Source organism: Dendropsophus ebraccatus, chromosome 14 (genome assembly GCF_027789765.1).
Source record: "Dendropsophus ebraccatus isolate aDenEbr1 chromosome 14, aDenEbr1.pat, whole genome shotgun sequence".
NCBI classification, from domain to species: Eukaryota; Metazoa; Chordata; class Amphibia; order Anura; family Hylidae; genus Dendropsophus; species Dendropsophus ebraccatus.
The window spans coordinates 49250246-49731447 of NC_091467.1; the positions used below are offsets into that span (position 1 = coordinate 49250246).

A 481202-nucleotide genomic window follows, 5' to 3' on the forward strand; every position below is an offset into this window, starting at 1 on the left:
CTACCAGTATTCTTACATACTTTGTATGTCTTTGGAAAAACTATGCTTGGGATACAGTTCAGCTTCAGTATAAGTCCTGGGAGTATCTGAGAAGTTGGAGCTACAATAAGGACACAGGAAGGCAACTGTTATTGGTAAAGCCCAGTGTCATAACTAAGAAAATAAATGGAAGGCCAAATGTACAGGGTGACTCAGGGCTCCCTTTTATTTCGGTAACTAAAGGGAAAATGACATATCTGAATATCCAAGCGAGTAATGGATGAGGAGGCCTATCTTGGGCTGAGTCGTGAAAACCACCATATTAGATGAAGGGCAAGTTTTTCCAGTGGGAATATAAAAGAAGATCAGAATCAATTGGTGCCGTCAGATTTTTAATATTTCTTTTGAATCAAAGTTTTAAAGAGAAAACTTGCCCTTGATGCAATATGGTGGCTTTCACAATGGCTGCCATGTTCCAACTGGGGTATTAAAATAAAATTTTTCCTTTAAGATCAGAAAAAAAAGGGTGTCCTGAGACTTTTGGCTCCCCTTGTAGTGACTTATCTAGACTTATAAAACAACAAAACCTCCCAAAAACCCTCACTTTACGCCAAGTTTTTATAAGCTCTCTGTCAGGAATGTGCAGTAGGCTGGTGTGAACTGAGCCTGTTTTTCTTTTGTGTGACACACCCGCTTGCTTCTCAGCATCCGGCAATGCAGGAGTTACACAGAGCTCTGCTAGACTTGATTGCTGCAGCTGAGCAAGTCCTTTGATTGACTTTTTCCTCTGCCTGTCCGTAACCTGGAGGATCAGAGCATCGGTCCAATGGGGATCAGGACTGGGATCTTAATCCTAACTAGATTTGCATTTCCAGGGAAATACATAGTGCTTGAAAAGAGCACCCCTTTAACAGTGACTTCAAGAGCGCCCCTTTAACAGTGACTTCCCTTTAAGAGAAACTTTAACCCTGGGTCCCATCCCTTTAAGAGCAAGCTGGGCCCCTTTATGAGCGACCTGGGCCCCTTTAAAGCGCGACCTGGGCCCCTTTAAAGCGCGACCTGGGCCCCTTTACGAGCGACCTGGGCCCCTTTAACCCCTTAAGGACCGGGCCTGAAATGGCCTTAAGGACCGGAGCAAATTTTATGAATTTGACCAGTGTCACTTTATTCATTAATAACTTCGGGATGCTTTTACCTATCCGGCTGATTCTGAGATTGTTTTCTCGTGACATATTGTACTTCACATTTCTTGTAAATTGGAGTCGATACTTATAACGAATCTTTATGAAAAAAACCAAAATAGCGTGAAAAATTGTGAAAAAATGCATTTTTCCAACTTTAAAACTTTTCTGCTTATACAGAAAGTGGTTATACCACATAAATTATATATTAAATAGCATTAGCAACATGTCTACTTTATGTTGGCGGCATTTATTAAACTATATTTCATTTTTTTTAGACAATAGGAAGCTTAAAACATTAGCAGCAAATTTCCAAATTTTCTGTAAAATTTCAAAATCAGATATTTTTAGGGAACTGTTCAGGTTTAAAGTGTATTTGAGGGGACTGTGTGTTAAAAAGCCCCACGAAGCACCCCATTTCAGAAACTGCACCCCCTAAACTCTGCAAAAGCACATCCAGAAAGTGTTTTAACCCTTTAGGGGAGTCACAGAAATAAAAGCTAAGTGTGTAAGAAATTTGAAAATTTTAATTTTCTGTGCAGAGATTTTATTGTAATCCAATATTTTTCATAATTATAAACCTATTACCAGAGAAATGCACCCCAATATTGATTGCCCCGTTTCTGCAGTTTATAGAAATACCCCATATGTGGCCCTATTGCGCTATTTGACGCAACCACAAGCCTCAGATATAAGGGAGCGCCTAGTGAATTTCAATGGCTCCGTTATTTTTGGTCATTTTTGACTGTACCACTTCAGGTTGGCAGAGGCTCTGGGGTGCCAAAACCTAAAAAACACCCCTAAAGGGACACCATTTAGAAAACTACACCCCTCAAGGAATGTAACTAGGGGTGCGGTGAGCATCTGGACCCCACAGGTGCTTCACAGATTTTCCAAACAATATGGCTTGAAAAAAGACTAAAGTATTTTTTACACTAAAATGTTGTTCTAGCCTTCAATTTTTCATTTTCACAAAGGGATAAAAGGAAAAAAAAAACACAAAACATGTAGCGCAGTTTCTCCCGAGTACGGAAATACCCCACATGTGGACATAAAGTGCCAAGCGGGCGCAGGACGAGCCTCCAAAGGGAAGGAGCGCCAATTGGCTTTTGGAAGCTGGATTTCACTGGAATGGATTTCAAGGGCCATGTCGCATTTACAGAGCCCTCGTGCTGCCAAGAAACTGGAAACCCCCCACAAGTGACCCCATTCTGGAAACTACACCCCTCAAGGAATCTAACAAGGGGTGCAGTGAGCATATGGACCCCACTGGTGACGGGCACAAATGTGGAAAAATGTGACGTGAAAGTGAAAATTTTCATTTTTTCACTTTCATGGCACAAATGTGCCCGTCATCCAGGGGTCCATATCCTCACTGCACCCCTTGTTAGATTCCTTGAGGGGTGTAGTTTCCAGAATGGGGTCACTTGTGGGGGGTTTCCACTGTCTTGGTAGCACGAGGGCTCTGTAAATGCGACATGGCGTTCATCATCCATTCTAGCCAAATCCAACCTCTAAAATCCAAATGGCGCTCCTTCCCTTCAGAGGCTTGCCCTGCGCCCACATGGCGCTTTATGTCCACATGTGGGGTATTTACAGACTCGGGGGAAATTGCTCTACACATTTTGTGTTTTTTTTTCTCTTTTAACCCCTTGTGAAAATGATAAATTCAAGGCTAGACCAACATTATAGTGTAAAAAATTTAATATTTCATTTTCACGCCACATTGTTCCACATTTGTGCCCGTCACCAGTGGGGTCCATATGCTGACTACACCCCTTGTTACATTCCTAAGGGGTGTAGTTTCCATAATAGGGTCACTTGTGGGGGGTTTAACTGTCTTGGCAACAACATGGCCCCTCGAAATCCATTCCATCCAAATCCAGCCTTCAAAAACCAAATGGCGCACCTTCCCTTTGGAGGCTTACCCTGCACCCGCATGGCGCTTTATGTCCACATGTGGGGTATTTCCGTACTCAGGGGAAAATGCTCTACACATAGTGTTTTTTTTTATCTTTTAACCCCTTGTGAAAATGAAAAAATCAAGACAAGATCAATGATTTAGAGTAAAAATTTTAAAAAAATACACTAAATGTTGGTCTAGCCTTGATTTTTTTCCATTTCCACAAGGGGTTAAAAAAGAAAATGAACACAAAACGTGTAGGGTAGTTTCCCCTGAGTACGAAAATACCCCACATGTGGACATAATTTGCCATATGGGCACAGGGCAAGTCACCAAAAGGACAGAGCGCCATTTAGAGGCTGGAATGGGGGATGGAGGCCATGTCGCAATTACAAAGCTCCTGTGCTGCCAGAACAGTAGAAACCCCCCACAAGTGACCCAATTCTGGAAACTACACCCCATAAGGAATCTAACAAGGGGTGCAGTGAGCATATGGACCCCACTAGTGATGGGCACATGTGTAGAACATGTGCCGTGAAAATAAAAAATACAATTTTTTTCATTTTCACGTCCCAAATGTGGCCGTCACCAGGGGGCCATATACCCGCTGCCCCACTTGTTAGATTCCTTATGGGGTGTAGTTTCCAGAATGGGGTCACTTGTGGGGGGTTTCTACTGTCCTAGCCGCACAGAGGCTTTGTAATTGCATCATGGCATCCTCTAATGGGAATGGCGGCCATACCTACTTAGCTGTGGAAAAGGGACAATTCTAATTTATTTGGGGGTATTAGGGCAATTATTAGTTTATAAGGTTGAAAATGACAGGTGTCCATCAAATTCAACCTGTGTTGATCCAGAGGAAGGCAAAAAACCCTCGTGTGGGAAAAATTCCTTCCCGACTCCATAATGGCGATCAGAATAATCCCTGGATCAACGTGACCCCTGAAATAGGAATAAGGGACAGAATTTAGATAATGTAGAACCCCGATGACGTGTGGTGCGCCTTGGAGCGATCCAGTATGCAGAGGCCGGGGGGATCAGGACAGGTGTCACACTGGAAAATGTTGTCCTTCCTGATCCCCCTGTTACCCCACACTCTGCACTTCTTCTGGGGTCTCCCTTTCTCCAGTGTGGGGGACGTCACCTGGAGAATGTTGTCCTGGTGCCATACGGGGTCCTTCATATCCAGAAGCGCTGGGTCCGCTCCATGGCTGCTAAATATTAGGGCGCTATTACTACTTCTGATATGTTCGGATCGTGCCGCAAGCTACAGTAGCTCAGGCAGCGAGGGACCAGAAGAGGGGGTGCTGGTATAAAAGTTATCTCGTACAGGTGGTAACCTTTATCCAGCAGTGGGAAGATCAGTTCCCGGACGATGTCCCCACTAACTCCGAGGATGGGGGGGGAGGGGGCATCTCGGGGCTGGATTCGAGTGTCCCTTCCTTCATACACTCTAAGGGTACGTGCACACTGCGGAATCGTGAAGGATAACCCTTTGTGCATTCCGCAGTTGGCACCCGCCGGCGGACTGATGCAGGCGCACGTCTCCGTCCGTGTCGTAGACTCCATTCTATGCACGGGCGGATTCCGCTCTGCGTCCAACGTGTTGATGGAATGACGGATGATGGAATCCGCCCGTGCATAGGATAGAGTCTATGACACGGGCGGAGACGCGCCCCTGCATCAGTCCGCCGGCGGGTGCCAGCTGCGGAATGCACAAAGGGTTATCCTTCGCCATTCCGCAGTGTGCACGTACCCGCAGGCTGGGTTCACACACAGTATATTTCAGGCAGTATTTGGTCCTCATGTCAGGTCCTCATAGCAACCAAAACCAGGAGTGGATTGAAAACACAGAAAGGATCTGTTCACACAATGTTGAAATTGAGTGGATGGCCGCCATATAACAGTAAATAACGGCCATTATTTCAATACCACAGCCGTTGTTTTAAAATAACAGCAAATATTTGCCATTAAATGATGGCCATCCACTCAATTACAACATTATGTGAACAGAGCCTTTCTGTGTTTTCAATCCACTCCTGGTTTTGGTTGCTATACAGCCTCACAAATACAGCCTCAAATATACATAGTGTGAACCCAGCTAAATCTGTAAGTGTACCCTGAGGTACTCTCACAGAGTTAGTAGAATTTCACACCATACCGTGATCTCTTATTGGGACGGTACTGGCAGAAAAGACGTGTCTGGGGGGCAGCGTACGCTACGCTACTCCCAGACACGTCACTGGATGATGAGGAGGATGAGGATGAATGGAGGAACAAAGGACCCCCCATTCATCCTCACTGGCTGTTTCGGTGTCGGAGGCAATAATAACGTATGCGTCCGATACCGAAAACACCCTGGGGGCCATCTTTATATGGGGATTGGTATATAGGGTATGTAGTGGTGTAGTGTAAAACTTTATTCAATGTAGTGTGGTGTAATGTAGTGTTTTTTTACGTGTTTTTTACAGTAAGTATACAAAAAAAACCTACGCCAAAAATGATGTTGCTGATAAGTGCCGAACATAAGTGCGGCATTTATCAGCAGACCGTGGCAGTAGAATATAGAAAAAAAACACCCTACGCCAAAAAGGAGGAGTTGCTGATTAGCAGCGCACTTTCGTGCGATGCTGATCAACACTCAGCGGCGATAGGGTGCGGAAAATGAAAAAAAAAAAAATTGGGAAAAAATTTTTTTTTTTTACTACATTCTGAACATCCCTGTAGTGGCTGATACGTGTATTACACTTATCAGCCGCTAGGGGGCAGCAGAGCGCAAGATCCGAAAATAGACTACGCTGGAGCCGGAAAAATACGAAAAAAGACGACGCTGGAGCCGGAAAAAGCAGATCGGGACGTCACGGAAGAAGCCGAAGTCCCGACAAGATGAAGAGAACGCCGGGAACCCGGAAGACGCCGATCAGGACCCCGGGACAGGTGAGTAATGTACAAATACCTGCTCTGGACCCCTCAGCTACCTAGCTGAGGGGTCCGGAGCAGGTATTTATTACTTGTGGGGACTTTGATCGCCGTGAACGGCCGGCCGGCTGGCCGGCCGTTCACGGCGATCGGGACGGTGGTACCGTGACCACCATTACTTTTTACAGTAATGGCGGTCGGTGCCGTCCTCGGACAGCACCGACCGCCATTTTTTTCCGGGTCATCGGGCCACCGATGGCCCGGAAAGGTTCCGATCGCCGCTATGGGCTTATCAGCCAATAGCGGCGATCGTCGGCATGGGGGGGGTTAACAACCCTCCATGCCGACAGGGAGAGATGGCCTGCTATGTATTATAGCAGGCTATCTCCCCCGATCGGGACCCGGCCGGCCGCGGCGCCCGTTTAAAGGGCGGACGTACCGGTACGTCATGGGTCCTTAAGTGACAGTGATCCATGACGTGCCGGTACGTCATGGGTCCTTAAGAGATTAAGAGCGACCTGGGTCCCGTCCCTTTAAGAGGGACTTGGGTGCCTTTAAGAGCGACTTGGGTACTTCTAATGGTAAAGATCATTGCTCGGTTACCATGACAATCTTACTCATGTCAGTGAGACAAAATAATTAGGACCTTCCATCTTCTACATCTTCTATTGGCCAATTGTGGACATGTGACTGTGTGGATGTTGTGAGACATTGCCTGACAGGACCTTAGAGTTCCTATTGGCTGCTATATTTCAGCTATTTGCATATGTGCTGTGATTGGCTGTTAGCGTTTACAGTGTGGCCATTATTTCCAATGGGCCATTATTTTCTATGGGAAATTAGGGGTCTTTAAACGTAAATTTCCTAAAAACGACAAATCTGATTGAAACCGAAAATAGATAGCACACCACACACCACCGAGGGCTTCAAAACGCAGTTTGAACGGAGTCTGTGCGCAAAGCGTTTCGGGCTGTATTAATCGCAGAAAAATGGCTGGAAGAAAAAGAATACGGATTACAATATAATACTAGATTTGCATTTCCAGGAAAATACATAGTGCTTGAAAAGAGCGCCCCTTTACCAGTGACTTCCCTTTAAGAGAAACTTGGATCCCATTCCTTTAAGAGCGACATGGCTCCCGTCCCTATAAGAGTGACTTGGGTCCCATACCTTTAAGAGCAACTTGGGTCCCTATAAGAGTGACTTCGGTCCTGTCCCTTTAAGAGCTACATGGATCCCTTTAAGAGCGACTTGGATCCCTTTAAGAGCGACCTGGGTCCCTTAAAGGGACCCAGGTCGCTCTTAAAGGGACCCAGGTCGCTCTTTAAAGGAAATAATTTCGCTCAAAAGGGGACCCAAGTCGCTCTTAACCCCTTAACGACCGCGGGCGTAAGTGTACGGCCCCAAAACCCGTGCATTAACGCAAACGGGCGTACATTTACGCTCGCGGTGGCCACGGTGCCACGTCCCGATCGCCGGGATCACGGCGATATAAGTACCCCCTGAAAGGGTTAAATACCTGCTGTGGACACCTCAGCTAGGTAGCTGAGGTGTCCAGAGCAGGTATTGACCCATACTTACCGGATCCAGCGTCCCGATCGCGTCTTCCGGGTTCCGAACGCGTCTTCCGGGTTCCGAACGCGTCCTCATCTTCGTTGGCGTCTTCGCCTTTTTCCGGCGGTCCCCATCGGTAATCATCGGCTCCAGCGTCGTCAAACTTCGGCTTTTTCCGTAATTCTACTGCCCCCTAGCGGCTGATAAGTGTATATAATACACATATCAGTAGCTATAGGGTTGAAGAAAGATTTATTTTTTTTTATTTTTTTCCCCAAATTTTTTTTTTCTATTTTCCGCACCCTATCGCCGCTGAGTGCTGATCAGCATCGCACGTAAGTGCGCTGCTGTTCAGCAACTCCTCCTTTTTGGCGTAGAGTGTTTTTTTCCTATATCCTACAGTCACGGTCTGCTTATAAGTGCCGCACATAAGTGCGGCATTTATCAGCAACTCCTTTCTTGGCGTAGTTTTTTTATATATACTTAATGTTAAAAAAACATGTAAAAAACACCATTACACTACACAGAATAAAGTTTTACACTACACCACTACATACCCCATATACCAATCCCCGTATAAAGATGGCCCCCAGGGTGTTTTCGGTGTCGGACGCATACGCTATTATTGCCTCCGACACCGAAACAGCCAGTGAGGATGAATGGGGGGGTCCTTCGTTCCTCCATTCATCCTCATCCTCATCATCCAATGACGTATCTGGGGGTAGCGTAGCGTACGCTGCCCCCCAGACACGTCTTTTCTGCCAGTACCGTCCCATTAAGAGATGACGGTATGGCGTGAAATTCTACAAAGTCTGTGAGAATACCTCAGGGTACACTTACAGATTTAGGGTATGTGCACACTGCGGAATGGAGAAGGATAACCCTTTGTGCATTCCGCAGCTGGCACCCACCGGCAGACTGATGCGGGCGCGCGTCTCCAACCGTGTCATAGACTCCATGTTATGCTTGGGCGGATTCCATCGTCCGTCCAAAGAATGAACACATTTGATGGAGGGCGGAATCCGCCCGTGCATAGAATGGAGTCTGACACGGACGGAGACGCGCGCCCGCATCAGTCTGCCGGTGGGTGCCAGCTGCGGAATGCACAAAGGGTTATCCTTCGCCATTCCGCAGTGTGCACGTGCACTTAGAATGTATGAAGGAAGGGACACCCAAATCCATCCCCAGATGCCCCCCCCCCCCATCCTCCGAGTTAGTGGGGAGATCGTTCGGGAACTGATCTTCCCACTGCTGGATAAAGGTCACCTCCTGTACGGGGATAACTTTTATACTAGCACCCCCTCTTCCGGTCCCTCGCTGCCCGAGCTACTGTAGCTTGCGGCACGATCCGTAAATATCAGAAGCCGTAATAGAGCCCTAATATTTAGCAGCCATGGAGCGAACCCAGCGCTTCTGGATATGAAGGACCCCGTATCGCACCAGGACAACATTTTCCAGGTGACGTCCCCACACTGGAAAACAGGAGACCCCAGAAGAAGTGCAGAGTGTGGTGTAACAGGGGGATCAGGAAGGACAACATTTTCCAGTGTGACGCCTGTCCTGATCACCCCGGCCTCTGCATACTGGATCGCTTCATGGCGTACCACACGTCACTGGGGTTCTACATTATCTAAATTCTGTCCCTTATTCCTATTTCAGGGGTCACGTTGATCCAGGGATTATTCTGATCGCCATTATGGAGTCGGGAAGGAATTTTTCCCCTGTGATGAGGCTACTGTCGTCTGCCTTACGAGGGTTTTTTGCCTTCCTCTGGATCAACACAGGTTGAATTTGATGGACACCTGTCATTTTCAACCTTATAAACCAATAATTGGCCTAATACCCCCAAATAAATTAGAATTGTCCCTTTTTCCCCAGCTAAATAGGTATGGCCGCCATTCCCATTAGAGGATGCCATGATGCAATTACAAAGCCTCTGTGCGGCCAGGACAGTAGAAACCCCAGACAAGTGACCCTATTCTGGAAACTACACCCCATAAGGAATCTAACAAGGGGGGCAGCGGGGATATGGCCCCCTGGTGACGGCCACATTTGGGACGTGAAAATGAAAAAAATTGTATTTTTTATTTTCACGGCACATGTTCTACATATGTGCCTGTTACCAGTGGGGTCCATATGCTCACTGCACCCCTTGTTAGATTCCTTATGGGGTGTAGTTTCCAGAATGGGGTCACTTGTGGGGGGTTTCTACTGTCCTGGCAGCACAGGAGCTTTGTAATTGCGACATGGCCTCCATCCTCCATTCCAGCCTCTAAATGGCGCTCTGTCCCTTTGGTGGCTTGCCCTGTGCCCATATGGCACATTATGTCCACATGTGGGGTATTTTCGTACTCAGGGGAAATTACCCTACACGCTTTGTGTTTATTTTCTTTTTTAACCCCTTGTGGAAATGGAAAAAAATCAAGGCTAGACCAACATTTGGTGTAATTTGTTTAAAATTTTTACTCTAAATCATTAATCTTGTCTTGATTTTTTCATTTTCACAAGGGGCTAAAAAATAAAAAAAACACAAAATTTGTAGAGCAATTTCCCCTGAGTACGGAAATACCCCACATGTGGACATAAAGCACCATGCGGGTGCAGGGTAAGCCTCCAAAGGGAAGGAGCGCCATTTGGTTTTTGAAGGCTGGATTTGGATGGAATGGATTTCGAGGGGCCATGTTGCATTCAAAAGGCCTCTGTGTTGCCAAGACAGTTGAAACCCCCCACAAGTGACCCCATTATGGAAACTACACCCCTCAAGGAATGTAACAAGGGGTGTAGTGAGCATATGGACCCCACTGGTGACGGGCACAAATATGGAACAATGTGGCGTGAAAATGAAATATTAAATTTTTTACACTATAATGTTGGTCTAGCCTTGAATTTATCATTTTCACAAGGGGTTAAAAGAGAAAAAAACACACAATGTTTAGAGCAATTTCCCCCGAGTCCGTAAATACCCCACATCTGGACATAAAGCTCCATGTGGGCGCAGGGCAAGCCTCTCAAGGGAAGGAGCGCCATTTGGATTTTGGAGGTTGGATTTGGCTAGAATGGATGATGAACGCCATGTTGCATTTACAGAGCCCTTGTGCTGCCAGGACAGTGGAAACCCAACACAAGTGACCCCATTCTGGAAACTGCACCCCTCAGGGAATCTAACAAGGGGTGCAATGAGGATATGGACCCCTTGATGACGGGCACATTTGTGCCGTGAAAGTGAAAAAATTAAATTTTTCACTTTCACGTCACATTGTTCCACATTTGTGCCCGTCACCAGTGGGGTCCATATGCTCACTGTACCCCTTGCTAGATTCCTTGAAGGGTGTAGTTTCCAGAATGGGGTCACTTGTGGGGGGTTTCCAGTGTTTTGGCAGCACGAGGGCTCTGTAAATGCGACGTGGCCCTTGAAATCCATTCCAGTGAAATCCAGCTTCCAAAAGCCAATTGGCGCTCCTTCCCTTTGGAGGCTCGTCCTGCGCCCGCTTGGCACTTTATGTCCACATGTGGGGTATTTCCGTACTCGGGAGAAACTGCGCTACAAGTTTTGTGTTTTTTTTTCCTTTTATCCCTTTGTGAAAATGAAAAATTGAAGTCTAGAACAACGTTTTAGTGTAAAAAATACTTTTGTCTTTTTTCACGCCATATTGTTGGGAAAATCTGTGAAGCAACTGTGGGGTCCAGATGCTCACCGCACCCCTAGTTACATTCCTTGAGGGGTGTAGTTTTCTGAATGGTGTCCCTTTAGTGGTGTTTTTTAGGTTTTGGCACCCCAGAGTCTCTGCCAAGCTGAAGTGATACAGTCAGAAATGACCAAATATAACGGAGCCATTGAAATGCACTAGGCGCTCCCTTATATCTGAGGCTTGTGGTTGCGTCAAATAGCGCAATAGGGCCACATATGGGGTATTTCTATAAACTGCAGAAACGGGGCAATCAATATTGGGGTGCATTTCTCTGGTAATAAGTTTATAATTATGAAAAATATTGGATTACAATAAAATCTCTGCACAGAAAATTAAAATTTTCAAATTTCTTACACACTTAGCTTTTATTTCTGTGACTCCCCTAAAGGGTTAAAAAACTTTCTGGATCTGCTTTTGCAGAGTTGGGGGGTGCAGTTTCTGAAATGGGGTGCTTTGTGGGGCTTTCTAACATACAGGCCCCTCAAATACACTTTAAACCTGAACAGGTCCCTAAAAATATCTGATTTTGAAATTTTACTGAAAATTTGGAAATTTGCTGCTAATGTTTTACGCTTACTATTGTCTAAAAAAAATGAAATATAGTTTAATAAATGCCGCCAACATAAAGTAGACATGTTGCTAATGCTATTTAATATATAATTTATGTGGCATAACCATTTTCTGTATAAGCAGAAAAGGTTTAAAGTTGGAAAAATGCATTTTTTTACAATTTTTCACGTTATTTTGTTTTTTTCATAAAGATTCGTTATAAGTATCGACTCCAATTTACAAGAAATATGAAGTACAATATGTCACGAGAAAACAGTCTCAGAATCAGCCGGATAGGTAAAAGCATCCCGAAGTTATTAATGAATAAAGTGACACAGGTCATATTCATAAAATTTGCTCCGGTCCTTAAGGGGTTAAAGGGACCCAGGTCGCTCTTAAAGGGACCCATTTTGCCCTTAAAGGGACATATTTTGCTCTTAAAGGGACCAAGGTCGCTCTTAAAGGGACCGATTTTGCTCTTAAAGGGACCCATTTTGCTCTTAAAGAGACATATTTCGCTCTTAAAGGGACCCAGGTCGCTCTTAAACGGACCCAGGTTGCTCTTAAAGGGACCCATTTTGCCCTTAAAGGGACATATTTTGCTCTTAAAGGGACCAAGGTCGCTCTTAAAGGGACATATTTCGCTCTAAAAGGGACATATTTCGCTCTTAAAGGGACCCATTTTGCTCTAAAAGAGACATATTTCGCTCTTAAAGGGACCCAGGTCGCTCTTAAAGGGACCCAGGTCGCTCTTAAAGGGACCCAGGTTGCTCTTAAAGGGACCCATTTTGCCCTTAAAGGGACATATTTTGCTCTTAAAGCGACCAAGGTCGCTCTTAAAGGGACCGATTTTGCTCTTAAAGGGACATATTTCGCTCTAAAAGGGACATATTTCGCTCTTAAAGGGACCCATTTTGCTCTAAAAGAGACATATTTCGCTCTTAAAGGGACCCAGGTCGCTCTTAAAGGGACATAGGTCGCTCTTAAAGGGACTTAGGTCGCTCTTAAAGGGACATAGGTCGCTCTTAAACGGACCCAGGTTGCTCTTAAAGGGAGCCATTTTGCTCTTAAAGGGACATATTTCACTCTTAAAGGGACCCAGGTCGCTCTTAAAGGGACACAGGTCGCTCTTAAAGGGACCCAGGTTGCTCTTAAAGGGACCCATTTTGCTCTTAAAGGGACATAGTTCGCTCTAAAAGGGACATTTCGCTCTTATAGGGACCCAGGTATCTCTTATAGGGGCCCAGGTCGCTCCTAAACGGACCCATTTCGCTCTTAAAGGGGCCCAGGTCGCTCTTAAAGGGACCCATTTTGCTCTTAAAGGGACATATTTCGCTCTTAAAGGGACATATTTCGCTCTTAAAGGGACCAAGTTCGCTCTTAAAGGGACCGATTTATCTCTTAAAGGGACATAATTCGCTCTTAAAGGGACCCATTTTGCTCTTAAAGGGACACATTTAGCTCTTAAAGGGACATATTTTGCTCTTAAAGGGACCAAAGTCGCTCTTAAAAGGACCGATTTTGCTCTTAAAGGGACATATTTCGCTCTTAAAGGGACCCAGGTCGCTCTTAAAGGGACCCAGGTTGCTCTTAAAGGGACCCATTTTGCTCTTAAAGGGACATATTTCGCTCTTAAAGGGACCCAGGTCGCTCTTAAAGTGACACAGGTCGCTCTTAAAGGGACCCAGGTTGCTCTTAAAGGGACCCATTTTGCCCTTAAAGGGACATATTTCGCTCTTAAAGGGACCAAGATCGCTCTTAAAGGGACACAGGTCGCTCTTAAAGGGACCCAGGTTGCTCTTAAAGGGACCCATTTTGCTCTTAAAGGGACATAGTTCGCTCTAAAAGGGACATTTCGCTCTTATAGGGACCCAGGTATCTCTTATAGGGGCCCAGGTCGCTCCTAAACGGACCCATTTCGCTCTTAAAGGGGCCCAGGTCGCTCTTAAAGGGACCCATTTTGCTCTTAAAGGGACATATTTCGCTCTTAAAGGGACATATTTCGCTCTTAAAGGGACCAAGTTCGCTCTTAAAGGGACCGATTTATCTCTTAAAGGGACATATTTCGCTCTTAAAGGGACCCATTTTGCTCTTAAAGGGACACATTTAGCTCTTAAAGGGACATATTTTGCTCTTAAAGGGACCAAAGTCGCTCTTAAAAGGACCGATTTTGCTCTTAAAGGGACATATTTCGCTCTTAAAGGGACCCAGGTCGCTCTTAAAGGGACCCATTTTGCTCTTAAAGGGACATATTTCGCTCTTAAAGGGACCCAGGTCGCTCTTAAAGTGACACAGGTCGCTCTTAAAGGGACCCAGGTTGCTCTTAAAGGGACCCATTTTGCCCTTAAAGGGACATATTTCGCTCTTAAAGGGACCAAGATCGCTCTTAAAGGGACCAAGATCGCTCTTAAAGGGACCGATTTTGCTCTTAAAGGGACATATTTCGCTCTTAAAGGGACCCATTTTGCTCTTAAAGAGACATATTTCGCTCTTAAAGGGACCCAGGTCGCTCTTAAAGGGACCCAGGTTGCTCTTAAAGGGACCCATTTTGCCCTTAAAGGGACATATTTTGCTCTTAAAGGGACCAAGTTCGCTCTTAAAGGGACCGATTTTGCTCTTAAAGGGACATATTTCGCTCTTAAAGGGACATATTTCGCTCTTTAAGGGACCCATTTTGCTCTTAAAGAGACATATTTCGCTCTTAAAGAGACATATTTCGCTCTTAAAGGGACCCAGGTCGCTCTTAAAGGGACCCAGGTCGCTCTTAAAGGGACCCAGGTTGCTCTTAAAGGGACCCATTTTGCCCTTAAAGGGACATATTTCGCTCTTAAAGGGACCAAGGTCGCTCTTAAAGGAACCGATTTTGCTCTAAAAGGGACATATTTCACTCTAAAAGGGACATATTTCGCTCTTAAAGGGACCCATTTTGCTCTTAAAGGGGCCCAGGTAACTCTTATAGGGGCCCAGGTCGCTCCTAAACGGACCCATTTCGCTCTTAAAGGGGCCCAGGTCGCTCTTAAAGGGACCCATTTTGCTCTTAAAGGGACATATTTCGCTCTTAAAGGGACCAAGTTTGCTCTTAAAGGGACCGATTTATCTCTTAAAGGGACATATTTCGCTCTTAAAGGGACCCATTTTGCTCTTAAAGGGACACATTTAGCTCTTAAAGGGACATATTTCGCTCTTAAAGGGACCAAGGTCGCTCTTAAAGAGACATATTTCGCTCTTAAAGGGACCCAGGTCGCTCTTAAAGGGACCCAGGTTGCTCTTAAAGGGACCCATTTTGCCCTTAAAGGGACATATTTTGCTCTTAAAGGGACCAAGTTCGCTCTTAAAGGGACCGATTTTGCTCTTAAAGGGACATATTTCGCTCTTAAAGGGACATATTTCGCTCTTTAAGGGACCCATTTTGCTCTTAAAGAGACATATTTCGCTCTTAAAGAGACATATTTCGCTCTTAAAGGGACCCAGGTCGCTCTTAAAGGGACCCAGGTCGCTCTTAAAGGGACCCAGGTTGCTCTTAAAGGGACCCATTTTGCCCTTAAAGGGACATATTTCGCTCTTAAAGGGACCAAGGTCGCTCTTAAAGGAACCGATTTTGCTCTAAAAGGGACATATTTCACTCTAAAAGGGACATATTTCGCTCTTAAAGGGACCCATTTTGCTCTTAAAGGGGCCCAGGTAACTCTTATAGGGGCCCAGGTCGCTCCTAAACGGACCCATTTCGCTCTTAAAGGGGCCCAGGTCGCTCTTAAAGGGACCCATTTTGCTCTTAAAGGGACATATTTCGCTCTTAAAGGGACCAAGTTTGCTCTTAAAGGGACCGATTTATCTCTTAAAGGGACATATTTCGCTCTTAAAGGGACCCATTTTGCTCTTAAAGGGACACATTTAGCTCTTAAAGGGACATATTTCGCTCTTAAAGGGACCAAGGTCGCTCTTAAAGGGACCGATTTTGCTCTTAAAGGGACATATTTCGCTCTTAAAGGGACCCAGGTCGCTCTTAAAGGGACCGATTTTGCTCTTAAAGGGACATATTTCGCTCTTAAAGGGACCAAGGTCACTCTTAAAGGGACCGATTTTGCTCTTAAAGGGACATATTTCTCTCTTAAAGGGACCCAGGTCGCTCTTAAAGGGACCGATTCTGCTCTTAAAGGGACATATGTCGCTCTTAAAGGGACCCAGGTCGCTCTTAAAGGCACCCATTTTGCTCTTAAAGGGACCCATTTTGCTCTTAAAGGGACATATTTCGCTCTTAAAGGGACCCAGGTCGCTCTTAAAGGGACCCAGGTCGCTCTTAAAGGGACCCAGGTCGCTCTTAAAGGGACCCAGGTTGCTCTTAAAGGGACCCATTTTGCCCTTAAAGGGACATATTTCGCTCTTAAAGGGACCAAGGTCGCTCTTAAAGGGACCGATTTTGCTCTAAAAGGGACATATTTCACTCTAAAAGGGACATATTTTGCTCTTAAAGGGACCCATTTTGCTCTTAATGGGGCCCAGGTAACTCTTATAGGGGCCCAGGTCGCTCCTAAACGGACCCATTTCGCTCTTAAAGGGGCCCAGGTCGCTCTTAAAGGGACCCATTTTGCTCTTAAAGGGACATATTTCCCTCTTAAAGGGACCAAGTTTGCTCTTAAAGGGACCGATTTATCTCTTAAAGGGACATATTTCGCTCTTAAAGGGACCCATTTTGCTCTTAAAGGGACACATTTAGCTCTTAAAGGGACATATTTCGCTCTTAAAGGGACCAAGGTTGCTCTTAAAGGGACCGATTTTGCTCTTAAAGGGACATATTTCGCTCTTAAAGGGACCCAGGTCGCTCTTAAAGGGACCGATTTTGCTCTTAAAGGGACATATTTCGCTCTAAAAGGGACATATTTCGCTCTTAAAGGGACATATTTCGCTCTTAAAGGGACCAAGGTCACTCTTAAAGGGACCGATTTTGCTCTTAAAGGGACATATTTCTCTCTTAAAGGGACCCAGGTCGCTCTTAAAGGGACATATTTTGCTCTTAAAGGGACCAAGGTCGCTCTTAAAGGGACCGATTTTGCTCTTAAAGGGACATATGTCGCTCTTAAAGGGACCCAGGTCGCTCTTAAAGGGACCCATTTTGCTCTTAAAGGGACCCATTTTGCTCTTAAAGGAACATATTTCGCTCTTAAAGGGACCCAGGTCGCTCTTAAAGGGACCCAGGTCGCTCTTAAAGGGACCCAGGTCGCTCTTAAAGGGACCCATTTTGCCCTTAAAGGGACATATTTCGCTCTTAAAGGGACCAAGGTTGCTCTTAAAGGGACCGATTTTGCTCTAAAAGGGACATATTTCTCTCTTAAAGGGACCCAGGTCGCTCTTAAAGGGACATATTTTGCTCTTAAAGGGACCAAGGTCGCTCTTAAAGGGACCGATTTTGCTCTTAAAGGGACATATGTCGCTCTTAAAGGGACCCAGGTCGCTCTTAAAGGGACCCATTTTGCTCTTAAAGGGACCCATTTTGCTCTTAAAGGAACATATTTCGCTCTTAAAGGGACCCAGGTCGCTCTTAAAGGGACCCAGGTCGCTCTTAAAGGGACCCAGGTCGCTCTTAAAGGGACCCATTTTGCCCTTAAAGGGACATATTTCGCTCTTAAAGGGACCAAGGTTGCTCTTAAAGGGACCGATTTTGCTCTAAAAGGGACATATGTCGCTCTTAAAGGGACCCAGGTCGCTCTTAAAGGGACTGATTTTGCTCTTAAAGGGACATATTTCGCTCTAAAAGGGACATATTTCGCTCTTAAACGGACCCATTTCGCTCTTAAAGGGGCCCAGGTTGCTCTTAAAGGGACCCATTTTGCTCTTAAAGGGACATATTTCGCTCTTAAAGGGACCAAGTTTGCTCTTAAAGGGACCGATTTATCTCTTAAAGGGACATATTTCGCTCTTAAAGGGACCCATTTTGCTCTTAAAGGGACACATTTAGCTCTTAAAGGGACATATTTCGCTCTTAAAGGGACCAAGGTTGCTCTTAAAGGGACCGATTTTGCTCTTAAAGGGACATATTTCGCTCTTAAAGGGACCCAGGTCGCTCTTAAAGGGACCGATTTTGCTCTTAAAGGGACATATTTCGCTCTAAAAGGGACATATTTCGCTCTTAAAGGGACATATTTCGCTCTTAAAGGGACCAAGGTCACTCTTAAAGGGACCGATTTTGCTCTTAAAGGGACATATTTCTCTCTTAAAGGGACCCAGGTCGCTCTTAAAGGGACATATTTTGCTCTTAAAGGGACCAAGTTTGCTCTTAAAGGGACCGATTTTGCTCTTAAAGGGACATATGTCGCTCTTAAAGGGACCCAGGTCGCTCTTAAAGGGACCCATTTTGCTCTTAAAGGGACCCATTTTGCTCTTAAAGGAACATATTTCGCTCTTAAAGGGACCCAGGTCGCTCTTAAAGGGACCCAGGTCGCTCTTAAAGGGACCCAGGTCGCTCTTAAAGGGACCCATTTTGCCCTTAAAGGGACATATTTCGCTCTTAAAGGGACCAAGGTTGCTCTTAAAGGGACCGATTTTGCTCTAAAAGGGACATATGTCGCTCTTAAAGGGACCCAGGTCGCTCTTAAAGGGACTGATTTTGCTCTTAAAGGGACATATTTCGCTCTAAAAGGGACATATTTCGCTCTTAAACGGACCCATTTCGCTCTTAAAGGGGCCCAGGTTGCTCTTAAAGGGACCCATTTTGCTCTTAAAGGGACATATTTCGCTCTTAAAGGGACCAAGTTTGCTCTTAAAGGGACCGATTTATCTCTTAAAGGGACATATTTCGCTCTTAAAGGGACCCATTTTGCTCTTAAAGGGACACATTTAGCTCTTAAAGGGACATATTTCGCTCTTAAAGGGACCAAGGTTGCTCTTAAAGGGACCGATTTTGCTCTTAAAGGGACATATTTCGCTCTTAAAGGGACCCAGGTCGCTCTTAAAGGGACCGATTTTGCTCTTAAAGGGACATATTTCGCTCTAAAAGGGACATATTTCGCTCTTAAAGGGACATATTTCGCTCTTAAAGGGACATATTTCGCTCTTAAAGGGACCAAGGTCACTCTTAAAGGGACCGATTTTGCTCTTAAAGGGACATATTTCTCTCTTAAAGGGACCCAGGTCGCTCTTAAAGGGACATATTTTGCTCTTAAAGGGACCAAGGTCGCTCTTAAAGGGACCGATTCTGCTCTTAAAGGGACATATGTCGCTCTTAAAGGGACCCAGGTCGCTCTTAAAGGGACCCATTTTGCTCTTAAAGGGACCCATTTTGCTCTTAAAGGAACATATTTCGCTCTTAAAGGGACCCAGGTCGCTCTTAAAGGGACCCAGGTCGCTCTTAAAGGGACCCAGGTCGCTCTTAAAGGGACCCATTTTGCCCTTAAAGGGACATATTTCGCTCTTAAAGGGACCAAGGTCGCTCTTAAAGGGACCGATTTTGCTCTAAAAGGGACATATTTCACTCTAAAAGGGACATATTTCGCTCTTAAAGGGACCCATTTTGCTCTTAAAGGGGCCCAGGTAACTCTTATAGGGGCCCAGGTCGCTCCTAAACGGACCCATTTCGCTCTTAAAGGGGCCCAGGTCGCTCTTAAAGGGACCCATTTTGCTCTTAAAGGGACATATTTCGCTCTTAAAGGGACCAAGTTTGCTCTTAAAGGGACCGATTTATCTCTTAAAGGGACATATTTCGCTCTTAAAGGGACCCATTTTGCTCTTAAAGGGACACATTTAGCTCTTAAAGGGACATATTTCGCTCTTAAAGGGACCAAGGTCGCTCTTAAAGGGACCGATTTTGCTCTTAAAGGGACATATTTCGCTCTTAAAGGGACCCAGGTCGCTCTTAAAGGGACCGATTTTGCTCTTAAAGGGACATATTTCGCTCTAAAAGGGACATATTTCGCTCTTAAAGGGACATATTTCGCTCTTAAAGGGACCAAGGTCACTCTTAAAGGGACCGATTTTGCTCTTAAAGGGACATATTTCTCTCTTAAAGGGACCCAGGTCGCTCTTAAAGGGACATATTTTGCTCTTAAAGGGACCAAGGTCGCTCTTAAAGGGACTGATTCTGCTCTTAAAGGGACATATGTCGCTCTTAAAGGGACCCAGGTCGCTCTTAAAGGGACCCATTTTGCTCTTAAAGGGACCCATTTTGCTCTTAAAGGGACATATTTCGCTCTTAAAGGGACCCAGGTCGCTCTTAAAGGGACATATTTTGCTCTTAAAGGGACCCATTTTGTTCTTAAAGGGACCCATTTTGCTCTTAAAGGGACCCAGGTTGCTCTTAAAGGGACATATTTTGCTCTTAAAGGGACATATTTCGCTCTTAAAGGGACCCATTTTGCTCTTAAAGGGACCCAGGTCGCTCTTAAAGGGACACAAGTCGCTCTTAAAGGGACCCAGGTTGCTCTTAAAGGGACCCATTTTGCCCTTAAAGGGACATATTTCGCTCTTAAAGGGACCCTATTTCGCTCTTAAAGGGACCCATTTTGCTCTTAAAGGGACCCAGGTTGCTCTTAAAGGGACATATTTTGCTCTTAAAGGGACCCAGGTTGCTCTTAAAGGGACCCATTTTTCTCTTAAAGGGACATATTTCGCTCTTAAAGGGACCCAGGTCACTCTTAAAGGGACCAAGGTCGCTCTTAAAGGGACCCATTTTGCTCTGAAAGTGACATATTTCGCTCTTAAAGGGACTAAAGTCGCTCTTACAGGGACCCATTTTGCTCTTAAAGGAACATATTTCGCTCTTAAAGGGACATTTTGGGCTCTTAAAGGGACCCATTTTGTCCTTAAAGGGACCCATTCTGCTCTTAAAGGGACCCAGGTTGCTCTTAAAGGGACATATTTTGCTCTTAAAGGGACCCAGGTTGCTCTTAAAGGGACCCATTTTGCTCTTAAAGGGACATATTTCGCTCTTAAAGGGACCCATTTTGCTCTTAAAGGGACCCAGGTCGTTCTTAAAGGGACACAGGTCGCTCTTAAAGGGACCCAGGTTGCTCTTAAAGGGACCCATTTTGCCCTTAAAGGGACATATTTCGCTCTTAAAGGCACCAAAGTCGCTCTTAAAGGGACCCATTTTGCTCTTAAAGGGACATATTTCGCTCTTAAAGGGACCCTATTTCGCTCTTAAAGGGACCCATTTTGCTCTTAAAAGGACCCATTTTGCTCTTAAAGGGACCCAGGTTGCTCTTAAAGGGACATATTTTGCTCTTAAAGGGACCCAGGTTGCTCTTAAAGGGACCCATTTTGCTCTTAAAGGGACATATTTCGCTCTTAAAGGGACCCATTTTGCTCTTAAAGGGACCCAGGTCGCTCTTAAAGGGACACAGGTCGCTCTTAAAGGGACCCAGGTTGCTCTTAAAGGGACCCATTTTGCCCTTAAAGGGACATATTTCGCACTTAAAGGCACCAAAGTCGCTCTTAAAGGCACCCATTTTGCTCTTAAAGGGACATATTTCGCTCTTAAAGGGACCCTATTTCGCTCTTAAAGGGACCCATTTTGCTCTTAAAGCGGTTCGGGCTGTATTACGCGCAGAAAAATGGCTGGAAGAAGAAACAGAAGAAGAAGAAGAAGAAGAATACGGATTACAATATAGTGCTTTTCAAGCAGTATAATAAAAGAAAGCTGAGCCAGTCTCTTAGCATACCCTGATCCCAGCTCCCCCTGTCTATTCCTGCAATCCCCGTACCTAATTCCTCTGCTCTATTTACCTGTTATCTGACCTCCCGCCTGACCTTTGATTATGTGATTAATAAATGATTGTGTACTGCTTTGCCCGCCTGGTTTAGACTTTGGCTTGTCGACTCTCCCTTTGTGATTGCTCATCTGTCTCGTTCTGTGTTACACCTATACCAGAGCAGGGACTGCCTTCGTTGATGTCTGCGGCTGCCTAGGGCTGTTTGAGGCAAGTAGGTAGGGACAGTGGGTGGGCTCAACTGTAGGGCTCACTGTTGTGTCTTGTCCCTACCTCCCCGGTCCTAGATCAGTATATAATAACCGCACTCGACTCCAAGGCTGATGCTTATTATGCCAGCTCTTTATTTATATACAGGTTTTTACTGCACAACATATGTAATGCATTCATAGTAGTTAGTATACCCAATCAGAGGGACGTTTTGTTCGAATGAGCTTTTTCAACCAGGTACTGTATACTAGTGATAAAGTGATAGCTGTAGAGAAAAGTTGTGTACTCAAAGGAGCAGAATGCCTGTATCATCTTGGTTGTAGTTGTAGATGGTGGCCGGAGTGCTTTGAGTACACATCTTTTCTCTACAGTTATCACTAGTATACAGTACCTGGTTGAAAAAGCTCATTCGACTGAAACGTCCCTTTGATTGCGTATACTAACTACTATGAATGCATCATATATGTTGTGCAGTAAAAACCTGTATATAAATAAAGAGGTGGCATAATAAGCATCAGCCTTGGAGTCGAGTGCGGTTGTTATATACTGATCTACTATTGTTATTGGTCAACCTGCACCAATTAAAAAACAGAGTGCATGGACATAATTTATCACAATACCTCCCCGGTCCTGACACTCTCTTCTTACGAACAAGCCCGTGACAGACTGGACATTTGGAGGTATGAAATTTCCAGTGTGGCAATGATAACTTTAAGTAAATTACTGCCCCGAACTGTAATAGAAAGTGGCAGTCAATGCCGTTTTGGAGGCTGTAGAGAACTGTCTTGGTCATCTGGTTACTATGTAAGTACCCTGATTCAGACAGCATGGCCTCTTGGTGGAATCTAGCCCATCCCTGCCAGCTGCCATAGCTACATATTGGGCCTCTGAGCAATCATAGAAAATGTACAAGTGCTTTTCTGCTTTCTACTTCTCCTTCCTCCTCCTCAAACCTATATATTTAAGCCATGTGCATATTGCTTCCTTAGTCACTTTCTTTGCTTTCTTGAACTGATACACATGGTAATAACGATACTATATTGAGACTGAACGTCCACATGACAGCCCACAAGCACCCTATGAGCACGTATCCAAGCCGATGAAGGCAAGTTTCTAGAAGACAGATCCTGCAGTTCTGCAAAGATGTATTGAGTGCCTGTGGCACAGGCCCTGAGAGGTCTGTGTGCTATATTTAGTAAGTGAAGATTAATTTTTACTACAAATGGGAGGCACACTTAAAGTTTTGGGAGGTATATGTACACAGACGGGGTCAGGATTACTTCACTGTAAAATGCAATGAAAAGGGACGGGGGTGTTTACTACGAAACGAGATGTATTTTGCGTCTGTAATGTAATATGTTTTCAGTATGGTACTCTTTAGAAATCCTATTAAGAAAATATTCGAACTAATAGATACCATACTTGTGATTTAAAACATGTGCGTTGCGGTTACAAAAAGTACATTGCGCTCCTACCCCCAAAAAAATCATCATAGATCTTTAGAAACAGCAACTTATACAATTGGAAACGTTTATCTGTATTATCCAGATGAATTACAAATGATAATGTAACATAAAGCCTATACTGAGGAGGCCACAGAAACAAATCAATAAATATAAAAATAATTAATGGTCATTATGATACAATATAATTTGGAGTAAAATAAAATAATAATAAAAATATTCTAATAAAATAAGTATGCCCTGCCCCCATTCAGAGTGGACAGTACCTATAAAGAGCATCTCTTGCCCTGCGGGGTCTTGTCCACTCAGTCTGACAGTGATTGGGACAGGACATGCAGTCCTTTACTAGCTGAGTGGGTGCCTCTCACTAGCACTTGACAATGCAGGAAGCCAGGAAAATCTGAAAATTGGAAGCTGACAAAGAGCTGAGGAGGCACTGTGGAGGCATGGGGAAGGGTAAGCATAGCTTCTTTAAAGCGACTCTGTACCCACAATTTGTCCCCCCCCCAAACCCCTTGTACCTTCTAATAGCTGCTTTTAATCCAAGATCTGTCCTGGGGTCCGTTCGGCAAGGGATGCAGTTATTGTCCTAAAAACAACTTTTAATCCAGCAGCGCTGTGTCTAACGGCCGGGGCTTACATTTGTAAATGCTTAGGCTGGCACCACCTCTCCGTCCTTCCTCCCCACCCTCCTCATCATTTGGAATGATCCAGGAACATTTACTGCTGTTTGAGCTTTGCACAGGTGTCTTAATGATCCAGCCCATGTTCATTATACACACAGGTGGGGAATAGGAAGCAATCTGCCTGGAGCATTCCTAATGATAAGGAGGGTGGGGAGGAAGAACAGAGAAGGTGTGCCAGCCTAATGCATATACAAATGTAAGCCCCAGCCGTTAGACACAGCGCTGCCGGATTAAAAGTTGTTTTTATGACAATAACTGCATCCCCTGCCGCACAGACCCCAGGACAGATCTTGGATTAAAAGCAGCTATCTGAAGGTACAAGTGGTTGGGGGGGGGGGCAGATTGTGGGTACAGAGTCGCTTTAATCTCACTCCTAAAATCATTGGTGAAAAGCTTACCAATTTGCTACTACAAATGTTGACTGCAGCAAAAACACTTATAGCTAACCAGTGGAAGCAATCTCTTCCTGCGTTGATGGATCTAGTTGCCAAGATAAAGGAGATGAGAACGATGGATTTTTTAACTGCATAGTTGAATAATAGGTTAGAAGCGGTATGGTCTTCGTGGGATGATTACCATACGCAACATGGTTATGATTGAGGACCACTGGAACTGGACCCCTCCCCTCATTCTCTCCCTCTGTTTCTTAGTTTGTCTGATCTGCCTCTTGTCTTTGTCTTATATTCTTTTTTTTTTTTTTACCATACTTCCTGGTATTATTTTGTTGGTCTGATTATGATGTAGTTGCTTGCCTCTAAATAGCGGTGAATTTACTCCTCTTTTTGCTGATAATATTTTCTGTTTAAGTGGTTTGGGGGGGGGGGGCAGATTGTGGGTACAGAGTCACTTTAATATGTTCCCCTGCCTGGGATTTTTAGATTTGGACAGAGTTCTCCTTTAAATGTGTGATTGTTCTAAGCAAAAAACCCTTTAATATGTAGCTAGCAGACAAAATGAACTATTTTCATACATTTATAGCAAATTAATAATTAACTTATTGGTTAAAGCATATCTACATTTAAAGGAGAATTCCTGGCTGGGGTGCCAGGAAGTGTGAGGATGAAAGAATTAACATCCTCTCACCTCACCCGCTCCAGCGCTGATGCCGGTATCTCGCAGCTTTGGTCCCCAGCCACTTCCTGGTAAGAGAGGGGACCTGGGACATAACGTGCCAGGCCCGCTCAGCCAGTCAGCGGCCGTAGCGGGGTCCCGTCTCACCTGCTGAATGGCTGAGCGTGCCTGACACATCACATCCCAAGTCCCCACTCCGACCCAGAAGCGTCCAGGACCTGGGAACTGGAGAGGGATAAATTTATAGTTAGTGATCCTGCTGGACCTGTGAGGGACATGACAGTGATGTTTCCTTACCTGTCCCGCTCCACTGCAGCTGCTGGTTCCCGGGCTTCCAGCTGTTTGCCACTTTCAGTGTTTTAGCAACATCCACTACATGTCACTCCCACCACAAATGACCACTCAGCATACAGTCTACACTGTCTGTGCTGAGTGGCCATTTCTGGTGGAAGCGGCAAGCCATTCAATGTTCCTGAAATGCTGACAGCGACGGAGAACAGGTGGCCTGGGAACCGGCGGCTGCAGCGGAGTAGGACAGGTAAGGAAACATCACTGTCATGTCCCTCACAGGACCAGCAGGATCACTATCTATCAATTTATTCTGCTCAAACCCCTTTAAGCTCAGAGACAAGATCCAGCCAAACCTCCTCTGACACCAGAGGAAGATGTATTGTCTCAGGATGGAGGGAGGAGCCAGAGAGCTTCTAAGACAATACCACATTGAAAATTAAAGAACTACATCTTAGGAGAAAAACCCTTTAAAATCCTTTGTAAAAAAATGTTTTCACTTTGTGTGGATGAGGTGTGTGAAATCATTTCTCTGGTACTCAATAACTAGACAATCTGCAACTTATCTGCCCTGTGTGAACATACCCTGCTTACAGAGTCCCAGGTGGCATTTTGATAATGAGGTTCTCTAGTGGTATTTATTTTTATTTAGAAGGATTATAATGGCTAACAAAATTTAAAACAATCCTTATTTACCTCCTCACATCCCTGCTGCTGCTGCTCCAACTTTAAAGGGGTTATCCAGCGCTACAAAAACATGGCCACCTTTTTCCAGAGAAAGCACTACTCGTCTCCAGTTCAGACAGAGTTTTGTTAATCAGTTCCATTGAATTGAATGGAACTTAATTGCAAACCCCATCTTATCTAAGACAAGTGTGGTGCTGTCTCTAGGAAGTAGGTGGCCAGTCACTGATTGCAGTTGCAGTGATGCGCCCCAGCCAGTAATTGGATAAGCAGGCAGTTCCGACCTTTGCCTGTGTGTCAGGATCATGTACCTGGAACTGGAGATCAGTGTTGACCTGTGTAATGTCAGAATGCAAGGGGAGTGGGGAGGTAAGTATGGATTGTTATGTTTTTCAATAAGATTCCCCCTTTTATATAAAAAGAAATACATATTCTGCTGGAAGCCATATGTCTGTCCATATGTGTTGGGGGATTTCTTGTGGCTTTCAAGGTGTTGAAGCATCAAAGAAAAAAGCGCTAATATGTGATTTCCTTTATTAAGTTCTTAAAGTAAAGCTATCAAAAGTAAGTGAGATAACAGCATAAAGAAAACAAGATGAGATCAAACAATTTTTATTTCCAATATTTTCTGATTATTTCAGGATGCTGCATTCTAGAACAGAGCTGTAAATGTAAAGCAAAAAAAAAAAAAGACCAAAACAGGAGAAGATATTTTGCCTCCTAGTATGTTTTGCAACCCTACATGCAATAAAATCTGTCTGCCTAAGGATTTCTTAAAGTTTTTTCCAGGCACAAGGGACTGATGCAGCTGCCCCCCACACACAATCCTTAATATACATTGCTATTCAGAATCCGTGCAAGTTAGTTGCATATGCTCCTATATAGCTGTAAATATCTTTCCTTGATGTCATACCTGATGCAAGAGAGAGCGAGCACATCAGGTGTGGCATCCAGGGAACCTATGTACAGCTATAGAAGAGCAGAAAGGTAGGGCACAGAATCGTGGGAAGGAGGGGGATGCACACAGTGCTGACACAGCTGAATAGCAGAGCGTCTTCTGCACTGCTTGCAAGGCCATTCCTGGTGTTATGTAATTTTACATGGCATTGGAAATAACTGGGTGAGCAGTGCAGGAGCCTCTCTGCTATTCCCTGCTTCTGCCCGTATTCAGCAGTATGGGCATCAGCGGAGAAAAGCACAGCTGTATCTGCATTGCGCGCACATATTCTTTCGGTCCTGTTCTTTGTCTCCCTACTCTTCTCCTTCCGCTAGAATTAGAGCACCGGGTTTGGCATCCATGACACCTATTTACAGCTATAGAAAGCAGGAGGCAGAGCGCATGCAATTAGTTGCAGAATCCATACCCAACTAATTTGAAGGAATTTTGCATTGCAACGTATGGTATATTTAGGATAGAGATGAGGACTGTTCAGCTGTTATTTTATATTAAAAATCAGCTGAACAAGTTGATAAAGTTCATTACAAAAAAAAAAAAATCGCTTACATTTTTCAATTAAAAAAAAAACCCTGATGTGATGGTTACATGTCAATTATGGTGGCAATTGGTGTAATGTATGCAAATGTGCATCTGAAAGATCTTTGTTCTAGTCAACAGATGGCAGGAAGCATGTACACTAAATAATTTTATTAATTGTAGCTCATGTCTAAGAGTATGTTCACACACATTGGAGTTTCTTTGCGTTAACCCAGTGAAGGACGGCTGGATGTTAATTAAATGAATAATTACTGCAATGAAGTGATACAGTAACACAATGAAAATGTAATAGGAATGCATGTGTGAACACCGCCTCCTAAAGGCTAAATTCCCATTTATTATTTAAAAATATAAACAAAAAAAAAAAAAAAACATGGATAGACTGGTGCCGATGGGGGTATGCCAGTGCCACAGTCCTTTTTTTTGAACCGTGGCCTGGTTTCCATGTATGGTGCCAGTGTATTACCGAGCACTGGCCCGGGGGAAGCACTGGAGGCAGGCCTGCTCGCCCCAGTGTGACGAAACCCCCTCTCCTCTTTGACGTGGCTCTATTACAATGTTGCTTGGTAATAGACCGCCACCGTATGTAGGAACCGGGCCGTGGTTCAAGAAAAGGACATCCTCGCAGTGCTGTCAGTCTATTAATGTAAAAATCACAAATGCTATCTACCGGTGGTACATTTGCTTTAGGATCTTAGCATAACATAGAGCTGAAAGATTTCTATAAAAATTGGAAACTCCTACATAAGTGTCTTTAATTTGCAGGTTTTGTCAGCATATAATCTGAGCAGTGATGAAAGATAGATGGATAAAGAAAGTTTTCCAGACTATTGTATAACTTTCTTGGTGTTTTTAATATATTATCAATCTATTCTTGGCTATAAACTGCTGAACTAATTCGGTGGAAGGAGACCTCAGCACCCTGGGTGGAATGTCACCTTTTCTTGACCCTCTTATGCATGGACCGAATGCCAAGATATACACTGTAGGTCCAGACCGTCATGTTTGTACTGTCAGCTGGAGGAGTCAAGCTGTCAGGCCATCGTTTTATAAGATCACTGTATTTTCTTACACAGTAAAACTTTACATCTTTTCACGGCTGTTTGGAGACACAGTGGGAAAACAGGAGTCTGAGCGTCACCGAACATCTTAGAGAAACCCACTTGTGTCAAACAAACTGTATCCAGGCTACAAATTATATTTCAGTGGGGAAAATCATTACCTCATGCCTCCCATCACATAACCGTGTCATACAGTGTAGTCAGCAGTGCCTTACAATACTACCACATGAGGGATCAAAAAGTGGTACCAGGCAGTTGGTCAAATGTTTGAACTTCCCTATGGCTTCTCTCAGACAACCTCTGTACAGCATTTTTTGAAGGCTAAAAAAAGAAGTTTTCTGGTGTTTTCTCATCTTTGTGTAAATAACTATAGGTGTTTTTTTTTTCAGTACAAGTCATGTGATTCTTTATCATGTGATTTCAGGTTTTCTTTTAACTTGCCAAACACCAATATGCATATAGACATGATCATAGGCGGATTATAATGAGGACAATCTGGAATACCACCCGGGGCCCTGAGCTCCAGGGGGCTCAGTGATATTGCTCCCATTATATTAATGCCACTGCCTCCACACACCTTTGCCCCCTTGGACGGTCCCCCCCAGTGCACGGAGGGCTGTGGCGGCTGGATCTATTTAAGGCTGCTTTGCCCCTTTTAAAAGCGTGCTCTAACCAGCTGACATCACTTCCTGGATGCACACGCTGAAGAACGAGAAGCGGAGGCCAAGAGAGGAGAGAAACACTGTTGAGGATCAATGTGAGAGGTGAGTATACAGAGGGGCCTATTCTGTATGTAGGGGATGCTACACAGAAGCCTTTTCTATCTATCTATCTACGCCCAGCCCTATTCATCATTTATAGATCACATTTTCTGAGAGGTCTAGACACCATGTCCTCAATCTACAATAGAAAAATATGCAGAACGGCACTGTGTAGCTTAAGGCGCTGCGTTGCTTAAGGCGCTTTGGTCCCAGACCCAGGTCCCAATGGCAATACAGCATTTAAATATCCATTCAACTTACCTGGCTGGACCTCAGTTTTGGAATCACACTGACACCAGCTCAGTAATCGATAGATCTGGTCTGCAGCAGACCAGAGTAATACAGCACTGATCTAATCGATTAGTATTATGTATACAACACTCATCTATATGATAGAACAGTGTAGTTGTATTAAAAGGCCCCCCGGGGGACTTTAAATTACTGTGGTAGTTTTTTCATTAATAAACCCACCCCAATAAAAATTTAAATCACCCCCCTTTTCCTATGTTTTAAATAAAAATAACTAAATAAACATATTTGGTATTGCCGCATGTGTAATCGCCCAAACTTTTAAACTATCAATTTTTTCATGTCGCACGGTAAATGGTGTAAGCGCAAAAACGCTCTAAAGTGCAAAATCGCAATTTATTTGTCACATCAAATCCAGAAAAATTGTAATAAAAAGTGAGAAAAAAGTCGCATATACGCAAGCATTATAAGGATGGAAATAGAGCAATTTTAAGGAACATTTAGGTGGAGATTTATCGAACTGGTGTAAAGTAGAATTGTCTTAGTTGCCCCTAGCAACCAATCAGATTCCACCTTTCATTCCTCAAAGATTCTTTGAAAAATTAAAAGTGAAGTGTGATAGGTTGCTAGGGGCAACTAAGACAATTCTACTTAAAGGGGTTATCCAGAGCTACAAAAACTTGGCCACTTTCTTTCAGAGACAGCCCCACTCTTGTCTCCAGCTTGGGCGGGTTTTGCTGCTCAGTTCCATTGAAGTGAATGGAGCTTAATTTCAAACCGCACCTGAACTGGAGACAAGAGTTGTGTTGTCTCTGGAAGAAAGTGGCCATGTTTTTGTAGCACTGGATAACCCCTTTAACATCAGTTTGATTAAACTCCCCCTTAGCTTTTTAAAAAGTTTTAATTTAATTTAAAGCTATCAAATAAAATAAAAGTTATACTATATAAAAGTTGCATATCATTGTAATCGTACCGACTTGAGGAACATAGATAACATGTCAGTTTCACCATAAGGCGAACAGTGTAAACACAAAGACCCCCCACCCCAACCCCCGTAAATTGAAAAAAATGCCTTTTTTTTTCAATTTCACAGCACAAATAATTTTTTTCCGTCTTAGCAGCATATTTTATGGAAATATTAAGTCTGCCATTGCAAAGTACAATTAGTGGCACAAAAAATAAAGGCCCATGTGGGTCTGTAGGTGAAAAAAAAGAAAGTGCAATGGCTTTTTAAGCACGAGTAGGAAAATATGAAAGCACAAAATTAGCTTGATCCTGAAGGGGTTATTCTGCACCTGGACATGGTGTTTTTTAACCCACCTACGAAAGTCTATGGGGGGGGGGGGGAGAAATTCCTAGAATTAAAGGGGAACTCCAGGTTAAAAAAATTTAACTTCTGCAGAAGCATATAGCATTACTTACCTGTCTATCCCAGTTTTGAAAACACCAAAAATCGATTTGTTGGGGGGGGGGTTCTGCATTGTGTTTCTGTCTTTCCTGGTTGAGCAGTTCCCAGAATGCAATGCTTTCCCTCAGCTGATCATCACAGTCCCCCACCCATCACAATTAGTAAAATTTGTGCTGAACCTGCTTCTGGCCATTCAGAGATGGTGGATCACTCAGAGGATTGGGGGATCCAGCCAAGCCTCCTGTGAGATCATGCCCTTCCCCATGTTTACATCATCAGCCTGCACTCAGCAAACACACACAATGTGGGACAGAGGCATGGAATATTTGTCTCCTAAGGTGGGAGAGCAGTGGGAGCAGGAGACAATGTGAATTGGCACAGGGGCCATTTTTTTTCACTTTCTGGATTTCTATCAGCTACCAGTATGGCAGAACTGTACAGATATGATAATACATTGTATAGACACATCTATATAACTTTTAATGTACTTTTAATAGAAAACAAGTTTTTCTTATCAGGAGTTCCCCTCTAACAATCTGCCCTAAAAGAAACACCAAGCCAAAATCTTCCTTTGGGTATTGTGTTAAATTTTTCCCCCTTGACCGCATTTTCCCTCTGGTCGCAGTGTTTTTGACCCCCAATAAACACTGTGGGGCACATTTATCATTTGCACCTTTTTTTTGCAAATATTTTTATCACTCTGCACTGGCTTATATGTTTGCAGCCTAGTCAAGTATTTATGAATATTCGCATTTTACTGCAGGTATTCATAAATTGACCTTAGTTAGGAAAATTCCACTACCCTGGGACTGGAGTACAGATGCGAATAAATATGCTAATATATCAAAATGCGCACATGATAAATCACAGTTAAGAAAATTCTTACAAATAACCACGCCCACATAAGTCAAGAAGAAAAAAAACAGACGCAGGCTGTCATATTCACATATACATCGAGCTACACTATTTAGTAAATCTGATGAAGGTCTGTGTGCATCACACATACGCCAAAATATGCTAACGAGCACAAGGTACACTGCTTGATACAGGTCCCCCCATGAGTCCAGTCTTAAATAACGTTTATTTTCTGAATTATGAAAGTTTTGCATCTTTTAATATGTGAAATCAGAAGTTAGTGCCTTTTACCTTAAGGCTATTAAATCTTGAGCACGTAAGAGATACCCCTGAACTCCGGGGTTCACCATATAGAAGGGAAAACTGATTCTCTTCAGCTCCTAAACAATCCAAATCTTTATTGCATGTTCACTAATGTGTTTCGAACCCTCAGGGTTGTTTTTTTTTAATTATTTCTATACTTTATTTTTGTTCTTAATACAAAAATACAATTGTGTTAAAATACATAATATTTATCCCACTTCCCACCAACCTACCCACCCATACTCCCTCCCCAATCTATTCCTACCTCTTTCACCCATGGGGAAAGAGGGAAAGGGGGGCCAGAGAAAAAAAGGAAACCAAATTATCCTTAAATAATATTAGATTCTATATTTATCCAAGGGGCCCAGGATTTCTGAAATTTCTTCCGACTTCTAATATTAGTCCGGGAGTGTATCTCCTCAAAGGCCTGAACCCTTTCTACCGCATTTAACCACTAGGCGTTTCTGGTTAATCCAGTTACAAGGAATCATCAATCTAGCCAAGAAAGTCAATTTTGCTATTTATGAAACAGTGGATACGATCTGTACAGTACAGCCCAAACTCAGAGTCAGTGCATTATACGGTAGTACACGGCCTTTTTCCTTCCCCATATAATCCACCACCTCCCTCTAAAAACGTTGGACTTTCCTACATTTCCAGAGCATATGCATAAAATCTGCTCCTTGTTCTTCGCATCTTGGGCATATGCCCGTCTGATCGTATCTCATCTTGGCCATCACTTTTGGGGGTAGTGCAGTCTATTCAGGATTTTTAACTGGGTAACTTAGTTATTTCTATTCAATGATATTTTACCTCCATTCTCTTATACATTTTGCTATTCCACATCTGTAATAGGACCAATGTCCACCTCCCATCTTTGTCTAATGATGTATCCACTTTTTGTTTCCATTAAATCCTTAAATGTGTTGTATATAATTCTCATGCCTCCCCTCTTCTGTGCTTGCTTACTATTCAGTACATCTAAAAACTTATAATTTTTTACCTTAAACCTACTCTTATCACTAGTACTTTGTGTTGCGTTAACTATCTGTAGGTATGAATATTTAAAAGTGTCTGTGAGCATAAATTAATTTTGCAGCTTATTAAATGGTCGTAATAGGCCTTGTGAAAAAAACTGTACTACATTATTAGCCCCCCTACATTTCCATATGTGACTATTCGGTATTGTGTTAAACTCCGGAAGACTTGCGTTGTACCACAGAGGTGTGAAGATATTACTGCCCTCTATGTGTGCCCGTTTCTTAACAACTTTCCAAACGCTTACCCAAAGTTTTATTTTAGTGATTGTGGCGTAATCTGTCATTTGTTCCCCACGTGATTACAAATATAATAGCAAAAAAATAAGATTTAAAGTCTGGCAGTGCTATCCTGCCCCTAGTCCCTCAGGGTTCCTAATCATGACATAAACATGTATTAGGGTCCTTTCACACACACAGAAATTAAAAATATATGTAGTGTGGTAAATAAAAAAATTATATACATATATATATATATATGTTACACTAAAAGTTTTCCAGCAAAAATAAAGCGGAAAGACATCACAGTTAATACACAATGACACTGCCCCCTCCCCCCCCCCCCCGAAGTATATACAGGATTGTGTGACTATATGAGCGTTATTAGTGGATGTTACTGTATACACTATGGTTTTTAAGCCAGATCAAAACCAGGAACAGACTATAAACAGGGATCAGGTCATAAGGGAAAGACTGGGATTTATCCTCTTTTCAAATCCATTCCTGGCTTTGGCTTCCAAAATCTGTCAGATAAATCTTTCTGTGTAAACGCACCATAAGGCTGGTATAATTAAACTCCACAGTTACCTTATGTAGTGCTTATAATCTTTTTTGGATCAAAGAAGCCCACATTTAAGCTTGTTCACATCTATATATGTTTTTCCTTAACAGAATTACCTTCAAGCACACATGAAGAAAAGTTGATACAACAGTATACACTATGCAACATTAACCCCTTAAAGCGAATCTGTACCCACAATCTGCCCCCTCCCCCAAACCACTTGTACCTTCAGATAGCTGCTTTTACTCCAAGATCTGTCCTGGGGTCTGTTCGGCAAGGGATGCAGTTATTCTCCTAAAAACAACTTTTAATCCGTCAGCGCTGTGTCTAACGGCAGGGGCTTACATTTGTATATGCATTAGGCTGGCACCACCCCTCCGTCCTTCCTTCCCACCCTCCTCATCATTAGGAATGATCCAGGAACATTTACTGCTGTTTGAGCTTTGCACAGGTGTATTAACGATCCAGCCCATGTGCCAGGCTTCCACAGGTGGGGAATAGGAAGCAATCTGCCTGGAGTATTCCTAATGATGAGGAGAGTGGGGAGGAAGGACAGAGAGGTTGTGCCAGCCTAATGCATATACAAATGTAAGCCCTGGCGGTTAGACACAGCGCTGCAGGATTAAAAGTTGTTTTTATGACAATAACTGCATCCCCTGCCGAACAGACCCCAGGACAGATCTTGATTTAAAAGCAGCTATCCGAAGGTACAAGCGTTTTATTTGGGGGGAAGGGGGGGGGAATTGTGGGTACAGAGTCGCTTTAAGGACCGGGCCTGAAATGGCCTTAAGGACCGGGCCAATTGTCACTTTTGCATTTTTGTTTTTTCCTCCTCGCCTTCTAAGACCCATACCTCTTTCATTTTTCCACCTACAGGGCCAAGTGAGGGCTTGTTTTTTTTTTCAAGAGCAGGTGTACTTTGTAATGGCATCTTTAAATCTGCCATAAAATGAATGACGTAACATCATTTATGGGGCGAATTTGGGGCAAAAAATGTGATTCCGCAAATTTTGGGGGCTTCCATTTTTACGTAATGTACTTAACGGTAAAACTGGCATTTTTTCTTTATTCCATGGTCTATGGGGCTGTGTGAGGTGTCATTTTTGAGCCATGATGTGTACTTTCTATCGGTACCTTGATTGCGCATATGCGACTTTTTGATCGCTTTTTATTACAATTCTTCTGGATTTGATGCGACCAAAAATGCACAATTTTGCACTTTGGGATTTTGTTTGCGCTTACGCCGTTTACCGTGCGAGATCAGCAATGTGATAAATTAATAGTTCGGGCGATTACGCACGCGGCGATAGCAAACATGTTTATTTATTTATTTATTTTTATAACATGGGAAAAGGGGGGTGATTCAAAAGGGGAGGGGGCTTTTTACTAATAACAACACTTTTTTTTTTCTTTTACACTTATACTAGAAGCCCCCCTGGGGGACTTCTAGCATAAGTACACTGATTTTTCATTGAGATCTATGCTGCATAGATATGCAGCATAGATCGATGAGCCGGAAGCAATCAATTGGCAAGGCGGGATCAGCGCCATAACGGCGCTGACCCCGGAAGGAGTAAGATGTGTGTGGATCGCTCCTCCGGGACAACGTCCCCGAGGAGCGATCCACCCCACTTGACACCAAAGAACGGCTGCATCAAGTAATCGGATGCAGCTGTTAACTTTGACAGCTGCATCCGATTACGATCGGACCGTGCTTGCTAATAACTGCGGTCCCGGGCTACAAGCGGCGTCCGGGACCGCGGCGGTTCAAAGCGTGGCCGCATACGGGTACGTCCAGGGTCGCCTAAGGGTTAATAAAAAATCGCCTCCCCTAATAAAAGTCCAAATCACCCCCCTTTTCCCATTTTATAAATATAAATAAATAAACAAATAAATAAACATTTTTGGTATCACCGCGTGCTTAATGACCTGAACTATTAAATTATCACATTCCTGATCTCGCACGGCACATTCCTGATCTCGCAGTACAGCCGCTCCCATTCAGGCTGTACTGCGCCTGTGCAGAATAGCCTCGAACTCCAGCTCGCACTGAGTTCGAGGCTATTCTGCACAGGCGCAGTACAGCCTGAATGGGAGCGGCTGTACTGCGCATGCGCGGCGGCTTAAGAACATAGGCGCGTCGACGTTGTGCACGGCGCGCTCCCGAGTGACGTCGGAGCTTTTGGGTGATTTGAAGCACGCCCAGAGGGGCGTGATTACCGCCGAAGAACGCCCAGGGGACCCGGACTGACTGTGACTACCATCTAGCCGAACACCGCCCAGGTGACTACCTGATATAATTTGCATACCGGACGCTAGTTTTATAAAGTTACTTTATGGATTATACGGGGGAGGCAGGGAGTATATAGAAACATGTATGGAAAGTGTGCTGTGGGCTCTAACAGCACATTTAAAAAGCTATATATGCGTTTTTGAGGTGATTGGTTCCCTTTAAGAAACATATATTTGTTAACAATGGTTTGAATTTTTTACAGGCCATCAGATACAATAAAAGTTATACATGTTATATATATCGTAATCGTAACGACTTGAGGAACATATATAACATGTCAGTTTTACCCCGGGATGAACGGCGTAAACACGAAACTCCCTGAAATGAAAGCAAATTCCTTTTTTTTTTTCAGTTTTACAGCGCAAATGATTTTTTTCCGGTTTTGCAGCATGTTTTATGGGAAAATTAAGTCTGTCATTGCAAAATACAATTGGTGTCGCAAAAAATAAGGGCGAACAAAAGTGGGTTATGCAATCACAACATATCTAACTATGTTACACCATACAGTACATTATAATCTTGTCTATCAAAACATTATGATTCTTTACAAATTGCAGGAAAGACACATTTGCTCAAGCTGAATAAATAAGGAGGAGAGAAAAGTAGGTAGCAGATACAGGTAGCAGGTATTTAATCTGAAGGAGGAAAAGAGAGCTATCAGTAACAGGTGGAATGTTGGTAGCACGTGGATAGTAGGGATGGGCATATTGCATAAAAAATAACAGTGTCTAGTACAGGTTCATAATATCATTCTTAATATTTAGCCCTTTGGGGTATCTAGTACCTAATCTAAAAATTCATTCCACCTCCTTACAGATTATCTGATAGATGATATGATCTGAGTCACATGTTATGTTGTTTTATGTGATCAGTTTTAGATAAATCACTTATATCAAAAGTCTGACGAATTCCGGTGTAATTGCACATGCTACATCTTGGTGCATTACAGGGACGAAAATCTGTTGAAGTTTCATATGTGAATTTTAAAATGTAAATATTATCATAGATTACTGTATGTCCACAAATTGTGGTATGGACGGTAAATTATCCAAGCACACAATTAGCGAAGTGCTCCGTTCCTATTGGGATTCTGCTCATCAGGCTGCAGGCTTTGAAGTTTGATCTCTGCCCTGCTGCTTCTCCCTGGGTGCTGGGAAAAGATGGATCCGGTCCTGGGAAACTGGGAGATATACGCTCATCTCTAAGTGAGAGTATATCATGTCATGAGCACTTATGTATTATGGATTAGGACGAGATGCTGTCCTAAGGGGATCATACATTAATAGTACATGTATATTAAGAGGTAAGTGTAAAGTTTAATTATACCAGCCTTAAAAAGTATTTAATCATTAACACACAATGTTTTGGAAGACATTTGATTAATGTTGCATAGTGTATACAGTCAGGCCTGTATTTAGAGTTCATGCTGGCAGGGGGAGCAGCAGTGGGGACAGGCGGAGGAGCAGATGGGGGCAGGGGGAGAAGATGGGGTGACAGGCAGGGGGAGAAGCTGGGGGGCAGGGAGAGCAGCTGGGGGGTGCAGGAGGACAGGCTGGGGGGGGTGCAGGGGGAGAGGCTGGGGGGTGCTGGGGGAGAGGCTGGGGAGATGCTGGGGGGGGGGTGCTGGGGGAGAGGCTGGGGGGATGCTGGGGGAGAGGCTGGGGGGTGCAGGGGGAAAGGCTGGGGGGTGCAGGGGGAAAGGCTGGGGGGTGCAGGGGGAGAGGCTGAGGGGGATGCTGGGGGAGAGGCTGAGGGGGATGCTGGGGAGGATGCTGGGGAGAGGCTGGGAAGATGCTGGGGAGAGGCTGGGAAGATGCTGGGGGGAGCGGCTGGGGGGTGCTGGGGGAGGGGCTGGGGGAGAGGCTGGGGGAGATGCGGGGGGAGATGCTGGGGGAGATGCTGGGGGGAGAGGCTGGGGAGAGGCTGGGGGAGATGTTGGGGAGATGCTTGGGGAGATGCGGGGGGAGATGCGGGGGGAGAGGCTGGGGGAGATGCTGGGGAGATGCTTGGAGAGAGGCGGGGGGAGAGGCTGGGGAGATGCTGGGGGAGATGCGGGGGGGATGCTGGGGAGGATGCTGGGGGAGAGGCTAGGGAGGATGCTGGGGGAGAGGCTAGGGAGGATGCTGGGGGGATGCTGGGGGAGAGGCTGAGGAGAGGCTGGGGGGATGCTGGGGAGATGCTGGGGGAGATGCTGGGGGAGATGCGGGGGTGATGCTGGGGGGGATGCTGGGGAGGATGCTGGGGGAGAGGCTAGGGAGATGCTGGGGAGAGGTTGGTAGAGGGAGGTAGGCCGGGTCCGGGTCCAGTGAGCTTCCGGCGGGCACTGTCTCTATCACAGGCCGGAAGCTCACAGCTGCAGCCCCGCGGTGCACGAACTTCTCTCCTGTTCGGCGCGATGACGTCACGTGCGTCGCTGCCGAGCTGGAAAGAAGGACTGCGGGGCTGCAGCTGTGAGCTTCCGGCCTATGATAGAGGCAGTGTGTGCCCGCCAGAAGCTCACTGAAAGCTACACAGCCCGTAACCCCCCCCCCCCCCCCTGGTCGGCGGACTAGGCACCAGTGGTCCGGTGCCTACGGCGGCAGGGGAGAAATTTTTTTTTTTTTAATAAACCCGGACCACGGGTGCCTAGTGGCAAATACGGCTCTGTATACAGTAGCGTCCACTTTTCTTCATGTGGGCTTGAAAGTAATTCTGTTAAAGGAAAAACATATTTTCAGCAAGTAGATGATGATAGTCTGCAGCAGAATTTTCAGAGAGGGAGCCCCCTCAGTCTGCCTCTTAGCTGCTTTCTCATAACTTTCTCAAGGCTACCCTAAGTCTGGGAATATAGCCAAGTTTCTAATATAATATATAGCCATCAGTTTCTAAAGCCCCTATTACACGGGGCAACTGAGAGGAGCAAACGAGCGCCGTCAGCTGTTCCCCATTCGCTGCCACCGCTATTGCACGTGTCGGCAGGGAGTGGGTGAGAGCTGGGGGGGCCACAAGGAGGTGCGGGGGGGCTGCCTGGGTGAACGCTAGAGCGACGGCAGCAGATCGCTGCTATCACAGTCGTTTGTCTTTCAGCATGTTGAGGCTATGTTCACACTACGTAAAACTACGGCCGTAGTTCTCGCTGCAGAACTACGGCCGTAGTTTTGAGGAGTTGAACATAGCCTTATGTGCATTGGGATCCTGTCCAGAGCGTACACACATCGTATACGCTCCGGCCTCATACGTTGTGTGAACATAGCCTGAAAGACAAACAACAGCAATAATCAGCCGACATTGTCCATGTCGGCTGATTGGTGCTTTCTATTACACCGGATGATTATCGTCTGTAATGGCTGATAATTGTTACGTGTAATAGGGTCTTTAGACACAGGCTATTTAACTGCTGGTAAAAGAAGGCGTGTATTTTGTTATTGTTTTCCTTTTCTAATCTATGCTTATAACAAGACTCTTAGGCCCCGTTCCCACTGAGCAAAGCTAGCGGAATTCCGCGACGGAATTGTCCGCCGCGGAATGCCGTTAGCCTCCCGCTCATAATGGGAGTCTATGGGAGGCGCGCGCTGCTGCTCTGTCCGCGCTGAAGAATGAACATGTTCATTCTTCAGCGCGGACAGGGCAGGAGCGCGCGCCTCCCATAGAGTCCCATTATGAGCGGGAGGCTAACGGCATTCCGCGGCGGACAATTCCGTCGCGGAATTCCGCTAGCTTTGCTCAGTGGGAACGGGGCCTTACCGCTCATTTAAACAGAAGCTTTTCAGCTTGAACACCGAGTTGTCTCGTGTCCTTTCTGATATTAGTCAGACTGCAGCTGCCTCAGCTTCTGTCCTGTGTCAGGTGTTGATACCAGAAGTTATCATTTACTTATAAAGGAATTCATATAGTCTAACAATCCTGTATATACTTCTCTGGTGACTCTTATATATTGTTTTACTAATTGGTTACCATATACAGATTATTATTATTTATTTTATTTTTTTGGGGGGGGGGGGGGAGATTTGAGACACTCAAAACTGTGATGTCATTCCTCTTTATTTTAATTTAATTAAATGTACCACATTACATATATTTTTTAATTTAGCACATTGTAAAATTGTGATGTCACTAACTTTGTATCTAAATCAGAAGAGGGTTTTATACCTCCAAATGACTGTTTAATATAAATAAATGGGATACATCAAAATGTGTGAGGTGTGGGAGAGAGCAGGATAGCTGCATTTATGTGCTCGTGTTCGCAGTTACAGGAATTCTAGGGGGATGTAATTAACCCCTTAGGGACCAAGCCTATTTGGGCCTTAATGACCAGGCTCATTTTTTAAAATCTGGCCTGTCTCACTTTATGCGCTTATAGCTCAGTGATGCTTTAACGTATGCTAGCGATTCTGAGATTGTTTTTTCGTAACATATGGTACTTTATGTTAGTGGCAAAATTTGGTCACTGTCTTGTGGTTTTTTTTTTGTGAAAAACATCAAAATATCATGAAAAATTGAAAAAATTTGCACTTTACAAACTTCTAAGCTTCTAAGAAAAGAAAGTCACATGACAAAAATTAGTTAGTAAGTCACATTATGAATATGTCCTCTTTATTCATTTCGTAAACATATTTCACTTTTTTAGGGTGTTGTGGGGCTTAGAAATGTATCAGCAAATTATGAAATTTTCATGAAATTTCCCAAACTGATTTTTTTTAGGGGCCAGTTCTTTTTTTAAGTTGATTGTATATTGTAAACCCCCATAAGTGACCCCATTTTGGAAACTAGACACCTTAAAAAATTAATCTAGGGGTATAATGAGCATTTTAACCCTACAGGGGCTGGAGGAAAGTATTCACCATTAGGCTGGAAAAAAAATGGAAAATAGAAATTTTCCAATAATATATTTGTTAAGATTAAAGTATCTCATTTTCATAAGCAACATGAGTGAAAATACACCCCAAATTTTGTAACGCAGGTTCTCCTGAGTACAATGGTACCCCATATGTGGGCGTAAACCACTGTATGGGCACACAGCGGGGCTCAGAAGGGAAGGAGCGACAATTAGCATTTCCAGTTCAGATTTTGCTGAAGAATTTTCTGAGCGCCAGGTGCGTTTGCAGGTCCCCTGTAGTGTCAGCAGAATAGAACCCCCGCAAAAGTCACCCCATTTTGGAAAGTACAACCCTCAAAAAATACATCTTGGGGTGTGGTGACCATTTTGACCCCATAGTTATTAGAGGAAAGTATTCAAAAGAAGATGGTAAAAATGAAAAAATAGAATTTTTCCAATAATATGTTTGTTTAGTTTGAAATTTCTCAATTTCACGTGGAACAGGGGAGAAAACTCACCCCAATATATGTAACACTGGTTCTCCTGAGTAGAACTGTACCCCATATGTGGGCATAAACCACTGTATGGGCACACAGCAGGGCTCAGAAGGGAGGGAGTGCCAATTAGCATTTTCAGTGCATGATTTTTCTGAAGTTTCTGAGCGCCAGATGCGTTTGCAGAGCCCCTGTAGTGTCAGCAGAATAAAGCTCCCCCCCAAAAGTCACCCCATTTAGGAAAGTACACCCCTCAAAGAATTCATCTTGGGGTGTGGTGACCATTTTGACCCCACAGGTATTGGAGGAAAGTATTCAAAACTAAACGTAAAAATAAAAATTTTCCAATAACATGTTTGTTGAGATTTCTCAATTTCACGAGGAACAGGGGAGAAAACTCACCCCAATATATGTAACACTGGTTCTCCTGAGTAGAACGGTACCCCATATGTGGGCATAAACCACTGTATGGGCACACAGCAGGGCTCAGAAGGGAGGGAGTGCCAATTAGCATTTTCAGTGCATGATTTTTCTGAAGTTTCTGAGCGCCAGATGCGTTTGCAGAGCCCTGTAGTGTCAGCAGAATAAAGCTCCCCCCCAAAAGTCACCCCATTTAGGAAAGTACACCCCTCAAAGAATTCATCTTGGGGTGTGGTGACCATTTTGACCCCACAGGTATTGGAGGAAAGTATTCAAAACTAAACGTAAAAATAAAAATTTTCCAATAACATGTTTGTTGAGATTTCTCAATTTCACGAGGAACAGGGGAGAAAACTCACCCCAATATATGTAACGCAGGTTCTCCTGAGTAGAACGGTACCCAATACGTGGGCATAAACAACTGTATGGGCACACAGCAGGACTCAGAAGGGAAGGAGTGTCATTTTAGTGACAGGCAATATGTAGGTGTTTACTGGCTATCTGGGGTGTTAATGGACAATCTCGGGGTGTTTACTGGCTATCTGAGGTTGTGAAAGGGAATCTGGTGTGGTTATGGGCAATCTGGGGTGGTTACGAGCAGTCTGTGCCAATCTGGGTAGGTTACGGGCAATCTGGGGTGGTTACAGGCAATCTGGGGTGGTTACGGGCAATCTGGGGGTGTTTACTGGCTATATGGGGGGGTACGGGCAATCTGGGGGTGTTTACTGGCTATCTGGGCTGGTTACGAGCAATCTGGGGGTGTTTACTGGCTATCTGGGGGTGTTTACTGGCTATCTGGGAGTGTTCACTGGCTATCTGGGGTGGTGACGAGCAATCTGGTGGTGTTCACTGGCTATCTGGGGTGGTGACAGGCAATCTGGTGGTGTTCACTGGTGATCTGGGGTGACGACGGGCAATCTGGGGTAGCGACGGGCAATCTGGGGTGGCGACGGGCTGTCTGCGATGGTTACGGGCAATCTGTGGTGGTTACGGGCTGTCTGCGATGGTTACAGGCTGTCTGGGGGGGTTACGGGCAATCTGGGGGAGAGATTATGGGCAATCTGGGGGGGTTACGGGCAATCTGGGTAATTACAGGCAATCTGGGGAGGTGACGGGCAATCTGGGGTGGTAACAGGTAATCTGGGGTGGTTACAGGTAATCTGAAGTGGTTACAGCTAATCCAGGGTGGCTTTTGACTTTGGTGACAGGGGTAAAAATGTGGCAGCACCATTTGGAACAAGCGATCAGCGGTATATAGTATATACTGCTGATCGCTTGTACTGGGACCACACTGGGTGGTCCCTGATCACTGCCACATGCTCTCTGCCACCTCCGGTGGTGGAGAGGATGGAGCTTTGATCATTTTTAGGAATCCATCACTGTGAACAGAGTCTGTTCACAGTGATGGCGGCAGCCATCTTGGATCAGATGGCCGCCCAGTGAGGGGAGGGTCAGTGACCAGGTCACTAGGGTTAATTCTGGGGACAGGGGGGAGGACATGTTTTCATCTCCTCTCACTGTGGATTTACTGTGAGAAGAGATGAAAGTGTTCAGCTGTGCTGGCAATGCCCGTTACCGGTGGCCGCCGTTATACTGGTAATAACGCGATCGCTGGTGAGGGGACTGGCCGGAACTGACCCCACATTATACCCCAACCCCTCAGCTACCTCCGATAGCTGAGAGGAGGGGGCTGCGGGCATTACCGTCGCTGCTGCACTATTCTATCGCCATAAAGAGCTGATGGCAGCAGAATAGAGCCTATTAGTGATCACCGTAAAAATCCGTATCGGCGGTCACTAATAACATAATACATGTATTCTCTGGGTCGCTACGGTTACGGCGATACCACATTTGTGTAGGTTTTTTTTTAACTATTACCACTTTGGCGCAATAGAAACTATCTTCCTAGCAAAAACCCACAAAAACTGTCGCCACATTGCAAGATCCATAGCGTTCTTATCTTTTGTGCTACAGAGCTGGTTTTGGGCTTATTTTTTGCGGGAAGATCTGTAGTTTTTATTGATACCAAGTTTTATATGTATATGACTTTTTGATCTCTTTTATAACGTATTTTCTAAAGCAGATTGATAAAATACTGCTATTCTGGTACTGTTTTTTTTATTTTTTTTTACAGCGTGTGTTGTGCGGTGTAATTATTGATATAGTTTTATAGATTGGGTCGTTACGGACGTCGCGATACCAAATATGTATAGGATTTGTCTTTTTGATCACTTTTATGTCAACTTTTATTGTGTATGGGGAATGTAATGCATCTTTATTATTGGGGGGGGGCTGTGTTGTGTTTTGGTGCACACTTTTTTTTCACTTTTACACTAGTGTACATTACTGTACACTAGTGTAAAATACTTAGATCACTGATACAATACACTGCAGTACCTAATGTACTGCAGTGTATTGTATCATGCCTCAGGCCACCCCTGTCAGCATGAGGCATCTCCATGGTGACCCCGGGGGCCTTCATTAGGACCCCGGATCACCATGGAGACCACCAGGACACCGGACGGCGCCACGGGACATCGCGATCCCGTAAGTGACCCGCGGCGACAACCGGGAAACACCGGCACCCGTTAGATGCTGCTGTCATGGTTTGACAGCGGCATTTAACGGGTTAAACTGCTCGGAGCGGAGAATCCTCCGCTCCGGGCAGTTACAGGAGGGTGTCAGCGGCCGCACTGACCGCTGATCCCCCGCTCTGCTGCCGCCGCCGGGCGGTAATTTATTCCGATGCGCCCGCCGTTAAAAGGCGTACGCATCAGAATAAAGCCCATTAGTGGCCGCCGTGAATATACGTGCAGCGGTCACTAAGGGGTTAAATAAATAGAATAGAGGGTAGGTATAGAAAGGCCCTTCTCTCCTGTGATGTGTCTGTTGGGAGAAGGGGGGAGGGATGGGAATTGAATTAGATAAATCCAGATAGATCCATTGGTGGATTAAAAAAAAGTTAAATATGTGAGTAAAGGTTAAGACTGTAATGGTGGGGTAGCGGTCCTGATTTCCGGCTGTATAGAGAAAGTATGTTTAGTCTTTAGAAGGGGATAACAAGTGTGGGAAGGGCGAGGGTTCTCCACCCCACCCCCCGGGTTTGGGCGCTCAGAAAAGACATATAGGGCCACATGTATCATCCTGCGAACGGATGATTTTCGGCGGAAAGTGCCGATTTGCGTAGGTTTTCGGCGGTGGGCACCGGCGCGCACGGGATTTATGTAGAGGCAGTTTGCCTCCACATAAATCTCCGTAGCGCCGGAGCTGCGGGGGCATTTTTAAGTCCGGCGTAAAAAACGCCGGACTTAATAAATGCCCCCCATAGTAAAGAAAAATGGTTCGACCTCCTCTCTGAAGGGTATTAGGAGATCAGATATGGAAATACAAAGGTTTATTGAAATATAATGTAAGTATGGTGATAAAAAATATCTCTGGGGTAGAGACGGGTACAAGTGGAGCTTGTTTCCACTGGAGAGGTGTGGGATATAAGATGGGATGAAGAATGTGTAGCAGGAAGATAGGGAGATAGAAAGGATTCCAAATGCTTTGGTGTTTTAATGTGAATATGCAGATTTTTTTTATATATATATATATTTTGGTGGGTATTTATCAAGGTAAATAAAATGTTTAAAAATGGCCAATTTTGTCAAACAAATAAATTTTACTTAAAGTGTCACTGTCATTACAAAAACGTTTGACATGTCATAGAGACTCTTTTTTCTAACTCTGCAGTGCAGTTTCTCTGCCTACTCATTCTCCAGATTGGCACGGGTCTGAACACTCAGACCTGGACCAATCAAAACTTTTATCATGTCTCTATGACATGTCAAAAGTTTTTTGTAATGAAAGTGACACTTTAACCCCTTAACAACGCATGACGGGTATACCCGTCATGCGGCCGTTAAGGGTAAACAGAGAGGGCTCCCGGCATTAGCCCTCTCTGCAGCCTGCAGTCCCGGTTGCTATGTGTAGCCAGAGACTGCAGGTATTAGCCGCCGCGGCCGGCTAATTAACTATTCAAATGCATCTGTCAGAGCTTACAGCTGCATTTGGATAGTAACTGTGCCCCCTGTCCCTGGTGTTTCGTGGGGGAGATCCATTGTAATGAGCCGGCCGGGGCTCAGCGTCGGAATGACGTTGGTTCCGGCTTGTCAATCTATTTAGATGGTCTGCAGCAGACCATTATAATAGAGCACCGATCTGATGGATTGGTGGTCTATTATATACACAGCATTGATCTCAATGGGAGATCAGTGCTGTGTATATAGAAGTCCCCAGGGGGCTTCTAATTACTGTTAGTGAAAATAAAGTGTTTTTGTTAATAAAAAAATCCCCTCCCCTAATAAAAGTTTGAATCACCCCCCTTTTCCCATTTTATAAATAAAAATAAATAAATAAACATGTTTGCTATTGCCGCGTTCGTAATCGCCCGAACTATTAATTTATCACATTGCTGATCTCGCACGGTAAATGGCGTAAGCGCAAAAAAATCCCAAAGTTCAAAATTGCACATTTTTAGTCGCATCAAAGCCAGAAAAAAAAGCCTCATAGACCAAAGGATAAAAGCGCTATAGGCCTGGGAATAGAGCAATTTTAAGGAACATATATTTGTTAACAATGGTTTGAATTTTTTACAAGCCATCAGATACAAGAAAAGTTATACATGTTATATATCGTTGTAATCGTAACGACTGGAGGAACATATATAACATGTCAGTTTTTCCATAGGACACTTTTTTTTTATTTCACCGCGCATATAATTTTTTTTAATGGTTTCGCAGCATATTTTATCGGAAAATTCAGCCTGTCATTGCAAAGTACAATTAGTGACGCAAAAATAAGGGCTCATGTATGTCTGTAGGTGTAAAAATGCAAGTGCTATGGCCTTTTAAGCACAAGGAGGAAAAAACAAAAACACAAAAACGAAAATTAGCCTGGTCCTTAAGGAGTTAACTGCTGTTACTAAAAAAAAGTGTCAGGGTTTAGCGGAAGGTACATTTACTATAATATAGGTTATACATTGTAGTTGAAATTGTAGTCTTGCTGCAACCTGTGATTGGCTGAGTGGGCTGTCAGTGAGCAGGGACTTGCAGACTCAAGCAGGAGTGTGACAATGGAGTAAGAGTAGGTAAGCATGGGCTGTTCATTATTTTTACTGGTAATGGCAGCTAAAATGTTAAATATGAAATGATACAAAGAATGAAAATCTGCTGCGAGAATGGAGGGCCATAGGGTATAATGGTATCACATTGGATTTCACTGTGAAACTCAAAGTGTGGAATCCGCTGTGAACTCAGTATGTGTAAAGGCATCCTTATGGAAAAAATGTAAAGAAATAATAATTTTACTTAGCTGGAATATCCTCATTTGTTTGCTACATAAATTAAACTAGATCCAAGTAAATGAACGCTCACTCGCCTCCCCCCCCCCCCCCCCCCCGTAAAGAATCCCATAGGGCTATTCTACACTACTCCCTAACCAGACTTGAATAATATCCCAAAGAACCTCTTGAGAATCCAGGAGGAGTTGTCCAGACTTGTGCGGTCTTCTCAGAAGTAGTGGGAGATTGAGAAGCTTTATTAGTGGAGATTAGCGCTTTGCAGAGAATGGGATTTATCTTGCTGCTTAATATCGGAGCAAAACAAAAGAAAATATACAAAGTGACTCGTGGTGATGAAGAAACTCTTGGCCGGAGCATTTGTCTCATTTGAAGCAGATGTGGTCCCCGACATGGAAGGCGGTAAAGACTGGAGGCTTGAGATCACTCATAATTACTCATCCGGTTCTTTGAGGGCCTGTTTACTCTCCAGATGGAAGATGTTCTCGGGTTGTATACCTTCCCAGGAAGATTTACTGTGATGTATAAACTCTGTTCAATTCATACATTGTATCATTGTGTAATGTAGTAGTGTCTCTCTCTATTGGTCACTCCTTTTCAACCATCTTTAAATTCTCTTATCTTTTTGTGCATACTGCTCCCAAGCAGTCTATAGTAAGGTTGCATTATATCTTTCTCAGTAATGGAGATTGCCTGGTGTATATCTGTCTCCTCTAATATGGAGCCCTGTTCTTGGGACCAGTAAGGGTCCAAGTGATCAGACCCCCAGTAGTGAAACATTTGGTGCTTACCCAATTGATAAGCCATCATAAAATTCATTGATGATTGTGTGTCTATTAGTACAGATGAGCGAAATTACAGCATTAACAAAGCAAAGTGCAAAGTGTTATACAACTTTGTAATGTGTATTATTTAAGTGAATGGCCCCCACCCCGGAAGTGTTGGTGCATTATACTTACGTGTTCGCTGTCGACCCCGGACACCATCTTGTGTCAACAACGTCATCTTAGGGAGGCCGGCCAAACCGCTCCAGTCGTCCCTCATGCCGGCCCCCCCTCTGCTGCGTCATCAGCTGCTCAGCTGGGGGGGGGGGCGGCATGAGGGATGGCTGGAGCGGTTCAGCCGGTCTCCCGAAGATGGCGTCCGGGGTCGACAGCGAACACATTTAGTGAATAAAAGTATTAGTATTTACTGAATAAAAGTTAAACGCCGCACTACCGCTCCAGCCATCCCTCATGCCGCCCCCCCCCAGCTGAGCAGCTGATGACACAGCAGAGGGGGGGCCGGCATGAGGGACGACTGGAGCGGCACCAGTCCTCCTTCATGCCGGCCCCCCTCTGCCGCGTCATCAGATGCTCAGCCGCGATTGGCTGAGCATAACTAAGCTCAGCCAATCTCAGCCAATCGCAGCTGATGACGCTCCCCTCATGCCGGCCCCTCTCTGCCGCGTCATCAGCTGCTCAGCCGCGATTGGCTGAGCTTTGTTATGCTCAGCCAATCGCGGCTGAGCAGCTGATGACGCGGTAGAGGGGGGGCAGCATGAGGGACGGCTGCAGCGGTTCGGCCGGCCTCCCGAAGATGACATCGTTGTCACAAGATGGCGGCCGGGGGTCGACACAAATCAGGTGAGTATAATGCACCACACTTGTGGGTTTAGCGTGGGTGGGAGGAACACGGGGAAGGGGGCCATTCACATGCATAACATACGTTACAAGGCTATGTTCACACTACAGCAGCTGATGACGCGGTAGAGGGGGGCCGGCATGAGGGACGGCTGCAGCGGTTCGGCCGGCCTCCCAAAGATGACATCGTTGTCACAAGATGGCGGCCGGGGGTCGACACAAATCAGGTGAGTATAATGCACCACACTTGTGGGTTTAGCGTGGGTGGGGGGAACACGGGGAAGGGGGCCATTCACATGCATAACATACGTTACAAGGCTATGTTCACACTACAGCAGCTGATGACGCGGTAGAGGGGGGCCGGCATGAGGGACGGCTGCAGCGGTTCGGCCAGCCTCCCGAAGATGACATCGTTGTCACAAGATGGCGGCCGGGGGTCGACACAAATCAGGTGAGTATAATGCACCACACTTGTGGGTTTAGCGTGGGTGGGGGGGAACACCGATGGCAACAATGGCCGTAGTTTTATGTAGTGTGAACATAGCCTTGTAATGTATGTTATGTATGTAAATGGCCCCCTTCCCCGTGTTCCCCCCACCCACGCTAAACTCGCAAGTGTGGTGCATTATACTCACCTGATTTGTGTCGATGGCAACAACGGCCGTAGTTTCTGCAGGGTGGAACAATGCCTTAGTTTCAATGGGATCCCGGCCGGAGCGTATACACATCATATACGCTCCGGCCGGGATAACGTGCGGCCCTGCAAATAACTGACATGTCAGTTTTCTGCGGCCGCAGTTCAATGAATTGCGGTTGTAGGAAATCCTGTCAGTTCGCTCGCTCTATAGTGTGCAGGGGGAAGCTCTGATGCGGGCGCGCGCTGATGCGCCCGCATCAGAGCTCTGCGGCCGGACAAATCATCCAGCCGCGATGATCCGGGCAGAGACCATCCGTTCTGTGACCTGGCCGGGGTCACGGAACGGCCGGATGTTCACGTTGTGCGAACATAGCCCAAAGTTGTATAACTTTGTAATGTGTGTTATTTTGTGAATAATTTCTTAGCGCCGCACTACCCCTTTAACTCCTTGTCGTTCCATTGAGGGTGCCTGGAAAACAAAGATGCAGTCCTGGGAAACTGGTAGAAATTTCCCAGGACCGGATCCAGCTTTTCCAGACTGGCAAGTGCACTTTAAAGGACCAGAGTCCGCTGCAAGAAAATCTAGCTATAGCTATATATTTCTGAGTTCATGACACCTGTCTGCATTCCCCCGGCATGCTCCTACATGCTTCTCTTGGACCCTGCACACTGCCACCCCACTCAGGCAATCACTGCGCTGTCCTGCCACAGCCAGTGATTGGCTGAGCAGGCCATCACTGAACAGGGACCTGGAGAAGCATGTGGGAGCAAGCAAGGGGAACACGGACAGGTAAGCTTGGAGACAGGAGCTAAGTAGCTAATTTTTACTCTAATCTTAACCCCAGGTCAAATTAATGCAATGTTCCTCCCCGTCTTCTAAGAGCCATACCACTTTTATTTTTCCAACTACACAGCTGGCTGGGGTGTCATTTTTGCGCCATGATCTCTAGTTTTTATTAGTATTATATTGGTGTGAAAGAAAATTTTTGCAGCAATCCTGGTGTTTTTTCTTTTGTTTGTTTACACCGTTTACTGTGCGGGAACAATATTGTTACATTTTAATAGATTGGACAATTCTGCACGCTACGATATATAATATGTTTATTTTTTCTCTACATATTTTAATTTTTTTAATGGGCAAGGAGGTATTTTAAAACCTTATTGAGGGAGTTTATAAGGGTTTTTTTAACCCTTAGAGGACCCAGCCCTTATTTTTTGCCCCACTAATTGTACTTTGCAAAGACAGGCTGAATTTTTTCATAAAGGACACTGCGAAACCAGAAAAAAATTCAGTGTGGTAAAAATTGAAAAAAAAACAAAAACATTTTTTTTTTTTTTTTCGTTTTTACGCCGTTTGCCCTGGGGTAAAACTGACTTGTTATATATGTTCCTCAAGTCGTTACGATTACAACGATATGTAACGTATAACTTTCATTGTATCTGATGGCCTGTAAAAAATTCTAACCATTGTTAACAAATATATGTTCCTTAAAATCGCTCTATTCCCAGGCTTATAGCGCTTTTATCCTTTGGTCTATGGGGCTGTGTCAGGTGTCATTATTTGCGCCATGAAGTGTTCTTTCTATCGGTACCTTGATTGTGCATATGCGACTTTTTGATCGCTTTTTGTTACAATTTTTCTGGATTTGATGCGACCAAAAATGCGCAATTTTGCACTTTGGGATTTTTTTGCGCTGACGCCATTTACCGTGCGAGATCGGGAATGTGATAAATTAATAGTTCGGGCGATTATGCACGCGGTGATACCAAACATGTTTATTTATTTATTTTTATTTATAACATGGGAAAAGGGGGGTGATTCTGACTTTTATTAGGGGAGGGGGCTTTTTATTAATAGTAACACTTTTATTTTTACTTTTACACTTATACTAGAAGCCCCCATGGGGGACTTCTAATATAAGTGCACTGATCTCTCATTGAGATCTATGCTGCATAGATATGCAGCTTAGATCGATGAGATGTAACATGTGTGGATTGCTCCTCCGGGACATTGCGATCCTCTCCACTAGACACCAGGGAACGGCTGCATCAAGTAATCGGATGCAGCTGTCAACTTTCACAGCTGCATCTGATTACTTTATTAGCGGGCACGGCGATCGGACCATGCCCGCTAATAGCCGCGGTCCCGGGATACCAGTGGCACCCCGGAACCACGGCGGTTCAGAGCGCGGCCGCCGCACGGCCCCGCTCTGAACGCGTGGAGGCGGCCCTGGACGTACGGCTACGTCCAGGGTCGCCTAGGTGTTAAAAAAAACTTTTAAAAACTTTTTTAAAAATATTTAATATCGCATATACTGATGCCATAGCATAGCACTGATCAGTACTATCGGCGATCTGTGCATAGAGTCTGCCTGAGAGCAGACTGTATCTACAGATCGCCGATCTGACAGGACGGAGGTAAGTGTCTTAGTGATCGGGATCCCCGCAGCACTATCCTGTCACTGAGTTCCTTAAACACCATGATCGCAGTGGTGTTTAAGGGGTTAACGATAGGCAGCTTCGGGATTGCAGCTGCCTATCATTATGCTCGGCTCCGGGGACACAGATGTGTGCAAGGCCGCTCACACTGCAGCCGCCCGGCACACATCAAAACCCTCTTAGTGTCAGGAACGTATATATGCGTATTGCTGACATAAAGGGGTTTAGTCTATGGCACAATACACTCTCGTAGCTGAATGAAAAACCGATGCAAAAATGGAGTGACATAGACTTTTATAGAAATCAGTATTGCAGTTCATTTCACAGCAAAACTTGCAGCATACTGTGTGTGTGAATGCAACCCTGAAACACTAAATCTGATATTTATCCAACCTTGTGTGGAGGAGCAGTTGCCCATAGCAACCAATTAGATTCTAGCTTTCAATTTTTTATGGAGCTAATAAATTCCCTGCAAGGTATATTAGATAAGTTTGAATATATAAGACTGGTTGATACATTAATACCTATGGCCGAAATATTAACTACAGCCCCTTATGATGATGATTTATTGACCCCTGACTGAACATCTGCACTTTTTTTGTAAAAATTTGAGGGAGGAATATAAAATAGATATTAAAAACACATGCTATACAAGTACATTTTCAGTAATATACTTGCTTGGTTTATATACAGAACAGACAAGAAATTGCCACTAGGAGGCAGGATGCTTATAAAGGAAATGCAAAGACGTTGTGTCCGGAGATTGCTGGGACAGATGATGTTGATGCAGCTGCTGTGGATTACAATGTAATTGCTGAAATAGACACAAATAATGATATCTAGTTCACATGAACAAAAGCTGAATGACTGTAAACTGTGATCACCTAGACCCAGGCAAAACACATCATAGACTACCAGTCCACTCCAAAATTCCAGGCCTTAGTGCCAGATTACTATGAGGAATTGATGAACGGCCTTTGAACCCTCTCAGACTTTTCTATTTCTATGGTCTTATTCAGGATTTATAGAGGGGAAATATTACATTTTCAGCTCAGAATTTTATCTCTCCTTTTAGAATGTTATTTGCTTGTACAGCTGCTGCTTGGCATTGAGCTTGCTTGTAATTATTATATGAGTCTTTCTCTTGTTCTGTTATCCCCAAGTTTTTGTGGCCGTATATGAAAACATATCTGTCATTTAGAAAAACTTTTAATTTGTTACAGGGACAGTTTTTAAAACTCTGGGTTCTCTGCAACGATCAGAAGAGCGATTGAGAAGAGATTGAGAGGCACACTGTATGTAGCATGCTTCGCTCTCCTGCTGTCCAGTGGCCCCAGAGACCTATAATGTAGCTGCTAGACAGAAACTTCTCCCAGTTTATTCACATGAACAATGGGGTGGGAAGGCCCGAACAATCAAAATCATAGTGCCCAAAATATCAATAAAAAAAAAAAAAAAAAAGACTGTATTATAAACCATTTTAGGGGGGGGCTTGTACCAAAAGCTATAACCCTAAAAAATGTTTCCTTTTCATCTGATATTTGCTTCCAGAATATGTTCTTTCTTATGCACCAAATGTAGTCATATTTTGCCACCTAAACAGTTGACATTGTTGCAAGGTGCATCAGCTACAGCTACAAGCTGTATAATTCCTTTCATTTTCCCATCTACCAACTTTACATTTTACCATAAAGTACTCTGCAAAAACTGAAAAAATTTAAAACCCTGCAATTTCAAAAATTGGCCTAGGGGTTGTTTTTATGCAGTTCTCCGAGCAGTAAAACTGACATGTCATCAGTACTCTTACAATTATACACAATTTGTATGTTTTACTACGGTTAAAAAAAAGTTTAACTTTTTACTAAAAAAAATTGATTTGTAGTTTTTATCATTACCATTTTGTTCCGTTTTTACTTTATTATTCAGTTTTATCTGTGATGTGACCAAAAACCCCCTAAATTCTGACATTTACTTGTTTTTTTTAATGACATTCACTGTTGTAACGCCTGGAGTAGTGGATCCACTGGACCGTCACCAGCGATGGCACTAACCTCACCAGGGAGCGGAGTCTAAGGGGCCGCTGGCTTTCACCAGAGCCCGCCGCAAGGCGGGATGGACTTGCTGCGGCAGGCGACCCCCAGGTCGCTACCCCTGGCTTGGTTGCTGGTGACGGCAGGCGAGGCGTGGCAGGAGCAGTAGGCAGGAGATGGTACTGGCAGAGGTCTGTAGGCGTGACCGCAGGTGACAGGCTGAACACAGGAACTAAAGTGTAACGGGGAAGCAGGAACCAGGAACAAGGAGTAGGGACCAGGTAGCGGACAGGAATCAGGAACAAGGACTAGGGACCAGGTAGCGGACAGGAATCAGGAACAACAGGGAGCTGGGCCAAACGCTATGGGAAGCATGTAGAGGCTCCAACACCTGTAGTGGGGCAGGGCTGGAATTTATAGGGAGTGATTGAGTGCATAGACCAATTAGGAGCGCACTGCCCCTTTAAATCTGAGACAGCCGGCGCGCGCGCGCCCTAGGAGGCGGGGACGCGCGCGCCGGCCGGCACAGCGACGGACAGGAGCGTGGAGAGGTGAGGCGCCCCCCGGGGCCGAAGTAACAGCAGCGCCGGGTCCCTGCCTAGGGACACCGGCTGCTGCATGGGAAAGAGAGGAGTCGCGGCGGCGGCCCGGAGCATGGGAAGCCGCCGCGGCCGTGACAACTGTGCAGGATCAATAACATTATATATAAACAGTTCAGACAATTCTGCACGCCACAATACAAAATATGTTTATTTTTGCATTTTTTTATGTGGAAAAGGGCTGAGGAGAATCTACCACAGGGCCCGCTGCAAATGCAAGGTCTCTAACGCACTCAAAAAAGGAAAAGTGCAACAGCATGCTGCAAATGCTAAGACATGTTGTTAATATATTCAGTATATTTAGAATTACAAAACTGCTATAGAAAAAATAGAAGAAAAGGAGGTTTTTAACCCTTTAAGGGCGGAGCCAATTTTCATTTTTGCTCTTTCATTTTCTTCTCCTTGTGTTTGAAAAACCATAGCTTGCATTACTTCACCTACAGACCCACACGAGCACTTATTTTTTGTGACACTAATTGTACTTTGCATTGACCTACTGCATTTTTCCATAAAATATGCTGCCCAACAGGGAAAAAATGGTTTGTGAAGTGGAATTGAAAAAAAAGCAACATTTTTTTTAATATGGTGGGTTTTGTGTTGATACCATTCAACCCATGGTAAAACTAACATGTTATTTATGTTCCTCAGATCGGTACGATTACATGTAACTTGTATAACTTTTATTTTATTCGATGGCTTTTAAAAAATAAATAAAATAAAAGGTCTTCAAATTGCTCTATTCCCATCCTTATAAACTTTTATCCTTTGGTCTATGGGGCTGTGTGAGGTGTCATTTTTTGTGCCATGATCTGTACTTTCTATCTGTACCTTGATTGCGCATATGGGAGTTTTTGATTTTTTTTTTTTTATTACAATTTTATCTGGATTTGAAGTGACCAAAAAATCGACAATTTTGCACTGTGGCGGGATTTTGCGCTGACGCCCTTTACCGTGCAAGATCAGGAATTTGATAATTTAATAGTTTAATATTTGTTTCTTTATTTTGATTAATAAAATCGGAAAAGGGGGGGGTGATTCAAACTTTTATTAGCGGAGGGGATTTTTTTATTGATGAAAAAAAACTATTTAAATTTTTTTTTTTTTTTAACTTTTAGTCCCCCTGGGGGACTTTTAGTATTACTGCAGTGATCTTTCATAGAGATCACTGCAGTGTACTTACAAAACACAAATCAATGAGATCAATGATAGATTGCTTAGGACTGCCTGAGCCAGAAGCAATCTATTACCGAGCCAGGGTCAGCATCATACAGATGCTGAGGCCTGGTCGGGTAGGCAGAAGGGTTTGCCACTCTGCGATTGCCTCATGGGGGGGCGATCTCCCCCACTAGACAGCTGCATCTAACTAGCTAATTAGCCGGCCGCGGTGATCAGCCACAGGGGCTAACGCATAAGGTCCCTGGCTGTACATAACAGCTGAGTGCCGCACGCTGCAGAGAGGGATGGGGCCGTGAGCCCACTCTGCATCTCCTTAGTGGCGGCATGATAAGTATACTCACCATGTGTTCTTAAGGGGTTAAAAGGGGTTTTCGGATTTAAAAATACTTGTCCCCTATGCACAGGATGAGGAACAAGTATGAGATTGTAGGGTGTCCCACCTCCATGCCCCCCTGGCATCTCTCAATTGGAGACCTGACTCCTTCATTCTGAACTGAGCTGCAAGTTGGCGCATGAGCCACGGCTCATTCATTCTCTATGGAGCCTCCACACTAGCCAGATATAGGCAGAGAAACATGCACATTTCACCCCACAGCTCACCACGCGATCTGTCTCATTGCAGCAGACGGTCCAGCAGCAATAAAGTCATGGTAATGCTGTAAAGTAAATGTTATTGTGGATACGTTGACCCTAAAAACCTTAACATCTGATTTGATCTTGCAGCTGCTGCTTGTACTCAGCTTGTATTTTATGGGGAATTGAAGTATTTCCTGATAAAGACGGCTAGTGAAAGGATCTTGTCTCAAAGAGGATGAAAGCAGTTGTAAGTGAATTTAAAAGTTAAGGTTACAAAGTAAAAGTTAAGGAGATAAGAGACAGATATCAGTAGGTGATGGTGGAGATCCCTGTATAGCAAGCGGGGAGAGTCTACTTACAAAGCTTAAGGTTTTAAAGCCAAATTCTGGCTACTTGTGTGTCCCCTTAAAAATTACTTTATTAATGTAAAAAAAAATTAACACATATGAATAACTTGGGCATGTAATTAAATTATGAAGAATTATGATGTTTACAGCTGCCCATTCCCCTCGCTCTGTCTCCCATCAGGCATACACGCTTATCTCCTAGGCCTAGGACAAGAAACATATTCCTGTCTGGGGCACAGGGCATCCTTTTCTCATACTAACCAAGAAGTATACAAAAATGAGTAATTACCATTCCGTGCAAGTAATGATTAATTATTAGCAATATATATCATCATTTCTTTATCATGCTAAAACATACATGACTGGAGTAGGGAAAGGACCTCTTTACAGGCTTAATCTAGCCTGGAGTTATTTTTAGGCTATGGTTCCTAGGTGCACGAAGTAAATTTATGGCTGTTTTTCTTGAACGGCATAATTTCACATAAAATAACCATAATAGCCATTGTTATATGCCTTTATTTGCCATGCAATGACGGTTGCAGGCAACCAGGATGTAATTTTTACCTACTGGGAACACAGCCTTAGGGCCCTATTACATCAACAGATTATCTGACAGATTTTTTTGAGCCAAAGCCAGGAACAGACTATAAACAGAGAACATGTAATAAAGGAAAGACTGAGATCTCCTCTTTTCAAATGCATTTGTGGCTTTGGGGAAAAAAAACCTGTCAAACAATCTGTTGGTGTAATAGGGTGTAATGAAATTGCTGATTACATTGATTACTATGGAATTCCAGCCGGAGCGTATACACACTGTATATACTCCGTCCGGGATTCCTTGTGGCTGCAGAAAAAACTGACATGTTAGTTTTGTGCGGCCAATATTCATTGAATAGCGGCCACACAAGACTTACAGAGCAGACAATGTAAAGTCCGGCTCTGGCCACACTTTACATTGCCGGCTATGGTGATTTGGAATACAGGCACTTCCAAAGTGCCCGCATTTCAAATCAAAAGAAATGAAGTTCCGGTCATTGATCATATAGACAAAACCGGTCATTGATCATATAGACATAGGCAGTCTAAGTTAAAGAGCCGGCCCAACCCCCCCGGTGGAGCCCCATGTACTTACCCCTTCCACAAAGTCCTGCTCCTGAATAGGGAGTAGTAGAGTCGTGCCGACTGAGTTTTGCATTGAGAGGTTTACAGAAGAGGTTCAGAAGAATAGAGAGAGCAGGATACTTGAGAAGAAAGAGAGAGAGAATACTTGTGCCCATGTTTTGACTCTTGGTTCTTTGCACCACCTATTGCCCTACCACTGTCGGGGGACCCATCCTAGTGGGTTACACAACCCCAGACCTTGTTACCTGGGATGAGCAGAATGCTGAGGGTTCAATGCTAACACCCGCGCTGCGAGATAGAGTTCATAGGCTTCTAGCAACTTTGCTCTATTCGGATAAGTTCCTAGCCTTGCTTTGTGGATACTGGCCTGCACTGTGTCTCTCCTTGTCCACGGCCTGGGTTAAGATGATCTCTGTCCTCTCTAGTAAAGGGTTTAGCACTGCATAAAGTTGCGTGGAGTTACTTGAGAAGAAAAGATTAGCTTCATGTGCCTGGGCTGCGCACTGAGACTGGGGACCTGGCAGAGGGCCAGGGCCCAACTGGACTACTGTAGAAAGCGCTCTGGCTTGTGTCCTTCCTCTACAGAGTCTAGCGACAAAAGACCTCAACACTTCCTCTACCCATGTGACTTCCTATCTACAGCCCCTGTAAGGTTTGCTGTGAATTGGTGAAGAGTGCATATGTAAGAAGTAAAGAGAAATGATAGGATAGAAGAAGAAAGTATGCTCATTGGTCTACAGATCCATGTGAAATACAAATAAACAAACAAACCCTTTCCATATGAAAGCTGTGAAACAATTAAGTACATACAATTACAATAGTGACATCACCACTTACATCCAAAAAGTATAGGCTTTTACAAAGGGTGTAACTAATAGTAACACCCGTGGTGGGACACCACAATATTAGTTTATGGAGTTGTATCAGATTAGAATAAATGTTCTGTGCTGCTTCTAAGAAACAACACCACTAATGCTTATGGCAGTGTCTGGTAGTGCAGCTTAGCTTTATCCGCAAAATACTGTAACACACAAAACCCATGGACATTTTAAAGTAAAAGACATGTGGTCTTTTGGATCACAGGGTTTTATCTCTTTTATTATAAACCCTAAAATATGATTTGCTTTTGCAGCTGTTGCTTGGCAGTAAGTATTTGGCAGTATTTACTAAAATGGGCATAATGGTAGGACCTCTTTATGGGGCAAATCTAGCCTGGAATTATGCTTACATTGTAACTGCTATTGACTAAAGGTAAAAACAGGTAGTCATACAATGATATTAGTTAATGGAGTTGTGTCAGATAAATATGAATGATCTTGTATTAGAAACAGCACCACTTATGGTTGTGTGTTGTAGCTTAGCCTTATTCAACAGAATTCTGTAATAGCAGACATAACCCATGGACAAAAGTGGTGCTATTTGAGGTATAAATGCAGATCCTTAATCCTAGGTTCATGAAATCATCATTGTGTTACAAATGCTACCAAGCAAGTTATTGACAGTTCATATGAGGTTTTCTCTATCTTCTTACAGGCATCAATAAGCCCCACAAGCTTCAACAAGACAGAATAGACTGGGGACGCTGTAAAATGTAGGCGGTGTGATTTCCATATGTAATGTGTGTAATATGACTCAATGCATTCACACCTGTGAATTCTTTGGTTGTTCTATGAAAGGTTCACATAACAAGTACATCTAGCAGATTAGGAACCCAAATACCCTTCTCTTCTATATGCTGAAGTGACACTGGCACTAGAGAACTCCTATACACACCACACTCCATGTGAACCTCATTGGGTGGTGAAATTTTACCTGGACCCTAATTTATGAATCAAAGTGGAGACTCATGGTTGCCACTGTGTATAACATAATCGCCCAATTTAATGGGTACCATGCAGCACTACATTTCCACCACAGCAGCCCATGCTACTCATCCAATGACAACAAATAGAGGATGGAAAAGATCCATTAGTATAAGCCCAAAAATAGCGGTGGTACTAGTAATCCCCAAAAAGTCATCCAGGATTACAAAAACATGGCTGCTGTCTGACGAAACAGTGCTACATTTTTCCACTGGCTATAAATGGTATTGCAACTCAGTCCCATTCATTTAAATAGAGACAAGATGCAATATCAGGCACAGTCCATGGATAGATGTATGATGTTTTTCTTGTGTTGGTCGACCCCTTTCACCTATATATGAGAAGGATCATTGTACATGGACTTACCTGGGTCCTATTCTTTTTATTATGTTTGTAAGTGACATAGGAGAAGGTTTAGTAGATAAGGTTAGTGACAGGAGAATGTTTGGTAGATAAGGTTAGTGACATAGGAGGTTTGGTAGATAAGGTTAGTGACATAGGAGAAGGCTTGGTAGATAAGGTTAGTGACATAGGAGAAGGTTTGGTAGGTAAGGTTAGTGACAGGAGAAGGTTTGGTAGATAAGGTTAGTGACATAGGAGAAGGTTTGGTAGGTAAGGTCTGTCTGTTTGCTGATGGCACAAAATTGTGTAATAGGGTTGTTGTTCCTGGAGGTGTCAGTAGACATGATCAAAGCGAATTCACAGAGATTCGTAACCAAATTCATTAAACATGATGGCCGCACATGTTATTTTACAGCACTGTCACGGGGCGGGAGCAAGGGATAATCCATAAACCCTAGCGCCCGTTCAAACACCTGCAAGGTCCTCTGTGATGTCAGCATCTCCCCCTCACCCTCTATATAGTGTGAGCTACTCCATGGAGGCGGCCAGTTGGCTGTATGTGTAGTGTTGACTATGTTCCTGCAGGCAGTTAGGAGAAATACAGAGAGATAGGGACGGAGAGGATAGGAGGGAGGATTGTGGGTGACTTTCTGTTGGAGCTGTGCAGCCAGTGTCCATTATACAAAGTTACTGGGTACTGGTTAAGCATTATAGCAAGTCGCTGGGTGTACATTATGCCAAGTCAATGGGTGTGCATAAGAAGTCACTGGGTGCAGGTTGTACATTATAGCAAGTTGCTGAATGTACATTATACCAAGTCACTGGGTATGCATAACAAGTGACTGGGTCCTGGTTGTGCATTATTCCAAGTCACTGGGTGCTGTTAAGACATTTTTCCATTCCCATACAAAAAAATTATTTCAATTTAAAAATAAACAAAAGATGTCCAAGCGTGCAAAAACATCTGATCCTTCTCAGGGTATAGCCAGTGTTAGCAACCAAGGTGGCACAGAAGGTGGTCCCAGGCAAAGACAGACTCGTGGGAGTGGTAATTGGGTGTCTGAGATCCAGTTTGAAGCAGTGCCGCTAGTAAAAGAGCTCCTGGCAAGCTTAGCAGATTGGCTAGACCCTGAGATGCGGATTTGGCGGATCTATTGGAGGAATCTCTTGAGAGGCAGAAATTTGGAAGATGCATTGAGACTCCCAGGGTTGATACACCACGGAGAAATGAGCAGAATCAAGCAGGGGCAGCTTCTGAATGCAGTACAGGATTGTGCTGCATGTCTATGGATGAAGAAAGCTTAGGAGAGGACAAGTTTGTCCCAGATTACAATGATGATGACGTCGAGACCACTTGGAATCCATGCCCACAAATGACATCCTCTGTGTCATTATCAGAGGATGAAGCTGTGTCTGTGCCACCGACCCATCATCAGGTCCCATCCAAACATTCTGGGTCAGGAGGGAAAAGATTTTGGCATAGAGCATCAGCCAAAAGACATCAGAAAGGCCCCGACACTCAACGGGTGCCAGAAGAGGCTACCAGTGTGCCAGCTCAGAAGAACCGCCCACTGACAGCGGTGTGGATCTTCTTCCGTCTTGGTGGTAGAAAAGACCATTCTGCCACATGTAACACCTGTGACCATAAAGTGATTCGGGGTTTGGGTCCAAACCCAGGTACCACTTCTATGTGTCAGCATATGGAGCGCCACCACCCCACTGAATGGAGCCACCAGAACCCCCAGGGCACTTGCCAGTGTCCATTAAAGTACAGTCCCCTATAAGATATTTACCCACCTTAAGTATTTTTTTAACATACCAATTAATTTCCCCCTCAGGCCAAAAATAATAGGGTAATCCCGTACCAAATACCCATAGTCAATTGGGATATATATAAAAGGGAGATTTATTAAACTGATGTAAAGTAGAATTGGCTCAGTTGCTTCTAGCAACCAATCAGATTCCACCTTTCATTTTCCAAGGAATCTGTGAAGAATGAAAAGTGGAATCTAATTCGTTTCTAGGGGCAACTGAGCCAGTTCTACTTGATACACCTTGATAAATCTCCCCTTCCCCATCTTTAAATTTGGTGCCCATGCCTAAACATTTCCAACATTGCATATATTATCCACACCTTCTCAATGCCTTGCCAAAGTACAATGTGCAACCTGTGCCCCAAGAACAGGATTATCCAGACACAAATCCCCACCCCATGACTATGGTACATTTCCCTTCTTATTAACCATAGCCATGGGGTTATTCGTGTCCCATTTTTCAGGACATGCATGGTAACTGGACAATAACTGTTCTTGGGGTTTTTAAGATATCACCAGGGTACTTAGATTATGTTTTCTAAATGTGATGCATGCATTATTGCGTCTTGCACTTTGTAGAATCAATTACCCAGTGTTGATATGTATGCATGTCATGGAAAAAGCCTAAGGGCCAGATTTAGCAAGGTTTTTGAACACATTATTTTTAATAAAAAAACAGTACAGTGGGAAAATCTTCTCCAACATAAGGTTGTTGAAAACTTTGACACTCTTATTTAATATATTCAGTGTAAATCCTTCTTGAATCTGGGCTTTTCTTTGTTCCATACGTTATCACATGGTATGTGCTATTCCGGTCTATTAAGTGTATCCCAACTGACTAGGTGTTCGTTTCCATTTTTTGGCAGTTGAATGGGCCATTCAGCTCAACTGTTGGATTACCCTAATTTTACTTGACATGTAAAAAAAGGTGTGTGACTATTCATTGGGGACTTTCTTTCTTTTCTGGTATATTTTAAAGAAAAAAGGAAAGTCCTGCTACAGCTACCACCCTCAACTGTCTGTGCTAGGCCCCTCAGTGTCAAAGAGTGTTCGAGTGCTGTGCCTGCAACCTCCCAGTGGGTGTTCTAGGCCCAATAGGGTCGAAGAGAGTCAATTGCTGCTGTTGGCACTTCCCAGTGTCTATCATAAGCCCCTCAGGGTCAAAGAGAGTCAGAGCGCTGCCGCTGACATGTCCATGTGTCTGTTCTAGAGCCTTCTAGGACTTAGAAATTGCCCCTGATCAGTCTTAGCAGGGACCTGGGTCATGACATGTTAGCCCCGCTCAGCCAGTCAGTGGCCGTAGCGTGGTCTCACCTGGGCCACTAATTGGCTGAGCGGGGCTGACATATCATGACCGGGGTCCCCGCTTAGACCGATCAGAGGGGGAACTGTAACCGGAGTCGGGGGAGGTAGGTGCATGTTGTTAAGTTCAGCCACCTCCTCCCTTTTGAAAAAAATGTCCGACCCCAGACTTCTCCTTTAAAGCTACACTGTATGCTCTAACCCTCTCCACAAAACCCCACTGGTCGTGTCTTTTAAAATGCACCTGGTGCTTTGGTTAGAGCAATAAATCATCTTTTAATCTGCAACGCTGTGTCAAATCGGTGTGTCCCAGGTCTGCCTTGCCTCTCCTCTCCTTCCTCCCCACCCTCCTCATCATTAAAAACACCCACAGTGTTAGGACAAGACAGTGAGCCCTAAGCTCAGCCCCGCCCACTGTCCTCTACCTACTTGCCACTATCCGCCCTAAGATGGCGGCGAGCAACTGGACGGCAGTCCCTGCACTGGCTAGGTGAAACACAAATACAAAACAGACAGACAAACACAATGAAGAAGAGTCCACAAGCCGGGTCACAACAGTCGGGCAGCAAAAGTACAAAATCAGGATCCAAAGGCGTAATCAGAAAACAGGCAATATGATCAGGGGCAGGCAGCAAGCAAGGGAGGTCAGAGGTACAAAGCAGTAGTCAGGAGATGCAAAGAAACAGAATCCACAAGCAGGCAGAGACTAAGTCAATAACCAGCAATAAGTGCACAGACTGAGGTTTGTTATATAGGAGACCAGGGCTCTGGTCCAGAACGTAATTGGACCATCCCCCTGATCTCCAAGCACAGACAGCTGAGAACAAAACAGATCCACTGGCAGGAAGACCTGTCAGTCACAGCAGAACCAAAACACAGATTAACCCTGACATGGCCAGACAGAACTCAGCAGGTGAAGTCGGGTGTGTCTCCCAAAGAGAGCAAATAAACCAGTGTTCAGACACAGCAAAACAAAACACAGAACAGAATAAGAGAATATCAGCGCCTTCTCGGCCGCACAGCACGAGCAGAGGGACGCATAACGCCCCGCAAAGATACCATCCTGACACCCAGGTAACATCTCTATTCTTTGCTCATCTAAACTGCACCTGTGGCGCTACAGCCCAAGTACAGTTTAGACAATGATGAATAGCAAAAATCCTGCCAGGGGTGTTCCTATTGATGAGGAGGTTGGACAGGAAGGAAGGAGAGGTGTCATAGACCTGGGGCAAAGACACATCAGTTTGACACAGCGCTGCAGATTAAAAGGTTGTTTTTTGATCTAACCAAGGCACCAGGCGCATTTTAAAATACACGACCGGTAAGGATTTGCTCTTATCAAACAGATGGTATAAGTGGTTTGGTGGGGTGGGTTGCTGGATACAGAGTTGTTTCAATGCACATGTATTAGGACTTAGTTTGTGTCCTTCTGCTTTCAACTACTGCATATGTATCTTGTTGTCCTGGTAAGTATCTACCTATAAGGTTATTTAAGATCTGGCAGATTTATACAGAGGTTTTTATATAATTTTTAAGATGGAGGAAAACCAAATATATAAATATATATGTATATAAAGACAGAGAACATTGGTTTTAGAACTTTCATGAATCATTCTATAAATACTGTATTTTCCGGCATATAAGGCGACTGGGTGTATAAGACGCCCCCTTACTTTTAGGAAGATTGTCAGGGGTTTGCCTTATACGCCTTATTCTCCCGAAGCTCTCCCGGCAGCCAAACGTCTCCTAGCCACTCCGATGAGACGCTCACCTGCCCGGGAGAGGTTCGGGGATCTCCGTCTCCGTCAGATGCCGGGAACGGGCCCCAGGTGAGTTAACTGTTTTTTTTTATAGTGGTCACCCTATATGGCGGGGATGCGGCCATTTTTGAGCCTCACCGTATAGGGCGACCATACCCGGCATATAAGACGACCCCTGAATTTTATGAAGAATTTCCTATACGCCGCAAAATACGGTATGAGCAATATATATATATATATATATATATATATATATATGGCATACCATATTGCCTATATCATATTAATTCTATAGCAGACAACCCTTAAGACAACCCTGAGAACAGTTTTGGCCAGTTTTATTAGGATGTCTTGAAGGAATACCCCACAATAACAAACAGTACAGGTAAAAACATCAATGATTTCCTTATACATAGTCATGTGACAAGAACAAAGGAACGTGATAAAAAGGAGGGAGGAATACAGGAGACATATCACTGTGAACAGTGTTCCTTCTATAAATTCATTCCTAAAAAGAAGGAATTTTAGAATCTGGCGAACAGCCGAACTTACAAAGTCTTTGGGGGAGATGTATCAAACTGGTGTGAAGTAGAATTGTCTTAGTTGTACTTAGCAACCAATCAGATTCCACCTTTCATTTTTCAAAGAACCTGTGAGGAATGAAAAGTGGAATCTGATTGGTTGCTAGGGGCAACTGAGCCAATTCTACTTTACACCAGTTTGATAAATGGATACCCTTTGATTTTATGGATATGGATGGTACCTTTTAGCTACTGTTTATTCTGAATTTTCTTTTTTTCCATTATTTGCTTTATTAAATACAGTTCTGCATATGTTCTAAATAAATGGTGTATAAGTAATTCCCCCATTTAAGCCTTGTCGGCTTAGGCTCTTGAGGCAAAAATTCAATGTGCTTCTTCTTTTAGTAAGATGTAATGTATATTGCCTCCTCTTTGATGTAATTTTATTTTCTTCAAACTGCTGAAAGAAAGGGTACTGGGATCTCCCCCATGACAGTCTCTCACAAGTCAAGCGATGGATGTATCCACCCCCATACTGATGTTACTAATTTGTTTGGATACTCTTCGTCTGGATTCTTAGGTGGTTTTGGGCATGTACAAATAGCCACATATATCACATCCTCGCTTATGCAGTTGGTAAAATCTAAGAGCTTGTAAGTTTGGCCGTTCACAGGATTCTAAAATTCCTTCTTCTAGGAATGAATTTACAGAAGGAACATTGTCCACAGGGATAGATCTCCTGTATTCCTCCCTCTTTTTCATTATCTTCCTTTGTTCTTGTCACATGACTATGTATGAAGAAAATCTTTGATGTTTAACCCCTTCAAGACCAAGCCCATTGATGCACGGTTGTCCAGGTCAAATTATTGCAATGTTCCTCCCTGCCTTCTAAGAGCCATAGCGCTTTTATTTTTCCACCTACAGGGCTGGTTTGGGTGTCATTTTGTGCACCATGATCTCTAGTTTTTATTGGTTTTATATTGGTGTAACAGAAAAATTTTGACATCTGTGCCCGGACGACCCTGGGCGTACCGGTACGTCCTGAACTATGAAGCGCACTCCGGATCGGAACACGCTTCATAGGAGGTGGGGGCCGGCTGCAGTGAGCAGCTGGGCCCTCACCGTTAATGACAGGCTGCAGCGATCGCACTGCAGCGTGTCATTAACCCCTTAAACATGGCGCGACTGCGGCGTTTAAGTGTAAGTGACAGGGGCAGTCACTTACCGATCAGGACACCCGCAGTGTGACAGAAACTAAGGGGGACGCTTACCAAGTCCAGCGTTTTTTGCACTGGGCTTAAAAAATGTCCCTGCAGCAATGATGCTCCTTGTTTTTATGTAGAGACGCAATACCTCTACATAAATTCTGTGCATACCAGTGTGCACATGTAGTAAACCTACGTTGAAAAATGTTAAACCTACGCTCTGAACTGGCATAGGTTTCTTTAACATTTTTCAACTTGAAAAATATTACATTTGGTGGACACAGACACCCCTGTTCTGTCCCCTCTCCAGCCCCTCTGACAACAAGCGTGTGCGAATAAATTGGTTCACATCTGGCACCTTGGCATCAGAAAATGGCCACTGCGCACCATAATATATGTCCCCCAAGTCTTAATAAATGTGAATTAAAGGGAACGCATTCCAATTGACTTCTGATCTCCTACACATGCACAAGATTAGAAACAAGAGATCGCAAAATTATGATGTAAAGCAGCATATCTTGACTACACAAAAGATACAAATGGTGAGATACTTTAAAAAATGGGTTTGGTATCCTAATCTACGTTAGAACAGCGTTATGCCTGCAATTGGCATTATACCATAACTCCCTTTTAAAAAGTCACAAGCTATGGCAAAAAGTGAGAGTAGTGGAGAACGATCATTTTAAATAGGTTCAGTTAGTTGTTTAATTCCTGTACAGATAGATAGAAATATCAGCATTGTACCTCAGATAGTGTACAGTGATCCTCATCTGGGCAGCAATCAGAGTCACCTTGAGGGTGGGTTCACAATGAGGAATCCGGGCAGATCACCTGCTGCAGATTCAGTCGCTCACCCCCGCGAGAATCTCTGCCTGTGCCATAGACTCCATTCTATGGTCGGGTGAATTCCAATGTCATTTCTTGGGCAGACGGTGAGATTCTTCCGGCCATAGATTGGAGTCTATGGCACAGGAGGAGATGGGCGCGAGCGGGGGTGAGCAACAGAATCTGCAGGAGGTGATCCGCCTGGATTCCTCAGTGTGAACCCACCCTTACAGCGATACCCACCCTGTAGTGCATTGATTACACATTAACTAAGTATTTGCACGCAAACAAGGTGTCCTGTAGAGTAGCAACTCATACACTATGGTTTTAGGTCTAATTTAGTGGTATATATGGACAATTGAAATGCTACAACACACAGTACAAAATACAGTAAAAGCATAGGCATACTGATAGCAAGGCTATACATTTGGTATTATGAATGATTATAAACAGCAAAACCTAAACCAATTTATTCACTGTAAATACTTTCGCTATTTTAAAATGGTTTAAGTACCCACACAGCAGATCCAAATAGTACTGCGCAATGCAATGCCCCATTAATGCAACACACTTATCTCCTCCCTGGACATGCATTGCTTTCTTCTCCTACAACAGGAAGTTGCATGTAAGCAACCATTCAGTAGCGCTTTAAGTGCAGCTATCACTTCCTGTGCCAGTCTGTGCATTCAGAAATTAAAGAGTCACTGTCGAATTTTTCTTTTGCAGAAATCAATAGTCCAGGCGATTTTAAGAAACGTTGTAATTGGTTTTATTAGCCAAATCTGCCATTATCTGCATGTAAAAAGCCTTTTCCCAGGTCCCCCCCTCCTTCCTCTTTTCCATTCACTAAAAAAAAATCAGGAAATTGTGACTTGTTGTAGGAGTCGTACCCTGTCTGTTCTAGGGAGAGGGGAGGGGGGAGGAGGAAGGAGGGAGTTAGCCGGCAGCAGAAAGCAGATAACAGAGGATTACAGGCACGGAGCTGGGTGACAGCTGTAATCTGAGCTCAGACAGGTCAGTGGTGACTGTCAGAGGAGATAACGGGTGAGGGATTTGTAGATTAACTCTTTGTTGTCCTGTTTTGGTCTTTTCTTTAGCTCTCTCCATAGGAGAACAATGAAGACAGGGGGGAGAGCTTCAAACTGCTTTTTCATGATAAAAATGCATTTTTCGACTAATAAACCTAATTACAAAGTTTCTTAAAATCGCCTGGACTATTGATTTCTGCAAAAAAAAATTTAACGACAGTGACACTTAAAGCAGAGAAGATCTCAGATGCATTGTTTTTTGCAGTAGTACATCAATGAAGTATCAACACTTAGATGGCAGGGAGTTTTGGTAGTTAGTAAAAGCAAAAAGGCATACGAGCCACTTATGACTGACTTAGTATCTAACTTTTGATGTGGGTCCAGTAGAGCACTGCTTAGCACTTACCATTGATACATCCCATCTGTATATTTTTCTGTTACATTTAATTTACTGTATTTTTACTGCTGTTACATGTGTTTCCTACTGATTTACTACATTGCTCGAATACTTTAAGTCTCTAAGACCTTTTGGGCTATTTATCAAGTTGTAAAAAGGCAAACGAATGGGGAAAAATAAATGTTCTCTATTTTTGCAGAGATCTTACAAATTCTATTATGTATTGCTAAGGGGTATATGGTCGGGTGATTTCATTGATCGAATACATGTACAATCTTCCAGGATGCCTGCAAACTGGAAATATGACTGACTGGAGACTGTCAGGAGGTTAAAAAAAGCTTTTACAGCTGTATAGCAGGGTTGTAAGATGCTTGATGAAGAAAACAGTTTTTTCCCCTAAAACACATTGCTGATGGAATTAAGGAAATGTTCCTTGCTTTCCATGCAGTGTCCAGGATTTATTCAGCAACCTAAGAGATATCCAGTTAGCACCTGCACTGAGGGCTTTGCTTCTCTCCTACTTTCATACTTATTGGATCACTGGGTAACATCTCAGAGGTTGAACTTAATGGATGTGTCTTATTACAACCGTATTAACTATATGTAACTATAACTATATGTAAGGTGGATGGCAGCAGACTGACATCTAAACCATGTTCTTCATAGTGTCATGCCTAATGTGTTATAAGAGAAACAGATCACTGATCTTGGGGAGACCACCCAAAGATAACACTGCCGACTCCTAGTTAAAGCGCTCAATTCAGTGAAATCCTAGGTGCATTGCTCCCTGGGAAACATGAATTTGCAAAAAGAAGAGCCCATGGAGCCTCATTTAATAGTCTCAAAACACAGGACTAGCCAGATATCCCTCTGGGAAGGACCCAGCCAAGGGGTGGCTCCTGTAGGGAAACCACCAAAACCACCATATAAAGTGGCCCTATATGTCAATGTAATGACAAGGGAAAATCCTAGGCCAGGTATCCATCCACAGACAGCTGTTTCAGGGTGTTGCCCCTCATCAGTGCGGAGCAGGATTCTGGCTAGGTGGGAGCAATGTCTAGGATGCACCTAGGATTTCACTGCATTGAGCGCTTTAACTAGCAGCCTGCAATGTTATATTTGGCTAGTCTCCCCAACATCAGTGATCTGTTTCTCTTATGGCTTTACTAGGCATTGCTCCCAATCCTGCTCCATACTGATGAGGGGCAACACCCCAAAACAGCTGTCTGTGGATGGAAACCTGGCCTTAGTTTTTCCCTTGTCATTACATTGACATATAATGAAAGTCAAAAACAGTTAGTGGTGGTTAGGGTAAACGCACCCTAACTCTTAACATCTGATCTCTGCTCTATGTTCTATTGTATCTAGAAGATTTGCAGATCGTTGCATTGTGTGTAATTGGGTTTGTATTGGTCCCAACTTCATATTTTGCTTGAAAATTACACATTCCGTAAAATTGAAAGCACAAAAAAATAAAAATATTTGGTATTGCCTTTTGCGAATTGTCTGAAATAATAAAATATAATGTTATTGATCGCTCAGGGTGAATGTTGTAAACAAACAATTGTAGAAAAAAAAGAACATCTCTCTCTCTCAGGGGGACCTGTCTTTTCCTGCATGGCACAGACAACCCATCAATGTTAAAGTCCCCTGTGGAGGCACTTCGGGGAAACATTTTCAGATTACACCTGATTGCTGTAGGTTCCACATTTTTTAATTAGCTAATTGTCAGGGGAGAACCAGTACAATTGGTTGTTATGGCTACAAAATGGTCATCACAAATATCCCATACTGAAAATTATGTGCAAATTTGATCCATACAGTCTGCAGAGGACTCTTCCTAACCTTGATACATTTGTTTCTAAAAGGAATATTAAATATGATGTACTATACTGAACTATGGAAAACAGATTCCTGCTGCGTTACCTGGAGGTTAACTTATTGTATTCCAGATGTAGTGCGCAGACAACAATAGAAAACAAAGGCACTCATCATTTTAAGCTGTTATGGTTGATTAAGATCAGGGAACTGGGTTTCACATCACATTTCTTGTATGACATATGAGGATCTGGGGAACATAGGACTATTTATCTGTGATAAAAAGGTGAATGTGCAGACTTTATATCTTTTTGGCTTATGTATCCCATCACCATTATCACAGAGGGGGGTGATGAATGACGGAACATCTGTTTCTGATCATGATCATTGCCTCTAGTCCTGACTCACTGCCCCTCGAGGTTTTGCTATTTCTTTAAAGGACATTATCCACTTCTAACACTTGGATCCCCAGATAATAGACTGATAATTAGATTACTTGATAAAATCTACTGTTGACCTTGGGCAGCTGGGAAGAAAAATATACAAAGATATAATCTCTCTGGGTGGCTACTGAAGAGGAAGAATGAAGACATCGCCACAGGCACCATGCTGTTATGTTTATGTTAGCGGCAGATATGTGGTGATAAAGGTCCTTGCTATATAGATGGTTAAAACTAATATGTGCACCAATGCACATCCTACTTCTATAAATGACCTGGCTGGAAACAAGGCATCAAGAGTTGTATCTCCTCATGCACTAATTGTATCCAGATCTTTGGGCCTCTTCCAGCCTCTTGTCATGGACTTCATTACTGATTATGGGCCATCATGCAGCCATTGGCCACCACATGCAATCATAAAACTGCTGGTATCTATGACCAAACCAAAACCATATCACTAAAACATTTTGCTATTTGTAAAATGTCAGACCAAACAATGGAAATTAGCTCTGCCAGGTGGACTTAGCAGAGTCATTGCCACCAGCATTAAGGACTAGACCTGCTGAGCCCTGCACCAACCCGCTGATGGTAACAACTTTGGGTAAAACTTACAACCAGCGAAGACTGCCCACTCCTCGCTAAGAAACATCTGCATGTGAAAATCCCAGATCCAGCTCTCTAGGATGACAGGATACCTTCTGTGCCACTCTATGGATGAAGGAGTGCCCAACAACCACACTGCTGGTGGTGCCTTGAATTTAAGTCAGAAAATTAGGATGTACATAGCATTTATAACAATTTGATTTCAATGATTCAACCGCTAAATTAATTTCCACGGCTTTCATAAGGAATCCACTACTGAGGCCACACCAATTCTAATAGAGTGATGCCAAACTCTTGCGGATTAACATTCACTGCCACTATGCACTTCTTATAAACATCAAATTGAAACTTTGTTACTGGGGAACCATGTTCATGAACTAGAGGGTGAAAATTTGCGGCAGAAGTGGGCTTTTAGACGTGTGATTTACTGTATTCTTTAACTAAAAACACAGGCAATGTACTGCACCCAAATGAAAAATAGAACTGTGTCCATAAGTGTCTGTTTTTGACCGCCACTAGTTTACCAATAAGAAAGGCACCAAAGAATGCAAGACTAAAGGTGGCTCCAAACACACACACTTCATAGGGAGAAGAACAAATAGATGGAAAGGCTTGGAGCAAGCACTGGAACACAATGAAGGATACCAGTCTACGAGTGTCTTTCTTAACAATTTCTTTTTTCCTCTTTTATCTCATTTCTCATCATTAAACATATTGAAAATTCATTGGTTGCATCGAGCTGACCCCACAATTGTGACATGAATGACATGCCAGCTAACATTTTCTTTGCAAAAGAGGCTGACACTCCTGCATCTCTAAGCCTGTATAGCAAGCCTCACATGACTTGCCTGTAGACTTCTGGTGTAAGCAGTCCAAAGCAAAGACTGGATCAAGAGTCTAAATTGCTCTCTACCAACTCCCACAGGATAGCTGGGCATGGCTCTTCCACTGATTCTGCTCCTGGATGTAGGATCCTGAAACAAGACCACATTCAAGAGACGCAAATGGATAGAACTAGGGATGGTCCGAACCTGCCAAGGTTCGAGTTCGTACGAACCCGGACTCTCGGCAATGATTCCCGCTGTCTTAAACCTCCGTGGAGAGGGTGGATAAAGCGGAAGGACCGCCTGGAAACCTGGGATACAGCCTATGGCTGTGGCTGTATCCCGGTTTTCCAGGCGGTCCTCCCACTGTATCCATCCTCTCCACTGAGGTTTAAGATAGTGGGAATCATTGCCGAGAGTCCGGGTTCGTACAATCCCGAACCTCAGCAGGTTCGGACCATCCCTAGATGGAACCAATGACGGCTGTTAAGCTGGAGCTGTAACATCTGTGAGAACGGACCCTCCAGAGGAAGGGTGCTCAAGCCTGGCATCACCGCTAATCTGCCATCTATGGCTCTTGTCCCTGCGTTGAGATTTGTGTCTGCTGTGACGATCCATGGATGACGACTCCAATGAAGAAGACCACCTTGAGCGAGGAGACCTGCGGGTGTGTCTGTGTCTATGATGGCCAGCGGTGGATGCAGAGCTTTAGCATGAAGGTGAAAATGAACTAGAAGCCATGACATGCGTTCTAAACTGTGCTTACTTCCTCTACTGGATATAGGGGGAAGGGCAGTGCTATTGGTATGACCTGTGAACTTGGAATGAAATCTGCATAAAAAATCTCCCCACTGTAGCTGCCCTTTACTGCAGAGTCTGACAGAGGATCAGCTGCTATAGGTACAGTACTACAGACAGAGGAGCCCACTCAGCCATGGTGCTGGGGGGAGCATGCCACCTCCCAAACCAGCGTGCAAAACGCCCTGGGGGCTGCTGTGGTGAACTAGCTGGGGGGATGCTTATGGTTGCAGTTGCTCAGGGGCTTACTACATTTAAAACTGCGGACAGCCGTAGGGGTTTTTCTAGTCTTTTGGATTTTTAATATCATATAATTTATCGGTTACCAGTGACCAAAGTCCAGATAGTTATCTGTGTAAACAAGATTGTACATTCCCTGGTACAGTGACCGGACAGAGGGTTCAAGATGTCCTTAAAAGGGATAAGTATGTGTGGTCATTAGTGTCCTACGTGATGAAAGTAACGTGCAGAGTATATAGTAAGGGTGCATTGTATTACTCAACATGGTTCTTATTAATTGAAAAAATATAGTGAAGCTATGGAAAAACAATGCAGAGAATAAAATGCCAGCTACAAAAAACCACCTACACTAAAATGTGAAAATTTCATAAAACTGCTAAAAAGCAGGACAAGCATTTTTTTGGGTGTTTTTTCAGTCCATCCAAAACTTTTCATGGATTTTTTTTTTTAATTGTCATCTTTAACCATTAATATAAAAAAGCCAAGTACAATACACATACCAGTCAGTAAAGTCGTGTTTCCAATATATATAGTTTACATATACATTATACCATCCAACCTCAGAATACAGGCAAATTTTATGATTGTACTGTAAACCAGAAGAACTATCTTCTATCAGTAAACATATAACCTTGTATTACATGTATTGTAATTACCCCATACCACCCCCACCCACCCTGGTGTCAAGATTCCACATACAATCTCATAAAGTAAACGAATAATAACCCTACCATCTATACAAGTAGCGGTGTACCGCCGCCTCTCCCTTTCTACCTTTCTTTTTATACCAAATAAATTCATATTGTTTCAGCACGGAGACGACATTGCACCACTTCTGTAATGACCAATTCCTGGCTTCGATGTGGATTTATGACATTGATTTCATGCGAAAAATTTGCATGAACTCTACAACAAAATTGATTTCAATGGTAAATTTTAGATTTGTATCAACAATTTAAATGTGAATTCATTATAAGTTTTTTATTTCTTCATTTAAGTCCAAAAATAAAATCAAACATTTAAAAAAAAAAAAAAAAGGGTCTTGATAACAGGACCATAACAAAGTAAATCTTTATAAAAGCTGTAATTTTAGTATAGCTGTTCATGCTGGTTTGGTCACAAGGTGGCGACATTCCATCAATCTACAAGTTTTGTTGTCCCACTGTTTTCCACATTAGAAGAACCTGTTTGTCATTTACATGTCTGGTTTATTATAATCGCTATTCTTAGAACATGTTGTTCAGTTACCATGACCCAAAACTCACTGGCAGCTCAGCTTTCTGATCCTTTTGGGACTTGCTGGCTGGGGGAAATTTATGACTAGGAGACATGAATACGAGTGTTGAGCGGACCCGGACTGTAAAGTCCAGGTCTGTGCCCAAATCTTTGTGTTTGGGTCCGGTGTTCATATTTAAAAATTTTAATTTGTTTAAAGGCTGCTGAGCGGCCAATAAACAAGCTTTATTGCTGTGAGTATTCCCACAGCCATAACAGCCATGTCCAGTATGAGCACGGTTGTGATTAGACAGGCGGGACTAGTGACCCCGCTGTATATTAGCCCCTGTGAACATTAACATAAGGGGAGGGTGCTGCTGCTAGGCAGGAACACTGATGTGAATCTGTCATCAGGTTTATGGTGTTCTACCTTAGGGCAGCATAAACTACTGACAGAGAAGCTGAACAGAATGATGTATCACTTGCATCAGGGATGGGCAATTATTTTTCCCATGGTACCACATGACAAGTTAAAATGGTTTTTAAAAGCCAGACAAATATACTTAACTCCTTTCTGGTGGGGACGGCGGTGAGGCAGAAGTGTTTCCCAACCTTTTCCACCTCAGGGTCCCCCTACCAAATAATATTCTACAAAATATAAAAACCCTTGTGGTGTCCCACCACTGGTGTTTTCTCTTCTTCTATGCTCCTGTCAAAAAGCTTTCTCTCAGGTTAAAGCGACTCTGTACCCACAATCTGACCCCCCCCTCTCAAAACCACTTGTACCTTCAGATAGCTGCTTTTAATCCAAGATCTGTCCTGGGGTCCGTTCTGCAGGGGATGCAGTTATTGTCATAAAAACAACTTTTAATCCGGCAGCGCTGTGTCTAACGGCCGAGGCTTACATTTGTATATGCATTAGGCTGGCACCACCTCTCCGTCCTTCCTCCCCACCCTCCTCATCATTAGGAATGATCCAGGAACATTTACTGCTGTTTGAGCTTTGCACAGGTATATTAACGATCCAGCCCATGTTCATTATAGACACAGGTGGGGAATAGGAAGCAATCTGCCTGGAGCATTCCTAATGATGAGGAGGGTGGAGAGGAAGGACAGAGAGGGTGTGCCAGACTAATGCATATACAAATGTAAGCCCCGGCCGTTAGACACAGCGCTGCCGAATTAAAAGTTGTTTTTATGACAATAACTGCATCCCCTACCAAACGGACCCCAGGACAGATCTTGGATTAAAAGCAGCTATCCGAAGGTACAAGTGGTTTGGGGGAGGGGGCAGATTGTGGACACAGAGTCGCTTTAAGTGCTGGATGAGCTATTTACAGTTTCCCCACTAGGTGTCAGTGTTTCTTATATGTATTCCACAGCTGAAGGAAGGGCATGGGTTAATGTTTGTTATACTATGTGTTATATGCTGACCAATAGGAGGTGCTTTCTCTTTCTCAACCTATCCTGGCTCTCTACACACACTCAGGAGGAGGAGGAGGAAGTACACAGAGCAGTTGAGTCTAGTCACAAGTGTAAACAGATGCAGTTACAGACCAATGCTTCTTCTATAGCTACCACTATATCTACTATGCAGTGCTAAGCACATAACAGGGAGAGTAGTCACCAAGGAATACCCTGACCGATGCCAGGAATACATCTAAACAGAGCAGGGCAGTATCCTGAACAAGATAGGAACTAGCCTCAGTAGGACAAAACAACCGGTATATAAAGGTCTAAGTATTGTACTGCGCAGCGTAGGTAATCATGACGACTTGGGTACCTTGCCGGTCAGACAGTGTCTATACATGAGTACGAGTATCACTTCACTTAAGATATATCTACTAAAGGTTACGGCAGAGTACACGGCTACACTGGGTTAGGGCTCCTCTGGCAAACTTCTCTCCTCTTCACTCTACAAGCACTGCTACAACTACCTCTCTTACTTCTCTCAAGCACCTCCTCCAATCACTAAGGTCAAGCACTCAAGTGTGTCAAGATTTATTTACTTGTGAAACAGTGTACTGTTATACTAAAAAGCCTTACAGTAAAGCTGTTATATTTTTATACAACGCACAGGCCTCTGTCATCTTCTTTATGCACCTGCACCTGTACACACACCGCCGCACACCTTGGGTTATATTTCCCATTCTGTGGGTGGCGGTGCCAACGGTCCAGGTGGGCCAGTTGCCACTCGGGACTGCCGTGACAAGAGCACAAGGGACCCGCAACAACCCGACAGGTCACCGACCATTTGGGGAACACAGCCAGCCATACTACAAAAAGCAGGTACCAACATCACACCTGTGTGCTGGACTAGCACTGGCATCATGACACTAACATCACTGGCTAAGCTGACACAACCAACCACCACACCCTCATTGAGTGACTCACAGGTGACGTCTTCTTGGATCTGAGGCATTTTCTTTCTCTCTCCATCAGGCCCAGGCTTCCATCATGATTTCAGAACCAGCTGGCTCCACACTTTTCTTTCAACCTCTTTCCCTTTTCCCTCATATAGGGTCCCAAACAGTAGTAATTATTGTTTGGTGTCATGCACAGTAAAGTGAGTAGGTATGTGGATTGCCTCTGTATGTAGGATGCCCCATATAGCAATAATGTCTCCTGCTGTGCCCCCACCAACATAGTAATAATGCCTCCTGTTGTGCACCCCCACATACTGATAATGCTCCTGATGTGCACCCCACAGAGTAATAATATCCTCTGCTGTGCTCCCATAGTAATAATGCCTCCTATTGTGCACCCCCCCACATACTGATAATGCTCCTGCTGTACACCTCACACAGCAATAATATCCCCTGCTGTGCACCCCCTACCCACAGTAATCATGCCCCCTGCTGTGTACAGCACCCTCCATAGTTATTCCCACTGATGTGTACAGTCCCCCACCCACCAATAGTAATAATGCCCCCTGTTGTTTACGGCCCCCCACCTACAGTAATATAGCCCCCTGTTTTATACAGCCCCAACCCACCCATAATAATAATGCCCCCTGCTGTATACAGCAAAACCACTCATTTACCCACAGTATTGATGCCCCCTGCTGTATAAAGCCCCCCAATTATAGTAATAATGACCCCCCTGTTGTGCTGCAGCATAAAAAAAAAAAAACTCACCATAACCACCTATTCTAGGCCTGAAGCAGCTCTTCACCAGCTTCCAGCTTCCTGCTTGTGAAATGCAGAGACAAATCCTCCAGCAGGTGCGATGGCATCTTATCATTTCACCTGCTGGCGAGATCATGTCCCGGCTGCCCATAGGCTGCTGGCGCTGAGTGCCCACAACCAAATGCCTCTTATTGTGCACCCCCACATACTGATAATGCTCCTGCTGTGCACCCCACACAGTAATAATATCCCCTGCTGTGCATCCCCTACACACAGTAATAAGGCCCCCTGCTGTGTACAGCATCCTCCCAAATTAATAATTCCCACTGCTGTGTACAACCCCCCACCCACCCATAGTAATAATACCTTCTGTTATTTACTGACCCCCACCCACAGTAATATTGCCCCCTGCTTTATACAGCCCCCACCCACCCATAAAAATAATGGCACCTGCTGTATGCAAGCAGGGGCGGTCTTGGCATTTCTGGGGCCCCAAGCGAAGTTATGTCTGGCCCCCCCCTCGACATGCGCTCCACAACAATAGACCGCTGTGTGCTGCCCCCAGTAGTATATACCCCTTGTGCGCTACCGCCAGTAGTATATACTCCTTGTGTGCTGCCCCCAATAGTATATACCCATTGTGTCCTGCCCCCAGTATTATATACCCCTTGTGTGCTTCCCCCAGTAGTATATAGACCCTTGTGTGTTCCCCCAGTTATATATAGCCCCCCATGTGCTTCCCCAGAAGTATATGGACCTCCTGTGGGCTGCCCCAGTTGTATATAGACCCCCTGTGTGCTGCCCCCAGTCGTATAAACCCACTGTGTGCTGCCCCCAGTTGTATATACCCCCTGTGTGCTCCCCCACTAGTATATAGCCCCCCTGTGTGCTCCCTCAGTGATATTTAGCCCCCCCGTGTGCTCCCCCACTTGTATATAGACCTCCTGTGTGCTCCCCCACTTGGATATAGACCCCTGTGTGGTTCCCACAGTAGTATATAGACCCCCTGTGTGCCCCACTAGTATTATATAGACTCATGTGTGCTCTCCCAGTAGTATATAGACTCCTGTGTGCTCCTCCAGCAGTATATAGACCCCTTGTGTGCTGCCCCCAGTAGTATACAGACCCCTGTTTGCTCCCCCAGTTATATATAGACCCCCTTTGTGCCTCACCAGTAGTATTTAGACCCCCTGTATATTCCCCCAGTAGTATATAGACCCCCTGTACACCCCACCAGTAGTATATAGACCCCTGTGTGCTCCCCCAGTAGTATATAGACCCCTGTGTGCTCCCTCAGTAGTCTATAGCCCCCCTGTGTGCTCTCCCAGTTATATATAGCCCCCTCTATGCTCCCCCTGTTATATAGCCCCCCTGTGTGCTCCCCCCATTTATATAGACCCGCCCTGTGTGCTCCCCCCATTTATATATTCCCCCGCTGTGCTCTCCCCCAGTTAAACAGAGCCCTGTGTGCTCCCCCTTCCATATAGTATATAACACAATAAAACAAACACTTATACTCTGCTGGGTCCGGGCATCTCCCCTTCTCTTCACTCTTGTGGCCGCAAAGGTTTTCCCTGCGGTCACAAGAGGCTGCCCTCCCCTTGTTCTGGTGCTGATGCTCTAGTGATGTCACTGGAGCGCCGGCACCACAAGGACAAAGTGGCCACTTGTGACCGCAGGGAAAACACTTTCTGTGGCCACACGAGTCACTGACAGAAAGGGAGCTAATGGCTCCCGCCCTGTCAATGCTGCTGCTTCATGTAAATATGAGCGCTCATTACGAGTGCTCATAGTTACAGTTCAGATCGCAGCAGCGAGCGGGGCAGGGGCCCTGTCCAGCTGTCTTGATCACAAGATCAGGACGTGGGGGGGCCCCCCTGGATGTTGGGGACCCCAAGCGATTGCTTGGGGTGCTTGGTGCCAAAGACCGCTACTGTATGCAAGCCAACATCGGGGCCTGCATTGTCATTTACTAGGCCTCAATACCAATCCTGAATTGTGAGGCAAAACCACGTTAAGGCATTGGCATTTCCACATCCCCCAAACCTTTGAGAGAAAGGGTCCTATTAGACGAAGGCTTTTAAACCATAAAGTATCGCAAACTATTATTAACCTGAAATCTTTCCCATATGACACAGAACGATAGTCGTTAGTTACGCCCATTGCAACGATCATTACGGCGATCATTTACTCCATCTGATCCCAGCAAAAGAAGGAACGGTTGGAATTGCACTGATTGATATGTGAACGAATTACAGCAAACGAATGTGGAATTATAGCAAACGATTACCGATGATTTTGGGATCAGATCTAAATCAATGATCAACAACACATTTTATGATCGTTGCTTGCAATTACATAGGACGATAAACTTTAAAATTCGAATGATTTACACGATAATTGTCCTGTGTAATAGGGCCCAAAGTGCCCCCCCTTCACACCCATGAGCCCTGGTTCTAAATGGGAGCATTGCAAAACTGCTGGTGTATGAAATGCTCCAATTTTGGCTGGTGGAGACGGAAAGTTTTAAAAAACTGATGGCGGCTGTCCCACAGTATGCAATTTCCAGCCGTTACTACTTCTCTAGACAAGCCATCCCAGCCCTGCACCAACAGGTTGGGAATAAAATAAGGTGTGCGCTGTGCAACATCATCAGTGGAAATACACATAATCACTGATACCTGAACCAGTAAGCACAGGCAGAGATGTTACATCTCCCTAACTGCCCATTGGAGCTGTGGGTGGGGATAGAACAGCAGACAGATGAGTGGTTGCTGCCACTGAACCACAAGTCTGGCGAGGTGATGTGCGATAACAGGTGAAATCTGGTAGCGGCTCTGGGCGGAGCTAGTTTAATGCATGTGTCTTGTCTGATGCATGTGCTGAAATGGTGGTGTAGCTTTTCTGGCACATTACCCTGACATGCCACATCTGCTGCTGAAAGTAAGGTAAGTGTGTGAATTTTAGGTGTTCTCACCTAACTCACCTTCCCACCCACTGTCTCATGTGATATAACCACACAATAGAACTCCACGTTTCATATACTGCAGATAGTCTGCAAGTTGCAGCAGGCCAAAGTGGAGTTTCAGATGCAGAACACACAAGTGAGTAGCAGCACAGACCAACAACACTTCAGGACCAACGAATGGGCAGCCATGCTGGACGTGTATACTTTGTTGGGCTGCTCTGAGAACACCACAGATATGGTCAGCGCCATCCCCTTCAGGCCATCCTGTGGCACAGGAGGAAGTGGAGGAGGAAGAAGGCCCATTCTCCTAGTTGTCAGACGAGTCGTCCACACGTAACTCAGAGTGGGTAGCTGTAGCCAGTTACAGTATTGTCCAGCAAGGGGACAGTTTTGGAGGAGGATTTGTCCTTACAGCAGGGTGGCGCCCAAAGCAACTCACAGGTGTCACTGGAGCATGGCTGGAGGGATGCAGAGGACCCAGAGGAGACACCTCCCACGGAGGACAAATTGCCCTTGCCTCTGGGCAGCTGAACTCACATGAGCAGATATGCTGCGCTGCCTGCGCAACGACTGCCAAGTTGCCATATTCCCACCAATGCTACTAACTATTTGGGTACCCTGCTGGATCCCTGCTACAAGGACAACATTACGTACCTAATTCTGTTAGTAGATCATGATCAAAAGGTGCAGTAATATAAGCCCGCGCTGGTAGACACACTTCTGGTGCAATTCCCATCAGAGAGGGCTCAGTCGAAGCACAAGGCCAAGGAGGAAGCTGCCAACACAGCTGGGGCACAAGTACCATCTTGGAAAGGGGGGTTAGCATGGCTACAATGTGGAACACCTTCATCAGTACTCCATAACATCCACCACCACCATCTTATATGGCCCATTATAGCAGGAGGCAGGATTTGAGCTACACGGTGGGTGAGTATGTGTCCACACTAGAGATAAGCGCAACACCAGAATGCTTGAGTCTGATTGGACGCAGTTGGATGCAGACCCAGGGAGTCCAGGAAACATGGATACAGCCTATGGAGCCTTGGAGATGCTGGCCTGCCCTACAGCACGTGTGCAGATCCACCTATATTCAACTACTTCCTTAAGGATTGTCACATAGATTAGCGAGTGTCTACAAAGATAGCCTTTCCTCTTAGCTTGTAAACAGATTTAAAAAAAAATTCTAGTGTTGGACTCTTTTCCATTCTGCAGGGATTATTCCAAAACATTTATGAACACCTCTTGGCTTTCTTTTCTCTGGTAGTGCTGTATATCTCTTTTTATGGTTTGCATAAGGCTGCATTCACACGTTCCGCGAAGTTGTCCGTGCACACGGACAAATTTATAGCCCATTGACTTGTATTGGGCTATTCACATGCTCAGTGTATTCACAGATCTCCAATCCAGTCAGTTTAAAAATAGGGCATGTCATAACTCGGAATGGAAGCACGGAACTGATTCCCCGTAGAAATCAATGAGATCCGTTTTTTTATGAATGTACACAGATTTGACATCCATGTTAATCCGTGATGTAATCAATGTAGTTTAAAATGCTTTAAATTGATCAGTGCAAAATGGACGGTTTTGCACGGATCATGGAGGTAGCTAGCAGACCACAATCACGAACCAGGAAAACCACTGAGGGTGTGAATGCAGCCTAAGTGTTTAGCTCTGTGCATGTTTGTAAATTCATTACACACCTAATCCAGCATAGCTACTACATTGGATCAAATTAATGTATTTATTTTCTGTTTTTGTGCAAAAAGATTTCTGAAAATTGCTATTTTATGCAACAAATTTTCACCTTTTTACCAATTTGCCCAGGGATTGACAAATCCCCCCTTTGTGTACAGAGTACAATGCAACACAGGTGTAATGTACCAAGCTGGAGCCTATTATTTAATTTAACCATTGTGATTTTCTTTTATGTGGGTTTGGTGGAAAATTTGCCCACACTACTTTTAGGGTATAAACCCACACACCGTATACACAGCGTATTTACTGCTGCGATACGCAGCAAATACGCAGCAAAAACGCAACAAATACGCAACAAAAACGCAGCAGATTAGATCTAAATAACTGAACTCAGCATTAAATCTTCACCATCAAACTGCTGCGTATTTGCTGCGTATTTGTTGCGTATTTGTTGCGTATTTGCTGCGTATACGGTGTGTGGGTTTGTACCCTAACCATTAAAAATTTTAATCCAGGAAACATGAAAAAGAAGCACAAACACAAGTGGGGGAAAGAATGCACCATTAGGGTACAAACACACACGGCATATACGCTGCGTATTTACTGCTGCGATACGCAGCAGATACGCAGCAGATTAGATCTAAATAACTGAACACAGTTTCAAATCTGCTGCGTTTCTGCTGCGTATCTGCTGTGTATCTGCTGTGTGTGTTTGTACCCTTAGGGTATAAACCCACACACCGTATATGCAGCAGATATGCAACAAATACGCAGCAGATTTGTTGGTACAGATTTGATGCTGTGTTCAGTTATTTAGATCTAATCTGCTGCGATTTTGCTGCGATTTTGCTGCGAGTTTGCTGCGTATCGCAGCAGTAAATACGCTGCATATACGGTGTGTGGGTTTATACCCTTAAATCCCAATAAATACAATGATACATTGTATCAGAACAGACTAGAACCTTAGAGAAGTTTCAAATTGCAATGAATGGATTTATGTATTTATGGTGCAGTATTTGTGTTTAACTTGTTACAATTATGCAAAACAAGTAAACAATGTGGCAAGATACAGAATCTGTCTACTATGGAAACCAAAGAGTGATTCCCTTCAGCCTGATGCTGGAGAAGTGGTAATGATGCTCATGTCCTGTGGGAGGCGCCTGCTCCCCAGCTTTATATCCCCTCTCTGCTCTCTTCCTATACACACTGCAGCAGCAGCAGGGTATCGCTCCAGTATTGCTCAGACTCAGCAGCCTGCAGTCACCTCACTCCTAAATTGCACAGACAGGAATGGTCACCCCAGGACAGGGCTGCCTGACAGGGATTATCTAGCAATTGTGGCATCACATTCTGGATACTTTACACCTGGGTTCATGGAGCAGAGGCTATTGATTGTACTGGGACTGCTGGTAACTTCTAACACAGGTGAGTGCATTTAGGTGGTTTGGGCTGCTGCTTTACATTATAATGGAATGCTAATAAAACGTTTAGCTTTGATGGGACTACAACTCCCAGCAGTTGTAGGGGTGTAGCTTTTATTTTCTCTGCAGGTATTTGAGGCTAAAAAGATTGACACCATAAAATAGCTGAATGAATTGGGGTATCTGAGTTAAATAAAATGTTAGTATCCCCCCCCCCCTTATTCATGTCCACTTGTGTTATACCAGTTAGTTTGGTGAGGAATTATTGTGTGAATTAAACCATATTTATGTGGTTATAGGGCTGCAAATCTTAACACCGCACAGGCAGAACCATCTGCAAGGATCTGATCTAGCTTATGATTGTTGTTGCACTTAGGTATTGCATGCAAGTGAGAAAAGTGCAGTGTTTTTATTTATATATATATATATATATATATATATATATATATATATATATATATATATATATATATATATATATATATATATATATATATATATAATATCCCCATAATGGCATCACATTGTAATAGAAGGACAAAAACAGTGTCCAGTAACAATCAAATTCTTCCATTACTTACCATTAGAAACTGAGGCGATGCAGTTACAAACCGCAATAGTGAGCTGTGTTCTCACCCTAATGCTGATTTTAAATATTATTATTTATTATTATCATCTCACGCGTGTATCCTCTAGTGTACAGCAATAAGCGCAGGTTCATTTTATGCAGAACAAACGTCCATAAGGCTATGTTCACACTGAGGCTTAAAAAAAAGAAATATGAGCTTCACGTTTTCAAGCATGCTTTGCTTTTGGGGGGTTTTATATGCCGCTTTTTGTTTTAGGCTATGTTCCCACACAGTATTTTTGCTCAGTATTTTGGTCAATATTTTTTGATTAAAACCAGGAGTAGATTTAAAATACAGAGAGGTGATTTGCCATTAAATGGCGGCCATCCACTCAATTTCAATAGTGTGTGAACATAGCCCTTCTGTATTTTCAATCCACTCCTGGTTTTGGTTAAAAATACTGAGCAAAAATACTGCATGGGATCATAGCCTCACACTGCATTTTCTTTTTTTTTTTTTTTTTTGCGCATTCTCCATGTGATTTATGCAAATGGCGTCTGTGCAATTTTCAACTATTTTGCCGCATTTGTTACCAAAAATCATACATAAAATGGCGGTATGTAGGTTCTCTTAATTTTTTTTTTTAACTTTTTTTTTACAGCTATATAACTATTGATTTCTGCTGCATAAAATGTGTTGCCTTGTTGCATTTAAAAAAAAAAAAAAAAAAAAAAGCTGTTAGTGCTTGATCATTGTGTCTAAATACATGTATGAACATAGCCTTAACATGTCCCTGTAAATTTTTATTTTTTTTTTAAACAAGTTACAGAGGTATGTCAAAAAGTTTAGATTGTTAAAGTTTTTGGTCAGGGTTTGGCTGGGTATACACGTCCTTTTTTAAAAAAAAATTTTTTGCAGCCTTTTTGGACGTCTGTCACTTTGAGGTCAAATAATGGCTGTTATTTCAAAAATCACGGCTGTAGTTTCGAAATAATGGATGTTATTTCAACTCAAAAATTACAGACGTCCAAAAAGATGTCCGTCGAACAGCCAAAAAAAAAGACATTGCATGAACCTAACCTTTTGGGTGTTCAGACCCTATCGATCATTAGACAGTCAGGAGTTCGCTGCAATCTCCATCTCATTGAAGGATTTGAAAGATCCTGTCTTCTTTCCTTCAGAAACAGCACCACTCTTGTCCGCTTTTGTCGGTTCAGTTTTGCATCTCAGTTCCATTGAAGTGAATGGAGCCAAGCTGTCATACTGAATGCAAACTGAGGACAGGGGTGGTGCTGTTTTTGGAAGAATGCAGCTGTTTTTTTTTCTAATCCTGGATAAACCATATGCAGATGCATCTCTTATATGTTAATAAATGTGTTTGCAGGCAGTATTCATGTATGTTCATATTCGTATATGCACTCATCGGCCATTCCTACTCTGCACCCCAAGCTGTGTCCACATCTACAGACTGTATTGGGCCATATATGTCTTACAGCAGTCATACCAATTGGCTTTGATACTGCTGGCATCTGTCTTTATCGTACTACGTAATTCAAGTATGTTTGCCACCAAGAGTAGCCACAAAAGTATCTTAGGCATCGTGTTAGTAATTCCACTTTTCTGCTCCATCAGAAATGAAATGAGCAAAATAACAGCCGCACCGGATCTCTACATGATGCACCCTATTGACTTTATTACATACTTATCAGCTGCTGTATGTCCTGCAAGAAGTGGTATATTCTTTCCAGTCTGACACAGCGCTCTCTGCTGCCACCTCTGTCCAGTTCCTGACATGGACAGAGGTGGCAGCAGAGAGCGCTGTATCAGACTGCAATACACCACATGCTGCAGGACATATAGCAGCTGATAAGTACTGAAAGACTTGAGGTTTTTAAATAGAAGTAAATTACAAATCTAAATAACTTAACTTACTGACATCAATTGGTTTGAAAGAAAAAAAAAAAGAAAACAATTGAAGTACCCCTTTAATACACTATATACATAGTGCAACCTCACATTTACAATCAATTACAGAATGAAGTCTCTGCCTTGTTCTATTCTCTAACCGTTTTGTGTATACAGCTCCTATGCAGATCTCCTCTATTTTTTTATGATTTCTATTCTGTTGCAAATAAAATGGCCATGCCCTTGCAAAGTTTCTTACTTTATATTCCATCTAACTTACCATGTCTTATACTTTTAGGGTTTGTTCTGGCTCTTCTGCCCCAGTTCCCGGGGGGTAAGGGCAACCCTCAAGTTAAGGAAGGAGGAAGAAAAGCAAGCAGAGTAGAAAAGGAGTCGGCTACCATCTTTCTTCAGTCGGGAGTTACCCTTCCCCCAGGATCAGCTTCACCTGGACCTCAAGGAACCCCAATTCCTGGATATGAGCAGATGAGCCCCAGCTTTCACCTGGAGCCTGATTCTGGGGGAGCCCATAGGAGGGAGCGACGCTGTACATGTTACACATATAAGGACAAGGAGTGTGTCTACTACTGTCATCTAGATATCATATGGATCAATACTCCTGAGTAAGTATGGGTACTCGCCCTGTCTCATCTTCTTGGGTCATACAAGTCTTTTCTTCTATGTCTTGGCTTTTATATTCTCTTTAATGTCCTTAAAACATGTTTCTGTGTTTACATAATTTCATCATCAGGATCAATTTTTTTTTTTTTTTGTCATGTCATGTATTAAAGAGAACCTGTCATTAAAGAGAACCTTTCATGCTGCCTAAATCACAAGTCATTGGGGCAGTCCCAGGCAGCTTATTTTCACCAGTCTAGATTGATGGATCTCGCCCTGTACCCAATCAAGGCCAATGGTGCTGGAAGAAGCCCCTGGGGACTGCCCTGATAATTTGTGTTTCTGACCACAAGGACACTCCAGTAAGAATGGTGAGCGCCACACATGCATGGCGCCCATCATTCTCACCACTAGTAGGGATCACTAAGCTTGCATTAGACCATAAAAGGGTTGTCTCTTTCTGCCCGGTTGGAATTTTGGAAGTCCTTAGAAAAGGCCAGACATGGCTGGATGTTGGGGTTTCCTTACCTTAGCATGTGGTAGGGGTCTACCATCCGTATCCCAATATCTATAGATATTCTTGTGATCAGAGCTATACAACTGCTTGGAGTATTCACCTTCACTTGTGGGTATGGGGATGCCAAGTCTGGGTTTTGCTTGTAAAGCATAGAACTGTGACTGGAGGACAATGGGAATATCCTGAAATTATCTATATTATATGTTCTCATAAGAAGCCTTTACCTTATCATTGTATTGTTACAGTTGAGTAAAGTTCCATAACCTTTGGCTCTCCAGTAGGGATGGTCCAAACCTGCTTCGGTTGGGGTTCGTACGAACCCGAACTCTCGGCATCAGATTCCCGCTGTCTGCCCGCTCCGTGGAGAGGGTGAATACAGCGTGAGGACCGCCTGGAAAACTGGGATACAGCCATAACCATAGGCTGTATCCCAGTTTTCCAGTTTGTCCTCCCGCTGTATCCACCCGCTGCACGAAGCGGGCAGACAGCGGGAATCTGAACCCGAACCCCGTCTGGTTCGGACCATCTCTACTCTCCAGCTTTTAAAACTCCCATCATGCCCCAGTAGCTGCAGACTATAGGGTCTCTATCATTAGAGAGTGGTAGCTTTTTAGAAGCTGGAGAGCCACAGGTTGAGGCATCCTTTATAAAATTTTAGGCTAGGGCAGATTGATGTATATTGTTGCCTGGAACATTAGGTTTCCTTTAGGCTTCCTAGAGCTAAGTGACGTAGCCGCAAGGTGACACCACATCTACTGACACAGATCAATCACACGTGCCCAAAGAAGCTGTACTGTATGTAAATGTTGCTTGTGTTGAGATGAGATGTATCTAACCTGGACATTGCACTTCTCTATAGTGATTTAATACAGTAGTTTTATCATTTACAATTGGAGGCAGAATATATTCCACCAGTAGGGGCACAATATACTCCTCTACCGTAGTCGGGCTGTTAAATATTTTTCATTGAAGCTCAGAAGGTTCAGATCGTGTCTCTGCACCCTCCTTAACTGTTAGACTCTATTCACACATGGCAGACATTTGTTTCAGATCTTTCTGCCAAGTGTTAAATCACTTCCATACATGTGAAATCCAGAGGTGAGGGGCGGAGGATGTACAAGATCATGCAGCCCCAATCACTATTTACATTAGATTAGGAGGTCGGCCAGCTCTCCCTAAAGGCTTGGTTGACTTTTATCAGATGATGGGTGTTCCAACCTTAATTATCATATCTTTTATCCACATGATGGGGGATAAGTGTGAGCTCCTGGGGGGTCCAGTCACTGGGACCCGTTGTGATCACCTGCCTCATTTGGCAGGTCAGCACGTGTTTCATTGCCCCATTCAATATCTATAGAGCCACCGAAGATAACAGAGTTGGGACGCTATTCTACAGATCATGGTGGTTGGATCCCGTGTGGATAGCCAATAACATCATTAAGGTTGGAATACCCCTTTAAGGCTAGGCTAACACTAGCCTAATACAGATGTAAATATATGTCTGTATTATACTAGGGAGGACCCAGTCCTGGAGTTGTGGACGTGCAGTGCTTATAATCTGCATCCAATTTTTTTTCCTCTTTACTTCCATTATTTATTTCGATCAGTGTCTGATCTTTAATAGGCCTCCTTTACTGCCGAGATCTAGCAGCTGCTATACACATGTGACTGATGTTTAAATGATGTATCAATAGGGGGATGCAGCATCAGTAGTGTCTGCTGTCCATGGAGTTATTGGGATTTTGATGAATATTTGCTGCATTTATAGAAAATTATTTTAAATTTAAGTTTTATATCGTTCACCCCATGGATCATACACGTGCAGTAGAAGCCAGTGTAGCCTCAGTTTGTAGTCAACAGCTGACTGTAATAATTTGGATTATAGTAGTCTGACTCTTTTTCTAACTCCGAGCAGGGAGAGGATGCGCTGCAGTGTGTCTTCTCCCTACTCACTCTCCTGATCGGTACGGGTCTGATCACTTAGACCCAGACCCATTAAAATTTTTGACTTGTCAAAATTTTTTGTTACGACAGTTTTAAAGGGTTATTGCCATCTGAACAAATATAGTTATATTGTAGGTCTGCTCATCAAGTGTAAATACAATCATTTACCAAACTAGTCTTCTCCTGATATGCTGCTCCTTTCCTCCTGTTATTGACAGCTCGTTGTCTAGTTTACCAACCACCACTATGCTCTAAAAGCAATGGCCTTGTTGGTGTGTGTTTGTGTATATGTATAGGGGAAGGAGACAAGTAGACGCGTTTGGTAAATACTATTTTTGTGGGAGTACCCCTTTAATGCTGTATGATAGTTTTGTGTGTTAAAAGGGGTGACCCTTGGATAGATTGATTATTTATCTTTATGGAGTTCTTTGGTATACCACGTTTATAAAGAACCTGGAAGATGTTCTGTAGACCTACAGTATGGCAGTAGATGTCGGGGCTGGAATGCTGAGTGATGGCAGACTAGTTGCAGATGTTGGCATTCTTTTTAATGTTTGTTGTGGATTTTCCTGTGATACAACAAGAAACAATTTGCCATATTCTGTAAAATTCCTCTAATGGTGATAAATTGATGCCTCTTCTGACCTCCTCTACCTGGAATGTGAGCGTTGTGTTTGATGTCTACTAGACTGATCGCCTGGTATGGTACCAACCCTGGGGCCTAGTGATGGAGTGGAGGGTGGTACTGGACTCCACTATTGATTAGACATCACAAAATCCTGCTGGTTTGCAGGGAAGGGGAGAAGGGGGGCTTAGAAATATAGTGAAATGATTAAGTTTGCCTAGGAAAACGATTGGCAAAGGTTAAGACGATGATGAGCCGGCAACATCTGGCTTCACTTACACCCAGTAGCGGTCTGACCTGGTGCAGCAAGTCTTTGGGTTTGCACAAGAGCTTGTGTAACATGATTATATCACATAGAGCTTACCTAGTGTTGTTCTGTCAGCCTACAATCCCAGCCCGTGGCAAAGCAACCTATACATTATGCTATCATGTGGTATGTTGATATCAGTGTTGCCAATTGGTGACCATCCAGCGATTACAAACCTACAACTGCTAGCATGCCTTAATAGTCAAAGGCTGTCAGGTTGTAAAGGAAATTGAAGTTGTGCTACAGCTCCACAAGCTGATCAACACTGGTTTATAAATCAAGGTCAAATAATACCACACCATCACCACATAGTGACTAAATCCTTTCACCATACTGTTATCACATTAATTCCAGTATACCAAGCCCAATAAAAAAACACTATAGAAGGGACAAATAATAACACCACTACAACCTAACCTCAGATTTCCTCTGCCTAATGGTTGAATAATACCAGCATTTTGTAATTAAATTTGACCAACATTACCCCATAGGACAGTATGGAGTAAATGCAGTGCAGTTACATCCAGTGACTCACAAATTCTCTAAACAGAGTCTTTCTCTTTACTTTACTTTTCCATCCAGCCCAGACCATCATGATGACTTCTCCCAACCCAAACTTATATCCACAGGATCTGTTCGACAAATGTTTTAGGTCCTGTACCTTTCCAACACCATACTCACCTTTTCCCTACCCAAAGTGTCTTAAATAGTCATAAAGCCACTGTTAGTATGTAGGTTCCCCCAGTAAACAGATAAGTGCCTCTTAGTGAATAAAGAGTTGTACAAAGGGCAGCGCTGCCTCCTGTAGCTAGAGCTATTGATCAGTAAGTACAGTTGCCACCTAGTAGCTAGGGCAATCCCCACTTAGTATAGTTGCCTTCCTGTAGCCAGGCCCGCCCCCATTAGATTTATTTGCCCCAGTAAATAAAGATACCATTTATATCTTTAAGAATGTAAAACATTACAGCAGTTTCTGACAGAATAGTATTGTAGTATTATCCATGCATATGTAGTAATATAATGGAGGCTGTACATATAAACAATGAGGCAAGTGTAAATGTGTTCTAGTTTCTATTTGTATGCTTTTATTGTCTGCTGTAAGGGCGCGTTTACACAGAGAGATTTTTCTGACAGATTTTTGAAGCCAAAACCAGGAACAGACTATGAAGAGAGAACAGGTCATAAAGGAAAGACTGAGATTTCTTCTTTTCTCAAATCCATTCCTGGCTTTGGCTTCCAAAATCTGTCAGATAAATCTGTCTGTGTAAACGCACCATAAGGCTGGGTTCACACTATGTATATTTGAGGCTGTATTTGGTCCTCATGTCAGGTCCTCATAGCAATCAAAACCAGGAGTGGATTGAAAACACACAAAGGCTCTGTCCACACAATGTTGAAATTGAGTGGATGGCCGCCATATAACGGTAAATAACTTCCATTATTTCATTACAACATCCGTTGTTTTAAAATAACAGCACATATTTGCCATTAAATGACGGCCATCCACTTAATTTCAACATTATGTGAACAGAGCCTTTCTGTGTTTTCAATCTACTCCTTGTTTTGGTTGCTATACAGCCTCAAACATACAGCCTCAAATATACATAGTGTGAACCCAGCCTTATGGTTATTCATATGCAAGCTGTTCATCTTATTTGATATCATGAAGTTGCAGCAGGTAGATTCCAACACCTTGCTGCTGAGCTTGAGTGGGAGCACTGTAAGAAATGCTAAGTAGGAGTGGGTGCTGTGTTTGTGCTGTCACTTGAGGGGATAAGAACCAGACTTGCAAAAAAAAAAAGTCAGATTTCCCTACCATGGCTGTTGTGCTGCTAGAATGCTAAATAATAGAGCGGTAGCCGTCATTGGCAGGGTTGCGAGATGTCAGCACCCCACTGATCAGAGACTGATGGCCTTTCTTGTCCTAGAAAACACCTTTTTAAGAACCTTTTGAACTATCCCCACAGTATGTTAAGTTTGTTAAGATATCTACTCCGTCATAACTCCCGGGGCCCTTTTTTGCCCTGTCTACCCGGTTCACGCACATTTCATATACATTATTACAGCATTCTTTGCATTTCTAGATTGTGTACTAGTCCTATAAACATTTGGGACATAAATATTTCTGTTGTCACTTAACCATTCGTGTGGCCAGGGGTAAGATAATACATAATTGCCTGGCTGGGATTTCCTCCATGGCCTGGGATGTGCTATGTCCAGCCCGGGGCCATTGCTGCAGTCACATTGTAGAAGATGAAAAGCCCCATTGGTCATAGGGATCATGAGAAATCTCCAGTTCACATCATTAAGATTAACATTGATGAATAGAATCTTTGCATCCATCCCCATCTTTAAAGTTTTAAGCAAGTAACCTGATAAGGCTGTGACTTGGCTTTGAATAGGCCATTGGCCATTAGTATTGGTCATTTTTTGTGAAACCCAAGACCATGGCCTAAAAACTTAACTTAGGTCAGTGGTACAGAAACTACGGCCTTCCAGTTGTTGCAAAACTTCAGTTGCCTGGACAGCATGATGGGAATTGCAATATTGCAACAGCTGGAAGGAGACTGACCTAGGTGGTGAAGGGGCGAAATCCTTTGTTTTTGTGAAGAGCTTATTTGCCATATCATTATGTATGGACCCTGCTAACAGTATAGTTGTCTTTACTGAATTTTCTATGTTGAAGTTCAAAGTATAGCAACTGAGGCCAAGACCTAATCCTTGGAGTCTTTAAGGCCTAGATTTCTAGGATGTTTATGGACAGAATCTTCATTGGATAGGTTAATATGATTTTTTTTTTATAAGAGCTGAGAAGGAAAGGTGGTGGAAGGAGTCATTTGACTGATCTCATATTCAGCTGCAAGTTCATCCCATCCTCTGTATTAGATTAAATGCCTATGGTTAAAAGGGGTTGTCCAGGCAAAAAATAAAAATAAAAAATTACAGGACAGCAGGGAGAAGTGTAAAAATGTTTATGCATTGCTGTCCTGGTCCCCCCTACAGCTGTCACGCTGATGCTTCTGTTCCTCTGCTGGTTTCTCCTTTGCTTGAGACATGTCACCATAGGAAATGCACATCCACTAATTGATGGAGGTGGAACATCACTATGCGGTGCCCCACCACGAGTATTTCTTGTCTTACTACTCTCGCAAAAGCCTGTACTTCAAAGTAGTAGTGGTAATTAAGTAGTACCTATGTTGTGCCACTAGATGTCGCTAGTATGTATATTGTATGCTTAAGAATTGCAAAGCTGTAGGTAACTAAAGGGTTAATGCTTCTGTGATTTGTGCACCAATGAGCTCTTTCTCTTATCTGCCTATCTCTATCCTTCTCTTTCTCTTGCACTCTCTTCTCAACCACTCACAGCACATATTGCATATGCTGTAGGAGGTTGTCACATGGGGAGAGGAAGTGTAGCCACACCTTTAGTGATTCTTACTCTGGTTTCTGTAGAGAAAGGACGCAAGTCAGAATGGTCACTACAGAGGTTACGCTGGGTCCTGGCTTATGCCAGGTCCCCTGCTAGAGGACAAGTCCAGTGTAGTAAACAGATACACATGGGAACAGACACCCGTTTCTTGAAAGCAGCACTTCCACACACTATGCAGTGCTAAACGCTCACAGATAGGACAAGTCAGGGATCATCCCAGCCCACGCCATGAACAAGTCTAAAGGTGCAGGACAGTATCCTGAAGAAAGAGGAACTGATCCGGATAGAGCAAAGTTGCTAGGAGCCTACATACTCTATCTCACAGCGCAGATGTAATCAGAGAACTCTGACAACTCTGCTCAACCCAGGTAACAAGGCTTGTCACCCACTAGGACGGGTCGCCTGACACTGGTGGGCAATAGGTGGTGCAAAGACCAAGGAGTGAAAACATGGCACAAGTATTCTACTTCTAAAGTTTGGGCAGAGCACAGAACAAGCACCATGACGTATGATATAAAATAAGGTATGAAAACTGCTAAATTTACCCTTTACACCTGAGTAGAGAAGTCAGAATGCAAAAAGGAGGTGACAGTGTCACTTTAAGGTCACAGTGCAGAATCTGTAACTAGGCCACCTCCAAATACTGGTGTCTTGGCTTCATAGACTGTTGCTACACCCATGCTCTTGGTGGAACTCTTGGATGTTGTTCTTTAATAGTGCAGGGCAACAGTTGATGGTGTTGGCAGGCAAAATCATACCAACCTCTAGTCCTACTTAGCGCTAATGCCAAAAAAGTATTAATGTAACAAAATGTGTTAAATTTAAGCATTTGGTGTTAAATACAGCAATTGAAGTCACCTAAGTCTTGGAGGAAAGGTGATATGAGATGTAATGGGGAAAAGTTGGGATATGTCATTCTAATGGAGCCGCGTCATACAGGGGAGGGAATTCCCTCCCGCTGGGGGCAGGCCGGCCTACCTCCAGTGCTTGAGCACCGGCCGGTTCCGGTTCATAGAACGGTGCCGTGCACAGGAATCGGCTTCCCCGTGACGGCACTGTTCGATCCGTCAGTTCAGATTAAAGAGGATGTACCTGGTGGTACATCCTCTTTACCATAGAATGTAGGTTTAGAATGTTATACTATGTGGCATTGTATGTGGACATAGAAGCTTGACATAATGATTAAAACCTACATTCTATGTCAGAATGTAGGCTTCGAATGTTGACATTGAATGCAGGCTTAGCATGTTGACATAACATTCTAAAACTACATTCCTACCTAAAGCAATACTTTTGAAAATATAGCTGTTGGTGCACATAAAACAATAAACCTCCTATGCTTAACTCTCCGCACTTCCCCAGTGTCATGTTGCAATGTCGCTGGTGTCCCCTGCTGACTGCCCGCTTGGTCAATTACTGGCTGAGACAGGAAAGCCCTGTGGCCAGTGATTGGATGAGCAGGCTGTCGTTTCAGAGACAAGTTTGTCTGAAGTGGAGGCTCTGCGGTCAGCAGAGGACACCGGTGATACCAGAAGAGGACACCGAGGAAGGTAAGCATATCATGTAGGCATAACGTTTGCAGCAATATATTAAAGAATGCAGAATGCCAGAGAATCCCTTTTAAACCCAAATTTTCATCTATCCTTTAATAAAATGTTTAGCAGGGGGGCTACAAAACATTAAACTTCAAGAAGGCTAATTTCCATGAAAGAAGAGAGGATGTAAGTGATATAGACTGGGACAATGCCCTAAAGAGCATCCTGGGTAGATCCTGTAAATAACACATGCCCTATCGAAATAAATGTAACAGAAACAGGAGAAAACTAATGTACTTAACTATGGGTAAAGTATTTGAGGGTTTTTAACTGGTTGTCAAGATTGGGGCTTTTTAGTTTAGAATAAAGACGTCGTAGGGTTGACCTGATCACAGTGTACAAATATATGAATGGACAGTATAGGGATCTTTCCAGTGATCTATTTACTCCTGGGCCTGTAACCATGACAAGGGGACATCCTCCACATCTAGAATAAGGAAGGTTTCACCACCAGCACAGACTAAGGGCCCTATTCCATCGGACGATTATCGTTTGCATAATCGTTAACGATCTCAAACGCCCGCTATTGCGAAAGACCTGAAAATGTTCACTCATTTCTATGGAGCGATAATCGTTACTTATGATCATAATTGCGATAGTGTTTTCTTCGCTATTTATTCGCTATTGCGTTCGCATCTATTGCGAACCACCGAACAATGTCTTATTCAATGCGAACGATTTGCAAACGAGCAACGATAAAAATAGGTCCAGGTCTTATAAAGCGATCAATGATTTCTCGTTCGGTCGTTAATCGTTAACTGCATTTCAACCGAACTATTATCTTTTAGATTCGAACGATTTAACGATAATCGCCCAGTGGAATAGGGCCCTAAGGCCTTATGCACACGTTTTAGTGTTTTGTTTTTTGTTTGGCCGGTATATTATTTCTGCTATCAACGTTTTCAATCTGCCAAAAAAAAAAAAAATCTGTATTTTTTTTTTTCCGGATCTATTAAATCTGTACTGCACTAGTTTAAATGAAGTTGTTCAGGTTAAAAAAAAGATGTAACCAGTTTGCCTACTGCAGATCCACACTTTTTTGCAGATGATACGGATGCCAAAAGGTTACAATCCTTAAAAATAGCGGATCCCTTTGACTTCTATTGGTGAATCCATAAAAAAACAAAAAACAAATCTGCACTAGAACTTGCCTTTTTTTTTTCCTTTGCGGTTTAGAATGCGGACTTGTAATCTACTGATTGTGTTAACAGCCCTATAGAAATCAATGGGTAATAATTCAAGTAGGTAATTGCGGACACGATTACAGAATGTGTGAATATGGCCTGATTCCTTACTGTAAGAGCAGTGAGACTATGGAACTCTCTGCCACATGATGTTGTCATGACGGAAGGCCTGGAGGCTTTTCTTAAAAAATCTATTACAAGTTATGGGCATTAGATTACATGTGATAGGACGTTGATCCAGGGATTATTCTGCTTGCCATATTGGAGTCGGGAAGGAATTTGAAAGAGGTTCCAATTAGGGATGGTCCGAACTTGGTCGTACGAACCTGAACTCTCGGCAATGATTCCCGCTGTCTTCCATCTCCGTGGAGAGGGTGGATACAGCCTGAGGACCGCCTGGAAAACTGGGATACAGCCTATGGCTGTGGCTGTATCACGGTTTTCCAGGCGGTCCTCCGGCTATATCCACCCTCTCCACGGAGATGGAAGACAGCGGGAATCATTGCAGAGAGTTCAGGTTCGTACGAACCCGAACCTCGGGAGGTTCGGGCCATCCCTAGTTCCAATGTATCACTATAGTTCGGACTGCCCTCTACATACAGTCAAAACTATGATCAATCACTTGCGATGATACCAGTGGGGCACAAAAGACTACTCCAGATGTGCCGGATCCTTGGTTTTTGTTTTTGCCTTTTATCTTTGTCTTTTTAAACAGTTGTAATTTATTTATACGGAGAACCAAGTGTGTTCTTATTTCCTTAATGGTCTGAATTATATCCATCTTGAGCACATCCTATAATAATTATACTATGCAGAAGGGGATTCGACATCAGGATGTGGGTCATAAATTGGGGATAATGCTATACTTCATCCTATGTTTTGGACATAACCTCTCCATGGCTAATGGCATGGAATCCAGTTGAGATATATATATATATATATATATATATATATATATATATATATATATATATATATATATATATATATATATATATATATATATATATATTGTTTTTTTTTTTTTTTACATAACTAAGCAGAAACTGGTCAGATCTGGGAAGAAACAAACATGTAAGGGGAAATGCACAGAAACTGAAAACCAAATAGGTGATCGTTGTGTTATGCTGTGTCTCTGGCACTAGGAATAGCACAGTTACCTGGCTCCTGGGACTTGTCCATCCCTACCCTAAGGAATGTTTACCGTCTGTTAGTGCCATATAGTTCAGTCATTTCCATGAGGCAACTTGAAAAGTTATTTTCCTGTATTTCTCTGATGGAGTGAAATGCAGACTGAAAGCAGGTAGCAGGCGGCTAGATTGTATGGATATAAATACAGTAAAATATATGCCCCGATTTCATATTTGATAAACCCAAGCCACCCAGAAGCCAGTGAGTTACTTAAAAAAATAGGGGGTCTCACAGTAGACATTAAAATGGGCCCATTACTATGGAGCTGGGCTTTGCCTACAAAGAGACAAGTGCTCAATGTTTGTTTCCATTTATTTCTTGGGCCAGTCTAAACCTCAATTACGCTCTAAAACTGACCATACACATAAGAAAGCTGTTCATTCCAGGAGGGAAGATGGTGCCTTATAGAGATTCCATATGGTACACAAAATCTAATATAAGGTTGTTGTGGGGATCAGTGTATGTAAGGCACTTTTTGGGGGTGACCCCTGCGTTAAAAATAAGAGATTTATATAATGTCCCTCTTGGCAAGGTGTTCTGCATACAGTCAGGGCTTCCTCTGCTTCTTACTCTTTCACTCCATGCTTTATTCTGTTTCTTGTTTGTGCTTTTGCACTTCAGTTCTGGGGCCAAGTCTGGGGCATCCAGCCATCACACTGACAAGTGTGGCATGGTGCCAGCCTTACGCAACCACCCTGGCTAATATTGCTTGTCATATTGCTTACTCTGGCTTATTGGAATGTCCGTGAGAAATCAACAGTATAAGATTCTGAAACAAAACTAACGTACAACTGCAGAGATTTATTGCATTGCGCGTCTTAGCCTAGATGACACTGGGTACCTGGTACCTGAGCCTTAGTGATTAGCTGCAGTCTGTGGCCAAACCCAGCAGCAGGTGTCCTATTCAACTGCAGCGCTTCCATAGGTAAAATAATGTATTCTACAGTTCCCATTTAAATCAACTGTCCACATACATCCTGGGCAGAGACTACTGGAGACGTCCAATCTGTGTATGTAAGAGAGTTTATAAAGAATTTTCATAGACCTTTAGTCATCTGCAGACACTTTGTGGTGGAAAGAGGTCTGCAGGGTCCCATACACAGCAAGCTATTGTGTTTAATCTGACTTTTTTTTTATCATAGACAGCATGAAGTTTTTCAGCAGTTTGCCACACAGCAGCTCTTCTAAGGGATCTGACTAGACAGCCTAGCCTATATACACATGCATATCCATGATCCTGTCCCCAGGTGCCTCCTTTGGACACTGTTGGTTGGTAGTACCAACTACATACAAGGCGGGGACAGTCCACAAGATCGTCCGCTCTGGAGATTATCTGACTGCGGCGTCCACATCAGTATTCAGCTTTTTGTGTGTGTTTAGCATGGACCAATCAGGAAGTGAGAATCACAGAGGCAGAAACGTTTCTATACAGCAGTGTGAATGGCTGAGTGTAAGTGCAGGCTCATTATAGCAGCAGTGTGTATAGCTGAGTGTGAGTGCAGGCACATTATAGCAGGAATAGAGAGGATGGGAAACAAAAGGACTGACAGACTGCAGGGAACATAAAGGAATAAGCGGGGCAGATGTGGGCACATACATGCAGCACTCTGTCCAGGGAGAGAGGGGTTACAGCTACGAAGAGATGACCTCCCCAGTCCTGTCTCCTGATGTAAGCCCCAGCCTGAAGTAGATCTGCTATGATTTGGAAGGTTAGGGAGACTTCCTGGGTCAGAGTACAGTGCTGTAGACCCCGCTATATAGACCATGTCCCTCCCCCACTCCCCCTCCCACCCAGTACAGAGAGCTCTTAAACCAAAGCAATGCTCTTAAATTAAGTTACAATTTTGAAAAACTGTGAGATCTTCTAGCAAAACGCTCTTAATCCAAGTTACTCTTAATCCAAGGTACCACTGTTTATGTGGGGGGTAGAGCTCAACAGGAGCTAGATCTGAATTGCTGTTGTGATGGGTTCTTACAAGGTATCCAGTGTAGACCAATCTGCTATGTGAGCAGGACTGTTTCTACTCAATGACAACCAGCATAGGTATTGAAAGTAAGTGATAGAAACATATATATAGTAGAAAATGAAATAACTTTTTATAAATTCCCTTTAAAAAAAAAAAAAAAAAAAAAGACTGCTCCAGTTCTTTGTAGTATATCACTGTGGTCTAAATGCAGCGAAGTGAAGTGTGTGATATGATATGTGTGTGGCTGTGATCTTTTCTTGCATAAGGTTCTATTCGGACCCTGACTGAGCCCTGACCTAGTGTGTTTAGTCCTGCAATGAACCCTGTAGAGAGACATCTGAACCTTCTTGAAGTTGTATACCTCTTCAAAGCAATGCTTCATAATATTGGGGCCAGTGATTGGAAGCTGGTTGGATCACAAGAACAGAGGCCCATGCTGAGCCCTATAGGGGATACAAGGCCCGTGTCCTCTGATGTTTAATGGCTGCCAGGGAACACAAACTTGGCGCGCAAGGAAGCAATCGCAGTGCACGCTTAATATTCCAGCTGCTTGCCAAAATATTCTGGGCCTGCCAAAACCTGCTAGAGATTTGGGTACCCTGAGGCATGTGCAGGTAAGTTCTGGGGTTAGAAGTCATGTCTTGCATCTGTGACAGATATATACTTCCAGGGTCACTTTGCCTGCTTAATAATGCTACATGCATTCTTCATGGGAGTGATACATAGTTTTTCTAAAACTATAACACGTAAGACAGTATTGTTGTACAATTGCACTGCATATATTAGAGGGCACATAGAATCTGTATGTTGCAACTATTGTGATTGTATCTTATTATTTAAATGTAAATAGCATAGACAGGGGCGTAATTACCACCATAGCGGCCGCTATGTGGCCCACTACATCAAGGGGCCCATCCCTGATATACACTGGGCCTCCTGAACTATCATCATGCCTGGGGGGATGTCTACCATGGGGGGTGCTATTTACTGGGGGGATACCAGGGGAGATGCCTAACATATGCCACCTACTGGGCAGAGGGCTAACAAACAGGGGGACTACCTACAGTGGGATGGGGGAGAGAAGGGGGGGCCAAATCAATAGTTTGCTAGTTACATCCCTGAGCATAGATGATGGGAATTTGTAGAATCTCTCTAGAATTTCTAGAATCATTGACAGAACTATTACAGTGGTGGTGTGTACATTAAATCCTAAATGGGTATAATCAGGAGGGCTGGTGTTTCTAAAGCATGTTTTCATTTTTCAACACCATTTTATAGTTTACAGACTGATGAAATCTGCGTAAAAAGTTCATTTTTTTTGTAAAAACATGCTGCACTTACAGTTCTGCTTGTTGTCATTGAAATTGTGCCAACTAATTAACTGATGCTACAGGGGGGCAAGGTAGATTTTATAACTAAAGGCCCTATAAGGGTCCATTTACACAGAAAGATTATCTGACAGATGTGAAGCCAAAGCCAGGAATGGATTTGAAAAGAGGGGAAATCTCAGTGTTTCCTTTATGACCTGATCTCTGTTTATAGTCTGTTTCTGGCTTTGGCTTAAAATTTTTGGCAGATAATCTGTCAGATAATCTTTCTGTGTAAATGGACCCTTACACATGGCAATTATCGTTTAAAGATTCGCCATAACAATCGATCGCTAGTGAAGACCAGTGATTTTGTAGCGAACGATTCTGAGGTTATTACTTTTACTGATTACTGTTATGAACCATCGTTTTTATGTTGTGTTATAGTCGTTAATCGTTCCTCAGGACAATCCACACAACATGTTTTATCAGCGAACAATATGTTTATAACACGGACAGATGTGAATGATGGGCGAACTACAAATGATAATTTTTCAACAAAAGACAAGAATTACGATTTTTCATTTTGTTATCTGATTGTTGGGTGTTATTACACAGACAATCGCTCATTTTCAATCGTTATAACAAATTTTTAAATGATCGCTCTGTGTAAAAGGGCCTTTAGTAAGCACAGGTAGTACTGACTCTAAATGTCTGTACCTATAAATGATGTAGATTCAAAAATTACTGCCTCCCTCTCTGTCCTTGTTAATCCTGTAGAAACTGATATTACCGCATCCCTTTCTGTCCTTGTAAATGATGGATCCTTCTCCAAGACTGTAAGTTGGGTAAGTATTGATAGTACTGTTGCCCTGCCTCTCTGTCTTTCTAAATGATGTATGTAATTCATCTCTGACTGTGCGTTGCAGAGATCACTCAAGTTGTAATCCTCATGCTAATCATGGTCTAAATCACCATTATTATCAAGGGCACAGGAACTTTTCACACTCCTTGAGCTGGGACAGTGCACTGAAGATTGTGGTATCTGGTACTGCAATTATCATAGGTGGGGTGCAGATTTGAAGATTCTGGACATGGAAGACATGTTGGTCCTAGTGCACTAGAGCTTCCCGTCTAGTGTAATATTTCTGCTGGACAGACACTTTGAGGGACATTTACTAAGGAGTCTAATGTGTACAACTATTCTAAAGGGGATTGGTGTGTATTTTGTTCCAATATCTAGTGACTGATTTATTAAAGGGGTACTCCAGTGGGGGGGGCACTTTTTTACTGGGCCGAGGAAAAAGATGTCCACTCACCTCCCTGGTTCCAGCAGTGGGTCCCACATTGCGGCGCTCCAGTGCCTGGCCGTCTCCGGGTGTCTGATGCGGGCCCGAGATGTGACGTCTCAGGTCCACTCAGCCGCTCAGTGAAGGAGGCGGGATCCGTTTCAAGTCCGCTCAGATCCCGCCTCCTTCGGGCACCGGAGCGCCGCGATGCGGGACCCGCCACTGGTAGCGGGGAGGTGAGTGGACGTCTTTTTCCTCGGCCACCTCCTCACCGGTCCCAGTAAAAAAGTGCCTCCCCACTGGAGTACCCCTTTAACATGTAGCACTGCCATAGTAAATGCATCTAAGTAAAAGTTGCACAGAAAGTCGCAAAAATGCAAAAATTGTGCAAGCATATTCACCTGCTACTGACCAGACGTAAGCCTGCACCTGTTTGTGCGACTTTTTAAAAAGTCGCAAATGATAAATTGGGCGCTAATCCCAGATTATGTGAAATTTTGGGTGAATACTCAAAACAGGCAGATTAAAAAAAAAAGTCACATCTAAAAAATATTCGCCTGTCGAATACTGGTTCATAAATAGAACCTAGACCAAAACTGGGTGAAAAATCCAAATATTCACCTAAAAATAGGCGCAAAGCCCTTTATAAGTTTCCCCCTTTTGTTCCCTACTGCTTTCAGGTTAGCATTTAGTTAAGATGGAATTCTCAGCAGGAACTTTCATGGACCACTCGCCTCTAAGAGCTCCTCAGCATAGAAGCTGCTTTACAGCTTTTATACAGGCATATACTTTATCAGCATATAGCACGAACATTACTTGATCTGTCTTAGGGAGCAGTTTTTATGCTTTGTCACTGAATTGGTTCAGGTAACTATAGTGTGACTAGAACAAGCACTGATGATGGACTTTGACATTTGCTGTAGTTGTAATATAGATTAATGAAGAATGTGCTTTATACAGGGATCATTCTCATATATTTCATAAAGGACAACTCCACCTAGGATGTGAATGACATCATATTCCTTCAAGGCATTCTGAGGTCCTGTCAACGTCATGTCTGTGTAGGGTGAGGGACATCTTCTAGTTCTTGTGGAAAACCCACCCAGGCTAAAAGATGTTTGACTTCTTTTTAGGGTCATAGTCAGAAGCTCCCGTAGAGTGACCCAAATAAATACAATGTGGGCCCCTGGGAGAAGAGAACAAATGTGGTCGCTCGAGTGTGCAACCCTCCTCTAATCTCTTTTTTTTGATCGGCTGCAAGAGCGTCTCCAGGTCCTGAATAAATGTTTAAAAAAAAATAGTGTGGCACCCAACATCTTCCTCTTCCAATCATTGTGCACATTATTAAAGTGATAAGGTCTTAGATCTCCTGGAAAGTTACAGTTTGAAGCCCCATTATCAAGCCTTGGAGTTATATAAACACATAATAGACACTTTAAAGTGTCACTGTGGTTATAACTTTAAAAATCGAAATCAACAGTAGATGTCATATAAAGCTAGCAACATACGTTCATTATTTTTTTTGTTGTTATGCTATAAAACAAAGCTGAATTTACCAGAAATCCAGGTCCAGTCTCCAGAAGCCAGATTTTCTGACTTTTGCTGATTTGAAAAAAAACAGACTAAACACAGGTATTCTGGCCAGTACAGAGAGTCACGGCTCAATGTGTCTATTAGAGATGAGCGAACCGGGTTCGGGTTCGAGTCGATCCGAACCCGAACGTTCGGCATTTGATTAGTGGTGGCTGCTGAACTTGGATAAAGCTCTAAGGTTGTCTGGAAAACATGGATACAGCCAATGACTATATTTATGATTTCCACATAGCCTTAGGGCTTTATCCAAGTTCAGCAGCCACCGCTAATCAAATGCCGAAAGTTCGGGTTTGGATCGACTCGAGCATGCTCGAGGTTCGCTCATCTCTAGTGTCTATCAATCACATGACTGCCTTCTCTCTGTGAGCGCTCAGATGGCCTGGGATACACAGGACTTCCTGTTTTCTGATTGTTTCCTGTTTTTTGAGGGAACAAAAAAGTCAGAAAACCGGAAGTGCTGTGTTTTCCATGATAACTAAAAAAAAAATAATGAATGTATATTGCAGACTTGCTTTATATCACATCTAACAACAGTGACACTTTAAGACAGCTAAACTTGAGGGCAATGATTTGTGTGTGTGTGTGTGTGTGTGTGTGTATATCTGTGTGTATATATATATATATATATATATATATATATATATATATATATATATATATATATATATATATATATATATTATACACATATGTATAATATAAAAGAAAACCGGTGCACCCATTTATTCCTATGACTCGTAGTTCTTACTTTTTATCTAGCATTTATCACACTTGTGTATATTTTTACTTGCGCAATCTATAAGAATGGATGTGTGTATACAGTGGATACAGTTACTGTGGATTAGTGAGTAATCACTCAGCAAGTTTTACAGTGTTTGCTTTAAAAAGGATCCCTATGTGCAGTATAACAGGATGAATGAGAGGTTGTTATTAATGATATTTAGTAGTTTAATACTCTAGAGAGTCTGTGACTCCAATTACTGAGCTAAATACAGTGCTATATTAAACATATGGAAAACACCTATAGATTCTGGATTCTCATAATATACGTCCTATACCCCAAAGAAAAACAAGGATAAGGGGGGGGAAAAAGGAGATTACCGAATGGCAATTGAAACAGAACTAGACACCTATGAAACCCATCCGATATTCAAATAACCAAAATATCAATTGAATTAATCAGAAAAGTTTATTGTTGAAAAATATCGCAAAAAATAAATAAGAACTAAAGACAAAATTTAAATATAAAAGCAAATAAAGACCTGGGAGGTGGGAGACCAAGCATGAGGGGAGGTATATGTTTACAAAATAAAGTGCAAGTGCATATGTACAATACTCATGAATTTTCAGTATACAGCCCGGTTATATGCATATTATAAAGTGCAAGTGCTCAAACATGACCAAAAAACACAAGCTGCATAGCTAAATCTGATAAAGTATAGGCAAGTGCACATAAACAACATTACCCAGGGATATCATTCCCAGCCCCTCAGGACTCCCACCTCACACTCCTCCAAAGGAGGAGTGTGAGGTGGGAGTCCTGAGGGGCTGGGAATGATATCCCTGGGTAATGTTGTTTATGTGCACTTGCCTATACTTTATCAGATTTAGCTATGCAGCTTGTGTTTTTTGGTCATGTTTGAGCACTTGCACTTTATAATATGCATATAACCGGGCTGTATACTGAAAATTCATGAGTATTGTACATATGCACTTGCACTTTATTTTGTAAACATATACCTCCCCTCATGCTTGGTCTCCCACCTCCCAGGTCTTTATTTGCTTTTATATTTAAATTTTGTCTTTAGTTCTTATTTATTTTTTGCGATATTTTTCAACAATAAACTTTTCTGATTAATTCAATTGATATTTTGGTTATTTGAATATCGGATGGGTTTCATAGGTGTCTAGTTCTATATTAAACATATCTCTAGAGTTTTCCATTATTAGTAGGAAATCTATTTAAAGCACTTTTTCTAAAACAACTGCACCTCTTCTCACCCTACCACTTTTTTCTGTGTAAGGGCCCTATTACACGGGACGATTATCGTACGAAAAATCGTTAAATCGTTCGAATTAAACTATAATCGTTCCGTGTAATTACAGGCAACTATCGAAAAATCCTTCGTATGTCGTTGATTTAGATCTAAACCTAAAATTGTTAATCGTTCGCTGTAATTCCACATTTGTTCGCTCAAGTTCTGCATTTTTTTCATTAATCGTTCAGTGTAATAGCACATTGTTCATTGTTTCTCTGGGATCAGAAGGAATAATGCTACATTTACACGGAGCGATAATTCGCCCAATCGATCGTTTAATGATTTTGAAGCAACGATTTGGTTTTTATAACGATCAGCGTTTAGATGAATAAATTGTTCGAAAAATCGTAAGAAAATTCGTACGAAAAATCGTTATTGTGATCGTTTTTAAGATCTCTTAAGCCCATCTTTTACATAGGGTGAATCTTTGAAAGACTATTTACACAAAGCGATCTGCGAATTTTTAGCGAACGATAAACGACGATTTGTGAACATGTTGAAAGATCAAAATGAACGATTTTTCGTTTGTCGCTTGATCGTTTGCCGAGTTTACACGGAACGATTATCGCTCAAATGCGATCGTTATAGCGAAAATTCTAATGATGATCGTTCCGTGTAAACGCAGCATAAACGATCGTAATAACGATTATCGTTTTGTGTAATTTGGTGAATGACTTAAGGTTAACGATAAACAATCTCGTTTGCAATCGTTTATCGTTAGTCGCTAAAAATTGCTCTATCTAATAGGACCCTTAGTATACAGCAATTGTTAGGGCCGTATTACACTGTTCAGACACTGCAGAGAGTTTTTTTTTATACAGTCGTCAGCCGTTGGCCCTGCACTGCTGTTACATGTAGCGATGCATGTCTGGCACTTGATGATTTTAGGTCGGGACCAAAAGACACGATCAGCTGTCATCGGCTGATTGTTGACTTTATTATATTGCACATGCCCAGATTTCCTTTTGATCAACACTATGTGGTAACAGACCAAACTGTATGGACATACAAACTGTGAAGTCTTGCTGGTTGTGGAGCAGATTCAGGCTTAGTCTACTGCTCATATACGGTTGTGCTTAAAAGTTTACATACGCCAGCAGAATTTTTGCTTTTTTGCCTTTTTTTTTTTTTTTTTTAAGGGAATATGAATGATAACACAAATACTTATTTTCCACTGGTTAGTAGTCGATCGAAGCCATTTATTGTCAAACTACTGTTTTTTTTTCTCTTTTTAAATCTTAATGACAACCAAAAACATCAAAATGACCCTGATCAAAAGTATACATACGCCAGTTCTTAAAACTGTGTATTGCCCCCTCTAACATCAATGAAAGCTTGAAGTCTTTTGTGGTAGTTGTGGATGAGGCTCTTCATTTTCTCAGATGGTTAAGCTGCCAATTGTTCTTGACAAAAAGCCTCCAGTTCCTGTAAATTCTCGGGCTGTCTTGTATGAACTGCGCGCTTAAGATCTCCCTAGCGTGGCTCAATGATATTGAGGTCAGGAGACTGATATGGCCACTCCAGAACCTTCACTTTGTTCTGCTGTAGCCGATGACAGGTCAACTTGGTCTTGTGTTTTAGATCATTGCCATGCTGGAACGTCCAAGAACATCCCATACACAGCTTCTGGGCCGATAAGTGCACATTTGCCTCCAGTATTTGCTGATAACTTGCTGCTTTTATCTTTCCTTCAACTCTGACCAAGTTTCCTGTGTCTTTGTAGCTCACACATTCCTACTGCTTTACAGTAGGAATGGTGTCCCTTTTATAGGCCTTGTTGACACCTCTACAAATGTTTTCAAAGAGTCCTGTATTTCAGCTGATGATGATTGTAGGTTTTTCTTTGCATCCCGAACAATTTTCCAGGCAGTTGTGGCCGAAATGTTTGTTAATTTGTCTCAACTTCTGTGCATATTATCAGGCCAAAATCACCAGGGTATGTATACTTTTGATCAGGGTCATTTGGATGTTTTTGGTTGTCATTATGATTTAAAAAGAAAGACACAGTAGTTTGACAAAAAATGACTTCACCCAAAGCACAAAGCAAAAATTCTTCTGGGGTTTGTAAACTTTTTTTTTTTTTTTTTTAGCACAACGTGTATGTGATCCTATGTCTAAGGTGTTAGAGATTATTAGATGTAAGGAAGCTATGTAGTATCCCATTAAGGAGGCCCACACTTTAAAAAGGCATCTAGATGATATGTTTACCTCTCCCTATCAGTATATAGTCTCCTCATATAGATTGTGGAGATGTTAATGTCCTTTCACCTCATACATTAGAAGGCATGAAGACATGAGGCAGATAATTAAGGAATTCTGATGGAAGGAATTCAAGGGTCTTGTTTGCAGCTGCTTTAGGTATGGAAAGTAGGGCGCAGGTTAAAGTCATTGCCACACTTGTTTTCCATAATACGGTTCACCCCTTCACCTGTTACTTAATATCTTGGCTCAAGGAAGGTGTGACATGAAGATCAGTGTTCAAACACCAGCTGCAGTTGGCCGTTCTTCTGAGGAGGCTCCATAGTGTTTATGTTGCAGCTCTACACATGTGGTTCCTGTTGAATGTGGCAGGATCCAACTAACAACCAGATATTGGTGAGCTTTAGGCCCCGTTCCCACTGAGCAAAGCTAGCGGAATTCCGCGACGGAATTGTCCGCCGCGGAATGCCGTTAGCCTCCCGCTCATAATGGGAGTCTATGGGAGGCGCGCGCTGCTGCTCTGTACGCGCTGAAGAATGAACATGTTCATTCTTCAGCGCGGACAGGGCAGGAGCGCGCGCCTCCTATAGACTCCCATAATGAGCGGGAGGCTAACGGCATTCCGCGGCGGACAATTCCGTCGCGGAATTCCGCTACCTTTGCTCAGTGGGAACGGAGCCTTAAACTGGTCAACTTGACTTCTTCTGATTCCAAAGGCAGAGTTCAGTTCCATGGAACCAACAAACCCGCTGGACCTCTTGGACACACATCACAGACAGAAGCAAATTAACTTTACTATGGGCTGTTCACCAGGCTAGGCCCCCACCATCACCCCGCTGTAACTATGGCAGCACTTGCCATGTTCCTAGTACGTTATAGATACAGTAGAAGTCATATTTACTATGTACTTGTAAAAAATTATTAATTTGAAAAATGATTAACAGGCAGCACTGCGCTCACTTTTTAAAATTACTTAAAGGAGACCTGTCACCCCCCTGTGCCGGGGTGACAGGCTCCCGACCCCCATTAGAGCCCCCTATACTCACGTGATCCCGCCGGGTCCCGCTTCCTGAGCCGGTCGGGTCACGGAGATATCAGCGCCCGAAGCCCAGCGCGCGCGCTGACAGGAGAGTCCGACGCTCATAGAGAATGAATGGGGAGTCCGATGCTCCGTCATTCTCTATGGGCATCAGACTCTCCTGTCAGCGCGCGCGCCGGGCTTCATGCGCTGATATCTCTGTGACCCGACCGGATCAGGAAGCGGGACCCGGCGGGATCATGTGAGTATAGGGGGCTACAACGGGGGGTCGGGAGCCTGTCACCCCGGCACGGGGGGTGACAGGTCCTCTTTAAATTTTGAATCTGGTGCCTAAATACCTTAATAGAGGCGCCATTGTCTCTGCTCATCACTGTTTGTACCTGTGAATTAGAGGGCAGAGCTTCCTGATCAATCTCCAGCTTGAGCCCTAGTGTAATGTTGTTCTATGACACAAGGCTGGAGTGGTCATTTTGGGGTTAAATTTAAAAAAAAATTACTACCCCCCCCCTCCCCCTTCCACACATATATACATGCACACTGCTTCCACGACCCTGCTCTTGTATCCCCATCACCCTAGACTGGTCACCCTGTATCCCCCTTGGCCCCACCCCAGACTGGTCACCTTGTAACCTCCTGTCCCCACCCCAGACTGGTCACCCTGTACCCCTCTCTTCACCAATTATCCTTTCTGTCCCTTTTCCATATACATGTAGCTTTAGTCTTCCTCCTCCATAGTGCAGACTGTACAGGACCTGTGGTGAAGTCATAGTCACATAATGTCCTTCAGTATGTTCTCTAATGTTACTGAATTGTCTCCTAGCTGCAGTTTGAAAATCATGGCAGAGCTGGAGACCAGTGGCGTAGCTACCGCTGCGACCCGGCCCGCTACGAGGGGGGACCCGCACTGCTCCCCCCTTAAATTACTCTTGTGACCGCAAGCATTGATTTGCTTGCGGTCACAAGAGCGGTCTCGTCCGGGCCCCCGGCTGATGCGCGGCTGCCGGGGGTGTCCCATCCTATCCCCGGCAGCGCGGCGCATCAGTGAGCTGCCTGGGTCCCTGACTTCCCGCACAGGAAGCGCACGTCAGAGACTCTTCCTGTCCCAGAAGTGCCAGCCCCGGCGTACAGGGAGCTCACTGATGCGCCGCGCTGCCGGGGATAGGATGGGACACCCCCGGCAGCCGCGCATCAGCCGGGGACAGCGCCTGAAGAAGAGGATCGCCGGGGGAGCGGGTTGTCAGGTGAGTTCGTGTGTTTGGTTTTTTTTAAATACTGCTTAGCATAGAGGATAGGGGGGGGGGGCATCTATAATGGGGGGAAGAGAAGGGGGGGCATCTATAATGGGGGAAAGAGAAAAGGGGGGCATCTATAATGGGTGGAGAGGGGGGCATCTATAATGGGTGGAGAGGGGAGGCATCTATAATGGGTGGAGAGGGGAGGCATCTATAAGGGGGGGAAGAGAAGAGGGGGCATCTATAATGGGGGTAGAGGGGGTCATCTTTAAGGGGAGGGGGCATCTATAATGGGGAGAGAGGGGGCATCTATAAGGGGAAGGGGCATCTATAATGGGGGGAGAGGGGGCATCTATAATGAGGGTAGAGGGGGTCATCTATAAGGGGAGGGGGCATCTATAATGGGGAGAGAGGGGGCATCTATAATGGGGGTAGAGGGGGTCATCTATAATGGGGGTAGAGGGGGTCATCTATAAGGGGAGGGGGAGAGGGGGCCATCTATAAGGGAAGGGGGGTGCAACATGCAGTGGAGGCCATCTATTTGTACTATAAGGGGGGTCACATACTGTAGTGTCAGGGCTACCCACTAAATGAGGGCGTACAGGGGCCTATACAGAAGTGCAGTGTGTAGAGACATGAGGATGCGGTCAGTGTGAGGAGCCTAATATGTCTGTCTGGCAGATTCTGTGGATTCTTGGCTCAGAGAAGTTCTCATAATGGCCCAGGATGGATGCAGAAGATGATGAAAAGGGAAGAACTCCGATCAGAGAAGACGTTCCCTGTGAGTCACCTGATATATCTGCACTGTAATTTATATGGTGTATACAACCTGTGTACAGCTGTGTCCACCTCTATATGACTGTATGAGGTGATAGTGATCTGTGTACAGTGGATCTTATTCCGTAGCAGCGGTGGTGTTAGTCAGTATGTGCTGGTCTTAGTCGGTATGTGGCGGTGTTAGTCAGTAAGTGGTGGAATTATTTGTTACTTGTTATCTGGTACTGTGTTTTATTGGTCTCAGTATACTGGATTTGGTCAGTAACAATGTGGTGGTGATGGTAGTGGTTGTGGTGGTAATATTTGCCCCTTGTACACTTGTATTATTGGCAATATTGGTCTCAGTATACAGTAACAGTATGGCAGTAATATATATGGTGATAATATTTTCACTTCCTATATATGCTTGTTTTATTCGTAATATCTGCCTTGGAGTGTGTGTGTGTGTGTGTGTATGTATGTATGTATGTATGTGTGTGTATATATAATATATATATATATATATATATATATATATATATAATATATATATATATATATATATATATATATATATATATATATATACACACACACACACACACACACACACACACACACACACACACACACACACACACACACACACACACACACACACACACACACACACACACACACACATACACCTACCAGTAGCATCACTTGGTCGTGAAAGGGGGGGGGGGGGCAAGTTGACCTCTCGCACCAGGGCCCAGGAGACATTAGCTACGCCCCTGCTGGAGACAATACATGGGCCCTGGGCTACCGCCCAAAACGGACCTACTTATAATCCGCTATTGATAGCAGATCATCTACAAAGTCTAATAAGTTGTGAACTGTCCCATATGAAGCAAACGCTAGTGATAAGTGATTGTGTCAGAGCCTGGACCCACTAGGGGAACATGTGCAATGATGGCAGTATTATTGGTGGATCTTTATGGATCCATAGTGGGCCCTTATACCATTTTCCCAAGGTACTGGAAGCTAAGTGACTTTGTATTCTATCAGAGCCTTTATAGGAGTGGTTATATCATAGGTAGTATTGCATGTGTTCAGTGTTTTTCTCCCACCCTTCTCCCATTTCCTTATCTTGCCCATGAACTTTATTTCGAGTACAGATTCTGCCACTGTGTCCTCCCAAGTGCTGTTAATGTTATCTGTAACCTGGAAAATGTAAGACACTGATCGGAAAATAGATATCATTGCCCAATGGTAAACACGTAATGAGAGAGAGAAAAACAGGGGGCGCTTCCTCGTGTGATAAAAGATGACCAGGTAAGTGGTAGCAGGGTTTTACAGGGATCCACTCACCTGGATGGGTTGTGCAAAATTTAGGCACAACTCTATATGCAGCATAAAGGGGTGTTCTCCGCAGCTGTACTGGGGAACGTCACCACCGACTGTGGGAGAAGCAAATGCAGATGTGTAATCAGCCGATTACAGGACCAAGAGTCGAATCCACACCAGGTATAATAAGCGCAGGAGTATTCAGATTTGCTCACAGCGGTGCAACCAGGGATCATCCAGAGGTAGATGGCGTAGTATACATATACTCTTTATTGCAACGTGTTTTGGCCCTATATTGTCTAACATGAGCCTTTATCAAGCAGCTTGATAAAGGCCCATGTTAGACAATATAGGGCCGAAACGTGTTGCAATAAAGAGTATATGTATACTACGCCATCTACCTCTGGATGATCCCTGGTTGCACTGCTGTGTGCAAATCTGAATACTCCTGCGCTTATTATACCTGGTATGGATTCGACTCTTGGTCCTGTAATCGGCTGGTTACACATCTGCAATGGTAAACACAGCACACGGGATATGGAAGGTGGGTTTCGCCCATACTGCACGTACAGGGCTGGTATACGGGACTGATCCTGTGTAATACATACAATTTTTGTTATTTTTGCTAAATATTATATTTGTGACAGGTTAGTGATTAATGAAAACTGATTTGAGCGTTCCAATATGATCAGGGATTTTCAGCATGGGGTTCTAGGTTCAAATCCCACCAAGGACAACACCTAAATGGTGGTTATATGTTTTTCCCACATTTGAGGATTCTGTATACGTTGGTGCTATATAAATAAAATCTGTGTTCTTTGGCTGCACATCCATCATTGTAGTGGAAGTTATACAACTGAATGATGAAAGTAAGGGGCGATATAGGTAAAAATTATCCAGCAATCATCCGAGCAGTTCTTCATGCATGGTAGTGGAGTCATGTAATAGGTTCTGTAAAGGAGTGCAATTTAAGATGCTGTGCTATTTACCGGTTATTTAGATGATGGGCCCATAGGGGGGGGGGCCTAACAATCCCTGGAAAGTGAGGGAGAGGGCAGAGGGCAAGTGTTTCTAGGCTAGAGGGTTGTTTTTTATATATTTATATCTGTTTATTACCATAATTGCCGTGAGCTGCCATAAAACATGTTGATTTCGAACTCTTTAGGGCCAGACTGCCAGCTCACGTGGTCCCGGACGCAGGAGAATAGAATTTGTATGTTCTGTAGGAGACTTTCCCATTACAAGAAGGACATACAACAGCATGATGAGGATTTGGGGGTCACTGACCCCACTCCTACATCATAAGCTGATAGATGAACATTTGCTTTAAACACCCAAGCACATCATATAGAATTATGTGATTAGAGGACTTAAATCTGGAGGAAGGGGGCCATAGTACAATTAACAAAGAGGCCTTATGGTTTGTTGCAATATGAGATACAGCCCATGGATATGAGTGCAGCAATCAAATGCCAAACTGTGCCACTCTTGTCTGTAGCTTTGGCACAACTACAACTCCCATCATGCTTGGACAGCCCATGATGGGAGTTGTAGTTTTGAAACAGCTAGGGAGCCAAGGTTCCCTACCACCTGCTCTAGTCCATGAGGTATTTCAACTTAGTGGCACTTCTATTCATGGATTGTGCTTAGCACTTTTGGTTTCTGTCTGGTATTGCAGCTAAGTAATGTACAAGGGAAAGGAACTCAATATGGCCATATACCTACAGTTCTGCCATCCTCCCCATACACATGAATGTTGGGTTTGTTGGTGGGTCTTGGTGGTTGGAAGACTGGAGTTGAGAAACACTGAGATAGAGGCAGGAGAAGCATGCAGCTGTGTGCTTTACTGACTGACTCAACTGTAAGTCCATGGAGCCAGGTAGTGACGTGCTTAGCTCTAATGACCAGTGGGACCCCCAACTGATCAAAACTTTTGATGACTTTTGTGACACGTCAGAAGTTTTGTATAGTGACTGTGCACTTTAAAGTACAAAACCAACATCTTTTACTTTTTTCTTTGTTTTCTTACTGCATAACTTGATAATTTGGTAACATTGTAACTTGCCTAGGGGTTCTGCACAGAAAGTTGGTCTTGGTACTATAGACTGGAGCTGCCCCCTGCCAGCAGCACATTCCTTATCTCTGTGTATATGATAAAACAGCAGGAATCCCTGGCACAAGAAAGAAAGGGTGGAGAGGGGTCACACATTACACTATAATATTACATGCCGTGGGGGCGTGATGGGTAGAATCAGATGGGATTACTTACAACGCTGATATCACTGATCCTAAAACCTTACAGATGTGCAATGGGTATTGTAATGTAGTACGATCTGCTTAAAACTATGGAATATAACAAAAGGCTGTCATGGCATGCTCAGAGTTGTAGTTCTGCAACAGCTGAAGTGCCACAGGTTGGCAACCACTGTTGTACACCACAGGTTAGAGACCACCAGTCAGTGGGCCGAGCTTACTCTACTGATACCAGTATATATTAGTGTACTAGTTCAGCTCATGTGCTTTGCACATGGCGTTTACATATTGGTGTCCAGTGTTACATGCTTTTGTTGCCGATCTGCATTTGCAGAGGTAAGATTGAGTGATTTGCGTGGCCTGAGCATTTTAGGGCTATTGTGTGTTTGGTTTACAATATGGTGTAGCCATATGTTTACCCGTTATGGATATAATTAATTTGGGGATGATTTATCAAACATGGTGTAAAGTGAAATTGCCTCAGTTGCCCCTAGCAACCAATCAGATTCCACCTTTCATTCCTCACAGACTCTTTGGAAAATGAAAGGTGGAATCTGATTGGTTGCTAGGGGCAACTGAGCCAGTTTCACTTTACACCATGTTTGATAAATCTCCCCCAATGTCTCCTATCATGAGACAAAGTATGTGATCTTTTTCATCTAAACTACCATGTGGATTTCGGTTCTGATATGTTGTACTGGGGACTTCCTCGAGTGTATATGAAAGTAGCCAAACTTTTGTTTAGTCCTTAGGTAGGAGCTGTATACACAAAACGGTCATACATGGCCTTAAAGGGAGTACTCCAGACATTGTTGTTTTTTCTTCTAGAAAACACCTAGAAAAAAGAACCTACATTAATCCTCCTTACTCCCCCGATTTCATGTTCTTGTGTTGGCTCTCAGGGGGTAAGGGCAGGACAGCAGTGCTGGCACTAAAGCTCCTATTACACGGGGCGACTGTCAGTGCTGTTACACACGACTCCAGCAGATCGCTGCTATCACAGTCATTTGTCTTTCAACATGTTAAAAGACAAGTGACAGCAACGATCAGCCGACATTGTTCATGTCGGCTGATCGTTGCCTTCTATAAGGGTCCATTTACACAGAGAGATTATGTGACAGATTATCTGCCAAAGATTTGAAGCCAAAACCAGGAACGGATTTGAGAAGAGGGAAAAATCTCAGGCTTTCCTTTATGACCTGTTCTCTGTTTATAGTCTGTTCCTGGCTTTGGCTTCAAATCTTTGGCAGATAATCTGTCAGAAAATCTTTCTGTGTAAATGGACTCTACGGCCGAATCGTTCTGTGTAGTAGGGCCTTCACTGGCTGAGAAGGTCCTTGTGCCGACACAGCGGTGACCAAGATAGAGATGGTAGCACAGCAGGTTTTGTTTTTTTTTAAACTGTACCCTGAACCCTGTTATGTAGAAGTACCCCCTTAAGTGTAGTTTGTGTTGGTGGATCCTATTAATTTCGGCACAGCATCCTTTTATCTATGGAGACTGCCAGACAGGAGGGCGAGAGAGTGATTGATGACATCTGTCTAATGCCAAGACATACTTTAGAGCTGATAACAGGGTAGGGGGTAACATTGTATACATGATGGAAAGAATGTATCACCAAAAAATGTGCAGACTGACATTAATTGGTTCAAAGGTCCCATGTTTAGATTTTTTTCTCCTGATTTTTATTAGTCTCATATAGCATCATCTTTAATGGTGGTACTCTCTCCTATATCTGTAACAAGGACATACATACCTTGTATTTGTAATATCTATGCTGCTGTAACGCACTGAATTTTCCCATGGTGAGATAATTAAAGGATTATATTATCTTATCTTTTTTTCTGTCCTGGGGACAAAATGCTATAACAGATGCTATAATAGAAGGCCTCCTTCAGTCTTTGCTATGGGGCCCCCTTTCTTCTACGTACACCACTGATTTGTAATTTTATACTACTTGGTCCTTATACTGTGGCTCTCTAGCTGTCAGGGGTTGTAGTATTGTAGCACATGCAGACTACAAACATGGTCACCATTTCAGAAGTTGTACATGATTAGAAAAAACAATGGTTGTTTCTAAAAAATGGCGCTAAATCTGTCTACAATGGGTTTCTAATATGGACCTTTATTCTGGGTCCGCCAGGTTGAGAGCTACTCTGTTAACTGGTCTCCTCCTTATATAATAGGTAGTAGTCACCCATCAACATTTCTCATCTCCACATTACCACGTTTCAAACACAAAGTCCCCATGTAGTACATGTTGAAAGACAAATGGCTGCAATGATGTGACAGCAACGATCTGCTGCCGCCGCGCCATGGGCTAGAGGCGGCAGCAGCAGACCGCCGCTATCCTCTGTGCGCTACCTGGACGATTTAGCAATCACCCGGGCAGCCCCCCCGCGTCCCCCTCTGCACTCACCCGCTCGCCACATGTAATAACTGAGGCAGCGAGCAGGGAACGAGGAGCATTTGAGCCTTGACCCTTTTAGTAGTACAGTGGTATCTCTGTTCTCGAACTTAAATTGGTTCCGGAAGGCAGTTTGAAAACCGAGCAGTGTCTTCCCATAGGAAATAATGTAAATGTGATTATTGGTTCCAGCAGCCACCAATAATTACCTACAATCCTCATTTATTACACTGATAAGTGCTCAGTATAATCACTACAGTACAGTACAGAACAGCACTATACTGTACAGGACATTAAACATAGGAAATGTTCATCAGAACCAGCAATTATTGTACAGTAGTCACCAACTCCTCACCCATCCTTTACTGTATAGCGTCCCCCCCCCCCCATCCAAGCACTGTAATGTATGGGAGATGGTGGTGCACTGCCTGTACTACTACTGTACTGTATACGCACTCCAGCAGTCTTATACAGTACAGGATGGGAGATGGTGGTGCACTGCCTGTACTACTACTGCACTGTATATGCACTCCAGCAGTCTTATACAGCACTGTACTGTATGTGAAGCCTTTCCACTGCTTAACGTGCCAGGTACAACCCACCATCCATGCTCGCAAAAACATTCGAAAACCGAGCAAAGTTCGAATTCCAAACACCACTACTGGGTAAATTTTCGTTCGAATACCAAGCAGTTCGAGTTCCAAAGCGTTCGAAAACCGAGGTATTACTGTATATAAAAAAAAAATTACCCTCTTTTCAAAGTTTTTCAGTCTTTATTTTTTATACTTTTACAGGGTAAAATAAAAAGTAATTCTCACTAAGTATCAACCAGTAGTCTGCTGTCCTTATTAGGGATCTCAGCAGAGGTCTTGCTCTTCCCTTCCTCTGCTGTCCCTAATAATTAATAAATAATAATAATATATTTGTATAGCGCCAACAGATTCCGCAGAGCTTTTTTTCTATGCATACAGTACAGAGGTACATAATACACAGTTAAATAATTAGAATACATAAAAATAACATAAAAATTCAAAGTAGAAACGAGACCTGCTCGTTGGAGCTAATTACAGTAGACTAAATGCCCATGATTTGCTCCATTAAGGGGTCCACTGAGGCTTTGTCGCCCAAGGGCCCACCAAAACCTGGAGCCGTCCCTGAAAGCAACCTTCAGTCCAGAGCATAGATAAACAAACAAGAATACCTACAGACAGGTCTTGCTAGGAAGTAGTGACACACCTGCTCTGGGACACTACAATATGTCCCTATACTGCATGGGGCACAGAGAATGAAGGAAAGAAACTTGCGTTAAGCCCCTATTATACAGGGCGATTGAGAGGAGCAAAAGAGCGCTGACCTGTCAGGTCTATGTTCATTTGCTCCTCGTTCCCCGCTCGCTGCTGGCTCTATTACACGCACCGGCAGTGAGTGGGTAAGAGCTGTGGGGCTGCCCGGGTGATCGTTAGATCGTCCGGGCAGCCCATAGAAGATAGTCGCAGTCTTCTGCCGCCACGTTTATCATACCCACATCTCTTTTCTTTCTGTAAGGGATTCCTGCAGAGCACATAAATCTTTTTTTTTTTTTCTTTACATTTTGTTGTTTCTTTAGCTTTTACTCTTAGTGGACAGACCTTGAAGAGCTGTTTGATGCTGATGTAGGTTTTTGAAGCTGTATGCAGGAAGTCTCCACTTAATATTTGGCTTAATTTATGAGCAGTCATGAATGGCTAGTGACTGTTCCCAGGCTTGTGTTTACAGTCTGGCTGATATAAAATGAAGTCTATAGTATAGCCAAAGCCTAGTATGTCTCCGGTGTGTAAAGATGCTGCTGGACCCAGCTTAGATTATATATAGTGTGTGTGTGTGTGTGTGTATATATATATATATATATATATATATATATATAATATATAATTTAAAAAATTTGTATTCTTTTTCTTTTTTTCTTCCATGTATTTCACACTATATTAGCCTGTATTATGTCTGTCTGCGTCCACGCTCCTGAATCATCTAGGCTCCACAGGAACAACCCACTCAGACAATCAGTGGCTATTTCTGAGTAGGGCCATGACATAACAGAATCGGGAGCCTAGCGGGGGACCATGAGCCATGACTTTGCGGGGGCATGGGGTCGCGTAAATAGGAGTTCTTTATTATGATCCCACCACCCCCTGTCCCCCCTAAATTTTTCCCTGTTGCCCGAATACCCCTTTAATTTATGCCTCTCTCTAACACACACACACACACACACACACACACTGCTGCTGTCATAACACATACACAGCCTGCTGCAGCCATAGTGCGCACACATGTAGCTTGCTGCAGCCATATCATGCACGCAGACACACACACACACACCCTGCTGCAGCCATAGCACACTGAAGAAAAACACAATCTTCTCCCAAAGAGAAAACCCCACATAGAGGACATAGGTTACTGCTACACTATTTATGTCTTCTCCTCCTTCTTTTTCTCTATATTACACAGGATATCTTCATATTATACTGTTGCTTATATACAATCATCCAGCATTCAGGAAGAGAACAGCACAGATCTCCCCCCACACAATGGACTCAGCTCAGAAACAAACTGCTAAATAGAGACACCGACTCTAATAGAGCCAGTGCTTTATTGCTGATATATGGAGAAAACTAAATGTATTGTGATGGTTTTTCAGGTTTTAATAAATAAGCTTCTTAGATTTATAGAAGATAAATTATATATTAATGAGGAACATTTTCTAAAATTTTATATGAAAATTCAGTTATAAAATTTGAAAGATTTTTTTTTTTTTTTAAGCTGAAGTCAGTGCATTTATTCAGACTGACAAAACTAGCTCTGACTCTAAAGGCCTGCTTGTGACTCCCCCTTCCCAGAGAGAGACTCCTAGAGTCTAGTGCCCTCCTGTCCTTTCTTCTATACTTGACTTATAATTGATTTGGGGCGTCCTTAGGGGACTCTGTAAACATATATAATGGTCACATGCGCCCGCCCCCTTTAACTGCTTCCCTAATCCCACTTTCATAAAAAAAAAACATTCCATGTCTTTGCTACCACTCTATCTTCTAGCCATGGGAAATCCCCCCCCCCCCCCCTTACTGTACCAGGAACTAAATTGCCTAACCACATTTACCTCTTCTCTCTCTTTATCTCTTATTGTCCACATTGCTCCTCTCTTTTCCGCTTCATATGCCTCTATTCCCCTTATTACCTCATATTCATTATTATTATTGTTTTAGATTGCCGTTAACCAAAAAAAATTACTGGCATTTCCAAAAATATAATGCCCAGATGTGACTCTGCATTTTGTGTATAAAAGCCACTAAAAGAAAAACTTTAATTTTGTAAGCGCTTGGGTTTTGATGTGAATAATTTAATTTTATTTTGGGTGCCACTCTTCCACAATGGATTCTGGCAAAGATTTGCGACAATGTGTCATATGTGGGTACAGCTTGTGATTTACATGTGGATCACACTCTCCATAAACATGTAGGTAGGGGTGTGTATATGTGTGTTTTGGCCTACGTGTCACTGACTTGTTTATGCTTCTGTGTAATAATTCACTCAATGTTGATCTACTGTATATTATAAGTTGATTTGAATTAAAAATTGAATTTATATACTATGGATTATTCAAATAAATCAATGGGATGTCTAACGTTGTAAACAGGAAAAGAATATAGAATATAGTTCTCTCCTGTCAAGGGGATAGAAGATGGGTATCTGCTGATCACTAATTCCCACTCATTACTGATAAGTCCACCAGTTTGAGTAGGGCATACACACAACTGTTCATGTCATGTCTGGAGAGCAGGAAAGGCTTTCTATATTCCCAGAACATATGGACAAAGGCTGTTGTTTGGCACTCAAAAACAACAACTGTTGTAATTCCACATATGGAATACTGTGTACAGTTTTGGGCACCAATATATAAGAAGGACATGGCTGAACTGGAGCGGGTGCAGACAAGGGTGACCAAGGTCATTCAGGGAATGGGTGGGTTACAGTACCAGGACAGGTTATCAAGATTGGGGCTTTTTAGTTTAGAAAAAAGATTCTTAGGGGCAATCTGATCACAATGTTCAAATATATGGATGGACAGTACAGGGATCTTTGTAGTGATCCTTTTACTCCTAGGTCTGTAACCATGACAAGGGGGCATCCTCTACATCTAGAAGAAAGGAAAGTTTCACCATCAGCACAGACGCAAATTCTTTACTATAAGAGCAGTGAGACTATGGGCAAACAGAAGAAATACCGGCACTACAGGTCCTAGCTTGGAGGTATAGGAACCACTTGTTCCCCCCTGTACCAGTGTAGGTGGTGCTCTGCTTAACTGTAGTCCAACTTGAACCATGCAAAAGAGGAGAAGATCGCAGCGGCACTTCACCATAAATTCACCTTTATTAACTTCAACACATGCTTAGCAGGACATTGAGAGGACGCTCCTCTTTTGCAGTGAGACTATGGAACTCTCCGCCACATGATTATGTCATAGCTAATTCATTAAATAAGTTCAAGGGAGGCCTGGATGCTTTTTTTAAAAATATTACAAGTTATGGCCATTAGATTTCTTGTGATACGTTGATCAAGGGATTTATTCTGATTGCCATTGGAGTCGGGAAGGAATTTTCTCCCTGTGATGGAGCTATTGTCATCTGCCTCATAGGTTTTTGCCTTTCAGCACAGTAGGGTTTCTCTAGGTTGAACTTGATGGACTCTTGTCTTTTTTAACCTTATTAACTGTGTTACTATGTAATGTGTCAAGCAATGGCTGTTGTTGCATTGAAATCAATGCACAATGGCTGGAAATACGTCAATTATTTTAACAGTCGTATCAAACAATGGCCATTGTTTGTCTTGACTTTAGTGCCACACATTTCACTATGAAAAGAACGACCTTTGTTTTTATTGAAATTTTCATAAAATGTAAGTTGTGTGAACGTAGCCTAAAAGTTAATGAATAAATAACTTGGCTGATAATAAATAATAGGGGAAAAAAGCAGCTGTTGACAAGGAAAATTTTACACTTGATGAAAAACTTGTTTCCACTGTCAGTTCATTTTAGCTTCATTGCTAATGTAAGCCACACGGCTTCCTATAATAATTGAAAAAAGCTAAATATTTTAGCTTTAGGACATAAACATTAAGTGGGGGCAGTACTTTTGCCGCTCTCCCGTAGCTTCTTCCTTCTCACAGTTACATTGACCTCCGCCCTTCCCTATCATCCTCTTCTAAAGATCCCTTCTGTCTCCCCACAGTCCAGGCTGTCCTGTTACATTACCTTTTTATTTCTGTTCTGTAAAATGTAGATGATTTACAGCGGCCAACAAATGTAGAAAATTGCCAGCAGACTCATTTTATAGTAAATAAGCCTCAATTACAGAATGAAAAATGTAACATTCTGTTCCCTCAGCAATTGGTTTTATGACCCTGGTTGCGTCTTGCAGCTCTTACTTGCCTATAGATAATGTAAAACAAAATATCTGGCTGGAGGGGTTTTGTAACCAATTTTTTTCCTACAGTTCCAAATGATTTTTTTTACTTTTCTTGGCATATGTATTTTTAAAATATAGCACTGTGGTTCTTGTCAGCATTCTTGTCATGATGTGTGACTTGTTAAAGGATTTGTCCAGTCTTGTATAAAATGTAATCATTCTATTAGGAAAGGTCTGGCAAGTTCCTACTACACCATGTTTGTCCGTTCCTCACAATTTTTTGAGACTTATGGTTTCTACAGTCTTTAGCTGCAGTCTCCTGACTTTATCAACAATTAGGCTTAAATGCTACCTAAGCTGTCGGCATCATGTTATAGAGCAAATTGATATATATGTTTTATAGAAAAAGATTAATTATAAGTTGTAATTTATTGATTAAACTGTGATGTTTCCATGATAAGGAGTCCAGTCTATTGAGTGACACCGCCCACTGGACTCCTTAGCCCAAAATGATCAGGGATTTCAATCAACATATTACAAGTTATACTGAATCTTTTCCCACAAAGATATATATCAATCTGCTCAGATCTTCCTGCTCTATATCATGATGATAGATTAGATAGCATTGTATTGGTGACAGCTTTCCTTTTTAAAGTGTATCTGTTGTAGAGTTTAAAGTTTTAATCGGTCAGAATTAAGGTGTTCAGATCCCCACTGAAAACTTTAATGAGTGGGAAGACAAGCAGCTAATTTCTGTGCATTCGACTGAGATGGTCCTACAGACTTACATTAGGAGTCCGTCTCGTCTGGGAGAAAATGCACTAAGCACACACTTCTCTCCCGACTCGTCTAATGATCAGCCGGCGTCTAAACACCCGGACCCTGACTGTTCTAATTTTTTGACGTCTCTACAAACTTCAAAAGTTCTTTTTAAAGCTACCATGTCTATTTAAAGCTGGCCATATATCTTAGGTAGCTGCCAACTGAGTTACAAAGACTGAAGCCGGCAGGTTCTGCTGACAAGCATATTATTTTAGGGCTACCTTTAGTCATGTGTGAAAAAAAAATGTTTACATACTTTCATCCTGTGAACTAAATTTCTTTGCAACTTGTAGCCTGATATACGCCTTGCAGGACAGATCATTAAGAGATGAAGAGATAATGGCTGACATTTCTTTATCAGAATTCAGCCCCGAGCAGGGTATGGGGTGTGGACGCCCAATCTAACTATACTGTATTCTGACTAGTTTTGTACCCAGAAAGTACATTAAATAACATCACATAGGCCTGTGTAAAACCAGCCATGCAAATAAATAGTCCGATAGCTACCTGTACGGTCTGACCCCATGTTCTCCTCACAAGCCCTCTTTGCTCTGTGAATGTTGAGCTCTGCCTCTGAACCTGAAAAATGCTAAAGTCATAAAAGGTGCAGGCATGAGAGGATATCCATTATTTTCCTGTCAGAGTAAAGATGGGGTCAATTGCTTGTCTGTTTCTCTGTCACTTTAGTTTTATGTCTAGGTGGGAAAATAGAGGGAAAAAAATCTTAATTATTGTAATCCTACCCCCTGGTCATGTTCAGTGTTGTGAAAGATATAATATATATGGGAGAAGCACTCAGCTGAGCATTTTACTACCTGTCTTGCTGCAGGAGACTGTCCCTTGCAGTAAGGGGGCATTCATACGTCCGCAGATTTGGACGTACAGTGCTGCGGCGGTTCAAAGATTTCCCCTGCTCTCGGAATCGAAATTGACTCATCATGCCGGGCGAGGAATGAATCCATTACATTCCTTCCCCAACCATAAGGTCCGCAAATTTGTGGATGTGTGAATGCCCCCTTAGGCATCCACACAGCTGCAATTTCGCAGACCTTACAGATGGGGAAGGCAAGTAATGGATTGTTTTCCCACCCAGCAAAATTGCAAAAATGTGAATGCAGCCTAAGGGTATGTCCACACTATGGAATCCCAGTGGATCACTCAGGGCGCATTGCGCACCTCGCACATCTCCGCTGGTCCCCTAGGTTTCATTCTATGGTTTGGCAGATTCCTCCATCCGTTTGAAGAATTATTGGGTTCTTTGCGCAGATGGCGGAATCTGTAGAACCATAGAATGAAGCCTATGGGACCAGCGGAGATGCGAGTGGGGGCGAGCTGCAGAATCCGGGGCGGGTGATCTCCCAGGATTCCGTAGTGTGGACATACCCTTAAGCAGAAAAAACTATGGAGTGAAGTGCTTTGCCACAGACTTCTCAAAGAGATGCTTAAAACTAAACTGTGTCCCCTCTCTTAACTTGGCACCCATCAATCAAAACTTCTGATGTGTCACTAAACCATCACAAAACTGATTGCCAACCTTCTAATACCAGGGGGTGAGAAACCAGCAATCAATCAGATTCCACTTTTCATTTTCTAAAGAATCTGTGAGGAATGTAAAGTGGAATCTGATTGGTTGCTAGGGGCAACTGAGCCAATTCTACTTTACACCAGTTTGATAAATCTCCCCCCATGTCCTCCACCATTCTGTACAAGTTTATGACTTTTTATATCTCTATACCAATCTGCACTCCAATTTCCCAGCATGGAGGTAGAAGTCAACAACACAATTGTATGTAGTAAGCTCCAAAGCCCCACTATACGATTCAGGAAAGCAAAGGGTTTTACTGGGCGGCTACTGTGTGCGAATAGCCACATGATTTTGCCAATGTTGTCACAATTTTTCCAGCAAAATCGTGTAGCCAGTGGATCAGGGCAGGACTTTGGTTGCACACAGCAGCCATGCACCCCTCTACACTCTGTAAATTTTGCCCAATCTAAAACTTTGCATCTTCCTCCTCTGTGTTTCAGGACTCTGAAAAGAAAAAAAAAGGGTTTATAAATGAATATTATATTATGGGTTTAGATAGTACATAGATGTACTTGCAGGCATATTCCTCCAGGCGTGCACACATTTAGCATGTGGTCAAATGTATACTTATTGTAAGAAACTACTGCACCCAGATAGAAGTGTGACATTGCTCCAAAACTCATCCTGTCATTATGTCTCAGATATGTAATGGACACTGGATCCTGCCACAAGAGGGCGGAAAAATGCCCTCCCAATGTCCCATGTTAAGGTTCTCAGAGGCTACTTCTGTGTAGTGAGATCGGTGACTACTAGACTTGTCTGTACAATACACTAGGACACATTTTGCCTACTTGACAGACTATAAAAGGAGATGTATCCCTGGACTGAGAGAGGTAGAATGGTCATTTGGATGGTATCCTTTGATCTCGATTAAATAAGATGTTGCATCCTAAAAGCGGTTGGCCACTGTATAGTAAATTAGTTTAGTATACAGTATTAGTAAGTGTACTCACTGCACTTACTGACAGCAGCTCCCTGTGTACCCCATAGAGCTAAAATCAGACTCCCCCTCCTCCAGGCTGTGCTGTCCTGCTCTGTGGTGAGTCTGTCCAAAAGATGGCTAACATGGAGGAGCATGTGAGTATGCCCCGCCCCCCAGTGGCCACCACTTATGTCTGTATTTGTCAATGGAGAACACTGGGGTGGCATAGTCACATGCTCCTCCGTGTTAGCCATGTTATGGACTCATCACAAAGCAGGGCAGCGCAGCCTGGAGGAGGGGAGTCTGATTGTAACTCTCTGAGGTACACAGGGAGTTGCTATCAGTAAGCGCAGTGAGTACACTTACTAATACTGTACACTGAAATATTTTACTATAAAGTGACCAACCCCTTTAGGTTTAATCTAGTAAGTGCTGTATGTCTTGCTCTCAGTGGGCTGTATGCATATCTATTGTAGCAATACATGGATGCTATAAAACTCCTGACATACATAAGCCCAACACCTCTATTCAGTGTGTAGGAATCCATCAGTCTATACACTATCACACAGGACATAACCCCCTCCATGAATTTCATTTCATGTGTTGATAAATCTTGGGCTACTATTACGTAACGTGGTCCTGTGTAACAGTGCACAGTGTAATAGCTTATCAATTAAATGAAGTGTTATATAAATTTCTATTTAATAAGGACTGTGATCTCCAACCCGTGGTTCCCCACTTTTTGGCAAGTACAACTCCCAGTATTCCCCGACAGACTGTGGCTGAAGAGACACAGGTTAAAGATAATTGCATTGCGACAACAAATAGAATTGTAAAATAAAGAAGTCAAGCCATGTAGTGGATGACATTGTTGTATTCTGACTAAAAAGATCCCTGACTTAACTATATAGGGGCCTGGGGGAAGAGCAGTAGAGATCAGTTCAGACATGGCCAATTTATAGGAGTTCCAGAAGCAGCCGCACCTGCTAAATATAATACTGCCACACAGTGTTCCTCTGGTGCTGCTGAAAATACTACTGTTATACACTGCATCACCAGAAAACAACCACTCCGCACACCTCGCCTCCTGGCTGTAACACCATAAGATGTTCATTCTAAAATTAATTCGAATCTACACTGTGTCTCATGAAACAAATGATGATGCGCACGGTGCCACACTATAGCATAAATGCCATCAGCCCTTTTACATAAATAACTGTTTGTGTGCCAACATGTAAAAATGCTAGCCTGACGCCTGAACTCTTCTAGGTAGGCTTGGTTCCTGTTGATGCAGGTGGCATGGATGACCTTGTGCACCGACTGCATTAAATGCCGAATAGTAGAATGGGGCAGAGGACTCTCATGCACAAGAAAAATTGCCATGTAATGATTCACCTAAAATTCAGGAAAACCAGGCTGGATCGCCTCTTCTCTTCAGTTCTCCAAACCAGTTGTGTTAAAAACCAGTTTGGGAGAACGAGTCAAATGCCACCCTGGTTCTGCTGTTTCTTCAGAGATTTTTCTAGATAGCATGATGCTTGCTGTAAAAAAGCACTGATCTTGAAGATTGGCACTCATTTTACAGAGCCTGTTACAAAGCTTAAAGTGAATGTACTTTTGGGTACATCTCTTCGGGTTTTTTAACTTAACAGATCGGCGCCAGTGCAGTGATGCCAGTAGCATGGTCCTTTTTTTTGAACCACTGCCGTAGGTCTTTTTGGGAGCACTGGTCCACTGGCCTCCAGTGTGAAGATTCCCCTTCCCCTCTGTGACGTAGCTTTACAGACGTGTCACAGAGGGGAGGAGGTTTCGTTAAACTGGAGGCCGACAGGCCTGCCCCAATGCTCCAGGACGGGCTATTGCTCTCGAAAAGACCAGCGATATGCATGGGAAATGGGAGGTGGTTTAATAAGAGGACCATGCCATCAGTATTCCCGTGCCAACACAATCCGGAACCCGGTACATTCTGTATTGTTTGTGTGGCCCTTGTAATAATCCCGATTAACACCTGTAAGTCTAAAATTTGCAGTTCTCCTTTGAAACCACTAGCATGACCTAATAATGTATGTTTTCTCCCATATTGTTATACCAGGTCATTGACATCTATCGCCAACCTGTGTTCTTCCTATCTTCATAATATAGCTCATCTGCAGCTTGTTTGTCAAGTTTTCAAGGAACAAATTTGTTTATAAGTATATAATATGAAAATGCAATACACCTGCAAGTGCAAACAAGACCTGTGAGCTTAGTATTGACTTTCGTAGAGCCTAGGGCACAGTGAAGAAAGAATCTGCATCTGAATTACTTGTATACATCAAACAGCCTATATGGCAACTATTGGCTGAGGGACTGCTATAGTTACATAGTTAATAAGGTTGAAAAATGACAAGATTCTATCAAGTTCACCCTATAACCCTATTGTGTTGATTCAAAGACAGGCAAAACCCCTCATGAGGCAGAGGCCAATTGCCCCATCACAGGGAGGAAAATTCCTTCCTGACCCAATATCAGAATAATCCCTGGATCAAGGTCCTATCACATGTAACCTAGTGTCAATAACTTGTAATATTATTTTGATTGAGGAAAGCATCCACGCCTCCCTTGAACCAATTTAATGAATCAGCCATGACAACATCATGTGGCAGAGAATTCCATAGTCTCACTGCTCTTCCAGTAAAGAATGCTTTGTGCTTTGCTCTAGACGTAGAGGATGCCCCCTTGTCATGGTTACAGACCTAGGTGTAAAAAGACCACTACTAAGATCTCTGTACTGTCCATCCATATATTTGTACATTATCAGATCGCAATGATTGTCTTTTTTCTTCTAAACTAAATAGCCCAAGTCTTGGTACTGTAGCCCACCCATTCCCTTAATGACCTTGGTTGCCCTCCACTGCATCTGCTCCAGTTCAGTCGTGTCCTCCTTACACTGGTTAGAGATGAGCAAATTTACAGTAGGAACTAAATGCAGCACTTTGTTACTATCTGCATCAGGCTGTGGGTTTTAAAGTCTTCTCCACTCCATGTCGCTCCTCCCTGGGTGCTGGGAAGATGGATGCAGTCCTGGGGAATTGGGTGAAGTTACAGGTGCCCAAAACTATACACAATATTCTATATGTGGTCTGACCAGTGATTTATAAAGAGGCAAAACTATGTTCTCATCTTTAGCGTCCATACCTCTTTTGATGCATCCCATTTTATTCGCTTTGGCAGCCGTTGCCTGGCACTGATTATTAGAGTTGAGTTACTGTCCACCAATACCCCCAGGTCCTTTTCGGAAGCAGTGTTACCCAGTGTTTTATTATTTAGCACATAATTAAACTTATTTCTGCGGCCTAAGTGCATAACCTTATGCTGCGTTTACACAGAGCGACAATTCGCCCAATGGAATGTTTAACGATTATTACGAAGATTTGAGAACATGTTGAAAGATCACAATGAACGATTTCTCGCTCATCGCTTAATCATTTGCTGTGTTTACACGAGCCGCTTATCGCTCAAATGCGATTATCATGAAAATTCAAACGATAATCATTCCGTGTAAACGCAGCAATACATTTATCTACATTACACTTCATTTGCCATTTATCTGTCCAAGCCTCCAGCTTCTCCAAATCCCTCTGTAATAAATTATCTTCTTCTGTGGTTTTTACTTTACCCAGTTTAGTGTGATCTGCAAATATGTAAATTGTACTCTGTAACCCATCTACAAGGTAATTTATAAACATATTAAAAAGTTGACTCAATACTGACCCCCTGGAGTATGTCCCATCAATAACCACCCATTGTTTCCTATCACTCAGCCAGTTGCATATATTTTCTTAGTCCCAGCATCCTCATTTTAGAAACCAACCTTTCATGCGGCACAGTATCAAATGCCTTTGAAAAGCCCAGATACACAACATCCACAGCCTCCCCCAGGTCCAGTCTATAACTGACCTCCTCATAGAAGACGATCAGATTAGTCTGACAGGATCGTTCCCTCATAAACCCATGCTGGGGCTGTGTTTTATAAGGTTATTTTCATTTAGATACTCAAGCATCTCTTAGAAAACACTCAAATACAATCCCTATCATTATACACTCCTCAAATATTAGGAATAAGGGTCTGTTTAGCACTGTACTTCCTGGGATGGATGCAATGTGGGCCTGGTGATTTGTGGGTTTTAATATGTTTGAGGAAGCGCCACACTTGTTGGGCTAGGCAGGCTAGATTTTTTGGAGGATTTACCTGATCACTGTTCATGTCATCTGTCTTAGGATTTTCCTGTGTATACAGTAAAGAAGAAGGTATTTAGTAGACTGGCCTTTTCCGTATACCCCTCCACCATTAGGCCATTACCATATTATTTTTGAGGGGACCAACATTTTAATTTTGAGTTTTATATTATTTATTAAGGTGAAGAACATTTTAGGATTATTTCTTTTTTCTGTGGTAATCCTTCTTTCTGTTGCAATTTTTGCTTCCTTTGTTTCTTACACAATTATGGTACCAATAAAAATTAGAGATCATGGCGCTAAAATTATGCTTCAAATGGCCCTGTAGGTTGAAAAATAAAGCTGTTATAAGAGTCACAATAGGGCAATTTTTAATCATTATTTGCAAATAAAGTTTTGCTGTAATAAAATAAGTCAACAGTTAGAAAAGCTATATAAACATGCATATCAATGTGTTCAACCTGACCTATAGAATAAGTTTTACTGTAAAAGGGAATTGCGTAGACACGGAAACCCCCAAAAGATACAAAATTGCTTTCTTTTCAATTGCACCCCATAAATAATAATTTTGGCGGTCCATCATGCATTTTGTGGTGGATTACCAAGCACAGCTGTTCCTGAAAAAAAAAAAAAGAAGCCCTTACATGGCCCTCTAGATGGAAAAAATCTAATCTAAATCTAGTCATTTTGGGCTGGGTCTTGAAAGGGTTAATCTTAAGTCCCACACTATGTACTGTAAGCAGTACATAGAACTTAACGGGTTATCCAGCGCTACAAAAACATGGCCACTTTTCCCCCTACTGTTGTCTCCAGTTCAGGTGGGGTTTGCAATTGAACTCCATTTAGTTCAATGGAACTGAGTTTCAAAACCCCACCCAAACTGGGGACAACAGTAGGGGGAAAGTGGCCATGTTTTTGTAGCGCTGGATAACCCCTTTAGCTGCAGTATCTGTTGCTAGTGACTCCTCTGTGAAGACCCCTAGCACTGAATGACAGCCCCTTGCTGATTTAGTTTTTTTCAGAGTAGATGTGAGGGATGTCGAAAGGAGATGTCCCTGCCCAATTTTGATTTTAGCCAGCCACTTGCTGGCTATATAGGATCACCACAAACCCTCTCATAGTGCTGATCTGGCTGTATACACACTACAGAAGTAGTAAGGAATTTAGGCAGGCATGTTTAAGAAAGCCACCTGCTAAATGAATGAGACCATCTAAAGGTCCAGTTTACACTGATGTCAGCCAAACCTGCTGCTGGCGACGGGTTCGGCCATCAGTGTAGAGCAGTGATTTTCAACCTTTTTTGAGCCGCGGCACACTTTTTATACTTAAAAAATCCCGGGGCACACCACCGACCAAAATGGCACAAAATTGACACTAAAACAGTACATATTATACATCTAGTTAATAATATAGATTCTAAATGTATTTATACTCACTCAGTGTGAAACCTTGGCCTGTTTTCTTCTCTCCACCATACTTCTCCCCCCTACTTCTCTCCTGTGCTTCTCTCCACCATACTTCTCCCCCCTGCTTCTCTCCTGTGCTTCTCTCCACCATACTTCTCCCCCCTGCTTCTCTCCTGTGCTTCTCTCCCCCGTGCTTCTCTCCCCCATGCTTCTCTCCTGTGCGTCTCTCCACCATACTTCTCTCCCCCCTGCTTCTCTCCACCAAACTTCTCTTCCCCCTGCTTCTCTCCGCTGTTTCTCTCCCCCAACCCCATGTTTCTCTCCCCCATTGTTTTCTCCTGTTTCACAGGGGCACCATAGTTTGGGGAACTTTACCCGCGGCACACCCAACCATGTATCGCGGCACACTAGTGTGCCACGGCACACTGGTTGAAAATCACTGGTGTAGAGTATATGGGGGCCTCCAGAATTCCCACTGACAGATGGAATTTCAGTGCTTGGCCCCCATTGTTCTAAGAGGAGTAAGCCTGCACCAGAGCTGACTGTCTGCAGCTTACCCGACACCTTCCCATAGGAAACACAGGAAGGTTCAGCCATGCCAAACAATTATGCATATGTGAGGGAAGGGAGAGAACCGTCAGACGGAGAATCATTATTGAAGGTGTATGGGCACATTAAGTCTTCTGAATTTTTTTTTACCAGCCGCTCGCTGGCTATATGGGATCACCACATACCCCATTATAGAACTATACTGACTGAACCCAAACAACAGTAAGGCTGTGTTTGGATAGATTGCAACAAAGTACTATGGGATTTGATGACAAGCAGAAGTCATCAAATTCCTAGTACATTGTTCCATACTTAACACACTCCTTTTGTTGTGTGGGTACAGGCAGAACAATACTATAAGGTTCAAGACTTAGATGATCTCATTTATAGAGCAGGTAGGTCTGCTTTAGACATCCCTTACATCTAATCTGAAAAGGGAAAGTCAGCAAGGGGGTGACATTCGGTGCTGGGGGTCCTGGCAGACCCCATAGCAGTGCCTCAGGCTATTGTTGCATCTTAATATCTTAGTATCATACTATAATATCTTAGTATCATACTATAGAGGGACTATGTGCCTGTCATGTGACCCCTTTGCTGACTTCTTTTCAAGATATATAGATGTGAGGGATGTCTTAAGGAGACCTTCCTGCCAATAAGTAAGCCCATCTAAGTCTTTTTATTATTATTATTATTATTATTATTATTATTTATTATTATTATTATTATTATTATTATTATTATTATTATTATTATTATTATTATTATTTAATAATAATAATATAAACACTGCTTAGAATTTTTTTCCCAGTGGAGGAACAGATTGCAACCAATATTTAGATTTAATCTTATAGTCCTATGGACTTGTTGATTTGGCAAGTGTTTCCACCTACAAAGAATATAGAGGTCTGTAGTTTCATTGTAGATACACCGCAACCATGAAAGACATCTATAAGAAAAAAAATAATTATTATTTTAAAGAACATTCCCATTACAGTTTTTATTTGTCTTAAATCCCCAAAGTTATTACCGTTTTGAAAATTGTCACTCATGAAAACAGGGAGACACCTGAGGGTTGTTCTAAGTAAAGTGGAATTCTTTTCCTAGAACATTTTGTACTTGTACATGCCAAGTCCACGTTTAGAGATGAGTTAATGCTATGTAACTATTTTTGTGATTCTGTGCTGTTTTTCTCCTTTTTTTTCCCCCTGATATGTATGTGCTCTGCATATCTTCATTTGATGTATGCTGGAAAATGCTAGGGGATTTTTTCATTTTGTTACTATCCTATAATATTTTGGTGTACTCAGTGTATTTTTGTTTTTGCTACCTCCATAAGACCTGTTTATATATGGGGGGCGTTTGTATGTTTTGGGCTCTAGGGGGGGGGGGGGGGGGGTTGTAAGATGTACTTTTTGTGGTTGGAAGAAGGAGTGTTGTACTTAACAGAATATAAAAAATAAGTATTGGATATGCTGACTATTTTTTGCAAGTTCTTCCAAATACGATTAATCGAGAGATGTTTAATTTTTATTGTAGATACACTGCAACTGTGAGAGATATAATCTACAAAAAATGCAAAAAAAAAAAAATCAATTTTTTTTTTTTTTTTTTTTTACATTTTATCGCATGAAATAAGTGTTTGATACAAAAGAAAAACAGAACTTTTTAAAATACAATGATACCTCGGTTTAAGAGTAACTTGGATTGAGAGTGTTATGCAAGAAGAGCTCACAGTTTTTCAAAATTTTGACTTGGTTTAAGAGTCTTGCTTTGGTTTAAGAGCTCCCCATACAGTGTGGGAGGGGGAGTGGGGGAGGGCCATGGCTTACACAGGGTGGTCTACAGCACTGTACTCTGACCCAGGAAGTCTCCCTCACCTGCCAAATCATAGCAGATCCACTTCAGGCTGGGGCTTGCATCAGGGGACCAGACTGTGAAGGTAATCTCTTCATAGCTGTAACCCCTCTATGTGCCCACATATGCCCTGCTCATTCCTTCATGCTCCCTGTGGTCTGTCATTCCTTTTTTTCCCATCCTCTCCATTCCTGCTATAACGTGACTGCACTCACACTAAGTTGTATACACTGCTGCTATAATGTGCCTGCACTCACACTAAGTTGTATATATCGCTGCTATAATGTGCCTGCACTTACACTCGGCTATACACACTGCTGCATAGAGAGGTTTCTGTCACTGTCCTCCTGGACAGCTCTGTGATTCTCATGGTCATGTTGAACCTCCCCCCCCCCTTCCTGTCATGTGACCACACAGACCTCTAAAAGCAGCCCTGTTTCCCTGCTCTAGCCTGTTGTCCCATGCTAGTACATTAAGGGGATCTGCAATTCCATCCTGTAACTAAAGACTGCTGCTGTTTTTTCAGGTTTATGCAGTTACTATACATTATACTCCACATGCTGATTGCTATACTGTACTGTAACTTATATTACATATTCAGCTTTTTCGGAATGTTTGTTTCATTTGTTTTACATGTTGTTCAGAATTATAAAAAATCATTATTTTTGGAGTGTGGAACAGATTTTCTGCATTATAATTTCTTATTGGAAATTTTGCTTTGGTTGAAGAGTGATTTGGATTACAAGCACGGTCCCGGAGCGAATTATGCTCGTAATCCAAGGTACCACTGTATATTTTATAATACAAATATTTGGTACATAAAATTTTGTTTGCAAATACAGAGGTCAAACTTTTCCTGTAGTTCTTGACCAAGTTTGTACAAACTGCAGCAGGGATTTTGTCCTACTCTTCCATACAGATCTTCTCCAGATCTTTAAGGTTTTTAGGGTATCACTGGGCAACACTGAGTTTCAGCTCCCTCCAAAGATTTTCTATAGGTTCAGGTCTGAAGACTGGCTCTAGGACCTTTATCCATCAGGATCCATCCTGTGCCTTTTGCAGAGTGGAGTTGATAACAAAAAGTTCTATTATGGTGTAGTCTGACCACACAACATTCTCCTCCACCTCCTCTGGATCATCCATATGGTCACTGGTGAAATTCAAACAGGCCTGGACATATGCTGGCATGAATAGGGGGACCTTGCACACCCTGCAGGATTTTAATCCATAAAAGCACACAAACTGTGTTACAGTAACCTTTTGAGACTGAGGTGCCAGCTCTATTCAGGTCATTGACCAGGTCCTTCTTTGTAGTTATGGGCTGATGCTGACATTTTTCGGAATTGCCCTTACCCCACAAGGCGAGATCTTTCATGAGGCCCAAACCGAGAAAGATTAACAGTCAATTTGTGTTTCCACCATTTTCTAATAATTGAGCCAACAGTTCTTACCTTCTCACCAAATGGCTTGCCTGTTGTCCTGTAGCCCATCCTGACCTTGTGAAGGTCTACAATTTTGGCTCTGGTGTCCTTAGACAGCTCTTTAGTTTTGGCCATAGTTAAAAGGTTGGAGTGTGATTCATTGAGTATGTTGACAGGTGGTGTTTTTTTTTATTTTTATTTTTTATAGGCTGCAAGTATGTTCACGAACGTTGGAGTTTCATTGCGTTAACGCAATAAAGGATGGGTGGACTGAAATGACTGGACTGAAGATTGTAACCAATATTTGATTTATTTTTATAGTACTATGGATGACCTGAGGCCAAAAATATACATTAAAAAAGATTAACGTGACCTGCATTGGTAAACTCTATCTGACATGCAACAAGCTTAGCTGATACAGTAGGGAAAATAAGAAAACTTGTTGATTTGGCAAGTGTTTCCACCTACAAAGAATATAGGGGTCTGTAGTTTCATCGTAGATAGACTGCAACCGTGAAAGATATAATCTCTAAAAAAAAATTATTATTTTAAAGAACATTCCCATTACATTTTTTATTTGTCTTAAATCCCCAAGGTTATTACCATTTTGAAAATTGTCACTCATGAAAACAGGGAGACACCTGAGGGTTGTTCTAAGTAAAGTGGAATTCCTTTTCTGGAACATTTTGTACTTGTACATGCCAAGTCCATGATTAGAGATGAGTGGATGCTACTGTATGTAACTTTTTTGTTTGATGCATACCTATCCTCGCACATGAACCTGTGCTGTTTTTCTTCCTTTTTCTAAAATGTATGTGCTCTGCATATCTTCATTTGTTGTATGCTGGAAAATGCTAGGGGATTGTTTCATTTTGTTACTACCCTATAACATTTGATGTATTCAAAGATGATTTTTGCTACCTCCATAAGACCTGTTTATACATAGGAGGTTTGTTTGTTTCTGGTTCTAGGGGGGAGGGGGGTGTTGTAAAATGTACTTTTTGTGATTGGAAGAAAAACTCAAGAAAAACAATCTGGAAAAAGAAAAGAGCTGAATTTACAATAGGAATGAAGCAAATCGTTTAGTTCCTATCTGCATTTTGCTTATCAGGCTGATCCGCTTTAAAGTCTTCTCCACTCCGTGCCACTCCTCCCAGTTTCCTAGGACTAGATCCATCTTTTCCCAGCACCCCCTATGAGCAGAATGCAGATCAAAGCGCTTTTCTTCGTTCCTACTGTAAATTTACTCATATTTATCCCTGATTTATTTTAGGAATTGTTCAGTGTAGAACCATGTAGATACATAAAGCATACAAGGTGCTGAAGGCAAGATGAGAGTGTTGTACTTAAAGGGGTTATCCAGCGCTACAAAAAATATGGCCACTTTCCCCCCTACTGTTGTCTCCAGTTCAGGTGCAGTTTGCAATTAAGCTCCATTTACTTCAATGGAACTGAATTTCAAAACAGTAGGGGTAAAGTGTCCATGTTTTCGTAGCGCTGGATAACCCCTTTAATATAATATAAAAATAAGTATTTAATATACTGATGATTTTCACATACAAATAATAGAGGTGTTTATTTTTTATTGTACATACACTGCAACTGTGAGAAATCCAGAAAAAAAATACAAATATTTGGTACATAAACCTTTGTTTGCAAGTACAGAGGTTAAACTTTTCCTGTAGTTCTTGACCAAGTTTGTACAAACTGCTGCAGAGATTTTGTCCTCCTACTGTGGCTGTCACTGGACAACATTAAAGTTTCAGCTCCCTCCAAAGCTTTTCTTATAGGGTTCAGGTCTGAAGACTGGCTCCAGGACCTTGAAATACTTCTTACGGAGCCACTCCTTAGTTGCCCCGACTGTGTTTTGGGTCATTGTCATCAGTAGCGGTCTTTGGCACCAAGCACCCCAAGCGATCGCTTGGGGCCCCCAACATCCAGGGGGGCCCCCACGTCCTGCTCTTGTGCTCAAGACCGCTGGACAGGGCCGCTGCCCCGCTCGCTGCTGCGATGTGAACTGTAACTATGAGCACTCGTAATGAGTGCTCATAGTTACATGCAGCAGCAGCACTTACAGGGTGGGAGCCATTGGCCCCCTTCCTGTCAGTCACTCTTGTGGCCACAGAAAGTGTTTTCCCTGCGGTCACAAGTGGCCACTTTGTCCTTGTGGTGCCGGCGCTCCAGTGACATCACTGGAGCATCAGCGCTAGAACAAGGGGAGTGCAGCCTCTTGTGATCGCAGGGAAAAGCCTTCCTGCGGCCACAAGAGCGAAGAGAAGAGGAGACGCCCGGACCCAGGTGAGTATAAGTGTTTGTTTTATTGTGTTATAGACTATATGGAAGGGGGAGCACACAGGGGTATGTTTAACTGGGAAGAGCACAGCGGGGGAATATATAAATGGGGGAAGCACACTGGGGCTATAACAGAGGGAGCACACAGGGGGGCTATATATAACTGGGGGAGCACACAGGGGGCTATAGACTACTGGGGCTTCACAGAGGGGTCTATATACTACTAGGGCAGCACACAGGGGGTCTATATACTACTGGGGCAGCACACAGGGGGTCTATATACTACTTGGGGCAGTAGAATGGGGTCTATATACAACTGGGGGAGCACACAGGGGGGCTATATACTCCTGGGGGAGCACACAGGGGTCTAAATACTAGTGAGGCACACAGGGGGTCTATATACTGCTGGGGGCAGCACACAGGGGGTCTATATATAACTGGGGGAGCACACAGGGGTCTGTATACTACTGGGGGCAGCACACAAGGGGTCTATATACTGCTGGAGGTGCACACAGGAGTCTATATACTACTGGGAGAGCACACAGGAGTCTATATAATACTGGTGGGGCACACAGGGGGTCTATATACTACTGAGGGAACCACACAAGGGGTTTATATACTACTGGAGGAGCACACAAGGGTCTATATCCAAGTGGGGGAGCACACAGGAGGTCTATATACAAGTGGGGGAGTACACAGGGGGGGCTAAATACCACTGAGGGAGCACACAGGGGGGCTATATACTAGTGGGGGAGCACACAGGGGGTATATACAACTGGGGGCAGCACACAGTGGGTATATAGGACTGGGGGCAGCACACAGGGGGTCTATATACTTCTGGGGGAGCACAAGGGGGGCTATATATAACTGGGGAACACCCAGGGGTCTATATACTACTGGGGGAAGCACACAAGGGGTATATAATACTGGGGGCAGGACACAAGGGGTATATACTATTGCGGGCAGCACACAAGGGGTATATACTACTGGCAGTAGCGCACAAGGGATATACTACTGGGGGCAGCACACAGCGGTCTATTGTTGTGGAGCACATGTCGAGGGGGGGGGGCCCAGACATAACTTCGCTTGGGGCCCCAGAAATGCCAAGACCGCCCCTGATTGTCATGCTGGAAGACCCAGCCACAACCCATCTTTTTTTTTTTTTTCTCTCTAATTTTTTATTGTCACATATCCAAAAAGTACAACATCAATCATAAAACAATATTGCATCATTTTTATCCCACCCCCACTCCTCCCTAACACAACCCACAACCCATCTTTAATGCTCTTACTAAGGGAAGGAGGTTGTTGGCCAAAATCTTGCGACACATGGCCCCATCCATCCATCCAATATAGTGCAGTTAGCCTGTGCCGAGTAGGTGGACCTTGCACACCCTGCTAGATTTTAATCCATAAAAGTGTAGTATGTTACTTGCAGTAACCTTTTGAGACTGAAGTCCCAGCTCTATTCAGGTCATTGACCAGGTCTTTCTGTGTAGTTATGGGCTGATTACTGACTTTTTTCAGAATCACCCTTACCCCACAAGGTGAGATCTCTCATGGAGCCCCAAACCAAAAAAGATTAACAGTCAATTTGTGTTTCCTCTATTTTCTAATAATTGAGCCAACAGTTTTTACTTTCTCAACAAACTGCTTGCCTGTTGTCCTGTAGCCCATCATGGCCTTGTGAAGGTCTACGATCTTGGCTCTGGTGTCCTTAGACAGCTCTTTACTTTTGGCCATGGTTAAGAGGTTTGAGTGCAATTTTATTAAGTGTGTGGACAGGTGTTTTTTTTTTTTTTTTAATAGGCAGCAAATTCAAACAGGTGCAATTAATACAGGTGAAGAGTGCAGAGTACGAAGGATTTTCAAAGGTTTGTTCACGCATATTGGAGTTTCACTGCGTTAATGCAATAAAGTATGGCTGCACTGAAATTATGAGTACTACAATGAAGTAATGCAGTAACGCAATAAAATGATGTGGCACTGCAATGAAATGATGTATTCACATTGCATTTTCATTGCATTACTGCATGTGTGAACATAGCCTCACAAAAAAACAGGTCTGTGAAAGCCAGAATTCTTGCTGGTTGGTAGGTGATGAAATAACAATCATATAATGTGATTTTCAGGATTTTTTTTTTTATATAGATTCTGTCTCTCACAGTTAAAGTGTACCTATGATAAAAATTGCAAATCTCTCGATTCTTTGTAGGTGGGAAAACTTGCAAAATCATCAGTATATCAAATTTTCCCCACTGTATAAGTGCAACGCTCTAATCTTGCCTTAAGCCCCTTGTACGCTTTATGTATGTCCGTGGTTTTAGACTGAACAATTCCTTAAATAATCATGGCCTTGGGATGTACAAGTACAAAATGTCACAGAAAAAAAAATTCCACTGTACTTAGAACAACCCTCAGGTGTGTCCCTAGGTCTCCCTGTATTATATACACAAGGCTATGGAATACAGTGGGAGGTAAAGGTTTTCTTCATGTTACTTTGCAAGTAGAGATTTATCTTTGTGGTTCAAGAGTGGAGACAACAGTAGGGGGAAAAGTGGCCATGTTTTAGTAGCGCTGGATAACCCCTTTAAATGCAGTTAAAACCAGCTCGAGCAAGATGGGTGCCCCATACAATTAGAAAATAGACACAGATCAGAGAAAAAGAACATGTTTCAATATTTGGCTCTGATCAGTAAAATAAAGAAAAACTAAGCAATACGTTCTAGTAGGAAGAGTGAGATTGTGATTACACTGTATGGAGCTCTAGTGAGGCCACATCTGGAATACCATGTCCAATTCTGGAGACCTCACCTAAAAAAGGATACTGCTAAATAGAACGGGCCCAAAGACTGGCTACAAAAATGGAGGAGGGTGTCAGGCATAAAACATATCAGTACCCCCGCCTGTGGGCACAAGTGATCTTGTTCTGTCACTGAGTTCCTTAAAGGGGTTATCCAGCCTGGGGGCACTGGGGAGGAGGTGGCTGAAATAAAAGACGTCCACTTACCTCCCCGGTTCCAGCGGCGGGTCCCGCTACATCTCAGAGCCGCTCAGCCACTCAGTGAAGGAGGCGGGATCCGAGCAGACACCGGAGCGCCGTGATGCGCCGCTGGAACCGGGGAGGTAAGTGGACATCTTTTATTTCAGCCACCTCCTCCCCGGTCCCCCCAAAAAAGTGCCCCCAGGCTGGAGCACCCATTTAAATGCTGCGCATGCTATAGATTGCTGCGTTTAAGGGGTTAATGAGACACCGCTGCCTCTCATTACCTCCGGCCCAGGACACTGATGTGTGCGGGTCCTCTTTCACCACAGCGGTCCTGCACACATCAGTAACCCCATCATTGCAGGAACATATATATACATTCCTGCTGCACGGGGTATGTGCAGTAGGAATGTATATATACATGTTACTGACGGGAAGGGGTTAATTAAAAAATTATCAACTAACAAAAAGGACACAGTGAAAGGTTAGTTGGGGGGAAAAAAGAAGTGACATGAGAAAATATTACTTTACTGAAAGAGTAGTAGCTGCTTGGAACTAACTTCCAGCACAATAACTGAATGTAAACCTTTCTGGGATAAACCTATATCTGTCCTAAGATAATAGGAAATAGTTGTCATCACAAACCAGCATAAGCAGACAAAACTACCCCCCCCCCCCCCCTCCTTGCGGCGTGGCAGCAGGGATTTTACTTTCGGAGGATGTCTTATTTTCAGGGAAACAGGGTATTAGGGCATGTAGACATTGTAGAGTGGCAGTGCATAACCTGCAGCCATCTAGCTATTGAAAGACTACAATTTCCATTATGCCTGGACATCCTTTGGCTGTAGTTATGCAACGGCTGCAGGACCACAAGTTGGCCAAACTTTGGAGCAGGTTGTGCATCATTTCTTGGAGTAATTCCTCAACTTGAGCTGTGTATGTACTGTATTACACTATGGCCATAAATGTGGAGATGCCATGTAATTCTCTATCTTCCCTGCTGTAGCTAACCTTGTGTAATGCCCCAGTAAAATTAGGTTTTTTTTTTGGTTTTTTTTTTTTTGGGGGGGGGGGGGGGGTCTATATATTCAGATGATAGAAACTAAAGGCAACCAGCATGGAGTATAGTGGAAAGTAGATAGGTGCCAAGCAGGTTAATGTGCTCTGTGTGGAAACTCCAGGGAGGCCAGATCTCTAGTACGTCCCAGACTTTCCACATACCTAAATTTCAGCAGGAGATCTACAATGTATGTGCCACAGAGGTCCTGAAACTCTGTGGGGAAAAAACAGCAGTTTGTGGTCAGTAACAATAGGTCACTGACATTTGCTATTTAGTATACCTGCAATGCAGCTAAAATAGGCTGTCTTTCTTGGAATGGCTGTAGCGTGGGTGGGAGGCCCGTTCCTACGTTCCCGTCCAGGTTTTGCTGGGCTTTTTGGGGTAGTGTGGTGAACTTCATAGGGATTATTAGGGTCCAGTGCTCCAAGTACCCTGAACAAGATTTAATCTGTTCCCAAGGTACAGAGTCCATGCGGGTGTCTCTTGTTAGCTGAGGTATGTTTGAGTATTTGATGATGTTGGAACCTGCGATTTGTCATCTGGTATAGAGCATATGTACACAGCTCACACTTAAGGGAACATTTAAACAACGCATTTTTTGGGGGGTCGCTTTTGCATTTTGTCATTACTCTCAACCATACAGGTAACATGAGGTGGTGTCTACAACCCACAGAAGGTGCTCGGGTAGTGCAGCTCATCCAGGATTGCACATCAATTCAAGTTGTGGCAAGAAGGTTAGCCGTGTCTGTCAGCACAGTGTCCAGAGCATGGAGCAGATACACGTACAGTTACGTCCATGGTTGGGAATGGGTTAGTTGCTGAAAGTCAAGTTCTTTGTGTATAAAATAGGAATGGCTGCTGCAAAACTTTGTTAGACAAATTTTTTGTTTACCGATATTTTTTTTTTATTGCATCCAAAGCCTGCTTGTGCCTACCACTTTAAAATACCAATATGTCTGCACACTCAATGAATAGTGGTGCCAGTTGAGAGAAATAATGAAGAATGAAGAATATCAACTGCTTACAATATATTAAGTTGCCATGATTTTTTTTAATTTTTTTTATGCATTTTAGGTTTAATAGTCATCAAAACAGATAATGTAAAGTTCAGGGCATTTTATCAGTATACAATATCACTGCTGGATGTTTCGCTCAGAACGAGACCCTGTATCAACAGGGTATACTACTGTATGTGCATGAAAAGATGGGCAGACAGTGTCGTAACCTGCTTTAGGGGATGATGATGGCGGCCGGAGCCTTCCACTTGTGAGGATAATTCCCACAAAACATAGAAGATTGTTGGCAGAAAAAGACCACTAGGTCTATCTAGTCTACTCTATTTTGTTTCTTATTATCTTAGGATAGATATATGTATATCCCAGGCATGTTTAAATTCTGTTATTGTAGATTTACCAACCACCTCTGCTGGAGGTTTGTTCCAAGAATCTTATACAAGGTTATATTTTCACATGTTGCTTTTGATCATCCCCCAACTAACCTCTCACTGTATCCCCTTGTTCTTGAGTTAAGCCTTTTATTAAAAACACTTCCCTCCTGAATCTTATTTAGTTCTTAAACATATTATATCATGTCACACACACACACCCCTCCTTCCTCTATACTATACAGATTTAGTTCTTGATGCAGGTTTCATACATGTTTGTTTTTTTTGTTTTTTTTTGGAAACTGCTACTTTGGATCCATCAAATTGTTAATTCCTACATGGTCCATTATTTTCTTCTTCTTCTTTTTTTTTTTTTTTGTTTTAGAACCGTTTTCACAACTTTTACTACTATAGATGTCAAGCTAACTGGCTTGTAGTTACTGGGCTCTTCTCTGCTACCCTTTAGAGATGAGCGAACCTGCCGTCTGAGTCCCGCTGTCTGCAGCCTCTGTGAAGAGGGTGGATACAGCCGGAGGACCACCTGGAAAATTGGGATACAGACTATGGCCTATGCTTTATACTGTTGATTTAGATTTTAAAAGTTTTAACAAAAACGGCACTTTAAAGCGACTCAGTACCTACAATCTGACTGCCCCCCCCCCCCAAACCACTTGTACCTTCGGATAGCTGCTTTTAATCCAAGATCTGTCCTGGGGTTCGTTCGGCAGGGGATGCAGTTATTGTCCTAAAAACAACTTTTAATCCTACAGCGCTTTGTCTAACGGCCGGGGCTTACATTTGTATATGCATTAGGCTGGCACACACTCTCATCCTTCCTCCCCACCCTCCTTATTATTAGGAATGATCCAGGAACATTTACTGCTGTTTGAGCTTTGCACAGGTGTATTAACGATCCAGCCCATGTGACGGGCTGCCACAGGTGGGGAATAGGAGGCAATCTGTCTGGGTATTCCTAATGATGAGGAGGGTGGGGAGGAAGGACAGAGAGGTTGTGCCAGCCTAATGCATATACAAATGTAAGCCCCGGCCGTTAGACACAGCGCTGCAGGATTAAAAGTTGTTTTTATGACAATAACTGCATCCCCTGCCGAACGGACCCCAGGACAGATCTTGAATGAAACGCAGCTATCCAAAGGTACAAGTGGTTTGGGGGGGGGGGTCAAATTGTGGGTACGGAGTCGCTTTATGGGGACTGACTATGTCCTTGAGGCTTGCTGTAAAGCATGTCACTAAATGCTGTTAAAAAAAAAACGCTCCAGCAAGATGGCAGCCCCCATAACAATGTAATAATCCATGTAATAAGAATGTGTACAAAACCAGACGGCGGTGGCACTACTAGTCCCAGCTATCCCACGGCTTATCTCTCCTGGATGGCAGCAAAATTCGGAGATGCTAGTTTCAAAGTGTGAAAAAATTATAATCTGGTAAACGAAGAAGAAAACGAAACTGCACTCACCGATAAAAATAATAAGAATGTTCCATCCCCTTAATTTTGTATTCAAGTTATACTGAAAAATCAGCAGGTTTTTGGATGTGGCCCACATATTTAGCATCTCTTGCAGAGAAGTATTATGACTGCAGTATTATAACTGCAGAAACCTAAGGAGTGCCTGGTTATGTCTTGAGTAATATGAAGTATATGTAGCTGCCGATACACTTGGATAACATCAGCACCTTGGCCTGCGGAGATACTTACAATCATCTTAGAGCATTGATTAAGACAAGCCAACTCATTCGACACCTCTACCTGTTTCCATTGCTGCAGGCTGTGTGCTTTACTGCATACACCTTAGAACATTACAAAGGAAAGTGTGACGTCTCCCCGGAGGGGTTATTAATTAAAAGAAGTCACAGTCTAAATGTATGTTTATGCCAGGAATGTTAAGGAAGGGAAGTACTCACAAATGCAGTTCAAGAAAACAATCTTTCAATCTGGCGGACCTGACCTGTCCTACGTTACACAGACAACCTAGTGATTTGAATGGGTGCCGTGTATGATTGAGGGTCTCAGAATTATGTCACTGGCATAATTGTTTGGCCAAGCGGCACTAGTGTCAGCCATAGGTGTGATGTGCAGCACTCTGTTTCTTCCCTGAGCCACATTTTGTTTCTCTCTTTTCTCCGTGTTTTGCACTCCTCCTGGTGAGACCCACATGACCGCAATTAGCAGGAGACACCTGAGTGCACATGGTTTTAATCCCTCCTGTTTTTTTCCCATTCTGTTTGCTGCAGCTATGGTGAGCGCAATACCTTATCCAGACTTGTGCTGCTTGGGGGCGACCTTCTCCGCCGGCGGTGCTGGCCGGGTTCTGGTGTGGTGTTTTTGGGTCTGGTCCTGTGGCATGGGGGTCGCAGGGCCGTCCCATGGCCCCCGTTCCCTGGCTGTGCACGCCTGCGGGGTTGGTGGCCACTGACTGGCACGGTGTGGACTTAGTGTAGGGACCCATGTGTATCAGATACCGGCACGAGGTACATGGGGCAGTATGGCTTGATCAATTCATACACAAAATTCTGATGTGTTTTTTGTTTGGCCAAGCGGCACTAGTGTCAGCCATAGGTGTGATGTGCAGCACTCTGTTTCTTCCCTGAGCCACATTTTGTTTCTCTCTTTTCTCCGTGTTTTGCACTCCTCCTGGTGAGACCCACATGACCGCAATTAGCAGGAGACACCTGAGTGCACATGGTTTTAATCCCTCCTGTTTTTTTCCCATTCTGTTTGCTGCAGCTATGGTGAGCGCAATACCTTATCCAGACTTGTGCTGCTTGGGGGCGACCTTCTCCGCCGGCGGTGCTGGCCGGGTTCTGGTGTGGTGTTTTTGGGTCTGGTCCTGTGGCATGGGGGTCGCAGGGCCGTCCCATGGCCCCCGTTCCCTGGCTGTGCACGCCTGCGGGGTTGGTGGCCACTGACTGGCACGGTGTGGACTTAGTGTAGGGACCCATGTGTATCAGATACCGGCACGAGGTACATGGGGCAGTATGGCTTGATCAATTCATACACAAAATTCTGATGTGTTTTTTGTTTGGCCAAGCGGCACTAGTGTCAGCCATAGGTGTGATGTGCAGCACTCTGTTTCTTCCCTGAGCCACATGTCACTGGCATATATGGCTATGACAACAGTGATACATTTTCATTAAATACAGCAAAGGTTGGAACCCGAACTATAGACCCTGATCATGCACATTTTTTTTTTTTTTTGTTTATTAAAATGAAAGGCACAGTGCTGTAATGAAGCAGCTGCAGTAAAATAGTCATGAGATAAAAGATGATGACAGTGATCAGGATGAAGAAATGCAAAGAATGTTCCCTGTATTAGATAGCCCGACTCTATGGTTTCGAACGTCTTCAGCTAACTGTATTGAGATGCCTTACGATCGGACTCTAACATGCACAAGTTGCACTCACCTCTAATTTTTATACCATCAGCCTTCGGACGTTCATAAGCTATTACAAGAGGCGAGGTGCAATGGTTTTTCAACATGTTGAAAGACGATGAGCTGATGATCGGCTTCTTGGCTGATGATGTCTTTACTACACAGGGCGATATCTGCCCGATTCTGCCTGATACGGCAGATAATCCTTCCCATGTAATAGGGTATTGTGCAGAGACCTCTATACTATAACCTGAGCCTGCAACGTCCACATGATCACCATCTCACTACTAATTCCCTGGGAATGTGAGATGGTGTTTGCCTGCTCAGTAGTCTATGCTAGATATGGACAGCTAATTTTCTCTAGAATTGACATGTTCAGCAGGACACCCCATGATATCCCTTACCCTGGCCAACCCCCTTTTTTATGTGCATATGGCTTGTCAATTTTCTAAGTTACTCTTGGAAAACAATTTTTTTTTTGTTTTAATTATAATTTTGAACTTGCTCTCGTTTATAGGTTGTGCCTGCTATTGTAGCTCTGCTCCACTAAAGTCAATAAGGCTGTGCTGCAATCCCACACGGAACCCATGGACTGTTTTGTGACAGTTTTTAATCAAAAGCAGCCATGTTTTCCTAGTTCTAAAAGTCTTATGTAATAACTTACTGTAAGAAGGCTGTGCTCATTCCAACAATTCCTCTCTCTTAAACACTATTTAAACAGATAAATTGTCTCCGCTAGAAGTGCGATTGACTGACCACAGACTTAATGGTGGACGTTGGGTTTCCCAGCGTGTTGTATCTCTGCCTTGCACATAAGGCCCAGCTGCTGCCTTATCTAGAGTCAGGGCTAAGGATCCTTTTAAACACACACAGATATCTGACAGATTTTTTAAGCCAAAGCCAGGAATGGATTTGAAAAGAGAAGAAATTGGGATGTCTGCGTTTTGGATATATCCACACTGGATAGAACTGCAGTGAATTTTCCCAGTGGATCTGAGCAGCTAATATTGACAGTGTGGATAGGGCTATAGTGACAATGTGGAATCTGCTCCTGTATTTGTGGCCCAGGTCAGCATGGGGTTCTAGTGGTAGTACAATAGTATTTTATGGGAATATTAGCTGACAACCTTTGACCTTTCGGTGATGTGTATACTTGCTCCTTGAGATGATGGAGTAAAGCTATGCTGGCAGCAGGTGGCATCGTGAAACCTGAACCCTTGAGCCTTAGATGGTTTGTTAATTCTCCTTTTCAATAACATTTATGGCTCTAGCGGCAATAAATGCCAGGCTGCTGAGAGACCGTTCTGTTTCCAGTGAGAGAAGGATGCAGTGTAAGAGACAGGAGGTATTCTCAGTTATTATCTATGGAGGAATGTTTTCATCAATTGCTCCTTGGTCTAAGTCTTGCCTCTTGTTGGGTTGGGCATACTTCTAAGAATGGATAATAGTCTTACTGCTGTAATTTATTGTATAGATCCCATTGGGGGAGAAGCAGGAATTGCTAGATTATGAGCTTTTACGTAGAGAGTAATATCTATTCCAGTGTAGTAAAACCTTGCCCTACTGTCCTTCCTCATTTGATTATATACCCATGGCACAGAATGTAGCAAATGTACCATATCTTTGTTATTTTTGCCATCTAACCCTTTTGTTTTTGGAGGGATAAGCCAGCAGCAGAACAGTTGGGCTGCAACTTACCAAACCCCTCCCCATAGAGAACATATGGACATCCTGCCCTGCCAAACCTTCATGTGTATAGAGAAGTCGGGAGAGGTAATTGTCAACAGTATTTAACATGTATACCCAACTTTAGCTTGCAAGCAAGGTTCACAATTAGGTAGGCTGAGAGAAAAGTGGAGTGTGCACTAGGTAATAGGCTGAATTCCAGGTGGTACCCGGACTGTCTCCTCCTTCCCCATGGAAGGCATGAGCAATCAAATGCGTCAGGTTCGAGAACGTTCAAGTTCGATCGAACCTACAAAATCCCGATGTTCGATCATCTCTACTGAAGACTGTGCCTCATATCTTTGTACATTTGTGGATGTATGGGGATTGCATTGCTTACATCTAGCCAGCAAGCTTAAATTGAAACAACCGTGAACAAATGGGAACCATATACAAGATACTATACATTTTTCATTTGCCAATAAGTGGTGGTTTATAGCCAAAAAAAACCCCAACCAGGATTTTGTCTTTAAGTGATTCCAATATATCTCTGTCTTTCAGGAGAACAGTGCCGTATGGGCTCTCCAGTTACAGGGGAAGTGGACGAGAAAAACGAGATACAGACAGAAGGCAGATGAGCTCCTTGCCAAAACCCCGGTGTTCATGTACAGACCCAAGTGACCGGCGTTGTGTCATCTTCTGTAAAGAGAAGACAGAGAGGTCAGTGTGGGTTATGTGTAGTAAGATGGGCTCATAGTAACCACAACTCACTGCAGAGGCTGCTAGACACAATGATAGCAACAGGCAGCTCGCCCTCACATACTATGTATTCTAATAAGAATATACAGTACCAGGTCTGATCAAAAGTTCCTAAGCTATTGAGGAGGTCAAGATAATGCATTATAAAGTAACTATGCAAATTCCTTTAAGGGATGTTACAGAATGTTACAATGATGATCTATCAGTTGGGAATTACACTTTTACAACCATCACTAATTTGGTAGCAGTAGCTTCCTCACTGGATTACCATGGTGATCCAATAGTACTCCATTCAGGGTTGCTTGAAATTGGTGGGGGTCTCAGACCCTACCAGTCATACACTGATGCCTTATTCTATTAAATGGTGAACATAACCACTCCTTCACTGAAGTGATTGATGGGGATAAAATGGGTTTCCTGTGTTGGGTTTTCCACCCAAGCAAGGAGAAGATGCCTCACTATGGTAGAGAGGAGACTATTAGACTCCCTTTTAAAAGAAGAGATTCTGAGGAGGACATGAGGTTTGATCTTAGTCTATCATCATTTTCGTGCTGCCTGAACCACTAATCATCAGGGCGGCCTACAGTAGCTTCACCCTGCCCCATTGGCCTTAATTGAAAGATCTCTCCCTATAGCCAGCGACAGGGATCCTTCAATCAAGACTGGGGAGGCGAAGAGAAAAAAACATACACCTCCAAAATAGATTGGGCAGCGTAAAAGTGGTGACGGTTTCCTTTAAAGTGTTCCTGCCATTTGAAAAAACCTCTGTTTCAAAAGTTTTAATCAGCCAGGGTCTTGGTATTCAGACCCCCACAGATACAGGCAGGAAAAGTGCTTGGCTAAGCTCTTCACTCCCTGGTTTGCCGCAGAAGATAGATTCTATGGAGACTAATCCTGCCGTGAAAAAGGGAGCACAAAAAACAGATCAAAAGTTATCTACAATTTTTTTTTTTTTCAAATGACAAAAACACTTTAAAAAAGACAACTTGAAATGAATATGTGCAAAGGTCCTCACCCTCAGCTATGCTCATGTACCATGGGTTTATACACTGTTACGTTTTTGTCAGTTTTCACACTTCGCCAGATTCGCTTCGCTCATCTCTAATATCTGACAAATTCTGATTTGCAGCGAATCGGGTGTTCAATTTGCCTCATTGCGATTCACGAAATCACTTTGCAAATTTACTAAACATGGTGGCCGCAATAGTGAACACATATGTTAGCTTACACAAACTGTTGCGAACATCGCAAGATAAGCGTTCGGATGTTCAAAAAATGATCATTGAGCAAATTATCAGCGAACAAATTGTTCATATCGGTGAACACAGACATTTAGCAAAATGTTCATACGAACATGTTCGTTTGCTGCTATTTTTTATGAGATTCGTTTGTTTGCAATTTGCGAATGTGTGAATTTGTGCGAATATTTGCAAAACGAATTTCAGAGTGATACACTCATCTCTATCAGATATTCTTAATTTTGTCACAAATGTTTTATTATGTACAATTTATGCATAATGGTATAATTTTGCTTGAACTTAATTTATTTTACATTAGCAACAGTTCCAATAAAATGAGTTAAAAAAAAAAAAAAAAAAAAGTTGCTCGCTCTTTACGAACAAGGTAACTTCTAAGTCCCAGTGTGCTTTGTAGACATCTACATTGGTTCTTACAGCTTTATCTTGCTATATAAATTACAGCTTTGTTATATAACTACTGTATTTTCCAGGGTATAAGGCGACTGGGCGTATAAGACAACCCCTCACTTTTAAGAATATTGTCAGGGGTTCGCCTTATACACAGAAAAATGTTAACCCCTGCATGACTGCAGCCCTGCTGTGGTCAGGCAGGGGTTAACTGCAGCTAAATAAAAAAAAACAAAAAAAAAACTAAACTAAAAACAGTTAACTCACCTGGAGAATTCGGAAACTGGCCCCAGGTATGAAAACTTTTTTTTTTTTTTTTTTTTTTTGTAGTGGTCGTCCCATGCGGTGGGGATTTTAAACTGCCCCACAGTATGGGGCGACCATACCCGGCGTATAAGCAGATTTCTCGGGGTTAAAAAGTCGTCATATACACCGGAAAATACTGTAGTAGTAGTAGTGGACACACATTTTTACCTTTTAAACAGTTAGTGATCCCTGAGGTCACCTGCTGAGATGAACATGACCTCACTCTCTGCTTTTTATGCCCTCTAGACCTTCAGTAGAAAGAATGCGCAGAGATATAAGGTTAAAACAGACAAGAATGCGTGCAGCGGCATGAGCGCCAGGCTGTGTGATCAGGCCTGCAGCACACAGGTAGGTAATGTGGTACATGATGGAGAGGATCTCTGATCAATTGATAGACTTTACAGAAAGGGATGATCTCAGCTGACAGACACCACACATGTCTGGGCCGGTAATGGCTACTAGGAGACAACACACAAGACTGACCAATACTGACATTTCATTGAGTTATTGTGAACCTCTGATCCTCCTTAGGGCTTAAAGTCATGTTTGTCCACTTGCTGCATTCAGGTATAGAAGGATAGAAGGGAGGTACAGGCACTATGCTATGGGCCATTCATACCTGATTTTTTATGACTAGTGGACAATAGACTGAGGAGTCAATTCTATTAGCATCACATTTATAAAGTGCCCTATTTTATGTAAATATACGGTAAAGTTTTGCAATGTTAAAACATACTTTTGTGCTTGCATTCTTCAACTGTATACAGTTAGTGAAGAGAAACATTCCTTGCTTGAAATAACTGAGAAACTAACTGTGTCCAGCTTGAAGGGCTTGTTGCAATACATTAGCTTTATTGTAGTACACGGGAGGTTTCCAGGGCGGTAATATAGATGGCCTATCCTTAGGGGGCAATCACAAGCTCTGTAAATCACGCATGCTACCGAGCATGAAGCTGTGAGCCATCATCAGGAACTCCCAGCAACATGTATCATTATGATGCCTGAAGCTCCAAACTTGTACAAAATCTTCCCGCTATAGTACTGACATAATCGTGTGGTTGCGTCAGTACAGTCCTGAGAAAATTCGAACACTTTTGGCGCTCCTGATATATCATGATGATACATCATCCTGGGAGTTCACCGAATCTAAACATGACAAAGCCTCTCATTCAATAAAAGTTGAAATGGCCAACCTTTCTCATTTTACAAAAAAACCCTAAAAAAATAATTAAAGCGATATTTTCACCCCCTCTGTACGTCGTTGTTTTTTTTACTGACCTACAGAATAAAGATAATAGGTCTGTTTTACTGTATTGCATAAAGGGGAATCCCCCCCCCCCCCCACAAAAAATAAATAAATAAAAATAATAATAATTGTGAAACTGCCCCCTTCCCAGTGTTCCCTCCCACCCACGCTAGACCCGGAAGTGTGATGCATTATACTCACCTGATTCATGTCGACCCCCGTCCGCCATCTTGGGACAATGATGTTATCTTTGTGAGGCCGGCCGGACCGCTCCAGCCGCACAGTTATGCTCAGCCAATCGCAACTGGGCGGCTGGCATGAGGGGCGGCTGGAGTGGTTCGGCCGGCCTCCCGAAGATGACATCATTGTCCCAAGATGGCAGACTGGGGTCAATACGAATCAGGTGAGTATAGTGCATCACACCTCCGGGTCTAGCGTGGGTGGGGGGAAACACTGGGAAGGGGGCCATTCACTAACATAACATACATTACAAAGTTGTATAACTTTGTAATGTGTGTTATTTAGTGAATAATTTTGAAATGCCGCACTACCCCTTTAATATTGGTGTTTCTTAAAGCAAAGTAATAAAATATTTCTCATCTGTCATTCCCATTCTACTGCTTACTTAGAAATATGAGAGCAGTGAAGTAGGGCCAATAAGAGACATAGGGACATGGCTGATTGGGCTGCGCTGTTTTTTCATAAGCTAAGTCACCAAGAAACCTGCTAATATTGCCCCAGTGTGTCACTTGGGAGGTTAGTCATGTTAGCCAGTGGGAGATGAAGGTGAAGAGCTACTGTACTCACCAAATCACTGGACCATTGTTGTTCAGACAGATCACATCTTATGTATGCTATAAATAGAAGACCCCCTTTAAATGCCAGTGGCCACTTATATTCTCATACTCTCTTCTCCGATCCTCAGCCTCCCCTGTTCTGATACTTCCTGATCCCTCTCGCCTGATAATAAATGGCCAGACCCACCATTTAATGTACACAGACCTTCCATGTAATAAAATGCATTTCTGCTAATACTTGGTGCTATATCATTTCACCATGACCTTACCTACCTCTACCTCTTCTTCTAGGTTTGCAGATGCCATTTCACACAAGTGAGTTTTCGAGACCCCTGTGGTGGCTCATCACCATAGGTAGGCTGCCATCAACAATCCTTCAGGCACAAGCGACATTAAACATACTGTCTTTACCTCACATCCAGTATTTGTGTAGAGGAGTGAAGAAAGATAGTGGACACGTCCTACTGAGGAGAGATTCATCCACTGAAAAATCTAACCGGTCACTCCATCTCCTGTAGAGGGAGTTGTAACGTGTTGCCTTCCAGTGCAATATTCTGTAGAACTGAAACCCTCACAACAAGCGCCCAATACTACTTCTATACATATATGTATATCCAGAGCCTTGTAAAGTGCTATCAATAAGGCAAAGAGTCTGTATTAAGTCTACTTCATAGCTTTTATACAGATAACTATGCATAAAAAAAAAGCTTTGCTTTGTCATCGACCTTTACCTGCCATGTACCATCGCCTCCTATACACATCTACATTCCAGGCTGGTGACAACTGTGGACCAGGACAGTGCCACGCGCAACCTAAAAATCCTAGTTTTGATTTTTATCTGGAGACACAAGTGTATATAGTAGATACAACGCTCTGGGGCACCAGAGGTTGGTTTTCTCAGTAATGTAAACCACCAAAAATATGGACTTAAGTTGCCAAGTGCTATTCAAGGATGACTTAGAAACCTGATGTCCGCCATGGTTTGATATTGTGAGCTGCACAATAAGGGCTCAGATGTGAGTTGTCTGCCACTTTCCTAACCACAAAGCAATGAATTTACCATTGATATGACTTCTATTACCATAAATGCTGTTATATGTCCAGGATTTGTGCTAAATTCCATTGTTAGAAAGCCTTGGTTAGCCATGGTTTATATAGCCATGCATGGTTTATATGATCCAGATTTGTCAAAAAAGTTGGGTAGATGTAATTTAGCTGCTGGGATCCTCTTAGACCTGGAAGAGAGTTTTACACAGGCTTTTCATTTTATAAGAGGAATCAAGCATGTTTGTCTATCTCTTCATCAAAACCAGGAATTTTTAGCGCCAAGATCTTATGATCATTAGGGGTTTCAACCATTAGACCCCAAAATGGGAGAATCTTGATTTGAGATATCAAAAGTAATTTATAGGACATTCCTTTGGAAACCCCTACTTCTTGGAAGGGTTACTTGAGATTAAGCTAAACCAAGAAAGCCTTGTGATCAGTAATCAATGTCTGGGGAAATCTGGCACCAGGTGTTTAATTTTCCAGCAGTGCCACCATAGATGAAATAATGTATTACACAATATCCATTCACACCAATGGTTTGTCTGTGTAATACTAGGCAGGACAACTCCTCCAGAGCGAAAGACCCTCTTTGTTACCGCTCTGGCCAAGAGATGAGGATCTTAAATAAGAGACCACCTTCTGAATTTTCTAATAGAGAATAAGAAAATGGTCTTTCAAAACTATACCCCACCCATTAAAGGGTTTTAAAGTTTAGATGTTCTGAGACATGTGCCATTGGACTATACTCTGTAAAGATCTGGCTACGTAGTTTTCCATAGCTCATGATTTCAGTGGTGAGATTATCACTGGTCATGACTCTATTGGGATCAGATTTTGTGCACTGATGGATGAACTGGTCTGCCACCTTACTAATGCTGGGAATTGATAGGATTTACAGCAGTGTTACCTTATGCCAATTCAGAGTTCCTTTAAACATGTCAGACACCTCTGTTCTACGAGACCCTACTTTGATTCCCCAGTTTGGTTCAGTAGGGCCATGGAGGGTATAGGTGTTGCAGGTACAGTATTATCAAGGGCTAAATGAAATCTCAGCTCCTGAGCTGTAATAGTGGACACTTCCTTTAGATAAGATTGGTGCTATGATCCACTGTGCCAATGTATATTACCACTAGCGTCAGTAATAACACTGGCTTATGTGTATATCCACTGTGGTTAGAGTAACTCCTTAACCAGGTGATGAAAAAAGTGAAATAACAGGGGCCTCTGTCTATATAACAGATGTAGTACACAGACCCATGCCAATATTTATCCATAATTACGAACCGTAAAGATAAACTTTAGAATACATATTGTGACTACTTCAGGTGTCAATTTTCTTGGATACCATTGATCAAAGTCTGTTCTAAGTACATAGCATAGCCCTATCTCCTCACTGAAGTATAAAAGTGATTGTGGGAGAAGTGAGTGGTCTGTATGCCAATGCAAAGGAGGTGTCTGGCATTACCAGCTGACAAGGCAATGGAACTACTAGCTCTAATATTCTGATGGGTGATTCAGCTATGGGGTTCTTTGAACAATTCCTACCACTTAGAAGGGTCCATTGACCATAAGGCAATCAAAAAATGTGCCTTGTGCTTAGATGAAATCTGCAGATAAATAAGGCAGCACATGTTCAGTTTCCCTTCAGCCCCACAGCTGGGAAACTACAGAGTCTGTTTCAGTCGCTGAGCTGTTTGTGTGTAATTCAGGGCAAGACAGGCGCTCCAGCCAGGGTGAGAGGCTGAAGTGTAGATTAGCAACAACATTGGGTTTTTACTACTATTTCAGTCTATAATTTTATGGAATAGTTTACTATAATTTATGCACGCAAGCTGGCATAAATTGTATTGAAAATCTATGCCACTTTGGAACTGGTATAGATATACTGGATTTATTGAGAGTTGTTTAAAGGGTGGCACTTCAGTTATCCCCCTAGATCTTTATGAAATGAACTAGATGTATTTGCTGGATCCCGCTAACAATGTGTGAGACCTACCTGAGGATGGAGTTTATTCTATGGTACTGGTTTATAACATGTGCCTCCCAGTTGTTGTGACACTATAGTTTCCGGCATGCTAGGGTTGTAGTTCTACAACAGCTGGAGAGCCACATTTTATCTATGTACAGTAAGTGTTATTACAAGTGTCTAAATCCAAAGAACATAGATCAGTGGTCTCCAGTCCTCAGAACACAGTGCCCCTTCCTAGCACATCTAGCAAATATTTTAGCAAAGTTTGGGGCAGGTATACCGGTAAACTTAAAAGTGTTAATGTTGTATGTACATCTAGCACCTCTATCACAAACTCTGGTATAGTCAATACGTGCGGTTATAGTAGTAAGTGACTTACTTTCTAACCTGCAGAAAACAGTAAGTCACTTACTACTACAACCGCACTTATTGACTATACCAGAGTTTGTGATAGAGGCGCTAGATGTACATACAACATTGAGATTTATATACTTATTTGGGAGGTACGGGTCTATCCCTTTGCGAACATCTATAACAGTGTACTACCTTCTGCTGTACAAGCGCCATATCTAAACTGCTCATAACACTTTAGGTTGGAGTACCTACCCCTAGTGACTTAAACTTATAAATTTCATATACTGTATAAAACAATTTAAAAAAAAAAAAAACTAAATTAAAGGAGTTGTCCAGATTTAGAAAAACATGGCCGCTTTCTTCCAGAAACAGCACCACTCTTCTCCTAGTTTAAGTGTGGTTTTGAAGCTTAGTTCAATAGAAGTGAATGGAGCTGAAATGTAAGCTCATACAGACAACCTGCGGACAAGTGTGTTTTGCAGGAAAGTAGCTGTTTTTTTTAAACCCTGGACAACCTCCTTAATGGTAAGTAAAGTAATGGATATACCTGGTTATTAAGGACATCCCTTGGAAATAAAGGGTCTGTACTGTATTCAGTATGAAATGGAATTTGCTCCATCCAGGGGTGCATTCACATGTACAGGATCTGCAGCAGATTTGATGCTGCAGATTCAAAGCAAATCAATTCTAGGCCATCAAATTTGCTGCAGATCCTGTACGTGTGAATGCACCCTTATACAGTATGTCGGAGATGTTTTCTCCTACATACAATGCCTGAAAAACAAGAGGCTACTGCTCTGTAACGCTGAGCTATATAGGCACACCATGTGCAGGTCGTGGCCAAACCAGAGGTATTTGATAACTTAGAATGTGGAGCCTGGTCAAAGCTAATAAAGTGTTCTTACAAGAAAAAGTGTCCCAGTTTACTGAATGGGATCAATGCCAAACTCCTACAATACAGTTCGGTCTCCATCCTCTTTATATTTCAGGCTCCATGTGTTTTCTATTATCCATCAGCAAAAATACATATATGGCAATAACCCAAAATCTTTGTAGAGTAAACCCCTTTATCATTACGCCAACAATTTAATTCTCACCGAGATTAAATCGGAGTCTGTAAAATTTAGAGAAGTATTTCGCTTGAAAATTCTGATCTTAAAGGGATTTTCCTTCAATGTGATGCATGCACATGGCCTAACAGAGACAAGGTAATGTTGACCAATCAATCTTTTGGGTTCTCATGGGCAACAAGGATAGGGTGATCTTGATACAGGACTCTGGGTAGACAAAAAATGGCAGTAGCCAATGGGAATACAGCTTTATTTCTTGATCACAGGGCCAGATTCCTACGGGTGCATTCTTGCCTTAGACCTGTGCAGTTCAGGTCATCAGACCAGTCACTGAGCTTAAACTTACAGCAATAATACAGGTGCAAAAACTGCACCCATATTATGTTCATACAGCTTGATATGGGCTCCAGTTCTTGCCCATGCTTTTTTTATACTGGAGCGCCAATAAAAGGTTCTTTGCCAACTATTATTCTCTAAAGCAGTGGTCTTCAGCCTGTTGCTTTCCAGCTGTTGCAAAACTACCATTCCCATCATGCTGGGTGGCCACAGATTGGAGATCATTGCTCTAAGTTATTGTATCTTCAAGAGACATGTATTGTTTCATGCTATCACTGTATATCTGCTCCCTAGCCGCAGGCATATGCTCTGTACAGTTATTAATGTGGACTATTTATTGTGGAAAAAAAAAATTCTTCAAATACTACAGTTTGTCTGGATTTTTTTGTAGTAAGAAAATCTTTATATATAAAATATCTATTAAAATTTGACTTTTGTTATAAAGCAATCAGACTAGTGTCTTCTATTTATTGTATTTTTCAATTTTCCGCTATTTTACAGTGTTGGTTTGCATGTTGAGAATTGCTTCAACTAAGACAAACTGGTGTATTGGTTTAGACCTATTTATCTTGTTTTTTAAAAAAAATCCTCAAAGTGTCACTTTCATTATAACCATCAAAATCAACAGGGGATGTAAAATAAAGCATGATTGCAATTTAAATTTATTATTATTATTTTTTTTTTATTTAGTTTTTGTTATCATGCAGTAAAACAAAGCTATTTTTATCTGATATTCAGATCAAGTCTCCTGAGGACAGCTTTCTGGTTTTGTGCTGGTTAAAAAAAGGAGACTAAGCGCAGGAAATCCTGTTTATCTGTGCTGACAGAGAGGGCAGTCATTTGATGGATCAGCACAAGACTAAAAAGCTGCCTTCAGGAGATTGGACCTGGATTTCAATTAGGGCTGGTTGATATGGCCCCAAATTTTTTTTTTTTCCGATGATTCTCTATTTAAATCTCAATTTTTTTTCTAAATAGACTAATAAACTGAAAATGTTATTGGTGTTTGAGGCAGCGACTGTGCTGCTTCAGGCTATGTTCACACTACATAAGTTCCATAGTAATCACGGCCATTGTTGCCGATTTGCAACAACGACCGTGATTACTGCGGAACTCAAGTAGTGCTGCAGCTGAAATCCCAGCTGGAGTGTATACACATAGCATACATTTCGGCTGGGATCCCCAGCAGCGCCACAAAAAACAGTTTTCTGCAGCCGCTATTCATTGAATAGTGGCCGCAAGAAACCTGTCAGTGCACATAATGGAGTGTGCGGCACCAGCCGCACGCTCCATTGTGTGCAGCAAGGAATTTGGATGATCTTCTCTGACACCGGCCGTTTCGTGGCCCGGGCAGGTCACAGAACGGCCGGTGTCTTACAGTGTGAAGCCATGTTTCCATGTAGTAACGCCCTGTAGTAAAGTCCCCTTATATGTTATGGGAATACCGATTTCATTATGGACCAATGTCATTATGGGCGGCACTGTGGCTGGTAGTGTTACAGTTTAGCACGGTGTACTTTCCACTCCATATATTCATTATTCTTCATATAATAACATTAGTAACAATCTATCCATCCCCAGCCCCTTCATTACAAATCCCAGCATGCCAAGCCACAGGCCTCCTCTCTATAATACCACCTCCTCTGTACAAAATACCCTCACCTACATATAACATCATGAGCCGCACATGTCGCATTCTCAGTGCCGTATACACAACCAATATCAGTTACCTCACTATTTGCAGCAAGTCCCGCCACCTGCCCCTCCCTCATCGCAGGTTATAGCTTAGATACACTAGCACTGCAGACTGTATTTTACATGATAGGTTTAAACAGAGTGGGTGTATAGAAAGTAACACAGACAATAGGCTTAGATACATCAGCATAGCAGTGAATATAGCTTGTGACAGACTTAGATACACCAGCTCTGCAAACTATCATTAATAAATAAATACGTAAGGCCAGGCTTGGATACTGCAACTAAGCAGTTAATAACACTGAAAGGATATAGATAAATAGGCTCTGCAGACAGTATCACACACAACAAGCAGCTCAGCAGTCATTATCATGTATGACAAGCTTAGATACACTGGCTCAGCAGGTAGAATCATACATGATATGCTTAGATACCTGTTCAGTTTTACATATGGTACACTCACTAAGACAAGCTTAGCGCTACACCATCTTAGCTGACAGTATCACTCATTATGCTCCTCCTCTGTGCTGCAGTATATCACTTACAGGGGTTAGAAGGGTTAAACCACACATCTTTCTCTTCATGACTTCTGGGTCCTGACCTGCACATTTCCCTTCTTGCCTGCGGCAGCAGTGAGAGCAAAGGTCAGAGGTTATCAGTGATCTGCCATGCAATGGTCCCATCTGATAAGGCCACCGCTGGCCAGTAATCAGTGCAGTTTAACCCTTCCTGAGCTGCCGCATGTAAGTAATACTGAGGTTAATTCCTCCTGCTGCAGTGCAGGAAGAGTAAAAGAGGAGAAGGACGCTACACTAATGTCTCCCCGTCCCCCGTGCAGGATCTTGCACATTTATTGATTTAATTTTTTTCTGAACATCGCAAATTTGATTTGTAGAAAAAATAAAATCATCGGCCCCCCTCTCAGCGACTTAATTGAATTAATTTGAATTGCCTAAGTACAGCTTTGTTTTAACGCATAATAAAAAAAATATGTAAATTGCAAACTTGAAATGTGTTGATTTAGAAAGTTATGATGAAGGTGACACTTTCACTTTACACCATGTTTGATAAATGTCCCCAATGTCTGTGTATGTTACAAAATGGGAAAGTGAAACTGGCTCAGTTGCCCCTAGCAACCAATCAGATTCCACCTTTCATTTTTCAAAGTGTCTGTGAGAAATGAAAAGTGGAATCTGATTGGTTGTTAGGGGCAACTGAGACAGTTTCACTTTACAGCATGTTTGATAAATCTCCTCCATTGTACTTAACAGGCAGAGTGTAAAGGGGCATTCCTACAGACATCTACAAGATGCTCCGAAACCAGTAAGTGCCAATGGTGGCCACAGCCAAGGTATATAGGTGTACATTACCTTTCTAACAACCATTCAACCTAGAAAAAAAAAATCCTAGGGCATTTAGATTAGTGTCAACTTCTACGCCATGGGGCATACAGGCAGTGGCGTAGCTACAATGAAGGCAGGGAAGGCGACTGCTATGGGGCCCCTGCAGGAAGGGGGACCAGAGGAAGCCTGCCCTGCCTTCATGGTAGGTACCCCGCTCCCCAAGGGGTCCAGAGAGAAAGAGGGACCCCCACTGCACTGTTCAGCCCCCTCACTGTAGTGCCGGGTGAGCGGGCTAAACAGAGGAGCAGGACCTGCCAGACGGCACAGGAGAGGGATGAAGGACCTTTGGGTCACATGGCCCAAAGGTCCTCAATACCTCTATGTGAAGATCAGCCCAGACTACAGGAGGAGGAGGGGGAAGCCTGGGAGCTGTAAGTGCTGTGTATGTGTGTCAGTGTGTGTACATATGTATCTGTGGGTATATGTATATGTCAGTGTGTGTATATATGTCAATATGTGTATGTATCTGTGGCTATATGTGTGTGTGTATGTCAGCAGCACTGGTGTATATGTGTGTGTTTGTGTATGTCAGTTGTGATTGACAGGTTTGCTCCCAAAGATGTTCTGCAGCAGCTTCTATTAATGCTGGGCTCTAATAAAAGAATCCACCACTAATATCTGCAGCATTTTCTTTTATTTTTGGTTGAGTATTTCTTATTACACAGAGATGATTTCCCTGTATACAGTCTACTCATGGTGTATACATCAGCACTAGTGTAATCACATTACAGCGTATATATGTGTGTATGTCAGTGGCGTATCTGTATATACGTTAATGGTGCCTCTATGTGTGTCATTGTCTGTGTTTGGCGGGGCGGGGCGGGGGGCGTACAGGATTCATGGAAATTATAGATGGATATTATCTATGACAGATATAGATTTAGGCAACTAGACTTTTTTTTTCCAAATAAAAGAAAACTTTCCTAAAAAAGGAGGGGACCCTAACAGATTATGTTATTTCCTACCTGTTCTTTCTCACAGAAAGAAATTTCTGGTAAGTGATATAAGACCATAAAAACACCTAAAACAAAGCAAAACAAAAAATAAACATCCAATATATATACACATCAGTATAATACCCATTAATTACCATGGACCCTTTTGGTTCTCACAAATGCAGACAGTTAGGGATACACATCTGTCATTGTGTCCATAGTTGCGGGTCCACAGGCAGATATATGATGTGTAAATTGGGGCTTAGTCTGTTCAAAATCTGCACAATTAGGTGCAGATATTGATGTATAAATGCTGTGAATTTTCAATTTCAGCATTTCCATGCCATGTGAACATGCCCTAAATATATAAAGGTGACATAGGGTTATATACCCAGGTAAGTTATTCAAATCTGTATCTACAGTTAGAGCTGCATCTTAAGGGTCCATCAGAGGTAAGTCTTGAGGTGGCCATACATCTTCAATAATTGTCAGCCGAATGATCGTTCTCTCTCCCGACCTCCCTATATACATGAATGGTCATCAAGGCCATACATTTGTTTATTCTCTATGGGGAGTTCTAAGCTGCAGCTAATTATCCCTCCCAGAATAATAGAGTCAGGTGTTGAAGATCCAAACCTGATCCTTTTCTCCACTGGCATCATTGGTTGCTGTCATCTGAGCCCACTACCACCAGCCAATCTGGCTGACATTTTAAGGTATATGGGCACCTTTGGTTGCGGGACCTTTCCAAAATGTCTTGTCACAGCAAGTGGGCTAACACAATGTGATCAAAATGTGCCCAAAGGTCACATAATAAAGTATCATGTTTGCTTACTTCGCCCACCGCGCACTGCTATTCCACGTAGCGATGTGCAGGTGGCCACCGATTATTTTAGGTTTGAACCTAAATAAACAATCAGCCGATGACAACGATCATCGGCTGATCGTTCTCTCTATTCCACTGAGCGATAATAGGCCATCGCTCCGTGGAATAGGCCCCTTACTCCCTAGCGCTGACCTTACATCTCCCTCTTAAGGCAACATCGTGCACCCTTTGGACACCGGTTTCACCTACATGCAACAATCATGTGTTGAAAGTATACCTTCCAAGATGACAGAGGTGTGAAATCTCTTGACATCAGCTTACCAATACAGAAGCATCAGGACTTTCAAAAGTGGACAAACAAATCTTCTTGTAGTCTCTGAACCCCGTCATAGATTACCTCCACCAGATTACTTGGCCCCTTTTTGGTCAGTTGAAAAGACTTGATCACACTGGGAATCAAAGACAAGACATCATTATTACAACCAGCACCAGTAATTTCGACCCCATTTTCTTCATGATGGGAAAATACTATCTGCAAACCTCCTAACCCCGAAATCAGAATCCCCTATTTATTTTCATTATATTTCAGATTTACTTATAATGCTTAACATAAGGATAAAATAATACATTTTAATTTTAATAACAAAATAGCTTCTATTAATTCGCTTAAACCCCTTATGTTGATATGACCGGAGATGAATCTTTGAAAATCCAGTCTAAAAATATCATAAAACGATTGCCTCTGGTGTTTGTTTATGAAGTTCCATGACTTTCCAAAAGATGAATTTATAAAGAGCTTGATAAACATACAATAATGACATAGAGGTTCCAAAATAAAGAAGCACATCTTATTATCTTTCTCAAAACCCTTTAAGTTTTACATTTAACTGAACAATTACCCTAATTTAGTACCCTAAAAAGAAAAAATGGAAACAATGTAAAATGCATCTCCATTTTTCAAAAACCCCTTAAAATTGCAAGTTTTCCTGTAGCTGGGATCACTAGTGATCGGCTCGAAACTGTGGAGGAAACCTACAGTAGATGCAAAACCTAGCAGCAAGTGCTCAATTTCCCAGCAGCATCTCCACAGGGGAGATGAGGCATTACACAGTTCCTATAGAAATCAATGGGGTGTCTGTATAACACAAGAAATTATTGGGACCTCCGGAAAAAAAAGTGTTAAATTAATGACGGTCCTGAATGGTGCTCAACGCTATGAAGCGGACAACCTCTTTAAATATATATGAACAGTGATTAATAGTAAAATCTTTCTGAAAGCTACTGCTCTAAGAAGATCAACCCCTTATCCTGACCAGAATTTGTGTACTGGATTTTCAGTGCTAAATATATTATATATACACAAAAAGGCTCACAGTAGAGGGAATTAGTAACCTAAAAATAGTGTTTGTGGCACAATATTGTACTGCACCCCTAGGTGTCACTCTACCAAAATATCAGAACAACCCATCCAAAGGATAGATACACAACACTAACTATGGGCATAAAATCTGAATAATCACAAAGAATCTTTATTTACCATGATTATTTCAACAACATGATAAAAGCCAGTAAATTGTACTAAAAATAGAACTATGTATTTAAAAACAACCATACAATAATAAAATAGCATATATTAAAAAACAGACCCCATAGAAAAACGGTTTAACAGATTGTGGGTGCTTAGGAAATGTCTAATAAAGTGCCGGTTCAATTGTAAACATAGACTCAATCAGGTAAAGCAACATCTAGGCAGTATTATGTGCAGGCAAAAACCTCAATGTTGTAAACACTCACCCATTTAACTATGAAGGTCACAGCTGTCCCTACGTACGTTTCACCACCACCGGCTTCTTCAGGGAATATATTATGCGCAGTGACCATCTTCTTTAAGGAGACCACCCTCATTAAACTTTGTGTGGTCTTCTCCAAGAGATTTTACTGTATTTCAAGAGAGTGGTAATTATAATACAGGTAATAATACTGTATATGAAGTAATCCAATGTTAAAAAGCAAAATAGTCTAGCATTGTGATAGTCATGCAGTATGTAAGTCTTAGAGAGTCGAATGGATAAAATGGTCTTTACCACTACCACCATTATCTAAACTTCTGATACCCAACACTATGTCCAAACTTCTTTTAATGGTAACTTCTTCCAGGTATTTGGAATATACTAAAAAATTAGGAAAAAAACTATTGATAACCAACCACAGGATGGGTGGTGCCAGGGGACTGTAGCAGCATCTCTATATAATGAATAGGAATCAGGATGGAAATATACACAGCTCTTTCTTTTGGAAAACTGCCATAGGTCTTTTTTTTGCCAAAACCAGAAATTGATTTAAATGGGATGGAAAATAAAAAGGTAGGACTTGTACTTCTCTTTCCTGTTGGATCCACTTCTAGTTTTGGCACAAACACTGCTGTGTGTCCAGCCTCAAGGGTGCAGTACCTTGGTCGTCACTTCTTATATAGAGTATAAAGCTGGCTACATTTGTCTCCATTGTTTTACATGTACACAACTACACATGTTAGACAAAAAAAAAAGTATACATACTGCTCTTAGGTAATATTAAATGGTGCCCAATGCAAGTGCTGATCAAATAAATAGGCATTCATGTAAGTAGCCTATTACTTGACAAAGTTATAGATTGTTGGATTATTCATGTGGGCCTTTAATTCAAATAATTGTCAGCTGCTTACCCCCTATTAGGGTATGTTTACATTGCAAAATACGGCGGCGGCGTAAATAAAGGTCAAGCAGCGGAATCGGCTGTAAGTCTTAAAGCATATTCCGTAATGTGAATATAACCTAGCATTGGAAGATGTGTGGCTGACGAGCTATGGTTTGTTAATCATCAAAATTTACTAATTTGTCAACCAATCACTATGGAGTATTACTGTGGAGTGCCTTTTCAATAATCGTAAACTTGATGGACGTAGTATTGAGGTCCAGTGGTTCTACGCAATGGATATAGCATGTTTAGAGACATAAGAAGTTGGATTAGTAGGTAAATGTTGAACTCAGTGGATCTCTGTCCTTGCAAATGGCATGACCAATGACACATATGCAGTTTAATATGGCGGCCATTCAGACAGGTTTAAATTAAGCCTGCACTTCTAAGTAGTTGAGCCCCTTTATGAAGTTTCTATGTCTATTTGTGATGAAGGAACTCTTTGAAGGGTTTATATGGGGTTTTTAAAGCTGCTATATGGGTTGGACAACATAAATGGGAATTCTATACATTGTTACTTGATTTTAGTTACTGTGGGTTCTCTGGTACCTTTACTGTCCAAATTAAAGTTGAAAAGGGTCACCCTGAATTAGGGAAACATGGCTGTTTCCTTCTCCCCAAAAAGTACCCCATCTCTCTGCAGGGTTGTGGGTAAGATTGCGGCTTAAAGTCAATAATGCGTAAGTGGAGTTCCAATACCAGATTGACAGGGTTGTTTAAACAAAACCGTCATGTAGATCTGATATTTGACAAACTCTTAAACAGTTTAAGACAGCTCAGGCCTACACAACTCCTGTATGATCTACAGTATATACATATATAATAAATTACACACAAATCTCACAGTTATCATTGTTTTAAACTGGTTGCTGCTTATTTAGACCAGTAAGGGTCGACATGTACTACGTGAAACATCTGCATTTGTAGAACATAAATATTTACTACAGGAATGAAACATGACATGCTCTAATCAAACTTCTCCTCAGTCTCCACAGAGGATGGTTCGGTGTCCCATGGGCCAGATTAGCACAGTCACTTCCTCTCCTCTATGGTGCTGTCAAGGCTCTCCCTCCTCTTGCACAACTACAAATAAATGTCTCGCTTAAGAATTTTCATTGCTTATTTTGGAATCAGACAAGAAATTCTTCTTGATTTAGATCAAGACACACAAATAACGGTTTGTGGTTTTAAAAGATTTAAGAAGGAAGCTAGAGACATTCCTTTTGGAAGAGAAGAGACAATTCATTAGGTTTATTTGTAACAGTTGTTGACAGAACTGTAGATGGATGATGTTACGCATGCCTCATGAAAGTCCCCAGAGCCTGGACATCTGTCTCTTCTGGTCACCTCGGAAGGAACACATTGAAATGGCATCTAGTGAGGTTGAACCCCCCCAATATTCTCTTGATGCAATTAAACCAAACCCCCTATTGAGGAACATTTAGAACAAAATGATTTCTTTAATTGTAAAAGCTTTGTTCATTACAGGTCATCGTCACTCAGAAATACTGAGAAATTATTTGATCTACAAGATCCCATAAAAAAAAAAGTTTAAATTGGTACATCAGTATTAAAACCTCTGAAACAACAAATTATTCTCATCAGTTTTATGCAATATGATCTCTGATGTGGTTCTACCACAGAGTGACTAAGAGTCTCCAAACCATAGCATGCTGGGAGTTGTCATTTCTCAGACTCTGCACATTGTCTATAGCTTTTTAACAATTGGAAGGTTACAAGTTGCAGATTAGATTTGAGTGAACTTCGAGCATGCTTCTCCTTTACAACAACAGATAATATCCGCATCTATAAGCATCTTCAATCAGAAGCTAAGGGTCCATTTACCCAGAAAGATTATCTCACATTATTTGCCAAAGATTTGAAGCCAAAGTCAGAAATGGATTGAAAAGAGGAAAAATCTCAGGCTTTCCTTTACAACCTGATCTCTGTTTATAGTCTGCTTCTTGCTTTGGCTTCATATCTTTGGCAGATAATCTGTCAGATATCTATCTGTGTAAAAAGTGGTTGGTCATTTATGGTCTTAGTTTTTAGAAGAACTTAGATACCTATCTTCAGTGAAATATATAGAATTTTTCTGTCACTAATGTGCAGTAGAGTTAAGTGAACTTTGAGCATGCTCGTTTTCGCCTTAATCCGAGTGTGCGGCACTCAATAAGCAGTGGCTGCTGAACTTGGATAAAGCCCTAAGGCTTCCTGGAAAACATGGATACAGCCTATAGCTGTATCCATGTTTTCCAGGTAGCCTTAGGGCTTTAACTTACCTCAGCAGCCACTGCCAAACAAATGCCACACGCTTGGGTTTGGGTGAACACAAGCATGCTTGAAGTTCACTCAACTCTACTGCACATTAGTGACGGAAAAATTCAATATATTTCACTTAAGATGGGTATGGGTACTATCACACGGGCCGATGAAGGCCCAATCAATATTGTAAATGAACGTTGATATGCTAGGTCACGGCCTGATAATTATTTAGCAAGGGCTGCACAGACATTGTTAGCAATGTCCGTGCAGCCATTGCACAGTTAATACATTACCTGTCCACACTCTGTGCTCTGCATGCTTCCTGCGGCTGCAGATTCAGAGCGGTCTCTGAGCTAACAGGCTGATCAGCCAATCACTGTCCGGGACTGCCGGTGCTGGGATGCATGCAGAGTGCAGGAGAAGACAGGGAGCGTGGAGAGGCAATGTATTAACTGTTTGTTTAATCATCAGCCATCGACAGTGAATCCCTATTACACGTAGCAATGTGCACCCAATGATATTAGGTCTGGGCCTAAAGAAATGATCAGCCGATGATCATTTCATCGGCGGATCATTGTCTCTATTAGACAGATTATTACTGCATATAATAGGGGCCTCAGTTCTTTGAACAACTAAGACCATACATGACCAAGATTTTGCTTCTGATTAAAGATACTTATAGATGTAAATTAGGGATGGTCCGAACTCTCGGTAATGATTGCCGCTGTTTGCCCGCTCCGTGGAGAGGGGCAAACAGCGGTCCTCCCGCTGTATCCACTCGCTGCACGGAGCGGGCAGACAGTGGGAATCTGATGCCGAGCGTTCGGGTTCATACAAACCTGAACCTCGGCAGTTTCAGACCATCCCTAATGTAAATATCATCTCTTGTTGGAAAGTAGAAACACATGAAAAGGCCAGGGCGGTGAGGTCGTAAGACACAGCTCTGACTCCTAAATTTTATCAGGCACCGATTCCGGCTCCTTCATAAATGGCTGTTGCAGTGGCAACAAGAAGCAGAAAGAGCCAAGAGAGATGAGCAATTTCTTCAGGTACTGCAAGCCGTACAACACCGTATACCTCCTTACAAAGCTATCAGAGACTGATAATATAGAGTCATATCTGAAAGTATTGGAAAGAGTGGATCAAGCTAATAAGTGGCCTGAGGAACAATGGGTCCTTTATTTAGCCCCATTTCTCACCAGCAAAGCTCAGCAGGCACACAGCCAGATGAGAACTGAGGATGCTGAAAACTATCAAAAATAAGCTGCAATTCTGAGACTCTACAGTGTGCAAGCAGAATCCCTTCACCAAAGATTCAGGACCTACACATACCAGGACAAGGAAGGACCTGGTGATGCCTACATCCAGCTATCTGAATTGTGCTTTAAGTGAATTTCGCCAGCGGGCAAGTCTGCTTAACAGGTGCTGGATCATATTATTCTTGAGCATTTCTTGTGTGCACCCCCAGACAAAAGAGCAAGTCTGGCAAGTTGGGGTCCCCTCTGAATATAGAAAAGATAACAAATATAAACTTGTTATAAGTGACTATATGACCAGTTATCCTGAGGCTAGTCCTTTTTTAAGTCATATGGGTATTTCTCATACAATTCTTACAGATCAAGGTACACACTCAAATTTAAATCAAATATAATGAAGCAAATCCATGAGCTACTTGGCATACTACTCCCTACCATCCCCAAAACTGACGGTTTGGTGGAATGCTTTAACCAAATGCTTAAAAAATGCTCTGCAAGTTTGTGCAGCAGTATCTAAAACAATGGGATCAAATGTTTCCATATTTGTTATTTGCATATAGGGATGTTCCACAAGCATCCACTAGTTTCTCCCCCTTCGAGTTGTATGGCAGGCGACCAAGAGGATCTCTGGATGTAATCAAGGAACACTGGGAGCAGTCTTACTCAATATTGTCCCCCACTTCTAACCACTGTCGAATCACAGATACACGTAGAGGCAGAGAACTTTTACATGAGCAACACAAAGCTATAGAACTTATGTTTCAGAAACACAAACCTACATTTGTTTCTACACCTGGTTACACAAAGTTGACCCAGCATGTAATTGGCACTGGTAACCAAACCAATAGGTCGAAAACCCTAAAGAATGTGAGAAAAACTTAAAGGAGTTGTCTAGCGAAAAACTTTTTCTTTCAAATGAACTGATATGAAAAAGTTATATAGATTTGTAATTTACTTCTATTAAAAAATCTCAAGTCTTCCCATACTTATTAGCTGCTGTATGTCAGACAGGAAATGTTGGTTTATTTTCAGTCTGACACAGTGCTCTCTGCTGACATCTCTGGCTGAGACAGGAATACACTCTCAGTTTTCTATGAATCCCCATAGAAAACCTCTCCTGCTCTGGACAGTTCCTGTCTCAGCCAGAGATGTCAGCAGAGAAGTAATAGAAGTAGTAGAAGTAAATTACAAATACTATATAACTGTCTGAAACCAGTTGATTGGAAAGAGAAAGATTTTCGCTGGACAACCCTTTTAAACGTGTCATAGAGGAGGAAGTTCAAAACATGCTACAATTAGGTGTCATTGAGCCACCTTGTAGTCCCTGGTGTTCTCCTACTATCCTTGTACCAAAGAAATCTGGGGGTATGAAATTTTGTATTGATTTTAGAAAACTTAATCAGGTTTCTACATTTGATACCTATCCTATGCCCAATATTTGACCAAAGGCTATTGGCACTCCCTACTTGGAAACTACTCCAGAGGAAAAACAGCTTTTGCTACTCCAGAAGACTTATTTCAATGTACCCGAATTCCTTGTGGCCTACATAATGCCCCTGCTACATTTCAAAGACTAATGGACACCATAATAAAGCCACATAGGTAATACTGTGCTGCAATAATGTCATTGTCTTTAGTTTTGACTGGAAGTGTCATATTTGGCATTTTTGCATATTTTGCACATAGCCAATGCTGGGCTCACAATCAACCCAGCCAAATGTACAATAGCTTAAAAAGAAACATATCTTGGCTATGTTATAGGTGGTGGAAAAATCGAACCGGAAGTGTCCAAAGTCCAAGCAGTAAGGGATGCCCTTACTCCAAAAACAAAGGAACATTTTTTAGGGCTCGCTGGCTATTATTGCAGATTTATTTCAAATTTTTCTAGTTTGGCAGCTCCTTTACGTGATCTTACTAGAAAAACAAAGACAAACCTTGTTGAGTGGATGCACTCAACAACCTTAAACAGAACCTGTGTACTGCCCCTGTATTATGCAATTCAAATTTTTCTCTATCGTTTCAAGTCCTGGTTGATGCGTCAGAAAGAGGTATAGGAGCTGTACTTTGTCAGATTCAGAATGGAGAAGAACATCCAATTCTGTACAAGTAGAATACAGTTATCCAGAGAAGAGAAATATTCTACTATTGAAAAGGAAAGTTTGGCCATCAAATGGGCTACAGAGAGTTTGTCCTATTATTTACTAGGCCAAGAATTTGTATTGGTTTCTGACCATCATCCTTTGTTCTGTTTCAACACAATGAAAGGGGTGTCAATGCTCTTTCAACAAGGTGGTACTTAAAGGAGTTGGCCACTTTATAGTAAAATTGCTCAGTGTACAGTATTAGTAAGTGTATTCACATTACGGACAGCAGCTCCTGTGTACCTTGTAGAGCTAAGATCAGACTCTCCTCCTCCAGGCTGGGCTGTCCTGCTCTGTGGTGATTCTGTCCATAAGATGGCTAACATGGAGGAGCATGTGACCATGTCAAGCCCCAAGTATCCACCATAGGCATATACAGGCTCAGTGGTGGACACTGGGGGCAGTGCATGATCACATGCTCCTCCATATCAGCCATCTTATGGACAGAATCACCACAGAGCAGGGCAGCACAGCCTGGAGGAGGGGAGACGGATTTTAGCTCTATTAGTTACACAGGGAGCTGCTGTCAGTAAGTGCAGCTAGTACACTAACTAATACTATATACTGAACTATTTTACTATAAAGTGGACAACCCTTTTAAGCTTACAATATTGCAGCTTCTTAGTATAGAGCAAACCAGGAAGTCAGCACAAGAATGCTGATCACGTATCCCATTTTGGTACCCAAGTGCAAAAAACTTCTCTTCCACTTAGAGCTGAGGGGTATGTTGGGGGGTGTATTAGTTTTTTGTGTATTAGTTTTTATTTTTTTTTATAAATATATTAAATAAACTTATTAAATATAAATATTTATTTTTATTATTTATCCGTGTATTAGTATGTATTAGTTTGTCTGTGTCTTTCTCTAACTTTTATTCTCTGCTGGCCAGCAAAACCTCTTTCTATTCACTATTATTTCTACAGACAGACTAGTGCAGCATTCCCCACCAACACACACATCCACCAGCATACAAATGCCATTACAACTTACCAGGCGTAAACCAGAGGGGAGGGGTGCTGGGTTTCTATAGGGTGCCCTTGGTTACTGTCAGGTAAGAGTCCGTATGAACATTTATCTAAACGCTAATGTACTTATTAATGTACTTATTTCTGTACAAATATCTAATTGTTCACTTTGGAAATAATATTTACTTTCTTTGTGCTCTTGCTTGTTCTGTAAAAATCTAAAATTCTTTAATAAAAAATAAGTTTAAAAAAATGTGTTTTGTTTTCCTGTTTATCTTGTGTATTTCTTTGCCATTTATTTTGACAATACATATTATGGTTGTATCCCTTGTAAGAAAAAAGATAAGTTTCAAACTTCTGAAAAGACAAACAGCCACCGGCACTGCTCTATCTCGGCTCACGATATGAGATCCCACGGGTTAATAGGGATAGGAAGGTGGATCACTGGTTGGTGCTCACTACGAAGTTAGGTATACATCGGTTTCAAACATCTATAGAGAGAAAAAAAGATGAGGGCACTCACCATATATCGTGATCTTCTTTCTTTATTTCATCTTTATACGTGCATAAAAGTTACTGGATACATCAGGCTTAGCGTGAACGCCAGACACCCACCAGATTGGGTAACAGCTGTTTTACGCGCATGCGTGCTTCTACAGAAAAAGATAAGTTTGTAACACTTTTATGTCTAAATGTAAACCCATGTGTATACTGCTTTAAGAGTGTTGCATTTTGGGTACATTTTGTATAAAAAGACACCTGAAAACCCTAGGTGTGGGCCATTCAAGGTCAATCTAGTATCACTGCCAGTCTTTCCTGCTCCTCATGGTCCAAACAGCATAAGTGCAGTAACAGGTTCTCTTTACAGCTGTCGTTTTTACCACTAGTGACCAACAAAAGGAAGTGTGCCTACATCTTAAAACTGGTACACTCGCTAAATAAAATTTGGCTGATTTACACATATTAACTCTCTTAAGCAAGAGGTCTGTGAGAGCATGAGAAAAAAAACTTCAATAGTAATGATCAAAGCCAAACTTTAACTGAAAGTATGTCAGTAGTGTCTATAAAACATTTCACAAGGTAGCAGATGGCAGGAAGGATGATTTTTCTAAGAAAATCTTTCTAATAAAACATTCCTTATTTTCAAGGCTTATTATTGCCAGTGAAGAGTAAAAACCACTAGAACGTTCCGTCCATGAGATGACCTTTACAGATTAAGGCCTATGTTGGCCATTGGAAACTGTTTATTGGCTATCACCACCACCCTGATAGGCTCTGTGCAAAGTTGGTTTTCACTAGAGATGAGCGAGTACTAAAATGCTTGAAAGCTCTTTAATCGAGTCAAGTACTTTCTAATGCTTGAGATCTTGATTAGTGTTGATCGAACTGTTCGAGAAAAGTTAGGTTCGAGTCGAACATCTTGATTTTCTCAAACTCGAACATTTTACTGTTCGTTCGAGTTAGCATTCGAGCGCCTTTTTGACAGCCAATCCGTGCTGAGCACATAGAAGTGTCAGAAATGTAATTGCTGAGGTGTAGGGGTCTCATTGGCTGCTAAAATCCCATGACCATCTCATATAAAATTCACTGTGCATTCTGGACGCCATTTTCTCCTCATTCATTGTGCTGTACAGACTGCTATCTCAGTGTATCATCGACTCCCTGCATGCTGTCATTTCGATTAGTCACTGTGCTGCGTTCTGGACGCCATTGTCTCCTCACTTACTGTGCTGTACAGACTGCTTTCTCAGTGTATCATTGTCTCCCTCCATGCAGCCATTTGGATTAGACAGATAGGTAGTGAGATTAGTGATATTACTGATATAGGTATTGAGATTAGTGAGGTTAGTGGGGTGTTTAGCAAGGTTAGACTAGCATATTTGCAACAAGCATTTTCCTGTCCATAGAGAGCATTGCAGTCACAGCAATACCTAGCTTTGGTATTGCAGGCTGCATATTGGATTTGCCAATTTATACATAGTGCCCAAAAATGTATTTTGGTGTGCTCACATCTGTTATAGTACTGTTATCAGTAATTAACGTACATCTCACTTGTGTACGTGCATTTGTTTAGTTATTACAGAAATAGTAGAGATAGTAGACATCTGTTATACAGTACAAAAAAGTTATATAATTAGTATGATAAACTAAAATTTTCAACTCTTTCACTGCCTTGATTAACCCGATAATAACACACGGATGTGATTTATCTTGCTCTTCGTGTGGGCTTTATATAGAAATATACAAACAGAAGATTGTCAGCAGAAAAAGACCACTAGGTCCATCTAGTCTGCCCTATTAGTATTTCCATTTTTATTATCTTAGGATAGATATATGTATACACCAGGCAGGCTATTGTAGATTTACCAACTACATCTGCTGAAAGTTTCCTCAAAGCATCTAGTACTCTTTCAGTAAAGTAATATTTTCTCACGTTGCTTCTGATCTTTCCCCCAACTAACCTCTTGTTCTTGAGTTCAGTTGTTTCCTAAAAACACTTCCCTCTTGAACCTCATTTACTTTAACATATATAAAGATTTTATATCATGTCCCCCCTTTCCCTTCTTTCTCCAGACTATATAGAAGTCTTCCCTGGCACCCTCCACCATTTTTGTTATTCGTCTTTGCACCCGTTATATTTTATCAGTATCCTTGTTTGGGTGAGTTCTCAAGAACTGGACACAGTATTCAGTACAGTATCTCACTAGAGCTCTATACAGCATAATCATAATTTCCCTCTTCCTACTGGTTAAGAAAAAAAGTCAACCGTTGGAATTCCCAGTCAGTCTCCCATGCTGGTACTTGCCGAGCCTTAAAGCGGTACTCTGGGCGGGGGTTATTTTTAGGGTATGGCCGGGGAAGGGGTGGAAATAGAGGCCGCCGGTCACTTAGAAGTGACCGGCGGCCTCTATTTCCACCCCTTCCCCGGCCAAAATAACCCCCGCCTGGAGTACGCCTTTAAGCCACATGGCAGTATGCGATTTGATGAGGGCAGACACCTTCAGCTTAGAATGTCTGTTAAAATTAGGAGGACGTAAATTAATGTGTCAATGATCCCTAGTGCTTGGACATATATAAGTTTGTAGGATTAGGGGTTTGTTCATACCAGACACCGATAATGACTGATCTTGGAAGGGCCCAGATGAAAATTTCCCCGGAGACTCCATAGTGGTTGGAGCTGAAAAATAAAACAGAACAAATTAGCATATATTTTGTAAAAGGACGGTCCATCTGTAGCACATTGGTCGGTGTCCCAGAGCAGGTTTGGTCTCTGCCCACCTGTAATAAGGTACCTACCATTGAAGTCTACATTTATCACTCGAGGTGGTGTGGGAGGGGGTCCTTGTCTGGGCTCCTTGCCGGAGCAAGGCATTACATTTATCTGGAATCAACTTTAGCACAGCTGATGGTGAATCATTTGGGATGGAATCCTATTCCTATTCCGTTTCTGCTCTAATGTATCACTGATTCTGAGATATAGAAGGAAACAATGTGTCACAGCTGCATGCGAAAATACAATTTACTGTTGAAAAAATTGTGTGTGTGTGTGTATATATGTATGTATATCTTATATGGGTTATATAATGTAGTCTAGGGTTTATTTAAATTTTTTATTGCATCTGACGTCCAGTTCCAGTGTGGTTACTGTTAGTAGTACAATAGCTTTTCAGAGAGGGGTTTTTATAGTATGAAGCACATTTTATATGGGGAGGGAATAGGGGAAAACATTTTTCACCGCACTACTCCTTTAAGGCCATTTTACAACTGGTCATTAGGGGTTAAATATACATATCTTTACACTCACTAAAAGTTGTGGGGAGAGGATCCGCTTGTCAGTACCTCAGTATGAGGTCCCCACCTGCCTTTACGCAGCTAGTCACCTGCTGAGAGGCCTGCAGCTTGAGCTTGCAGAAATTGCAGATTTTTTTTTTTCTTTTCTTAAAAATTCTTATTTTATTGTTAATAAAAATGTTATTTGTGTATGCAGTTTTTGTCTTTATTTTTTTTCACTCCTTTTTATCATCTACCTTGCTGCATGTGTTTCTTTATGGGACTCCCCAGTATAATACACAGCCCAGTATTAGGCTCTAAGCATATTACTCACCTTGATGTATTTCAGAACGGATCTGTCTCAGCTGCTCTGGGCTTTTGTATTTGAGGTCAGACCACTTCTTTTGTATCTGCCCCCGATTTCTTCTTAGACTAAACTTCCTCTGCAAGCCAACTATTTTTTTTTAATTATTTGTTTTTTATGCAGATTAGGATTCTGCACTGATCACTTTGTGAGATTGTAATCCATACTGTCCATGATTTGGAGAAGGTATTTGACTTCAGCAAAAGCAAATGGGGAGGATCTCTGGGCCATGTTTCCTTGCAACTCTACCAATACGCGGGAGCCTGGCATTCGTTGTGTGTATTGCGTCATACATACGCACAAGTGCGTAATATATACGCTAATATTACGCACCACCTAATACGTAAGAAAGTACCGCTAGACCAAAACATACACTTCTACTACTATGCTTCCTCTGGTTCTCATATGCAATCCAGAGGTGTTGGCATCATTTCCTGAGGTTTCATTGTGCACTTGGTGACCTCCTAGTAGTCGAATATTGATTTCCAGGTCCCAAGGATTATACTCCTATAGACTCTAATGGGATTCGATATTTCTACGATGATCGTGAGCTATTTGATTCTAACTATCGAATATTTCACTATTCTTAAAGCCAAATTTTGGGATATAAGTTGTTCCATGTGCCCAGTTTATTCTTCTAGATGATAATTACAGTTTCTCCTACTACATATAGGTGTTAGAATTAACCCAAATATCTCCCATTGACTCTAATGGAGTTCGAACCAAACTTCACTACCGACTCAAACGCGAACATTTTACTGTTCGATCATCCCTAATCTCGATTAACAGACCCCACTAAAGCTTTTTTCAGGAGCCTCCAATTCGGCAGAGGGGAGGGTGTCTGGTGCACCTTAAAATTTTCAAAATAGAATTGGCATAGCAAGGGGAGCACGCATGGATGCATTAAAGGTTCTCAGTTACCTGAATCATGAAAAATACAGTCTTCCTAATTGGCCCTGGAATTTGAATAAGCACACATAAACCATCATGTTGAGAACGTGGCCCAAGCATGGCACATGTGGGAGGTGAACGTCGGGTTGGTGTTTTTTTTTATTTTTTATTAATCATGGTAGGGCTACCATTCATGCAAAGTATAGAATCACATAGAATCCAATACAATTCTTGTCTGACTGTAAACAAATACAAATCAGTTTTCCCCCCTGCATTTTCTACCCCGTCCCCCCTACCACCAACCCCTGCCTGGAGGAAATTATATTACATATCCTCCTATATGTTATATGTTGGGGAAGTCAAGGAGACTCCACTCTCCACTCTTCCCATTGCTTCCTAACTGTCTTAACCTTTTTAAGGTTCCTAAAGTTTGTGATTTCAAATCTTTTAACTTTTTTTAACAAATTGCATCAGTAATAATTACCACTCTTGCAAGTAATCAATTGTTACTTAATATTGTTCTATTCATTATGCCGCCTGGTATATTCCCCATCACTAGAGATGTGAATTCATAGAAGGAACAAAGCGTAGGGCTATGTGCATTCTGCTCATCAGGCTGCGGGCTTTGAAGTCTGCTCCGCTCTGTGGCACTCCTCCCTGGGGTGCTGGAAAAAGATGGATCCAGTCCTGAAAAACTTCTAAGAGGGACTTGGTGAAAACCTTTTTGAGAACTCTTATTATATAATGAAAGCATTTTTCTACGTTCTGGAATCAAAGACAATTTATAAAAAATACCAGTGTCACAGATTTGGAATGTGAACTACAGCTGACAGATTCCCTTTAAGTTCTCTATTTATCTTGTCATTAACATCTTTTCAATATCCAATATTACACTTGAGGCATTTTTCTCCTATTTAAAGAGAACCAATCACCTAAAAATCACTGTCCCTATTATCAAAGGTAATCTCTCCCTAAGTCTATCTATGAAGATACAGACTGCCTTTGCAGTCTGTATCTTATACTTTACCCAATTCTCTTGTTCGCTGCACGAAGGCGGGGCGCCACCATCTTGATGACAATGTTATGAATGGAGACAGCACTTTGTGAAGATGAAAAAATCTGGTGGCTTTATTCACACCCCTGCTTTTTTTTTTTTTGAAGATGAAAAAAATCTTGTGGCTTTATTCACACCCCTGCGACGTTTAGGCTATACACACTAGCCTTTCTCAAGCAGTACACATAGTGCCAAACTCACACTTAAATACGTGTTCACAGCAATCAATTGAATCACATCACATGTGCATAATTGAAATCACAATAGAGCATAACGTGTATATATTTATTAACGTGTATATATTTAAAAAAACAAATATCAGTGTTATACACAAACACAATAGTGACATAGGAAGCTGTATTATATACAGTACAGTGTCAATCAACATCTTGATAAACAGAATGCCGAACTCAGGGAGACCAGCCAAATGACAACACTGCCGGCTGCTAGTGAAAGCGCTCAATGCAGTGAAGTCCTAGGTGCATTGCCCCCTGGGAAACATGAATATGCAAAAGAGTAGCCCCTGGAGCCTCATTGAAGAGTCTCCAAACACAGGACTAGCCAGATATCCCTCCGGGAAGGACCCAGCCGAGGGGCAGCTCCTGTTAGGAAACCACAAAATCCACCATATTACGTGGCCCTGTAAGTCAGTGTAATGACAAGGGATAAACCAAGGCTAGGTAACCATCCACATACAGCTGTTTTGGGGGGTGTTGCCCCTCATCAGTGTGGGGCAGGATTCTGGCTAGGTGGAAGCAATGCCTAGTAGAGCCATAAGAGAAACAGATTGCCGAACTCAGGGAGACCAGCCAAATGACAACACTGCTGGCTGCTAGTGAAAGCGCTCAATGCAGTGAAGTCCTAGGTGCATTGCCCCCTGGCAAACATGAATATGCAAAAGAGGAGGTTACCTAGCCTTGGTTTATCCCTTGTCATTACACTGACTTATAGGGCCACTTAATATGGTGGATTTGGTGGTTTCCTAACAGGAGCTGCCCCTTGGCTGGGTCCTTCCCGGAGGGATATCTGGCTAGTCCTGTGTTTTGAGACTAAATCAACATCTTGATGGTATTCATCGTGTACCGATTATCACCAAAACTCAGTGCATACATAATAGTGTCACATGTATCAACAATAAAAAACAAAGGATGATTACCCCATCCACAGTTCTCCATGGCATCCCGCTGTGTATATCAGACGCTAACTGTAGCATGGTGTCCGGTTAGAGTGCAGCAGACGGATCACGTCAGTCTCTAGAGCCGGCGCATGCGCAGTAGAGACCTGAGTCTCAGGAGGCCATATTGGAGAAGGGCTGTGTTGCCCAGGTCCATGGTAGGTGATTAACCCTTAGCAATGTGGTGCGGGGCTGCGAATCCGTGGTGTTACCATACACTTACATATATTAAACAATATGGTGCCATGACTGAATAAAATAAAACAGAAATACAGCGCACACAGTTTGTGTGCACAAAATAGGTGTATTATGGCAAGCTCTATGAGCACATTTATCAACTCATACTAAGAGTAGAAGGAAGACAATGGCACATATCTGTACTGTCCCGGTGGACTGCGCCACCCTGTTAGCCTACCACGGACCAACCTCATGCCTCCCAAGTGTCGCCCCGCATTTGCACGCGGGGCGGCTCCTGCGAAAGCACAGCAGCCACGAACGCCACACCAAACAGTGTCAACACCCGGGCTGACGTGGACCATGGTGACCACCTAGGAAGGGACAGACAGTGTGGCTAAGATAAGGGGATAAAGCATAGAAACTGCAAAATAGTGTGCACCATCGTGTGTAAAAAAAGGTCTAATGACAAATAACTAAGTGTTCAGATTCATAACGAATAACTAAGTGTTCAGATTCACAGCCACGCTCCACAGTGTGGGGCAACTCACTCAAACCCCAAAATAGAGAAAAAAGAAAATAATAGATATATACTTAGAAAAAAGCAACAGCCTTTATTGTAAATTGGACACCAGGGCACAACCTCCAAAATTTACCAAAAAACTGAGAAAACCATATCTGGAAGTGACTATGAACGCTAGAAATGTAAGGTATGCGGGAGCCACTACAGATACTTGAGGCTTGTGGTTGGTAATAATTCATCCAAAGCGAAGATCAGTCATCTAGAAATAGATGGAGAAAGAGAGAAATTACTAGTGGTTCAGAATACATAGAATGTTAACAGAATAACTGACAACTACGTGTCATTGCCGTCCGGCACTAGAACCTCCTCATTCGAATATGATGATGTTACAAAAATCAATGTCAGCGGGTGCCTGCTGCCGCATGTGTCCCAGACCACTGGTCAGACAGACATTATAACCTAAAGTCAAGATTTAACCCCCGTGGTGCTAAACAATCCAATCTGTGGATCCACATTAGTTCTCTACGTTTAAGTTCAGCCACTCTATCACCACCCCGCCTCTGTCCACTCTGTCAAGAATCGCAAATCTCAGATCTTCCAGTCTATGCGACTTTTCAAGGAAATGCTGTGGCACAGGTAAATCTGTTCTCCCTGTCCTGATTGTCGATCGATGTTTATTGATTCTAGCCCTACAACAGTGGTCTCCCCTACGAACAACATGTTACATGGGCATACTATCACATACACAACAAAATCTGAAAGGCATATCAGGTGCAGGGGTGTGAATAAAGCCACAAGATTTTTTTCATCTTCACAAAGTGCTGTCTCCTATCATAGCATTGTTTGATGTCCGGATGCCTGAGTTCAATCCGGTGAGGCGTGCACTGTCTTGACTTTTCACTTTTTGCCTATTGGCTGTTTGTGCTGTTACCTTTTTCATATACCATCTTGATGACATCACTTTGCGTTTCACCGCTGGAACGCAAGTAACGTATTCAAGATGGCGGCGCCCGGCCTTCCAGCACCGAACAAATAGATTAGGTAAAGTATAAGATACAGACTGCAAATGCAGTCTGTATCCTCATTTTGTGTATTTATGAAGATACAGACTGCCTTTGCAGTCTGTATCTTACACTTTACCTAATCCTCTTGATCGCTGCAGCAAGGCCGGCGCCACCATTACATCACTTGCATTCCACCACTGGAAAACATGGATACAGCCAATGACTATATCCATGTTTTCCACATAGCCCTAGGGCTTTATCCAACTTCAGCAGCCACCGCTAATCAAATGCCGAACGTTCGGGTTCGGATGGACTCGAGCATGCTCGAGGTTCGCTCATATCTAGTCATCTTATACGCTGTAAAATACAGTATTTAATTTTAGTTACTGCTTTCACAACAGTACTATTCGCCAGCACGAGGTCTGACCATGAAGCAGTGCCGCGAGAAGCACTGAAATATGAAAAGACCCTCGCACTGGGATGCAAGCTCCTCCAAAAATTCCCCCAACCAAATTCTGCTTCCTCTCCTATCTTTTTCAGTGTCAAAGACCATATTAATCTCTCCCCCAACATATAGGTACTCATAATGCATATCAAACAGAAAAAAAAATCCCCCCCCCCCCCTTCAAGCCCCTCTTGCCTCCCCTTGATGTGAGCATTAAAGTAATGCAGACTGTACACTAGGCCCTTTACCACTCCTATCCTCCCACCTGTACATAAGTAGCACGTTCCCCAATTAACCTAACATTGCTGACAGCTTTATCTGGACAAACCTAAGACATCACTTTAGTTAAGAACTATAATGCTTCTTTGTCCAACCACTGTGAAACTTTTGCTACAGAGCTAAAGAACCATATTTTCCCTATCTATAACATGCAATTTGGCTGGGTAAATTAGGGAGAATCTCATGTCCATCTGGTGTAGTCTTTTCTCTCTAGTGGAGTCTGCCATTCTCTCTAGTGGTGTCTGGTTTGAAAACTGAGGAAAGAAAGCAACTTTATTGCCATCATATGTAAAGTTTTGCTTCTCTCTTGCCCACTTTAATATTCTACCCCTGTCTTGGAAGGACAGAATATTGACCAGTAAGGTCCTGGGGGGAGTTCCTGGGGGTGGGGGGGTTTCTTACCAAGGACATGGTGAGCCTGCTCAATCTCAAAAATGTATAAGTATTTAGAAGGGGGCTAGCTCTTTTAGCCATTTCTTAAAGGAGAAGTCTGGTAAAATTTTTTATTAAATTATTGTATTCCCCCCAAAAAGTTATCCAAATTGTCAATATGCACTTATTCAGGAAATGCACATAAAGTGCTTTTCTCCCTGCACTTACTACTGCATAAAGGCTTCACTTACTGGATAAAATTGTGATGTCACGACCCGACTCCCAAAGCTGAGCGGGCTGTGGCTGCTGGAGAGGATGATGGCAGGGGGACATTGAGGGACACAGGGCACTGGAGGGACACTGAGCATCCCATCATCCTCTCCAGCAGCCAAAGCCCGCACAGCTCTGGAAGTCAGGTTGTGACATCACCAGGTTATCCAGGAAGTGAAGCCTTGATGCAGTAGAAAGTGCAGGGAAAAAGCACTTTATAAGCATTTCCTGTAATAAGTATATATTGGGTATGTGCATAACTTTTGGGGGGCAATACAATACTTTAAGAAAAAGTTTCACCGGACTTGTCCTTTAATAAAGGGGACACAGGCTCCTCCTTCTACCCCCTTTGGGAGACCTACAATGCAAATGTTGCATCTGCGGGATCTGTCCTCTAGCACTTCTATTTTCTTTTTCATCCAACCGACTTCCTTTTATGCCCCAATGGATGTTTCTGTATATCTGAGCTGCTTGCTTCTTACTTAGGGACTTTTTCCTCCAAGTCTCTTATAGACTCACGTATCTGGTTCATATCTTCCCTAATTGATGTGGTATCAATTCCAACTGTATCAACAGTACCATCCAGCTCACCAATAGCTTTATTAGTTTTTTTTTTGTTTAACTTCCCCCAGTACCACTTCCAATATAGGAGGAGGCGTTAGCTCTTGTTGTCCCTCCCCTCCCTCCTCAGGCTCTCCATCTCCAAGACAGCAGATCTGGAACCATAATTATCTCCTGGTATTTGCTGTTTATGAGATCTCACTGTACTAGTGTCCATAGGAGCTTTCAGAAATGTATCAATTTTGTGTGGTGTCCCTTTGTCTTTAGGGGATGGTGGACCCACTGACTTCCTTGTATTACTTTTAGGGGGAATGAGTTAACTTCCGCTCTCTGTTATCCACAAAGTTTTTACTCAATATTCTCCAAGGAAGGTTGTGGCCTTTCCTCTGTGTATATTCTCTGATATGAGGATCCAGAGGAGGCTACCTGGTGTCCCCTTTTAATAGAAAGCCACAATCCCTATCAGTTATCTGTGTATTTACTACTATTTACATTACAGAACAATGCCTTTGTGTTTGATGACCAATGGTTTATTCAAAGCGAAGGTACTGTGATGGGTTTGCTAACCTATACCTTGCAGCGTCGGAGAGTGAATTGGTATTCAATTCCAATAATCCTTTTGCTCCTGCCATCCATTTATATTTACAATTTGTGGACAGTATTTTTATCATATGGGATAATATTCCGAAAAACTTTGCAGATTTTGTCACATACTTAAAGGGATATTCCCCCCAAGAGCTAAAAAAATAATGCTCCCAAACCTAGCTCGTCTTACTCACCAAGTCCCCTTGAGAATTTTGAGCCGTCTCCCGTCTTTCTAGCTGCTTCCGTTCCATAGTTACAAGTTTTTTAAACTTCAACATGGCGCCGGCTAGAAAACTACATCTCCCATCATGCAAAGCTGATGTTTGATTGGTACATGATGTAGCAGAGATGATATCCACAAAATATAGCAAAGTTAAGTGAGCGTCACTTATGTGGGTGGGTTATGGAGCTTCCCGTGCTGCTAACTCCCTCCCTCTCCCTCCATGATGTCTGCTGCCGGCCCATATCATATACACAGTACACAACTACTCCCATCATGTGGTCATAGTGTAAGCCTCAAATATTTCAAACATAACGTAATAGTGAATTCAACACCACAATCCGGAGGGGGGATGGGGGAGGGGGGAGTGAGTTAGCTGCACGGGCAGCTCGCTAACACAAACCATAAGTCACACCCTCGTTTCTCAGCAACATGTGATCAAACAAAGAAAATTCCTGGAAGAGATATTACACAAACATAGCGAATCAAACATAATTAGCGGCACATTGGCTACAATTGGAAATACATTGCATTATGTTTCACACAGACACATAGCCTAAGGGTACAAACACACACCGTATACGCAGCCTATTTACTGCTGCGATACGCAGCAAATACGCAACAAATAAGCAGCAAATACGCAGCAGATTAGATCTAAATAACTGAACACAGCATCAAATCTGCACCACCGGATCTGCTGCGTATTTGCTGCGTATCTGCTGCGTATACGGTGTGTGTGTTTGTACCCTAACAAATATAAATGTATAGTGCGATTTAGAGCTAACCCTTATGGGCAAGCCATAGGAATTACACACATTCGTAGGGACGTGAACTACTATCAGCAATGTATGGTGACCAAAGTAGTCACACAGGGCAATAGGTGGGGGCAAAAATCCATAATAAACATTTAGCTTCATCATAAATAAAGATCATTCATGACTAACCTGTAATAGAGAAATTAGGAAGGAAAGAGTCTTTAACAACACATATATAAAATGAAGCAATGTAAAGTAACGGGACAGAATGTAAGCATTATTGAGAACAGATATCTGATATATTCGAAGACCAGACCTGTACATTTAATTTTGACACTAACTCTAAAAAATACATCAAGTGACTGTCACACACATCGCTTCTCAGACTCACAATGATAAGCCAAAAAGCGGTAAGCTGTTAGAACTCCACCTATGTCAACATTTATTAACTCATTAATGGCAAGGCGTTATCAAATACTTACTTCTAAGATTAGTCCATAAACGTCGATGAGTGATTTATCGATAACCATATCTGCCTCCATCGATTTGCCTTCACAGTTCTAAATAAGCTAATTGAGTGAATTCCTTTCACTCTTCAGATGTGAAAATACAGAAAATGGCGAAATAACCTTGGCATATACACATAGGAACAAAAAACGATACATTTGTTTTTTAAAACAATCACGTGACCCCCTAGATGCAATTGTATCATGGCCAGTGAACCTGCTTCGTAGGAGTAAGTAGATTTAGTTTGTCAGAACTTTGTAAGCCGAGGAACAAAAATAGAAATATAATCATCACTAGCAGTAGTGGATTATATTAGGGGGGTTTTGGGCGGAAGCCCGGGGCCCTGAGCTTCTGGGGGGCCCATGACCACCCAAAAAGAGTTATACTTTCAATGGTGTACTGTCTCCTGGCTACACTTCTGCCATGATTTGCAAAAAATCACAGTTTTTATGGCAATTTTGCACAAATCAGGACATCATGACATTATCTGTTCTGTACTGTGAACGCCAGGCTAGTGCTTCCATAGTTACAGTGGGGTGGGGGGGCCCAGGCTTGATGAACAGCCCGGGGCCTATGGTAAAGTTAATCCGCCCCTGCCTAGTAGTCTGTTTTCAATTATACTTGCCTGTAATCGATCAACTGCTGCCTCCTCCTCAAGTAGCCTCTCCTCAATAATACTGGACTGGAATCAATCAACTGCTGCCTCCTCCTGCTGCTCAACTTGTCTCTTCTCAACAATACTGGCCTGGGTGCAATCAAGTGCTGCCGCACCTCCTTGCAAACTTTTTTTTTTCAATATTTTTTGTCACTATTTTGGCACTTTTATTCACTATATTTTATTAATTTTATTCCTATTATTACTATTATTTTTTTCTCATTATTTTTGGAAAATTTTTTCCCCACTTTTTTTCATTGTAATATCAACTGCAACTAAACGAAACTATACCCTATCACACTCCCACTATTGTAGCTGCAATTATTCAGCCGTTAGACCAAGGTTCGTTTTCAGTTCGGTTCGATCCGAAATTCACGAAAGTTCGCCGGATCAAACCGAACTGAACTTTTCAAAAGTTCGCTCATCCCTAGTGGGCAACGTATTAATGCAAAAATAATTTTGGGGGGAATACCCCTTTAACCCTTTCCCGACCTGGAATCATTGATGCCTCAATGGCCAGGTCCTGATTTTACATCAGCTTATGGGATCATAAAGATCCCATAAGCTGATGTCCGCTAGCTCTGCCGCCTCTCCGATGTCCCCTGCTGCTGTTACTATCTTATAACAGAGGCAGGGGAGAGAGGGGAGGCGGCAGAGCTGACAGGCGCGAGTTCCATCCTCCCTCCTGTCCCCCGCCGGCCTCCGTAGATAGAAACCGGAAGCCTGAGTAGAGGGAGAATTGTCTCTTCAGAGCCCTATAGATACTGTGGTCGTGCGCGGCTCCAGTGCTGAGAGTTCCGGCAGGTCCCCGGCTATCACTGATGACACAGGCGCAGCTCCTACGCCTGTGTCATCCTCAGCAGTAAATTCACGTCGCTGCAGCACCTGGCATAGGCTGCAGCGATGTGAATTTACTGTGCAGCGGTGGGAGAGGGTTAAACAATAATGGAAAAAATATGACTTTCACTAGTAAAACAGATTTAAGACACATGGAATTTATGGATGTATTGATTACGCTAGAGAATGGATCATTAAGAACCAAAATATATAGTAAACCTACTGCAACTAACGCTTTGCTTCACTTCTCAAGTTACCACACTAAGACAGCAGTGCCTTATGGCCAATACTTACAACTCTGATGGATAAATACGATGGATGAAAACTATCTATTGCAAGCTAATGAACTTACAGAGAGACTCCTAAATCGCCTTTCAGCAGGTACAAAAAAACATTCTGAAAAAGAACAAAAATACAAAATACAAAAATAATTCTGCAGAAAGAGAAAAGGGAAGAGGTCGTTTTTAGAGATGAGCGAACCGGGTTCGGGTTCGAGTCGATCCGAACTTGAACATTCGGTATTTGATTAGCGGTGGCTGCTGAACTTGGATAAAGCTGTAAGGTTGTCTGGAAAACATGGATACAGCCAATGACCATATCCATGTTTTCCACATAGCCTTAGGGCTTTATCCAACTTCAGCAGCCACCGCTAATCAAATGCCGAAAGTTCGGGTTTGGATCGACTCGAGCATGCTCAAGGTTCGCTCATCTCTAGTCGTTTTGCATTCTCATTCAAGTATAGCCCAATGGCTAAAAAATAATAAAAAGAACTATATTAAAACACTGGAATATTATAAGAGAGGATCCCGTTATTGCCAAGGACTATACAGGAAGACCATTAATAACTTTTAGGAGATGTAGGAATATTAAAGATAAATTGGTCAGAAGTACGTACATTGGAGATAAACGACAACTTACCCTGTTGGAAAAGTTTACCCCAAAGGGGAACTTTAAAAGCAGGAATTGTTCCTGGTGTAGACCATTTGCTCTGGGGAAATCGGTGGTATAAGGTGGTGTAACCTACAATATAAAGGATTTGATCTGCTGCCGTACATGTAATGCTGTATTTGCCATCAATTGTAAATGTGGTGCCTACTATGTAGGGAAAACCATCCAGCCCCTTAATAGATGGTTTTATGAACATATTAGATCTGTTAAAATGGAAAAGGGTGCTCCTAGACCTATTAGTCATATTAATGATGAGCACAAAGGAGATACAAGTGTGCTCCAGTTATGAGGACTAAGAAAACTACAAGCAAATGCAGAAACAGATACAGATAAGCAACTCTTACAAGCTGAAGCTAGTATCACATTAGTTACGAACGCACAGGGACAGGCCGGTCTAAACGACCAAATTGAACTAGATATGTTTCTATGACTGCTGGGACTCCTGTTCTGTTTTATTTTAATATTTTTGTTATTAGGTTTTATGTATGTTATGCATGTTTCCGCTGCAAATATTTGTAGATTAGTGGGTGGTAACAGCGTCTGTAGAAGTGCACTGATGTGTGCGAAACAGCTGCCACACTGGCTCATGGAGCTGACGTCTTTGCTGTCTGCTCAATCGTGAATGGATTTTTAACCTATTTTAACCTATATTTGGCTCTTCAACTACTTTTTGCTTTCTACAATGTGGTGAAGATGTATATATGCAGGACGTTTCCCATTTGCATCTTTCGCCACCTGGTTCTAACATTTACAACATGCTGGCTTCGTCATACAGAAGGGGCTATTTCACAAAAAAAAAAAAAATCATATGCAGTCATATACAGTTCGCTGTTTGCACCACCAGATTTTACCATCCTCAAGGATATTTCATAGTGCAGCAACTCATCCCTTCTTCCTTAGACAACTTACAGTATTTGTTCAGGAAACATCGTGAACAGATCATTGTGTTATTATATCATTCCCTCACCCCATCTTATCTCACCCAGTCCTGGGGTACAAGCTGTTGTGATGGTTGCTGTGTTCGGTGGAAGTAGCAGTCTATGCGCCGCTGCTTGTCCTTAGCAGTGTGCTCTCACCATGCATTGGTGTCTCATCTAATAGCGGCCGCCATCCCCTTAGAGCATGATGCCTCATCACAGAGCTATCCAGATGTGTCCTCATCTCACCGGCATCCACCACATCGATCCAACGTTCTCCTGGCGGCTCCAGAGACAGTTCAACGGCACAAATAGCGGCCATAAAAGTCTAGGCAGTAAGTGGTCCTCCAAGTCCTCCTCGTTCCATCTCAGTTCCTGCCTGGGGCCTCTTTTTTGGCCACATAACTCCCATTTCTCCAGAGGAGAAGCCGATCACAGCACCGTAGTGGAGGTGGGGGCGGGAGGGCCAGAGTGTTGCAGAGGACAAGGAAGAGACTGACACACCTGTCAGTTGGCTTTATGGTATGCTGCTTTGTTCTTGTGGAGTAGAGAAGTCTGGTGAACTCCATGCCTTATTTATCTTGATAATGTCAGCCTATCAGTTGACAGGCAGGTATGCCTAATGGTGATGATACGCCTGCAGTGCCAAATACCCTCTAACAAGACGCTAGCGGCAGGGCAGGCCAGCACCTCCACGGTGTACAGTGCCAGTTCATGCCATATGTCCAGCTTGGACACCCAATAGTTGAATGGCACAAAGTGATCTGGGAGGACAATGGTGCAGTCCACTACACACTCCCTGTATGAATAATACCAAATAAATGGAGGTTCGCACACACACAAAGTGTAGTGTATTTGCACTCCATAAATTCTATCTCAGAAAAATTAAGAAACCACAACTAGAAAAAAAACCTGAGGTAGAAACAAAGTATGCAGATCCAGATATAAGAAGGTAGTATATTTTATTTAAAACTGCAGACTAAAATCAGTCTGTATACAGAAAGGGGCCACCCTGGTGTTTCAGGGTGGTGTGGTGCTCTCCCTATCATGGAGGCACCCCGTGGCAACAGGCTAGAGATATCTGGCTATCTCGTGTTTTAAAACTCGCAACCGAGGCTACACGGACTCCTGTTTTGCATATTTCAATTTTTGGGGGCATCAGTGGAGACTCTTGATTGAGTACTTCATTGGAATTTTTTTCACTGTTCTCCTTGAGTTCAGTGATAACTGTGTTTTGTTGGTTGATTTGCTATTGCCCCAACTAGCCAGAATCCTACTCTACACTGACGAAGGGCAAAAACCCCGAAACGGCTGTCTGTGGATGGAAGCCTGCCTTGGCAAGCCCTTGTCATGATCGCAATACTTGCACCTTGAGTTAGACATTGACAAAAAGGGGCCACCCTGGTGTTTCCCTATTTATGTTCCAATACTCGCAACTGAGTGGGACTTAAGGGGCTATTTATCAGGGTGGTGTGGTGCTCTCCCTATCATGGAGGCACCCCGTGGCAACAGACTAGAGATATCTGGCTATCCCGTGTTTTGGGACTCGCAACCGAGGTTCCACGGACTCCTGTTTTGCATATGTATACAGAAAGTGAAATAAAAACAAAGAGAAGGAACTCTAATATATCTCCACCTCAACAACTATGGACACACTAATATGCAGTATAGTGCATTTCAAAGCCTATATACAACATACAATCTCTATTGAGGCTGGGAAGGACATAGAAACCAATAGAAACCAATGTAGCTGCAAAGCAAGGAAGAACACCTGTGCACATTGTACATTGGAAGATCCTTAAGCTCATCTCTTAGTTCAGCACAGTATGACCTTAAACCAGACTATGACCTTAAAACCAGACCAGACTATGACCTTAAAACTGGCAAAATCGCTAATGAAAATTTGTCTGATTTAGATATATCAACTCTCTTACGCAAGAGGTATGTGATAGCATTAGGAAAAAACCTTTAATAGTGATGACTAAAGCCAAAGGTTAACTAAAAGTATGTCAGAAGTGTCTATAAAAATTTTAACAATGTAGCAGATGGCAAGAAGGATGATTAACTTCACTTTATTATAGGACACATGCAGTAAAATTCAGTGTAAGAAAGTCTTCTTATGACATTTTTCAGGGCTCATTATTGCCTGTTAAGAGTTAAAAAAAAAAAAACACCAGACTGTTCCTTCCATGAAATGAACGATATCAGCCATTAATCAGTTTCCAATAGCCAATGTCATCACCATCTTAGTCCCATGCAAAGTTGGTCTTCACCTAAGTCCAGCTGGTAAAACAAGCAAAGACAGGCCAGCAAGAACCATGTCCCTCATGATGAACATCCTCTGTTTAGGTGGGCAGGGTTTTTGTACATGGACTGCTCAACAACTATGTTGGCCTTTGCTGTAACTACATGATTTGAAGATCTAAGCAGGCATGTACATTAGAGTTCAAGGACAAAATGCAGCTTTCATAGGTTCCATAGAGAAATGTGGCCATCATCTCAGGTTGGTCTTGACTTGTGCAAGTTCCCATTACTAGAAGGACAACATAGCATTATCAAAACTGGGGACTAAATAAAAATTCTAAACAGGCAAAAAAAAACCTTTAAGATTTTTAACAATTGACCCAAACCAAGGAAGAGCACCTGTGTCTCCTTTAAATCCATAATACACATCTGTCTATTGGGAGATCCTTAAGTACAAGCCATATTTATCTTCAAACACAAAACCAATGCACATACTGTATTAGGACTTCATACCCACATCTTCGCCTCCCATTAAGGTATAGCTGTACTTTGAAAAAAACTGGGTGCTGAGAAAGCCATTGATAATGCAACTGGAAGAAGAATACAGCTGAGAGACTAGACTTCCTATGTAGGCCATCTTTAGTAAACATGAGAACCAGTGCTCAGCCATGCACTTCTCCCTGCTGGTTCTAATGATTAGCACCCAGATCCTAACTGAATAAAACTCTATCATGTTAAAGGGGTAGTGCGGCGCTAAGAAATTATTCACAAAATAACACACATTACAAAGTTATACAACTTTGTAATGTATGTTATGTATGTGAATGGCCCCCTTCCCCGTCTTCCCCGACCCCGCCCGTGGACCCGGAAGTGTAGTGCATTATACATACCTGATACGTGTCTACCCCCGTCTTCTGACAGTGACGTAATCTTCGGGAGGCCGATGGACCCGCTCCTGCCGTCCCTCATGCCGTCATAACTGTGCTCAGCCACAATCGCGGCAGCTGATGGCGTGTGCCGCGTCATCAGCTGTTCTCAATCGCCAATCGCGGCTGAGCACAGTTATGACGCGGCAGAGGGGGGTCGGCATGAGGGACGGCAGGAGCGTGTCAGCCAGCCTCCCAAAGATTACATTACTGTCAGAAGACGGCGAACGGGGGTCGACACGTATCAGGTATGTATAATGCACTACACTTCCGGGTCCACGGGTGGAGTCGGGGAACACGGGGAAGGGGGCCATTCACATACATAACATACATTACAAAGTTGTATAACTTTGTAATGTGTGCTATTTTGTGAATAATTTCTTAGCGCCGCACTACCCCTTTAAACATTTTCTGAAATTACAGTTACACCATAATTCACCTTTAATTTTATGCATTGCAGTTTCTACAACTCTTTAGATTATTTTAGAAGGAGAAAAAAATGAAGTTCTAGACATGAGAGCAGCCATATGCAAAATATTTCAGGGCATGCACACTAGTGATGTCTTCTTGCTATGGGTACTTTCTAATAAAAAGAATATTCAAGCTGGCCATTGAAAATGCAGAAAAAAAAGGGTCCATCCAGGTGCTTTTGACACAGAGAAGGATGTCCATCTAAGAAGACCTAATTTTTGTTTCTCAGACATGATGGAAACCATTGGAATTGCAACAAACCTACATCTTGTTGCTAGACTCAACATATTTAAAGGGGAACTCCACATAAGGAAAATTTATTTTATATTAAAAGTACATTAAAAGTTATATAGATGTGTCTATACAATGTATTCCTGTATCTGTACGGTTCTGCCACACTGGTAGCTGATAGAAATCCAGGAAGTGAAAAAAAATGGCCCCTGTGCAAATCCACATTGTCTCCTGCTCCTTCTGCTATCCCACCTTAGGAGACAAATATTCCATGCCTCTGTCTCCCATTGTGTGTGTTTGCTGAGCACAGGCTGATGATGCAGACAGGGGGCAGGGGGTGATGTCACAGGAGGCTTGGCTGGATCCCCCAATCCCCTGAGTGATTCACCATTCATTTTTTTAACCTCTACCTGAAGTTCCCCTTTAATCCATTCATTTGCAGACTCCAATTACCAGTGTCTGAGGGTAGCAGATGGCATAAGGATGATTAATTCCATTTTATTATAGAAGATTTGCAGTAAAATTCATTGCAACAAAGTCCTGTTATGAAACATTCCCCATTTATGAGGGCTCACTATTGTCAGTAAAGAGTAAAAAACACTAGACCGTTCCTTCTATGAGGTGAACTTCATAGATTAAGGCCTATGTTAGCCAATAAACAGTTTCCAATAGACAAGGTCACCACCATCATAGCCCTGAGCAAAGTTAGTCTTCATCTAGGACCAGCTGGTAAAACAAGGTAGGCGAGAACCAAGTGTGCATGTATATTAGGGCCCAAAGGTAAATGCAGCTTTTAGAGGTTCCATAGAGAAGTGAGGGCACTATTTTAGGTTGGTTTTGACTTGTGCAAGATTCCATCACTTAAAAGACGACAAAGCATTGATCAATTTAAAACGGGGACAAACTAAAGGTCCAAGGCAGGAAGGCAGAAAAAAAACTTAAGTCTTAGACACAAGGGCAGTCTTGGTGGAGCTAGCCCTAGTGGAGACCCTGGCCTGGTGACAGATGGCATTCTTCTTCTTGCTGAGGGCTGTGATCAGAACACTGATGAAAGTGAGCGGAAACAGGAGAAAGACAGGCAGCTGCCATTGGCTGGGGATCTCCCTCATGATGTTGCGGAGGCTCCTTCCAATTGTATGGCTGAAAAGTTCCACAGGATGAACCACAAATCTTCCAACAACTGAGCTGACGGCCTAAAAAAGAAAAAACAAAAAAAACTGTTTACCATATTTTGAAAGTAAGATAGAAAAAAAGCCATCAGATAGTTTTATGTCGGAAAGGAAAACTTCTGTGGTGGGTACTCAATGCTAGAGTTAACATCTTCAATCCATTCATTTGCTGATTCCAATTAGCAGTGTCTATAGGTAGATCATATAGGTGACAACCGGATGTCTATAGGATGATCACATCATCCCCCAAAGGTTTTCAATTGTTCAGCATCCCCTATCCACCCCACCACCACAACTTCCTTAGCATTACATCATACTCACCTACCTAAGAGAACTCTGCTGCTTGGGTACTATAGAACAAATCTTTGAACAATTACTAACTTATAATGTCTATTGGAATTGACAGAAATAACTACCCTTCTTTCATTTATTTCTGAAGCACTCACAAGTCAGGTCACTGGATGGAGAGGTAATCAGGCCCTATTCACATTGGATTAAAGGGGTTATCCAGTGCTACAAAAACATGGCCACTTTCTTTCAGACAACATGACTCTTTGTCTCCAGTTCAGGTGCTGTTTGGAATTAAAGTGACTGTACCACCAGGCCCAGGCTGAAGCACTGGAGGCGGGCCGACCCACCCTTAGTGGGAGGAAACCATAGCCCCTCTATGATAGGGTTCCACTGATTCTAATGGAGTCACGTCATGGAGGGGCTGGAGTTTCTTTCCACTAAGGGTGGGTCGGCCCGCCTCCAGTGCTTCAGCCTGGGCCTGGTGGTACAGTCACTTTAAGCTCCGTTCACTTTAATGAAACTGAGCAGCAAAACCCCACCCAAGCTGGAGACTAGAGTGGTGCTGTCTCTGGGAGAAAGTGGCCATATTTTTGTAGTGCTGCATTACCCCATTAAAGGGGTTATCCAGCGCTACAAAAACATGGCCACTTTCCCCCTACTGTTGTCTCCAGATTGGGTGGGGTTTTGAAGCTCAGTTCCATTAAAGTAAATGGAGCTTAATTGCAAACCACACCTGGAGACAACAGTAGAGGGAAAAGTGGCCATGTTTTTGTAGCGCTGGATAACCCCTTTAAGGCCATCCATTGTAGGTATATGTCAGCAACACACCTGACATATACCTCCATTATATGCCCACTTATAGGCATATAATGGAGTACATGGCCTGCTCCCAGAAGAAAGCCGCAGGCAGAGTTACATCTTTAGCACTTTCTTGTAAATCATCTTCCGCTCCTGCTGAGCTCCCTCCAGAGCAGAGGTACTGATAAAAGCTGCCCTGCTGAGGGATGACTTTTGGGGGGTTTCTATTCTGCTGACACTACAGGGGCACTGCAAACGCACCTGGCGCTCACCTGACTTCTTCAGAAAAATCTGCACTGAAAATGCTAATTGGCGCTCCTTCCCTTCTGAGACCTGTTGTGCGCCCATACAGTGGTTTATGTCAACATATGGGATACCGTTGTACCGTTGTACTAGGAGAACCAGGGTTACATATATTGGGGTGAGTTTTCTCTCATGTTGCTTGTGAAAATGAGATACTTCAATCTAAACAAATATATTGTTGGAAAATGTCTATTTTCCATTTTTTTACGGCCTAATGGTGAATACTTTTCTCACTGTAGGGTCAAAATGCTCATTATACCCCTAGATTAATTCTTTAAGGTGTGTAGTTTTCAAAATGGGGCCACTTATAGGTGTTTCACGTATACAAGCCTCCTAAATCCACTTAAAAAAAAAAGAACTGGTCCCTAAAAAAAAAATCAGTTTTGGAAATTTCATGAAAATTTTATAATTTGCTGATACATGTCTAAGCCCCATAACACCCTAAAAATGTTTACGAAATTAAATCAGAATAAAGAGAACATATTGTTAATATAACTTAGTAACTAATTTAGGTCATGTGACTTTCTTTTTTTTAGAAGCAAAGAATTTCAAAGTTTGTAAAGTGCAAATTTTTCATGATATTTTGATGTTTTTCACAAAAAAACACACAAGACAGTAACCAAATTTTGCCACTAACATAAAGTACCATATGTTCCGAAAAAAACAATCTCAGAATCGCTAGCATACGTTAAAGCATCACTGAGCTAAAAGCGCATAAAGTGAGACAGGTCAGATTTTGAAAAATGAGCCTGGTCATTAAGGTTCAAATAGGCTTGGTCCCTAAGGGGTTAAGTCAAACCGCCACCGACAAATTTAGGATAGCCATGTAAATTTTCCTGCTCAACGTGGTTCGGGCAGCATAACAGCAGGGGCAGGTTCCCTTAACTATCGTTTTTACCACTAGTGACAAAAAAAAAATTTCTTATGGTGTTTCTAGTATAGAACGGACTGTTTCAGCACAGTAAGTATGCCTATCACCTTAAAAGTAGTAGAACAGCTAATGTAAATTTGACTGTTTTAGACATATCAACTCTCTTAGAAAAGAGGTCTGGGATAGCATGAGAAAAAAACTTCAATGGTGAGGATAAAAGACAAAGGTCAACTAAAAGCATGTCAGAAGTGTCTATAAAAAATTTCACAAGGTAGCAGACGGCAGGAAGGATGATTAACTCCACTTTATTATAGGACACATGCCGTAAAATTCATTGTAAGAAAGTCCTCTTATGAAACATTTCCCATTTTTAAGGGCTCATTATTGTCAGTGAACAGTCAAAAACACTAGACCGTTCCTTCCAGGAGATGAACACACACACAAATAAAACGCTGACTGTCAAATGGCAAGACATAAACCCAATAAAAATAAGAAAATCACTAAAATATTCAAATAAATAATGAGGCTCTTGGCATACCATTTGCAAATAGTGTGTACCATCCCACCACAGTAAGGTGGCCTCATACACAGGATGGAACCTACACTATACTTTGGCCTCTTCTGGGCTAATAATAAGCCTATACTCTGGGCTACAGGATCCAACTAGCTGGCCAAAATAATCCCCAGGATACAGATCCAAGTGTGGTCTGAGGGTCAAATGCAGCTTTCAAAGGTTCCATAGAGAAGATGGGCCACTATCTCGGGTTTGTCTTGACTTGTGCAAGATTTCATCACTTGAAGGACAACATAGCATTGTCAATCAAAATCAGGGACTAAAGGCAACGAGCGTAGCTAGAAATGCTAATTTGGCCAACAATTGACCCATGTAAAAGTGTAACAACCAGCTGAGGAGAAGTGAAACGCCCTCTCATCGACGGATCCCATTTTTTGTGCAGCCCTAAAAAGCCTTTATTACTGGCTACACATCTTCCTGTGTAAACAGGAGATGAGCGTCTGATAAAATGTAGTTAAATGGCTGCACAAACAATGCAGGGACCATTTGTGTGCCCCACTGCTCAATCAATTGTGTTGTGCCGTTGCAGCCATGGTAAGAATAAACCACTTCCTGTAGGGCAAATACGGAAAGACTTGAGATTTTCAAACAGAAATAAATTACAAATCTTTACTACTTTCTGACACCAGCTAATTTGAAAGTTTTTTTGCAGTTGTGTGACCCAGTTTATCCTTGGTAGTTATTAGAGATGAGCGAACCGTTTCAGCTGGTATGGGATCCGGTTCGGATTTTTCCAAAAATCCGAGTACGATCGGATTCGGATTTTTGGAATCTGCCATTCTAGCAAGCAGGAAGTGTTCCAGGCGGGAAAAGCGCTTTCCCATGATGCCCGGTACACATCCAATCAGCAGGGATCTTGCACTAGCCCACCCCCTGTGTGACGTCAGTATTGCTTTAAGAGGAGCGGTCACATGACCGCACCATGCAGTGTGTATAGAGAGAAAGAAAGAGAGAGAGAGAGAGGAAGCATACTGTTAGCAGTGCACAGAGCTCGTCAGTGACAAATAGCTGCTGGTGCTGCTGCTGTGCACTAAAGACTACTGAGAAGATATTGTAGGAAAGGAAAGATTAGGAAAGTGGAGAGGAGAAACATCTAGTGATTGAGAGAGAAATATAGAGAGGGCGAAAGATAGATAGATTAGGCATAGGACAGCAAAGGGTGCACGGAACAAAAACGTGCTGTACAGATATACAAGTCCTATACTTCTGATAGTGTGTATATCACATCCGACTTATCCTGAGAGACAAAAATACCTGGTGCAGGTGTATAGCAGAATATCTTAAAAAAAGGGCTATCTATCTATATATATATATATATATATATATATATATATATAGAGAGAGAGAGAGAGAGAGAGAGAGAGAGAGAGAGAGAGACACACACACAATTTCTATACTTGGACCCTTCTGATAGTGTGTATATCACATCCGACTTATCCTCGGAGACAAAAATACCTGGTGCAGGTGTATAGCAGAATATCTTTAAAAAAAGGGCTATACATATACAATTTCTATACTTGGACCCTTCAGATAGTGTGTATATCACATCCATCTTATCCTGAGAGAGAAAAATAACTGGTGCAGGTGTCAGGGCTGTGGAGTCGGAGCTAGCTTTGGCTGGAGTCGGAAAAAAATGTACCGACTCCAGCTTTAAAAAAAATCTTTAAAAAAATGTAGAATTAAATTTTAATATGAATTTTACAAGTTTTGCTCATGAATATATATTATGAGCAACATTCTAATAGGACACTGGCCCTATTACATAAGGGTGGTCATGGAAAAGTTGCCGGTCACTATTTGGCAGTTTGTTTCTGAGCTGGAAGAGTCCATTGTGTGGGGGGAGATCTGTGCTGTTCTCTTCCTGAATGCTGGATGACTGTATATGAGCAGCAGTGTAATATGAAGATATCCTGTGTAATATAGAGGAGGAGGAGAAGACAAAAGTAGTGTAGGTGTAACTTCTGTCCTCAGTGTGGTGTTTTCTCTCTGGGAGAAGATTGTGTGTTTTTCTTCAGTGTTCTATGGCAGCAGTAGGCTGTGTGTGTGCTATGACTACAGCAGGCTGTGTGTGTGTGTGTGTGTGTGCTATGGCTGCAGCAGGCTGTGTGTATGTGTGCTATGGTTGCAGCAAGCTGTGTGTGTGTGTGTGTGTGCACACTATGGCTGCAGCAAGCTGTGTGTATGTGTGCTATGGCCACAGCAGGCTGTGTGTGTGTGGTGTGCGCTATGGCTGCAGCAAGCTGTGTGTGTGATATGGCTGCAGCAGGCTGTGTGTGTGTGTGTGTGAAATGGGTGCAGCAGGCTGTGTGTGTGTGCTATGGCTGCAGCAGGCTGTCTGGGTGTGTGTGTGTGTATGCTATGGCTGCAGCAGGCTGTGTGTGTGTGCGTGCTATTGCGTGCCCCCACCGTGACTTTCTATATCACTATGTGTGACCTCTCTCTATATCACTGTGTGTGACCCCTCTCTATACCACTATGGCTGACCTCTATATTACAGGTATCTGGCATTGTTAGCAGTGTTCTTTTTAAGTATGGTGAATATTTAGTTAGAAACATAGAAGACTGTCAGCAGGAAAAGACCACCTGCTCCATCTAGTCTAGTTGTGAGTAGTTCATGACATGGAGGCTGGAGACTGGCTGCATCCACTGCACACACAGGAGAAGCTTTCTTTGTATGTTTCAGAAGTCGCCCCAGGATCATGTAATACATTAGGGAGAAGCTGCTGAGCCAGCGTGATAAATAAATCCCCTGGTATATGACTGGCGATTTATGAAGGAGCAGGATTCGGAGTCGGTCCTGATAAAATTCAGGAGTCGGTCCTGATAAAATTCAGGAGTCGGAGGTGGAGCTGCGGCTTACCGACTCCACAGCCCTGGCAGGTGTATATCATAAAAGTCTTTAAAAAAAGTGCTATATACATAGACAACTTCTAAATTTGTCCTATATATCACATGTCCTATATATATATATATATATATATATATATATATATATATATATATATATATATATATATATATACACATACACATACACTCACCGGCCACTTTATTAGGTACACCATGCTAGTAACGGGTTGGACCCCCTTTTGCCTTCAGAACTGCCTGAATTCTTTGTGGCATAGATTCAACAAGGTGCTGGAAGCATTCCTCAGAGATTTTGGTCCATATTGACATGATGGCATCACACAGTTGCAGCAGATTTGTCGGCTGCACATCCATGATGCGAATCTCCCGTTCCACCACATCCCAAAGATGCTCTATTGGATTGAGATCTGGTGACTGTGGAGGCCATTTGAGTACAGTGAACTCATTGTCATGTTCAAGAAACCAGTCTGAGATTATTCTAGCTTTATGACATGGCGCATTATCCTGCTGAAAGTAGCCATCAGATGTTGGGTACATTGTGGTCATAAAGGGATGGACATGGTCAGCAACAATACTCAGGTAGGCTGTGGCGTTGCTCAATTGGTACCAAGGGGCCCAAAGAGTGCCAAGAAAATATTCCCCACACCATGACACCACCACCACCAGCCTGAACCGTTAATACAAGGCAGGATGGATCCATACTTTCATGTTGTTGACGCCAAATTCTGACCCTACCATCCGAATGTCGCAGCAGAAATCGAGACTCATCAGACCAGGCAACGTTTTTCCAATCTTCTACTGTCCAATTTCGATGAGCTTGAGCAAATTGTAGCCTCAGTTTCCTGTTCTTAGCTGAAAGGAGTGTTACCGGTGTGGTCTTCTGCTTCTGTAGCCCATCTGCCTCAAAGTTCGACATACTGTGCGTTCAGAGATGCTCTTCTGCCTACCTTGGTTGTAACGGTTGGCTATTTGATTCACTGTTGCCTTTCTATCAGCTCGAACCAGTCTGCCCATTCTCCTCTGACCTCTGGCATCAACAAGGCATCTCCGCCCACAGAACTGCCGCTCACTGGATGTTTTTTCTTTTTCGGACCATTCTCTGTAAACCCTAGAGATGGTTGTACATGAAAATCCCAGTAGATCAGCAGTTTCTGAAATACTCAGACCAGCCCTTCTTGCACCAACAACCATGCCACGTTCAAAAGGCACTCAAATCACCTTTCTTCCCCATACTGATGCTTGGTTTGAACTGCAGGAGATTGTCTTGACCATGCCTACATGCCTAAATGCCGCCATGTGAGTGGCTGATTAGAAATTAAGTGGTAACGTGCAGTTGGACAGGTGTACCTAATAAAGTGGCCGGTGAGTGTATATATATATATATATATATATATATATATATATATATATATATATATACACACACACACACACACAAGTCCTACACTGTATATTACAGAAAATACTGTTCTCATCTACCAAGTGTGTCAATCAGAACTTGAATATAAAGTCATGGCACAGCGGCAGCAGGAAACCTCACAAAGCATTTCAGGCAGAGGGCAGGGCAAAGAGTCTGGCTCAAGGGGCAGAAGAGGAAGTAGCGCAGGAAGAGGGTCCAGTGGCAGGCCTGAGCTTCCTTTGTCACACCAGGGTCGTGTCCACACATCTAATTCCACAGTCCTGGAGTGGCTGGCTCACACTTCAACGTCCACAAGGATGAGTAGTGAGACAGCCAGCCAGGTATCTGTGGGTACCTCAGACACGACCCTGACATGGCACGGGCACGCAGCAATTCCCCCATGTCCTTTATCTGACATCCTCAGCAACATCCCGCTAACTTTTGACCTGCCGCCTGCAAGGGAACTGTTGGCGTCTATGAGCAGTGAACTGCTCTTTGATGACGATGAGCATGTGGAGGAAGAGACAGGGGACAATCAAGTGCAGGGCATAGCTGTGTCGGAGGCGATTTCAGAGCAGGCCCATGTTAGGCCTGGCAGGAGAGCAGTAGGCAGTAGACGATAGAGGGCCCGGCAGGAGCCTGATGAGGATGATAGCATCATTCTGGAACAGGATGATGCTACATTGGATGTTACATGGGATCCACGGCAGGATTTGGCTTATTCGACGGATTCGTCAACCGGGAATCCGTCCGCCAGCAGGCCCGCCACAAATAGAAAGCAGACAGGCAGCAGTAGTCAACTAACAAGTCGGAAGCGTAGCCGGGACAAGCAGAAGACCACTAGGGAAACCTCCTCCACTGCAGGTCCTAGTATCGGCAGCGCCCGCCCATCCTCGCAGCCTGCCGGTACACCTCGCCTGTGTGGCAGTTTTTTAAAAAGTGCCCGGAGGATACCTATGTGGTCATCTGTCGCCTGTGGGACAGGCGCATTAAAAGAGGCAAGAGTTGCCATCCTGGCACCAGCGCCATGGCTGCCCATATGAAGCGCCACCACCTTTGCGTCTGGGAGAAACGGGGTGATAGTGGGTCACAGCAGGCCCAGGCAGACCAGCGGTCAACAGCAGCAAGAAGCAGCAGTAGTCAGGGGGCCTTTCACAGAGTCAGACCTCCTCTGTGAAAGGGCGTGTGGCATCACTCCCTTCTTTGGCTGGTGGCCCCTGCGTTGCTAGCAGTAGGCAGCCTGGCATCATGGAGTCCCTATACCGGAGGCAGACATGTGTACCCAGCAATCCCGCAGCTGTCAATGGGCAGTGTATATGTCCATTACTGCTCAGTAGGTAAATGTAATATGACCGGCGGACCCCCAGCAACTTGGCCAGGGAGGGGCGATGACACCACCCCTTTGTCACAGCAGGGTTCCTGTGTCGCAGTCCTCCTCCACCTCCTCCAGTAGGTCCAAAACCTCCTCAACCGCCAGTGTTCCTCCCTTGTGCCACTTGGGTGTAGCACGGAGGTGTCACGCTGTGCTGTATCTAGCCTGTCTGGGTGATAGGAGACACACAGGGCAAGAGCTGCACCGCCTGCTTGAGACGGAATCCTCTCGTGGCTGACTCCACGCCATCTTAAAGTTGGGACCGTGGTGAGTGACAATGGGAACAACATTCTCTCCGCACTGCACGAGGAGGTATGAGGCACGCCCCATGTATGGCACATGTTTTAAACCTAATAGTTACACACTTTCTAAAGTCTTCATCCCATTTACAGACTGTGCTGTCAATGGCTCGAAAGCTGTGTAACCATTTCAGCCATTCAAGTCGCTCTCACCACATCCTCCTCCTCGACCTGCAGCGGAGGAATGGTCTTCCCAACCATCGTCTCATTTGCGATGTAGCCACGCGGTGGAAATCCACCCTCCACATGCTGGACCGGCTCTATGAGCAGAGGAAGGCCTTGACTGATTTCCTCTTGATGCAGGCGGACACGGCGACTCCCCTGTGTAACCTGGAGCTCGGCCAGTGGCCGATCATGCGTGACACCTGCCGCTTGCTACGACCCTTTGAGGAGGCCACCTTTCTGGTCAGTGGGCAAGACACAGGACTGAGCGCCATCATACCCATGCTTCATGTACTGGAGCTGATGCTGATGCGAGGGGGAAGAGGTCTTGCCACTGTCGCAGCTTGGGTCGCTGGAGGAAGGCTTGGCGGAAGAGGAGGGAGAGGAAGTTGAGGAGGAGGACCTAAACTTACAGGAACTCTTAGGGGATACGGGTGGAGGAGAAGGAGATAAGCCTTCCTGCCAGACCAGAGGGGGGCCAGAGGAGGATATGCAAGGCTATGAGGAGGATGGAGGCAGTACCCATTGGCAGTATGCTGTGGAGACGGAGGCAGGGACTCCTTCCCACTCCCTGGTGGAAATGGCTAAGCGCATGTTGATATGCTTTCGGGCTGACCCACGCTTGCAAAGGATTCGTCAACAGGATGAGTTCTGGCTGGCCAAACTACTAGACCCACGGTATCGCAAAAAGCTATGTGAATTCATCCACCCTTCCCAACGGGAGGAAAAAATGAATTATTATAGAGAGAAGCTGGGTGCACAGTTAGTGGCAGCCTTTGGAACACGGCGCTCTCATTCACGACATTCCCACCAGGGCCACACCAGCAGCACTGCCTCCTCCACATCCTCCTCTAGCAGCTTGGGTGGCATGAGCAGCGGCACCAGTCTGAGCCTGATGTCCATGATGCACGCTTTCATGCAGCCACAGGCCGGGGTAACAGGAGCATCCGCACAGCAGCAGGACATGGCGACACACCTCAAACAGCAAGTCCAGGTGTTTTTGGACTCTACGTTGCCACCTAACGTGCCGGAACCCCTGGACTACTGGGTGGGAAAATTAGATGTCTGGCCACAACTCACTGAATTTGCTTTGGACATACTCTCCTGTGCGGCCAGCAGTGTGTCATCCGAGCGAGTTTTCAGCGCAGCAGGTCATATTGTCAGTCCCAGGAGAACCAGATTGTCCTGTGATAGTGTGGAGTGTCTGACTTTCATCAAAATGAACGCCACATGGATAGATAAGGACTTTGTGACAACTGCTCCTGATACAACAGAGTAGGATTTGGTCCTGTTGGCACCAAGATGTAGGACCTTTTCTGCATTTATTATGGCCTATATGTGAACTAGACCTTACTGGTCATTCCACCATTCCTGCTGCCCTGCTACCTCTCGCCTTTCCATGGACCTAATTATTCTGCTTCTGCTGCTCATGTCACCCCATTACAACTGCTACTCCTGCCCTGGCCTCCATCTGGGCTACTGCTGGGCCTTCACTGGCCTCCATATTGGCTACTGCTGAGCCTTCACTGGCCTCCATATTGGCTACTGCTAGGCCTTCACTGGCCTCCATATCGGCTACTGCTGGGCCTTCACTGGCCTCCATCTTGACTACTGCTGTGCCTGCCCTTTCCTCCATGTTGGCTACTGCTTTGCCTTAACTGGCATCTATGTTGGCTACTGCTGTGCCTTCACTGGACTCCAAATTGGCTACTGCTGGGCCTTAACTGGCATCCATATTGACTACTGCTGTGCCTGCCCTTGCCTCCATGTTGACTACTGCTGCTCCTGTACTTGCCTCCATGTTGATTACTGCTGTGCCTTAACTGGTCATCCATGTTGACTACTGCTGTGCCTTCACTGGCCTCATAATTGGCTACTGCTGGGCCTTAACTGGCCTCCATGTTGGCTACTGTTGCTCCTGCCTGGCCTCCATGTTGACTACTGTTGCTCTGTCCCTTGGCTCCATGTTGGTTACTGATGTGCCTTAACTGGCATCCATGTTGACTACTGCTGCTCCTGTAATGGCCTCCATGTCGGCTACTGCTGGGCCTTAACTGGCACCCATGTGGACTACTGATGAGCCTTCACTGGCCTCCATGTTGGCTACTGCTGCTCCTGCTTGGCCTCCATGTTGACTACTGTTGCTCCTTCCTGGCCTCCATGTTGGCTACTGCTGATCCTGCCTGGCCTCCATGTTGACTACTGTTGCTCCTGCCTGGCCTCCATGTTGGCTACTGCTGATCCTGCCTGCCCTCCATGTTGACTACTGTTGCTCCTGCCTGGCCTCCATGTTGGCTACTGCTGATCCTGCCTGCCCTCCATGTTGACTACTGTTGCTCCTGCCTGGCCTCCATGCTGTGTACTGCTGCTCCTGCCTGGCTTCTATGTTGGCTACTGCTGATCCTGTCTGCCCTCCATGTTGGCTACTGTTGCTCCTGCCTGCCTTCCATGTTGGCTACTGTTGCTCCTGCCTGGCCTCCATGTTGGCTACTGCTGATCCTGCCTGCCCTCCATGTTGACTACTGTTGCTCCTGCCTGGCCTCCATGTTGGCTACTGCTGATCCTGCCTGCCCTCCATGTTGACTACTGTTGCCCCTGCCTGCCCTCCATGTTGGCTACTGTTGCTCTTGCCTGGCCACCATGCTGCGTACTGCTGCTCCTGCCTGGCTTCCATGTTGGCTACTGCTGATCCTGCCTGCCCTCCATGTTGGCTACTGTTGCTCCTGCCTGCCCTCCATGTTGGCTACTGTTGCTCCTGCCTGCCCTCCATGTTGGCTATTGTTGCTCCTGCCTGGCCTCAATGTTGGCTACTGTTGCTCCTGCCTGGCCTCCATGTTGGCTACTGCTGATCCTGCCTGCCCTCCATGTTGGCTACTGCTGATCCTGCCTGGCCTCCATGTTGGCTACTGCTGCTCCTGCCAGGCCTCCATGTTTACTACTGCTGCTCCTGTACTGGCCTCAAATGACTATTGCTGGACCTCCACTGGCCTCCAATGACTACTGCTGCTCCTTCACTGCATTTGTGACCTTTTTCCTGCATAGACCCTTTAATGGTGAAGGTATGTCTCTTATCTTCATCCTCGGTGCCGTTCCTGTGCACTTAGTCATCTACTTTGCTGTCTGGTGCATTGCCCCACCCCATAGTGCCAATGTGCCTCAGGCCAGCTCATCCCTGCTAATGATAGTCAATGGAGCAGGCCGTCTGGGGCCTAGATTGTCGCTATTGGGAAAGCCAGTTCTTTTGTGTTACAAAACCGATGGTTAAACAACTAAGTGCACAGAAACGGCGCCAAGGATGAGGATAAGAGACATACCTTCATCCTCAGTGTCTCCTGGGCAATAGGGAGCTATCATCAGGTTGGATTCGTATAACCTGTTAACAGTTCCCCTTTAAGCTATACCAAAGCATGTTTAAGATATACTGTACTAGATTAGATATAACTGTGCTATTAGCGCTCACAATTCCTTTGAGAGGTAAATATTTTACTCTTTAAAAAAACAATTATCCTAAAATACAAGCAAAATACAAACTAGGGATGAGCGAACTTTTGAAAAGTTCGGTTCGGTTCGATCCGGCGAACTTTCGTGAAGTTCGGATTTGTACAAATCGAACCTTAAACGAACCTTGCTAATAGTGATGAGCGAATAGTAAAATATTTGAATATTCTATATTCGTACGCATATCTCCTGATATTCGAATATTCGATCCCATTAAAGTCTATGGGAACAAGTATTAGATTTTTGAAAAACATCTATTCGACCACATGGAGGTCACCAAGTCCACAATGACACCTCAGCAAATGATGCCAACACCACTGGAATGCAACTGGGACAGCAGGGGAAGCATCTGACACCACAAAATCGCCGGTAATAAAGTCACAAGTCGATGTTATACAGGTGAATTACCTGGTTATTAGAGATGAGTGAATAGTGAAATATTCGATTTGATTGGATTAGATTCAAATAGCTCCAGATATTCGACTATTCGAACGAATATCGAATCCCATTATAGTCTATGGGAGAAAAATCCTTGGGACCTAGAAATCAATATTCGACGAATTGGTGGTCACCAAGTGCACAATGAAACCTCAGGAAATGATGCCAACACCTGGATGCATATGGGACAGGAGGGGAAGAATGCATGGATGCCTATGAGGCTGCCTAATCGCACCACTACGCCAAATTCTGGGCAACAGCATGGCAGTGATCACACAGTGAATCATTAAAACAGAGGTAGCATATGAAGCATCCCGAAATTGGTGACAGCAAACAAGGCTACTGGGTGTTTCCATTCATTGACAGTAAACAAGAGTACTGGGTGTTTTCATTCATTGCAGAAAACAAGGACACTGTGTTTCCATTCATTGACAGCAAACAAGAGTACTGGGTGTTTCCAATCATTGACAGCAAACAAGGTTACTGGGTGTTTGCATTCAGTGACAGCAAGCAAGGTTACTGTGTGTTTCCATTCAGTGACAGCAAACAAGGCTACAGAGTGTTTTCAATCAGTGACAGCAAACAAGGTTACTGGGTGTTTGCATTCAGTGACAGCAAACAAGGACACTGGGTGTTTCCATTAATTGACAGCAAAGGCTACTGGGTGTTTCCATTCATTGACAACAATTAAGGCTACTGGGTGTTTCCATTTATTGAAAGCAAACAAAGTTACTGGCTGTTTTCATTCAAATATGTAGTAGCAAATCTACAAAGGGTAGTGCGAGCACTCTGCTGACCAAGTGCTTTGTGCTGCTGATACATGCTAGACTGCTCAATCTAAAAAAAAAAAAAAAAGTATGTGTGTTCATCCAGTGCTACGTCATACAGAAATACACAGGGTGGTACAAGCAGGCTGCTGTGACACTATAAGGCACCCTGTTTACCAAGTGCTACATAATACAGCCGTCCAACTGAGACCTCAAAGTGGTCTAATAGATGTTTTTCAAAAATCGAATACTTGTTCCCATAGATTCGTTACGAACTTTCTCAAAGTTCGGTTTGGTGACGAACCGAACTTTTTGCAAAGTTCGTAACGAATCTGGTTTGTTACGGTTCGGTTTGCTTATCCCTAATACAAACCTATAAATTATTAAAACTACAATATTAATTAATCTAAATCTTACAGCCAGAGCACATTGCCTCCTCCTGGCAAGGACTATGCTTATAGTTCAGGGGTCTCTAGTAGAGATGAGCGATAGCCTTAGGGCTTTATCCAACTTCAGCAGCCCCCGCTAATAAAATGCCGAAAGTTCGGGTTTGGATCGACTCGAGCACGCTCTAGGTTCACTTATCTCTAGTCTCTAGATTTGAGCTTACTTTCTAGGTCAATGTATGTATGCTATGTGTTATTGCTATAGACTCCTCAATGGTTAAGGTTGTTGTAGTTAAATTACTGTTCAATGTCAATGCAAGTGAATAGTGGGTGACCACATATTATATATATTAAAGAGAGAGAGAGAGAGAGCTGTAGATCCCTTCCTGATTGTTGTTAACTCTCTCACTGCTGGACAACTAGCAATGTTGTGTGCTCGCACAACTGGCATTCTCTAACTGCCAGACAGAGGGGATCAATTAACCCATGACACTGACAGACAAGCTTACCTTGGGTCACATATGCATCTACATAGATAGATTAGAGAGAGAGAGAGAGAGAGAGAGAGATAAAAAAAAACTGTTTCATTTCAGCTATATTGCTCTGGAGGATGTCATTGTTCTGTTGTTTCCCTGCCCCTTCGCTAGATGCTCACGCATTGGTGTGATGTCAGTGGTGGGCGGGGTTAGAGATAAGGTGTTACAGCTTGCTAGGCAACAGAAGAGACTAAGTTCATGTGACTTTGGTCTCAGAAGGGAGGGGGAGGACAGAGGAGTCGAGACCATGTGGACCAGGCAGGGAGGATTTTCAGCAGCTTCCGTGTGTGAGTCCTACAAGTGTAAGTATGTTAGTTGATATGGCACTACCCCCTTTAACACTTTCCAACCCTATGAATTTCAACTTTTGAGTCATGTTCTCTTCCGCCTCGATTTCTAAGACATATAACATTTAAATTTTTCCATTGACAGCCGTATAGTTTTTATTTTTATTTTTTGGATGGAACAGTTGTACTTTTGTTGCGCCCATTCTTTAAGCATATAATTTATTTCAATAACATAATAAATATTTCTAAAAAAAAAACTAAGTAATGCACATTGTGGTGACAATAATAATAAAAAGACATGCTAAATTTACTCGGCATGTTAGTAGAACCTAACAATACCAAGTAGTTTTTGTTTAGGTTTACTAGAAATAAAAATAATGAAAACAAAAAACAAACTAAAAACAATAGAAATGTTCTAAATGCCATGTTGTGTCCACCATAATTCTTTTAAAATTTTCACCTACGTAGCTGTGTGGGGGCCCATTTTTTGCAAGGTTATCTGTAATTTTTATTGGTACTACAATAGCACAGATGGGTCTTTTTATCACTTGTTATCATTCAATTCTTCTCTTCAATGCGAAGTGACCAGACTCACCAATTTTGGACTTTGGTATTCTTTCATGTTTATGCAGGATCATGAGTGTGATCATTTTTTATTTTTTACATTTTTTTTTATTAGAAAATTGCAAAAAGGGGTGTGATTTTAATTTTTAATAGAGGAGGGGTTTTCTTTAAGATTTTAAAGGCAATCTCCAGTGTCAGTCATTACTAATCTGCATATAGTGGCAGGCACCTCCTGGGTATGATACAGGCCCGGCTCCAAAGCCTATTTCATTCTACTTCACCCAATGTAATTGTACTGCCATAACTATACTACATTAGTTGAGAAGGGATTGGAAATCTTCAGTACATAAACAGGCCAGAACTTACCAAGGAGCAGAAGGGATCCATCTTTAGATGTTCTTGCCCCTTTTCAATACATACAGGGTGCTGGCTACAGAAAGTCCTGTGTCTGAGGACCAAAGGGGTCATGTTTCTAAGGAGAGCACCATAAAGTGTGTGGAGCCTTATAGGCCATTCATTGGAACAGCTGTCCACAGATGGGTTCCTTCTCCTGGGAAAATTCTGTCCTAGCTTATTCGCAGGTGTGTACTAAAGCGCAGGTGAGCACTACCTATTCCTCATAAATCATTTGAAAACTATATTATAAAATAAAATTTTATTTGAAATTTAAAAAAAACAAAACAAAGTTTTTATTTTTATTTTTAGGAATGATGCTAAAACACATGCAAACTTGACCTAGACCTGTGCTTGAAGATCAGGACATGCCATATATTTAAAAGTGAGTGTTCCTTAATGCAAACAATACACATCAAGTAGAAGGTTGAGGGGCCACAGGGAACAATGCTCCATATGCTGAAATCTGCAACAGATCACTCTGTACTATATGCGTGGCTTGGAGTAATTCTCTCAAGTCTGTCTTACAGTGAGGTCCTTCCGAGTCTTTGAAGTGTCCAGTTATGCAATAAAATGTGTGTTAACACCTTGAGGTGCTGACTTATCAAGTCGGGGGTCACTAGGAGGTCAGACCTTAAGTTGTTAAAGCTGCAATTACTCAATGCAGATGCCAAGCAAAACCCAAAGTTACACCCAGAAATCGTTGCACAAACAGACGGTTTCTGTGTAAAACCAATGAAAGAAAACATAGCAAACAAAACCCTAGGTTAATGACTCCCATGCACAATCCCAACTCCAACACGACACCATTAGATTAATGTTAGACCAAGGAATTCACTGGACCTTGGTCAAAAAAGAAAAAGCATTTCACAAGAGTGCAGAGAATGTGGACTGTGGAAAGTCGAGTCAAGAGTGAATTACAGCAAAAGCTCCTACCGGTCCTCCTTGGACCTTCTAGGAGGTGACTTTAGATTGTCAATCAAACCCGGATTGTAAAGTGTATGTAACTTAACGGGAAAAAGTATTTCCAATTCCAAAAAGTAAGCCATATTGTATTTTAACTAGGGATGAGCGATCCGGTCGAGGTTCGGGTTCGTATGAACCTGAACTATCGGCTTCTGATTCCGGCTCTGTGGAGAGGGTGGATACAACCTTGAGGACCCCCTGGAAAACTGGGATACAGCCATAGCGATAGGCTGTATCCCAGTTTTCTAGGCGGTCCTCAGCCTGTATCCACACGGAGCGGGCAGACAGCGGGAATCAGAAGCCGATAGTTCAGGTTCATATGAACCCGAACCTTCGGCCGGTTCGCTTATCCCTAATTTTAACCCCCCTAAACAAAGAAATTGTCCTGCGATGACCTGTCTCACTATCCACAGTGAAAAAAACATACTTGCTCAGCTGAGTGAGAATGCATGTATATGGAGTAGATTTAAAGCTATAATATTCAGCCATCGCATATCCAACATCTATAACCTTTCCAAGTCTACCGCTGATACAAATATCAAAAAACAATGTTAAGTCCCCATACACATGAAGAAAGATCAGCCAATCCAGCCGATTTTGGCAGGACTGACTGCCAGGGCCATAAATGATCAGACTTTCTGAACTTTAGCACTAATCCTGTGTGCTACCTGGAGTTAAGCCATTCCAAGAGTTCTCTAAAGATGCTGATACACGTTCGTGGTCTGCCGAATAATCGTTCTCTCTTTGGATGTGGCTAAACATTTACATGTTCCCTATCGGGAGGGGAGAGGGAAGCCATCACCACATTCTATCTGAGAAAAAAGGGATCAGGCAGTGAAAATCCATCATGCTCAATCTTTCTTTCATGCAACATCATCTGTTGGTGCAGAATCGGGAGGCTCTATACACTTTTTACTGACAGCTTAATTCATCGCGAGCAGCAGGTTTGGTCAAGTTTATTATAAAGTATATGGAAGCCTTGCTACCTTGTCCCCACTGAAAACGCACACATGCTAAACATAAGGTGCTTGTTTATGGGGTTAAGTAGGAACAGCTTTCAGCTGAATAGGTGTTCAGCTGGCAGCTATTGAATGTGTATAGGGTTATAGAGAAACTTACATTTTGCTACATTTGGTGAGTGTCCCCACTTTCTTCTCTCTGATCAAGATTACATGAAAGTTTGTTTACCATATGCGGGTGAGCACCACAAGTAGCTGCGGTCCCAAGCGGTGCATGGGGATACACCAGTCCATGGTCATGTTCAGACGTATGGGAGTGCCGAGGTGTCTATCTGTGTTTGGACTGTGATCGGAGCTGATTCTTTGACCTCAGAGCACACCAGATGGAATCTGCAGAGACCTTGATGGAAGTTCCAGGTGCAAACCCTGCTAATTTGACCGCTCAGGATCTTCATCCACTGGCATCGGGACGTGAGAATGTGGACGAGTGTTTTGCACAATGCAATATTAAGGATGAACTTCAAATGTTGGGCACTTGAATTCCGGACTGTCAACCTTGCAGAAAAAGAGGTAAAACTATTTTGGACAAAAAAGACGCTTGCATCATATGTGAAAAGTGACAGTGCCCCTCGCGGTCTGCGGGTGTATAAAGAGATCTCACAATTTCATGATGACCAAGAATTTAAAGATGCATGGCACCAACTTCACCTCAATCATGCTCTCAATTTAACCAAGCTGATTTTGCATAGGACTGAAAAAAGAGTATGCTGTGGTCACGGAAGAGCTAATGAGATCTAAAACTGTACTTAAGACACGCCTCACAGAGGCACAATATGCTGCAGTTTTGAAGCGCATTGAAAAGAAAGTGGTTCCAGCACAAGGAGAAATTAAAGAACGTAAGAGGAACAAATTCCTCTGTGACAAGCAAGACTATGACCTGGGTAAGGTCTTTAACTGGCAGCCTCGACCAACATGTCGGTTACTCACTTGCTAGCATTGACGTTAAGAGCCTGTACACCCGCATCCCCCAGGATGCAGATGTACAGGCTGTACACCGTCGATTGCTCAAGTCGGGTAATGTGGATGGAGTGTACGTCCAATATATCTGTGAAATGTTATCTTTTGTCCTCAATCATAATGCCTTCCAGTTAGCTGAACAGTGGTACTGTCAGCGGGCTGGAACGGCGATGGGGACGCTGGTCGCCCCTACTTTCGCAAATTTATTTTTGGCGGAGTGGGAGGATGAATAATTTTTTAATGACCGGAATATTTTTATTTCTAAGATAGCATTGTTCACTAGGTATATAGATGATATACTCATTATATGGTCTGGGTCAGAATGTGAATTCCAGCAATTCATGCATTATATTAATGAGAATGATTTTAACATGTCTTTTATGTCTGAGTTCGGTGGCACTAAATTACACTTCCTTGATGTACAACTAGAAGTAGTCAATAGTGAATTGCATATCAGTGGATATCGGAAACCGACGGCCACCAATATGTTACTGAATTATAAGAGTTATCACCCTGTTCACATTAAGCATGCGGTACCATATGTTCAGTTCATCTGATTGCGTCGGATTAATAATACTGACCAGTCTTTTGAATCTCAGGCAGAGGCACTTAGTATACGTCTATTGGAACCCGGTTACACACAGGAAATAATCAATATCGCTAGGTTAAAAGCCCGTAGTCTTACCCGTGCCACCTTACTATGACAACATCGGGATAAAAAACAAAAAAACGCAACAAGATTTGTCTTTACGTTTAAACATACCCCCATGAATTCCGTAATCAAGTCAGCCATCTATAAACATTGGCACCTATTGGAGGAGGATAGTGCACTAGTAGATCTTGCTGCACAGTGCCCCCTAATAGCGCTCCGTAGATGCCGTAACCTGAGGGATGAAATAGTGAGGGGTAGATTTAGGGATAAGGAGGCCTAGGACAGGAAAAAAACATGGTTGGGAAGAACTAGTAACAAGATGGGTAATTTTAAATGCCATCATTGCCAATATTGTGCCCAATTAAATGACTTTCAATATGTTACTCTGGGAGGTCTTTCTTGTGAGGTGAGGGACTTTATAACTTGTCACACTACATATGTAATATATGCACTGATCTGCACATGCGGTTTCTACTACTTAGGAAAGACAAAAAGACCTATGTATGTACATTTTTCCGAACATGTGAGATCTGTAAAAACAGGCAAAGGATGCCCTCGATTAATCACACACATGCGTACAGTCCATGCGGGGAATACCTCTGAATTATGCTTTATGAGTTTGACACAGGTGAAGCTGCCACAAGGAGGAGGCAACCGTGACGTCAGATTGTTGCAGAGAGAGACAGACCTCATTCTGCGGATGTAGGCACTTGGCCCTTTAGGTCTAAATGATCGGTCAGTAATTCACGGTACCTGTTGGTGAAAAATGGATATAAAATTGCTTTACCATTTAGTATATAACATTGTTTCATCTAAAAGTAATGTTGCACTGTGCATAGATGTTTTTACGTTTTTTCCTCTATTGAGGGTCTTTGGATATGTTAGTCTTTTCTAATTATGCTAATGAATTGTATGTTGATGTATAAAAAGACGGTATGACGTGATGACGTTTAGGGCTGTGACAAAGCACGCTGTGACATGCGAAACAGCTGTTGCCTATTGCTCGTCCACCGATCTCATGTGGTGCCTGGTTTTGGAATAAAGAGAAACTTACATTTTGCTACATTTGGTGAGTGTCCCCGCTTTCTTCTCTCTGATCAAGATTGAATGTGTATAGGCACCGCTAGGTGGCAAAGTTAATGATGAAGGCTAAAAGAAAGCAATTGTGTTATTCCTAATATCAAGTCTTGGAGTAAGCAGTGTGGGTGGTGTGGGGGTGTTTTATTAGTGACACGGTTAGTCTAAAGTCACATGTTCTCTCATCTGACTTGGTTCATGAGTTTGCTTTCAAAAGGCCAATGACCCAGAAAACACCTTACAGGCTGCGTCAAGAACTATTTATCAAAGTGGAGTTCTGAAGGCTTTCACCTTTACGGTCACTTGACCCCCAACCCAATAAAGATGGTTTGGGATAAGTTGCACTGGAGAGTAAATAGAATGCAGCCAACAGGCGCTTGGGATACACGGGAACATCTTAGATAATTATAAAAGCATCTGAGGAATGGCCCTTGGTAGTCCTGCCCTTCTCGTAAAACTTTTTAGAACCTTGACCTTACATTTCTTGATGTTTCTATTGACCATCATAACAGAACAAGTCTACTTATGATACAGTAAAGGGGTTATCCACTGCTACAAAAACATGACCACTTTCTTTCATAGACAACATGACTCTTGTCTCCAGTTCAGATGTTGTTTGCAATTAAGCTCCATTCACTTCAATAGAACTGAGCAGCAAAACCCCGCTCAAGTTAAGGACAAGAGTGGTAGTGTCTTTGGAAGAAAGTGGCCATGCTTTTGAAGCGCTGGATAACTAACAGGGACCAATCTATTAATCCACCTTTTTGCACAAACTTCTTTAGTTGGACAACGGTTAAACAAAATAGATTATCTTTACCCTATAGAAGAAACAGCGGCTATTATTAGTCCCTCTGGAAGCTGTTATACCTGCAGAGGGGGAACAACTTGATATTATTGATATTGAATGTGATGTCGTAAAAGTTCCTGTAGTTGTAATGTCTAAGTGTCCCAATAATTTTGTCCATATGGTGTATGTTTGGGTACTTACATACAAGGCAACCTCAGAAACCTACACCAACTCTAATTTAGATACACCAAGCTAATTTAGATTTCTATTACATGCAGTAGGCCCCTATGATTAATAAACAAATGAAATCATTATGAAAAATCCCCTTATATATATGGCCAACTTTGTTACTACAGACCAAACAGGTCACTTGGAAACTTTGTTTGAAAAAAAAGTCTGTAAGAGTCTGTAATAGCTAGATAATGTATTTCTACCAACGAGACTGTCAAACATGACTTGGCTTGGCGAAAACCAGCCTGGAACAGTGCTGACAGAGAACAATGAAAACAGGTTAGCCAGTAAGTCACTCATGTTATGATCAAGAAAAATGTGCAAATTAGTCAAATCATCCTAACCAACATTGCCTTTCCTTATGCATTTGACTTATAAGTCTCCAGTAGTTAGAGTTATGTAACCATACTAAGAAGTGTGAGTTTAGTGTAATAAGTCTCAGGGGAGAGTAATTAGCTGCTGATACTGGAAATGTGGATTACACACAAGCTCAAGTGTAAAGAACCAAGACAATGGTGGAGGATGAAAAGAATGCCCAATGGAATATTTAAAGCCTCGTCTCCAAAGTAACACACTCAAAAAGGCCAAAAACTTTAAGGCAGCCCAGATTGACAAAATACACACCAGATGTTTTTTACCAGCTTAAATCATGGAGCCAAAAGGGAATCTAATTAAATCCATAAAATTTTGGGGACAAACAAAGAAAAAAAATTATGATTAATACATTTTTTTCCTTTGCCAAGCTTAAGATATTAGCTGCGTTTTGACATTTTCATTTGGTTTAGTTTTATGGCTTGATGTTTCCAAACATTTATCCTGTTGTGGCAACCTTAGAAATGAGAACAGAGACCTACAATAGTGTGTACAAAGGGGCAATCCTGATAGATCAGCAATATTGGGGTTCTGTAGCTATGGTCAGCACGGTGGCTCAGTGGTCAGCACTGTAGCCTTGCAGTGCTGGGGTCCTGGGTTCAAATCCCACCAAGGGCAACATCTGCAAAGAGTTTGTATGTTCTCTCCGTGGATTTAGATTGTGAGTATAGATGAGCGAACCGTGTTCGGGTTCGAGTCGATCCGGACCCGAACGTTCGGTATTTGATTAGCTGGGGCTGCAGAACTTGGATAAAGCTCTAAGGGCCCTATTCCACCGGACGATTATCGTTCAGATTATCGTTAAATCGTTCGAATCTGAACGATAATCGTTCGGTTGAAATGCAGTTAATTGTGAGCCCTATCGGGGACAGGGAGCAATAATTGGCGAAACTATGTAAAGTGCTGCGCTATACAAATAAAAGCATTATTATTATTATTATAACCTAAAGGCTGCGTGTGTGAGAATCCTAAGCTCTATTCATACCCAAGACTGGACCTAACAAAGGGGCATCTGCTCTCTACGTCTAGAGGAAAAAAGGTTTCGCCATCAGCATAGAAGGAATTTTTACAGTAAGAGCAGTGAGACTGAGATTCTCTGCCAAAGTAATGTTGTGATGGGTAATCTTACATGCCTTTCTTGGATGATATAATTTTACTGATTTCATGTATTAAATGCCGGAGATGGTTCTTATGTCCAGGTACAGTACTTATTCTCAGGCAATATGTTTTTTTATTATGATGAGAAAAATGTTATTGCCTCATAAGGGGTTGTTTTACTTTCTTTTAGATAAACACAAGATATAGGTTTGTGTTTTCAAACCATGTAGCTAAAGGAGCCTCAGGCAATCTTTATCTCTCCCATCTTCTCCATACACATAAGACGTTCAGCCAACTTTAGTATAAAGTGTATGGGCAACTTTGGACCAGCTTACTATTTAGACCCCATTCAAATTACATCTTTTTCCTATGTTTAGTAATGCATTTTCAATCACTGTCAACCAACAGTTATCATTGCTGATAACATTCATGTGCTCTCTATAAAGAGGGGAGGCTAAGCCGTAGCTAGACAGCTCTGGTAGCTACTCAACCCTTCAAGAAGAAAACAGTGGACAGGTGAAAATCCAATATGCCAACTGTTCTCTTTACTGACAACCTGTCAGTGGAGAATCATGAGGCCCCATATATCTTAGACAATGGATCTCCAAACTGTGGCCCTCCAGCTGTTGCAATACTAAATTTCTCATCATGCCCGGAAAGCCAAATCCAAAGCTTTAGCTGTCGTGGCATGATGGGAATTGTGGTTTTAAAATAGCTGGAGGGCCGCAGTTTGGAGACCTATGCCTTAGACAGTCAGCCAAAGTCAATAGATTCAGCCAAATTTTGCCTAAAAAGTATGGGCTTCTTAAGTTCCTAAGGTACATGCTAAATTTGACAATATGAGTCAATTGTTATTGTCCTCTGTCTAGCCAGTACATCTAAATACAACACAAAGTAGTATATTCATTAAATGTTCAACATATTAATCTATGAATGAATGAGTGATGAATGGTGAAATATGTCACTTGCCACAAGCACCCATTTAACAGATACCTTTGGAAGTCACAGAGATGTTACCGTCCATTCATGGTCACAATCTTTGGAGTGTCTCAAAGCAGAAATGCAGTGACCTCTTTCTTCTACCTTCCAGAGTTTTGGTACTGCTGCATTATTGGTCTATGACTCTTTGCATTACTAAAACTTTATTAAAAGCTCTAAAGGAGGACAGGAAGACATTTTTCCCAGAAAGCTCTAATAATTAACTGCCCATATAAACAAACTAAAGGTGACTATACACCTTCAATAATTTTCGTCTAACAGTTCTCTTGACCTTCCCATTGTCTATGTAAATGTTTGACACTGCCAATTGTTCATGTGTTCCCTATGGGAAGGGGTGGGATAATCTGTAGTTAGGCCTTATGCACATGTTCCGTAATTTACGGATCCGTATTTAGGGATCCGAGTTAATGCACATTGATGTCTATTGGGCTATTCACACTATCAGTAGCAGAAATAGATGAAAATCAATAATGAAAAAAAAAAAGGACATGTCCTAGTACGGACCCGGTGCAGACCATGATTTTTTTACGGATCCTCTCATTGAAATCAACTGTTTACGGATTGTAACATGTTGGCATCCATATTTCCGTAAAAAATACGGATGAAGTGCATTGAAAAGCATTGGAGTAGTAAAAAATGGATTTACGGAAATACGGATGCAATACGGATGTCCAATCCGTAAATTTTAGCGGGTTGTTTCAGGACCAGAAAAAATTACTGAACGTGTGCATAAGGCCTTAGCCAGCACTAGTGGCCGTTTCTCCCTCTAAGAACAAAGGGCTCGGACAGAGAAAATCCATTATGCTGACCCCCATCAACATCAACATCATCTGTCAGAGCAGATTTAAAATGTCCCCATACACTGTATACTGACAGCTAATCCCACCACAAGCGACAGGTTTGGAAAACTTTAGTATAAAGTGTCTGGAGATCTAGAGACTCATACTTTTTTGGCATAGTATATGCACACATCTCTGTCAGTGGAGATTTGCACACATCTCTGTCAGTGGAGATTTGAAATGTCCCCATACACTGTATACTGACAGCTAATCCCACCACAAGCGACAGGTTTGGAAAACTTTAGTATAAAGTGTCTGGAGACCTAGAGACTCATACTTTTTTGGCATAGTATATGCACACATAGACAACTCAAATGTTTTCACTATTTACATTTTCAGTTCAAGGATAAGAGAGAGGACCTCATAACACGAATAAAAAAGGTCTCAATTAGAGATGAGCGTACCTCGAGCATGCTCAAGTCGATCCGAACCCGAACTTTCTGCATTTGATTAGCGGTGGCTGCTGAACTTATATAAAGCCCTAAGGCTATGTGGAAATCATGGATATAGTCATTGGCTGTATCCATGTTTTCCAGACAGCCTTTAGAGCTTTATCCAAGTTCAGCAGCCCCAGCTAATCAAATACCGAATGTTCGGGTTCGGATCGACTCGAACCCGGTTCGCTCATCTCTTGTCTCAATCCATGTGGCTGCTATGATGGCTTTCTTGGGAGGAAGCCCATCCCTAGTTGGTCATACCTCCCTTGAGTGGTGAAAACGTAAACACTAGACTCCTCTGTCCAGGGAAACATTGTGATCTTTAATACTACTACTAACAACGATAATAATAAATGCTTTTATTTGTATAGCGATGACATCTGATTCCACAGCACTTTACATTGTTTGCCAATTTTGGTCCCTCTCCCCATTAGGGCTCACAATCTAAGTTTGCCTATCTGTATGTTTTGGGTGTGGGAGGAAACTGGAGTATTCAAGGAAACCCATGCAAACTCTTTGCAGATGTTGCCCTTGATGGGATTTGAACCCAGGACCCCAGCAGGTGCAAGTGCTAACCACTGAGCCACTGTGCTCCCCACGATTTTTGCTATGGGGCCCACTCTGCCCTATGTATGCTCCCGCTAGCAGCATACCAACTATTCAATCCCCTTCATACAATAGTTTGCTAGTCTTTGCCATGTTACAGCCATGTCATGATTTCCTGAGATAAAATTCTGTAATCTTAACAGACACCACTACAGATATGCATATAGGATGATTATAGCCTTTCATTCAAAGTAGGCCTTGACCATCTGATACGGTTTATTATGTCTACACAATGTAACGATTACCAGCATATGTCAGCGGCAGACTTTATGCTCGACTATGCCAAAATTCTCAGAAAACTTGAGTTCATAAACGTTAATTATAAGCAACAAAGATTTCATGTAAACGAATTAACCACAGAGAACTTCCAGTGAACTAATGGAAATCGTAAGGAGTAAGGTAGACATGGAATGTCTTTTTCCTAGAAGATCAAGGAAACACCCCATACCCCACTTTGCCCGTTACGTTTTATATGAATGCTTATAGACTCTGCAAATAAGTACTACAGGTTTATAAGGTGGTTAGTTCATGGTATTACTTTGTAGTTGCTCACATTGATTACGCTAGGAACCATTTTATCTCTAGCGTGTTGAAGAGTGTGTGATGTTCCTCATCAGGTTTTATAGACTTCACTCTTTTAAAGAAAATTTTAAGGGGAAACGTTTTTCAAGAATGTGACCACAAACTAAATAATAAGAAGACAACTTAACTCCTTATACTTTTCTATTGAATTTAATATAAAAAAAGAATAGAACACAAAAATTCATCATATTCATAGTATGCTAATATTCTCACCATAAAACAACAACCAGAATCTCTAAAAAAATAATATGGATTGCCCCCTGAATGGCTATGGAACCACAGACACACAACTGTACTTTGTAGCAATTTGTGCAAAATTGTGGTAAAACACAGTAATGTACACATGGTCTTATAGTGGTCCAGGCTACATAGAGCCCATAGGGCAGCAAAAACAGACTTACTACTGTAAGTCATGACATCATCATGAAGGTACAAGTTCCTGCAGCTACAATGTACAAAAACGAGGAGGTAAAAAGGGAAAGCAAAGGGGGAAAGGCCTTTGGAAAGAAGTTAAGGATACTAGTTTCCGCCACGGAATCCCGCCTGTCTCAGTGTCCCATAGCCTTTCTATGGGACAGCGCCAGCTCCCCCCTGCTTTCGCTGCTCTTCACTCAAAGAGCGTGAGCTCTCCCATAGACAGGCTATGGGACACTGAGATTCGGCCATGGAATTCCGCCTGATTTCCTCAGTGTGAATATACCCTAAGGCCCCCTTCACACGTCCGGAAAAACCATCCGGATTTCCGGACCCATAGACTTTAGTTGGTCACGGACACCCTTCCGGATTTTTCCGGAAGGGTGTCCGTTCCGGAAAATATATCCGGAAAAAATAGGACATGTCCTATTTTTGTCCGGAATTCCGTCCCGGACGCCCCCATAGAAGGCTATGGGGGCGCCGGAATCACGGGCACTTTCCTGATGTACATCAGGAAAGTGCCCGTGATTCCGGATGATTGACAGCCCGCCGGCACCCCCGCTGCCCGAACGCCGCGCCGCCACCACCCAAGGGATCCCTGCACCCGGACATCAGCTGCCGCCGCCCGGTGACCCCGCAGCGCCGCATCGCATCACCCCGACGCCGATGCCCGATGACCCCGCGCCGTATCGCATCACGCCGCCGCCCGCTGACCCCGCATCGCATCACCCCGCCGCCCGCTGACCCCGCATCGCATCACCCCGCCGCGCCGCATCGCATCGCCCCGCCGCCGTATCGCATCACCCCGCCGCTGCCGCCCGATGACCCCGCCGCCGCATGACATCACCCCGCCGATGACCCCGCCGCATCGCATCATCCCGCCGCCGCCGCCCGATGACCGCGCCGCATCGCATCACCCCGCCGCCACCCCGACCTCTGTTCCCCCCCCCTCCCTCTCCGAGTCCGCAGCAGCTTGCACCCGCCCGCCCGGGACTCCCACCAGCTGCCGCCGCTGTTCTTCCGCCACCGACAGGTGAGATACACAGCCCTCTCCCCCCCAATACTAAAACTCCCACCATGTCCTGCTAACAGGCCATGATGGGAGTTGTACTTCTGCAGCCTGTGGCCATCCAGGTTGCAGGAGTACAACTCTCATCATGTCCCTGTTGACAGGTCATGATGGGAGTTGTACTTCTGCAGCCTGTGGCCATCTAGGTTGCAGAAGTACAACTCTCATCATGCCCCTGTTGGAAACACTTTTTTTTTACTCATCAGGAAATCCTGAAGGTTTTTCCTGATGATTTCCTGATGGTAAAAACGGATTACTGTCAGGAAATCCTGATACTATCCTGATGACATTTGAGGTCTCCTGATCAGGATTTCCTGACAGTAAAAACTGACACGGACGTGTGAATGGGGCCTAAGGAAAACAGACGGAAATTCTGAGCAGAATCCCCGCCACGGATTCTGCTCGGAAGTCCGCCTGCCTCACTGTCTCAATGTTATGTATAGGGTGCCTCTGCTCCAAGAATTGACATGTCAATTCATTTAGCTGTTTTCCTCAGTGTGAACTTACCCTTAAAGAAAAAATAATTACCTGGAAACGCAGACATCAGCTTGTCCCATTGGACAAATTGCAGTGATCCCCTGCCTAGGAAAGCGGTGAAAACTCCCTTGCTGGGTATCGGGACCTGTCACCATTCGCTGATGTCACTTAAACTGTCTCTGCACAATTTCGCAATGCCGACAGTTTAATTCATTCACGTACATGCACGTAAACTTGTGTTAAGGGGTTAACTTTAACACCTTGTTCAACCCCCTGAAACTTTTTTCCATTCCCATTATATATTGAACTATAGACAGTAGGTTCACATTTAAACTTACATGGTCCATCAGAACACACACAAAAAAAAAATCTGTATTTTTCTATGTTTATAGCTAATGGTGTTAAATCCTTCCTATGTAGAAGAGCTTACTATAAAGGATGTCCAAAAAGCAAAACTTTCTCTCCATCTGTGTTATCCCTATGTAGTGCAGTTTAAAAGCTTCATTAAACAATTAGCCACACTGGCAATGAGCCTCATCTGCCCCGCACATTGAGCACAGTGGTTATTTGGCAGTCTTCCCTTTTTATTGTACAATCTCTCCTTTTTTTTACATTTTTATTTGTTTTGCTCTAAGTGTCTCTTTTTTCTAGTTAGCTTTGTGCATATGTTAAGCAGAAACAACCAGTCACGCTACCCTCACAGAGTATACCATGCTGGGTGGGTGGGGGTCTGTAGCTATTCAGGCTATCCGTTTCACATAGACTTTTTTCTCTGATGGACAAAAATTTATAAACTTTGATCTAAACATTGTGCAAAGAGATAGGAAATCACGTGGAATGCACAAGATGAGAAGGTTAAGAATTAATTCCGATTTGTCTTCTTTTTGAAGCAGAATATTTTTTTAATCTCAACCACATTTTAATAAAATCATTATCTGTCTGTATTTTATTACTTTCAGATTGAAAAATATTAGTGATTCATCATCTTGTCATTCAAACAAGTGTTGCATTAGCGGATTAGTGATGCTGCAGTGATAACGTTTGGCTAACAACTATCTCACTTCCTATACATATGTATGCTTGGATTGGCCGAGCATTGATGTGTCCTGTTACAGGGAGATGGGAGTAAGGGCCCTATTCCACGGGACGATTATCGTTTGGATAATCGTTAACGATTAACGATCTCAAACGACCGCTATTGCGAAAGACCTGAAAACGTTCACTCATTTCCATGGAACGATAATCGTTACTTATGATCGTAATTGCGATCGTTTCTCTTCGCAATTTATTCGCTATTGCGTTCGTATCTATTGAGAACGACCGAACGATGTCTTATTCAATGCGAACGATTTGCGAACGAGCAACGATAAAAATAGGTCCAGGTCTTATTAAACGATCAACGATTTCTCGTTCGGTCGTTAATCGTTAACTGCATTTCAACCGAACGATTATCGTTCAGATTCGAACGATTTAACGATAATCTGAACGATAATCGTCCCGTGGAATAGGGCCCTAAGCCTCTGCTGTTTTCATTCCTCGAGAATAAAGCAACTGGGCAGTTAAAATCTAACAATTCTAAAACTTCTTTTACCCAACATCTGCCATCAAACAGTCGGAAGACCGCCATTTATCTCCGTAATCAATGGTGCGCATTGGACAAAACCAATGTTTAGTACAAAACACAGAAACTACCAGCTACTTTTCACCACAATATCCATGCTGCTGGCACCTATGCACAGAAAACAAAATAAAAACAAGACAATATAGAAAGTTTAAACTGTCTTTAAACACTTTATGGTTTCTGAACTGTGGCTGCACAAGGGGAAGAAAACACATTTTATTGCTGTCCCTGCCTTCCCGATTGCTGTATACGTGCCGCTGAGCAAGCACCAGGTACAAATTTTAGTAAGCAACAATGATGCTTACCAGTGGTCGCAGGAGCTGCTCATCGTATCACCTCTGTCGTGTGTAAGGAGGCTAATATGTCAGCTCCCTCTAGTAGAGAACTCGGCAATAAAAAAAAAAATAATGTGAGTGCTTAAAGGTCCCCAAAAGTGTTACGGTGTTTTATGAGCATTTATGGGCACAGTATGTCAAATGTAAAAAATAAAAATACATACATAAACTTAAAATAAAAAAGCCACCAATAGCCCAAAACACAGCCTCCAGACCCCTCCTATAAAGAATTTACTGTAGCAAAAAAGGGGAAAGATTTTAAAAAAGTGAAAAAAGTGTTGTTAAACCTCGCATAAAGGATATCAGTCCAACTTACTACATGACTTTGTGCAAAAGGAGTCCCCGATCCATTTGCTTTCTTGTCTTTATTGGGCACTTCGCCGACAGTTCTCTAAGTCTTTTGCCCAGGAAATTTTCAGGTACTTAGGGGCTAAACTGGGAAAAGAAGAACTTACAAACCCCACAAACCAGGACTCTTGAAAGACCTGATAGAATTGAAGCCTGTCCTAATTGTAATGCTAGAGCAACAGACTTGCTACAGGGTCTTGTATTATGTCGCCTTTCCAGGGTTAAACGAAAAGATCCACTGTTATCTAAACTACGCATCCAAATATCACTTGAACCCGCTTTTCTGGTATTCCACAATCCCCAATCTGATGACCAACCGAGGTGCCTAAGAGGTGCCCACAGGCTAATTGGCTGGTACCTTGTAGGCACTTAAAGGATGATGTGGTGGGTCAGGTCAAGAAGTATATGTTTCATGACCAATTGGAAGTAGCTCGTACGAAAGAAAAATCCACAAAAGGATTTTTAAAGAAGTGGAGAACCTTTATTTGCAAATTTCTCTTACAAACAGAAATAAAACAGGTTTTACCTTTCAAGGACACTAAATGCTACCTAGCTAAGGATTTTGCAGGGACCGTAAGGAAACTGAAAATTTATTTCTGATGTATTATTTTCTGTTTTGGCACCACGCCTAGAAGGGGGCCGTAAGGCATTGGGAGACTGGGGACACAGAGGAAGGGGAGGGGGGGTTGGGGGGTTTGTTACTTTTTGTACATTACATTCGACATACATGTCAGTTTGAGTCTCATAAATCTGTGAATAGAAAGAAGCGTTATCTGACCTATGACATGTATGTTTTTGTTACTCTTTGGACATTTAAGGTGGAATATTTATTCCATAATGTTTGTGGATTATTATTTCAAAATAAGAAATGACATTAGGGCCTGTTTATACTGAGCAAAAGTGGAAAGATTTCAAGTCTTGTGCGCCTCAGCTCTCCGCACAATGAATTGACATGTCAATTCTTTGGGCAGAGAGTGGTAGTATACAAGAAATCCAATTGAAACACTAGGACACTGGCAGAATTTCCAGCGCTGGGTGTGCTTGAAATTCTGCCACTTTTTCTTAATGCTTGGAATGTATATATGTGTGTGAGTGTGTGTGTATGTATGTGGAGGAGGGATCAGATTGTGGACCGTGATGGGCTGCTTGAAAAGATGTGTTTTGAGGGCATGTTTGAAGCTTTGGAGGTGAGTCTGACAGTTTTGGGTAATACATTCCATAGAGCTGGTGTAGCTTGGGTAAAGTCCTGAAGACGGAAGTAAGAGGTGCAGATTAAGAAGGATGTTAGGTGAAGGTCATTAGCAGAACGTAAAGCACGGGTAGGACGGTAGACAGAGATGAGGGTGAGCAGGAGAAGTTTATTTTGTATTATTTGTTTAATAGGGAGCCAGTGTAGTGACTGGCACGGGGAGAGGCATCAGTATAGCGGTTTGACAGGGAGATGAGCCTGGCTGCTGCATTAACCCCTTCGTGCTGCAGCTAGTTTGGGCCTTAATGACCAGGCTAATTTTTCAAAATCTGACCTGTCTCACTTTATGCTCTTATAGCTCAGTGATGCTTTAACGTATGCTAGCGATTCTGAGATTATTTTTTCGTGACATATGGCACTTTATGTTAGTGGCAAAATTTGGTCACTATTTTGTGTGTTTTTTGTGAAAAACATCAAAATATCATGAAAAATTTAAAAAATTTGCATTTTATGAACTTTGAAATTCTCTGCTTCTAAAAAAAGAAAGTCGTAGCACATAAATTAGTTACTAAGTCACATTACCAATATGTCTTCTTTATTCTGGCATAATTTGGTAAACATTTTACTTTTTTAGGGTGTTATGGGGCTTAGAAATGTATCAGCAAATTATCACATTTTCGTGAAACTGATTTTTTTAGGGACCAGTTCTTTTTTTAAATGGATTTAGAAGTCTGGTATCCTGAAAACCCCCATAAGTGACCCCATTTTGGAAACAACACACCTTAAAGAATTAATCTAGGGGTATAATGAGCATTTTAACCCTACAGGGGCAGGAGGAAAGTATTCACAATTAGGCAGTAAAAAAATTGAAAATTTTAATTTTCCAATAATATATACGTTTAGATTAAAGTTTCTCATTTTCAAAAGGAATATGAGACAAAAAGCATGCCAAAATTTGTAATGCAGGTTCTCTTGAGTACAACGGTACCCCATATGTGGGCGTAAACCACTGTATGGGCACACAGCAGGGCTCAGAAGGAAGGGAGCGCCAATTAGCTTTTCCAATGCAAATTTTGCTGAAGAAGTTTCTGAGCGCCAGGTGCGTTTGCAGTGCCTCTGTAGTGTCAGCAGAGAGAAAACCCCCCATAAGTCACCCCATTTTGGAAAGTACACCCCTCAAAGAATTCATCTTGGTGTGTGGTGACCATTTTGACCCCACAGGTATTACAGGAAAGTATTCAAAAGAAGACAGTAAAAATGAAAAACTCGAATTCTTCCAATAATATGTTCGTTTAGTTTGAAATTTCTCAATTTCACGAGGAACAAGAGGAAAAAAGTACCCCCAAATTTGTAACGCAGGTTCTCCTGAGTACAATGGTACCCCATATGTGGGCATAAACCACTGCATGGGCACACAGGAGGGCTCAGAAGGAAAGGAGCGCCAATTAGCTTTTTCAATGCAGATTTTGCTGCAGAAGTTTCCGAGCGACAGGTGCGTTTGCAGTGCCCCTGTAGTGCCAGCGGAGTAAAATCTCGCCATAAGTCACCGCATTTTGGAAAGTGCACCCCTCAAAGTATTCATCTTGGTGTGTGGTGACCATTTTGACCCCACAGGTATTAGAGAAAAGTATTCAAAAGGAGACAGTAAAAATGAAAAACTCAAATTTTTCCAATATTATGTTCTTTTAGTTTGAAATTTCTCAATTTTATGAGGAACAAGAGGAAAAAAGTAACCCAAAATTTGTAACGCAGGTTCTCCTAAGTGAAAAGGTACCTCATATGTGGGCATAAACCACTGCATGGGCACACAGGAGGGCTCAGAAGGAAAGGAGCGCCAATTAGCTTTTTCAGTGCAGATTTTTCTGAAGAAGTTTCTGAGCGCCAGGTGCGTTTGCAGTGCCCCTGTAGTGTCAGCAGAATAGATTCCCCCCAAAAGTCACCCCATTTTGGAAAGTGCACCCCTCAAAGAATTCATCTTGGGGTGTGGTGACCATTTTTACCCCACAGGTATTAGAGGAAAGTATTCAAAATTGGCCAGTAAAAATGAAAAACTCTAATTTTTCCAATAATATGTTGGTTTAGTTTGAAATTTCTCAATTTGACGAGGAACAGGAGAGAAAAAGTACCCCAAAATCTGTAACGCAGGTTCTCCTGAGTACAACGGTACCCCATATGTGGGCATAAACCACTGTATGGGCACACAGCAGGGCTCAGAAGGGAAGGAGCGCCAATTTACAGGAGCAAAATTGCAGCTAGTAATAGTTATTAGAATAGCGCAGTTACTAAAATAGAATAAAAAAAATGAGATTACAGGTAATGTGGGGTGGTTACGGGCAACCAGGGGTGGTTATGGGCAACCTGAGGTGGTTACAGGTAATCTGGGGTGGTTACGGACAACATGGGGTGGTCACGGGCAACCTGCTGTGGTTACGGCAACCTGGGGTGGTTACAGGCAACGTGGGGTGGTTACGGGCAACGAGGGGTGGTTATGGGCAACGTGTGGTGGTCACGGGCAACCTGCTGTGGTTACGGCAACGTGGGGTGGTTACAGGCAACGTGGGCTGGTTACAGGCAACGTGGGCTGGTTACAGGCAACGTGGGCTGGTTACAGGCAACGTGGGCTGGTTACAGGCAACGTGGGCTGGTTACAGGCAACCTGCTGTGCTTACAGACAATCTGGGGTGGTTACGGGCAACCTGCAGTGCTTACAGACAATCTGGGATGGTTACAGGAAACGTGGGGTGGTTACGGGCAACCTGCAGTGCTTACAGACAATCTGGGGTGGTTACGGGCAACGTGGGGTGGTTACGGGCAACCTGCAGTGCTTACAGACAATCTGGGGTGGTTACGGGCAACGTGGGGTGGTTACGGGCAACCTGCAGTGCTTACTGACAATCTGGGGTGCTTACGGGCAACGTGGGGTGGTTACGGGCAATGTGGGGTGGTTACGGATAAACTGAAGTTCTTATAGGCAATCTGGGGTGGATACCTGTAATCTGGCATGGGCACCGCAATCTGGAGGGGGTCATTGGCAATTTGGGGTGGTCAGAGGCGCCGTGGCGTGGTCAGAGGCGACGTGCGGTGGTCAGAGGCGACGTGCGGTGGTCAGAGGCGACGTGCGGTGGTCAGAGGCGACGTGCGATGGTCAGAGGCATCGTGGCGTGGTCAGAGGCATCGTGGCGTGGTCAGAGGCATCGTGGCGTGGTCAGAGGCATCGTGGCGTGGTCAGAGGCAACGCGCGGTGGTTAAGTGCAATCTGGGGGGGGTACATGTAATCTGGCATGATTACGGGGAACCTGGGGGGTTATGTGCAACCTGGAAGGGTTACAGACAATCTGGGATTGTTACTGATAAACTGAAGTGCTTATAGGTAATCTGGGGTGGGTACATGTAATTTGGGGTGGTTACGGGCAATCGGGAGGGGGTCACTGGCAATTTGTGGTGGTTACGGGCAACGTGTGGTGGTTACGGGCAACCTGCAGTGCTTACAGACAATCTGGGGTGGTTACGGGCAACGTGGGGTGGTTACGGGCAACCTGCAGTGCTTACTGACAATCTGGGGTGCTTACGGGCAACGTGGGGTGGTTACGGGCAATGTGGGGTGGTTACGGATAAACTGAAGTTCTTATAGGCAATCTGGGGTGGATACCTGTAATCTGGCATGGGCACCGCAATCTGGAGGGGGTCATTGGCAATTTGGGGTGGTCAGAGGCGCCGTGGCGTGGTCAGAGGCGACGTGCGGTGGTCAGAGGCGACGTGCGGTGGTCAGAGGCGACGTGCGGTGGTCAGAGGCGACGTGCGGTGGTCAGAGGCGACGTGCGGTGGTCAGAGGCATCGTGGCGTGGTCAGAGGCATCGTGGCGTGGTCAGAGGCATCGTGGCGTGGTCAGAGGCATCGTGGCGTGGTCAGAGGCATCGTGGCGTGGTCAGAGGCAACGCGCGGTGGTTAAGTGCAATCTGGGGGGGGTACATGTAATCTGGCATGATTACGGGGAACCTGGGGGGTTATGTGCAACCTGGAAGGGTTACAGACAATCTGGGATTGTTACTGATAAACTGAAGTGCTTATAGGTAATCTGGGGTGGGTACATGTAATTTGGGGTGGTTACGGGCAATCGGGAGGGGGTCACTGGCAATTTGTGGTGGTTACGGGCAACGTGTGGTGGTTACGGGCAACGTGCGGTGGTTACGGGCAACAAGCGGTGGTTACGGGCAACGTGCGGTGGTTACGGGCAACGTGCGGTGGTTACGGGCAACGTGCGGTGGTTACGGGCAACGTGCGGTGGTTACGGGCAATGTGCGGTGGTTACGGGTAATCTGGGGAGGGGTTAGGGGTAATTTGGGATTTATTATTACTATAATAAAATGTGTGTGTTTTATTTTTTTGTATGTTTGTCACTTTTTGTACTTTACATATTCATTTTCACTGTATTACTATGATTACTGTGATATTTTCTATCTCAGTAATCATAGTTTAGTGACAGAGACCAAATTGGTCTCTGTCACTTTAAATTTTCAGAGTTGGCTGGTTGTGAAGCGCATGCGCACTTCATAACCAGCCAGGACGTCGAGGAGGAAGGAGCTCCGTGGATCCGGTGAGTATATGGGGAAGGGGGGGGGGGTGACTGGGGGACGGGGGTGACAGGGAGGGTGGGGGGCGACTTGGGGGGTGGGGGGACATCACTTTTTATCCCCTGTCACCAATCATTCATGGTGACAGGGGATAAAAAGTGCCTGGAGCACATGGCACAAGCGATCAGCGGTATATAGTATATACCGCTGATCGCTTGTACCGGGACCCCACAGGGGGGGTCCCCGATGACTGCCCCATGCTCTCCGCTACTTCCGGTGGCGGAGAGCATGGGGCTTTCATTCATTTTAACTTTTACATCGCTGTGAACCGACATTAGTCGGTTCACAGCGATGGCGGCGGCCATCTTGGAAATGATGGCCGCCGGGGGAGGGGGGTTAGTTATTGGGGCACTAGGGGGGGCTGATCTGAGGTCTGGGGGACAGTTATTTCATCTCCCCCCGCCGTAGATTCACGGCGGGGGGAGATGAAAGGCGGCGGCGGCAACGGTAATCTCCTTTACCGACGGTCGCCGCTATAACGTTAATAGCGGCGATCGTCGGTAAGGGGGGGGGGGGGCGGGACGGACCTCACACACTGCCCCAACCCCTCAGCTACCTCCGGTAGCCGGGGGGATGGGGTGGGGGCCGTCCCGGCCCCGCAGCCTTATTCTCTGCCATCGCCGTAAAAAGCTGATGGCAGCAGAATAAGGACCATTAGTGACCGCCGTAGAAAGCCGTATCGGCGGTCACTAAGGGGTTAAGTATGGACATGAGGGTGGAGAGTTTAGAGAAAGGAAGGCCAATTAATAAGGAATTGCAACAGTCTAGACGGGAATAAATCAGAGCGACAATTAGAGTTTTTGCCGTTTCAACAGAAAGGAAGGGATGGATTTTAGAGATGTTCTTTAAATGTAGGTTACAAGAACATGAAAGAGATTGAATATGGGGAGTAAAGGCCAAATCAGAGTCAAACATAACCCAAAGGCAGTGGGCTTGCTATGTAGAGGTTATGGTTGCACCACATACAGAGATGGAGATGTCAGGTGGAGGGGGGTTAGCAGAGGGAGGGAATACAAGCAGCTCCGTTTTAGCAAGATTGAGTTTTAGGAATAGGGAGGACATATCTTTAGAGACGGCAGACAGTCAGTTACTGGTGTTCTGTAGGAGTGCGGGGGTAATATCATGGGAGGAGGTATACAGCGGAGTATCATCAGCATAGAAATGGTACTGAAAACCAAAATAACTGATGATTTGTCCAATGGGTAAAGTGTAAAGAGAGAAAAGAAAAGGACCCAGGAATGATCCTAGGGGAACCCCAATTGTAAGGGGAAGAAAAGATGTGGTAGAGCCAGCAAATGATACACTAAAGAGTGGTCAAAGAGGTAGGAGGAAAACCAGGAGAGAGCAGAGTCCTTGAGGCCAATAGAGAGGAGCATGAAGAGTAGGAGCTGGTGGTCTACAGTGTCAAAGGGAGAATTAGTAGAGAGTGGTCGACTTTAGATTTGGCAGTGAGGAATCATTGGAGACTTTAGTAAGGGCAGTTTCTGTGAAATGGAGAGGACAGAAACTAGACTAAAGGGGGTCAAGAAGAGAGTTATCAAAGGGATAGAGGGTTAGGCGGGAATAGACCAGGCGTTCTAAGAGTTTAGAGGTAAAAAGGAGATTAGAGACAGGTTGATAATTGGCAGCACAGGATGGGTTTAGAGAGGGTCTTTTCAGTAATGGCGTGATGGAAAGTTTGAAAGTCGAGAGGAAGATGCCAGAGGAAAGGGAGAGGTTGAAGATTTTAGTTAGGTAAGTAGTGAGAGCAGGAGAGCACCTGGAGGAGGTGTGAGGGAATAGGGTCACTAGGGCAGGTGGAGGGGCAAAGAGGAGGAGTCTGGAGATTTCTTCCTCAGTCACTAGTTCAAAGGCTGAGAGGGAAGAGAAGGAAGTGTGAGGGAGAATGGGATCAGCACTCTCTATGGATTGGGAGATGATCCCCTGATGGATAGTATCTATTTTGTCCTTGAAGTTGGATTTGAGGTCTTCAGCACAGAGGTCAATGGTGGGTGTTGAGGAGCACTGTTAAACTCTTTAATTAGGTCAAATACATTTTATAGCCTTGTCACTAAAAAATGGCACTGCTTAACCATATTTCCAACAAAACAAACCTGTATGCATTCATCAATGACCAGCGGTGACTAGTGTCTTCTTATGTGGCACAGGAGCTTTAGGCCCCCTCAGGCACTAGGGCCTGGGTGTGACTGCTACCTCGGCAATAGTTTTGGCTTCCCTTTAGTGTTAAACACTTGACTAAAGTTCAAAGCAGAGCTGCAATTGGAAGAGATTCAGATTTGTTTGTGTAACCAAAGCCTCTTTGTCTGGAATCTCCATCTCTCGGCACTTCTCACCACCAGTGTTTGCTGTGTTTGAGACATGACACAATGTATACCAGTTTCCATCTGCTCCTAACACTGTCCCTGTTTTTGCTAATCTGTCCTGAAATTGACACCCAGGCTCAGTTTTTTTTTCATATTCATTCTCAACATGTTTGTTTTTAAGGCTCAATGAATACTACAGTACAATCACCAACCCTGGAGGTCCTATGAGGGCCTAGCTCTGTATCTAAATACGGTGGCCAAGTCACAGGGAATTGTGGCACCCACTTACAGTGCGAGTCTTATATAGTTTACTTTAAACATTCAATAATTTTAGAATAATTGATGGTCCGATACCTATCAGGCTCTGTTGATACCTGATCAAAATATTTTACTGTATTTACAGCAGCAATGAGTTTGTTAACTGTTCATGTCCACAAGACTACAAGCAGACAAGGGCTGGTGCAAGCTCCAGATTTGTAGTTTGTTGCCCTCAGAACACAGATAAAGTTAAATACTATGTGAACCCCCTTGCTCCATTATTCACTCCCATAAGCTACAGCCTATGAGATAATGGAATGAAATCCCTGTGCAGGCTGACACAATGTGGTCATTGCCTCCATCTGTGTCTGCTGAAGCATCCCATATTCACACGTAAAAACCTTTTCAGGACAAGGTAAGTAAACATCCAGGCACCTACTATGCAACCAAACAATGCCCCCAATAAAATAAAATATGGTGCAGACAAGACAGACAGACAAGAGAATAAACTAAAAAGCACAGTCAAAAGTCACAATTCATAGGTATAAGTCAGTAAGACATCACTGACGTGCATGTGCATAAGGAATATACATTACAAGACTATTATGCATATTTTTACTGTGCTCTAGTAAAGAAGTAAAGGTGCCAGTGTATAGCACTCAAACTGTAAAGCCTAAAAAACTACACCATAAAACCATAAATATTGCAACTAGCCCGTTATGTAAAACTACATTGCATAACACTTTTTACTAGTTTTACATAACGGGCTAGTTACAATATTTATGGTTTTATGGTGTAGTTTTTTAGGCTTTACAGATAGACTGCTATACACTGGCACCTTTACATCTTTACTAGAGCACAGTATAATCATGCATGATACTTTGCATGATCTGTATGCTACAGTGATATTTTACCGACTTATACCTATGAATTGCGGCTTTTGACTGTGCTTTTTAGTTTCTACTCTTAAATTCCAGACATTTTTTTTAGTATTGGTGCCATACTTTTTTTTATTGGGTATACAGTAGAGATGAGCGATTTTACAGTGTTAAAGGGGTTATGAACCGAAGTGCTAAAAAAATGAAATGCTAGATGGTCTTACTCACCAAGTCCCCCGGAGTATTTGGAGCAGTCTCCTATCTTTTAGCTGTTGCCATTGCTGAGTTACAAGTTTTTCTAAAAGCCGATCTATATTTAAGATGGCACTAGCCAGGAAACTCGCCCATCATGCATTGCTTCTCTGATTGATCCAGTTGCGTACTCGCCCCCTTAGCTTTCTTTCCTGCCCACTGCTGTCATTACTATTGTACAGTAAACACATTTTTTTTCACTGATTTTGTATCAATTGTGTAGGTTTAGATTTCTGCTTGCTGTGAATTAAAACATTCTAGTTCCAACCAGACTCTAAGAACATCCAGAACACTTAAAATATATAGAGCTGTGAGACATATACAGGTACATATGCCTGCATTCACTGACAGAAAGCAGAGTTAAAACTATAACTTTTCATATTACAGAAACCTAGCGCCAGGGGCAAATGTAAGTCTATGAAAGCAGCACTATCATTAGTGAACAGGTGCACAGACATGGTGCAGATGATGTCTTCTGGGGATCGGGCTACCAAGTCAATAGTCAGATAACCCAGCCCCCATAAAGGTGATCACATGACCTGTGTCTACAAAGGGAGGGGGGAAGAGGGACGAGCGTGCTGTCAGAGTAGACACAGAATAGATGATTTTAGATGTCCAGAGCGGTTAAATATGAGAAAAACAAACAAACAGGAAAGGGGTGCAAGATAGGTTATACATATATATTAGACATAGAGTGGTATTGGGAAGGGGGATCGTTTAGAATAGTGTTTCTCAACTCCAGTCCTCAAGACCCACCAACAGGTCATGTTTTGCGGATATCCCATACAACGAACTGCTGTGACAGTTACTGGTACACTGACTATAATTATATCACCTGTAAAGTCCTCAAAACATGACCTATGTTAGCTTGGCAGTCAGCTTATCAGCTGGTTGCCTTTGAACTCCATGCCGCTCCGCTGGTACACTCAAAGAAGTTTCCCAGGACTGTCTCCAGCGTTTCCAGGCACCCGCAGCGAAAAGGGATGGAGTTCAAAGACAGCTGTCTCATAGGCTGACTGCCGAGCTAACAAAGTGGTTCATTAATACTGTACTTAGGCTCATCTCTAGGATACAGATATCCAATAGCAGGGTCTCATAGGCTGCAAGCAGCAGCACTGATTGTCATAGGAATGGCAGTAGGAAAGTCTTTATGTGTGAAGAATACTTATAAGCCACCATTACTGTGTTTGGGGCATTTAGGAGGCAGCAATATTGATTGGGGGCACTAAATGAGGAATCAATACTAATTGAGGACACTAAGGGGCAGTTATTCTGACTCAAAGGCACTAAATGGGTAATACTGATTAGGAGGTGCTAAAGTGTTAGCAATACCAAGGGAGGGTGCTAAAATGCATCATTACCGAGAGGACATTGTGATTGGTGGACAATGGCTACAGTTAAAAAAAAACAAAAAAAAACTCTTATTATGCTTACTGTTAATACGGTTTCCCCGAATCCCTCATGGCGCCACCAGACATGGAGCAGGATTCCTCTCCCATTTTGCTAGGGACAGGAAAACAGAAAGAGGTTAAAAGGCGCCTCCCTCATGGCAGCACCAGACATGGAGACATACCAGATGTATGTAGTAGGTCAGGGTGGGACTACTGCCTGCCGAACCTTACGCCCAAAAGAGCAGTCTCGACTGGCAGCCATGATATCCAACCGATAATGTCTGGCGAGCGTGTGGATTGTAGACTAAGTAGCCATCCTGCAAATTTGATCTGGAGATGCTTCTGCTCTTTCTTCCCAGGAAGAGGAGACAGCTCTGGTGGAATAAGCTTTCACCTGTGTAGGAGGATCTTTCTTTTCGATGGAGTAAGAACTGGAAATGGCTCATTTTATCCATCTGACTGTTGTATAATTGGAAGCTTTCTTCCCTCTATTTTAGCTCCCGTCAAGCAGATGGGGGGAGATTTAGCAAACTGGTGTAAAGTAGAATTGTCTTAGTTGCCCCTAGCAACCAATCAGATTCCATATTTCATTCCTCACAGATTCCTTGAAAAATGAAAGGTGGAATCTGATTGGTTGCTAGGGGCAACTAAGACAATTCTACTTTACACCAGTTTGATAAATCTCCCCTTTAGAGTTTATCATCTAGTCTCCAAGGTCCAGTGGTGTCTAAGTAATGCATTAAGCATTTTCTGACATCCAAGGTGTTGAAAGCCTTTCCTTTCTCTGAACTTGGGTGAGGAAAAAAGGATGGTAGGATAATTTGTTGTTCTCTGTGAAATTCTGAAAAGCCTTTTGGAGAGAATTCAGGATTATGTTTTAGAATGATTCTATCATCAAGAATTTTAAGCAAAGGCTCTTTCACGGATAGCGCCTGGATCTCTCCCACTCTGTGGGCTGAGGTGATAGCCACTAAAAAAGCAGTTTTCCAAGAAAGAATTTTAATTTCTGAAGCAGCTAAGGGTTCGAATGGTTCCAACTAAAGCCCTGACAGTACAATGTTCAGGTCCCACTGAGGACAAGTAGGTTTGACTCTTGGTCTCATTCTTTCTACACGACTCTTCTAACCAGTGGGAATTCCCTTAACGAGACCTGGAAAAAACTGGATATTGTAGCAACCTGAACTTTTATAGAGCTGCAACTAAGGGTCCATTTACACAGAAAGATTATCTGACAGATTATCTGCCAAAGATTTGAAGCCAAACCCAGGAACAGAGTATAAACCAAGATCAGGTCATAAAGGAAAGCCAGAGATTTCTCCTCTTTTCAAATCCATTCCTGGCTTTGGCTTCAAATCTTTGGCAAATAATCTGTCAGATAATCTTTCCGTGTAAATGGACCCTTAGGCCCAGATCTAGACTGTCCTGGAGAAAACTGAGAATTGATGGGCTGTTAGGAGAGTTTAACTTTGGCATCTGTTCACCTGACAAGAACAGAATTTTTTTCCATATTCTTAAATAGCATTAATTTGTGGAGGACTTCCTTCTTATCTGAATTGAGGATATTACAGAGTCAGAAAGACCCTGGCTTTTAAGGATCATCCTTTTAGGATTCACGCGGTCGAGTATAGTCTCTGAACATTCGGAAATAGTAGGGGACCTTGAATAAGAAAATCTGGCCTCTGCGGAAATGGAAGGTGAGTGTTTATCAATAGGCTCTCCAGCATGAAGTACCAGCTCTTTTTTGGCCACCAATAGAAACACTGTTACTCAGTCCCAACGAATCTTCCTTATCACTGCTGGAATAAGCAGAAAAGGAGGGAATGCATATGCCAGTTCCCTCTCCCAGCTGTAAGATGGGGTGTCTAGTCCCTGTGTATCTTCTCTTAAGTACAGGGAGTAGAACCTGGAAACTTTCCTGTTGTGTTTATTTGCAAAAAGGTCTATTGAGGGTCTTCCCAATTTTTCTACTATGAGGTTGAAGACCTCAAGTTCAACTCCTATTTCCCTGGGTCAACTCGAGACCTGCTAAGGGAGTCTGTCCTCTTGTTCTTGGTCCCTTTTAGGTGCACCACCAAGTGTAGAATTTTGTGAGTCACAGACTGTAGGTGCGGATGTCTTGTGCCCCCCTGATGTTTCAATAGAAAGATCACCATCAAGTTGTCCGAGAATACTTTGACATGGCAATTCACAAGGTCGGTCTCCAGTGCTTTTATGGCTTCCCATATTGTATATAGTTCCCTGAAATTTAATGATTTCTGACTTATTTCTGTGGTCCATTTGCCTCGACACATTCTGTGTCGAGGCAATCTGTTAAGGCATCTGTTAAGGGTAGAATAGGATTCAAAATGCAATCTACTCCTTTGGAGATATTTTTCAAGTCTATCCACCAGGCTAAAGACGCCTTTACCTGGACAGGAATGAGAATTATTTTGTTCAGGGATAGGAGGGATTTGTTCCAGGCTGACAAGTTTAGAGCTTGGATTTTCATTGTGTGAGCCTGTATATGGGACATCATAAGACACAGAATTATCATGCAGTCTCTTATAGATACTAAATTATTTGTTTCTCAAGTTTCTAAACTTCTTGACTAGGTCTATCTTCTTGTGATCTGTAGAGAGACCTTTGGCTCTGGGAGTCTAGCATAGTCCCCAAGAATCCCCTTGCTGGGGAGAAGGAACTAGATCAAACTTCTGGTAGTTCACTATCCAACCTAGCTCTTGAAAAATATCCAGAACAAGATGGAGCCGATCCTGATAGTCCTGAACTGTTTTTGACACCTTGAGAAATAATCTAAGTAAGGGAAGATTACTACCCCCTCCTTAGGGCTGGGCGATATTGACCTTAATCAATATCGCGGTTTATCGCACATGTAGCCGCGGTAACGATAATTCAACGATAATTATGACACGCCCCTTTTTGCAAACCACACCCACACCCACACCAAACTGACGACATTTCGATAAAAAAAAGTAAAAAAGAACTCACTGAGCAGCAACCCGTGGTTAGTCTATTATCATTATTATTAGTCATTATTAGGGGACCTGGACATGTATATACAGGTATACAGCCTCTACAGGATGTGTATACACAGGGGGTCACATAGGGATTGTTGTTTATGACTATACGGGGGTGGGAGGGGGGGGGTGGCTAGGGGTGTATTACTATACAGGAGGTACATAGGGATGGAGGTACGGGTCTATACATGGGAGTGCATATGGATAGAGATGTATGACTATACAGGGGGGGGGATAGGGGATGTATGACTATACAGGGGGGGATAGGGGATGTATGACTATACAGGGGGGGATAGGGGATGTATGACTATACAGGGGGGCATAGGGATAGGGATGTATGACTATACAGGCGGGGCACATAGAGATAGGAGTGTATGACTATACAGGGGGGGCACATAGGGATGTATGACTATACAGGGGGGATAGGGGATGTATGACTATACAGGGGGGCATAGGGATAGGGATGTATGACTATACAGGCGGGGCACATAGAGATAGGAGTGTATGACTATACAGGGGGGGGGGCACATAGGGATAGGGATGTATGACTATACAGGGGGGATAGGGGATGTATGACTATACAGGGGGGATAGGGGATGTATGACTATACAGGGGGGGCATAGGGATAGGGATGTATGACTATACAGGGGGGATAGGGGATGTATGACTATACAGGGGGGATAGGGGATGTATGACTATACAGGGGGGGCATAGGGATAGGGATGTATGACTATACAGGGGGGATAGGGGATGTATGACTATACAGGGGGGGCATAGGGATAGGGATGTATGACTATACAGGGGGGGCACATAGAGATAGGAGTGTATGACTATACAGGGGGGGGCACATAGGGATAGGGATGTATGACTATACAGGGGGGGCACATAGGGATAGGGATGTATGACTATACAGGGGGGGCACATAGGGATAGGGATGTATGACTATACAGGGGGGGCACATAGGGATAGGGATGTATGACTATACAGGGGGGGGGCACATAGGGATAGGGATGTATGACTATACAGGGGGGGGCACATAGGGATAGGGATGTATGACTATACAGGGGGTGGATTGGGGTGTATTACTATACAGGGGGGACGAATTGGGGTGTATGACTATACAGGGGGGTACGGATTGGGGTGTATGACTATACAGGGGGGTACGGATTGGGGTGTATGACTATATAGGGGTGTATTACTGTACAAGGAGCACAGGGAGGTGTATGCTGGGACCTGTAGTCCCCTCAGTACAGGACTGTAACATAGGAGGAATAATGGGCTGTAGCAGGCAGGATGCCACACACAGCAATGTCTCATAACTTATAATCTCTCATAACCCATTATTCCTCCTATGTTACAGTCCTGTACTGTACTACAGGAAAGCCGCCGCCAAGTGCTGCTGTGACATGGCCGCGTCCCTGCACACACAGGACAACATGTGCAGCGCTCGCCGGCCGGGTGTGTGTGTGTGTGTGTGTGGGTGGGGGCTCGGACGGGACTGATGCCGGTCCCCCCTCCCGGACCAGTCCCATCCGATCGCCCCCACACCCGGCCGGCGCGGCCATATCACGGCAGCACTTGGCGGCGGCTTTCCTGTAGTCCCCTCAGTGTGCAGGGACGCCGGACCGGACGGGTGGTGGGCGCTGGGGCAGGAAAGGTTCGGCGGGACGGAACCTCGGACCGAACGGGTGGGTAGGGCGGACAGGTGCGCGGACGGGACTGGCGGTCGCTTGGGGAGGGGGAAGGGGAGAGCATTCTCACTTGGACCCTGCTGCTGCTCCTCCACCTCCCGCTGACACCAGCGCTAGTGCCGGCCCGCACATGTGTGTGCGGGGGGCTCTGACAGGACGGGCGCAGGGACACAGAAATACAAAAATACCGCAGATACCGTCCTGGCCAAGTTGAAGTCGGTTAACCGACGCCAGTGACGGTATCGGTATTTTTGCGGTATACCGCCCAGCCCTACCCCTCCTCCTTAGATAAGCCACCATCTCTATTAATATCTTCACGAATACCCTGAGGGCCGAAGAGATGCCGAAAGAAGGGCAGATGAACTGAAAATGTTTTATTCACTGATGGACTCCATCTTGTATCACCTGTATAAGACCCAACAATTCAGAAATTTTGTTTGTTATTGTTCGAAGGGACCCATTGAGTTTCTACACTAGAAATAGTGTGGAGTAGTTACCTGTCCCTAGTTTGTGATCTGGAACTGGTACTACTGCTCCAAGGGAGATAAGATCTCGCTGTACTCCGTACTTCCTGTTGTATTAAGGCAGGGTCTGTTGAAGAAGAGGGACTCATGATCTGAAAATTGTCGGGTGGAAGACATCTGAATTCTATTTTGTACCCCACAGATAGAAGTTGGAGTACCCAAGAATTTGAGGACACCAACCCCCAGGGCTCTGTAAAATTTAGCAATTTTCATTGTAATTCTTTATGGAAGTTAAAGTTGGAGTTAAGGAGGAAATTTCTACCTTGCCTCCTTTAGGATAGCTCCACCTTCTAGATTTTCCATTCTGCTGCCTATTCCAGGATTATATCAAGTTCCAGACCGAATACATGTTCACCAAGGAATTTAATAGAACATAATCTATTCTTGGATATATTGTCACCTGACCATAATTTCATCCAGAGAGTTCTACGGACAGAATTAGATAGAAACTCATTCTTTGATCTGAATCTAACAGACTCTGGGGATGTGTCTGCTAGTAAACCGGTAGCCATTTTAAGTAGTGGGAAGGTTTCTAGAATTTTTTCTCTAGCAGTACCCGTCTTTATGTGCACATTTTCTACCTGCTGTAACCATTTAAACAAAGCTCTAGCAACTGATGTGGCAGCGATATTAGTTTTGATGGTGGTAGCTGAAGTCTCCCAGACTTTCTTTGAAAGACCTTCAGCTTTACGATCAATTGGATCCTGAACCTGAGTGGTGCCCTGGAATGGAATGGAGGTACATTTGACCACCTTAGCCACCTGTATACCGACTCTTGGGACCTACTAACAGATTTTTAACACCTCCTCATTGAAAATAAGTCTTTTCTTAAAAATTCTATAGGTATAGCAATTCTTTTCTCCGCCTCCATCCATTCATCCATGATAATTTCTTTAAGATTAGGATTAATAGGATAGGATAGGGTTTTTTTTTGCTAACAGGCCCCTGAATAATTCATCTTGTTTTAGATTCTTTAACCTCTATATTTAAGGTGTTGTAAATAGCTTTCAAAAGAGAGTCTACATCGGCAGAGTCCAAAAAAATTTTTTTTTTTGCCAATGTCATCCTCAGTGCAGTCCGGTCTTTCCCCTTCCTCAGGTTCTGATTTCACTTTAACCTCCTGACAACTTTCAGAATCAGAGGAAGATGAGATATCCAGTTTCCTGGAACGTTTACTTGGGGGAGAACTAATAACAGATTCCACCGGGAGTCTAGAAGCAAGAGAACTAACTTCATCCTTAATCATAGATATTTTGTCATTGAGTAGAGATGACTTCTCTTCTCTAAGGACTTCATTAAAGCATGTAACACAAAGCTGTTTAGTGTAATCCTCATCAAGAACAGGCGAGCATAACACACATTAATTAACTCCTCTCTTGCTCCTTTAGCTAGAATCCTTTACACCCTGAATAGAGACAGAATAAAACCCCTATCAGCCCTGCAATCACAAGAAGAGGTGATAAGGGATGGGTATGAGGGGGATAAGGACCCCACCCGCCTATACTTGCGGTCGTGTTGGCAGCAGCAGGTTCTGCAGGGTCAGAATGTGGAGCCGCGTCCATCCTCCAGGCCCTGCAGGGTCCAGGAGAGTCTGGCAGCTTTTAAAAAGCGCACCAGCTAGGCCCCAGGAGACACAATTTACCACGTCCTGCAACACAGTGACATTATGACATACGCATACGTCATCACGTGCCATTATGCAAACACATGCCACGTACAAATATGGAGGCTCCTAGAGGCCCAGAGGGATGAGGCCCAGAGGGATGAGGGAGAATGGAGCCGCATTGGAGCGCCCAATAAACCCTGAGACGACCAGGGGATTTCTGCCCAGAGGAGTGCTGAATCCGGAAGGAAGGATCAGGCACCCGATTAATGCAGATACCGGCCCCTCATGAGAAACCTCGCTCCTCCCCTCCCTTTAGGGACAGGAAAAGCACTGAGGTGGTTGGGGGAGGAGGGGGGGGGGGGGAGAGGCTTTTAACCTGTGTTCTGTAATCACTTTAAGCACGGTATAGTGAGAATATTGGTTACAACGTTATGTGTGATAATTACATGTGGTCTTTGTTTGGAAGGGTTTAGTGTTTATACAGCCATTTTATTAAAGTGACACTGTCACCCCCTATTTGCATTTTGAATGCTCTCCACAGGTGTAAAGGGTAAATTTTACAGCTTTCATTACTTATTTAATATCACACCTCATGGTGCTTGTTCTGGTAAAAAGTCATTTTTATCACCTGTGGATTGGTATATGTGGGCGGGGCCTCGTGGCCTATGTGCCACATCGCTCCACCCCTAGCGCCACTTAGCCCCACCTCCATCCATGTGGTCATCGCCACATAGGCCCCGCCCCCTCAACAGCCATTGGAAGGGCCAGCCTAAAGCTCTAGGCACCACCCCACAGATTGTCCCACACCAATGGCCGCTGAGGGGGCGGGGCCTATGTGGCAATGACACCACGGATGGGGGCGGGGCTAAGTGGCGCTAGGGGTGGAGCGATGTGGCACATAGGCCACGAGGCCCCGCCCACATATACAAATCCACAGGTGATAAAAACAACTTTTTACCAGAACAAGCACCATGAGGTATGATATAAAATAATTAATGAAAGCTGTAACATTTACCCTTTACACCTGTGGAGAGCAGTCAAAATGCAAAAAGGGGGTGACAGTGTCACTTTAAGTGCATGGCTATTATTAAGATATTTACTATTATAAATACATTAATGTTATGATGTGGGAAACTATTTGGGAGATAGGCTGAAAAATAATATCCAAAACAGAATTTCCAGTGATCAGTTTTCTGTGGATCAGCCTCAGTGTAAATCCACATAAGATGGGGAAATCCTGTAACCGCAGTCACTTGGAGCAAGGCCTGGCCATCCTCGGATTTTATTGCAAACCTTGTGGGATTTTCTCATGTAATGGTTTGGAGAGCATGGTGCAAGCACTGTCAGGAACTGGAGCCTAATATAATACTGGCATTCAACTAATGTGTGAGAACCCACAACCCATTATTTCTTAGCACAGATGGGCTACAACTACAATAAACAGCAGCTCCAGAGACACTGGGGGTGGAAAGGGTGAGGGGTGGTCATATAGTACAATTGTCTTTGGTGCTCACAGCAACCAATCACAGCTCAGCTTACATATATTAGGAACCTTTGGTAAAATTAACGCTGAGCTCTAGTTGCTCTGGTTGACAACAAAGACAATAGTACTAAATAGTACTAGACAGTTTGATAATTCTCCCCAATTGTGTCAAAAAGAAAAAAAAATCAAGACTCCAGGGAGCAAAAGAGTGAAACTAGATTTAGATCGTTGTGGAGAAACATGGCCTAGTCAGATGGAACCAGATCTTTGTGGAGAAATATGGCCAGTCAGATGAATCCAGATCTCTGTGAAGAAGAATAGCAAGTCAGATGAATCCAGATCTCTGTGGAGAAATATGCCCAGTCAGATGGATCCAGATTTCTGTGGAGAAGTATGGCCAGTCAGATGAATCCAGATCTCTGTGGAGAAACATGGCCTGGTCAAATGGAACCAGATCTTTGAGGAGAAACATGGCCTGGTCAGATGAATCCAGATCTCTGTGGAGAAGTATGGCCAGTCAGATGAATCCAGATCTCTGTGGAGAAATATGCCCAGTCAGATGGATCCAGATCTCTGTGGAGAAGTATGGCCAGTCAGATGAATCCAGATCTCAGTGGAGAAACATGGCCTGGTCAAATGGAACCAGATCTTTGAGGAGAAACATGGCCTGGTCAGATGAATCCAGATCTCTGTGGAGAAGTATGGCCAGTCAGATGAATCCAGATCTCTGTGGAGAAACATGGCCTGGTCAAATGGAACCAGATCTCTGTGGAGAAACATGGCCAGTCAGATGAATCCAGATCTCTGTGGAGAAACATGGCCTGGCCAGATGAATCCAGATCTCTGTGGAGAAACATGGCCTGGTCAGATGAATCCAGATCTCTGTGGAGAAACATGGCCTGGTCAGATGAATCCAGATCTCTGTGGAGAAACATGGCCTGGTCAGATGAATCCAGATCTCTGTGGAGAAACATGGCCTGGTCAGATGAATCCAGATCTCTGTGGAGAAACATGGCCTGGTCAGATGAATCCAGATCTCTGTGGAGAAACATGGCCTTGTCAGATGAATCCAGATCTCTGTGAAGAAGTATGGCCAGTCAGATGAATCCAGATCTCTGTGGAGAAACATGGCCAGTCAGATGAATCCAGATCTCTGTGGAGAAACATGGCCTGGTCAAATAGAACCAGATCTCTGTGGAGAAATATGGCCAGTCAGATGAATCCAGATCTCTGTGGAGAAACATGGCCTGGCCAGATGAATCCAGATCTCTGTGGAGAAACATGGCCTGGTCAGATGAATCCAGATCTCTGTGGAGAAACATGGCCTGGTCAGATGAATCCAGATCTCTGTGGAGAAACATGGCCTGGTCAGATGAATCTAGATCTCTGTGGAGAAACATGGCCTGGTCAGATGGATCCAGATCTCTGTGGAGAAACATGGCCTGGTCAGATGGATCCAGATCTCTGTGGAGAAACTAGGATTCAGATCTATGTAGAGTAACATGGATCTGGTTACATACATCAAAATCTCTGTGAAGAAACATGACTCGGTGAGATGGAACCAGATCTCTGTGGAAAAACATGGCCTAGTCAGATGAATCCAGATCTCTGTGGCACCATACTGCTGGGAAAGCCAGAATTTGACAAGCAGCATGAATTGATGAGCCCTTCCTGTCAGGTGTGAACATTTTCGAGTGATGAAAGAGGTGTAATGGCATGAGGAAATGTTCTTGGTACACCCTGGTATAGTTTGTGAAGCACAATGGGTGCTTATTATTATACCTTATACAGCCATATTATTGCATTCTTATTATGGTCCAATAAAATATGTGTATTACGGCAGAGTCAAATTGGTCTTACTCAGATCCCATTATGACGTCAACTCTGACAATTGCGTCAAACACAGCTGCCCTCCTCTGACTGACCATGTGGTGCATAACTATATTACTACATTAGATTCAGTAGTACTATGTGAGCGAGGGTTAAAAGACTACTAAGGTTTCCCTTATGTTATTAAACCCAGCCATGCTCAGGTTACCCATTTCTGCTTTCTATTGTACACATTGTCTGTAATTGTTGTGACTGGGCCTGAGGAAGGTATCTGCGTCTTATAGTCTTGTTCCAAAGGACTCAATTTATCAAATCCTTTTAAGAATTTGTCAGCGATATGAGCGATAAAGGATGATCTGGCAAGGTTTACATTTCCCTATTTCACAACATCATTACCATAACCTCTGGGATGCACAATTAATGGAAATGATAGTTAGCGAGTACAGCCAGAACATACCAAGAATGGGTGAGTATGAAAAGAACTGGGAGTCATATCAGGTAGAAGGTATTGGTTGTAAAACACACAGGGTGTAATAGCAGATTAATTTTGTGATGGTTCTTGGTAAAAGCAATATAGTGCTTTTCATATATAATGGAAAAAAGAGGAATCAGACTTCCCTGGTGGGATAGTGTAGCCTAAGGGTTTGTGTTTCATGTTTGGACAGAACACTTCACCAGATGAGTATAGGAAGTTAAACCTGATGACACATTCTGTTTGAATGTGAAATGCGCTGTGAAATCGACATTTTTATAATAAAATAATTCTTGGGAAGATAACTCCAGATGTGACTGTCCTTCTCGTTGTGCAAGAACGCCTAGATAAGATCATTGTTCCTTTGAGGTAAAGCAGACTGCATTCCCATGCAGAGATGATAGTTATTATGAATGTCACTCTCACTATGTCTCTAAAATGGAGTACAATTTTTGTATTGTTTACTATGGAAAGAGTGGGCAGGAACAGAGGCAGGTACTGTGATCTGCTTAGAAATACACAACATAGTAGTAGAGACAGCACTTCCATATAGAGTCCATGTAAAGTTTATTGTACACCAGTGCGACGTTTCGGCAGGATAGCCTTTTTCAAGCAGGTATAGCAAAGGCTATCATGCCAAAACGTCGCACTGGTGTACAATAAACTTCACATGGACTTTATATGGAAGTGTCGTCTCTACTACTGGCCCAGTTTGGTGAGGCATGCACCCACATTTCTTTAATATACATCTTGTGCTGCTTAAAGACTTTGTTTTGTGCTTAGAAATACAGCACTAGTACAGTGCCTATACTGGTACTGCCATGGAAAGCAAGACAGAAGAGGTGAGCTGGGGAGCAGAACAGTTAAGACAACCTCAGACTCCCCATTTGAAATAAAGGTCCCAAAAATGTATAGGAATGAATTGCCATTGCAAAAATAATTACCCAGTAAACCAAACGGAATAGAGCAATGCCATAGTACTCCAATAATTCAGCCATCATTAAGTGTATCAGGGAAGGGAAGATAATAAACTGTAAGACAATGTGCCTGGTAACTTCCATGATACGTTTGTCCCCATTAATAGAATGTGCTCACCTCTCAGGAGAGATGTCTTGTTTGTTTGTGCAGCCAGATTCCAGTTGAGGTTACAGAAGAGTCAAGAATTATAATCAAGAGGAAAAGGAACTGTGAATTCCTTGGGGCCCTTCTTGTATTAACAAAGATAATTTACCCGGTGTCTCACTTCTACCACCCATCCACCAGCAGATTCCCCCATACAAGCGTTCCCAATCTCACATAAATTTCTGACATGTCCAGCCTGGAATTTCCAAATTCTGTTTTTATTTTGAAACAGTAACTCCCTTCTCCAGACTATTTATCATACATTATCGTAGATGGTGGAGACCAGATCCACCTGACCCTATGACTAGAACAACTGCAAGACTTCCTACAGTATAGTAGCATGCCTGAAATGCTTCTAGTATTCAAGGCAAGAGAAGCTCAAAGTTCTTAAAGGAGTTATCCAGCGCTGCAAAAACATGGTCACTTTATTTCCACAGACAGCACCACTCCTCTCCAGTTTGGGTGTGTTTTTTTTAACTCCGTTCTTCCTGGAGGAACCTTCAAAACTATGGACCCAAACAAATAATAATACACTAAGATTTATTAAATGGGTTTTCTGGTCAGCCAGAGTGAAGAGCAGTATAGGTAGTAAGGCCATGGCACTCTTGAATCATGCGAATGTGAACATTTATTGTACAGTGAATAAATACAAGCTTTTACTCCAACCGTTGTAGTAAGTATATAAGAACAAGAGACCATGTGAGCTAAGTACATAGAGAAGAGCAGTAGCAAAGAGAGTCTCTCTCTCCCTCTCTCTGGGGGACCAGTCCTGTCCTCATTTGCACTAACAATCTATTAATTATAGTGCTTGAAAAAGCACTAAATTGTAATCCGTATTCTTCTTCTTCCGTTTCTTCTTCTTCCAGCCAATCTTCTGCGATTAATACAGCCTGAACCGCTTTGTGCACAGACATTTTTTCGAAGCCCCTGGCGGTGACAGGTGTGCAATCTATTTTTGGTTTTGATCGAATTTGACGTTTATGTTTAAAGACCCCTAATATCCCATAGGAAATAATGGGCCAACAGCCAATCACAGCACATATGCAAATAGCTTAAATATAGCAGCAAATAGAAATTCTAAGGTCTTGTCAGTCAATGCCTTACAACATCCACACAGTCATATGTCCACTATTGGCCAATAGAAGATGGATGTAGAAGATGAAAGGTCCTTAAAGGACACCTGTTAACCCCCGTGCCGGGGTGACAGGCTCCCGACCCCCTGTTAGATACCCCTATACTTACGTGATCCTGCCGGGTCCCGCTTCCTGAGCCAGTCGGGTCACGGAGATTTCAGCGCCAGAAGCCCGGCGCGCGCGCTAACAGCAGAGTCAGATGCCCATAGAGAATGAATGGGGAGTCCTATGCTCCGTCATTCTCTTTGGGTATCAGACTCATCTCTTAGCGCGCACGCCGGGCTTCGGGCGATGAAATCTCCGTGACCCTACCGCCTCAGGAAGCGGGACCCGGCGGAATCACGTAAGTATAGGGGGATCTAACAGGGGGTCGGGAGCCTGTCACCCCGGCACGGGGGGTGACAGGTTCTCTTTAACGATTTTGTCTCACTGATATGAGTACGATGGTCATGGTAACCGAGCAGCGTTCTTTACCATTATAAAGTAGCAGAGTTCAGTCAGTAAAGTAGCAGAGCTAAGGGGACGGTACCCAAGTTGCTCTTAAAGGGGTTGTAAAAAATTATTCACAGAATAACACACATTACAAAGTTATACAACTTTGTAATGTATGTTATGTCTGTGAATGGCCCCCTTCCCCGTGTCCCACCACCCCCCACCCGTGTACCCGGAAGTGTGGTGCGCTATACATTACCTGTCACGTGCCGACCACGGTCTCCGATCCTCAGCAGTGACGTCTTCTTCGGGAGGCCAGCGGATATTCCCGAGTGCCGGCCGCCCTCTGCAGCGTCATCCGAAGCTCAGCCGCGATTGGCTGAGCATAACTGTGCTCAGCCAATTGCGGCTGAGCAGCTGATGACGTGGCCGCGTCATCAGCCGCGATTGGCTAAGCACAGTTATGCTCAGCCAATCGCGGCTGAGCTTTGGATGACGCTGCAGAGGGCGGCCGGCACTCGGGAAGATTCGTTGGCCTCCCGAAGAAGACGTCACTGCTGACGATCGGAGACCGTGGACGACACGAGATGCGGTGAGTATAATGCACCACACTTCCGGGTCTAGCGTGGGTGGGGGGAAACACGGGGAAGGGGGCCATTCACAGACATAACATACATTACAAAGTTGTATAACTTTGTAATGTGTGTTATTCTGTGAATAATTTTTATCGCCGGACAACCCCTTTAAAGGGGCATTACATAAGTCGCTCTTATACGGACGGTACCCAAGTTCGCTCTTAAAGGGACAGTACCCAGGCCACTTTTAAAGCGACGGTACCCGAGCCACTTTTAAAGGGACGGTACCCAGGCTGCTCTTAAAGGGACGGTACCCAGGCCGCTCTTAAAGGGGCATTACATAAGTTGCACTTAACCCCTTGCCACAAAATGACGTTCCGGGAACGTCATGTAATGCAGGTAGTTCCTGCAAAATGACGTTACCGGAACGTCATTCTCTCCCTGCCTCCCCCTGCTGTCCCTAACATCCGCGCTTCCCTCCTGGCAGTTAACCCCATAGGCACCGCGGTCCATGTGACCGCAGTGTCTTTGGGGGAAGCTGGAGGGAGATCTGCTCCCTCTGACCCCCCGGAGCCACGCAAGTGTTTGCTGCTTCATGTTTCTGGGCTGCTACAGTATAAGACAATCAGGCCCCTGCACTGAGGCAGGGACCTGATCGTATGAATGAGCTGTCAGGTTCTGACAGGTCATTCATTTTATAATACAGTACATTACAGCACAGATCATGTGCTGTAATGTATTATATATACACCTGTAAAAGTAAAAGCACACAGACAAATACATACATACACAAATGAATAAATAAATAAATACACAAATAAGTAAATAAAATAAATAAAAAAAATATAAATATACACATTCCCAATCCCCCTTTATCATTGATCCCCTATAAATGAGATACATATATTTGCTATCACCGCATCCGTAATGACCCGTCTATTAACCCATTACATTAATTATCCTGCCCGATTAACGCTGCAAAAAAAAAACAATTAAAAAAAAATTATCAAAATGACAATTCTTTTTTAATCCCACCCCATAAAAAATATAGATAAAAGCTATCAAAACGTCACATGTACCAAAACGTCACACGGTACCAAAAGGTGTACCACTAAAAACGTCAGCTTATGCAAAAAAAAAAAGCCCTCACATAACTCCATTGGCGAAAAAAATAAAAATATTACTGCTCTTACAATATGCAAGACACAGTTTTTGTAGCATAAATGCCATAAACTATAACAAAAGCTATATAAAATGGATATCATTGTAATCGTACTGACCTGACGAATAACAATAACATTTAATTTAATAAAAAATTATTAGGGTGTCACATATCCCCCTGAATGGTACCAATGGAAACGTCAACTTGTCTTACACAAATATTTTGGCACCACAAGGCCTCTGTGACATAGTATAATGACTAAGAAAACAGTGAAATAAAAAAAAAAAGCCCCAAAATTCTCCAGGTCTTTGTCATATCTGTGGCCTGTGGAGTCGGGGGACGCACTGCGGCCACATATGGGGGATTTCTAGAAACATTGGAATAAGGAGAATCAATAGTGATTGGTATTTCTCAGTTAGTATTTGCTGTGTAAGAGGAAAAAAAAAAAAATATTAAAATATAATGTCTACCCCCCAAAAAAATGTAATTAAAATTTTCCCCTCTAACTTGCTTAAATTTCTGTGAAACACCTAAATGGTTAATAAACTTATGAAATGTTACTTTGAATACTTTGAGGGGTGCAGTTTTTACAGTGGAAGGATTTATGAGGGTTACTAACATACAGGCCCAACAAATCCACCTCAGCACTGAGCTGGTCCCTAATAAAATCAGAGCTGAAATTTTCATGAAAATTTGAAAAATCGTTGCAAAATTTCGAATCCCTCGAACATCCTAACAAGTAAAAGGAAGTTCACCAAATGACGTCACCATAAAGCAGACATGTTGTAGATGTTTCAGTAATAATTTGTTCATGTGGCATGACTATCTTTCTTAGGAAAAGAGAGTTTTGAATATAAAGAAATGTAAATTGTTCAATTTTTTTTTTTAAGTAAAAACAATTTCAGAACAACCACGATAGTTAAAAGCACCGTAGAGTTACCACTACATAAAGAGACAAAGGTCAGATTTTAAAAATAGGGCATTAAGGCCAAAACAGGCTGAAGAAGCAAGGGTTTAAAGGGCCAGTACCCAAGCCGCTCTTAAAGGGCCGGTACCCAAGCCGCTCTTAAAGGGCCGGTAACCAAGCCGCTCTTAAAGGGTCAGTACTTAATCTGGCCTTCAAAGAATGGTACATAAGTCTCTTTTAAAGGGATAGTACTTAAAGCGACTCTGTACCCACAATCTAACCCCCCAAACCGCTTGTACCTTCGGATAGCTACTCTTAATCCAACATCTGTCCTGGGGTCCGTTTGGCAGGTGATGCAGTTATTGTCCTAAAAACAATTTATAATCCTGCAGCCCCGTGTCTAAAAGCCGGGGCTTAGATTGTGTATATGCATTAGGTTGGCACAACCTCTCTGTCCCTCCAAATCATTAGGAATCCTCCAGGCAGATTCCCCTATTCCCCACCTGTGTGTATAATGAACATGGGCTGGATCGTTAAGACACCTGTGCAAAGCTCAAACAACAGTAAACGTTCCTGGATCATTCCTAATGATGAGGACGGTGGGGAGGAAGGACAGAGAGGGTGTGCCAGACTAATGCATATACAAATGTAAGCCCCGTCCGTTAGACACAGCGCTGCAGGATTAAAAATAGTTTTTAGGAGAATAACTGCATCCCCTGCCGGACGGACCCCAGGACAGATCTTGGATTAAAAGCAGGTACAAGTGGTTTGGGGGGGGTGGTTAGATTGTGGCTACAGAGTCGCTTTAAGCTGGGCTGTGGTATCTGTTGGTGCTATATAAATAAAAATGATTATTATTATTAAATAGGTCACTCAAAGCATTGTCACCAAAGTCGCTCCTTAAGGGACTGTACCAAATTTGCTCTCAAAGGGACTGTACCAAAGTTGCTCTTAAAGAGACTGTACCAAAGTTGCTCTTAAAGGGACTGTACCAAAGTCGCTCTTAAAGGTTATAAAGGGTTAAAAGTTTCTCTTAAAGGGAGGTCACTGTTAAAGGGGCGCTGTTTTCAAGCACTATGCATTTCCCTGGAAATGCAAATCTAGTTTGAGGCTAGGTTCACACTCTGTATCTGTGCGGCTGTATTGCGGGCGGTAAATCATCATGCGTACGCTGGAAAGTATACGATATACGGCTGCACAGTGCACACTATGTATGAATCTACGGCCCTATCGTAAACGGACCCGTAAAAATGAACAAGACCATTGTTTGCGGCTAGAAATGCGGCCGTGGATTGACAGGCGGTCCATACGGAGTACTTCAAAAATAGCCGGCAATGATACCGAATGCCGATGCCTCTAATAGTTAATATATTAAATTAATAAAACACATTTTCTTTGTAATAAAGTCCCTTTCGTTGTTCAATAATTTATTTCTAACAAATCCATCATTGTGCAATTAAATATACTGTTAAAATAAATATATATATAAATAAATGTATATTTATATATATATTTATTTTTTGACATTATACTTAATTGCACAATGATGGATTCGTTTAAATTAAATTATTGAACAACGAAACTGATTTTATTACAACGAAATGTGTTTTATTAATTAAATATTAATTAGTACAGAAAGCTCCAGTAAGCCGTTAATTCATATTGCCAGCAATAGAGCTTTCTGTACTAATCATCACTTTACTTTAATTAAAACATCAAATGTTTCTTCTAATTATGTTATCACAATAGCATTATTAGAAGAAACATTTAGAATTATATGTGCGCTCAGCTGATTGGCTGATCGGCTGAGCGCACATATAATTAGCGGGTCCGCAGTACAGTGACTTCATTGTGCTGCGGACCAGTGAAGAGACAACATCGGGGTGAGTATACAGCTTTCCCCACCCCCTCCCCTGCACTGCACCCCTCCCAGCAAGGAAGGGGGTCACTTAACCCCTTCCTTGCTGGGATGGGTGCAGTCTGACATCAGTCTGGCCCCCAAGGGGTTAAGGGGGATGCAATACATCCTCCCTTAACCCCTTGGGGGCCAGACTGTAAGCAGCGATCTGTAAAGATGCTGCATACTGTAAGGAGCACAACACCGCTCACAATGATGGGTGTTGTGCTCCTGTTTGTGTGTTTCTCCCTTTTTGTTTTTGATATCGGTATCCTGGGGATTACGTTGGATTCTGTGGACTACGTCGATGACCAGCGGTTGTTTGTTGTTGTTGTTTTTTTGTTTTTTTTTAATAAAATGGTCAATGAGGGGTGTGGGGGTGTTTTTATTTGAATGAAAAATTTTTAACTTGTGTCTTGTCTTTATTTCTTTACTTTACAGACTTAGTAGTGGAAGCCGTCTAATAGACGGAATCCATTACTAAGTTGGGGCCTAGTGTTAGCCGGTATAAAATGGCCAACACTAACCCCCCATTATTACCCCAGTACCCAATGCCACCAGGGGTACTTGGAAGAGCCGGGTGCCAGTGGTCCCAGGGCGTCAAAATTGGCGCTCCTGGACCGGGCGGCAGCAGGCTGGTAAGATTTAGGCTGGGGAGGGCCTAAACCAATGGCTCTTTCCACCCTGGTGTTACCAGGCTGCTGTCGTTTGGTTTTTAACCCGGCTGGTTATAAAAATAGGGGGGACCCTATGCGGTTTTTTTTTTATTATTTATTTATTTAAAAAAAAAACCCGCCAATTTTGACGCTCCGGGACCACTGGCACCCGGCTCTTCCCAGTACCCCTGGTGGCATTGGGTACTGGGGTAATAATGGGGGGTTAGTGTTAGCCATTTTATACCGGCTAACACTAGGCCCCAACTTAGTAATGGATTCCGTCTATTAGACGGCTTCCACTACTAAGTCTATAAAGTAAAGAAATAAAGACAAGACACAAGTTAAATAAAATTTTTATTCAAATAAAAACACCCCCACATCCCTCATTGACCATTTTATTAAAAAAAAACAACAAACAACCGCTGGTCATCGACGTAGTCCACCGAATCCGACGTAATCCACAGGATACCGACATCTGAAAAACAAAAAGGGAGAAACACACAAAAAACACACAAACAGGAGCACAACACCCATCATTGTGAGCGGTGTTGTGCTTCTTACAGTATGCAGCATCTTTACAGATCGCTGCTTACAATCTGGCCCCCAAGGGGTTAAGGGAGGATGTATTGCATTCCCCTTAACCCCTTGGGGGCCAGACTGGTGTCAGACTGCACCCATCCCAGCAAGGAAGGGGTTAAGTGACCCCCCCCCCCCCTTCCTTACTGAGATGGGTGCAGTGCTGGGGAGGGGGTGGGGAGAGCTGTATACTCACCCCGATGTGTCCTCTTCGCTGGTCCGCAGCACAATGAAGTCACTGTGCTGCGGACCCGCTAATTATATGTGCGCTCAGCCGATCAGCCAATCAGCTGAGCGCACATATAATTCTAAATGTTTCTTCTAATAATGCTATTGTGATAACATAATTAGAAGAAACATTTGATGTTTTCATTAAAGTAAAGTGATGATTAGTACAGAAAGCTCTATTGCCGGCAATATGAATTAACGGCTTCCTGGAGCTTCCTGTACTAATTAATATTTAATTAATAAAACACATTTCGTTGTAATAAAATCAGTTTCGTTGTTCAATAATTTAATTTAAACGAATCCATTATTGTGCAATTAAATATACTGTCAAAAAATAAATATATATATAAATATACATTTATTTATATATATATATATATATATATATATATATATATTTATTTTTTAACAGTATATTTAAATTGCAAAATGATGGATTCCTTTAAATTTAATTATTGAACAGTGAAAGGGACTTTATTACAACGAAAATGTGTCTTATTAATTTAATATATTAACCATGAGAGGCATCAGCATTACTGCAGAGAATCGCAAACCCCGGTAATAGCAATTCATGTAAACTGTTTCCCTGCTTTCCCAGATGCATCCAGAGGTGTTTGCATCACTTTCTTAAGATTTTATTTGTTATTTTTAGTTGAACAAGATTTCCAAGTAAATGACCGTATGTTTTCAGCCGCATGTCTATTTTTTCCCACGGCCGTAGTTTCAGCCGCACATTTCCAGCTGCATAAAAAATACAGCCGCACACATACATAGTGTGAACATAGCCTGAATGTGTTGGCGCTGTAAGAAAACAGATCTATCACTGCCAGGTTTCTTCATACATAACAGTTGATCTTTGGGAATTCCAGCAGAGGGGCACTGTAAAGGAACGTGACATCAGAAAATGACCTAATGATTAAGCGGTCATTATTCGTTCAAACACATTCCCTTCATATGATTGCCTGTGTAATTCCTAACATATTTGTAAATCACATAATTTACAAAAAATTACTCCTACCCCAGAGAACAAGCCCTAAAAGACATGCCCACTAGGTGTGTCCCTTCCAACCTAACTATTGTCCACTACCTGTTATCAGGGGAATTCTGTCTCTAGCAGCAGACGCCACGATGGAACAAAGGATGTAGGGGACTATGTACTATGCCCTAAAGAGAGCCCGGACTGTGTGCATGTATCTTGGGCCTCTCTACCAACCCCAGAGGGTCTATACCATGTTTGAAAGATAAATCAACACTTCTTTATTTCTTATGACAGATAATTTTTGTACAGCTGTGCCTTGTGAAAGTACTGTGTTAACAGTGCTGGCTCCGGAATCTAAGCCCCCCTCCCCACATTCCTGTCTGTCTGATGTAGTAAATCTTATTATGATTCTGTCACTGTTTTCTATTATGCTCATTTAGCATCTTGTGAAGCCATTAGGTTATGCAGGATTAAAAAACAAAAACACAACTACTTTCTTGCAAAAATATCACCACTCCATCCGCATGTTGTGTGTTGTTTTACAGCTCTTCTCCATTCACTTCAATGGAACTGAGCTGCAAAATCACTCAAACGGGGGCTGCTTCTGAAAGAAAGCAGCCATGTTTTCCTACATCTGGACAGCCCCTCTAATAAATACTCCTCCCCCACATGTCCCTACATCATGGCAATCCCAGTAGGGATTGTCCCAAGGAACCCTCCACTGCATATTCTTACATTACTTTATTGGCAAAATGTATCTAGATTGAACATATCATGATAATTATTTCCTCTTATGGAATTTTTAGGACATATGGAAAAGGGTATTTGTAATAGTTAAAGGACAACTCTTTTTTGTTTTTTTCTGGCAATTAAAACACATTATATATAAGGGTATGTGCACACTGCTTAAAACAAATGGAAACTCTGTCATGTAATACGTTGCTCGCTGACAGCGCCAGGCGCACGCGTCTCCGCCCATGTCATAAGACTCCATTCTATGCACATGCAGATTCCTTCCTATGTCCAAAGAATAAACTTGATCATTTTTTGGATGGAGGAAGGAATCCGCCCGTGCATAGAATGGAGTCTATGACATGGGCGGAGACGTGCCCGCCGCTATCCGCGAGCAGGCACGAGCGATGGATTATGCGACTGAGTTTCCATCTCTTTTAAGCAGTGTGCACATACCCTAACTTTTTTTTGTGTGATTTTGTTCTCAGCACATTCAACTTTGTACAGAACAAAGTATTCAATGAGAATATTTCATTCATTCATTCAGATCTCAGATGTGTTATTTGGGTGTTCTCTTTATTTTCTGAGCAGTTTCTATGTACTGCATATCTTTATCTGGCGCACATATAAAGACAGCTCCCACATAATAGACGAAAACTGGCCCACAGTGCTGTGCTGAGGCTGGGAGGTAATGGGAAGCAGCTATTACAAATAAACTAACCCTGCGCGTGTAATCCCCCGCTCCTGGAGCTTTCATCTGCTCCTTACTACAATTACAGGTGGGATTTGCAGCAGGAACAGGAGGTTATTACAAACACATGTCTCCCATAGGCCAGACAGTGATCAGATACCACTTAATTCTGTTACAGATCTTAATTACTGGTGTAATTGTGACCTACAGACAGAGGGCGTATATTTATTCAGCTAACATCAGGCTAAACACAAAGGCTTACAGGGGAATTATGTCCTTACACTGAATTTCCTGCACAGGTTATATGGTACATAGTTCTGCTCGATGACTAATCCATCATCAACACTGAGAAAAATCTCTCATGAGAATGCAGGAATAGGTGCCAATGATGAGTGACTTCTACATAATGATACATTTATGGGAAAATTTCATAATAATATAAAAAATATGAGTTATATAAAAGATAGATTGAAATGATAGATATAAGATAAATAGAAAATATATTCAACCAACAAGCAGCACTCCTCAGGACGAATGAACAGGTGCCAGTAGGTTAGTCGTGACCACTGACCTCAATAACTACAGTCTAATAACTGTCCCATAGCACATCCAATAGTTTTAAAATGTAGTGTAGATATATTCCATGAAAACCTTTAACAGTGTCTCGTGCACCTGGAAAAAAAAAGGTAGATGTATCCCTTTTTGTTTGCTGCTGCACAAGACAATGTTAAAGTTTTACAGATTCTTGCAGGTTCTAAACCACATAGACATATAGCGTACAAATTATGGTATCCGTGCCACAATATCTATGTGGGTGAGACTACATACAATTTAAAAACAAGAATAAATCAGCACAGGTATACTATCAGGAAAGAAAAAAACTGACCTACCTGTAGCTAATCACTTTACAGAAGTGAGACATTCAGAGAGGGACCTACCTAAGTTTTAAGATCGTAGACAGAGTGCTGAGTTCCAAAAGACAACTGGCCCTCAGAAAGAGAGAGAATTACAATGGATTTTAAAATGGATGAATTGGGTACTGATGGACTCAATGTTGAATATAAAGTATCCAAACATATGCTGTGTCTGCCTAATACTCTAACATGCATACAGGGCCGGCCTTAGGGGTGTGCGAGCAGTGCGGCCGCACAGGGCGCTGTGCACTCCCGGCAGGAAGGGGGCGCCACCTGCATCCCCCTGAGGCCATAAATCCAGCCCTGCCTCAGCACAGTAGCCGAGGAAGCTCTTCTCCCCGGACATGTGACTGCAGCCTGGCCCCCATCCCCCGCCCCCCACAGCGTCTCCCAGCTCACAGAGGCCCATAACCCCGCCCCCTCCCCCGACGGAGACATCAGCAGTGTGATCCTCCGCTCTACCTGCTTCTCCTCATGGGCAGAGACATCCTCCACTACTACTGCTGTGTGACTGTGAGTATATCTATCTCTGTCTGTGTGTGTTAGTGGAGTTTGTGTGTGCTCTGTGTGTGTTAGTGCTCTGTGTGGTAGTGCTCTGTGTGGTAGGACAACTCCCAGCATACTCCTATGTGGCTCTGTGTGGTAGGACAACAACTCCCAGCATGCTGCTTTGTGGCTCTGTGTGGTAGGACAACAACTCCCAGCATACTCCTATGTGGCTCTGTGTGGTAGGACAACAATTGCCAGCATGCTCCTGTGTGGCTCTGTGTGGTAGGACAACAACTCCCAGCATACTCCTGTGTGGCTCTGTGTGGTAGGACAACAACTCCCAGCATGCTCCTGTGTGGCTCTGTGTGGTAGGACAACAACTCCCAGCATGATCCTGTGTGGCTCTGGTAGGACAACAACAACTCCCAGTGGTGGGTATGAGTGGTGTGTATGTGTATATGTGACTGTATGTGTGTCTGTGTTTGCAGGATATATATACTGTGCGTCTGTGTAAGCAGTATATACACTGTGGGAGAGATTCATCAAACATGGTGTAAAGTGAAACTGGCTCAGTTGCCCCTAGCAACCAAAGAGTCTGTGAGGAATGAAAGGTGGAATCTGATTGGTTGCTAGGGGGGGACTGAGCCAGTTTCACTTTACACCATGTTTGATGAACCTCCCCCTCGTGTCTGTATGTGTATATGTGACTGTATCTGTCTGTGTAAGCAGTATATACAGTGTGTGTCTCCAAGAGATAGGCTTGGGATGGGCTACAATCAGCCAGGCAGGGGGGGGGCAAAAAGAATATTCTGCACAGGGCGCCATCTACCCTAAGGCCGGCCCTGCATGCATAGTCCTAACGTGTTGTGATTGTGAATACCTTGTTTTTAAAAAAATTTTCATCTAATATTTGTATTATTATCTTTTAGAAAATATGGAACTGGAACACAGTTGGAAGACTCATCAAGTATGCGGTACCAAGTCGAACCAAAAGCCATATTTTGCACATTAGCATCTGTTCACATTAGGGCAACACTGGATGCGGTTTTTCTATGGTTAAACACCTTTTGGAGTGAACTATATGGACTATGGGTCTGGAGAGACTCAGTGAGCAGACCAATGGGAGAACCCGCACTGCAACCTCATAGACTCTGTGGAGACGGGATTTCCAGGATCACCGCAAAACTACTTGTTATGCTCTGATCAGGTTTATGACACTGTAACTAGTGCCCGCAGAGCCCAGTGTTGCTGAGAATACTATAAATGGAAAGACATTTGTCACAGGGAATAAACCCCTAGCTCTCGTACTCATCTATCAGACTTGGTTTACATGGCACAGGTGCTGTTGGTCATTTGGTTCTGAATCTGCAAGGATGTTGGTGAGATCCTTACATTGTACTCTAAAAACCTTTGTTATATATTGGTAATTTGTATACATTGTCCATCGGGTTCAAGCCTAAGTATCACTGCACTTTGATAATATTCACTGAGAGCACATACAACATGGACAATAGATGTATTGTAACATTGTATAAATGTTTGATTGTCAACTATGTACACCAATCTCATTTCACTTATAATTAGTTCCTTTGTGATAAAAGGTAAGGCTGGGTTCACACTACGTATATTTCAGTCAGTATTGTGGTCCTCATATTGCAAACAAAACCAGGAGTGGATTGAAAACACAGAAAGGATCTGTTCACACAATGTTGAAATTGAGTGGATGGCCGCCATTTAATGGCAAATATTTGCTGTTATTTTAGAACAACGGCTGTTGTATTGAAATAATGGCCGTTATTTACTGTTATATGGCAGCCATCCACTCAATTTCAAGATTGTGTGGACAGATCCTTTCTGTGTTTTTAATCCACTCTTGGTTTTGGTTGCAATATGAGGACCACAACACTGACTAAAATATACGTAGTGTGAACCCAGCCTAATGCTGTTATTCACAGGGTTTGCATGATATTGACGGCGCGAGGCCACTAAAACATTGTATCCCTTTTTATTTGCCATGCTCAATTAGACACTGTTAAAGTTTTTCATGGAACAAATCTACACTGCATTTAAAAACTATTAAATGTGCTGTGGGACATTTATCCAACTGTAGATAGATTAGAGATCCATCCCAAACCACCTTACCATGGACCATGTCTACACCCTGCACCACCTCTGTCAGAGGCATGTCCACAGCACAAAGAAGGGAAAAATATATACTTGTTTTGTAGACTTCAAAAAGGCCTTTGACTTCTGTGCGGCAGAAAGGATTGCTCCTGAAACTACTGGAGAACGGAATAGGGGAAAGACCTGTGATGTCATCAAAAGCTTCTAAAACGGAAACAAATGTAGTGTGAAGGTAAATGAGAAGAGAAAGGCTTTCCATCAAAGCAGAGGAGTCAGAAAAATCTACATCTCTGGTCTGGATGTTAATTCACTCCTATGCCAGTATCTGTCGGTCATAGCTTCCTTCTTTTCTTGCCACTTTTAAAAACTCAAAATGGACAAAACAAAACTAATCCTCTTTCCCCATCTCGCTTCCCCCATCTAATTTGTCAATCAAAGTCAAAGACTGCTCTCTGCCCCTCGTCCACCAAGTCCGCTGCCTTGGGATCACCTTCAGACCATGACAACCTCCTGCCAACTCAAAAACATTTCCCAAATCCTTTCTCAACCCTGACTCCAAAAAGCTAATGCTACATGCCCTCATTATCTCCCCATTGAACTACTGCAACACCTGGCTTTCCAACTAACACCTTTACTTCTCTCCAGTCTATCCTGTACAAAATATATCCTGGTATAGTTATTTCCCTATCTTTAGAATCTTTGAACCAAGTCTCTGTTACAGCTACTAGGTCCAAATAATCCCTAGATATAATGGCTGTCAACTCACAGATCTTGTTTCCTAAGCTGCGAGCATTCGTACACATTGCACGAAGATTACTAAACTTTGTAATACCTTTATTGCCAACTGCAACTACTGCACCAACAGCAACTACCTTCGTAACCGCATCAACCTTCGTAACAATAAAAGCATCAACTGCACCAATCACTGCGTCTACTGACACAACCACAACCACATCAACTGCACCAACCATTGGGCTTTCGCAAATCCCAATACACTTATTCATCTTAACTGGTTGGGGACAGAAATCCTCATCAATTATATTTCTGTCCCCTTCATCTAGTTTAAATGTCTGTCCAAAAAGAATCTGAATTCCTCACCAAGTACCTGTGTAGTCTAGGTAAATCACTCCGGCACTCCAGTTGCAAACAAACAAGGTGGTTTATTAATCCCGCAGTACCTGTGTATCTATTTGTGATGAATGCAAACCATCCCTTTTGTACATCTACTTTTTGGACCACCTGCAAGAGTTATGACTAAAAAACCCAAAACCTTCAACCTTACACCACTGCCTTAACCACGTATTAAACTCTGAATTGCGACATGTCTTGTTGCTCTGATTACGGACCGGCTAAACCTCTGAAAATGTCACTGAATGTGTTATCTTGCCCAGCTCCAGGCTAAAAGTTTGGAATTCCTGTTTTACCAAATCCACATTTCTTTGGGACAAGTCATTTGTTCCTAGATGAACCACCAGATCAACTTAACAATCCCTACTAGCAGCCTTCACAATGTTTGCAATCCGTCTTCTATCCCTGCTGACAGTAGCACCTGGGAGACATCTCACCTCCTTAATTATTTCTTCATCCTGTCCTAAAGCAACACCTCTAACAATCAATCGAAGATGCCTTCTCTCCTTAGTACCACATTCTTCTGCCCCTGATCTCTTACTATCTCTCAGTGGCTCATCAAAAACAACTCGAAGGTCAATAGAGTACCATATTTTCCGGCGTATAAGGCGACCCCTGACTTACGAAGATTGTCAGGGGTTCGCCTTATACACCGTAAAATGTTAACTACAGCGGTTAACTGCAGCAATTTTTTTTTTTTTAACTCAAACAATTAACTCACCTGGGGCCTGCTCCTGGCCCGTTCCCGGAGCAGTCAGTGTGACGTACTGGAGACGCTTGGCTGCCGGGAGAGCTTCCGAATAATGACAGAGACTTCAGGTATTTCCGGAGCCTCTGTCACGGGCCAGCCAGGGGACACGTGGAGCCCGGGAACAGACCCCAGGTGGGTTAATTGTTTTTTTTTATAGTGGTCGCCCCATATGGTGGGGATGCGGCTATATTTGAGCTCCCCCACCGTATGGGGCGACCATACCCGGCATATAAGATGACCCTCTGACTTCTAAGAAGATTTTTCGGGGTTAAAAAGTCATCTTATACGCCAGAAAATACGGTAGTAAACTGTGAGGCTCACTGTCTGGTGAGACATGGGGTCTAAAGCAGACCCTACACTAATACTGCCGCTCTGAATTATCAGTGATGGCACACACATCCAGGATTCTTTCTGCATCCCTCCTCAGCCCTCTACAACAGCTATTTGGGCTATGAATAGGGAAATTGCTGTACGGGTGATGGTAGCCATCACTGGAGGGGGTCAAGTCTGGTGGACAGTGGAGTAGGTTTACTGCAGATGGACAGTATTTATTTCTGCACTATAGTGTTGGGTTATTACAGGTTGACTAGTATGAACGCGATGGCGCGATTTTTATCACTTTGTTATTTTTTATTTATGTTTCACTAAATTTTCTACATTTTATCGGCGCTGTGGGATCCATTTCCATTTTTCCCATATTACTTTGCCGGGATACGGCCCGAGTATTCTCCACATGCTCCTTTCTGGGACGCTGATGGTGCAAGAGAGACCAGCATTATGGGGGTGAGCTGACAAACTTGCTCTGTTGTGAATGACCAGTATGAACTGCTGCACTTTTGCCTGACTACAGGTGGAGCAGGACAGCGGTGTTAGTTTGTTGCTGTTAAAGAAGTATTTACTGCAGGCTGCAAGGTTTGTTTGTTGGTCCAAAAAGATTGCTGCACTGTGGTACTCACTGGGCAATGCTCGGGGATATTAGGTACACTATGTGGTGGTGTTCTGGGCTGTACAGTAGTATGTACTCGTGGGTGACAGGGATTTGCTGGTGAGGTGATGACTGTAAAACTTATTTAGGTAGGTCAAACAGATTGTAAACTCAAGTGGGGCAGAATATCTGTCTTCTATATAATGGACATTTGAAAAAGAATTTATTTATAAAGTTTAATTAAGAGGGCATGACCTGGCTTAGGTAATGACTTGACCTTGCCACACATGCACACTATAAAAATATATATAAATATCAAGAGAGCAGGCCCTTTTAATACCCATAACATATGCAGAGACTTGAGAAACACTTGTTCCCTGGCTTCCCAGATGACGGGACCTACCACAGGGCACGTAGCACAGAGAGATAACATTGTAGCTGTAATCGGCTTCTGTTTTCTGATGGAGAGAGGGTTCACCCAATGAAAACATTTGCTCCCAATCTAGGAGGATTACAAGCTTTAAATATCTACTAAATAGTTCAAAAATAAATAATCCAATGAAAATTAAATGATATTATATTATATAGAGTGGGTGAAGCAATATAACTGGGAGATTTTTTTTTATTAGGGACTCAGGATGAAGTTGTTATTTTTCTCAAGCGGAGCTTTAATTCAAATATTTACACGCCCTTTACGCTAAAAAAATATATTCTCTTATTTAATGAGACCAGGGGAGGCATTACTGTTATTCTATTAGTAAAACCCTGAACTCATGAGAACAGAGATGTTGTGAGTGTAATGGAAAGCGCCCAACTCCCAGCCCTAGGGAATTGATATCAGAAGTTTCTGTAGTTTGCTTTTTATTTCTTCACATCAGTCACTCCAGTAAATAATACTGCTATCACACAGACATTTCAGGGTCACAGGTTGCCTTAATTATAACAAATACACTGTCCCTTCAGGCCATACAAGCTTCAGGTAACAAGAATTTCAATTGACAGTCACTCTTTCTGGGACATCTAGGCTTCAAGCCACATTTGTGCAAAATGAGATTGTCTGGAGGAACCAAAAAATGCACATTACCATTTTATTGGTAAAATACCATAGAAGCAGGACATCATGTATTGTACTACTCTCTACTAGAGATGAGCGAGTAGTAAAATATTTAAAACCTCACAATTTTATAAATACTTTTTGGAAACTAAATTTGACCACTTGGAGGTTACCAAGTCTACAATGACACCTCAGACATTGATGCAAACCCCTCTGGAATGCAACTGGGACAGCAGGGGAAGCATTCCTGGGTGCATCTAACAAGCCCAAGCCGCGGGATGCTGGATAGATACAGCAGGTCTGCCCACTAGGGCCTTGTGGAATAGTTGTAGGAACCCGATACAGGTTATGTTAAACCAAGTGCGGAATGGTCACTAACAAATTATGACTTAGCTTGGAAACGCTAAAGCCTAATCCACATTCAACATAATAGCCTTTTCATTGCTATTTTGAAATGCAATAACATTGATGCATTGCTCATCCTCCCTCCTCAGGTATTAGGCTCTGTACCTCTTTGTCTTGTATTCCCTTTTTATTTTCTTAACTGGGTATAGTTCTCTGGGACAATAGTTGATGACTACAGACTACTGTATATCTTTACGCCGTTGACTCTCCTCAAATGTGGGAACCAAAAACTGTATATTTCTTTTCGGCAACTATTTTTTTTTTTTTTTTTTGGGGGGGGGGGAGAACCAATAAAAACTATATGAATTAAAAAAAAAAAAATGCCCAAGCCGCAATATTACGCCACTATTACAGGCTCCAAACAATTCACTCCATACGCAACAAAAGCTCTCTTTAAAGTACTAATAAACCTTCTTTCCTCTACATTACCATGGACAGAAGGCCAAATTGTAATCAAAATAAAAATTTTCCTGCACCCTCACGTTGCCTACAACAGCCACAGATGGCATAGGCAAGGGGGAAATCAAACAGCACCCACCGCTAACTGTCATTGTGTTTGTGTGTGTGTGTGTGTGATGTAGTCAAACACATAAAAGGGTGTGGGTCTTATGGAAACCATGTAAAAATGGAACTTGAGGACCTTGAGGTGAGCCCTACAAAAATTGTGTCTTACGTATGGCGGCAGGCAATACATAACAGATTTTTTTAAAACCTTGCACAGAGCAAAATAAACTTTCCTGTGACAATATGTATGTAACAGGAGCTCAACTAAGCCAACACTGGTGTATATAGTATGCTTTTAAAGTTTTACGTATGGTCGGAGGCGATACGTAACATATTTTTCTTTTCTTTAAACATAGCGCAGAGCGCAATTAGGTGTCCTGCGTCCATTTTAATGTAACACAAAATAGGCCAACGCAGGTGTATACAGGAGAATTATAAACTGCTTCTGAGTAGTGCATGTCCTTGTAGTCTATGGACTGTATGGAGAAAGCTATAAGCTGTGCTGTGTAGTAGCCCTAACAAGGGGTTTTGCGGTGTTGCCTGTCTAAAATCTGTGAAAATCCTTACTGTCCCTACTCCAAGATCTTTCCCTTAACTTGTCCTGCAACAATTAGAATGTAGGAGCAAATAGATCAACAGAAGCGTCTTCTTTACAATGAGCAGCTGCCTATTTGTCAGTGAGAATAAGCAGCTGATGTGCTGGTAGCTGTCCTATTCACTGTAAAGCTATATGCTGTGCTGTGTAGTGTAGTAGCCCTAAGAAGGGCTTTTGGGGTAATACCTGCCTACAATCACCTAAATCCTCGCAGTCTCTACTAAAGAATCTCCCCCTCACTAGGTTCAAGATGGCATCTGATAACTGGCAGCAGAGCTCAGTTCTCATAGTTGGAGGTCACATAAGTAAGCCATCCAATGTGTATAGAAGGTGTTCTTGCTCCTAGGGCCTTTCATACCCTACCTGAATAGTTATTGGCAAGAAAAAAGTACCAAGCATGGTTGGAATTTTTACAGCGTTTTCACACGGAAACGAATATTTTGAATAGTGTAATATTCGATCGAATAGCAATCCTTTTTAAAATGGTTTGAGGGGACCCCCCTGAAATGACAGAAGAACCAGACCTACAAAAGGCTAAATGGATGTGGAGTATACCTTATTATATAAAGCCACTGAATCACTGTTCCCACAACAGGACCACCAAATATGCTCCAAACTCTTTCCCCATGCCGCATCTCTAGCAGCATGGATCAGTGGAGGGAAACATTTTATGCAAATGCTTTGGATAATAATTCCAGTGGGAAAGAATTTTATAGTTCTTCTCCTCGGCATAGCTGGGAGCTGTAGAGAGATTTGTGAATGTGCTGGAACACAATACCCCACTCCTCCTCCAGTCCTTCCTAGTACTTGTTCCCACTTGGCAACATAAGTAGGCACATAACCCTCATCGCTAGTATTCAAAAGTAAGCCATAGAGCAGTGAGATAGTATGTCCCGGGTGCTCCGAGGCAGTACACAATTTTTCAAATTCGGTTACAGCTTTCATCATACCCTAACTATCCTTCATAGTGAAAAAAGGCTGCACAATTGCTCCTACAACAACCATTCAGAGGCCTGGAAGATACCGGTCTCCAGAAATTCTGCAAATGGCCGGACTCCTCCTTCAGTACAGATATGTTGGAACTGAACATTATGTGCATTCTCACTGGCATTTTCAAATCTAAGACTCAATTCAGGAGTCAAATGCCCAGTTCCCAGAACTGGTGTTAACAGACCCACCTTATTAAAGATAGAATACGCCTGGAACTTACCCCAGGAGCTTACGGATACATACCCCCCTTTCCTTCTTTAAACGACATCCATGGGAGATAATTATGCCACACAAAACCGCTTTAAGAGCCTCCCACTTTAACAGGGCAGAAGTTGTATATGAAGCATGCGCCTCTTTAAAGCTTGCTATTGCCTTTTTATGGTCTGTCATGCACAACACATCTGCCAGAAGGTTCTCATTAAGCCTACAGGTAAACATCCTTTCTCTGCTGGCTGCAGTGCCAGTGTGTCTCCCAAAAGGGCATAGTCTCACCATAAGAAGTTCTTTATGAGTGCAGAAAGAGAAAAGTCTAAAAAAGTCTGTGAAAAAAAATAGAAAATCTATCCTGCTATATGAAGAGTGTACAGGGGAATAGAAATGATAATCCCTATCTTAGGGAAGAAGTGCGCGCCACGTCTATGAGTCTTAGGGCCCTATTACACGGGATGATTATCGTGCGATAAATCGCTATATCGCTTAATTTAAACGATAATTGTTCTGTGCAATTGCAGGCAATGATCGAAAAATCGTTCACGTGTCATTGTTCGTTGATTTAGATCTCAACCTAAAATTATTGTTAATCATTTGCTAATCGTTTGCTGTAATTCCACATTCGTTCGCTGTAGTTCCGCATTTTTTTCCTTTTTGTCCTTTTTTTTTTTGCTGGGATCAGATCTGGTAAACGATCATAGTAACAATCACAATAACAATCATAATTACAATCGTAACTAATGACCATCGTTCTGTGTAATATGGTGAACAATTTCAGGTTAACGATAAACAATCTTGTTTGCGATAGTTTATTGTTAGACGTTAATCGTTAAAAATCGCTCCGTGTAATAGGACCCTTAGTCTATAAAGGAGAGTTTGTATTCTGAGTGTTACCAAGCAGGAGAGGGAGGACCTACCTGGGTATAAATCCAGCTTGGGATCAAGGATTAGATTAAGGTCTCCACCCATTATAATAGGAAGCGACTCCGCAAATTGCTCCAAACAACCAAGGCAGTGTCGGGTGAACTTCACCTGACCCTGACTGGGGAAATATATGTTTGTCAGCACAAATTAATAATCCTGCCATAAGACATTGAGTAGAAGAAATCTGCCACTAGGATCTACAAAAGACGAAAGAACAACAGGAAAAAAATTCCCATGAAAGGCTATGGAGACACTCTTAGATTTCCCCTATTCATCACCTGTCTGAACACTGCACACGTGCTGGATTGTTAAGGCACCTGTTTAGACAGGAGATGAATAGGAGAAATACTGCCTGGGGCATTCCTAATGATGAGGAGGGCGGGAAGGAGGGACGGAGGGCGGTGCAAGCCTAGGGCATAGACACGTTAGGCCACGCCAGTTTGACACAGGGCTGCAAGTTTAAAAGTTGTTTTTTTTAGGACAATAACTGCATCACCTGCAAAACAGACCCCAGGACAGATCTTGGATTAAAAGCAGTTATCCGACGGTACAAACTATTTGGGGTACACAGTCGCTTTAACCCCTAGATGACCCTGGGCGTACCTGTACATCCAGCTGTCGCCGCTGCGGTCTCGGGTGCTGCATGTAGCGGGCACGGTCCGATCGCTGTGCCCGCTAATTAAGTATTCAGATGCAGCTGTCAAAGTTGACAGTTGCATCTGAATACATGCAGTGAACCTTCCCTGGTGTCTAGTGGATTGAATCGCGCCCCCCCCCCCCCCCACTGTTCCCGGCTCGGCACTCAATTGCTTTCGACTGCAGCAGCCGAAAGCAATCCAGTGCCTATCTCATTCATCTATGCAGTATAGATCAATGAGAGATCAGTGTACTTATAATAGAAGTCCCCCAGTAGTATAAGTGTAAAAAAAAGTGTTATTATTAATAAAAAAAAGCCCCCTCCCCTATTAAAAGTTTGAATCAGCCCCCTTTTCACATGTTATAAATAAAAATAAATAAATAAACAAACTAACATGTTTGGTATCGCCGCGTGCATAATCGCTCAAACTATTAATTTATCACATTCCTGATCTTGCACAGTAAACAGTGTAAGCGCAAAAAAAAAAACAAAGTGCAAAATTGCGCATTTTTGGTTGCATCAAATCCAGAAAAATTGTAATAAAAAGCGATCAAAAAGTTGCATATGTGCAATCAAGGTACCGATAGAAAGAACACATCATGGTGCAAAAAATTACACCTTACACAGCCCCATAGACCAAAGGATAAAGCATAGGAATATATTTTGTTATATAGGAACATATATTTGTTAACAATGGTTTGAATTTTTTAAAAGCCATCAGATAAAATAAAAGTTATACATGTTACATATCGTTGTAATCGTAATGACTTGGGAAACATATATAACAAGACAGTTTTACACCAAGGCAAATGGCGTAAAAACAAATAGCCCCCAATTAAACAATAAAATATATATTTATTTTTTTTCCAATTTCACCACACATTGAATTTTTCCCTGGTTTTGCAGTGTACTTTATGCAAAAATTCAGCCTGTTATTGCAAAGTACAATTAGTGACGCAAAAAATAAAGGGAGAGGAAGGAAGAAAAAAAAATAAAACCCAGAAGGAACTCAGACCAAGGCCATAACAAAACTATAGAGCGAGACCCTTAATACGGCAAAACACTCACGTATAAACCCACAAAAATAAGGTGCACTGAGAGTGCCTAAGAATAGGTACAACTAGAAATTCACAGTTTTAATACAAAGTAAGATAATGTATAGATTGAGTATAAAGAATATAGGTAACTGGTGCAATATAAGAGCTGCGAGCATGAAGTTATGAGATGGAAAGCTGTAACCAAACTGCTGCTAACCGAGACCACTATGGTAAACGATAAAGAGGACACAGTCCTGACTCATGAGCCCTTTAATCAGTCTATGGCATCTCCAATGTGTTGATCTGTGTTGTCTTCTCTGCCTCCTCTTCCGTCTAATGGTGCGTTTACACAGACAGATTTATCTGACAGATCTTTGAAGCCCAAACCTGGAACAAACTATAAACAGGGATCAGGTCATAAAGGAAAGACTGGGATCTATCCTCTTTTCAAATCCATTCCTGGCTTTGGCTTCCAAAATCTGTCAGATAAATCTGTCTGTGTAAACGCACCCTAACTTGAGCCCATTTGGCAGATAAATTAAAAGATTCTCCCAACATAAGGGGTGGGGTGGGCCACTCCGGCAGTTTCACTGCTGGTAAGCCGGAAGTTCCTGAGAAGGCAGGAAGGTCACCAAACTGGCTGAATGTCCCAGCCACTCCATCTTTCTGAGCTCTTAAAGGACAAGTGCCATGAAAACCTTTTTCCCAGTAATTGAAGCACATTACAAAGTTATATGACTCTGTAATATGCTTCAATCACCTCTCTGCCTCCCTTCCCTGTCTTTTCCCCCCTCCACCCCCCACCAGGAAGTGTCCTGACTCACACAGACCTGATTACTGTTGTCACCGTCACCAAGCTCTTCTCTCAGCTCCTTCTCCTGTTACACTAGCCTCCCCCCCTCCGATGCCTTGTCAGGTGACAGGCTTGCTCAGCTCCCATTGGCTGAACAACTGCAAGCCATCACTTGGACTGGGGAGGGGAGGCTGCTGTAACAGGAGCTAGAGCAGCCCTCCTGCTGATGACTCATCCTCACAAGAAGGAGCTGCCTGGTGACGGTGACGGCAGTAATCAGGTCTGTGTGAGTCAGGACACTTCCTGGTGGGGGGTGGAGGGGGGAAATGACAGGGAAGAGAGGCAGATAGGTGATTGAAGCATATTACACAGTTATATAACTTTGTAATGTGCTTCAATTACTGGGAAAAAGTTTTTCATGGCACTTGTCCTTTAAGTTAAGCTCTTAAGGACGCATGACGTACCGGTACGTCATGCGTCCGCAAGAGGTGTTCAGAGGTGTAGTCCGGGACCGCGGCTATTAGCGGGCACGGTCCGATCACCGGGACCGCTAATTCAGTAATCGGATGCAGCTGTCAAAGTTGACAGCTGCATCCGATTACTGTATGCAGCACTTCCCTGGTGTCTAGTGGGGCGAATCGCTCCTCCCGGCGGAGCGATCCACATATCTTGTACCTGCCGGTGTCTTCGCCAAAATGGCGCTGATCCCGGCTCGGCACTCGGATGCTTTCGGCTGCAGCAGCCGAAAGCAAACAAGTGCCGATCTCACTGATCTTTGCTGTATAAGTATACAGCAAAGATCTCAATGAGAGATCAGTGCACTTATACTAGAAGTCCCCCAGGGGGGCTTCTAGTATCAGTATAGAAAAAAAAAAAAAAAAAAAGTTGTTATTAGTCCCCTAATAAAAGTCTGAATAACCCCCCTTTTCAAATGTTTTAAATAAAAGTAAATAAACATGTTTGATATCGCCGCGTGAGTAATCGCCCGAACTATTAATCACATTCCTGATCTCGCACGGTAAACGGCGTCAGCGCAAAAAAAAATCCCAAAGTGCAAAATTGCGCGTTTTTGGTCGCATCAAATCCAGAAAAAATGTAATAAAAAGCGATCAAAAAGTCTATATGCGCCATCAAGGTACTAATAGAAAGTACACATCATGGCGCAAAAAATTACCCATAGACCAAATGATAAAAGCGTTATAAGTATGGAAATGGAGCGATTTTAGGGAATATATTTGTTAACAGTGGTTTGAATTTTTTACAGGCCATCAGATAAAAGAAAAGTTATACAAGTTACATATCATCGTAATCGTAACGACTTGAGGAACATGCATAACAAGTCAGTTTTACCCCAGGGCGAATGGAGTAAAACCAAATACCCCCCAAATAAAAATAAATGTGTTTTTTGTTCAATTTCACCACACATTGAATTTTTTCCTGGTTTCGCTGTGTACTTTATGCAAAAATGCAAAGGACAATTAGTGACGCAAAGAATAAGGGCTCATGTGGGTCTCTAGGTGGAAAAATGCAAGTGCTATGGCCTTTTAAACACAAGGAGGAAAAAACGAAAACACAAAAAGGCAAAAACTAAAATTGACTCCGTCCTTAATTAAAAGACAAACCCCATCTGTATGTGGTTCCACTAGATTTCAGCAACTCCAGTAGGGGTCACAAGGCTCTTCTTAGTTTTAACGTGCAACCAGAGAGGTCTGGTAATAGAGTATTGGAAGAGCCATCATATTCCACTGGGCCATGTTCCCTAACAGATGACATCATGGCGCCTTTGATCTTATAAAAGTGGATCCAGCAGATTATATCACATGGCCTACCATTCTGTGGCAGTTTCGGTCCGAGAGCCCTATGCATTCTGTCCAATTCAATTGGCTCAGAACTGCCAGGCACTAGTAGTGTGGAAAAAATGGTCTGTGCTGCAGCATCTTGTGGTTTCCATGTCCTCTGGACACACAAGTATTTCCTCTATCTTTACCGACTGATATTATATAACTTCACGATGAGTTTATAGCTGAGCCGAAAATCCTCTAGCACTTGATTAATATCATTAAAGCGTGTGCCAATATCTTGTTTTAGCGCACACAGCTCTTTTTTATATAGGGTCCCTATGCGGCTGACGCACTGCTCAAAGTCCTTCTTGGTAGGAAGCGACTTAATGAAACGCCCCAGGTATCTCAGGCTCCAGTCTTCATTATCCGACTCAGGGAAGGGGTCCCCTGCTATCAGATCCGCTTCTTTGAGCCTGGAAAACTGACCTTTCGCAGTCTGTTGTGTGAGGAAACACAGCCTGCGAGGTCCACGTTGCCGTCTTGTGCCGGTGCCCTTACTGTGCTGCGAAGCAGCGAAAAAGAGATGAATCTCGGGAGTTTCGGGGGTTGGCAGCAGCAGAGGACTTTGCTTTGCATATTCCCAAACCTTATTAGCAAGCTTGAACCTATTTTCAGGGGTCAGGGATGGAGAAAGGCGGTGAGGGCCCAGGAGTTCTAAAGTCATGCTGCATACTCCCCATAGGCAAGCCACCATGCATTGCACTTTTCTCTACCTGTAATATATGCACAGTACTGCTCACTTCCTGTGATACATCTACTGTACTGATTGTTCAACAGGTACCTCACTGTTCTCTCCTAATACTACATGTATTGTAATGCTTGATATATATACTAATTGCATGCTACTGTAAGTTATCTGCGCTACAAAAACAGTATACAGCTCTATATCAGTATTTAATGTACTATACTGCCGTCTCCCAGTGCTACATGCACTGTACAGCTGTGTACTGTCAGTCCTAGCTGTACTGTAAAGCTCTAACTATTCCACGTGTACTGTAGTGCTCCCTATCTGTACTACATGCACTGTACTGCTCTATAACAGCCAGTCCAAACTGTACAGTACTACCCTTTGCCCACACTGGATAGCTCATATCTAACCTCTACTTGGATCATACAATTACTAGGTCTTTAGGGCCCTATTACACAGAACGGTAATCATCTGAATCAGCAGATTATCACGATCGGCTGATCTTTTCTTTAGGCCCTGACCCAAAATTATTAGCCGCCGACCGCACATCGCTACGTGTATTAGCCAAGGCCGATGGCTGATGATTGAACAAACAGTTAATACATTACCTTTCCACTCTCCTGGTCTTCTGGTGACGACTTCTCTCTTCCTGGCACCGAGCGGGCTGTCAGCTCAGACAGGTCACTCTCTGAAGGTGCAGCTGCAGTTCCGTGACAACACCGGGATAGTGGACAGGTAATGGATTTAACTGTTTGGGCGAGGGCTGCCTGGACATCGCTAACGATTATCGGGCCAGGTAATAGGCACAGTAAATGAGCGCTGATCTAGCAGATAGGCGCTTGTCTACAATACTGATCGCGCCGTCATCTGCTCGTATAATATTACCCTGAGGGTGCATTCACACCTACAGGATCCGCAGAAGATCTGCAGCAGATCCGCAGCAGATTTGATGCTGCAGATTTGATGCTGTGGTCAGTTATTTAAATGAAATCTGCTGCGGATCTGCTGCGGATCCGCTGCGGAAAATACGCTGCAGATCGGGTAAGTGTGAATGTACCCTTAATCTTTCTGCATACTGAGGGTTTCCTGACCTCTATTCGCATAACTACAATATAACTAAACACAATATACATATATTGTGGCATTTAAGCTTTCTAATTCTATGAACAAAACATAAAACACTCAGTGTTACATACAAAATATCATTCTAAGAAAGATAAAACCATAGCTATTTACTAATGAATAATCTGTTCTCCGGTGAAGAAGTGGTTACGAGACTGTGACAGTCAGTGAAAGCTCCGATAAGTCCATAAACCCTTTTAATCTTGTAAGCAAATTAAAGGCTCTAAAAACGACAGAGCAAGCAGAGAAGATCAATCACCTCCAGTCTCTCTCTGCCAATCTGGCTTAGTATTAAATGTCTGCATACATCAAAGCACTCCATACCAATTCAATTAATAAAATCTACTTTTAAAAAAAAGGTCCTACATATTTGTCCACAGGGGAAGGATAATATAGTAAATAGTGTTGGGTTTGGCAAAATGAATATCCACTTTAAAAAACTATGTTACCTTAAATGGCCAATGTCAGTTCCAAAAAGGTTCTTCCTTGCAACAGCCGATGTGATTTCTAACCTATTTAGAAATCCCTTCATTTCATATGGCTCCTTACTCCATAAAAACAGCCCTAAAGTCTTGGTCACTAGGTGTCTTCCTTCCTGCACTCTGCTGAGCATTGCCTGTTAGGATAAGCCTGTCTCCAGTAACAGCTAGATCAGAGCAAAATACAGGATGGGGGATGGGGCTTAGCAGGTGGTACAGGCAGCAGGTGGAGAGCCTAGGTTGTGTACATGAAAGATGAGAAAGTCTGTCTGCTGAAGATGTTTTACACTATTCCTTAAAGGTGAATCAAGGCTCCCTCCCATCACTGACCAAACCAAAGTTCTGGTCAGCTGTGTACAGTATATCCACTGTTATATTTCATCAGTAGTGCACTGTAATCTCCCTCTTCCCTTTAGTTTCTAAACAGTAGTAACTACAGTAGGAGATCTGTGCTTAGTGTAACCCTTTAATTGCTATGATCCTGCTGCTGCTACTTCTGTAATTTATGCTCTAATAGCAACCTGAAAATCAAGTGCCTCAGTAACCCCTTCTCCCTCCACTTTCCCTCTACCTGGTAGTGTATTGTGTAAATCATCCCTCAGCACAGTGCAGCCTGTTTAGTCAAGTACTATGGTAAAGCATAGTCCAATACTATGGTAAAGCAGAGTGCTGTGCAAAGCAGCTCTATAGTGTAGAGCAAGACTGGGAGCCTTTGCCCCTCCATCTGTTGCAAAACTACAATTCCACTAGGGTGCCTTTCAACTAAATATTATATTTGTGTGAAATGGTAGGCTCTCTAGTAATCACCCTTTGTGTAAAAGAACTACATTAAGTATGATTAATTCAACATTTATATATTTTACTAGTGTAGAAAAAATGAATAAAACAAAGTTAAAAATAGATTTTATGCACATTGCACATCCACAAGGAGTATATAGCAATAAACTTAGTGTTATAAATTGTTAAAAACATGAAAATTAAGAAAATTATGAAAAATATATTATATTAACATGGAAAGTCTTGTGGTGAATACTGTATATATATAAATATATATATATAGATATAATTATTGTCCGTTGGCGGTTTTGCAGGGCCCTTGCAAGCCGCCAATTGTTTAAATACTGTGCTGGCAGCAGGGTATTCAGCATCTACTGCGTATTAGATGGGATGTTGGATAGTTAATCGTTTATTGAAAATTCATTAAAAATTCATTAAATAATTCTCCGTTTTTTGTGCTGCTTGTAATACATTAAGTGGAGAAAAAGTATGTTGGCGGAAGTCCACCTCTCACCAGTCCTGTGTTGTTCTTAAAATCTACGGCCGTAGATGCAGAGGATACGTGAGATAGGCTGTGGCTTCCCCGCTCGTGTGTGAACACTGATGGATGCTTCCTCCTGCAGTTTGCGAAGCTTGAGCAGTGGAGGCTCACTGCAGCCAGGTAATTCCACCTCTGTTGGGCGTGCCTCCCATAGATGAGATGTTGGGAGTGTTGGGAAATGCTCCAAAAGCCAGGGATTGATGCTGAGAGTTTAGCATAGTAAAGTAGCACAGTAATGTATTAACCACTAGTTGCAACTGTAATAGACGCGTTTCTGAATAATCCTCTATTCTTTCCTCAGTATAAGGTTGCAAAAAAAAAACAAAACAAAAAAAAAACTAATACTCCCTAACACTCTCAACATCTCATCTATGGGAGGCACGCCCAACAGAGGTGGAATTACCTGGCTGCAGTGAGCCTCCACTGCTCAAGCTTCGCTGTACAAACTGCAGGAGGAAGCATCCATCAGTGTTCACACACGAGCGGGGAAGCCACAGCCTATCTCACGTATCCTCTGCATCTACGGCCGTAGATTTTAAGAACAACACAGGACTGGTGAGAGGTGGACTTCCGCAAACATACTTTTTCTCCACTTAATGTATTACAAGAAGCACAAATAACGGAGAATTATTTAATGAATTTTTAATGATTTTTCAATAAACGATTAACTATCCAACATCCCATCTAATACGCAGTAGATGCTGAATACCCTGCTGCCAGCACAGTATTTAAACAATTGGCGGCTTGCAAGGGCCCTGCAAAGCCGCCAACGGACAATAATCATATCTATATATATATTTATATATACAGTATTCACCACAAGACTTTCCATGTTAATATAATATATTTTTCATAATTTTCTTAATTTTAATGTTTTTAACAATTTATAACACTAAGTTTATTGCTATATACTCCTTGTAAATGTGCATATAATTATTTTTAACTTTGTTTTATTAATTTTTTTTACACTAGTAAAAGATATAAATGTTGAATTAATCATACTTAATGTAGTTCTTTTACACAAAGGGTTATTACTAGAGAGCCTACCACTTCACACAAATTTATCCGGTACACAGGTGCTAACCAAGTAGTGCACTCGTAATATACCCTCAATCCCATCTGCATTATCAGGTTGAGTTCTTACCACACCTAAATCTTATATTTATTTGTAGTAAAAACATTTGATCCTGATCTGTATCCTCTACCTCTGTATGGTAACCTTAGGTTTTCTGGCCATCCTGCGGACCGTGGGGGACAAGATGGATATGCCAGTGACTGGTCCCTTTCTACCACATTTCTGTGACTTTTGTCTTCTGATGAAGAGTTGCCATTAATCTCTCAAGTAAGTAACAAAGTTGGGCAAGAGTCAATTTATGCAAAAGAAGAGCCCGTGGAGCCTCATCAGAGTCTCAAAACACAGGACTAGCCAGATAACCTGCCGGGAAGCACCCAGCCAGGGGGTGGCTCCTTTAAGGAAACCACCCAAACCATTATATTAAGTGGCCCTATAAATCAATGTAATGACAAGGGATAAACCAAGGCCAGGTATGCATCCACATACAGCTGCTTCGGGGTGTTGCCCCTCATCAGTGTGGAGCAGGATTTAAGGGGACAAATCACTATTGAAGGAATACAAGAGTCACCTCTAAAAGTTCTTCATTCAATATGTGTTGAAGGGACTAATGGTTTCTACACTACCAGTATAGTCTTATGTGCCAGAACAACTGTTTGGATGCCTCAGGCCCTAGCTTCCTTAACCCCTTAGTGACCGCCGATACGGCTTTTTACGGCGGTCACTAAGGGTCCTTATTCTGCTGCCATCAGCTTTTTACGGCGATGGCAGAGAATAAGGCTGCGGGGCCGGGATGGACCCCACACCATCCCCCCCGGAGGTAGCTGAGGGGTTGGGGCAGTGTGTGGGGTCCGTCCCGGCCCCCCCCCTAACCGACGATCGCCGCTATTAACGTTATAGCGGCGGCCGTCGGTAAAGGGGATTACCGGTGCTGCCGCCGCCTTTCATCTCCCCCCGCCGTGATTCTACGGCGGGGGGAGATGAAATAAGTGTCCCCCAGACCTCAGATCAGCCCCCCTAGTAGGGCGATCACTAACCCCCCTCCCCCGGCGGCCATCATTTCCAATGGCCGCCGCCATCGCTGTGAACCGACTAATGTCGGTTCACAGCGATGGAAAAGTTAAAATGAATGAAAGCCCCATGCTCTCCACCACCGGAGGTAGCGGAGAGCATGGGGCAGTCATCGGGGACCCCCCTGTTGGGTCCCGGTACAAGCGATCAGCGGTATATACTATATACCGCTGATCGCTTGTACCATGTGCTCCTGGCACTTTTTATCCCCTGTCACCATGAATGATTGGTGACAGGGGATAAAAAGTGATGTCCCCCCACCCCCCAAGTCGCCCCCCACCCCCCCTGTCACCCCCCCTGTCACCCCCGTCCCCCAGTCACCCCCCCTTCCCCATATACTCACCTGATCCTGGAGCTCCTTCCTCCTCGACGTCCTGGCTGGTTATGAAGTGCGCATGCGCTTCACAACCAGCCAACTCTGAAAATTTAAAGTGACAGAGACCAATTTGGTCTCTGTCACTGAACTATGATTACTGAGATAGAAAATATCACAGTAATCATAGTAATACAGTGAAAATGAATATGTAAAGTACAAAAAGTGACAAACATACAAAAAAATAAAACACACACTTTTTATTATAGTAATAATTGCAGTTTACTCCCAAATTACCCCTAACCCCTCCCCAGATTACCCGTAACCACCGCACGTTGCCCGTAACCACCGCAAATTGCCAGTGACCCCCTCCCGATTGCCCGTAACCACCCCAAATTACATGTACCCCAGATTACCTATAAGCACTTCAGTTTATCAGTAACAATCCCAGATTGTCTATAACCCTTCCAGGTTGCACATAACCCCCCCAGGTTCCCCGTAATCATGCCAGATTACATGTAACCCCCCAGATTGCACGTAACCACCGCGCGTTGCCTCTGACCACGCCACGATGTCTCTGACCACCGCACGTCGCCTCTGACCACCACACGTCGCCTCTGACCACCACACGTCGCCTCTGACCAACACACGTCGCCTCTGACCACCACACGTCGCCTCTGACCACCACACGTCGCCTCTGACCACGCCACGGCGCCTCTGACCACCCCAAATTGCCAATGACCCCCTCCAGATTGAGGTGCCCATGCCAGATTACAGGTATCTACCCCAGATTGCCTATAAGAACTTCAGTTTATCCGTAACCACCCCACATTGCCCGTAACCACCCCACGTTGCCCGTAACCACCCCAGATTGTCAGTAAGCACTGCAGGTTGCCCGTAACCACCCCACGTTGCCCGTATCCACCCCAGATTGTCTGTAAGCACTGCAGGTTGCCCGTAACCACCCCACCTTGCCCGTAACCACCCCACGTTGCCCGTAACCACCCCAGATTGTCTGTAAACACTGCAGGTTGCCCGTAACCACCCCACGTTGCCCGTATCCACCCCAGATTGTCTGTAAGCACTGCAGGTTGCCCGTAACCACCCCACGTTTCCCGTAACCATCCCAGATTGTCTGTAAGCACAGCAGGTTGCCCGTAACCAGCCCACGTTGCCTGTAACCAGCCCACGTTGCCTGTAACCACCCCACGTTGCCGTAACCACAGCAGGTTGCCCGTGACCACCACACGTTGCCCATAACCACCCCACGTTGCCCGTAACCACCCCACGTTGCCTGTAACCACCCCAGGTTGCCGTAACCACAGCAGGTTGCCCGTGACCACCCCATGTTGTCCGTAACCACCCCAGATTACCTGTAACCACCTCAGGTTGCCCATAACCACCCCTGGTTGCCCGTAACCACCCCACATTATCTGTAATCTCATTTTTTTTATTTTATTTTAGTAACTGCGCTATTCTAATAACTATTACTAGCTGCGGATTTGCTCCAGCAAATTGGCGCTCCTTCCCTTCTGAGCCCTGCTGTGTGCCCATACAGTGGTTTATGCCCACATATGGGGTACCGTTCTACTCAGGAGAACCTGCGTTACAGATTTTGGGGTACATTTTCTCTCCTGTTTCTCGTCAAATTGAGAAATTTCAAACTAAACGAACATATTATTGGAAAAATTCGAGTTTTTCATTTTTACTGGCCAATTTTGAATACTTTCCTCTAATACCTGTGGGGTAAAAATGGTCACCACACCCCAAGATGAATTCTTTGAGGGGTGCACTTTCCAAAATGGGGTGACTTTTGGGGGGAATCTATTCTGCTGACACTACAGGGGCTCTGCAAACGCACCTGGCGCTCAGAAACTTCTTCAGAAAAATCTGCACTGAAAATGCTAATTGGCGCTCCTTCCCTTCTGAGCCCGGCTGTGTGCCCATGCAGTGGTTTATGCCCACATATGGGGTACCGTTCTACTCAGGAGAACCTGCTTTACATATATTGGGGTGACATTTCTCTCCTGTTCCTCGTGAAATTTCAAACTAAAGGAACATATTATTGGAAAAAATCGAGTTTTTCATTTTTACTGTCTACTTTTAATTACTTTCCTCAAATACCTGTGGGGTCAAAATGCTCACCACACCCCAAAATAAATTCTTTGAGGGGTGCACTTTCCAAAATGGGGTGACTTATTGGGAGATTTTACTCTGCGGACACTACAGGGGCTCTGCAAACGCACCTGGCGCTCGGAAACTTCTTCAGCAAAATCTGCATTGAAAAAGCTAATTGGCGCTCCTTTCCTTCTGAGCCCTCCTGTGTGCCCATGCAGTGGTTTATGCCCACATATGAGGTACCTTTTTACTTAGGAGAACCTGCGTTACAAATTTTGGGGTACTTTTTTCCTCTTGTTCCTCATAAAATTGAGAAATTTCAAACTAAAAGAACATAATATTGGAAAAATTAGACTTTTTCATTTTTACTGTCTACTTTTGAATACTTTCCTCTAATACCTGTGGGGTCAAAATGGTCACCACACACCAAGATGAATACTTTGAGGAGTGCACTTTCCAAAATGGGGTGACTATGGGCGAGATTTTACTCCGCTGGCACTACAGGGGCACTGCAAACGCACCTGTCGCTCGGAAACTTCTGCAGCAAAATCTGCATTGAAAAAGCTAATTGGCGCTCCTTTCCTTCTGAGCCCTCCTGTGTGCCCATACAGTGGTTTACGCCCACATATGGGGTACCATTGTACTCAGGAGAACCTGCGTTACAAATTTTGGGGTACTTTTTTCCTCTTGTTCCTCGTGAAATTGAGAAATTTCAAACTAAACGAACATATTATTGGAAAAATTCGAGTTTTTCATTTTTACTGTCTTCTTTTGAATACTTTCCTGTAATGCCTGTGGGGTCAAAATGGTCACCACACACCAAGATGAATTCTTTGAGGGGTGCACTTTCCAAAATGGGGTGACTTTTGGGGGGTTTTCTCTCTGCTGACACTACAGGGGCACTGCAAACGCACCTGGCGCTCAGAAACTTCTTCAGCAAAATTTGCATTGGAAAAGCTAATTGGCGCTCCCTTCCTTCTGAGCCCTGATGTGTGCCCATACAGTGGTTTACGCCCACATATGGGGTACCGTTGTACTCAAGAGAACCTGCATTACAAATTTTGGGGTGCTTTATGTCTCATATTCCTTTTGAAAATGAGAAACTTTAATCTAAACGTATATATTATTGGAAAATTTAAATTTTCCATTTTTTTACTGCCTAATTGTGAATACTTTCCTCCAGCCCCTGTAGGGTTAAAATGCTCATTATACCCCTAGATTAATTCTTTAAGGTGTGTAGTTTCCAAAATGGGGTCACTTATGGGGGTTTTCAGGATACCAGACTTCTAAATCCATTTAAAAAAAGAACTGGTCCCTAAAAAAATCAGTTTCACGAAAATGTGATAATTTGCTGATAAATTTCTAAGCCCCATAACACCCTAAAAAAGTAAAATATGTTTACCAAATTATGGCAGAATAAAGAGGACATATCGGTAATGTGACTTAGTAACTAATTTATGTGCTACGACTTTCTTTTTTTAGAAGCAGAGAATTTCAAAGTTCATAAAATGCAAATTTTTTAAATTTTTCATGATATTTCGATGTTTTTCACAAAAAACACACAAAGTAGTGACCAAATTTTGCCACTAACATAAAGTGCCATATGTCACGAAAAAACAACCTCAGAATCGCTAGCATACGTTAAAGCATCACTGAGCTATAAGAGCATAAAGTGAGACAGGTCAGATTTTGAAAAATTAGCCTGGTCATTAAGGCCCAAACTAGCTGCAGCACGAAGGGGTTAAATTTCACAGAAAATAAACTATACGCTTGATGTCTCACAACTATGGTGAAAGCACAGCACAAAAATACTAAATGCTGTGATGTCACAGTACAAGCATACTAAACGTAATGGTATCACAATACTGTACAGGAACAACAGACACAGTGTTGTCACAGTTTAGGGATAATGAACACAGTGATGTCATGGTACAGCGACACTAAACATAGTGGTGTCATGGTAGAGGGATAATAAGCAGGTTATCAGATGTTCCTGCCCTACTTTAGTGCAACATCTGTCTGTGAAGCATTGGTACTCTCCTGACCAGGGTCTTAAGGCCTTATTACACTAAGTGATTTTCAGCCAATAATCACTTGTAATGTAATTGAAGGCAACGTTCAGCCGACATGCACAATGTCGACTGATCGTTGTCATTTAACATGTTGAAAGACAAATGACTAGGATAGCAGCGATCTGCCACCGTCACTCCATGTAATAGGAGTGGCGACAGCAGACCGCCACTATTTCCTATGGGCTGTCTAATGGTGTGTCATGGTACCAGCAGCAAGCAGGGAACGAGGGGCAAGTGAGCGCTGGCCTGACAGGTCGGGGCTCGCTTGCTCCTACTGATCAGCCCATCTAATAGGGCCTTTATCCTTGTTTTTTTTTTACCTCAGCCTCCTGCCACAAAGTTGCAATAAATCTTTTCAAGCCAATTCAGTGTTTTCTTTACAAAGGTATGCAAGAGTCATTATAAATCACTATAGGAGGAACACACATGATGTACTAATCACTCATCCCAGGCACTTGGCCCAGGGTACAGAACCCCTTAACTCAAAAGACCCCCTCTTTATAAATTGTAGCTTTTATTTAGCTCAAATTAAAATGGATGAAATAAAGATTAAAATCACATATACTCTATGCTATCACTAAAGGTGCCATATTACATCAAATGAGATACATCTAACCTCCTATTATGCTCCCTTTAACCTAACAGTCTGCAGCACTGTGCTAGTTGTAATATTTATATAGAGAGCTAATGCTGGGTTTACACAGAGCGATAATTCGCCCAATCGTACGATTAACGATATCGAAAGAACAATGTTTTTTCAGAACAATCAGCGTTTAGACGGAATATATCGTACGGAAAAAGCGTTTTGCGATCGCTTAAGCCTATCTCGCACATAGGTAAAATCGGTGAACGAATGTTTACAAGGAACGTTCTGTGAATTTTTTGAGAACGACGATTTAAAAACATGTTGTAAAATCAAAATGAACGATTTCTCGCTCGTCGTTTGATTGTTCGCTGCATTTACACGTATGATTATCGTTCAAATTCGATTGTAATCGTGCAAATTCGAACGATAATCGTTCCGTGTAAAGCAGCATAAGGATGCCCACTCCATAAGGAATCACTGGAATCAGAGACTGGTGCTAGAAAAACAACTGTGCAAGACTTGTCCTAGAATTGTGATTATTTTCAGCTGTCTTAGAACTGAAAGTCCTGAAATTAGTTTGTGCTTGTAATGTAATTGGGGCAGGAATTTACAACTATTACTGCCCATTTTGGAGCCTATGGGGAACAGCATTTAGTCACCAGTAGAGATAAGCGAACATGCTCGTCCAAGCTTGGCACTCGTTCGAGTATTAGGGTACTCAAAGGTGCTTGGTACTCGGGCAGGCATTGTTTGATACTCGAGGAAATAGCATCTTCCTCTTCCTGCATGTTTGGCGACTTTTTCTCAGTCAATCAACATGCAGGGGAGGCTTTGGCAGCTCGAAGCATCACGTGGCAACCCCTGAACATCTATAGCAGTGATTGGCTGGCCAGATCAGATGACCTGGGCATATAATAGAGTATAGTATAAATAGTGTCTGTTAGGCAGGAATCATCCACAAAGAACCCAACAGTTCTTTTAAGGGCTACAACTACATTATCTTTGGCCTCCTCTTGGCTGCTGGCTCTCCTCTTGCTCTCAGTTATATTTACTCCAATCTAGTGTATACGTGTTTGCTCTCAGATACATTCACTCCAGTCCAGTGAACAAGTGTGGCTATGCAGTACATTAACCGTATTCTAGTGAATACGTTTTTGCTATCTGTTACATTCACCCCAGTCTAGTGAATAAGTGTGTCCTCTCAGTTACATTCACTCCAGTCTAGTGAATCAGTGTGTCCTCTCAGTTACATTCACTTTATTCCAGTGAACAATTGTGGGCTCTACGGAACACCAAACACAGTCTAGTGAATACACAAAATGATGATCCCCAGGGGTAAGGGTCCAGGATGAGAACGTGGGTCCAGGATGCCCACTACATCCGAATAAAAGAAAAGGAAAAAAGGCCCGGCGCCTCGTGTAATACTGACAAATATATAGGATGATAGAGAGATAGAAGGTTGCTCACCTTGTTGCCCCTTGGGCTTTGTGCGTATCACCCCTCACTGTCCGTGGGGGTACTGGGGGTCCTGTGAAAGGTCCGAGGTATGTGGTGGCTAGGATAATGGCTGCTGAAGCTGATGATACCCAAAAACGGGTTACTCCCAAGTAGAGGGGCCCGTGAGGACAAGTATAGGTAAGAGATAAAAATAAAAACGCAGGGGTATATATTACCAGCGCTGCCAAAATTATCCAAAGATAGCCGGATGTGGTAAGACAATAGGTTTATTCTTAAAAGCATTCTTTTAAGAATAAACCTATTGTCTTACCACATCTGGCTATCTTTGGATAATTTTGGCAGCGCTGGTAATATATACCCCTGCGTTTTTATTTTTATCTCTTACCTACACTACATCCGAGTGATGTAGTGGGCATAAGCCGTGGTCCTGGGCAGGATGACACAGTACCTGCTGATGAGGGAGCAGTGGAACGCCACAGAGGTTTTCTTCCTAGCTTCATCTCACAACTTACAGGGTCACATGGTACAACACCACTATTAAAACCACAACAGTGCGAACAGGTGATGACGTGGATAGCGGATAATGTGTCCAGTAATGTATCCACCACCCAGGCTTCCACGCAGTCTACCCATGCTAGCCAAGGCTGGCTCCTCCAGCTCAACCTCCTTCCCCCCAGCCTGGCCCCTCCATGGAAATTAGGGATTCAGATCCGGCATACTCCCAGAAACTCTTTTCAGGACCCTTCCCAGAGTCACAAACCACTGAGCAGTTGCTCTGTCCCGATGCCCAAAATATCAAACTTTGGCAGTCTGTGGGTGATGAGAGTGGGGACTTGCAAGTAGTGTGCCAAGGGGTTGGCACTCGCAAACCGGGCGAGGTTTGGGTTCATATGAACCTGAACTATCGGCTTCTGATTGCGCTGTCTTGAGGACCGCCTGTAAAACTGGGATACAGCCATAGCCATAGGCTGTATCCCAGTTTTCTAGGCGGTCCTCAGGATGCATCCACCTTCTCCACAGAGCGGGCAGACAGTAGGAATCAGAAGCCGATAGTTCAGGTTCATACGAACCCGAACCAGGTTCGCTCATCCCTAGTCAAGAGGTGTTGGATAATGATGATGAGACACGGTTGTCAGACAGTGACGTTGTTGTCAGGGCACTAAGTCTGAGGGGGGGAGCAGAGTGAGGAATCAGAGGAAGAGCTGGTGGATGATGTGGTTATTGGCCCAAGCTGGGTTGGTAAGCCTAGTCAAGACAGTGATTCTGAGGGGGAGGCAGGTGAAACAACAGAAAAGGTTGGGCGAGGCAGTGGGGTGGCCAGAGGGAGAAGCAGGTCCAGAGCAAGTACATCAGCAACTGTTTCATGGAGTGAAGCTCCCGTGCCAAGGCCTAGATGTTCTCAAGTCTGTAGGTTCTTTAAAGAAAGTAAGAATGACCTACGGACTGTGGTGTGCAACCTGTGCCACAGAAGGATCAGCAGGGAAGCCACCACTACCAGCCTAACCACTACCAGCATGCGTAGGCATATGAGTGCTCAACACCCTACTCAGTGTAACCAAGGCCGTTCACCACTGCTCCTTCCCGTGTAACATGCTGGCTCTGCAAGTCAACCCCCTGCCCAGGACCCAGGCACTAGTGCCTACTGCCCTACAACCACACCCTCCACCAATGTGTCGCAGCGCAGCGTTCAGCTGTCTTTACATGAGGCCTTTGAGCGCAAGCACAAGTACACTTCCACCTACCCCCATGCACAAGCCCTAAACATCTCAAAACTGCTGTGTCTGGAGATGCTGCCCTATAGGCTGGTAGAGACTCAGGCTTTCCTGCAACCTCATTGCTTTTTCAAACCAATTGTTTCTGAGGGTCACCTCCAGGCTCTCACACACGATTTTATGGGGGCTTGCCGCTACACTATCGCCCAAAATAGTCTATAGGGTCAAATATGCCATTATCAGCATTCAGGTCCCCACTTCCCTATTCTCTCTCATTCACTGCTCATTATCAGGAAATCTCGACTAGTTTACATCAGTCGTGCCCTGTGTAATCTATGGAGAGGGGAGGAGGGAGATTAGTTGCCAGCAGAGAACAAAGGATTACACAGTAGGGGCAGTGTGAAAGCCGGTATTCAGAAGTCAGAGAGGTCAGTGCTGACTTCAGAGGAGATAGCCTGGTGATGTAGCTGTAAATTAACTCTTTGTTGTCCTGTTTTGGTGCCTCATCTCCTTCCACCCCTCCCCTCTCCAGAGAAAACCATGAAGACAGAGGGGAGAGCTTTAAACTGCTTTTTCGTGAGGAAAACGCATTTTTCGGCTAATAAACCCAATTACAAAGTTTCTTAAAATCGCCTGTACTATTGATTTCTGCAATAGGGGTTACTATTGCTAAAGCTGCAGTGGTCTAACCCTAAACCCTGTTCCTAGTGTTAACTCTGAGGACTAGGGTTGATGCTCAGGCAGGTGCTAAGTGTGTTGGTAATAAGGCATAAGGATTGGGGTTGGCACTGCCTTTGTGCTGCCAGTAAGTCAATACTGTGAGGAGCCAAAGACTCTGTTCATGTCCATACAATCTAGGTTTTACCAAGCCACTACTGCCCAATGACCCCAACTGTGTATTGAAATCTCCTGCAGCTACTCTATACCATGGCAAAAAAGATAAATGCTATCCTAATATGCAAAAAGGGACAATCATTGGAGAGAGGGGTAGAAAGGATTTATGTACAGTATATACTTCACAATTACACTAGGAGCTTTTCCTGAAATATATGCTGAACATGGGGCTCCAATGCAATGTACACAAACCTTAATCAAAAGATAACTTCTCCCCACCTTCCCATAAGGTAGAACGTTATGAATGTTAGAGCCCACTAGCAAGGCAGGTAAAACAACTTCAACAATATCGTAAGTAACCTAATCTAACATAGTATATGCACACGCGTAGCCACAGGACCACTAGAAATACATAAGAATCTGTATTAACTTGTTGCAATGATTCATATTTCATTGTGATTCACTGCAGAAAACTGTACTCCATCTGCAAAGCAGCTGTCTGTAACCAACAGTTGCAGTGATCTCTAGGAACACATCGCACAGTATTGTTGTAAAGAATAGTTTATAATTGCTGACACACATTTCCTCATTGTCCTCTACTTACTCACCATAAGTGGTGTCACTTCCCATAAAGGATCCACCATCAAAGCCTTGTAGTAACTTTCGCAGGAGTCTCTGTCCCAAGAGAAATTCCAGGATAACCATATCTTCAGAGTTTCCCAGAAGGAGAGGTCCTGCTGGTAACAACTCCTGGCATATCCCTAGAAAGACAAGAAGGGAAATAGTACTAGAAAGAGAAAAGACACTGTACTGTGCATATAGTGTAATACTGCAGGGATGAATATATGCTGAGAACTATGACTATAACTAAGACTATGAATGCCGCTCACCTTGGGTGGTTATGTTGCCAGCCCGACACCAGCAATAGCTTGTAAAAAAGTGTAGTAACTGTAGCCCTTCCGCAGGACCAGGGGAACCAGTCGAGGAGATAAGAAGTATCCAGGAGGTATAGGAGCTGATTGGCAGATTATGGGTTACAACATCAAGGAGGATGGGAGTTGTAGTAAGCGTGACAGCAAGCCTTTAGTCAAGTGGACGACACATTTTGAGGGAGACCCTCATCATCATGTATCTGATTAAGAGGGTATATCTCGAAACTATTCATCCACTAAATAAAGCCTTGTTGTCGCACTTACTACCACTCCCATCCGTCTTGATGTGGTAATCCATAATGTGTCGATCAGCGCCTATACCTTTGGGATCCTCTGCAGAACTGGACCTCCAAGGTGCTAATTATTTTTTTCTTCCTTTCTTTTTCTTTCAGTTAGGTCCCTCTGTGCCCACACGTGGTAGTTAAAAACAACTTATTTTCCAAAAATATGTAAAACTTAACCTTTATTTATTCCATTTATTAAAGTGCAAGTTTTTTTTATTTTTTTTTTTAACTAATATCAGACATCATAGACAAACACATTAAAACCACACCTTTACAAATAACCCCCAACCAACCAACCTAACCTGGTGTCAAAATGGAGAAAAAAAAACAAAAACAGCTTCCTCCCTCATAAACCATCTTTCTTTATAAAGCTGTTAGAGCCTTAACACCATATTTCCCTCTCCACTTTACTTCCAGTAGGCCCACAGTTCCATATATGTAGCAATAGCTTTGCTGAACGCCCTTTTCGCTAGGCATTCCTTGTAAAACCTAATTTTCCCTTCCTTTCGTTAAGGGGTGGAGCATCGCTACTAAACTACCTCCTCACTACCAATACTTTCCCTATTAAATATAATTTTTTATCATAGTCCCATTAACATTGCCACAGCCCAGGGTGGATAAAAATCAATGATTTTTTTAAAAAAATCAAAAAAATCGGATTTTTTTGATTTAAATCGGATTTTTTTGATTTAAATCGGATTTTTTTCAATAAACTGCTTTTTGAGGAAAATATTTTACCATCCAAAGGTTCTTCCATCATGAAATAAAGCGGAGTTGTTTAACTCAGTAGAATAAAGGCTGTATATGTTCTCAAATGTTACAACATGAACAGAGTTGAGAAAAAGACCTTAATCCTATTGTTCTACAAACCTATGAATACAGAATCATCCCCTTCAGTACCAAGTCCAAGAAGTTAGACAATATGTTTCTGATTGTTTGGACTATTTTTTTTTTTTTGTTTAGCCAAATTAGTTAACATGGATGTTTGTTTAAGCAAATAACGTATGCTGTAATGTTGTTATTGTTTCAGTTGAATAAATCCATTTAAATTGTTATTAAGTTCAGGATTATTTTTCTCCTTCCTAAGTACAACAGAACAGTGGTGTCCAAATATGAATGATTAACCCATTAAACTGGGGAGAAAAAAGTAATATAAAAAGTGATTCTAAAAATCTTCATCTACTTGCATGTTAAAGTAGCAAGAACTAGTTTAGGTAGAAACTTTGATTTAAATCACTGATTTAAATCAAGCCTTCCTGACTAGTGATTTAAATCGTGATTTAAATCGTGATTTAAATCAGTTTGATTTAAAACAAATCCACCCTGCCACAGCCACAAGCCCCTAACATTGCAATTATTCCATCACCTCCCAACCCTAGAGTATCCTTCATATGCATCTCCACTGATTGCCAAAAATCCTTCACCCTAAGACAGGTCGATACCACTACAAAGAACCAAGTTGACTCTGGAAGCAGCGTTCACTGAGGAAGTAAAACACAAGAATGCAGTTCTATCACCATATAAACAGTGTTAAACATCCCTCTACCCAACCTCAGCAGTCCACCTGGCAAGCAGAGTATGGCAAGTATTTTTTTGACGCAATTTCCACCTTCTATCAGTATAACTGTCTGCACACAATTAAGATCCCCACACAGAAAAATTGGCAGCGTATCTCTGGATTGTAAAAACCATAATAAACTTATCAAAACTTGAGAGGAGATAGGGAGAGGAATGTAGAGGCAGGCCAGAACCATTTTGTTATAAATTTTACACTGTAGAAATATAAAACATCCTTCCGGATCTAACCTCTTTGCCAGTAACGTAAATGGTATCTTTTTGTGAATATATACTGAGACCCCTGCTGACCCCTGAACACTGTGTGAAATTTATTACTCGCCCATCTTTGCTTTATCCTTTCAACTGTATCTCTCACACAGTGTGTCTCCACCAAACAGAGGTGTCCTGTAACTACTGTAAATCAAAAATAGCCCATCTCTTGGCCACCTCCCCCATTCCCCTTACATACCAAAAAAATATCTGTACTTCTCCAACCTATAAACCTATGTCACAAAATGACCTTCACTGACACCGGCCCTCCAACCCCTCCCTCCCATCCTGACTAGTATTACCTCCAACCACCACTACTAATCACATAAAATCCCTATTCCCCCCTCCCCGGGAAGCTAATTCCAAACATAACATAGTCTCACGGGGCGGTTCCTCAAATTCCCTCTCCCTCCAGCCAGCCCATAGCTTCCTGAGATGTAGCAAAAGAAAAAAAAATTGGCCTTATTTACCACCTCTAGGCTATGTTCACACTACGTATACAGATGTAGCCAATGACGCATTTAACTCGACACTCTAATTGACTTAACACAGCTTCCTGACACAATTGTTGCGTCAGGGATCATGTTAACCCTGGCTACGTACGGTCCGCGAACTTACGCCCGTAGTCTACTTACGCTTCCCGGGCGCCGTACGTAGCGATCTGACAGCGGTCTTTTACTTGGAAATCTTCGCCTAGCCCCGGACACCCCACAGAACCTTTTGGATCGGCAAAGAAAAGTGCAAAAATGAAGAAATCACCACTACGTACGGGATCGCATGTTGCGCTACGGGCGTAAGTTACGGCATTTTCGTCCTCAAACAATGGTCTGGTACGTAGTGTGAACTGTGCCGCCGTATATCGTATACTTTCCATTGTACGCAAACTACGTAAATCACCGGCCGCTTATTCATGGAACGCACTACGTCCGGAAACTTACGTCGTGTGAACATAGCCCCCGTGTGGCTGTAAAGATAAGAGAAATTGGATACATCTTTTTAATCTCCTTTAAGGATAACCTTTTTATTTGTGTTTGTTTCACAAAAATTGGAACATAACACAATTTTTGCACCATTAAATATCAAGTCCCCTTTTTGCCTAGGTAACTTTAAAATCATGTCCCAATCATCAACACAGTGTCTTCACCAACAGCATCCTTTGTGGTGAGCTAGGTGGCAGAGGCTTGAATGGGACTCTATGAGCCCTCTCTTACAAATGTATCAAAAATCCAATTTTGACAAAATAACACTGCGTCATCTGCTCTGATCCTGGAGAAAACCCCAATATAATGATATTCGAGCTTCAGGATCTGTCCTCAAGTTCTGTACGTTTTTTATTTTTTCAGTATCAGATAGCTGCTTCCCCAACTTCTTCATAGTGAGGCCGGGGTGAAGCAACTGATTGAAAGGGGCACGTACACAGAAATGGAGGAAAAGACTTTGTCTTTGATTTGCAATTCTGTGCCTCTTCTCTATTCTCTTGGCCAAATTGGGGGGCACCGTTTAATAATGCTTTTAATTGTATAGCGCACACAGATTCCGCAGCACTTGATTAGGGTGGTCGTCAAGTAGGTAGGGACAGCAGGAGGGTTTATTGCAGGGTTTCCCTGACCCTCCACCCCTCCTGACATTACATCACCCCAAGATCACATGACCTAAGTGAAGGAAACCATTTCAGGAGTGCTTCCTTAAATTAGAAAATTGTGTCTGCCTAGCACCACCCCCCTAGGAGGAGCTTATCATAGAGTTCAAAAAGAACTTATACAACCAATGTTCCTATTATGCTTTATTTGTAGCCATCTTTGTGGAGAGCCGACATTTTAGCACTAAATCCAGGTTCAGTCTCCTGAAGGCAGATTTTCTGACTTGTCCTGGTTGGAAAAAAAAAAAGACTAAAACACAGAAATTCCGGCCAGTACAGAGAGTCACAGCACTATGTGTCCATCAATCACATGACTGCCTTCTCTCTGTGAGTGCTCAGATGGCCTGGGGAACACTGGACTTCCTGTTTTCTGACTGTTTGAGAAAAAAAAGATTCAGAAAACAGGAAGTGCCATGTTCTCCATGATAAGAAAAAAAAAAAAGGAATGTAAATTGCAAACTTGCTTTATATCACATTTACTTTTGGTTTAGAAAGTTATAATGACAGGTACACTTTAAGGCTGCGTTCACACTACGTATATTTCAGTCAGTATATGTATATTTCAGTCAGTATATGTATATTTCAGTCAGTATATTTCAGTCAGTATTGCAACCAAAACCAGGAGTGGATTAAAAACACAGAAAGGATCTGTTCACACAATGTTGAAATTGAGTGGATGGCCGCCATTTAATGGCAAATATTTGCTGTTATTTTAAAACAACGGCTGTTATATTGAAATAATGGCCGTTATTTACTGTTATATGGCGGCCATCCACTCAATTTCATCATTGTGTGAACAGAGCCTTTCTGTGTTTTTAATCCACTCCTGGTTTTGGTTGCAATGCTGACTGAAATATACTGACTGAAATATACGTAGTGTGAACGCAGCCCCCGGGTGCAATATTCTACTCATGTAAAACTCCTCATTGGTATGGTTACTCTTACAGATAGGACTGTGAAAAATGTGTGCCCCTACTACATTTTTCTATAGACACTTCTTTTCACTTCTGATATTTCATATGCTCTCCTGCTTCATTGCGAATATTTGTCTTAACTCGGGAAGGGAATCCAGCTGTGCTCCTATAAGATCTACTGTGTATTCAATACCAGCAGAAGGTCCCTTTTATATAGGTTAAAGATGTTTGGGCTATGTCTGGCAGCTACATGCGGTAAATTATTACTTTCCTTTCCGTGTAAATTTATGATACCGAGAAAGTTCATAATGTTGCATCATACGGAAAATCAGAAGAGGATGCAAATTGCTAAACATTTATATGGTTAATCAGATGGGTTTTGAACTGTTGTTTGATCTTGTCCAATCAGTGTTATCATGGGCCAGCAATACTTCTTCTGTACAGAATTTCAAGGAATACTAGGAGTACTCTATGATCTGACAATGCACATAAAATGTTATGAGGCATAATGGAAAATACCTCCATACATTATGCAATTCACACATGTGCACATATCAGTGAGAGAGGCCTCACCCTTTATTAGATGGTCATGAAATGGACACAACCTGTAATGACAGGAAGTGTAGCTAGAGGTGCTCAGTTTAGGAGTTGTCAAAGCCCCTCCCACTACTCTCGTTTTGACATCCTACAAATTGGCAAAATGACTTGAAACAAAGTTGATGTTGACATCGCTCAGTCACCAGGAATAAGACTGTTGGGACATTTAAGTTATCAAGACCTGGTTCAAGGGCCACATCACTAATGTGATTCCTTTTAAGGAGTCTAAATTCCCACTACCCTTTACTTTTTTTCCCTACCCACCATGTACACACATTTCACCCTTGTAGTACTTGGTGATCATTTAACTTCTGATTTGGATCCTCCTCCTTTCTCACAGCGTGTAGTCTCAGAGACACAGAAAGAAACTGCAGTTGCATCGCCCTTGTCAGGGATAACACTGGCCATACACCGTCAATAAATGACGCCCAAATGACCTTTTTGCTGTTAATTATCTTTCCTGACTGGTACCTTAAGACTGTTGGGAGATACTACTGTCCAAATAAGAGGTATTATGGGATTTTATGACTTCATAAACCATATTATACATTTTAAACTATTACTATCACTTTAAAAAGACGTTTAACAAAGTGTTCATTAATTATTAAAAAGTTAAAACAATCATAAGGGCTGTGTCAAAATGTACAAAATACCATCATAAGCAAGACACTAATTTGTCATTAATAATCAGTCTATGCTTCATGTATCGTAAATTGCTTAGCTGCATAATAAAGTAATCTTTTACAGAAAATGATGGGAGGAGTAAAAGAGAAAGGACGGCAGATGAGAAAGAAGTCTTAAAAATAAATAAATAAGGGGGGGGGGGGTTTCAGGAAATGCGGGACAACTTGCCTCCTCGCGGGGAGGCACACAGAGTCATCTGCCTAAGATTCAGTGGACCAGAGGTGGAAATGTCGAAGAATCCATAAAAAGGATTTGTCTGCTCCACGCCTTCAGAAATCTCTTATTGCAGCCGTGGTCTTCAGCTATTAGCTCTTTGTATAGGTGGATGGTCTAAGGGTCCAATTCCACGGGCCGAGGAAGGCCCGATAAACGGTGTAAACTAACGGCATTCTGCTAGATCGCCGCTCGTTTACTGTGCCTATTCCACGGCCCGATGATCGTTGAGCGAGGGCTGCAAGGACATCGTTACCGATGTCCTTGCAGCCCTTGCAGCATCATACATTACCTGTCCAGGCTTCTTCTCCGCTCTGTCTTCGTCCCCGGGTCCCGCGCGCTCTATATTCAGAATGGCCGGTCAGCTGACAGGCCACACTCAGCCAATCACAGGCCGCGGCGGTCCCGGCCTGTGATTGGCTCAGCGCTCCGTCAGCCAGGGGATGAAGACAGAGCGGAGAAGAAGCCTGGATAGGTAATGTATGATGCTGCTGCTTGTCAAATCGTCGGTCGCCCGCCGCGCACCACTATTCAACCGTAGTGATGAGCGGTGGGGGAACGATGATTTTAGGTCTGGCCCTAAATGAACAATCCGCCGATGACACGATCATCGGCTGATCGTTCTCTCTATTTCACCGAACGATAATCGGCCAAATCGGGCCGATCCGGCCGATTATCGTTACTGTGGAATAGGGCCCTTAGGCTCTTCAAGCCATTCTGCCCTGGAGGGACAAGTTTGTGTCTTCCAATGCAAGGAGACAACTAATCTGGCTGTAGTCAAGAAATTTCTCAACACGCTTTTCTTCGTAGAAGCTATAGATGCCGGAATGAGATTCAGCAGAGCCAATTGAGATGTATTATGGAAGTGTTTGCCTGAGTAGATGTTATGTTATAAGCATGGAATACACAATCCCAAAAGCCCTTAATGACTGGGGAATCCCACCAAATATAAAATATATGCCTCCCTCCTCCGTATCACATCTCTAACAGTTACCCGGGGAAGTGGGATAGGTGTGATGGATGTCAGAGGAACACCGATACCATCTGGATAAGATTTTGTAATTCTTTTCTTTTGCATGTGAGTTCACGGAAAGACCGTGTAAGAGTACAGATTTTTTTGTATCTGTTCTCTGGTGAAGGTCATTGTAAGGTATACTTACCATTTGCTGAAGAAAGGGGCCCTACCTGCATTGCAGAGTGATTGCAGTAGCTGGTATGATTTGAGAAGAACCACTCACCAAAGTCAGTCACTATGGTGTTGAAGTCTGATTAAGATATTATAGTTTGGGTAAAAGATCTAAAGTTGTTTTTAATTCAAAACCATGAAATGATAGGTCAGGGTTTGCCGATCGGAGAAAGTCTAAAAGAGGTCAAAGTGTCATGTGAAGAACCTAGTTTCGACATGGTGCTGAGGCGCTGTTCCACACTAGTAATGTACGAAAGGATTGACCTTGGGCAAATGCCGGATTCCCAAATAGTGGTGTAATTGAGCCAGGCCTTATGGAAATGCTGTGTTTAAGCACCCACTTATCCCACGCGCATAAAGCATATGGTACCAAGTAAGACCAGCATGTGTTTCAACTGTTTAGGAGTACCGAAGTTAAGAAGCCAGCAGAAGATCTGAAGGGTAGAACACTTTTTCCAATGCCAACCACTGCTTTGTTTAGCTTTTGTGGGACCAGTCAAGTAAATGTGTGAGAAATGCCGCTTCATGATAAATTTGCAAGTCAAGGAAAGCCCACTCCCTGTAGGTTTTCAGATTTTGTCAAGAGCCAGCGGCTCAGGTGGGGTCTGGGGGCAGACCACATGAAATGAGCAAAAGCAAGAGGAGGTAATGTGTATTGGTACTGTCTGAAATCCTTGTCTCGCTGCATAAGATGGGCTCCATTGTAAGTCTATGATCAGAGAGCCAGACGTGCATAGCCAGGCGCTTCCTCAGGCTCTATCTAGCGATTGGCAGGTGTCTGAACATCCAAACGCCAATTAAAAATGCTAATGTATCAAAAATATGTTACAGTGACGGAATCTAAAAACAAACATTAAAAATACTCACAAAATAACACGACTACATATTGCTAAAACATTCAAGACTCCTATGCAAAATCTGTATTTTACATAACTAGTGTCCTAAAGTGAAGCCTAAAGACCTCTCACTAGGGCACCAGGAGGTGGTAGATGGACCAATTCCTCTGCACCCTATAGCCCTGTTTCTGCCGTCAATCAAAAAACTCTAGTTAGACTTCGTATTTCCATGCACTCCATTTTAATCGTGCAGTTTGAAGAACAGTCAAATGTGAAATATATAACATCTGCACTCAAGTCCAAATTTCAATGCTTATTATGCCATATTTTATTGATGGGTTTTAAAGCGAATGTACAGGTTCAAATAAACGACAGCGACATGGGCTTCCCCGTGCCATTCTATACATTGGTGTTATTTAAAGCGAATGTACCTGATGGCAGATTTGCTTTAACCCCTTAACGACTGATGACGGGTATACCCTCTTTCCTCTTCAATTCCTTGCCTATTGCTCAGTGTAAACATACCCTTAGCTTTAGATTTTAAGGCTAGCGTTCTTACTGCTACCCTAAATGATTACTTTAGGGGGTGCAGTTTTCATAATGGGGTCACTTATGGGGGAGGGGGTATCGTTGTGGCAGCTCAAGTCGTTTGCAAAATGGAAACTACAGGTCACAAAGCCTAAAATGATGTGCTGAAAGCCAGTGGGTGCTCCTTTCCGCCATGTCACGCCATGAGACCAAGCAACCAGATACAGCCTAAGTGGGAATACCGGGACAAACACTGTGATAAAAGTTGGGTTGCTTTTTCTTCATTTTACAAGTTTTTGTGGAAAATATGTTCCACAACCGATGCATTAGTGACAAATAAAACAGATTTTAATTTTATCTGATTTTGCAGTAATACTAGCATCACTGTAAAAGCTGAAAGGACTCACTGCTGGCCTACAAGATTACTTTAGGGGGTGCAGTTTTCATAATGGGGTCACTTATAGGGGTGGGGTACCATTCTGGGAGCTCCAATCATTTGCAAAAATGGAATGGGTCATGGAACCTAAAATGATGTGCTGAAAGCCAGTGGGCGCTCCTTTCCTTCTAAGTCCTGACATGAGGCCAAGCAACCAGATGCAGCCTAAATGGGGATACCGTCTGATATGAGACAAACGGCGTGGTAAAATTTGCTGTGCTTTTCCTTCATTTTATAAGTTGTGAGTGGAAAATATGTCCGACAAATGATGCATTCATGAAAAAAAAAAAAAGGTAATTAAAATTTTTTATTCTGACTTTGAAATAATCCCAGTCCCACAGTAAGGGCTCAAAGTGCTCACTGCTGGCCTAAACGATTACTTTAGGGGGTGCAGTTTTCAAAATAGGGTCACTTATGGGGGTGGGATATCGTTTTGGCAGCTCCAATCCTGCGCAAACACATTATGGTGCCTGTAAAACACCTTAATAGAAAAGGCGGCCACAAAAACCACAGAGTGGTCCTTTACTTTTGAGGCCTGTATGCATGCCCAGCAGCACACCAGGCTCACAGGTGAGATATTTCTAAAAACTACAGACTCTGCGTAATAGATATCTTGTTAATTGTTTTTTGTTAATATCTGCTGTGTTACAGAAAAAAAATGTTTAAAATTAAAAATTTGCAAAAAGGTATATTTTTTTAAATTTCACATCCACTCCATTTAAAGGGTTAACAAAGTTCAAAACACCTGTTGTGAATTCTTTGAGGGGTACAGTTAGGGCTGGGTGGCATACCGCAAAAATACCGATACCGTCACTGGCGTCGGTTAACCGACCTCAACTCTCCCAGGACGGTATCTGCGGTATCCCCCTCCCCCCCCGCACCCGGCGGCCGCATGCTCTGCTCCCCTCAGATCTCCCTCGCTGATCCTCCGATTCACCTCCCAATTCCAGCCAGGGCGCACATATGCAAGGCAAGGTATGGAAGATCCTGCTGCGGGGGGCTGAAGAGGAAGACCGGCTGCGCACAGGTGTGCTGTGTGCTCAGCGCTGCTGCCGGGCGGCTCACTTTTCCTAGCTTCTCTGGAAGCTGCACAGTGAGCCCTGCCCCCCCCCCTTCTCACACACATACAGTGGCTGCAGGTGGTCAAGTATGGGTCGGCACCTCCTTGCTTCACTGGCCGCCGCACAGGAATCCTCGGCGCCCCGTTATCTTTTGAGTGCTGGAAGCAGCCATGTGTGACGCTCAGCCCGGGACACAGATATATGTACTACAACACTAAGTGACAGGGGCCGAGGATTCCTGTGCGGGAGAGAAAGAGAGTGGTGCCCGGTGGAGCAAGGAGGTGCCGACCTAAACCTGACCCCAACTGATGTACGGGAGCGGGGGGGGGGGGGGCAATGCAGCATGTGACAGTGACTGGGGGCAGAGAGAGAGATAGAGAGAGAGATGAATAGATAGGAGATAGATAGATAGATAGGAGATAGATAGAAGTCCTATCTATCTATCTATCTCTCTCTATATCTCTCTCTCTCTCTATCTCCTATCTATCTATCTCTCTCTCTCTATCTCCTATCTCTCTCTCTCTCTATCTATCTATCTATCTCCCTATCTATCTATCTATCTCCCTATCTATCTCCCTCCCTATCTATCTATCCCCCTATCTATCTATCCCCCTATATATGCAGACAGACAGACAGGAGATAGATAGATAGATAGATAGATAGATAGATAGATAGATAGATAGATAGATAATAAATAGTAGATAGATAGGAGACAGGTAGATAGATATATTATAGAGAATCCACAGCACTCTTGAGTAAACGGAGAAAAAAATCTGTGATTTATTTCTTTAAAGCCTAGTGCAAAACATCAGGGCGCAACGTTTCAGCGGCATCTCGCCACCATTTTCAAGCGGATAGATAGGAGATAGATAGATAATAGATAGATAGGAGTCCTATCTATCTATCTCTCTCCTGTCTGTCTTAGATAGATATAGCTAAAAATATAGGCAGCACACTAAACGAACTGTGGCTGTCAGCAGACGAATCCCAGACCTTTGACCAAATCAGCTAGTAAAAAAAATACTCTGCAGCACTCTGATGGTAATACAAACGTGAAAACGTGAATTTATTCCATATAACAATGTGCAGAAAACTTCACAAGTAATATATGACGTTTTGGCGTCTCCTATGCCATTTTCAAGTGCCACTTGAAAATGGTGTAGGAGATGCCAAAACATCATATATTACTTGTGAAGTTTGCTGCACATTGTTATATGGAATAAATTCACGTTTGTATTACCATTGGAAAATACAGTTTTCAAAAGGGGTGTGGCTTTTAAAAGGGGCGTGTCATAATTATCGTTCAATTTATCGTTACCGCGACGACATGTATGATAAACCGCAACATTGATTTAGGCCATTATCGCCAAGCCCTAGGTACAGTTTTAAAATGGGGTCATGTTTGTAGGTTTGTAGCATACAAGCCTCTCAAATCTGCTTTTTAAATAAACTAGTCCCTTTAAAACATCAATTTGGGAAATTTCACGAAAATTTTAAAAATTGCTGCTAAACTTCTCAATCATCTAATGTGTAAAGAGAGCACTTACCAAATGATGCCAACATGAAGTAGACATATTGTAGATGAGAATTTTGAAATAATTTATGTGGCATGACCATCTTTCTTATAAGCAGTGAATTTCATATATTTTAACATTCAATGTTTATTGAGATTTCAAGTTTTGGATAACAGAAAAGAAAAAAAGGGGGGGAGGGAGGAAATAGGGAAGACATAATAAACCTTCGATCAACAGGCACTGAATAAGTCAAAACTGACAGCATAAGAAGGGGGAGGGGGGAGGGAGTAGGGGAGGGGAGGAGAGGGACAGGATGGGGGGGCCTGGGAGGGTGCGCCAGGGGTTACCTATTAACATCAGTCTCTCGAATCGCCCAACTAAAAGCAGTAGTTTCATACAGGAAGTAACAATGGTGGGGCTGTTAAATCCAAGAAGGACCGGGAGAACATGCATTATTTGTCACTGACATAGGAACAAGAATAAGGAGGTGTGGTGTCTGCCGTCTCAACCTCTAGGAATATAAATCCATAACTATGTTGGATAAGGCTACAAAGTCCCAATGCGATCGTTTAACAGAATGGCAGGCATTGAGACAGATAGCGGGAATTTCATATATTTTAAAATGCTAATATTTCCATTTTTTTTTTTTTTTTAAGTTTTTCACAAAAAACGTTGAATATATCGACCAAAATTTACCACTTACTTAAAGTACAATGTGTCACGAGCTGTGTAACAGAGCTACAAACATGCAAAGTAAGACAGGTCAAGTTTGAAAAATGGGCATCAGTCAATAAATGACATACAGGGCTTGTTAACTCAGTCATTAAAGGGTTAAAGATAAGAAGCAGTTTCCAGGCACATTGTTGAAGGGTTAGTTCCGCAAAAAAAATATCTTTAAATCAACTGGGGTCAGAAAATGGCAGAGATTTGTAATTTCCTTCTATTAAAAAAAACTCAAATCCTTCAGTACTTATCAGCTGCTATAAATCCTGCAGGAAGTAGTGTATACTTTCCAGTCTGACAGAGTGCTCTCTGCTGCCACCTCTGTCCATGACAGGAACTGTGTAGAGCAGAAGCAAATTCCAATAGAGAACCTCACTTGCTCTCCAGCCTGTAAAATTACACCACTTCATGGAGGACATACAGCAGCTAATAAGCACTGGAACACTTCAGATTTTCTTAATAGAAATAATTACAAAATCCTGGAACTTTCTTCCGCCAGTTGATTTAAAAGAAAAGGTGTTTTTGCTGAACTACCTCTTTAAGTCATCATGTATTAATAAATAATCCTTTTTAAGGTGTCAGTATACCCAATCATGGGACGTTTCGGTCGCTTGGACCTTTGTCAACCAAGTATCTGTAGACAGAAACCAAAATACATCTTATTAATTGTTAGACATGACTTATTCATATGTGGCCTGCTAAAAAAATAAATAAAGGGAACACTTAACACAATATAACTCCAAGTTAATTGCACCGTTATGAAATCACCATGTCCAGTTATGAAGTAACACAGATGGTGAATCAATTGCTCCTGCTTTTGTGCAAATAGAACAATTAATAGGTAGAAATGATAGGTAAACAGCAGGACATCACATATAAAGGAGAGATTCTGCAGGTGGGGACCGCAGACCATTTCTCTCTTCTCATCTCTTCTGGCTGTTTTTTGGGTCACTTTTGCATTTTGTTGTTGCTCTCACCCACAGAGGTAGCATGAGGGGGTGTCTACAACCCACAGAAGGTGCTCAGGTAGTGCAGCTCACCCAGGATGGCACATTAATGCGAGTTGTGGCAAGAAGGTTACTTATGTCTGTCAGCACAGTGTCCAGAGCATGGAGCAGATACCAGGCGACAGGCGAGTGTACCAGGAGACGTGGAAGGGGCTGTAGGAGGGCAACAACCCAGCAGCAGGACCGCTACCTCCTCCTCTGTGCAAGGAGGAGCACTGCCAGAGCCCTGCAAAATGACCTCCAGCAGGCCACAAATATCCATTGTCTGCACAAACTGTCAGAAAAAGATTCCATGAGGATGGAATGAGTGCCCAACTTCCACAAATTGGTGTTAAGCCTACAGCCCAACACCGTACAGGGTGATTGGCATTTACCAGAGAACACCAGGATTGGCAGATTCAACATTGGCGCCCTGTGCTCTTCACGGATTAGAGCAGGTTTATCACTAAAGAGACAGAGAAACAATGGAAGGCGCACCCACAAAATGTAAGGTAACAAAATCAATCTCATTTTATTAAATTACATACAGTATATCGGACATTAAATGGACATACAATTAACCCCTTAACGGCATATATTTACGCCCTGTTGCCGTTAAGAACGTTCAGAGCGGGGCCGCGCTCTGAACCGCGGCGGTCCCGGGTGCCGCTTGTAACCCGGGACCGCAGGTATGGTCCGATCGCCGTGCCCGCTAATACAGTAATCAGATGCAGCTGTCAAACATGACAGCTGCATCCGATTACCGGACGCAGCTTATCCCTGGTGTCTAGTGGAGGAGATCGCTCCTCCAGGATGTTATCCCGGAGGAGCGATCTACGTTTCTGAAGCTGTCCGGGGACTGCTCCAAGATGGCGCCGTCCCCGCCTCGGCACTCGTTTACTTCCGGCTGCAGCAGCCGGAAGTAAACGAGTGCCTATCTCATGGATCTCTGCAGCATATCTATGCTGCAGAGATCTCAATGAGAGATCAGTGCACTTATACTAGAAGTCCCCTAGGGGGGCTTCTAGTACCGTGTTTCCCCGATAGTAAGACACCCCCGAAAGTAAGACATAGTTGGACTTTCGGGGGCTGGGCTAAAGTAAGACATACCCCGAATGTAAGACATAGTACATAGGGCGGTATTTTTGTACTTTTATGTCCCTGCGCCCGTCCTGTCAGAGGCTCGCACGCGCGCGCACACACACACACGCGCGGCCCGGCACGAGCGCTGCACGTCATGTGCAGGGACGCCGGTATTGGTGCGGGAGCTGAAGGAGCAGCAGGGCCCAGGTGACTGCCCGCACCGCCCCCGTCTGGTCCAAGCGACCTTCCCCCCACCCCCCGTGCGCGCACCTGTCCGCCCTCTCTGAGGCCCCGTCCTGCCGCACCGTCCATGCGCCCACCACCCGTCCGGTCCGGCGTCCCTGCTCACTGAGGGGAGTACAGGACAGCCGCCCTCACGTGCTGCTGCTCCTCCAGCTCTGACATGGCCGCCTCCCTGCACACACAGGACAACGTGTGACAGCTGACCTGTCATCTCATCCCCTCAGTAACAGTACAGGATAGGAGGAATAATGGGCTGCAGCAGGCGGGATAACTTATAGCTGTGTGTGTTATCCTGCCAGCTGCAGCACATCCATTCCTCCTATGTTACAGTCCTGCACTGTTACTGAGGGGACTACAGTCATACACCCCTGTCCGCCCCCCTATACAGTCATACACCCCTGTTTCCCCCCCCTATACAGTCATACACCCCTGTCCGCCCCCCTATACAGTCATACACCCCTGTCTCCCCCCCCCTATACAGTCATACACCCCTGTCTCCCCCCCCTATACAGTCATACACCCCTGTCTCCCCCCCCTATACAGTCATACACCCCTGTCCAATATAAGACATACCCCAAAAGTAAGACATAGTGGGACTTTTGGGAGTAAAAAGAACGTAAGACACTGTCTTACTTTCGGGGAAACACGGTATAAGTGTTAAAATAAAAAAAAAAAGTGTCATTATTAATAAAAATCCCCCTCCCCTAATAAAAGTCAGAATCACCCCCCTTTTCCCAGGTTATAAATAAATAAACATGTTTGCTATCGCCGCGTGCGTAATCGCCAGAACTATTAATTAATCACATTCCTGATCTCGCACGGTAAACGGCGTCAGCGCAAAAAAATCCCAAAGTGCAAAATTGCACATTTTTGGTCGCATCAAATTCAGAAAAATTGTAATAAAAAGCTATCAAAAAGTCGTATATGCGCAATCAAGGTACCGATAGAAAGAACACAACATGGCGCAAAAAATGACACTTCACACAGCCCCATAGACCAAAGGATAAAAGCGCTATAAGCCTGGGAATGGAGCGATTTTAAGTGATTAAGTATATTTGTTGACAATGGTTTGAATTTTTTTACAGGCCATCAGATACAATATAAGTTATACATGTTACATATCGTTGTAATCGTAACGACTTGAGGAACATATATAACAAGTCAATTTTACCCCAGGGCGAATGGCGTAAAAACACATTTCCCCCAAATAAACAAAATGCGGGGTTTTTTTTCAATTTCACCACACTTTGAATTTTTTTCTGGTTTCGCAGTGTATTTTATGCAAAAATTCAGCCTGTAATTGCAAAGTACAATTAGTGACGCAAAAAATAAGGGCTAATGTGGGTTTCTAGGTGGAAAAATGCAACTGCTATGGCCTTTTTTGCACAAGGAGGAAAAAACGAAAACGCAAAAATCGAAATTGGCTCTGTCTTTAAGGAGTTAAAAACACTAAAAACCCAATATGGGTAAGCCAACATTGGAAGACATGAAGAAAATTAGTCCCAATTATGGATAAATAGAAAGAGCCCTGTAAATCACAACACATTACATAGTATGGCATATCCAAACCAATATAAATGACCAAAAAAGTGCAAGTGCCTACATCAATAAATACATGATTAAAGGGAACCTGTCACCCCCCGTACCGGGGTGACAGGCTCCCGACCCCCCGTTAGAGACCCCTATACTTACCTCATCCCGCCGGGTCCCGCTTCTGGATTCGGTCGGGTCCCGGAGATCTCAGCCGCTGCAGCCCGGCGCGCGCGCTGAGAGATGAGTCCAACGCTCATAGAGAATGACAGGAGAGTCCAGCGCTCCGTCATTCTCTATGAGCGTTGGACTCATCTGTCAGCGCGCGCACCGGGCTGCAGCGGCTGAGATCTCCGGGACCCGACCGAATCCAGAAGCGGGACCCGGCGGGATGAGGTAAGTATAGGGGTCTCTAACGGGGGGTCGGGAGCCTGTCACCCCGGCACGGGGGGTGACAGGTTCCCTTTAAATACCAAATTCATGAACAAACATAGAACAACCTACATGAATACCCCTGCATGAATTACAATGTGCCAAACAATACCTAAATACAAAAAATATATTAATCCGTATACCCCAGTAATGGTAAATCCAAGATAACCTAACACATGTACATATCACCCAGGGCTCTGATACAGGACTCCGGACTGCACACCCTATGTGTATTGTCACATCACGTCATCTTCGTCAGGGGTAATGGTTCCACTGCAATAGCTTCCTTTTATATCCATTTGCCCGGAAGTTAAACCAATATATGTAAAATAAACTTTAAATAGGTGTCCGTTTACCTGTCCGGCTCGGAGGAAGTGCCCGCAACATGCCATCATGGCGCTCGCCGCGTGCATGTCACCCACGACGCATGACCGGAAGTGCATTCCACATTCAATTATGTTATTACTGGAAGCGGCGCTATTCTGTGCATTCCAAACCAGATCACATGCTTGCGTCTCACCAACAGGCCTGCCTACTTGTTTATCTAGATCACATGATCACATTGTGTAACTATTCTTTACTGAGGAAAGGATACACAGGGTTATCCTGAAACGCTTCTAAAGGTTGCAGTCATACAAACAAATAGCCACTTTTGCAATAATCAACATATTTACATACGGGCGTGCACGAGTGCACCATATGCAAAAAAGAACTCAAACAACGGCAGCGGGGGGACGCCCCCTATGCACTTGAACTCACTTGCTAGAGCTTCAAACAGAGCGCGGGATACATTCAATCCAAGCACGGACCCAGCGACTGACACAAACGAGTGCAATCCCAACACAACAGCACTCACAAGCCAATGCCGAGCTGCAGAAAGTCTGCATAATTATAGAGAAAGACCAGCATTACCGGCAATATCAGAAGACCGTATCACTACAAGACCCGCACCACGGCAGAGACCGGTGAGAGGTGTCTATTCACCATACTGCATGATATACATTTTTAATGAACTATAAGAGAACATTGTATATACGAAATTAGAACTAAAACAGTCAATTACTTACTGATTTGCGGCAAGCAAGGGCCCTGCACCGCAATAGTATTGAAACAAGTGGCTAACTATATATACAGTTATATACTGGGATGAGACAATTCATTACCATTTTTATTCTTATTTTCCAATCAATTTTTATGACATTTATATGATTGTGCTGTTTACGCATTTAAATTGCTGTATTTGTTTTAACTAATGAATTATAAAATGAGACTTTTAATATACATCTGTTAAGTGTTTTTAGAGAGCCTTACTATTAAAACACACAGTATTAAAACACACAGTAAAATAAAACAGACGGACCTTAAGTATAATAGGTAAATCTCGTCCTACATAATAGACCTGCGTGAGCTTAGAATTTATCTATATGGCATGATTGCATTAACCCCTTCAAGACCAAGCCTATTTGCACCTAAAAGACCAGGCTCATTTTTCAAAATCTGACCTGTCTCACTTTATGCGCTTATAGCTCAGTGATGCTTTAACGTATGCTAGCGATTCTGAGATTGTTTTTTTGTCACATATGGCACTTTATGTTAGTGGCAAAATTTGGTCACTACTTTGTGTGTTTTTTGTGAAAAACATCAAAATATCATGAAAAATTGAAAAAATTAGCATTTTATGAACTTTGAAATTCTCTGCTTCTAAAAAAAGAAAGTCGTATCACATAAATTAGTTACTAAGTCACATTACCGATATGTCCTCTTTATTCTGGCTTCATTTCATAAACATATTTTACTTTTTTAGGGTGTTACTGGGCTTAGAAATTTATCAGCATATTACCACATTTTCGTGAAAGTTTCCAAAACTGATTTTTTTAGGGACCAGTTCTTATTTTAAGTTGATTTAGGAGGTTTGTATACTGGAAACCCCCATAAGTGACCCCATTTTGGAAACTAGACACCTTAAAGAATTAATCTAGGAGTATAATGAGCATTTTAACCCTACAGTGGCTGGAGGAAAGTATTCACCATAAGGCCAGGTTCAGACTATGTAAGTGTGCGGCTGTATTTGCGGCTGTAATTGTGCGGCTGTATTTTTGGTGGTTCATGCGTAGGCTGGAAAGTATAGGATATACGGCTGCACAGTGCACACTATGTATGAATCTACGGCCCGATCGTAAACGGACCCGTAAAAAATGAACAAGACCATTGTTTGCGGCTGGAAACGCGGCCGTGGATTGACAGGCGGTCCGTACGGAGTACTTCAAAAATAGCCGGCAATGATGCCGAATGCCGATGCCTCTAATAGTTAATATATTAAATTAATAAAACACATTTTCTTTGTAATAAAGTCCCTTTCGTTGGTCGATAATTTAATTCTAACAAATCCATCATTTTGCAATTAAATATACTGTTAAAATAAATAGATATATAAATAAATGTATATTTATATATATATTTATTTTTTGACAGTATATTTAATTGCACAATGATGGATTCGTTAGAATTAAATTATTGAACAACAAAACTGAATTTATTTCATCGAAAATGTGTTTTATTAATTAAATATTAATTAGTACAGGAAGCTCCATAAGCCGTTAATTCATATTGCCGGCAAAAGAGCTTTCTGTACTAATCATCACTTTACTTTAATGAAAACATCAAATGTTTCTTCTAATTATGTTATCACAATAGCATTATTAGAAGAAACATTTAGAATTATATGTGCGCTCAGCTGATTGGCTGATCGGCTGAGCGCACATATAAAGAGCCGGTCCGCAGTACAGTGACTTCATTGTGCTGCGGACCAGCGAAGAGACAACATCGGGGTGAGTATACAGCTCTCCCCACCCCCTCCCCTGCACTGCAACCCTCCCAGCAAGGAAGGGGGGGTCACTTAACCCCTTCCTTGCTGGGATGGGTGCAGTCTGACATCAGTCTGGCCCCCAAGGGGTTAAGGGGGATGCAATACATCCTCCCTTAACCCCTTGGGGGCCAGACTGTAAGCAGCGATCTGTAAAGATGCTGCATACTGTAAGGAGCACAACACCGCTCACAATGATGGGTGTTGTGCTCCTGTTTGTGTGTTTTTTGTGTGTTTCTCCCTTTTTGTTTTTCAGATATCGGTATCCTGGGGATTCCGTTGGATTCCGTGGACTACGTCGATGACCAGCGGTTTTTTTTTTTTTGTTTTTTTTTTATAAAATGGTCAATGAGGGGTGTGGGGGTGTTTTTATTTGAATAAAAAATTTTTTAAACTTGTGTCTTGTCTTTATTTCTTTACTTTATAGACTTAGTAGTGGAAGCCGTCTAATAGACGGAATCCATTACTAAGTTGGGGCCTAGTGTTAGCCGGTATAAAATGGCTAACACTAACCCCCTATTATTACCCCAGTACCCAATGCCACCAGGGGTACTGGGAAGAGCCGGGTGCCAGTGGTCCCGAAGCGTCAAAATTGGCGCTCCTGGACCGGGCGGCAGCAGGCTGGTAAGATTTAGGCTGGGGAGGGCCTAAACCAATGGCTCTTCCCACCCTGGTGTTACCAGGCTGCTGTCGTTTGGTTTTTAACCCGGCTGGTTATAAAAATAGGGGGGACCCTATGCGTTTTTTTTTTTTAAATAAATAAATAATTTAAAAAAACGCATAGGGTCTATACTCACCCCGATGTTGTCTCTTCGCTGGTCCGCAGCACAATGAAGTAACTGTACTGCGGACCGGCTCATTATATGTGCGCTCAGCCGATCAGCCAATCAGCTGAGCGCACATATAATTCTAAATGTTTCTTCTAATAATGCTATTGTGATAACATAATTAGAAGAAACATTTGATGTTTTCATTAAAGTAAAGTGATGATTAGTACAGAATGCTCTTTTGCCGGCAATATGAATTAACAGCTTATGGAGCTTCCTGTACTAATTAATATTTAATTAATAAAACACATTGTCGATCAGTTTCGTTGTTCAATAATTTAATTCTAACGAATCCATTATTTTGCAATTAAATATACTGTCAAAAAATAAATATATATATAAATATACATTTATTTATATATCTATTTATTTTAACAGTATATTTAATTGCAAAATGATGGATTATTTTAATTTAATTATTGAACAACGAAAGGGACTTTATTACAACGAAAATGTGTTTTATTATTTTAATAGATTAACCATGAGAGACATCGGCTATAGTGCAGAGAATCGCAAACCCCGGTAATAGCGATTCATGTAAACTGTTTCCCTGCTATCCCAGATGCATCCAGAGGTGTTTGCATCACTTTCTTAAGATTTTATTTGTTATTTTTAGTTGAACCAGAATTCCAAGTAAATGACCGTATGTTTTGAGCCGCATGTCTATTTTTTCCCACGGCCGTAGTTTCATCCGCACATTTACAGCCGCATAAAAAATACAGCCGCACAGTTACATAGTGTGAACCTAGCCTAAGGCCGTAAAAAAATGAAAAATAAAAATTTTCCAATAATATATACGTTTAGATTAAAGTTTCTCATTTTCAAAAGGAACATGAGAGAAAAAGCACCCCAAAATTTGTAACGCAGGATCTCTTGAGTACTACGGTACCCCATATGTGGGCGTAAACCACTGTATGGGCACACAGTGGGACTCAGAAGGAAGATTGCAGATTTTGCTGAATAAGTTTCCGAGCGCCAGGTGCATTTGCAGAGCCCCTGTAGTGTCAGCAAAGAGAAAAACCCCCATAAGTCACCCCATTTTGGAAAGTACACCCCTCAAAGAATTCATCTTGGGGTAGGATGACCCCACAGGTGTTAGAGGAAAGTATTCAAAATTAGACAGTTTTTTTCCAATAATATGATCGTTTAGTTTGAAATTTCTCAATTTCACGAGGAACAAGAGAAAAAAAAGTACCCCAAAATTTGTAACTCCTGAGTAAAAAGGTACCTCATATGTGTGCATAAACCACTGCATGGGCACACAGCGGGGCTCAGAAGGGAAGGAGCGCCAATTAGCTTGTTCAATGCAGATTTTGCTGAAGAAGTTTCTGAGCGCCAGGTGTGTTTGCAGAGCCCCTGTAGTGCCAGCGGAGTAAAATCTTGCCATAAGTCACCCCATTTTGGAAAGTGCACCCCTCAAAGAATTCATTTTGGGGTGTGGTGAGCATTTTGACCCCACAGGCATTAGAGGAAAGTATTCAAAAGTAGACAGTAAAAATGAAAAACTCGAATTTTTCCAATAATATGTTCCTTTAGTTTGAAATTTCTCAATTTCACGAGGAACAAGAGAAAAAAAGTACCCCAAAATCTGTAACGCAGTTTCTCCTGAGTAGAACAGTACCCCAAATGTGGGCATAAACCACTGTATGGGCACACAGCCGGGCTCAGAAGGGAAGGAGCGCCAATTAGCATTTTCTGTGCAGATTTTTCTGAAGAAGTTTCTGAGCACCAGGTGCGTTTGCAGAGCCCCTGTAATGTCTACAGAATAGAACCCCCCCAAAAGTCATCCCATTTCGGAAAGTACACCCCTCAAAGAATTAATCTTGGGGTAGGATGAGCATTTTGGCCCCACAGGTATTAGAGGAAAGTATTCAAAATTGGCCAGTAAAAATGAAAAACTTGAATTTTTTCAATAATATGTTGGTTTAGTTTGAAATTTCTAAATTTCACAAGGAACAGGAGAAAAAATGTACCCCAAAATTTGTAACGCAGGTTCTCCTGAGTACAACGGTACCCCATATGTGGGCATAAACCACTGTATGGGCACACAGCAGGGCTCAGAAGGGAAGGAGCGCCAATTTGCTGGAGCAAAACCGCAGCTAGTAATAGTTATCAGAATAGCGCAGTTACTAAAATACAATAAAAAAATTAGATTACAGGTAATGAGGGGTGGTTGGTGGTTACTGACAGTCTGGGGTGGTTCTGGGTAATCTAGAGGTGGTTACGGGCAGTCTGAGGTGGTTACGGGTAATCTGGGGTGGTTACGGGTAATCTGGGGTGGATATGGTCAACATGGGGTGGTCACAGGCAACCTGCTGTGGTTACGGCAACCTGGGGTGGTTACAGGCAACCTGGGGTGATTACGGGCAACCTGTGGTGGTTACGGGCAACCTGGGGTGGTTACGGGCAACCTGGGGTGAATACGGACAACCTGCTGTGGTTACAGACAATCTGGTATGGTTACAGGCAACCTGCTGTGTTTAGAGGCAACATGGGGTGGTTACGGGCAATCTGGGGTGGTTACGGACAATCTGGGGTGGTTACGGACAATCTGGTGTAGTTACGGACAATCTGGGGTGGTTACGGACAATCTGGGGTGGTTACGGACAATCTGGGGTGGTTACGGACAATCTGGGGTGGTTACAGGCAACCTGGGGTGGTTACAGGCAACCTGGGGTGGTTACGGGCAATGTGGGGTGAATACGGACAACCTGCTGTGGTTACAGACAATTTAGGGTGGTTACGGGCAACCTGCTGTGGTTACGGGCAACGTGGGGTGGTTAAGGACAATCTGGGGTGGTTACAGACAATCTGGGGTGGTTACAGACAATCTGGGGTGGTTACAGACAATCTGGGGTGGTTACAGGCAACCTGCTGTGGTTACGGATAAACTGAAGTGCTAATACGTAATCTGAGGTGGGTACCTGTAATCTGGCGTGGTTACTGGCAATCTGGAGGGGGTCACTGGCAATTTGGGGTGGTTAGAGGCAAGGTGCGGTGGTCATAGGCGACGTGCGGTGGTCAGAGGCGACGTGCGGTGGTCAGAGGCGACGTGCGGTGGTCAGAGGCGACGTGCGGTGGTCAGAGGCGACGTGCGGTGGTCAGAGGCGACGTGCGGTGTTCAGAGGCGACGTGCGGTGGTCAGAGGCGACGTGCGGTGGTCAGAGGCGACCAGCGGTGGTTGCGTGCAATCTGGGGGGTAACATGTAATCTGGCATGATTACGGGCAACCTGGGGTGGTAATGCCCAACCTGCGGTGGTTACGGGCAACCTGGGGGGGTTACAGACAATCTAGAATTGTTACGGATAGACTGAAGTGCTTATAGGTAATCTGGGGTGGGTACATGTAATTTGGGGTGGTTACAGGCAATCTGAGGTGATTACGGACAATCTGGAGGGGGTCACTAGCAATGTGCGGTGGTTACGGGCAACGTGCGATGGTTACGGGCAACGTGCGGTGGTTATGGGGAACGTGCGGTGGTTACGGGTAATCTGGGGGGTTACGTGCAATCTGACGTGATTACGGACAACCTGGGGTGGTTATGGGCAATGTGCGGTGGTTACGGGCAACCTGCGGTGGTTACCGGTAATCTGGGGGGGTTAGGGGTAATTTGGGAGTAAACTGCAATTATTACTATAATAAATAGTGTGTTTTTTATGTATGTTTGTCACTTTTTGTACTTTATACATTCATTTTCACTGTATTACTATGATTACTGTGATATTTTCTATCACAGTAATCATAGTTCAGTGACAGAGACCAAATTGGTCTCTGTCACTTTAAATTTTCAGAGTTGGCTGGTTGTGGAGCGCATGCGCACTTCATAACCAGCCAGGACACCGAAGAGGAAGGAGCTCCAGGATCAGGTAATGTATAAGGGGTAGGGGGGGTGACTGGGGGACGGGGGTGACAGGGGGGGTGGGGGGCGACTTGGGGGGTGGGGGGCCATCACTTTTTATCCCCTGTCACCAATCATTCATGGTGACAGAGGATAAAAAGTGCCTGGAGCACATGGCACAAGCGATCAGCGGTATATAGTATATACCGCTGATCGCTTGTACCGGGACCCCACAGGGGGGGTCCCGATGACTGCCCCATGCTCTCCGCTGCCTCCGGTGGCAGAGAGCATGGGGTTTTCATTCATTTTTCTTTTTTGATCACTGTGAACAGACATTAGTCTGTTCACAGTGATAGCGGCGGCTATCTTGGATCCGATGGCCGCTGCGGGAGGGTGGGGTTAGTGACTGGGGCACTAGGGGGACTGGTCTTGGGTCTGATTTTACTTATTTCATCTCCCCCCACCGTGGATTCACGGTGGGGGGAGATGAAATACAGCTGTGACACCGGCCCATTAGTGACCACCGTTTCGGCGGTCACTAAGGGGTTAATGGGGGTCAGCTGCGGGATCGCAGCTGATCCTCATTATCTCCGGTGCTGTACTCAGATGAGCGCGGGATCGCTATCCCTGCAGCGATCCCCCTCTCATCACAAAGCCCGTCAAAGCAGGAACGTATATATACATTCCTACTGCACGGGGCATGTGCAATAGGAACGTATGTATACAGATTGCTGATGTGAAGGGGTTAAGTAACTATTCCATAATCTACATAGCATGATCGCATTACATTACATTACATTAATCAGATAAAATAGGCAAACCTGGTCTTATTTAATTGGGACTACGGTGAGGTGGGGGGGGGGGGGTTGTTGTCGCGGGGGGGGGGGGGGGGGGGGATGGTTATATACATACATTTTCTTTATGTCCTCCAATGTTGGTTTACCCGTATTGGGTTTTAAGTGTTTTTAATTGTATGTCCATTTGATGTCCGATATATGTAATTTAATAAAATTGAGATTGATTTTTGTAACCTTACATTTTGTGGATGCGCCATTCATTGTTTCTCTGTCTCTTTGGTGATAGTTCTGTTGTTGGAACATGGGCAGCATCCCAATTTAAAATCCCTTAGCTCCAACCTATCTTTGGATAGTAGGATTAGAGCAGCTTCACACTAAGCACATGACAGACGTAACAGTCTGGAGACGCCGTGGAGAACGATCTGCTGCTTACAACATCCTTCAGCATGACCAGTTTGGCAGTAAGTCAGTAATGGTGTGGGGTGGCATTTCTTTGGAGGGCCACACAGCCCTCCATGTGCTGCCAGAGGTAGCCTGACTGCCATTAGGTACTGAGATGAGATCCTCAGACCCCTTGTGAGACCATATGCTGGTGTGGTTGGCCCGGGGTTCCTCCTAATGCAGGACAATGCTAGACCTGATGTGGCTGGAGTGTGTCAGCAGTTCCTGCAAGATCACACACAATACTGAGCCTCATTTTGACATTACATTAAGGCTGGGTTCACACTACGTATATTTCAGTCAGTATTCTGGTCCTCATATTGCAACCAAAACCAGGAGTGGATTAAAAACACAGAAAGGATATGTTCGCACAATATGGAAATTGAGTGGATGGCCGCCATATAACAGTAAATAACGGCCATTATTTCAATATAACAGCCGTTGTTTTAAGATAACAGCAAATATTTGCCATTAAATGGCGGCCATCCACTCAATTTCAAAATTGTGTGAACAGATCCTTTCTGTGTTTTCAATCCACTCCTGGTTTGGGTTGCAATATGAGGACCACAATACTGACTGAAATATACGTAGTGTGAAGCCAGCCTAAAGGTGGATCAGCCTGGAGTGTGTTTTTCCACTTTAATTTTGTGTTTGATTCCAGGCCTCCATTGGTTAATAAATTTCCATTGATGATTTTTGTGTGATTTTGTTGTCAGCACATTCAAATTTGCACAGAACAAAGTATTTAATGAGAATATTTCAGTCATCCAGATTTAGGATGTGTTATATGAGTGTTCCCCTTATTTTTTGAGCAGTGTATATTTACATTTCTATATATCAATCAAGTAAGTCACACTATGTTTATGCATAACCAATTAAAGGAAAAGCTCAGACAGAGGAGTATAAAAGAAATGCTAACATGCTCTTACCTCCCTGGTTCCATCGTTGGTGGTCGCATATCACCAACGCGATCCCCGACAGCTTTTTGGAGTGGTGACTCAGGTAGTGATGTGTCAGGTCCACTCAGCCAGTCAGCTGCTGTAGCGGCTCAGTGAAATTTGAAGGGGCAGTACGCCCTTAATCTGCCCCTGCCCTGACCCAGCTGTTAGAGCCTGTGCATATGCTCCCTTAGCATTGTAGCCCCAGCTTTTCTGCCTGTGGCTCCTAGCTGTGGTTCCCACCAGCACAAGCGCCTTCTGCGGAGACATTTTGGCATTCGGTTCTCTGAGAGGTCAATCAGGAGTGCGAGTAGGTCCGTCCTCCCCGGCTGGTGCCTCCCCTGGCACCAGCGTTCCAGAAGCCGCTCCCTTCTTCGTCCCAGCCAGTGACTGAGAAGCTGATGTAGGTGGAGAAAGTGGAGAAAGTCTGCCTTAGGAAAGAGGAGATAACTTGCTGTCAGAAGCAGAAATTGTGCCTATACTGTGTCAGCCCGGCCACTTCCGCCTGAACTGCCCTCTGCATCCAGGTATCTCTCACACCTACGCACTACGCACTACGCACGCCTCCCTAGGTGTGAACGCAACCTCTCCATGCTTGTCCTTGCTGACAACAATGGTCTGGCCGTTGCTCCGTGTAATAGAAGTGGCAGCAGCAGACCGCAGCTATCTTCCATAGGTAATCCAGATGATCTAAGGCCTTATTCACACATTCAGGGAAGTTGTCCGTGATCACGGACAATATTATAAGCCCATTGCTTTCTATTGACTTATTTACACATTCAGTTTTTTTCATAACTTGGATGAGATGACATCAGGGATTCCCCCATAGAAGTCCACAAGATCCGTGTTTTTCTAGGATCGGACGGATCTGACATCCGTGCAATCCGTGAAAAACAGGGATGTGATGTAATCAGTGTAATTAGAAAAAGCTTTAAAAAGATCTGTGAAAAACACGGACACAGATGCTAAACTTATGCAATCAAGGATGTTTTTTCACGGACCATGGAGGTAGATAGCTGATTTCATCCACAGACCTAGAAAATCACTAAACGCGTGAATAAGGCCTAAGGATCATTCAGGTAGCCCCTCCCGCTGCTCCTTCCTGCCCACTGCTTAATGCCTGTACGTGTAATAGCTCCCTTAATATCAGGTTGTGTAATTTGGCCCTAAAAGTGTGTCCTCCAGGCCACCCCAAATGCAAAAAAAATTGTCAAAAGCAAAAAATATAAAGCGTAGGCAGACTTGTGCATGTTCCTGGAAGAGAGGATTGGTGTAAACATGTGCTTCCTCAAAGGCCATCATGTATGTGTTGGTATAAGAGAGGGCCACATTGGACCCCATTGCTGTGTCCCCCTTTCGGCACAGTAATTATCTCGAAAAGGAAATGGTTTTCCTCTATTATTTATTGTAGTGGTGCAGTACATAAGTCACATTGTGGGGTGTCTAGACTGGAGAAGGTGGTCAGTAATTTTCATGAAGCTTGCATCCCTTTCATGTGCTCTATTGAAGTATATAAACCATTAACATCCAGGGCTAGTATGTTGAACTCATGTTAAAATCTTTTATTTAGTCAAGAAATCTGAGGTGTCCAATATAAAGGATCTTGAGTTAAGGGTTAGGGAAGTTAGAATACGATCCAGGTAAATGGCTAATGGGGATAGAGTCTGTTGATACTACAATGGATCTTCCTGGATACAGGATACAACTACTGAAACAATGCAAATCCTTTGTACCTTAACTCCTAATGACCTAAATAGAAAAAGTGACTTCGGTATCAATTTGTAAGCGTTGATTATATCATGTTTCATCTCTTCCAGATCCTGCTGATATGACCATCTGGTGACCATAACCGATACGGTCGCATCTCCACATCTATTCTCTTACCTAGATCTCTAATAGAATGGACTATGTCTCTCTAACTAGAGATGAGCGAGTACTAAAATGCTGGGGTGCTCGATATTCTAGACAAGTATTTCCTGATGCTCGGGTGCTCGTTTCGAGTAACAAACCCCATTGAAGTCAATGGGAAACTCCAGCATTTTTGCAGGGGACCAAAGCTCTGCACAAGGAAGGTTGTGTGGAAACCAGGAAACCTTAGAAAATAATGAAAAGACCACATAAATGGACAGGAAACAGCAGGGGCAGCATGCGTGGATGCCTCTGGGGCTGGCTAATCCCACCATTACGCCAAATTATGGTCTCCCGACTCTCTTCCCTATGTTCCTGTATCTCCTCCCTCACTCCAACTTCTGTTCACTGTCGGGCCAGTAATCTCCTGAGTTGATTGATGTCTATCAGGTGTCAAAGTACAGCCTTGGACACACTGATGCAGTAGCTGTACTTCGCTGACCCCCATCTCTCTCCCCGTACAACGACTCCTCCTCCTTCTCAGCACTCACCTTACTGCACAGCCAGCAGACCTCCATGTGATTGATGGCTGTCAGAGGGTGAAGACGCACAGCACTGTATACACAGTGACACAGGACAAATTGACTACTGACAGCAGTTTTGGGGGTAGACGAATAGAGTATGTGTGTAACTGGTGTTTTTTTTTTTTGTAAAGCACCCGATGCACTGCACAGTGAGGATAGGTATAGCTGAACTACAAATCCCAGCCAGCCATGGTAATGTGAGCATCAGGACAAACTGAATACTGACAGCTGCACTACAAGTCCAAGCCAGCAGCCAAGAGTAGCAAAAAAAATGTTTTGAAAATTTTAAGCCCTTAGAAGGACTGTTCAGGTTCTTCGTGTCGGATTCCTGCCTAACTGCACACTAATTCCCTGCCTAACACTCTCCCTGACAGACAGCAGCTCTCTCCCTATGCTCATCCAGGCTGCATCTGAAGCGAGCATCGTGGGACCTGATTCTTATATGCCCAGGTCATCTGATCTGGCCAGCCAATCGCTGCTATCAACATGTAGGGTTCCCACGTCATGCTACGAGCTCCCAAAGACTCTCCTGTATTGGCATAAAAAAAATCCGCCAAACATGCAGGAAGAGAAAGATGCCATTGTCTCAAGTATCGAACACCATCGAGTACCCTAATACTCGAACGAGTACAAAGCTCGGACAAGCATGTTCGCTCATCTCTATCTGTAACGTCTCATCCCCCACCCTTTCCCTTTATCCTTCTCTTCATTTGCTCCATCATGTACTTTCCTACTACTAGTCCTACAATCACAGTTGGTTGTCCATTACTTGCTCTCTCATACATACTTTCTGTAAGAGATCATATCAATGGCACACAAATATAAAAGATTCACTTCTGAGTCCAAAAATCAGCACACGGGCGCCAGTGAGGACGAGGCTTTGAAACACGTCTTCACGCTATACCGATTCTTACCATGTACCTCTTCTCCTTTCACCACCACGATCATGAGAGTTATTCCTTACCTATGCCGTCTACTACAGCAGTTGGTTTTGTGAAGTTTAGCCATTGATGTCTGTGTAACCCCCCACTCAATTATTATGCGGATACAGTGCAGCACTTCTTAAAGTTTCTCACCATCTGTGAGGGAAGCTCGGTCTACTCTTTATTTGGCCCCTAAATTCTGTATAACATTAACATGAGTACAAAATAACTCAATAATGGTCTTAAAAGGGGAACTATTAGCAGGTTAGACAAATCTAGCATGCTGATAGCCCCCTACTGCTTACAGGGTGCTGAGGAGGGAGGTATGTCTCTTATGTTCCTCCTCTGTGCCATTTTTGTGCTAGTTAGAAGTTCACTCCTTAACCCAGAGCACCATTAAGAGTACTGCCCCGTCCCCAGGGGGCAAGCCGGCCTGCTCCTTATAATGATAATCAATGGAGCGAGCGGGCTGCATCCACACTCTGGGGGCGAGGCAGTTACATTGCTAACAGAATGGGAACGGCACAGAGGAGGAAGGTGCCCCATGCGCAATAGGGGGGCGATCAGCAGGTCCGATTTTTTTAACCTGCTGATAATTCCTCTTTAAACCAGAAATTGCTCCAGTCAGGGACAAGACTATGCAGCTTATAGTCACTTTGATGAAACCTGCCTCCCCAGCTTTGCCTCATCAACAACTAGGGAGCGCCTTACAGCTTGAGAAGCACTGATATAGTTTTTATATGTACAGGTGGAATAATTCTCTTACTTTACATGTAATTGATTATGCGTAAACATAGTGTGACACACATGATGGATACATAGAAATGTATATATACACATGAATCAGTAATGGCAAACAATTACTAAGATGTATTTTTGTTACGGTCTACAGATACCTGGTTGCTAAAGGTCTTAGCGACCGAAACCTCCTGTGATTGGGTATATTAACATCATAAAAAAGGATTATTTAGGACTTTAGAGTCGCGTACAGTTGTTATACGTTACACAATGGAGAAACTCTAGTGCCGGGGTAAGAGCCCATCTCAGACACAGATCTGATCTGTCTGCCATAGCACAGCAAGAGCATCTACTCACATTGAGAATCTATTAAAGCCGTGGTTACAACTTTCCTGTTTTCGTGTGAATCTGTAAAACCTGAGGAACAGACAGAGAAGTAGCTGGTAGTTTGCTGTGACCTTCCTGCTGTGCAGACTATATGGTGTGATTATTACATACAGCTGTGGTCTTCATCCTTTAGACAATGTTGGGAAAACTCTAAGGAAGGGCCGAGTGAGCACAGACCAATATCTACCAGGTACCACAGTCACCCATCCCGATACAAACTGCGGCTGCATAACATACCATATGTATAAGTATATTGGCGCATTGTGGTCACTGCTCAAACAGTGAGATTTTCCCACTTTTTTTTGCTTATATAGTGTAGCATATTTTTAAAGAGTTACCTACTGGTGCTTGCTTATGTCTATCTGTTTTGGCCAATGAGGAAGGCATTTCAGGATTTCACCCATCTTGGTTGAAGTGATTTGCCAATGCTGTCTACATTTCCCAAGAAGCCTCTGGTTTTGCAGAGAAAGGGGGTGGAGTCTCATCCCAGCAGTTCACCTAATGACATCATCTGGTGGTCTAATTAGGTGGCTGGCTTATGGCGTCCAGACACGTGAAACTTATAGGCAGGTTGGTGTCAGTTTGCAGTTTTGATGCATTTTTTAGACACTGAAATATACCTGAGGAGACGTTATTTGACCTACTATATAATGACAATTGAGGTGCTTTTTTTAAGATTTAAGGTCCTTTTGTTTTTACATTCTTACCTCATTTTGACTGGGTTTAGCTGCAATTTTCCCAAATACCAGTTAAAATTAAGCATTTGTAGCACAAGTGTGTTATTGTGGTAAAATATTGCTATTTTACCATGATTTGGGGAAAATCACAGCAAAGACGTATAGCTTCAGTATACCCTAAAGGCCCTATTCCACGGAACGATTATCGTCCGTATTCGGCCGATATCGGCCGCTACGGACGATAATCGTCCCGTGGAATAGAGTGCAACGATCAGCCGACATCGTTCATGTCGGCTGATTGTTGCAGTCGCTTGTTTTTCAACATGTTGAAAAACAAGCGACTGATATAGCAGCGATCTGCTGCCGGCGCTCCGTTGAATAGGAGCATCGGCAGCAGACGCTGCTATATCCTATGGGCTGCTCGGACGATCAGCGATCACCCGGGCAGCCCCCCCCCCGCAGCTCCCCGCCGCCCCCTCCCGCACTCACCCGCTCGCTGCAGCCGCGTTGAATAACGGCGGCAGCGAACGGGGAACGAGGAGCAAACAAGCGCTGAAAGCGCTCGTTTGCTCCTCTAAACGACCCGTGTAATAGGCCCTTGAGCCATAGAAAAAGCAGCAGCAAAATACACATACAGCGGGGTAGGGAGGAGGTTTGTGAACTGACAAGAGACATCTAATAGATGATCATGTCATTCTGTAGGTCACAGGAGGTCAGCTGACCAAGGATAGACAACTTTCTCTAACACATTAAAGGGAATCTGTCAGTTCCCGGGCCCTACCTAAGATGCTGACAGTGTGCTGTAGCTGGCAGCCCCTAGTGAGCAGGGTGACTTTTGGTAATTTTCCATGCAGTGGATTATGCACAATCTCCTACTGTACTGAAGAGACAAAGAGGAGTGGTTTGTGCCACACTCTGGCACACCTCTCCACTCCTTCCTCCTCTCTCGTCTTCATGAATAATCAATGCTGCCTGGCCTTCTGCTCACTCTGCTGTCAGCCAGTGTCTCTGACTGCAGATCAGTCCTCTGTAGGCAGGTAATGCATGAAAGAAACTGTGAAGGGGTTGTGGTCTAGGGGAAATTCACCTGTCTAGTGACCTGGCAGCAGTTTGGTCTCTCATTCATGAAATTGAGCTCTTTGTTTGTTTTCTTCTCATTATTGTATCATTGTTAAGGCTATGTTCACACACAGTATTTTTGATCAGTATTTTCGTCAGTATTTTGCAACCATAAACAGTAGTGGATTTAAATCACACAGGGACTATGTTCACATGCTGTTTAAATTGAGTGGATGGCCGCCACTTAATGACAAATAATTAATGTTATTTTAAAACAACGGACAATATTTGCCATTAAATGATGGCCATCAGCTCAATTTCTAAATTTTCAACCCACTCCTGGTTTTGGTTGCAAAATACTAACCAAAATATTACAAAAAAATACTGTGTGTGAACATAGCCTTAACAATGATAGAATAATGATAAAAAAAATTAAAAAAATAAATAAAAACCTCTATTTCATTTCCATCAGGGGATTTGAACCAGAGAAAGAACTGCTGAAAGGTCTCTAGACAGGTGAGTTACCCCTAGACCACAGTGTGAGTGTTTCTTTCTGACATAAGCTGCCTAGAGAGGACTCTGCAATCAGAGATGGTGACTTACAGCTGAGCAAGCATGGAGGCTGGGCAGCATTGATTATTCATGAAGAAGAGGGAAGAGGAAGGAGTGGTGAGGCGTGCCAGAGTGTGGCACAAACAAATCCTCTTTGCTTCTTCAGTACAGTAAGAGATGTGAGCATAAAATTACCAAAAGGCACCATGATCACTAGGGGGCTGTCAGCACCTTAGGTAGGGCCCGGGAGCTGACAGATTCCTTTAAACACTGATTTTCTGTGGTTCAGGCAGGTAATCACATGACCTACTTACAGTAATAAATTAGATGCAGCTGTGCTGCGATGAAACAGATGGCACTGTTGGACTAGTGATGGTTACTGTGCATGAAATAAGCAAAAAATATATATACAGTGGTCCCTCAACATACAATATTAATTGGATCCAGGACGACCATTGTATGTTGAAAATATTGTATGTTAAGAGCAAAATTCTATGGAAAACTGTCCCAGGTAAAGAGCAGCACAGGACATGTAGCATCACTCTATACTCTGGGGAATCACTACAAGACAGCCAACCAGTGCATGCATGACAGTAATACTGGGGATTTACCAGTAAAATGGCCAGTTTCATTGGTTGATCATCTAGTTATTCACATGTGCCACAGATCCTGACTGTCCATAGCATTAAATGTTGAGTCTGGTCTCTAGTTACGATGGTCCAGAGAGGACCATTGTATGTTAAAAAAATATTGTATCTTGAGGCCATTGTAAGTTGAGGGATCACTTTATATATATGGAGTGCTGTTGCCATTCACAAGAGCACACTAGGTTACATGCAACTCCACATGTTCCACTGGACCGCATCTGTAGCTCCATAGTTAAAATGGGAAAATCTTTGATGTAAAAGGTAGTTTCAGTCTATAAAGCTGTTATGCAGACAGCGACCACTGTCCTCCGATGTGCAGGACGCACTATAAAAAGAGTTTTCTACCTAGAAAATGAGTTAACAAAAGAATTAAAAAAAACATTCATGCTAAAGTATGTAATGAAGAACATATTTGGTTGAATTTATAAAGACTTATAAAGTCACGGTTTGTGGCGTCTCCACAAGTGCTGGGATGTTTGATCATTTGAATTTTCAATTAAAAAAATGTTTGTAATTCTTAAACAGTTAAGTGCACCATTTGTTTTATTTCCTTTGTTTCACATCCGTTGTGGTGTACAGAGGCAAAATGACTGCTATGGTGTCACTCTGAAAACATCTCTGCATCCATCCGTATATATAGCTTTGGCAAAAATGTATTCAGTCATCAAAAAAGTCATTGAGAGCGGGAGCAAAAAGTTACGGTAACAACAGTAAAATCCAAAAATAGGATGGAAAAGCCGACACTCTGAATATTGTATCAATGAATTTCTGATTATTTATGAATTCACAAGAAAGCATAAAGATCTACTGGCCAAATTGGCAGTCTTCTCAGAGCAAGCCTGTGAGTCGCTGGCACTGAGGCACATACTGTAGGAATCAGAGAATTTAACAGCAACTATCATAGACAAGTCTCCATTTGTTTCTGTGTATGGAATGATGGCACCTATGTAAGGGCATAGCTAAAGGCTTACGGACCCTGGTGCAAGATTTCAGCTAGTCTCAACCATCCTCTAATGTCCTGTACGGCTGTCCCCTAATGTACTGTGCCTCTGTCCCCTCTAATCATTGTCTCCCAAACTGTGGCTGTCTAGCTGTTGCAAAACTACAAATCCCCATCATGGACTGTCAGTAACACATGACACAGGATGCAGTTCTGCAACCTGGGGAGCAACAGGCTGCAAAACTAAAACTCCCATCATGAACTGTCAGCAGGACATGATAAGGGGGTTGTCATTTTACAGTGCTCTGACCTCTTCTCCTCAGGTCTGGATGCTGTGTAATGTCATTACACAGGAAGTTACAAAACAGAGTGTAAAAGTGCTTTTCTCTACTGCCACTCCACTATTCACTTTTTTGAGACAACTGAATAGGTAGAGAGTCTGGCTCCTGAGACCCCTATCTTTAGACTGAAAGGGCAGATGCGCACTCTGCCTTTCATATCTGTCTCACTGCTAAAGTAGTAGTCGAGGGAATTATAACTGAGCCCTATAGAACTTCCGGAACATCGATTACTGAAAGTTCCTTAGGGCTCAATTATAATTCTTTCAGCTGCTACTTTAGCAGTAAGAAGGAGACAAAGAGACAGGGCGCACATCTACCCCTTCATTCTAATGATCAGCACGCGCCCCAGCATCAGGACCCCGATACAAACCGATACGTCAAAAGTTTGTTAAAATGATAGGTACCCTTAAACGCGGAAAATGCTCTCACAAGTCTTACAAGCAAAGAGAAATCCTTTAGGTAAACATTGTTCTTATGGTCAAAACAAAGGTGATTATTTTTCTAGGTTTTTTTTCTAGTTCATCTTTGTTTATGTTTTTATGCTTTTCTCACTTTATTTTGTTATATATGTATACACTCTATGGGGGAGATTTATCAAACATGGTGTAAAGTAAAACTGGCTCATTTGCCCCTAGCAACCAATCAGATTCCACCTTTCATTTTCCAAACAGTCTAAAATATGAAAGGTGGAATCTGATTGGTTGCTAGGGGCAAATGAGTCAGTTTCACTTTACACCATGTTTGATAAATCTCCCCCTATATTTATATGTCGTCTTGTGGTGGGTCATTTGCAAATGCTTGAGCGCTGCTAACGTATCTAAGCAGCTCCAGCTGCATAACGAGTATTGTGAGCAAAATGACGCGATAATTTGCAAAACAGCCGTCGCTCATTTCATTGGAACACTCCTTTAAAAGGGTTATCCAGCACTACAAAAACAAGGCCACTTTCTTTCTTCCACAGACGGCCCCGCTCTGTCTCCAGGTTGGGTGGTGTTTTGCTGCTCAGTTCCATTGAAGTGAATGGAGTTTAATTGCAAACCGCACCTGAATTGGAGACAAGAGTCGTGTTGTCGCTGAAAGAAAGTGGCCATGTTTTTCTAGCACTGGATAACCCCTTTAAGACCCTGGGTTTTTAGCTGAAATAAAGAAAGTATGCATGCAATGGTCAGTGCCGCTAATGTTCACTAAGCCTGGGCCTCCAACCCTACTGCAACTATGGCAGCACAAGCAAAATGTTCATAGTACAGGATAAATAATGTTATAATACCCTAATTTGTGCAAAATCACAGTAAAAAAGCTGCATTTTTTTGCACATCATAGCAGAATTATAGCCAGGAGACAATGCACCCCTAAAGTACAAGTCTGTTTGGTTGGCCATGGGCCCCCCAGGAGCTCAGGGCCTTGGGCTACTGCCCAAAAAGGACCTACTATAATCCGCCACTGGGACCACCCATAAAGCTCAGAGCAGCTGTCCACTGTGTAAGTATCAGTGTACCTTCTGCTGTATGCCCAGAGTTCTGCAGCTTGTCAGAAGCCTCAGCAAAAGAAGTGGCTAAGTGATTAGTGTAATCCTAACCTTGCTGCGATTTCACTGCTGTTTTTTTCCTTTACACGCAAATAGCACCTAGCAAACCCAGTGCATCAGTAATCCCTCCTCTCCCCTCATGTCACCTAGTACTGTGCAAATCATCGGCTCATCACACTGCAGCCTGTTCAGTCCAATGCACTTCATCCCTATGTCACGGTAAACCAGAGAGGAGTGAGTGCTGTGCCAGAGAGTTAGAGAGAGTTAAAAACATGGCCACTTTCTTCCAGAGACAGCACAACTCATCTCCAGTTCAGGTGTGGTTTGCAATTAAGCTTCATTCAATTTAATGGAAGTGATTTACAAAACCCCACCCAAACTGGAGGCAAAAGTGGTGCTGACTCTGAAGAAAGTAGACATGTTTTAGTAGTGATGGATAACCCCTTTAAAGAGGATGTACCACCAAACAGCTTATATTGAAATATACATACCATCGTGTAGGCGCTGTAATGTATAACCCAGTGATGCAGAGCTTTTTTCAATCCGTTGCCCGGTTGCCGTTCAAACTGCCGATAAAGTAATATGCTAATGACCTGTGCTCAAGCACAGGAGGCTGACCCTGCTCCGGTTTTTCACATCCCTCTCCTCCCCCCTCCGTGATGTGCCAGCTTCTCCTCATGCTGGCACGCCTCCTATTCTAATGCTGAAACACCTCCTATGCTATTTCCCGACCTCCTGCTGACGGCGCTTGTGATCCCGGTGCTGATCACGTGATGACGCTGCGGACGAGAAGAAGAGATGCCGCGGCCGGGCAGAAGATATTAGGAGGTGGGGCTGTGCAGCAGGAGGTCGGGAAATAGCATAGGAAGTGTTTCAGCATTAGAATTAGATTTCTTTTATTTGGGGGGGTTTGTGTTTTTACCCCGTTCGCCCTGGGGTAAAACTGACTTGTTAAGCATGTTCCTCAAGTTGTTACGATTAAAACGATATATAACATGTATAACTTTTATATTATCTGATGGCCGGTAAAAAATTCAAACCATTGTTAACAAATATATGTCACTTAAAATCGTTCTATTCCCAGGCTTAGGCTATGTTCACACTACGCAAGTTTCCGGCCGTAGCGCCTTCCATGAATAAGCAGCCGGGGAGATTTACGTAGTTTGCGTACAATGGAAAGTATACGATCTACGGCTGCACAGTTCACACTACGTAAGAACTTAGGATCGTACGCAGCGCCGTGAAAAATGAACCAGACCATTGTTTAAGGACGAAAATGCCGTAACTTACGCCCGTAGCGTAACATGCGGTCCCGTACGGAGTGGTGATTTCTTCATTTTTGCACTTTTCTTTGCCGATCCAAAAGGTTCTGTGGGGTGTCCGGGGCTAGCCGAAGATTTCCAAGTAAAAGACCGCTGTCAGATCGCTACGTAGGGCGCTCGGGAAGCGTAAGTAGACTACGGGCGTAAGACCGTACGTAGCCGGCCGCAACTTACGTAAATCCCCGGCCGGAGTTTAACACGTATATGTCCGGCCGCGAAAATATGCGGACATATACGTAGTGTGAACATAGCCTTTATAGCGCTTTTATCCATTTGGTCTATGGGGCTGTGTCAGGTGTCATTGTTTGTGCCATGCTGTGTTCTTTCTATCGGTACCTTGATTGCGCATATGCGACTTTTTGATCACTTTTTATTACAATTTTTCTGGATTTGATGCGACCAAAAATGCGCAAATTTGCACTTTGGGATTTTTTTGCGCTTACGCCCTTTACCGTGCGAGATCAGTAATGTGATAAATGAATATTTCGGGTGATTATGCACGCAGCGATACCAAACATGTTTGTTTATTTATTTGTTTATTTTTATTTGTAACATGGGAAAAGGGGCGTCATTCTGACTTTTATTAGGGGAGGGGGCTTTTTACTAATAACAACACTTTTATTTTTACTTTTACACATATACTAGAAGCCCCCCTGAGGGACTTCTAGTATTTACACTTTAATCTCTCATTGAGATCTTTGCTATATAGTTATACAGCAAAGATCAATGAGATCGGCACTCATTTGCTTTCGGCTGCTGCAGACGAAAACAAACGAGTGCCGAGCCAGGGACGGCGCCATCTTGGAGCGGTCCCCGGCCGGCATCAGTAACGTAGATTGCTCCTCCGGGACAACGTCCCGGGGGAGCGATCTCCCCCACTAGACTCCAGGGAAGTGCTGCACGGCCCCGCTCTGAACCCGGGGGAGGCGGCCGTGGCCGTATATTTAAGTCCAGGGTCGCCTAAGGGTTAAAGCAGGAATCCTGTGTGAGTACTACTGTCTACAAAGAGTATAGCTATGGTCCTGCCCCCTGAAATGTAGAGAATGAAAAATAGTTGTGCACCCTATAGGGGGCTGTTAGGAGCTTAACAACAGTAATGAGAACACGAAATGTCAGCTCTCCGAAATGTTATTCGAACAAAACTTTGAAGATCTATTTTTTTAAATAACAGGTACAAACATGCAGAAACATGCTACAGTCTATTGGCTTTTGCTGCAATTAGTACCCTACAACTGGTTTGAGTAGAATCCAGATGTGGATATTAGATTGGGTGGGACATCACTAATGTGACTAAATTCAATAGCCATATACAGTAAATAATGTAATAAAAAGAATTAGGAGCAAGAAGGGAGAAACTACATTCCCTGGATCAGTGGTGGCACATCTCTTTGGAAAGAATAAATTTGTCTTCAGTATTAGGTTTCTCAGGTCGGAAATTAGATTTGCCCAAGAGACACATTGATTTAATTTGCTTGTTTTAAAGTCCCAGAAGTAATGAAAGAAAAGTCCACTTCAAATGACATCTCTGCCCGTTCACACATTTCAGGAAGCCCCAGAGGGATTCTGAATGTGTTCTGACTTAAATAAAGTCATAAAACAAACAAGTTAATTAATAACACTCTGAAATTTTGAGAATTTAACGTTTCGTCCTGGCAGAGGGTAAAACTTTTTTGAAAAAAATGACCCAAGGTTTCTTAGAAAGTAGGAAAAAAAACTGTTGTTAAAGGGAACCAATCACGCCGAAAATCCATCTTAAGATAAGGAAACGTGCTGGCACATCACCCAGCACGTTTCCCAAACATCCCCCTGTAACTTCCGTGCAGAATCAGTCACAGGTCCTGGGCGTCTGTAATGGCTGTAATCACGCCCAGAGGGGCTTGCGTTTCCGGTCGGCGGCGCGCTGACGTCATCCGCATGCAGCGCCGACGTCTCCCGGAGTCCGCGCATGTGCAGTACGGCGGGAGACTATGCCGACGTACTGCGCATGAGCGGACTCCGGAAGACGTTGGCGCTGCGTGCGGATGACGTCAGCGCGCCGCCGACCGGAAACGCAAGCCACCGGGTCACGTGGATGGAAGGCAGACCTCTCAATCACGCCCAGGACCTGTGACTGATTCTGCCCACCTTGACTAAATCCGCCCACCGTGACTACTTGCCGGAAATTTACATACAGCGCGGGACTCCTTCAAAGTAAGATAACTGACTGATGGAGGGGGCACGGAGGTTACAGGGGGATGTTTGGGAAACATGCTGGTTGATGTGCCAGCACGTTTCCTTATCTTAAGATGGATTTTCGGCGTGACTGGTTCCCCTTAAGGTCGTACAATTCCCTTGCAAGTGATTGAGCAAACAAGATATTAAAAGGGGTAGTGCAGCGTTTAACATTTATTCACTAAATAACACACATTACAATGCCCCCCAGGAAGTGTAGTGCAGTATACTTACTAAATTCGGTTCAGGGAAGAAACAGAGTGCTGCACCTCACACCTATGGCTGATACTAGTGCCGCTTGGCTAAATAAAAAACACATCAGAATTTTGTGTATGAATTGATCAAGCCATACTGCCCCATGTACCTCGTGCCGGTATCTGATACACATGGGTCCCTACACTAAGTCCACACCGTGCCAGTCAGTGGCCACCAACCCCGCAGGCGTGCACAGCCAGGGAACGGGGGCCATGGGACGGCCCTGCGACCCCCATGCCACAGGACCAGACCCAAAAACACCACACCAGAACCCGGCCAGCACCGCCGGCGGAGAAGGTTGCCCCCAAGCAGCACAAGTCTGGATAAGGTATTGCGCTAACCATAGCTGCAGCAAACAGAATGGGAAAAAACATTGCTGTGAGAGCAGCAATGGTAAGTGTAATACCATATCCATACTTGTGTCGTTTGGGGGCAGCCTTCCCCGCCGGTGGTGCTGGCTGGATTTTGGTGGGGCTTTTTGGGTCTGGTCCTGTGACATTGGGGTTGCAGGGCCGTTCCATGGCCTCCCTTCCCTGCACGCTTTGCGGGGTTGGCGGTCGCTGACCGACACGGTGTGGAGTTAGCGTAGGGACCTGTGTGGACCAGAGGACCTGCGCGGTGGTACACGGGGCAATATGGCTTGATCAATTCATATACAGACACTCTGGTGTTGATTTTTAATATAGGCCTAGCGGCATTAGTATCAGCCATAGATGGGATGTGCAGCGGTTCCATTCTCTCCAGTTCGTGTTCATACTTACTAAATTGCTGTCGACCCAGCTCCAGCCGTCCCCACTCTGCCTAGTCATCAGCTGCTCAGCCGCGATTGGCCAGCATGAGGGATGGCTGGAAGGGGGCCATTCACTTAAATAACACACATTACATTAAATAACACACATTACAAAGTTGTATAACTTTGTAATGTGTGTTATTTAGTGAATAAATGTTAAATTCTGCACTGCCCCTTTAAATAAAAAGGGGTTCCCCTCTGCTACTGGTTAAAGCGACTCTGTACCAACAATCTGCCTCCCCAAACCGCTTGTACCTTCAGATAGCTGCTTTTAATCCACGATCTGTCCTGGGGTCCCTTTGGCAGGTGAAGCGGTTATTGTCCTAAAAAACAACTTTTAAACTTGCAGCTCTGTGTCAAATTGGCGTGGCCTAAAGTGTCTGTGCATTAGGCTGGCACAAACCTCTCTGTCCCTCCTCCCCGCCCTCTTTATCATAAGAAATGCTCCAGGAAGGTTTTTTCCTATTCATCAGCTGTGTGAACACTGCACATGAGTTGGATCGTTAAGGCACCTGTGCAGTGTTCAGACAAGTAAGGAATAGGAGAAGCTCTGCCCAGGGGCATTTCTAATGATGAAGACGGCGGGGAGGAGGGACGAAGAGGCAATGCAAGCCCAGGGAATAGACACACTAGGCCACGGCAGTTTGACACAGGGCTGCAAGTTTAAAAGTTGTTTTTCAGGACAATAACTGCATCACCTGCCGAACGTACCCCAGGACAGATCTTGTATTAAAAGCAGCTATCTGAAGGTACAAGCGGTTTGGGGGGGCAGATTGTGGGTACAGAGTGTCTTTAACACCACCACATCATCACCACTGACAGGCGGGCTAAATTTTCTTTCACTGAATAGTCAGGTACTAATAATTGTTCTTTTATTCTAATCTGTTTCTATTTTCCAACTATTTTATTCTAATGTGTTTCTATTTTCCAACTATTTTATTCTAATCTGGTCCTAATTTCTGACTACAGTTTTATTTGTACAATATTATAGTGCTTGCCATCTTGCCTGAGCTGTTTATAACAGCATTTAGTGACACGCTTTACAGGAATACTCATGGACATAGATGACAATAGACAATAGCCTGTCCTCTTGAGATGAATATGAAACTTTACTGAGTGCACTCTGTGACCTTTGAAGAAGTTATTCCACAGAGCTGCTATTGTCTCCTCTACTGGTATCTACTGGTGCCCCATGTTGCTGTAATGCTGTACCAATAGCTTTCTAGCAGCCTCCTCCTATAACTACAGACACAACAGGAAGTCTGAGGTCAGTTTTAGCCCAAGTGGTGAGAAAACTGCAAGATTTCAGCATTATTTTATAATATAAAGAGAAAATGAAAAATTATAAAAAAAAAAAATTACCAAAAATTCTTTAAACATATGTTTAACCTAAAAACAATATTTAAGCAATAAGTCATTTTCTGATTACACATTCCCTTTAAAGAGGACCTGTGGTCTCTTCAAATTTTTTTGTCTTTTTTGCTTACATCTGTGCTACATAAGGCCTGTACAGCTAGCACCTCAAGATTGTTTCTCACCAGTCATTGAAACATGGCTTACTTCCAACCTAGGCCCTCCTCTCTTTAGCGGGCCCATAGCGGCACAAAGTCGCCTATCTTGTTCACCTAGGCTCCTGCTGTGACATTGTCTGGTGACTTGCTGAGCTGGCCACCACTGCAGTGAAGAGCTTGTCTTAGAAGTAGCCAGAAGTGTTGGGGACCTATTATGTGACAGCGTGAACCACTTGGGAGCCAGGAAGGCGAGTATGTGTGTGTTTTTTCAATCGTACTACAATATGTTTCGGCCTTCATCAGGCACCGTAAGTGGGTGATTTTGGTTTTTATTGTCACCAACAAGAGTTCTATATTACACCAAAAAACCTTTAAACTAGGTACTGTGTTGATTTTTAAGTACAACTGGATCACTTGCAGATTTGTACTTTCGCCTTCCATGAGAGGTTAAGGGATAACAGTTCAAACTTGATGGTGTTCTGTTTGGCCAAGGAAATGCTGATAATTGTGGAGGCACCAATTAACATTGTATAATTTTAAAGGGTTGTCCTGGATTAGAACATCTCTGCCCAGACTAGTCAGAGGTTTTCTTCTATGGTAATCCTATTGAAGAAAACCTCTGACTAGTCTGGGCAGAGATGTCCTAATCCAGAACAACCCTTTAAAATTATACAATGTTAATTGGTGCCTCCACAATTACCAGCACTTCTATGGCCAAACAGAAGCCTTCCATGACGATTCATTTTAGGCATTTAAAACCAAGAGGAGTCATTGGAAAGATGAAAGGTGGAAAGTACTGCCTGACACTCCTAATGTTGACGTTTCAGAGGATAGTATAGACTGATAAATTGCTTCAATTTATGCATGTTAATCTTAACATTTTTGACACTGTACAACCAACCATCATAAACGAAAAGGCCACTGGGTAGACAGGGCTTAGAAACCCCCGAGTAGTTCTATCAGAGTAAACCAAAAACTCAAGATCAAAATACAGAAGATTGAAGGAATGTACCGAGGAAAAGAAAGCCAGAAGTGTTAAGGTTAGCAGAAAGACAGGCAATTTATATAATGAGGCTTGCGAAATGGTCTCAGTTCTGCCATGTGGACGTTATTTGCTACTGTTCTCTAGTCAGGGCAAATTCATGATACATGAAAACCAGATGTACAAATGCACACAACTTAATAAATCTAGGACACATGCAACTTGTCATTTAAACACTTTAAATTGTACTCAAAGTATACAAGGTTTTTCCCTTCTTACGGTAATGCAAAACACCCACAAGTGCGGACTGTCATTGCATTCCACACGGAAGCTCCGGAGTCTCCGTCCACCCGCTGTAGATCACTAGGTTGAGGGGAGCTGAAGCCATGGCGTGCATTGTCACGTGATGCCTCACTGATAATTTCCAGGGTCCCTCTTTGCACTTGTACTGTAGGTGTTTTGCATTTCAGTAAGAAAGATAAAACTTTTTTTTGTACACCGTAAAAATTTGGAATACAATAAGTGTTTAAATGACAGGTTTCATGTGTCCTGGATTTATTATGTTGTGTGCATTTGGACAGATACAGGATACAGCCATCTCGCTAAAGGACACTGCACCCTGAGTGATACTAATGGGGATGATTTCCATTATATTTTAACCAGATATACAAGAGGTGAAAGAAGAAGATTGGAAAAGATGAGGCACTGGTGTAGTCTGCATTCACAAGCCTCATTATTCCACTGAGGGCAAAAGGGGTGTAGTCCATCACTGTGGCAGCTAACAGTGCACCGCAGACCTGTTAGGCCTCATTCACACGATCTATGCCTTACTTTCGGGGTAGCTACCCTTCAGAACGGTCGAAAACCATCTATCTAATAACAATAACAGGTAGCTAGCATGTAAGTCATTGTCTGTCTTGAAACATGACAAGATTTATTAGCCAAACCAGACAACTATTCAATTAGAATGGAGCAGGATACTGGTCAGCTAGATGAGGCTGACACAGCTCGGGGTTGGGTGGAGATACAGGTCCTCTCTGAGGAAATCCAGCTGGCATTAGGAGTTTCACAGGCAATGCTCAATGGGATAAAAAGCATGGCTGGAACTAGAATTCTGCTACGTGATGGATAACATGGGCTTTAGGAAACACGCTCGCACAGCATCTCCAGCTTATCTGAACTCAATCTATTGACCTTTAATTCACTTCAATTAGGACTATAGAATCAGCCACAAATCATACTATCCCAGGTCCCATGTGATTTGGTCTCCATTCATGGATTCTTTATTGTTCTTGATGTAGGAAATTAAAAGGTTAGGAGAATAGGAAGTGTGCACGTGGGGTGGGTCTCATAGACTACGGCTCCGTCTGTCATGTGAAAAGAGAATGAAGGTGAGGAAATTACATGGAAAGTGATTACACGTGATAAAAAGGGAAAGAAAACACAAGACAAGGGGGTCACCATTGTGAAGCGGAACATGTTACAATACTCCTAACCCTTACTATTGGGAGTAGTAGGCTGCCACCTGCGTCATACACTTCCTGTTATATCCTTCAATGAGTACAGCCAATATAAACTACATGGAAGGGACTGTGTAAACTTAATGTGTCACGTGGGAGCAGATGATGCAGTTATATTATGTACAATGAAAAGCCACCTTTATGGTGCGTTCACACCTACAGGATCTGCAGCTGATTTTATTTAAATTTAGATTTCATTTAAATAACTGAACACAGCATCAAATCTGCACAATAAAATCTGCTGCAGATCCTGTAGGTGTGAACGTACCCTAAAAATACAACAACCGTTTTTTTGCACACATTAACCCTTTGTGCTTGCTGCAGGGGTCATTACAAGAGTGAGGGTTCAGATACCCTGTAATACGCCGTACCAGAGGCAGACAAAGACTGCAGGGCCCCCCATAACCTAATCATACCACCGCCCTCCTTCCTTCAAGAGGACCTGTCACCTCCCGTGCCAGGGTGACAGACTCCCGACCCCCCGCTAGAGCACCTTATACGTACCTGATCCCGCCAGTTCCTGCTTCTTGATTCAGTCGGGTGACGGAGATGTCAGCGCCCGAAGCCCGGCGCGCGTGCTCCTGAGATGAGTCCAACTCTCATCGAGAATGAATGGTGAGTCCGACGGGGGTCGGGGGGTCGGGAGCCTGTCACCCCGGCACGGGGGTGACAGGTTCCCTTTAAAGACACACACACAGAAAAGTGATGTTCTCCCAGATATTGAGAATGTGTGTCATGGATTCCAGAAGGGCCCTCAAGCAAAGCACAGATGACAGGGCCCACCAACGCATTACCTGGTAGGACTCAATGTCTGTGCTGTACTGCAGTCTAAGAGAATGTGAGACTGGGGTACCTAGGGACCACCAGAGGAACCAAACCTGGGTGCCACCAATGAAAAAGCAATAAGATGCGACATGCTGACCCAGTCCCATCCTGAACTGATCTGTATGTGACCACAAGTCCCTTGTGAATAACAACAACTACAACTCAGCTCTGAGGGTATGCTGGGAGTTGTAGTTAGTGAAAAGATAACCCCTTCAGTTGTCTGCTTATTTGTACTTCAAATCCTGGGAGCTGCAGACTGTCAGTAAAAGCTGGGAGTTGTAGTATTTGCAGCTGTTGTAGCTGGAGGGATCTGGCTGCATTGCACATGGAATGCTTAGTGGAAGCAGGGCTGTGGAGTCGCTAAGCCGCAGCTCCGACTCCAACTCTGACTCCTGAATTTTATCAGGGACAGACTCCAGCTCCTTCATAAATGGCCAATCAGACAGCAGGAAATTATTTATCACACTGGTGTAAGATACATCTGGGTCAGCAGCTTTCTTCTAATATCCTACATGGTTCTAGGGCGACTTCTGAGTGAATAAGGAAAGATAAAAAGCAGATTCTCCTGTGTGTGCAGTGGATGCAGCCAGTCTGCAGTCTCCATGTCCTGAAGAACTCAGAAATAAAAGGACCAGGAGGTCTTTTCCTGTTCACAATCCTCTGTTTCTAACTAAAAATTCACCACACACAAAATATATGTGTACCTGTGTATAGAGGGGTCAGCCATAGTGACACATAGGGGTCACCACTGTGATATAGAGGGGTCAGCCACAGTGACACATAGGGGTCACCACTGTGATATAGAGGGGTCAGACATAGGCCCAGATTTACCGGGACGGGTAAATAGGACTTTTTTGTTATGATCTCACCACCCCCTGTTCCCCTTGGAATTTTCACTGTTGCCCAGAATACCCCTTTAGTTTCTTCCTCTAACAAACACAGCCTGCTGCAGCCATAGCACACACATATGCACACACAGCCTGCCATAGCGCACACACAGCCTGCTGCAGCCATAGCACACACATATGCACACACACACAGCCTGCCATAGCGCACACACAGCCTGCTGCAGCAATAGCGCACACACACAGCCTGCTGTACTTATAGCACACACACACGCAGCCTGCTACAGACATGGCACACACACACAGCCTGCTGCAGACATGGCGCACACACACAGCCTGCTGCAGCAATAGCGCACACACACAGCCTGCTGTACTTATAGCACACACACACGCAGCCTGCTACAGACATGGCACACACACACAGCCTGCTGCAGAAATGGCACATACACACAGCCTGCTACAGACATGGCGCACACACACAGCCTTCTACAGACATGGCGCACACACACAGCCTGCTGTACTTATAGCACACACACACGCAGCCTGCTACAGACATGGCGAACACACACAGCCTGCTGCAGCAATAGCGCACACACACAGCCTGCTGTACTTATAGCACACACACACACGCAGCCTGCTACAGACATGGCGCACACACACAGCCTGCTGCAGCAATAGCGCACACACACAGCCTGCTGTACTTATAGCACACACACACACGCAGCCTGCTACAGACATGGCGCACACACACACAGCCTGCTGCAGCAATAGCGCACACACACAGCCTGCTGTACTTATAGCACACACACACACACACACGCAGCCTGCTACAGACATGGCGCACACACACAGCCTGCTGCAGACATGGCACATACACACAGCCTGCTACAGACATGGCGCACACACACAGCCTGCTGCAGACATGGCACATACACACAGCCTGCTACAGCCATAAAAAACATAGACAGTCTGCTGCAGCCAAAGCAAACACAGACAGTCTGCTGCAGCTATAGCCTATGTTCACGCTACGTATATGTCCGGCCGGACATATACGTGGATATTTTACGCGGCCGGACATATATACGTGTGAAACTCCGGCCAGGGATTTACGTAAGTTGCGGCCGGCTACGTACGGTCCGCGAACTTACGCCTGTAGTCTACTTACGCTTCCCGAGCGCTGTACGTACCAATCTGACAGCGGTATTTTACTTGGATATCTTCGGCTAGCCCTGGACACCCCACAGAACCTTTTGGATCGGCAAATCAAAGTGCAAAAATTGAGAAATCACCACTACGTACGGGACTGCATGTTACGCTACGGGCGTAAGTTACAGCATTTCCGTCCTGAAACAATGGTCTGGTTAATTTTTTACGGCGCCGCATACGTTCCAGGCGTAAGTTCTTACGTAGTGTGATCTACGCAGCCGTAGATGGTATACTTTCCATTGTAAGCAAACTACGTAAATCTCCGTCCGCTTATTCACGGAACGCGCTACGGCCGGAAACTTCCGTAGTGTGAACATAGCCCCAGTGTGCTGCAGCCATAGTGCACACTGACACACGCTTCCTGCTGCAGCCACATTGAAGAAAAACACACAGTCTTCTCCTCTATAATACACAGGATATTTTCATATTACACTGCTGCTCATATACAATCCATCCCAACTCCAAAATGGCAATCAGAATAATCCCTGGATCAATGTTCTATCACATGTAATCTACTGCCCATGACTTGAAATATAAAATTTTTGAAAAGCATCCAGGCCTCCCTTGAACTGATTTCATGAATCAGTCATAACAACATCATGTGGAAGAGAGTTCCATAGTATCACTGCTCGTACAAGCAAAGAATCCTCGTCTGTGCTGATGGTGAAACCTTCTTTCCTCTAGATGTAGTAGATGCACCCTTGTTATGGTTACAGACCTAGGTGTAAGGAGATCACTAGAAAGCGCTCTGTACTGTTCATTAATATATTTTTACATTGTGATCAGGTCAACCCTAAGGGCCCTATTACACCAAAAGATGTCTGAAAGATTATCTGACAGATTTTTTCAGCCAAAGTCAGGAACAGACTATAAACAGAAAACAGCTTGTAAAGATAAGACTGAGATTTCTCCTCTTTTCAAATCCATTCCTGGCTTTGGCTGAAAAAATCTGTAAGATAATCTGTCAGACATCTTTTGGTGTAATAAGGCCTTAAAACGTATTTTTTCTTTCTACACTAAATACCCCAAACTTGATAATCTGTCTTAGTACTGTAACCAACCCAATAGCTCCTCACCCTGTCAATCACAGTGCTCGAGTTGAAGGGCCACTTGCAGCACCTTGCTCCTGGGAATGCTGCGTGTTGCAAGTGACAAAGATGATGGGGGCCCAACACTAGCTAAGGGCCCACCGGCGTCCAAGCCTAGAAGGCCCCTCCGCAGCTCTGGGCCTCTGTGCAGCTTAAAGGGCTGTACAGGCAATATGTTCGCCCCAACTGTGCTTGGATTAGGTTTATAGCTTCAGTTCCAAACCTTCTATCACATAAGAATAAGAGAAGATTTTGCACAAATAATTTTTAAGGCATGCCAACATCCACAGCATCTGGGCCCCAGTGGTTGGACTATGTTAATTGCCAGCCATTATAAATTGTGCATTTCCTGTAGTTAGATAGAAGCTGCTAGTGCTCATTAGCTTTATAACACTGTGTGCTTATCAACATTTATATGTATTTGGTAGAAATTTGGTGGTTTTACAACCCACTGCTAACCCTCCGTAGGCCATCATAGGTTGTACATTGTTACACCAAGACCTGGCACAGAGCCCATTCCTTAACAATAGGGTAGAATACAGTATTGTATTTGTGTTATGCTTGGTGCTAGAGCTGTGCCTATGGCTGTATCCATTTTCTCAGGAAGCATCCGTCTTCACCAGCTACCTGGAGTCAAATGCCAAGAGTTCAGACTTGTATTAACCTGAACTTACTGTAAGTTCCCTCATCTCTACTTGGCACAACAACCTCCTAAAGTTACATTTGTCAAGTTGCTGCTTTTCTAGAGAGAGCTCAGCAAGATTAGGGTGAAGTAAGAACTACAAGATCATTTGCTTACAGATGAATATGGAGCATGCTGCACTGGATATGAAAATGGCACACTCTGTGGTGCTGTACTGGTTTCATTATGTCTCCATATTTGTGTAACCTGATCCTGGATTATGAAATATTTATATATTTTTTTTTAAATAAAGCATTTTTTCATTGTAAGATTAAAAATATGGACTTTAACCCCTTATCGCATCAGAACATAACTGTACGTCCTGATGTGGGTGGCGGTGTTCAGAGAGGGGTCACACGACAAACCCGCTCTGAACCGCTGCACTCCTAGGTACTATTAGCGGTCCGATCGCTGTGTCCGCTAATTATACATTTAAATGCAGCTGTCAAAACTGACAGCTGCATTTAAATGTATGATTTCCTCCTTTCCCTGGTGTCTAGTGGGGGGGGATCTCCCTCCCGCGATGCAATCACGGAGGGGAGATCCTTTTTCCTTACCGAACCAAGGCTCAGCATTGCACTGACGCTGATCCCGAGTCAGCAATCTATCTGCTGCAGACCAGAGTAATACAACAATGATCTGATCGATCATTGCTGTATAAAGTATACTGCAGTGATCTCTGTGGGAGATTACTGCAGTAATACTGAAAGTCCCCCAGGGGGACTCAAAGTTAAAGTATAAAGTTAAAAAAAAACAAAAAAGTTTTTATTAATAAAAAAAAAAACCCTCCCCTAATAAAAGTTTGAATCACCCCCTTTTCCCATTTTATAAGTAAAACTTAATAAAGAAACATATTTGGTATCGACACGTGCATAATCGCCCGATCTATTAAATGATTAAATTCCTGATGTCGTCAAAGTGTAAAATTTCGCATTTTTTATCACATCAACTCCAGAAAAATTGTAATAAAAAGCGATCAAAAAGTCGCATATGCGCAATCAAGGTACCGCAAGAAAGAAAGAACACATCATGACCAAAAAATGACTACTCACACAGACCCATAAACCAAAGGATAAAAGCGTTATAAGGCTGGGAATAGAGAAATTTTAAAAAGATTTAGGTTTGTTTTTTTTTTAAAGGTTTTAATTTTTTAAAGGCAGTCAGATTAAATAAGAGTCATATAAATTACATATCGTTGTAATCGTACTGGTGTGAGAAACATATATAACATGTCAGTTTTACCATAGGGCGAATGGCGTAAACACACCAAAAAAAAAAAATGAAAACAAATTCCTTTTTTTTAGATTTTACTGCACAAATAATTTTTTTCTGGTTTCACAGCATATTTAATGGAAAAATTAAGTGTGCCATTCTAAAGTATAAAGAGTGGCGCAAAAAATAAGGGCTCATATGGGTCTGTAGGTGAAAAAATGCAAGCGCTACGGCCTTTTAAACACGAGGAGGAAAAAATGTAAACGCAAAAATGAAAAATAGCCCGATCCTAAAAGGTGTTTTCTGGCTAAAATATACTGAGAAGCTCTCCACAGGATCAGTCAACAGTAAATTATTAATAGTAAATCATTACACAGTGAAGTGGATGGAAAACAGTTTTTCTTCTTTCACTGTGCAGCGATGGCGACCTGTAACTGCTGCTCAGGCTCAGCATCTATTCACTTAAATGCCACTTCTGTACAGTGAATGGAAGCAAACTTCTCCCAGTGCTATCCACTGTATAGCATGAGCGCTAAACAGCTGACTGGTGCATGTACCAGGTGTCAGCATCAGGCCAATCAGAGACCGATGGCTCATCAGTTAATTTGTCCGAAAACCCCCTTTAATAAAAACTCAGATTTTTTTTTTCGCTTTCAACCATTATTAAGCTTTAATCATGAAACCAGATGTCTCTGACAGATATAGTTATGATGAGTTTTAGATTAATGTTGTGCTCTGTGTTTGCAATTCTATGTTTTTCGCTTTGTAATTCTTCATTTCATGAACTTGTTTTATTATGTTTTATTTATTTTTCTTCAATGATCTGAGAGCAACTTCCGTTTCGAAGGCCATTTAAAATTAAAAAAAAAAATCGTAGCCCTGAAATATGTTGTTGTGGGGGATTTGCACATATAAACCCATTTAGGTAAACTGGACCATGTTGAAGCGTCTTATTTACGGCTGTGATATCTCCATCATGGAAGACCGATGCAAAGTGGCTTGCATTTAAGTATATGTACTACTTTGTGTTTTCTCATTGCACATCTCAAGACAAGTCCCCCTTTTAAACTTCATAATAAGGATTTATTATTTTGAAACTTATATGCAGTCAAATTGTATATCTGATCCTACGCAACTAAGTCAAGGTGGGAATTACAGTATTATTCTTCAAGCAATTGTGCTTATAGGGATGGCAGCTACTGGCAGTAATTTATTTTATTTTTATTTATTTGGGGGTTTTTTTTGGGGGGGGGAACAGAAGCTAAAATATAAAACATCAGGATTTTATCTTTATCATTCTATGCTCCCTTAGTATCCCTCTGCCGCATCTCCACCACTGACCGTAACTTCCGCCACTTCTGAAGAGAACTTGTTTTGGCAGTGACAGCCCTCTCTGCAAATTACTAGTCGTGGAGGTGTACTGTCTCAGTCAGTGATTGGCTGCGCAGGAAGTCACTTCTGAGACAAGTCCATCTCGGAAGGGGCTGCAGTCACATGGGATCCGGAGATGCTGAGGACACCGGGAGAGCGCAAAGAGGTAAGAATAAGATGTTTTACATGAAGGCAGCAACAAATAAAAGCTAAAGTGGCAGATAAAAAAAAATGCCAGATAACCCTTTTAATTCTTTATGGAGCCACTGGACATTTTCAAGTTCAGCATCACTGACGAGGCAACCCCATAGAGAATGAATGGGGCTGTGCATGTACTGTGTGCACCATTCCGTCCAGGGACATGTTTTCCCTGTTTCTCAGGATCACTGGAGGTCCTGTGGATAGGGGATAACAAGCTCAGATAGGAATACCCCTGTAAGTAGTCTTCTGACCCCAAACAGGACAGAATATAGTGATAGTTAACTATGATCGTTTTTAATTATAGACTTTTTTTGACGGAGAAAAAAAAAAATTGTGATTCGTCAGAATATTTACAGCAGAAATACAAAGGTACATTTTTTTTCCTGCAGCTTGATATGGCACAGAACAGCACATGAATTTGACCTATTCAATGGGGTTAATGCTTGTGTGGCCACCCATTACCCAGATAATTTCGAGTTCTCCCTCACAAAGTGACAGGCTAAGTAATTTTCCATAGCAAGGATTTTGAATTTTAAAATTGCAATTGAAACCGAACCAGGTGGATACCATGAAGAGGTCAGCATGGAACATAGCAGTAGCAATGTATTTGGCTATTTTCATTAGGCCCATTGACATGTTACAGAACTGCAATCTCCAAAGGCGGTCAGGACATGACAAAAGGTTGCAGTTTTGGGATGACCAGAGAGCCAACGGTCAGGGAACATTGGTGCACAGGCTCTGGATTGGTGGCATCAGGTTCACTTTGCTTTCAAATGTAACAAACCTTTATTCTGAGCACGAATAATTGCAATTATGTGTATGACTTAATTTTATCCAGAAGGAGAATAGTTTTAAACTGAACCATAGAGACATATGTGCAGATTAATGGACTAACACCAAACATTGGCATAGGCATAAAAATATGCAAACCTGGGCCGGAGGGAGCCAGCTCCTACTATGAATGTATGAACTATGAATGCCCTACTAGGAATGTCTGTCTTCCAGATGTTGAAGACCCCTTTCCGTCCCATATGCTTTAGGGTATATAAAGAATAAGAAGGAGAACAATTATAGAGTTAGTTAATACATGATACCACAGTGGTGCCCAACCTAAAGATTTCTAGCTGTTGAAAAACTGCAGGGAGGGGTAGTTCTTCAACAGTCTAAAGCACATTCGTCAGAATGCATTACCATAGGTTACTAGATCGCTACTCAACTTCCTGTATTTGAGGACATGTAGTTCAGTTATACTTCAGTCTGTATCTACGAGCAACACAGGCTTAGTCTATTTGCCCCTAAGAGATTGCACAAGAATAAAAACTGTTAATTAACCCCTTGGGGGGGAAGACAATCTAAATTGTAGCATTTTTCCTCTTTTGCTTCTTCCAAGAGTGATAACATTCTAACTTTTCACACCTATAGAGAGCTTGTTTTTTGTGGGACCAATTGTACTTTGTAACAATACTAAAACATAATTTTACCATAAAATATATTGTGATTCAAAAATAAAAATATTTTATGCTATTCACTGTGCAGTGAATATATGCAACAATACCCACTTTGTATACTGAGCAGTTTTACTACTTAAAACCAAGAAAAAAAAATCATAAACTGCAATTTTTTGACCAGGGCTGTGGAGTTGAAGTCAGAATCAGAGCTAGTTTTGGATGTCGGAATATACCGAAAAGAAATTCTTATATGAATGTTACTCATCAATATATTTTATGCTCAATCTAAGGCCCCTATTTATTAACCCCTTCACATCCACAATACGTATATATACATCCCCACATGAGTTGGCCAGTGCCAGAGGTAATGACAGATACGTAGCTGCGGTCAAGCGGAAGTCAGTGACAGAATAAGCTCCTGTCACTGACTGATAGGGAACCCTCACAGCACTTATACTCACAGGCAGGGTAAAACACCTGTAAACAACTGTAAAAAATTAAAAAAAAAAGTGTAAAAGGAAAAAAAAAAGTCTTTAAGTCTTTAGAAATATATATATTTTTTTAAAACTTTATAAGATAAACCCCAAGAAAAGTTTTACATACCTCCTTTCCCATTATAAAAATAAAAATATGTAAAAAATAAACAAACATATTACATATGATAGTTTGCAGGATTGTCCTATTAAAATATAACAATATGATTCCTGTATGGAGAATGGCATAAATGAAAAGAGAGAAAAAAACACCAGGAATGCTGAAATTTTTTTATTATATATTAGATAAAAAAACTAATCAAAATACTTCTTTTACACCAATATGATGCCAATAAAAACTAGAGATAATGACGCAAAAATGACGTCCCAACCAGCCCTGTAGGTGGAAAAATAAAAGCGTTACGGCTCTTAAAAGGCAAAGAGGAACATTGCTTCAATTTGACCTGGACATCCATGCAGTAAGGCGGGATAAAGCTGCGTTCACTGACTGGCTGAGCGGGTAGTTCCTATGGGGCTGTGATGATTCAGGAGCACAGACACTGACAGCGCTAATAAAACTTTAAAGTGACTCTGTACCCACAATCTGACACCCCCCCCCCCCCCCCACACACACACACACACAAACCGCTTGTACCTTCGGATAGCAGCTTTTAATCCAAGATCTGTCCAGGGGTCCGTTCGGCAGGTGATTGAGTTATTGTTCTAAAAAACAACTTTTAAACTGGCAGCCCCGTGCCCTACGGGAGTGGTCTAGATTGTGTATGCATTAGACTGGCACACCCTCTCTGTCCCTCCTCCCCGCCCTCCTCATCATTAGGAATGCTCCAGGCAGATTGTCTACTATTCCCCACCTGTGTCAGCCCTGCACATGGGCTGGATCGTTAAGACACCTGTGCAAATGTTCAACATGGAGAAAATGTTTCAGTGGCATTCCTAATGATGAAGAGGGTGGGGAGGAGGGACGGTGCAAAGTCATAAAACAGATACTCCCGTAGGGCACGGAGCTGTAAGTTTAAAAGTTGTTTTTTAAGAAAATAACTGCATCACCTGCCAAACGGACTGCAGGACAGATCTTGGATTAAAAGAAGCTATCCGAGGGTACAAGTGGTTTGGGGGGTTCAGATTGTGGGTACAGAGTCGCTTTAATCTAGGCCTGGCATTGTTAGCAGTTTTTCTTTATGTATGGGGAATATTTAATTAGAAACAAAACTTCAGCAGGAAAAGACCACATGGTCCATCTAGTCTGGTTTTGAGTTGTCCAGGACCATGTAGGACAGGCATGTCAAACTTTGGCCCGCAGTGCAGGATGCGGGGGATGCATGAAGGGCGAGTTCAAGCTAATGAGGCAGTCATGAACAACTATAGTAGGGGCTGGCATCTATATAAGAGACTATTCTGGAGGGCTGGTTTCTATCTCAGACTCTTGTGGAGCGCTGGCTACTATATAACAGACTATAGTAGGGCCTGGCTTCGATATAAGAGACTATTCTGGAGGGCTAACTTCTATCTCAGACTATTGTGGAGCGGTGGCTACTATATAACAGACTATAGTAGGGCCTGGCTTCTATATGAGACTATGGGGGATGCACGGCTACTATGAAAAACTATTGGGGAGGGCTGGCTAGTATGTAAAATACTATTTTAGGGACTGGCTTCTATATAAGACACTATTTGAAGGGCTGGCTACTATAGAATACACTATTTGGGGCTGGCTTCTATATGGCTGCTAATGTATGTGGGGCACTATTTGGGGAGGTTGGCTACTACATGGGGCACAATTATGGGGTTACCTACTGCTTGGGGGATATAATGGGTCACTACTATGTGTAGCCAATTACTTTAGGATATTAAGTATAGTAGATTGTAGAAAAAAATTGTGGGAGCTTTATCATTTTTTCAGTGTGAATACACACCCAGTAAACTAGCACTTACACTTGTAGAGTAGTGAATCCTCACCACTATCAACACTTCAACATCCAGAATTGATTTTGCATCTGGTCGCTTTAATCCTCCCGGCTCTCAGCTATAGAAAAAGATCCCTCTCCTGTTTTTTATTTTTAATTTTTTCTTCTTCTTCTTCTGTATTAAAGGGGTAGTGCGGCGGTAAAGAATTATTCACAGAATAACACACATTACAAAGTTATACAACTTTGTAATGTATGTTATGTCTGTGAATGGCCCCCTTCCCCGTGTCCCACCACCCCCACCCGTGTACCCGGAAGTGTGGTGCGCTATACATACCTGTCACGTGCCGACTCGTCTCTGATCTTCAGTCAGCGATGCCGTCTTCGGACGTCCGGGCCGAATCCCTCCGAACGTCGTGAGTGCCGGCCGCCCTCTTCAGCGTCATCAGATGCTCAGCCGTGATTGGATGAGCACAGTTATGCTCAGCCAATCGCGGCTGAGCAGCCGATGACGCGGCAGAGGGTGGGGGTGGGGGTGGTTGGACACGGGGAAGGGGGCCATTCACAGACATAACATACATTACAAAGTTGTATAACTTTGTAATGTGTGTTATTCTGTGAATAATTCTTTACCGCCGCACTACCCCTTTAAGCATAGTAAGGGAACTAGTACTGTATGGGTTACAGTAGGGGGCATTATTACCATTTTGGGCACTTTGGATTGAGAGTTTGTATATAGGTGGGTAGGGGACATTATAAAAGTGCAGTGCCCATGGTACATTTAGGGTACTATTACACCAAGCAATTTTCCGACGACTAACGATTAACGATCTTAAACGACCGCTAAGGCAAACGACCCGAAATCGTTCGCCCAAATACACGAAACGATGATCGTTATTTATGATCGTTCTTGCAGTCGTTTAGTCGTCGCTATTGCGTACATTTCAGCTGTGAATTCTTATTCCACCGTACGATGTGCGAACGATGTGCGAACGATAAAAATAGGTCCGGATCCTATTAATTGATCAACGATTTCTCGTTGGCTCGTTGCCTGCTATTACACTAAATGTTTATCGTTCAAATCCGAACGATTTAACGATTTTTCGAACGATAATCGTTCCGTGTAATACCACCCTTATTCTGCCACTGGTGTCCACATCACTGCAGTACGTACCGCCCATGATGCAGGATGCTTTCTGTCATAGAGGAGCCAGCATACTAATCCACAGGCAAGCCATCCCCATAGGATGGTGGTACGTGCAGCATTGATGTGGTTGCTTCCCTCCAGAGAAGAGTCCTCCGTCTAGCAACAACTGCTCTAGAACACTATGATTGGTGGTTGGGGTTTAATCATGTCATAGCTATTTAGCATATAACTTATCATAGTGCACAGCGCTGGGAGACGCACACCACTGACAGTGCCAGGAACACCGCATGCACTCTTCAATAAATATCAAGGTTGGCCCACAACTTTTTTTAAAATTCTGGCGCACTGTGTATTTGAGTTTCACATCCCTGATGTAGGACATTAGGAAGAAATCCTGCTGAGCCAGTTCTACTTTACACTAGTTTGATAAATAACTCACCTGGGGTCTGATTGGCCATTTATAAAGGAACTGGAGTTGAAACCAGAATCAGAGTTGGTCCCTGATAAAAATTCAGGATTTGGAACCCTGTTTCTGACCCCTTAGTATCAAAAGAAAAAAGCTAGACACTATACACTCAAGGGTACACCACCAATATAATGAAACAATTTAATCTTTATTAGGACAAAAAAGACACCACAACAAACAAAAGTTAAAAACAATTAAAAAACCCCATAGGTATATGACACGCTGGATGAAGGATATGGTACTCCCTTACGCCTCCAGTAAATCAAATAACAGTATTGCTCCACATGATCAAGTATATACAAATAGGTAAACCTGATTATATTGTGCAATGTAGTTGGCACTCCTAGATGTAATGACAAATCACCCCAACAATCAATACAGTGATAAAAAAAAATAAAGATCAAATACACAGGACATTACCAAAAAAAGTGCTGTCTGTGGTGTCTTTTTTGAACCACATCCTAATAACAATTAAAGGGGAAGTGCGGCGCTAAACAATTATTCACAAAATAACACACATTACAAAGTTATACAACTTTGTAATGTATCTTACGTATGTGAATGGCCCCCTTCCCCGTGTTTCCCCCCACCCACACTAGACCCGGAAGTGTGGTGCATTATACTCACCACATCTTGTGTCGACCCCCGTCCGCCATCTTGAGAAAATGACAGTGTTCGGGAGGCCGGCCGAACCGCTTCATACGTCCCTCATGCCGCCCCCCCTCTGCCGCGTCATCAGCAGCTGCGATTGGTTGAGTATAACTGTGCTCAGCCAATGGCAGCTGAGCACAGTTATGACGCAGGAGAGGGGGGCCGGCATGAGGGACGGATGGAGCGGTTCGGCCGGCCTCCCGAAGACTACGTCATTGTCCTAAGATGGTGGACGGGGGTCGACACGAGATGCAATGAGTATAATGCACCACACTTCCGGGTCTAGTGTGGGTGGGGTTGAAACATGGGGAAGGGGGCCATTCACATACATAACATACATTACAAAGTTGTATAACTTTGTAATGTGTGTTATTTTGTGAATAATTGTTTAGCGCCACACTACCCCTTTAAATCATTTCATATTGCTGGTGTGCCATTGAGTGTATAGTGTCTAGGTTTTTTCTTTTGATACTTGGTATGTGTTTTAGGCACCCTTTTGTGACAGCTCTCCTATTTGCTGATTGAATACTGTTTCTGACCCCTATCATTTTCTTGCTTTCTGTCTACTGACCTATTTGGGGGTTCAATTTTTGTGCCATAATATTTAGTTTTCAGTGGTGCCATTTTAAAGAGTCTCAGTAAAACAGCATCCTTTGGAGAGAAAGCCGGTGTATGGGAGGTGCCAAAGTGCTGCATGGTGGATACTTCTCTGAAAAAGGGAGTCGGGCCAAAAAAAACAGCAAAACTGCATAAATTTATTTTGTAAGCTTATAGACAAACTTTTGATGGAACTTATGAAGGGGAAAAGTTATTCTTCAGAAAGGCACATAACCTTAATAATCTAAGGTAAGTACAGTGGTACCTCGGTTCTTGAACTTAATTGGTTCCGGAAGGCAGTTTGAGAACCAAGCAGTTTGAAAACCGAGCAGTGTCTTCCCATAGAAAATAATGTAAATGTGATTAATTGGTTCCAGCAGCCACCAATAATTACCTACAATCCTCATTTATTACACTGATAAGTGCTCAGTATAATCACTACAGTACAGTACAGAACAGCACTATACTGTACAGGACATTAAACATAAGAAATGTCCATCAGAACCAGCAAATATAGTACAGTAGTCACCATCTCCTCACCCATCCTTTACTGTATAGCGTCCCCCCCCATCCAAGCACTGTATTGTATGGGAGATGGTGGTGCACTGCCTGTACTACTACTGTACTGTATACGCACTCCAGCAGTCTTATACAGTACAGGATGGGAGATAGTGGTGCACTGCCTGTACTACTACTGCACTGTATATGTACTCCAGCAGTCTTATACAGCACTGTACTGTATGTGAAGCCTCACCACTGCTTAACTCGCCAGGTACAACCCACCATCCACGCTCGCAAAAACGTTCGTAAAACGTTCGAAAACTGAGCAAAGTTCGAATTCCAAACACTACTTCTGGGTACATTTTCATTCGAATACCAAGCAGTTCGACTTCCAAAGTGTTCGAAAACCGAGGTATTACTGTATATCAAAGTTGGATTGCTTACACACAATCATCGGTAATGGCACACTGTTCTATCCTGCATTGGTTCCTAGCTTTCCTCCAGCAGTGCCATTTTTAAATCACTTCTTATTCCCTTTTCGATATAATGAGACCTACAAATAAACTTGGCAATTAGTATTTTTTGCTTTTATGCCAATAACTGTGTGGTTTCAATAAGGTTACATTTTAATATTTCTGCATGTGGCAATGCTAAATACATGTTTTGTTTTAATTTAGGAAAAGTAGGGTAATTACAATTCTTTATATATATTATTATTATTTTTTTTTATTATTATTATTACTATTATTATTACTATTATTAGTATTATTATTATTATTATATACACACACTCTTTTAAACCCCCTTAGTAGGAGCTACTGCATTGCACTAAGTTCAATAATAGGGGAGCACTAATGGTTGAGGCGCATTCCCATCTCACCTTGTTATCCCTTAGAAAAAGGGGATAAAAAGTTGATCAGTGGAGGTCCCAACGGTTAGACAGGTTAGATCAATTTGTTTTCCCTATAATCGTCCCCTACACTAAGAACAGGGATAAAATTTGAGGGCTAAACACTTAATGGATCAGTAGCTCCATACAGAATGAATGGAGCACTGGCAGTGCATACATGCTGTGCACCAATCATTCCAGGACAATTTTGTCCCCATTGGTCAGACCTCCACCGATTAGCTTATTATCCCCTGTCCTATGGATTGGGGATGACAGGGTGAGATGGCAATGCCCTTTCAATCCTATTCTGTCTGCAGCAATTTTTGGCAAGTGTTTTATTTCTCAAAAAATCTACTTTTCAATGGCAAACTTCAAAATATGCTATAACATATTGCAAAACAATAAGAAATCAAGGGTAAAAAAAAAAAGTTATTTCAAGGAGAGTCGATAAATGGCAAGTGCCATTCTTATATTTCTCACCTTCATTTAATGCATGAAAAAAATCTCACAGCCTCTGAGAGGAGGAGAAAACCATGGGCTACAGCTGTTTTGAGTGTGGTCATGCTTTTTCAAGGCCTCGTGGGTAATCTTCTCCCAAAAATAATTACACACAAAAAAGGCCAAAAAGGCCTTTTGCTTGACTATTCAAGATTAATTTCATGTCTTATTGTAATGGTTTTTATGCTTTTCGACTCCAAGTGACCCTGCCTGCTACTAGGTTTGATGGAGTAAATAAGCATATGTAATCATTACAATTAGACGTTTAGTGTATCTTGAATAGTAAAGAATTGGGTCCTTTGGGCTTTTAATGACAGGCATGAATTTGTATCGTTTTTACAGATTTGTTTAGTTTTTTATGTGTAATTATACTGATAGCATGTGTAAAAGGATTAGGAGAGATTACCCACGAGGCCTTGACAAAGCATGACCACGGTCGAAGGGGCCATGTTTCCCTTCTCCTCTCAAAGACTGGAGAGGGGGGATTTATCATTGTAATGAACAAAATTTTTAGCTGTCACACTGACTAAAGGAGTTATATGACGATAGACATGCTCCATATGCTCTGGATTACTTTAACCTGTGGCCCTATGTGTGTCTGAGTATGAATCTGACTATTGCTGATGTTCTATGTTCTCGGGCAGTGTGAGTACAAGGGGACCTGGCTTGCTCTTTGTGTCTTTAGGTGTTGGGAGTCACATAAATCACAGTATCAACCTGCATAGTAAACATAAAAGGGATGTCTATGAAAAAGAACATCACTTATCCTTGCTCCCCAGCATTGCACTTCCCCTTGCCGGTCGACTCATAAGGTATATTTCTGAGACAAAGGGGGTGGGTATCATATGCCTGTTTGATGTCCCGTAGTGCACAATCCAAGCCAGCACATGTAGTGCACAATCCAAGTAGTGCACATTACAAGCCAGCACATGTGGTTTCCGTGTCGCCCACAGGCACTGACCCCAATACGGTACCCAATTTTCTTATCTCTGGAGTATTTATAGATGTATGTAAAGTAAAGGTGCCACAAAAAAGTATACCTTGCTCAGTGGATGGAAAAGCAATCCTCAGTGGATGGAAAAGCAAAAAAAAAAGTTATGGCTCTTAGAAAAAGAAATGGCAAAACAGCTAGAGCACCTCAATGGGGCAACAGCTTGCGACTATGGTAAGAATGTCTAGAAGAATTCTTGAACAGAATATTTAATGCTGACCATATGTGAACACAGGCTTGCTGACCGCAAAGTAGCTAACAAACAAATTATACATTTGTCAATGACTGATGACAGAACGCAGATAGGAATGAAGTGCTATGTACAGCCAAGGTATTATATGCCTCAGTTTCCTGTTACAATGTGTAGAAAAAAGACCTTATAGATAAATCACTCCCTATGGTCACAAGGTCTTCATTCATAGAAATGCTCCAGTGTATTTACTAAGCGAATGGTGTAATATAGGCGTAATCAATGTACCTGCAAAGGAAAAATAAGACAAATCTCTCACAGCAGCCAATAAAGTAAATTTTTACTTTTAAGGGGTTGTTCTTCACAGATCCCCTAATGATAAGCTAACTGGCTTGGCCTTCGTGACCATACCACAAAGGTGCTGCATTATACCACATTCATATACAGAGGGCTGTCTGCACTGTATTATAGTTGTATACATTGTATAATAATGAAAAAAAATGTATCTTATATCGATCACAAGCAGACACTACTGTCTAGTTATAGGCTACCTATGGCTGTGTTCACACGTTTGCAGTTTTCTTGCATTTCTTTGTTTACGTAATTAGAGCCCAATTGATTATGAGGATTATGTGCAATTTTGTCCACACCATCTGGGTTTACCATGTGATCCGCATTCCCAGGCTTCATCTCAGGTGTTTTTCTTGTAGCACAGTCTGATGAAGCCTGGTAATGCTGATCACATGGCAAAGCCAAGACAGTTTATTACACTCTATGTAAAACAAAGAAACTTCATACAGAACACAGCCTTAGGGAGCTATTAGACTTTCTGAGTTCACGGTCCGTGGATGAAAATTCTGCAACAGAGCAGAATGCAGGACTCTCGGTATCATAATGGTACACAATGCCAAGAGTTCCACATTTCGGTCTGTACCACAACCACCGTGCATAGACTATAATCATGAAACAAGTGAATGCCTCCTAGTCTTTATAACATGTGAATGTCAAAAAAGATTAGATAGATGGCTGGATATAGACATGCACAATACATATGATATAAGATAGATACAATAAGATTGATATATAGATAGATACAAAAAGGTACTGTCACCTCCAACCCACTCTTCTCAAAACCCTAAAGTAATCTGTAAGTAGGATAAAGGATGCTGATTACAAAAGTGTAGTTTATAGCTTTCTACGCCTTTATATTACACCATTGTAAGCCTACACACTGGGCATGTTGGTGCATAGAGATGACTACTCAGCTCAAGAATATAACGGAGAGGACTACTCAGCTCAAGATTACTGTATAATGGAGAGGACTACTCAGCTCAAGAATATAACGGAGAGGACTACTCAGCTCAAGAATATAACGGAGAGGACTTCTCAGCTCAAGAATATAACGGAGAGGACTTCTCAGCTCAAGAACACTGTATAAGGGTATAAACCCACACACCGTATACGCAGCGTATTTACTGCTGCTATACGCAGCAAATACGCAGCAAACACGCAGCAGATTAGATCTAAATAACTCAACACAGCATCAAATCTTCACCATCAAATCTGCTGCGTATTTGTTGCGTATCTGCTGCGTATACGGTGTGTGGGTTTGTACCCTAATGGAGAGAACTACTCAGCTCAAGAATATAATGAAGAGAACTGCTCAGCTGAAGGATATAATGGAGAGGACTACTCTGCTCAAGAATATAATGAAGAGAACTGCTCAGCTGAAGGATATAATGGAGAGGACTACTCTGCTCAAGAATATAATGGAGAGGACTACTCAGCTCAAGAATACTGTATAATGGAGAGGACTACTCAGCTCAAGAATATAATGGAGAGGACTACTCAGCTCAAGAATATAATGGAGAGGACTACTCAGCTCAAGAATATAATGGAGAGGACTACTCAGCTCAAGAATATAATGGAGAGGACTACTCAGCTCAAGGCTATAATGGAGAGGACTACTCAGCTCAAGAATATAACGGAGAGGACTACTCAGCTTAAGAATATAATGGAGAGGACTACTCTGCTCAAGAATATAATGGAGAGGACTACTCAGCTCAAGGCTATAATGGAGAGGACTACTCCGCTCAAGGATATAATGGAGAGGACTACTCAGCTCAAGATTACTGTATAATGGAGAGGACTACTCAGCTCAAGAATATAACGGAGAGGACTACTCAGCTCAAGAATATAACAGAGGACTACTCAGCTCAAGAATATAATGGAGAGGATTACTCAGCTCAAGATTACTGTATAATGGAGAGGACTACTCAGCTCAAGAATATAATGGAGAGGACTACTCAGCTCAAGGATATAATGGAGAGGACTACTCAGCTAAAGAATATAACGGAGAGGACTTCTCAGCTCAAGAATACTGTATAAGGGTATAAACCCACACACCGTATACGCAGCGTATTTACTGCTGCGATACGCAGCAAATACGCAGCAAACACGCAGCAAACACGCAGCAGATTAGATCTAAATAACTGAACACAGCATCAAATCTTCACCATCAAATCTGCTGCGTATTTGTTGTGTATCTGCTGCATATACGGTGTGTGGGTTTGTACCCTAATGGAGTGAACTACTCAGCTCAAGGATATAATGAAGAGAACTACTCAGCTCAAGGATATAATGAAGAGAACTACTCAGCTCAAGGATATAATGGAGAGGACTACTCAGCTCAAGAATATAACCGAGAGCTGTATAATGGAGAGGACTACTCAGCTCAAGAATATAATGGAGAGGACTACTCAGCTCAAGATTACTGTATAATGGAGAGGAGTACTCAGCTCAAGGCTATAATGGAGAGGACTACTCAGCTCAAAGATATAATGGAGAGGACTACTCAGCTCAAGAATATAATGGAGAGGACTACTCAGCTCAAGATTACTGTATAATGGAGAGGACTACTCAACTCAAGAATATAATGGAGAGGACTAGTCAGCTCAAGGATATAATGGAGAGGACTACTCAGCTCAAGGCTATAATGGAGAGGACTACACAGCTCAAGAATATAATGAAGAGAACTACTCAGCTCAAGGCTATAATGGAGAGGACTACTCAGCTCAAGAATATAACGGAGAGGACTACTCAGCTCAAGGATATAATGGAGAGGACTACTCAGCTCAAGAATATAATGAAGAGAACTAATCAGCTCAAGGCTATAATGGAGAGGACTACTCAGCTCAAGAATATAACGGAGAGGACTACTCAGCTCAAGTATATAATGGAGAGGACTACTCAGCTCAAGTATATAATGGAGAGGACTATTCAGCTCAAAAATACTGTATAATGGAGAGGACTACTCAGCTCAAGAATATAATGGATGGAGAGGACTACTCAGCTCAAGAATATAATGGAGAGAACTGCTCAGCTCAAGAATATAATGGAGAGGACTACTCAGCTTAAGAATATAATGGAGAGGACTACTCAGCTCAAGAATATAATGGATGGAGAGGACTACTCAGCTCAAGAATATAATGGATGGAGAGGACTACTCTGCTCAAGAATATAATGGAGAGGACCACTCAGCTCAAGGATATAATGGAGATGAATACTTAGACTCCTTCATTTGTGGCCAGTTGATGTAAAACAATTTTACTTCTCTGGTATACCCCTTTAATACATGGAGTAACATTACAAAAAGTGTGCATGCTAATTCAATGCCAAGTATTCCCCTGAATTGCACTTTGCTCTAATCTACTCACTAGTGCAGAATGGATAAAGCCTTATTTTCCTGCCCTTATCCATTTGGCTTCAAGGGAGGGCTGGTATTACTGCAGACTGGCAGAGAGAACTAGAATGGGAGAGAAGTAGGAGCTCTGCAAGTAGGAAAGGGCAGCGCGGTTTTTGATCCTGATCACCACCAGGATTATCCCATGCCTGTATTGCTCCCTTAAGCCAGCGCTTCTCAAACTTTGTCTGCTTGAGCCTCTCCCAGAAGACGTGTAATAGGGCCTTAAAGGGGTTATCCAGTGCTACAAAAACATGACCACTTTTCCGCCTCTCTTGTCTCCAGATTGGGTGGGGTTTCAAACTCAGTTCCATTGAAGTAATTGGAGCTTAATTGCAAACCACACCTGAACTGGAGACAAGAGAGTGGGAAAAGTGGCCGTGTTTTTGTAGTGCTGGATAACCCCTTTAATGCGTGGGCCTCACCAGACTGACCAAGCGGATGCTGGGGTCTCACCATCTGTGGTTGAAGTCCATGCAAAAATAAAAACTATTGCTCAGTCTACCTTTCATTTGGCTCTCCTAAACTCTGTAGAACATTAACAGGTTAGAGGTTAAACCACATGAAACTGAAAACCGCAGTCATAGAGGCAGAACTGAGTAATTGCACCCTGTGCACATTTACTGAACATTGTCTAAAAAAACTAATAAAACATCTTAAATCACTTTGGCTTCGTAGGTCAGTAAATGTTTCAAGTCATTTTAAAATAATTATCACGCACGAGAATGTAATGGAGCAATTTGGCGTGGACATTGTCCAAGTGGCTGTGTAATCAGACAAGGCGTGCTTAGTGCTCTCCATTCTCCATTGCATGCCAAGAGTTGGATGCTGGGAGACAATATGTGAAAGAAGGGTCCACTATAGACAGATGATAGAATTTATAAAAGAAAACATAAAAGGAGTTTGTTCAGTGACTTACATGTATAGGATATGCAATAATAGTCAGAGCACTGGTAATTGCCAATACCAACACAATACGATGATCCTTGGCATGTAAGGGCCAGTTTACACTAAGGAATCAGCGCTGATTCCTCACTGAAAATACCGCCTGAAAATATAGTTCAACATTGAGTTCAATGGAATTTGCGCTCTGTAGTTCACACAGCAAAATTTCTGCACAGAATTTTCCATGGAGGATTCGCTTTCCGCAAGAAGAATTGACATGTCACATGTTCCGCCAGCGGAATCCCTCTGAAATGAATGAAGTACTATAGTAAAGAACGATAACCACAGATGAGTAACTAAAGGAAAAGGAGAGGGCATATTTAAGTTAAGAAGAAGAAAAAGAGGAAAAGAAGAAAAGAGAATAGAAGAAAAAAGAAGGGAGGAAGGGAGGAAGGGGTGGGGAGGAGGCACCAATGTGGCGACAAATATCTCTTAACAGATATTCAGAGAGTAGTGAAAAAATTATTACACCAGCCTCTGTGTGAAAGGAGGACTGGGTAAGCCACAAGCGTTCTACTTTAGAGCCCCAGTCATGATCTTCCGTCATCAATGACTCCATTCTGAAGAGAAATTCCATCTAGGCCACCCATTCAGCAATGTATAGAGAAGAGCGTCCTTGCTGCCATCACAGAGTGATGCAGTAAATCTTTCTAATGGAGGCGATCAGACAAGGGATCAAAGAGAGCAATGCGAGACCTGGCGTGGGGGTAACCTTCCTGCCTGTAACCTAAGTGTATATGTCAAATATCTCTTTCCAAAATGGCTGCAGAACTGCACAGTCCCACCATACATGTATCATTGTGCCGACCTCTGTCTCGCAATGCCGACAGACCTCAGGAACAGCTAGGTAAATTTGGTTAAGAAGTTGAGGATACTTATACCACCTTGTTAAGATTTTAGAGTTTTTCTCCTGAGCCAAGCATGACATGGCATAGAGCTGGAGAGAAAGAACATGCATATCGTGCACTTTAGCCACCTCATGAACATGTCAATGAACACCCAAACTCCTACTGATCAAAACATCTGACATATCAAAAGTCTTTAAAATTGAAAGTGACCATTTAATGTAAGACTCCATAGATTCGGTCAATAATATTTCACATTTTCATTGCCATGGCCCATGAAAGTGGTATTGTTTTATTTTTATGTTCACAAGCAGCAAAAACAACCACGGCACTCCATCTTCAATAAAAAAAACAATGCTCTTTCATTTCAACACATATATGGCTTGAAGACATGGAACTGAGCGACACATGTTTTGCATTGTAACTGCACTTCCAGTGCAGTTACAGCGTAAAACGTGCACCACCCAGGTCTGTGTCCTACAGCCATAAATGTGTTGAAATAAAGTAGCATAGTTTTATTGAAGATGAAGTGCAGTGGTTGTCTTTCCTACTTGTGAACACATTGGATATACTGTTGCTACTATTCAACCATTGACCATCATCGAAAGAGGATCATTAAGGGTTAAGGATAGACTCTTGAACACATACAATGTGAGTAGTGCTGGTGTTTTTTTTTCTTCTACTTGGTGATCTCGTTTTATTTTTAGTTTGCATTGTTAACCTTCTGGATGACTGGCCACTAAGGAATGACCGAATATGCCGAGGTTCGGGTTCGAACCCAAACGCTCGGCATCAGATTCCCGTTGTCTGCCTGCTCCGTGCAGCGGGTGGATACAGCGGGAGGACCGCCTGGAAAACTGGGATACAGCCTATGGCTATGGCTGTATCCCAGTTTTCCAGGCGGTCCTCCCGCTGTATCCACCCTCTCCACGGAGCGGGCAGATAGCAGGAATCATTGCAGAGTTCGGTTTCGTACGAACCCGAACCTCTGCCGGTTCGAACCGTCCCTACTGGCCACCCAACTCTGGTACACAATTTATTTATTACTAGAATAGGAAAATGCAAATCAAATCGAATAGAAATTTCATACTGTAACCCTTCATGAATAATCCAATGACTAATTTCACCATGGGTGGTCCCTACAAGAATGTGTTAAGTAAATTTGGTTACCGGTTTAGCAATGAGTGGAGATATCACTCGGTCTCCAAATTTCTATAGTGGCCGAGCAATGCAGTACAGCACTGCTGCCCCTGTAGTTCACAAGAGAGATATAAATGAGGTGCTCATCTCTGAAGCATGAATGCTGAATTGGGACATGCTGTTATTGTTGAGGAAGAGGATGAGCAGGAAAATTTTTGAAAGGTTTCCCTAACCAATAAAACATGTATGGAAAAGTCTAACAATTCCAATGCCTTAACCACAAATACATTTAGACAACACTTAAAAAAACACGAAATGCACAAAAGGCGAGGGCGCGTAACCCTGTAAGTCATTTCATTTCCCTTTGCTCAAGTAAAACATATTGCTCCTTAATGTGGTTTTCTGATTCCCTCAGATCTTTGGCTTCATCCATTCATTACTTAAGACCAAAGTGACAATTCTGTTGAGCCATATTTCTTGTTTTTCATAGCCAATAACTAAGAACAGATTTATTCCGGGCCATAACTCTTAAAGGGGGTTGTCAAAAAAAAACAAAAAAAACAAGAAGCTACAGGAAATGTTATAAAATAAGAAACCAAACATTACTCTTCTGTTGCTGCTGTATCCGCAATGCTCCAGTGGCCCTTGCCAATCTATTACTTTCCTTGGCGCAATACATGCCATATACTAACATGACCACTGCAGCCAATCACCACAAAAAAAAAATAAAATAAATCACACTACTACAGAACATACAAGTGTGTGCAAATAGGGGTCATCATGTTCTGTTCCTTTATGTCTCCTCCCTATGGAACAAGCTAGCCAATTACCCTGAACTCACCTCCGTCTACTAGCCCTCCATCAGTCAGCGTGAGCACCTATTGTCTTGACCCTTATGCTTTCTACCGAGTGCAAGGAAAGAAAGAGGAAGACCTTAGCAGGGAAATAGGAAATACTTCCTAAACTTCCATAAATTTCAGAGAAATTTTATGAGGAAGCTTTTTGTACCATTTAAGAAGAACCTGTGAGCGATTTTATGCTGCCTGCACCACAAGACAGTGGAGCAGACCCTGGAAGCTTCCCTCTGCTTCATCAGCCTTGATCGATATCTTCCTGTTTAGGTATAGGAAGAGCTCTATCAATCAAGACTGACAGGCCTAGATGCCAGGGACCACTCCAATGAGGGGTGGTTCATCATGTAAACAATGCCAGGTTCCCTAGGTTTTAAGTTGTTCCATAAAGACCCCTGTCCACTATAGGACCCCCATTTGGACCCAAACTAGGCATCTGTCTTGCCCGGATAGCCCCAGCAGTCCACGTCTTATATGTGTTATGGGAAGGTCACTGCAGTTGTTGCTGGATATTAGTAAGAGAAGAAAGAAGAGACAGATTGATTGTCATAAGATGTGCTGTGTGAAGTGTTAGGGCCCTATTCCACAGGAGCGATAATCGGCTGAATCGGCCCCATTTGGCCCGATTCAGACGATTTTCGTTCCGTGGAATAGAGAGAACGATCAGCCGATGATCGTGTTATCAGCTGATCATTCATTTAGGTTCAGACCTAAAAACGTCGTTTTACACCAGCGCTTTGCTACGGCTGAATAGCGACGATCTCAGCAGAACCATACATTACCTGTCCGGGCTGCAGGTCTTCTTCTCCCGGTCCCGCGCGGCAGCATCGGCTTCGGAGCGGGGCTGTTTGAACTTACAGACCGCTCAGCCAGTCACTGGCCGGAAACGCCGCGGCCAGTGATTGGCTGAGCGGTCTGTCAGTTCAGACAGCTCTGCTCCGAAGCTGATGCTGCCGCGCAAGACTGGGAGAAGAAGACCTGCAGCCCGGACAGATAATGTATGAAACAAGGGCTGCAAGGACATCGGTAACAATGTCCTTGCAACCCTTGTTTCACGATCATCGGGGCCGTGGAATAGGCCCAGTAAACAATGTTTACATCGTTGCTCGGCCAGTGGAATAGGGCCCTTACTCACAGTCGCACAGCTGGGTGAAGGGTGTCCTGGTTTGGTGGATTTCCCTGAAGCTTCCATTGACTCCACTGATGCTGAACCACACTATAAAGTATCACTGCCCAAAACTCTGCTCCTGTTCACTACAATGAGAGTAGGGGGTTTGGGCACATTGTTGGATGCAGAAAATCAGCAAATCATCAGCAAGTGATTGTCTGTGCGAATGTAGTCTTAGGGTTAAGGTTGTGTTGGGGGGGGGGGGCGCTTTAGAATGGTCAAAGTTGTCTGTTACAAAAAGTATACTGGTCAGGAAGTGGCAAGTGGTGCAATGATACCAATATATGTTACTTTATTAGACAGTTGAAAATAGATTCCACTTGTCAGACTATTCCTTTAAGGCTGCCATAGATATGCTGAGACAAAAAGCTAATCCGATATGCTCTCACTGTCCAACATCGAGCACTTGCAGACGAATCATTGACTGTAAGTGAAGTACCATCTGTGTAGTCTTATGGTTGGTACCATGATAAGGCAGCTAGTTGGGTGACAGTGAGAAAACGGGGTAGAGGAAAGAGTTCCAGGGAGGCTAGTCCTGATCTGGCTCACCCTAAAATGTTTGCCAAGTTGGTGGACGAGGGGAATGTTGGTTCAGGAGTGGAATTGCTGCAACAAGACACTTGTAATGTCCTAGGATGGGTGTGCCACCTGTTGAAAGGCAACACTGTCAGGTGCCTTTCTGCACCATCACCACTTGGCATCTCACTTATTTGTTTGTAAGCAGAGCTGATGAAAAAGGGCTAACTATTGTTTGCTATGTTCACTGTTAGACCAATCGCTGGTGCAGGTACCTGACACATAACTCACCAACTACACTTTCTCTTTTCTCTAACACTGTCCCCACCAATGGCAGGTTAGACACGGTGACCTCTATAAAAGGTCAGTTAGTTTCTGGTGGGAGGGCTCATTCCAGTTAGTCAGCTGCAGTGAGGAGATAGAGAGAGAGAGTTGCTGCCACAGTCTTCAATCAGGCCTGGCTTAGGACAGCTCCCTGGGTCTTTGGTCTTCTGTAGTGTTGTTCGAGTGAGAGAGAGAGACACAGCTAAAGCTTTCCAGAGCACAAGATGCACTGCTAAACCTAAAGGTAGGGTAACTGTCACCTGGGTAAACCTTGCCTACGCTTGAGATCCCCCTCTCTAAATCAGGACCATCTACAGTCAAAGGGCCTAAGTATTCTACTGGTAACCATTCAACTTCCTTGGGCAATCTTGAGGAGTGAGCTTTGCCAAGTTGTTCGAGCTACCGAACCTGACAATCTCTGGGCTTGTTTGGCAAAAGACATTCTTCTACCTAGTTCTCTCTTTTAACTGTGAGTACTAGGATTCTCTTATGCAACACTATGTCACGCTCTAAACCATTGGTGTCAAACTCAGACCTCCAGCTGTGGCAAAACTACAATTCTAATCATGACTGGACAGCCAAAGCTAAAGCTTTGCCTGTCCAGGCATGATGGGAATAGTAGTTTTGCAAGAGCTGGAGGGGCTGAGTTTGATACCCATGCTCTATACTATCCCGGCAGAGTACACTTCTACCTAGGTAAGGTCCCCTAGACAGCCCCTATACCTCTCCAGAGTCAAGTACACTACTTCTACTTCCTTTCTACAAGTCACTACCTCAAGCAGCACTGTTACCTGTATCTGCATCTAGCAAGCTGTTTCCTACTTAAACCTATACTGCAGTGAAGTCTTTGAGTAAAAGTCACCTTTTGGTTAAATGCTGGACTCATGCTCATGTGCAGGTGCTCATTTTTCCTCCGCACCTGCACCTACACATTCTGTTTCCCTTACAAGCGCCAGTGCCCGTGTGTCTGAGGCTGGCTAACGCCACCGTGACAAATGCCTCAGAGAAAACACCAGAGACCACCTGCTGTACACTATCTAAGCACCCCGGGCCTAGCATACTGCCTCTGAAAGCCAGGGGGTGTCTGCTCCAGTAAGGTGGGGAATAGGAGTGCAGGGCAGGCCAGACAGGTACTGGTATTGGGATTGTCGAACAGTGTGTTGTCTACCTAGCACTCAAGTTTATCGTATTGCGGAATGGGCTGATAGATTACTGGAAGGGGCTGGCGATTACCCAGTGGTCATAGTGCACACTGGTGGCACCCATGATAAAATTAGAGGTAGGTGGAGGGTCCTTAAAAGTGATTTCAGGGACTTGGGCAGGAAGCTTAAGACTAGAACCTCCAAGATATTTTCTGAAATTTTATTAGCACCACATGCCACACCAGAGAGACAGCATGAGATTAGGGAGGTTAACAAGTAACTCAAGAGCTTGTGTAGGATAGAGGGGTTTGAGTTAATGGACAAATGGGCCAACTTCTTTGTCGGTTACAGGCTCTATGGTAAGGACAGGCTGCATCTGAAAGGGGAGGATGCAGCTGTTCTGGGGGAGAAGATGGCTAAGAGGTTGGAGTTTTTAAACTAGGGATTGGGGGCAGGGTAACTACAAAATAGAAGAAGAAGACAGTAGATAGAGAGCTGGGGCTAAGTTATGGAACTAAGGGTGTAGTGGTGGAAGGGGATAGAACAGTCACTAGTCTAAGAGGAAAGGAAATATGGATAAACATATTAGGTGTATGTATACAAATGCTAAAAGCTTCACTAATAAAGCTGAGGAATTAGGACGATAATGGTGGAAGAGGAATATTATATAGTGGGGATAAAAACCTGCACCTCCAGCAAGGGAAGCAGAATTTGGAAATTATATAAAAACAATTACCTTTCACAACTAGTGCAGAAAGCAACAAGTGGGGGGGGGGGGGCACTTTTGGACCTAATTTTAAACAATAAGCCAAATAGAATATCAAAGGTAGAGGTGGAGGGTCACCTAGGAATTAATGACCATAATATAATTCAGAAAGGCTTGGTTCCCAAAACTAAGAGGACCTTGGTAAAACAGACTTGGACAATGCCCTGAGAAGTAAAAATATACAAGAAAAATTGGCCAATTTTAAGAGCATACTAGGTAGATCATGTGAACAACACATACCCTATGGGAATAAACTTGCAACCAAATAAGACTTAAAGGGCATACGTATCAAGAGTGGATTGGTGATCTCCCCATTGGGATATGGCTATTCCTGTGTTTTGAGACTCACAACTGAGGCTCCACGAACCCTTTTTTTTTAGTTATACTTTGATGGAACAAGGGCCACCCTTGTATTTCCGTATTTGTGTCCAATACTCACAACAGAGTGGGACTTAACCCCTTAGTGACCGGCCTATTTTGGGCCTTAATGACAAAGCCATTTACATACTTGTTATAATTGCCACCTTGAGTCACACCATTGTTTTATTTTTGCCCATGCAGCCATATGAGGTCCTGTTTTTTTGGGGGGACAACTTATATTTTTTTATTACTGCTATTTTCAGATCCATAAAACCTATTGATTCATTCTTATTAAACCTTCTTTAGAGGGATGATAGAAAAAAATGTCATGTATTCATTTCCTTTATATTAAAATAACGCTATTTACCGTGCGGTAAAAATAACATAATAAATGAATTATCTGGGTAACTACGGTTACAGTGATACCCAATTTAAATCTTTTTTTTTTTTAAACTATTACCACTTTGGCACAAAAGAAGCTATCTTCCGGAAAAAAAAAACTCCGGCATTTGATTAGCGGTGGCTGCTGAAGTTGGATAAAGCCCTAAGGCTATGTGGAAAACATGGATATAATCATTGGCTGAATCCATGTTTTCCAGACAACCTTAGAGCTTTATCCAAGTTCAGCAGCCCCCGCTAATCAAATGGCGAACGATCGGGTTCGAATGGACTCGAAGCCGAACCCGGTTCGCTCATCTCTAGTCGCCAGTTATTGCAAGATCCATAGCATTCTTGTCTAGTGTTCAGAGCTGGTTTGGGGCTAATTTTTTTACAGAAAAATATAATTTTTACAGTATAGTTTTTAGTGATACTTTTATCCCCTGGGGGACTTCTATATACACAGCACTGATCTCCCTTTAAGATCAATGCTGTGTATATAATAGAGCACTGATCCATTGGATCAGTGCTCTATTACTCTCGTCTGCAGCAGACCAGATACATGGATTGCTGACCCGGGATCAGTGTCATTCAGCCACTGAGTCCCATCCTGGCCAGTACAACGGATCCACCCTCCGTGATTGCACTGCGGGGGGGGGGGGGGAATCAAATCCCCTAGACACCAGGGACTGTGCAGGGCATTTAAATGCAGCTGTCGGGATCGCGGTGGTTAGGGAATGGGTGGGTACATTACCAAGACAGGTTATCAAGCTTTAATTTAGAAAAAAGGCGTCTTAGGGGCGATCTGATCACAATTTGCAAATATATGAATGGACAGTACAGAAATATTTCTGGTGATCTTTTTACTCCTAGGCCAGTAACCATGACAAGGTGGCATCCTCTACGTCTAGAAAAAAGAAGGTTTCATCACCTAGACAGACACTATGGAACTATGATGTTGTCATAGCTGATTCATTAAATAAGTTCACCAGAGGCTTGGATGCTTTACTTTAAAAAATATATTACAAGTTATGAACATTAGATTTTATGTGATAGGGATTTATTCTGATTGCCATTGGAGTCGAGAAGGAATCTTTCTCCTTGTGATGGGACAATTGGTATCTGCCTCAAAGGTTTTTACCTTCCTTTAAATCAACGCACTAGGGTTTTGGTAGGTTGAATTTGATGATATCATCTTTTTTTCAATCTTATTAAAAGGAGAAATCCAGCCAAAATGTATTTTTAGGCTGGGTTCACACTACGTATATTTCAGTCAGTATTGTGGTCCTCATATTGCAACCAAAACCAGGAGTGGATTAAAAACACAGAAAGGATCTGTTCACACAATGTTGAAATTGAGTGGATGGCCGCCATTTAATGGCAAATATTTGCTGTTATTTTAAATCAACGGCTGTTGTATTGAAATAATGGCAGTTATTTACTGTTATATGGCGGCCATCCACTCAATTTCACCATTGTGTGAACAGATCCTTTCTATGTTTTTAATCCACTCCTGGTTTTGGTTGCAATATGAGGACCACAATACTGACTGAAATATACGTAGTGTGAACATAGCCTTAACATGTTATTACATAAGCAAAGTTAGACAAATTCCTAATGTACACTTATTATGGGAAATGCACATATAGGACTAATTTTCCTCAATTTAGTAGATCAGACAGGATTAAATTTCTCTAAAAAGCCATGACGTCACAAATCGAGTGTAATTCATATGAAGTGTCCAGCAGGGGGTGCAGTATATGTAGAAATTAAATTGATTTCCTGTACTTTATTCACAAACTTCAGCTACTGTGGCCCCTGCAACCTAACAGGAGCTCTGTAGTGTAAACCCCCCCCCCCCCTCCGCATCCCCATCACAAAGTGCCAGCAGCCCCGTCCATGGCACACAGGACGTGGCTGCTGGCATTTGTGGTGCTGCTCCTCCCCCCGCGCCAAGAGAACCCATTGAAAACACTGCCCCCACACACCCTTAAGACCCCCAAACTCCCCCAGTCGCCCGAACCGCATTATGAGAACCATCCCCTCCTGTGTGCGGCGTGGGATGTCACGTTGTGTGTGCGCCATGGACGGGGCTGCTGGCACTTGTGATTCAGATGGGGGTCCTGGGGGGGGGGGGCACAGTAGCTGAAGTTTGTGAATAAAATATAAGAAAGCAATACAATGTAATTTCTACATATACTGCGTCCCCTGCTGGACACTACATATGAATTAAAATCAATTTGTGACGTCACTGTTTTTAAGGGAAATTAAGGCCAGCCTGTTCTACTAAATTGAGGGAAATAGCATTATATGTGCATTTCCCATAATTAGTTTACATTAGGAATTTGTCTCATGCTTATGTAATAACATATTCAAAAATAAATTTTGGCCGGAGTGGCGAGGGCTGCCAATATTATGTAGGTTTTTTCAGGATTAGTCATACAGTTACTCAAAGTGCCTACATTGGCTATGATTTGGAAAGGAACAAAAAAATTTGATGCGATTGCCCTAGGTGTCTCCCTGAGCCAAGAGTTAAATTCAGAATCTGGAAAAACAGGTTGTCCCCCTACACCCCAAGTAATGTTAATGGCTGCCTTCACTGTGACATTAGTAAATTATAGCTAAGCAACAGAAAAAGAAAGTCAACGCATAATGTGTCATGTCGGAGGTAAAACACATGAATGCCATAAGGAAAGGCCTTGAGCACGTTCTTCAGATCGTCTCCGTTTAGGTCTGTATAAACCTCAAAGCTGTCTGAATGACAACTGATCAAAGTGACGGGAGTGCAGAAGGTTGACACATAATTCTGCACGGTCAGATACCTGCACACATCACATAGCAGTAGCTTCAACCTATCTCTATAAATCTCTCTCATCAGACGAATCTAGCAACAGACAGGGTTTAATTCGGAGGATACCAGTTATCTTAAAAAATAAAAATGTTTAATTCTGTCCGTAAATACAGAGCCCCTGGGCCCAGAAGAACTTCCATTGGGGCGGCCACCAAGTGGCCACCAGCGACATCATTGTGTAATCATTAGAGATGAGCGAGTAGTGAAATATTCGAAAGCTCAAAATTTGATTAGAACAGACCTTAATGTTCGACTATTCGATAAAAAATGAAACGCCATTAAATCCCCTTTGAGGACCAAGCCCAAAATGACCCAGTGGACAGCGTCAATTTTAATTTTTGCTTTTTAGTTTTTTCCTCCTCCCCTTCTAAGAGCTCTAGCACTTTCATTTTTCTATCTACAGGGCCATGCAAGGTTTTTTTTTTCAGGAATAGGTGTTCTTTGTAATGGCGCCTTTCATTCTACCATAACATGTATAAAAGAACCCCCAAAATATTATTTCTGAAAATATAAACTGGTGAAATTGGAAAAAAGAATGCAATATGGTAACTTTTGGGGGGTTTCTATGTCTACGTCTAACATGATACCATTATTCTATAGGTCAGCCTGAACACAACCATATGCAGGTTTACACAGATTTTCTATTTTTATTTTATTTTTATTTTTTTATGAAATCCTTTTGCTTTTGCAAATATTAATAAAATGGCCCTATAGAGACTCTTATAACAGTTTTAGTTTTTCACCTACGGGGCTGTATGGGGTGTCTTTTTTTGCATCCTGATCTATAGTTTTTATTAATTTCATATTTGTGTAGATCGGATGTTTTGATCATTTATTAATTTTTTAATATATATAATATAACAAAAAATTGGTAATCCTGGCACTTTTTTTCCCTCTTTTCATTTACGCCATTCCCCGTTCGGGATGGCGATTGTTATATTTTAATAGATCAGACAATTACACACGCTATGGTATATATGTTTATTTATTTAATTATTTTTATATGTTTTATTTATATAATGGCATAGGGGGTGATTTTAATCTTTATTGGGGGAGGGGCTTTGGGGTATTGTAAAAAAAACTACTTTTTTTTTTTTTTTTACACATTTCAATGGACTTTTACATGCAATACCTAGATTGCATACACTGATCATTGCTATGCCATAGGCATACCATTGATCAGTGTAATAGACGCTATGCTCATTGAGCCTGCCTGTGGAAGACTCAATGAGCAGACCACCGATTGGACCGCACAGAGGAAGGTAAGAGACCTCCGTCACAGCAATCAGGACCCCAGCTGTCACACTGCGGGTGTCCCGATCGGTAAGTGACTGGAGCTGTCCCTGTCACTTACACATAAACGCTGCGATCGCGGCGTTTAAGCAGTTAAGACAGGAAGCAGCGTGACTAATTGACTGCAGCAGGCCCCCCACCTGCTATAAGCGTGCACTTTTCTGTAGCGCGCTTCATAACACAGGACATACCCAGGGTCCTCTGGGGACAGGCATCCAAGGCGTACAGGCACGTCCTTGGTCGTCTAGGGGTTAAAATCCATGAGAGAAAAACGTTCGCTTCTTGTATGTCTTTCCTGCCTACAATCAGCTAAATCCTCCCTTTCCCTATTTCAATCTCTCTCCCTGACTACCTTCAAGACTGCATGTGATGAGAGCAGGAAAAGTCAAGTTCATATATTCCAGAGGTCACAGGATTGAAAGGGGTAGTGCGGTGTAAAACTGAACCCAGCCCCCGCCCCCGTCCTTGGACCCGGAAGTGTGATACAGTATACTCACGTAATCACTGTCGACCCCGGACGCCATGGGATGATCACGTCACCTTCTGGAGGCCGGCCTGACTGCTCCAGCCCTCCCTCAGGCTGGCACCCCTCCAGCGCGTCATCAGCTTCTCAGTCGCGATTGGATGAGCATAACAGAAGCCCCAGATGTCGGGGGGGGGGGGAGAAACATGGGGAAGGGGGCCATTCACTTAAATAACACACATCCCAATGTTGTATAACACCGCACTACCCCTTTATCCCTGCCAATGGATATAGACGCTGTTGTTGCGATGCCAACATGCTCCTAGGGCTTGTCACCCCCCCTTGCATAGTTATTGGCTAGTAAAAGGCGCCAGGCAAGGTGGAAGAAGAAACAAATTTTTACTGCCTTCTCAGTCAGATGCTCGATCGAAAACTAGTATTTCGAATAGGGTGGTATTTGATCGAATAGCTACTCGATCGAGTACTACTCGCTCATCTCTAGTAATCATATAATACTTAACTTTCCTCAAGGAATTGTCTCATGAAGACTCTCAAATTGATGTCAATAGATGTCATAGTAGAGACCCACTTGTGTAGCCCCAGAGGGAAATCATTAACATAAAAAGCTTCTTACGCTAATGAACACAGCCCACCTGTGTACTACATGGTCAGCCCTTCATTTGTATGGCTGGCATGAGATAATAAATTTTCTCTGCCAAAACTACAAACAGACTCTTGGCTTGCACTTCCAAACGTGACGTTCACCAGATCAATAGTGATCGCCAATAGTGATTTCAGCTCTGAAGCCATAGAGAGGAGCTACATTTTCAGGGTCCTGGAGGACACCTGATGGTACAGGTAGGGTGCCCACTGATGGGTGCCCTCCAACCACCCTCCCCTGTTCCAGCTGCCCTGCCAGAATGGGGTTAATAGGTATGGCTGCAGTTAATCTGCGGTTTGTCCTCTCTGCTATTGCTCTAATTAGCCTTCTGGAGTGAGCTTTATGCCTAAAACCAATGAGAATTGGCCACCTCTCCTGAAGTTACTCATCCCATCTCATACATTCAAAATCCCTCCTATCAGCCTCCCAGTTCCACAGACCAGAAATGCAGCCAGTTTGCTGTGGGAGTTTGGGGGGAGTTTGTTATGGGGGCTTTCCCATTATGCGGTAGAAACCTAGGGGGCCATTGGTTTTCAACTTGCATATCTGTTTGGTTGGATAATGTATGGGTTATGTGTATCAACAGCCTGTCCTGCTCTTACCTCCTAGTCCTCTTGCCACTTGGTGCAGCTATAACCTTGCAATCAACATTTGGTTTAGGTCCCGCCATGTCCCTGGAGTCCATAATACCATCACTGTAGCTTTGTCTTAATTTTTTAATTGGCAGTGCTTCCGCAAATTTTTGCCCACAGCACTTGTGAGGCCTGGTGGACTTCATCTGATGTCTATGATCTACTCCTTTGTTACTCCAGCTGTATGGCAGTGACATAGTCAGGCATGGCTAGAGTGGTGCTCCTTGGCAGGGTCCCAGAATGTCTCAGGTGAAGTCTTTGTGTACCATGCATGAACAGTGGAATATTGTAACGACTGGAGTCGTGGATCCTCTGTACCGTCACCAGCGATGGCATAAACCGCACCAGGGAGCGGAGTCTAAGGGGCCGCTGTTTTTTACCAGAGCCCGCCACAAGGTGGGATGGGCTTGCTGCGGCAGGTGACCCCCCCAGGTCGCTACCCCTGGCTTGGTTTGCTAGTGACGGCGGGCAAAGTGTAGCGGGAGCAGTAGGCAGGTGACTGAGCAGGTGGAGGTCTTAGGCGTAACCGCAGGTGGTAGAGGCAATGGACAGGATCAACGGGCAAGGGCAGCGGACAGGAACAGCGGACACGGGCGACGGACAGGAACAACAAGGAGCTTGGCCAAAACGCTAAGGGAAGCATGTAGAGGCTCCAACACGAGGGACAGGGCATGCTGGGATTTATAGGGAGTGATTGTGTGCATACACCAATTAGGAGCGTACTGGGCCCTTAAATCTGTGACAGACGGAGACAGGTGCAGGGCGAGGTGAGACGCCCCTGGGGGCCGACCTAGCAGCAGCGCCGGGTCCCTGCAGTGGGACACCGGCGGCTGCATAGGACAGAGAGGGGGTGCGGAGGCGGCACCGAGCACGGGACGCCGCTGCAGCCATGACAAATATCTCCTTCAAATCAGGTTGTCCGGTATCTTGGGCCTGGTGGCATAGCACAAATTGTTGGGGTTGCTTTCCACTTCCACCCTCATGTGTAGGAGGATGTACAGTAACTAAAAAGAGATCACTTTTCTATGTGGCTTTCGGCTCGGCATGTTTCACGGTGTTCAGAATCAATAAGCTTCTCCCCTCCTTTAAGTACCAAATGGGCTACAGGAGATGGACATGATCATGGCTGTTCATTTACAGGTCTGCAAGTCAAGAACGGATCTCTCTTGATGAGGGGTGTGAGTCCCATTGAGAACAGTTCAAAAATCTAAGCAGGTCTGGTTGTTATCAGTCCAAGATTATTCCTCGCATGGTTCCACACTGAAAAAGGCTGCAGGAGGGTCATTGCTTGTATGTCACGTTTGTGCACCAGGGTAGTAGTTAGCCACGTGCAGCTTGAGGACAACAACAGTGGTGTGATGGCTTTGAATGGCATGCACCTCTCACAGATTGATACTAACTAGAGATGAGCACAACTTGAACATACTCGTGTCCAATTGTTCAGATGCAGTCCTAGACAATCTGGGAAACATAGATGTAGCCTTTGGCTGTATTCATGTTTTTTGGGCTGCATCCAACTTTTTCAGCCACTGGTAATAACCCCTTAAGGACCGGGCCAATTTCCATTTTTGCGCTTTCGTTTTTTCCTCCTTGTGCTTAAAAGGTCATAGCACTTGCATTTTTTCACCTTTTGTGCCACTCATTGTACTTTGCAATGACAGGCTTAATTTTTGCATAAAGTACGCTGCAAAACCATATAAAAAATTAAATGTGTGGTGAAATTGAAAAAAAAAAAAAATAGCTTTTTAATACAATGTTTCTGGTTTTGATGCGACCAAAAATTTAGCATTTACCGTGTGAGATCAGGAATTAAATAATTTAATAGTTTGGCAATTACGCATGTGGCGATGCCAAATATCTTTATTATTATTTATAAAATAGGGAAAGGGGGGTGATTCCGACTTTTATTAGGGGAGGGGATTTTTTTATTAATTATAAAAAAACATTATTTTTTTTTTTCACACACACCAGAAGTCCCCCTGGTGGACTTCTAGTATCACTACCCTGATCTCTCATTGAGATAGAATACCGAGCAATAGAATGCCTAACCTGGATCAGTGCCATTACGCCGCAGACCCCGGCCCGGTACAGATGTGGGGATCGCTCCTCCTCAATCATGTCGCGGGGGGGGGGGGGGTCGCCAAGGGTTGACGTAAAGAAGCATTTTAAATGCAGCTGTAACTTTGACAGCTGCATTTAAAAGGCTTAATAGCCTGGACTCCCAGACAGAACTGAACAGGCCTTGTTCCTACTGGGTAATCAACCCCTGTGTAGGGTTTCTCTCCATTATGGAAATAACATCTGTTACAAGAGTGGTGATATGGTTGTTTGGGGCCTATATGTGGTCAGAAATGCAATTCACCAGCTGAAGCTCTATGCATATGACTTTCCACAAACAAAAAGTGCTGAGAGATTTCAGCTCTGGAGTATAACACAGAATGTAATTCAGGATCAGAACAGAATGAGAAATACAGAATAAACTTATTTACGTAGAGTCACTAAACATTGGCTTTGATATAATATAAGTTTCAGAATCACTCCAATAGGTCAGTCATTGAAGGACAATGAAGGATTAGATTGCACATTCCACTTTAAGCCCCAGGGTCACATTAGTGACCCATAAAATAAATCATTTTCCCTAACCCCTAAAATAATTACCTTGCTATCAATGCCCTTGGTTGATTTACATACATGTAAACACAAATACATCATCTATGGCTCCACTCCCACCAAAAGGGAACACTGTGGCATGAAGTGGCTCCTTAAAACGAGAGGCTCCTTTGGAAATTTTCACACCTTGAGACAAGAAAGTTGAAACATAAAGATTGATTGGGTTCCGGGATGCGTGAGAAGACATGTTTAGTCTGAGGAGCTCTGTAAGATGGGAAGAGCTAGGGAATGTCTGCTTGAGGGAGCTCCTGATCTTTACCATTTTTGCATTAAGGAGACCAGTATGGGCAAGTTCAGCACACTTATTAATATGCTCATCACCACTTCTTTTCCTTATGATGAGATGGAAAGAAGATTTATATCACTTCAATTATTTATATCATTCGCTGGAGGTCATGTGCAAATTCTAACAATGGGAGAGGGCCAGATTTCTGAGAGATGGGCAGAATTTCACCTGACAATTGATATTCCTCAGGGGAGAGAGGTGGGTGCCTGTACAAAAACTACACGAGGGCCTCCTTCCGCTCTCAGCACCTATGCAGCTTTTGTTAGATGACAACAAACATGGCATGTAAAAAGTTTAGATCTGTGTTCGGGTGTTCAGATAACAACCAATCTCTATACCAAATTCAGCCACACGCCTTTCTTCTCATTCTCTGTGCAAGCAACCAAGGACTTACATGCACATGCTGCAAATGGAGTCTATGTGACTGAGGATTATGAAGCCATATGCATTTTATGTGCCAGCACCAATTGATTGCCTTGTACATAAGGCCTAATGTTTGAGACAGTGATGGGCCAGGAGAGGGATATAGTATTTAGCGGTTAAACAAGGTTGTGTGACCACCGCTATGGACTCTACAATGCAGTATATTAGTATATTATATTACAGATGTCTGTAGAGCATGCATCAAGAAAGAAAAAAAACATAAAAAACAAATAATCATTCTAAACCGCATCCTTTAGCAAAATCATCACTATATAGTAGCTAGAACATTTTAAATGGCTTTCCTAACACGTTGCAGGCCCAAAAGGGTTTATTTTCCTCTGGACAGAGGGTAACACTGATTATAATTTTTCTTTTTTAGGCTTGTGTCTGCAAGGTAGAAAACATAAAAGTTTACACTAGAACCTGTAAGCCACTTACCAGCCCACACACCGGGGCATAATAACACATTAATCAACATGGTCCTAAAACATCTGTCAAGTTTTTCCAGGAAACGCACTTTAAAATAGATTGTATACCTAAACTACCCACTAACTCTTTCTCCTTATGGTTCCACAGCGGCAGTACAAACTTCTCTTCCAAAGGGTTTTTTATAGCAATTCACAAAAATGTTCTCTTCTTCACCTCTTTTAAACCGACTCTGTACCCACCCAACCGACTACCCCCCCCCCCCCCAACTACCTTTTTGTAGCTTATTTGAACTCCTTTTAGCAGGTATGTTTGGCCACGATGGTTGTGCTTTCATGATGCAGAAAAACAAACTTCAGTTGAGGAGATGCCGTTTCTAAGAGGCGGGGCCTGTGGTGTTGTCTCTGCGTGTCCTCCACGCCCTGTAGTAGTGACGCGCTTGTCCCTGCACCAACTTTCATGTCTGTCAGCACCCCCACCCCGGCATACTATGTTACCGCCCGCTGCACTGCAGCCTTGCAGTGCTGGGGTCCTGGGTTCATATCCCAGTTAGGGCAATATCTGCTAAGAGTTTGTATGTTCTCTCCGTGGGTTTCCTCCGGGTACTCAGGTTTTCTCCCACACTCAAAACATACAGATAGGTGAATTTAGATTGTGAGGAAATCATCGCCTTTGGAGACAACTATGAGAAATATCATGACTCCATCATTTTCTGGGGCCGCCAGATAGATGATGTGGCGATCCTGTGGGAAGGTACAGAGTGCCTTTTTAAGGGATTTATTAGGGGTCTAAACATCAACCAAATTGGTCTCCATTTTACATTGGAAATACAATGTTTTTTTCATGTGGTTCTGCAGAGGGGAACAGATGGCTTCATAGAGTCAAAGGTGTAGAGAAAGCCCACTGCAGGGAACAGTCTCCATAGGTGGGACAGCCATAATTCCCTGGCCCTTAGGAGGGGCATCCACAAAGGGCAGTACATTAGGGTCAGAAGGAACTGCTCCTCTCTGCAATCTTTCAGAGAGGAGACAGACACCTTAAGAAGACCATTCACGGCAAGGGGCTATGCCAGCCCTGCTTTGAAACAAGCATATCAGCAAGCTTGTTTGAGGGAAAGACACATTCTATTAACACCACAAATAAAACAAAAATGAAAGAAATTCATGTTGCCAACAAATTAGGGACAGTTTTTGGCCCATCCTTACTTCGGACCCGCTGGTATCCTAATTGATTCATCCTAATTGATGAAAGACCATTAATAACTTATAGGATTAGTGAGAATCCTAATTACTAATGTTTGCTACTATTAACATCTGTGCATAATCTCGTTTGTATCTCTAGTTTATTTATTACATATCTTCATCCCTATTTACCTGCCATAATATCAAGTGAAATATCAGACATTGATTTATCTAAATAGCCCTATCTTATTAGGTGTTTTCACTGATTTTGACTAATATAGATACAAGTTTTTGCTTTTTCTTATTGTTTAGGCTGTACTTATAGGTCTATATCAGAGTTCCTACTTTTGAATAATTAAGAGTCTACTTGTGCCACAAATACTATTACACTCATTATCCTTCAATTCTCTAAAATTGGTTTATACCACATAGTATTAGTTAACTTATTTGTTATCATTAATGCACTCCATCACTTCTGCATGTGACGCAGGTTCTCTGATTAACCTGTAGTTATTGGCCAAGGGAACCACGTTTGAACAGTAGTTTCTTGAGAGAAATCAATCTGGTCCATTTTGTTTAACCATTTTAGTTTTTTTGGTGATAGTTTTCACGTTTTTGTGGGTTCACCTGTTTTTTATTATTTTGAAGGGTGAAGGGAACGTCTCCATGATTGGGGCCATCCTGTTAAGGAGGCGAGTCACCCTAGGCAGAGAGAGTTCATCTATATCAGCCTAGTGTGAACCCCCCCAACTGTTTGTCCCTTCTATTTTGCCATTGTTGTTAATCTTGCAAGGCATGTTTATTTTACTGTAGTGTTATTAATGTAAGGGCCCTATGGTCTTCACAGTTGGACCAATAAAAGTTATGTTTTATACCCAATGCAGTCGGCCCCTTTCGTTTGGTTTGTTATACTAATAAAAAGCAACAAAACTATAAAAAGAATGTTTTTGCATCAGAAAGATGACTCCTAGCCTAAGATTTCTTAGGCATCTGCTTTTTGGAGGTTTCTTTTCGTCTTTGTTTGCCATCTATGATTTTTATTAGATAGGCTGTTCGGTATATGCATAAGACCACTATAAACCCTTCAGGAGGACTGCACACTGAATGCTACACTCCATTACAAGATACAGAGGTGTACACAAGGAGAATGACAGTGGAGCAAATCATTGGCACAATAAACCAGACATGTGTGCAACAGTGATCCCTACCGGAGTGGATGTACATCACTATAAGAAGAAATGTCTTCAATTTTACATTAGAATCAGTATTAGGCCTTCAGTGATAGTTAAAGCGTTGTCTTCTCACATTATCCACTTAACAGCATGAAAACAGATTAGGGTGTTATCCAGGTGTAGAAAAATGTGTCTGCTTTCGTCCAGAAACAGCACCATTCTTGTCTACAGTTTGGGTGTGGATTTTGCTGCTCAGTTTCATTTACGTGAATGGAGCTGAATTGTAATACCGCAAAAAAACTGATAACAGGGGTGGTGCTGTTTTTGCAAAAAAGCAGCTATGTTTTATGTAATCCTGGATAATACCTTCAGTACTTGACTATAACTCTTATTTTTCTATTTATACAGCCATTTGAAGAATTGTTTTTTGCAGGACCAGCAGAGCTTTTCAAAGACGCACTTCATTTTACCATACAATGTGCCATGAAACGTGGTCTGAAATTGGAAAAAAAGCAGTTCTGCAACAAGTGTTCATGGATAGGTTGATCTATCCTGGAAAACAAGGCTTCCCCCACAGACTGAAGGGGACAATGCCATAAAATAAGTTGACTGGGAGAAATGAACATGGTTAAAAAACAATGTTTCTCCAGCTGGATTCAGATCTAAAGAAGAAGATTATGAAACAAGTTTTATTGGGAGCTTCAAAAAAGGCAGACAATATGAAACGAAAATAAAAAACGGATTTGAAAGATGAAAGGATATCGAGATGTTCGGCCGAGCATTAGATTTTACCAGGTACAGCTACGCCAAAAAGTGGTAAGCATGCAAAAAACATTAGGAAACACAAACCTGTGGCTCCTCCCAGAAAACTACAACTCTCACTATGCAATGACAATCTCCCCCTGATGGGTGTCATGTCCAACATTAACCACTTCACGTTCATAATATTTCCTACTGCCAATGCCCCTTGTAGTTGTCATGTATATAAACTTTCCTAACTGTGAAGGGGTTTTAATGTGTGCGGGCAGCATCAGTGTGAGCAGCCACGCACACATTAGTGTCCCAGGAGCTGTACATAATCAGAGGCAGTAACAATCAAAATGCTGCCAGTCATTAACCCCTTAAATGCAGTTATCTATAGCAATTACAGCGTTTAAAGGGAACATGTCACGGAGACCGGGCAGGACCCAACCTAATTAATAAAGCTTTTCATACTTACCTGCTCCTCCCAGTGACAATCCGGATGCTGGTCGCATTGCAGAAATCCTGCTTGTCTTCACACTCAGAGACTGAGTCCAACATCCATAGGAAATCACTGTGCAGGATAGGTACCTGTCACTGATTACTACTAATACTCCAACCTTAGAATGACAATCTTCAGACAGCCACAGACAGACTCTATAAGAAGAGCGCCAAGGATACTGATTAACGTGTTCCCGACCAAGGACGTAACTGTGAGTACATTTACGCTGTGCATTATGGCTCTGTACAGTTACGACCTTGGATGAAAGAAGCGTGGCAGGTCCTGTCAAAGTAATAGCTGAGCACCCACCACAAGACCAGAGGCGAGCTCGGATCATGGCAGTTAACCCTATAGATACTGTGATCCGTGCGATTGCAGCATCTATAAGGCAATACAGGGGAAGAATTCCCTTTCTGTTCACCACTGGGGATCTGTGAAGCGATCGCACAGCCCTGATGATAGCTATGAAAATCGGAGGCCTCCAGTGATATAGCTACGGTGGCTGATCAGGCCCTAAGGCTCAATACATTGCAGAACAGATCAGCATTACAATGTAATGTGCCTGTCATCAGGCAACCAGATATTGAAGTCGCCATGGTAGTACAGTAAAATAAAGTGAAAATTTTAAAAAAAAAATAATTATAAGATGAATAAACCAACACCGTGACCGCAGAAAATTGTAAGTTAGAAAAATACAAATGTTGTAGTTTTTTATGAATTTGGAACAATTGTACAGCTATTGGCCAAAATTTACCACTAACCTAAAGTACAGTATGTCACAAAAAAAAAACGATCTCAGAATTACATGGATAAGTTATAGCCTCGCAGGGAATCTGTCACTAAGTTTATGTTACCGTAAATGAGGGCAGCATAAACTACTGACAGAAACAATGAAACAATTGGTGTATTACTTGCATCATTCTGTTCAGCCTCCTAATATGCAGGAGAATAGGAATGGTGAGTATTGTAACCCGGGGGGGGGGGGGGGTGATGGGTAAGGTGTAGTAAGGTAGTGTGTGTGTGGGGGGGCAGGTAGGGTAGTGTGTGTGAGAATAGGGGTGAGGTGGATAAGTGTGTAGGGGGGATGGGGGTGAGGTGGGGAAGGGTGTTGGGGGGGGGCAGATGGGTTAGTGTGTGTGGGGTATGGGGGTCAGCTAGGGTAGTGTGTGGGGGGGATTGGGTTCAGGTGGGGTACTGTGTGGGGGGATAGGGTTCAGGAGGGGAACTGTGGGTAGAGGGGTCATCTGTATAGGGGGGTAAGGGTATATTCACACTAAGGAATCCAGCAAGAGATTTCAAGCGAAGGTGGTGTGGCAGATTCCGCTTGAAGTTCCACCATTGATTCAGTGAAATTTCTTAAGTGCAATCTGAGCTCCACCCAAAGAATTGACATGTCAATTTTTTGGGCGGACCGTACAGCGCTTGAGAAATCCCATTGGATCAATGGGGCACACAGAACTTCAAGCAGAAATTCCCCTAATAGTGACAGTAGACTACTGGTTGGTACTCAGTGATTTTTTATTTTTATTTTTTGTAGTTTACTTTACACTTTTTTTGTAGTTTACGTTTTGTACTTTTCTTTTCACCTCACATAGCATTCCTTTTTATTGACACGGACCGTTCTGCACATTGGTGATTATTGAAGCCGAGAAGGTGTAGTGGCGGGATGTTTTAGGACCCTAGCAACGCCCCTGATAAAGGGGTTAAGAAACCACACCAAAAAGAGTACTTTAATCACAGGCCACAGCAGCTCCTGCTGAAACACTTATATGGAAAGCAGGAATAAGCAGGGACAAGCATGGGACTGGAATGCACAGGAATGGGATCTGTGGGAGACAGAGGTAGGTGAGTATTACTTTTTTTTTTCCTGTCCCCAGCCACATTTAAAAAATTATGTGGGTTTACAGGTACAAGATCTGCAGCAGATTTGATGGTGTGGATTTGAAGCTGCAAATTTGCTTTGAATTAAAATTTGCACCATTGGATGCTGTGTGTGTGAATGCACCCTTTAACTTTAACAAAACTGGCAGAATTCCACGACGGAGAATTCGCGCTCGAGCGCCTCCTCTCTCCGCTCTGAAGAATGAACATGCTTATCCTTCAGCACGGAGAGAAGAGACGCACAAGCCTACCATAGACTGTCATTATGACAGGGAGGCTGGCGGAATTCCGCCGCAAAAAATTCTGCCAGTTTTGCTGTGTGTGCACGGAGCCTTAGATTTGGTTGTTTTATGTTTTGGTAATCCAGGATTTCAAAAAAGAAGACATGTTTAGTGTGCAGGTGTTTGAGGGAGTTGGCCAAGGGACCCAGCTGTGCTACCATGGTGTTCAATGGAATACAGATGAATTCCTCCTATTTCTAGGGCCTAGAACTAGCAAAGAGACGTCTGGTAGCACTTTTGCACCAGTAGACAGCTATAGTGGAAACGTGTAACAGTTGCCTAGTTTGCATGATTTTGATAGTAGGTATATTCCTACAAGCAGGGGGCACAACCCACTAAAGTTTGGAAGGGAAGGAAATGTGGGATCTATGTTAAAGGTATCCAGACATGCCAGACTATCTCCTGTTGTAGGATAAAAATGGAGTGGTGTTCTTAGAGGAGGCTTGTGGTGCCAGGAGTGAAAGATTCTCTAGTGCTGTATCAAATTTCTTCAATCTTCGGTAACCAAACGCAGAACGTCCAGGATTGGACAAACCCAAGCGTGCTAAAGGTTTGCTCATCTCTAATTATTGGCAATGTTTGAAGAGGTATTGTGCCCATTTCTTATATATTGCTGCTCTTGCATAGAAAATAAAAAAACATCTTATTCCTACCTCACCACGCTCCCTCAAGGTCCTCCTGTGACATCTTTTGGGCTCCTGTCGCCACTTTCTAGACAGACTAATCCCCGCAGTGACAATTTACTCAGCCAATCACTGGCTGCGGCACAGTCCCACTTCGGTCAGTGATGGGCGGTCAGTGATGTCGAGACACATCTGTTTTGAAGGTGGTGATGGTGGGAGCCTTCAACGGGGAACCCGAAGACACTACAGGAGAACCCCAGGTCAGGGTGGTGAGGTGGGAAGAAGCAGTTTGTTATTTTTTATGAACTACAGCATTATACGCAAAAAATGGCCAAATACCCTTTTAAGATACTGTGCTATATTGTGTAAGGGTACTATGCTTTTCTGCCTCTTTTAACCCCTTCCCGCACGAGGACGTAACTGTACATCCTCGTGCGGGTGAGGGAGTTCAGCGCGGCCCCGCTTTGAACCGCCACGGTCCCGGGTGCGGCATGTAGCTCGGGGTCGTGGCTATTAGCGGGCACGGTCCGATCGCCGTGCTCGCTAATTAAGTCTTCAGATGCAGCTGTCAAAGTTGACAGCTGCATCTGAAGACTTACTGCAGCCGATTCCCTGGTGTCTAGTGGGGAGATTGCTTTGACGTTGTCACGGAGGAGCGATCTTCGTGTCTGGTGCCGGCTGGGGTCTGCGCCGTAATGTGTCATTAATAATAAAAAGCCCCCTCCCCTAATAAAAGTCAGAATCACCCCCCTTTTCCCATTTTATAAATAAACAAACAAACATGTTTGGTATCGCCGCGTGCGTCATCGCCCAAAATATTAATCACATTCCAGATATTGTACAGTAAACGGCATAAGTGCAAAATTGCACATTTCTGGTCGTATCAAATCCAGAAAAATTGTAATAAAAAGCGATCAAAAAGTCGCATATGCGCAATCAAGGCACCGATAGAAAGAACACATCATGGCGCAAAAAATGAAACCTCAGAAAGCCCATAGACCAAAGATAAAAGCGCTATATAAGCCTGGGAATGGAGCGATTTTAAGGAACATATATTTGTTAACAATGGTTTGAATTTTTTACAAGCCATCACATAAAATAAAAGTTAAACATGTCACATATCGTTGTAATCTTAACAACTTGAGGAACATATATAATGTCAGTTTTTCCATAAGACACATGGCATAAAAACAAAGCCCCACCAAAGAAAAAGAATTGCAGTTTTTTTTTTCAATTTCGTCGCACATATAATTTTCTTCTGGTTTCACAGCATATTTTATGCAAAAATTTAATTTAGTCTGCCCCTTTAGTATTTCCCTTCTTATTATCATAGGCCCCGTTCCCACTGAGCAAAAGTAGCGGAATTCCGCAACGGAATTGTCCGCCGCGGAATGCAGTTAGCCTCTCGCTCATAATGGGAGTCTATGGGAGGCGCGCGCTCCTGCTCTGTACGCGCTGAAGAAAGAACATGGGAATGGGGCCTTAGGACAGATATATATTTATCCCAGGCATGTTTAAATTCTGTTATTGCAGATTTATTAACCACATACGTTGGAAGCTTGTTCTGAACATCTACTACTCTTTCAGCGAAGTAATATTTTCTCACGTTGCTTTTGATTTTTATCCTAATTAACCTCTCACTGTGTCCTCTCTTTCCTTCCCTCCTGAACCTTAAAGGAGAAGTTCGGCCAAAAGTATTTAATATGTTATTACTTATGGAAAGTTAGACAAATTTCTAATGTACATTAATTATGGGAAATGCACATATGCTATTTCCCATAATTGAGTAGATCATGGAGTGTTAGAATTCTGTCCAAAACCATGACATCACAAATCAGTTGTAATTCCTATGGAGTGTCCAGCAGGGGGCGCACTTTATATAGAAGTCAACGAGTACCATTGACTTCTATATATAGTGCGCCCCCTGCTGGACACTCCAAAGGAATGACAACTGATTAGTGACATCACTGCAGAGCTCACCTCCGCCCCAGCCTCCTGCTGACTCGTTTCCTGATGTCAACAGAGCTGCCAGGGGTGACATCAGGAAACGAGTTGGAAGGAAATAGGGCTGTATATGTGCATTTCCAATAATTATTGTACATTAGAAATTTTCTAACTTTCCAAGTAATGACATATTAAAAAATATTTTGGCCAAACTTCTCCTTTAACCTTATTTAGTCCTTTTACTTAAAGGTTTAAATAATGCCCCCCCCCCCCATCTCTTCCTCCCTCCAAACTATACAGATTTAGGTCCTCAAAGTGACACTGTCATCCCCTATTTTGACTGCTCTCCATAGGTGTAAAGGGTAAATGTTACAGTTTTCATTACTTATTTTATATCACACGTCATGGTGCTTGTTCTGGTAAAAAGTCGCCACTTAGCCACGCCCCCATCCATGACATCATCACCGCATAGGCCCCGCACCCTCAGCGGCCATTGGTGTGGGACAATCTAGCGGGGTGGGGCCTAGAGCTTTAGGCTGGCCCTTCCAATGGCTGCTGAGGGGGTGGGGCCTATGTGGTGATGACGTCACTGATGAGGGCAGGGATAAGTGGTGCTAGGGGCGGAGCGATAAGGCACGAAGGCTGCGAGGCCCCGCCCACATATACCAATCCTCAGGTGATAAAAACAACTTTTTACAAGAACAAGCACCATGAGGTGTGATATAAAATATGTAATGAAAGCTGTAACATTTACCTTTTACACCTGTGGAGAGCAGTCAAAATGCAAAAAGGGGGTGACAGTGTCACTAAGTCTTTTCTGGTATGTTTTATGCCTGACACACTCCATCATTTTTGTAGCCCGTTTTTGGACCCGTTCTATCTTATCAATATCCTTTTGTAGGTGAGGTCTGTACACAGTATTCTAGATGTGGTCTCACTAGAGCTCTATACAGCGGAATCACAATCTCCCTCTCCCTACTGGTTATACCGCTAGCTATACAGCAAGTATACAATTTGATTCCCCACCTGGTTACACTGGTTACTCATTTTAAGGCTGTCAGAAATCACTACCCCTAAAACCTTCTCCTCTGCAGTCTTTGCCAACACAGAACTGCCCATATGATACTCGGATAGAGGATTCCCCCTCCCCATGTGCATTATTTTACATTTGGAAACATTGAACTGCAGTTTCCATTGTTTGGACCTATTGGACCCTTCCATATTACTTACACTGTAATAACACCATAATTTACACCAGGAATTTCAGCCCTATTGCACATTTTTGTGTCATCAGCAAATATACAAACTTTACCTACCAAACCTTCTCCTATGTCAGTTACAAAGATATTGAAAAGAATAGGACCCAGAACGGACCATTGTGGCACATCACTTGTAACCAGTCTCTGCTCGGAATATACACCATAAATGACAACCCTCTGATATCTCTTTTTCAGATGACCACAAATCCACTGAACTATCAAGGTATTAAAGGGGTACTCCAGCGTGGGGGCACTTTTTTGCTGGGACTGGGGAGGAGGTGGCCGAGGGAAAAGACGTCCACTCACCTCCCCAGTTCCAGCGGCGGGTCCCGCATCGCGGCCCTCCGGTGCCCGGCCGCTTCCGGGTGTCTGATGCGGGCCCGAGACATGACGTCTCAGGTCCGCTCAGCCACTCATTGAAGGAGGCGGGATCCGTTTCAAGTCCGCTCAGATCCCGCCTCCTTCACTGAGTGGCTGAGCGGACCTGAGACGACACGTCTCGGGCCCGAGTCAGACACCCGGAAGCGGCCGGGAACCGGGCACCGGGTCCCAGCTAAAAAGTGCCCCCGCGCTGGAGTACCAATTTAAGTTCAATTTTCTCTAACTTCTCTATCAGCTCTTAATGGGGAACTGTATCAAAGGCTTTGCTGAAGTCCAGATAGGTGATATCCAAGGCACCGCCTTCATCGAGCACTTTTGTGACATAATCAAAGAAATCAATGAGAATAGTCTGACATGAATGGTCCGCAGTAAAGCCATGCTGGTTTAGATCTATCAAATTGTTGAATCTTAGGTGATCCATAATCATCTTTTTTAGAAGAGTTTCCATCATTTTTACTACTACAGATGTTAAGCTCACTGGCCTGAAGTTACTGGGCTCTCTTCTGCTCCCCTTCTTGTGGATGGGTATAACATTGTCCATCCTCTGATCATCAAGGACTTCTCATTTTAGGAGGGATTGGTTAAACAGATCTGTCAGGGGGCAGCAATCACAGATCCGAGTTCTTTAAGAACCCTCTGGTGGACACCATCTGGACCCATCGCCTTATTCAACTTTAAATGGACAAGTTCCTCTTCAACTTCAGCCTCTGAGAACACAAGGGCTGAAGCCGGCAGTGTTGTCATTTGGCTGGTCTCCCTGAGTTCAGCAATCTGTTTCTCTTATGGCTCTACTAGGCATTGCTCCCACCTAGCCAGAATCCTGCTCCACACTGATGAGGGGCAACACCCCGAAACAGCTGTATGTGGATGGTTACCTAGCCTTGGTTTATCCCTTGTCATTACATTGACTTATAGGGCCACCTAATATGGTGGTTTTGGTGGTTTCCTAACAGGAGCCGCCCCTTGGCTGGGTCCTTCCCGGAGGGATATCTGGCTAGTCCTGTGTTTTGAGACTCTTCAATGAGGCTCCACGGGCTCCTCTTTTGCATATTCATGTTTCCTAGGGGGCAATGCACCTAGGACTTCACTGCATTGAGCGCTTTCACTAGCAGCCGGCAGTGTTGTCATTTGGCTGGTCTCCCTGAGTTCAGCAATCTGTTTCTCTTAGGGCTGAAGCCATATAACTTGAGCTAATGCTGTGTCCAACCATACTGTGACTGTGAAGGCCTCCTTCTGAAAAGACTGAGCAGAAGTAATTATTCAAATAGTCAGCAGCCACCTTATCACATCAATAAACGTATTCTCCCCATTACTTATTTTAATAATACTGCAGCTATCCTTTTTCTTCTTCCCGTTACTTATATATCTAAAGATGATTTTAATCCCCTCCTTAACAGATTTTGCTCCTGATGTTTTATCCCACCCTTTTAATTTATTATCTAAATACTCCCTCATTTTCTTAAAACCGGTTTTCCTAAAATCCAGTACTCTTGTTGTAGTATAGGATTGCATGCAGTCAGTCTGTATGTCAAACCATAAACACTGGTGGTCACGGGAACCTAAATTCTCTTCCACTCTAACTTCAGACACTGGATCCCCATTAGTAAATACTGAATCTAGAATGTTCTCTCCTCTGAATGGTGACCTCACAAGCTGTTTTATAGATGCCCCTGTAAGGGTCTCTATTACATCCTTGCTTTTATATGTAAGTGCAGAAGGGATATTCTTTAATTCTTTAATGACATTTTTGTAATTTCATCCATCAACATGTTATCATAGTCCTCAGTCTGCCCCAGAGGCCTGTAGATAACACACATCCTAATAACAGAACCCAGAGGTGCTCCAGCTCTTTATAAGTATATTGGATGACTGTTGATTTAAGACTATCCCTTACAAACGGCTACCCCGCTTTCCCTTCTCTCTGCTTTGTCTTTCCTGTAAGAAGATATCCAAATAAGGGAATACCTAAATGGGAGGTAGGGGTAAACTCACAGGGGGATGCCTACATAGGGAATAGGGGGTTAACTTACAGGAGGAGGATGCATGCATGGCAAGGAGGGGGTTAACTTACAGGGGGATGCCTGCATAGCAGAGAGGGGGTTAACTGGGGGAATAAGTTACATGGGGGATACTACCTACTGAGGGGCTACCTGCACAAGGAGACCTTACTACTATATAGATGTAAAGAGAGGGGCCCGAATACTCCATGGAGATAAGAAGGGTCTTACCACCCTTCTTCATGATTATGGTGTAAGGGTCCTATCACACAGAGCGTTTTTTAACGATTAACGACTGACGATAAACAATCACATACGAGATTATTTATCGTTAACATGAAATCTTTCACCATATTACACAGAACGATGGTCGTTAGTTACTATCGTTACTATGATCGTTTACTCCTTCTGATCCCAGCAAAACAATGGACAATGTGCAATAACACTGAACGATTAGTGAACAAATGCGGAACTTGAGCGAACGATTATTTTAGGTTCAGATCTAAATCAGCAATATACGAACGTTTTTTTGAACATTGACTAAATTCGAACGCTATACCAATTTTTCGCACGATAAACGACCCGTGTAATAGGACCCTAGGGGTGAGGAGCCTAAAATGTTCATGATGGCCCAGGGGTTTGGAGAAGAAAAGGAAAAGTTACTCCAAATGGAGAAGATGCCCCTATGATCCCCCTGTCACTAGTGATCAGTCGGGGCAGGATGCAATTAAAAGTTTGCTATGGGGCCCAGGCATTTCTAGTTACTCCCCTGTACCTACTAAAATCACTGGCTGAACATTTGTTAACAGCTATCTATCTATGTATGTATCTCTCTATGGTGAGCGCCTACTGTAGATCCATAGGGTTCCATTCTAGAATGTTAAGCAAGAACATATTGTATCCTACACCTCAGCACATTCCATTACTTTCCGTGCTACTTTTCACACATTTGCTTCTAACATGAGACTGTAGTTGTGGCAGCAATAAATAAACAACCCTGAAAGAATAGAAAGTGTGAATGCAGAGAACCAATGCATTTGTCATTATAAGACGGTCGCCCTTGACAATAGGGCTCACAAACATAGCTGGACTGCTTCATTTGCTGAATGATCCCAGTTGGGTTACAGAATAACGTCAGTGTGTGGTCTGCTTTACACCACATATGACTGTTCAAACCACATGGATAAAACATTGGGAGTGCCATAAGACTAAAAGACGTCAGACTTTACTGTAACGATAAAACCCAATCGGTTCTGTCATTGAAATACTGCATTTGAGGATGCCAGAAGCTCAGGGAGGCTTGTGACAGCGGCAGGGGAGATAGAGTTGTGGGCAAAGATTGCAGAAGTGCTTCTCCCATCCCTGCAATCTGGTGTCCACTGCCTGTTGCTAGGGGAAATCTGTCTCTGTAAACAGCCTCAGCAAGACAGAAAGTGATGACGAGGCTTGCCAAGTGCCGTATGCTGGAAAGAATCGAGAAAGGAAGACTGTATACTTTAATCTGCATGTCTGTGAATCAAGGCTACAGCAGTGCAATGACAACAGGGAAAGCATTAAAATCACCCCACCTGCACTCTTAAAGTGTACCTGTCCTTATAACTTTCAAAATCTAAATCAACAGTAGATGTAAAATAAAGCATTCATTATTATTTTTTTTAGCTATCATGCTGTAAAACCAAGCTATACTTACCAGAAATCCAGGTCCAGTCCCCTGAAGGCAGATTTTTAGTCTTGTGCTAAATTCTGTATGTCAATTCTTTGGGCAGATGGCGGAGTGCCCATGAGAAATCCCATTGAATAAATGGGAAAGGCGGAACTTCAATGGGAGTACACAGTGTAGACTGTGATTGAAATTCCGTGCAAATTTTGTAGTGTGAACGGACCCTTACACTCTCACTGGTTATACTAGTCACCAGCAGCAATGACAGACACAGCTAAAATAGGAAGAGATTCACGCAGGGAGCATGAAAGAGCAGACAGCGAGTGATCCTGTGGCTGATGGCCAAAACAAGAGACAAATGGGAAGCGTTGTGGCTGTCAGATGTGCAGCCAAAGTGTCACCCACCATGAAGCAACATCACTCTTCATGCTGCTGTCTGAGGAAGAGCAGTCTTCTTTTGCAGTATGATTTTACAACTTTATTTGCATATAAGGCAAAGATGTGGTGCACAGAGTGCTTTTATCCCTCTCCTGATCAGGATACAACAAAAAGGGGTTAAATATGTGCACCCCAACACAAGTAAACACAGGATGCAAAATAAGTACAGTAAATACAATAAAACACCACTGCTGCCAACAAGATCTCCAGCTGATTGTGGAAACAGACTCCCAAGCCCTGAAAACAGCACCACACCTATGCACAGGTCATATGTGATACTGCCACTCAGCCCCACTCACTTTAATGAAGCGTTGTAATATCTGACACAAACACTGAAGAGATGGAACACTGTAGAAAAGAGCAGCCATGTGTTTTTATGATTCAGTAGAATTCTTTTAAAGTAATAAAGTCAGAAAATGAGCTTTCAGGCACCTGTAAGCTGCAGTGGCGTAGACGACATAGAGGAAGGGTAGGCAGCTGCTAAGAGGTCTGTGAGGGAGGGGGCCCAGGAATGGGAAGATAAGAGTCTCCTGTGTCCTTCTACTTAACCTCTTTAATCTACTGCAGTGTGTAAGTGACCCAGTGTTCATTTCAATGTTGCAACACAAAAAAGGGTTAATATGCAGAGAACAAGAAGATCTCTGCACCACTGCTCTAATAACCCCTAAGCTTTTGAAATCAAGTAGGAAAATGTGCCACAGGTCAGGGCTTATCAGTGCACAAGCAGTAAAGCAGAGATCTCCTTGTCTTCCTTTTTAACTTTTTTGTGTTGCAGCATGTAAGTAAACATTAGGTCACTTACACACAGCAGTACATAAGAGTTTAAGTAGAAGGTAGTCCACTCCTGTACCTATGTATTTAACCATAAAGGCTCCAAATGGGTTCTCATACTTAAATACAGAGGATTGATAGAGTAAGCAGCCATTGTCTCTCTGCTCTGCCAGTCACTCTTGTGGCCACAAGTAGGATTCTGTCTCTGGTTACAAGAGATTAATTTTTTTTGGCCACATCAACAAGCCTACATTATATATATATATATATATATATATATATATATATATATATATATATATATATATATATATATATATATATATACACAGTGCTTTGTGTTGTGCATAGGGGAGGGGGGCCCCGTACAGTTTTTTGCTATGGGGCCCCATGAATCCTAGCTACGCCCCTGGTTAGCTGTGATGTTGTATGCAAGTGAACCAACTGGTTAATACATATGATACAGATATTGTAGGATCGATGGAGGACTAGAGCAGACGTTTCGGTCTCGGGTTAACCAGCTGCCTCTTAGTTGTATTCCAGACCCTTACAGGGTGCAACAAGACAATTGACATGAAATGTTTATATTTGTTCCGTGTTTTACTAGACAAAAATAAATTGTGCACAAAACACAGCTGCTGATTGATGCCACAGGAGGTGGTCGGCGCATGATATAATCCTGTGCCACAGATACGTTTTATAATGCTTCATTAAATCAATAGGACTCTCATACAGATTATTAAGTCCTGCAATGCAAAACAGACCCCCACTCCAATACTAGTGCCGTATGCCACTCATTACTGGTGTCTTTTATATGGCAGAGAGGCCGATGGGTTTAACCGATACCCATGTACCTTGTATAAATACTTTCCTACAGCTAAAGAGACATCTCTGTGAATTAAGGAATTAATGTGATGGGCTACATAACAATTAGCTACTGGGTGCCAATTCATTCATGAAACAGCCCGCTATGTAACCCCTACTGTACCCACAATCTGACAGACTCTGTACCCATAATCTGATCGCCCCCCCCCCCCCAAACCACTTGTACCTTCTGATAGCTGCTTTTAATCCAAGATGTGTCCTGGGGTTCGGCAGGTGATGCAGTTATTGTCCTAAAAAAATACTTTTAGACTTGCAGTCCTGTGTCACACTCTCTTCTTACCCCCCCCCCCCCCCCCACCCTCTTCATCATTAGGAATGCCACTGGCGGGATTTTTCCTATTCCTCTGCAGTGAACACTGCACAGGTGCCTTAACAGCCCAGCACATGTGCAGTGTTCACACAGCTGATGAATAGAAGAATACCTGCCTGGAGCATTCCTAATGATAAAGAGGGCGGGGAGGAGGGACAGAGAGGTTATGCCAGCCCCACAGAGTTGGAGGCACTGCTAGACAGATATCAATAAAAGCAATCTGAAAATACCTTGCTTGTATTGTAGTGTCCCAGCACAGGTGTGCCACTAAGTTTCTTATGCACCTGGGTAAAGTAACTCACTCAGGTTCTCACAGTGGGATGAAGGAGAAGAGTATTACATGTTTATCCCCCACTAGGTGTCACTGTTGTATTTCTTGTATGTCTTATATTGAGCACAGCTGAAGGAAGCATTGGGTTAACTGTATTTGTCACATGTTTTTTTATCATGTCACAGGTGCAGGCTTGTTCTCTCTCTCTTTTTTTTAATCTACCACCTCTCTTCCCTCTTTTGCACACACAGCCCAACCAATCCTAAGGTAACACTATACAAAGAAGCTAGTTCCTGGTGGGACGATCTTCTTCTTGAGTAAGTAGAGAGAGCAAGACACAAAGAGAGCAGTTCCTACTGCAGTGAATCCAGGGCCTGGCTCAGGCCAGGACCCTTGTCAGGGACCAAGAGACTCAAACTTATTTCTTTGCAATACTAGACCCCTCAGGAGGGAGAGATGTCCTCTGAGGCAAACATTGTCCTTGCCAGGGATACCATTTACACTACACAGGGCAGTATACCCAAGGCTAGGTACTGACCCTAGTAAGACAAAGCTGCAGCTATGGCCTATGTATCCTACTGTAACACACAGCTATTCAAGAAAATATTGAGTCTGCTTAACCCAGCACAGGGATCTGGGACCTGGTACTACCCTTGCAGGATGGGTATCACAACACTATAGGTCATAAGGTGGTCAGATCACAGAGATCTGCAGAATATGTGAGTAAAAGTATCTTCTTCTATTCTCAATTACGCTATCTCAGCAGAGTACATTGCTACATTGGACAGGGCCCTCAAGACGCTACTCTACGCTTACTAAAAAGTCTATTACTACTACCTCTTGCCTGCACCTGCATCCCAAATTGTGTTATCTTGTATCGCACTGAAGTAAACAGAAGTTAAGCTGGTTAAGTTGTTGGACTCTGGTCTGCCATTTTTTACCTGTACCTACACACCAAGTTACACTTGGGCTATCCAAACCCCGAACGCGGTGCCCCTTTGTCAGGGGGTAGGTTTTAACGCTACTAAAGCCTACCGTGACAAAAGTTCAAGTGACCCAACACCCACAAAGCCACTACAACACCCCATAGGCTACCCTGGCATACGGCAGTATCTGTTTTTTTAATTAAAAAAAAAAACTATTTGGGCTGTGAATAGAGTCAGTGAGGCAGGGTGTTTCATTCCATGGGCCTTGGCACCTCTGCACTTCAGTCTCTACAGTACAGTGAGGCAGAGGGTTGCTAGGACTCAGGGGACTTCAGTCCCTGCCTCCTTGTCACTAAACACAGCCTGAGAAAAGGTACTTTTTCATGAAAATAAAAATATAGATACAGGCAACAAAAGATACCTTGTGACTGCTTTTATTGATATATATCCAGTGTTGTCGTTAGCTAAGTGTTTAGGGGGTGACAGAGAAGGAAAGAGGGAGCTGGTATGGGGGACTGCTGTGTACACATGCAGAGAAAGGAAGCTAACTTGGTTTAAGGGCATTACTTTGGTTTAAGAGCTCCCTGTACTAGGTAAGAGCGGGGGAGCAGCATGGTCTGCATAGGGTGGTCTACAACCCTGTACTCTGACCCAGGAACTCTCTCTCACCTTCCAAATCTTGGCAGATCCACTTCAGGCTGTTGCTTACAGCAGGGGACAGGACTGTGGCAGTAATCTCTTCATAGCTGTAACCCCTCTCTCCCCAGAAAGAGAGCGCTGCATGTATGTGCCCACATCTGACCTGCTCATTCCTACATACTTCCTGCAGTCTCTGTCAGCCCTTTTATTTCCCATCCTCTTCATTCCTGCTACAATGTGCCTGCAATCACACTCAGCCATTCAAACTGCTGTATATAAAAGTTTCTGTCACTGTCCTTCTGCACAGCTCTGTGATTCTCACTTCCTGGTCCATGTTGAACACACACCCCTTCCCCATTGCTGTCATGTGACCACACAGACCTCTGAGAGCAGCCCTGCTACTCTATTCATTTTTTATGATTTCTTATGGGAAAATTTGCTTTGATTTAAAGAGGACCTGTCACCCCCCTATACTCACCTAATCCCGCCAGGTCCCGCTTCTGGAGATGGTCGGGTGACAGAGATCTCAGCCGCTGCAGCCCGGCGCGCGCGCTGAGAGAGTCCAGCACCCATAGAGAATGACAGGAGAGTCCGACGCTCCGTCATTCTCTATGGGTGTTGGACTCATCTGAGGAGCGCGCGCGCCGGGCTGCAGCGGCTGAGATCTCCGTCACCCGACCATCTCCAGAAGCGGGACCCGGCGGGATTAGGTGAGTATAGGGTGCTCTAACGGGGGGTCGGGAGCCTGTCACCCCGGCGCGGGGGTGACAGGTTCCCTTTAAGAGTGGATTTGGATTACAAGCGCCGTCCCGGAACGAATTATGCTCGGAATCCAAGGCACTACTGTGTTTTCTTTTTTGTGTAGAGAAAAATTTCCATGATGAGAAAGTGACTTGACACACTGTGGTGTCCCACCACTGGTGTTTTTTCTTATTTTGTGCACCTGTCGTAAAGCTTTTTACTCCGTTTAAACAAAGTGGTGGAAACTGGTGGAGGAAGTGGAGTCAGTTCTACTTTGATTCTCAGCGAGAGAGGACACAAAACAAAACAGTTCCTGCAGTAGTTAAGCTAGGGGGTACTTGAGGACTAGAGTTGAGAAACACTGCTATAGTTCACCGGAAGTCAGCTGACTCAGGACAGATAACTTCCTCTAACACATTAAACACTGTGATTTTCAGTCCGTTGGGCTAGTGATCACATGATCCAGTTACAGTAATGAAACACATAGATGCAACTGTGCTGGAATGAAACAGATGGCGCTGTTGGACTAGTGATGTGCTTGATGTGGGACACTTGTGTCACAACTGTATTCTGTTATTCTGACCAAACCCAAGAGCATCAGAAGGAGGGGTGGGGAGGAAGACACATAATTCACACATCATTTTATGTGGTATTTTAGTATTCCAAGTACAGAGAACTTTATTACTGTAAAATAAACTGCAAATGCTGTTAATGTAAGTACGGCTGGCTAAAGGATGAGGAAAAATAACCCAAAATGTAGTTTTCCCACAGACAACATAATGACCATTTATGGGGGGAAATCATTCCGTGCACCATGGCAGAGTGGCAAAGGCCCCATGTTTATGTAAAAAGGTTGGGCAAATTCCAACTCCCAGGCCTGAATAACTGTTCATCAGAACACGTGTTGCCGATAACTGGCCCATGTAAGGCTGATCGATCTCTGGTGCAGCTAGTTAATTAGTTTTTATTGTCCACACAAAGCCAGGTAATGAGTGGCCGACAATGAAAGAAATTAAAGGACACCATGAATGATCCAGTGACAGTATGTGTGGCTCAGCCTACTATTGGTTGAACTGTGCAAAGGCTTATAAAATGAGTGCCGATGAATGAGGTACACTTTACAGCAGGCATTCTAATAAATTTTCCCCATCTCAATCCCCATGACAAGTTGCACCATTCTTCAGGTCCTAACCTGTCATTGCCGGCAGTTAAGTCAGAGAAGAAGATGTGAGAAGAGAGGACATCTGCTACTAATACATTAATACAGTGGCTACCTCACAAGAAGGAAATGCTTGGCAAATTGCATTGCTATTGATAGAGATGATTATTTGTTTTCCTGTTTAGCTCTCGCTGAAGTGGGGAGCATCATGTTTACAGCATGGAAATTTGTAACTTCTGTTTTTATCCCCCTAATAGAGACAAATTGCCTTTCCTCTGGGCTGTGTGACAGTCCAGATAGTAAACATGGACAAACATCTCCAAACCAATAAAACAGAACACTTGGTATATGCCCAAATTCAATTAATCATCTCAAACAGAGAATTAGAAAACAAGACACAAGGATGTGAAGAGTCTGAGGTCTTAACAGTACCATATGAGTCTAATTTATGAACAAGCAAAAAAAGAAGAACCATCTTAGAGACTTGAGATTTATTAAAGGGCAACTCCGGATAGGAAAACATTTTTTCTATTAAAAGTACATTAAAAGTTATATAGATGAGTAAATAATGTATTACCGTATCTGTGCGGTTCTGCCACACTGGTAGCTGATAGAAATCCAGAAGTAAAGAAAACTGTCCTCTGTGCCAATCCACTTTGTTTCCTGCTCCCACAGCTCTCCCCCTTCAGGAGGATTCCAAGCCTCTGTCTCACATTGAGTTTGCCTGCTGAGCACAGGCTGATGATGCAGACAGGGGGCAGGACATGATGTCACAGGAGGCTTGGCTGGATACCCAAATCCCTTAGTGATTCACCATCTCTAACCAGCCCCTCTAGGCTACACCTGAGCACACAAGGAGTGACAGAAGCAGCGGCTGCAACTTCACAGATTGTGCAAAAGTCTGCAGTGAAATTTAAGCTATGTTCACACATGTTGGAGTTTAATTGCAGTACTGCAGCGTCTTCACAAAAATGATGCAGTAAACAGCGCATAATGCTAAACAGCAGGGAGTATCAGAGACGGCACTGCCAATTCCACCAGGACAAAAAACTAGGCATAAAAACAGTATATCCCATGTAAGATAATATCACATAAAATCCTTATTGTGGGGACTAAAGATAAAAGATGCTCAATCATAATATGTGCGTGAAAATGAGAAGAAAAAAAAAACAAATACAAAAACTTCTATACTTTATTCCAATATCAGTGTTACAGATAGAGGATAAAGTGTGCTGTGTGGGTGGGACAAAAATAAAATAATAGAGTACTGCAATTAATTCAGTGACACAATGAAACTGCAATGTGTGAACACAGCCTAGATGTTCTGCCACAGCTTTGGGCGGGGAATGTGCAGGGTGGAGGACTGTGATGAACAACTGAGAGAAATGCATTCTGGAACTTGTAGTACTGTGTACAACTGCTCAACCAGGAAGTACAGCCACAAAATACAGAAGGAAGACACCCAAAACAAATGGATTTTCGGTAGTTTCAAAACTGGGTTAGAGAGGAAAGCAATGCTTTATGCTTTTGCAGCAGGTCTATTTTTTTTACCTCTACCTGGAGTTCCCCTTTAATTATCCATTCCATTATGGTGTGCCCGACAATATTTAGTGCTCTTACCTCAGAGAGGATGGTCGCCTTCTTGGCCACTTCTATCTGATACAACCGAACCCACTCCCAAGGAATCGAAACGAACAGGCAAAGTATGAGGAGCAACACAAGATGGTAATGCCAGGTGTCCAAGATGCAACTCTCAGAGTCATTTATCTGTAGAGATGTCAACCTTTTCATGACCATCATCTTCTTAGGGACTACAGGCCGTCTTCGGGAGTGCAAGATGATAAAGATGAAGCAAGCAATGGCAGCAGCCAATGATGCTTTAGAGTAAAGAGTCCATTTCTGGAAAGGTGACTCTAAGGACCATGGAGGAGGAAGAGAAGGTTCACTTTCTATTCTGCATCTCAAGAAGTTGAATTTGCTTAAAATCCAGCCACCAAGAGATCCCATCCTGGATGCAGTTGTCCTCTCCTAGATTTTAGGAGGTCTGAATTTTCACAGTTTCCTGCAAGTAAAAATACATGGTCAAAACATGTATATAAAAAGTAATCTGAGAGAAGCATTGTCAAATTTAAGGCATATGGAGTACCGCCTATAGTATTAAAGGACAACTCCCGCGGGACCCCCCCAAAAAAAAAAACACAGACACACACAGACACCATACTCACCATCCCTCCGGTGACGATCGCCACTCCATTCGCCCGCCGTCCGCCTCACCGTCACCGCCGTCCGCCGTCCAGCGATGTCTCTGATTTCCGGGTCCTGGGGATGGAAAAGGCTGCCAGTGCGCTTGCGCACCGGCAGCCTTTTCATTGGCTGGAGCGCATCACATGGCTTCCAGCAACCTCAGCCAATCAGGGCTAACGAAGCTGGAAGCCATGTGACGGGCTCCAGCCAATGAAAAGGCTGCTGGTGCGCATGTGCACCAGCAGCCTTTTCCGTCCCATTCACTCTCTATGAAGACGCCGAGGAGGAAGAAGACCCGGACCGCCCCCCAGCTCTGACGTCGTCGTCACCAGATGCCGCCCGGGAGAAGAGGACCGTGACGATCGTAATAGGTAATGTATATATTCTTTAACTTCCGGGCGGGGGGGTCGGGGGTCCGAAAGTGGGGGAAGGGGGCCAGACCGGGTATTTAACCACATTACAAAGTTATATAACTTTGTAATGTGTGTTAAATAAGCTAAAAAAAAATTTCGTGGGAGTTGTCCTTTAATGTCATAGGATTCAAAGGCTGCTTGTAGAAAATTATACAGAAGCATATCCAGACCCTAGTAGTTACTATTCCATTTTTTTTTTAGATCATTCTCTGGCCAACAAAATTCGGCTGATCTCTGCCTTCTATTCCACGTGCTGAATACGGACGATAATTGTTCCATGGAATAGGGCCTTTAGGGGGCAATCACAAATACAAAGAGCAAAAAGTTCACTGGTAACTTGGAACTGGTGTCATACAGCTGAATGTAATGGGTAAGATAAGCATTCTGGTACAAAGAAAACAAATAAAAACTAAATATAACTACAGTGGTTTCTTCTTCTGGACACTCTTCTCTCTCTTTTCCTGCTCTTCACCGTGCCAAACAATCCTTATACTCATTTCAGCTGATGGATGTCAGGCAAATGTTTCACCAAAAGAATAAGGACAACACTTTTTTTCTCTCATCCACATAACCTTTAGCCCAGTATTAACTATCTGTTTTTTTCACATGGCCATCTGGACCAAGGTTAATTTTTATCCATCACCATGCACTCATCTCCCTCACCCTTTTCCCTACTCCCCCACAGCCCAAAACCCGGAGATGGTGCCTTAATGAGACCCCGATACAAGACCCTGTGGTCTTAAATGAAATACGTTCTGACGTAAACACATGTACCTTTACCAATCTCTAACCGGACCTCCCCCCTCTTGGTATTTAGGAGGCTCACAAATGCTACATATGGGGCATTTCATTAAAAAAGCTTCTCAAAACTCAGCTCAAATCTCTGCCCTCATTACCAAGATCGCAGACCTTGACAAACTCCATAAATGGATTCTGGCAGTGGTGACACGAGTCATTTTTCTGGGTTTGGCAACAAACCCGGGAAAACCCCCACTCAAGCCCTCCGTTTGCAACATCACGCTCTTTCATCCCTCACATTAGCTCTCTAACAGGTGCCAAACTGACACTCTCTACGCAGATGGCAGATGCATTTCGCACCTAATATGATTCTCTATACGCCCTTAACCCACCTGGTCCTCACCTTGTCCCGAGGATATTACTTCATAAATCTCTTCCTACATCTCTGCATCAGGGCTTTCCTCCCTCTCAATAGACCATATATCTTCTCTCCAAGCCCCTATTACCCCTACTGAGTGGGAAACGGCTATTAAGTCTCCCCCACTGGGGAAGCCTGCGGCGCAGATGGTGTCACCCTCTTTTATTACAAAGTGTTTGCTTAAATTCTCTGAGACCACTTCCTCTTCGCTTTCAATTCTATTTCTTCTGGAGCTTCGTTCTCATGTTACTCCCTTTGCACTCACATCACTGTGTCCACTAAGGAGGGGAAGGACGCTTCCTTATGTCAGAGCTATTGTCCCATATCCTCCTTAAAAACAATCTTAAATTATTCACAAAAATCATTGCCTTCTGTCTGATTACTCTCCTTCAAAATGTGATCCATCTCGACCAAGTCGGCTTTATGCCCACCCCGAAGCAAGGGACAACACGACCAGGGCCATGAGCATCATGTCCTCTCTTTTTCGCTCAAGCACTCCTGCGATGTTACTCTTCACCGACACCCAAAAGGCATTTGTGTCAGCTGGCCCTTTGTCACTGGCACTCTTCGTCACCTGGAACTCAGGACTAACATGCTGGCGTGGATCAACTCTCTGTGCTCTCATCCCTCAGCACAGGTCTCGGTCAATGGCCTCTTTTCTGCACCTTTTTCTATCTCTAACGCCACGCAGCAGGGCTGTCCCCTTCCCCCCTAATCTTCATCCTCACCCTTGAGCCCTTCCTCCACCACGGGTAACCTGACTCAAAGTCGCTGCTTATGTGGATGGCCTCTTCTTTTTCTCTCTAATCCCTCAGTCTCCCTCCCTAATCCCGCCCCCCCCCCCCCCCCCAAAAAAAAAAAAAATCTTTATTATAAACAACTTACACACTTTAAAAAACAAACAAGAGGTTAAGACTTAATAAGTTCTCAACTCTTTACCTCACATATCCATTATGTGGGGAGCACCCCCCCCATTCGTTCCCCACTTTCTATACCATGTTAATTCTTAGTAAACCTTCATCTTTTACCACATGAGTTTTATCCAAGGGGAGGCACCCAGGACACAGAGTCCCCCCCTTCCTATCTTACTCTCTGAACTAGCCACAAGTCCCAGTCCAATTACAAAATTAACCTGCAAAAATCAGAAGCCCTACCCTCCAGCACAGTCCAGTCTCTTAAAAGGACAAGTGCCATGAAAAACTTTTTCCCAGTAATTGAAGCACATTACAAAGTTATATAACTGTGTAATATGCTTCAATCATCTATCTGCCCCCCTTCCCTCACAGATACCTAATTACTGTCCTCACCAAGCTCTTCTCTCAGCTTCATCTTGTGACGATTAGTCATCAGCAGGAGGGCTGCTCTAGCTCCTGTTACACCAGCCTCCCCCTCCCCTGCCTTGTCAGGTGACTCAGCTTGCTCAGCTCCGATTGGCTGAACAACTGCAAGCCATCTGAGTCATGTCACTTGCTTATCTTCTCTCCGACTGACTTCCAGCACATAGGCAGCCTCCCCCCTCCCCTCATACTCTCTCCTGCTGCCGAGTGAAGGAGTCATGTCACTAGGGAAGATAAGCAAGTGACATGACTCAGATGGATTTCATTTGTTCAGCCAATCGGAGCAGAGCAAGCTGAGTCACCTGACAAGGCAGGGGAGGGGGAGGCTGGTGTAACAGGAGCTAGAGCAGCCCTCCTGCTGATGACTCATCGTCACAAGATGAAGCGAAGAGAAGAGCTTGGTGACGACAGTAATTAGGTATGTGTGAGTTTAGTGCACTTCCTGCTGGGGGGTGGAAGGGGGAAAAGACAGGGAAGGGGGGCAGATAGGTGATTGAAGCATATTACAGAGTTATATAACTTTGTAATGTGCTTCAATTACTGGGAAAAAGTTTTTCATGGCACTTGTCCTTTAAACATAGTTAATAAGGTTGATAGAAGACAAGAGTCCATCAGGTTTAACCTAGAGAACCCTATTGTGTTGATGCAAAGGAAGGCAAAAATCCATATAAGGCCCTATGACGCCCTTTCATTTTAGTTGGGCAGAGTCCTCTTTACTCTATCTTGGGGTACAACTCACTGCCAATACTAATGCCATATTTGAAGAAAATTCCTTTCCCCTACTTAAATCTGTCTGGGAAGACTTGGCGAGTTGGCATAGGGGTATGTTTACATGGTTCGTCCGATGTTCTATTTTTAAAATGACTATTCTACCACCATACCCCTGTCCTTTTTCTGCCAACTCTCCTCCCTTCTTGTTAAATTCATATGGGCCCAGTAACCGGTCCATCTAGGTAGTCTATACTTTACCACCCCAAATCGCAGGGAGGCCTGGGCTTACCTTTATCTTTACTATGTAACAGCCCACCTCTCCAGAGTACTGGAATGGCACACACATGCCCCTACTAAACTCTGAGTGGCCTTGGAATATGCTCTCTCTCTGATCCCCTTAATTGGATGCCTTTGTCTGCTATTTCCGCCATGGCACACCCTACCATCATGCCCACTTGGCGATTATGCAACAAACATCTCTCCACTGGATTTCTAGCTCCCCCTCCTTCTCCGCCTTTCCCAGTCTTACTGAATCCAGTCATCTCCAGGGATTGAAGATCTCGTTCTTCGTAAGTGGTCCAAGAAGGGTAATTTTAGGGCCCGAAACTTTCTCCAAAACTAATTATGGCTCTCGATTACTTCCCTTAAGGATCTAAGGGACCCTTGCTCCCTGGTGTTTTGGACAGCCTCGCAGATACACCACTCTCTCCTCTCCCTTCTTCCTGTTTTTCTCATTCATTCACTCACTGTACTCTCATTCGCTCATGAGTACTCTAGGCCAGAAGACGAGTGGCAACACTTGAAATGGCTGTAGCCTAAGAAGATACGCCCTGCACCCCACACCATCCCCTCCCTGCATCTGTCCTATGGCCAAGTTTTAAAAAGTCCCAGTGAGTGCTGGAGTTTGTTGTTCTACTCATTCATAACTACTATATTACTGCTCCTATATACAATAATATTACTACAATAATGCACAATGTAAGAACAGGTAAACCAGCATTATGGAGCATATAGTCAAGCTATGTTAATGGAGGTGAATCAATTAGACTGCAGGGCATCTACAGTTTATAGCAGTGCCTTGACACGGAGGTGCCGAAACAGAGATGAGAAAACAGTCACTGATAAGATTCAGTACGAAGAAACAATTTCAGCACTCACCATTTCTGATGCAGCAGGCAATCTTTTATTGTGTATCCATACATACAGCGGGGAGGGGATGGAGTAGGGTGCTCAGTGTGCCTCTAAGTGGAAATTGTTCCTTCGTATCTATCAATAACTACTAGAATACTGCCCCCTATGTACATTAATATAACTGCTATAATACTGCTCCATATATATATATATATATATATATATATATATATATGAATATAACTACTATAATATGCACAAGCCTGGAAGACAGGAATGGCTGCACATCGCACCCATGGTTGATACGAAGCCTATAAGCTACATTAAAAACCAACATCAGAAGTTAGTATATAATTTCATCAAACCATATTGCCTCATGTACCACGTGCAGGTCTCTGATACACACGACATCTCTGATACATCCCTACGCTAAACAACACTGTGCCGGTCAGCGAATGCCAACCACGCAAGCAGGGAGGGGAGGCCACAGAATGGACCTGCAACCCCACTGTCACAGGACCAAAACCCAACAGGCACCGCCTGCAGAGAAAGCAGCCATCAAGCAAAACAAGTGTGAACAAGGTCTTACTACTCACCAAATCATCAGTAGATAGAATGGGGAAAAGAGGAGGTACTTACCATATGTACACAAGTGCTTCCTGCTAATTTGTATCAAATGGGTCTTACAAGGGAGGAGTGCTAGCCACAATGAACAAAGGGACAGAATAAATAAAATATGCACAAGCCTGGAAATCAGAAATGGTGGGGTTTGAACGAATTATATACCAACATCCTGGCGTTGGCTTTTAAACAGAGCCGAGAGGCATTAGTGTCAGCCATAGGTGTAAGGAGCAGCAGCTCCATTTTCTCTCCATGTCCGTATGTTACTTTTCTCCCCTTTCTGAGTGGCTAGCCCTCCTCCTTGTAGGACCCATGTGACCACAGTTAGCGGGGGGCACCTGTGCACACGTGGTGAGTGCCTCCTCTTTCTCTTCTGCCTCCGATGCAATGGTGAGTGGTGGGACCTTGTTCACGGTTGTGTTGCTTGGTGGCCTCTTTCTCTGTAGGCTCGCCTGCGGGGTTTGGGGGGGAGGCATTGGGGTTTGGTCCTGTGACAGTGGGGTTGCAGGGCCATTTCGTGGCCTCCCTTTCCTGCTTGCACTCGCTTTGCTGGGTTGGCTGACTAACATGGTGTTGATTTAGTGTGGGGACTCGTGTGGGCCAGGGGACCTGCGCGTGGTGCATGAGGCTGTGTGGTTTAATCAAATTATATAACATCCTGGCGTTGGTTTTTAAATGTAGCCAAGAGGCATTAGTGTCAGCCATCGGTGTGAGGTGCAGCAGCTCCTTTTTCTCTCCATACCCATAACTACTATAATACTACCCTCTATGTACAAGAATATAACTACTATAATACTGCCCTCTATGTACAAGAATATAACTACTATAATACTTATAACTACTATAATACTGCTCCTATGTACAAGAATATAACTACTATAATACTGCTCCTATATACAAGAATATAACTACTATAATACTGCCCCTATGTATATGAATATATCTTTTGTAGCATCTGACATGTATACCATTTGATTCACAATAGATAATCTTCTTCATGCTAATTAGTGTGGTGACCTCTGACCAGCATTTGAACACAAATGTAAAAGGAGGGCGATGAAACAAATAATAGAAAGTAATACAGACCATAATGACATGTAATAAGATCATGATTTGAGGACACATTGGTAATAAAACTTAAATTTTGGGATTAATAATAAACTGCAAAAGCACAATAAACATCCATTAGTGGTTCATAAAAACAAAGAGCGGGGGGCGGAGCGAGCCGGCCATGTGAGTGGAAGCAAGGCACCGGAGCTCCGTCCATGCAGCGCTGTTCTAAGCCCTAAAAACCTCTCCCGGCATCTAAATCCAGCACTCCCTACATGGGGAAGACCCCTGGAGTCCAGCAGCAGCACCCCAAGTCAGAGGACTGCAGACAGAGCCACGTCCAGACGCTGGATCGGTTCCTCACCCCGGGGCCCAGCAACGAACGCCAAGCCCAACCGGATCACCTTGCAGGGGGTCAGGACTGTCTCAACCCCCAGACCCGACCTCCAGCTTCCCGGTCTAGATCATCCCCTCCGCTGACATCCTCGGAGCAGAAGACCGGAGGCCCGTGGACGCGCTCGGCACAGCAAGGATGAGGGAGGCGGGCGCCATCTTGCCCGCGCGTACGGCGCCGAGGCAAGAGCTCCGGTTCCAGAATCCCACGGCTGTCACCCCGGGCTGGACTGCAATTACCGGGCTCTCCCCCCACTACACTAACTGCGGTGCTACCGAGCCCGACTGACCGGGTGAGTGACACGGGGACTGCCGGCCACGGGTTCTCCCTGTTCCCCCACGTGGACGGGAGGACGCCATCTTGCTCACAGCATTCCTTGCCTCGGGGATCAGTGGTGGCTGCGCCGCCGCTTCCATCCCTCCCTCAGCAGCAGCCAGACTTCCACACGTATACCCCCCAGCGGCAACCTCTTCCCCAGCGCTGGAAACCCTTGCCCCCACAGCACGGGCTGACATTGCAGGGGGAACCCAGTCCTCCATAGTTCCAGAGACACCAGCCTCATCCTGCACCCCTCCCCTGCTATATACCAGCATGGCAGCCTCTCCCAAACCCCCCAGGCGGGGTCAACCCCGCTCCCCAGGCGCAGGAAACCCTCATCAACGCCCATCCCGTACGGACCCCTGGGGCTCTGTATGTGACGTTCCTCCTGACAAGGGAGATTGGCAAGCTAACAGGGACTCAGACTCTGACACTTCCCTTTTTGGAGCGCAATCCCAGAAAGATCTACGAAAGCTCTTGTCCCAATTGCCAACTAAGAATGACTTCCAATCACTAATCTCTGAGGTCAAAGAGGCGTTCAGAACCGAAATATCTGAAATCCGTAAAGATATCCAGCATATCGCTAGCCGAGTGGATGATGTAGAGGGGGAACACGACGCAACTCGAGCCTATATAACCCAATTGCACTCTACTGTGACGGCCCAGTCGTCTATGTTAACCGACATGCAACGCCACCTAGAGGACCTGGATAACAGGGGACGTCGCAATAATATCCGAGTCCGGGGCTTGCCGGAAGCGACACAATCTGAAGATCTCCCGGAAACACTAGAAGCCATTTTCAATGCTGTGCTGGGGGAGCCTACCACCCACAGAATCAAACTGGATCGGGCTCATCGTGCTCTCCGGCCGAAACCAACTAATGGCAACCCGCGAGATGTGGTATGCTGTGTTCACGACTTTGCCTTGAAAGAACGCATTATGACTAAGTCCCGTGCTCTGAAGGATTTCGATTTTGATGGGGCTCCTATCCAGCTGTTTCCGGACCTTTCCTGGCTTACTCTCCAGAAGCGGAGATTTCTGCGCCCTCTTCTTCAAACCCTACGGGACCACCAGGCGACCTACCGATGGAACTTCCCCTTTTCCCTGACGGCCAGGAGAGATGGCAGGTCGGCAACTCTGCGTGATCTTGGAGATCTTTCACCCTTCTGTGAGACGCTGGACATTCCTTTACCGCAGATCTCGGAGTGGGTAACCGCTACTCCTCCTCCCCCCCCTCCGGGTGAAGTCTGGCAACCCGTGAGGCAGAAGCGCCGGAGGTCTCGCTCCCAAGTTACCTCACCGCCTACATGAATGACTCTTGGAGGCTCGCCCCTTCGGCTGAATCTAGGGGAATCCATCCTTCCCCCTCCCCTTCCTTTTTTCTCCGTTGATGCTGGGACTTTTTGCTTTTTCTCTAGCGGGCTTAGATAGTAATGTTTTGTTGATTAATCGTTACATTGCTGCATGGATGGTATATCCATCCTACTAGATATGTTTGTTGTACTCTTTTTTTTTGCGGCAGTCTCACTGCCGGCCTCCTCCACCTCCCGGGGAGCCTTTTTTCCTCTGTCTTTCCCACCCGATTTAGAAACTTTCCCATTGGCAGAGCAGTATTTTTTCTTGCTCCCACCCATGCGTTCGTCGCACGGGTTTTTGGCTGCATGCCACTTTCTTCCTTTAAGGAAGCTGTTGTGTTTGGTCACTTTTAATGTTCTGTCATGTTTATTTTTGTTTCCCTAGTCTTGTTGCCTTCTTTGTCCTCTTTTGTGTTATCCCCTTTGTGGTATCCCCTCTTCCTTCCCTGCAGTCCTGGAGATGGTTGTGCCCTTTCCTTGGCTATTTATGATCCTGATGTCACTCCTGGGTGAGTCATACCATTTACGCTACACTTTCCTTCTCCGTACACCTGATGGCTAAGATTATCACTCTTAATGTCAAGGGGCTGAACTCCAATCTGAAGAGACGTTTACTTCTGCAAGAGCTTAGATCCCAGAAAGCAGACATAGCATTTATACAGGAGACACACTTTGATTCTTCAGCTAACTTTAACTTCGCTAAACATTCTTACCCATTAGTCCACTCGGCTTCCATGGGGTGTAAACAGGGGTGTGTGGCCATCATGGTCTCTCGGACCTGCCCCTTACAAATTGAGACTACCTACTCTGACCCGGGGGGACGATTTGTGATCATAGAAGGATCTATTCAAGGCAAACCCCTGCTATTGTGTAATATATATGCACCAAATAAAGAGGCAGATTCCCTTTCTCCGGGGGGTGCTCAGGCGGCTTACCCACTACCCTCCCTCGCCGCTGATTCTCGGAGGTGATTTTAACCTCCCTTTCTTTGAGGTGACTGATAGGTTCTCGGTGACTGGATCCCCGCCGTCTTCCGAACAATGTCGGCTATCCACTGAGTTCTGGAAGTTGACAACACAACTTATATGACTTATGGCGCATTGAGCACCCTGGGGAGAAACTTTTCTCTTTCTACTCTCACCCCCGACAAACTCATACTAGAATAGATTATTTCTTTGGTAATGCTCCCATAGTACGCATTCTTGAAGGATCAGACATTGACCCCATCTCCTGGACGGACCATGGGCCAGTTAGCATTTCTTTAACCTCCCTTCTGTCCCCCTCGCGCCAATGCCACTGGCGTCTTAATGAATCCTTGCTGAAGACGCAGACTTTAAAAGACTCCATCCGACAATGTATTAGGACATACTTTGCTGAAAATGAAGGCTCTGTTTCTTCCCAGTCCATCCTTTGGGAGGCCCATAAGGCTGTAGTTAGGGGACACTGTATTGCCTTGGGATCAAAGCAGAAGAAAGATAGATCAGCTGCTATCCAGGCAGCTAAACGTGAAATTGGGACTCTGGAGGCGGCTCTGTCTTCCCGACCGTCCACACGGGTCTTGCGCAGACTGATAGCGGCCAGTGCCAAGCTCAGAGATGTTCTAACGCACAAGGTAGAGCGTTTGCTACTGTTCTCCAGGCAAAGCTTTTATGAAAAAGGCAACAGGGCTCACACCCTACTAGCCCGCATGTTATCTGAGCGCTCCGCTGCCCAGTCTCCTCAAGCCTTACGGGACCATTTGGGCCACACTAAATACCATCCTAAAGATGTTTCCTTGATATTAGCACGGTATTTTTCTAAATTATACTCCTTGCCCTCATCCCTTCCCTCGGACCCTGAAGCGAGAACCCGACAAATTCAAGCCTTTTTCTCAAAGAGCAAATTGCCCACCCTTTCTCGGGAGGCTGTGGAGCATTTGAACGCCTCGGTTTCTTCGGAAGAACTCTCTGAGGTGCTCAAAGACCTCCCCGCGGGAGATGCAGACATCCGGGGTGTGCACATTAGGGGTAAAGAGTATAAGCTAATGTTGTTTGCAGACTATGTCCTTCTCACCTTAACTAACCTGCCCACGACCCTCCCGATTCTTCATAAACTTCTCCAAGAGTTTGGGGTTTTGTCTGGTTACAAGGTTAACACTGATAAGACGGAAGCCCTCCCATTAAACCTCCCTGAACAAGAGTTCCGCGCCCTCAGAGCCAACTTTTTGTTCCGGTGGTTGCGTGAATCTATTCGGTACTTAGGTATCAAGCTTACTCCAACTTATTCCTCCTTGTACCGGGCCAACTACCCCAAGCTCTTCCAAGACTTTAAATCTCTCCTACAGTCCTGGAACAAACACTACATATCTTTATTAGGTCGCGTGGCGGCGGTTAAAATGACAATTCTCCCTAAATTGCTGTATCACTTTGAAACCCTGCCCATAAAGGTCCCTATGCGAGAGCTGAAAGCAATCCAAACGGCTATCTTCCAATTTATCTGGAACTCTAAACGTCATAGAATCCCCAAAACGGTAATGATGGCTAGTAAGTCTCAGGGGGGCGTGGCGACACCCAATATCATACGTTACTACTGGGCTGCCCACCTCAGAGTTGTACCATCCTGGTCAGCCTATCACGCCTATAGTAAGTGGATGGCCATAGAAAGACTGTGGCTCGCTCCCATGCATCCAAATTCTTTGCTATGGCTCCCTGGCTCAACTGCTTCACTACCTCGGCTAGTGCTAGGGCCTATCAGGTTTACCAAACACATCTGGGACACTTGCTCTGCACGATTTAAACTCTCTTCCACAGCTTCCCCGCTGGTTTCATTCCTCTTGGCCCCGGCCTTCCCTCCGGGTATGGAGTCCATGGTGGTTCAGACGTGGGGGGCCCAGGGTCTTTTCCAATTCGCGGATATAGTGAACCCTTTGACGCGTACTTTGCTCTCCTTTGAGGATATGTGTGAGAAGCGAGCCCTGCCCGCCTCTGAACGCTATACCTATGTACAGCTCCACCATTTTTTGTTGTCGCAGCTAGGGTCCACCATGGTCTCCAGACCCACGAGCTTTGAACAACTGGCCAGGGCTGGACCGACCACGAGAGGCCTCATATCAGACATTTATAAGATATTAAATTCACCTGTGGATGACTCCCCAATTCGACATGCATATATGGCCAAATGGGAAGCTATACTGGCTAAACCAATCTCCCCGGAGTGTTGGGGGATCATTTGGGAGAGGGCGGCTAAATCGTCACCCTGTGTAACTTATAAAGAAACTCAATATAAACTGCTAATGTTCTGGTATCACACGCCGGAGTTACTTCATAAACTTAATGGGTCTATCTCTCCTTTGTGCTGGCGCTGTGGCGCTGACATGGGGTCTTTATACCACATCTTCTGGGGATGCTCGGTTCTCCAGCCCTACTGGACTACAGTTTGTGATGTAATCTCCTCAGTACTGGGCCACCCCTTCTCCCCTGACCCGATGTCTTGTCTCCTTGACCTGACTCCCAGGACTATTGGGAAGAAACGCACTAAATTGATCTTACAAATGTTGACAGCAGCTAAAAACTTAATAGCTAGACAGTGGAAGTCGGTCCTTCCACCTTCCCTCTCCGACCTGGTAGCCAGGATTAAGGAGATGAGGACCATGGAATCAATGACGGCAATGTTGAATAATAAGATGGCCGCTTTTGAGTCGATCTGGGAACCCTGGGATGCATACTGTGCCCAGCAGGGTTATGACTGACCTTGTCCAGGACTGGCCCCTTCCCTATGACCCCTCCCTCCAATCCCTCCCCCCCCCCTCTCCTTTTTGAGTTTTTTCTGTCTTCTCCCCTATTCGTATGTCTATGGTGTTGAGTCTTTCTTGTATGTCCCCCCTATTTTTGCTACCTTCTTTCATTGGTCTAGGTCTATGCTATGTTATTGAGCTTGCAACATGATTACTCAGACCAACGAATGTTGTTGTTTACACTCTTTTATTGTCATTATAAAAATTTTCAATAAAAATTACAGTTTAAAAAAACCAAAAACATAAATGCCATAAATATGCATTCGGAAGAAACACATTAATACAATTATTGTGAGGTTGTGGGAGGTGAAAAGTGGTCAACATGGGACTAATATAGTATCGACAGAATTTTTTTCCATACATTGCGGGTATGTGCTTGGCTCTTTCATACATAAAACCATCAACACATCTGTCACAACAGGGGGAGGGGGTAGTGTGTTAATTTAGAGTTCTTTTGTCACACAGAGATGCTGCTCTTCTATAGTTCAATTTTTATTTTTATTTTATTAATAAAACCTCCTTGTGTTTAAAAGGCCATAGCGCTTGCATTTTTTCCTTTTACAGACCCACATGAGCCCTTATTTTTGCGCCACTAATTGTACTTGGCAATGGCAGGCTTAATTTTTCTATAGAGTATGCTGTGAAACCAGAAAATTTATATGTGCAGTGAGATTGAAAAAAAAGAAAGGAATTTGTTTTCATTTTGAGGGGTTTCGTGTTTATACCATTCGTTCTATAGTAAAACCTACATGTTATATATGTTCCGGAGGTCAGTACGCTTACAACGATATGTAATGTAATTTATATAACTTTTATTTTATTTGATGGTTTTTAAAAAATGAAAACCTATTTGAAAAAATAAATAAAAAATATTAAAATTGCTCTATGACCAGGCTTATAACGCATTTATCCTTTGGTGTATGAGGCTGTGTGAAGTGTCATCATTTTGTGCCATGATCTGTTCTTTCTCTAGGTACCTTACTTGCGTATATGTGACTTTTTGATCACTTTTTATTACAATTTTTCTGGATTTGATGTGAAAAGAAATCCGCAATTTTGCATTTTGGCGGGCTTTTGTGCTTACAACGTTTACCATGCAAGATCAGGAATGTGATAATTTAATAGCTCGGGCGATTACGCACGCGGCGATACCAATTATGTTTGTTTATTCATTTATTTTTATTTATAAAATGGGAAAAGGGGGGAGGATTAGGGGAGGCAATTTTTTATTAATAAAAACACTTTTTTTCACTGTATACTTTAACTTTTAGTCCACCTGGGGGACTTTTATTATATACTTAATAGAGCAATGATCGATCAGATCATCGATGTATTACTCTGGTCTGCAGCAGACCAGATTTATCAGTTGCTGAGCCGGGACCAGTGTCAGTGTGACGCTGAGTCCTGGCCAGGTAAGGAGAAGAGATCTCCCCTCCGCGATCACATCACAGGGCGGATAACCCCCCACTAAACACCAGGGAGAGGGGCACATTATACATTTATAAGTCAGTTTTGACAGCTGCATCTATAGAGCAGGTTTTTATTGTGTGTACGCCGGGGGGAGTATGTACGGTAAGCACTTGCACCTGCAGGTTGCTATTGCACTTTTTTTTGTCTTTACTTTAGCCACATGCAGCCTACAGTGTGAACAGAGGCAATAGAGTGCTGCCATTGTCTGTTTGTTTTTTTTCTTTTAATGTCTCGATGAGATCTTAAAAGTTTTGCAAAATGACAGTGACACTTTAAGGGTCCATTTACACAGAAAGATTATCTGACAGATTATCTGCCAAAGATTTGAAGCCAAAGCCAGGAATGGATTTGAAAAGAGGAGAAATCTCAGGCTTTCCTTTATGACCTGTTCTCTGTTTATAGTCTGCTCCTGGCTTTGGCTTCAAATCTTTGGCAGATAATCTGTCAAATAATCTTTCTGTGTAAATGGACCCTAACCCCTTGCCGCAAAATGACGTTCCCTGAACGTCATGTAAAGAAGGTAATTCCTGCAAAATGACGTCCCAGGAACTTCATGCTTTCCCTGTCTCCTCCAGCTTTCCCTACCAGCGATCGGGTAGAAGGAGGAGGCTGTGTCACACCGCCTCCTCCTGCTGCCCCTGCCTAGAGGGGAGCCGAGCTCCCCCCGGCAGTTAACCCCATAGGTGCCAAGTCTATGGGGAATCTGGAGGGGGATCTGCTCCCTCCGATCCCCCCTTCACACACCCCAACCCCTCGGAGTCGAACGAGCGATTTAGTGAAAGGGAGGTCGGAGGGAGCAGATCTCCCTCCGGATTCCCCATCGACTCCCCATGGCTCCGGGGGTTTACCATAGCAACCCATACACTGCTTAATGGATCTGGGCTGCTATGGTATAACGATCAGGCCCTTGCACTGAGGCAGGGGTCTGATCGTGTGAACGAGCTGTCAGTGTACTCTATAATACATTACAGTACAAATCATGTGCTGTAATGTATTATTGATGTACCTGTAAAAGTTAAAGTGAAAAAAAATGCACACACATAAATTAATTAAATAAATAAATATACACATTTCCCACGCACTCCTTTATAAATGATCCCCTATGAATAAAATACACATATTTGGTATCGCTGTGTCCGTGATGACCCCGCCTATTAACCATTTACATTAATTATCCCACCCGATTAACAAAATAAAAAAATAAATAAAATGACTTTTTTTTGTTAATCACGTCAATTCTTTCGGCGGAATGCGGAATCAGCCGGCCCATAGAATGGTGTCTATGGAGGCGACGGAAAGGTGCGCGGCCGTGCGCGCGTACAGCGACGGAATTCCGCAGAATTTATCCGCAAGAATTCCTCAGTGTGAACCCACCCTAAGAGGGAAAAAAATTCTTAAAATAGACTATCTCCCAAAAAAAAAAAGAAATTTTTAAACTTCTCCTCTAACCTGCTTAAATTTCTATGAAACACCTAAAGGGTTAATAAACTTATCAAATGTTACTTTGAATACTTTGAGGGGTGTAGTTTTTACAGTGGAGGGATTTATGGGGGAAACTAACGTACAGGCCCCACAAATCCATTTCAGAACTGAACTGGTTGCTAAAAAAATCTGAATTTGAAATTTTCCTGAAAATTTGAAAAATTGCTGCAAAATTTCAAAGCCCCCTAACATGTAAAAGGACGTTCACCAAATGACATCACCATAAAGTAGACATGTTGTAGATGTTGCAGTAAAATCTAGTTTAAGTAGAATGGCTATTTTTCTTAGAACAAGAGAATTTTTTATATAAAAAAACATAAATTTTTCCATTTTTCATGTTTTTGTGCAAATGTGTTTGTTTGTTTTTTGTTTTGTTTTTTTACAAAAAACTACTGAATGTATTAACTAAAGTATACCACAAACATAAAGAGGAATAGTTCACGAAAAAAACATCTCTCAATAACCCCAATAATTGAAAGCATAGCATAGTTATCACTACATAAAGAGAGAATGATCAGATTTGAAAAATAGGCCCTGGGCACTAAGGCCAAAACAGGCCGCAGAGGCAAGGGGTTAACACTAGAGATGAGCGAACGGGTTCGGGTTCGAGTCGATCTGAACCCGAACGTTCGGTATTTGATTAGCTGGAGCTGCTGAACTTGGATAAAGCTCTAAGGTTGTCTGGAAAACATGGATACAGCCAATGACTATATCCATGATTTCCACATAGCCTTAGGGCTTTATCCAAGTTCAGCAGCCACCGCTAATCAAATGCCGAACGTTCGGGTTCGGATCGACTCGAGCATGCTCCAGGTTCGCTCATCTCTAGTTAACACCATCTAATATTACATAAGGGTTAAATGAGTTTAATCATTAATCAAATGCAGATTTACTGGTCATTTTAATAAAATTGTAGCTTAAGGGTCCATTTACACAGAAAGATTATCTGACAGATTATCTGCCAAAGATTTGAAGCCAAAGCCACAAACAGACTATATACAGAGATCAGGTCATAAAGGAAAGACTGAGATTTCTTCTCTTTTCAAATCCATTCCTGGTTTTGGCTTCAAATCTTTGGCAGATAATCTGTCAGATAATCTTTCTGTGTAAATGGACCCTTATGCTAAGTTTACACGGAGCGATAATTCGCCCGATCGTACGATTAACGCTTTCGAAGTAACGATTTTTTTTTAAACGATCAGCGTTTAGATGGTACGATATATCGTACAGAAAATTCGCTATGCGATCGTTTTGCGATCGCTTAAGCCTATCTCACACATAGGTAAAATCAGTGAACGACTGTTTACACGGAACGATCTGCGAATTTTTTGCGAACGACAAACGACGATTTAAGAACATGTTAAACGATCAAAATGAACGATTTTTCGATCGATCGCCGCGTTTACACGTACGATTATCGTTTGAATTCGATCGTTATCACGAAAATTCGCCCGATAATCGTTCTGTGTAAACCCAGCATAAGGCTGCGTTCACACTACGTATATTTCAGTCAGTATATGTATATTTCAGTCAGTATATTTCAGTCAGTATTGCAACCAAAACCAGGAGTGGATTAAAAACACAGAAAGGCTCTGTTCACACAATGTTGATATTGAGTGGATGGCCGCCATTTAATGGCAAATATTTGCTGTTATTTTAGAACAACGGCCGTTATATTGAAATAATGGCCGTTATTTACTGTTATATGGCGGCTATTCACTCAATTTCAACATTGTGTGAACAGATCCTGTGTTTTTAATCCACTCCTGGTTTTGGTTGCAATACTAACTGAATTTACGTAGTGTGAACGCAGCCTAACTCTGTAAATGTTCACAACCCTACTCAGCCACAGAAAAATCCTTCTAGCGTAACGTTCCATTTACACAGAAAGATTATCTGACAGATTTGCCAAAGATTTGAAGCCAAAGCCAGAAACAGACTATAAACAGAGATCAGGTCATAAAGAAAAGCCTGAGATTTCGCCTCTTTTCAAATCCATTCCTGGCTTTGGCTTCAAATCTTTGGCAGATAATCTTTCTGTGTAAATGGACCCTTACACAGAAAACAACAGACAGGGAGGAGGGGGATGCAGCTGCAGTACTGCACTGAGGGAGACGAAGGAGTTGCATAATGGAAACATCTAACTGGCATAGGGCACACAGCTCTTTCATCACACCTTGAATTAAATAATAAACACTATCTAATCTTACATCAGGGTTAATTAAGTTGAATCATTGCTGTAACATTCCCACATCACACACAGTGTTATTTTAAATTAACCAACGTTTGTTATTTAAGCCTTTAACATGTATGATTGTGCATTGGGGGAGCGCCGTGCTTGTATCTCATCATATAAAAATGTGACAAATTAAAGGAATGCTCGTGGTATGTACTTGTCTAGGAGCAACAAGCCACAGTGTTCAGGTGTAGCTCCTAAAGGTGCCTGGAAAAACACAGCGCTGTATGCAGAAAGTAACAACCTAAGTTCCTATTTAAAAAAAAGATAGTCATGGCCACTGGTGAAATTCTTTCTATCTTTGGGCATGAAAATAATAAGAAAATAAAACAAATAAATTACTCCACTTATTTTTAGACTTAAAAGGGAGTGGTCTCAAAAGCTGGGCAAATATGTCAAAAAAGGAAAGCGGGAAAACCTACAACTTCAGTGTGGTTATAACACAGTCAGGTGCAAAAGGTATAAAAACAGCCCCACAGCCGTCTATAAGGCTCCATTAGGAAATCCGCCTGTTTTGCTCTGTGTGCACGGAACCTAAGACGTACAGAGTTGGTGCTTAAGGCTTAGTACTTTGAGAGTGTATTGCCCCGACTGTATCCCCAATACCGAATGTGTATTTCATTTATCAGCATGGATAAATGAAATGGAAACTAGCAAGTTTTATTCCACCTCACCCCCCCCCCCCCAATCATTCTTATTTATTTATTTTATAAAGCTTACTATGTTCAGAGATGGTACTGTCCCATCTATCCCTGTAAATGATGTAGAGACAGATAATCCTTTGTTTGGTCTCCCACTGTGAATTAGAAGAGCATGGATAGTACTGCTTCCCTGCCACTAATGCGATAGATAGATAGATAGATAGATAGATAGATAGATAGATAGACAGATAGATAATAGATAGATAATAGATAGATAGATAGATAGATGATAGATGATAGATAGATAGATAGACAGATAGACAGATAGATAGATAGATAGATAGATAGATAGATAGATAGATAGATAGATAGATAGATAGATAATAGATAGATAGATAATAGATAGATAGATAGATAGATAGATAGACAGATAGATAGATAGATAGATAGATAGATAGATAGATAATAGATAGATAGATAATAGATAGATAGATAGATAGATAGACAGATAGATAGATAGATAGACAGATAGATAATAGATAGATAGATAATAGATAGATAGATAGATAGATAGATAGATAGATAGATAGATAGGAGATAGATAGATAGACAGACAGACAGACAGACAGACAGACAGACAGATAGATAGATAGATAGATAGATAGATAGATAGACAGATAGATAATAGATAGATAATAGATAGATAGATAGATAATAGATAGATAGATAGATAGATAGACAGACAGATAGATAATAGATAGATAGATAATAGATAGATAGATAGATAGATAGATAGATAGATAGATAGATAGATAATAGATAGATAGATAGATAGATAGATAGATAGATAGATAGATAGATAGATAGATAGAAAAGACGAAGATCCGCAGCACACCAATTCAGTGAAAAAAACATAGTGATTTATTCCAATTCAAAGTATTTACATGGTGCAACACAGCACCATGTGAATACTTTGAATTGGAATAAATCACTGTTTTTTTCACTGAATTGGTGTGCTGCGGATCGTCGTCTTCTCTAACTACTGATGTTCGTTGTCGGAGCCAAGTCTGCTGGCACCCACCTACTTGGGACTTGTAGTGCCACTCATTTTCTTTACATAGATAGATAGAGATAGAAATTCTTATTATTATTATTATTATTATTTTTTTTTTTTTTTTAGGAAAAGATAAGACTATATCGCTCTAGATGTACAGGTCATAATTCTGTTGACCTCTGACCAAAATTCATGTAGTAACAGATAGTAATGCCTCCTTTTTCTGAAACTGATACTGGTTTAGACAGCACCACCTACTTATGAAAGAAGCAGGCACAGATAGATCAGCTTCCTTGTCTCTCTCTCTCCCTCCCTGTGAAAGAAGCAGGCACAGATAGATCAGCTTCCTTGTCTCTCTCTCTCCCTCCCTGTGAAAGAAGCAGGCACAGATAGATCAGCTTCCTTGTCTCTCTCTCTCCCTCCCTGTGAAAGAAGCAGGCACAGATAGATCAGCTTCCTTGTCTCTCTCTCTCCCTCCCTGTGAAAGAAGCAGGCACAGATAGTTCAGTCTAGGAGTGTAGGTAGAGATAATACTCTCTCCCTGTAAATGATGTGGGCACATATAGTGCTGCCGCCTTGTCTCTTTCTGTAAAAGTGATGTCCTCTGTGCCTCCATACAGTAATAATGCCCCCTGTGCCTCCATACAGTAATAATGCCCCCTGTGCCTCCATACAGTAATAGTCCTCTGTGCCTCCATACAGTAATAATGCCCCCTGTGCCTCCATACAGTAATAATGTCCTTTGTGCCTCCATACAGTAATGATGTCCTCTGTGCCTCCATACAGTAATAATGCCCCCTGTGCCTCCATACAGTAATAATGTCCTTTGTGCCTCCATACAGTAATGATGTCCTCTGTGCCTCCATACAGTAATATGCCCCCTGTGCCTCCATACAGTAATGTCCTCTGTGCCTCCATACAGTAATAATGTCCTTTGTGCCTCCATGTAGTAATAATGCACCCTGTGCCTCCATACAGTATTAATGTCCTCTGTGTCTCCATACAGTAATATGCCCCCTGTGCCTCCATACAGTAATAATGCCCCCTGTGCCTCCATACAGTAATAATGCCCCCTGTGCCTCCATACAGTAATATGCCCCCTGTGCCTCCATACAGTAATGTCCTCTGTGCCTCCATACAGTAATAATGTCCTTTGTGCCTCCATGTAGTAATAATGCACCCTGTGCCTCCATACAGTATTAATGTCCTCTGTGTCTCCATACAGTAATATGCCCCCTGTGCCTCCATACAGTAATAATGCCCCCTGTGCCTCCATACAGTAATAATGCCCCCTGTGCCTCCATACAGTAATATGCCTCCTGTGCCTCCATACAGTAATGTCCTCTGTGCCTCCATACAGTAATAATGTTCTCTGTGCCTCCATGTAGTAATAATGCCCCCTGTGCCTCCATACAGTAATGATGCCCCCTATGCTATTGTACAGTGACAGAAACATAGATCAGCAGAAAAAGACCACCTGGTCCATCTAATCTACCCTATTAGTATTTACTTTCTTATCATCTTAGGATAAATATGTGTTTATCCCCGGCATGTTTAAATTCTGTATAATTGTACAGTCATAGCACCCCACTTACCTCCACACTGTAATAATGCCCCCATACTGTAATTCTGGGCATTCTGTGCCCTATATGGTAATGTCCCTGGGCATTCTGTGCCCCATATAGTAATCTGTCAGCTGCAATTCACATTCCAAATAGCCAACATTGTTAGCTATTAGGATAAGGATACACATGGTACTTTTCAGTTATCTAGCTGTGCTTCCAAAGCATAGAAAAGCTATTTTATTCTATACAATGAAGATTCAAAGAGGCTCTCCTGAGCTCCTGAAGTGCACCAGTCTGTATCACCTCCTTACTCCCCTCTCCCATACCTGAGCCTGTTTGGTACTTAGCTTCTAGGCGTCAATCAACAGGGAGGGGGAATAGAGGAGACATTCTAGCTTACAGCAGATCAGAAGCTTGGAAAAGCCTCTTTGACACTTCATTCCATAGAATAAAGGTACAGTTGATACAGTTGAATACAGTTGATAGAGTCCCTTTAAAATTCCCCTGTGTAGGAGATGTATCACAGACGCCCTACAGCAGAGATCGGTCAAAATGAGAAGATACTCAGCGCAGACCTATTACCATAGTAAAAATCAATTGAAAGTGCCAATACAAAGCATCATCTACTCCCAGACTATCATCTACTCACTACAGTACTGATCCAGTGAAGCTGTGAATGTGCCAATCCACGGTATTTCTAGCATGGGCAACTCAAAAGTCAGCACCTTATATTATGTCAAATCCCAATGTAGTGATTTCTTCTTGACCTAATGGGAGTACTCCTCCTTGGTGCATGGAAAACAATAATAATAGTTACAGCCCGTGAGCGTGCCTTAGCCAGTGGCAACACTTAGGGTACTATTACACAAAACGATTATCGGACGTTCTTGGCCGATTATCAGACGCTGACCTAAAATCCTGTTAACAATAGCGATGGTCTGTGGCATGTAACAAGTATCTTCTATGGACAACCTGGATGATCTAAAGATCGTCCTGTCAGCCCCTCCTGCAGCTCCCTGCTCCCCCTCCCCCACCTCTTACCTGCTCGCTGTCGGTGCATGTAATAGAGCCGTCAGTAAGTGGCAAACAAAGAGCAAGTGAGCGCTCACTTGCTCCTAATATCGGCCCGTGTAATACGGCCCCTTAGGCTCACTTGCAGCATCCTGGGGAGCGTTTCTAGTAATATCACTGAAAGGGCTACGGTTGCTCATAGTCGACAAAATGCATCTAACATGTTTTGGCAAACTCGATCGCTCTCGTCAGAGATGTCAGTTCACATGCGTAAGTTCTCCTATATACCTTCACTTCCCCATGTAGACAAATTCTGATAGAATTTAAAAAACTTTTGTTTTCATGTTATATTCGGTATCTTAACCACTTATCATACGTACAATGCCACAGAATCAATGGCACTTTAAAAATAAATGTTTGTACTAAAAATAAAAATATCCCCCACTGCCGGAAGCTCTGGTGCTCTGCGGGCCACGCGTTTTGGACTTCTGCTGTAAATTATATGGGTACACATAGTACTGTCTCTCTCTATTAATGATGCACATATATCTCTGCCTATCCCTGCAAGTTATGTAGGTGCAGGAAGTACTGCCACTCTGTCTCGCCCTGTAAATGATATAGACATATATAGTACTTCCCCCCTAGTCTGTCTCTTTCTAATAATGTACACATAGTACTTCCTCAATCTCCCTTTGTGTGAATGATGTAGGAATACACATGCAGGAAAATGATGTACATGTTACAGCCACCCTTTGTCTCAATGTAAATTGTGTAGGACTAAATAGTACTGCTTCCCTGCTTTTTCCTAAAAGTGCCCCCTGTCTCTCCACTTAAAAGATTTGGGCACAGATCATACTGCCACTCTCCCCCTTCCCCAAGCTGACCTTATGCCATAAAGTCCGGAGTGGTTACTTCTCAAAGAGTACAATTTTTACATCAAAACAGGACCAAAAAAAAAAAAAGAAAAAAAAAGAATTTTCCCATGCAGTGACATGTAGAAGAGATATTGAAAATGTCAAAGAATGTAAAGAAAGAAATCTGACATTTGTAATTTATGTTCAAAACTTCTAACACTGTTAGATAGCTGTTAGGTTAAAGTTAGACACTGTACCTTTCATATATGTGTCTATGACAGAATATAGAAAAAGGCTTTTATTCTCTGGTACAAAGAGTCATAGAGCCTTTCCCAAGCTCCTGATCTGCTGCAAGCTGGACTGTCTCCTCCCTGCTTGACTGACACCAGGATGCTGGTTACTAAGCAGGATCAGGTATGGGAAGGGGAGGGAGGTGTTGTTACAGCTTACTGCACTTCAGGAGCTCGGAAAAGCCTCTTTGACTCTGTACTATAGAATAAAATCATTTTTCTACATTCTGGAATCTGGAGAAAACTGTGTCTCCTGAAAGGGGTATTCCGCTCTAACATAACTTTTCATGTATTGCTGTCCTGGGTGAGGGTAACAATTCCTTCAATACTTGTTATTATCTAGTTATTATCTATTTAGTCTCCTTCCCCAAGTTCTGAGCTGCTGCTTTCTGCTGCACAAGAAAGTATGTGAGTTTTTTCCTCTGCCCCCCCTCCCTTTCGAGAGGATGCATGTAAGCAAGAACCTATCTGCAACTTTTTAGCAACACAGTAATGCCATCGAGATCAATCACAGTGAGTTCATTAACCACTTGACCTCAGATTAACCCTCCCAGCAACACAAAGAAGCTACAAAGTTGCAGATACCTGCCAGGGACTTGTTTACATCAGCCATCTCAGAAGGGAGGGGAGAGGAGGGAGAGATGAAGAGAACAGCTCACACACACAGATTTTTGCGTCTTCAGCAGAAAGCAGCAGCTCAGAACTGGGGACAGGAAACTGAATAGATAATAAGTGGAATAAGTACAATGAATTGTTAATCTCACAATGGGCAGCAACATATGAAAAGTTATGTGAGAACGGAATATCTATTTAACCCAACAGCTATTTAACAGTGACAGCAGTTTGGAACATGATTTACAGCTGACAGATTCCCTTCAAGAGTTATGTGTGGACCTGCTCCTTACCAATCCTGCCCAGGCAATGCCTAAACTCATCTCCCTGCTAAAAGATTTTGGTGCAGTTTCAGATTTTAAAATTAATTATATAAAATGAGAAGCGGTAAACGTGTCCGCCCCTCCCCAAACAATAGCTACACTCAAATTCTCACTGTCCTTCTTACTCTATTAAATATTTAGTTCACATTTCAGCCGACCCTTCTAAATGGTTTCCACTGAACTATACTCCATTATTGGCAAAAATTAAATCCCATCTATCCTCCTTGAAATTGCCATTTGTCTCATGGATGAGTAGAAAAAATTACCTTAAAAATTATATCCTCCCCAAATATCTACATTCATTTAAAACCCTCTCTATCTGACTTCCTGGCTCTCTCTTTAACTCCTTAACCCCTTCAAGACCAAGCCTATTTGCACCTAAAAGACCAGGCTCATTTTTCAAAATCTGACCTGTCTCACTTTATGCTCTTATAGCTCAGTGATGCTTTAACGTATGCTAGCGATTCTGAGATTGTTTTTTCGTCACATATGGCACTTTATATTAGTGGCAAAATTTGGTCACTACTTTGTGTGTTTTTTGTGAAAAACATCAAAATATCATGAAAAATTTAAAACATTTGCATTTTATGAACTTTGAAATTCTCTGCTTCTAAAAAAGAAAGTCGTATCACATAAATTAGTTACTAAGTCACATTACCGATATGTCCTCTTTATTCTGGCTTCATTTCATAAACATATTTTACTTTTTTAGTACGGGGCTTAGAAATTTATCAGCAAATTACCACATTTTCGTAAAAGTTTCCAAAACTGATTTTTTTAGGGACCAGTTCTTTTCTTAAGTTGATTTAGGAGGCTTGTATACTGGAAACCCCCATAAGTGACCCCATTTTGGAAACTAGACACCTTAAAGAATTAATCTAGGGGTATAATGAGCATTTTAACCCTACAGGGGCTGGAGGAAAGTATTCACCATTAGGCAGTAAAAAAATGAAAAATTACAATTTTCCAATAATATATACGTTTAGATTAAAGTTTCTCATTTTCAAAAGGAACATGAGAGAAAACGCACCCCAAAATTTGTAACGCAGGTTCTCTTGAGTACTACGGTACCCCATATGTGGGCGTAAACCACTGTATGGGCATACAGCCGGGCTCAGAAGGAAGGGAGCGCCATCTAGCTTTTCCATTGCAGATTTTGCTGAAGAAGTTTCCGAGCGCCAGGTGCATTTGCAGTGCCCCTGTAGTGTCAGCAGAGAGGAAACCCCCCATAAGTCACCCCATTTTGGAAAGTACACCCCTCAAAGAATTCATCTTGGGGTAGGATGAGCATTTTGACCCCACAGGTGTTAAGAGGAAAGTATTCAAAATTAGACAGCAAAAATGAAAAACTCGAATTTTTCCAATAATATGTTCCTTTAGTTTGAATTTTCTCCATTTCACGAGGAACAGGAGAGAAAATTCACCTCAAAATCTGTAACGCAGGTTCTCCTGAGTAAAAAGGTACCCCATATGTGGGCATAAACCACTGTATGGGCACACAGCAGGGCTCAGAACGCAAGGAGTTCCAATTAGCTTTTTCAATGCAGATTTTGCTGAAGAAGTTTCTGAGCGCCAGGTGCGTTTGCAGAGCCCCTGTAGTGCCAGCGGAGTAAAATCTCGCCCATAGTCACCCCATTTTGGAAAGTACACCCCTCAAATAATTCATTTTGGGGTGTGGTGAGCATTTTGACCCCACAGGTATTAGAGGAAAGTATTCAAAAGTAGACAGTAAAAATGAAAAACTCGAATTTATCCAATAATATGTTCCTTTAGTTTAAAATTTCTCAATTTCACGAGGAACAAGAGAAAAAAAGTACCCCAAAATTTGTAACACAGGTTCTCCTGAGTAAAAAGGTACCTCATATGTCGGTATAAACCACTGTATGGGCACACAGCCGGGCTCAGAAGGGAAGGAGCGCCAAATAGCTTTTTCAATGCAGATTTTGCTGCAGACGTTTTTGAGTGCCAGGTGCGTTTGCAGAGCCCCTGTAGTGCCAGCAGAGTAAAATCTCGCCATAAGTCACCCCATTTTGGAAAGTGCACCCCTCAAAGAATTCATTTTGGGGTGTGGTGAGCATTTTGACCCCACCGGTATAAGAGGAAAGTATTCAAAAGTAGACAGTAAAAATGAAAAACTCGAATTTTTCCAATAATTTGTTCCTTTAGTTTGAAATTTCTCAATTTCACAAGGAACAGGAGAGAAAATTCACCCCAAAATCTGTAACGCAGGTTCTCCTGAGTAGAACGGTACCGCATATGTGGGTATAAACCACTGTATGGGCACACAGCCGGGCTCAGAAGGGAAGGAGCGCCAATTAGCATTTTCCGTGTAGATTTTTCTGAAGAAGTTTCTGAGCGCCAGGTGCATTTGCAGCGCCCCTGTAATGTCTACAGAATAGACCCCCCCAAAAGTCACCCCATTTTGGAAAGTACACCCCTCAAAGAATTCATCTTGGGGTAGGATGAGCATTTTGGCCCCACAGGTATTAGAGGAAAGTATTCAAAATTGGCCAGTAAAAATGAAAAACTTGAATTTTTCCAATAATATGTTGGTTTAGTTTGAAATTTCTAAATTTCACAAGGAACATGAGAGAAAACGTACCCCAAAATCTGTAACGCAGGTGCTCCCGAGTACAACGGTACCCCATATGTGGGCATAAACCACTGTATGGGCACACAGCAGGGCTCAGAAGGGAAGGAGCGCCAATTTGCTGGAGCAAAACAGTAGCTAGTAATAGTTATTAGAATAGCGCAGTTACTAAAATAAAATAAAAAAAATTAAGATTACAGGTAATGTGGGGTGGTTCCGGGTAATTTGGAGGTGGTTACGGGCAGTCTGGGGTGGTTACGGGCAGTCTGAGGTGGTTACAGGTAATCTGGGGTGGTTACGGGTAATCTGGGGTGGATACCGTCAACATGGGGAGGTCACGGGCAACCTGCTGTGGTTACGGCAACCTGGGGTGGTTACAGGCAACCTGGGGTGGTTACAGGCAACCTGGGGTGAATACGGACAACCTGCTGTGGTTACGGACAACCTGCTGTGGTTACAGACAATCTAGGGTGGTTACAGGCAACCTGCTGTGGTTACGGGCAACGTGGGGTGGTCACAGACAGTCTGGGGTGGTTACAGACAATCTGGGGTGGTTACAGACAATCTGGGGTGGTTACAGACAATCTGGGGTGGTTACAGGCAACCTGCTGTGGTTACGGATAAACTGAAGTGCTAATAGGTAATCTGAGGTGGGTACCTGTAATCTGGCGTGGTTGCGGGCAATCTGGAGGGGGTCACTGACAATTTGGGGTGGTTAGAGGCAAGGTGCGGTGGTCAGAGGCAAGGTGCGGTGGTCAGAGGCAAGGTGCGGTGGTCAGAGGCAAGGTGCGGTGGTCAGAGGCAAGGTGCGGTGGTCAGAGGCAAGGTGCGGTGGTCAGAGGCAAGGTGCGGTGGTCAGAGGCAAGGTGCGGTGGTCAGAGGCAAGGTGCGGTGGTCAGAGGCAAGGTGCGGTGGTCAGAGGCAAGGTGCGGTGGTCAGAGGCGACGTGCGGTGGTCAGAGGCGACGTGCGGTGGTCAGTGGCGACGTGCGGTGGTCAGTGGCGACGTGCGGTGGTCAGTGGCGACGTTCGGTGGTCAGAGGCGACGTGCGGTGGTCAGAGGCGACGTGCGGTGGTCAGAGGCGACGTGCGGTGGTCAGAGGCGAAGTGCGGTGGTCAGAAGCGACGTGCGGTGGTCAGACGCGACCTGCGGTGGTTGCGTGCAATCTGGGGGGTTACATGTAATCTGGCATGATTACGGGCATGATGCGACGTGCGGTGGTCAGACGCGACCTGGGGTGGTTATGCGCAACCTGCGGTGGTTACGGGCAACCTGGAGGGGTTACAGACAATCTAGAATTGTTACGGATAGACTGAAGTGCTTATAGGTAATCTGGGGTGGGTACATGTAATTTGGGGTGGTTACAGGCAATCTGGGGTGATTACAGACAATCTGGAGGGGGTCACTGGCAACGTGCGGTGGTTACGGGCAGTGTGCGGTGGTTACGGGCAACGTGCGGTGGTTGCGGTCAACGTGCGGTGGTTACGGGTAATCTGGGGGGTTACGTGCAATCTGACATGATTACGGACAACCTGGGGTGGTTACGGGCTAGCTGCGGTAGTTACGGGTAATCTGGGGGGGTTAGGGGTAATTTGGGAGTAAACTGCAATTATTACTATAATAGAAAGTGTGTGTTTTATTTTTTTGTATGTTTGTCACTTTTTGTACTTTATACATTCATTTTCACTGTATTACTATGATTACTGTGATATTTTCTATCACAGTAATCATAGTTCAGTGACAGAGACCAAATTGGTCTCTGTCACTTTAAATTTTCAGAGCTGGCTGGTTGTGGAGCGCATGCGCACTTCATAACCAGCAAGGACACCGAGGAGGAAGGAGCTCCAGGATCAGGTGAGTATATGGGGTAGGGGAGGGTGACTCTGGGACGGGGGTGACTGGGGGGGTGAGGGGCGACTGGGGGGGTGGGGGGACATCACTTTTTATCCCCTGTCACCAATCATTCATGGTGACAGGGGATAAAATGTTCCGGCGGCACATGGCACAAGCGATCAGCGGTATATAGTATATACCGCTGATCGCTTGTACCGGGACCCCACAGGGGGGGTCCCCGATGACTGCCCCATGCTCTCCGCTACCTCTGGTGGCGGAGAGCATGGGGTTTTCATTCATTTTTACAAAGAGATCACTGTGAACAGACATTAGTCTGTTCACAGTGATCGCGGCGGCCATCTTGGATCTGATGGCCGCCGCGGGGAGGGGGGGTTAGATACCGGGGCACTAGGGGGGCTGGTCTGGGGTCTGATTTTAACTATTTCATCTCCCCCCACCGTGGATTCACGGGTGGGGGGAGATGAAATATAGCGGCGGCACCGACCCATTAGTGACTGATCGCATCCCCATTTCTCCTGGCAAAGCTATATATTCTGCAATGACAACTAGAGATGAGCGAACAGGCCGAGGTTCAGGTTCGCCTGGAAAACTGAAATACAGCCATAGCCATAGGCTGTATGCCAGTTTTCCAGGCGGTCCTCAGGCTGTCTCCACCCTCTCCACAGAGCAGGCAGACAGCGGGAATCAGAAGCCGAGAGTTTAGGTTCATACGAACCCGAACCTCGGCCGGTTTGCTCATCTCTAATGACAACACCACCTCCTCCTATAAACCTGCGTATATATTATTGCATTGGAAAAAAAAGTTATTTACTGCTTTCACACCAGCAGAGCTGTCCTCTCACTCCCATGTGAAAACACAAGAACGTTCTTACAAGTTATATACCAGACAGTGCAAGACTCCAGCCTTTGTAAAGCGGTGTTGCGTTCACAGGATTTGTGCTGGTTTATAGCTCCCCACCGCAGAATTCTTCCCCATCCCAAAAAAACTGGTGACACACTTATTAACATCTGCCAAACTTCAAATTCTATTACACTGGCCGTCCCAATCTTCCCCTACCATTGCAGAGTGGGAGGTAAAATGCGACCAATTGGCTAGACTAGACAAGTTGGCTTGTTAGGAAAGTGGGAAAGCTTGAAAAGTTTCTACGAATCCAGGCTCCTCCCCATTCGATGTCTGTGCGTGTAATAGCACAGACAGCAAGTGAGGAACTAGGAGCAAGTTAGCGGTGACCTGAGAGGTTGGTGCTTGCTTCCTCAACATTGGGCCTTTAGGGGGCATTCAAACGTTCAGTGATTACGGTACATGCGTGGAAGATATACAATGAACCAGAATCACAGAACTCCCGGTACAGAAGCACAAAGACTTAAATTAACTTGGACCTCCTGGCATCATAATAAATCATGATGCCAGGAGCCAGGGGCATAGCTACAGTGGTCGCAAGGGTCGCAGTTGCGACCTGGCCCGCCAGTCAGAGGGGCCCGACCGCCCTCCCTTGCCACTTCACGATCTAACCAACCTTGTGCAGCTGCTTCCATCGGATGCAGGCTGCTGCCGCTACACAGGAGACGCTGGAGCCGATTGGGGGCCTGAGGTCCCTGCCCCCTGTATGTCTGACAATCTGCCTGGACGCTTCAGCGGCAGGCTGCAGAGCTGAGGACCCTCACAGGATGAGTCAGAGATCGCACATCCCCCCTCCTCTCCTCCACTGAAGCAAGGGGCTGGTCATGTGCAGGACTCACCTCCTCATAAGCAGCTGTCGGGACTGGAGGGAGGAAGCATCATCATCAGAGTGAGTGGGTCGGGTGCTGGGGTGCTGTGTATCTGCTGTATCAGCCTGTCAGGTCTGTCGGGGCTCCTGCACTCTGTCCTGATCAGGCTTCCTCCCCCTGGACTGGAGCAGACACACTCAGGGGCAGGAGGTCACAACTCCAGAGCTCTTTAGGGGGATTTATCATGAGTTTCCTTAGTAGTAGCTAGAAGTACTATACAGCTGCTACTGAGTTCACAGAATGAATCCACTTTTTCCCTGTCCCCTCCAGTTCCCTCCCTGCTGCACAAAATCTCCATGTAGCCCTTACCTATGATATCTTATTCTCTATAAACAGCTGCATGGAGGGTTTATTGATCACCACTTGTCCAGCACCAGAAAACTTGGAGTTTCCTCTGTTCAATATTTCACACCACCTATACACAGCCAGGCAGGTGGAAGTTAGCCTTTAAAAAGTGTTTTTCTATCATACAAAATATTGCTAGGAAAGCAATCACTTCCCCCGCCCGCCCTCTCAAAACTGCAGTGTGTGACAACCTTTTTTGGCAATAAGAAATCACCTTGCATCCCAATTCTACAGTGGACTGAGCTGTGTGAGGTGCATTTGTCGTGTGCTCATCTGTACTTATCTGTACTATTTTAGAATATGTTCACACAGCGTTCCGTGATCCGGCCGGGTCACGGAACGGCCGGTCTCTGAAAAGATCATCCCGGACGGTACTGCAGGCTGGGTGATCTTTCCGGCCGCAGTGTTCTAATGTGGGCGCATCAGCACGCGCCCGCATCAGAACACCTCATAGCACACAATGAAGCAAGCGGCCGGAGACGCTCACTTCATTGTGTGAACTGACAGGTCTTTTTCAGTAATTCAGTAAATTGCAGCTGCAGAAAACTGTCAGTCAGTTGTTTGCGGCGCTGTATGGGATCCCGGCTGGAGTGTATACTATGTGTGTATGCTCCAGCCAGGATCCCATAGAAGACTAGGCAGTGTTCCACCCGTACAAAGTACGGCCGTTGTTGCCGATGGCAACAATGGCTGTACTTTAACGCTGTGTGAACATAGCCTTAAGGTAGAGGGGACTTTTTTTTAGGGGGGCCCCAAGTTGGCCTCTTGCACCAGGGCCCATGAGACATTAGCTACGCCCCTGCCAGGAGCTCTGCATTCTGTTCTGCAGCACATCGTCCAGGTATAAGGACTAAGCAAGGAACATGTGAATGCCCCCTTTGGGCTGCATTCAACTTCTTCAGCCACCGCACTTTGGTCCAGACAAACACAAGTGTGCTTGAGGTTTGCTCACCTCTCCTTACAGTATGTGCATAACATTAGAAAAACCATTAGCCAATAATAATGACTACAGGCTTGTAATAAATAACTTTACACTTCTGGAAATCTTACAATTCTGTTCTGTTTACAATGCTAGAGGTATAGGAACCAGACAAATACCAAGACCAAAAAGTCAAAAACAGCTTTAACCTCAGAAGCCGCCCAACATTATGTAAGGGGAAATATCTGGCATTACATAAGGCGTCTTGCAGAGCGTTGCACCGCACAGGAACAATGGTTGTTATGTCCTGCCCTGCAGAGCACAGTGTTATCTCCCAGACCCTGAGGAGTGAATGACATCTTAAAACACCTGTAGCTGATTTTAAAAGTGGAAATGTATAAATAATGCGATCGGGAGGAAGCATGGTTTCTCCAATGGGGCCTGGAAAAATGTATCATTCCCATGTGTCAGGATCTGAGATGCTGCCAGCGAATGTTATGCAAAGATTATATCTGGAGTGAGTTCAAAGTAGCTCCAGCTACACTGGCAGTAAACACACTTTAATAAACTAAGGATCATTTCTTTTTCGAGAAACTAAGCTCTGAGTCGCCTAACATAACACATGGGGTAGCGAGTAAGTTTATTCTCCCCGAACACATGTAAATCATTGTCAATGGATCTCAACTGAGGTGTGTATTGTACCAGCACCATCTCTATCTGGGACTTTATCTGAGGACCCCAACAGAGCGCCAGCTTGTTACCCTACGAGAGCTCGTAAAATGTACCCACTGGACGCAACTGGGAGTACTGCAATTAAAGGGAGATTTCTAGCAGAGTTATACACTGCATTATGCCCAGTGCAAGACCTTGTGGGTAAAGCATGACACCATGGTCATGTGTAAAAGCAGAATCTGATGTGAGAGGGAGTCAGCAGACAGAAGAAAGGGTGATAGTGTGTGAACCTGTGTGAAGTGAAACAAGCCAGGAAGAGGCCATGTGAGAAGTATCACAAGCCAGGGAGAGAACCTGTGCAAAGTATCACAAGCCAGGGAGAGGATCTGTGTGATGTAACACAAGCCAGGGAGAGGATCTGTGTGATGTAACACAAGCCAGGGAGAGGATCTGTGTGATGTAACACAAGCCAGGGAGAGGATCTGTGTGATGTAACACAAGCCAGGGAGAGGATCTGTGTGATGGAACACAAGCCAGGGAGAGGATCTGTGTGATGGAACACAGGCCAGGGAGAGGATCTGTGTGATGTAACACAGGCCAGGGAGAGGATCTGTGTGATGTAACACAGGCCAGGGAGAGGATCTGTGTGATGTAACACAGGCCAGGGAGAGGATCTGTGTGATGTAACACAGGCCAGGGAGAGGATCTGTGTGATGTAACACAGGCCAGGGAGAGGATCTGTGTGATGTAACACAGGCCAGGGAGAGGATCTGTGTGATGTAACACAGGCCAGGGAGAGGATCTGTGTGATGTAACACAGGCCAGGGAGAGGATCTGTGTGATGTAACACAAGCCAGGGAGAGGATCTGTGTGATGTAACACAGGCCAGGGAGAGGATCTGTGTGATGGAACACAAGCCAGGGAGAGGATCTGTGTGATGGAACACAAGCCAGGGAGAGGATCTGTGTGATGTAACACAGGCCAGGGAGAGGATCTGTGTGATGTAACACAGGCCAGGGAGTTACAAATGCCCTACTTATTAGCTGCTACTCATACAAATTTTATCTTAGAATAGATATATGTTTATATTCACTAAGGGTACAAACCCACACACCATATATGCAGCGTATTTACTACTGCGATACGCAGCAAATATGCAGCAGATCAGATCTAAATAACTGAACACAGCATCAAATCTTCACCATCACATCTGCTGCGTATTTGCTGCGTATACGGTGTGTGGGTTTATACCCTTACTGTGAATTTACTAATCACATCTGATGGAAGTTTGTTCCAAGAATCTACTACTCCTCCAAAAAAGTAATATTTTCCCATGTTGCTCCTAACCTTTCTTCCAATAACCTCAGATTGTGTCTCCTCGTTCTTCTGTTTGGCTACAAAAATGGATCGGAATCTGTATAGTCTGTAGGAAAGAAGAGAAGGGGGGGGACATGATTGAAACTTTTAAGTATGTTAAAGGACTAAATAAGGTTCAGGAGGAAAGTGTTTTTAGGGGAAAAAAACTGAACTCGAAAAAAAAGCGTTACCTCCTAGTCCCACTGGACACAAAACAGGACCAAAAGCACTGCTGGAAGAAATCCATATCTTTTTTTTCACAGCCTGCCACCAGCAAAACTTAGCAAGTTCTAGTTCTTAGCAAGGACCTAGGAGCAAGGCTTTCAAAAAGATTTACCATAAAATACATACATAGATCTCAATCTACATTTGTTTAACATACGTACAAACCCTTATAAAAATTCTTATAAAGGGACTAGAAAGAGTACTAAAAAGGGCGGGTTATGGACAGGGTGCCATCAAAGGCTCAAGGAAAAGAAATTACAGGTTAGTAATTCATGTTCTCTCTCTTTGCCCTATGACGGCACCCCAGGGGACTGGAATAAGAATATACCCCAGCCTAGGGAGGGACTACTGCCCAGGGCTGTGGAGTCGGAGTCGTGGAGTCGGAGGTAGTTTTGGCTGGAGTCGGAGTCGGAGGTAGTTCTGGCTGGAGTCGGAGTTGTAAAAAAATGTACCGACTCCAACTCCAGCTGTGTGAGTTATGTGTGTGTGTATGTGTGTGTGTGTGTGTGTGTGTGTGTGTGTGTGTGTGTGTGTGTGCGCGCGCGCTATGGCTGCAGTAGGCTGTGTGTGTGCTATAACTGCAGCAGGCTGGGTGTGTATGCTATGGCTGCAGCAGGCTGTGTGTGTATGTGCGCTATGGCTGCAGCAGGCTGTGTGTATGTGTGCTATGGCTGCAGCAAGGTGTGTGTGTGCGTGCAGTATGGCTGCAGCAGGCTGTGTGTATGTATGCTATGGCCGCAGCAAGCCGTGTGTGTGTGTGTGTGGTGTGCGCTATGGCTGCGTGTGTATGTGCGCTATGGCTGCAGCAGGCTGTGTGTATGTGTGCTATGGCTGCAGCAAGCTGTGTGTGTGTGTGCGTGCAGTATGGCTGCAGCAAGCTGTGTGTATGTGTGCTATGGCCACAGCAAGCCGTGTGTGTGTGTGTGTGTGTGGTGTGCGCTATGGCTGCAGCAAGCTGTGTGTTTGTATGCTATGGCTGCAGCAGGCTGTGTGTGTGTGTGTGTGTGTGTGTGCTATTGCGTGCCCCCACAGTGACCTTCTATATCACTGTGTGACCTCTATATCACTATGTGTGACCCCTCTCTATATCACTATGGCTGACCTCTATATTACAGGTATCTGGCATTGTTAGCAGTGTTTCTTTAAGTGTGGTGAATATTTAGTTAGAAACACAGAAGACTGTCAGTGGGAAAAGACCACCTGCTCCATCTAGTCTAGTTGTGAGTAGTTCAGGACATGGAGGCTGGAGACTGGCTGCATCCACTGCACACACAGGAGAATCTGCTTTATATACAGTATTCCTTTATTCACTCAGAAGTCGCCCCGGGATCATGTAGGACATTAGAGAGAAGCTGCTGAGCCAGTGTAATAAATAACTCCCCTGGTATATGACTGGCCATTTATGAAGGAGCAGGAGTCTGAGTCGGTCCTGATAAAATTCAGGAGTTGGAGTCGGAACTGCGGCTTACCAACTTCACAGCCCTGCTACTGCCTGTAAGACTCTTCTACCATAGGTCAAATCCTCAGTAGAAGAAAGCTGAAATCTATGACGGAAAAACGTATGAGGAGTACTAGAAATAGCTGTTCTGCACATTTGGTCAATAGACACTGAGGCCCTCTCCACCCATGATGTAGCTACTGCCCTAGTTGTGTGGGCTCCAAAACAGACCGGAACCTCCTTGTCACTAATATTATAGCATTTCCCTATAGCTTGCTTAACCCATCTGGCTATAGTTTGTGAAGAAACTGCCTTCTCTTTATTCTTGCCCTGTCTAGTAACCTCTAAATAGTGTAAGGTAGATCTCCTGACATCCAATCAGCAGAAGCTAGCCTCTCACTCATTAGAAGGGTTCTCACAGAAAGACTAAGAACACTCTCCTGAGATCTTTGAAAATCTGAGACTACTTTTGGGAGGAAAGCCGGGTCAGGAGAACTATATGGCTTAAAAAAGGCCAATTTCCAAGACAGGAATTCCATGCGGCAGTCTGATAGGCGTTCGAACAGGGCCTGAGTTAAACATAACAGCACTAAGTTCAAATCCCAAGGGGGCAACCTGGACTTCAGGGTAGGAAATATTCTGACAAATATCTTAACCCAGGGATGGTCAACAATTTTATAGTGAAATAAAGCACTAAGGGCAGAGATTTGGACCTTGATGGTGCTAGGTCTAAGGTGTTTATTGAGCCCCTTATGTAAAAATTCTAATATCAGGGGAATGTCTGGTGAAGCTGAAACATTAACAGGTCTATCTATTAACAAACAGACAAAAAGGCCTCCAAGTTTTTAAGTATATAAAAAATGTCACCCTTTTCCTATTGGCCAGTACTGTTCAAGTACCATGCAGTCAGATGTAAGCCCTCTATCCTGGGATGAAGTACTGGGCCCTGGCTGAGGAGATCTGGCCTGTCTGGGAGAACCCACAGGTCGGTCACTGATATCATTCTAAGCAGAGTAAACCATACCCTCCTTGTCCAGAGGGTGCCACTAGGATAATTCAAGGTTTGTCCTGCTTGAACATTTTTATGACGCTTGAAAGAAGTTTGATAGCGGGGAAAACATAGTTCCAGGGTTGGGCTAGGGCATCTCGGCCTAGGGGATTGTCCGCAGGGCAAAGGGAGTAAAACCTGTGGACCTTTCTGTTCACCCGTGAGGCAAATAGGTCTTTGACCAGGACCACACACACACACACACACATACCTCCCAACTTTTGCAAAGAGCAAAGAGGGACATGTGCGCCGCGGTCCCCATAGCCACGCCCCCATAGCGACCCTCTATAGCCACGCCCCATAGCGACCCTCCATAGCCACGCCCCCATAGCCACTCCCCTACAGTCACCACATGCTGCTGACTGAATAGTGCCCTATATAGTATCCAATCCCCCCAAAAATGCCCTTTATAGTATCCAATCCCCCATTATAGTGCCCCACATAGTATCCAATGCCCCCATATATGCCCCACATAGTATCCAATCCCCCATTATAGTGCCCCACATAGTATCCAATCCCCCACATAGTGTCCAATCCCCCACATAGTGCCCCACATAGTATCCAATGCCCCCATATAGAGCCCCACATAGTAGCCAATGCCCCATATAGTGCCCCATATAGTAGCCAATGCCCCCATATAGTGCCCCACATAGTAGCCAATCCCCCCATATAGTGCCCCACATAGTAGCCAATGCCCCCATATAGAGCCCCACATAGTAGCCAATGCCCCCATATAGTGCCCCAGATAGTAGCCAATGCCCCCATATAGTGCCCCACATAGTAGCCAATCCCCCCATATAGTGCCCCACATAGTAGCCAATCCCCACATAGTGCCCCACATAGTAGCCAATCCCCCCATATAGTGCCCCACATAGTAGCCAACCCCCCCACATAGTGCCCCACATAGTAGCCAATCCCCACATAGTGCCCCACATAGTAGCCAATCCCCCCATATAGTGCCCCACATAGTAGCCAATCCCCCCATATAGTGCCCCACATAGTAGCCAATCCCCCCATATAGTGCCCCACATAGTATCCAATCCCCTCATATAGTGCCCCATATAGTAGCCAATCCCCACATAGTAGCTAATGCCCCCATATAGTGCCCCACATAGTAGCCAATGCCCCCATATAGTGCCCCACATAGAAGCCAAACCCCCATAGAGTGCCCACATAGTAGCCAATCCCCATGTATGCCCCACATAGTAGCCAATCCCCCATATAGTGCCCCACATAGTAGCCAAACCCCCATATAGTGCCCCACAGAGTAGCCAATACCCCCCATTAGTGTGGCCCCAGCGGAAAAAACAATAAACCAGTAACTCACCTGTCCTCCGGTCCCAGCAGCTCCTCTCCCGGCAGAGCGCGCACTCCCGTCATCCTCCGGGGCGGGCAGCGGGTTACAGAGACACTGACTGTGCCGGAAGTGACCTGCAGCCTCTATATGAATTACTTCCGGTACAGTCAGTGTCTCTGTACCCCGCTGCCCGCCCCGGAGGATGACGGGAGTGCGCGCCCTGCCGGGAGAGGAGCTGCTGGGACCGGAGGACAGGTGAGTTACTGGTTTATTGTTTTTTCCGCTGGGGCCACATATAATGCGGGACACAGGGGGGCCGTTCCGGGACCGCGGGACAGCACCCCGAAAACGGGACTGTCCCGCAAAATCCGGGACGGTTGGGAGGTATGCACACACACACAAGCTGCAAATATGCTAAAAAACCTTTGTGAGACAGTTCCCATTCCCCTACCTGAGTGGTTTCAGCTTAGAAAAGCTGCCCTGGAGTTGTTCACCCCTATCAGGTGTAGAGCTGAAAAAGAGAAAAGATGGGGCTCTGCTAACCTGAAGATAAAGTGAGCTAATCTCATTAAAGTGACACTGTCACCTCCTTTGTGCATTCTGACATCTCTACACCGGTGTAAAGAGTAAATTTAGCGGTTTTCACACCTTATTTTATATCATAAGTCATGGTGCTTTTTCAAATAAAAAGTAATCTTTTATCAAGGCATTAGCTCCACTTAGCCCCGCCCACAACACCACCGTTGGCCCCGCCCCCTCGTCGTCCATTGGAACAGGCTGGCCGAAAGGTCTAGACCCCACCTCCTTTACGTTGGCCAACCAATGGGTGTCAAGGGGGCAGGGCTAAGTGGCAATCTGCAGTTGATAAAGGACACTTTTTACGTACAAACACCATGACGTATGATATGAAATAAGGTATGAAAAACGCTAAATTTACCCTTTACACCTGTGTAGAGATGTCAGAATGCACAAAGGGGGTGACTGTGTCACTTTAAGTCCTCTGATCTCATGCCCCGATTGTTGACATATGCCACAGCTGAGGCATTGTCTGTAAGGATTCTGACATTTCCCCCTTTGCAGATCAGGAATGCCTGGCATAAGGATTGAAATATCCCTCCTAGTTCTCTTACATTCTGAGAATCCCTGGCTTCTTCTGGACCCCATAGGCCCCAGAGAACCAGGGAGTCTGCATGTGCTCCCGACCCCTGAGGGCTGGCGTCTGTTGTGATGGTAAAGACCTTCTGGGGGCCCAAGGAAGGCCCATGCTTAGATGATCTCTTTCTGTCCACAAGTAGAGGGATCTTAGAGAGTCTGTGGAGACTGAAGAAGGAAACTGTATATAGCATTAAAATAACAACTCCTAGAGGGAGATCATGGTAGATCAACCCTCCTGCCGAGAGCCTATAAGTCAATCCTAGGGCTGGGCAAATAATCAAATTAATTCTACTAATTCGCCCCCAAAATTTGAGAATCAATTAGATTTTTTGTGAAAATTGTATATTTGATTTTCATAAAAAAATCATTGCAGGCTGTGCGGCGAGGTGCAGGGCAGGCAGCGTGGCAAGGTGCAGGGCTGGTGGCCTCTAGCTGCTGAAGCTAGTAAAGCCGCTGCTGACCCACTCCTTACACATACCAGGTATGTGCCCTCCTTTCCCAGTCACCCCCTCACCTATACCTGTACTGCTACACCCCTTATCTGTTCCTGTACTACTACTGCACCCCATCATCTGTTCCTCTACTACTACACCCCTCATCTATACCTGTACTACTAAAACCCTTATCCACTATAGCTCCACTACTTAGAAAAAAAAAATCAAGATTTAATTCGAGAATCATCCAAAATAAAAATAAAAAATAAATAAAAAAATGGGATTTTATTTTTTGGCCATATCGCCCAGCCCTAGTCAATCCATAACATTGTGGATGACTATGATACCCTTAGATCCTAAAAGGTTGTACATATAAAGATAAAGTATAGAGCATGTGTACATAAACTAATACAGGTACAAGTGACATTAACAAATATAGTGTGAAAATACAGAAATCATTCTATAGATATCACAAAGCTTGTACAACATGCCTCAGTAAAGAATAATACCAACCAAAATAATGTAGAAGGGAGGAAGTGGCCACGGCACCACACAGGATAGCAGTTTTGCATGAAATATCTACAGAATTTACTGAATAACTGTAGATTCTCTGAAGAAAAAGGCTGTATAAAACTGATTTACTGTGTTATATATATATATATATATATATATATATAGTGCAAGGCCTGAGAGAACGGAACAAGACACAGGGATTCTTTCTAGTGTTGCCGAAATACCTGCGCCTTGCTCCACCCCTGCACTGAAAACAACATAGTTTTGCTATAAGTGTTGCCTTAGGAATCTATACTAATATATTAGAGGCTTCATGAAAATCAATCCTATAATCAATCCCATAGATCCCAGATGTATATGGAGTATAGCTGTTAAGCGGACCTGCTAACATTGTGCATCTGTCGGGCAAAGTTCCTGGAGTCTCGCCTGGAGAACAAAGATTTTTCTGTCTATAGTCTGAATTCCATAAGCTAAGCATTTCAAAAAAGGCAAGAGCAAGAGGTAACTGGGTCTGTAATGGCTCATTTGGGTTTCAACACAGCTATCCATAGGGTTTCAGAGGGAATACTGCACCCAACGTGGGATTGCCACAAAACTAGTCTCAGGCACAAGGGAGTCCTCCCTCAAGAGGATGTAAAAGTGCTTTCCTCCATGGCCTATAAGAGGCTCTCAGAGGCTACTTTTGAGAAGCATACCTCTAGGTGAAAGATCGGTGACTACTAGACATGTCTCTACAATAAACAAAAAGTCATTTTGCCCGCCTGACAGACTTTGAGAGGATAATTCTCCCCGCACACACAAAGGTTTCCAACATTTCATTTCATTTTTTCATATAAACAAAAACAACAACACAGGTACACCAAATAGATGAAAGGGCACACTGAGATATCTTTAGCATAGGTAGGTGTACACTCTAACAAGGTTTGAGTGATAAAATACAAATAAGGTATACATAATATACCTAGAACTATATACAACAGGCACATAATGTCAGTACAGTTTGTTAGAGGGAAACTTGTAATCCAATCATGGTCACCAGATTTGTCACCAATCCAGCAACCTGCGAGTGTGCAGGCCCAGCTGCTACGTCTATGGTACCTTTGCTGCAGGACGCCATTCAGGACCTATATACCCTATGCCCAACTGCATCTCATCTTGTATCCAGGGTAGAGGTGCCCAAACATCTCATCTAGTATCCAGGCTAGAGGTGCCAAACCGTATCACATCTTGTATCCAAGCTAGAGGTACCTAACTGTACCTAATCTTTTATCCAGACTCGAGGTGCCCACACACATACATCATTATTACCTCAAACATAGAACATCCTTTTTGGTGTAGCCTTTTTTTTGTCTAACGGTATATATTGACAGGTCGGATGATAATTTAAACATGCTGAAGCTGGACTCACATCTCCTTTGTTGTACTTGAAGATTCTGGTTCACATTGTCTTCTCGTCTTCTCCTAATCTCCTACTTCCTTTGTTTCTCCCAAGTGATTATTTGTCCCTAGTCAATGGAAGATTGCCTTCCCTGTGGGGATATAGCATAAGCCTGAGTGTCTCTATTGGCCTTAAGTCACATATCAAATTATTAAAACAATATTCACATTCAAAATTTTCTAAAAGGGAACAGCATAACAGAAGTAAGAAATGGATAAATCCCTCTCATTTTACTCTGTGAGCCGCACAATACAATACAAGAAAAGATTCCAGGCAGTGCTAAACCCCTTTATTCTGAGGAAGGTGGGGGTCCCAACAATCAGATCCTCATGTGATATCATATGCCATCATCCCGCATGACAGTGGAAAAAAAAAAAAAAAACTTTACAAGAAAACAAAGCCAAAACTGAGCCCTCACTTGTGTTGTAGAGACTTTTTAGCTTGTGCTGTGTACACTGAGCGAGGGTTGACAGTCATCTCAATATAATCAGAGAGAAAAATTATAATGCTTCATTTAGGATGATGGGGAGAACACAGGTCTCTCTCTTCTTCCCTAAATAATGACCTCAAAGCATGCCCAGTACACACTCCCATAGATGGCAGAAGTGTTCGCAGACAGCCGAGATTGAAAAATCCTCACAGGCAGGATATAAGGACTTTGCAAGGAGATAACACATGGTCACACAATTAACAATAGGCAATGAGGGGTCCTTGGCATCTTTTCCCTGCACTATGACTTCTACACATCAAAAACCAGCCATGAAGAGAGAAGAGAAAGGTTTGCAAGGTTAGTTCTAAAAGTGCGGCCATCATGGAGACAGAATAGTAATACAGCCCACTGTAATAGTTTCCAGTCCAGACAAGCATCTCCGTTGATTACAGTGTGACTTGAAACCTGATAAAAGCAAGATATGAGATTTGATGTGTTACAAATAATGGGATCGGGGAAGTTGGTGAATCAGCACAACTTTCAAATTTGCTAAATTTCTTCCAGGATACCATGATTGGAATAATGGAAATAAAATGTTGCCCCACACTGTGACCTCTCCCTTGTAATCACAGAGGTCCTTATTACAGGGATGTTAAGCAATGGCTGTCAACTCATTGACAAATCAGCACTTTATCATCAGCTTATGAGTCTTGACGTTAACTTTATCAATATCTGGACATCATCATCATATGGTTTCTCAAAGTGTTCAAAATTACAGGCAGATGTAGCCCAAAGTCATAAATAAGTTAACAATTTGTGTTCATGGCCTTAGAGAACTTCTTATTTTTAATCCATCAAAGACCAAGAAAACATGGAGGAGTTCCTTTGTAGGATGTCGCTGGAATCTATTACACTCCCGTACTGTAATCCGATCAGGTGTTGCCGTATCCATATGCCATCAGCAAATCAGCCCCCACGTTCCCAGACTGTTTGGAACATCCCTGATAGCTTGCATCCTACTCTCCTTTTCCATTACAGGCGCTGACAGTGTCTTGATGCTGGCCCAGCTGGTGTCTGTAATACTTTAGGCGGTCTGGATTTTATTTAGATGGTCTGGCCAAGAATCTGTATAACTTTAGTGCGTCTGTCCTGAGATCAGTGTGATAAAAGCCATTACACCAACACTTGATAGTTCAATAAAAAGCTTCAACGTGGTGCCCGTGGATAGAGTTGATAAAGGCAACCTAGCCGAAACGCGTTCGCACGTTTGCAAGCAAGCTGTGGTGAGTGCCGGGAATTTTTGTGAAGACTTCATAGTGCGACATTAGTCAAATACCCCAGACGGTGGGGGTCATCTGAGTCTTCCCTATGGTACATTTGGATAAGAACTGTAGGTTGACATTTTTAGTGCATAAATAAAAACATCAAAAAATTAAATGTAAAAAATTGTAATTGATTGAATTGAATTAATTTTTGTCAGGAAAGGGATTGAAGTCAGCCCTTTAACTTCCCTGCTGCGAGCATTATTTAAAGCAATGTGGCCATCTGCTGTTGTAGTTTATACACTCGCTAATCAATCACAGAAATATTCTTGTTTCATTCTCCAAACCCTATTCCCCGGAGCCGTCATAATTCCTCTATTTATGGCATTCTTAGTATCCGGGCCTTATGGATGTTGGAGGAAGATGTCACGTTTCCAGCGATGCAAGTTATGAAACTAAACTGGCAGGAAGCTCCCCAATGATTCTTGTTCAGACTGGAAGGCAAGGAATAGTCAAGCTCCTGTCAAAGGTGCTTTTAAACTGGTTGTCTCGATCAACACTTCCCTCTAAATGGGTTGTCTTGTAGGTTCTCTACTGCTTGGAGGCCATAATAGCTGTAAGGTGTTCAATCACCACCAAGCGTTCTTTAAAACTGGATGTGGCTTACAGTATAGCCTGGGACCCCCTACTAGGTTATGATACCCTAAGGGTATGTCCACACTACGGCATTCTCGCGGCAAACTCCCCACAGATCCCCATATATTATGAGCAACATTCTAATAGATCACTGGCCCTATTACATAAGGGTGGTCGGGGAAAAGTTGTCGATCACTATTTGGCAGTTTGTTTCTGAGCTGGAAGAGTCCATTGTGTGTGGGGAGATCTGTGCTGTTCTCTTTCTGGATGCTGGATGACTGTATATGAGCAGCAGTGTAATATGAAGATATCCTGTGTAATATAGAGGAGGAGGAGGAGAAGACGTAAGTAGTGTAGCAGTAACCTCTGTCCTCAGTGTTGTGTTTTCTCTCTGGGAGAAGATTGTGTGTTTTTCTTCAGTGTTCTATGGCTGCAGCTGTGTGTGTGTGCGCACGTGTGCTATGGCTGCAGTAGGCTGTGTGTGTATGCTATGGCTGCAGCAGGCTGTGTGTGTGTGTGTGTGTGTGTGTGTGTGCGCGCGCGCGCTATGGCTGCAGCAAGCTGTGTGTGTGCACTATGGCTGCAGCAGGCTGTGTGTATGTGTGCTATGGCCGCAGCAAGCCGAGTGTGTGTGTGTGTGTGTGTGCCCGCACAGTGACCTTCTATATCACTGTGTGACCATATCACTATGGCTGACCTCTATATTACAGATATCTGGCATTGTTAGCAGTGTTTCTTTAAGTATGGTGAATATTTAGTAAGACACATAGAAGACTGTACACAGGAAAAGACCACCTGCTCCATCTAGTCTAGTTCTGAGTAGTTCAGGACATGGAGGCTGGAGACTGGCTGCATCCACTGCACACACAGGAGAATCTGCTTTATATACAGTATTCCTTTATTCCCTCAGAAGTCGCCCCAGGATCATGTAGGACATTAGGGAGAAGCTGCTGAGCCAGTGTGATAAATCACTCCCCTGGTATATGACTGGCCATTTATAAAGGAGCAGGAGTCTGAGTCGGTCCTGATAAAATTCAGGAGTCGGGGTCGGAGCTGCGGCATACCGACTCCACACCCCTGCTCCTGTGCCACCATAATAACTTCAATCATAGCCTGAAGTCTTTCCCCAGCAGGCATAGGGTGCAGATGGTAGTGCTGATGATGGTGTCTTTAGCACTTACCATATTTGTGGAATACTCAAAGCATTTCAAGACAGCACAAATCCAGGCGAAACACAGTAGCACTTAAAGTGTGCACACAGAACGCATTTTGATCTGGCATATCATGGTAATGCGCCAGGAAGCTCTGCACCACCAAGTTCAGCACATGCGCCAGGCAAGAGATGTGCACCAAACTGGCTATGCCCAGAGCGGCTACTAGATTTCACCCATTGTTGCACACCACCTTGCCAGGCTTCAGGTTCAGGGGCAGCAACCATTGCTTTATCAGCTGCTCTATCCCAGCCTACAGCTCCTGCATGGTGTAGGGTTTGTCCCCCACACAGATCAGTTTGAGCACAGCCTGCTGCCGATTCCCCCAGCTGAGCTGAAATCGGTGGTGCATGGGCTACAATGGCCAGATGAGGAGGTGGCAGAGGAATAAACAAAGTAGGAGGGGGCGAGGATTGAGTGATGGGATGAGCAGATCAATGTAGCCATCAGCAAAGCTAAATATTGAAGCCCAGAGATTTCTCTCACTATAATACGATGACAACTTGAAGGAATTTTTATTTTCTGCCTGAAGAAACTTCAAAGCGTCATGCCAGGGACCTGTGGGCGCTCGTGCCCCCGTGTCTTAGACTTCCTCCAGAACTTGTCACTCAAAACACTGGGAGGCTGAAAGCCAAGATGGTGCCCCCAGGGCCGCTACTTAATTAAAGATTCCCAAGACGTGTGACATTAAAGGGTTGAACTAGCACAAGATACAGACGTCAGGAAAATTCACTGACTGACTACGGGAGAGACGCCAAGACAATGGTGCTGAACATGGAGCAATGGCACCGCGAGGAGAGGCTTGTGAAGGAGCGAACATCAGATGCATGCTCAGACAGTGCAAGAGTAATTCTAAGGACTGGAAAAACTATTTACAAATACAGCAGCCATATCTTATCTTACCGCCAGCTCCTTCTCTATTAACGTTCAACCATTAGTCTCCACTGTTGTTCTGGAATCATAATCAGGTGTGAATGAATACTGATATACACCCATCAGCCATAACCTGTAAGCCTGTGTTTACAGCTTCCATTTTAGTAATGCAGAGGTTTTTCAAAACAGCAATAGACTGCAACGTGGCATACATTAGGTAGAAAGTGACCGGTCAGTTCTTGGGGACGGAGACAGAAAAAATGGGGAGTGAAAGGATCCAAGCTACTGTGACAAGGGCCAGACAGTGATGTGTAGATGCTGGGGTAATCGCTAGAGTGGCTGGTGTTGTGAAGTGGTCCCAGTATGAAGTGGTTACTACAGTATGTAGTGACAAAAGTGTCCAAGGGAGGACAACCAGAGACTGGTGACAGAGTCATGGGGGCACAAGACTCATTGAGGGGCATCAGGAGTCTGGTCCGATTCTACAAGAGAGCTGTTGTAGAGCAAAGTGTTTAAAAACTTCCTGCAGGCTATGATAGAAAGAAGTCAAAGAAGTCAAATCACACAGGACATATATGGGGCCCTGCAGACCGTTCAGAGCCTCCATGTTACTGCGATTTATGGGCACTTAACTTCTTCTTTATTCCATTGTCAAATCCCTCTATAGAACATTATTTTATTCGCTTCATTGTGATTTATGGATTCACAGAAAAAATAAATAAATAAAGGACTAAAGATGACGCTATAAAATTACAGCCGGACTAAATGAATCCCATGTATGTGCAGTGTCCCGAGACAGGGCTGCCATATACTACTGTGTTTACAAGGAAAAGTATACGAGGCAGCATATGGACAGCAGCTTCACAAGACAAGGTGGCCCCCAACATAGCCGAGCGCTCTCCACTCCAACTACAATGAGTATGTCCACCCTTGAACTCAGTTTATAGTTTAAAATAATCTACATTATCTAATGGTTGATAATATCCATTTCATTATACTGTACAGTGGTACCTCAGTTCTCAAGCTTAATTGGTTCCGGAAGGCAGTTTGAGAACCGAGCAGTGTCTTCCCATAGGAAATAATGTAAATGTGTTTAATTGGTTCCAGCGCCCCCAATAATTAACTATAGTACCCATATATGACATTGAAAAGTACAGAACAGCAATATACTGTATAGTACATTTTAAACAAGAAACATTCAACAAAACCAGCAATTACAGGACAGTAGTCACTAACTCCTCACTCATCCTTTACTATATAGCGTCCCCCCCCATCCCTGCACTGTAATGTATGAGAGATGGTGGTGCACTGACTGTACTACTATTGTGCTGTATATGCACTCCAGCAGTCTTATACAGCACTGTACTGTATGTGAAGCTTCACCAGTGATAAACTCACCAGGTACAACCCACCATTCAGGCTCGCAAAAACGCTCAGATACCCAGCAAAGTTTAAATTCTGAATGTTACTTCCAGGTAAATTTTCATTCAAATACAGCGGTATTACTGTACTTCAAAACTGGATGCCTGAAAAGAGTTTGAGAACCACTGTGCCTTACATACACACATTACTGATCCTCACTTACAGCTTGTACTATACTCTAGAATTGCAATCACTATTCTGCTATGGAGTGATTGTGCACCAACATTTCATTACTGATCCTACATCAGATACACAAGACAGAGCAGTCTGCACCACTCTATGTAGGCAGCGAATATCCCATGTAAATTACAGTTTGCTACTAAGTCACATAAGTGATGCATCCATCTTCAATGTTACAGAATTATCACATAAAACCTAAGAGAAATTCACTCTGAAGAAGCATGCATGCTCTCGAAACAGCTGCTACTTTTTAGCGTTTCAGCATCCTCACCTGCACAGCCATATGCTGAGTTTTATGCTATATCTTGTTGAATAAATCATCACTTCTACGAACTTGGTGAGTGCCCTCCGTTATTGCTCTTGGAGGTATTACTAATCCTAAGTTTCATCCTGTATTTTACCCCAGAGCTGCACTCACTATTCTGCTGGTGGGGTCACTGTGTACATACATTACATTACTTATCCTGTACTGATCCTGAGTTACATCCTGTATTATACCCCAGAGCTGCACTCACTATTCTGCTGGTGGAATCACTGTGTACATACATTACATTACTTATCCTGTACTGATCCTGAGTTACATCCTGTATTATACTCCAGAGCTGCACTCACTATTCTGCTGGTGGAGTCACTGTGTACATACATTACATTACTTATCCTGTACTGATCCTGAGTTACATTCTGTATTATACCCCAGAGCTGCACTCACTATTCTGCTGGTGGGGTCACTGTGTACTGTACATACATTACATTACTTATCCTGTACTGATCCTGAGTTACATCCTGTATTTCTTTTATTAAAATTTTAAACATAACAATAAATAAATACAGAAATAACACACCATATCTGACCAGAACAAAACAATAGAAAATGAAACCATAACATAAAGCACCGGTCCATCCCCACACTCATTCTTCCACACATACAACCTATATACCTATATACAATATATACACAATATAAACTATTTAGCTAAACATATTAATAAACTATATACACTACAAACCTATATATACTACTATATACAATACACTTATAAACACATCTATATACAATACACCACTATATACTATACCTATAAACACACCTATATACACTACTATATACAATACACCTATATAAATAACTAAATGTGAACCCCCTGGCCCAGTTGCATTGTGCACAACCTAATACAACAGACACAATTCTACTCAACCCAACACCAACTAAACAAGACATCATTACACAAATAAACTAAAACTAAACAAGACACGATACAAAATAATAACCTACAACTAAACAATACATATAATTTTTTTTTTTTTTTTTTTTATTTTATTTTTTTATTTTTTTTTTTTTTTGGCCCTGAGCTGGTCCCGCATCCCATGCCCCCAGTACATGATCACGGACGTCCATGAACCAGCCCAGGATTTTTTATATATATAAAAGTCCCCACAAAGTCCCACAGAAGCCCCCTCCCCCCTTTTACCCACCACCCAACCTATCACTAAACCCGAACCCCAGGTGCAAACAAAACATATATAATATACAGTATATACAATTTATACAAACATATAATAGACACAAATACGCAAACTTTTGAAAAAATATATATAACATACTAAACCCAACAATAATGAGACTTCTCAGCCCCACACACAGCCCGAAAACCCAAGTTCAGCACCTGCAAGCCCTATACTCCAGTATCTCTACAGCACAAAACAAAAGACTACGGTGCCAGCATCAGCCCACCACCAGGAGAGGAGACGCAGGCTAAGGAACCTTATAGGCAAAGCCCCTCCAAAGACAAGAGGCCCTACCAGCCCCCAGCCTCTCGTACTCCAGAGAGCGCACCTTCACCAGGTCACCGAGTGTGCCCCTAACCACCTCATCCACAGGGAGGATTTTACGCTGCGTCGACACTAAACACCGTGCACTCCACGTGTGGTACCTGACCACTATGCTGACTAGGAATAAAGTGCTCCGGTCCCAGCCACCAAGGTTTCTGAATGCTCCATAGGCCCATTCCGCATAGGAGAGACGGGCCAACCTGGGCCACCCGATGGAAGCGCCCACCCTGTTGTAAACCTCTGTATTAAAGGGACAATGAAGCAGAAAATGCTCCATGCTTTCCAGCATGCCTCCACACTCCTCCCGGGGACATCCCCGATCCTCAGAGCTCCTGCACTTCAGATTGTCCCTCACATACAGTTTCCCATGGAAGCAGCGCCAAGCCAAGTCCCAAAACTTCAAGGGGATCCTGATGGAATTCAATAGGCCCAAACCAACCTCCAGATCCCGGCTTGGGCAATCCTTGAGCGCCAGCGGTTTTCGGAAATGGGATGACAGGACTCTATTGTCAAGGAGTTTCCTCGACAGTGTCCTAATCTCCCACATCCCCAAACCCCACCGACGAATGACCTTCAGAACCAGGGTAGCATAAGCCGGAAGATGCCCGTGTGGTGTGCGGAGATCCTTCACTTGCCCTCCTGTCTCCCATTCCTGGAAGAAAGGCCGAAACCATCCCCTACAGGAGAATACCCACGGAGGAGCCCTCTCTTTCCAGAGGTTTGCAATGTTGGTCTTAAGAAAGGTATTCACCAGGAACACCACGGGGTTGACCATACACAACCCCCCTTGTCTCCTCGTACGGTAAGTAACCTCCCTCTTGACTAGGTTCAGTCTATTCCCCCATAACAGCTGGAAGAACACACTGTAGACCCGAGTCCAGAGAGGCTCTGGCAAAATGCAAACACTGCCCAGATATATCAGCAAAGGGAGCAGGAATGTTTTGATCAGGTTAACCCTTTCCCTGAGGGTCAAAGACCAACCCTTCCACTGATCCACCTTCTGAGCGGCGATCTTAAGCCTGCTGTCCCAGTTTTGTTTGGGGTAATCCCCTTGGCCAAATTCAATGCCGAGAACTTTTGCAAACTCCTGGGGCTCTGGAAGGGTGTCCGGGAGATCAAATCCAGGATCTCCACCTCCCAGCCAGAGACTCTCACACTTTCCCTGGTTGATCTTGGACCCAGATGCCTCTGAGTAGCGCTCCACCTCTGACATCACACACTGCACCTCCTCTTGCGAGGAGACGAATATGGTGACATCATCGGCGTACGCTACCACCCTCAGAGTGGAATCCGGCACCGCAGGGTCCATTCTCACCCCTGCCAACGGTCCACAATCAATCCTCCTAAGGAAAGGATCAATTGCAAACACATACAACAGTGGGCTCAAAGGGCAACCCCGACGGACACCAGACCCAACCTCAAAAGAGCGGCCAATCCAACCATTCACAAGCGGGAAACTCTCTGCCCCTGCATACAAGGTCTTAAGCCAATCAACAAACCCCCCCGGCAGGCCATATCTCAGAAGAACAGACCAGAGGTACTCGTGGTTAACCCGATCAAACGCTTTTGCCTGATCCAAGGACAGCAAGTACCCCTTCCAGTGACCTGCCCTACCCTGCTCCACAGCCTCCCGGACACCGAGCACAGCACTAAAGGTACTGCGGCCTGGAACAGAGCAATGCTGGGCCCCCGAAAGGAGCTGGGGCGCAAACTTCACCAGCCGATTAAACAGCACTTTTGCCAGAATCTTTCTGTCCACACTGAGAAGCGCTATGGGACGCCAATTCTCAATGCGGGTCGGGTCTTTACCCTTTGACAAGATGATCAAGGCTGACCTCCTCATTGATCTCGGCAGAGTGCCCGAGGAGAGACACTCATTAAATACCTCAGTCAAGAGGGGTACCAAAGTGTCCTTAAAGGTCTTATAAAACTCAGATGTTAAGCCATCTGGACCGGGTGACTTCTTGAGGGCAAGACCATCAATAGCCACCCTGACTTCCTCTTCTTGGATCATCTCTGTCAAAACGTCAAGAGAGGGGTCTACCCCTGGTTCAGGGACGGTTTCAGTCAAGAAAGCTGAGGCCTTATCCCGATCTAGATCCTTCCTCCCCAAGAGGTGCGAGTAAAAGGATCTGACGACCTCCAGGATCCCTGATCTGGACCTTTTCAGGGATCCTGTACTATCAATCAGTCCTGAGACGATTTTACTATTCACTGACATCTTGCAGTTTCTGTAAGGGTCGGGCGAGCGGTACTTCCCGTAGTCCCTCTCAAAAACCAAAGATGCGTGTCTATCGTACTGGCACCTCAGTAGCAAGGCTTTCACTCTGGAGATATCATCACGACTACCTCCAGTCGAGACAAGACGTTCAAGTTTCTTCCTCAGGCCCTGGTACAGGCGATACCTGTCCAGACTCCTGAGGCTCGAGAGCTGGCGGAAGAATCTCGCAACCCTTTTTTTGAACATCTCCCACCACTCTGACTTACTGCTACAAAGGCCCAGCAATGGTACCTGGCTCTGAAGAAAATCCTCAAAGGACTGTCTTATTTCCGCTTCTTCCAAGAGAGACGAATTGAGCTTCCAGTAGCCTCTACCCATCCGGGGGGTCTCTGTAACATTCAGAGAAAACAAAATTAAACAGTGGTCGGAGAACTCCACCTCAACAACGGACACCGCTGAAGAGACGGCTTCCTCCTTTAAATAAAACCTGTCTATCCTGGACCTACAACTACCCCTATGATAGGTGAATCCCGCGTGGCCTGGTGTATGCCGGATGTGAACATCCACCAGGCGAGCCTCACTAGCTATACTATTCAGGGCGACGCTATCATAAGTCAGCTTGTCTCTGGAACCTCCCCTATCCTGGGGCCTCGTGACAGCATTGAAGTCCCCTCCAAAGACCACCTGCCGACTTGTAAAAAGATAGGGCTTGATCCTCATAAAGAGACACTTCCGATCCCACTTGGACTGTGGACCATAGATGTTAATAAGGCGAAGTTCTTGTCCCTTCATGAGGACATCTAGAATCAGGCACCTCCCCATTTCTAACTCAATAACCCGTCGGCATTCTACCGGTGCGGCAAAAAGTACCGCCACCCCGCTATACGGCTCGGCCGCAAGAGACCAGTAGGAGGGCCCATTCCTCCATTCCCTTCTGGCTTTAAATATAGATGACAGGTCTGTTAGCCTGGTCTCCTGCAAAAAGAAAATATCAGCATTAATGTGGGCAAAATAATCATAGGCCGCAAATCTAGCCGTATCTGACTTAATGCTGGCTACATTAATGGAAGCCAGCGTCAACGGAGAGGGTGCCGCCATCATGGGTGATTGAGTTAGACGGCTTTCTTTTTCCCACTATCCTTTCCATCCTGCCCGCCACCTTCCTCATCTGATGATGGTTTACCTCTCTTTAGTGAAATGGATGTATCCATGTCCCCTTTATTTACATTTTCCTCGTCCCCCGACTCTGGGCAGATCCTCCCCCCAAAGGAAATACGTTCCCCAGGGAGAGAGGATTCGACGTCCCCTGCAGGCCCCTCCGTCACTGCAACAACCAGAACCTCACCCTGTGCCTCCTGCACCTCTGAGGAGGAAACATCTTGGAGGGTTTGGAACCGGTTTGAGAGACCAATCAGAGGGAGGATGGTTGTACCTTCCTTTGGCATCTGGGGGGTGGGAGAAGATCTTACATCCCCCCTTTTCTTATTCTTTTTAGTACCCCGCTTGTGCTCCACCCATCTCCCACTATCCTCATCCGCGCTCTCACCATGGGAGGGCAGTGAAGAGATGGCACCTTCTTCTTTCCGAATCCTCCAAATCTCCTCATCCAGATCACTGTCCCTCAGAGCCTCAGCAGTAAGATTGGCCTCAGGGATGAGATCAGAGGTCACCACAGTTGCGCAAGGCTCCTGAGACTCCCCCATCTCCCTCTCCCTTTGGCGCTTATCCCGACGCCTCAGTTGGGCTGGCGTCTTTTGCTTACTTTTCCTCCCTGGCTCTTTTACTCCTTCACCCCCGCCAGCTGCCCCCCCAGTAGATTCCTCCTCACGACCTTTCTCCCCCGGGGTAACAACTGCGTTGGCAAAGGAACGAGGGCAGCGACTGAATGGGTGACCTAAGTCACCACACAGGTGACACCTAATCTCCACACAGGATGCAGCGAGATGGCCTATTTCCCCACACAATGAGCACTTCATCACTGTACACCTAGCACTGAAATGTGTGGGGTCACCGCACCTGTGACAGAGCTTAGGCTGACCCTGGTAGAAGACCTGGATTCGATCCCTTCCTAGGAAGGTGGCAGATGGTATATGGGTAACGGTGTTTCCTGAATACCTAAGTTTGACCATAAAGGTCCAAGCCCCTGACCAGATGCCATATTCGTCCCTGTTCTTTTTTGGGACTTCCACCACCTCTCCATACCGGCCAAGCCACGTCATGATGTCAATACAAGAGAGTGATTCGTTACGGGTTAAAACGGTCACTCTCTTGACGTTATTTTGGCGAGACACCACCTGAATGGCAAAGTCTCGCCAGCCGGGCTCATCCTTTACCAGCTCATAGTTCGACCAAAAAAGCTCAAGCCCCTCCGGCCGAACAAAGCTGATATCGAATTCAGGGGTACCAAAGGGATGTATCAAGGCAAAGATGTCGGCTGCCTTGAAGCTCATCCTCAGCAGGAGCTCAACAACTTTAGATCTTGGGGGACATGTATCACTGCCTCTCCACCTCAGACGGACCACATTCCTTCGGACACCACCCGGCCCGGCTGTTGGGAGAGACCACACAGTTTCCCTACCCCTTTCCTCTCGGAAGGCCATGCCTTTCTATCAAGAAAGACAGATCAACCTCCCTACCCTCTACATTGATTGTTCTCTCCCCTCTCTTTAAGGCCTGCAGGACACGTCGATGCAAGTCACCATCCCCAGGGCCCGAGGACGAGGAAAGCACCCCACTTCCCCCAGCGGCAACATTTGCATAGCTGCGTACAGGTGCTGCAGCCGCTGGGGGTGCAACTGGACCAGGCCCTATGCTCCCACCACTAGTCTGTGCCCCTTCACCACCCTCCTCCACATAATCCATACCTACACCAATACCACATGTCACACTGCCCCGACCACCCTCCAAAGCCCCAGACAGATTCCTCCCCACATTCACTCCTGCCTTCCCCCCAACATTAATTCCCCCATTCACACTGGGTGGACCGGTGTGTTCTGGGACAGAAAGAGATTTTGTACCATCAGCGTCATTGGGTACCAGGACCGGAGCCACCTCCACAGGACAGGCCACTGGTCCCTTTAGAAAGGACCGAACAGCCTGCCTGGACTGTTTAGAGGCAGCCCCTGCCCTATTTCTGCTGGTACCCTCTGCCTCATCAGTACTAGACTCCTCCGCACGATCTGGTCCAGCAACACCAATACAAAATAAAGGTTTAAGTCCAGTCTTTCTCTTGGGAGGCGAAGGCATCTTAGCCCCGGCAGCATCCCGACGATGACACCGCTGCCCCAAAGGAACAGCAGCGCCAGCGCCAAGCGCCACCGGAGCTCCCGCAGCTGACACCGGCACACACCCGCTCCCCCCTCCCGTCAGGGAGCGAGCTGATGTACCAGTGCCTTTAACGTCACTGCCCACCGCTGGGCCACCTCTCCTGCCACTGCCCGCCACTGGGCCAATATCACTGTCCGACCTTACGGCCGGTTCCTCACCTGCTCCACCTCTGCTACTGCAAACAGAGATGGAGCTTACCGCCATACTAGACTCCATACTCTCCCCATTCTCCTGCACTGAGTCCACAACAGAACTCAGGCTGGGCTGAGATATGGGGTTCACACAGTGAGCTGACCCTGAGGCCAGTTCGGGGGGCACAGGGAGGGGGGAATATACAAATGTTACCTGCTCCTGAAGCTTGGTGGTCTTTACCTTGGTCTTTCTCCCAGGCGCCTCCTCTGGTAACTCATCTCCGAATACGAAGTCCTGGAGGCGCCCTGGTGACTCCAGGAGCTGGATCTGGGCCATCAGCGCCCCTCCCTGGTAACTGGTGTTGCTTTCATCCCCCGAACCGCGGCTAGATGACAATGCTGCTTGCCCTGCAGGGAGCCCACTGTATGGGGTCTGTTGTTGGGGACCCCCGGGTGGATTCGGCTCAACATCACGTACCTCCGCAGCGTCTCCTTCCTCCTCCACCCGGCTCTCTGGCTGGAGCCCTCTCAGCCTTCTCTGCCTTTCTCTCTCCGTTTGAGCAAAACGATCATCATTCTGAAGTTTCTCTTTAAACGGCCCACTGTTCTCCAAAATAAAAGTTCTCTTTTTCACAATCTTTTTGATGTCAACTTTCAGACATTTCATTTTCGCTGTTAGCTCAGCCTTTTGCTGCTTAGCAGCAGTGTCCATCAATGCTTTTACAGCACATACCTCCTCCTGGAGCTTGTACAGCTGGTTTCTGGCTTCCTCATACCCACAGAGGCTTGCAGCAATCCGTAGGCCATAGGTCTGCCCCGTCTCTTGGGACCGCTGCACCCCCCAATCTTCCTCCACACCTTCATGGGCAGACAGCCTTGCTCCAGGAGGAGTGTCACTGCACAGATTTTCCTGGCTGGTTTCCACAGTTATTCCAGAACTTCTGGCACTTGTAGTTCCACAACTTGCTGTAGCCTTGCGGCTACCCTTTGTTACCTCAGGTTCAGGGGCGGCTGGAGAAGCATCGCTGCACCTCCTAGTAGAACGCCTCAGCCCTGGGACCTCTGATGGTATTCCCTCTGTTGGTCGCTGGATTCCTCTGCCCCCCACGGACCTGGTTCGGGGGGCAGGAGTTGGGACTCTCCTTGGCTCGCTCATGCCTGAAAACCTGCTCCCTCCCTGGGGAGGAGAGAGCAGGCCCAGGGGCAGATCTTCCTTGCCTGGAGCTCAGGAGCAGCAGCCTCGCACAGCCTCACACAGCAGGACCACACCCAAAACTAATTGGATCACCACTCCAGAGCTGCACTCAGTATTCTGCTGGTGGAGTCACTGTGTACATACATTACATTACTTATCCTGTACTGATCCTGAGTTACATTCTGTATTATACCACAGAGCTGCACTCACTATTCTGCTGGTGGAGTCACTGTGTACATACATTACATTACTTATCCTGTACTGATCCTGAGTTACATTCTGTATTATACCCCAGAGCTGCACTCACTATTCTGCTGGTGGGGTCACTGTGTACTGTACATACATTACATTACTTATCCTGTACTGATCCTGAGTTACATCCTGTATTATCCTCCAGAGCTGCACTCACTATTCTGCTGGTGCAGTCACTGTGTACATACATTACATTACTTATCCTGTACTGATCCTGTATTATACTCCAGAGCTGCAATCACTATTCTGCTTGTGGGGTCACTGTGTACATACAATTACATTACTTATCCTGTACTGATCCTGATTTACATCCTGTATTATACTCCAGAGCTGAACTCACTATTCTGCTGGTGGGGTTACTGTATACACACATTACTTATCCTGTACTGATCCTGAGTTACATCCTGTAATATACACCAGAGCTGCACTCACTATTCTGCTGGTGAAGCCACTGTGTATATGCAATACATTACTTATCCTGTACTGACCCTCACTTACAGCTTGGGCTAAACTCCAGACCCCCATTCACAATTCTGCTGGTTATTACTAAAAAAAAAACAACAGCAGTCTTGGCGACAGACACTGTGCTAGAAACATGGGAGGGGGATTACCATGCAATGCTTGATGTAAAACTGTTACAAATTTGACTGTTAAATCTTGGGCCCGACACCCAGCGAAGCCTGAAATATCTTTAATTAGTGTATAATCTGTCGATGCATTAAGCGTTGTGCACTCAGCCTGCCGCACACTTAGAGGAGGAGACCTTCAAAGTCTATCAGAGCTGGAGACAAGACAGCTCTGTACACTCCATTTACTTACATGAGAGCAATCATATAGTTTTGACATCATTAAGCAATATCCGAAGACACCTCCGCAGGCTGTTCAGGGAACCGACACAGAAGGTGTAACCAAAGAAAAAAATATTGGGATTCAGGCAAAAATACCTGCGGAGGTGATTAAGTCTGGCAGGACGTGTGAATTAGTTAGTTAAGGGAATATGCAGGCCTTGTCTGAACACGCCACAACTTCTCCCTATAACCAGTCTCCAGTCTCCCCCTAATGGCCATTTGCTGTAACTGACAGGTTTCCATGTGCTGGAGGTAGACCTGGAATTCGCTGCTCCGTTTGTGTGGCACACTTTTCACACCTCGCAGATAGGATCTAAAGCACTTCAGGTTGTAATTGGCAGTCAGAAGAGGATCGGGGCGTGCCAGGGCAGGAGCTAGATAGGAAGATTGCACGATAATCCCTCTCAGAATGCAAACAAAATGGAAAGAACTTATCAGCTACTGGAGACTTGTAGAAACCTGGAATGCCCATTTTCGTTTTTGCGTTTTCGGTTTTTCTTCCTTGGGTTTAAAAGGCCATAGCACTTGCATTTTTCCACCTAGAAACCCATATGAGCCCTTATTTTTTGCGTCACTAATTGTATTTTGCAACTGCAGACTGAATTTTTGCATTAAGTATACTACGAAACGAGAAAAAAATTCAAATTGCGGTGAAATTGAAAAAAAAACGCATTTCTTTTATTTGGGGGAACTGTGTTTTTACGCCATTCGCCCTGGGGTAAAACTTGTTATGCATGTTCCTCAAGTCGTTACGATTAAAACGATATATAACATGTATAACTTTTATTGAATCTGATGGCCTGTAAAAAATTCAAACCATTGTTAACAAATATACGTTCCTTAAAATTGCTCCATTCCCAGGCTTATAGCGCTTTTATCCTTTGGTCTATGGGGCTGTGTCAGGTGTCATTTTTTTGCGCCATGATGTGATCTTTCTATCGGTACCTTGATTGTGCATATGCGACTTTTTGATTGTGTTTTATTAAATTTTTTCTGGATTTGATGCGACCAAAAATGCGCAATTTTGCCCTTTGGGATTTTTTTGCGCTGACGCCGTTTACCGTGCGAGATCAGGAATGTGATTAATTAATAGTTCGGGCGATTATGCACGCGGCGATAGCAAACATGTTTATTTATTTATTTATTTGTTTACTTTTATTTAAAACCTGGGAAAAGGGGGGTGATTCAGACTTTTATTAGGGGAGGGGGCTTTTTACTATAAACAACACTTTTTTTTTTTTTTTTTTACACGTATACTAGAAGCCCCCCTGGGGGACTTCTAGTATATATACTTGGATCTCTCATTGAGATCTCTGCAGCATAGATATGCTGCAGAGATCAATGAGATAGGAACTCGTTTACTTCCGGATGCTGAAGCCGGAAGTAAACGAGTGCCGAGCCGGGGACGGCGCTATCTTGGACAACGTCCCGGAGGAGCGATCTCCCCCACTAGACACCAGGGAAAGGTTGCCTCCGGTAATCGGAGGCAGCTGTCAACTTTGACAGCTGCCTCCGATTAGCTAATTAGCGGGCACGGCGATCAGACCGTGCCCGCTAATAGCAGCGGTCCCGGGCTACACGCGCCGCGTGGCCCCGCTTTGAAGTGCTAATGAGGACATATGACGTACCGGTACGTCATATGTCCTTAAGAGGTTAAAGGTGTACGCCAGGAAAAAATGTTTTCTTTACAATCAACTGGTGCCAGAAATTTGTAATTTACTTCTATTAAAAAATCTTAAGTCTTTCAGTACTTATCAGCTGCTGTATGCCCTGCAGGAAGCGGTGTATTCTTTCCAATCTAGAGAGCAGGATAGGTTTTCTATGGGGATTTGCTACTTCCCTGGACAGTTCCTGTCGTGGACAGAGGTGGCAGCAGAAAGCACTGTGTCAAAGCGGAAAGAATACACAACTTCTTGCAGGACATACAGCAGCTGATAAGAATTGGAAGACTTGAGATTTTTTAATATAAGTAAATTACAGATCTCTGTCACTTTCTGACGCCAGTTGATTTGAAAGAACAATTTGGTAAAGCACTCCTTTAAGTAGTCTGCTTTGCAAAATCAAAGCAAAAAAAAACAAAACAGACTGTGAACAGGACCAATATGAAAAATAAGGAGCTGTGCATTGTGGCTTCATTAAAAACAATAATATATGTAAAAAAAAAAGTAAATAAAGCTGAATATTTATGAATTTCATCTTTACCCATAAATGAGTAGCGGCGCGGGCAGGTGGGTGGGAGTGAGCGGCAGTCAGAGGCAGCCCCTGTGTGAGCGGCGGTGATAGGGATAGCACAGGTACTACTCCCCCATTATCTGCAGATAATGGGGGAGTAGTACTTTGTATATGTTCCCAGCACCGAGCAGGGAGGGGGGAGGTAGATTGCACCTCTCTCCCTCCCTGCTCGGTGCCCAGCAAATCTATTCATTGAATACATTTATGGGATACTTTGGGGAGCAAGGACACTTGCTCCCCAAAGTATTCTATAAATGTATTCATAAAGTCCCCAAAAGTACAGTGCATAACATTACATTACATACACTGTAATTCCTATGGAGTGTCCAGCAGGGGCGCACTATATATAGGGTACTCATTGACTTCTATATAAAGAGCGCCACCTGCTGGACACTCCATAGGAATTACACCTTTCGTCGTGACGTCACTGGATCTGAGAGAATTCTAACACCTGATACACTAAATTAAGGGAAATAGCAGTATATGAGCATTTCCCATAATTAATGTACATTAGAAAATTGTATAACTTTTCATAAGTAATAACATATAAAAAAATATTTTTGGCCGGACTTCTCCTTTAATATAATCTAGTGCTGTGCAGAATTCAGAGTCCTTACACTTCTCAAACTATGAGGCGCCCCCTAGCTGTTGGTAAGGCACAGCTGGCGAGGAAGTTTTCAAAGTTTGCAAAAATCTCAACTTTAGCAACATTATAGCTATTTTTTTCCACATTAGGGTATGTTCACACTGAGCAAATGGGGTTTCTGATAGGGCTTGTGCGGAGGAGAACAGAGGCGCGCAAGCCCTCCCATAGAGATGCCGTCTGACACGGAAACAGGCGGAGAGTTCCGCCGTGGAATTCCACCCCATTTGCTCAGTGTGAACATACCCTTACCTGTTCAGCACCGACCTGGTTATATGCACTGGGGGGCAGGAGGGTGGTATCCTCTCTACTCTGTGACGCATCTCAATTAGAATCAATGAAGCCATGTCACAGAGGGGATGGGTGATGCACAGGAGAAGAATGTCACCGAGTACAGGAATCTGGCAGGTTTTTGGTTTTTTTTTAAAGAGGACTGCCCACTGGGATCCCCACTCCCCACCCACTTTGTGCTTGCTTTATTAGTATATAGAGCTTAGGAGACACATGGAATGTAGCCCAAATGTTATTTTCACCTTTAAAAAGCTCTTCACCACACATGGGGAGGCCCAGGAGCTGCTTTGGTCTGTTGGCTGAAGCTCCAGTAGAATACGTTTGAGAGGCGCCATAGTGGAGCAGCCATATTTGTATTCTTCTCTCCTAGTTACAGCATAGGATTCTATAGGTGCACTATACATCCCCGCTCTGTAACGCCTACACCAGGGCTGTGGAGTGGGAGCTGCGGCTTACCGACCCCACAGCCCTGGGCTACACGTGACGGTATTTTTCCCTTCTCTTGTATTCATTTACCTTTCCATTTGCAGGTGTGGTGAGAACTAGCACTAATGTAAATGTCCTATATAAAAGGAGTAGGGCTCTGTGGCACACAAGGGGCTCCTCATGCTTATCCAGAAGCACATGTCCCATGTTATCCCTACCACAGGCTCTAGGCATTGGGGTACTGCCATAGTATGGGGGTCCTTGCAGATATACAGGAATATATAGGAACTGCACAACATTCACCACATACACCTGTGCTTAGCAGTCACATGACCAGTGGACTCTTTACATGTATATATATATATATATATATATATATATATATATATATATATATATAGTATTTGCAGACTCTGAAGTGACAGTAATAGCTACAACACAGACAAAACACCTTAACCTCGTATACACAGGTGTTTGCTACAATGTATCACCCTTACAGCACAGACACAACGTGACTACAGCCTCCACCCCTCATAGAGGTGGTCACACAGAAGCTGCAGAGCCCTCCTTGCGTCCATAACGAGTCCCTGTCACTTACCGAGCCCTGTACGCCCTGTTTATCCGTCTCCTCAGCGTTTTATTCAGCCGCTCTACGGGTTCCCATACAGACCAAAAGACCTTAACAACTCGCAAGTGTCAGTCACAAAGCGTTCTGTTGCCATCTCGTGGTCAGATGTGAGTGCTACAGCCACCAGATTAGACTGGATGACACCGTGACAATCGTATTACCGAATCTAAATCTGTAAATTCCCAGTAGTTTCACCGTGAAGCCTGCAGCAAATCTCCACTTATTATAATCCAGAGGCTGAGTTATCAGGATAAACTGCTGGGTAATCTGATGGATCATGAAGAAATAACAGGATTTATACAGCAGCCCAGGGGGCTGCCAGATTGATCATGTCTGTGATCTAATAACTAGACTGGATTTGCAATGCACTTCTGTAAAGTGGAGATAACCTGCTGTGCCCGTATGAATACATCTCCTATTACATATATACACGTTCTGTATAATAGGCTACAGTAAAATCTGATATGTGCCATTTATAGGACTGGTGTCTCCTTATGTAGCAGAAGAGGTCTTGAGGCTCATCAGACATCAGGGTCCAGGAGAGACTGCTATCTGTGCACCCCCTGCAGTGCATAGGCTTGTAATACTATGTTAGCCCTAGTGCATATGGGCTCTATGACAATGAGATTCCCTCTACAGTGCTTTTTAAAGGAATATTCCAAGTTAAGATACTCATCCTCATCTACAGCATGCAGGGGATATGATTACTGTGACCCTCTGTAATCTCAAGAATAGAATCCTCTTATTGTTTGGGAACATGTGTACGCTACTGCTTCATTCATTGTCTATGGAGTTGCCAAAGATAGGCAAGCATTGTACTGGGTGGTCTCCATAGACTATGAATAGGGGAGTGGGGTACATTTACAACAAGGCTAAATAAAACTCAGATCCCCATTCTCTAGATTGCCGGGGTGCAAACAATCAGAACTCTGCAATCTGATATTTATCACATAAGCTATGAGGATTGCACTTGGTTCTCAAAGAGAGAACAGCACCCAGACCCCCACCAATCAAAAAAGTCATCCTTTAAAGTGTCCATGAAATTGGAAAAAAAAAACACTTATAATATGTCACGAGTCATGGCAAAAGTTTTGATGGGTCAGGGTCTGAGTGATATAATGGCTAAGCGCCTCACTCTCCTGCTTGTGGCTCCATCCATCTGACTGCAGGCTCTTCTTTAAGGTGAAAAAGCAAAAACCCCAACTGATCAAAACTTTTGACATGTGTGCAGCTCCAATGTAGATATGAAGAAAAGAGATCACGGCACTCACCAGTTTTGCAAAGTGAAGTATAGTTTATTTACATTGCATAATTGCGTCAGATGATTCTGTAATGTAAATAAACGACACTATTGGATTATCCTTAAGCACCACACAGTAGTATGCCGACACCTGACTGTATGTAGTTCCAGTGTAGACCTACCTGTTTCCATGCTTACAGATTACAAATAATTGCAGTGTTTGGTCTGATCTGGATACTCTCTCTTGTTTTCTTGATGACTTTGTGATAACTTACTGATAAAGTAGATTCCAATATATTGTGTTGTCCAATGCACAATTAACTTCCTTTCCATGCTTAGCTTGGTGCAGCCCCCTACTAAACTGCCATTTAAGAATTGAGAAAATAGTACAATCCAAGTGTGGTGTCCCACCACGGGTGTTTGTAGTTTGGGCACCTGTCGTAAAAGCCTTTTACTTTAAAGTAAAGTGGTGATGAAGGTGTATGTAAGTTTCACCACTAGATGTCACTATGTATCACTTTGTATGTTGCACAGTTGTAGTCATTCAAGGGTTACTGTCTTATTATGTGATTCAGTGCACCAATGAGAGATGCTCTTTTCTTCCTACCTATCTCTATTTTCTTCTCTTCTGCATGCTCTTTTCTCCACCAATCACAGGGACTGTTACACACACCCTGTAGGAAGTAGTCACACGGGGAGAGGGAGTGTAGCATCACCTTTAGTTAGTTCTTCTCTGATTCTCAGTGGAGCAGGACACACACAGATCAGGCATCCCTGCTGTACTTAGCCGGGAGCCTGGCTCTGCGAAGTTCCCTGTCTGGGACAGACCAGCTGTGATAGTGGACACACGTATGGAGAAGGCAGAGACTATTTTCCTAACAGCTATACTTACAGTCAAGATGCAGTGCTAAACAGTTAAGGGGGACAACTCAGAGAACACCCCAACCCAGGTCATGAACCTCACTATACACAATCATGTGTGGCAGCTTACTTACTGGCTTCACACTACCTTAAATTCTCGGAAAAACACCAATAAAAATGCCAGCGGACAGATGTTATCTGGAAGTCAATGAAAGTTTATGATCTGCTTTACACACATAGTATTTTTGGGGGGTGGGGTATTTCTATCCTCTCTGGCATTTTCGAGGCTCTGTGGCAGTTTTTCCAAAATGCAGCTGTCATGATCGTGCCTGAAAAGGCATCAGTGCCACCCTCTGCTGCGAAGATTAGACCTCTGCGCCAAAGACTGCGCTTTTGGCCATGATCCGTTCCTGGTTTTACTATGTTCTCTGCTTATGTCTTCTGTGATCTGGTCAATGTTTCTTAGTTCTCCCTGCACTTTCCTTGCTGTGGTCTGTTTACTAATTGTGTCTGCTGTGTTGTGATTGACAGGTCTCTTCACCTCTGGTTTTCTGTGATTCTCTTGTGTGTTTCTCCTGCTCAGCCTATCTGCTTGGAGTCCGGGACTTCTGTTCCCTTATAAGCTTCTCCCTCCTCTCAGTCTGGGCTCTTTGTAGCTTTGTCCAGCTTGTCTGTTCTGCTAGATCCAGCCTTTTGCCTTATTGTCTGGTTTCCTTTGCTTGTTTCTTGCCTTTGTCTTTTGGTTCAGTGTTCCTTGCCTTGTCCTCTAGTTACCTGGTTATTGTCTCTGGTTTCTGTTTCACCGTTTACCTTGTTTACTGTCCGTACCTTTTCCTTGTATCTCCGTTTCGTGTTTATTAGTGTTTCTGACCTGGATTTTGTGACCTTGACTTTGCTTTTGGATTCTGACTCTGTACTTCTGCTGCCCGTTTGTTGCCAACCTTGCCCACCGACTATTCTTTATTGTGTTAGTTAGTCTCGTCTTGTTTTGTGTTTGCACTTACTGCAGCGCAGGGAAAGCTGCCCAGTTGCGGACGGTCATTTAGGACCTGCACTGCAAGTAGGTAGGGACAGTGTGGGGGGCTGTCAGCCATAGGACCCACTTGTCCTGTGTCTTTATTCCCTGGGGCCCTGACAGCAGCATAGTGAGGTTGTGTCATTTTTTGGCAAACTATGGGTACAGTGTGGTAAGGGGGAGGGCGGTGAGAGGGGAGCAATGTCTTCTTGCTTTACCAGAGCCTGGCACACTGAGCTTAAAGTGTGCAGAGCTGTGGCTCTTCAAATTCCAATCTACCTATCTGCAGCTGAGGCAAGACACTACTGCACCTGCTGACTGGTTTAGCTGAGACTGCATAAGTCTCAGCTAAGCCAATCAGCAGCTGCAGTGGGGTCCTGCCTCAGCTGCTGATTGGCTGATGAACAAAACACAGGGAGAAGACGGGAGGGTAATTTAAAGTTTCCTTAATGCCCCCAATGGAGCACAGTCTGGCCCACACGGGGTTAATTTAACCCCCTGGGGACCGACAACTGCCCCACCCGCAAACCACTACTTAGTGACCCGGAACACAGGAACCTCTGTGTGCCGGGTCTGGCTCCCACTCCAGCAAGGAAGGGGTCACTTAACTCCTTCCTTTCTGGAACAGGTGCATTTGGGTGCGCGTTTGGACTTGAACATGATAAAGTCTATGTTCGGGTCAAAACGCCAACCTGAAAAATTGTGAAACACACAAAAAACACTATTTACACATAAAGTCAAGAATGCCTGAAAAAACGCAAACACTTGAAATAAAAATAATAAAAAACATTATACATTGCACTGCCCTTTTTTCTGCTGTTTTTTTAGAAGCCAGAAAATCACCACAAAAAAAGTGTGAGGGAACCCTAACAAAACAAATAGATAATTGCATTTAACCCCTTAGTAACTGGCCTGTTTTGAGCTCTAGTGACCAACTATTTTCTTACTTTTTTTCATTGTCGCCCTCCAAGAGCCATACATTTTTTTTTTATTATTATTTTTACCAACATAGCCATATGTGGGCTTTTTTGTGGGATGAATTTAACTTTTTTGTGCCATTTTGGGATTTATGCAAATTATTAATTAACTTATATTAACCCTGTTTTGAATGGAAAATAGAAATATTTTCATTTATTTTTCTTTTTTTTATATACTAAATTTATATTTTTAATTGTACAATAAAAATAACATAATTAATATATTTTTGGGGTCACTACAATTTTATTACACCCTGTAACCATGGTAACAAGATAAACACAGTGCAGTTTTGGAATTATATACAAGATTATATTACAACAAGCGTAGATAGATATAGAGAGATCTGAAGGGAACCCTGTTATGAGTGATATATGACTATTCTTCCTATAGAGGTGTGATCTTTTTTTATTGTGTTTTACTTATTATTTTTATTGTTTAGAACAACAGAAGAGGGATGGACCAAGGAGGCTGGGTGGAGGGATGACCTGATCCCCATGGGGCTATTTAAAGGCACTTATCTCTTTGTTTTGTCTGGCTACTACATGTGATTGATGGGTTGAAAAAGGCCAAGGAGATAAAATAAAAGCTATATTTTATGAGAGGATTTTCTGGATTACAGATGTTGACATGATGTTTTTTTTTCTCAAATTGACGTCAGTTATCATGATTACCAAATGACACCCATCATTGCATGTTTTGGGCTCCCGTCATTACAGTGATGGCCATTGGTACATTATTCTAGTTGAGGCCCTTTTGGGTGCGGTTCCTTATTGAAGGTATATTGAATTTAATAGTAAAGACGATGAAAGGACGGTGATGTGTGTGAACAACTCAATATAACGTCTGTTGTTTGCAAAATAACGCCTGTGAACAATGGTCATGAACATCATATTGACGTCTGCGCAAACAACGTCCGTTATTTAAAACACTATGGGGGGGGGGGGGGAGGAATTATTAAGTCCGGCATTTTTTGCGCCTGGTAGTTCTATGCTCTCCGGATTTATGTAGAGGCGCACTGCAGTGTACACCACTACTGAAGCTTTTGCCAGCTCAGAGGTGCCATAGGTTTCTTTAATGTTTTTTCAATGGAAAAATATTAAATTCGTCAGAGGCCATATCCTACCCCCCCCCCCCCAGTTCTGTCCCCTCTCCACCCCCTTTCTGCCCCTCTGGTGCAACGGGTGTAGAGGGATCAGATGCAAAAATATATTCACAAAACAGGCGCGTGTGAATAGATTTGCATCTGGCCCCACTGTGTACCTTATTAAATGTCCCCCATGTGCATAGGACGACTGTCATTCCTTTGACTTCAATTACAATTTAGTAGTAATGGACGTTATTTTAAAAATAAAAAGCAAACGCCTTTTCTTTTTTTTTTCTTTTTCTTTTACACAGTGTGAACATAGCCATGAAGTGAAATAGCAGCTGGATCAGACTGCGCACAGGGACTATTTGTAGTCTGTAGCCATAGAGATGCATAGGTCTGCATAGCTGCTGTATACACAAACCATATGCGTACACACAATACATACATCAAATTAACGTTCAGGGCATTTATTGGCGGCCTAAGTGTTGCTAGATTTTTGTAGTGGAATAATAATGATGATTAGAACAATCTACACATTTCTAATATAAACTGGAAGTTGTCAGTGAATTGGAAATAACTTTTATTTTTACATCCAGATGAAAAACATGTCCTGAAGTAATGATTTTAACAGCTGAGGGTTTGTTATAATTGGATCCAGTCTAGACAATCCTCTGTGAGCTAAACACAAATCTTTCTCTTATCTAATGTACAGGTTAAACATATGAGCTGCCTTTAAAGGGGTTATCCAGCGCTACAAAAGCATGGCCACTTTCCCCCTACTGTTGTCTCCAGTTTGGGTGGGGTTTTGAAACTCAGTTCCATTGAAGTAAATGGAGATTAATTGCAAACCGCACCTGAACTGGAGACAACAGTAGGGGGAAAAGTGGCCATGTTTTTGTAGCGCTGGATAACCCCTTTAACCCCTTAATGACATCGGGCGTAAACTTACGCCCTCGCGCCCTGGTACTTAGCGCATCAGGGCGTAAATTTACGCCCGATGTTTCCCCGATCGCTGCGTGCTCACACACAGCGGTCGGGGAAGATGGCCTGCTATAAATCATAGCAGGCCATCATAGCTTCTCGGCACGGGGGGTGGTTAACACCCCCCGTACTTACGATCGCCGCTATAGGCTGATCAATTCAGATCAGCCAATAGCGGCGATCGGAACCTTTCCGGGTCATCGGTGACCCGATGACCCGGAAAAAAATGGCGGTCGGTGCTGTCCGAGGACGGCACCGACCGCCATTACTGTAAAAAGTAATGGTGGTCACCGTGCCACTGGCCCGATCGCCGTGAACGGCCGGCCGGCCGTTCACGGCGATCGGGCCGGTGGCACGGCGATCAGAGTCCAGCAAAATAATAAATACCTGCCCTGGACCCCTCAGCTAGGTAGCGGAGGGGTCCAGAGCAGGTATTTGTACATTACTCACCTGTCCCGGGCTCCTGATCGGCGTCTTCCGGGTTCGCTGCGTCCTCCGTCATTCCGTTCGGTCTTCGGGTCTTTCCGCCGTTCCCCGTCGTCTTCTTTCGGCTATTTTCGGCTCCAGCCTCGTCATTTTCCGGATTTTACGCTCTGCTGCCCCCTAGCGGCTGATATGTGTAATACACTTATCAGCAGCTACAGGGATATTCATAATATAGAAAAAGTTTGTTTTTTTTTCCCAAATTTTTTTTTCTTCTATTTTCCGCACCCTATCGCCGCTGAGTGTTGATCAGCATCGCACGAAAGTGCGCTGCTAATCAGCAACTCCTCCTTTTTGGCGTAGGGTGTTTTTTTTCTATATTCTACTGCCACAGTCTGCTGATAAGTGCCGCACATAAGTGCGGCATTTATCAGCAACTCCTCTGTTGGCGTAGGTTTTTTCTTTATACTTACTGTAAAAAAAAACACGTAAAAAACACTACATTACACCACACTACATTGAATAAAGTTTGACACTACACCACTACATACCCCATATACCAATCCACATATAAAGATGGCCCCCAGGGTGTTTTCGGTGTCAGAGGGATACGTTATTATTGCCTCCGACACCGAAACAGCCAGTGAGGATGAATGGGGGGGATCCTTCTTTCCTCCATTCATCCTCATCATCCAGTGACATGTCTGGGGGTAGCGTAGCGTACGCTGCCCCCCAGACACGTCTTTTCTGCCAGTACCGTCCCAATAAGAGATCACGGTATGGTGTGAAATTCTACAAACTCTGTGAGCGTACCTCTGGGTGCTCTTACAGATTAAGGGTACGTGCACACTGCGGAATGGCGAAGGATAACCCTTTGTGCATTCCGCAGCTGGCACCTGCCAGCGGACTGATGCGGGCGCATGTCTCCACCCGTGTCATAGACTCCATTCTATGCACGGGCGGAATCCGTCGTCCGTCCAAAGAATGAATACGTTGGATGGAGAGCGGAATCCGCCCGTGCATAGAATGGAGTCTATGACACGGACGGAGACGTGCGCCTGCATCACTCCGCCAGCAGGTGCCAACTGTGGAATGCACGAAGGGTTATCCTTCGCGATTCCGCAGTGTGCACGTACCCTTAAGAGTGTATGTAGAAAGGGACACCCAAATCCAGCCCCCAGATGCCCCCCCATCCTCGGAACAAGTGGAAAGATCGTCCGGGACCTGATCTTCCCACTGCTGGATAAAGGTCACCACCTGTACGGGGATAACTTTTATACCAGCACCCCCTCTTCCGGTCCCTCGCTGCCCGAGCTACTGTAGCTTGCGGCACGATTCGAACATATCAGAAGCAGTAATAAAGCCCTAATATTTAGCAGCCATGGAGCGGACCCAGCGCTTCTGGATATGAAGGACCCCGTATCGCACCAGGACAACATTTTCCAGGTGACGTCCCCCACACTGGAGAAAGGGAGACCCCAGAAGAAGTGCAGAGTGTGGCGTAACAGGGGGATCAGGAAGGACACCATTTTCCCGTGTGACACCTGTCCTGATCCCCCCGGCCTCTGCATACTGGATCGCTTCAAGGCGCACCACACGTCATTGGGGTTCTACATTATCTAAATTCTGTCCCTTACTCCTATTTCAGGGGTCACGTTGATCCAGGGATTATTCTGATCGCCATTATGGAGTCGGGAAGGAATTTTTCCCCTGTGATGAGGCTACTGTCGTCTGCCTCACAAGGGTTTTTTGCCTTCCTCTGGATCAACACAGGTTGAATTTGATGGACACCTGTCATTTTCAACCTTATAAACTAATAATTGGACTAATACCCCCAAATAAATTAGAATTGTCCCTTTTCCCCAGCTAAATAGGTATGGCCGCCATTCCCATTAGAGGATGCCATGATGCAATTACAAAGCCTCTGTGCGGCCAGGACAGTAGAAACCCCCCACAAGTGACCCCATTCTGGAAACTACACCCCATAAGGAATCTAACAAGGGGGGCAGCGGGGATATGGCCCCCTGGTGACGGCCACATTTGGGACGTGAAAATGAAAAAAATTGTATTTTTTATTTTCTCGGCACATGTTCTACGTAAGTGCCTGTCACCAGTGGGGTCCATATCCTCACTGCACCCCTTGTTAGATTCCTTATGGGGTGTAGTTTCCAGAATGGGGTCACTTGTTGGGGGTTTCTACTGACCTGGCAGCACAGGAGCTTTGTAATTGCGACATGGCCTCCATCCTCCATTCCAGCCTCTAAATGGCGCTCTGTCCCTTTGGTGGCTTGCCCTGTGCCCATATGGCACATTATGCCCACATATGGGGTATTTTCGTAATCAGGGGAAACTACCCTACACGTTTTGTGTTAATTTTCTTTTTTAACCCCTTGTGGAAATGGAAAAAATCAAGGCTAGACCAACATTTAGTGTAATTTTTGTAAAATTTTTACTCTTAATCATTAATCTTGTCATGATTTTTTCATTTTCACAAGGGGCTAAAAGATAAAAAAAAACACTAAATGTGTAGAGCAATTTCCCCTGAGTACGGAAATACCCAACATGTGGACATAAAGCACCATGCGGGTGCAGGGTAAGCCTCTGAAGGGAAGGAGCGCCATTTCGTTTTTGAAGGCTGGATTTGGATGGAATGGATTTTAAGGGGCCATGTTGCATTCAAAAGGCCTCTGTGTTGCCAAGACAGTTGAAACCCCCCATAAGTGACCCCATTATGGAAACTACACCCCTCAAGGAATGTAACAAGGGTTGTAGTGAGCATATGGACCCCACTGGTGACGGGCACAAATGTGGAACAATGTGGCGTGAAAATGAAATATTACATTTTTTACACTATAATGTTGGTTTAGCCTTGAATTTATCATTTTCACAAGGGGTTAAAAGAGAAAAAAACACACAATATGTGTAGAGCAATTTCCCCCGAGTCCGTAAATACCCCACATGTGGACATAAAGCGCCATGTGGGCGCAGGGCAAGCCTCCGAAGGGAAGGAGCGCCATTTGGATTTTGGAGGTTGGATTTGGCTAGAATGGATGATGAACGCCATGTCGCATTTACAGAGCCCTCGTGCTGCCAAAACACTGGAAACCCCCCACAAGTGACCCCATTATGGAAACTGCACCCCTTAAGGAATCTAACAAGGGGTGCAGTGAGGATATGGACCCCTTGATGACGGGCACATTTGTGCCATGAAAGTGAAAAAATGAAATTTTTACTTTTACGTCACATTGTTCCACATTTGTGCCCGTCACCAGTGGGGTCCATATGCTCACTGTGCCCCTTTTTAGATTCCTTGAGGGGTGTAGTTTCCAGAATGGGGTCACTTGTGGGGGGTTTCCAGTGTCTTGGCAGCACGAGGGCTCTGTAAATGCGACATGGCCCTTGAAATCCTTTCCAGTGAAATTCAGCTTCCAAAAGCCAATTGGCGCTCCTTCCCTTTGGAGGCTTGTCCTGCGCCCGCTTGGCACTTTATCGCCACATGTGGGGTATTTCTGTACTCGGGAGAAACTGCGCTACACATTTTGTGCCTTTTTTTTCCTCTTATCCCTTTAAGAAAATGAAAAATTGAAGGCTAGAACAACGTTTTAGTGTAAAAAATAAATTTTTCTTTTTTCACGCCATATTGTTCGGAAAATCTGTGAAGCACCTGTGGGGTCCAAATGCTCACCGCACCCCTTGTTACATTCCTTGAGGGGTGTAGTTTTCTAAATGGTGTCCCTTTAGGGGTGTTTTTTAGGTTTTGGCACCCCAGAGCCTCTGCCAACCTGAAGTGGTACAGTCAGAAATGACCAAATATAACGGAGGCGTTGAAATTCACTAGGCGCTCCTTTGTATCTGAGGCTTGTGGTTGCGTCAAATAGCGCAATAGGGTCACATATGGGGTATTTCTATAAACTGCAGAAACGGGGCAATAATTATTGGGGTGCATTTCTCTGGTAATAGGTTTATAATTATGAAAAATATTGGATTACAATAAAATCTCTGCACAGAAAATTAAAATTTTCAAATTTCTTACACACTTAGCTTTTATTTCTGTGACTCCCCTAAAGGGTTAAAACACTTTCTGGATATGCTTTTGCAGAGTGTGGGGGGTGCAGTTTCTGAAATGGGGTGCTTTGTGGGGCTTTCTAACATACAGGCCCCTCAAATACACTTGGGGGCTCGATTCACACGTAGTAATAGTGCGTCCGTATGTACGGATGTAATAGTGAGGCCGTATATTTGATGTTTCGTGTGTATGCTGGGAAGTATAGGATATGCGGCTGCACAGTGCACACTCCGTATGAGTTTCTGGCCTGATTGTATCCGGGTCCGTAAAAAATGAGCAAGACCATTATTTCCGGGCCGAAATGGTCCAAGTCGACCGTAGGAAGTAACATTCGGGCCTGGCGGAACCTCTGATTACTGCCGGATCAATCTGGATTCTCATTAGAATAATTCATCAATGCGTAACGCCCCTTCAGTTTAAAAGGCCCAAGTGAATGGGCTTCAATAGGTGACCATCCTTTTAGGTGTCCCGATCTGGAGCGATGGCACGGCGAGCGGAGCATGGTGGTGCTGGTCGTGGGCGACGTGGTTCCTGGCAGCGGGACATTGATGTTCCACGCCTGATCGCAGAGGTAAGTTTGATCGAAGAATTACACTCATCTTTCTAGAATGGTTTTACTTGGAAAATAGGATGTGTAGTCTCTTTCTGTGTATCTATTTATCCCTCTCTCTATCTATATATCTATGTAAATATATGTCTAATAATATGTAATGTATGCGAACCCAAATACATATCTCTGTTAATATATTTATGTGATGTGTTAAAATGTTTTACTTGGACTTAGAAATGCACATGGTCGTCTCGGCCAACCAAAACGCACCTAAGCCACATGTAACACACATATGAATGTCAACACTGTTAGTGGTCTTAAATATAATCGTTTTAGTCATGCGACACGGGCGTGGGAATGTGGCCTGCAAAAAACCACAAAGTATCGTCATGTGTTTCCTTATCTGCTATAGTATTAATTTCTAGTGCAGTTCCCATATAAAACCACTACTTACATATGTCGAATTTAGTATCCCTATTGAGTGTAGGGTTGTTGTATTTCTTACATGTATCAATTGTATTTAATAACAGTGACATGTGTACAAATGTAGACAATTTTTCTGCACAAATCAGTATAGTGCGTTTTTGATGCGTTTTTTGTGTGATATAGTGCATGTGAATCTGAGTAAGCGTGCGCACTACACCGTACACAGTATAGTCAAGTAATGTTTGTGGAATCTTTTGCAAATCGAGTCGAGCAAGGTTGCGTTTTTGATGCGTTTTTTGTGTGATATAGTGCATGTGAATCTGAGTAAGCGTGCGCACTACACCGTACACAGTATAGTCAAGTAATGTTTGTGGAATCTTTTGCAAATCGAGTCGAGCAAGGTTGCGTTTTTGATGCGTTTTTTGTGTGATATAGTGCATGTGAATCTGAGTAAGCGTGCGCACTACACCGTACACAGTATAGTCAAGTAATGTTTGTGGAATCTTTTGCAAATCGAGTCGAGCAAGGTTGCGTTTTGGATGCGTTTTTCATGTAGCTCGTTTTTGCACGTAGTTTCATGTTATTGTGTGCTCCTCCTCGAATGTTCGACCTAATGCTATACCTAACCTTACATGTATTTAATTATTAAAATATATTTGTCACTCTATATCAGCGACTGTTTAATACATAAATGTTGACCATAGTTATTACAAAATGTCGAGATCTCTAACCATAGTCGTTGTGACATGTTTTATCCACACACTAAGATAACAAAACACCACACACACACCAGAACAAACACCGCAGCAGTGAAATAGTTAGCTTCACTCGTTTGCACATGTGTTCATGTATTTTCGAAACAATGTTGATTTTCTCTTTCATCAGGTGTGAATGCAAAGCTGGCATTGATCTGGTCTTGTGGCCTACTAATTAGTGCTAGTTAAGATACAAAGCCTTTCCTAAATTCAATCATTAGACACCAATCTTGGTATGTTTTCAGAAGTGTGTTCAAAGAGTTCTGGCATTCCTTGGTTTAGTGAGTCTTGGCTCAGTGGTTATTAGGCTGTGTTCCTTAGATTACACAGGTGGTCTGTTGGAATCCCAACACCACTCTATGTAATGTCATAATGGAAAACATGTTCTTATTCTAATCGATGTAGACACACAGAGAGGTGAAGTCAGATGGAGATGTCTAGTGATTTCTGTCTTTCTATATAATTTTTCAGGTGCGGTCCCGTCCCCATTTGTGGGACTTGACTGTGCGTGGCTACCACGACCGCGTCCTGCGTCGCGAGACGTGGGAGACGATAGCGGCTGTGGTAGTCCCACAGTGGGGCGATGTGACGGACAGCGAGCAGCTGCGGATGGGTATGTCGTGTTGTCAAATAATGTATGACATAAAATTGTGAGAACAATGTCCGATATTTCTACCAAGACCTCGAAATATCTATCAATTATTAAAATCTATCTATTTCTAATAAATCTTTGCTTTTGTCAGTCCGAGCAGTGGAGACACGCTGGTCTAGTGTCAGGGACCAGTACCAACGGGCGATACGCACGGAGGAGAGGGGTGGGGAGCCGATCTCCATGCGCTATGCGCCTTTGTTGGATTTTATCCCGAGCCGCAGTCAACGGCAGTAAGTATATTTTTCTTATTCCATAATGTATATAGTATCATATAGTGTACAATATGTAATACATGAGATAAAATGTTATATGGGAGTAATGAATTTTAATTCTGCCTTTGGTTGTTCAGCAGAACCTGGTCCATACTCACTAGCAGATAATCTCATCCGATTTCACCAATCTGCCTCTTTATGTATATGTTTTATAGGAATGTGCAGACAATTATCTTTAATGTATCCCGATAATTTGACTACATACACTATTGCCATTCTTTATAAGGCCCTAGTTGTGTCATGTTTGTTAGCCTTCATGCTGGTGTATGTGACTGTCCAGAGAGGGTTAATGTATCCTGACCAATCACAATAGTCCCCTTTGCTCACACTCAAACAAATGCTTACACACCACTCTGACTCGTGCTTCAACATCCTGTCATTTCTCTAAAATATGTTAGTTTCTGTCATGGCGCTAGAACAACATCTCGTGATTTTTGCAGATCACGGTCACTCCCTCAGTTGTTTAGCGTGTGCTGTAGGTGGCAGAGCCAGTAAGCATGGTGAATGAAATGGCTGTTTCTATCCAGCGGATAATGTTTTATATTTAGTGTCCTACAGTACTAAGCAGTCCGAGAGCTGTTCTCCGGCCCACACTATTCACTTCCTTTATACTCAATGCTGGGCGGCCTGCTGCTCTGTCACTGTCTCAGTGTGGCCTGCGGGGATCTATGACAGGTACACAGGCCTCTTACTGGCCGCTTGTGTATCTGGTCACATGACTAACTCAGGCTCCTCTCCCTGCTGGGCCACATTAAAAAACACTTGTTGTTGTGTTGTCACCAGAATGGTTCCATGCCCACAACATGCCCTGAAGATGAGAGCATTGTTTCCACACTCAGAACGGGGAACATTTTTGGCTAATGTTTTTTTGTTTAAGTTTATTAGAAAACACTAATGTGAATGAGTTAATATAAATAGTTGTATGTCCTAACATAGGATGCTCATAGTACTACATAATGTCTTCGTGTTACCAAAACACACATTTCGACATACTGTATGTTATCAAAACTTAAACATTCGATATATGAAGTACCTTTATGAATGTGTCCATATTAGCTAACCTTTCTGTCTCTCCACAGAACCAGTGGCAATTTCTCAGACCCACCGGGAGGACAGGATGCTGCTGGTTCTGATGTTGCAGCATCACAGCAGGAGGGGGATAGTGCCACGCCACCGCCATCACAGGAGCCTGGCAGTCCTACTCTTTCTGAGGGCACGGAGCCGATGCCAGGACCTTCTGGCTCGACTTCCATGCACGAAGAGGAGGAGGCTGCAGCACCATCAACATCTGGTGCAGGTCCTAGTGGTGTGCCCCTGGCAGCTCGGCCACGTCAGCCACTCACGAGGCCCACTACTACCACCACCAGGAGGCGTCGGGAGCAAGAAGAAGCTCATTCAGCACTGAGTGAGTTGGATCAATCTGTCGTCAACTTTGTCAGGCGGTTTGATGGAGGAGATGATCAGAATGATTTCTTCTGCTACTATCTGGGAGTCCGTTTACGGAATCTCCCTACTAATCTGGCACGTAGTGCGCGGATGGTTACAGAAGTGCTGCTGTCGTGTCACGAGCAGATTGACCCCGATACTTTCCCCGACCCTTGCTATGTGGGCGTCCTCCTACAATCTGTGTATGGGTTACACTCACGGAGGCCACATATCCCGCCGGAGGGCTTTCTTTTCCCCGAGACCACTGCGCCCCCACCTGTGCCCCCACCTCTCTCCCCCCTTGTCCCCCCAGCATTGTCCCGAGAGCCACCTGGTGCCATGCCCCCTCCATCTGAGGGTACTAGGGCCGTTCCTAGGCGCCAGCCACGGCGTGGACGGCGCTCTCGGACATCTCGTTACCCACGACGTTTATGATTTCTACTATGTGATGTATGAGGCAATACATCATAATATTATTATATTTTTTTGGTTTAATTTTTCTATTTTTTTTTTTTTTTTTTTTTTTTTGGTTTATGGCAAGTGGTCTCCTTTTTCAGGCCCAGAGAGGTCATTTTGTGTTAGGGTAGAGTAGGGTCCATGTCCCTGAGGACACCTTACCGGGGTGACATGGTACACTCTGTTTGAAAAAACAGTTTGCTAAGATCCTCATTTAAAAGAATCTATAGAAAAAAGTAAAATCATAATGTCTTTCCTTTAGCTATCTCCAGGGCGAATGGTTCTTGTGTGTAGGGGCCCTTGTTAGCAGAACCAATATGTCACTACATTTAAACGTCAATAAGGAAAAAAAAGGACTGTCATACAAATAGATGAGTTCCTAAATGCAAGTGTCTGATGTGTCCGGTTTTTACATCCATTACTGACTTTTGTTGCCTATGTTTGACTCAGCATCTTGCACAGAAGGTTGATTTGTGAAATGTATCCTTTTTGTTAACCTTTATACACAATAATGGGTTTAATGTGATATTTCATACAGAACATGCAGAGTTTGGTGTAAAATTATTTTATATATAATATTTAATTCAACATTATAAGTATTTTAATGATCAACAATAAAATCCAAACTACATTTGGCCTGGAGAAAACAATGCTACATTGTGTGTGTGTGTAAGTCGAATAGTTGACATTCTTCCACACACATCTGCGTTGTTCTCTCTCGATTGGGAGGTGTAATGTAGTGATTTGGCTCAAGGTTACTAAAGTACCGCGCGCTTACACAATGTACTGTATCCTAGAATCAAATCCACATTTTCACACATGGAGAGGCCTAAAGCCTTGCCAAGGATACATCAAGGATCTATTCACATGTTTTCAGTTTAAAAAGCTAAAAATTAACCATTATTATGTTTGTATTGGTTTGGCCTTTGCACATAGTGCAGTTAATGGATGTGTTGACGATATATATGTAACATTTCCCACAAGTCTCAGGCTTTTATTAACATGTTGTGTCACTACGCTAATCATTGACTCAGTGTGTGCTGGATGAATATCTGATAGTCTGCTCCTAGACTGGCCCACGAGATCGGCCTTTGGGAGCCTGCAGCAGAATGCAATGATCTGTCTGCAGTAAGCTGCAGCTTCATGCGCCCTTCCCCCTCTGTCCTAATCTAACTTTGACTTTACTATTGTGACATCATATTGCTTGGCAAGTCTGAGAATGTTTTTGAATAAAATTCCTTGTGTATTTATATAATCTCTCATTTTTTCACCTCTCCCAGAAAAAGCTTAGCTGGTTGTGCACTTTGTTTCGCGTAATGATTTGCATTAATGCGACATGCCTATTTTAGCCATGTATACAGATGGCAACACTTTATCAGTCTGAATACAAAGCCTCTATTTCATATGGTAATTCAAAATTTCGTAACCCTGTCAGTAACCAAAGTGAAAACTAACGTTGATTTCTAGTCAACAGTGGCCTTTGCCGCCAAGGGCTGGTTATTTGCATATGTAAATGAGTGTGTTCGCTCACATATGGAGATAGTGGCTGGGCTGATCCACCGGTTCGGTAGCTCCAATATAGAATGGATCACAGAAATCGTGGGGCCCAAGCGGCAAGCAGGTACGACATGGTGCAAACAAAGGGGTGTAAGGAATGAATCTAGGAATAACAAACATGTTGTTCTGTGGTCATTTCATGGCTGCGCACCAGTTTTCTCCTTCTGGAGATTACACCTTAGTTTGCAGTTAACTGACGACCAGTGAGTGCCTGGCCTGAGGGCTGGGTATGAGGTATCGTTGGTACAGGTGTGCTCTCGGCCTTGTCAGAGAGTGGACATGTGTCCTGGACCTTTGCAGGTGCCTTTTGGGCCGGAAGGGAAAGGAATGTTGTGTTTGTGGTCCATTTCTTGGAGAAGTGGCCAAATGTTATATAGCATTGTTAGTGCATGTATCTGAGTGCCACCCTGCACTGTGGCTAGTTGCACCTGTGTGATGAGAGCAGGATTGCCATTTGGCCTTGACATAGGATGATAGAAGAAAGGAATTATTTATTTGAAGCTTAGCCATGAGAGAAATATTGTTTGCCACACATTTCTCACGGTCTTATTTTGTAATTGTCCTTGTATATTTTTAAATATAACTCAAAATACAGGGATGAATGTAACAACTGTTTGTGTCCAGGCTTCACCTAGGCCGTGTCCGTGACTGGATGGAGATAACAAATGTATCATTTTGAGTTCCTATGGGTAGAAGCCAAGGTTATTTAGGATGTGTCTGCATTGTAAGAATCTGCACTTTGAAAACCGTCGCTGGAAGAAGAAGTGATTTGGACAACAAAGCCGGAGTGATTCATGGAGCCCGAGATGTATCCTGATCGGTCTGTTATAGCCGTCGGCCAGCTGATCAGTGAAGTAAGTATTTTCTGGAGCTGTTGGGAGTGCTTTATACATAGATAAGATCATCGATAGAAAGATTTCGATCGTCCTTTGGACTCGGAGAAGATAGTTGTGTGGCCGTGACTTAATGTATGACTGTCATTTGTTGTGTGAGTCACATTTACATACATGTAATTTACAAGTCTTGTCTTTTATATCGCTTTTTGTGATGTCCAAAAGTCACATCTGTAATTGCATCCTGTTTAAGTGGTAAATAATTTAGTGAAAACAAATCGATTATGTAATGATCAATAGATGCTAGATAATATTTATTTTATGTGTACGATTGTCTATAGTCATTTAGTGGCACGATACATCGCTCCGAGTAGTTTATGTAAGTACGATTGTGTGTAATTCCTATGTGTTTGCCATCAGGGGGCGCTTGAAATCCAGCAATGACTGCATGAGTCTTTTCAGATGTGTGTGTCTCCTCCAAATCTGTGAATGTGTTAGCTCTTTCGGACCATGTAACGCACATCGTATTTTAGGCGAGATTTGTAAGTAATGGCTGGTCGAGGAATTGTCCTTGTAATAGCACATGTTGTTGGGCAAACAGGGCGTGACTTAGGATTGCTCTTAGCGAGATGGCCGTGCAGCGAACTCTCTCCCTTCTCCCTCCTCCCTCCTCCCTCCTCCCTCCTCCCTCCTCCCTCCTCCCTCCTCCCTCCTCCCTCCATGATGGTTGTTGGCGGCACATACATAGTAGAAATCCTACCATATAATGTGCTGATAGTGTCATCATAAGGAGGTCGCTTAAATAGTACGCAAATCACGCACAAGATCCGGCGCAGGCTGATGATGCTATAGGCTAGCGACACAGCGTGGACACGCCCCCTCTCTGTAGTACATGCACGTCATCAGTGTGCGTAGCGGGGTTGTTGTTTAGCCGGAGTGTTTGGTGTGCTGTGCTAATTCTGTTCACTGCTCGGCTAATGAGTATTTTGGCTTTTAGCGCTGCTCTGCTTTGTACTTTGTCAGGCGTTGTAACGTCGGAAGCACACACAATCCGCAGCAGCCACGTTCAAAGAGGCGTGGCCGACCATTATGGCACTTGTAGTGCAGCGGCTTACGACGTGACAATGCCGGACAGAAATGGGTAAGCTGAGCATCGTTACATGGTGTCACATAGCAATTCGCCGAGCACACGACACGCAATAGTTAACCCCCCCCCACCCCCGCTACGCCCAGTGCTGAGGTGGCGAGACTACAGAGAGGAGGCGTGTCCCCCCGTGTCGCTATCCGATCCCAGACCCCCGCGCCGGATTGTGGCCTTCCATTCCCTAGTAGTAAGCACATATATTTAGGGCAAATACTATGAGGACATGATGTGAGTAGTAGTGTACTGTGTATATGATATGTGGCGCCAGCAAACATCATGGAGGGAGGGAGTTGGCTGCAGGTGAAGCTGGAGACCCCACCCACATAAGTGACGTACTATTTACAATCAAACATGGCGTGTAGCATGTGACATGGGTGTAGTAGCTATGACCTTATTGACTAATAATTTCTAAGACGTTACTGTAATTATTTTGGATTTTCAGGTCCATGCTCGGCCAGTGCTATGGGACGGCCCTGCGCCTGGGTACAGAAGCCGGCTAACACGGAGTGCCGCATGGAGGGAGGTTGCCCGGATTGTATACCCAGATTGGGACCAGCATACTAGATTACAGCAATGGATAATTGGTAAGTTGTTTAGCCACTGTGGCAAACCATTAACTCGAGTGTTATGGTCACCTGACGCTGATATATTCCTAATGTGTGGATGCTTTTGCTTGAAGCTAACTATGTGGAGACCAGGTGGTCCAGTGTGAGGGACCGATTCATCAGGCAGCGACGGCAGCTGATCAGGCGTGGGGCCGCCCAAGAAGAACTGGCCGCTTTGCGTTTTGCCCCAATGCTGCGTTTCATTTTGAATTCCCCCAGACGCCGCAGGTAAGTGTGTGTGTTAATTGCATGTGTCCATGGTAGTAGCAGATGATGATGGAAGTAGCTCAGTGTCTTATGTGTGCAGACATAGACATGTGTTAGATTTATATAGATTGTATACATCGAGGCTCCAGCAGGGGGAGCAGTATATTTAGTGAACACTTTAGAGTAATCTCGATTTCGGGAAGATGAGGCGCCCCCTGCTGGACACCAGATAACTAACAAATGCAGCCTGGCCTAACCGCTTTGGGAACAGCTTTTGATCCCTCCAGGATCTAATCCAGAACATGAAATGGCAGTTATGCCAATAGCGTGGACTGTCTTCATAATGTTTAAACAATGTACGCAATGTGTCCATAGAGTAAACTAATGTTCCACTCGGGTGGCCTTGTGAAGACCCACATTTTGGGTCAACAGTGTGTGAATATATTGTAAAAAGTTCTAGTGTGGCACCTCGTACATAGAAAATAGTGTGAAAGCAGGCAGAGTGTAATCCTGCATTGGATGCCTCCATTTTAGTTATCTGGCTAAATATGTCCTTAAACAAAAGTGCCATCTTAGATAGTGACCAGTGTTGTTTTCTCCTCAGACCACAAGTAGTTCAGCAACCAGCAGAGGCCTCATCGGATGAAGAGAATGAAGAACCTAATCTGGCAGAGGGGTTGGCCAGGACTCCACCACCAAGATGTCAAGAGGGTCCTGTGGAGCCTGGCGAGAGAGAGTGACATGTGCCTTGACCGTCCAACAACATTTGTGTTTGTTCCGCACTCCCTCTCCTCAGCTACACCAACACCACCCCTTGTCTGCTACACTGTAGGGCCTTAGTGCCAACCGCGCCTTACTAGCATTAATAATTTCCTAACATTTGTGTGCACCAGGACCACATCAATAACACACTGTTTAGAAGGTCTGGCATCACATTAGCTAGGGATGACAATAACAGCTTGGGGGGATTGGGATGTCCCTTTTATTTTTGTGGTGCCAGAATACAGTCAGGCTGGCTGTGTCCTTCACATATTGCCCACACTATTGCCTCTGCACACTATTCTAACTTCTGTCAACATGGTCCAAAGTAGTCTCCACACACCCTCGCCCACATCCACCCACACACACTATCATGTGAATGTTTTATTTTTTGACATGTAATAAATCCATTGCGACATATCTTGTTGTTTCCCGAAATCTTATTTTTTACTTGTTTATGTTTTAGTGTTTAAGGGTTAAAAAAACAAATGATTATTGACTGCCACTAAGGAACTACGAAATACGCTTCAAAATACTTAGTGGACTTTGTTTGCATAGAAAGCTGTATTGAATGTTGCTATTGTGTCTTATAAAATTTTGTTGTATGCTTTACGTTAGTAGAAAATGAACACATGCTGGATGTCCTTCAGGAGAATATTTCTAATCATATGTGAGACATTGCTGTATGTGTTAAAATGAATGTGTCATGATAGGAAATATTATAATGTAGTTAAGTATTTCATTTATCAGGCCAACACTCTCCTGCTGTGGCCACTTCCTGCCTTGGCCACAGATGGCAGCAGAGAGCACTGTCATACATGACAAACAAGGAATCGCAACATTCACTACATGTTCGTAGTAGGTTCACAATACGTGTATTTGAGTCAGTATATTTTGGTCAGTATTGTTAACAAAACCAGTAGTGGCTTAAAAACACAAAGGCTGTGTTCACACAATGTAGAAATAGAGTGGCTGTGCGCCATTTAAAGTGAAATATTGCTAAGTTTTTTTCTAAGAATGGATGTTATTTGGAAATGTCCTTATTTAGTGTTTTAATGGCGCACATCCACAACATTACAACATTGTGTCGAGATCCTTTGGGTGTTTAGAATCCACTGCTGTTTTTGTTAGCTATACTGAGTGAAATACACGTATTGTGAAGCCACTAGCGAAGATGTAGTGAATGCTGCGATTCCTTCTTTTTGAGGTCTGAGCCTGCTCTATGCTGACATCTGTGGGCAAGGCAGGAAGTGGGCAGAGCAGGAGAGGCTTGTGATGATCACTAACATATTTTGGGACATTAATGTTATTATCATGACACTATCATTTCCACATAGAGCTCTATGTCCGATGGTAGTAGAAATCTCCTCCTGCAGGACATCCAGCATGTGGTCATTATGTACAAAGTGGAGGATATATAAACGTACACACAATAAACTACATAATGTAGCGTTTACACTGGCAGATTGATGTGATGGATTTTGGATAAGAAATCCAGGAGATGACTGTAGACAAGGAACAGGTGATCAAGTAAAGAGCGAGATTTCTAATCTTTGAATACACTCTTCTGTGTTTTACAGAAAAAAAATGGATGATAAAATAATATTTTTGAACCGCAACCTAAGTAGACCACATCCAGCTGGCGCACCTGGGTGATGTGTGGAGGGATATATGTGGTGTGTTAATAGTGATTGTTAAGAAGTGAGATGGACTGTGGCACTAGAAGATATCAGATCCTGTTACATATCCCACACTAGAAAGTTAGACATATAGTGCGCACCCTGCTGGTCACTCCATAGGAAATGCACATGTTTTGATCACATCAATCTTTCAGCACACTAGGTTCAAAGGACTATACAATTAACATTAGCATGATGTGACCATGCTCGATAATTACTGGCCAGTAGTATATCGAGTGAGGTAATGTGTATTTTCGAACACTACTATGTGGGAACACACAACATGTTTTACATACATTGAAAAGGCAGACACATTGTTTAGTCGAATAAGAAAATATATTTTTTGTTTTAGTAAAAAGAGAATGAAAATTAAATATCAACCAATACATCGGGTTCAAACAACAAAAGAAAATAAAAAAACACACATCCCAGAGACAGGTGACATACATGCGGGAAAACATCAGTCCTGTGGCCGTGGCTCATAAGGGAGGCTGTGAAAGGGGCACGGGCACGGCGCCTTCAGGAGTCATGAAGTAGTCAGCAAAGAGGTTCCTGACCACTATCCCGCGGTTGAGTTGTCTCCCTTGGCCATAGTTGATAGGGGCACTAAAAGCTGGCAGTGTCTCCACGTTCACCTCCGGGGTGGGAGCATAGTCCCGAAGGTAGTTGTGGAGAACACAGGCAGCTTTAATGACCATGTCAACTGTGGCCAATTTCAACTGCAGGGCAGTGGTAAACACTCTCCACTGACTAGTCATGATCCCGAAGGCGCACTCCACGAAGTTACGTGCCCGGCTCAGCCTCCGGTTAAATAGTCTCCCCCGTTCATCCAGCCCTCTCCGTGGGTAAGGGCGCAGCAGGTTGTTGAGTAAAGGGAAGGCTTGATCCCCTACCATGACGAATGGAGCGGGATGCGTGGTACCCGGAAGAGGAGTGGGAGGAGGTAGAGTCACGTGATCTAAGAGTATGCGCCGCCCAAACTCTGATCTCAGTAGCGCCCGGGAGTCCCCAGTACTGCCATAGGAGCCGACGTCGATGGCAAGGAAACGATACGTGGAATCAACAACCGCGATCAGGACCACAGAAAAAAATTTCTTATAATTGAAATACTGTGATCCTGATCGCGGTGGTTGCTTCACACGTATGTGCTTACCATCAACCGCCCCTATACAGTTGGGGAAATTGGCCACAGACTGAAAGCCTGCTGCTGACTGCAACCAAATCTCCCGGGTCGGACTGGGCATCACGATGGGCTGCAAATGCTCCCAGATCACGGCGCACGTGCAACTCACAATTCCAGAGATGGTGGACGTACCAACCCTGAATTGGAGGTGCAACGATACATAACTCTCCCCTGTCGCCAAGAATCTGTGAAAAAATGAAAAATAGTATTTTATGATTCTATTTCACATTCAGCTACATATTAAATTATTACATATTTTAACACTATATTAGATTTCACTACAATTACATGAACAAATAGTTCGCATTAAAATAAAGCATCTTCACCTTAACGTTATGAGCAGACGTCCCACAGGAGGGATGGATTTCCGCATGTAGGTGTCCTGTCTCTGGAGATGTGGGGTCAAAATGGAAAGTAAATTATCAAAGGCCTCCATAGGCAGGCGCACGAAGTCCTGGAACTTGTCAGGATGTCTGCAACAAATTAAGAAAAATATTGATCACTAATATTACACACAAACACACATCATAGGAAGATGTCATACGGTTTACAAATGTTGAAATTAACATCAAACGTTGTAAGGATAAACAAAAAACATAATAAAATTATGGACTTTGGGGTAAACATTTGTGGACAGTAACCTTTACATTTGCAATATTACATTCAAAGATTTGACGACTTTGATGTATTCAAATCGACATACCGTCGCAAATCATCATACAGGCAACCAATGTGGCCCCGGGTCTCCCTCCGAACATTGATGGGGTGGACCCAATATCGCCGTCCCACCTCCTGCAGACGGCGCTGCTCTGCGTCTTTTTGCCTCTGAGAAGAATTTTTAAAAAATTAAATTTATTATTTTTAAGACATCTCAATTAGTCACAAAATTATTACACAGTTGCATTTAAGGACCTTTGGTCAACAGTACTTAAGGGAGCTTGCATAAACAATACATTTAAATCAATGTTTTACGGATTATAAGCCTAAACAGTTTGTAAGGCTAGTTTGAAATAAGTTACATAAAGCTTTAAAAAAAAAAAAAAAAAAAAAAAAAAAAAAAAAAAAAAAATATATAGAGACTTACACACAAACGCTGGTAATAATTACGCATCTTCCACAGGATCGAAAGCACCACGAGCTGGTGCTTGCGGCGCAGCCTCATACGCCGGGCTGGCCCATAGGGCGCATTATTAGCGCCATCAGACATCTTTTTTTTTATTTTTTTGGCATTCAAAACACTACAAGCATATGGGCGTACTTCGCGAGTGGGCGGAGATTTTATAGGGATGTGGGTGTGCTTATTTGGCCCGGGGGCAGATTCATGAATCAAATACATGCTTTTGAGCGGGGCCAAACAAGCCAAGACACATCATGACACTACGGCCGGACTCTTACGATAAGACCGTAAGTGGTTTTCAAATACAGCCGCCAGACCACCCGGAGATGTACGGGACAGAAATTTTAACGCCCGCACTGTTACTACGTGTGAAACCGGCCTGAACCTGAACAGGTCCCTAAAAATATCTGATTTTGAAATTTTACTGAAAATTTGGAAATTTGCTGCTAATGTTTTAAGCTTCCTATTGTCTAAAAAAAATTAAAGATCGTTTAATAAATGCTGCCAACATAAAGTAGACATGTTGCTAATGCTATTTAATATATAATTTATGTGGTATAACCACTTTCTGTATACGCAAAGAAGTTTCAAAGTTGGAAAAATGCAGTTTTTCACATTTTTTCACATTATTTGGGTTTTTTTCATAAAGATTTGTTATGATTATCGACTCCAATTTACCAGAAATGTAAAGTACAATATGTCACGAGAAAACAATCTCAGAATCAGCCGGATAGGTAAAAGCATCCCGAAGTTATTAATGAATAAAGTGACACTGGTCATATTCATAAAATTTGTCTCTGTCATTAAGGCCATTTCAGGCTCTGTCCTTAAGGGGTTAAAAGGGATTATAGAGCGAAAATCTTTTCCTTTCAAATCAACTGGTTTCACAAAGTTATATAGATTTGTAAATTACTTTCATTTAAAAATCTCCAGTCTTCCCATACTTATCAATAGGGTAGGAAAAGCTAGAGCCCCAAATATAAAACCAGATAGGTGGTATAATTGAAATTTCCTGTAAGTCCTTATTACATGGAGCCATAATCTGCTCAATAAGTCTGATTCGGCAGATTGTGTAATAAAGACAACAATTAGCTGAAGAAACAATGATCGGCTAATCGTTGTCTTTCAACCAGCCTAAAAATAATGACAGCGTGTCACTTCAGCAACCAACTCTGAAGTTCCAGCGGTGGCTGCGGACAGCAGGGAGAAGCTAGGAGAACAGCAGGAGTGTGGATAAGTATGCATAACATTTACTATTTTACACTTAAAGGGAACCTGTCGCTATGGAAATGGTACCTAAGAAATGGTACCTTAAGCATATAAAGCAGAACGAGCTAAGCAGATTCATATATATCTTTTTGGGAATAGATTCAGTATAACCTCAACTCTGCTACTTCACTACCTTAACTTCTGCTACTTCACTACCTCAATTTCTGCTACTTCACTACCTCAATTTCTGCTAACTCAGTACCTAAACTTCTGCTAACTTACTACCTCAACTTCTGCTACTTCAGTTACCCATTGAAAGGAAGGAAGTATTTACCCTCTTAATTTTTTTCTTTCATTCTTAGATATTTCCATATCTATCTGGTATGACAATAACTGCTAGGCATCATGCCTGTCATCTTGGATCATGTTAGACTGCCTATATCGCAACAATTAAACACTTTTGTCACCTACACAAAAAAGAAGGCCCCCAAATATGTTATTGTTGCCCTGATTTATTCTCTTCTGGATAACCATAAATTTTTACCAATCGGTCTTCCCCTTCCCAGTCTATCGTGAATGCAGCAGCCAGTCTCATCTTTCTGTCCAGCCACTACAATATTCACTATGGAGTACAAATACCATTACTGCTACAGCTCCACCTATTGGTGACTTTTAGTACTAACATTTGTAATGTAGTAAAAGGTGAGCACACCATCTGAAGTGCCTTTTTCAGATTTTTGTTTCATTTAGGAAGGTGCCTAATCCCCTAATTAAAGGATTGTCACATTGAAACCCAACCT

At 43.5% G+C, this 481202-nt stretch overlaps 3 protein-coding genes and 1 long non-coding RNA gene across 9 annotated transcripts; 2 read left to right on the plus strand and 2 right to left on the minus strand.

The window, feature by feature from the left end:
- The first annotated feature begins 44316 nt into the window (after nt 1-44316).
- Nucleotides 44317-59325, plus strand: LOC138772861 (uncharacterized). The gene is made up of 3 exons (XR_011359838.1): nt 44317-44373; nt 56394-56493; nt 59249-59325. It is a non-coding gene; the product is annotated as an uncharacterized lncRNA (long non-coding RNA).
- Nucleotides 59326-83716: 24391 nt separating this feature from the next.
- On the plus strand, nt 83717-156331 carry EDN3 (endothelin 3). Its single transcript, XM_069953141.1, has 5 exons — nt 83717-83925; nt 86694-87018; nt 148770-148928; nt 151166-151267; nt 153254-156331. The coding sequence occupies exons 1-4, from the start codon at nt 83874-83876 to the stop codon at nt 151230-151232; spliced, it is 603 nt and encodes a 200-aa protein (XP_069809242.1). The 5' UTR covers nt 83717-83873; the 3' UTR covers nt 151233-151267; nt 153254-156331.
- A 35494-nt stretch (nt 156332-191825) lies between these two features.
- On the minus strand, nt 191826-454958 carry LOC138772131 (chloride channel CLIC-like protein 1). Of its 6 annotated transcripts, XM_069952296.1 has the most exons (7): nt 454893-454957; nt 434855-434975; nt 427328-427403; nt 393411-393852; nt 287384-287536; nt 234945-235013; nt 191826-193331 (listed from the first exon to the last, which is right to left on the minus strand). In XM_069952296.1, exons 4-7 carry the CDS (start codon nt 393795-393797, stop codon nt 193077-193079), a joined length of 864 nt encoding a protein of 287 aa, XP_069808397.1. In that variant the 5' UTR covers nt 393798-393852; nt 427328-427403; nt 434855-434975; nt 454893-454957; the 3' UTR covers nt 191826-193076. The 6 variants fall into 6 exon arrangements, with proteins under 6 accessions (XP_069808397.1, XP_069808396.1, XP_069808398.1 ...); XM_069952295.1 differs by lacking the exon at nt 427328-427403; XM_069952297.1 differs by lacking the exon at nt 434855-434975 and having other exon boundaries at nt 454893-454940.
- Nucleotides 454959-477213: 22255 nt separating this feature from the next.
- Nucleotides 477214-479064, minus strand: LOC138772527 (uncharacterized). The gene is made up of 3 exons (XM_069952993.1): nt 478780-479064; nt 478403-478549; nt 477214-478261 (listed from the first exon to the last, which is right to left on the minus strand). The coding sequence occupies exons 2-3, from the start codon at nt 478510-478512 to the stop codon at nt 477373-477375; spliced, it is 999 nt and encodes a 332-aa protein (XP_069809094.1). The 5' UTR covers nt 478513-478549; nt 478780-479064; the 3' UTR covers nt 477214-477372.
- Nucleotides 479065-481202: the final 2138 nt, after the last annotated feature.

Coding starts and splice junctions, on each gene's coding strand:
- LOC138772527 (XM_069952993.1), bottom strand. CDS start 478,512: ATGGAGGCCTTTGATAATTTACTTTCCATTTTGACCCCACATCTCCAG. Junction 478,262..478,402: donor CGTCTGCTCATAACGTTAAG/GTGAAGATGCTT, acceptor ATTTTTTCACAG/ATTCTTGGCGACAGGGGAGA.
- LOC138772131 (XM_069952294.1), bottom strand. CDS start 393,797: ATGGGATCTCTTGGTGGCTGGATTTTAAGCAAATTCAACTTCTTGAGA. Junction 287,537..393,410: donor AGGCGACCATCCTCTCTGAG/GTAAGAGCACTA, acceptor TTGTCTTTCTAG/GGATATGCCAGGAGTTGTTA. Junction 235,014..287,383: donor GGGAAGTGACACCACTTATG/GTGAGTAAGTAG, acceptor TCCTGTCCCTAG/CAAAATGGGAGAGGAATCCT.
- EDN3 (XM_069953141.1), top strand. CDS start 83,874: ATGGAGCAGAGGCTATTGATTGTACTGGGACTGCTGGTAACTTCTAAC. Junction 87,019..148,769: donor ATATGGATCAATACTCCTGA/GTAAGTATGGGT, acceptor TCTGTCTTTCAG/GAGAACAGTGCCGTATGGGC. Junction 148,929..151,165: donor TGTAAAGAGAAGACAGAGAG/GTCAGTGTGGGT, acceptor TATGCCCTCTAG/ACCTTCAGTAGAAAGAATGC.